Source organism: Cheilinus undulatus, linkage group 1 (genome assembly GCF_018320785.1).
Source record: "Cheilinus undulatus linkage group 1, ASM1832078v1, whole genome shotgun sequence".
Lineage (NCBI taxonomy): Eukaryota > Metazoa > Chordata > Actinopteri > Labriformes > Labridae > Cheilinus > Cheilinus undulatus.
The window spans coordinates 55,602,336-56,149,028 of NC_054865.1; the positions used below are offsets into that span (position 1 = coordinate 55,602,336).

General features: G+C 39.7%; 1 protein-coding gene across 1 annotated transcript; it reads right to left on the reverse strand.

Moving 5' to 3' along the window:
* Positions 1 to 110,655: 110,655 nt before the first annotated feature.
* On the reverse strand, positions 110,656 to 475,248 carry luzp2 (leucine zipper protein 2). Its single transcript, XM_041791985.1, has 12 exons — positions 475,136 to 475,248; positions 292,991 to 293,108; positions 286,036 to 286,106; positions 272,314 to 272,395; positions 260,954 to 261,016; positions 203,977 to 204,039; positions 175,995 to 176,057; positions 163,462 to 163,536; positions 159,899 to 160,066; positions 134,949 to 135,053; positions 125,342 to 125,413; positions 110,656 to 111,988 (listed from the first exon to the last, which is right to left on the reverse strand). The coding sequence occupies exons 1-12, from the start codon at positions 475,195 to 475,197 to the stop codon at positions 111,881 to 111,883; spliced, it is 1,050 nt and encodes a 349-aa protein (XP_041647919.1). The 5' UTR covers positions 475,198 to 475,248; the 3' UTR covers positions 110,656 to 111,880.
* Positions 475,249 to 546,693: the final 71,445 nt, after the last annotated feature.

Here is a 546,693-nt window from a genome sequence, read left to right on the forward strand (position 1 = left end):
GGCTCCTGGGAGGATGATAAAAGTAGAAAAGAATTACAAGCAAATCATCCATTACCATCCAAATGAGTCTTTAAAGTGTTTCTGAGATCCACTTACTACAAAAACAATACATGGGGCAGGCTTTCCACTGGTACCCCATCTGGCAAGAATGTTTCAACAAGGCAAAAGAGGTTGTCTTCTTTTTTTGTCGAAACAGGAGAGAAGCCCTTTATGTCCTCTGAGCAGCCCTCCAACTGTCCTCTCTGAATCTTGAGCTTTGTGGCATCCTGCAAAAATCAAGTGAGCTATTAAATCTTTAGTGCCATGACACTGACGTGCACATATCCCCATTGTGCATTTAGGAGGTGCTGGAGCCAACAGGTAGTGCCCAGGACCACCACAGTCCACCACCACACTATCCCCCTTATTCCTGGGGCCGCTACTGCAAATGTGAATATGGGCGAAACTTCCGGTGCCAAAACGGAAGTAGGCTACATTAAATACATGTATTCTAGTACAGCACCTAACTATGAACGCTAACAAAGAACGACAGTTGTTTCAATAGGAATTCTTCTGGAATTTGTAAATATTTATATTTTTGTTATCACATGTTCACATTGTTTGTATTATAAGCTGTAGATAAGTAAATAAGGTGGATACCACATTATTCCTGGGGGTCTACTGTAGCTATGAATGGAAGTGGAACTTCCAGTACAGTAACAATAATAGCAAAACATGATTCTTCCAAAGGCTTACTAAAGTGATTTAGTGTCAACAGTGGTTGTTCTGAAATAAATAAATATTTGCTGTAATAAATACTGCTTCATTTTTGTTAAATCAATGAGCTGAAATTTTTTAATCATATTTTCTGCAATGCTCAGTACCTGTTGCTATGTTCATGGTACTAATATTATGACAAAGTTAAATATGTCTCTCACAACATGCTGTCCACTGTCTAAGTGCATCGGGGATGTGATTCTTTTAGTATTAATTTATCATTAATTCTTAATACAAAACTTGACATTTACCAAACTGAAGAGCTGGCAACTTGAGTCATGGATAATTTTATAAATATAATTCCCATATTTAAGAGGGATTAGTTTGTAAAATGAGAATTTCAGCAACTCCACAAACTAGAAATGTATCTTTTCATACTGATATAAAGCTAATAAAGTTAGCTAAATATGCCCGTGTAGGTTATCTAAAGTAATGTCATCAATTTGAACTCTCCAGTAGAGGCTAGAGAAATAATAATAATATTATCCCGTTTGAGGTTAAGCAGTCTAAGTTTATGTAGTTTGGTATCAAAATTGCTTTAATAGTCACGTTTAGCATCTCGTTTCTATACAAAGTCCCGTTTAGATAGAACGGAGGCGGAAGTTGCGCCCATATTCATGGAAGGGTAGGAATAAGCTGGAAAGCCTGCCTCAGGGGACTCTGAACACAGATATGAATGTGACTCTGAAGGGGAAAAATCCTTCACCTTAGGTCGCTCTGAAGCATCAGTGCTGCGGCGGGACTCTCACTTTTTGGCTAGGGGGCATCACGGTCCTCACGGTCACTCCCACCTCATCTGGAAAACTCCGTCCTTTTTCTATCCCTCTTCCCAGTGTTCCCAGCACCCAACCGCCCATTTTTTGTGCATTTTCAAAAGTCTGAAGTGGGCGGAGTTAGCTCTGAGCTTGGGGTTCACTTATGGTCACCAACTCAGCTTGTGTTATACGTTATCCACGCTAAAATGACATCAATAAATACAAATCAGACAGCATTGTTGGCTGGTCTAGAATTGAAACAATATGCATCCTGACCCTTTTAACTTCTACCTATAAACTCGTGTTGTTACTGAATTAAAAGAACTCAAGAAATATTTGACACTTCGACAAAAGAGGTTCTACATACCTTACCAATAGCTCGTAGGCTGATGCTCCGGGTGACGTCGAATTAATACACGCCAATGTCCTGCTTTGTATTCCATCTTCGTTTGCAGCTCGTTCTACGAGCAGACAGCAACTTTATGAAATATTTCCGCACGAGACCACAGAAGACACGAAAAAGCTGTAGTTTACCAGGCCGCCGTTGGCGGTTTGATTTTCCATCGAATCACACACGCATGCGTATGAGGTCCTTCTTTCCCCGCGCCTGCGCGAAACCGGATTCGCGCCTGGCAAGTGACTGCAACCACTGTGCGCACACGCATTTCGAGAAAGCAGCACTGTTTGTGTGCATGGAGGGAGGTGAATGAAAACTGTTCACTCTGGAGCTCGTTTCCAAATTGTTCCATTTTTAAACACCCAAATCGCTGTTCTAGTACAGACAGAATAGAAGACGTTCCTGTGTAGACAGGGTTGAATGGCGACGGGAAACAGTTTTTCAAAATTATTTTTATATATTTATTTTTTATATTGATACAACTTTATTGAACAGATTCCAATAGTTAATACAGCATAGGCACATGAAACAAAACGTATTTACTAGACATAAATAACCCCACATACAGGTAAAGAGAAGTTTAGATTAAATTACATAAGGTATGAGAAGTAAATTAAAATTTCAGAAACTAAACCATGGTTTCATATTGTTTTTTTTTAAGAATTTTTTTTTTCCCTTAGAAATCAATTTGATAGACTATATGTACAGTTCACATTCATTTTTAAAACTGATTATGGAGGGTTTCTTGTCATTCTATTTGCATTCATGTTTAAGTTATTTAACCAGTAAAAATAACTATTGTATTTATATAATGTATATACTATATATTCAACTGTATTATATACATATTATATATACAGTATGTATCTCTCTCTCTCTCTCTCTCTTTATGTATATATAAAATAGTTCTTTCCAGTTACCTTGTTATATTTCCTATCGGTAATATGTGTCATCCAATTTCAGTTCTGAAAGATTGACTGAAACATTAAAGTACATCAATGTATTTTGTGTTAGATGCATTAAAGGAAGTGGAATGGCTTTACAAATGCAATGGCATTCTTTGTGAGAGCAATTAACATCATTCTTTTCCAATAAATCAGTTAAACTAAAATAATTGACCACTTTCATCCATCAAATTAAGAACAAACAAAATGATTTTTGGTACCATTCTTGTTTCAATAAGGTTTTCATATTAACTGTAACTGTCCGTTTATTTCACAAGGCAGCATCATGTGGTGTAGCACTGAGAAACAAATGTGAACATAACAACAAATTGGTGCTTGTTCACAGGTTTTGCAGGTTGACAGGTTTTACTGTATTTTCTACAGAACTTTCCTGATCATACAGTTTTTTAACCTCTTGTCCCTGCTAAAATTACGGTATGTGATGATAGCAATTTTTTCACAGATTTTTACTGTGAATTTAAATGTACATGAGAGAAAAGTCTGTAATTTTAACAAAATACTACTGTAATTTTTAGAGTAATTGCCCGTCTTGAAGATTACAGTATTTTTCCTTTATTTTCACAATCTTCTTTCGTTTAAACGGTACAATTTTGTAATTATTACGTACTTTAATTGTAAAAATTTATGTTTCATACCGTTGCTTGATTTACAGCAATTCTGTGTATTTTATACAGTAATATATGTTTATTTATTTTACGGTCTTTTACTGTTGCTATTTGACAGTCTTTTGCCGTATTTTCTACGGACATTTTTTACAGTGTGGACCAAACAGCTCTGGTGTGAATGCGCCCTCAGATTCAATCTGGACTAGAGTTCAGCAAAAGGCATGTGGGAGACTCCATGGTCAGGTGGGAGAAAGTTCTTTGGGCTGACGAGACCAAAATGGAGGTTTTTGACCATAAGACAAGACACCAAAAACATCATCTTTGAAGCACGGTGGTGGCAGCATCATGCTGTTGGGATGCTTCTCAGCAGGAGGCCCTGCTACACAGAACGGTAGAGGGTAAAATGAATGTGGGAAATAAAGGAAAATCCTGGAGGACAATTTTATTCAGTCTGCAAGAGAACTACAGCTTATGAGGAGATTTATTCCCCAGATGAGATGATGTCTTAAAGCATACAGAGAAAGCTACACAGAAAGGTGAATGTCAAAGCCTAGACCTCAATCCATTAGAGAATTTGTGGCTGAAATTAAACAGGGCTGTTCACTCCTGATCTCTGTGCAAGAGCTCGATCAGTTTTGCAAAGAAGAATGCAGTTAACATTTCCGTGTCCAGATGTATGAGCCTGATTGAGACCTATCCACACAGACTCAGAGCTGTGATTGCAGTTAAAGGGGGTGAATATTCATGCAGTCACTTATTTCAGTTTACATACTTTTATTTAATTGACATTACTTTGTAGAAATCAGTTTTACTTTGACTTTTACAGGATTTAAATTAAAAAAAGCCAAATTATATTGACCAGGTTTGATTTATAGAATCAATAAAAGGATAAACCATCTTTTTATGGGACTGTACATAATAACACCAACAGTTGCATCATGTTTTTTCTCCATTTACAGTACATTAATGAATTATTATGGCGTTAGGTGGTTGTAGATGTTTTTAAAAATTGTGAAACAAGAATTTATCATCCATTTATTCCTGTCAGATTGGTTCTTCATATTTTCTACCAAGACAACATTTTAGACACTTGTTATGAAGTGATTCCCATCACATGAAATATATACAGTGTGTAAGGATGCAACATTTCTTATATAAAAGTCACCCTCTCAGACCTGCAGTTTTAACGCTCCTTTAGTCCTTGGGTTAGGACCATGCATTACTCTGCTGAGCTTGACCTGGTTGGAGGGCTGGGCTTGACCTCAATACTCCGTCTTCATCAGTCTTCTGTCTCCCAGTGGGGCCACATCGTTTGCCTCTGTCAGGTTGAAGCATTTGCAGGTTAATATCTGTTCTCTAATCTCTTCAGGTGCCCTGATTTTGGCAAAGAGAAAGATTTGTTTTTTGAACTTGCATGCAATAAAAAGTTTCTGCTATTTTTAGTGCAGTTAGTTCCCAAAACTGTTATTTGATTACAGATTGCATGTGTTTTGGGCACCCACTGCCTGTTTTTCTTCCTTTTCCCTCCTGATCCACGCCTCATGCTGCAGTCAGTGATGTTTTATTTCCCATCTGTCATGACCTTTGCCATTTTCTCTCCTCAGCTGGCTTGGCTAGAGAGGAGGGGCAGTCTTTTTATTTATCTATGCATGAAAAAATTATTAAAATAACAGTAAGGCCCAAGGCTGTGAAAAGTTTCTGCTTCAGGCAGGGCCTTTCTTTGTGGGTTCCCTCCAGGTCCTCCATTTTTCTTCCACAGTCCAAAGACTACTCATTAGGTTAATTTGGGACTCCAGATAGGTGTGGCGGTGACTGATTGTCTCTGCATGGCAGCCCTGTGATTGTCCAGCCACCAGATCAGAGTGAACCCTGCCTTTCACCCAATGACATCTGGGATTGGCTCAGCCCCCCGCCACGACCCTGAATGGGATAGGCAGATAATGGATGGATGGATGGATGGAAAAAGGGCCCACTCAAGGTTAGCATCAGGATGGGTGCTTGCACATGTTACGGGCTGGGGCAGAGGAGCAATTTCAGGGAACTGATTGAAGTAGATCAGCAGTTGGCTGTATGTCTGAGGTAGAAGGACTAAAATTCTGCCTGAGTGTAAACAGCTCCATGCTATCATGTCCACATGGACCAAAATCTCAGAGGAATTTTTCCAACGCCATGTTGAAGCTGTGCCACGGAGAATTAAAGCAGTTTTGATGGCAAAAGGGGGTCCAACCTGGTAGGCAGCAAGGTGTACCTAATAAAGTGGTCACTGAGTGTATATACACTATATTGCCAAAAGTATTTGCTCACCTGCCTTGGCTTGCATATGAACTTAAGAGACATCCCTTTCCGAATCCATAGGGTTTAATATGATGTTGGTCCACCTTTTGCAGCTAGAACAGCTTCAACTCTTCTGGGAAGGCTTTCCACAAGGTTTAGGAGTGTGTTTATGGGAATTTTTGACCATTCTTCCAGAAGCGCATTTGTGAGGTCACACACTGATGTTGGACAAGAAGGCCTGGCTCTCAGTCTCCGCTCTAATTCTTCCCAAAGGTGTTCTATGGGGTTGAGACAGGACTCTGTGCAGGCCAGTCAAGTTGATCCACACCAAACTCTCTCATCTATGTCTTTATGGACCTTGCTTTGTGCACTGGTGCACAGTCGTGCTGGAACAGGAAGGGGCCATCCCCAAACTGTTCCCACAAAGTTGGGAGCATGGAATTGTCCAAAATCCAAGCCCAGCTCCTGAAAAACAAGCCCACACCATAATTACCCCCTCCACCAAACTTTACATTTGGCACAATGCAGTCAGACAAGTACTGCCAAACACAGACTGGTCCATCAGATTGCCAGATGGAGAAGCGCGATTCGTCGCTCCAGAGAACCCGTCTCCACTGCTCTAGAGTCCAGTGGCGGCGTGCGTTACACCACTGCATCCGATGCTTTGCATTGCACTTGGTGATGTATGGCTTGGATGCAGCTGCTCGGCCATGGAAACCCATTCCATGAAGCTCTCTACCACTGTTCTTGAGCTAATCTGAAGGCCACATGGAGTTTGGGGGTCGATTGACTTTGCAGAATGTTGGCGACCTCTGCGCACTATGCGCCTCAGCATCCAGCCTACTCTGTCTTTTTACGTGGCTGTCGTTCCCAGTGGCTTCCACTTTGTTATAATACCACCGACAGTTGACTGTGGAATACTTAGGAATGAGGAAATTTCACCTCTTGTTGCACAGGTGGCATCCTATCACAGTACCACGCTGGAATTCACTGAGCTCCTGAGAGCGAGCCATTCTTTCACAAATGTTTGTAGAAACAGTCTGCATGCCTAGGTGCTTGATTTTATACACCTGTGGCCACAGAAGTGATTGGAACACACTAATATGCAAATTTCAGTGTAAAAGGTGCTACATATTGTACCTTTAAGTGGGAAGAGAAATGTATAAATGAGTCCTGATGAGTTCTGAGATGTAGAACAGTGAGCATGACTCCAAATATCTGAATTTGTCTTTCATTAAAGATGCAAGAGCGAGACAGAGACTTCTGAGTGTATATGAGACCAATCTGTAGCATTTACATGAATTATTACTCACTGTGATAATGACATGCATAAAGCAGCGTCTGCTGATCTGATCTAAATCTGACTGGGCTTTTAGATAAAGATCAAAGTCTTCAAAATCATGTGTCTAATTCTCAAGTACAAACAGACCCTCGTTTTATCAGACACTCAGAAGGACCATAAACTTTAGGAAGGTCCCAAATATGAAGTGATGCAATCCATCTGACACATCCTTCAATAGGTGCGATTGAGAAAGCCAACCATTCACCCTTTTTTTCTCCTGCTTGAAGGCCCCCGCTTGTGCAGCTCCCCGCTCTCCCGGAGCCGTGGCGATGAGGTTGCAGCAGGCATTAAAGCACTGCTTTGAACAAAAAGATTCAATATGAAAAGGAATGGGATATTAGGCACCATGGAGCCGCAGCTCTGCCTCCCTTGAAGCTGTCATATAATTAGATAAAGGTAGACGCTCTGCTGCGAGTCCATCCCCAGTGAGAATACCCGGCGACCCAGAGGTCAGGCTGCAGAGAGAACAGCAGCAGGAATGCAAGACGTTTCTACCTTCATGTCAAGGTGACTTCACCTCGACAACAATGAAGGGAAGAATAGACAGGAACACTCTTAAGAATACTGGATGAGGATAATTTGATCATAATAGGAAAAAGAGGAAACCAGGGCAAATCTGAAAGGTGAGAGCAGACACATTGAAGCTTTTCCCTTCTCTCAGCCAGCTCCACAGTAAAAGACACAATTTGAAAAGAAAATCAGAGGTTATGCTAACTTCTAAAGCATGGAATCTTTTTTATCAGCCTCTTCTAACAACAAAGGGGGAATTTATTCACAAAATCCATGTTCTGAGGCAATAGGAGTGAGAAATATTTGGTTAAAAACCTCTTGACGTGTGTAATCTCTCACATCTCAGTAACTGCTGTTCTCTGAGAGCAATCGATGTAACGCTCACTGGAATATCTTTATCTAACAATCTCAAATATAAATGTTCACGGCCTCAAGTTAGACACCCCGTGTAGTTCAATCAATCCAGCAGCCTGACATGCTGTAATAAGCATAGGTGCACATTTTCTACTTCCATATCGTTTGCCTCATTCTGACCCACTTTTCACAAATGGTGTTGGATGTGCTGACAGGCAAACCCCTCTGCTGCACACAAAGTGCTCGCAAACTTGCAGAACTGCAGCCGATGCAGGCCTTTGGGCGATTGTTTTCTTTGGAAATGGGAGAGAAAATCCTGGATATTCAGCCTCGGAACTAAACCCAATATCTCCTCTTTGCCACATTATCTATTGTCACTGTTTGAGTCTGTTCATATTCAAAGTCAAAGAAGGAAAACATCCAAAACAGGCAGGAAATTCAGCTAGTCATAATATGATTATGTGTCTTAACTGTGTAGCAGAAATATGATGTTCAATTAATTTAATTTTGCAGTTTATTACTGTAGAAAAAGATCATTATTGTCTGATTTTTATGAATAAGACTGGTTAGAAATCGCTAAAGCAATGTGTGGAGTCACGGAGCACCAGGTTAATACTGTGTTGTCTGCAGAGATGCTCCAGGTGTGCAGTGTAGTGTTACTAGAAAGGATGTTAGCATTCCTAACCAGTGACTTCAGAGCCATGAAAAAGTATTTGCCCCCTTTCTGATTCCTGATTTTTTGCATATTTATCACACTTAAATGTTTCTTATCATCAAACCAATTATGATATCTCACAAAGACAACCCAAGTGCATACAAAATGCAGTTTCTAAATGATGATTTTATTTATTAGATAAAAAAAATCCTAACCTATCTAATAACTGGTTGTTCCACCCTTGGCAGCAATAACTGAAATCAAGCATTTGCGATAACTTGTGATGAGTCTTTCTCATCACTGTGGAGGAATGTTGTCCCACTCTTCTTCACAGAATTGTTTTAACTCAGCCACATTGGAGGGTTTTCCAGCATGATCTGCCCGTTTAAGGTCATACCACAGCATCTCAGTTGGATTTAAGTCCAGACTTTGACTTGGCCACTCCAAAAAAAAAAAAAAAACTATATATATATATATATATATATATATATAGTTGTTGTTTTTTTAGCCATTCAGAGATGGACTTGCTGGTGCGTTTCAGTGTTTCAGGGAGTGTCCTGCTGCATAATCCAAGAGTGCTTGAGCTTGAGGTCATGAACTGATGGTTGGACGTTGGCCTTCAGGATTTTCTGGTAGACAGCAGAATTCATTGTTCCATCAATCACAGCAAGTGGTCCAGGTCCTGAAGCAGCAAAGCAGCCCCAGACCATCACACTGCCACCACCATGTTTGACTGTTGGCATGATGTTCTTTTTATCAAATGCTGTGTTGTTTTTACTCCAGATGTAACGGGCCGCACACCTTCCAGAAAGTTCAACTTTTGTCTCGTCAGTCCACAGAATATTTCTCCAAAAGTCTTGGGGATCATCAGGATGTTTCTTGGCAAATGTGAGATGAGCCTTTGTGTTCTTTTTTGTCAGCAGTGGTTTTGGCCTTGGAACTCTCCCATGATGCCATTTTTGCCCAGTGTCTTTCTTATGGTTGAGTCATGAACTCTGACCTTAACTGAGGGCAGTGAGGCCTGCAGGCCTTTGGATGAGGTTCTGGGTTCTTTTGTGACCTGGTGGATGAATCGTCGTTGCACTCTTGGAGTCATTTTGGTTGGGAAGGTTCACCACTGTTCCCAGTTTTCTCCATTTGTGGGTAATGGCTCTGACTGTGGTTCTCTGGAGTCCTAAAGCCTTAGAAATGTCTTTGTAACCCTTTCCAGACTGATAGATTTCAATCATTTTGTTTCTCATTTGTTCTTGAATTTCTTTGGATGGTGGCATGATGCGTTTCTTTCTGAGATCTCGTAGCCTGCTTCACTTTGTCCGACAGCTTCTATTAAAGGGATTTCTTCATTCAACAAATCTGGCGGTAATCAGGCCTGGGTGTGGCCAGTGGAATTGAACTCAGCTGTGGTTAATCACAGTTACCTCATGATTTAACAAGGGGGGGCAATGACTTAAAGCAGTCATCACAGCTTGAACCAGGCCTGTGATGGTGTTTTAAGGGATTCACTCTGTCAAATAGCCAACAACTGTTTCTTTGGATGTTTCAAGCAGATAAAAGAGAAATCCCAATAAACACCAACAAGTACATGTTCAAAGCAGAATATATCATTACATGAAGAAAATGCTGGGAATTTTGGAAATGACATTCCTGTCCCTTCCAGCTGCTGTGCATAAAAGGAAGACATGCAGCCCCACACTAGTCAACACATAAAAATATAAGGCTGGAGATGCTAGAGAAGTGTTTTCAGCAGATATCTTAGTCATAACAAGACTGAATTAGCAAGGAGTTTTATGTTTATATGTGCTGTGAAATTGTGCTGCCATGCTATGACGGCTAGGAACATGCATGCAGCCTCTTTATTAAGGGGATTTAGTGATGAATCACCCTCATTCAGGAATCATACAGCCTAGTGTTGTGCATTACCATGAGGACAAATAGAGAGAGAGAAATGGTGATAGACAGATTTAATGCACAGTAACAAAAAAAGAGGACAGATCACCTAGCATTGGGTAAATCCAGCGTAAAAAGATGGTGCCAGCCCTGGAAACTGACCAATCAGCTTCATTTAAAGAGAATGATGGGGTAGCTGTGGGTGTAAAAAGAACTATATAATTTTGTAAATCTAGATGAGACATACTTCAAGTCAAACTTCAAGGAAAATTTGTAGAGAAACTTTCGTCTTGCTGCATGGCCCATGAAATGTTAAAACTTTTCACCACCTTCCATGAATTTTTCAAGCATCTAAAATCCTAAAAATGCATTTATTTGGAAAAAGAAGAAAGTAGGAGACAAAGAAAAGAGAAAGACCCATAGACTGTGTAATGATTCGGTAGTGGTCCTAGCCCCAGTCCATGCTCATTCTCTTGTAATTCATGCTTTTCTTGCTGTGACGTGTCAGGATGTCTTCTGTGGAAAAGTCCAGAGGCATAGATGAAAAGTCTACAGAAACAAAAGGGAGCCACTGAACCTTTGATGCTTGGTCTCCTAGTAATGATCAAAAGTAGAGTGCAAGATCTCTGACACTGGTAAGGGGATGGAGAACCACGACTGCTCTCTAAACCCACTGATCTCCATCCTTTTGTTCTTTCAAGTTCGCCTTGGTCTGACAGTGCACAGAAATAATAAAACAGAGTCAAACTGACCACTGTTTATTTGCATGTTTTTGAAGATCACCAGGAAAAATTAGGTTTTTAGAGGATAATTGTCTTTATTTGTTAAATGTGTGCGGTGAAGCCGTTTCTGAGTAGGCGTAGCTTTGGGGGAAAATGTTATAAATATGCAGAGAAAGGAGCCAAAGATTTCTGTGGGTAGTGTTTTATCAAACAGCAGTCCAGGACAGAGCTTTTTATCTGCTGCATTAACGGCTGATGTTTGCTTTGGTTTGGTTTAGTCATCAACATTTTCTGATCACATTTATCACCTCCTGCACTCTATTCAACTGCCTTTTAGTATTCTACAGAAATTTTAATCAGAATCAGCTTTATTGGCCGCGGGACATGACTCCAGTTAGCTATGCTGTCAGTGTAACTAAAACTAAACTTAAAACAAAAAGTAAGGCAATTTGTGGTTGGTACATTATTTTTTTGTTGTAACAATGCTTCTTGGCAATACATCTTAAACTGTTGGAAAGCCTGTTAATTACCCTTACAAATGTGGCCACATTTGTAAGGATCATGCATTTGTGGGATGAGCAGCAGAGCTGAGTATGTGGGTTGCCCCCATGAGAAATGTGCCAAATCTTCTCTGCCAATGCCAAACAGCTTATTTTGCTGTTGCTATTGACTCTTGTTTTGAGCCTCTGGTACCCCCAGGTGCTGCCAATCACCTGTGAGCATGGGCCCTACTACAGTGGTCAGTAGATGTCTGCTTCAAGAATCGGCATGCCATGTTTGACTGATCTGGATAGGGCCTGTCGGTTGGGCAACTTCAAGCTGTTGTTCCACAAAACCAAGTTGCAGCATTGTTTAGAGTGAGCCCTAGTACCATCTCCAAACATATAACGGGGAATGTCAGAGACAGGCCGCGAAACTGGGCGTTCCAAGAAGACAACACCCCAAGAATACTGTTTTCTCACCCTGTCAGCAAGAACTCTGTCCTCCAAGATGACAACGCTCGCCCCCACAGAGCGGGGTTTAGCAGAGACTACCTCCAGAATTTGGGAGTGGAGAGGATGGGATGGCCTGCCAGCAGTCCTGACCTTAACCCCATTGAACACTTGTGGGATCTGCTTGGGTGTGCTGTTCGTGCCAGAGTGACCAACACAACCATGTTGGCTGACTTATGACAAATGCTGGTTGAAGACTGGGATGCCATCCCACAGCAGTGTGTGACCAGGCTGGTGACCAGCATGAGGAGGAGGAGCCAGGCTGTTGTGGCTGTGTATGGTTCTTCTACACGCTACTGAGGCTCCTGTTTGTTAAATTAATAAATTGTTAAATTGTCAATATGTCTTGTTTCTTCAAACTTCAAGACCCAGACTACAGTAGACTTTCTGCTACTCATCTAACCCACTGGTTCTCAACCTTTTCAGCCTGTGACCCCCAAAATAAAGGTGCCAGAGACCAGGGACCCCCACTGGACCTGAAGGTGGATGAACACAGCCATGCACATTCAAGAATAGTCATGTGGAGACAAGGCTGTCCATAAAGGGAGAGCTTTCTGGGGCCTGGATAAACTGGGGGCCCATGGAGGTCAACAAAATCATGGTCTATTGTAAACTTAAGCTGTGAAATCCTTATTTTATATTTATCCTGAAAAAATAACCACTCTTTTCAATGAAACAAATCTCTCTTTTTTAAATCATTTGCTTAGTATATAGCCTTCTTAAAAATATAAATCTATTTTGTAAAAAAAAAAATAATAATAAAATGGGTTAAAAATTGAAAAATTGGTTAATAATGGCAAAAAAATGGTGGAAAGTTGGTGAAATTGGATCTTAGAAGTAGCAGAAATGGATTATAAATGGCAAAGAATACATAAGAATGGCTAAAATTTACAGAAAGAAGGCAAAAATGGGCATAAATAGTGGTACAAGGCAATTAAAAAGTGCATGAACAGGCTTTAAATTGGCAAAAATGAGTGGAAATCTGGTGAAATGGAAAGAAAAATTAATATAAAAAAGCAAAATTGTGCTAACAGAGAAAGAAAAAATTGGTTAAACTGGCAAAAATGGGCATATAAGGTAGTGAAATGTGGTTAAAATGGGAAAAATCGGGCATACTAAGTGGTAATATTGAGTTAATAGTGGCAATAATGGGTCAGCAGAGGCATTAGGCTTATTTGGCAAGAACTGGTTTAGAAGTGGCAAAAACAGGCAGAAAAAAAGTGATGGAAAGGATTAAAAATGGCAAAAATGTTAAAATTTGTGGGGAAAAATAATTAAAACTGGTCAAAATTTGGCAAAATTTGTGTTAAGTGGCAACAGTGGAATTTAAAGAATAATCTTAGTTTTTTAGGGAATCTGGAGACCCCCTCTTAGTGTCTCACGACTCCCAGTGGGGTCCCAACCCCAAGGCTGAGAACCACTGATCTAACCTACAAAGAGAATACACTATTTCTTTGTGACTTCACTAGTTGAGGTGGCGACCTGACAAACATTCCCCTTGGAGAAATGCAGCCTTATGTCAGTTGTCAATGCTACAAAGCTAATTAGCAGATATGCAGGCTCCAGGACACACATATATATCCACAGATGTCACGCTGGTCTGCTGGTGTGGTTCCTGCTTCTCAGCATGAAGAACACTGTTTGTTCTGACATGTGGATGACAACACAAGTTGTTTACTTCGCTCCTCGCTTCCTGTGGCGTAACACATGGCATCCTGTGCCTGCAGTGTTGTTAAAAGAGCAAGAACACCTAACCAGCAGCGACACTGCTAAAACCATGTAAACTGAAAACAGCTACAAAAGTAGATGAGTCTCTGAGATTTCAGTTAATCACGTTTGTTAGAACGGCTTTCTCTCAACCACCTCTGAAGTAAAATTACTTTAGCTTACAGGAACAGCATGGCTTCTTCTTTATTTGGATCAAACTGGGAGATCTGTCTTAACCACCTACATTATTTTTCTGAACAAACATTTTGAAATTTAGATAAAAACAGAATACAGTGATTTGCAAATCTCGTTAAACTTTATTCAATTATTCCAGCACAAAGACAATGCATTTGTATGCTTCCAAAACATGCTCAAAAATCCTGGAATACTCCACAGCTGGGCAGGTTTAGATGTAAAAGGGATTAAAGGGATATTTTGTGTTTTCTGAAGCTGGGTTGTATAAGGCAGTGGTTCTCAATATGGGGGTCGGGACCCCCTCAAGGTCATGAGACACTGAAAGGGGGTCTGCAGATTAAGGCTGTTGGAACGAATTTGGGGTTCGAATATAATTAGAATATTAAAAACTTATTGAAATTTAAATGCTTAGATTACTATTCGACTGTGTCCCTGTAGAGTGAAATCCAAAGTTTTTGTTTTAGCGCTCTAGATATGAATATGGTTGCTGTAAACGTGTGACAACACTGAGATCTACATGTGACTGAATTCTGGATTTAGATATTAGAAAGTTTCCTGGCTGGGACTAATGTGGGCGGGGCCAATATGTGGGCTCATGATGTCACCAGCCCACAGTGAGGAATGACCCCGCCCCTTTATTCCACAGGCCCACAGTAGGGAGGGGCCCTTGAAATGCCTGTATGGAAGCCCATTTGGGTCAAATAAAAAAGAAAAAAATGTGAAAGTACAGAAATTCTTGAAAGAATTTCTAATTCATAATTATGAAAAAAAAGGTCATAATTAAAAGATATAAAAAGTCATAATTAAAAGACATAAAAAGTCAGAATTAGAGAAAAATTAATAATAATGAGATACAAAGTCAAGATTATGAATTAAAAGTCAAATTATGACATAAAGGTTATAATTGACTTTATGACTTTTTATCACATAATTTTGACTTTGTATATTTTAATTATGATTTTTTTGTCTCATAGTTCTACATTTTAATCTTACAATTATAACTTTTGATTTCGTTTTTTAAATTTCCTTACTTCAACATTTTTCTTTTTCAAGTGGTGGAAATGGGCTTCCATATGCCTACGATGAAAAGTGTGTTTTTATTTAATTCTTCTTAGTAATTAGAGTCCTTATGGTATCAAAAGTGAATAACAGACTGAAATTTGTATCAAATAGACTAATATATATATATTTGTAACAGTGATGCAACATTTGTTGCTTTGCTAGCCGGCTAAGGGGAGCCCTGTTTGATATCCTTTCTAGGGGCCTCTAGGGCACCCTAGCTACGCCGCTGCATACATGAGCAGTGAAACATTGATATAACCTTCACCAAGTCGTCTCAAAGTGTGGGAGTCATGACAGCGCAAACGTGCAAGAATGGCACAGAGAGACACACTAGCTACTTTCTGGTTCACACAACATCAACGCAGCAAGGGCTCCACCCTGTGGTGTAATCAGGTACTACAACGCTGTACAGCATAACAGACAGGTGCAGTTTCTCTGCGTAATTTAGTGAGTTTAAGGTAAGAATGGGCCAAAAATAAATAAATAAATAAATAAATAAATTTGTCTCTGTTGTACATCATCTTGAAAATGTTTAAGTGTTTATTTTAAAATAGTATCTAGTGAATCTGACTTTCATCGCTACAACTTAGTCCTGCCTTGCTGAGGGAGTGGAAAAACACTGAAAAGTGTTAAATTAACCAAGACAGATGCTTCCATTCATCATTTAAAACCACTGCTGTGAAAGCTGAATTAGGTCTCCTCTCTGTGTCTGCAGGTATTCACCTATTTATATATATTTACATAATAGGAGTATTGTTTTCCCTGACAGTGTGCTTTATTTCCTGCTGAACTGGCTGTTTTAAGGTAACAGGATCAGTGGCGTCATTAGTGTTGGAGGGTTAAAACAAAAACTATTGTTACCAAGATTGATGTCATAGTTGGATTTTAACTTTCCTTGAAAAGGACAAGGTATGAGTTTAGGCTTAGCAGAGGAGCTGGTGTGTTTACTAAAGTGTCACACCTGGAGATTATAGGCCTACGGTATAAGATTAGAAGTTTGTGGATAAGCGGCCCGGTTTTGAATCCAGCCTGTGAGACCATTTCTAGCATGTCTCTCCCCACTCTCCCTGTTTCTGAGTCTATCACTGTCCTTCCTCTATCTAACGGGGGCATGAAAAGGCCCAAAAATAAATCTTAAAATTAAAAAAATATGTCTTTTTTGTAAAGGGACCTTGCATAAAAACAAATATAAACGTTGTCATTTGCTGTTTTGTCACAAAGCAAAGATCTTTGCACACTGGGTCTGTTATCTTCAGATGTGTTTTGTTTTCTCTAATCCATTATCGGAAAAACCATCATCAACCAGTCTACATGTATATTGTGGACCTGGAGAAGGCATTCAACTGTGTCCCTTGGGGAACCCCGTGGAGAGTGCTATGGGAGTATGGGGTACCACCCCCTGATGAGGGCTGTTCGGCCCCTGTACAACCGGTGCCAGAGCTTGGTCCGCATTGCCTAAAGTAAGTCGGACTCGTTTCCGGTGCGTGTTGGACTCCGCCAGGGCTGCCCTTTATCACCGGTTCTGTTCATAACTTTCATGGACAGAATTTCTATGCACACCCAGGGCGTTGAGGGGGGTCTCAGGATCAGGTCTCTGCTTTTTGCGGATGATGTGGTTCTATTGGCTTCATCAGGCCGTGACCTCCAGCTCTCAGTGGAACGGTTTGCCACCGAGTGTGAAGTGGCTGGGATGAGAATCAGCACCTCCAAATCTGAGGCCGTGGTCCTCAGTCGGAAAAGGGTGGAATTCCCTCTCCAGGTTGGGAATGAGATCCTGCCAAATAAAGAAAGATCCTGTGGAGGAGTTCAAGTATCTCGGGGTCTTGTTCATGAGTGAAGGAAGAATGGAACGGGAGATCGACAGGCGGATCGGTGCGGCGTCAGCAGTGATGTGGTCTCTGCATCGGTCTGTCGTGATGAAGAAAGAGCTGAGTTGAAAGGTGAAGCTCTCGATTTACCGGTTGATCTACGTTCCTACCCTCACCTATGGTAATGAGCTGTGGGTTTTGACCGAAAGAATGAGATCTCAGATACAGGCAGCTGAAATGAGTTTCCTCTGCAGGGTGTATGGGCGAGACTCGGAGTAGAGCTGCTTCTTCTCCGTTTTGAGAGGAGCCAGATGAGGTGGCTCGGGCACCTGGTCCGGATGCCTCCTGGATGCCTCCCTGGTGAGGAGTTCTGGGCATGTCCCACTGGGAGGAGGCCCTGGGGAAGACCCAGGACACACTGGAGAGACTATGTCGCTCGGCTGGCCTGGGAACGTCTCGGGATCCCCCTGGAAGAGCTGGATGAAGTGGCCGGAGAGAGGGAAGTCTGGGCTTCCCTGCTGAGGTTGCTGCCCCCGCGACCCGACCTCGGATAAGCTGGAGAAGATGAATGGATGGATGGATGGATGGATGGATGGATGAAAAACCACCATGCACACGAACTTTGCTCACTGAGTCCGTTTTTATTTGCCTTCACTTTGAAAATTTGCAGAATGTGGCAAATTGTTCCAAACTGCGAGTCCATGTCTTTGTCACTCCTTTAAAATCCTGCTGGATCCTTCCTGATAGAGAGCTTCATATGGCACACGCTCAACGTTTCAACGTTTTTTTATCTGGTCTCTGTTCTGACCTCTGAGTAGGCTACAAACTTAAGCCTTTACCCGTTATATTTCCATGGTTAATGTCCACATAAACACGGGCAAACTACGGTGTTTAAAGTGAGGTTTCAGTGTGAGAGAGGGAGTGAGAGAATGAAGCAGCGGGCACCGTTTGAATCATCAGTCCCCTATTTAAATGACTTGGAAATTTGCACAAAGACAACCTGTAATGACGAATGAAAATTTTGGCATCTGTGTGTAAACATGATTAGAACAAAATTAAATCAATTCTCTTTTTAAACTGCAAAAAAAATCAGATGAAGAAACTGACTCAGTGTGCAAAGACCCTTAGAGTCAAGCTAATTTATATCTGCGGTCCTTAGGCGGGTCACAATTGCACAAACACATAAAATGTTAATAACAAAAGTTTGTTGCTGAAAAACACTCCAGTATTGCATTTTTGCATGTCTAAAGCCCCCTCTGTGTCAGCCCTGCTCAGAACGAGCTGTTTCTGTGGCTGTGGCTTTAAATGTTAATAAGCCGTCTGACTCCGCCCCTGACCACGCCCCTCTCTGGAAATGGATATGGTTTGATGATGTGGCTCTCCTGATTCTCCTTTCAGCTGGCAGCAGAGAGGAAGATCGGGAGAGGAGGGCGGTACTTTCTTTTTAAACTGGGAGGGCCAACTTGACCTAAGGGGCGGGGCTAACTCCCCACATGACATCATGAGGGGAAAATCTGAGAATGGCTTGTTTTAGCACACATTTTCCGAAAGCAGGAGAAAGAGAGGCGGGGGTGGAAATGGATTTTTCTGATTCTTGAGGGGATTGTGAACAGACCAGGGCCACATATTTTTGTTACAAAAGCCTGGTAAGTGTATTTTGCATAAACTGTGACCCTTTAACTGACTGTTATTTGCATGTGCAGGTTTTGCTGTACAGACGTGACACACAATAAAAGTTTAATTTCAGCCATCAAAGTTACATTAAAGAAGTGTTTACAGCTGAATGAAATGTTCAGGAGATTAAAAAAAATCTGTACAATTTAAGCACAACGCCTGAGGTGTGGTTATTTGATGAGTCCATGTGGCAGTGACAGAACTAATGAAGAGGACAGTTATTTTTGTTTCTGTGAAACTTCAGGATTAAAGAGAAAATCATAGAAAGCTCTGAGTGTCTCTGCAGACTTTGGTGTGATGGCCGAGTGTTTAATTGTGGTCACTTTCTCACTTACACATGCCGGTCTGTTGGTCAGCGCTTGTTCAGCCACTGATTTGAACGTAAATTACATTCTGCAGCTCTGCATGCATACTTGCATGAAAATGAGTCCTCACAGTGGTGGCAGTGCCTTGTTTAATTGCATATTTTTATGCTAATCAGTTTCAGGCACGTCCTCTTGGTTCAATAGTTGTCATGTAAAAGAGCACACAGACCCTGGATACAGAAATGAGGCTAAGTGTAACCCATGTTTAACATGATGACATGGAGTGGCCCAGACTACAAATAGAAGAGCAGCACTGCTGGATGGAGAATAATGGAGGATGTTTATGAATGAGGCAGTGATAATCATTGAAAGAAAACAGTTCTTTATACATAAATGTAGATAGGCATCATGTTTATTTAGGGGTCAAAAACACAGAACAAATCACAGCTGTAGACAAGGCCAGCAGTAGGCGCTGTAGCTTCAAGTTAAGAGGTTAGTGTGTCGTAGAAACAGTGGGGTAGGACTTTTCCCTGAACTAGAAAACAGAAATAAAGTGGTGTGTAGGCTGTTACGGGGTACAGCAATATATAAAGCTAACGAAAGTTGGCGGAGCTAGCTGCTAATGTTAGCCATGCTCTACTCAACATTTCAGCCTTACATAATACCTGCTGACACAATGACTCTATGATGAATTTAATCGTCCTCTAAGTGTTTTCTCCTTAAGTATTCACCTTGAGTTTTTACCCTTTAACTGCTTTTATAACTCAATCATGGTCAATTTAATTGAGCTTTTTTGACCAAAAAAGTATAAAAAAACCTCTTTAATGTCAACATGAAAACAGATTTCTAAAAAGTAATGGCAATTGAATAAAATATATACTAGATAATAAGTGATTGCATAAAAATTCACCACTGTCAAGTCAGTATTTAGCAGAGTCACCTTTGGCTGCAATCACTGCTCAAGCTCTGTCAGGTTGCACAAGGTTCAGGTGTGAACAAGCTTTTTCAAGTCCAGCCACAAATTCTTTATAGGACTGAGGTCTGGGCCTAGACTCGGCCACCCCGGAACATTGACCTTGTTGTCTTTTAACCGTTTCTGTGTAGCTTTCTCTGTATGCTTTCGGCTCATTGTCTTGCTGGAAAATAAATCTTCTCCCAGTGGGGATGATGCGTTTGTGGTGATGTGCAGTGTTTGGTGTCCTTCAAAAAGTTCATTTTGGTCTCATCAGACCAAAGAACTTCCCTCCTCTTAACCATGGAGTCTCCCACATGTATTTTGGTGAACTCTAGTCCAGATTGAATCTGAGTTTTCTTCAACAGTGTCTTTCTCTTTGCCACTCTCCCATAAAGCTCTGACTGGTGAAGAACCTGGCCAACAGTTGTTGTCTGCAGAGTCTCTCCCATCTCAGCTGCTGAAGCTTGGAGCTCCTTCAGAGTAGTCATAGGAGTCTTCTAGGTCATTTGCACCAAGCGGTCTGACTCAGTTCAGTGCGGAACTGCACACGTTTTTTTTAATTTCCATAGAGCAAAAGTTGGAAAGGGTCCCAAAAAACCGACCCGTACTGTCCCATTTTCGGCACCCTTCTGTAGGGGTGCCAATCTTACCTATCTGTCCCAAAAATGTGGAGCTACACACACAACAATAGGGGGTTGTACTAGGGGGTTGATGTCACACAGCTGCTCAGCTGCTCGGCTTCAGGCTGCAAAACATGGAAATCTGCTCTGTGAGGAGCGGCGAAAACAGGAGAAAAACGGACTAATGTCTGCTTAAATCGGGGATATTTGGACTCGACAGAGATCCACACTAGCTGGGTTTCCATTACAGTTTTTCGCAAAATAAAAGCGATATTCCTTAAATTTCGATTAAGTATAATTGCGCTTTGAATGCATTTCTATTGAAGGGAGTTTTGGGCATAGGCCCTGCAAATCTTGTAAAATTTCATCTTGCGTGAATCTGCTTTTTTAAAAAAGCACTTTCAGCTGAAATAAAGCTGTTTACTGCCTATTCCCTACTGATTTCTGTCACTCATCCTTTCTATGACTCTGCTGCTGGAACAGCAGACTCACGCTGCATGTGACGACACATTCATTGCCTTTACAGCCCCGCCCACCAAATGAGAGCCTGGGTGTCTGTGGAAACGCAAACTATTTTAACTATTTTAACTATTTTAACCGAACTGAATCAAACTGGACCCCCCTGATGGAAACACAGCTTTGGTGTCCTCTCTCACTAGTCTCCTTCTTGCACGCCCACTCGGTTTGTGAGGACGGTCTGATCTAGTCAGTTCTACATATGTGCCGTTCATAACTGAACTCTGGGGGATGTTCAGAGCCTTGGGAATGTTTTAGTATCCATCCCTGACTTATACTTTCAACAACATTTTCTCTGAGTTACTTGGAGTGTTCTTTTGTCTTCATGGTGTAATGGTGGCCAGGAATACTGATTAACCAGTGACTGGATCCTCCAGACACAGGTATCTTATGCGACACTTGTGTCACATTCACTGCACTCAGGTCATCTCTGTTTTTGATTAATTATGAGACTACGAGCACCAATAAGCTTACAGATCCTTTGTGGATGAGCTTCTTCACTCATAGGTAAGGTATTTTGTATTTTTCCCCCTTTTATGTTTTACAATTTAAACAAACTTTAAATCATTAGCAATCCAGCCACATTAGTACTCACAACTATGAAAATCTGCATCTCCCTGTTTTTTTCTTATGTCCAGTGATCTGGATGTAAACAAACCAGTGAATGCTCTGTTGTGCCGTGCTCTTTTCCTTTCCCGTTGAGCTGCGAAGCCTCACATTAGGGTCCTGCTGCCTTGTTTAGTCTGCTGTCACTGCTTCCTTTTTGTGCTTTCGTGCCTCTTTCTGGAGCTGAGCTTTGCCTCGAACCAAATCATGACAAAAACATTTTAAACTTCCTGCCTTCGATGCATCTTTGTTTATGTTCTCTTCATCACTTGTCCCTCTATTAACACTGTTTTAGAGGGTGCCAGTCATTGCTGGGAGCTAATTTTCCAGGGTTTAAAAGTTAAGCCATGCTTTCACAGGGCTTTAAATAATGAGAGCCAAACAGTACTTTTTTTGGCTCTGTAAATCACCCTGGTGCAGGGATTTGATTAATTCTCACCGCTTATTTTTTTGTGATTTACAACTGACATACTCTAAATTTAATATTAACCAGGAAAAATGAGCCTTCTCCCCATCCATCTACACTCCAGACATGCAATATGTTCGAGCACCTGGTCTGCAGATTATTCCTCCATAAATACCTGACTTTATTATCGGTAAACAGTCTGAAGCCATCAGGTAGACTTTTGAAGTGGGAACAAAATAAATGTCAAGAACTCTGCACCAACGAGGGTCTTCATTCTGGTCTGTTTCTGTTCATTAAAGTGTCTGTTTGCACCTGAAACATCCACAAATGACATGTGGATCTCAGTGTTTTCACATGTTTGCAGCAACCATATTCAGACATACACTATATTGCCAAAAGTATTCACTCACCCATTGAAATAATTGAAATCAGGTGTTCCGATCACTTCCGTGGCCACAGGTGTATAAAATCAAGCACCTAGGCATGCAGACTGTTTCTACAAACATTTGTGAAAGAATGACTCGCTCTCAGGAGCTCAGTGAATTCCAGTGTGGTACTGTGATAGGATGCCACCTGTGCAACAAGTCCAGTGGTGAACTTTCCTCACTCCTAAGTATTCCACACTCAACTTTCTGCAGAGTCAATACAGACTTCCAAACTTGATGCGGCCTTCAGATCAGCTCAAGAACAGTGGTAGAGAGCTTCATGGAATGGGTTTCCTTGGCCTGCCCAGTTGCATCCAAGCCATACATTAGAGCCCTGGACTGTTTACTTCATCCCGCTCCTGCCCGCTCCAGCTGAATTTCTGACCATTACCGCCCGCATGCAACATGTGTGTTACACTCCCGCCCTCACCTGCAAAACCCTGAGAATTCATGCCCACACAGTAATAGAAATGCATTGATTTTGTGTCTTCTCCCGTCCCGCAGGAGAAAACACGTCAGTTTATAGGCCATTAACAGAGATTCAGACCGGGTGTTGTTTTGATGGTAAAGGGGAAACAAAAATGTCACAAAATACATCAAAAACGAAAAACAGTGCCTTGTGCAAAAACAGGCCAAGAAGATCATGTGGCTGCAAACAACCTATTAATCTAAATGATTAAAGAAAGAATCAGCTGCAGAAGAGCACGTTCAATCGCCCATCGACAGAGAGCATCTCTCTCCCTCACTCTCTCTCTGAGCGGCAGCTGTCAGTCAAATTTGCCACGTTTCAGCACCAAGGACAGCTCATTTAGCCATTCTCAGCATAAACATTACTAAACTTTCACAACACAAAAACTCACTTTTTCTGTTGAAATAATTATTTATGAAACTGTACTTGTCTCGCCATTTAGTATTCACTAGTAGATATTAATCTGTTATTCCATCAGAGCTTGTTTGCAGAAACAAAACTTGTCAGACTTGCCTTGTTTTCTTTTTCTGTTGTAAAGACCTTGTTTGAACTTCTTTTCTACATCATTTGTTGACTCCATCATCCTGTTGCTAGGCCACATCCCGATCCCACAGTGTTTTTTTTCAGCCACCCATTCCCGCCTGCAGCAAAGTTCAAACTGCTCACTCCCATGAGATTTGCGTTGGTTCCTGCAGGACCCAGTGGGACCCAATCCCAACGCAGCCCTCTACCATACATCACCAAGTGCAATGTGAAGCATCGCATGCAGTGGTGTAAAGCATGCCGCCACTGGACTCTAGAGCAGTGGAGACGCGTTCTCTGGAGTGACGAATAATCTCCATGTGGCAATCTGATGGACAAGTCTGGGTTTACCACTTGCCAGGAGAACGGTACTTGTCTGACTGCATTGTGCCAAGTGTAAAGTTTGGTGGAGGGGGGATAATGGTGTGGGCTTGTTTTTCAGGAGCTGGGCTTGGCCCCTTAGTTCCAGTGAAAGGAACCCTGAATGCCTCAGCATACCAAGAGATTTTGGACAATTCCATGCTCTCAACTTTGTGGGAACAGTTTGGGCACGGCCCCTTCCTGTTCCAACATGACTGTGCACCAGTGCACAAAGCAAGGTCCATAAAGACATGGATGAGAGAGTTTGGTGTGGATCAACTTGACTGGCCTGCACAGAGTCCTGACCTCAACCCCATAGAACACCCTTGGGATGAATTAGAGTGGAGACTGAGAGCCAAGCCTTCTGGTCCAACATCAGTGTGTGACCTCACAAATGCGCTTCTGGAAGAATGGTCATAAACACACTCCTAAACCTTGTGGAAAGCCTTCCCATAAGAGTTGAAGCTGTTCTAGCTGCTAAGGGTGGACCGACGTCATATTAAACGCTCTGGATTAAGAATGGGATGTTACTTAAGTTCACAGGCGAGTCAAGGCAGGTGAGCGAATACTTTTGGCAATATAGTGTATCTAGTGTGTTAAGACTTTCTATTAAAAAAAATGCTAACAAAACATTTGGCTTTTTTTTTTTAAAGATTATTTTTCATAGAATTGTTTGCAGAGTAAAAATGTAACAAAGGTAAAAGTTTTCTGTCCTGTTTTTTGTACCTGGTTTATACTTTTCCTTATAAGGGCATGTTTCCCTCATCAGAATCCTTCCTGATGTATGTATACATTCAGATTAATGTTAAGGTGCTGCAGTCTCAGCAGCTTTGGAGACATGAGTGTTATCAGACTTGTTATCATTGTCCAGTTTCAGGTAAAACTTGTGTTACTGCCTCATTTTACAGCTGTTTCCACCACAATAGCATCCTGTCAATAATCCTCTTCCTGTGGTCTCTCCAGGCATCAGAGGATTAAACAGCATAGGCCCACTTTTGGAGGCTTTCATCAGGGATTGTGAACGGATTTTGGGACAGGAGTGTGTAATTGGTATTCAAGGATTTTGTTTACGGGATGTTATTTATTGTAAAATGTCCAAGCAGAGGTTCGGGGTAAACATGAACCCGTCTGCTGCTGCTTCAGACAATGCCGCATTCTTGGAAGGCTGTGACAGGGGCGGGTTTGGTCTGCTGTGAGGCTGCAGCACTTTGGAAGGAGGCTAGAACAGTAGACTCCTTGTTTCCATGGTAACCCTTTGAGTGTAAAGGAGGGTGCCACGGTGAAGATGCTTGAGGTGAGTTCATGATGCAAAATGATAGGAGCACTTTGAACTCTTCTCTTAATGACTGGTGGCATCTTAAATGTCATCACCTCGGCCCTGGTTGTTGTGTCTGTTTGTTTTTCGTGTTTTGGCCTCCAGCTCTTACACGTCCCACTCTCACATGTAGGATTTTTTTTTAATCTCGTAGTTTAACACTCAAGGCTGAAGGTTGCTTGTGGTACGTTAGAGGTGGAAGACTGACACGTCTGAGGAGGATTGCGCTTTTTTTCTCAGTTCCTCATTATTTCAGAAAGAACACGAGCTTTGATCTGTAAGGAAATCCTCCAGTGGGTTACGAAGAGCATGCATACGATGCATAATATATTTAAACTTTGTGAATCTCCAAAGACCTACTTATAAACTCTCTTCTTCATCTCCTATGACCTCTAGAAAGCTCACATGCCTCTACTGGAGCGCAGAGATTTCAGGCAAATTAAACGTGTGATAGAAACAGGTCAAATGTAAGGTTCAAAATGAGAATACTGTATGATTAACTGGCACAGATAGATATAAAGAACAAATCTGTTCTTAGAAATGTGTTTCAACGGTTCCACACAGCAGGGGTTCTCAACCTTTTCAACCCAGGACCCCCAAAATAAAGGTGCCAGAGACTGGGGACCCCCACTGTACCTGAAGGTGGTTGAACACAGCATTGAACATTCAAGAATAGCCATGTGCAGACAAGGCCGTCCATATGGAGGGATAAAGGGGGAGGGTTTCTGGGACCCAGCCAAACTGGGGGCCCATGGAGGTCAGCAAAATCATGGTCCATTGTGAAGTTAAGCTGTGGAAACCATATTTTATATTTGACCTGAATAATAACCACTCTTATCACAAAGAGGCCTATCTATTTCTATTCATTTGTGTAGTAAATATCCTTTTATGAATGAAAATAACTTTTGTTAAATACATATTGAAAATGGGTGAAAATTGCTTAATTTAGTGAATAATGGCAAAAAAATTATGGAATATATATCGAAATTGGATTTTTAAAGAACATAAATGGATTAAAAGTGGCCAAAAAATAACCAAAACTGGATAAATTTGGCAAGAATGGGCACAAAAAGTGGTAAAAGTGGATTACAAAGTGGCTGAAATGGCTTTTAAGTGCAAAAAATTGAGGGAAATTTAGTGGACTGGGATGAAAAATTGATATAAACTGGCAAAAATGGGATAACTGTGGTTAAAGTGGGCAAAAGGGGGTGTAAAAAGTGGTTATAGTGGCAAGAATGACAAAAAACAGGCAAAAAAGTGGCAAGAATTGGTTTAGAAGTGACAAAAATAGGCAGAAGAAAGTAATGGAAAGGGTATGGAATTGACACAAATTGGTTTTAAGTGGCAAATATGTGTTAAAATTGGCAAAACGGTGTTAAAAAGTGATGAAAAAAGGTTAAAATTTGAAAAAAAATTGGTGTAAAGTGGCAACAGTGTAATTTAAAAAAAATTCTTAGTTTTTTTTTTTTAAGTCGTCTGGAGTCCCCCTCTCAGTGTCTTGCGACCCGCAATAGGGTCCCGACCCCAAGGTTGAGATCCACTGCCATACAGTGCATTCATTAAGCATTTAGACCCCCTTTACTTTTTTCTGTTTTGTAATGTTGCAGCCTGATGCTGCAATCATTAAAATCCTTTTTTTTCTCATTAATCTACACTCAGTCATTAAAAAGTAAAAATATCATTTTAGTGTTTTTGCAGATTTATAGAGAAATGCTGAAATATCAGACTGACATAAGTATTTAGACACTAAAAATGCTGCAAATTTAGCTCAGGTTCCTCCTGTTTCTCTGATCTTTGCTGGGATCTTTCTACGCCTTGATTGGAGTCCACCTGTGGTTAGGGATGAGCACCAAAGTGGCGGCGGTGCAAACACGTCTGATGTCCACCACACTGAACCAAAAAGATTTTGGTGCCATGCCACTTTAATGCAGCTCACAAGTCCAAATGAAAGACAAGATATTTTGGACTTAGTAACATTCAGTTTGTTGTTTTTCAGTTAAACTCATGGATGGTTTTGTGTCTCAGGGCTCTTTGGATCACTGAAATCAATCTCAGACACCTGTGATTATTAGTTTGCCAGGTGAGCCTGATTAAAGGAAAACTACTTAAGAAGGATGTTCCACATTATTAAGCAGGCCACAGGTTTCAGCAAGAAAAAGGATCTCTGCTGCTGAAAAGCCTCAAATAGTCCAAGGTATGAAAACATGAGATAATTCAGGAAAACTTAAGCGTGATCATCGTACTGTGAAGAAATTTGTGGCTGATTCAGAGCACAGATGGGTTCGTGCAGATAAAGACATAATGAGGAAGGTTTCTGCCAGACAAATTCATCAGATTAAGAGAGCAGATGCTAAAATGTCAATTCAAAGCAGCAAACAGGTATTTGAAGCTGCTGGTGCCTCTGGAGTCTCACCAACCTCAAGGTGTAGGATCCTCCAGAGGCTTGCAGTCGTGTATAAACCTACTATTCAGCCCCCCCTAACCAATGCTCACAAGCAGAACTGGTTGCAGTGAGCCCAGAAATACATGAAGACTCATTTTCAAACAGTCTTGTTGACTGATGAGTGCCGTGCAACCCTGGATGGTCCAGATGGAGGAGTAGTGGATGGTTGGTGGATGGCCACCATGTCCCAACAAGGCTGCGACATCAGCAAGGAGGGGCCGGAGTCATGTTTTGGGCCAGAATCATTCGTAGAGAGCTGGTAGGCCCCTTTAGGGTCCCTGAAGGTGTGAAAATGACCTCGGCAAAGTATATAGAGTGTCTGACTGACCACTTTCTTCCATGGTACAAAAAGAAGAACCGTGCCTTCTGTAGAAAAATTATCTCCATGCATGACAATGCACCATCTCATGCTGCAAAGAATCCCTCTGTGTCATTGGCTGCTATGGGCATAAAAGGAGAGAAACTCATGGTTTGGCCCCCATCCTCCCCTGACCTCAACCCTACTGAGAACCTTTGGAGCATCCTCAAGCTAAAGATCTATGAGGGTGGGAGGCAGTTCACATCAAAACAGGAGCTCTGGGAGGATATTCTGACATCCTGCAAAGAAATTCAAGCAGAAACCCTCCAAAAACTCACAAGTTCAATGGATGCAAGAATAGTGAAGGTGATATCAGAGAAGGCCTCCTATGTTAACATGGAACTTGGCCTGTTAAGATGTTTTTGATTGAAATAGCTTTGATTTCAGTAAATATGACCTCCTAATGCTGCAAATTCAACAATTCTTTACAGCCTATGAAAAGTTTGGAAACTCTGTTGTGCATAATAATTTGGAACAGTGCATTCTGATTGTAATCTTTGAATAAAACTAGTTATCATTGGGAGGTTTGTTCAATAAAATCTGAATTATGCTCCAGTGGTTGATGACTTGAAAATTATACTGACATTTGCATCAGCTATTTAGGAAAATCATTGAGAATATCATTTACAATATAATTTAGAACCCCGTGAAGCTACACTCAATTTTGTTAAGCAGAGTGGTTTTACGCAAGTCATTTCACCAATCAATCTTTATTTGTATCCCACTTTTTTAAAATGCAGTGTAGCACAGTGTGATTTACACACAACTAAATGAAAAATGCCAGAGTCCACCCCCCCATCCCTCCCCTCACCCAGTGTTATTATTATTTCTAAAATGTAATGTGAAAAAATGTAAAGTAAATAAGTGACTGTATAGATATTCACCCCTTTAAAGTGGCTGATCTAATTCAGCAGAGCTGCAGCCCATTGGTGGTAGTAATCTCACAGTTAGTGAAATGTGAACCATCCTAATGCAGTGAATGCATCAGCAACAGATGGTATGAAAAGACACGTATCTGGTTAATCCATATTCCTGGCTACCATTACACCATGAAGACAAAAGAACACTCCAAGCAACTCAGAGAAAGGGTTATTGAAAATATAAGTCAGGGGATAAATACTAAAACATTTCCAAGGCTCTGAACATCCCCCAGAGTTCAGTTAAATCCATCATGAAGAAAAGAAGGAATATGGCACATGCACACATCAGGCTGTCCTCACAAACTGAGTGAGCGTGCAAGAAGGAGACTAGAGAGAGAGGCCACCAAGACACCTATGACTACTCTGAAGGAGATCCAAGCTTCAGCAGCTGAGATGGGAGAGACTCTGCAGACAACTGTTGGCCGGGTTCTTCACCAGTCAGAGCTTTATGGGAGGGTAGGAAAGAGAAAGACACTGTTGAAGAAAACTCAGATTCAATCTGGACTAGAGTTCACCAAAAGGCATGTGGGAGACTCCATGGTCAAGAGGAAGAAAGTTATTTGGTCTGATGAGACCAAAATGAAGCTTTATCACTATCAGATAAGATGTCAAACACACCATTCCCACTTTGAGCATGGTGGTGGCAGCATCATGCTGTGGGGATGCTTCTTAGCAGCCATCCATTTAAGGCTTGTCAAGGTAAAGGGTAAAATGAATGGGAAAATCTTGGAGCATACAGAGAAAGCAACACAGAAATGGTTTAAGGACTCGAGGGGAATATTCTTAAACCATTGCTGAGAAAATTATTCTTTATTTTGATGTTTTATTTCCTTGGTTTTTAATTGGAATGATTTGATTGACTCTGACAGCTGGTAGTTTGGCAGCCACCTGGTATTTGCCAAAATTCCAGATAGCGAGTCCATCTCTGATTTCTATGTTTAGGTTGAAATATTCTTATGCCTCTTTTACAGTCGTTCTGCTCACAGTGGAAGCATCCTGTAAGTTGATGGATATTTTTTGTGATTTAAATTTGAATCTTTTTTTTTAATTAATGATATATAAACTTCTTTCATGACTCTTTCTTTATATTATAGATAAAATGTTCAAGTGTCTTTTGAATCTGAAATTAATAATTTAATGATCACAAGTCATTAAATTTCTCAAAAAGCTGTCATTTAAATGTAAATCAGGTGAATTAATCATCTTTGGCAATGAAAGAAAAACTCCAGTAATTCTCTGATGGTTCAGCAATTCTTTCTGCTTTTCAAGATTTTGAAGAACAGAAAAAGTCAAAAGAAAATAATGAAATAAAAATTCTTTTGTCTTATTTAGGGGTTGCAAGCTAACAAGGTTGAAACCACCAGAGAATTACGCTCTTGCCAATCAGCTGTCAGACACCAACAGCTCGTCCTTCAGGGTTCAGTGACGCGCCGCTGTTTCATCTCTCCAGCTTTTTGGAGGAATAATTGAGCCGTGCCATAGCTTTTAAATTAGTGCATGCTAAATTAAGTATGGTTTGTGTCCACTCCCGTTATTGTTCTTTGCTCATGCAGCACAACAAATGCTCCATGCTCATTTGGCATCGCTGCGGGAGAGCAATAAAACACGCTTTCTAGACATAAATGGTTGGCTTGATGTAACATCACCAGGCTGTGCAGTTGCAGTAGTCTTAAAAGCTTCTGGATTTTCTACAGGAAAGAGACCAAAGTACTTCAAAAGTCCATCTGGAGGCGAATATAGCAGATGGGAATGTTTTTGCAGAGCAATTTACATATGAAAATGTTAATCCTTAGGCCAGATTCAGCCATCTTCTGGGAACCATTTATGTTTAAATGATTATTGTTTGGAGTGTACAAGCTGAGATCAAAGAATGGACTTTGAGGTAACACAGCGAGTTGTGCTTGTGAAAGAGCGGCTCTGCAGCGGTAGGAAGCCGTGTATGGATTAGGTGCATTGTAAATGAAAGGGTAATACAAACACTTTGTTTCTGTGTTCCTTTTTGTTGTCTCTGGAGGAACTGAGATATTGCTGCTTTCTCACGCTCCCACCCACACCCATTACAAGATGGGTGCTGTGTTGTTGATGTTTATTGCTCTTTAGCTGCTGGCCATGTAGCTCTGAAAACTGCAGCTCATCCCTCACCAACACAAAAATCCCTTCTCAGAGTTCACTTTAATGTGCACCCAAAGGACCAGCGGATATCAGAAGGTGTTACTCCATGAGGCTTTTTTATCAAATGTGATGCTGGGCTGGCTGCAGTGGCAGTTTTATACCATTAGGAGTGGGAAGGAAGGAGGGCAGTGGGTCTTTACTTACCCTGAAATAGGCTGAGTGCCCAATTAGCTATTACAAAGCTCTTAATTACGAACACAAACAGACACGGCTTAAACAAACTCAAATGTTGTTTTCCTTTTAACTGCATTAATGCATTCCAGTTGTTGAGATTAACACAGAACATGTGTGTCCTAACAGAAGGATAAGCCCTCTGTGAGGAACCCCTAAAGCCAATTAGGCTCTCTATTGGCCCCCAGAACTCAGCCATCCAGGCTGATGGGCAACAGAACCAGCACATCACAAAGGTTGTCAAGCAGGACCCTCTATTCACTGGTGTTTTGTCCAATTAGTCCCACAACACCTCGGGAAGGCCTGACAGTGATCTCCAGCGTTTTAGAGCCCCTCCCTCCACTACCTGTCATTGCCGTCATACCAACATGCACTTCCTTTATCCTCCATCGTAGACCAAACTGCACTGCCACCTTCAACAGACAGCTTGCATGTACACGTGCATACAAGCTTCAGGTAGTGACGCCGCCAACCTACTCTAGCTCATGGTCCCTAAAGGCCACCCTAAAAACAACAACAGCTATTTCTGGAGCCAAAATTACACATTAAAAACAACAGCTGAGAGGAAATAAGAGGAATAGAGGCCGGAGAAGACTAAAGGAGTTTAGAGGAGAATAGAGGAAGTAAAGTCAGGGTGAGGTAAACGAACATGTCAGATGGATGTATTTCACACATCCATCTGGTAAACCTTCCATAGAAGGAGTTTGGGAAAGGGCAGAGCCTTTGAAAAAAAAAACTCAGAGGGTGATTGGATGAACGTTCTGTCTGTCACATCTTCACGGGCCAATCAGAGCAACAAAACATGTCACGTAGCCACTGCCGAGAAGTAAACTCCACAGAGAACAGCATAGTGCGAACTATGGCGAATGTAGACATGCCAGTACACGACTTTTTTGAAAAGAAAACAACTCACTGCTGTTCTTTGTTCCTCTTTTAATGAAGAAATGTCGTCAAGTTCTGATAAAACCGGCGCTTTAGCAGCATCCATGCTAATCTCTTCCGCTATAATTGCACCGGCCTCTTGCGCTGTGTTATGAACCCCTAAGTCAAATTTAAGTTGAGTAAAACATCTCCAAGTTTGTTGAATGAACTGAAGCCCCGCCCACTCAGGAGAAATACGATCTCAGATTAAAAAAAAAAAAAAATGCAACAATCTGAATGTTGACCTTCTGATCAGATCACAGCTGCCTGGCTCAGTGCTAAGAAGAGACATAGTCTGTTTTCTGGCTAAAATCTCTGTTCTGATGCTTTCAATGATCCTTAGACCACTGTGGCTGATGGATTTGGCAAATTTACCTCACAATGAACAAAAAAACTGCATTTAACTGACTGTTAACTTTCAATAAAGGCAGTGACATCAGCTAACAACAGACTGGACTGAGATGAACTGCTGTGATTTTATATTGTAGTGTTAGAGGGGTGTGGTCATTCCTCATTCTGGGCTGGTGACATCACCAGCCCACATATTGGCCCCGCCTACATGAAACACAGCCAAAGAGGTGAAAAAGTTTCCAACAGTCTAAATCCAGAATTCAGTCACATGTAGATCTCAGTGTTTTCACATGTTTATAGCAACCATATTCCAAAATATCTAGGGTGTTCAAACACAAACTTTGGATTTCACTTTACAGGGTCTTTAAGGTTGTTTTGGTTTTGCATTTGGGTCCACTTGTTTTTTCCATAAGAAACCTTGACAGGTTAACCTTTATGTTCTTACACTGACTCCTGATTTAGCATCTTTCATTATTTACATAATATTTTTAAGATTCCTCATCAACCTAGATTTCTTACTATACCTGATGACGGGGGACTGGTTTAGCTCAGCTGGCATCCATTTACCACACATGCCCATATATACTCTAAATCCCTTTGCCTCATGCAGAGGTATCAAACTCAATCACAGCAGGGGCCAGATTCAGGACTAACCTGAGGGCCTTAGAAGGTCACTTTTTTTAACCAGAAGCTATTAACCTTACTTCTACGGTAATAAAATAAGAAAAAAAAAAAAAAAAAGTAGCACTGATGATGAATGGTTTTGAAATTTAAAAAGTTAAAAAGATAAGTTTAAAGGCTCAGAATGTGAGAAAAGTTAATTTATTAGTTCAAAAAGGTCAAAACATGAAACTGAAAAACAATGTTTTTTTAATGACAATTATATTAGAAAGAAAAAAATCATGAAGTCCAAATATAAAATAAAATTTATAATCGTGAAATCATTGTCGGAATATAATTCAAAATTTAAAATGTGAGTCTAAAAGGTCAAACTATGGGATTATGAAGTCAAAGGTTGGAGATGAAAATATGAGATAAAATACAAAATAATTAGTTAAAAGAGATCAAAATATGACTTCAAAACTAGATTTATGAATCTTAGAGCCTAAAATATTATATGAGAAGTCAAAATTATGAGTTGAAATGCTCTAAGTATGAAATGAAAAGTCAAACTCCTAAGTTTGAGTCCTAATTGTGAGATGCTACATTGAAAATGTGAAATTCAAACACAAATAAATTTATTTTCTTACATTCCTGACTTCTAATCTAAATATTTTTACTCCTTACTCTTTCAGATATCATGACTTAACAATGATATCTTAAATCATAAAGGATAAGTTCATATTTTTATAGTTGAGGAAATCTGCGGATGTCATACTGACGGGCCAGTTATAACAGAAATATGAGATCATCTTGCGGGCCAGATTTAACTGTTCCACGGGCCGGATTTGGCCCCCGGGCCTTGAGTTTGACACCTGCGGTCTAATGCATTTTAAACAGGGCACTTTATCAAAATGATGTTACTCCAAGTGTCAAAAAAAGCTGTTAGTTAATCACTTTGTGTTGTGTTTCAGGGTATTTGATGATGACTTTTATTGACCCCTCTACTTTTGTCATTGGAAGAAAGGAAGAAAAAGTGGACACAAGATTTTTAAATTTCTCCTCAATGATGGTTCTTGTTGCAAACACGGTGGAGAACTTCATGATGCCCTGTGTACAGGGAGGAAGGTGACGATGACTATCTGAACAAGCTGTGCTCATTTCCTGTCGTTTTTTGTGCTCCTCAGGTTCTTGTTAAATGGTTAATGGATTATAATTATACAGCCTTTTTCTAGTCATTTGATCAAAGCACTTTAACACTATGTGTCACTTTCATCCATTTATACTGCATTCACACAACGATGACAAGTGCCTATCAGTATTAACTGATGCCACCGATGCACATTCACACAGAGCTGGCAGTGCATCAGGAGCAATCTGAGAACGGCTTGTTTCAGCGCACATTTTCTTAAAGGTGGAGAAAGAGAGGGGGAGAGGGATTTTTCTGTTTCTTAGGGGGATTGTGGACAGGCCAGGGGCACATATTTTTGCTAGAAAAACCTGAAAAAGTGCATAATACATGACCTTTACTTTACTGTTTTATCATGGTTTGCATCTAATTTTGGCACCCTCAGAGCAGAGAAAGCCTCACACCCCCCTTGAGACCCCGGCACCCCCCTTGGGAGGTCCCCGACCCCTGTTTGGGAACCAATGCAATAGATATCTGAATAGATATGAACATTGGGCATCAATATGTGAGCACTGGTGGTGTGGTAAATGAATAAGTTTTCCACCACAACTGTTCTTGTATCTAAAGTGGAGCCAGTGTGCAAAGGTCTTTTCAGTACTGTAATTATGTAGTGCTTTTTTGGTCCTCAGACTACACCGTGCTTTGTCACACCCATCTACAAACTGGTGCCTTTGACCCGTGGTAGAGTATCTATTAACATGCAGTTTCTGGGCTAAAATAAATGCTCTTTCTGTAGTGTTGTGATTAATTATTGCTTTTTTGCATCATAAGACCAGACCCTAATCACAGCCCACCATACAGCTGCTATTTAGGGTTATGGGAGGACAAACCCTTCCACTGTCGTTGCTGATAACTGGGAATCACTTTAGCTTTTACTGAGAAATCTCATCACTATTGTAGGCAATAAACAGGCATAAAAAATCTTTACTGGAACAAACCCTGCTCCCTCAAGCAACTGTGCTCCAACTAGTCCTTCCTGGCCTCATTATGGAGCAAACACTACTCCAAGGCTCCTTCGATAATAACAAGATAAGTCAGATGAGATTTTATACCTATTGGTTTGGTGCTGAGGGCTTATTTTGTCTATCCTTGTTATCCTTGGCCTCTTTTGAAGCAATGCAGTGAAAATATGTTTTAGTTTTCCAGTTTTGATTGACAGCACATGATGAAGCGTGTAGTCTCTCCTTACCAGAGTGTTTGTTATTTCTGCAAGAAACCAGACACCGCTTTTTGTCACCATCTTATTTGGTTTGATCTCACGTCTGATTGCAGTACACTGTGCTGCTTCTGCCAACACAAGCAGATAATTATCACAGTGTGCTGTGCAAATATTGGGGCCCTCTCCTTTAGCAGCCCGAGTTTCATTACATTCAGTCTGACATTTCCCTGCACATTAACCTCTATCAGAACTTCACTGCTGCTGCACCAAACAACATTGTCACTTTACCGATGAGTCAACCTGCTCTTTGACACGTTAATGATTTTACTGTGAGCAGAATGCATTCCCACTGCTCTTTGGTGTCTCCAGTTGTAAAACAACTGATGTATTTCGATACTCTGTAATTGCGTGCTGCTTTCATTAAGATCAATTTATCAAACTCAGCTGTCTCTACTATCAGTGAAACATTTCTTTGGTATTCTGTTTGATCTTAGAAATCAGCACTTCAGCAAGGAAATGAAACATCTCTTGGTAGGAATGTTCCTATGAAAGTTTAAAAAAGGTCGAGTTTTGGAAGTAGAAAGGTTCCCTTCAACACAGAATACCGTTAGAGTGTTTGACTTCACCTGATCAAAAGCAGTTTGTTTTTTAGAGACGTGACAAACTATGATGCTTTGCATGCATTTAGTGGTTTTGGATTCATGCACAAGAAGATAAATTTTGGGATCTTAAACCTGTAGTTGAGTTATTTTGATGTTTGGTTTCTGCAGCAACTTTCTGTTAAAGACCCTGTAAAGTGAAATTCAAAGTTAGTCTTAACTCTTTAAGTGGCAAAGTCGCAAAGTTGCAACATGCAACATTGCTGAATTAAACAGGCTATAGCTGCAAATATGGTGCCTAATGTTGTTACTTCTTTACACCAGCAGATGGCGGACAAGAGTAACTCAATCCCAGCAGCATTTGTGGGTGTGCTTCTATTCAAAGTTTTGGAGAGAGAGAGTTTGAAGATGCACCGCCGGTTGAGGAAACGAGGAAGTGGTAGAAGTGGCTGTAGTCGGTGCGCAAAAGAGAGAAAGAGAGAGAATAGAATAGAGGAATAGAGAATTATTTACCCCCTGTCAATGACGTTCAGTCGTCCGGTGAGACCGAGACTGCCATGCGCCAGTGAGCAGCCCCGCCCCTCTAACACTACAATATAAAATCACAGAGCAGTTCATCTCAGTCCAGTCTGTTGTTAGCTGATGTCACTGCCTTTATTGAAAGTTAACAGTCAGTTAAATGCAGTTCTTTTGTTCATTGTAAGGTAAATTTACCAAATCTACCAGCAACAGTGGTCTATGAATCATTGAAAGCATCATAACAGAGATTTTAGCCAGAAAACAGACTTTGTCTCTTCTCTGGCACTGGCTACACTAGAAACATAAGTTCAAGGGTCACTCTGAGTGGGCGTGGCTTCACCCACACCATCCTGGAGCAGATTTCACTCCCTCAGTTTTCATGATTTTGAAACTTTTTTTTTATAAACTTAGAGATGTTTTTCATGACTGAAATTTAACCTGAGGGCTCATGACACATGACATAAAGATTTATTTCCACTTTATGGGGTCTTTAATGCATCTGAGGCAATTTGTTTTACCAAATGCAAAAATGTACACAATCCACATTATTATAAGTAGACAGTTTTACTTTTACCTATGCCCAGTGAGCCATATTTCACTTTCTAATATGAAAATTTATTATCCATCTTAAAAATATGATGTTCTACTATTTTACTGATTTTAGAAATCAATTGTATAATTTGGCTTCTTTGACAAAACAAAAACTCTTTAATGTCAGTTAAAGTTATCTTTTAATTTTGCAGCTGGATAATAAGTGTACAGTTTTTTTGCATTGGACTTTGTTCTGTTACAAGGTCAATGTGAGTATTGGGAGTATTTAAGAGCCCAAAAAAGGGAAAACAGACAACCCCGTCCTCTGTTTGGGGTCTGAAAATATGAAACGTGATGGTGCTTTCAGAATCTGCTCTCCGTGTTGAGTCAAATGGGAGTTATAAAAATACCCAACCCCGGGGCACAGGTGTCATGATGGTTAAGGTGTGCCCCGGGTATGTTGACAGACTGGGTTCAAGTCCGGCCAGTGGCTGTTTTCCTGCATATCTCTCTCCCACTCTCTCATCCCTGTTTCTGACTATTTGCCGTCCTCCTCTTGGAATAAAGACAGAAAATGCCCCCCTTAGACCCCATCCTGGTTTCTCCGCCCACAGTTCCCAAGCTGCACTTTTGCAAAGGTCTGCCGTTGTTTTTCTCTCAAGCATGGGAGCTGCTGGAGTGTGATTGGCAGGGAGAGTTCAGCATTGAAGCAGCTCTGTTGTTGGCTGCAGAGACGAGCATGTCTTTACATAGCTCTCCAGCCTCAGAGGACCAAAGAGTGAAGTGGCTGGACTTGTTTTTTAATGGAAGCATCCCAGCCACGGTTGGGAAAAACCTGTTTGTTTGTACGAACCATTTTATGCCCGACTGCTTCATCAGCCTTGGGTAGTACGAAGCAGGAAAGTCCTCCTGAAAGACAGACCAGGACCAGCTGTCCATGGGGACTCCACTGGCAAGGTGAGTTTCTCCTAGGGGCTGCCATGGAAACACACAGATTAACTCCTGGCAGTGTGCAGAAGAGAGGGGTGGGGTGAGAAGGACCTCATTTGCATTTAAAGAGACACACCAAAACCAACCCTTCTGAGACAGGCTGTTTTAGAGCTGGTTTATACAGGGTCAAAAACCTTCTCTGGATCTTGATCCATATTATATCTAGACCAGGGGTGTCCAGACTATGGCCTGCTGGCCAACTGCGGCCCGTTCTTTATTGGCCTGCAGGACATTCTAAAAATAAAACAAACTAGGGCTACAAGCAGCACTGAAGGGCCCTCCACCCTGGCGCACATAGGGGTGTGGGCCACCCGCCCACATGTAAATAGTGGGGTGTTAGAGAACCCTTGCAGTGCGCTGCAGCACTTCAGAGAGACTACGGAGATCCTCCTTTGAGCGTTATTACTTTAAAAATCAGCATGTGTGCTTTGCATATGAGGTAGTACTCCCCCTCAGCAGTAGGTGTCAGTATGTCAGAGGTGGCTGTTGATATGTAGAGGTGATGAGGGAAGGATCGTTTATCATGTAAAATTTAAAAAAAAGGATTGGAAATGTTATTTTCAAGGTGCTAATGCAATCTTACAATAGGGGGCACTACAGCAAAACCATGAAATTAAAATTGAAGTTTGTAGTGATGCAGACCCTGATCATTGGTGTGAAATTTGAAGGCAATCAGGTGTTTCATATGAGAGTTACACCCACTTCCTGTCTCATGGTGAAGGATCACAATAGCTGCTATGGCCACTGGGGCATCCGGGAATGTAACATGTCAATGTTTGGACAGATATTGTGAAATTTAGGTCAAAATCAGAGCATGGTAAGTTCCACACAGTAAGAGGAATACAGGAATGACCCACTTCCTGTCTGAGCGAAGGATCAAAATGGCCGCTATGGCCACTGGGGCATCAGGGAATGTAACATGTCAATGTTGGGACAGATATTGAGGAGTTTAGGTCAAAATCACAGCATGATAGGTTCCACACAGTAACAGGAATACAGAAATTAGCTACTTCCTACTCCTGATTTAGACCAAATCATGGCACAGATGTTTTATTTAGACCACAGTGGGCTGTGTGAAAAGCTGGAAAAGGGGTATGATATGTCACCCTGAAGCTCTTGATGAATCAGGATGAACTGCTTCATATTCACAGAGGTCTACCCTCAGGTGTACCAAAAATAACACCTCAAACCTTGAAGACCCGTCCTTTATTTTGGCCTTCCTTTCAGGAAGCGTTATTAAACCAGGTTAGTCCCATTAAGATCAGAGATCGCTTCTTCACGGGGGGCCTGTCCAAGACTGAGAGCAATACTTCTGATGAGGATGTTTTAAACCTGTTAGTATCATTTTAGCATTGACAGTGTTTTACTTTTGTTTAACTATTTTAACTCTCTGCTCAGCCTTGATTGCTTTGTAATGTGCTTTACTGTAGTAATGACTCAACTTTTTTAATAAACAGCTGCCCACTGCATTTGAAAAAGAGACTGATCAGAGTGAAAACATGATATCCAAACCAGTAACAGAAGCAAGCTTGGAGTTTGGCTGAAATAAATGTTCATTTATCACCATCCACCTACACCTACATGATATCATTGGATCTACTGTCTGAATCACTCTCTGCCTGTAGTCTCTGATTGAAAATAAAGGAACTTCATCTTATTTGTAGCAGATTTTAATGCTTCTGCATTAAATTAGGAGCTTAAAATTCTTCAAATTTATCATTTAACCTCTGCTTATTTTCTGATAAATTTGCTGACCTGTTAGTTTCTTAAAGTCAAAGATGATATTTCATAAAAAAAACAAAAACAAAACCTAGCAAACTCTCTTCCATAGAATTTAGGGGATATTTCTGCAGTTACTGCAAAAATTAGCATTTCTGAACCAAATCTGACCTTGAACAGACTTTTATTCTTCTCTCTATTTATATTAGGCAATCAAAAATCTCCTTGACTGCTGGATGTTTCAAGTCGGTTAATTTGAAAAATTGATGTGCGAATAAATTTAATATCTACGGATTCAGAAGCTGAAAAGATCAATAATGTTGCAAAATTAAGTAGCATGACACAATTAACAAATAAATGATTCTCAATTTTGGCTTTTTTTAAATGTTAAGGCAAAATCAGAAATTTTACAGTGCCTATAAAAAGTAAAAACCCCTGTGGATTTTTTTTACCTTTTAACTTATTTTATAAATCAATCGTGGTTGATGTAAATTATTTGTTTAAAAAACTCTTTAATTTTTAATGTTAAAGAAGTGACTCCATAGATATTCCCTATCTTCAGCCTTCCAGGGCTGTCTGTTGAGAAGCATCCCCACAGCATGATGCTGCCATCACCATGCTTCACAGTGGGGATGGTGTGTTTGTGGTGATATCAGTGTTTGGTGTCTTGTCTGATGGTCAAAAAGCTCCATTCTGGTCTCATCAGACCAAAGAACTTCCCTCCTCTTGACCATGGAGTCTCCCACATACCTTTTGGTGAACTCTAGTCCAGATTGAATCTGAGTTTTCTTCAACAGTGTCTTTCTCTTTGCCACTCTCCCATAAAACTCTGACTGGTGAAGAACCCGGCCAACAGTTGTTGTCTGCAGAGTCTCTCCATCTCAGCTGCTGAAGCTTGGAGCTCCTTCAGAGTAGTTATAGGTATCTCGGTGGCCTCTCTCTCTAGTCTCCTTCTTGCACGCTCACTCAGTTTGTGAGGACGGCCTGATCTAGGCAGATTTACACATGTGCCTTCCATTTTTTGGTTATGGATTTAACTGAACTCTGGGGGATGTTCAGAGCCTTGGAAATCTTTTTGCATCCATCCTCTGACTTATATTTTTCCGTAACCTTTTCTCTGACTTGTTTGAAGTGTTCTTTTTTTCTTCCTGGTGTAATGGTATCCAGGAATACTGATTAGCTAGTGACTGGAGCTTGCAGACACAGGTGTCTTTATACCACAATCACTGAGATACAATCACTGCACTCAGGTGATCCCCATTCACTAACTGTGAGACTACCAGCACCAGGTGGCTGGACCTCAGTTGAATTAGGTCAGTCACTATAAAGGGGGTGAATAGTTATGTAGGTACCTATTTACACTTTCCAAGAGCCCCAGGTCGTTTTTTAACAGCGTCTAAATTAAAAGGGTTCTTTGGAGAAGCATTTTTCTTTAGTTATTGTACAAATAAGGGCATTACATATAGTAAACTGATACCCTGATTGTCCAAAGAGGACTGTATAATCATCTTTAAATGTGAGGGAACTCTGGAGACAGCTCCAAGTGCCTCTTTTTAACTCTAAATAAAGTTTGTGTTTATGTAAGCTTTATATTTTCCATCCCTCTACATCTAATGGACCAGTCTTTTCTTAAACATCCTCTTTATAAGCTGTGGATGCTACAAGAACTGTAAAGGGAGTCCAAATGAGTATTATATTCCTTCTTTATTGTTCTGGTAATAACTGTAGCTGAATCACTCCTTTCCCCTAAAAATGTCCCTGCTGACCTTTTGAGCATGAAGGAAATAACATTATACAACCAATATCCAGTACTGCATAATTGGTGAGAAGATTTGGGACTTATTTCAGCTGAAACAATGAGCTCAGAGATGTGGGTTAACTGCTCTGATCATGCCTCTGATTGGTCCTTTTAGCCTACGGTTAGCCAGATCCTAACTGCTTGGTTTCCCTTTACTTTAATGTTGGCTAGCTAACATTACCGCCAACAGATGACACTGATGGGGTTTTACCTCAAAGATGTAAAAAGTCTGTGCGTAGCTATTAAGAAAGCTAACCTGGATCCCACTGTCACTCCAAACTACTGCCCGATCTCTAAATTACCTTTTATTTCTAAAATCTTAGAGAAAGTTGTTGCTAATCAGCTCACTTCCTTTTTAAGTGCACACAACATCTTTGACAAATTTCAGTCTGGTTTTCATCAGAAACACTCAACAGAGTCAGCTCTACTCAGAGTCACTAATGACATTACGATGGCCTCTGATGCTGGAGAATGTTCCATCTCCGTGCATCTTGACCTGAGCTCCGCATTCGACTCTGTGGATCACAGCATCCGGATTGACAGACTGAGACAGTGGGTGGGTGTGACTGGAAGTGGACTGGATGGATAATAACTTCCTTCAGATCAAGACAGACAAAACAGAGACCCTTATCAGTGCCCCAAACAGCATTGCATCCAAGGTTGTTCAGTATATTGGGCCCCTTTCTTCCGCAATCAAAACAAATCTGAAAAATCTTGGAGTAATTTCTGACCAGACAGTGTCTTTTGATCAGCATATCAAATCACAGACCCGTTCATGTTTCTTTCATTTAAGAAACATCGCTAAATTAAAATCTGTTGTCTCACACACCCAGTTAGAAATGTTAATTCATGCTTTCATCTCTTCACATCTAGACTACTGTAATTCCCTCTTTACCTGCCTCAGTAAATCCTCCTTTGACAGCCTACAGTTGATTCAGAATGCTGCTGCCAGACTTTTAACCAGGTCCAGCAGATCAACCCATTTTCTATTCTCTACACTGGCTTCCAGTGAAATTTAGAATTATTTTAAGACCCTTGTTTTTGTTTATAAAGCCCTCCATAATCAAGCACCTGAATATATAGCTGACCCGCTCCATCCCTGCATCCCCAGCAGAACTCTCAGGTCCTCAGATCAGGGTCTTCTTGTTGTCCCTCGGGTCCGACTTAAAACCAAAGGGGAGCCTTTGAGGTTGTGGCCCCGACTCTGGAACTCTCTCCCTTTTAGCTTACGCTCTTCTGATTCAACTGAGATTTTTAAAAAGCAACTGAAAAAAGCATCTTATACTGGCTTTTGATCATTTGTTGTAATTTTGTACTAATTGTGTCTTTTATTCTTGCTCTTTGTATGTATTTTTGCTGTTTCGTTATTTTGTTTTGTAAAGCACTTTGCGACTTGCTCTGAGAAAGGTGCTAAATCAAATAAATTTTACTTACTTACTACATAAAAGAGCCACAAATAATCACAAAAGAGCCACATGTGGCTCCAGAGCCATACGCTGAGCATCACTGCTATAAAGCATGGTAACTGATGGAAACAGACTGAAATTGTGGGTCTGTCCAGTTTCACCAGTTCACACATCTCCTGCCTTACTCCACACATGCTCTTGGCTTTTTGCTGAACCCTTAACTCTTTAGTGCCCCTCCCCTGCTAGCAGACCATAACAGCTCACCACCTTCTCCTTGTATTACTGTTAAAGACATGTAGATACCATCTGCTTCTATCAGAAAGCACAATAGCTCTTCAATGTAGATTCCAGGTCTGAAATCACAGCCTCCAAAATGAGCTGGGAAAGTGTGTCCTGTTTGCAGTGGTCCAAATGAAAGAAGGAAAATGTCAACCAGCAGGAAACCGGACGATTATAGAGCGTGAAGGAGACGACTATTCAGAGGCACTCTTTGAGTTCTTCCTGTCTGCTAAATGGACGTCCTACCACAATGTGGTCTCACTTAGCTGGAATGAGGTTCGATGCTGGACCCTATCAGAACATCGATGGGTGATGCACAGCATGTCTCCGTTTTGCACAAATGACTGAAGCCATTGCAATCAGAGGAGTTCTTATCAGAGGAGCACAGATTTGCACCTGCTCTTTAGTGGAGATGTGAATGTAGGGATGAGACAGCTGCGGTCGGTTCAGAGGGATAGTAATGACACCTTTTTAGACCTTCGCCGTTGTATTTGTGTGATAGTCTGCTAATGGCATCATGAAGACTGTGACATGAGTCGGTTATCTGTGAATGAAACAGCATTGTTGTTCTGTCAAAAGAGTGTCAAAGTTTTTTTTTTTTTTTTTTTTTTTTACCCGTAGGCTGATTTGTTTTGCAGCCGCTGAGGCAGTGGAAGTGAAGGTGTTTCTCAAAAAATTAGAATATCAGGAAACAGTTTTTTTTCCTGTGATTTACTTCAGAAAGATAACTTCCCATATATTCTGGATTCATCTCATACAAAGTACAACACTTCAAGACGTTTTTCTAGATTACCAGGCTTACAGTACATGAAAATCAAAAATCCACTATTTCCAAAATATCAGAATATTCTGCAAAAGTCCACTTTGCAAATCTTTGATTTGGTACACACAAACACAGTCATGAGGGAGACTTCTGACTTGACAAATGTCCAGAAGAAAATCATTGACACCCTCCATAAAGATGGTGTCAGTGAGGAAGCCGGAGTACCCGGAGAGAACCCACGCATGCATGGGGAGAACATGCAAACTCCGCACAGAAAGACCCTGACCTGGAAGTTAACCAGGAACCTTCCTGCTGTGAGGCAACAGAGCTGACCCCTGCACCACCGTGCAGCCCCCATTTATGAAAACCAGAGAAAAATATCATTTGCATAATAATGTGGAACAGGGGTGTATGTAAGCCCTGGGATTGACTGGTGACCAGTCCAGGGTGTAACCTGCCTCTGGCCCAGTGACAGCTGGGATAGACTCCAGCCCCCCGAGACCCCAATCGGATAAGCGATATAGAAAATAGATGGATAGATATACAGTAGCTAACAGCAACTTTTTAAAAAATATATATTTTGGGCACTTCTTGTCACAGAATGATGATTTTTTTCCCCCCAAGAAACTGGAGAACAAGTTTGTGCAAAAACATCTGAATTTTGGTTTAAATTGTGTAAAACATGAAGTCTTTGATTTTTAAATTCCAGTTTTTCTTTTTCTTCACAGCCTCAGAACTTTTAAAAACCCAAGAGACATTTGTGCAGCACACATATTCTTCAAGCCCAGCTTGTCCTGAAAAACAGGATGTTTAGAGCTTGACTGTACTAGATCGTTGATGTTTTACAGGCATTTTAACACTAGAACCACCGTGGATCTCTGTACACCTAAAACGGCTGATGGGTCAAATTTACCCATCATTAAAGTACCTTGATTTTCATAAATAGCATAGATGAAGGACTGTTAGTTAACCACTGACACTGAACAGCTTATTAACCACAGACAGAAGACCAGATCACTGTTGGAACATGATCTGTCACATAGAAAATGGTCTTTGCACTGATTGCTAATTGATTGGTCCCTCTTTGCCGTATTCTTCTTCATTAAAAGCACTGAGATTACTTTTTGAAATTTATCAGTGGTAAATATCTTTTTTCCTGTTGTATCCATGTTGAAGGTTGATCTATGACTTCTGATTAGGCATTGCTGCAATAGAGAGAAAGTATTTCCATTGCATCATCTATTTATGGTTGGTTTGAAATAAAACAGTGGGAAAATCAAGGTAAATTTGACCCATTGGCAGTGGTAATGTTAAGGCAATGAGACTAAATGGTTTACAACAGCTCAGGACACAGATAGCTAATGGTTTATAATTATCATAGAGTAGCGTTACTACAAAGAGCCAAATTGTTGAAAAATTCTTTTGCAAGGGCCTCTATCTAAGTGGTGAAAAGTGGCAAAATGGGTTTAAGTGCAATTAAAATAAGTTCAAGGGGGCAAAATGGTCAAAAAGTGGCAAAAAAGGGGGATGAAGGGAAAAGTAAGCATAACATGCCAAAACCTGGGTGAAAAGTGACAAAAATTGGGAGATAAAGTGGAAAAAACGGTCTAAATCTGGCAAAAGCGTGACAAAAAATGAGTGAAAAGTGACTAGCTGGACCAAATTTGGTCCTGCTCGCCTTGATCCAAACAAACTTGCTCTGTGCACTTTATTTTTGCAAAAAAATAGTCACGTTACACATCAAATTAAACAGAAGAAGCTTAGCTACAAGCCCAAATAAACCATTTTTACCTACATCACATCCAACTCAAAAAGGACTCAAATCAATGACCACATAAGTGGCTGTAGTGCTACATGGCCAGACACTTCCACCCCCTATGGGATGGTGCCTGGTACTACAGACACTAACATGGTCACATTTGAAGCCCAGCCTCTACTGAAAATTCTAGTCATGTTTCAGCAGTTTGTTTTAGTTTTCTGCACTTTATTGTGTGTTGTTTTTTGTGCCATTGAAAATAAATCTGCTCATCTTGGTGTCAGACTTTAGTTCCTTCTTAAGACTTCCTTTGAAAGGGAACTTTACGTAGGTCTGGGTGGTTTGAGGGGGGAAAACAAATTCCATGATGCAGTGACCACCTATAATGGCATATGAGTAAAAAAAAAAAAAAAAAAAAAAAAAATAATAATAATAATAATAACTATATTTGTATAGCACTTTTAAAAACATGGGTTTATAAAGTGCTTTGACAAGTGCAAAAGCAAACAGAAAACAAAGCAACAAACCCAAGACAAGAAGACATAATGTGACAGGCAGACAACATCAGCAGAATCCAACACTTAAAAAGAACTAACCAAAAATATGGATGAGATAATAATCTATCAACATCAATATAAACAAAACCTAGACGTCATGAGATGCCACGCAAACTAAGATATCACAGACGCCAATCAGAGTGCAGACATGAGCCATACTGCACAACTAAGACATCACCAACATCATCAGGATGCAGGCAAGACAGACATCAGTACCGTAAAGCGATAGGATAGGACCCCAGGCAATGCAGGAGCCCAGCTACACAGGCTGAGACCAAGGACCAAAATTAAAGACGTGGGACATTAAAAGACAAACAGAAAGGAGTAAAAACAAAACAGGGGATAAACAAGAAAAGGCAGTAAAATGTAATTAAGAGGGCAAAAACAGATAGTAGAGCAAGGTAAAACAAGCTCTAAAACTGTAAAAGCAGTAAAATCGACCAATATTATAACAGAGGTAAACAAAAGGGAAGCAATAAAAATATAAAAGCAATAAAGTGAGGAAGACAGTAACGATTAAAGACAGCTAAGAGGCAAGGAAATAAAATTAGGTTGACAGGGAGTAAAAGTGAGATTTTTATGAGAACATAAAAACTAAATAATAATAATAATAACAACAACAAATAAATAGAAATAAATAAATAAATCATAAGAATAAAAAGTTTGATACCTGTGATTTTTCATATGGTAGAGATTGTGCCAAATTGGGCCCAAATGGCACAAGAGGGGATTACGCCTGGATATTTATTTATTTATTTATTTTTTACTAAAATCTCTCTTATTTTGTCCTGATAACCCTCTAGTGGCATGAAAGTTGAAAGAGGTAATGTCAAAATGTGGTGCTATGGCCTACTGGAGATTTTTGGACTTCAACTGCATTATTTTTATGAGATATAGATGCTAAAATTGCAAAAAAAATTAAGCATAAATGCATTTTTCATTTGCCAACTTGATTCTGTCTGATCCAGTAACATATATACTCATATTTACACTTGTGAACAATTTCACAAGTGCCCTCTTCATTATTGTACCTTGATCAGTCAAATAGACCTTGTAGTTTCAGAGTTATAGATGGGCTGGATATTTCAAGCAGTAGCCTAATAAAAGAGGCTCGGGCTTAAAAGGTTTTTTAAACGGGAAAAAGGAAGCAAAAGGTGGGAGAATGGGCAAAAAGCAGCAAAGAGGGGCAAAATTAGGGGGGGAAGCGGCATTTCATCACAAAAGGCAGCTTAAATGGGTGAAAAGTGGCTAAAAAAGAGCCAAAAGCAGGATAAAAGATTCAATCTCTTGGGGAAAATGAAGCAAAAATGGATAATAATGGCAAAAATTGGCAAAAAGAAGTGACAAAATTAGCCTCAGAGATGTACAAATGGATTAAAAGTGGCAAAAAATACAAATAAGGGCAATGGAAATAAACAAAAAAATAAAAAATAAATAAAGGTTGACCATTAAAGCCAAGTGTGGGAAACAAACTGATTAATGTGACTTGAAATGAATTATTTCTGAGGTCAAAGTTTCCCTTTTGAAGGTTTTCTGGGGGAACAATATTTCAAATAAGCCATAAAAGAGCCACATGTTGGGTATCACTGCTTCAGAGTGTAACCCAATGTTCTGCTGCATAACACATAGAAAATGTGTATTTAAGAAGGGGCTGTACAATGGCAGATTTAAAATCCAGATTTCAGAGAGCTATTCACAATGGCAACTAGACAAGGACCTATAGACATTAAAACATTTTTGAGCGGTGAGGTTGGCTGATATCCACTGAGCAAGAAGAAGTGTTCAGACTGCTCACTATGTCAAATAAGTCTTGTAGGGAGTTAGGAGAAAAACTGTCAAGTGATGACGGCTGACGTGGAGAATCAGTAAGCGGAGTGAGTGGAGGTGAAGAGGGGGTCATGCTGGCTCTTACATCTCTGATCTTATTCACAAAAAAGGACAAGAAATTGTTGCAGTCTTTGTTGGAAAATATGGCTACATCTGGAGAAGCAGGAGTTATAATTCTTCTGATAGTGTCAAATAGGACCTTCAGGCTACGTTTACTCTTAGCTATCAAATTTGCAAAGTACGATGTTCTTGCATCTTTTACCATCATGTTGCATTTGGCTATGAGGTCTTCATAGTGGAGACGATGAACATTAAGTTTGGTAGATTTCCATAGCCTCTCCACTCTCCGACAAGTCGGAAACAATGAACATTATCATTCATCCAGGGAGATGTTTGTACAGAGGGGACTAGTCTCGCTCTCACTTCATGGTGCAATGTGAGTTAAAAGATTTTACAAGATTTTCAACATCTGCATGAGAGGACCAAACTATATTTGTGTTGAAACCTGCAGAAAACTATTCTGCTGAGAGCTGATTGAGGACACAAGAGCGTCTTGAATGTTTAGAGGCCTGTGGATCAACCTTAAAGGACAGGTTAAAAAGGACAGATCAGAAACATGCAGCTCCTCTGAGCAAACAGAATATCAGTGCAAATTAAATTACAGTTTGGTGGACACAGTTCAATATAAGAGGTGAAATCTTCTGGTTTTTGCCAGGTTTCAGTCAAAAACATGAAATCCATGTCTTAATTTTAAACATTATTCCCCCAGAAATCCTCAAAAAAGGGAAACTTTTTGCCATTTTACAATATTTTACCACTTTTCACCCATTTAAGCTATTTTATGCCATTAAATACCCTGTTTTTCTTATTTTTTGGCCATTTTGCAACTTCTTTTAGACACTTTTTTCCATTTTTGCCATTTTTATCCCATTTTTCCCTTTTTTTAACCATTTTCTGCCCCTTTTTCGCCCAAATAGGCTACCCTTTGCCATCAAATACCATTTTTTTTCATATTTTTTTGCTATTTTTTACAACTTCTTTCTGACACTTTTCCCCACTTTTTGCCCTTTTTACCTTTTTTGGCCACGTTTTGTCCAAAAAAGCTACCTTTTGCCATTACATACCACTTGTTTCATATTTTTGCCCATTTTTGCCGATATTGACTGGTTTTTGCCCATTTTAGTCACTTTTCACTAATTTTTTTGTCATTTCTCTCTCATTTTTACTACCTCCGACCATTTTTCAATTTTTTCTCCCCATTTTCACCCATTATTGTTGCTTTTTGATTTTTGCCACCCTTTCCTTTTTTTGTCACTTTTACCAATTTTTGGCACTGTTCACCACTTAGATTGTGGCTCTTGCAAAAGTATTTTTCAACAATTTGCCTCTTTGATTGAGCAAGGTTGAGTAACACTACTTTACAGCCTACAGAAATATTTTGGCCAATTCTTAAGATTTATGTATTTCAATTGCATATAAAATTTCCATCCATCTGAATTACTTAGATTTAACATTAACAGGCCAATAAACTTTATGTGCTGCATATTTGTCATTCAAATCTAAATGAAACAATTAAGAATGAGATTTCTGTAATAATATAAATAAACCTAATGTGTTTTGAATAACTAATGACAGATTTATATATTCATCATTGATGAATCCAATTTGTATCAAATATGTAAGAGCAAGTGTATGTATTCAATATGCAGCACATAAAGTTTATTGGCCTGTTTATGTTAAATCTTAGTAATTCAAATGGATATAAATTTTATATGCAATTGAATTACATAAATCTTAAGAATAGGCCAAAATATTTCTGAGTGTTTCTAAAGCCAAAGCCATTCCATTTCTCCATCTGTCCCATTAATACTGACTTTATAACCTGGGATTTGGTGCTTGAAGTGATTTGGATTTAGTGGAAAGAAGAGGTGAGGGGTGTCCATTTGGCTCAGTTGGTAGAGCAGATGCTAACCCTAACCCATGCAGAGGCTGCAGACCTCATCACACTGGTTCCAGGTTTTAGTCCTGATGTTTGTCGGTGTGTGTCGTCCCCATTCTTTCTCCCAACCAGTGCTGCCAACTCCTCAGTGAGGGAAGTCGCTACTGGCTGTCCTAAAAGTCGCCAGAAATCACTAAATGGCACCTAATTTGTATAATTGGAGTTGCAATGGACGCTGTAGAAGAGAGGAATAACGTCATGAGAGAAAAAGTGAGTGAAAAACACCCTAAATGTGTTCAGAACCACAAATGAACTTTCTTCTGTTGATTCTTGTTTTTATAACCTCCCAGTTCCAACCCTCATCCTTTATCTGGGCTGAGGACTGGCAAAAATGACTCAGAGAGATACTCTGGCAGAGCTGCTTCAAATTTTAATTTTAGTTCTTTATTTATTTATTTTTCTGTTTCTTATAAGTTTAGTTTTCTTAAGTGTGGTTCAGTTTTAAACCTTATGGTGTACTTAAAAGCCTACAATAAATCACAGTGAAACATGAACATTTTTAACCGTAACATTTATAATTTATGATTTTTTTTGTATACAGTCTACATCAGCGTTACCCTGGACAGCCAAAGAGCCAAACTGTTAAAAAATGCCTTTGCAAGAGCCACAATCTAAGTGGCAAAAATGGGTTAAAGTGGCAATAGAAATTAGTTCAGGGGGCAAAATGTTCAAAAAGCAGCAAAAAAGGTTGATAAAGGGAAAAGTAGGCATAAAATGCCAAAAACTGGGTGAAAACTGACAAAATGGGGAGAAAAGGTTGCAAAAAAAGGGCAGAAAGTGGCAAAATTTGGGTGAGTAGTGACACAAAATGGGTTGCAGGTAGCAAAAATGGTCAAAAAGTGGCAAAAACATGACAAAAAATGAGTGAAAAGTGACTCAAATGGGCAAGAGGAAGCAAAAGATGGGAGAATGGGCATAACGCAGCAATGAGTGTCAAAATTAGGGGAAAAAGTGGCATTTAATGGCAAAAGGCAGCTTAAATGGGTGAAAAGTGGCAAAAAAGCAAAACCAGGATAAAAGAATCAAAAAATGGATATTAATGGCGGCCAAAATGGGCAAAAAAATGGCAAACCGACAAAATTAGCCTTAGAGATGTAAAAATGGATTAAAAGTGGCAAAACTTTGCAAATAAGGGCAATGGAAATATACAGACAAAAAATAAAGGTTGACAATTAAAGCCAAGTGTGGGAAACAATCTGATTAATGTGACTTGAAATGAATAATTTCTGACGTTTTCTGGGGGAATAATATTTCAAATTAAGACATAAAAGAGCCACAAATCATCACAGAAGAGCCACAAGTGGCTGCAGAGATGGCTTGAAATCACACAGTGTATACCCGGCTTAACTGAGGACAGTGAGGCCTGTAGGTCTTTGGATGTGGTTCTGGGTTCTTCTGTTACCTCCTGGATGAGTCGTCGTTGCACTCTTGGAGTCATTTTGGTTGGCCAACCACTCCTGGGAAGGTTCACCACAGTTCCCAGTTTTCTCCATTTGTGGATAATGGCTCTGACTGTGGTTCGCTGGGGGGGGGGGGGGGGGGTTGGATTTTTTCCCCTTAATAAATAAAATCATCATTTAGAAACTACATTTTCTATTTACTTGGGTTGTCTTTGTGAGATATAAAAATTGGTTTGATGATCCAAAACATTTAAGTGCGATAACTATGCAAAAACATCAGGAATCAGAAAGGGGGCAAAGACCTTTTCATGGCACTGATAAGTGTTCAACTAAAACCACTAGATTCAATCAAAGCAGCTTTGCCAAATTAGGTGATAAAGTCTAAGTCAGCCTCATTGACATCAGAGGTCCTTTTTTAGATAAAGCTAATTTTGTTGTTGTTTTTCAAAAACCTGCTAGTGCTGAAAATGATACGAGCTTGAACATTCAGTTTGAAATTCTATTATTAGTGCTGCTCATCCCGAGAGGATGTAATTTCTTTTTGCAGCAGGAAACACGATGCTTGGATACCCGGCAGATGGAGAATACAGGTACAAAAAGCAGAGCTGCTGTTATGAATCCAGATATTCTGAGTAAAAAGGGGGGCACACCGTCAAACAAACAATGCTGCATGAACTCTCCCTGCTTCACCACATTGTTCAAAAAACAGCTTTTGATTTTCACCTGCAAACACCTTTTTTTTTTTCCTATCAGCCACCCACATCTGTTTTCATCTCTCCTGCTCAACTGGAGTGAATGAAATCAGTGAAATCGACAAAGACCGTCAGCAATCACTTCCTGCCTGTTTTATTGTACAAAGTGGGTTTCCTTGAGTTTTTCCTCACTTGCTGTATGGATGTATTGTGAAGAAAGCAAACACTCATTTCAAATCAAAGACACTCTTTTATGAAATGGGGCTGCACAAAGGTTTTTCCTTCGTCAAAGGGTCACATGAAATGACCCCTGTCTGAAAAGGCTTCATGATTACTCCTGAATTCTGCCCTGGAGTAATCACAGCTGCGATAGATGGTTTTAATATATAGACAGGAAATGACAAGAGCAAGGTAGAGAAAAGCAAGAAAGGGCCCTAGAGCAGCCCACCAGGACGGGATCAGCCTGTTGATTATTCATCTGAAGATTGTGTTTCCTGTTCTGTGTGTTAATTTAAATGAAAGGGCCATTTTTCAACCTCTGATCCAGCTGTCCGTGATGGCCAAAAGTTTCTGGCCCACTGCTTGAACTAAAAATCCAATAAAATCTAGAAAACAATATGCACTGGTTTATAAGAGGTGTCTGATTCTGGGAACTCTCTGAGGGGAACAAGGTTTAAACTGTCCTAGATAAGCTTTGATATTCCTTTATTAGTCCCACAAGGGGAAATTCCAAATATACAGCAGCAGGAGTAAACAAAGCATGCAAGAGAGTAAAAAGAGCATTCAACAATGAATAAATACAATAAAGGAAATATAAAAATATAACTATATATAAATAGCATTTAAAGCTGTTGTGTCCAGGTGCATCTCAAAAAATTAGAATATCATGAAAAAGTTCAACATTTTTTGTCACTCTTACCTGAAACTGAAACCCATATATTATATAGACACATTACATACAGAGTGAAATATTTCAAGCCTTTATATCTTGAAATTTTGATGATTGTGACTTAGAGATAAGAAAACCCAAAATTCAGTGTCTCAGAAAATTAGAATATTACATAAGATCAATAAAAAAGGATGTTTTAAACAGAAATGTCAGGCTTCTGAAAAGTATGTTCATTTCTATGCCTTCAATACTCGGTTGGACCTCCTTTTGCATGAATTACTGCATCAATGCGGCGTGGCATGGAGGCGATCAGCCTGTGGCACTGCTCAGGTGTAATGGAAGCCCAGGTTGCTTTGATAGCGGCCTTCAGGTCATCTGCATTGTCGGGTCTGGTGTCTCTTGTCTTCCTCTTGACAATCCCCCATAGATTCTCTATGGGATTCAGGTCAGAATCTATCACAGTAACACCATGGTCATTGAACCAGCTTTTGGTACCTTTGGCAGTGTGGGCAGGTGCCGAGTCCTGCTGGAAAATGAAATCAGCATCTCCATAAAGCTTGTCAGCAGAAGGAAGCATGAGGGTCTCTAAAATGTCCTGGTAGATGGCTGCGTTGACTGTGGACTTCAGAAAACACAGTGGACCAACACCAGCAGATGCCATGGCAGCCCAAATCATCACTGACTGTGGAAACTTCACACTGGACTTCAAGCAACGTGGAATCTGTGCCTCTCCACTCTTCCTCCAGACTCTGGGACCTTGAAGAGTCGTTTGAAATCATCGCAGGGTCAATACAGTTTCTATTAGTCTGATCGTTAGTGAGCATCAGGTTTGATCATTAGTCTTCACACTGAATAATTAGTATAATAATAAATGTTTTTATAATAAAGCATTTGCTGGTAAAGAGTGCATGTGTTTTTTAATAGGCTGGAGGTTTCTCTTCATGTTCAGGTGTTTGTGATCCACACTGAGACCAAATACTGTAAAAGTGGATATTTGGTTAGAATAAATACGGTACAATTTATGCAGACACAATCAGCTGTTTCAGCTGGCACCATCAGCCGCTTCACGTGACGCTGCAGAGGGAAGGACGTGCCATGAGTCGATCTTTTGGCTTCAGTCCTCTGCTTCGATTCCTCCAGTCTCTCCATGAGTCTCTGGTGGGACGGACTAAGACTCATGGAAAAGACTCAAGCCAGAGACTGAAGCCATATAAAAGTAGAAGGGAGATGCAGCTTAAGTCTTGCAAGCTTCTTCTTCTTTCTCCTTCTTGGCAGGTTTGTAAACCAGCTATATGCATACCGCCACCTGCTGTATCAGACTGAGTACATACACAAGTGGGCCTGGGCAAGTATCAGTGTGTGAAAGCAATTTCTTTCTCACGCTAATGTATATTTATAATAAATATTCCCATCTTGTAAATTCAGCATCAGTGGATTCTAAAAATGTTAAAATCTCAAAAAAAAATCACATGATAGAATAACAGCATGATGTTTTTGTTTGACTTGTTTGAGTTCTTGCAGTTAAATCTTTCATTTAAAGTTGCTAATTAACATTTTTGTGCATAATCAATAAATGGTGCATCCATCTGATAACAATTTATAATAATGAATATTCCATCAGTATATATCAGTATTGGAAAAAAAAAAAAAAATGTCCGGCCTGCAGGACGTCTCACTGGAGCAAAATGGCTTTGACACCCCTGCTCTAGAGTCTGTGACTGGAGCTTTAAATTCTTCCTATTTAAGTGAATGAGATGCCTTTTTTTAAGATAGAATTGCATATTTTACACATAAAAATGCATTTTCTAGTAAAACTAATAAAAGCTATCATGCATCAGTCTCTCATGTGTTCCATTGTTCAGACAGAGAAGAGCATTATCTGCCTTTCATTCAGTCGATACTGAAAATGACACGTTCAGCCTCAGATGGGCGCTGGATTCAAAGTATCTGCCTGAAGCTTTGCTGACAGCTTCACTGCCAGAGAGTCTTCTATAGAGAAGTTCAAACAGTAAAAGGTTGAAGAGATGAATCTGATGAGAGGGCTTGATGGAGAATTTGGCACAGCGTTGTGGTTTTTCTGGGCTGAGAGAAAAAAAGAAAGCTACTGAGAGGTAGCTCTTTTAATAAAACTTGTTCTTTTTAACGGTTGTAAGCACCATCTGAGGCTAGTTTGGAACCAGGAAACAAAAATGTTGTTGTGGAAAATCATCACAGCTGGTGCTCAGGAGAGTTTGTGCAAAAATCAATATATCTGTGCTTGATTCAACAAATTAGGTTTTATTTTATGACTAGAAAAAAAAAACAAATCTTTGAACTTTGTTTTGGACTCGTGTATTTCAGAAACTGGTGACAAAAATAAAACCTTCTGTACCATTGATACACTCCTGGGGCTCCATCGCATAGTTCTTATACTCTCTTGGATGTTATCAAGGGAAGCAGAAGTCAACTTTAAAGACCTGTAAAGTCAAATCCAAAGTTTGTGTCTGAATACTCTAGATATGCTGGAATCTGGTTGCTGTAAACATGTAAAAACACTGAGATCTACATGTGGCTGAATTCTGGATTTGGACTGTTAGAAAGTTTTTCACCTCTTTCCTGGCTGGGTTTAATGTGGGCAGGGCTAATATGTGGACTTATGATGTCACGAACCCACAATGGGGAATGACTCCGCCCCTCTAACACTACAATCTAAAATCACAGAGCAGTTCATCTCAGTCCAGTCTGCTGTTAGCCGATGTCTCTGCTTTTATTGAAAGTTAACAGTCAGTTAAATGCTGTTTTATGTTCATTTTGAGTTAAATTTACCAAATCTATCAGCCACAGTGGTCTATGGATCATTTAAAGCAGTGATATTCAACGAGTGTCTCTGGAGCCACATGTGGCTCTTTTATGTCTTAACTTCAAATATTATTCCCCAGAAAACCTTAAACAAGGAAAAAAATGCCCTTTCACCATTCAAGCTACCTTTTGCCATTAAATACCACTTGTTCCCTATTTTGCCCATCATAGCGACTCTTGACTGCTTTTGGACCATTTTTTGCGACCTGTAACTCCTATTTTGTCACTTCTCACCCATTTTTGCTACTTTCTGACCCTTTTTCCACCTTTTCCTCCTCATTTTCACACATTTTTTTTACCACTTTTTCCCCATTTTCGCCCTTTTTCACCATTTTTCACCACTATTTACCCATTCAAGCTACCTTTTGCCATTAAATACCACTTGTTTCCTATTTTTGCCCATTTTTGCCACTCTTGACTGCTTTTAGCCCATTTTAGTCACTTTTTCACACATTTTTTTTTTTTTGCCACTTCTGGACCATTTATTTCTACCTGTACCTCATTTTTTTGTCACTTCTCACCCATTTTTGCTACTTTATGACACCCTTTTTGCCTTTTCCTCCCCATTTTCGCCCATTTTCACCCATATCTGCTGCTTTTTGCCCATTTTAGTCACTTTTGACACATTTCTTTTTGCTGCTTTTGGACCATTTCTAGCTGCCTGTAATTTATTTTTTGTCACTTCTCACCCATTTTTACTTCTTTCTGACCATTTTTCCACCTTTCCTCCCCATTTTCACCCATTTCTGTTGCTTTTTGTCCATTTTTGCCACCTTAAACTTATTGCTTTTGGTACTTCAAGCTGTTTTTGCCACTTTTCACCACTCAGATTGTGGCTCTTTCAAAGGTATTTTTCAACAATTTGGCTCTTTGGTTGAGCAGGGTTGAGTAACAAGAATTTAAAGCATCATAACACAGAGCCATGCGCTGCTCATAAGGTCAGCATTCAGATTGTGACACTTTTTAAATCTGAGAGGATCCTGTTTATCCTGAGTGGGCGGGGCTTTACCTCATTTTACAGAAAAGCTTAATTCTATAAACTGTATAAACTTAGAGATGTTTAATTAGACTGAAATCAAAACCATGGGGTTCATAACTCTGTGACCTGTCATACAACAAACCGAAATATATATATATATATATATATATATATATATATATATATATATATATATATATATATATAGATATTTATTTATTTATTTTTTTTTTTTTCCCACATTACAGGGTCTTTAATAGCCCTGCAACAATAATTGCTGGTGAAACTGGGCAATGCCAGCACAAAAAAAGATGTTAGTGGACACAGGCACAAAACACATTTTTCATCTATGAAGAAATCAGTGAAAATTAATGAACATTTTTGCAACAATGTATTATTTTCAATCCATGGGGGTCCTTGGAGAAGAGCTCAGTTGTTGAGGGACCTCAAAGAAAAAAATGTTGGGAACATGACCTAGATTATAAAATAACGTTTCTATCGATTGCCTCTAAACTTAAACATAACTGTCTGTGACATACAGTATCTGCATCATCTTCTCAATAAAAACAATACATCCCAAAAAAAACAACCATGGAGAAAATAGCCAGCAGAGTCATTTAGTATTCTGGCCCTCTCTTGGATGTAGTGTGACACAGAAGCCAGGTCAGAAAAATGTTTTTTTTTTTTTTTTTTTTAAAGCTGATATTTCTTATTTGGGTCCAGGAAAGAGCTTTATCTGGATTCCTACTGGAAACATGAGATGATTTGTATTCATTTTTGCCTCGAGCTGCTACTAAGAGTCACTTGCAATTACTGGCTTTGCCTGTGAGGTCAAGAAATGAATATGTTCTCAGTGAATACATCTCAGTGCAGCTCATGAAACAGGTGTGAAGCAAAGGTTTAAAAATAGGCAACACTGAATACTTTCACAGAAATAAGGCCTCGTGGAAATCTCTGCTATGCAATCATTGTTCCAGGGTATAATTATGAATTACAATAATATAAATCTAACTATAGTCACTATGTCTGCAGTATGTCTACAGTTTTATCCCATTACTATGCTTTAAAAAATGAAAAATGTGATAATGTATGTATCAACACCTTTCTAATAGAGACAACCATTACAGCTGTTCAAGACACAATCCATGTCATTGTCTTGCTTGAAAATAAATCTTCTCTCTAGCCATAGTTTTCTTGCAGACTGAATAATTAACCTCAAGGATTTTCCTTTAGTTTGCATTAATCATTTTACCATCTACCTCAATATGCCTTCCAGGGCTGGCTGCAAAAAAAAAAAAAAAAACAGCCCCACAGCATGATGCTGCCACCATCATGCTTCACAGTGGGCATGGTGTGTTTGGTTTTCTTCAAATATAACATCTTGTCTGATGGCTTTAGAGCAACATTTTGGTCTTTACTTATTCCCACATGACCATGGAGTCTCCCACATGCCTTTTGGTGAACTCTAGTCCAGATTGAATCTGAGTTTTCTTCAACAGTGTCTTTCTCTTTGCCACTCTCCCATAAAGCTCTGACTGGTGAAGAACCCGGCCAACAGTTGTTGTCTGCAGAGTCTCTCCCATCTCAGCTGCTGAAGCTTGAAAGTCCTTCAGAGTAGTCACAGGAGTCTTGTAGGTCGTTTCCACCAAGCAGTCCAGCTCAGTTTGGTGCGGAACGGCACGCATTTTTTTGCATTTCCTTACAGCAAAAGTTGGAAAAGGTCCCATAAAAACGACCCGTACGGTCCCACTTTTCGGCACCCTTCTGTAGAGGTGCCAATTTTACCTACCCTTACCAAAAAAGTGGAGCTACACACACAATAGGGGCTGCACTGACGTCACGTCAGCGCGCGACTTAGCTGCTCACCTCTGGGCTTCAAAACACGGAACTCTGCGCTGTGAGGAGTGGGCGAAAACGGGAGAAAAATGGACCAATACCTGCCTAAATGGGAAATATTTGGACTCGATGGAGATCCAAACTGTTTCCTAGTCTATGGATGTTGGTATTTGGCCACGAATCAAGTTTCCTGATGTTTATCTGGACCTGATTTTAAGAACACAAAGCAGGGCCCAAAGGCTCACATCAGCCTGATCCATCCATGATGGATGAGAAACTAAATTAATGCTGAAGTTTGTGAATACGAAGCCTTAGAACAGGTCATTCTCTTCTGTAGCTAGTTATTAATCTACTTCTTACATTAGGAAACCAGTGAAAACATCGCCCTGTGGTTGTTAAAACGTGTTTGTAAAACTTTAGGCCGCAGACTATTTTACAATGAGATCAGCACACCCCAAATTTCTGACTTAATCTAACTTGATTTTAACACCAGCTGAACCTTAACTTTATTTTCAATGCGGCGAATTCTCACAGTACAGCTCTAAACTTTCATATTTTGTCATATAAACTGTTCTAGACTAGATATATTCACATATTAACGTAGCGTTACGACTCAAACCGTCTCTGTACACGTATTCCATCAGCTGTGGAGCTGTACTGACAGCGGTTAACATTAAAATGTAGTTATTTTTTAAAAAAGCACTTTCAGCTGAAATAAAGCTGTTTACTGCTTATTCCCTACTGATTTCTGTCACTCATCCTTTCTATAACTCTACTGCTGGAACAGCAGACTCGCGCTGCATGTGACGACACATTCATCGCCTTCACAGCCCCGCCCACCAAGTGAGAGCATGGGTGTCTGTAGAAATGCAAACTATTTTGGGGTTTAGCGTACCAAACCAATCCAAACCGAACTGAATCAAACCGGACCCCCTGATGGAAACACGGCAATAGTAGGTGCCCTGGTGTCCTCTCTCACTAGTCTCCTTCTTGCACGCCCACTCAGTTTGTGAGGACGGTCTGATCTAGGCAGATTTACACATGTGACATATTGCTTCCATTTCTTGATGATGGATTTAACTGAACTCCCAGAAATGTTTAGCACCTTGGATTTTTTACTTACACTTTTCAGTAACCTTTTCTCTGAGTTGCTTGGAGTGTTCTTTTGTCTTCATGGTGTAATGGTAGCCAGGGATACTGATTAACGAGGGACTGGACCTTCCAGACTTAGGTGTTTATACTACAACCACTGAGACACATTCATTGCACTCAGGTGATCCCCATTGCACTAATTGTGAGACTACTAGCACCAGTTGGCTGGACCTCTGTTGAAAATTTATGCAGTCATTTATTTTACATTACATATTTTCATTTAATTAACATTCATTAGTAGAAATCTGTTTTCACTTTGACACTGATGTTTTTCTGTATTTTGTTTGGTCAGAAAAGCCTAATTATACTGACCATGTCTGATCTATAAATAAAGAAAAGGGAAAATATTCATGGGGTATAATGCTTTTATAGGCCCTGTTTCTCAGGCTATGTGATGAGGTTCATAACATACAGACAGTTATGAATGCTGTAGAGTGGGTGGGTAGGGAGTGGGGGTCCTTACTAAAGGTTTTCCTTTAATTAAGGTTCAAGTAGCTTGTTTTTTTATTTAAAATAGAAGCAACAGACACTCAAACCTCATATTTTTGGAAGTCATTTGTTCGTGAAATTGTCATATAATGAACCGTTTTCCAATAACCAAAATGGTGTGTTTCAGAGGAAAGTATTTCATAACATGTTCAGCGATTTTCAGGAGACATTTTATAAGATGTGAAGTCATGTCACTCTGAGGAGTCTTTTTAACCCTCCTACACTCTTAAATGTCATCCTCTAAAAGCTCAGCCGTCACCCTAAGTGGAGCTGCTGCTATATGGATTTTCTCATCTCTAGGAAACACTACAATATTTCTCGAATATGACAGCTTCACGTTTTGTGAAATGTTTTCGCGTTCTATGAATTGTCGTAGTGAGTGACCTTCAGGGCCACCGTAGACGTTGTAATGAGAGGTCCTCCACCTACAGTGACCCCGCAGTAGTAAAAGCATCAGAGACTCAGTGTCCTTCTCAGGAGAAAACACTTAAGAGAGAGAGGGCTGTTATAGGAATGAGGAGAGAAACCCTTTTATCACAACCCACAGTCTTTCTTCATGGCTTTCTACTGCAGTTATTAAAAAGATTGAAATATAGTCGCTAGACACAGGCTGGAAAGTGGTGCAGCCTTCAAATGGAACTCGTGAAGTTGTGAATTTGTGTGAAGAACTCAAACTTTTTCAAAACTTGGGTCTATGATGACGAACTCCGTGAGAATGAGGCGTCATTCATAGTCAGTCCTTGTGGACACGTAACCCCGTTCGAGGGCAAACATCCAGGCAGTCAGAGTATTCAGACCAACTTTACTTTTTAAATTTTGCCATTTTGCTGCAAAAATTATCTTTATTCTCATTAATGTACCCTCAGTAACCTATCATGACAAATTGAAAAAATAATTATACAAAATTTTGCACATTTTTTAAGAACACAAAATATGCTATTGACAGAAGAATTCAGACCATTTGCAAAACACTGTAAATTTGGTTCCTATTTCTCTGGACCTTTGCTGAGATGTTTCTACACCTTGAGTGGAATCCACCTGTGCTAAATGAAACTGATTGGATTATGCTTAGGAAATGCACACACCTCTCTATAGAAGGCCTCACAGCTGACAATGATATCTGAGCAAAAACCAAGCCATGAGGTCAAAGCTGCAGAGTTCAGAGACAGGATTGTTGCAGATCTGGGAAAGGCTGCACTGAAGGTTCCCAAGAGCAAAGCGACCTCCAAAATTCTCAAACATAAGAAATTTGGCACAGTGAGGACTCTTCAAAGATCTGGTAGCCTGGTCAAACCGAGCAGACAGGGGAGAAAGCCCTCAGTAAGAGAGGAGACCAAGAACCTCTTGGTCACAGTCAGATCCTGTGTGGAGATGAGACAAAGTTCCAGAAGGTCAGCTATCACTGCAGCCCTCCACTGATCTGGGCTATTAAAGGTAATTTACCATTTGAAAATTCCAGCAGGTCATATTGTGATGAATACTACCCTGAGTGGCCAAGAAAATTGATTTCAAAATGTACTCAAGGAAGCATAAATACCAGCAAAAACTATTCAATTACAGTAATTCTAGTAAATGTTATTAGTTACTTCTAACCCCTGCCAACAGCTACAGTGTAGCCAGTTAAAGGTCACATGGTCAACCCCTTTAAAGAAAAGTTTATGTTGTCTCAGAGGTCCCCAGAGCATGTCTGTGAAGTTTGTTGCTGAAAAAACACTCCAGTATTGGATTTTTTGCATGTCTAAAACCCCCTCTGTTTCAGCCCTGCTCAGACCGAGCCGCTTCTGTGTCTGTGGCTTTAAATGTTAATGAGCTGACTCCGCCCATCTCAAGAAATGGATGTGGCTTTATGGATGTGGCTCTCCTAATTCTCCTCTCAGCTGGCAGCTGAGGAAGGCGGGACTTTCTTCCAAGCAGGCAGGGCCAACCGAACCTGGGGGCGGGGCTAACTCCCCACATGCCATCATGAGGGGAAAATCTGAGAACGGCTTGTTTCAGCACACATTTTCTGAAAGGTGGAGAAAGAAAGAGGAGGGAGGGAGGGGATTATTCTGATTCTTGGGGAGATTGTGGACAGGCCAGGGGCACATATTTTTTGCTAGAAAAGCCTGTAAAAGTGTATTTTGCCTAATATGTGACCTTTAAACTCCAGATGACTTAATTTAGTAAAAGCAAACTCACAACTAAGGCCTGCAGTCACTCCCAGTAGAAGCGTCAGGAGGAACAATGATCGTCTGAGCCCCAGAGCTCCTCCAAACCTGGTTGGTCACAGACTAGAGACTAAAACCAGGCTGCTTGTTACACAAAAATCCCTCTTCCATATGTTCAGCGTTCATATTCAGATGTCTCCTCACAGAGATTACACAGGAGGAGGTTGTGACTGCCAAGGTCAAAGATCCTGACCTTGTCTGGTACCTGCGGTCATCTCTCTGCTAATACATTCAACCTTTTTAATGTAATTATCCCTGTAGTGTTAAAGGTTAAAACTTGCCCTTCTGTCCTTCTGGCACCACTTTGGTTTTGAATGCACGGTGGCCTTCTATTTAAATTAAATGTGAGAGCTCGCTTTCTCCTTTTAGAAAAGACAGTGAGGAAGAGAAGATTGGACACAGGTCGTTGTTCATTTGAGCCAAGCTGATAAAGCTTCCTTTTAACAGTGATGTGCTTCCTATTCTGAGATCTTAGACAAATTAGAGGTAAACCTTTTTTTACAACAAGGATTTCTTTAGAAAAAAGCTTACAGGCATTTCCAGTTCAACTAAAATGCCTGTTTCTTTTGAGAAAATTATTCATTTGTATGCACTGAATGCAAAGCTGCTAGTTCCCAAAACTGACCACCTCAGAGAGAATACGATAAAAGGAGATCAAAGATATAACCGTTGAATTATTTACTGGTGCAAAAAGGCGAGAGCAAAGCAGTAATCTACCCTGGTGTCAGAGGGTTGGCATCCCTAAAGGCTGTGGTTCCCTACCCTCTATCCTTAGAGCCCCTCTTATTGGTATATTAAATAAAAGCCAAGCCTGCAAGGACCCAAAAATAACTCACTTAGCCATCAACAAGTGGTATAACTTTACATTTTACTGATAAAATACCCACAGAAAAGTCCTCACCACACTAAAGACCCTCATTCACTCCATCCTCTCAGTGTGTTAATCGTATTCAGGAAGGCTTAAGCCCAGTTCAGACCAAATATGTCTTGGAGAAAAGTGGGAACTCACAGCTGCTTGTGATGGGTTGCTCTGCAGCATTCTGAAATCCTACTAGTTCACATCACTGCAACTGGAAGAGAGGGTGCATCATTTCCATAATTAAAGTGAATTATTTCCAGTTACAGTACAATACAGGACAGTAATGCCTGCATGTTCACTGCTTTTTCCTGTTTCTTTAATCATCTTGATCATGTATTACACCACACTGCTAATAAAAAAATAAAGAGAACACATAATCATCACAGTGTAACTCCAAGTCAAACCAACTTCCAGGATATCAACCTGTCCAGTTAGGAAGCAGCACTGATTGTGAATCAATTTCACCTGCTGTTGTGCAAATGGGACAGACAGCAGGTGGAAAGGAGAGGCAATTAGCAAGACAACCCTATAAAGAAATGGTTTAACAGGTGGTGGCCACAGACCATTTCCCTCTCCTCATCCTGTCTGACTGATTTTTGGTTACTTTTGCATTTTTCCAGTACTCTCACCACGAGTGGTAGCCTAAGACTACATATGTGCAACCCAAAAAAGTTGCTCAGGCAGTGCAACTCATCCAGGAGGGCCATAATAGAGTCCTGAACTGAGTCAGGTTTGACTATTAACCTGCAGTCATACTAGAGTCCTGCAGAGTCAATCATACTAGAGTCCTGCACTGAATAAATTGGGTTTATGGCAGGTAACAGGTCGGGTCTCGGTTCTAAGCTCTACAGATACAGGTGGAGGCAGATTTGCAGATCTCGACCCCTACAGGACTCCGTATTAAAGATCCACTCAACAGACAGACAGCCCTCTGATGAACACACATATCAAAAGCTCCACAAAAATACAGAGCACTCACTCGATGCCTAAACACACAGAACAAAACGAAGACCTTCTACCTGAACTCATCAGTCTTAAGCCATCCCCTACTTTAGAAACTTCCCACTGCCCTTCCTTTCCCAGATGTCATTCCCTACTCTCTCTATCCCTGGTTTCTAACTTCCACTGTGCTGCCTTCTTTGAGAAAGGGATCAAATGGGCTTGTTTATTATCAGGCAGTTGTATAGAAGTCAATGCAGATCCATCTCATTCACTTATAATAACCAGTGTTTTAAAAGCCGTGATAATAACTTGGGGAATATTACGCATTACAAAGAGCAAATTTAATCTTAAGGTAATTAGTCTGTTGCATACATTGTATATGTAAATAAAGGTTTAATTTGGATTTAAATCCCTTACAAATAGGGGTTGGGATGTGTGTCAATAATAATTTCCCTCCCTCACAGTGAAAGGGGATGTCAGGATTAATGGGCTGCCAGGTTTGTGTTTGTTTTGTTAATGCTAAGTGATATAAAGCAAACGAGGATTAATTTGGCACAATAAGCCCTCCACCTACATTCTGATAAGGCCTCCTTTAAATGCCGGTGTCTACAGAATTTGAGTATGTATCTTAAAATGCTCTGGCAGCTATCAGATAGCTGCTTTATACTGATGTTTTCCAGGTGAGCAGTCTGTGTAAAAGAACACTGCAGTCAGGAGGAGTAGAGGTAGAAGTAACAATGCATGTGGTGTAAGGTTATTCCACCGCAGAGAAACCTCGGAGGAGGAGGGCTGGAGTCGAGGTGAGAAGGTCAGTGGTCTGACTCCTAAGCGAGAAACCGCTGAACACATTGTGTACCTTACAGCAATGGTTTCTTTAATCATGACCATGATTGTTCCTTAACCTTAACCATGCCTTTTCTTTTTTTCTTGGGTTGTTTTTACCTAGACTACAATGTTTTTTTTTTTTTTTCTTCTAAAGTAGCTTTGAGAAGCTTTCAATTTCTGTACCTCTTTGTAGCCTCTGGACAAAATCCTGGGCCCCCATTATTAATGTAGAAGAGGCCCTGAATGTTGACAGAGTAAATTATAGAATATATTTTATAAATATGAGCACAACAGACAAAAGCAGAACAGTGGATAATCAGAGTTAATTAGTTCCACATGTTTTTAACCAGCAGGAACAAGCAAATAAAACCTCCTATAACCATACAGTCATGGACAAAAGTATTGGCACCCCTAGAATTTTTCCAGAAAATACACCATTTCTCCCAGAGATTGTGAGAGGCATCTGGCTGCAGCCCTCGGGCAAACCTCTACGCTCGGGCGTTTGGTTGGAGACCTCTACGCTGGGGCGTGACATATATTGCCCGCGAAGAAATTTCAGCTCTATCCGCTTGCCGACAGGCTGACCCTAAACCTAACCAGTCAGATTTAAACGCCTAAACCGAACCAGTCAGGGTTTAATAGCTTATGGGTTGGCGATTGCTACTGCACGGTCCAGCGTACGGGGCTATGCTAATGTGTCATAAGCACAGCATTGTAGTCATGCTAACAGCAGCTAGGTCATGCTAACAACAGCTAACATGCTGCACGCCCAAGCGTAGGCTTGGGCAATGACGTCACGCCCCTGCAAAGAGTTTTCGCCCCAGCGTAGAGGTTTGCTCGAGGGCTGCAGCCAGACCCTCTTGGAGATTGTTGCAATTACAAATGTTTTGGTACACGTGTTCATTTCCTTTATGTGCATTGGAACAACAAAAAAATACAAAAAAGACAAAATTGACATAATTTTTTAAGAACAATTAACTCACTGAGCCTGTTCAAGAAATAATTCTTCACTTATCTCAAAACTCCATGTCTCTGCTTCTAATGGAAACGTCTTCTTATAACATCATACTATCTCTAGTCACTCTGGCATCTCCACTGTTATTACTATTTCCAATATTGCTATGCTTTAGTCCTCTTTATTGATAATAACTTATCTTTTGCTCAACTCCTTCTAAAATCCACACCAAAAAGCACAATGTTCTTTTGTCTTTGTATGTAGGTATAGTGACAAAAGGGACTGATGTATGGGGACCTGTTGAAGTGGCTGGTGAGTGCATCAAAAATCATGGCCAGGAAGTCCAAAACTTTGTCTCAGCTTTTATGACTTCCTGAGAACAAGAAGCCTTAGAGAAAATACTGTTTCCTAACCTAAAGGTTGAAACGCCATATGGAAAATAAACTTTTTTATGGTGTATGTTGTAAACTTAGAGTGTAAAGGCGCAAAGAAGCTATCTAGTTTTCAGGGTCACAGCTGAAATGAACAATTCTGCTTCCTCGTCTCTATACGTCCGCCTCTCTCGCTCTAATCACAGTATTTCAGTGAATGCTTGCTTATTCCTTCGAGTGAAGGAGACTTAGGCAGTATATTCCTCTTAGTTTTTTGCAAGGAGCATGTTTGTTTTTCATCTTACTGGGTTAATTTCCTAAAATATGAGGGCCCATGCTGTGCAGGTCTGCAGTATCTTTGGGTTGTTTGCATATTTTTGAAATTCAAATCTCCATTTCGACTGAAACAAAAGCAGATGCGGGTTATTATTCTGTTTTTTATGTCTCATAGTAACAGCATCATCATGAACGACAAAAAAACATCTGATTAGGCCTGAGACTCGAAATAAGAAAGGTGGATGAGGTTGTTATGTTGTGCTTCTACTGAATCTGGATAAAAACCTGAGCATAAAATCTGCTCTGACATTCAAGTTATAGCTCTAGCCGTGGTTATAATGCAAGAATATCTCAGAAAGAGGAGCAAAAGGAGGATTTTTCAGTGTTGCAACTTGGATGGGATAATCCCTGAGGAGTCTGCAGAAAGCATCTGTTAGGCAGAACAATCATTTCATTCTTGGTCTTTCAGAACTCATCAATCATCAGAACAAGAAATGTTGAATGCTGAGGATCCCACCTTTAGATTTTGAGTGATTGCCTGTTCAGAAGTCTAACAATACGACTAAAAGATTTCCTGTGTATAATGGATTTTTATACAAAAGTTAGTTCCAGCAGAATTTGTTGATTTGACAGGAGAGGAGTGCAGAAGTAGAGAGCAACCAAAGAGTTTCACATTTGGGCTTTCTGTACATGAGAACATGGATCCGTGCATTTTCAACTATCTCTGTCTATCTCTATCTGAACTATCTGTCTCACATGGAACGCGGCTCTATTCCCCAGGTGAGCTAACATGACATACGTTTGCAGTTTCTAACATGTAACATCATCTAAAGCAGGGGTTTTTAAAGTGTGGAAGAGTGAGCCCCCCCCAAGAAGACCTTATTCTTTCGGTGGACCCCCACCCACAAAAAGGTTTCAAATAAAAAAAAAAAAAAATAAACAACATTTCAAATATTTATGTCTCATCTTAAAAGATTTTTAACATTTATATATTTTGGATATTTTGGTTTGCAAATGTCCTTAAACATCTGCCTTTCCCTCTTATTCAGTTATAATGCCTTTAAATACACTTTGTCATATTTTTTAGCCATTTTACAACTTCTTTTTGCCTCTCTTTCCCCATTTTTTCCACTTTTATCCCCTTTTTCACCTTTTTGCCTATTTAAGCTACCTTTCATCATTACATATCCCATTTTTGTCCAATTTTTTGTTCATTTTTACTACATCTTTTTCCCAATTTTTGCCACTTTTATCCCATGTTTTGCCCTTGTTTTTTTTATTTACCATTTTTTGCCACTTTTCATCCATTTAAGCTACCCATTGCCATTAGATACCACTCATTTCCTTTTTTCCTGAATTTTTCGCTTCTTCATTTTGACATTTTTTCCCATTTTTGCCCTTTTTCACATTTTTTTTTCCACATTTTACCCACTTAAACTACCCTTTGCCATTATATACCACTTGTTTACTCTTTTTTGCCCATTTATGCCACTCTTGACTGCCTTTTTGCCCATTTAAGTCACTTTCCACTCATTTTTTTGCCACTTGTCATTTGTCACCCATTTCTGCTACTTTCTGACCATATTTCAAGAACTGATGTGTGGAACTGTTCAATAACCAATCAATGAGCGAGCTGACAGAAGGAGGAAGCACAGCAAACACAGCCACGGTGACGATAGTCAACTTGAAGCATAAAGTTATTGATGGATGTCAGAAATGGATGACCAATTTGTTGATCTGTAGCAACATGGAGCTGGTATCACAAGTCCTGCCCTCTCTTGATTTTGATTGGCCAGTAAAGAAGGAGCAACAATGACAAGCATGATGAGAGTGCTATGAGCACTACAACCAAATCAGGTGGTGCCAAAGGTGATGCACCAGGAGTTGAAAAAACAGTGCACTGCCATTGCAATAAAACTGGCAGTGGTAGATGGAGGCCTTTCAGTGCAAAATCCACACATTCCCGATGAGAGCACAGAAGTTTGCTCTGATTGGCAGCACGTGTCCTCGCTCAGGGGATGTGTGAGGGGTTAGCACTGTTGCCTCACAGCAAGAAGGTTCCTGGTTCGCTTCCCTGTCAGAGCGTTTCCCTGTGTATTCACGGGTTCTCCGGCCTCCTCCCGTATGGGATTAAAATCCTATCTTTATTCGAGAGCATGCTCTAATAGCGAGCACCGAATAAAGAAACACACTTTCATTTTCAGTATGATAAAGAAGAAAGCCTCGACTCCAATGGTGGCTAAAAGTCAGGCTGGAAGGCGAGGAGTAGCGGGAGCCGGGCCGGCATGACCAAAGCTGCAAAGTCATGGCCGGACGTGGACATGGAGGAGCCACAGCCTACGGTCCGATAGACGGAGAAAAGAGATGCAAGCGCACAAACAAGATTTCGAAGGAAAAATCTGAGCACAAAATGACAAAGTTTTGCTCTCAAAACATGTAAATCTGCTCTCAAAACTTGAAACTTTGCACTCAAACATTAGAGCATGCTCTCGAATAAAGATAGGATTTTAATTCCATACTCCCACTCCCAAAGACATGCTTATGTGGTTAACTGATCTGTCTTAATTAGCCGTAGGTGTGAGTGTGAGCATGCCTGGTTGTCTGTCTCTACATGTCAGCCCTGTTGACTTGGACCAGTCTAGGGTGTACCCCACCTCTCGCCGGGTTACAGCTGACCCCCAGTGGATAAGTGGTATATATAATGAATGAGAGCTGGGAGTATTATTTGTGTTTGACATGATCTAGCAGTTAAATGAGTATGTGACGTAAAGTTCTGTTCTGAATTTATCAGATTTCTCAATAAAGAGAAACCATTCAGAACAACGTGGCTGTGACAGACTGATACATATCATGATAAGCCCCATATTTGTCTCTACATCAGCACTCATGGAGTGTCAAATCAGACCGATTAATCTGATCTACTTATTGTGTTGCTTTCCATCGCAGCTTTAATTTAGACATTTGAGGAAACTGTCGCTTTCCATGCCCAGCACCCTGCACAGTTTTCTGACATTTTTACTAACAAACAGATTTTTTATGACTTGGCAAAAACATACAAATGGCTTCTTGCAGCTGCAGCCAGGCCTCATTTGAGCCATAGCAAAACGACTTTTACGTAATCTTTAAAGGGCTACGCCAGTGTGACACATATTCTAATTTGTCTGATCAGGAGGAGATGCTTTGGATAGCTTAACTGAAAAGAAAATACTTAATAGTGTAGAATAATTCTGTGATGATGATGCAGCTCTCTCTAGCCTGAGCTCCACGTGAGCAAAGGCATGTGTGTGAAGTGTGTCTCCCCTTTGTGCAGACCGACTTTAGAGGGAAGAAAGCCATGGCGACCATTACAGTGTTTTGCTGTGCATTAGAGCAGTGAAAGTAACCTAGAGACAGAGACACTGCACGATGTATTTTTATTGTACTTGCATTAATGAGGGAGCTGACAGTTGTTATAACTTTGGGACAGCTGAAGGTCTTAATGAGTGTTTCACAGTGTGCAAGACAGAGGTGAACAATCTCCAATAAAGGTCTGCAAATGTTTTTGTAAATTATTCACAAAGCAGTGTTTGAGCTGCTTTTGAATGGAGTCTTTGGAGAAGGTCTGCTGTTAGTGAAATATGCGATTCATCCAAACTTTAATGGTGCCTTGGTGTTTGTTCAGACTACTCTCAGACAGCCCCTGATTGTAGAGCATTTTTACTGAGAGCTGGACCCTCTGCAGCTTTTATTCTAACCCCCAGAGCTCTGTCTGGCAGTCGGTCTTTCTGCACATTAAGAAAGTGAAAGTGCATCTTCTGGCTCTCTGTATTGCACCAACTATATTCTGCCTAGTTTTATAAAGAAACACTTCATAATCAGGTACAGATGGGATGCAATTCATGCCATAATCTGCAACATTTTAAAGTGAAGCACTTTTTAAATGTGATTTCATGCTTTTCTTCGAAAGATTCAGACAAATTGTAGCTATTGTTGCACCAAGAAGGACAGGAGCTGTTCACAAAGGCAGCCTTTAACACTCACAGCAGGGACACCAACTCAGACACACTGGGAAAATACAGCTATGGTCATTTAATGCAGCAATTTCAAGGGTCAAAACTAGAAAAAAAAACAAAAAAAAAAACACTGCAGTAAAACACAGAAGACGTCTAACTTTATCTGGACTTGATATTAGTTTTTGTTCATGCCTAGCGCAGTTACCCATGAACAAAGCTGTGATATTAGTCATGAAAAAAGAACATTACTTCAAAGTGAAATGCCAACATGGGTTAAAACAATGCCAGTCCAGTGTTACACATATTATTTAGAATCAGAATCAGCTTTATTGGCCACTTACACGAAACAGAATCTGACTCCTGAGTGTACAGGAATTAATATTAAATATAAAATATGAATAAAATTGAAATAAGTATAAGAAATTAAATTTTTAAATGACACAAGCTCTTGTTAGATTTTTTTGCCACTTTTCACCCATTTCAGCTACCTTTTGTCATTGAATACCCCTTTTTCCCCTATTTCTTTTTTTTTTTTTGCCAATTTGAACCAATTCCTTTTTGCCACTTGTTTCCATTTTTGCCACTTTATCCCATGTTGACCTTTTTCAGCATTTTTGCCATGTTTTGCCAATTTAAGCTACCTTTTACCATTAAATACCACTTTTTTCCTTCTTTTTTGCCCATTTTTGCAACTTCTTTTAGCAATTTTTATCCCATTTTTGCCATTTTCACATTTTTTGCCCATTTAAGCCATCTTTTGCCATTACGTACCACACCTATTCCTACTTTTTTGCCAATATTTGCCTCTTCTTTTTGCAACTTTTCCCAATTTTATGGTACTTTTATCCAATTTTTTCCCTTTTTCACAATTTTTTTTGCCACTTTTTCCCCATTTAAGCTGCCTTTTACCATTAAATACCACTTTTTTCCTTCTTTTTTGCCCATTTTTGCAACTGCTTTTTGCAACTTTTATCCCATATTTGGGATTTTTTTTACATTTTTTTGCCCATTTAGGCCACCTTTTGCCATTAAGTACTACATCTTTTCCTACTTTTTTGCCAATATTTGCCACTCCTTTTTGTAACTTTTACCTTTTTTAGCCACTTTTATCCAATTTTTGCTTTTTTTTCCTCCCCATTTTTGCCCAGTTTAGCTACCTTTTGCTATAAAATACCACTTGTTACCTCTTTTTTTTGCCCCTTTCTGCAAGTTCTTTTTGCCATTTTTGTCCCACTTTTTGCCCTTTTTCACCATTTTGTACTCATTTAAGCCACCTTTTGCCATTTAATACCACTTGTTTCCTATTCTTTGCTGAGTTTTCCTGCTCTTGACTGCTTTTTGTCCCTCTTCTTACATTTGTTTGCTGCATTTTTGCCACTTTTGGACCATTTTTATGCCACCTCTAACTTGTTACTTCTCACCCATTTTTGCTACTTTCTGAACATTTTTTCACAATTTCTCCCCATTTTTGCCCCTCTTCACCCATTTTTGCTGCTTTTTGACCGTTTTTGCCACCTTTGACTTTTTCTATTGCTACTCCAAGCTGTTTTTGCCACTTTTTAGCACTTACATTGTGGCTCTTTCAAAGGTTTTTTTCAACAATTTGGCTCTTTGGTCAAGTAGGGTTGAGTAACACTGGTCTATAGTATGGTTGATGTGCAAAGGGTGCGAGAATGCTGGCTAGACTATTTAAGAAGTATGAAATATTTCAGGACATGCAGATTTACATCAGATAGATAAGATAATCTAAGCAGTTTACATTAATAAGTGAGAGCCATAAGAGACAGTGCACAGCGTTTGATATTAGACGGGGATAAGGAGCTTGTTAAATCAGACTTCTGTTTTCTGAAACTCGGTGGCGGCTTAGTGGTCATCAGAGTGACTCTGTGAAGGACTAATCCTTTTAGTAGAGCTCCTTTTATACCCAATCACGGTAATATCACCTGTTACCAATTAACCTACATGATAGTGGAATGTTCCAGGTTTTTATAAGCATTCTAAAACTTTCCCAGTCTTTTCTTGCCCCTGTCCAAACATTGTTGAACCATGTTGCAGGCGTGTTCAGAGAATATCCAGAGCGGAAAGGAAAAGGAAGAGGAAAAAAGAAAGTTTATAAGTTTCCACACTAAATATCTCGTCTTTATGCTGCATTCAGTTCAATTTAAGGCAAAAATGATTCTAAAAGCAGTCTTACATTTTTTAATCACAGTTCACCAAACTTTAGACTCTGGGTTGCACAAAACTAGGCAAGTAATTCTAGCACAACCTGCCAATTTAAGTTATAATATTTCTTAACTTCACAGGAAAAAGGAGAGTTTGAGTGTCTAACAGTGTAAAGACTGGAAAATGAGAAATTTAAACTGGAAATCCAACTTTCCTCATTGATCACTGAGCCTTTGCAGATACATGAAGGTGCTTCTGTGCTTTGAAGCAGTAAAACTTTTTGACATAAGCGGTGTCAGACCGCTGTTAAAGCTGCAGCAGCTCTTTGGTCACTAAATGAGGCTGATGAGTGCCCTGTTCTTACGTAATGCCCCTGCGGAAGAATTTCACCATGAAAAGGCTGATTCTTAGTTTGCCCTCATAGTTAAACCTCACTTTATTTTTCTTTGATTCTCACTTTGACTCAAGTTTTGAGATAAAGCTCGTCATTAGTTTAGCCCTCTTAACTCAGACTCCCTTCTTCTTTCGGTGTTGTCTTTCTCCTCTGTTTTTTCCAGGCCTTTACCTTTCACACCAGTAAGGTGAAACAGTTTTAACAGGCCTCAACTCCATGAGCAATAACATCCTTGTGCTCTCCAAAGCCATGATTTCTCTTCATAAAAAATCATTTTCTGCATTTTTATGAACAAATACAAAAAATTCCCAGTTAAAGCGGTCTAATTAACAGCCTACTGTTTCTTTAACGCTCTGAAAGTGATAATAATGACTCCATTTCCTTTCATTGCACATTTGAAAAGGATGCTTCACTTTGTAAGAGCTTCTATTTGCATCACTTTAGAGAAAGTGCTCATCACTGATGCTTTGGTTTCTCAAGGCTGGAAAATTGTATTAACAATACGAGGCCCTGCAGCTCGTCTTTGAAATAAGAAGTTATAGGAGAAAATGTGTAATTATAAACAGTGTAATTTAATGGGCATAAAGATGTGAGTTATTAGTGTGGCTTATTTTTTATTGCAGTCATTGCAAGAAAATTATTTCTCTTATCTCTGCCTGTTTTTACTCTGACCTTCTTTGTAGCTTTCTGGTTATTGGATCAACTATTGTCCTAGTTTAATGGGTTAGCAAGTAGCTATCAGGTTTATTCCTCTGACTGTAGCTTAACGTTTCCAATCAAAAGCTACACCCAAAAATACTCTGATGGTAATAGCTCTAATACTCACAATTCTCACCTAGCAGTATAAAAGCTAAACTAAATTTAGCAGGGCTAGTCTTCAAGGGCCAGCTGCCAAAAAGCATCCCCACAGCATGATGCTGCCACCACCGTGCCTCGCAGTGGGGATGGTGTGTTTGTGGTGATGTGCAGTTTTTGGTGTATACCAAACATTGGGTCTTGACCATGGAGTCTCCCACATGCCTTTTGATGAACTCTAGTCCAGATTGAATCTGAATTTTCTTCAACAGTGTCTTTCTCTTTGCCACTCTCCCATAAAGCTCTGACTGGTGAAGAACCAACAGTTGTTGTCTGCAGAGTCTCTCCCATCTCAGCTGCTGAAGCTTGGAACTCCATCAGAGTACTCATAGGTGTCTTGGTGGCCTCTCTCACTAGTCTTCTTGCACGCTCACTCAGTTTGTGAGGACGTCCTGATCTAGGCAGATCTACACATGTGCCATATTCCCACCATTTTTTGATTATGGATTTAATTGAACTCGCGGGGATTTTCAGAGTATTGGATTTTTTTTCATACCCATCCCCTGACTTCTATTTTTCAATAACGTTTTCACTGAGTTGCTTGGAGTGTTCCTTTGTCTTCATAGTGCAATGGTAGCCATGAATACTGATTGACCAGTGACTGGACCTTCCAGACACAGTTGTCTGGATACTACAGTCACTTGGGACACATTCACTGCATGCAGGTGTTGCCTTTTTTTTTTTTTTTTTTTCTGTGAAAAATCCAAATTACCATGATTGTTTTATACAATCAAGGCGTCCAAATCGGTGAATACAATTACTGCCGATAGGTTGAGTTACCAGTGTGGCCGTCCACAGAGTTGAAACCAGAGAAGGTCTTTTTCAAAATTACCTTGGGTTTAAAAAACAGGATGATAAATACTCCTGGATTATGATGGGGATGTCTTGAGTCACCAACACCCCAAAACAACTTTAAATCATGCAGAACTAACCAAATTAAGGAGAAAATGTTCCCATTACAAACTGCAATGACTTGGCTTGTGCAAAAATTTGTGTACCAGGAAGTAGCTGTGCAATGGTTACTTTGAGAGGGGGCTCTCTGATTAACGGGTCAGTGTATCAATAAGAGAGCCAATAATGGTACATTTCAAATTTACTGTTTAGGCTGAAGGTCTTACTTTATTCCATTCACACCTGTTTAAAAGGTCTGAAGTTTACATTGCTGAAGTGCATATAGAGAAAAATGCTTAAAGCAGGGGAGTGCGTTGATTAGTAGGGATTTTTAAGGTCACTCTTCATGTTTTGGGCAAATTTCCAGACCAGATGGGAAGGGAACAGAGAAACAGAGGGACTCTTTGACTGATCACAGAGGCCCTCATGTGGCCCAGGTGTCCCTCTGATGTGACATTTAAGCACAGTCTCATCTTTGAAAAGGATACTGTGACCAAACCCAACACATTTCTAACACAATGCAATATCTCATATCCTCAGTTTCAGACACTGTATAACCCCTTTGTGGTTTATTAATCAGATGCACATGGTAGCATTATTTTTCTTCATGTTCTTCATGGTTAAGGCTCACAGTCGTCTGGTTTGTTTGCACAGAAAAAAACTGATTTAAGTTTGGAAACTGTCAAGTACTGTCTGCATGGAGTTACACCATTCTTAAGCATAGCCTGTTATGAGCTTAAGTTTGACTTACTCAGAGGTTTGAAAGGAGGAAATTTTTTGTCCTGCTGATGGTTGTTGGTGTCGTAATTTTCCTGTCTTCTTAGAAATTCCCACCACACTGCATAATGTGAACAGTGGCGACTGTAGACATGTCAGTTCATGACTTTTGTTGTTTTTGAAAAAAAAAATCTCTTCTTTTAATGCAGAAATGTCGTCAAGTTCTGATAAAACTGACGCTGTAGCAGCATCCATGCTAATCTCCTCCGCCATAATTGCACTGGCCTCTCGTCACTGCCCCCTTACATAATGACTCCGCCATGCCTAAAAGTACTGCCCTTGTTTTTGATTGATTCTAACCGGGCCCAAACTGTTCAGACGGGAGCTTTGCAAGATATAGTTGCCAGTGAGAACACAGAAATGGGCAAATCCATCTGCTTTGCAAGGTTTGGGATTCAACAGGTTTCAGAGTTATTCTTGGCTACCACTACACCATGAGGACAAGAGAACACTCCAAGCAACTCAGAGAAAAGTTTACTGAAAAGTTTAAGTCAAGGAATGAATACAAAAAAAGCTTACAAGGTAACAATGATCCCCCAGAGCTCAGGTAAATCCATCAAAAAATGGGAGGAAAATTAATCAATTCTGCCTGGCTTAGATAGAGTCATGTTTGTCATTCTGGATGTCCTCGCTTTAGGCTCATCATATCCAGCTTACATAATAAACTTGTCTCCTCCCTTATTATACTTTCCCCCAGTTTTGATCTAAAATACCAAATGGAGGCTCCAGTGCTGATTCAGTGAACTGAAAACATCCCAAACAGCCCAATTTTGTTCTCTGCTTGAGTCAAAGATAGCATCAGATGTTAGAGGTTTACAGTAAACGACAGAATCTGTCTGTTGTTGGTTCACTGTGACAGTGGGGCAGACCTTGCCTCTAGTGGCAGCGTCATTTCTCTGAATTTCAATGTGAGAGAAAGCTGAATCTGGATGTTTAAAGGCCACATCTAACACACTGCTTAAAAATGTGTCAAACCAGGTCTGAAAGCAGGATCTTCAGCGCTGTAATAATATGGATAATGATTGACGCTGAAAATCTTTTTACCATACTCTCCCTGGCATTAAAGGATTGGGTTAAGAGGCGTTTTGCACTTGGTCAGGAAGTTTGAGGGAGGTGAGAAACTGCTGACATGAGCAAAAGCAGGGTAGTAGAGACGGATGGAAGTGACATCACACTTTAACAGATATGGGAGAAGATCAAAAACCAGTCTGGTCAGCATGAGAGAGGCAGCTGACTGAGAGGTTGATGTGCTGGGGTAAAGTTTATTTCATTATTTCCTCAGGGTCGATGCTGAGCTCTGCTTAAAGGGGACATACTATGAATAACCCACTTTTTCAGAGTTCTTGCACATATATTTGGGAATCTGGAAATCTATTGACCATAAAATGTGAAATAAGCAAACCCAGTCCTTTGTTTGAGGTCCTTTTTTCTAGCTTATCTCATGCTGTTTTGCTCCAGCTCCTTTGATTTCGTTTTTTTTAGGCAGTGAGAGACTGAAGTGATGTGGGGTCAGCTGCAGAAACAGAAGTGGACAAATGGGTATCATCAGCATGAAATGTTAACTGACATTGGATTATGTTTCAAACAGGTCAATTTTATAAATCGTTCTTAATATACATTTCTCTTTTCAGAGTAAAAACAGATTTCGACTTAGTAATGTCAATTAAACAAAAAATAAGTGATTACATAAAAATCCACCCCCCCTTTTTTAAGTGACTCACCAATCACTGGTTAGTCAATATTCCTGGCTACCATTGCACCATGGAGACAAAAGAACACTCCAAGCAACCCAGAGAAGGTTTAATGAAGACTATAAGTCAGGGAATACAATAAAGTTAAGGCTCTAAACATCCCCCATTTTAGTATAAAGACACCTGTGTCTGGAATTTTCAGTCTGGTTAATCAGTTCCTGGCTACCATTACACAATAAAGACAAAAGAACACTCCAACCAACAGAGAAAAAGTTATTGAAGAGATTGAGGCAGGGGGTTGATATAACACATTTCCAGTGCCCTGAAAGTCCTCGAGAGTTCAGCTAAATCCATCATGAAGAAATGAAGGAATATGGCACACGTGTAAATCTGCCTAGATCAGACCGTCCTCACAAACTGAGTGAGCGTGCAAGAAGGAGACTAGTGAGAGGGGGCACCAAGACACCTATGACTACTCTGAAGGAGTTGCAAGCTTTAGTAGCTGAGATGGGAGAGACTCCAACAACTGTTGGCCGGGTTCTTCAGCAGTCAGAGCTTTATGGGAGAGTGGCAAAGAGAAAGACACTGTTGAAGAAAACTCAGATCCAATCTGGACTAGAGTTCACCAAAAGGCATGAGGGAGACTCCATGGTCAAGAGGAGGAAATTTCTTTGGTCTGATGAGACCAAAATGAAGCTTTTTGTCCATCAGGCAAGAAAGCAAACACACCATCCCAACTGTGGAGCGTGGTTGTGGCAGCATCATGCTGTGGGGATGCTTCTCGGCAGCCGGCCTTGGAAGGCTTGCAAAGGTAGAGGAAGAAATAAATGCAGCAAAATATAGGAAACCTGGAGGATATACTTATTCAATTTGCAAGACAGCAATGGCCTGGAAGAGTATTTACAAATCAGTAAGACAAGGACCCAAAGCATTCAGACAAAGCTACACAGAAATGGTTTAAAAACAACAAGAGGAATGTTCTGGAATGGCCGAGCCAAAGCCCAGACCTCAATAGAGAGTTTGTTGCTAGACTTGAAAAGGGCTGATCACACCTGAGTCCTGTCCTGTTTCAGAGTACAGATGTTTGAGTCTGATTGAGACTTATCCACACAGACTCAGTCCTGTGATTGCAGCCGACTTAATTTCATTGCATATTTCACATTAAGTGAGATATTGTAGGGTACATGACAAGACTGAGACATATGATTTTGTATAAGGTAACCCAGCACTGTCTTCTTGATTAAACTTTCTCTCACCATATTCGTGTGGAAGAGAGGTTTCTTCTAACATTGTTGAGACTATTTTCCACAAACGGTCAAATTTATGACGCACAGTAACATGAAGTTAAAATCAGCATCCTTATTCAGGGAAAAATGACCTCAATTATGTTGTATTTGTTGTAATTTGGAGAGAAAAATTAAATTCTTATCTCAAACCCATGTCCCATAATAATTTTGCCTAATTGGTTTCGAGCTCTAGATAAAGTGAATACATTTGAGGAAATGAACACATTTTTACCACCTGGGGTTCTGGGGGGTAGAAGAAATTTGTTTTTGTAAATACTTTCTTAGCTCTCTAGTTTAATTAGGTGCCAAGTGGTTGGTGTTTGCCAAATGGGAGTCCTTGTGCTAATGAGTGCTCGACAGTCATGGGAGAATATTAAGCGTCCCAGTCAATGCTAATCTGTGACTGACTTCCAAACGGACGTTCTCTTATGCGGTCCTTTTTCTGGCACTCGACCCAAGTTTATAATAACTGCTAAGGAAAATGTATGAGCACCTTTTTAAACCCACATAACCTTGTTGAGGATTGATGGCGGAGTAAAGCAGCTCCTCCATCACAACCCTCCACCTCATTAAAATCATTTACTCTCTCAGAGCATTAGCAAGCTGAGCTTTAAGATCGGCGGATAAAAGAGCAAATGAAGTGGGCCATCTCCACACACACACTCTCTGTAAATGTTTTTGCAGTCATCGGTGTGTGTCTCAATCCTGTATCACCCTTTAAAAGAAGCAGAAAGTGAAGAAGAGGCAGCAGCGGTGGCAGCTCGGGGCGGTGTGACTGGAGTGAGTGTTTAATTAGCTCTATATGCTTAAGTAGTGAGAGCGATTCGCTGTCATAATACAGCTGACCTTTGCTGTCTGGAGACGCAACCACACACCTTCTTCCTCATTTGTAATTGTAATATAATCCTATCATGTAATTGTTAGACTTGTGCGTAGGAGAATGAAATCTTATTAAATACTCCTGTTCCTATCCATACCCTCAATGAGAGTTTAGTTAGCCCAGTTCAGTGTCAGAAGCACTTATGAATGCTTAAAGCTACCTCAGCTTTCAGGGTGAGACAGTTTTGGTGACCCTTGTAAAGAGGGGGCAACGTCTTATCTTTAGAGAGTTTTTATTCTGATGAATAACCTCATTTTTTGTTTCAAAACAGTGGAACAGATCCTTACAACTCTGGTTTATACTTCTGTGCAGTGGTGTGGTGCTCCCTGCAAAAGTGGCAGTACTCTTAATTTACATTTTTACCATAGCAACATAGAGGATGTCCGCCCAGAAAGGTGATGAAGGTGAGGGGCCTTCTGGGGCTCAGCCAAGTGGGGGGTCCATGGATGTAAGGAAAATCATGGTCTGTTATAAAGTTAAGCTGTAATATCTATCTATCTATCTATCTATCTATCTATCTATCTATCTATCTATCTATCTATCTATCTATCTATCTATCTATCTATCTATATTTTTTTTACCTAACTAAGAGCAACCCTTATGAAAGCAACAAATAGTATATTGACCCATTTATGCTGTATAGCACTGATCATCAACTGGTGGCCCAGGGGCCAAATCAGGCCCCCCAAAGCTTCCTGTCCGGCCCCTAGATCAGTGTTACTCAACTCTGCTCGACCAAAGAGCCAAATTGTGGAAACATGTTTTTGCAAGCCACAATCTAAGTGGTGAAAAGTGGCAAAAATGGGTAAAAGTGACCAAAACAAAAGTTCCAGGTGACAAAAATTGTCAAAATGCAGCAAAAATGGGTGAAAAGTAGGGGTGTAAGGGTACAGAAAAACTTCTGTTTGGTATGTACCTCAGTTTTGAAGTCAGGGTTGACACGTTTTCGGTACAGTGATTAAAGTGGATGAATAAAATTTTATTTTATTTTTTTGTATTCAATTGTATTAAAATAAATTGGCTGAATAAATTACATTTAAATTATAAACAATGCTGCGACCTCCCTCCAAAAGTTGTTCAATTATTAAAAATATTAATAAATAAATACATTTTTGAATAACTAGGTTATTTTCATTGACATATTTACATATTTATACCCAAACACTAAAATTTCCCAGCAAACTTGTATGCATCATCATCCAACTGTAAGTTAGCTTGTGAAGTATACAAATTAGTGTCTTTTTTGCCGATTTCAACACGGACTACTTTTTTAACCAATAGGACCTACTACAAAGTTTGGAGGAACTTCTCACAGCCCATCTTGGAGGATAAAGAGGTTAAAGCCATGTGAAATCTGAAGATAACTTTACCTATGACACAGCTGCAGAGTCCCTCTCTCACTCCTCCGAGGCTGAAAGTTGAAGGTAAAGTTAATATGATTCACAGATCCAGAGCACCATTGCTATACGGGTGATTTAAATGAAGCAGGCTGCTCTTCTGACTCCACACACACCATCACTCTTCTTCTTGTGTTTTTGTAACTGCTCCTTCTTCTGTAATGACAGTTGCCGGCAGCTTTGAGGCTCATTGCCACCACCTGGATTGAAGTGAGAACTTCCTTTTTTTTAATACTCAGACATATTTGTTGTATTACTGTGTGCACCGAGCCGTGATGGTACGGGACAAAGACAAATACCGTTGCACTCCTTGTGAAACGGGGTGAAAATGGGGAGAAAAAGCAGAAAAGTGGTCAGAAATGAGCAAAAATGGGTGAGAAGTGACCAAAAAATGGTTACAGGTAGCAAAAAATGGTCCAAAAGTGGCAAAAGTGTGGCAAAAAAATGAGTGAAAAGTGACTAAAATTGGCAAAAAGCAGTCAAGAGTGGACAAAAATGGGCAAAAAAATAGGAAACAAGTGGCATGTAATGGCAACAGGTAGCTTAAATGGGCAAATTGTGGCAAAAAATGGTGAAAAAGGCCAAAAATCGTGAAAAATTGGCAAAAAGAAGAGGCAAAAATGTAAAAAAAGGGAAACAAGAGGTAGCTTATTTTGACGAAAAGTGGCAAAAAATGGTAAAAAAAAAAAAAGGCAAAAAATGGGATGGAAGTGTAAAAAAAACCTTCTTTTAATCATCATATTGATTGTCTTGCAAAGAAACTGAAGGTGAAACTGGAGTTCTATCGAAACAAACGCCGTTTTTCTTTTGTAGCATGAAAGAAACTCATTCAAGCAACATTTTTGTCTGTAATGGATTATGGCGATGTTCTTTACATGCATGGTAACTCATCCTCTCTGAAAATGCTGGACTCAGTCTACCAAGCTGCCTTGAGATTTGTCACTTATCTGGGTTTTTGGACCCATCATTGTGTTTTCTCTGAGAAACTTGGTTGGTCATCCTTATACAATAGAAGGATGGAACATTGGTATATCTTTCTTTATAAGGCTATTTTACATGAATTACCCTCTTATCTTTGTACTTTACTGACTCCAAAAGCTGTCAGCAGCTTCAATCTTCGTTCTCATGGATTCATCATGTATGAGATTCCTCCCACTCGCTCTGTCTTTGGTCAAAGAGCTTTTAATGTGTTTGCTCCATCGTCTTGGACAGAGTTACAGGGTCATCTTAAACTTGAGCGTTGTGTTACTTTAGGAGATTTCAAAAGTAGAGATAGGGAACATCTAACCAGTGTGTGCGCATGTTTTTTTGCTGAAAGCTGCTGATTTGTTAATCGATGTAACCTTTGTTCTATATCCTGTTTAATGTCCTATGTCAGTGGTTTTCAAAGTGTGAGGCGGGTCTCTCCTGGGGGGCGCCACAGAGCTTCAGGGGAGGCGCGGAACCATCTACCTGAAAAAAGGTGATTTGCTTTGCTAACTTCTGCTGTGCATTGAGCAAAATGGATAAACTTATAGTTACTACAGGGACTATGCTCAACCAAAGAGCCAAACTGTTTAAAAAATACCTTTGCAAGAGCCACAATCTAAGTGGTGAAAAGTGGCAAAACAGCTTGAAGTAGCAATAAGAATAGGTTAAAGATGGCTAATTGGTCAAAAAAGCAGCAAAAATGGGTGAAAAGGGGTGAAAAGGGGGAGAAAAGGAAACAAAAATGGTCAGAAAGTAGTAGAAATGGGTGAGAAGTGACCAAAAAAATGAGTGGAAAGTGACTAAAATGGGAAAAAAGCAGTCAAGAGTGGCAAAAATGGGCAAAAAAGAGGAAACAAGTGGTATGTAATGGCAAGGGATAGTTTAAATGGGTAAAAAGTGGCAAAAAAAATTGAAAAAGGGCAAAAATTGGGAAAAAAAGGAAACAAGTGGTGTTTAATGGTAAAAGGTAGCTTGAATGGACAAAAAGTTGCAAAAAATGTTTTATAAAAAGGGCAAAAAATGGAATAAAAATGGAAAAAATTGGGAAAAAGTGGCAAAAAGATGTAGCAAAAATTAACAAAACATTGGGGGGGGGGGTTTAATGATAAAAGGTAGCTTAAATGGGCAAAAAGGTTAAAAAAAAAAGGCAGAAATGGGATTAAAGAGGAAAAAATGGGGAAAAAGAGGCAAAAAGAAGTAAAATGGCCCAAAAAATATGAAAAAGGGCTATTTAATGGCATTACAACTGAATAAAGGGGAAAGGCAGATGTTTAAGGACATTTGCAAACCAAAATATTCAAAATATATTAATGTTAAAAATCTTTAAAGATTTTTTTTTTTGTTTTTTTCAATTTGAATTCTTTTTGTGGGTTGGGGTCCACCGAGTGAATAATTTCTTCTTAGGGGAGGCTCACTCACACACTTTGAAATCCCCTGTCCTATGTGAAACTTATCATGCTGCTGTCTTGGCCAGGACTCCCGTGTAAAAGATTTTTTTGGATCTCAATGGAAATAAATCCTGGTTAAATAAAGGTTAAATAAATAAAATGAGCTGCTGTACTCTGCCTCTGATTGGCTTATCCTGGTATTCTTACCCAAACAACCTAACTAGTTAGCTGGGTCTAGCCTTCACCATTCTTGGAAAAAATACAGGGCACTGTTGAAGGATGTGCATCAGAGGAGGTTCTGAAGCCAGTATTGCCTTGCATGGGACTCTTTTCTCAATTCTGCGTCCACCAGATACCTGATTTCTGACCATGCCCACTCCCACAGCGTGTCATCCACTCCCACCTGCACCTGCAAGAGGCCTGTCTGCATCCCACACAGATTCTGACAATCCATGTTAAATAATCAGAAAAATACACAGTGCATTTAATGGAAGGATTAGAAAGTGTTCACTTTTAAGCACCACCTTGACAGTTTCCTCCCTGAATGAAGAAAAACTCTAAGAAAACAACAGTAACATCCTCGTCATGTGTGAAGCAGCACACTGAGAGCCTCAGACTGATTAAATTCCTGGTTATGGCTTAGTGATAGTATGTCAATGTAATATTCATCAACCTCATCTACACATCCTTTATCATCCTTTATTTGAAGTCCTACAGAGTGGAGTCGTTCTTCATCTCTGGAAAGTTTATGCGTCATAAAAACTACAGGGCTCTTCCATCGGCTCTCACAGACAGTAGTCTAATCTTAACTCTATTTTTGCCGTGCTGTTACCATCCTCCTCATTAGATAAAAAGGCATGCCCCCCCCCCACAAATAACTCAATGACTGGCCTTCAGCATCATCAGGGAGCATTAAAACTCTGCCTTTGACTTTATTGGATCTTTAAAAAAAGCATCGCAGATGGATTCAAACATGATTATGCAGCAACAGCAAATTCAAATAACAGCAATTAAACTGGGATTTCTAACAGCAAGGTGTGACACCTCTCCTGTGTTATGAGAAGTGCTTCATCATTAAACAGCGCTGACTTTGATAGGGGTCATGGAGCAGGTGTATCGTCTCATCCACACATGCCAAATGCATTTCTTTGTGGGCGTGTTCCAACAAAGTCCAGTTGTTTTGCATCTCTGTCACTTACTCTCATGAAAAATGCACCAACTGACTGTCATTGCTGTGTTTGCGCTGTAAAAGAGCAGTATAAATCCTCTTTTCCACATCATTTATTTGGTTCCATCATAGTAAACACTGTCCCGTACAAAAATGGATGCTATGGGACCCACAGCAATTTTTTGGTCCTTCTGCAGCAGTGTTGATATTGAGTTCACACCACTTCCTCTCATGTTAGGCTTTCTCTAGTAATCAGTGTCTGTCCTGATGATCTTTACTTTTGCAGGTCATACAGAGCAGTAGTTCTTAACAAGTCTAGCCCTGGAAGTCACCACATGTTCCATATTACAAATGATGACCCACATTTCTGATGAATTTTCCAATCATTCAGATTTGTTTCATAAAAGATGGTGCTATCTGAACTATATATAGCAGGCCTATTCAATTAGCTATTATAGATTCCAACAGTATTTCAGAACGTGAATGCAACACTCCCTGTAGCCTAGCAACAGTCTACCTACAATGCACTGCATTGTTTTGAAGCGTGGCCAGCGATGCTGACAGAAGTAGCCCCAAGATCCTGAGTATAAAACAAGTCCTTTTCAACTGTAGCTACAACTGTGCATATTTCGGTTTTATGCACTTACAGATACAGTATTCTTGGGTAAGATGTGCCCAAAATTATTATTTACAGTATTTCATTTTATTTTTTCATTCTATTATTTTGCTTTTATTCAAGTGAAAAAAGCATTGAACTACCTCAGGTTATGTTCAAATACAGCTCTGTTGCTGTTTTTTTATGCACTTTTTGATGTGCTTTTGACATGATGCCAAATTTAAAAGGGAGACGATGAATAAGGGTGCTTTCACACTAGGGGCCCAGTCCTGGATCCAAGACCACTTGAGCCCAAAGTCCAGTTCATTTTGGTAGTGTGAATGCAAACAAACCGCGCCCAGGCACCGGGCCTGGGCCCACTTGGGGAGGTGGTCTCGGGCACGATTCAAGTGGACTCTGGCACGGTTCGGATGAGATATGAATGCAACCGCGCTCAGATACCGGACAGAGCATCACATCAGCTTTATGACGTCATCGTAAAAACTAAACTTCGTTCAACAGCGCGGCAATTTATTCACATTTTTCCTCAACAAAAAGTGGAATTCATCAGAATCCAGTCAATAAACGGTCTGTTGTGACTCACCTTACAGATGAACACAAGTTGGAGTCAGTGAGAGGAGGTGCAAAGGAATAAAAGTCTCATGTCACCTCAATAGCCGCTGTATCAGTGCAGTGTGAGCCTATTTAATCTTCTGCGCTGCATGTAGATGATCAGATATGAAGAGTGAAGTTGCTGGCATCTTAAAAAGTGATTTTAATCATCCATGGCTGCAGGATGGGCTTTTTAACCGGGGTGAAACAAGAACAATCTTTGCCTCTTTACGAACAACACTTTCATGTCAGCTGATGTGTGTTTTGATTTCAAATGTTTCAATAAAAAACATAAATTGTTCATCTGTGCATGCTCTTTTCTGTTGTTTGTTTTAAGATTCTACAAATATTTAAAGAATAAATTGAGTCAGAGGTTGGGGGTGGAATAATCATTCATTAATCATAATCGAGGTAAAAGTTCAATTCATCATGATTTTGATTTTTGCCATAATCGCCCAGCCCTAATCTGTATTTAGGTTTGTTGTATGACAGGTCACTGTGTTATGAACCCCTAAATCAAATTCCAGTCAAATAAAACATCTCTAAGTTTATAAAATTAAGCTTCAAAATCATGAAAAAAGAGGCAGTAAAATCTGCTCCAGGATGGTGTGGGCATGTCTGTTGAATGAGCTGAAGCCACGCCCACTCAGGAGAAATACGATTCCCTTAGATAATACTACAATCTGAATGTTGACCTTAGGATCATAGAGAGAAATTTAACCTTGAAGTGAAACAAAAAAATGTATTAAGTTATAAAAATCTGAAAAAGTAGAGAGTAGAAATAGTCATGAATGAGGGAAAGAAATTAATTGGTGTTTTTAGTTCATATTGTGACCTTTTAAACTCCTAACTTTGACTTCTAATCCCATATTTTCACTTTTTAAACTCTGATCTAGAATCATCTCATATTTCAATCTTTTAGATTCACAGTTTTGAATTTTATCTCATATTTTGACCTTTGAACTCATATTTTTAGGTCTCTATCTCATATATTTGCCTTTTAAAACAGTTTTTTACTTTAAATTTTGTACTTTGGCCTTTAGGACCTATAAAGTTGACTTTTTATCTCAGACTTTGAGCCTTTAACTCAGGGGTCATCAAGTACATTTGCACAAGGGCCAGATTTAGTCTTGACGGAGTCTCTGCGGGACGGACTTCCAAACAAAGAAAAAATAAATCATTATTTTGTTCTGATTAACATATTATTTTATGAGTATTTGTATTTTCTTTCAAATCACAGGACATTTTTCAGCACTACCAGTGAGATCTATCCTGATCTATAACACCGTAGACCAGAAGGAGACAGGCATGCCCACAGAATTGGCTGGAAAGAATGAACCCTCAACAATTATGATTTAGCACCAATATGAACTCATGTTTCACACTTTTCACTACTTCACTGCTTCATTCTGACATTTCTGCAACATTTTGTGCCACTTTTATCCCGTTTTTGCCACTTTTTGCTATTTTAACCACTCTTTAACCCACTTTTCTGCCTTTTCACTGCTTTGCCATTGGATATTTTTGCACCTTTTTGCCCATTTTAACACATTTTTGATACTTTTTGCCTTTTTTGCCCTTTAACCCATTTTTTCCCATTCTTTAACTCCTTTAAGCCACTTTAATTACATGTGTCATCCCTCTTTTTCAATTTTTTCCACTTTTTTGTCCATTTTTTCCACTTTAATCATTTTTGATATACTTTTGCCCCTTTTTTCCTCTTATACTAATGGTTTGCCTCATTTTAACCTCTTTTCATCACTATTCCTAAAGTTTTTATCCCTTTGTGCCACTTCACAACCCAGCTGGATACTTATTGCCCATTTTTGCCTCTCTCTAACCACTTTTCACCACTTTATCTGGCCATTTCTGCCAGTTTTAACACATTTCTTTAATATTTACTTACAATGGCAGACCAGTGAATTTCTGTAAAAACAGATCAAATGTTAGTCATTTTAAAACTATTTGAATGTTCATTGCTTTTGGGGTGGATTTAACAGCTGCAGACATTTAAAGCCAAAAGATACTCTTAAAACCACATCTTCCTCTCCTACTTTTCTGAATTTAATGATCTTCTGGGGGCCAGACAGGAAGCTTTGGGGGGCCTGAATTGGCCCCCAGGCCGCCAGTTGATGACCATTGCTTTAACTCATTTATTTGATTATTTAGCATTTATTTGACATGGACACACAATGACATTGATGCTGTGATATTTAATCATTTTGACTTTTTGTTTAGAAATCTTAAAATCCTTTATCATCACTGTTTACCTGTGAAAACAGGGTTGTTAGTTTTTGGTTAAATATTGACCCTGTTAGTCCCTCAGGTTAAACATAAGTTCAGATTTCAGTCCCTGCTGTGATTGAGTTTGACACCCCTGTGAAAATATTACACCTCTGCAGCTGTTTCCATGAGATCCTTCTGTCATATCAGGTTGTTTTATTCCATCATGCATGCTCTTTGACCTTAGCAGTACAAACTTTACACGGTCCTGCAGACTTCGGTTTAAGCTTTTGCATAACTGCTTTAAATAAGATAATTTATTTTCTGTTTTATTTAATCTGTCTTATCTTATTTTATCTAAAACACTAATGTTTCTGTCCATGTTTACTCGTGTCATGTCTGACCTTTCTTTCCCGTTTCTGAGTCCCTGCTCACTCTCTGGTCTTTGTGTTCTTTTCCCCTCTGCCATGATGGTGGTACTAAGAATACAGAGCTAAAGTTGGAAACAGGAGGTGTTTGCCTTTAGGTGTTTGTTGTTCTCGTCCCTGGTGATTATACCTGCTCAGGCAAAGTTACATAGAGCTAGAATAGGCATGAGCAGGAATAAAAATAGGCTCTGCTCTTCCAGTAACACACCAGTGCATGTTGAAAATGATTCTGAAAGTGTTATTTTGACCTAAAACTGTAGGACAATGCATCAGAACACACTACTGTGGATGAAATACTTTATATTCTGGCTTCATTACTCTCAAAGGAATCTCAACAGTGACATCCATATAATAATCAAGGGCTCCGTTTACCCTCAAATCTACACAAGGCCCCTGTGTAAGAGATTGATGCCTTTTTAAGCCCAACTATTTATGTACTGATTGAAGTTTTGTCCCAGAATCAGGTTAAAACACTGAAAAATGTCTACAAAAATACCAAAGATCAGCTTGATCCAGGGCTGTCTCTGTTTACGCACCGTTTGTGAAACATAGAGGTGACTTAGATGTAGTTGTGTTTACTGTTATTTTTCAGAGTGTGAATAAATATTCCATCAACATTTAGCTAAGATCAGTCCTGTTCTGAGTCTCCCTGCGAGAGTGTGACTGAAAAAGTTGTGTCATTTTAGTTGGAGTGAAGACAACAAAAACATTCAGTCTGCTCTCAAAGTCGTACGCCGGTTCTACAGAGTGATGCATCTTTAAACAATCTTTGGCAGAGAGCAGACACCAGCTTGCAGAGGGAACACAAACCCGAACCACAGCCAAGTTTTCTCTTTGGCCTGCCATCAAGGTGCTCACTGAATTCATGTTAATTAGCAACATCTGAGCCAAAGCCTCTGACTTCTGTCATTTAAGCACGCAAAAGCAGCCGTAAACACCGCCTAAAACTCAGGAGCTTTCATGAGTTTTTTATTTTAATCTACACTTCATCTCTATTTATCTTCACTTTCAGTTTACATTATCTTCAGTTTCATGAGTAAACCCTGTCTCTCAGGATTTGGTAAGAGATTTAAAACTGTGTCTCCATCATCTCCAGGTTTCTTGACCTGTGGCCATGTTTACTGTTTCATGTGAAGAGACCTCCTCTGATGGTATTCATACCATCAAGTCAAATTTCACCAGTTCACAACTGGGTATGACAGCCCTCTTCAGGTCCAGCCACTAATTCTCTGTTGGACTGATGTAGCTTTCTCTATGCTTTGGCTCATTGTCTTGCTGAAAAATACATTTTCTCCCTGTAGTTTATAAGATAATATAATATTCTTATAATAACTGGCCCTAAAATATGAGGTCTGCAGATATCCTTCAATATATAAAAATGTAAACTTAACATTGATGATATGAAATATTCTTAAGTCATAAAAATGTAAAAAAAAAAAAATGTAAAGAGTAAAAAAATTAGATAAAAAGAAATGTGGGAAATCCATTTGTGTTTTCATTTCATGTTTTCAATTTTGCATGGCACAGTTATGACTTATATCATTTATTTGGACTTTTATATTATGTTTTGACCTTTTATATTTATTATATTGACTTTTTATCCCATATTTTGACCGTTTACATTTATTATTTGGACTTTTAGCTAATATTCAAGCTTTTTTCAATTTATTATTTTGATTTTTTAGGTCACATTTTAAAATTATCAGTTTATTATTTTGACTTTTGTCTAATATTTTGCCTTTTTTTATTTATAATTGACTTTTTATCCCATATTTTGACCTTTTACATTTATTTTTTGGATTTTTAGCAAATATTAAGGCTTTTTTAATTCTTTATTTTGATTTTTTTTCTCAAATTTGGACTTTTTAAGTTTATTATGTTGATATTTTTATTTCACATTTTGACTTTTTCAGTTAATTATTTTGACTTTTGTCTAATATTTTGGCTTTTTCTAATTATAATTGACTTTTTAATCCCATATTTTGACCTTTTGGGTTCACACTTTTAAATTCCAAGTCATTTTTCTGTCTTAAAAACATGATTGTGACTTTCTTTTTTTTATATATTAGCCTTTTAAAAGCATCATCTTAACATCTAATTTTGTGTTTTGATTTTTTGCACTAATAAGTTTGACTTCTTATCTTAGATTTTGAGCCTTTTAACTCATCATTCTGACTTTTTAAATCTCAAAATCATTTTTCATCGGTGCTTAGTTTTTCCCTATAATGTATTGCTGGTGAAAATGAGGTGGACAGTTTGGTTTAATGTGGACCCTGTTAGGCCCTCAGGTTAGACCTTAATTCAGAATCTGTCCCCTTCTGTGATTTAGTTTGACACCCCTGCTGTATAAGAATGTCCTCCAGGATTTTCCTATATTTATTAGGGCCCAAGCCCCGAGTGGTGCGAGGACCTAATTGTATTTGCTAGGATTATTTTACTTACACATTTACCGTCATTGCATGGACTTTTGAAGCCCTTAACATTTCTTAATTCACAGGAAACTTTGCAGGTATGTGCAGTCTGGTGAAAATTTTGATATTTTTTGGGTCTCCAACATGAAAATTCAGAATTGCAAAAATAGCACCCCTAACAGTTTTCAAAGTTAAAGCCCCCTCCTTTGACTTTGTCGTAGATTCATGATATTTTGTGTGCAGGTGCGGCTTGGGGAGATCTGAAAAAAAGCCTCTTGGGCCTACACTCTATCTCCAACAGGAAATCCACCATTTTTAATAGATATGCAAAAAAGGGGGCTGTTTGTGGCTTTTTCCAGGGGTCATAACTGGATTCACTCTGCTGAGGGATTTCATCTGATCAACTTGTACTTTGGCACAGAGCTAGATGAGAGATGGATGATGCAAAATTATTCAGGGTTTTCTCATTAGTTGAAAGGTGTGGCCATGGCGAGCCCTCAAATTTGCATATTTCTTTGGTAAACAGGAAGTAGTTTATTACTCAGCTATGCATTGTCCGATTGGACTCAAATTGCTCAGGAATATTGACAGTCATGGCCTGCACCCATTCATATGGTCAGATTTTTGACAGATCAAAGTGCCATCTAGTGGTGACAGGAAATGTGAAGGTTTATGGTGCAAGCTACAGTTTAAAAACTATCCAAGATATCCACTTCAAATTTGTGTCAGGAAGGACTAAAGAAGTGGATTTAGCTTTGTGAAAAATAAAATTGACTTTTCCTCAGAGGGCGTGGCCTCGGCAGGGCGACAAAGTCAAGAGTCGCCATTTTGTCACGCCAAAAATGTTTAAACGGTCATAACTCTAGTAAACATGGTCATATCTGGGACAGATTTCATGTGCTTGATAGCAGTCCAGGCCAGAACACATCCATACTTGAAATTTTGAAAAATTGTACAGCGCCACACTCTGGCAACAGAAAGTCACTACTCCTGAATTTCACATTGTGGTACCTACATGGTTGGGCAAATCCTTCAGAAATTAGCTCAAGCAGTTCCCAAGGAGTTGGCCTTTTACATACATAATGGTCAAACGTCTAGATTAAAAGGTGTGGCCATGGCGATTTTTTGTTAGCCATGAAACAGGAAGTAGAATTTTCAAATGTTATAAGACATCTAGAGCAATGAAACTTGACAAAAAAAATTTCATTGGAATTCCGAGATGATTGATATTCATTTTGTGGGTGGGCGTGGCCTGTTGGCTCAATGGCGCTCCTTACAACATTTCAAAAATAACCCCCCGCCCCAGCAGGTTTGACCTAGGATTTCGAACATGTGTGGGTGGATGCGTCATGTCAGGATGTAAAAAAAAAAAAACAAAAAAAAAACAAGACAAAAAAATCCTCTTGGACTCATATCGTAAGTCACACAGGAAGTTAACAAACTAGTCCTAGGGCGTTCATCCAAACTAATTGATCTTTGGTGTAGAGCAAGAAGAGATGTCCTAGGTCAAAAGTTATTCAGGGTTTTCTCATTAGTTGAAAGGCGTGGCCATGTTGGCCCATTGAAATGAAATGCTTCATCATGTGATAAAAGTGACTGATGCTCACTAAAAAAATGTCCATTTATTACAAGATTGGCCAAATCCTGCTGAAATTAGCCCAGGGACATCCCTCAAGGTTGGTATTACTCAAATTTGAAGGTCAAGAGTCCTTACCTAAAATAGTGTGGCCATGACATTTTTCTTTCGCCATGTAACAGGAAGTAGAATTATCTAGTGCTTACAAAACTTGTAAAGCCATGAAACTTGGCAGAAAAACACCCAGTAACAAAACGAGATGACTGACAGGATGATTGTTGTTGGGCATGGCTGGGCGTACAGCCATTTTTACACAAAAACTATCCTCTGAGAACAGAATCCCTTTTCTTCTTCTTTTTTTTTTTTTTAAGGTTTGTTGTTTAAATGTCAATCAGATCCACTGATGTGCCTGGAACTGCTGTAGTATGCATGCCAGGCCAGTAGTTGGCAGTGTGACTGACAATGAAACACATGCATGCACACCTTTCCTTCCTCCTGGTGGTGTCAACAGACAAACATGGCTGACACACAAATGTTTGTGTGGACAGATGAAGTCAGGTTGCTTCCTAGTGACAGTCAACCACAAAATAAATAGATATTTAAAAAATGGGAACAAACAAACAGCACATTTTTGTGTGGTCTGTGCAGCACCAGGCCAGGATCAAGTCTCTGATGGACTACATGCAGAACATGGAGCAGAAGAAGAGACAGCTGGAGGAGAGCCAGGACGCTCTGACCGAGGAGCTGCAGGCTCACGGTTTGCACATTTATATTAATCATTAAAACGTCTTAGCTCAAGTAAAAACAGGCTAACTTGATGGAATTTTCCTCTTTGTTTTTCATCAGAGAAAAGACACGAGATGTCAGGAGAGGAGAAGGAGAAGGAGGACGTCAGCAGACACGATGGGGACGGGGACATAAAGGTGAGGAGGAAACACGTCACTGAGGATCTCTGTTACAGAAATGTGAAATAGCTGAATGTTTTTGTGTCTGTGTGGCACAGAAAACTCTGGAGGAGCAGCTGGAGAACCACAGAGAGGCTCACTACAAACAGCTGAGAGACCAGATCGAAGACAAGCAGAGGATGCTGGACGAGCTCACAGAGTAAGTCTGACTGTTTTAAATCAAACTACAATTTTAAAGACGTTAGAGAGCACAGACATAAGAAGAAACACATGGCATAAGATATTTGAATCAAAGTCAGCAGTAAAATAAGTAAACTAATTATTTAGACCAGTGTTACTGAAAACTGCTCAACATAAGAGCCAAATTGTTGAAAAATACCTTTGCAATAGCCACATTTAAAGTGGTGAAAAGTGGCAAAAATGGATTAAAAGAGGCATAAATGGTCAAGAAGTGACCTAAAAATAGTGAAAAGTGACTAAAATGGCCAAAAGTGGGAACAGATTTGGTGAAAAGGTGAAAAATAGGCATTAAATGGCAAAAACTAGGTGACAAAGTAGCAAAAATGGGGGGAAAGGGATATAAGAAAAGGAGTTATGGATGATAAAAATAGTCAGAAGCTGCAAAAATGTGGTAGAAAATAGTAACAAGTGACTAAAATGGGCAAAAAGCAGCAAAAATGTGTTAAATATTAATGAAAAGTGACTAAAATGTTCACAAAGCTGCAAAAATGTGGTATAAAATAGTAAAAAGTGACTAAAATGGCAAAAAGCTGAAAAAAGGTGGTTAAAAAAATGGTGACTAAAATGGGTGACAAGATGCAGAAATATGGTAAAAATGAATGAATAGTGATTAAAACGACCAAAAGCAGCAAAAAATGATGAAAACGTGCAAAATTGGAATTAAAAGGCAAAAGACGGGTGTAACGTGGCAAAAATGGGTGAGAAGTGACATTAAAAAAGAAGTTACAGATGAAAAAAATGGTCAGAAAGTGGCAAAAATGGATTAAAAGAGGCATAAATGGGCAAGAAGTGACCTAAAAATAGTGAAAAGTGACTAAAATGGCCAAAAGCGGGAACAGATTTGGTGAAAAGGTGAAAAATAGGCATTAAATGGCAAAAACTAGGTGACAAAGTAGCAAAAATGGGGGGAAAGGGATGTAAGAAAAGGAGTTATGGATGATAAAAATAGTCAGAAGCTGCAAAAATGTGGTAGAAAATAGTAACAAGTGACTAAAATGGGCAAAAAGCAGCAAAAATGTGTTAAATATTAATGAAAGTGACTAAAATGTTCACAAAGCTGCAAAAATGTGGTATAAAATAGTAAAAAGTGACTAAAATGGCAAAAAGCTGAAAAAAGGTGGTTAAAAAAATGGTGACTAAAATGGGTGACAAGATGCAGAAATATGGTAAAAATGAATGAATAGTGATTAAAACGACCAAAAGCAGCAAAAAATGATGAAAAGGTGCAAAATTGGAATTAAAAGGCAAAAGACGGGTGTAACGTGGCAAAAATGGGTGAGAAGTGACATTAAAAAAGAAGTTACAGATGAAAAAAATGGTCAGAAAGTGGCAAAAATGGATTAAAAGAGGCATAAATGGGCAAGAAGTGACCTAAAAATAGTGAAAAGTGACTAAAATGGCCAAAAGCGGGAACAGATTTGGTGAAAAGGTGAAAAATAGGCATTAAATGGCAAAAACTAGGTGACAAAGTAGCAAAAATGGGGGGAAAGGGATATAAGAAAAGGAGTTATGGATGATAAAAATAGTCAGAAGCTGCAAAAATGTGGTAGAAAATAGTAACAAGTGACTAAAATGGGCAAAAAGCAGCAAAAATGTGTTAAATATTAATGAAAGTGACTAAAATGTTCACAAAGCTGCAAAAATGTGGTATAAAATAGTAAAAAGTGACTAAAATGGCAAAAAGCTGAAAAAAGGTGGTTAAAAAAATAGTGGATGGTGACTAAAATGGGCAACAAGATGCAGAAATATGGTAAAAATGAATGAATAGTGATTAAAACGACCAAAAGCAGCAAAAAATGTTGAAAAGGTGCAAAATTGGAATTAAAAGGCAAAAGACGGGTGTAACGTGGCAAAAATGGGTGAGAAGTGACATTAAAAAAGAAGTTACAGATGAAAAAATGGTCAGAAAGTGGCAAAAATGTAGTAAAAATTAATGAAAAGTAACTAAAATGGTCTAAAAGAGGCAAAAATGTGGTAAAAAAAATAGTGAGAAGTGACTAAAAAGGTCAAAAAGCAGCAAAAAATTGGTGAGAAGGTGCAAAAATGGAATTAAATGGCAAAAAATGGGTGAGAAGCGACGTAAAAAGGAATTACAGATGACAAAATGGTCAGAAAGCAGCAAAAAATGTGCTAAAAATAGATAAAAGTAAGTTATTTGGTCAAAAAGCCGCAAAAATGTGGTAAAAATAGCGAAAAGTGACTAAAATGGGCAAAAAGATGCAAAAATGAATGAAAAGTGATTAAAACGGCAAAGAGCAGCAAAAAAATGGGTAAATAGGCGAAAAATAGGCATTAAATGGCAAAAACTTTGTGAACAGTAGCAAAAATGGGTGAGAAGCGTTACAGATGATAAAAACGGTTTGAAGGTGGCAAAAATGTGGTAAAATAATGGTGAAAAGTGACTGAAAGGGGCAAAAAGTGGCAAAATCGGCTAAAAAATTATGTGAAAAGTGACTTAGATTGTAAAAGGGGATAAAAATGTGGTAAAAAAAAAGGTGAAAATTGAGTTAAATGGTCCAAAAGTGGCAGAAATGTGGTTAAAAAATGGTGAAAATTGAGTTAAATAGTCAAAAAGTGGCAAAGAGTTACAAAAAAGTTAAAAAAAAAAGCGTAATTTAATGGCAAAAGCAGCTTAAATTGGGTGAAAAGTGGCCAAAAAAATGCCAAAAGGGGAAAAATTGCAAATAGCAAAAAGCAGGATGAAAGTGGCAAAAACTACAAAACTGGCAAGAAGAAGTGGCACAAATGGGGTAAAAGCAGCAAAAATGGATTAAAAGTGTCAAAAAAAGGAAAAAAGGGAGAAGAATTAGAAATAAGGGTAATGAGAAAAAATAAAGGTTGACAATTAAAGCCTCCTGTAGAAGAGTGGAAACAAACTGATTAATGTGACTTGATACGGATCATTCCTGAGGTAAAAGTTTTTTAAGGTTTTCTGGGGAAAAATATTTGAAATGAAGACAAAAAAGAGCCACAAACCATCCCAATGAAGCCACATGCTGAGTTTTACTCATTTAGACTAACAACTGCTTGAGACAAGACTTGAACTGGATCAGAAATTTAGTCTAAAATTGTCTAAACCAGGTCTAAAATTTTGACTTCAAGTCCACAGAGACGAATGAAGCAGTAGAAAAATCAACAAACCTATTCATGTTTGATGTTTTTTAGATCTAGGATATTTCCACAGATTTGATTGGTTCTCATTGAACCACTTTATGCTGGTTTAAATGATCCTAAAGTTTGTTTTTTATTAGTTTTTCAAACCAAAGTAGTGACAGTCATTATGCCTGTCTACTGTGTGTGATCCTCATGAGGAAGGATGTAAAATCCTCGTACCACTCCTCTTTACTGAGCCAGGAACTTTTAGCTGCATACGACTGTAGTCTGGCTTTACACTGGCTCTAAAAGTCTACACACACCTGTTACATTGTTGTCATGTGAAGGTTCCCTACCTGGGGTCCAGGCACCCCTGGGGGGGCGCCAATAATGAACTTTTATTTATAGAGTCATGATTGAAAATGTGATGTAAGAGGAAGTGTTAGAGCCCTCTAAAAGGTCCAATAAAATAAAGAGGAGCTATACCTTTCTTGGAAAAAGGTGACATTTAAAAGTACATTTTTGAGATGATAAGGTGGTATTTTTCAAGAACCTGGACTCAGAATTTAATAGTCTGCTGTGCATGGAGCAACACGAATAGACTTATAGTAACTTGAAGGCAGTGAAACTCAACGTGTGATTGTTAGTGGCTCTTTGATGTCATTATTTTAAATATTATTCCCCCAAAAAACCTAAAAAAAAAAGGGAACTTTTTTGCCCCTTTATACATTTTTTGACACTTTTCATCCATTTAAGCATCCTTTTGTCATTAAATACCACTTTTTCCTACTTTTTGCCCATTTTTAAAACTTCTTTTTGCCACTTTTTTCCATTTTTTGCAATTTTTCACTGTTTTTTTTTTTTTTATTTGCCATTTTTGCCATTTAAGCATCCTATCATCATTAAATACCATTTTTTTCCTCCTTTTTGCCCATTTTTGCCACTCTTGACTGCTTTTTTTAACTCATTTTTTTGCCTTGTTTTTGCCAACTTTGGACACTTTTTTGCCACCTGTTACTCATTTTTTTTTCACTTCTCACCCATCTTTTTTCCACTTTTTATCCCCATTTTTGCTGCTTTTTGACCATTTTTGCCATCTTTAACTTATGTTTATTGCTACGTTAAGCTGTTTTTGCCACTCTCCACTGCTTAGATTGGGACTCTTGCAGAGGTATTTTTCAACAGTTTGGCTGTTTGGTTGAGTAACGCTGCTTTAAGGATTTTCAGAGCAGAATAATCAGGTAGTATTGGCAATAAATTAATTAGTGAAACCAAATAACTGATTACCTGGTGAAGATGGATGTTTAAGAACATTTGCAGACCAAAATATCAAAGATATAAAAATGCTAAAAATATTTAAAATTAGACATAAATGTTTGAAAATATGGTTAAGTTTTTTCAATCTGAATCTTTATGTGGGTGGGGGTCAACCGAATGAATAATTTTCTCTTAGGGGAGGCTCACTCTCACACACTTTGAAAATCCCTTGTTCTAGTTCAAAAGTCCTAAATTATTTCATCATGCACCTTAAAATTTCAGAATATAACATCCTAAACTAGTGAATTTACAAGGATCCAAACTGAAAACAGTGAATAGAAATGTCTCTTCAGAGTCTGGGGAATAATGATAATGTAATCATTCTTAGATTATTTCCTCACTGATCAATCCTACTAAGAAAAATCTCCTGATTAGGCCATCATCTGTAGGACTTATGGAAGGAAAACAGCTTCTTCTCTTGTCATTTTCTGTTTCCACAGCTCTTTTGGATTTTATAATGACAAAATATTCCACTTTTTAGTTGACATAAATGTCCAGGTTTCTTTTTCTGGTATGACTTGTTAAATTAGAAATGTTTGAGATTTTACTTAAAAAATGACTGAACCTTCTTATTTTGGTATTCTTATGGTGGCTCTAAATGCTGTTGTAATAATGGATAGTTTATATGCAGATATTTATGGAGAACTCATTTATGTAGGCCTGTTATGCTGGGATTTAGTCAATAAAACAATAAAAATGATGTTTAATATTCAGAGATTGTCCTGGGGGGCTTTAGAGTGTTTAGAGTAGAGGGACCCCATAGAAGAAAGGTTGGGACCCACTGATGTAAAGCTCTATCACTTCAGAAATGTTCTGCCTTGTACCATTTTTGAAGCCAAATAACTGTTTGGAGAAATTTCCAGAAATCAGGAGAACAAAGACAGTTACTCTGCCGTTAAAAAGCGCCCAATCAGAGCTTAGCGAGCGTCTCTTCTCAGTCTGAACCAGGGTCTGCTGCTGGAGCAGGAGAGGCTGATGTCAGACTACGACAAACTGAAGACTGAAGAGCAGGAGAAGGACGCCAAGCTGCAGAAACTCATGTGAGTAAAGGACTCATCCGTATGTTTTTTTTTTATGTGGAATGTGAGTTCATGTGGTTTTTGTTTGCAGGCTGCTGAGTGAGCAGAGGGAGCAGGCCAGACAGGACCTGAAGGGCCTGGAGGGTCAGGGTACCAAAGTATCATTTATTTTGAAAGGGCATTTGAACGTATGGAAATCAAGAAAACGGACAACTTCGCTCGTTTTTCAATTTGTGTCCAGAATCGAAAAACAAGCGAAGTTGTCCGTTTTCTTGATTTCCGTACGTTCAAATGCCCTTTCAAAATAAATGATACTTTGGTACCCTGACCCTGGAGGAGAGCGTGGTAAGTATTTCCTGTTTCTACAGCGGCAGAGATAAAGTCCCCATGAGGGGCTCAGTGATCATGCATGCAAATAAAGACTCCATCCTCTAAAACTCCAGCTGTGTCTATGTTTTTGTTGCATAACCCCCTACTTACATCTCTGACGGCTTCCCAGGGGGGCGCTGCACCGCGTCCCCCCCTTCTCCATCAGGCATGCCTTGATCCAGGTACCGGCCACAGTGGGGTTTGAACCCCAGCATCCCCTGCAGAACTGGTCTAGTCCAGTCCTCTGTGCTATCGCCGCCATACCTTTCACACTACGATCTCTTCTCCTGGCGTATTTATCTTCTTTGTTAAGGATGTGGCTTTAAAATTCACTGAGACCAAGATGGGAGTTGAACCTGGAACCTCCAGACTCTAAGTCAGTCCACTATCTCTTTAGGCTACAGAGCCAGACATGCAGCAGAGTCTCAGAGGGGCTTTTCCTTCTTTATTTGGACTCAAATCCTGAAAACTTAAAGACATTGGTTAGATTTGAAAGGACAACTCCTGTCCAGGTCTCCTGAAGTCTATATGTGGACTCAGACTTTTAAAATAAATGAACCCATGGTAAGATTTGAACCTGTAAACTCCTGATTCATAGTCAGTTGGCTGTTCCACTAATCCACTGAAACACACACCTGCTCATGTTTCTCAGAGGATCTGATCTCTGCTGTTGGGGACAGGACTTAAAAATACACCAAGAATCAAACCCACAACCCTCCAACTCTATGGCAGTCCTCTTTACTCCTGAGTCAGCGATTTACACCAGCGGCTTCAAAAAATCAACAGAAGATTTGAACCAACAACCTCATGATTTCAGAACAATTACTTATCCAACTGAGCTAACACACAGGCTAAAGCTAGCTGCAGATTCTATGAGACTTCACATCTCTACAATCCACAATCTTTGCTGCTGAAGACCGTTTTCATACTTGAGTTGCACATCTCCATGAGTGATAATCTTTGCTGCTGAAGACCATTTTCCCATCTTGAGTTGCACATCTCCATGAGTGATAATCTTTGCTGCTGAAGACCATTTTCATACTTGAGTTGCACATCTCCATGAGTGATAATCTTTGCTGCTGAAGACCGTTTTCATACTTGAGTTGCACATCTCCATGAGTGATAATCTTTGCTGCTGAAGACCATTTTCCCATCTTGAGTTGCACATCTCCATGAGTGATAATCTTTGCTGCTGAAGACTGGTTTCATACTTGAGTTGCACATCTCCATGAGTGATAATCTTTGCTGCTGAAGACCATTTTCATACTTGAGAGGAGATATGAATAGATATAAAAGCATTGACGAAAATGATAAAACAAACTTGTACACATCTTGAGCTCTCTCTTTGCTCCTCTGGTTGATCTTCATCACCAATGATTGAAACATTCAGTTAATGCTTTTAGCCACTCGGTCATTTTTCTCCTGTGAAGTGAGCGCACACGAGGTAGAGGGAGTGAGGCTGCAAGCATGCAGGAGAGAGAGATAGAGAAACTGCGGCTGAGTCAAGCAGAGCAGAAAGAGGAGCTGTGAAAATGACAACACAGTGATTTGTTTATAATTTGGAGCTGCATTCAAAATTTTCAGGGCGCATGCCTCTTTTCCCATTAGTTTTACTGCCAAAATAATGGCAAGCTTTGGAAATTAATGAGGGGTATCACCCTCTGTTTCTGTGACAGTGCGAGTATTGCAATGCTCACATAACCCATGGGTGCAGCGCGCTTTGTTGCTGCACTCAACGGTTGCTACGTATCTGTTTTCGCGTAACACCTCAACATGCAACGGGTTGCAAGGGCCCGTTATCACTGCTTACAGCTTTAATTTATAATTAATTTTACCCTCTACCTTTACATGCCCTCCAGGGCAGGCTGCTGAGAAGCATCCCCACAGCATGATGCTGCCACCACCGTGCTTCAAAGTGGTGATAGTGTGTTTATGGCGATGTGCAGTCTTTGTCGTTTTGCCTGGTGGCCAAAAAGCTCCATTTTGGTCTCATCACACCAAAGAACGTTCTTCCTCTTGACCATGGAGTCTCCCACATGCCTTTAGGTGAACTCTAGTCCAGATTGAATCTGAGTTTTCTTCAACAGTGGCTTTCTCTTCACCACTCTTCCAACAGTTGTTGTCTGCAGAGTCTCTCCCATCTCAGCTGCTAAAGCTTGGAACTCCTTCAGAGTAGTCATAGGTGTCTTGGTGGCCTCTCTCACTAGGCTCCTTCTTGCAAGCCCACTCAGTTCATGAGGACGGTCTGATCTAGGCAGATTTATTTCTTGATGATGAATTTAACTGAACTCTTGAAAGTTTTTTGTATCTATCCCCTGACTCAATCTTTTCAATACTCTTTTCTCTGAGTTTGTTGGAATGTTCCTTTGTCTTCATGGTGTGATGGTAGCTAGGAATACTGATTAACCAGGCTGGAAATTCCAGACGCAGGTGTCTTTATACTAGAATTTTAATTGACAAATCTGTTTTCAATATTTTTAAAATTATTTAATAAAAAAAAAAAATGACCATGATTCATTTTAAAAATCCATAAAATGGCTCAATATATTTATGGGCTATGTATTTTATTTCATTGAGCAAAGACCTCTCAGGATTTGTTTCTAATTTGTAGTTTTCATGACTTGTCTTTCTTAAATAGAAAAGCAAATGAAATGCATTATCCGTCCAATAGGCAGTGTTTTGAATTCATGAAACCACTGAAATGAAACAGAAACCATTTTCTCACTGGCTGGCTGCATTCAAAAAAAGCAGGTTTCCTGCGTAGCTCAGCAAGAAATTAAGTCTGAGTGATTGTCCTGGAAAAAAATCAGCATTTCCCCAAGCACTGGCTGTGAGGCTGTAAAATGAAGATGGCATACACACACCACACTGTCACTTTGATCACATCCCAAGCCTGTTTACTTCATAGCAGGCTGGAGCATCTTTCTTCTCCCGTATCGCTCCGGACACTGGCAGCTCTGACGTTTAATGGCAGCGTTTGTGAGATCTGCCGTTGGTCTCCAAATCCTGGCGACAGGCCCTTTTGTTTGCCGCTCAGCAAGACGCAGACCCGACCTGGAGGAGGCTCTCCAACTTGGAAAAGAAAAGATGGATTATAGGCCTTAAAATAGAGCCGTGCACCTGTCGCCTAACATTTTCCAGCATGGACGCTCTTGGAAGCAGTGACCGCACCAAATGTCACACAGAGACGAGAAGCTGTGACCACAAAGCTCATTAAGTTAGTAACAAGCGGACAAAACCCAGATAAAGATTTTTATAATCAACTGCTGACTCCAAATTCATGAGTGTCACCTCTTTCTAGATTTGGAGTTGTTGCAGCTGAGGACTGATTAAGGTGACACAGACATTTGAAGGTGAAGGACTGTTTTGGATTTCAACAAAGGAATTTTATTTGCATGCCTTAATTCTCCTTTCCCTTTTTATTTGCATACTTCTCAGTGCTGAACTAGTTTTAATTCTTTGTTTATCCACCTGTGTTTATTATGTGACTGCCGTGTTATTCTGATGGATCTAAGAACTCCCCTGAGAGCTCCTGTTCCTTCTCTTTCCTCCACTTTTTCTTTATTTTCCATCATGAAAAAACAATCATGAAGTGAAGTCAAAAAGATTATGCATAAGCACAGATTTTTCGGCTCAATTTGAAAACAATTTTTCACTTGCGAGGTCGAGTCCTTGGCAAAGTTTGTGCCTCATAGGAGTAATCCACTTTGCAATGACTTTATAAACAGGCAGGCCCCAAATTAAAGCTTAACAGTGTTCAGTCTCAGCTCACTCTTAGCTAAGCATGGCTGTAATCATGATCCAAGAGTAGTGAAATATTTTACCACAGCTTCCATACGGTGCAGCATTAGTGTGTTTGCATATTGCAGACAGAGCTTGTGTAAAATTCACCTGTAACGTGAGCCAAAGTGATACAAAGACCTGCAGGACATAGTGACCTAAGTCTGAGTCTCTTTAAGCCTGTGCAACAGCAATACATGAGAGCAAAATCATTACCCCCCCACCGCAGTCATTTGTTGTAGTTTCAACAAGTTTCAACTGTTACCACTTAATACAAATTGGATCAAATTTTAACCCTTTTTCATCCCTTTTTAACACCCATTTTGCCAATACTAGCATTTTTTTCACTTAAAACAGACCTTTGTCAATTTTAAACCCTTTCCACCACTTTTTTTCTGCCTCCGTTGACCCATTATTGGCTCCTTTTTTGCCCATTTTAACCACAGTAAACCTTGTTCAACCAGTTTACATCAATTTTTTGTCCCATACTACCAATTTTTTGCACTTTAAACCCATTTCAGTCACTTTTCACTTCCCTTTTACCACTTTTATGCCTGTTTTTGCCACTTTAACCCCTTTTTTTTAGTTAGTTTTTGCCTCTTTTATCTAATTTTTGCCACTTTCAACCTATTTATGTTCTTTAAAAATCCAATTTCACCACCTTTTCACAATTTTTTGCCATTATTAACCAATTTTAGCAATTTTAAACCCATTTAAATGATGTTTTTAACAAAAGGTTATTCATCTAAAGAAGGCTAAATGAATAAATAAAGATATCTGTTTCTTTGATAAGAGTGGTTATTTTTTTAGGTTAAATATAAAATATGGTTTACACAGATTAACTTCACAATGGACCATGGTCTTGCTGACCCCCATGGGCCCACAGTTTGGTCGGGTCCTAGAAACCTCCCCCTTTATCCCCCTTATGGACGGCCTTGTCTCCACATGACTATTCTTGAATGTGCGTGGCTGTGTTCAACCACCTTCAGGTACAGTGGGGGTCCCCGGTCTCTGGCACCTTTATTTTTGGGGTCGCGGACTGAAAAGGTTGAGAACCCCTGATTTAACCTACAGATTTTCAATGGGATTTAAGTCAGGGCTTTGTGCAGGCTAGTTGATAACGCTCACTTTGGTCTTCTTGAGTTATTTCTTCACCAGGAACGATGTATGTTTTGGGTCATTGTTGTGTTGGAAGAAAAAGCGACGACCCAGACCCAGTTTTGTTGCTGACTGCTTCAGGTTTTCTTCCAAAGTTTCCACATCTCCTTCTTTCTTCATGATTCCTTCCAACTTAACAAGTTTTCCTGTTCCAGACACTGAAGCATCCCCACAGCATAATCCTCCCACCTCCATGTTTCACTGTGGGGACGGTGTTCTTTGGGTGATACGTCTCTCCATTCTTTCTCCAAACGTCACCAACATCTCTACGGCCATAGAGCTCTAGTTTAGTCTCATCTGACCAAAGGACACACTTCCAGTATTTATAATCCTTCTCCAGATTGTCCTTAGCAGACTTCAGTCTGGCTCAGTTGTGTCTCTTCTGCTTGAAGAGATTTCTTCTTGGGCTGCAACCTCGCGGTCCATTTATGTGCAGGACTCTAGTGTTGGTCTTCTTTGAGAGTACTAGTTCCTGACTTGGCTAAGTCCTTCTCTAGAGTCTTGGCAGTTGATCTCTCACTAGTTTTCTTTCCAGAGTCTTTCAAATCTTTCTCCTCCCTCTGCCAGGCTTGTTCTGGACTGCGTGGCTTTCATTGAATTTCATGATCCTCCTCACTCCAGTCTTGACTCTTGGAAACGCTGTGATAACTTTTTAGATCCTTCTCTTGCTTTGTGAGCATCAACGATTCTTTTTCTCCAGTCCAAACTGGTTTCTTTTGGTTTTGGCATGGTGCCATCTCTAGTTACAGCTCTGAGGCTTTTATTCTGTGTGTAAACTGGGATGTAACTGTTGGTTTTATCTTGACTGTACAAGCTTTGAGCATTGCAAAGTTAAGGCCCCTCACTGACTAACGGTGGTTTTTGCTTTGGCTTCACTAATAGGTTAATTCTAAAGGGGGCTAATAATTTAGACCCTGGTTGTTTTTGGTTTTAGTGAAATAACTTTGTTTCTGTGCACAGAGTAAAATAACGTCAGTATCCAAAATAAAACTAGGATCTTTAGAAAAGCTGTGTTAAAAACTCTCCACTCTGTTTAACAGCACTTGGGGAATACTTGAGAAAAACTAGGGGGGTGAATAATTTTGTCCTCATGTGTAGCTGAGGCCAGAGGCATTTTGTCTGTGATCTGGCCAGTCTGTACATACGAGGTTTGGCTATTTAAAAACAAGGCTAATGCTGTATTTAACTTTTAATGAACATCAACATTTTTCAGTGTCTTTCTCCTTCAATCACTGCTGCATTCAGGTCTTCACTGACCAGAGCAGTGCAGTCGGTCTTCTTCTGTCTCAGAACCTCTGTGGTTCTTTTCTTAGCTTCTGACTCTGAACATGCTCCTTTGAGCTCAGATTTGATCTCAGGACAAAGTCCCATGGTGCTAGATCAGGTGAACAGGGAGGGTGATCACCACTGTGATTTTGGTCCAAATGTGCAGAGGTGTGAAGTAATGAAGTACAAATACTCTGTTACCCTACTTAAGTAGAAATTTTGGGTATCTATACTTTACTGGAGTAATTATTTTTCCAGCCTACTTTTTACTTCTACTCCTTACATTTTCACCCAATTATCTGTACTTTCTACTTCTTACATTTTAAAAATAGCCTCGTTACTCCCGTTTCATTTCAGCTTGTTTTCATTATGGCTTGTCATCGTTCAAAAAATCCAAAAAATAAACAAAAAAAAACTATCCAGATAAATTGCACCATCTGGATAGAGTGAACTTGACTGTGGTTGAATGAGAAGTATAAACATAATACCATTCTGACACCCTATTGGTTTGTACGCGGTCCATCGCAACTGCTCACATGATGCAAATCACGTCACACTCCAGCAAGGAAATATCAGACGTATGTAGCCTAGTATGAAGATGTCCGTGGCAGAGACTCAAGAGAACTCAAGGGAAATGTCCCAACCATCACCACTGAGGAGGTTGGTAGCCAGGAAGACCAATACTTATAGGCAACTAGTCATCATATCTCCATGAAACACACGTTAATGCTCAGTAGTACACATAAATGGTTCTTGAATGTGTTTGCATTGTACTTAAATGCATTCATTTTCAACAGGCATAAATGAGGCTGAAACAGGTGCATCCCAAATTTTTCAACATTAACATTTTAATATAACGTTACAGTCATTATGGCCTTTAGAAAAATGTTTTTTTGGGGAGGTGGGCTAGTGCACTATAGGCCCCTGTGGCACGGCCTAAGCTTTTGTCCTTAATGGCATTTTCTCCCTGTTACATTACTTTTACTTTTATACTTTAAATAGTTTTGAAACCAGTACTTCTATACTTTTACTTGAGTAAAAAGCTTGAGTTGATATTTCAACTTCTACAGAAGTCTTTTTAAACACTAGTATCTATATTTCTACCTGAGGAATGAAGGTGAATACTTCTGACAACTCTGCAAATGTGACAGGGTAAAAATGCACCTTAGTGCGGTGTTGTTGGTTATAATTGAACAGAATTACCTGGCATTTGTATGTTTGTATCCACCTGAAGGAAACTCCTTAATCAGGGTGGCTTAGGTTTAAGATTGCAGCCCCTCCCTCTTTTGTTTTCTTCTTCGGGGTCCTTTGTATACATCCTTTTTGTCCTCTACTCTTTTGAATGAATCCCTGTGGGACAGGTGGGTGTCCATTGTTTTGTCCAAGTTTATATCTGTTATCTATTATATCTGTCCATTTAAAATCAAAGCCTCTGATAATTTACATTTATATTCTATTATATTAGCATTAAACTCTAAAGTTTTATTTCTCTCAATCTATTTGTCTATTATTAGATAATGATTTTTTAAATTAAATTATCTATTGAAAGTATTTTAAATATTACATCTAAACATCAGATTAAACGTCATTTATTTACAGGAATATTCAACCTGATTTACATCAAAGTAGTTTACCTTAACAGGTTATACCAACAAAATAAACTGCCGATGGCATCTCTGATGTCTCCTCTTTGACCTGCTCTGCTGCACGCCTCTCTGCAGCTCCAGCAGCATGGCTGTTCACCTGGTGCATGTAGCACTCACGGCCTTCACCCAACTCTGCTCTGCCATCTTGGCTGCTCCAGCACAAATAATTAAATATATAAGAAGATGCAAAACTTGCAAGGGACTTTCAGAAAACTTGGCACAGACATTTGTCTTAACTCAAGGATTAAGTATTTCAATTTTGGAGGTCATAGGTCAAACATCAGGGTCATTAGGCTCCTGTTTTTGAACACAATATCTCAAGAATTCTTTGAGGAATTTTCTTCAAACTTTGCATTCAATTCTTACAGATTAGCACATCAGAATTTGGAAGTCAGAGGGAAAGGTCATTGGACCTCATGGTCAGCCCTTGCTTCTGACATTTGTACCACAGAAAACGCCCCAGCCCTTCTTCTTATGGTGCTTTCACACTCGGCCCAGTTGTTTTGAACCATGGTGCAGCGTGATTCCTCCCCCTCCCCGTTTCCCCCGCCCGCTTGCTTTCACACTAGCATGTACCTGGTTTACAATCCCACCAAGCAGGAGAAAGAAGAAGAAGCTACCATAGCAACCATTTGGGTTATGACCTGAGCAAAGATTGTTTTTGTTTTAACCCGGTTCAAAAGTCCATCCTGCAGCCATGGATGATTAAAATCACTTTTTAAGATCCCAGCAACTTCACTCTTCGTATCTGCACATCTACATGCAGCTCAGAGGATTAAAGGTGCAGTGTGTAATATTTAGCATAGTAGCATTTAGCTGAACAAACGTAGTAAAATAAAGCAAAAAATTTCTAAGATGGTCTATCTAAATAAGTGTTTAGTCATCTAAATTCAAAATAGCTTTCATACTAACCAAAACGAACAGGACTTTTTGAACTCAAGTACACTCGGATCCGGTACCAGGCCTCTAGTGTGAAAACACCCTAAAATCCGATCTTTTCACAAGGCAGTAACTACTCCAATATTGTTAAATGAACGAGGCTGTAGACGTGTATATTTCTGATTTAGAAATAGCATTTTAGGATGCAGTCAGCCTGAGTGGACTCTCAAGGAACCTCACTTTGTTTGCACTTCCATCATTTTTTAACCATGGAGGCTTCTGCTTAGGGTAGCTGCATGTCCTCTTTGGGCTTCTGCAGAGTCCGACCTTATACAGTTATGTGTTTTTAATCAGTGATGTTTCAGTGATCAAATAAGACTTTGATAAACTATAAAATTTATACTCTGTGAAATGGATTCTGTTAAATCTCCTCTTAAAGTTGTGCATGAAAATTTAAAGTCAGTCAGGTCACACAATATCCTGAAGGTGAGAGTGAAAGAATCTGGATTTGCAGATTGAACAAAAAGTTCAGTTTGACCTTTCTAAAAGAAGTCATGGATAATTCTGAGTCATAATTCTGATTTCGACCTCAGACGTCCCAGATAACCCATTCCTCGTAAAATGTAATTAATATTTACGAGCCATAAGTTTTGATGGCGCTTTGCACCGTGCAACCTTTTCTCCCTCTATTGATCACAAACATATTCACTCATTTCTTTCCCACAAAGAACCATTTATTCTTCACACATTTACTGAAAATTACAGTTTATTGAAAGGACACAGAAAGGTCAGAGAACACAGAGAGATACATGTAGCTAGGAGTTACTACTCAGTGCATGGCACATTCTCAGGGAGACGACCCATTGTGAGTCTTTGGCTCTTTGCCTCAGGAGTGTTAAAGGCAGAAAGAGTGCTGAAATATTAAATGTTGAACAGTTGGCCAGCCAACTTGAGCCTCTATATTTCAAAACGTGGAGGAGTAAATTAACCTTGCTACAATGAGTGACAAACAATAGTCTAAGTTGGGTAGTAGAAGTAGTAGTAGTAGTAGTAAGAGTAGTAGTAGAGTACTTTTTATTTGTCAATTGATATACTTATCACAGGATACAGTGTCAGACCTCACCAGTGCAAAGGGAATTTTCTAGAAAGATCACACATTTAGAAAGCAGTGTCTTCACTCAGAATAAAACTCAGATAAGTAAACAACAAATGAACAATCATGAAACAAGTTACCAGTGCCATTGCTACCTTTTAAAAAAGAAACTTCTAGAATGCATGCCATTTTACTATGGGAGTTTTCAGATGACGGTTGTCGACATTTCCAGTGTCTCAGCGTTTGCAAACAATGCAGATTTTAGTGTGTGTAGTAGGGCTGTCACCTTTTAAAAAAACATCTTCAAACAAATTTAGAATATGACAATGTGATGTTTGAACTTATTCGAACCGCACCATCACCACCGCACTGCGCCCCAACACACGTAAAAAAAACATCAACTTTGTTAATTTCAATCTTTATTAAGCTACACTCAACAGCAGTGCAACATAACGACAGTAACTGCCTTGTAACCATTTAAATGAAAACATTTCCAGTGTTCAGAATGTCAGATTGAAGACGACAAGATCAATTTCATAAGTTTGGGATCTAAACCACTGTGGCTGCTATTTAAGCATTAAACCAGGGGTGTCAAACTCAAGGTCCAGGGGCCAAATGTGGCCCATGGTGCAGTTTTACCCGCTCGCAAGATCATATCATAATTAAGATTGGCCTGCTGCTATGAGGTCTGCAGATTTCCTCCAGTATAAAAGTGTAAATTTAACCTTGAAGATTAAAAAAAAAAATCCTTGTTGAGTTATAAAAATTAGAAAAAGCAGAGAGTAGAAATAGTCAGGAATGAGGGAAGGAAATCAATTTGTGTTTTCATTTTGTATTTTCATTTTGCATCCCAAGATTATGACTTAAACTTAGGATTTTGACTTTTTATTTTATATTTTGACCCTTTAAATTCATAATTTTGACATTTTTTCCATATTGTGACCTTTTAGAGTCACAATTTTTCATTTTAATCAAATCTTGACCTTACAAACTCCTAACTTTGACTCTTAATCCCATATTTTCACTTTTTAATCTCCTGATCAAGAATTTTATCTCATATTTTGACCTTTTAGAGTCACAATTTTGAATTTTATCCTCTATTTTGACTTTCTAAACTATTGATTTTGTAATTTATCTCATATCTTTACCTTTTAGAAATCTTGTTTTGACTTTTCATTTTGTACTTTGACCTTTAGGACTTATAAAGGTGGGTTTTTATCTCAGATTTTGAGCCTTTAAACTCATTTATATATTTAGCATTTATTTGACATGGACACAGTAACATTGATGCTGTAACATTTAATCATTTTGACTTTTTTTTTTTCCTTTGTAGAAATCTTAATCATGTATTATCACTGTTTAATTTTCCCTAAAATTCATTACCTGTGAAAACACAATTGACAGTTTTTGGCTAAATCTTGACTCTGTTAGGCCCTCAGGTTAAACCTTATTTCAGATTTCGACCCCTGCTGTGATTGAGTTTGACACCCCTGCATTAAACTTTCACCTTGGTGGCATCTAGAATGGTAGTAGTTATTTTTTAGATTATTTACTAAGAAGACAAGCCTGTCAATTAAATCTGCTGCTCTCTTTTTATTTACAATATTACCCGCTAAAGAAAACACGCTCAAAGCGCACAGAGGTTCCTGGTACGCAGATATTTACGAGCCAGCTCTGAGAGCTGCGGGTGTCGCTCCACCTAAGCAGTGGGTTGCAGTCGGCAGTGAGAGGGGTCTCCCTCATGAATCTCCTCAGTTGTCCCAAACAGAGAACCCATCGCACCCAACGCAGCTGCCTTCTCTTCTTCTTTAGAGTCATTTTCTCTCTAATTGTCCTCCATTTTGTGTGATAAGCTATCACAGACTAGATTCCTCGGCTTAGGTGAAAGATGGACTAGGCGAGGAAACCAAGGGTCCAAGAAAGCCGCTTTATTGAGAAGCATCCATCGCTGTTCTGCTCACAGTAGCATGTTTTCAAATAGGCCAGAATCCTGCCTGTAGAATCCAAAATATTTCCATACACCGTTTTAAGATGTTTCGTTAATAACAATAATAATAATAATAATAATAATAATAACTTTATTTATATAGCACTTTTAAAAACATGGGTTTACAAAGTGCTTTGACATGTGTTGTAACTGTCCGTTCGTTGCCCCGCTTGCTAAGGCCCTCCGTTGTAAAATAGCATTATTCTTAATTAAGAGGGTAAGCAACGGACAAGTTTCTCTGAGGGCGCCCTCTGCTGGGTCGAATGGTAAACTACTTTCGACTGCATGGTGCACTGATAGAGGGTGTATTTTGACTTTCAGCTGGAATATGAACTTTCACCCTCAGGTTCGAATGAATGCTTGAATTTCAACTAAAAAGTGACAGCCCTAGTGTGTAGCCGTGTGTGTGTTGATGTGTAGGTGTGTGTGTGTGTCAAGCGCACATATGTTTTTGTGAGAGTGCGCCAGTGTGTGCTCTTCGAAAAGATCCTCCAGGCGATGCAGGGGCTCTGCATTTTGGATGCTCCGCCGTCCTCTCAGTCGTGTTTGTTCGGCTTTGTCTTTCTGCTGCCGCCTCCCGCTGCCTCCTTGCTGTCGTCTGAGTGCTTTGTGTCGAGTTCTGCAGTCTGATTCTGGATCCTTTGCTGTAAGGTTCAAAAGATAAAGAGTCATTATGAGCAAGATTGACACATTAATGTTCCACAGGAGACACGTGGCGGTTTGTAATTCAAGCAGGAAACGCTCATAAATGTCTTTGGGATGCAGGGGAGGTAGAGGAATCTGTTTTGTGGCTCAAAGATTAGGCTGATAGTTTCAATTCTTTTGCTTCAGGCAATTAACATCAGACAGTTTCTGAATTCTCTGCCAGTCATGGTTTTTGCCACACAAAACTTTTGTCCCATTTATAGGCTGGGAGTGAATTTGATGCAGCCAAAGAAGGTGCTGGCTTTGACAGATAAGATGCTTTTGTGTGAATCCTCTTAGCCCACTGAGCAGGATGACTGAAACATTCATGAAAGTGTTGTTTTGTTCTCCTGAGCAGCACAGATTCCAGAGTTAATAGTGCATTAAGGCAATCATCTTTGGTTGAAATGGGAGCCTTGGCCAGAAGGTTGACGTAAACAAAGTGAGCCAAAAAAATGCACTTTGGATTTCCTTAAATCAACAAAAGTTATGTTTGCATTTACTTTATGTGACCAAAACACACCATATCTTTGTAGAAGATGCTCCTTTGGATTACAAGACCTGTGGCAATGCCGGCTCTACAGATTACACCCTGTACTGTAGACGTTAAGAAGTGCAGCTCATTATCTGCCCACTCTATGCTGCATTCACATAGACTCACAACAAACTAGATCAAGGGTGTCAAACTCAATCACAGCAGGGGCCAGATTCTGGATTTAGGTCTAACCTGAAATCCTAACCAGGGTCAACATTTAACCATGACAGTCAACCTAATTTTCGCCAGTAAGAAAATTCAATAAAATATGAAAAAACAGCACTGATGATAAATCATTTGATAATCCAAAAAGTAGAAAAAGTTAGGTTATAAGGAAAAAGTTGAAATCATAAATTTGAAAGGTCAAAATATGAGCTCAAATTTGAAATCACGAGTTTAAAAGTCAAAATATGACTTAAAATTTTATATTGTAAGTCTGATAGGTCAAAATATGGGGTGAAAAAGGCAAAATTAGGAGTTGAAAATATCAATATATGAGCTAGAGTTCAAAATGATGACTAAAAAATTGTTAAAATATTACTTAAATTTAAAATTGGTAGTTTAAAAGGTCTAAATATGATATAAAAAGTAAAAATTATTAATTAAAAATGTCAAAATATGAAAAAAAAGAAATCACAAGTTTTTAGGACAAAATATGGGTTTAAAAAGCCAAAATTAGATGTTGAAAAGGGCAAATTTGATTTAAAATTTAAAATAGGGAATCTTAAAGATAAAAATGTCAGATATAAAATCCAAATTATGAGCTGAAAAGGTCAAAGCATGAAATGAAAAGTCAAAATCATAAGTTTGAGTCATAATCTTGAGATGCATAATTGAAAATATGAAATAAAAACACAGATTAATATCTTTCCCCACAGTCTTGACTATTTATGAATTCTTTCTTACTCTACTTTTTTCAGATTTTTAAGGCTTAACAAGGATATTTTAAATAATCAAGTTGAAGTTTGCATTTTTATACTGGAGGAAATCTGCAGACCTCATAGTTGTGGGCCAGTTAGAATACAATTATTATATGATCTTGGGGGCCGGATATGATTGTTCCATGGGCTGGACTTGGCCCCCGGGCCTTGAGTTTGACACCCCTGAACCACATATTGTCATGACAGAGCAGGATAGAATCAGGCATGGCCAGTAAAGAAAGCCTATAACGGTAGATAGAATTGCTGTCCAAAGTCGACATACACTTCTTCCATCCTTTTACAGTCCAAACATCATGGTCTCTTTGCACAATGAGGACAACACACAGGGTGTGTTGACAGTCAGGAGAAAAAACATGACTTGTTGTGCCATCCGGCCATTTGTCCGACCATATTGTTGCTTATTCATACCGTCCAGAAGGCGTTTACTCCGCCGTCAACTGTCTGAAAATTCTCTGTGGTATAAAGAGGTTCATACTGTCTCCACAAAGCTTTTTTTCCTTGTTGTTTCTTATACACTCACTGGCCTCTTTATTAGGTACAGCAGTTCAATTGCATCTTATTGGATAGATATCGGTATCTCTCATATGCATATTGAACTATAAAAATCACTAGATATCCTAAATAGCTTTTAAACTCTCCAGGAGGCCGCCATGATTACATTTGCACAGGTAGTGTGACATCACATGGCTGCAGCGCTCCTCGCCGTTCCATAGAGTAACCGCTGTTTCAGAGTGGCAGTATGTTTTTCTGCTTGCAGCTGTTGCTGCCATAACAGCTTTCATTCCAGACACGAGTTAGTTGCATGTTGGTTTTGTCTCCCTGCTGTCAAAGCTCTGTCATTCCTCCTAAGTTTTACCTCAGTAAACCTTCCTACAAGTGACAGAATTCAGTATACAGTGCAAGGTTATTATAGTTTACTAAAACTAAAAGGTAAAAATCATTTTACTTAACTGAAACTAAATAAAAACTGAGCTTTATGAGAAAACCAAAAACTAACTAAAATTACATTCTGTGCTGACAAAACTAACTGAAATGAAATAAAATTAGTGACAAAATCTCCTTAATTTCAGTGTTTTTCAGCAGCAGACTGTCTGACATGAACACTGAGTCCCAGAGAGAGTAAAGTGGCCTGATTTGATTGCAAAAGACTTCACACAATGGTAAATCTTGGGTCGTGAGTTGTACACAAACATAAAAACTGAATTTAAAAAAACAACATTAAAATTAAAACTAACACTAAAACAAAAAAACTAAACTAAACTAAGAAACCAGCAGGAAAAACTAATAAAAACTAAACTGAAATCTAAAGCAAGAGGTAAAAACTAAATAAAAATAAAAAACTAATGAAAAATCCTAAACTATAATAACCCTGGCACAGTGTCGAAGCCTACTGGTAGCTTTTCAAAATAAAAGCAAACAAAGGGAGTTTCTCCAAAGAAAAGCTAAAGTGGGCTTTTACTTTGAAAAGCACAAACCAGAAGTGTTTTTGTCGTACTGTGTTTCTCTTTACCTGCTACATTTTGAACCGTGTGGAAACTGAAAAGCTTCATAAATAGTTGACGACTGGGGGACGACTTTATCAAACAGATGCATTTTAGCTTGTGACCTTCATCTGTTCATCATGAAACAGAGGATGCACATATTTGCTACAACAAGCTAAATATGGCTCTGTATTTTTTTAATTTACTGTCTAGTTTGACTGATAACCGCTCGTGGTGCAAGAAAAAAAAAGGAAGAGACCTCAAATCTTAAAATTCCCCGTGCGTGAGGCGTGCAGTGTCCCTGAGATGCAGCCCTAACACTAGCTGGTTACTGGAGGTTACTGCATAGGAACAGCGTGGAGTGCTGCAGCTAAGTGATGCCACAATGCTAGTTCGGACCAAGCCTGGGACTTTTTCTGCAGCACTTTAAACAAAGACAGTTACACTTGGCTTACAGAGCTGGAGACGTGTCGCAAATTGTGCCTCTGGGAATTCCTTTTATTTACAACTGATCGAGTTGTTTGAGTCACGCTGTGTTTGCAAACCTATCTTAAGATGCCAAAGCACAGCAGGATGTGCAGGAGCACAGGTGCTTTTAGAAACTTTTGGGGGAAACTGATTGAACCTCAAACTCAAAGAGCAGATGCACATGGAAATATAGCTCCACATCAAGCTCTGTAGATGCTTTCTAAAGAAAGAAAGGTAGGATGGGCTGTTTTAATGATTAGCTGCTTTGGTAACTGTACTAGTTTTTTGGTATCTGTACTAGCTTTGTTAATATATTGACTTTTCTCTTGTGTGAAAGCATGCTGAATTGTGTTGTTAGGGTTTTAAACATGGGTGTAGTCTCAGGAGCATCACCCGTTGGTTTCTGAATTGCACTGTTGAAGGCCAATGATGTGGTTGCCATAGTGGAAATAATGTCTCAAACATACATTCAGTCTACCCAGCATCAGGCAGTAAGCTTTAGCCCCCTGGCTTGCAGCTATAATGCCCCCACAGCCCATCTACTCCCCTAATTCTGAATAAATATTAGCCTTTATGAAGGCTGCCTCACCCCTCCTCTGTGCATGTTTGACTTCTCTGCTGGAGTGTTCTGTGACTGTGTGGAGCCGTGAATGCATGTATGTGCATGCATGTTGGTGAGCGGTGTGCTCCCCAGGCCCCTGGGCTGATGCTGATGCCATCCACCTGTGCAGTGCAGCCATCCGAGATGTCTGATTGGCACGCAGCTGTCACGACTGATCAACCAATGAGAGGTGAGCAGCCGTCAGCTCAGGGTTAAGGAGTCTGCCAATGTCGTCATTCAGCAGCTGCCGGAGACCAGGATGGCCTCGTTTTGTTCCTCGTGGTAGAATTACTCTTCGTTAGATAATGATGCTTAATGTGTGCAGGCAGTCGAGCGGATTGAGGCCAGCTATTAGTGTTTAGATGTTTAGGAACAACACACAGTTTAAAATCTGAGGTCCAGACTCTCCAGGAGGTGCACTAAAGATCTCAACAGCGGTGCAAAGCTGAGGATGTCGTAGTAAGATTATCTGACATTTAGAAAAAAAAAATACATGAAGTTTTTAGGTAGGAAAAGGCCTCTGTTGGAGGAAAACAATTAAAGTATGTTGTTTTTGACAGCAATGTCTCATGTATTTTCTTTTTTTCTGCAGGGGTCCTGGTGGGGGTTGGGCTTTAAAACAGCTAAAATCGAGTCTTATGACCACCTTACACCTAACGACTGAGACAACGGGAGCAAGCTGCGACTTTAGCAAGACTCCCATGATTTTATTTGATTTTTTTGTCTGCGACTTTGAAATCAAAGGAAAAATGGTTAGGTGTTAAGCCCCTTTAAGATTTAGAGGGTTAACTAGATCAGTGGTTCTCAACCTTTTCAGCCCACGACCCCCAAAATAAAGGTGCCAGAGACCGGGGACCCTCTCTGTACCTGAAGTGGTTGAACAGCCAGGAATATTCAAGAATAGTCATTTGCAGACAAGGTCGTCCATAAGGAGCTATAAAAGGGGAGGATTCTGGGACCCAGCCAAACTGGGGGTCCATGGAGGTCAGCAAAACCATGGTCCATCGTAAAGTTAAGCTGTGAAAACCATGTTTTATATTTGACCTGAGTAATAACCACTCTTATCAACAAACAAATTTCTTTATTTGTTCATTTAGCCTTCTTTAGATGAAAAACTCTTGTGAAAAACATAATTTAAATGGGGTAAAAATTGCTAAAATTAGTTCATAATGGCTAAAAATGGTAACAAGGTGGTGAAATTGGATTTTCAAAGAAAATACATGGCCAAAATTTGGTAGAAGTGGAAAAAATGACCAAAAAATGGGTTAAAGTGGCAAAAACAGGCATGAAAAGTGGTGAAAAGGGATTGAAAAGTGGATGAAATAGCTATAGAGTGCAAAAAATGGTGGAAATTAGGTGGAATGGGATGAAAATTTGATATAAATGGGCAAAAATGGGTTAACTGTGGTGAAAATGGGCAAAAGGATGGAAAAATGGGTTGACAGAGGCAGTATTGGGCGGCAAGAATTGGTTTAGAAGTGGCAAAAACAGGCAGAAAAGGGTGATGGAAAGGGTTTAGTTTTTTTTAGGGCATCTGGTGACCCCAAAGGGGGTCCCAACCCCAAGGTTGAGAAACACCGAACTAGATCATTTGGCTCAGCTCAGCAAGGAAATTCAGCTCTGTCTGCACCCTTTCTGCTTCGTTATATCAGCCAAATGTTTTTACTCCAGTTGTCCTTATTTTTTCCATTCATTTTTATTTTCTGAATTATCCTGTTGCAGTCCAGATTAAACCTGCTCTGCCTGGTATAAACCACCGTATGGTGTTACTGTGGCAGAGGGGTATGGAGAAAAGATCAGTCCAATAACAACATCAGAAAAACTGTCAAATAGGATCCAGCTCTCCTCATTCACATATAAGATTTGGTTCTTTAAAGCAGCTCATTCACAAACAACACATAGTGGAAGTAATGACAATCTGACTAACTCTATGAATATAATGCTTTAATATATGACTTAAACATATCCTTTCATTAAAGTGAGAGATGGCTGCATGGTCCCACTGGTTTTTATTTCAGCTATGAAGGAAATGACTGATACTTTGAAGTGAATGTAATTATTTACCTGGTGGGAAGGAAAACACTATTAAGGACACACCATTTAAAACACAACACTGTTTAGGAGAACGTCTGCGTTTGGTGGATGTCTCTCTGCCGTCCTGCTGTTTTCACAAATTCCCTGAAACATTTTAAAAGCAATTATTTGGCTCCAATGTGTTCCATTAATGGTATGTAATTTTCTTTGGGTTATTTGAAGCTATTTGAGCAATGGCATGTTTAAGCACTGCACACAGGCATTAGAAACCAATTCCCCAAGCCAAGCATCTGTTAGTGTTTACCGATGTCACTTTAGAGAATGCCTCCAGGCGTTCTGGCTGCTTGCAGATTATCCAGTTACACATCAGTCTGTGTGGCAGAGGGTTAGAGATCTATCACCTGGCTGGGAGCACAACAAGCAGACGGAGGAGACGGGCACCTTTGCATTTGTGCTGTTCCCTTCAGCGGAGTTCATTTCAGAGGTTAAATACGACCTTATATTAGATATTCTGTAAACATTTAAGATGTAGTCAGTACATCTGAGACTGACTCTCCCTCCCATCTGCAGGCAAACCACGTCTCGCTTAATGCACTCTCCTGGCTTCTCGCCAGCTTCTGTTGCCGCCCACTTTGATGTGGGTTTGGGATTTTCCTTTTTCTCTGTGTATCTTATTTATCACAGCAACAACTCTCTGAAGGACGTCCCAGTGATTTTGTGAAGAGATTCATTTTTAAAAAACTTGCAGCAGCTGTGTCAGCGGCTGCAGTGAAATTAACGTCAGCTGTCGAATTGATTTAAAACAGATAAATAACAAATCTGACCCTGCTTTAAACAGTTATTGACCCATGGTTTCTATGTGTTTGGATACAAAGAAAATCAGAGCACTATTGATCTGGGATTTGAAAACAAACTTTTCAGCTCTAACCCCCAAAATAACAGCATCAGAGTGATATCTTTCATGGATGGAAATTATGCTAATTAACGCATTCAGTCATTAGTTGGAGCTCCTTTTGCACAAATGACTGCATCTATGTGAAGTGTCACGGAGCCCATCAGTCTGCGGTCCTGCTGGAGGGTTATGAAGCCCAGGTTGCTCTGATATAGGCGGTATCAACCACATTTGTACAAGGGCCAAGGTTTTCCTTGATTTGGGGGCCAGACATTCAAATAAACTTTAGTTAAGAGACACTTTGGTCTTATTAACATATCTTTTAAATATTTTATTTTATTTCAAATGCATGCCATTTTTAGCTACTAACAGTAAGATCAGTCCCTGTACCGTAGACGGCCACAAGGGGGCGATTGAGATATTTTTGCTGAATGCTGTGTTCTCTATTAATGAGTTCAGTGCTAATATGGTGTGTCCTGATGGGAGAAAAACCTGTGCAAGATAACGGTCTTTAGTTTTGATTCTCAGGCAGGAAAATGCTTGCATCGAAAGAAAACCGTTGTTTTAATCAAGAATGAACTTAAAATATGTGTTAATCATGTAGCATATTTTCTAACAATGGGTGATGGGTGGATTTCTATAAAATGGATCAAACATTTAACCAATCTAGACAATTTTTGTATCAATCTACTTTTTTTTCTTTCTTAATAGGTTTAGGGAATTTAAAAACAATGCCTTATATGAATCCATCTGTTTTTTTGCTCTGCATATTTCTGAATTTAATAATGTTCTGGGGCCGGAAATGAAGATGTGGGGGACCTCATGTGGCCCTCGGGCCACCAGTTGATGAGCACTGCTCTAAAAGCAGTCTGGTGTCTCTCATCTTCCTCAGAACCTCTATGAGGTTAGGTAAGGCCATTCAAACACAGTAACACCAGGGTCGGTAAACTAGTTCCTGGTAGTTCTGGCTTCACTGTGGGCAGGTGAAAAAGGAAATCAGCAAACTGGCCTGACCTGAACCCCGTAGAGAATCTATGAGTTACTGTCAAGAGGAAGACAAGAGACACCAGACCCAACAATGCAGATGACCTGATGGCTGCTATCAAAGCAACCTGGGCTTTCATCACACCTGAGCAGTGCCAAAGGCTGATCGCCTCCATGCCACGCCCATTAATGCAGTAATTCATGCAAAAGGAGGCCCAACCAAGTATTGAGTGCATAGAAATGAACATGCTTTTCAGAAGCCTGACATTTCTGTATAAAATATTCTTTTTTATTAATCTTATGTAATATTCTAAGTTTCTGAGACACTGAATTTTGGGTTTCCATTATCTGTAAGCCATAATCATCAACATTTCAAGAAATAAAGGCTTGAAATATTTCACTCTATGTGTAAAGAGTCTATGTAATGGGTTTCACTTTCTGAAATGAGTGACAAAAAATATTGAACATTTTCATGATATTCTAATTTTTTTGAAATGTACCTGTATGGTTCCTTGCCCAATAAAAGCTTAAAATTTCCACGTACAATCAGGCTGTGTGGTGTTCCTTTTAAAGCCCTGGCAGTTATGTTCCTGATGTTGTTGGAAGGCAGCCCTGTGGGTCTGTAGTGTTAGACAGTCAATATAAAGGCCACATCAATAAGAGTCTCTTTGTCTGATCAGTCCACCAGGAAAGGTAATATCCTGTGCCTGACTTTAAAAGTGCAGATGTGCCTCCATTTTTATTTAAATCCTCTCTGTGTTCTACAAAGCCCAACAGGTGCAGGTCTACAACAAGAACCTTTTCTTTAAAGAGCATTAAACCAGAAGCTCTGTGCCTCTCAGCGTCTCGGTCTAACGAATCGAGCACAAACGAAGGAGGAGGAGTGACAGGAATATAAGCCACTTCAATGCAGATTGATCCGCAGAGACCCAACTGCCAATCATTACTAATCAAATTGTTTACTCCACGGTGAATGGCAAGTGCTGTGCATACAGGATGGAGGCAGGCAGGGGAGAGTCAGTGCTGCAACACAATGTGAAAATGCACCATTAATGAGAGAAAAAGAAGTCGCTTAAGCAGCCTGGAAAGTCATCAGATCAGCCCAGACAATTCAAGTCATTGCTTCCTCTTTGTCGAGTTTGCAGCTGCCTTAAAAACAAATTTAAAGAGGAGCAAGTGAAACTTTAAAGAACCCCTCTCTGGGTTTAATGCAAAGCACAACTAGTGTTAAAATACACATCGTTAAAGAAACAGAAGTCTTTGAGTTATTATATTTTCTCCCTCTCTTGCATCTTGTTTTGATGCACAGCACCAACGCCTCGGGGAGTAAACTGTTTCTGACTTCAAAAATATGCTACACATTATGTAGAACTATTGCACTACATGGAGTCTTAAACAGAATGCTGTTATCTTGTGCTGCTTTGAATCAGTGACACATTTCGTTGTTGTAATACTTGCAATTGTCGGGATCTCTCTCAGTAAAAATCTCTCTTGGCACAAAGCAAACCAGTGAAGTCAAATCTGCAGCATTTTGTCGAGATCTTGTTTGAAATAATCTGGCATTCTTGTGCAAATAGTCTGCGTGTTTCTAAAAATGGATCAATGCCACTTGGAATGCAAGGCAGTCGCTCAGTTACACAGTATTGCACTGCACTGAAATGAGATGCATTGTTTTTGCTGTACCATCTGCCACAGCCAAACAGGTGTGACTCAATTCAATAATCTGATGAGGAAGGCAGTTATGCAGAGGCTTTGGCAGGGCGCTGAATATCACGCACTTTATGTGACACTGGCACACTGAATATTAGGTTTTAGGAGATTGGTTGTCTCCTTTTTGGGATGTGATTCAGGCGTTGCGTGTCTTTGTAACTCACTGTTTCATTTCCTTTGTTTCTCAGAGGTTCTGTTGGTTGCAGGCTGTGTTGACTCTGCAGGTTATGAGTAGTCAGTCACTTACACTGTGGTATTACATCTGTTTGCTTCTCTTTTTATGATTTCTCTCAGACAGCGCTGGACGGGGAAGAAAATTTGGCCCCGGCATTTTTTTTTCATGAAGCTCTCTGGGTGTTATTTTACCAGCGTAAGGCGTGCTGTCTAAAGCCTGCAGCTCTCTGTGATTTGAAGCATGTATATCTACAGTTTACCATCTTAAAGGTACACAATTCAGGTATAAACCCATGTGTAGAGTGCAAAGAGGTTGCATCTTATGGCTTTATTTGACTGGCATGTCATTATTTTCAGATTTTGTCAGATTTTGTTTTTTTTTTAAGGTCACATATTTTACCCTTGTAAGACAAGCTTATATTGGTCTCAGAGGTCCATAAAACACGCCTGGGAAGTTTGTTTCTAAAAACACTCCAGTATTGGATTTTTGCATGTCTAAAACCCCCTCTGTTTCTGCTCAGAATGAGCTGCTTCTGTGTCTGTGTCTTTTAATGTTAATGAGCTGTCTGACTCCTCCCCTGACCACGCCCCTCTCAGGAAATGGATGTAGCTTAATGGATGTGGCTCTGCTTATCAGAGGAGAATCAGGAGAGGAGGGCGGAGCTTTCATCCAAGCAGGGAGGGCCAACTGAACCTGGGGGCGGGGTTAACTCCCCACATGACATTATGAAGGGAAAATCTGAGAACGGCTTCTTTCAGCACACATTTTCTGAAAGGTGGAGAAAGAGAGAGAGGGGCAGGGGGGTTCTTATTCTTGGGGGGCGGGGGTTGTGGACAGGCTAGGGGCACATATTTTTGATATTTAAGCCTGAAAAAGTGTATCGTCTGGACTTTTTGCCTTAATAAGCTTGTTAAACATCAATCCTGTTGTCCAAAATGAAGCTCTAAACATCCATTTTTTTTTTTTTTTTTGGATAACCTTGTCTTTTATGTGGTCCAGCCTTGTCACTTAAATTTTCAAAACTTTATGGAACTATAAAGATAAGAGAAAAAAAACAAACAGAAATTGAAACTAAATGAGGTTTATTAATTGAATGCAATAAAAATAATGTCTAAGGATTTTTTTGCACAAACTTGTTCTACCATCTATTAGGGAATAAAAAGTGAAGAAAATAATCATTCTGGGAAAAACAGTCTTTAAAATATTTTACAAAAAAGGTCCTTGCACTTTTTGGAATTGGCTTCTTTTGAGTCCTTAATCAAAGCAGTTTCTGTCTGCAGTGAGACAGAGGGACACGTCACGGCCTCTCTGTGTCTCGTTCTCTCCATTACAAGCTCTTCAGGCTGTCACATCCAGCTTCAAATGTTGAAGCAGCGATGGAGCAGCACGTCACAATGCATTGTGGGAAACATTATGATGGCTAATGCTAAAGCTAGCGACAAGAATGATTAAAAAAATGATTAAAAACAGATTAAAAAACGTTGTTCGATGTGTGAGTTACTGGAGTGGATTTAATCTTTAAACATGATTTGGAAACTGCTCCTCCAGAAAGTAAAGCATTGTTAAATGGATTATAGTAGCATACATACTAGAGCAGAGGTCTCCAACTACATTTGTACAAGGGCCAGCTTCTTCCTAAACAGGCACTTTGGGGGCCAAACTTTCAAATAAACTAAATAATTTTTTTTAATGGTCTAATTAACATATTTTTTATATATATTTTATTTCAAATGTGTGCAGTCTTTAGACTCCAAAAGTGAGATCAATCCCAGCCAGCCACAAGGGGGCGACTGAGATATTTAGGCTGTATATTTCTGTGGTTGTAATGTTTTCAATGCAGCATTGTTTCCAAAAGTTTCCATAGAAAGCAACAGATTTAATCAAGAAAAAACTGATAAATATGTGTTTAACATGTATTGACAGGTGGATTTCTGAAAAATGGATGAAACATAAAGTCATTACTGATTAAACTGTTTCAATTCTCAATTGATTTTGGAGTGGCTTTAATAGCTGTAGGGAGTTTACAAAAAAAAAAATCCCAAAATACCATATCATTTTTTGTTTCAGCACACATTTTCCGAAAGGTGGAGAAAGAGAGGGGGAGAGGGAATGGATTTTTCTGGTATTTGAGGGGATTGTGGACAGGCCAGGGACACATATTTGTGTTAGAAAAGCCTGAAAAAGTAATTTTTGCACAATATGTCTCCTTTAAAGCTACCTCTTGCCATTAAATACTACTAGTTTCCTATTTTGCCCATTTTTGGCTCTTCTTTTTACAACTTTTTTTTTTCCAATTGTTGCCACTTTCATCCAATTATTTCCCATTTTCACCACTTTTCACCCATTTAAGCTACCTTTTGCCATGAAATACAACTTTTTTTCCCTATTTTTTTTTAACCATTTTTGCTACTAATTTTTCTTTTTTTCTTTTAACCATTTTTGACCCTTTTCTGCACTTTTCACCCATTTAGGCTACCTTTTGCTATTTAATACCACTTTTTTCCTATTTTTGCCAACAGTTTTTCTACTTTTTCCCATTTTTGCCCCCTTTTCCCCACTTTTTGCCCATTTAAGATACCTGTTGCCATTAAATACCAATCCCTTTTTTTTGCCCATTTTAGTCAGTTTCCACCCATTTTTTGCCATGTTTTTGCCACTCATTTCTTTTGTCACTTTTCACCCATTTTTACTATTTAATGACCCTTTTTCCACCTTTTCCTCCCCATTTCAGCCCCTTTTCACACATTTTTGCTGTTTTTTTGACCATTTTTACCATCTCTGATTTACTTTTAATGCTATTTAATCCATTTTTTCAACTTTTCACCACTTAGATTGTGGCTCTTGCAAAGGTAATTTTCAACAATTTGGCTCTTTGGTTGTGCAGGGTTGAGTAACACTGCTCTAGACTCTTTCCTCTGCACATTTGAATTTGATCATGTTCTGGGGGCCAGATGGGAAGATATGGGGGGCCTGATGTGGCCCCCGGGCTGCCAGTTTATGATCACTGTACTGGAGTATAATCTATCGTATACCCACCACCCATCATGGCTCACACTGTTGCAGCCACCTCTCTGCAAACATCTCCCTCTGTCTAATTCCTGTTGATAGATTGATTCAGAGTAAGCCACATTACTCTGTGCTGTTTATACTCTCTGTGAAGAGGTTTAGGAACTTGTAACTTTAAATAGAAACGGTCAGCAAAGCTGTACTTCATACCATGAAGTTAAAACTTGCAATTACTGCAAAGTTTGTGTGCTGACTGTGATTGGTGCCTTAAAAGAATCTTGCTAAAACGCTGATCTGTTGCATGCTCTTAATAATGCAGTGGTCTTCACTGAGATTAGCTGAAAACAAGAATCTTACACAGAAAGCAGCAGGCTTAACTTTTCAAGCTAATAAAGTCCTGTAAAGGGAGATTTGAATGCAGTGAGCCTCCTCAGTCTCCCAGTTGTCAGATGTGATTATTTCCATATAAATCTGAGTGGAGCTCACCTCTTCTGGCTCTGGTTGCTTTTTTCTCTCCGGGGTTGATTCCTCCTGATTCTGAAAGCAGTCGCCCCCGGCCTGTCAGAGAGGAGGAAAATATCTCAGTGCAGTGCAGAAAGTGCATGCTGGGAAGTTGTGTTGGCATCCCAGCTGTGTGCATTCAATGAAAACACATGAGATGAATAGAGCCACAGCAGAGACGTTAATGTGCTCTTTTGAGTTCTACCAAAGCGCCTTGAAAAGTTTGATCGACGTTTTCTTCAATTAGAGAATCATCCAATTAAATGTTCTTAGACGGCTGCAGCTTTCTCATTAATTAACGGGAAATTAATTAGAAACAAGCTTGATTAATGATGATAACTGTAAGTAAAGATCTGCTGCTTTAATCATTTATTCTGCATAATGACAAATGGAACACCTTTGGGTTTTGATTTTCATTGTTCAGAAAACAACAAAATAATAACATCAGACTCTCACTATGCCATTTTACAGCTTCCCTGACAGTTAACAAGTTGGACTATTAATCACAAGTAGTCAGGAAATGTATAAAAAACACTTAAGACCCACAAAGTGTGCAATAGAGCTGATTTTTTACCAAGATGCACACTGCAAAATGAGTAAAGTAATGATAATACACACTTAAATCAAAATAAACCACAAAAAATGTAGTACATTTGATATGAACAGTCTCTGGGCTTAAGCAGAGTAACTCCACATCAGTACAACCTGCAAAGGAAACACAAAAGTGCACCTACAGATCAGGACAAAATTATGGAAATTTACTTTTTCACCCCAGTTTTTATCAAAAACTGCAAGGAATTAACCTTGCAAAGCAGATGGATACGTCTGTTTCCGTGTTTCTCACTGAATTCATCTTGCAAAGCTCCCATCTGAACCGTTTGGGCCCGGTTAGAAAGTAACAGGACCAATCAGCGACGAGGCGCAGTACTTTCAGGCATGGCAGAGTCGTGTCGTACACAAGCAGCAGCAAGAGCTGGTGCAGTTATGGAGGAAGAGATTGGCGTGGATGCTGCTAAAGCACCAGTTTCATCAGAACTTGACTACATTTCTTTGTTAAAAGAAGAACAAAGAACAGCAGTGAGTTATTTTCTTTTCAAAAATGACAAAAGTCGAGTACTTACATGTCTACAGTCGCCATGTTTCGCGTTATTCCCTGTAGCTACGTACACAGCTCGATAGCTGCTATGTCACATGTTTTGTTGCTCTGATTGGCCCGTAGAGATGTGACAGACAGAACGTTCATCCAATCACCCTCAGAGTATTTTTCAAAGCCTCTACCTTTTCTCAAACGGTTTCTATTGGAGCTTTCCCAGATGGATGTGTGAAACACATCCATCTGACGTGTCAGGTTAAAATTATTTCACAAAAACCAAAAACTACCAGGGCCTAAATCACAGGCTCGGGGTCAAAATCCAGCACGCAAGATGATCTCATATTTCTGTTGTATCTGTCCCATCAGTCTGAGGTCTGCAGGTTTTCTCTAGTATAAAAACGTAAACTTATCCTCAATGATTTCAGATATCCTTGTTAAGTCCTAAAATCTGAAAAGTAAGGAGTAAAAATATTTAGATAAGAAGTCAGGAATGTGGGACAAGAAATAAATTTGTTTTAATTTCGTATTTTCAATGTAGCATCTCACAATTAGACTCAAACTTAGGATTTTGACTTTAAATTTCATAGTTTGAGCATTTCAACTCATAATTTTGACTTCTCATATAATATTTTGACCTTTAAGATTCATAATTCTAATTTTTAAGTGATATTTTGACCTTTATAACTATTACTTTGTATTTTTTAATATTTTCAACTCCAAACTTTGGCCTCATAATCCCACAGTTTGACTTTTTAGACTCACAATTGAAAATTTTGAATCATATTTTGACTTTTAATTTCATGACTACAAATTTTATTTCATATTTTTACTTTCTTTCTAATATATTTGCCATTAAAAAACAATATTTTTCCATTTAAATTTCATGTTTTGACCTTTTTGAACTGATAAATTTACTTTTCTCAGATTGTGAGCCTTTAAACTTATCTTTTTAACTTTTTAAATGTCAAAATCATTCATCATCAGTGCTTTTTTCATATTTTATTACCTGTTAAGCAAGGTTGTCCCTGTTAGGTCCTCAGGTTAGTCCTGAATCCAGAATCCGACCCCTGCTGCGATTGAGTTTGACACCCCTGATCTAAATTATAAGCTTCCTTTAGAACTGACTCTCTGCTCTGCAATGATGTGCTTTAACTTTTTAATACCCAAAGCTGAGAAATTAAAGTTAAACTGAGGGTTGTTGTCACTTTTATACAGTCCAAAAACTTCAGTAAGGGTTTGAGCTGTTTGAGCTCAGTTTAGACTTGAGAAAAAGATTTGTTGATTCTCACAAAGCAGGAGAAGGATCTAGAAAGTTATCACAGCGTTTCCAAGAGCAAAGAACTGGAGTGAGAAGGATCATGAAGAATTTCAATGAGAGCCACACAGTCCAGAAAAAGCCTGGCAGAGGTAGGAGGAGAAAGATTTCAAAGATTCTAGAAAGAAAACTAATGAGAGATGTGTCTAAAGACTCCAGAACAACTGACAAAACTCCAGAGAAGGACTTAGCCAAGTCAGGAACTAGTAGTCTCAAAGAAGACCATCACTAGAGCCCTGCACAGGAATGGACCAAGAAAAAGTCCTGTCCTGCAGGACAGGCCTGGGCAATTAATCACAAATTAAATTAAATCACAATATGGCCAGCTGCAATTTACAAATCGCAGAAGTTGCAATATTTCTTAAACTTGAAATATGTCAAAATAGCAGTTTAAAACATTCATTTTTGCAGCAGCCTTACAAGCTTAACCTCCTCCACCCCAGCTGCCTCCTTTATAGCTTAAAGCTACCCCTGCACCCTTATTTTCAGATTCATGCTACTATGGATTAATTGCTTCTGAAATAATTTCCTTTTTCAATACACATCGTCATTTATGTGTCCATCCATACGGGGATTTCTAGCCACGTGCTCTGGAAAGACGAAGCATGCTGCTTGACTAACCCAGGAAGCATCTTCAGAGCAGAGGCTTCTCTGCAAAGTAAAACTGTAGGCCAGGGGTCTCCAACTACATTTGTACAAGGGCCAGCTTCTTCCTAAACAGGCACTTTGGGGGCCGAACTTTCAAATAAACTGAAGATTTTTTTTTTAATGGTCTAATTAACATATTTTGTGTATATATTTTTATTTTATTTTATTTCAAATTTGTGCAGTTTTTAGGCTAAGATATGGGGGGCCTTATGTGGCCCCCGGGCCGCCAGTTGATGATCACTGCTGTAGGCTATATCCATTTTGCAATGAAAGGGTTAAAAGTATGATGAGTGTTCCTGACTGAATGTAGGTTATAATATTGATTTACTGCTTGAATTTGTTGAAAAATGCACAAGTTGAGTAATCTAATAATGATTGCATATTAAATCGTAATATCGGGGAAAAAAAATTGCAATTAGATTATTTTTACAAATCGTTCAGCCATACTGCAGAAGAGACACCTTAAAGCCAGACTGAAGTCTGCTAAAGAAAATCTGGAGAAAGATTATGAATACTGGAAGCGTCCCAGATGAGACCAAACGAGAGCTCTTTAGCTGTAGAGATGTTGGTGATGTTTAGAGGAAGAAGGGAGAGTTGTATCACGCAAAGAACACCGTACACAGTACATTATGAAGTTAAAAGGTTTATGTTTGCTACAAAGGATGTGTGGTTTCATGTAAAAGTTGAAGAAGCTCTGTGACCACTGATCAACATGTGACCTGTGGTCCCACAGGACAGGACATGATGTTGATCTGTGCATTGTGTTGTTTGAAGTTGTCCTGATGCTTTTTTCTCCTTTCTGGCTGTTTGGATCAGTCTGTTCTATGATGCAGTTTGACAGCAGCTGGTGCTGTAAATAGAGGTGGTGTGCAACTGCAAAGACCGACCAGAGAGGGAGTGTTGTGCTCTGCAGTTTGCTTCGTGAGCCGACCACGGTGCAGGCGGTGAAATTATACCCACTCCTCAGTCTCTCCATTTTCCTTTCTAGGATGCAAAGGCATGACCCGCCTTTCTCTGACTGGTTGGCTAGTTGCTGTTGTCTTTGTTGTATTAATCACTGGCCAAGTAGAGTCGTTTACTTTCATTCTCTCAGATATCCAGTGATGCAACGGGAACTACCAGTGCCATTTCCCCTCATATTTTCTTTACGATGATGCTTTCTAGCTGATGTCAAGCAGCAGAAGCTGAGTGTCAACATGCAAATACAAAAAGGCCTTTTTAGGCATACCAAATATGCAATAGCAGTCTATAGCAGGCTGTTTTACTTTGGTGCATGTGTTGCTAAAATGCTAAATGCTTTAAGTTTGAGGTCTGCCTATGACAAGTCGATTGTTTGTTGCACTGCAGCAAACCTAGAATTTGTCATAGTCGTTCCCAAACCATCACACTGACTACAAGCCATCCGTGCTCACATAAACCGTCCCTCCTCATTTCCTCCCGGCCATTTGGACAGGGAGGCAGATGTGCTAATGTTCACCAACAAACACAAAATGTGCGTCTCTGTTTCAAATACATCTCCTCTTATCTGTATCAGAATGTTTCTCTCTGCTGCTGCAGGATTTTTACAACCCAGCCAAAATTATATAATCAATTCTGGACACCGGCAGACATTGTTTTTGGCACAATTTCATTAAAGAACAATCTCTTGGACACGCTTTCCACGGAGGGTAATTTCCTCTCTGGGTGGCATCCCTCCATACTCCTCTGTCTGCAGCGCTCTATCAGCTCAGATCTGTAATAGTTCTTGATAGCCACTTGTCAGAAATCCTTATGGAGCCTGTTTCCTTCCCCTTGCTTTCTTCACATCCTCTTACTTTTGACAGGATTGGAGATACTCATTCACAGCCTCCCTGATAACTGACTGCTCACCGATGGCTGGATCTTAGAGGGGTAAGTGTGTGACTATCAGGTACCAAAGACCTTCACAATAATCAGTACAGCAGAGGTCAGAGACTTATTCCCTCCTTCCTCCCTCAATAACTGCCAGCGAGACTCTCAACTCCCTCTGATGTTGCAATGAAGATCTGCAGTAAAGATCTGTGTTTGCTCTGATGAAGAGCAGCAGTGTGGAAATGTCTTTGGGGTGAGATTGTATGTGCAAATCTTTACTGCTGCTATGCTCCTGTGAAACTGAAGTTATTGATTTAGATTACAGTCTGTGGGCTTAAGGAACAAAAAGAGCAATTTCTCCATATTTGATTGCTTTTGAATTTGTCAATATATCTATGACATGGTTTACAATTTTCTAAATCAAAAGTTTTAAAACACCTGGGTGACGCCTTAAGCATGGATTTTTATCTAACAGTGCAAATCTCAAAAATAGTCAATAATAAAAAAAAATAAATAAAAAGGCAGCCAACCCTCAAACCAACAAGCTCAACTTTAAAATCCCTGAACAGTGAAATCCAAATTTTGTGCATGAACCAGTGATTCTCAACGTGTGGCTCTTAAGTGATTATCTGTGGCTCCTTTATGTCTTAATATTAAATCTTAATCCCCCAGAAAATCTTAAAAAGGGGGGGATTTTTTTTGCAATTTTTACCATTTTTGCAACACTGAAAAAATGTTTTGTTGATCCTACTTAATTTTATCAATTTTAGCAGTTGCATGCAATATGTTTATCTAGATATAGATATAATTTTTTTGTTGATTGAACTTCATGTTTTCAAGTAATCTCAGATGAACAATACAGGTAAATTTAACTTAATAATTTTGTGTAGCAGGTGCCAAAAATTTTAAAGGAAAGTCAACTAAACCTAGGTTAAACAGCCTCAAATGAATGGAGTTGAATTAACTCAATTTTATTAATTTTAGCAGTTGCACAAAAGAAATTTGCCTAGATTCCACATAAGTTTTTTAAGTTGACTCAACTTATTATTCTTAGGTAATTCCAAATTAGACGTATATTTGCTCAACTTTAATACACTGTAAAGCAAGATGAGTATATCGTAGGTAGCTGCTTACCTTTAAATGTCATATGGTACTCTCTGATAATGTTTTTTTTATGTTATCATTTCACCTAAGGTGGACTAACTTGTACAATCATCTGTAGCAATGACTGTCAGTCATCCACTGAACCAGCAGGTGAAATTTCACAAATGTCAATCTGTCATACAGCATTCATTGACAGTTACAACAGTATCATTGCCCCACATAGGTAGGCCGTTTTTAATTGAGACAGCAACTTCACTCATGGTGCATTTTATTTCATTATTTTATTTAACTTTTATTTAACCAGGAGAAAACCGCTTTGAGATTAAAAATCTCTTTTTTGAGGGTGTCCTGGCCAAGACAGCAGCAGCAAACTGAGTGCATAAAGGTTTAGTGCCCAAAGGCATTCTGGGAAAACTGCAGATTTTTCATAACTCAAATAATTTGAGTAATAACCAAGTGTTGGCTACGTCTTGATATCTACGGCTATAACCTTATAAAAACAAGCAATATCATCCATCCATGTTCTATACCCCTTGTTCCGTTCCGGGTTGGGGGGGGGGGGCTGAAGCCTATTCCAGCCGTCATTGGGCGAGAGGCGGGGTACACCCCGGACTGGTTGCCAGTCAATCGCAGGGCTGACATATAGAGACTGACAACCAGACACGCTCACATTCACACCTACAGCCAATTTAGAGTGATCAGTTAACCTAACGAGCATGTTTTTGGTGGTGGGAGGAAGCCGGAGTACCCGGAGAGAACCCACGCATGCACGGGGAGAACATGCAGACTCCGCACAGAAAGGCCCTGACCGGGAAACCAGCAACCTTCTTGCTGTAAGACAACAGCACTAACCACTGTGCCGCCCAAAACAAGCAATATGTGTTAAAAAAAATACTTAGAAACTAATTTAACTCTCTGACACAAGCTTCACCACCAATAACATTAAATTTCTTACTTACTGAAAAACAGGTGGGTAATTGATTGTTGATTAAAATCAACTCATTTGAAACGGAGACAGCACATTTTGAAATTAGTCTAAAAATATAAGGATTGAATTACACATTTACAGTAAATCAGTGAAACAACCCTAATAATTATACGTTACAAATACTAAGGGTCAAAATCTGTTTTTTCAGTGCATGTTTCACCCATTTAAGCTATCTTTTGCCATTAAACACCCCTTTTTTCCTTTGGCCATTTTTCAACTTCTTTTTGACACAATTTCCCAATTTTTGCCACTTTGATCCCGTTTTTGCCCTTGTGCACCATTGCTTGCTACTTTTTGCCCATTTAAGCTACCCTTTGCCAAAATTACTTTGGTAATTACTTTGGCTACCCTTTGCCATTAAATACACCCTTTTTTCCTTTTTTTTGCCAATTTTTGCAACATCTTTTTGCCATTTTTATCTCATTTTTGCCCTTTTATTGCCACTTTTGCCACTTGTTGTCCAAATAAGCTACCTTTTGCCATTAAATACCACTTGTTTCCTTTTTCCCAAATTGTTACCTTTTCTTTTTGCCACTGTTTTGCCCATTTTTCACCCTTTTTTTTTTTTGCCATATTTTGCCCATTGAAGCCATTAAAGCCTGAAAACTCAAATTATAGCTGGAAAATTCTATTTTTTGGAACTGAAATGTTTATTTCACTTTCTACTGAAATCCAAATTTCCATAAAACTTAACATATATATTTTTTGTGGCTCATTTTATACATTAGGTGTTTTTGCTAACTGATAATCCACTTGAGGGCACTTTTATCATATTTCCCATTGTATTCAGAATTTTTTAAAAATAATTTATGATACATTAGCTGGAGTTATCATGAAAGTATATATCAAATATGATACAACAGGCTTTAAAGGGTTAAGCTACCTTTTGCCATTAAATACCACTTGTTTCCTTATTTCCCCAATTTCTGTCCTTCTTTTTGCCACTATTTTACAGATTTTTGCCCCTTTTCACTATTTTACTGCCACATTTTGCCCATTTAACCTACCTTTTGCCGTTGCATACCATTTGTTTCCTATTTTTTCCCCTTTTTTTCTAATCTTGACTGCTTTTTGCCCATTTTAGTCACTTTCAGTCATTTTTTGCCATGTTTTTGCCATTTTTGGACCATTTTTGCCACCTGTAACTCATTGCTGTGCCACTTCTCACCCATTTTTGCTAGCTTCTGACCATTTTTTCACTTTTTCTCCCCATTTTCACACCACATTTTCACCCATTTTTGTCACCTGTAACTTCTTTTTTGTCACTTTTTTCCCATTTTTGCCACTTTTCACCACTTAAATTGTGGCTCTTGCAACATTATTTTCAACAATTTGGCTCTTTGGTTGAGCAGGGTTGAGTAACACTGGTCTAAACACTCTAGATATGCTGGAATAAGGTTGCTGTAAACATGTGAAAACACTACAAGTGACTGAATTTCGGATTTAGACCCACCACATCACTATGCTGACGAAAACCTCCCATAGACGGTGTTTAGGAAAGGGCAGAGCCTTTGAAAAGAAAAAACTTGGAGAAATTCTGTTCTTTGTTCTTCTTTTAACAAAGAAATGTCGTCAAGTTCTGAAAAAACTGACACCATAGCAGCATCCATGCTAATCTCCTCCGCCATAATTACACTGGCCTCTTGTTGCTGCTTGCTTACGCCACGACTCCGCTGTGCCCGAAAGTTCTGCCCCTACCTCCTGATTGGAGTAAGACTCTCTAACTGGGCCTAAACTGTTCAGATGGAAGGTTTGCAAGATGGTTTCACCAGTGAGAAACAGACGACTTCCCAAATCTATCAGCCACGGTGGTCATTAAAACTATATCAGAGATTTGTGCCAGAAAACAGTAAATTTAATCCCCAACTTCTGTCTCTGCTCTGGCACAGAGCCAGGCAGCCACGCTCTCACCAGAATTCACCATAAGGTCAGGGGACCGGCTAACTGCTGGAAGGCCTTTCCATTTTTTTTACTTGAACCAGAGGAGGTGCTAGGTTCCAGAAGTTTAGTAAAGTATTCAATCAAAACACGTTCTATTCCTGCCAAATCTGTCACAATGAAAGCCTCCAACTTATCATCATTGAAGACTTTTATTTTGAAGAGCAACATCAGGAAATTGAATGTTTTCATGAGGAATTTAACAACAAAGATGTCTCATAAATATAACTTTGCTGTTGATTTTAGAACACCTTCAAAAGGGCACATATTTTACCCCTTTAAGATGAGTTTATATTAGTCTCAGAGGTCAACTGATAAAACAAAAAGAGAGGCAAAGCATCTTTTACAGTTCTGATCGATAAATGATGCAAATCAACCTGTAAATCATTGTGACGCTAATTTTATGTAGTCCTAATTTTTACGTCATGGTGACACAGAGAAAGTTTGAACAAGATAAACTCTGTTGACCAAAGAATGCATCATCAGGTTGAAACTTGTTGCCTTTCTTGCATAAAGTTTTCCAATTAAGGACTCGAATGAAGACACTTGGAGTCAGAGCGGCTTGTCTGATTTCTGATGAGGGACCCGAGCATGAATTCAGCGAACAGATGAACCTCGGTGAGACGGGCCCTCGGGTCACACAGGCCATTTCAGTTTAATTACTCTAAAGGCTCACCTTTTCCATCTGGCACTCTTTAACGGCACCGCTCTCTCTCCTCATTACTCCGATGTTCACGGGTGATTTAGTGGCTGTGACAATTCTCTGCACTTTGGAGATATCCTGTTGGAAAAAAAGAGAGAAAACATTTCAACTGGGGGTTAAAAATTAAATGTGCAAATGGCTTGTTGATGCAGAGGAGGCTCTGGGGTTCTCTAGAAGTAAACAGCTCTAGCCCCCATGTTCACAGCAGTTTAATTTATACTTTTCATTTAAACTAACTCTGCTTATTTATTGGAGTTAATAAATAATGGCTGGAATAACTTTTTTTTGCCCTTCCAACTACCTTTCATGAAACACAGCTGGAAGCCATACTGCACAATCTCACTGTTTCTCCAGGCTGAATTACAGAAAAGTCAAATAGGGGGACACAGGGAGAGCTTTCTGGGGCCCAGTCAAACAGGGACCCAAGGAGGCCAGCAAAATCCTGATCCATTGTAGAGTGAAGCTGTGATAACAATATTCATGTTTTTTACCTGGATAATAATCCCTCTAATACAGGAATCAAATATCTTTTTTCGTTTATTCATATTGTAGCATCTTTAAAATGTGATTACCTTTTATTGAAACAGAGTAAAATGGGTAAAAAGTGGCAGGAGAAAGTTAAAAAGCAGCAAAAATGAGCTTTAAGAGGTAAAATGGGAAAACAGAGAAAAACAGAGACAAAAAAAAATTTGTGAAAAGTGACATACACAGGAAGAAAAAGAGGTGGGAAGAGTTTAAAAAGTGGCAAAAATTGAATAACAGAGAACAAACATGTGGAGGTGGCAGAGATGGGAGGAAAAGGTGGTGAAAGAGGACTGAAAAGTGGCATCATGGTTTAAAGAAAAAGAAATAGGGGGAAATTTAGGCATAATTTGGATTTTTAGATTGGAATAAAACTGGTTAAAAATGGGAAAATTGATTAAGAAAGGCACAAAAAAAAAATCAGCAGGAAAAGGAAAGAAAAATGTTTAGGAGTGGCATAAACTGCCAGAAAACGTGGTGGAAAGGGTTTAGCAAATGGCAAAATTGGATAACAGATGCAAAAATGGGCAGAAAAGGTTGTGAAAAAGATTTGAAACATGGCAAAAATTGGTTCAAAGATACTGCAAAAGCAGGAAATTAGATGAAATTGGATTTTAATTAGGCAGAAATGGATTTTAGGTGGGAAAACTGATTAACCAAGGCAAATAATTGGCAGCAAATAGAAACAAATGGGTTAACCGTGGCAAAAACAGCAGAAAATGTGGTGCAAAGGGGTGTCAAAAGAGGCAAAGTCGGGTTAAAGTGCACAAAATTGTCTAAAAGTAGCACCAATATTAATGCCACTAATCCAGCACAAAAACATTGGTTATCTATATATCCTAACCAGAGAGGGGCCATTCTCTGGGTTTATTAGGGGTCCAGCCAAACCTGTGGGCAGACCTGATCTGCAGTATGATAATGAGTATTTATTTGACTTTATAAACAGATGTCTGCATGAGTGCTAAAACATTTCAACTTGAGCTAAAAATCTGCCTGTATCGAAAGCTAATCAGTGTCGAGAGCCAGGAACTATCGATCTGACCTCCTTTCAGCAAACAATTTAAAGAGTCTTGGCCAAGAGTCCTAAACTCTGACTGTTGGCTTCACCAAAATCACTGCAGAGTTAGCATCCTCTCCCAGAGGCATAGATCCCCTCTATCAGACAACGACAGACGATGTGTTCCAAGATTCCTTATATGCTGATGTCAAGCAGGTAAAATATTGACCATAATCCCTCTTTGTTAAGGCTTTTAACTGGAAATGATTTGCGTAAACCCCCCAGAATACAAAACAGGCTTATACTGATGGGACTGAAATGAGTTCTGCAGGTATTTGATTAAAATCCAAAGTATTACACAAAGCTGTATTCTCTCCTCACATTACCTCCAGCAGAAAAGTCAGACGTAAACCGTGATGTTATCAAATCATCCCAAGGCTGCTCATAATTAAATGTTATTGGAATACAATATAAAATGCAACATTTAACCTGCAGATGCAGCATTATTTTTGATGAAAAGTTAAAAGTGGAATAAAGTAGTTTTAATGAAGACCAGTGGAGAGGACCTGGTCCCAGAATGATTCTTTTTCAAATTATAAAAATATTACAATAGATGTGTTTGTAAAATGGAAAGCCATAAATGTCATTTGAACTAGCTTTGGGTCATAATGTTAATATCTCTGATAAAATGTCAGTGTAAAAAGGTTCTTGAAGACATTTCCAGTGTCCTACTGGTGGTTGCTCCCTTGGTGCCCCAATTTTTAAAATACACGATGGAAAAGGTCTTTTTCATATGTCTTTAAGGTAGAAACCATGATGAGGTGAGCACTTAGTTTTAATGTAAGCAGAAAGATTAACATGAAGTGCCCTCTTTAGTGACCTCTAAGATAACAATTACAGACAAAGTGCCCTCTTTAGTGACCTCTAAGAGAACAATTACAGACACAGTGCCCTCTTTAGTGACCTCTAAGAGAGCAATTACAGACACAGTGCCCTCTTTAGTGACCTCTAAGAGAACAATTACAGACAAAGTGCCCTCTTTAGTGACCTCTAAGAGAACAATTATAGACAAAGTGCCCTCTTTTGTGACCTCTAAGAGAACAATTATAGACAAAGTGCCCTCTTTTGTGACCTCTAAGAGAACAATTACAGACAAAGTGCCCTCTTTAGTGACCTCTAAGAGAGCAATTACAGACACAGTGCCCTCTTTAGTGACCTCTAAGAGAACAATTACAGACAAAGTGACCTCTTTAGTGACCTCTAAGATAACAATTACAGACAAAGTGCCCTCTTTAGTGACCTCTAAGAGAACAATTACAGACAAAGTGCCCTCTTTAGTGACCTCTAAGAGAGCAATTATAGACAAAGTGCCCTCTTTTGTGACCTCTAAGAGAACAATTACAGACAAAGTGCCACCTTTAGTGACCTCTAAGAGAACAATTACAGACACAGTGCCCTCTTTTGTGACCTCTAAGAGAACAATTATAGACAAAGTGCCCTCTTTTGTGACCTCTAAGAGAACAATTACAGACAAAGTGCCCTCTTTTGTGACCTCTAAGAGAACAATTACAGACACAGTGCCCTCTTTAGTGACCTCTAAGAGAACAATTACAGACAAAGTGCCCTCTTTAGTGACCTCTAAGAGAACAATTACAGACAAAGTGCCCTCTTTAGTGACCTCTAAGAGAGCAATTATAGACACAGTGCCCTCTTTAGTGACCTCTAAGAGAACAATTACAGACAAAGTGCCCTCTTTAGTGACCTCTAAGAGAACAATTACAGACAAAGTGACCTCTTTAGTGACCTCTAAGAGAGCAATTACAGACACAGTGCCCTCTTTAGTGACCTCTAAGAGAACAATTACAGACAAAGTGCCCTCTTTAGTGACCTCTAAGAGAGCAATTATAGACAAAGTGCCCTCTTTTGTGACCTCTAAGAGAACAATTACAGACAAAGTGCCCTCTTTAGTGACCTCTAAGAGAACAATTAAGGACAAAGTGCCACCTTTAGTGACCTCTAAGAGAACAATTACAGACAAAGTGACCTCTTTAGTGACCTCTAAGTGAACCAAATTAGACAAAGTGCCCTCTTATGACCTTAGAGTGTACAAAAACAAAGTGCCCTTCTTAATGACCTCTAAGTGAACAAAAATAGACAAAGTGCTCTTCTTAATGACCTCTAAATAGAGTGTAATCCTCCTGGCTACTATGGTCTTACTATTTTTTTTTTTTTTTTTACTATTTTTACCCTCTAAAACACAGGTTTTCTCACTGCTCCGATTCGGAGCACATCAGCCTCACAGGATTCATGTTTTATCATTTGGACAACAGTTCAGGTGGTAGGGATACAGATTGCTCCATAATCTCCAGAGAGAACTTTTCATCTCTGACTGTCCATCTTGTTTTCCTCCCACAACCTTGACATTGCTTTAGCTCACTCCACTGAAGCATCATTGTCCATCACATCAGCTCTCACTGCAGTAAATCCCAAATCTGTCTCCCAGAATCGTGCTTCCTTCTCTCTCTGAGCTGATCTAGGTACCATGATGAAGACATCACATGCACGCTGGTGTGAAGTCACACACCTGAGAGTGAAAAAAGTACATACGACTGTGCAGAAATTAGACCCTGAAAGTGGCTTTCACTGGCTTTTAATGAGTTTGAGCTCACTGAGAAAAATGCAACACAAACTGGTGGATGGATACCTCTAGGTTAGTCTGATTTATTCAGTAATGACAGTTACAGACTGCTGTGTCTTTTTAGAACCACCTGTGGTACAGCTTGTTGTTTATTAAATATTAAACAAAGAGAATAAAGCATTAAAAATGATAGAAACTAAAAGCAACACAGGAATAAATAATATCTTCTCATCTGAGTGCACAAAATCATAATAATGTAAAATAAAAGACATAATAAAGTAGGTGCCTTTAGGACCAATGCATCATATTTATGATGACGCTTTTAGTCTGAGAGGTGTTTATGCATCTCTGAAGTGAGCTGAGGAAATGTGCAGCTATTGGGAGAGAGTTTTAATAACAAATATACAAAACAGCTGTTTTCAGATGTATATGTATGTTATGAATGATTATGACCTGTGGTGTATGAAGTTCATGTCTCATACACCGAAGCTCAAGACCATTACCCCAGTACCACAGCCTTTAGTGATCTCTACTCCTATTCCCTGGACTGGTTACCAGTGAATCACAGGGCTGACATGCAAAGACAGATAACCCTGCATGCTAACCCTTGCACCTCATATCACTGTAGAGCCACCAGTTAACCACTGGAGTTTGTCTTTTGACTATTGGAGGAAACTGGAGTACCTGCAGAGAACTCACAGCGGGAGAACATGCACATTTCACTAAAAGTGTTCTTATCTCTGCCTTACTGGGAGGTGTGGGCCTTATCGGAAGAATATCATATTTTTCTGGCCTGATCATGATTTACATTACCTCAAGATTCATTATTATCTAATTCCTAAGACTTATTTGTAAGCTACTGTGCAGAACAGCAAAATTACTCTTTTTCTTTCTTTATTTTTTACTTCAGCAACAATCTGTCGGTCAACTTATGAAATGTTTGAATGACTTCCGGCTGATAGTCGGCCCCATCCGGCTGTTGGCATTTTCTCTGGAAATAAATGTAAAGGTTAGAAATGTGGCATCTCAGTAAACTCTGTACTTCCACACCTCCATTCTTGTCTAGTTTGAGATGAAAGATGTCTGCATAGGATCCCCCTGTGTATCATCACTCGTCGCCCCTCCAGAAGCCTCTTCTTCCTCCACCCTCGTCTCCTCCAGGTGCATTAGTGAAATTAGAGGGTCTGTCATCACGGTGGAGGAGGGATGATTTCCAGGACGTGAGGACGCACATATTGATTTAATGATATTTCTGTCCCTGGTTAGCTACGGTGGCCATGATGTTTTCACTTTTCATTCAACCTTTTGCATTTCATGGCATGTTTGTATCAAGAGATTTTCTGTTTTTAATTTCATGGTATTTGCAATATGGTTAGTGTTTCACAAAATGTCTTGAATGTTGCTTGAATTGATCAGGAATAAGTAATTATGATCAGTGTTTAACGAAAGGTAATTGATCAGTAGATTGGAGTTTAAACATTAAGCAAGTGGTCCCAAAACTGGGGTCTGCACCCGCCAGAGATCTCGGGGGTGGCAGGAACCTGTCTGCTCTCATGGGGGTGAAACACAGTGAGGCAAAGCATTGGCTTCACTACTTGTGGACTGGCATGGTGCAAGCATTGCCTGCCAGTGCCAACAGATGCACTGACAGTCTCACTCATGGTCTCACCAGACGACTGAAGTCATGGCAGACCCCCTCGAAAACGAGATGCTGCATCTCAAGGGGCTATCCTAAATAAATTGAATTGAACTGAATGGCAGAGGGTGAAAATTCCTCTGTTCCTCCCAGCATTGTGAGTATTCTCGCTACAATTCGCTGTCTTTCTCTCTGTTACGCTCCGACTCGTCTTTCAAACTATATAAACTCCAAAACTTTGAATAGAAACACACCCACAAATGCTGCTGGGATTGAAGTTACTCATGTCCGCCATCTCCTGGTGTAAAGTAGTAACAACATTAGGAACCATATTTGCAGCTACAGCCTGTTTAATGCAGCAATGTTGCTTGTCGCAATTTTGCGACTTTGGCGGTGAAAGGGTTAACAGTACCAGTCTCTAAAAGGGTTAAAATCTAAAAAATATTATTAATATTTGATATGTACATTTTAGACTGAAGTGGTTTTAAAAGACTGACTTGTTTGCAGAAAAATATATTATATTATTATCATATTTTTACAGCAGTTTTTGAAGGTGGACAGTTTTTTGTCCTTAGGAACAAAAACTTATTAAAGGAACTCTTTAGGGTTCAGGCATGATCCCTTAAAATGAAGGTCTGAGAAACAGGGATGAAGCTTGCTATAAGCCAAAAATAAAATGTGTAGATTTATTCAAAAAGGAGACAAAGTTTTACATTTTAAATTCACACGGCAGCAGAGGTCATATAGAGAGTTTGAATATTTATAGGACTTCTTGGGTCATTTCTATTGACATTTCTGAGAATAGCTTTGCTCTCTGACCAGCTCCTTTCACACATTTTGTTTTCAGGATTATTTTGCAAATGTATACACATGTTTCACAGTCAGATCTCGAATGCAAATAAAATTAATGGACATTCTTTGCCTGCAGACTCTTAAAAATTTATTCTGGACAGAACTTTTTTCCAATACTGACCCTGAGAGCAGTGAGTGCCATCTTGACCCCTCTGCATAGAGATTGTTGACACTGTTTTAGGGTGACTCCACTCTTTCACCCACAGAGCTTTACTCACAGCTCCAGCAAGAGGCCACCTTAAAGAGTGAGCTGCTATATATATGAGCTGAGTGTGGAGCCGATCTATAAGTCAGTGGCTCGAGTAGGCGTCGAGACTGAAACGGAACCGTAGGAAGACCGGTATGTTATGGTACGTCATCTTTAATATCCAGACATTTTCAGACATTGTCGAAAAACACATCTTTGACTTTTCTTAGAATCAACTTTTCACTTTTTAAAGACTTTGTGCATCAACATATTTCTGTTTTAGTTCAGAAGTCATGTCAGAGAAATGTTGGATTATATAGCGGCCTATTTGGCTTTCTGGAACCTGTTTTCAGACAGGCATCAAACAGGAAACCAAGTTTTAACAGCAGATATTTCTCCCAAAATAACTCTGTCTGTTATGGATGGTTTCCTGCACAGGACCACTACCTGGTTCTTTTCTTAACTGGGTCAGAAGTGGCCTCCTGAGAGCACAAAACAAGATGGTAGCAAGATGAACACGGGCAATTTTACCCTGTCACTGTCAGCCTCAATTCCTGCCTCTGTCAGTCCAAACAAGATGTTTTTAGGGAGCTTCGGTGGAATTGGCTTTACTTTAGGAGGCGACAACTTCTGGGCAAGATTTCATGAATTATTTCTCAACTTTGACAGCAGAATTAGTAAAATTTTACAGAGACAGGTCTGAAGAAGGAGGCTATTTAACATGTTTCTCTCTATATGGTCAGTCATCCTGCAGTAGAAACTTGAATGAGTGCTCAAACTAAGGATGTCCCTCAACTGTGGGATGATTTGCTCAAGCTTTGACTTCATTTATTTAAAAATGGGATGAAATTAGGAGCAGTGTGAGTGCAGGAATCAGCAGGGGGATAGGTATGCTTCAACTGGGCCAAGTGTGAGTGCACCTTAAAACCATCAGATGTCCCTTGTCTTAAGAGTTACAGTCGACTCAACCCTGCTCAACCAAATAGCCAAATTGTTGAAAAATACTTTTGCAAGATCCACAATCTAAATGGTCAAAATGCAGCAAAAATGGGTGAAAAGGGGTGAAAATGGGGAGAAAAGGTGGAAAACAGTCAATAAGTAGCAAAAATGGGTGAGAAGTGACTAAAAAAATTTGTTACAGGTGGCAAAAATGGTCCAAAAGTGGCAAAAATGTGGCAAAAAAAGAGTAAAAAGTGAGTGACTAAAATGGGCAAAATGCAGTCAAAATTGGCAAAAATTGGGAAAAAATAGGAAACAAGTGGCAAAAGGTAGCTTAAATGGACAAAATGTGGCAAAAAAAAAGTGAAATAGTCAAAAAAATGGCAAAAATTTGGGAGAGAAGAAAACAAGTGGTACTGAATGGCAATAGATAGATAATTTTGATGAAAAGTGGCAAAAAAAAGGAAAAAAAAGGGTGAAAATGGGAAAAAAGTGGCAAAAATGGGGAAAGTGGCAAAAAGAAGTTGCAAAAATGGGCAAAAAATAAGAAAAATGGGGTATTTCATGGCAAAAGGTAAATGGGCAAAAAAGTGGCAAAAAAAATGTGAAATGGTCAAAAAAATGGCAAAAATTTGGGAGAGAAGAAAACAAGTGGTACTGAATGGCAATAGATAGATAATTTGGACGAAAAGTGGCAAAAAAATGGAAAAAAAAGGGCGAAAATGGGAAAAAAGTGGCAAAAATGGGGAAAGTGGCAAAAAGAAGTTGCAAAAATGGGCAAAAAATAAGAAAAATGGGGTATTTCATGGCAAAAGGTAAATGGGCAAAAAAGTGGCAAAAAAATGGTAAAAATGGCAAAAATGTTCTCTTTAAGATTTTCTGGGGGAAAAATATTTGAAATTAAGACATAAAAGAGCTACAAATAATCACAAAAGAGCCACATGTTGAGTATAACTGTATTAAATGTTAGATTAACTCTATCAACATTTCCCTGCTTTTCTACAACCATTACTTAAAATAATAGCTGACAGTGGTCCTGATGCTAACCTTTCTGGCTAATTTTACTTTTAATTTATGCTTTAATGAGGTATTTCTTGCCCTTCACTCCCCCCATGGCAGGATTACTGACCCAGCTACATCAAGAACACATAAACCTGTCAGTACTTTTGTAGACTCATCCTGGCTGTAGTTTTTGGAGAGGGATTCCAAACTTAGATGAGTTTAATGATATAAATCTTGTCCCTGGTACTGTATAGGGTGGCACAAGTGCCCAGAACTTACAGTTGAAAAGAATATCTCTGTCTTCTGAGGTTTTCATGTCATGTTAATGTGTTCTTAGAAGGTATAGAAAATGAAAAAGGTCCGTGGTAGAGCTCCACATTGGGGTTAGCGGTTGACACCACTTTTCTGAACTCTTTTTGCCCTCTTCACCTCATGACAGTCATGTGACTGAAAGTTGTGAATAGATGCGAATAGACATTTCTCAACTGAGATGTTCCTTGCACTAGAGTAGCCACTCTCAACCGGGATGCCAAGCCAAAACCTACAAGTACGAAGGAGCTGCTTCAGCAGCTGAGATGGGAGAGACTCTGCAGACAACAACTGTTGGCCGGGTTCTTCACCAGTCAGAGCTTTATGGGAGAGTGGCAAAGAGAAAGACACTGTTGAAGAAAACTTATGAAATTTGGACTAACGCTCCTCAAAAGTCACTCTGTGGTCAAGCAGAAGAAAGTTCTTTGGTCTGATGAGACCAAATGGAGCTTTTTGACCATCAAGACCTGATGTTTGGCTTATACCACACATTGCAAATCACCACAAACACACCGTACCCACTGTGAAACATGACGGTGGCAGCATCATGTTGCGGGGATGCTTTTCAGCATCCACAACAAGGTGAAAGGCAGAGTCAAAGCCCAGACCTCAATCCACTAGAGCAGTGGCTCTCAATTGGTGGGTCAGGACCTAAAAGTGGATCATGAAGCAGTTTTCAGTGGGTCGCGAAAAAAAAAATGGTGGCCAAAGTCCTTAAGTCCTTATTGAACATGCATCAGTACCTTTTATTTGACCCTGTTTTACTGTGAAATAGGGTTAATTTAAATGTTGGATCAATATATCAACTACTTTCTCTCCTCCTCTTGCCATAAATGGCTACTTTTCCTGTGATGAAGTAATTTCACAACCTCTCTGGAAAACTGGCAAACATTTACATATAATGCTGGGAAAAGAGGGTGTAAAATATGTCAGTCTTGTCCCTTTTCTTTTTACATCAGGTCTTTTGGTCCTATCATGCTCCAACTGCACCATATTCAATAAACATGCGTTGCTGAACATTTTTTGGGTCTCGATCAGTTGTGAGACAGACGCCGGATCAGTTGAGAACCACTGCAACACAGAATCTGTAGCTGGACTTGAGAAGAGCTGTTAATGCCCGATCCTGAGAAGCCTTCTCAAAAACAACGAATATTTTCAAATGGTTTTAAATCATGCACTTGACTCATCTTAGTTCAATTTGAAATAAAAACATGGTAATTTGGGGATTTTTTTCATGCTGAAATCAAAGTAATGTCTAAAAAGCCTCCAAATGTCAGTCTGGTCATGACTGCTCTTGAACGTGCATTGTTGTGTTTAATGTTGCCTCATCCACCCCTGTTATAATGGAGGCACTGTTATTGGTGCTTTTACTTTGGAGGTCGTGGGCTACTTTGGCTTACTTTGGGTGTGTGTCTTTCTAACTCTATAAACTCCAAAACTTTGAATAGAAACACACCCAAAATGCTGCTGGGATTGAAGTTACTCATGTTTGCCATCTCCTGGTGTAAAGTGGTAACAGCACAGACCTCCGCCATTAGACCTATCTCCCAATAGTACAGAATCCTTTAAAAAAATTCCTGGATCCAGACAGTGATCTGGATCACTCCCAAAATCTAATCAGTTCTTCCTTATGCCATTTCTGACATTTCCTGAACATTTCATCAAAATCCATCCACAACTTTTTGAGTTATGTTGCTAACAAACTAACAAACCCATCCGATCACATAACCCCTTTGGCGGAGGTAATAATTTTCAGACAACTCAAACATTATGCCCAGGGCTACACACACTTAATCTGCTGAGGCTGCAACTTTTAGGGATGGTCCGCACAGCAAATTAAGGATTTGTTTGTAGGTGTCCCAAAAGTAGAAGTCTGCTTAGACAGATTATTTATTTGATAGGATATATTCTCACCTTTCCAAACCTAATGCATATTTAAGTTTACATTCAAAGGAGCCATTTTAGAGACCAAAATAAGGCACACTGATGGAAAACATTAGTCCCATTTGTTGCATGAAGCACAATGTTGTTCTTCTCCACAACTTCAGCTGATAATATCTTGCAGCCCTATTTTGTTTTAGCACTGTCAACCCTCTATTACCCCCTCCCTATGTGGCAGAGATGAATATCCTGTCAATTTATATGGACAAGGAAACCATCATAAAAGTAAATAGCAAATGCTGAGAGCAGGGCAATGAAATGCCTGCTTCCTCCTCCGGCACAGTGCTCCCAGCATCTCAGACATCATCTCCCATTACTCTGATGAAAATTGCACGCTATCGGACCACAAGCCTTGGCGCTCTCCCCGAGACTGTTAAATATGAAGCAACTTCCACTCCAATCTTGCTGATCTCTGCATCCTCACACTAATGAATCTTTCACCAGCAACAGCAAAGTTTTTTGCGAGGGTGGGTTTGTGTGTATATTTGTGGAAATGAGTGTGTGTGGAAGCCAAGGAGAGTCTTATCTGTAGTGTCTAGAAGAGCTTAAGGCCCATTATGTTAAGTCAAACTCAGAGCGTGAAGCTCAAAGTGGTGTCAGTGAGTGCTTGAACAAACAGCCCTGCACTTAGTCTGGATTTCTAAAACACAAAGCAGATTTGGTCTAAGTGTGCTCAGGAAGCCCAAATGTAAGCTTTAAAACACTGTTAGTGGATAAATTCTTCCTTCATATGCTTCCTTCATCAACTATTCCACTCTGGTGGTGCTGTAATACCCTGCTGTGTGCAAAAATAATTGCCTTTTGATCACTAACAATAATTAGCACATGATCCTGGCATATGAGCATATCTAACTGATGCACAGCTTACTAATGCAATGCCTTGCTTAAGGATTCACCCCCCTTGAACTTTGCCATATGTTCCTGCAAATTAAAATGGATTTTTTCAGGGATTTATGCAGAAGTAAGAAATACTGAAAGCTTATTAAAATCAGATGCAACCAATAGCTTCAGGTTAACTAATGCAGACAACAGATGTTTGCTTTTGGAGATATCTTCACTGTTAATGATGAAGTAAAAGCCCCCAAAAGTCTTTGGATAAATACATTTCTACACTGCAAGAAATTTGGAAAAGTCACATGGGGGTTAGGCAGTTCAATTTGAAGCAAACAAGTTTTTCAGTTCTACTAAGAGTGATTTTCCCTCTTACTTGGACCAGCAGGGACAAAAAAAGAGAACTTCAAAGTTATGATGTACCATAGAGCTGCAAAATGGAATGTGTGCAACTTAAGGCCTGCCAAATTATTTTTTCAACCTCTCGGTTTTTAAAACCATTATTTTTTTTATTGGTTTTACTCTTTACAGTAATGGGATTGAGATGGCAGCATTGTTTATATGGTGCTATTATTATTGCAAAACTATTTGCAAATGCACACAGATCTTTACACAAATCTGCAAATGCACGGATTGATGCAAATGCATGCACAAGTTCCCAAATGCACATAAAGAGCCGCAAATGTGTGTACAGATCTACAAATGCATACAAAGGATAAAAAATCTGTAAAAAGACTGGAAAATTTGTACAAAGATCCACAGATGCCTGCACAAATGTGTAGATTGTGCATCGATTTGTGCATGTGTTGCCAGATATTTGCATGCATTTGCAGATCTGTATGCATTTTCAGATTTGTGCATGCATTGGTAAATCTGTATGTATGCACAAATCTGCAAATGCATGCTCAAGCCAACAAATGCATTTGCAGATCTACATGCATTTGCAGATTTGTCTGCATCTGTTGATTTTAGCATGCAGATCTTTGCATGCATTGGCAGTTATGTGCATGCACTGGCAGATATGTATGCAATTGTAGATTTATGTTCAGATTTATACATTTGCAAATAGTTTTACAACAATAATAGCTCCATACATACACAGTATACTGTAATGAAGACTCACTCATCCCCTTCTGACCCCCTCTTCCTCCCTCAAATCTGATCCTTATTTTAGTAAGAGTGTCTGGTCAAAACACCCAACAACCAGATAAAAAATATATACAGGAAGTCAGTATACTACAATTGGCAAATAAAGCTCAAAAACGTATGTATTACAGAGTCATACATTCTAGGTAATATTAAGAGTAGTTACTTAAATGAAGTTAATTTTAAAAATAATTAAGTAGATGGGAGATTTTACATGGCATGTTTTTATTCAATTGACATTATAGAAATCTTTTTTCATTTCAACATTAAAGAGGATGTTTGTATTTTTTAAAGCCAAATTATGTTGAGCATAAATTGATTATAAAACTAGAAAAGCACTCGGAGAGCACAGACCTCTGCCATTAGCCCTATCTCCCAATGGTGAAAAATCCTTTCAAAAATTCCTGGATCCGTCCCCAAGTGCCCCCCACCACGGCATTTGCCGATTACTCCCTCCCCAGTGGGGTGGAAACTCGGTGAGGCAAAGCATTGGCTTCGCTACAGGGTGCCAACAGATGCACCCATGGTCTCACTGGATGACTGAAAGTCATGGCAGAGGGTGAAAATTCCTCTATTCCTCCCAGCATTGTGAGTATTCTTGCTACAATTTGCTATCTTTCTCTGTGTTACGATCCGACTCGTCTCCTCAACTGGGCATGCGTCTTTCAAACTCTATAAACTCCAAAACTTTGAATAGAAACACACCCAAAAATGCTGCTGTGATTGAAGCTACTCATGTTTGCCATCTCCTGGTGTAAAGTGGTAACAGCGCAGACCTCTGCCATTCTCCCTATCTCCCAATAGTACAGAATCCTTTAAAAAAATTCCTGGATCACTCCCAAAATCTAACTTTTTGAGTTATGTTGCTAACAAACTAACAAACCCATCCGATCACATAACCCCTTTGGCGGAGGTAATAATTTTCAGACAACTCAAACATTATGCCCAGGGCTACACACACTTAATCTGCTGAGGCTGCAACTTTTAGGGATGGTCCGCACAGCAAATTAAGGATTTGTTTGTAGGTGTCTCAAAAGTAGAAGTCTGCTTAGACAGATTATTTATTTGATAGGATATATTCTCACCTTTCCAAACCTAATGCATATTTAAGTTTACACTCAAAGGAGCCATTTTAGAGACCAAAATAAGGCACACTGATGGAAAACATTAGTCCCATTTGTTGCATGAAGCACAATGTTGTTCTTCTCCACAACTTCAGCTGATAATATCTTGCAGCCCTATTTTGTTTTAGCACTGTCAACCCTCTATTACCCCCTTCCTATATGGCAAGGAAACCGTCATAGAAGTAAATTGCAAGTGCTGAGAGCAGGGCAATAAAAATTTCTATTTCCTGAAAATTTCATCAAAATCCATCTACAAACAATCTAACCAACGAACAAACCCACCCAATCACATTACCTCCTTGGCGGAGGTAATCAACAAAAGGGTAAAACATGAATGGAGGTGAATACTTTTTATAGGCTCTGTAGTTCCTACTTCTGAAGTAGTAGTCACATGTCTGCAAAAGTCTAAATATATCATACACATAACTTGTTTTAAAACAAATGGTACAAAGCAGTATTGTCTTTCACTGGATCCTTGTCCAACCTGATAAAATCTCAAAAAGCTGCACAACAGTCGTTTTGCTCATGCATGTCATAATAACACTTCTGATGTGTTTCCTGCTGTTAAGAGAGTGATGAAGGACACCACGTGCTCATCAAAGTGCTTGCTTCTTGACATTTTTCTCTCTCTCAGAGGATTGTCACCTTACCTCCTCAGCTGTATGGCTCTTCTGCACACAGTAAGATCTACTCTGTGTTGTTTTTCTGCCGCTTAATTGCAGATAGACTTGGCTCTGAATTAAACAACATCTGACCCACCTCCACATGCACAAGCAGAGTGGACAGATGGAGCACCCCAGTAATCTTTACAGTGAGGGCGCGCACACATTTATCAGACGGCCCGTCAAAGAGTTCAGCGGCTACGGGAGATAATGGAGCTGGAAACGACTCACAAATGGAGTGCTGCTGTTTGTATGCTAATGAAGTGGGGAGTATAAACTGCATTAGCATAAAAAAAATCAACCCACGCCTACCTCCAGTTTTGTGTTTTCTATTGAGAGATGCTGTTTTTGATTTTGCTCACACTTGTCATAATGAGATCATTTTTCTTGTTTTTCTGCAAACAGAGACAAGAGTTAAAATGTGGACAGAAAGCGTCAATTATGAGATATTGTTTCATGTGATGCAACGGCAGAAGGACAGGAGTAATGGTGGAAGAAATGTGGGAACATGATGAGTCGTAATGAAAAAAAGTTGCATGTCAAACCTCTCAGACGCCTTGGAAAAGATGCAGAGTAAATTGCGACTACTTTAAGGGGAGAGAAGCCTCTTAAAGACAGAATTGCTCTCCAGGATCATGGCAGATAAGGCGGCGTGCGGCTGTGGCCGACTTGATGATTACAAAGTGACTGCAGCGACAGCTTTTCAGAAATCAGAACGAGGCCGCTCTCTGATTGGGGATGACATGACTGCTTGCTAGAGGGGAAAATAACTGTAGGTACGGCGCCGTATATTTTCAAGAAACAAAAGTGATGCCTTTATCCTGCTGCTTTGTTTTTTGGTCTGTTGAGTCACAGAAATACTTGTTTCAAATCGCAACAAGAAGATATTGACTGTGTAAAAACCTTGACGTACATTAGTTTTAAAATGTCAGAGTGTTTCGCTGGAAAAAAACAAGAAACAATATCTACACTGAGGGCATAATCCTATTTTCACAACAAATCCACTTGGCAGTCAGCTTATTTTTTTAAACTCCTAAAAGGGATTAAATCCTCGGCGCTTAGTTGAGTCTACATTGACCTTGACTTTGAAAGGCTCCAAACAAAAAAGCTGTGTCACATTGAGTTAATAATTTCATAGCGAGTCAACTTTAAATCCAATGAACAAAAACTCACACAATACCCTCAAGCTATTGGGCTTTACCTCCAAAGCTGCAGGAGCGAACAATTTAAAGAATGGCACAAATTACTGGGAGTGCTTTTTGATTTAGACATGTTATTATCCTCAACAACCTCTGGAAATGTGTTTGCCCAACTGTTATATCTGATGATAATTATTTCCTCTCCTGAGAGTGATATTCAGGGCGTCAGATTGACAAACAGCGGCTCCAAAAAGGAGGTAATAATCTGCTAACACTTAAATTCCTATCTCAGCCAGTGCATTATGTGTGCTGTGATGTGCAGTGAAGTGAATATTCTGGCACCAGGTTATATTCCACCATGTCACCAAGCTCAGCGTTACTGTGAAATGAATTTCAATCTGAAAGTGTTTACGCAGAAAGAAGAGGAGGGGAAAAAAACAGCAGCATGCTTTATCTTATCAGGGAGTGAATGTTACACCTCAACATTACAGAGGCAAATCCCACATCCATCTGACTTTCCATTTTCTCTCTGCAAAACAAACTTATCTTATTTGCATCCTTTAAGACAGAGGTGTCAAACTCAGTCACAGCAGGGGCCGGATTCTGGATTCAGGTCTAACCTGAAGGCCTAACAGGGTCACCTTTTTAACCATAAACTCTCAAGCTCATTTCACCAGTAATAAAACATGAAAAAAATGTAGCGTTGATAAATGAATCTGACATTTAAAAAGTTAAAAAAATAAGTTTAGCCCTTTACCTACTGAGCCGGCGCCGGCGCTGTGTTTTATATGTCCGGAGTATTATTACCGTAACTCTGTAAAAGTTTGTCCGATCAGAAAAATTCCAACGGTGTTGGAAAGCTGAGAATTATGGGCATGCGCACATATATAGTTCATTACAGTACTCGCAACCATATGACGTTGGCATTCATAGCTTAACACCATAGCAAAACATCAGACGTATCGCGAGACCGCTACACAGATTCTCAACACCGTAACTCCTCGAAAGTTTGCTCAATCTAAAAAATTCCAATGCTGTCAGAGAGCTGAGAATCTGTGCTTTCCGGAAATATATGATGTCTGGTATATACAGTAATAACAAATTTATTAGACCACCCTGACCCTAACCAAAGTAAGGTTTATGCCACAGCTGCCTTAAAGTAACAGCATTGGTAATTACCCAAATCATTTTTTATGTTTCTGCAATGGTTAATACACCAATATGTAGAAGCTCTTTAACCCAAATGACATTTTTAATGCTAAAATATAATCATTATTGTTATCCATGAATTTGCAAATTTACTGATTTACAAAAAAAAAACTGAAAAAATAGTAAAGCACATTGATATTTCTTGATTAATATGTCAAATTATAGTTATTTACTTGCATTCCTGAACAGAAAAATTGATTTTAGTGGTTGAATGTTATGCTTGATTCATTTCTGACTTCTCAAAGAAGCCCAGTGAGCTGACTCAAATACGCAAAGTCAAGTTCAAGTACTCCTGGGAAAAGGGACCAAAGCTCTCAGACTTAGGGCATTTCCTGACTAGTTAACAGCCATAATAACAAAATATGTCCATATCGCCATTTTTAGACTCAGTAGGTAAAGGGTTAAAGGCAAATATATTAGAAAGAGAGACAAAATTATGGGTTTAAAAGGTCAAAATATGAAATAGAATTTGTAATCATGAAATTAAAAGTCAAATTATGATTCAACTTTTAAAATGTGAGTCTAAAAGGTCAAACTATTGGATTATGAAGTCAAAGAAGTTAAAAAATATGGCATAAAATACAAAATAATTGGTTAAAAAGGTCAAAATATGACTTAAAAACGTAGAATTATGAATCTTAAAGCTGAAAATATTACATGAGAAGTCAAAATTATGAGTTGAAATGCTCAAAGTATAAAATAAAAACTCAAAATCCTAAGTTGAGTCCTAATTGTGAGATGCAAAATTGAAAATATGAGATCAAAATGCAAATTAGTTTATTTTCCCACATTCCTGACTTTTTCAGATTTAATGACAACAAGGATATCTTAAATCATCAAGGTTGATAGGCCAGTTATAACAGAAATATGAGATAATCTTGCAGGACTTTAACTGTTCCACAGGCTGGATTTGGTCCCGGGCCTTGAGTTTGACAGCCGCACTTTAAGACACTGGGTCTGTTGTTCAAACGGAGGTGAGAGACAATCAAACTGCCCTTATATCGTAAAGCAAAGGCGGACACTGACATAGCAGAGCAGTGGGATTAAATATGAATAATCAGGCCTGCTGTGTGTTTAGCCTTACCTGTTGCAGGCCAATTCTATTCGCCATGCTAGCTCTCGGACATGGCCCACTGATACACTTAAATGGAATGGAACCGACGTGATTAATTGTTGTTTTGTACACATGTGCCTTTCGCTTTGACAAAGCAAGGGTGGTCCGTGAAAAAAAGGACATTGGTCATGCTTCTGGTGGCGTCACTAGGCAGCAGAAATGGATTTCCACATCCAGCCATCATGTGTGAAGCTGGGGTGAAAAACAAAGAAATGTTCCAGCTCTGCTGTCGCACATGATGGAGGATAAACTGCATGGAGGGAGGTACTTGAAAAATGTAAGGTAGGTTGATGATGTAGGATGAAATTGCATAACCCTCCTACTGTGTGCTTTTGCTCTGAGTCATCATAACTGATGGTATTTCCATTTACAAAAATCTCTGTTGACAAAAGTCCTGTTCAGACTAAAGATTTGCTACACATGAAGACCGTTATAAACTGTTGCAGCTGACAGTGTCAGCGCTCCAGCTTAAATCAGGCCAGTGTAGGGTGTTTGTCAGATCACCAATAGCCGTTTTTCTTTTTGATTTGTTTTTATGATGTTGCATCAAAGCCAAAATAGAAACTGTTATTTTTATTATACCTGAATTTTTGGTTTGATTAAAATCATGCTGGAAATTTTGGGAAAGACTGCATCAGGGGTTACCACTGTTGCCTTGCAGCAAGAGGGTCCCTGGTTCACTTCCTGGTCAGGGCCTTTCTGTGTGGAGTTTGCATGTTCTCCCCATGCATGCGTGGCTTGTCTTCGGGTACTCCAGCTTCCTCCCACCACCAAAAAACATGCTGGTTAGGTTAATGGGTGACTCTAAATTAGCTGTAGGTGTGAGTCTGGTTGTCTGTCTCTATGTCAGCCCTGAGACTGACTGGCAACCAGTCCAGGGTGGTGTAGAGAATGGATGGACGGATGCATCAGTCTTTTCTTTTTGGAGGACAGCAAAGGAGAAAGGAAAGGTGACTCTTGAGAATTTGGGGCCTCATTCCCCAACATCTTCTTAGATTCTATCTTAAATTAAATATTAAGAAACTTTCTGAGAGAAACCTAAGTTGGAGTTGTAATACACAATGACATATTTGGCCACACCCTTAAAGAGGGGGTATTATGCCTTTTTTCAAAGCTTTACACCATCTCTCTGATACCCATGTAGTAGCTTCAGCTCAAAAAATATACTCAAACTATTTTTTAAAATGCTGTGATTAATCATGATTAATCGCAGCGCAGTGATGTGATTAACTTGGTTAGTTAGTTTTCTAACAATTTTGACATTTACTTGGGGATCACACTGAGTGAGAAAGACAGCCGGGTTCACATCACAGACTGTAAAATGAATAAAATGAAAGCGAGTGGAGTTGCTAAAATTTTTTACTCATTTGTGATTGGTCCCCAAAGTCACATGGTACGGCAGGATCGACATGTCTAATTGGTCTCCAAAGTCACGTGACATGAGTGAGCAGTAAAGCCAAAACAGTTTGGAGGGGAGAGAGGCAGGAAGCAGTGGTGAGACGGATTTTGAAGTACTCAACTGGTATCGATAGTTAGAAAGACTTACAAAGAGTACTTAAACATTGATCGATACTCCCTCCACTAGATGAAATTACAATACCGTCATCAAAGGAGTCATAAAGAAATATGGATTGTGTTTCTTAAGCTGTAAATTGCTCTTCTACACATTAACTTAGGGAATGCCAATGTCAATCAAAAATAACCTGCATTTAGGCTCCTGCATCAACCTTTATTAATTTTACAGCATAAAAAGCTTTGTTTTTCCTCTTTTTCTTGTGGGTACAACATTATTTTGGTTTAAATTACTGAGGAGCCTAATAGCATCTGCAATAATTTCTTTTTGTTTTACATCTGCATAGAACATCCCCGTTTCTGTGATGAAGTGATGAGTGGGGATTACTACATGGTTCACACTAATTAAACAGCTGCCTGAAGCTTGCATCATTAAATCCACTGTGGGGGGACAAATCTATACAAATAAAGCATAAAAGTGCTTTTTTTGATCTTCTGAGCCGATTTAGAAGATGAAGGGAATTTTTACTCAAAAGCCTCATTCAGCGCTGATGGAGCTGGTACAACATAGCTACATAATGTTGCGAGCCTAGATCTTATAGATCAGGGGTGTCAAACTCCAAAATCCAGCCCATGGAACAGTTAAATCCGGCCTGCAAGATCAAATGATATTTCTGTTATAACTGGCCCATCAGTCTGAGGTCTGCAGGTTTCCTCAAGTATAAGAATGTAAACTTATCCTTGATGATTTAAGATGTCCTTGTTAAGTCACAAAATCTGAAAAAGTAAGGAGTAAAAATAATTAGATAAAAAGTCAGGACAACTCATAATTTTGAATTCTTATATAATATATTGAGCTTTCAGATTCATAACTTTGATTTTTAAGCCATGTTTTGACCTTTTTACCTCCGCCAAGGAGGTTATGTGATCGGGTGGGTTTGTTTTTTATTAGTTTGTTAGCGACATAACTCAAAAAGTCATGGACAGATTTTAATGAAATTTTCAGGAAATGTCAGAAATGGCATAAGGAAGAACTGATTAGATTTTGGGAGTGATCCGGATCACCGTCTGGATCCAGGAATTTTTTAAAGCATTCTGTACCATTGGAAAATAGGGCTAATGGCGGAGGTCTGCATTGTTACCATTTTACACCAGGAGATGGTGGACATTAGTAACTTCAATCCCAGCAGCATTTTGGGTGTGTGTTTCTATTCAAAGGCTTGGAGTTTATAGAGTTTGAAGGACGCACGCCCGGTCAACAGAGAGAAAGACAGCGAACTGTAGCGAGAATACTCACAATGCTGGGAGGAATACAGAAAAATTCTCCCTCTGCCATGACTTCCAGTCGTCCGGTGAGGCCATGGGTGAGACTGTCAGTGCATCTGTTGGCACCAGCAGGCAATGCTTCCTCCATGACAGTCCACCCGTAGCGAAGCAAATGCTTTGCTTTGTTTTCATCCAACCGGGGATGGAGTAACTGGCGAATGCCGTGGTGGGGGACACATGGGGCTAATGGCGGAGGTCTGCACTCTCTGAGGGCTTTTCTCATTAGCTAATATTTTGTACTTTATGTCATATTATCAACTCCAAACTTTGACTTCATGATCCCATAGTTTGACCTTTTAGACTCACAATTTACAATTTTGAATCATATTTTAACTTTGAACCCATTCAGGCCTGAAAACACAAATTATAGCCAGGAAATTCAGATTTTTAAGTCTGAAATGATTATTTTTGATTAGAAAGAGGTATCATGAAAGTATGTATCAAATATGATACAACAGGCTTTAAGGGGTTAAGCTGCCTTTTGCCATTACATACCACTTGTTTCCTATTTTTTTGGCCCATTTTTGATAACTTTGACTTCTTTTTGCTCATCTTAGTCACTTTTTACTCATTTTTGCCACGTTTTTGGTGCGGTTGACAGTTCATAGTTGAAAAGGTGAGCCTGTTTGGCCTTCAGGTTAGACCTGAATCCAGAATCCAGCCCCTGCTGTGATTGAGTCTGACACCCCTGTTATAGATGGAGGTGGGTCATGTTCCTGTACAATTTTGCATTGCTATTGCATGGCATTCATAATCAATCCAGCTCCCAACCTCCCAAAATGCTCCCATAATCTTTGGTAAAGTTCTGCAGTCAGTGAATAAAGTTTCTTGTACACACTTGTTTGTTTTGATCAGATCCATGTGAACTGCTTTGAAAACCACGATCCCAGCATAAGTGTCCGTATTGATTTTGCAGCATCTGCATCACTGCATGCATTTCCCGGGAGTGCATGGCGACGTGTTGCCGTTACAGTTTTATGAGCACAGCCCAACTGAGGCCACCAGCTGTGCACAGAGCAATAAAGCAGTGGTATTACGGTGAGCTGTAATCTTTGAAACCAAGGCTGAAAATGACCACAAACCACAAAACTAACAACGAAGAAGAGGAGAAGGGTGACAAGCAGAGAGAACACTGTGACAGAGCAGCTCAGCTCCAGTCTGCTGGATGCTCGGACGCTCTCTGCTCTGCTGATGACTGTCAGTGCAGCTGCCAAAACTACTTCCAAACCAGAGGGTGGTAGCTACAGCCTCCTACGCTTCACTGTGACTGAATATTGACTGCTGAGTGATTCTATGGCCACAGATAAACCAGATTTCTACCATGCCTGTGTATGCACATGACAACAGCCTTGAGCCCCCTCTGTCTGTTTGGAGCATCATCTGTGTTCATCATTAATAATTAGCAATAAATCTGATGTATTTGAGGCACTTTGACAACTAATTATTCAGCTTAAAGAGGGCAATGCAACCAATCAAATCCAAAGCTCTCACGTGGCTTCACGTGCTCATGGAATCAGTGGGCAGGCTGGCTTCCTGCTGTACACTATGGAGAAGTTGACAGCCTAGATTCCCACTTATTTTTATCCTGAAAGAAAATTTTGTTCAACCAGATGTGATGAGGCTATACCTCTAGAGAACCCATCTGCAACCGAATACCTAGAGAGGCGCACAAAGCGGATTAATGCTGAAAGACCTGCCACTGTCCCTTTAGGGTAGTGGTTCCTAAAGTGGGCCGTGGGCCTCAAGGGGGGGCACCAGCTCATGACCTCGGCCCTGTAGAAGAGGAGAAGCTTGTTGAAGTCTCCTCAGATTCAACAATATTACAGATCAAGTCCAACACATTGTCAGCATTTTGGATTGGAGTGGAAAAGGAGTAGTATTAGGTAGGCAAGAGAGCCTTTGCTACACTGTTTTGCATCGCCCTACCTGTCAGAGGATGTCGCAAAATGCTGTTGCATCTCCAATACAAAACCAAATCATATCATAGCTAATCATAGCTGGACACTGAAGAGAGTGGCAGTCTCACAGCTGAACCCAAGATGCAAAAAAGATCTGTAGCACCAAGTAAGCTCTCAGGTGTCACTGAAATTATTGTATAAATCTTAAATATGTTCATTAAGTTTTTACTTTCGTCTAGTTGTTCGACTCAGATAGTTCAGGGGTGTCAAACTCAAGGCCTGGGGGCCAAATCCGGCCCAAGGAACAGTTAAATCTGGTCCACAAGATAAAATGATATTTCTGTTATAACTGGCCCATCAGTCTGAGGTCTGCAGATTTCCTCAAGTATAAAAATGTGAACTTATCCTTGATGATTTAAGATATCCTTGTTGAGTCATAAATTCTGATGAAGTAAGGAGTAAAAATATTTAGATAAAAAGTCAGGAATCTGGGGAAATAAATTTATTTGTGTCATAACCTCCTGAGACCCAAGCCTTTGTTTGTAGAGCATTTTTATTTTCTCCCACTTATTTGGGATAAATAAGGTCAGATAAGTTCAAATATCAGTCTTGTTGTTGAACAGGAATTTCTTGGAAATTTTTCTTTCCAAAACCTCCAAAAAGTCCATAGTCTTTGAAAATACTAAGACATATTTTAAAGTACCCAAATATTTCTGTAGATTGTACTTAAATCTTTCAGTGAAAATTCCTCATAAAGCCTGAAAACTCCAAGTCAAGCCTTGGCTAAAATCAGGCTTAAAATCCTGTAGAGTGTGGTCGGTCTTAGGAGGTTAATTTCAGATTTTCAATTTAGCATCTCACAATTAAGACCCAGGGATTAAACTTGGGATTTTGACTTTTTATTTCATACTTTTGGCATTTTAACTCATAATTTTGAGTTCTTATATAATATTTTGAACTTTAAGATTCATTATTCAAATTTTTAAGTCATATTTTGACCTTTTAAACTTATTATTTTGTATTATACCTCATATTGTCAACTTCAAACGTTGTCTTCATAATCCATAGTTTGACATTTTAGTCTCACAATTTACAATTTTTAAATCATATTCTGCCTTTTTATTTCATGATTATAAATTCTATTCCATATTTTGACCTTTTGAGCTCATAAATTTGACTTTCTTTTTAATATATTTTCCATTAAAAAAACACAATTTTTCTATTTCAATTTCATGTTTTGCCTTTTTTGAACTAATAAATGTACTTTTCTCAGATTTTGAGCCTTTAAAGTTATCTTTTTAACTTTTTTAACCCCAAAATCATTTATCATCAGTATTTTATTACTGGTGAAATGCAGTTTATAGTTGAAAAGGTGAGCCTGTTAGGTCCTCAGGTTAGACCTGAATCCAGAGTCCAGCACCAGCTGTGACTGAGTTTGACACCCCTGTTCTAAAGGTTTGCATTGTTGATGCTGACAGTTAGGTTTTAGGAATTATGGGTAGTAGTATGATTGGAATTCCTGTCTTTCTCAGTAAATTGTGCGAGGTTAGAAGATGTGAAAAAGAATGTTTGATGAATAACCTGCTGTCTGTGGACTCTGAACCATTTTGTAAACAAGAAAAGAAACTGTCGACTGTTTTCAAAGAATTTACCAGGCGTTTTGTCTCTTTGTGAACAATTTCACACTTCACTTTGAATAAATGTGAGAGAATAATGCCGGTCCTTTTGACATCATTACACAGCACATGTTGAGATCTCATAAAAGGATGTTTTGTTTGTTCCAGGACAGCAGTGCCACTTCAACAGCAGATCTGTGATAGGCCGAGGACAACACTTCAACAATTCTTTACATAACAGGAGGCTGGATTCAACCAGCAAGCAGGCAGGCTCTCCTTGATAAACATGAAATAAGATGGAGGTGAGAGGAGTGCTGAATTACCTTGGCATGTGGCTGCTGAAAGGTGACTCTGGAGCTGTTGATGAGTGATGAGTATCTGAACAAGTGGGTGGGGGAGGTGGGAAATCTGTGACTGCTGCTGGGCTGGTTGTGCAGGACAGCTGAGAAGCAGATGTGAACTGTGTCCTTCAGCGCCTTCAGCTGAGACTCCTGTCCCCAAACGAGATTAAACACACACAAGAGAACGGGTAAGTTCCTCCATCCTTCCTTTAAGGCATCAGCATGAGAGATTTACTTAGATGTTAGAGCCATCGGAGGCCGTGCTTTAAAGTGACTTTAAAACAGCTGGGAAGCATCGTTAGGTGAGACGTGGAGCGGAACACACCGGGGTAATAAAGCAGAAGTAATGCTCAAAAGATCATTTACCTCTAATCAATAATAATAAGGGACAGAATGATTGGTTTAATTATTCCACTCCCTCTAATGCCAAATCTCCTGAGCTGAGTCCCGGAATCACCTGTTTTCCTAATCAGCACTTTCTCTCCGTGCATTTTTAACTCATCTAACTCGCCTCTGGTGACAGAGTGTCGATAACCACGTATAAAAATAACATCATAACCTCATAAATTAGAGCTGCTGCTTGTTTTCAATCTGCTGAGGCTCATCATTTTCATACATCCTCAGGTATGAAAAAAAAAACAGATTGCATGAACATATTTTTGGAGGCAGTGAAATTTCCAAAACAACATTTTATGAAGAAAACATCATTAAAACTATAGCTGTTGTGTGTGCTTGACATTTTAAGGTTACAGTGGTTCAAACTAGACAGAAATAATTAAATCTCCAGGTATAAAAATGTCACAAAAATATCCCTGTGAATGAGAGAACTTATAGACAGTTACAAAACATTATTTTTCCCTCCTTCCAATGCCAAGATTGCAACCAACTCAGATACACAATATTGCCAAAAGTATTTGCTCACCTGCCTTGACTCACATATGAGCTTCAGGGACATCCCATTCTTAATCCATAGGGTTTAATATGATGTCGGTCCACCCTTTGCAGCTATAACGGTGTCAACCCTTCTGGGAAGGCTTTCCACAAGGTTTAGGAGTGTGTTTATGGGAATTGTTGACCATTCTTCCAGAAGCGCATTTATGAGGTCACACACTGATGTTGGACAAGGAGGCCTGGCTCTCAGTCTTCGCTCTAATTCATCCAAAAGGTGTTCTATCAGGTTGAGGTCAGGACTCTGTGCAGGCCAGTCAAGTTGATCCACACCAAACTCTCTCCTCCATGTCTTTATGGACCTTGCTTTGTGCACTGGTGCACAGTCATGTTGGAACAGGAAGGGGTCATCCCCAAAGTTGGGAGCATGGAATTGTCCAAAATCTCTCGGTGTGCTGAAGTATTCAGAGTTCCTTTCACTGGAACTAAGGGGCCAAGCCCAGCTCCTGAAAAACAAGCTCACACCATAATCCCCCCTCCACCAAGCTTTACACTTGGCACAGTGCAGTCAGACAAGTACCGTTCTCCTGGCAACCACCAAACCCAGACTCGTCCATCAGATTGCCACATGGAGAAGTGTGATTCATCACTCCAGAGAACGTGTCTCCGCTGCTCTACAGTCCAGTGGTGGCGTGCTTTACACCACTGCATCTGGTGCTTTGCATTGCACTTGGTGATGCATGGCTTGGATGCAGCTGCTCGGCCATGGAAACCCATTCCATGAAGCTCTCTACGCACTGTTCTTGAGCTGATCTGATCTGAAGGCCACATGAAGGTTGGAGGTCTGTAGCGACTGACTCTGCAGAAAGTTGGCGACCTCAGCATCCGCTGACCCTGCTCCATCATTTTACGTGGCCTACCACTTTGAGGCTGAGTTGCTGTTCCCAATGGCTTCCACTTTGTTATAACACCACTGACAGTTGACTGTGGAATATTTAGGAGCCAGGAAATTTCACCACTGGACTTGTTGCACAGGTGGCATCCTATCACAGTACCACACTGGAATTCACTGAGCTCCTGAGAGCGAGCCATTCTTTCACAAATGTTTGTAGAAACAGTCTGCATGCCTAAGTGCTTGATTTTACACACCTGTGGCCATGGAAGTGATTGGAACACCTGATTTCAATTATTTGGATGGGTGAGTGAATATTTTTGGCAATATAGTGTAGCTCAATGCATGCAGAAGAGGTGCAACACCAGTCCTGCGGTTTCATTAGTCAGCTCCTTTGACTCTGCTACAGAAAATTAGTGGCGAGGTCACCAGAAAATGTGACTGTTGAGTGATCATCAGAGTAACAGTCTTGGGAAATAAAATGTTTCCCTGTGGTTTTGTTTTAACTGTTCAGTCTCCTCCCAACCAACAGTTTGAATTTTATTTGTTATTGTTTCTTTTGATATTATCACTGTATCTAACTTTGAGGACAAAATTATTAGCCCCTGTATGACAATTTCAGTTTTTCCTCAAATATTTCCCAAGTGCTGTTAAACAGAGTGGAGAGTTTTTAACACAGCTTATCTAAACATCCTGGTTTTATTTTGGATGCTGTAATTATTTTACTTTGCACACAGTATTGAAAATATTCCACAAAACCAAAAACTACCAGGGTCTAAATTATCAGCCTTCTCTAGAACTGAGCTTTTGGTGGAGCAAAAGCACAAAACTACTCAGTCTATGATAGGCCTTAACTTTGCAATGCTCAAAGCTTGTACAATCAAGATAAAAGCAACAGTTATTTCCCAGTTTACACACTACTACCATGGTCAAACTGACTAGCCTCCCTGGCGCTAATAGTCAATAGTGTCTCCTTTTTGCTGGATAACAGCCTGCAGTTTGTTGTAGTTTTCAACAAGTCTCACACTCCTGAAGAATCCCAGCCCATTCTTCTTTGGCCAATCTCTCCACCTCCTTCAGATGTGATGGTTTTCTGGCATGGACCTTCATCTTCAGTTCACCCAACAGATTTTCAACGAGATTTCAGTCAGGGCTTTGTGCAGGCCACTCAATAAAGCTCACTTTGTCTTCTGACCAAACACTTAGTATTGAAGGTTTTCCAGGTGGATGTGTGAAACAAGTCCATCTGGCGTGTGCAGTCCCATGTTGACTGCATCATCCAGCGACCTTTTTGGCCAATAGGCAAACTGCAGAGGACCCAGCAGGGGGCCTGTGATGTCCATCAGGAGGCTCAACACCAGCCTCTCGAGGGATTTCATGACCACAGATGTCAGAGAGACAGGCCTTGGTCATTTAATCCAGTGATGGAGGGTGTCTTGAGGACCGGGGTGATGGTGGAGCATTTGAAGCACTAGAGTTATGTGAGGGTGCCCATTGCAGGGGTATTCTAGCTTTAGTGTAGTGCAATGGAAGGAAGGTTACTATTTTGATATGCAGCCATTGGCTAAACCTGCATAATTTCATTTATTTATTGCTTGCCATTAGGGTTAGTTTAAGGATCTTCATTGTCAAAGCTGCACTAGACATTAAATGAGTAAGCGCTATTTTTGATAATTTCGGTAAAGCTGATGCTAATCAGGTATTTTGGGACAACACAATCACAAAAATAAGTCCTGCAAAATCCTGCAGGAACCGTCCTACTCACTTTATCCAGTGCCGTCTTCTCCAGCTCTTCCTTGGCGACAGTTAACTTGTGCTCCAGGTCCATAAGCTGCTGCCCCTGCAGAAAATACACGACATTTAAATCAGTGGAACCATCTTTGTTCAGTGCAAACAAAGCATTTCTCCATCCGCACCATCAATAACACAAATCTATAACGCGGAGGATTTAGAGTCCTCTTATCATTTTGCCAATTGTCACTTTCATCCTGACTTTTTAAAATGTGCGGTACGGCTCCTTCACTCACACTAATACACATTGATCGAGCACTAAAACGCTGTGTACATTACTCGCTCTTAGCACTCAATGATTCTCTGTTCTATAAACAGGAGCTCATGAAACCCTATAATCACAGCTGCATAATACTGAATAAAAATTTGAAAGTGGTATTAAAATGCTTCAGCGAATAACGCCCCCGGCATGTTTCATGGCATACAGAGAAGTGCCGGATCCAGAGGTTTAAGGAAGTTAGTAAGTCATTTTGAAGTCACATTAAAAAAGATCTCATCTGTCCTTTGGAGAGAAGAAAAGGTTTAGTCCTGACAGCTGTGAAAGCCGACCCATGGAACCATCAAACTCCTTAATGAGCATCATTTCTACAGTTAAATCCCCAAGCCGAAAAAACATCCAGAGAAAGATTTCTCTTTACTGTAAATGATCCCATCTAACCCCATCTGAGGTTTAGCAGAGATCCCAGAGAGGATTTTTTATTATTGATAAATTCATCAGTGAGAAGAAAAGAATCTCTTATTGGTGTCATTTGCATGCAAACTGTGTAAAAGCAGCCTCTGTGATAGACTCTGAGCCATGAACTTTTATTGGGTGTCTTTTACAGGCCTCTCAAAATGATAAACTGCATGGGCTTACACTCTTTAAACACTCAAGGTCAGCTTACCCAACAAACTGCATCTACAAACTCTGGATAAAAGGGGATGAGAATCCAGTGATGGGCAATGAGCCTGACTGATGGTTTTTGGTGAGTTTTATAGACTCCTGTGGTTCCTTTTTCGGTTTGTGACACAGTAGGAACATTTTCTCATTTGTTTTTTTGAGATTTAAACTGATTTCCATCTCAATATCTGCCAGTAATGCAGTGATTTTTATGATGAACATGTCTGTCACTTCCTCCACTCGACAGGGCGGCTGAAACCATGCTCAAGTTTCCCCTGACAGATGAGCAGTGCTGTGACAGTCAAGGACAGGACAACTTTCAACTGCTCTGGGTTTTCAAAGAAGCCAAAGAATCAGATCCATCTCTCAGAAGCTCTTTTTTCATTTACTGGAGGTTTGGAACAGTAGCACAAAGTCATTTATAGCTGTCGGGCTTTGCTCCAGAGGGAATCCAAAGGTGATAAAGTTTGAGGAACAGTTCTTTAATCATGGGCACAAAGGCTTGTATGTAATCTCAAAGTCGCATTTGGCAAGTGAAATGTGCATGCTTTCAAAGACATGCATCCACTGCTTATTAAAGGGATACTGAGGAATATTGATGACCAATATTTCAGACATGTTATGGATATTTTCTTTTAAAGCAAAGCTAAAAGAGAAGACTTGACTCCCATTTTCCCTCTTAATATAAAACAAGAAGCTGCAATTTCAGCCTCTTTATATGTTAATAGGTTGGATTGGTGGGTTCAGGAGGCATAACAAAAAGGGGATGAATTTAGAAAAGCATGCAGAATTCAATGCAAATAAAAAAAATAAAGTTGCAGTCTAGTTTATACTTTGGGGTTCCAAATAAATCATAGGTATGCTATGCTTGTGAACTCCACACCATAGCAGCCTGCAAAATAGTTTGAATACACTGTTGCTGCATCCCAAATCAGGGGTAGCATTACATTGCTGCTATGTGCCAATTCAGGGTAGCAGTACACTGTAATTGTGTCTTATTCTGGGATAGAACTACACTGGTTGTGTCCCAATTTAAGGGTAGAATTACACAGTTGCAGTGTCCCAATTTAGGGGTAGCACTACAAGGATGCTGGATCACAATTCAGGGGCAACACTTCACTGTCACTGTGTCCTGATTCTAGGGTAGCTATACACAGTTATTGTGTTCAGAATCAGGGGTATCACTACACAGCTGCTGTTTATCAGTTCAAGGATAGCACTACACTGATGCTATTTCCAAATTCAGGGGTAACACTATTGTTATGTCTCAATTCAGGGATAGAACTACACAGTTGCAGTGTCCAAATTCAGTGGTAGCACTGCACACTTGCTGTGTGTCATTTTAGTGGTAGCACTACACTTTTGTTGTGCCCCATTCCAGGGACAGCACTACATTCATGATGTGTCCCAATTCAGAGGTAGAACTACACTTTTGTTTTGTCCCAGTTCAGGGTCAGCACTACACTCATGATGTGTCCCAGTTCAAAGGTAGACCTACAATGTTGTTATGTCCGAAATCAAGGATAGCAAGGATTGCTGTGTCGCAATTCAAGGGTAGTGCTACACTGATTCTGTTACCCGATTCAGGGATAGCACTTTACTGGTCTGTGTCTTAATTCAGTAGGAGTACTTTACTGGTGCTGTGCCCCAATTCAGGATTTACTGTTCATTTATGATATGTCCATAACAGGAGTAGTACTACATTGATGAATTGTCCAAATTCAGGAGAATCACTACACTGTAGCTGTGTCCCATTTTAGAGTTAGAACTTAATTACTGCTATATGCCAAGTAAGGGGTAACAACACACTGTTACTGTGTCTTTATTCAAGTGTAGCACTACAGTGCTGGTGGGTCCCAGTTCAGGGTAAGAGCTATGTTGTTTTTGTGTCCCAATTCACATGTATCACCACACTATTGTTGCAATTGTGCCATGTAGTGTTTTTGGCCCCTAAGGTAGCGATAGATGTATCTTTCATAGCTTATCAACTGTAGGGGGCATTCATAGGCTGCAATTGAAGGAGTTTACAAAGGTGGACAGCCTTAGACTCACCACTCTGATGCAACAAGTCTTTAAACACACCCTCAGAATGATGGTGCCCCTGAACTGAGACCAAGCTAATGAGACAATGAATACTGCAAAGCTAGTGCTTGTTCTGTTTTGTAGGTTTGGGATTTTATACACTGCTCCCAGTCTCCTTTAGCCTAAGTGCAATTTTTACTGTATACTAAATGGTAATAATCCTTCAAATTGTTATCTTACCTATTTTATAGCACGTTTGCACACCTCCAAAATGCATTTGCATTACTTTGTGGTTGATTAATTATACTGTTGATTTTGTCTTTTCATATTATCTCATCTTTATGTGTCTGCCTTTATAGTTTGAGTCTGGTTTTCCCATCAATGTTTTCCATGTTTAAGTGATGTCTCTGTGTGCTCCTGCTGCACAACTCTTCCCTTGTTGGACAGTACACCCAATTTAAATCTGGTTGCAGTTTGTAGCTAGCTGCTCCATCTGTCAGAATGGAAATTCAACTGAAACTTGAATGGTGGTTGCCAGACTCAATATGTTAAGGCATAATATGTGTGCATATTTTATATTAATGAATTTAGAAAGAAGCAACTGTTACTTTGGCAGTCATTTGTTCTTACAACAGCCGCTTATTTTACATTGCCATAACTTTAAGTTTAAAGAGAGATCAAAGAGATGCACGCAAAATTAGTAAATGAAACTAAAATTACATTGGCTGCCTGCATTTTTAATGTACTTATGGAGCAACATGGAAAAATTTCACCACACTGCTGCTGTGTCCTGATTCTGGGGTACAACTCCACTGACGTGTCCCATTTCAGGGGTATTACAAAACTTACACTGTGTCCCAAATCTGGGGTGACCCCACACTGTTGCTGTGTCCCAGGTCAAGGGTAGCTCTACACTATTGTTGTTTCTCAATTCAGGCAAAGCTCTACACTGATACTGTGTCCCAATTGAGGGAAAGCAAAAGCAGAACTAGACTGATGTTGAATCCCAGTTCAGGGGAAGCACTACAGTATTGCGGTGTCTTAATTTAGGGGTAGCACTCCACCACTGCTGTGTCCCAATTTAGGGGTAGCCCTACATTGTTGCAGTGTTTCAGTTCAGGGGTAGCACTACTCTATTGCCATGTCTCATTTCAGGGGGGAAGCACTACATTGTTGTTGAGTCCCAATTTAAGAGTAGCACTACAATATTGCGGTGTCTCAATTTAGAGGTAGCACACCACTGCTGTTGTGTCCCAATTTAGGGGTAACCTTACACTGTTGCCATGTCTCATTCCAGGGGGTAGTGGGACATTGTTGTTTAGTCCCAATTCAGGAGTAGCACTACAATATTGCAGTGTCTCAATTTAGGGGTAGCACAACACTGTTGCAGTGTTTTACTTCAGGGGTAGCACTATACTTGTGTTGAGTCCCAATGTGGGGGTAGCACTACACTGCTGGTCAGTCCCAGTTCAGGGGTTGTGCCACATTTGCTGTTTCCTGATTCAGGGGGAAATCTACACTGATGCCCTTTACCTAATTCAGGGTAGCATGGATGCGGGATGCTGTATCACAGCTCAGTTTGAGCCATAAATCTACTGCTAAGTCCCAATTCAGGGGAAGTCTGAGCAACACATACAGATTTTACCATCATAATATTATGTCCCTGTATCTATTATGACTTTTAAAGCTTGCTGTGCTTTCCTTGTACAAAATATGCACTACACAATTTCTGCGGGCAATTTGAAGATTTAAGTACTTATTCATCGCTGTTATCCAGTAAGTGTTTTGTTCCTTTTGCCATCCTGGCTGCGGCAGGATGGACATTGAGGCATCACATGCTAAACATACTTGATGAGGGCACCATTAGTATTTTTCTGCACAGTACACTCTGCATTCCAAGCCCTGAATAATGAAGAGTCTGGGTTGGAGTGGCTCAAAAGCACAAAATAAAAGCAGCTGCTCTTAGTTTGTCATCTAAAGGATCTGAAGAATGTGTGTTTGTCTGTGCATGCATGCGGATGTGATGCATTACAGCAGAGAGCCATTACATCCATTACACAGAGCATCATCAGCAGAGAGTCCTCTGAGGACTGCGGGCACACGACCACTGACCCAGAAATGCTGACTTTCAGGGTTAGTGCCTCCAAGACTGTGGCTCCATGCTCCTGCACAAAGTCCATTATAGAGGTGTGGGGTCAGTCGGGTACTCTGCCAGACAAGACATGCAACTGCATCAAGCCGTCATTTTTCTTTTCTTGCTTTTTTTTCCTCAGCAGGAGGAGAAACAGCTCTGGGGGTCCATTTAAAAGTGGACTGACTGCGGAAAGAGGATGTGAAGGATGAATGCGGCTCCTCTGCCAAAAAAATATTGTCTCGTAGGGAGACGCAGGGAAGGAGCTGTCATTTTCTCTGAAAGCTTTAATGTTCAGGCTGAGCAGGCCAAGAGGATCATATCTGTGTGTACTTTTTATTGTTATGTACGGGAACTTTGAAGTTTCTTTATTTAAGCTGTCTGGAAAAAATCTGAAGACGATTAATGAAATGAACTAACAAAAAAAAAAAGACACAATCAGGCTTTATTTGCTCTGCTATCTGTCTGTGTCAGGGTCGAAATCACAAAGTTAACAGCACTAATGAGCTTCAGGCGCAGTCCAAGTCAAATGTCAAGTCTTTTGTCACGAGTCCAAGTCAAGTGTCAAGTCTTTGGTCACAAGTCCAAGTCAAGTGTCAAGTCTTTGGTCACAAGTCCAAGTCAAGTCTCAAGTCTTTGGTCACGAGTCCGAGTCAAGTCTCAAGTCTTTGGTCACAAGTCCAAGTCAAGTCTCAAGTTTTGTCACGAGTCCAAGTCAAGTCTCAAGTTTTTGGTCACGAGTCCAAGTCAAGTGTCAAGCCTTTGGTCATGAGTCCAAGTCAAGTTTCAAGTCTTTGGCCAGGAGTCCAATCAAGTCTCAAGTCTTTGGTCACGAGTCCAAGTCAAGTCTTTGGTCACTGATGTGTGCGACTTAAGTGTGACTTGAGTCCAAGTCGCAGACTCGAGTCCCCATCTCTGGAATCTGTATACACCTTTTCTCTGCTGGTAGCTGAACTCTCATGATGATGGAGCACAATGATTAGTAATAGGACACAGGAAACTTTATCAGGTTTATTAAGAGGCTAGCCTTGAAAAATCTGATATAAGTTTCAGTCCATTCCTCTCTAAATGGAACAAGCAACATTGACTTTAAGAAAAAAAATCAGCACTTCAGCCTCATTGTGGGTAACAGATCAGGCCTTCACTCTGGTGACTGAGGGTTACAGCCACTGACATCCTTGTTGGTCCCAACCTATGATTATTTTAGTAATATGAATATCAAGGAAATGTTTATGGACTTTGTTCTAACTTTGACATCATTAAGAGGAAGGCAAAGAGTTAGAATTAGCTGAACTAACTTGTAATTGTGTGCAGACTACTGAGGTAGTGGGAGATTGTATGTTGCTGTGAAAATAGCCTTTAATCACTGTATTTAGCAAAAGAAAAAAAGGTTAACAAAAAGGTTAAATCATTCCTGAGTGTCAGTCCATGGTGTGAGGCTGTTGAAATGAATTTTGGGGTTCAAATGTAATTTGAATATTTAAAAACAAATTCATATTCGAAAGCTGATGTTACTACACATGACACATCACATGATGAACAATAAAGATTTCACACCAAAACACAGAGGCACAGCAATGGCCGCCATCAGAGATGTTTGTGGATGTTTATCACCAAGGTGGTTCACACGCTGGTGGGGATTTGGCAAGTGAGGCTTCGCTACATTAAGAGATGCTAATGTACAAAAAAACCGCAATGCCCACCAACACCGCTGTCGTGGTGGAAAATGTTCCGGTCCAGGTATCCTCTCCGCCATTACCTGTGCATCCTGGACTCCTCCATCAGGGTGGAGAGGGTTTTCTCCACAGCTGGGACGATAGTGAACAAAAAACCGCCCTGCTCTTTATTCAGAAAACGTGGATCGGCTCGTGTTTTTAGGTAAAAACATGTAGGGGACAAGATAGTACCAACATATTTCATATTTAATTTAATTTATTTTTGTCTGACATTTAAATTCTAACCCGTTTGACCATTTTAAAGTTGACCATCTGTACCATAATACCTGTTAAAGGCCTCTAAATGGTGCAGGCGGCTGTGTTTGCACTAAAAAGTACATCAAAATGAACATTTACTTTTTTTGCTTTCAGCTCATTATTGGAGTCCTCTAGTGGACAAATGTGTAACCACATGGTGAGTAAACCAACTGAAGGTTTTGCATACATACTAATAAAAAATGTGCATGAAAATTCAAATAAAATTAAAAATCTGTTAAAAAATTTAATCTGACAAACAAAGACTTCTGGCTTTATTTACAAATCAGATCACTGCTCTCAGAATTTCTTGGAGAACGTATTAAACGCCCTGAAACAACTGATATAGAAAATAAACTAATGGCAATAATGAAAAATAAAAAACATGTAAGTAGTAAAATTTACAAAGTTTTGAATGATGTTAGCAATTGTGTTAATACTCCCCTAGAAAAGACCTGGGAGAGGGACTATGAAGAGAACCTGGACGCTAATATCTGGACATCAGTTTGGCAGAAAATGCACAAAATATCTAACTCTGCACGGAACAAAACAATAAACTTTAAATTTATTAACAGAACTTACTTTACACATCGAAAACTGAAGCTTATGCATCTGAACAGCACTGACCTTTGTTGGCACTGTAACAAAGAGAAAGGCACATACCTCCACATGATTTGGAAATGCTCCAGAATGCAACTTTTTTGGAAGCAAATTTTGCTATGTCTATCTAGAATTATTCAAGAGAACATCCCTTTAGACCCCAAGTTATGTATTCTGAACTACATGGATGACAAAAGCTGGCCCAACTTTAAGAAAAAGATTGTATCTGTGGGGTTTATGAGTGCTAAAAGAATTATTGCCATGAACTGGAAAATTACTGATAACATCAATCAGAGATCCAGGCTTCAAACCTTTGAAACTTTACTAGGTTTAGAGCAAATGTCTAACTGTATTTATACTTTGACTGATAACACATGGAATCTGATCAGCTCACAGGTCTTCAGTAACATTACCTGTCCCGAATGAAAAACAAACGTATGGACAACTATGATGACTCACTGTCAAATATTTAAATGTACATTATTTCTCTCCCTTTAATGTTATTCTAGATCATACATTCATCACTACTTTTGTATCTACTGTTAAAGGGTTCCTATACTTAGTTATTCAATTATTTTTATTTATTTTTCCTTTTCAACCTTTAACAGAGATGGTGCAGTTAACCAAAATTAATTACATTTAACTATAGGCTCTCTGATGAATATATTCTAATTTATTCCATTTATAATCTGAGAATCGCTCTGCAGACAGATCTCTTGCATTTCTTACTTTTTAGAATAGCTGTTTATAGGATATACGTAGATAGTTAAACATGGTGGAAGTCCAGATTTTTCCTCTTGCTTCTCATTAAGATTTCCTTATTTCCCTTTTTGTCGTACTGTGGTAAACTTTTTGAAAATGATGAACTTGGTGAAAGCACAAATAATTGTCATTATTACTATTTTTTTTCTTCTTCTCTCAAATTCTATTTTCTTCTGTATTAACCTGGGAGGACATAGCTAATACTCCCTGTGTACGCTCTTGTAGGATGTTCTCTGTTGTAATGTATTCAACCATCTCCTTTTCCTACCCCCTCGTGCAACATTTCTGTTAATGACCCAAAATGATGTAAGTTGTTATCAATTGTAAACCCTGAGCATCAACTAAAACAAAAAAAAAAAAAAAAATGAAATTCAAATGGGACTGTAGGTAAATATTGACAGCCCTACCAGGGTGCAAATTTCAGAAGACAAGCCTTGAGTCCATTTAAGCCTTTGCATGTGCTTCTTGATTCAGTTTGTGAATTATTGCACAGGTTTTGTGAGCACAGTCATAAATCAGGCATGCGTTCAATTTTCTGAATCTGCATTTCTCTTTTTTATGGCTCTAAAGTGATGTTATTCTCAGCCTTAACTGTCAGCTTTAAGAAACAACGAATAGACCTAAAGACAAGGTAATTACCTTCTTTTTTTTTCTGCCTCCTGCCCCGTCATGTTGGTCTACTTTTGTTTGCTATGACACCGGGCTGCAAAATGCAATCTGATATTGGATGACAGTTGTCATAACCACTTCCATTGCCTCCAGGTCAAGGTGCCTTGACTGACATCCCCCCTGTGAAGCTCATGACATTTCTGTATCTTGAGTGACTCTCCACTGTGCCTCCTGCTCCCCTCGCTCCCCCAGCTGGGCTTTTGATCGCCGCACATGTGGAATACATATGAGTTTTCAAGGAAAAGTCAGAGGGGGTCAGAGGGACCTGATGCATTTCTCTCCGACTTACTTACATCAGAAAAACAGTAGACTCTGTGTCACTTCACGAAGATGACAGATTTTATAAGACAAAGAGCGTTATGAAATTAATCTAATCCTTCTGCAAAAGCATAATGTTTTAAAAGGTCCACATTAAACGCTTGCTGACATTGAGGAATAAGGTTGTGTTGGCCAAGTGACTGATGCAATTTGGAGACAGCGATTTACGAACAGCAAACAAGTCAATGCATCCATCATTCACAGGCTGGAAATAGAACAACCAACAGGACATTCAGGGACAATATATTCAGGCGTCGGGCTTTGAGCCTAAATTCAGTCTGTGAGGATTGGGCCCCTTTTTTATTTATTTATGACTGACATGGCTTTCGGAAGGATGTGTCTGAGCAATCACAACATGCATTTAAGGAGTGAAATAACAGGGTTTTGTAGCAGAAAGACATCTGACATTTTAGCACAGCAAACACAGCCTGAAAGGTCAGTGCATGAGGCAACAAATGCCAATAAATATTATGTAAGAATTCAGTCCTCAGAATATTTATAGTAAGTAAAAAGGGCATTGGACTGGCAGGCAGCAGTTACTTGTAGGGCTGGGGTGACACGCTTTGATGGCAATTTTATTTTATCAGGATTCTTGGGTGGGTGCTGATTGAATTCACACAGTAAGTGCTGCAATACGGGAAGTACTGTGATATCAGACTAAAATGTCATGAGATATGTTTAGAAAATCAGTCTCATTCAGTGCATCTTTAAAATATATTCCAACATGCAGCTGGAACAGATTTCAGCGCAGATATACATCACCTGTGTATTATTAAATTAAATCCACTCACTGTTTCATCAGGAAAAGGATTGTATATTTAAATTGACATTTAAGGTCACATATTTTACCCTTTTAAGACAAGTTTATATTGGTCTCAGAGCTCCACAAAACATGCCTGTGAAGTTTGTTGCATGTTTAAAAACGCCTCTGTTTCAGCCCTGCTCAGAATGAGCTGATTCTGTGTCTGTGGCTTTAAATGTTACTGAGCTGTCTGACTCCGCCCCTGACCCCGCCCCTCTCAGGAAATTGATGTGGCTTGATGGATGTGGCTCTCCTGATCCTCCTCTCAGCTGGCAGTAGAGAGGAGGGCAGAAATTTCCTCCAAGTGGGGAGGGGACAACCTGGGGGCGGGGCTAACTCCCCAACATGACATCATGGGGAGAAGATACCTGACTGCAGCTCTGAGCAGAAAAGTTTTGCTATTTCTTGAGTTCTGCGCGGACATTCAGCTGCTCTAGAATGATCTACACTCGCATTCATGCTCTGAATAATAAAGACATTTAATGTGCTTGTGCACAACTCCGGTTCCCATTGATAAATTAACCCCAAAAGGTAAAACAGTCCGCTGCTGACATACTATTCCTGCGTGAACTTGCAGTTCTCCTGTGATCTCTTCCTGCTTGTGCACCGCGGTGCAGCGCTCTAGACTCACTCTTCTTCGGTCGGAGCAAACCTGCGGCACTTTGGTGCGTGGCACGTACGCTGTAAATGGAAATTCAGGGTAAGGCCACCATTAGATGTGGATTTGATTGCATTTGATGACCATTTAATGTGGATAAGTAGATACTTTCAAAATGTTGACAGACTTTTTCTTCCCCCTGTAGTTTTCTGCTCCCAGTTGCATCTAGAGTCCGTTTTAGTTGAAGGTATCACATTTTGGTTTAAAGTACCTGTAAAGTGAAATCCAAACTTTTTGTCTTAACACTCTAGATATGTTGGAATCTGGTTGCTGTGAGCATGTGAAAACACTGAGATCTAAATGTGACTGAATTCTGGATTTAGACTGTTAGAAAGTTTTTCACCTCTTTCCTGGCTGGGTCTCATGTGGGCGGGGCTAAAATGTGGACTCAAGATGTCCCCATCCCACAGTGGGGAATGACCCCGCCCCTCTAACACTACAATCTAAAATCACAGAGCAGTTCATCTCAGTCCAGTCTGTTGTTAGCTGATGTCACTGCCTTTACTGAAAGTTAACAGTCAGTTAAATGTTTTTCTGTTCGATGTGAGGTAAATTTAACGAATCTATCAGTCACAGTGGTCTATGGATCATTGAAAGCATCAGAACAGAGATTTGAGCCAGAAAACAGACTTTTCCTCTTCTCTGGCACAGAGCCAGGAAGCTGCACTTTAAGGTTAACATAAGGTCATAGGTCAACTTTCAGATTGTAATTTTTTTTGTTTTTTAATCTGAGAGGATCCTGTTTCTCCTGAGAGGGCGTGGCCTCAGCTCATTCAACAGACACGCCCACACCATCCTGAAGCAGACTTTACTGCCTCATTTTTTTGTGAATTTGAAGCTTAATTTCATAAACTTAGAGATGTTTTACTTGACTGAAATTTGATTTAGGGCTTCATAACACAGTGACCTGTCATACAACAAACCTAAATACAGATTCATTTTCATTTTACAGGGTCTTCGATCTGCTGCACAATGCTAATGTGTTTTGAGCTTATGTTCCACCTTGCAAGAGGTGATGTATGTTTTTGCACCAGTGATATGATACCATGACATCAAAGACCCCATGAGGCCCAACAGCAGTATCGATAAGCCAAAACTTGATCAATTTTCAGGTTTTGAAAAAAAAAAATAGCACCAGGACTTTGCAGAACTGGGTTTTGATCTCAGCCCCTAGTGCTTAAATCAAAACATAAGAGTAAATGCATTCTGCTTCAAGCCTTCTTTCAAGAAATTACAATACAAAATAGTATCATGATCCTTTTTCCCATCTCTTGTTTCATGTTTGCTGCTTTTCATGTTGGGCTTACAGTGGAGACAAATCCCCGGTGCCCACTGCAAACAGCACTGCACGGTGTCATGTGTAATTTGTGTCTTGGAGATCCCTTTATATGATCTAATGCATAATTCTGTATGAACTTCCTCCACAGCTGTCCACTTCGTTTATGCACATAGTTCCCGTGATTGAAAGGGATGGCATGGATCTTTGCAAAGGGGAGAACAGAGGACAGCAGTATGTGAACCAATTGACTTTGCAGGCAGCTGATTATAAGAGACTTTGTAATTGCTGAGTGAATTAATCAGAGTATTCCCTGTGATGGGATCATCGTTTCAAGGTGGTCTGAAGTACCTGTTTACTCCTGGTGTGGAGTGACCGTAAAGCACCCCCCCTTACCCCCCCTGTCAGTTTGAACTTACCTTAAAAATTAAATCCTTTTTCCCGTACCGCAGTTCTTTCAGTTGAGCCTGGATTTTTTTGGACTGCAAGGGAAAGATAAGGAAATAAGTGTTAGCTTATTCAAATAGCGAAATTGGTTTTAGATCACGTAGCAGGATTCTGCCAGCTGCAGCAGAAGACTCCTTTGTGAGTGTTCCCTGGGCAAAGCTCTGGCTTAAAGCGAGGCTGCGGTGAGAGGAAGAAAATATCAAATCTCCCCTTCACTGAACTGCATAGTCCACACAATGATGCAGTCATGCACTGGCTTCTTGCCCACTGTCTAAACCTGAATTCTCTCTCCCACTACACACATTACCGCCAACATCACCACACACATGCAGGTTCCCAGGTTACAGCACGCTCTGGCTCGTCATCTGTAAGCAGCACGCACACGCAGGCACACACAAACAGAGATCTTCACCGCCGCCCCCAAAACAGACACGGTGACCAGCTCTCCCTGACATTCACTCTGCCGCTGCACATCAGTGGGCACACGGAGCACGGGGGCTGTCTCCTAGATAGCTTGATACACAGCCGTCCTCAAAGCTGCTCATGATTTGAGTGTGAGCACAGAAAAAGCTCCACAAGGGAATCAGCAGCAGCCCAGATCGTTGCTCTGTCTGTGTCTTTAGACAGACTGCAGGTTGTTTTCACAGAGATTTGATATGGAGGCTATGAGGCTGTGCAAGGCTGTAACTCTTCAAATAAAAGGCCTTGGCTTCAAGTCATTAAAGAATGATTGAAAGGTTAGGCCATCAGATTTCAGTGTTGATAGAGTGAATGTTAAATAATGTTATAACATCATAACAGAGGTCCACATTAATCTATCCAGCCACTTATCTCCCCTTTCATTCTTATACTAAGCTGTCTTTATCTTTATAACTAGATATCCAGCTTTAGTTTCTGATGCATTCTGAATCTGATGAAGTTTTAAAAGGAATATTTAAATTAGGCCTGTTAATGTAAAAATGTGTTGACGCTCCTGATTAATCTGGAAAACTTAACGCATTAAAAAAATAAAAATGCAAATTAATCATATGACTAAGTTTGACCACAATTTGCTCCCGTACTTCTCCTGCGCAGATGTTTACATTCCTGGGGTGAAAAGGTTAAAGGTGGGTCAGACACAGCCAGCACTGATGAGTGAGGAGACAGAGCCAGGTCTGCTTCACAGCAAATGTTGATTTGAAAAACTGTCTAAGGGAAGTCTGGATGACACAAAAGCTGTGCGTACAAACTGCAGTGATGAACTGTCTTTACACCGAAGCAAGAGTCTGAAGTACCACCTCCAGACAAAACGCATCTATGCTAATGTTAGCAAAGATGCTAACAACAACACAGGATCAAGACATGATAGTTAATGCTAGCAAAGACGCTGACAAAAACATGGGATCAAGACATGAGAGCTAATGTTGCTAATGTTAACAAAGACCCTAACAACAACACCAGCTCAGTCCAGCAGACTCATATCTGTCCCCAAAACAGCAACATCTAAGCTAACTAATGCGATCACTAATGGGTCACCAGCGACTGCAGACCATCAACATCCTTGACAACAAGGGGCTTCAAGACATCATCCGGGTCGCCTCGGATGAGTCGTACCACAGAACACCTACGAGAACTACTGCCACAAGAATCTGTGAACTGTAGGACGGCTAAAAAGGCAACTAAAGTGGAGCAGCTGGCCCGAGCTACGTTTATTAGACTGAGGAGAGACCACTGGACATCAGTCAGCAACTTCAGCTACCTCAGGCTAACAGCACACCTGATCATTCACTTTACAGCACAAGTTATTTTCTACCTGATGGGTTTGTCTGCTGGCTCTACTGCAGTTTATAAATATTATTGCTCAGTGAATTAAGACACTCTGATTTACAAACCACAGATAAGTTTAAAAACTCTAGTTTGTTTATTATTTCTTTATTTAAACACCATACTTGTACTAATTTATCTCAAACAAAAATGCAAGTAAATGGTAGGAATTTAAATGTTAATTTATAGATAATTATAATTAAAATACGTTTTTTTTTGTAAAAAGTGCTTTTAAAGTGCTGTACATAAAGTTAAAATGATGAAAATAAACACTTGGCAATGAGAACATTTAAAAATCTAAAATTTACTAAAACTAAATAAATGCTGTGATTAACTTGAATAATTTTTTTGATCAATTAACAGCACTAAAAAACAAACAAACATATGCACACATAAGTTAAATGTAAGTGCAAGTTTGCACATGAATGTGCATGGCTGTGTTGAACTAAGCTTAAACTACCCTCAGGTAGAGTGGGGGTCCCCAGTCTCTGGCACCTTTATTTTTTGGGGGGGGGGTCACAGGCTGAAAAGTTTGAGAACCCCAGACCTAGAACACTGGTTCCTTTAGGGCGCCCTTCTCATACCTAAGGCCCCATCCACACAGAGATGAATTCAGGCGTATACAAGGTGGGTTTCTTGAAAGGCGCTATATAAATTCAAGATATAATAATAATAATAATAATAATAATAATAATAATAATAATCCACATGTAAACGGTGTTTCGGGTGACTGTAAACTATACTTTTTGAAAACGGGTCTCAGAGTGCATAAATCCGTAAACGACTACCATTTCGTCTCCTTGTGGACGGCTATCCGCATCTTTCTTAAAACGATTACGTCACACACAGCATAGCTCCCTTAAGGCGCCTGCGTGGGTCCGGCCAAAACAATCATGGCGGACTACACGGTTGTGTTCGTGCTGCAGAAGCTACAGAGCTTGTTATGGCTTTTACAGGCTTGGCATATGCACTACAGCATTTTCAGTCATTTCAGGGGTTCCATGCTTAAGCGGATATTTCCTGAAATGATCCTGTCTTTATGGAAAACTTTTTTAAAACGATACGGCAATATATTGTTTTCGTTTCAGTGTGGACAGGGCCTAAGAAAAGCAAGGCACTGAAAGTTTTTCTCATAATGGACGAGTTTTAAAACTCTGAAAATCTGAGTTTGTTTCCTTATACCTATAATAATGCAGTGTTGGAGGGTTAACAATCATAGATGAGTGGATTTCAAACAGACTACGCAAAACTGGACAGATGAAGCTTGAATGTGCACATGAATTTCGGCGACAGAGAAGCAAACACGAATGTCAAACTTCCTTCATGTTCCTGTGATGTCTTTGTCCTCGTTCAAGGTTTGGCTGGAGGTCTTTTCAATTATTTGATGTCATGCATGCTTGTCTGCTGCCTGACTGGAGAATTTGAGCCAACATCTGAGCGTTTTGTTGAATTTGCTTACATTGGTGTATGCAAACACAAAATGTCTCTGTTTCTAGCTCTCCATCTATCTCTGTCTTTAGATCTATATATATATCCCTCACTTCTACCAATCTACCCTCTCTCTGTTTTTCCATCTGGCTGTCTATCTCTATAAACCTCTCCTGCTCCTCTTCTATCTATCTGTCTCATCCCATCTCTGCTCTCCCTCGACACAGGCAGTAAAAATGTGACATGAGGTCTAATCTCTCACCAAAGCCCACTGAACACGAAGCTGAGGGACGTGTTCACTTCAAAGGCTTTTGTGTACTTGACAAGCACCTGTGCCTTCTTTATTTTTATGAGAACCTTTATCTTGTTATTCGTCCTGCCAGGGTGCCCCCACGTCCCAAGACTCCCATCTGGGTATCTGGATTCAACAATTACATCCTAAGGGTTCCTGATATAAAAACAGGGGGGTTAAGTAAACAGAGAAATAACAGAAAATCCCAACTCACAAAGGGCTGGATGTGTATTTGATTTTAGATGCTTACTTTTTTATTGGCCATAAAATGAAATGTTAACAAATTAATTTTATTCCTATCCGTAAAGTGGGGCTTTCGAGATAGTCGCCTGTAATAGAATAAATCGTATTAAGAGGCTTCGGAGTCAAACGCTCTCGAGTACTAACTTATAAATGCAAATTTGTGACTCTCCAAATGTGCTGAGCCCTCAGCATTGCCAAAGCATCGGCCTATTATTTACTGAGGATAAATCATGTGAGCCGTCTGCCAGGCCCAGGAGAATCACAGCAGCGTCTCTGCCTTGTTGTTGCCGATGGTTTGAATCCTACAAGGGTGGAGCCCGCCTTACAGATCATTACAATCTGAACAAAATAGAGTTTCACTGTGTTTTGTAAGATTGCTGCAGTTTCACAGCGCTCCCTAACCCTTTCAAATATTCATATAATGTTTCACTGTGAGTCATAGACCTTGCAAGGCTGATGACGAAACTGTTAAATGTCAGTCTCAAGGACAGATGAGATAAGGTTCATGCAGGCTTTACACTCATGTGCTCACAGATTTATAGATTTCTAGTGACAACATCGGATGTCAAAAGCATGCTACACTCCTATTCTGCATACTTTGAGATTAGGATATATTTGTAAAATTTCACATTTTTAACCCACTCTTTCTAACTTTCTTTCCTTTTAACACCACCATTTTTGCCGTGACTGACAGGACGGCCATAAGGGAGTCAGGAAGTATGTCTGGGAGAAAATCAGGGATGAGAAGCAGCAGAGGGTTGAGGGTCTGAGACAGCTTTAAGGATCGGGGTTTCTCCTGACTGAACTTATATAGCACTATGTAACTAGTTTATGATAGGTTTATGGTATGCAAACAAACTAAAAATAAAAGCTGATCAAGATGAGCATAAAGAGAAAAATATATTAACTGTTCTAAAAGGATCACTGCAAATATAGCTTTGTTCCTACTGTATTCTGCAAACTGCAGCACAGAGCCTGAGTAAGAGTTTCTGTTGGACGCCATTTGCTGGATTTTGGGCAGTTTCCCAGATGGAGGTCCAGTAGTGATATGATAATAATAATAATCATTATAATAATAATAATAATAATAATAATAATAATAATAATAATAATAATGATCATAATAATAATAATAATAATAATAATAATAATAATGATCATCATCATCATCATAATAATAATAATAATAATAATATAATAGTAGTAGTAATAATAATAATATACTAATAATAATATTAATAATAATAGTAGTAGTAGTAGTAATAATAATAATAATAATAATGATCATAATAATAATAATAGTAGTAATAATAGTAGTAATAATAATAATAATATACTAATAATAATATTAATAATAATAGTAGTAGTAGTAGTAGTAGTAATAATAATAATAATAATAATAATAATAATAATAATTGCAGTTTTAATTATTGGCTGGAATTCTTTAGGACTCCCTGACATTTAAACCAGAGACAGGAAAGTTCAAAAGGAACCAAGAAACAAAGGAAAAACTGAACCATGACCTGAACTTTTATACCCCACACTGTTGTTCTAGTTTTCTTTTATCATGCTTGAAATGTACGGCTGTTTGCATATTCATGTCTGCTTTACTGAAAGCTGTGATGCAGATATGTGGCTGCGTGTCTGTCTGCCTTGCTGTTGTGGTCTTCATGCATCTGTGTGGTTGTCCATCTATATCCTCTATACACTGACTCCAGTCACTTGCAGGGAGATTTATTAAGGTAAAAATTTAGGAGGAATGACAGAGCTTTGACCGCAAGGAGACAAAAGCGAACTGGTGTCTGCTAGGAAAGCTGTTATGGCAGCAACACACTACCAGTGTGGATCAAAACACGGCAGTCTATGGTGAGTATATGAGCTCAAATTTACACAAAATGTAGATATCTGGTGAGTTTTTTAGTTCAATATACATTTGAGAGATACAAATATCTATCTAACAAGATGAACTTGTCTGATCCTGCAGGGTTCCTTTTAAAAGCCTAACGAGGGACAAGAACTGCAAATTAGCCATGGTTAGAGGTGTATACTTTGGATCTGTTGCCCTGTAATAAAATGCAACAATATCTGTGTATTATCCCTGACATACTGCTAAATAAATATGAATTTGAAAAATGTAAACCACCTTTTTTCCTCATGAACAAACAGACTCACTGTACTTTGTTTTTTCCCAAAGCATAATAGATTGTCTAAAAGTATTTTTGTCGCCACATATAACCAAAGGTAAAGCTCTAACTATAATGTCCAGACAACATGGCCTGAGCATGATATAACAGCCTTTAAGGGTTTCTCATTATCTGGGTTCAAACAGGCTGCAGTATATAGGGCACCGAGTGTGAATATATCTTGGATTAGGAGCATGGAGATCATTAAACAGGAGTACAACAGAGCAAAGACAGGCAGAGTTCGCTTTGGTCACGAAGCAATTCTGCCAGGTAGCTGAGATCGTGTCAAAACTTTAATAATAGGACATGTTTATAGGTTGTCATAATACTGATGTCTTTGGAAATGTTTGTTCATCTTTTGTCAGTGGCTGTCAACACTTCATGCCAGGAAGGACAAATAACAATCGGCTTATACTGTTACAGAAAAATATAAAAGAAGGGAACACCGGTTTACTTTTGGAAAAGAATAGATGTGTTTGTGTTTACAGAACATAGCGTATCAAAAAGAGGAACAACACAACAGCTCCATATGATCCAAACACAGATACAAACGGAGGACAAAATCATCTTTTGAATGCAAAAGTGTCAAAACATCCTGAGCATGTGACTGTATGTGGATTCACAGCATGAACACCTGCTCCGTCCCGTTCCCTGTTTCTGCTGATTGCTGAGGTGTTTCTGATTGGCTGAAATGGCGAGCCGAGGTAGCCCTGAGAATGGCAGGCAGCCAGATCTTAACTGAGTGAGCTATGCACATTATTTCAGTCATTTCGGTCAAGGTAATTTGATTCATGCAATACGGATAGTGGATGAAGTTGAGTGGAATAATGGAGTTGTTTTATTTAAAGGGTCTGCTGCCGTTTGCTCCCTGTGCTCACAGCTAATTGTATTGTAGGAAATATCATTGAAGCTGGGAGCACACAGCTCCCAAAACAAGGCAGCATCAAAGCACAACCATGATCCATTTATGAGCTGAGACTCTGATTTGTGATTCTTGATCTCTGAGGTCTGACTCATTCCAATATGACGCCACACGTAACGACATATGTCAACTTTTTCCTGCTTCCAGCTGGGAGAAAAAAAAAAACAAATGCACGTCTTATTTGTGTTTCTAAGGAATGGGGACACATATTGGGAGAGACAGCTCAGATGTATAAGAGAGGTCAGCTAACAAAGGTGTCACTGGTGATCGATCTTTGCTGCCTCTTATATAAAAGCCACAGCCACCATCCTGGTCCTCAGTTCATTTTTCATCATCTCAGCTTTTCTCTATTCTGCAGATTTTTTTAATGAAATCAATCACTTTGGATCACCAGTGCCGATCCAAGGTAAAATCATAGCACAGTCCCTGTGCTGTGGGAGGAATGTGCAGCAAAAACAGAGCTACGCTTATGCTTTTGGGTGATTTTATTTAAGTAGGGCACTTGGAATAAGTGGGTTTGGATTTTCCTGAATATTTTCTGGTTGCTTTTTTTCTGCCTTTGTTAGAAAAACTAAAACATGGACAGAAATATGAAAATCTGGTGAGGATTTGAAGAAAAGGGGCCAAAGATCAGATTCCAACCCCTGCACTGCTTGCATGGAGGATCATAACCTTTGCACATGGAGTGCACATACAAATATGGAGGTCATTGGTGCCAAAATTCGTGTGTAATTACCATAAATTCATTTGGAGGGTGATGAAAAATGTGTGATTTTTTTGTGTGGTTTCCAAGTGTTTGGAACTGTCATTTGTTTTTGTAATTTGTCACATCATTTTTCCTTTAGAATAAAGGAATAATGTGAATAATGTGTGGGCCCTTCTTTGGCAGATGAAAATATTTTCAAGCCCCCTGCACCCCTGGGTGTTGAACCTGTTAATTCAGTGATACTCAACCCATGGCTCTGGAGCCACATGTGGCTCTTTAGTTATGGTTTGTGGCTCTTTAATGTCTTAATTTGAAATATTACTCCTCCAGAAAACCTTAAAACGGAAACTCTGACCAGCAATCAGTAAGTGTTTGTTTCCCACACTTGGCTTTAATTGTAACCTTTGTTTTTTTGTCTGTATATTTCCATTGCCCTTATTTGCAGTTTGTTGCCACTTTTGTTTAATTTTAGCTGCTTATAGTCCATTTTGCCTTTTTTTCCCACTTTTTGCCACTTTTATTCAATATTTACTGCTTTAAGCCCATTTTTGCCACTTTTGTTTGCTATTTTTTGCCCATTTTTTGCCACTTTTTGCTCATTTTAGACACTTTGATCCTGCTTTTTGCAATTTTTTGCCCCTTTTGTTGCCTTTCTTGCTACTTTTCACCCATTTAAGCTGCCTGTTGCAATTAAATGCCACTTTTTTTTCCAATTTTGCCACCCTTTGCTGCTTTTAGCCCATTTTTCCAACCTTTCTGCTGATTTTACCCCATTTTAGTCACTTTCACTCATTTTTTGCCACATTTTTAACAACTGTAACTCGGTTTTTGTCATTTCTCACACATTTTGCCACTTTTTCTCCCCATTTGGCCACTTTTCGCCAAGTGTTTTCCACTTTTTCACCATTTTTGCCACTTGTAACTCATTATTCGTCGCTTCTCACCCATTTTTGCCACTTTCTGCCCTTTAATGCCATTTTTTCTCCCCATTTTTTCTATTATTCTCCCAATTTTACTGCTTTTTGAACATTTTTGCCACCTCTAACTTACTCTAATCGCCACTTTTCACCACTTAGATTGTGGCTCTTGCAAATGGGTTTCTCAACAACTTGGCTCTTTGATTAAGCAGGGTTGAGTAACACTGTTTATTGATAAAATCATCATGGTTAATATCATGTGTTTTGGACAAAAAAGACAAAACAACCAAACTCTTTGATGTTTAAGTGAAAAACGGATTTCTACAAGGTAATATCAGTCAAATAAAAATATGTAAGGTAATATAAATGACTGGAAAAATATTCACCCCCTATTAGTCAGTATTTAGTAGAGTCTCCTTTGGCTGCAGTCACAGCTCTGAGTCTGTGAGAGGTCTCAGTCAGGTTTGCACATCTGGACAGGGCAATATTACTCCAGTCTTTGTAAAACTGCTCAAGCTCTGTCAGGTTGCACAGGGATCTGGAATGAACAGCCCTGTCAGGTCCAGCCACAAATTCTCTATCGGACTGAGGTCTGGGCTTTGACTTGGCCACTCCAGAACATTCACCTTGTTGTCTTTAAACCATTTCTGTGAAGCTTTCTCTGAATGTTTCAGATTATTGCTGGAAAAAATCATCTCCCAAGTCATAGCTCTCTTACAGACTAAATAATTTATTTTGAATGCACATTCATCTTATCCTCTACCGTTACAAGCCTTCCAGGGCCCACTGCTGAGAAGCATCCCCACAGCACGATGCTGCCACCACCGTGCTCCACAGTGGGGATGGTGTGTTTGGTGTCTTTTCTGATGACCAAAAAGCTCCATTTTGGTCTCATCAGACCAAAGAACTTTCATCTGACCACAGAGTCTCCCACATGCCTTTTGGTGAACTTCTTTCTCTTTGCCACTCTCCCATAAAGCTCTGACTGGCGAAGAACCCAGCCAACAGTTGTTGTCTGCAGAGTCTCTCCCATTTCAGCTGCTGAAGCTTGCAACTCCTTCAGAGTAGTCGTAGGTGTCTTGGTGGCCTCTCTCTCTAGTCTCCTTCTTGCATGCTCACTCAGTTTGTGAGGATGGTCTGATCTAGGCAGATTTACATATGTGACATATTCCTTTTTTTCTTCATGATGGATTTAGCTGAACTCTGGGGGATGTTCAGAGCCATGGAAAAAAAAATGTTTCCATCCTCTGACTTCTACTTGTCAATAAACTTCTCTATGAGTTGATTTGAGTGTTCTTTTGTCTTCATGGTGTAATGTAGCCAGGAATACTGATTAACTGAGACACATTCACTGCACTCAGGCGATCCCCATTTCACTAACTGTGAGACCAAATGGCTGGACCTCTGTTGAATTAGGGCAGTTACCTTAAAGGGAATTGATATTTATGCAGTCACTTATATTAAATCTTTCTTCTATTCTTTGGCCCAACTGGTGTTAGGATGGATCAAATGGATGTGCATGAACATGCATTTTAATTACTGACATTATTACACAACCATGTGGTCGTTTTCACAGCTCAATGATCAGCCTCCACACACACACTGTGTTCAGTGTTGACACCTTTTTAATGTAATGAGACAGGACCTTTAATTCAGACTAAACAGGGACTGCTAAAAACCTGTCCTTTTCTATGTTGTCTGCATATGGCTCAGGTTCCTCCATGTTCCCATTAAATCCTCGCACAAGAAAGAAATGTAATTCAAGTCATTACAGATCTGCAATGCTGAAGCGTAACAACCTGCACAGCCAACACCATAAATTTGTCAGAAGAGAAAACTGGTGATAAATTTATGCTCTGCAGGAAAAGATGCGCAACAGTTTAAATGGCAGCTCTAATGCCACGTGTCGCTCTCCTTCACTGAACGGTCTTAACCTTGACTTTGACTCAGGTTTTCTGAGCTTTCAAGTGTTTCCCCTGAGGATATCGCTGTCTGCTTCAGAAAGGTTGCATGAAAATTCCCAGTGAAACGGATGAAGAGCAGAAATGGACAGATATGTATAGCATGTAGCCACATACTCTCTGGCAGCCGTATCAGTCTGAACAGCAGCAGAGATGTGACATGCTTCCTTTCCAAAGTCAAAAGACTCAGGACTTTATAAAAATGTTTTATCATAAATATTTATGGTAAACTGACTCCTTCAAGTGTATTTTCGTGCATGTTTTCCAACTTCCTTATTACCTCCGCCAAGGCGTTTATGTGATGGGGTGGGTTTGTTAGTTAGTTTGTTTGTTAACAACATAACTCAAAAACTTTTGGATGGATTTTGATGTAATTTTCAGGAAATGTCAGAAATGGCATAAGGAAGAACTGATTAGATTTTGGGAGTGATCCGGATCACCGTCTGGATCCAGTAATTTTTGAAAGGATTCTTTACTACTGGAAGATAGGGCTAATGGTGGAGGTCTGCGCTGTTACCACTTTACACCGGGAGATGGCAGGCATGAGTAACTTCAATCCCAGCAGCATTTTGGGTGTGTGTTTCTATTCAAAACTTTGGAGTTTAGAGAGTTTGAAAGACGCACGCCCGGTTGAGGAGATGAGTCGGAGAGTAACGGAGAGAAAGACAGCGAATTGTAGCGAGAATACTCATAATGCTGGGAGGAATAGAGGAATATTCACCCTCTGCCATGACTTCCAGTCATCCAGTGAGACCATGGGTGAGACTGTCAGTGCATCTGTTGGCACCGGCCGGCAATGCTTCCACCATGACAGTCCACCCGTAGCGAAGCCAATGCTTTGCCTCACTGTGTTTCCACCCCACCGGGGAGAGAGTAATCGGCGAATGCCGTGGTGGGGGGCACATGGGGACGGATCCAGGAATTTTTCAACCCTTTACCTACTGACCCAGCGCCGGCACTGTGTCTTATATGTCCGGAGTATTATTACCGTAACTCTGTCAAAGTTTATCCGATCAGAAAAATTCCAACGGTGTTGGAAAGCCGAGAATTGTGGGCACACACATATGGTTCATTACGGTACTCACAACCATAAGACATGGGCATTCATAGCAGAACACCATAGCAAAACACCATAAGTATTGCGAGACCGCTACACGGATTCTCAACACTGTAACTCCTTGAAAGTTTGCTCAATCTAAAAAATTCCAATGTTGACAGAGAGCTGAGAATCTGTGCTTTCTGTCAATATATGATGTGTGGTATATATAACTGTATTGTCGCACAGGACCGTGAAAACGGAAGCTTTGGCAGAAGACGAGTGAGAAAAGGAGAGCCAAGGAAGAGAGTAAAAGGAGAGCGAGCGAGAGTGGTGTTTTGTTTTCAAAAAATAGCGTTAGATAGTGGCATTTGTGTGTGTCTGTCATGTGCAATAACAACATGTTACTGAGAATGTTGAGAATGTGCAATAATCATTAACCAGATGTTGAAAAGTCAAGTTCAAGCACTCCTGGGAAAAGGGACCAAAGCTCTCAGATTTAGGGCATTTCCTGACTATTTTACAGCCATAATAACAAAATATGTCCAAATTGCCATTTTTAGACTCAGTGGGTAGAGGGTTAAAGGATTCTTCACTACTGGGATATGGGGCTAATGGCGGAGGTCTGTGCTCTCCGCCTGCTTTTCTAGTTTATATCATAAAGCATATACTTTTATCCCATCTCTCTTGTGATAATCTCTGTGATAACTCTATGTTAGGAAGAAAAATCCTAACATTAATACCAATGGAATATCCTGAGCCAATCAGAATCCAGTATTCACTCAGACCATGGTATAAAAGGTGTTAATTTTCAGTGTTAATTTCCTTTAAGCATCCTAAACATGAGCTTAGCTCATGCTGTCAGGGGTAGATGGTATATTTGGATTGGCCCCCCATCTTTAATAGCTGATCGAAAACTGGACATACATATTTTGAGCAGAAAGCAGCAGTTTGACCAGCAGCAGTGACCTGCTGGGTTTTCTTTCCCATTTAAATAGAAACTGGAGTGTTTGTGATTGGTGAAGTGAACGAACACACAGCTGAGTCAGGCCTGTGGCTGCCTGCCAGCCCCGCTGAGCCTGTGATACATTTGTCTTAGTGACCTATCCCCATTCAAACGGTCATGTTTGAACATTTACGATTCCACTATTGTCTGCCCAAATTGTTTTTGAGATTAAAAAAACAGAATACTGGCAAGGACGAGTGCATCCATCCATCCCACAACGAGACATCTCTGTGGGCTTACAAAACATAACCGTCCTTAATGGTTCAGAATCCTTTTAGTGCAAACAATGACAGTCTTGAATTGCCTTCACCGAGGCTATGGCAACTGGGATAACAAGGCCAGGAGTCAAAAAGCTCTGTTAACCCTCGCAGAGTCCAGAGCGACCCTGCTGGATGAAATGAGTTTGAACTGACCGACCGAGTGATTTAGGAACTGCACAAATGGATTGACTGTTTGACCCATGCACTCAGTGCAGAGGTTAAAAACATAAATTATGAGCATAAATAACAATCACAACATTATATTCAAGCGTGTTTGTGCAGTCAGATCTACATTACTGATTTAAACCTCAAATTAAAGATATCGTAGTTCTACCAAATGATTAAAGTGTTGAACCACACTAACCAGATTAAAAAAACATCCAATATATCCAAATATGTAAAATAGATGAGGAATTATTAACGATTAAACAGTTTATTTCACCATGATATATTAGGAGGGATACAGTGCCTGTAAAGAGTATCAACCCCCTATTATTTTTTAACATTGTATTAATTTTTATCAAATCCGGCCTGTAGTGCAGTTTTACCCGGTCTGCAAGACCATTTCATATTTTAATCAGAACTGGCCCGCAGGTCTGAGGTCTGCAGATTTCCACCAGTATATAAATGTAAATTTAACCTTGACATTCAAAATTTCCTTTAAGTCATTAAAATGTGAAAAAGTAAAGAGTAAAAAAAATGAGATAGAAAGTAAGGAATAAAAGAGAGAAATGAATTTCTGTTTTCATTTCATATTTTCAATTTACATCTCAAAATTCTCACTTAAACTTAGCATTTTGATTTCTTGTCTCATATTGTGAAGTTTTAGATTCCAATATGAAATTTTAAGTCATGTTTTACAATTTCAAGATCATGTTTTCAAATTTAATCTCACTCTTAATCACATATTTTGACTTTTTAAACTCACAATTTAGAATTTCATCTCATATTTTGACCTTTTAGATTCACAATCTTAAACTTTAAGTTACATCTCAACCTTTTAAACTCAACATTTTGTTTTTTTTTCCCTCATATTGTGACCTTTTTTTACTCCTAACTTTCAATTCGTTATCCCATATTTTGTCCTTTTAAACTCATGATTTTTACTTTCTATCTCATGTATTTGCCTTTTGAAAACATTTGAACTTTTGATTTTGTGTTCTGACTTTTTTAACTAATATTTTGAGTTTTTTATCTCAGATTTTAAGCCTTTAAACTTATCATTTTGACTTTTTTTAAAATCTCAAAATCATTTATGATCAGTTTTTCTCCCCCTTGATGTATTACCTGTGAAAATAAGGTTGATAGTTTATGGTTAAATGTTGACCCTGTTGGGCCCTCAGGTTAGACCTAAATTCAGATTTTGGCCCCTGCTGTGGTTGAGTCTGACACCCCTGATCTTGGTCTCAGAGGGTTCAGTCTTGACTAGGGTTTGTCAAAAGGCATGTGGGAGACTTTTTTGGGTCTGATGAGACCAAAATGGAGCTTTTTGACCATACGACAAGAGGCTGTGTTTGGTGCACATCACCACAAACACACCATTCCCACTATGAAGCACAGTGGTGGCAGCATCGTGATGTGGGGATGCTTCTCAGCAGCCAGCCAAGGACGGCTTATTAAACTAGGGGGTAGGTGTCTTGGAGAGAACTATGACATGTGATTTTTTTTTTTTTTTTGATCCCTGCACAACCTGACAGAGCTTGAGCTGTTTAGCAAAGAAGAATGGAATAAAAATTTCAGAGTCCAGATGTTTGAGCCTGACTGAGACCTAACCACACAGACTCAGAGCTGTGACTGCAGACAGAGGTGACTCTACTAAACACTGACTCAATGAGGGTAAATATTCATGCAGACTCTGATTTTACATGATTTGTCTTTAGTTGGCATTACTCTGTAGAAATCTGTGTTCCCTTGGGCATTACAGTTATTTGTGTTTTTGTCAAAAAAAGCCAGATTCTACTGACCATGATTGCTTTATAAAATCATTAAAAGGGTGAAACATCCAAGGGCGTGAATATTTTTTATAGACACTGCATATTGACTTCAGTACTGTAAGCCAGCTCCAGGTTGTGGGCAATAGAGCTTTGGCCTTGCACGCGTCTTTTTGCCCTCCAGGTCTCCACCAAGGGAAAACCATAAATCAGGGGTGTCAGACTCAACCACAGCAGGGGCCGAAATCTATATTTAGGTCTAACAGGGTCAACATTTCTCTATAAACTGTCAACATTATTTTCACAGGTAATACATCAAGGGGGAGAAAAACTGATAATAAATGATTTTGAGATTTTAAAAAAAGTCAAAATGATAAGTTTAAAGGCTTAAAATCTGAGATAAAAAACTCAAAATATTAGTTAAAAAAGTCAGAACACAAAATCAAAAGTTCAGATGTTTTCAAAAGGCAAATACATGAGATAGAAAGTAAAAATCATGAGTTTAAAAGGTCAAAATATGGGATAACAAATTGAAAGTTAGGAGTAAAAAAGGTCACAATATGAGGGAAAAAACACAAAATGATGAGCTTAAAAGGTCTAGCTATAACTTAAATTTTAAGATATTGAATCTAAAAGGCCAAAATATGAGATGAAATTCTAAATTATGAGTTAAAAAAGTCCAAATATGTGATTAAGAGTGAGATTAAATTTGAAAACATGATCTTGAAATTGCAAAATATGACTTAAAATTTAAATTTGGAGTCTAAAACCTCACAATATGAGACAAGAAATCAAAATGCTAAGTTTAAGTGAGAATTTTGAGATGCAAATTGAAAACACAAATTCATTCCTCTCCCTTATTCCTTACTTTCTATATCATTATTTTTACTTTTTCAAATTTTCATGACTTAACAAAGGATATTTTAACTCTTCAAGGTTATTTTTACATTTCTATATTGGAGGAAATCTGCAGACCTCAGACCTGCAGGCCAGTTCTGATTAAATGCCTTGAGTTTGACATCCCTGCCATAAACAAACTGTAAGAAAACTTTAGGAACCCTTTATTTCTACTTTCTTTTTAGCTATTTTCTATTTACTTTCTTCTGTAGCCTCAAAGATGAACATCCTTTTGGGGAAGTGACATTAACTTGCAAAAGCTGTCAATTCAGCCGTCTGAGAGGGTTCAGGAAAAGATACATACTACTGTCAGAACAACCACCGAAAACTTTTACAGTGTTGGCGTGTTATTGCATGTCCCTATATCCGACTAGTTCTCACCACACAACATGGATCAAGAGCATGAAGCTCCACCTCACACAGCGACAGAGAGAAAAAAAACACTCACGTTAAAGCAGCTTTCTAAAAAACGATTACCACACCAGATGAAATGTATTCCAGTACACAAAGCAGGAAATCCCAAAGCCAATTTTCACAAGACGAGGATACAAATAACCCATGAAGGGAAGCTGCTGATTACGCACAGAGAGGTCTGTAAACGCATCATCTGCTGAAGAGGCAACGGGTGCATCGAAAGTTTATCCAAGGCCAGTGGAGATAGATCAAGCCTAATCTCAGTTCTCAGAAACAGCTTCAAAAAATCATTTAAGATTCACAGATTTTATCGTAAGGATATTTTCAGCTGACTCATTCTCAGATCGGAGGGAATCTTGACTGAAAATGTCTCTTAAGGAAAAAGGGGGATTCTTAGAGAGCAATTTAGCACGCCTAAAAGTTCAAGAGTATGAATTATCTGGACGGTTAATCTAGGGTCAGCTTGGTGGGCCTTTACTTCAGAGACTCAGGGAATAATGGAGAGACCAGGGGGCTTTGAGACAACAAGCCATGATGTTTGGAGCTCCTCTTGATGACTGGCTGCAGCACGGATCATGAACTCTGTCCTCCATGTTAACAGATGGAGCATGGGGCAAGCTTTAAAGCCAAAATACACATCAAATACATTCACCTTAGACATGGTTTCTGCATCTCAGTCAGCTCTAGTGAAGCTGATTTAAGTGTTCACTTTCTGAGATGTATTGTTTTAAAATAAATAATTTGATGTAAAAGGAGCCTGAGGTTTTAAAGGGTGTTAAATAATGACAAGGAAAGTGGATCTTAAACAAGAGCTAGCTGATGTCCAAAAAGGGCCACCATGTAAAAAAGGCTGATTCATGAATAGCACACCATTGCTTGGTTGATTTTCCACACAAAGTTGATCTGTGTAATAAGATATCAGCAGTTACATTAAAAGCTTGTGTACAAAATGAGGGAGAAAAGCTGCTAAAAGGCACAGTAAGCTAGACGTGTAGTGGAAGGTCTGTAGGACTGAGTTATTTGTGATACTGATTGCCTCCATACTACACAGAATTATTTTAATATGGGTGGTAAAAAACACTTTTTTAAGTGTGGGGATCACACTGTAAATAAATAAAAATTTTCTGATGACAACTGCAGCGTGCTCGCTTAGACGGTTTCTGTACTAATGCCGGCCTTAGACCAGAGGACTTTGCTAAAACTCTAAAGACTATCTGAGATCCTCTCACATCTAAAGACAATCTGTCAGCAAGCCGTTGAGTTTTTAGTCTCAGGCTAAGATTTTGCAAAGTCCGTAGGTCACTAGCTACAAGATTACAATTCCTTTTCAGATAATTTCCCATCATGCATCTGGTGGAAATTCACAACCACAATTTCTGAGCAGAGAACAAGATGTAGAAGGAGATGGAGATCTCATTTGAGTTAATATCTCCTATAATCCAATGGTTTTAAATCATTTACATTGAATAGAAATTAAAGGAAAGTTAAACACTGAAGCAACTTTGCCTGTTACTGCAATAACCGAGGAACTATACCAGAAACACTTCAGGATAAAAGTACCGTATGAAAACATGAGACGTCTCACCACAGAAACAAACTGATAAGGCTTTTACTTTGAAAATCCCAGTGGCGGTTTACCGTACCTGCCATGTCAGCCTGGAATGAAAACACACAGGAGCAGAGATCTGACTGCAGCTCTGAGCAGAGAAGAGTTTCAGTCGCTCATTAGCAGACATTCAGATTGATCTACGCTCGCGTTCATGTTTTGAAAGATGAAGTGTTTTACTGTGTTTACGCACTACACCGGCTCCCATTGGTTGTGGTTGCGTCATTGAAAAACACAATTTGCATACGACCAGACTTAAGACTTACACGCCAAGACTGAAGAAAGGCCGCCTTTAAACTGCTCAGATGGAGTCTAATGACCACCTTACACCTGATGACTGAGATCATGGGGTCACGCTGTAATTTTAGAAAAACTCCTAAGATTTTACTCCGACTCTGTCATTTTGTCTCCGAATTTAAAATCGCATATGCCACTCGTTCCACCAAACGAGAAAATAGCAGGACAAGCTGTTTGGCACTGGCAGAGAAGATTTGGCCAATTTTTCTTGGATACATTCCACATACTCAGCTCTGCTGCTCATCCCACAAATGCACATTCCTTGCAAATGTGACACCATCTAAAAGAGAAATGCTCAGACTTTCCAGCGGTATAAGATTAATTGCCAAGAAGCATTGTTACAACAAAGAAATAATCAACTAAACCCTAATTTGCTTACTATTTTTGCTAGGTTTATTTCATGCATCTCGGAGATTATCAACATCTGAGACTGATAAATAACTGGACGATCCGCCCTCTGTCTCTCTTCCTCATGTACGTCTGCCTCTGTTTCATTCACAAGCTGAAAAGTGAACTGTTGAGTTCTCCATTCATCTGAAATATGAATACATTTCATGAACAGATTTTTTTTTGTGTCTCCAGGCTGAACACTTCTCCCATATATTTTGCTTTCATACAGGCGGCGCATACACCAGAGTTTAAAACACATAAACAGGAGTTATGTTTGAACGCCTCACTGAAGAGCACACCTGTAGGAGAATAATGTTTGCTATTTCCTGCTCTGGTAGCAATTGTTTTGCAGCTTTAGTGTCTGTTCCTTTCAGTCAGTCTGCAGTAATTGCAGTGTGATTACAGGTTCAGTCTGTAACCTTTCCCATTTAAACATAAATAACCTTCCTGGATTAAAGTAGGAGCATGGAACAATGCTTCTCTCACTGATTTACTTCAACTTTTATAGCCTCCGCAGGGAATTGGAGACAGTGACCTCAAGTGATCTGGCAGTGTTTGAGGAGACTCTTGTAGCTACTCGCTCCCTAAAGACCCTAAAGTCAACCTGCCTTGATAACAAGCGAACTGCACTGGACAAGAACAAATCTCTGCCTTATAGAGTACTCTGAGACATCATCCTCTACAACTAAAGAGCCAAGCAGTCATATTTTATCTATGATTTCCTTTCCTGATGCTGGGAAATTCTGGCTCAGTTTGGGCTGGCCGACAACTTCAATCCGGACCTCTTCATAGCCTTTGTGCTCCTTCCAAATAGTGAAGTGTTATAATCAGACTTGGCTGCACAGCTGCCAAATGTTCCATCATCTCATCTCAGAGTTTGAATATGTGATGATAGCTTGGACAAGCAGAGCTGGTGGGATGTCAGGGATGTTCAGATGGAGGATTTGCAGCAGGAAGCAGGCTTATTATCTTTAGTTTCTCAATTGGCAGTACAATCAAAAGATTAACTCGAATGTTTGCATGCATTTCTACACGGGTGAAAAGCCCCTTAACATCAAGAGCTTCCAAACACAGAATTGTGTTTTTGTGGACCTCTGAGCTGAAGCATGAGCAACACAAACAGCGTTAAAAGGCCCAAGACGGAGTAAGAGATGAAGATTTTCTGTGCAAATCACCTCTGTGTTAATCACGATGCTTCCAAATAAATAATGCATGACTTAAATCTTGATTCGAGTAAGAATAACAGCCTTCAGTTATTGTAAGAGCACAAGTGGAGGTCACAGTTTGTGGTTGTCCAGGTCAGTCAGGGGAGGCAGTCATGCTGAGCCGCTGAAGGGGGCAGCTAATTATCAAAACCTTTCTCTCTGTTTGTCCTTGTCCTTTCTTCTCCTTCACACAAAGCTTTCAGGCTTCATTGTGTCAGCACTCTGCTTTGGCTGAAGAAATGCATCTATGTAAATGGCTGTGCAAAACAAACTGAGAGTTGATCACTTGCTGTTAAAGTAACTGCCTTGTTTTCATGTTTATCCAATTTTTCAAATTCATAAAATCCTGGAGTATTTCTGCATAATAAAGCAGCCTGTTTATAAACCAGTGGTTTTCAGTGGTTAAATCAATACAAAAAAGGCTTTTTAAAATAATTTTACAGTCAAGGTGGCCTATAAGGGGAGACAAAGGGGAGAGCTTTCTGGGGCCCAGCCAACTAAGGGATCATGGAGATGGCAAAAGGTGGCAAAAATGGGTTAAAAGTGATGAAAAAGCAAGGCAAAATTGGGCAAAAAGTGCCAAAACAAAGTCAGAAATGGGCAAAAAATTGGTAAAAAGTGGCCAAACAATGGGTTGAAATTGGCAAAAGACTTTTCGAAAATGTCAAAACAGTGGTAGAAACGGGTTACAAGTGGCCTATAAGGGTTAAATGTAGTTAAAAGGAGGTAAAAATGGGTTAAAAGTGATGAAAAGGGCAAGCTGGGCAAAAAAAAAGTGGTCAAATAAAGGCAAAAGTGGGCAAAAATTGGCAAAAAGGTGGCAAAATAGATCAAAAGTGGCAGGAAAGTAGCGAAAAGGGGGTTACAGTTACTAAAAGGTGGTTAAAAAGGGGTTAAAAGTGGTGGGAAAAAAATGGCAAAAACGGCCAAACGATAGCAAAATTGGGCAAAAAAGTGGCAAAAAAGAAAACAAAAATGGGTTAAATGTGGCAAAAGTTTCCAAAAAAGTGGCAAAATGGGTCAAAAGTAGTAATAAGAAGTGGAAAAAATACAAAAAAGCAGCAAAATTGTGCAAGTTGTCAAAAGAAGTGTCAGAAATGGGTAAAAAAAAATGGTTAACTTGGTTGAAAATAGCATGAATTGATAATTTCCACACCAATTTCAACCCAATAATAGCTTGCCATGCTTTCAGCTCTTAATGAGGTAACTGTTAGCCAGGATGCTAGCACCAATGCTACTGATCCAACACACATTCACTAGTATCAAAATCTTCCTCCTCTTAATGTAGTTGTAGTCTTAATGTAGTAGATTCATTCTCAGGTGCCCATTTAAAACTCACCATTGTTTAATGTATGAGTCCCTGAACTGGCTTTCACCCAAATCTAGAAGAAAGTTTCACTGGATCCAGTTTATCTTTAAATGCAGTTATTTTAGTTTTCCTCCTTATTTGAAGTAATTCCTAATACCATTAATGTCTCAGTATAGATTAAGACACACAAGCAATCTATTTTTCCTTGTCCCCAGAATCACCAAAGAAATTGGTCGTCGTGCATTTAAATATAAAGCTCCATCTGACTGGAATAAGCCTCCTGATTCATTAAGATCAATTACATCTTTTCCTATTTTTAAGTCTTATTTATTTACTCATCTACAAATTACTTGCTCTTGTCTTTAATTTTGCCCTTTATGCTGTTATCATTGCTTTTTTAAGCAATTATTTTGTTGTTTCAATTTTACCTTTCTACCACTAAATATCACATGTAAACATATGTATATAAAACTCCTTTTTACAGGTTTATGTGTGTGACCACAGACTGTATTTCACTCTTTGCTATGTAGGACTGAAACTGTTTGATGGGGGACTGACTTAGCATTTGAGAGCATAGTGTAGGTGCATGAGTGTGTTTGTGTGTGTATTCTGTACTTTACGTTGTTTTGTTGTGTATTGTATTATTTGTTCTGTATATATGTCTGTAAGGACCCCCTTGAAAATGAGATGGTCCATCTCAAGGGGCTATCCTTCTAAATAAATAAATCAATAAAATAAATATCATCAATATATCCCAATTGGGGAGGTCCCATTCTCTTGGGTTTTTCGGGGGTCCAGCCAGATCTGTGGGCAGGCCTGGTTACAGTACTTGGCATGAAGTTGTAGTAATAACGTATTGTACAAATTCCCACGGCACACCTAGACTTGCCTTATGGCACACCATTTGAGAATCACTGTTATAAGCATATCTACGTTAGCATCTGTCAGAGATTGTGCACAAAGTTGCCAGTAAATTAAACAACACCTAACTAAAACCGGTGCATGCTGACACAGCAGGAGCAGCTCTGTGAGGGGTTTAATGTTCCGCTTTTGATGGAGCTAACTGTTTCAGAGGGCTGCTTCATCAACTTTAAATTAGCCTTAAGGCTGTATAAGTGGAGCCTGAGCAGCTTGAGTTACTCATGTTCTTGATTCTTTTATTCAGGAAACTGGCTTTGGATGTAGGTATGGATACAGCCAGCATCAAGGGAAGAGAGCATAGAGATGAATACAAACCACAAACCCTAAATGTCAAAAAAAACTGATGTGTGCTACAAAAGGGTGAGAGAGGAAATGGACAGCTGTGGCATACTCAAAAAACAGCTGGAAAATGCCACAGGTAACTAGATAATATGGTACCATGTGTGGGAGCACTGCTTGAAGACTAATGAGGGTGTGAGGTTCTACACTTTGTGAAAGACCGCATGTCCACCTTGTGCAGAGAGAATTTAGAGTCCATAATAACTCAAACAGTTGAGATAATCTTGATTGGTCTCTTCATGTAAAGGGCAATGCCAAAAACCAACAGTGAATGCCTGCGACCTTCGGTCCCATTTTTTGGGAATATGCTGCAGTCCTAAAATCAGAATTTGCGCATGTTTAAAACAAAGTTCATTGGTTTGAACCTTAAAGACCCTGTAAAGTCAAATCCAAAGTTTGTCTGAACACTCTAGATTTGTTTGAATCTGGTTGCTGTGAACATGTGAAAACACTGAGATCTACATGTGACTGAATTCTGGATTTAGACTGTTAGAAAGTTTTTCACCTCTTTCCTGGCTGGGTGTCATGTGGGCGGAGCCAATATGTGGGCTTAGTGGGGAATGACCCCGCCCCTCTAACACTACAATCTAAAATCACAGAGCAGTTCATCTCAGTCCAGTCTGTTGTTAGCTGATGTCACTGCTTTTATTGAAAGTCAACAGTCAGTTAAATGCTGTGTTTTTGTTAATTGTGAGGTAAATTTACCAAATCTATCAGCCACAGTGGTCTATGGATCATTGAACGTATCAGAACAGAGATTTGAGCCAGAAAACAGACTATGTCTCTTCTCTGGCACAGAGCCAGGCAGCTGCGCTGATCATAAGGTCAAAGGTCAAGGCAGGGCTAATAGTGAGTGCTTTCATCCAATCAGATTGTAACATTTTTTTAAATCTGAGAGGATTGTATTTCTCCTGAGTGGGCGTGGCTTCAACTCATTCAACAGACACGCCCACACCATCCCGGAGCAGATTTTACTGCCTCATTTTTCATGTGTTTGAAGCTTAATTTTATAACCTTAGAGATGTTTTATTGGACTAAAATTGAGTTTAACAAAATTTAAAGATAAACACTATGATCAATCATTTTGGATCATGTTTATTATTCAAACTAAAAGATGAGTAGATCCAACAGATTATTCATAGGGGACAGGTACTTTTCTTTAATGCACTGTTGGTCAGTCAGTCCGAGCTAAGATTGGGTTTCTAAGTCTTAAAGCGTATCTGATAAAAGGAGAAGAGAGGAGAAAATTAAGTAGCTGGAGTTAGTAATTTAAGGACACGGGTATTTCTGAAGGCTACGGATACCTAATTTAAGGGACTTAAATATCACATCAATTTCCCATTGGAGAACTGCCAGGCTGTATAATTGCTTGTCTTCACCTGAAAATGCAGACTAACAATTGTTCTGCCTTTCAAAAACCTTGACAACATCCTCTGTAGCATTGATCGAACATGCCTGAGCCGCCTCAGGGGACGTCAGGCTCAGGCTCCGTCCGAGGAAGCATATCTGTTTCCATGTCAAGGCTCCCATCCATCAATCTGCCTGATTCCGCTCTCTGTGGCAAACATCGAAAAATATTCCACATAGCATGGCCTCCATGAGGGGAATTCTTGGAATCACCATCTCCAGAACTATGTAACTATTGAGCACAGCGACTCTACAGCAGCAGCTGCACTCACTCCGGTGTGTCTTCAGGACACCAAGAGGACCTGCTGCCTTTTAAGAGGGCATGGCTAAATTACAGCATGAGCGGTGGTCAGCATGAAGGCAAAAAGCAGCAGTTCAAAGCTCAGCTCAAGGCTCCTCTGAAGATGTACACCTGCTGGACGCCCCTGACCGTAGCATCTAGCAGCAGAGTTTAGGAAAAAGGAAAAGTAGGCGACAGCAAAAAAAAAAAAGAAAAAAAAAAGATGCTTAAAGTGGTCTTACTAAAACCTGAGTTTCTCAGGTTGCACTGTACCACCATCAAAGAGCTCGCTGCTGGACACGAGTTGCTCTGAAATTCACTGGACAGCAAAAAATCAAACAAGTATGTGAGAAGGAGAGAGAGAGTGAGAAAAGACTGAACTTGACTCTGTCTAACCTCAGATCTGTGGTCTTTTTTGAGTTTACCTCCAAGTTTTCCAATCAAACTCACAATAAAAGGGAAAAAAAGCATGAATATCACACAAGATATCTACAATAGAGCTGTGTTTGGATTGTTTTTGTGATCATAGCACTGGGATTTACAATGGTGATTGTTACAAAATGATCAATGAGCATAATCAGAATCTTTTTTTTTTTTTTTGCAATGAAGAATGTAGTGCCCTCTAGTCATGAATAAAAATAAATGAAATCCCTGACGCGTCTGCACAGTTTGTTTTTCTTTCAGACACCTGTGCAGGTACCTGCAGAGAATAAACCTGCAGCTGCATCACTGTGCATGCTTAGTGAGATGATTTAGGTTTGTGAGACGATAGAACTGCATTTAGTGTGTGGAAATAATCACATGATGCCAGGCATACACGCTGTGATTTTCAGGCGATTCAGACATGATTTTTTGTTTTTTACTCACTTTGAAGTTGAGGAGACTTTCAGTTGGATTGTGCATGGTTTGCAGTGTACAGAGAGGGCACAACAGCACCACCAGCTCAGATTTCTGACGTGTTTGATAGTGAATCAGAATCCCCCAACTTTGGGCAGTTTTTCTTAATAAACTGTCGGGCAGTGTTTAAATCAGCATGAAAACAGCAGGAGTGCCTTTTTGATGTGTTTTCTTTAACTTTAATGAAGGAAATAGCCTAAGCAAGCAGGAAAAAAGGACCTCCAGCTGACATGACTATTTGTTATTATTTAGCTGCTAGTTGTGTTTTGCTGTTATGCTGCTTATGTGTGTTTTGTTGACGTGTGTGATTATGGGAAGGATGGAAATTAGACAGTCTATCTGAGTCATTATATTCTAATGAAATATTTAAGGTAAAATAATTGAATAAATATTCACCCTTTTAAAGGTGACTGTATCAAGACACCTGTCTGCAAGGTTCATTCACTTCATAATCAGTATTCCTGGCTACCATTACACCTTTAAGACATAGGAACACTTGAAGCAACTCAAAGAAAAGGTTATTGAAAAGTTTAAGTCAGGGGATGGATAAATAAAAATGTTCCAAGGCTCTGAACATCCCCCAGAGTTCAGTTAAATCCATCATGAAGAAATGAAGGAATATGGCACATGACTGATTGACCCCTGCAAGAAGGAGACGAGTGGGAGAGGCCGCCAAGACACCTATGACTACTCTGAAGGAGTTCCAAGCTTCAGCAGCTGAGATGGGAGAGTCTCTGTAGACAACAACTGTCACCAGTCAAAGATTTATGGGAGAGTAGCAAAGAGAAAGACACTGCTGAAGAAAACTCAGATTCAGTCTGGACTAGAGTTCACCAAAAAGGCATGAGGGAGACTCCATGGTCAAGTGGAAGAATATTCTTTGGTCTGATGAGACCAGAATGGCATTTTTTGGCCATCAGAAAAGAGTCATTAGACTGCACATCACCACAAACACACCATCCCCACTGTGAAGCACAGTGGTGGCAGCATCATGCTGTGGGGATGCTTCTCAGCAGCTGAGCCTGAAGGGCTTGTAAAGGCAGAGGGTAAAATGAATGTGGCCAAATATAGGAAAATCCTGCAGGATAGTCTTACTGGGACACAAACTATGGCTTGTGAAAAGATTTATTTCCAGAAAGACAATGACCTAAAGCAGGGGTTCTCAATCTTGGGGTTGGGACCCCATTGAGGGTCGTGAGACACTGAGATGGGGTCTCCAAATGCCTTAAAAAACTCAAAATATTTTTAAAAGTACACTTTTGCCACTCACCACCAATTTTGCCAAATTTTAACATTTTGCCACTAAAAACCAATTTTTTTCTCAATTTTAAACCATTTCCACCACTTTTCTTCTGCCTGTTTTTGCCACTTCTAAACCAAATCGTTCTACTCTCTGCCTATTTTTGGCTCTGTTGTCCAACTATTGCAAATATTAACCCCTCATTACCACTTTTTACATCACATTTCACAATTTGATATGCCAATTTTTGCCAATTCCACCCATTTCGTCCAATTTCTGCCTCAGCTAACCATTTTTTGCCAGTTTATATCAATTTTTCATCCCATTTCAACAAATTTCCACCTATTTTTGGCACCAAAACACCATTTCAGCCACTTTTTAATCCCCTTTTACCATTAAATATGCCTGTTTTTGCCACTTTAACCCATTTTTGCCATATTTCTTGTCATTTTTGTCACTTTTATCTAATTTTTGGCACTTCTAACCTATTTCTGCTACTTTTAAAATCCAATTTCACCACCTTTCCCAGCATTTTTTTCTCTACCCATTTTAGCTATTTTTAACATATTTTAATTCTGTATTTATCAAAGGGGATTTACATTTTTAAGAGGGCTAACTACTACATAAATGAATTATAAAGATATTTGTTTCTTTGATAAGCATATACTACAGCTTAACTTTACATGGACCATGATTTTTCCCCCCTAATGGACAGCCTTGTCTCCACATGACTATTCTTGAATGTGCATGGCTGTGTTCAGCCACCTTCAGCAACAGTGGGGGTCCCGGTCTCTGGAACCTTTATTTTGGGGGTCGCGGGGTGAAAAGGTTGAGAACCACTGACCTGAAGCATACAGCAAAGCTACACAGAAATGGCTTAAATACAACTATGGGAATGTTCTGGAGTGGCTGTGTCAAAGCCCAGACCTCAAACCTTGGTGAATTAGTGGCTTGACTTGAAAAGGGCTGTTCATGACCGATCCCTGTGTAACCTGACAGAGCTTGAGCAGTTTAGAAAAGAGATTGGAGTAAACTTTCAGAGTCCAGATGTTTGAGCCAGATTGAGACTTATCCACACAGACTCAGAGCTGTGATTGCAGCCAAAGGTGACTCTACTAAATACTGGCTTAAAGGGGGTGAATTTGTATGTAATCATTTATTTTCTATTACATATCTTTATTTAATTGACATAACCATGTAGAAATTTGTTTTCACTTTGAAAATAAAGATGATTTTGGTGGATTTTTGAGGTGTAAAAAGCTAAATTATATCAGCAAGGATTGCTTTATAAAATCATTGAAAGGGAAAAAAACATCCTCGGGGTGACTACTTTTTATAGGCACTGTATCTGCTGTGTTCAACCAATTGAATGATGGTGTCTAACCCATCTCATCATTGCAATCCTCATTCTTGAGCTAGACCAAATAACTGATCTGTCCTTATTTATAAAACCTAGCTCTCTTCTTCATATTTGTGTGATTTTATTCCTGTAAAAAGTGCTGGAAGGTACAGTTTTTATTATGTGACCCATTCACAAGACCAGCTTTTGTTCTCTGTCCCCAAGGTGTGTCTTCATATGGAGAAAAGCAGTTTTGGGTGTGCCGCTCCTGCAGCGTAGAGTCTGCTGCAGGAGGATTTGAGTCTGGGGAGCTGGTCTCTTTAAAACATTTCAAAATAGACTGAATGACTTGGAGGAAGATGCATGAAGTTGTAGATGCTTTGATTGATGACTTTCCGCTCCAGCATTGGTTTGAAGCTGTTTTGTGGGGTATGTGTGACTTGGAGAAACTGTATTTTTTCTGTTAGAGTTGGCAAAACAAATGCAAATAACCTGAATTTAAAGGACTAAAACACTGATTCACTCCACACAGGAATGTCCAAGTCTTTCCCTTACTGACTTACATCTTGTCAAAATCTGTGTTTTGTCACTATTGCTCACTCCAAAAGAAAACATCTTTCCTGCAATACCGTACCTTGCATTGCACAGATATCATAAAAAAGAACAATTCAGTGGTAGGAGCTGAGATATATTTCTGTGTGAATGTACTGATAAATAAACCTTACCTCTTCAGCATAGGCATCACAGAGTTTGTGTCCCGAGAGCAGCTTATTTTTCAAGCTCTTGTTCTGAAAAGAGAGCAGAGAGAAAACGAGGTGATGCCACTTGTTCCCGCCATGTGTTCCGCACTGCATGTTCCCGTAACATTTCTCGCTGGTTTATAAAAAGAACTATTGACTCAGTAGGCCTCACTTTCACCAGCAGGGCATTTGGCTGTCGAAGAGCTCTGACAGAAAGTGCTCTGCTGCCTTTTTGATTTGAGACGCGGCCGAGGAGCCGACAGGAGTGCCCTGTCTGAGCGTCTGAAAGAGCACTCGGGCTCACAGGCATCGGAAAGGTCAGACGTGAAGCTAGGGGCCAGACCTCCAGTGAACTTTAAACGTGATCAGTAAAGCTTTAAAATCAGTGACTGGCAGGCAGAGGAGAGATGCCAAAGCAAGGGTCACGAGGTGATAAGACGCTCACTGCAGTTTTCTAAACAGTATGGCTGCCTGAGAGCGAGTAATCAACAGGAAGCAAGGTTGGCTTTGACACACATATGAATAACTATAGGAGGATATCCTCCGGGTTAAAGGGGGGTGTTAAACAGCTTTCAGATATGTGAAATGGTGCTACAAGACACCTGAACAACACATAAAACTAGATGAAGTCATTCAATCTGTTTCATTTTATAAGTATCACATTTTTCCCTATTTTAGATACATGCCGGACCCCAGACACCCACATTTATTCAGATACAGTTTCAGTCTTACTGCCAAGTAGGTTCACACATATCATACAACATGTCTTGGAGCAAAAAATAAACATTAAAATAGCACATGAAGACTAAAAGCAGGGGAAACAGAGCTCCTACTGTCAAGAAACCTTAATGGACTAAATTATTACAACACATTTTTAAGTTAATCCATAAATGATGATGCAAAGTTTATGTTTAGAACCCAGCGTAGCGCCGGCTCTACGATCAGCATATTCATTTTTGATTGGCGGTAGATTTGAAACCGGATAAGATAGATCGATCATTCTTTTTGCATATGAAATCTGGGGAGTTACACTAACATTTCACTCATTCATCATGTTTCAGAGCACTTTTTCGTTGCAGTGATGGGTTTGTAAAAATACACAATAAAGCGCACATAACAAAAATCTTTATAAACGAGACCACTGGCATTTGCAGCACTTCCTATGTTGAAATAAACATCATCACGTTGTGGGCATGACCTGTCACATGATTCTTGTTTGCCCCTACCCGATAGCCCGATAGAGTTGAAAAGCAGTAACCATCTGCATGATAACCCCATTCAGGTTTGCAACGATAACATGAAAAACAAAAGCAAGATGTGACGTGAAGACAAAAATGAAACACACTGAGGTAAAAATAGCTCATATCAGAGTCTGCTGAGGGCCCCTCTTTAACCAGGAGCTGAAATATGTTACAATTTTGCAGACCAAAATGATGCACATCTGAGAAACAGGCTGGTGTTCATGGCATTAAGGACCTTGCCCAAGGGTCCTCACTGGATACTGATTTTGCCCAGATTAGAACTCAAAAGCACAATCTCCATAATTCAGAGATGCAAACCACTGAGCTACCTAGCTGCTTCAGAAATAAGATGTTATTACTCATTGTTTCACAGCAGTTGCATTATAATGAAGAACTTGAGAGGGGTTTGTCTGCAGACGTACATCTCTGACGGCCACTCACACAGGTCAGTCCTCTGAGACATTGTCTCTTCCTCATTCTAATACAGCAAGCATGGCGTACATAGCTCCGTTGGCTGCATAAACTACACAGAAAATATAGCAGCATAGCTAATAATAGTTACATAGCTAATTTAGGTACGTAGCCAATGTGGCTATTTAGCTAACATAGCAAAAGCTAAGCTCACAAAGCACCTAGGTAATCTACATGGCTTGTTCTCTACGCTAAAGCTCACATTGCTAAAGCTAACTGAGCTAGTCATGTTGTAATGTCAATTTTGTTGCATCGCTTTGTTAGCTTTAGCTAAAGCTAATAAAGCTAAAGCAAGCCACCATTTGTGCAGCTACTTCAAAAACAGGTCTTAATTTAATTCCAGATTAGACCTCTGACCTTTTTCTCTGTTTTATTTTTAAAATGTTGCTGAATTTTTAAAGGGGACATATAATGCCAAAAATCACTTTTTCAGGCTTTTCTAACACAAATATGTACCCCTGGGCTGTCCACAATCCCCTCGAGTACCAGAACCCCCCTGCCCCACCTCTTCTCCACCTTTCAGATAATGTGTGCTAAATCAAGCCGTAAAAGTAAAAGTCTAATTTTATGAGAACATTTTGGCCTGAATGGAGGTTTTAGATGAATGTCTGAGTTAGCTGTTCTAATTGAGCTGAATATTTAAAGAATCAAACAGTTTGAATTAGTTCAAATTTGTGAAAGAGGAAGAAAGAATGACATATACTGTGATGCTAAGCCTTCAAAGCAATAGTAATGGACGTTTAAAAACATCGGGGACTGACTAAACTGGATCTGTCTACAGAGAAAAACTTATTTATCATCCTCCATTAACAGAACACAGATATGACTGTTACTTCTTTGTCTGCTTTATTGATGAGATACTAGACTGAATTCATTTCTTAGGAGTTGATGCATAGTATTCTTTTGGAAAGTTTCAATATCCCTCAAAGCATTCTTGAGACATCATGTCCAGTAAGGAAGGATTTCAGTGCAACCATTGCAACCTTCCTCCACCCCAGCCACCTCCACTACATCTCATCAGTGTCCAGGTCCAGCTCCTCCGTGCCATCCCTTCATTGCCAGACCTAAACCGTCTCAACAGTGTCTGGGTCATGTCTGCTTCTGACCTTAGCCTACTCCTTCCATCACCACCACCAGTGTCTAGACTCCATAGAGGGATATCCTATCCTGCTGTCAGCCTCACTAATCCTTCAAGAACATAAAATCACCATTGTGCTATCCACCAGACACCTCACATTTCCAAACTTGTAAAATAAATTCTTATCTCATATTAAGTACCTACAGATTGAAACACCTTGAGTCAGAGTGAATAATTCTGCAAGTTTGAAGAAAACTCCTTGAAGTGTTCTTGATATATTGCATTCACATAAACGGCCCAGACAGAGACGGCGAGACAGTCAGACGACCCAAAAATACACAATGCGCCCGTCCTGGCTATGACTGTCACAGAGGTATAATAAAGTAATGGCACACCTAAGAGGGGGCATTTAAAGTCACAAGAGAATAGGATCTCAAGGCAATAAAAGCATTCAATGGGAGGGTATTTTCCTTTTTAATTGACAATGATCTGTTAGTAAGATTGGCCCCAAACCAACGTAATGTTCCACCCAAAGTGCCCATCCAGATCTCAAGATGACCCAATAAAGCAGCACAATGATCCATGACAAAAAGCTTGGCTGGGGTTTAAAAGAACTAAAATTGTACAGTCTCCTGCATGGGCAGTTAAGAGAAGGTCATTGGAGGCAGAATGTCTTCAGTGTGATTTAAAACAAGACTGACTGTCGCAGAAATGTAATCACAGTGCAAAAAGTGCAGTCCATGGTACGGCGTTATGCTCTGCACACAACATACTGCACCATAAATCAGAAACTATGCAACAAAATGCAAAAATCATATGATGTATGGGGGTGTTTCAGTGCATGCCTGGTCACTTTTGGATGAGGAAAATAAGGAGGAACCGGGGGGAAAAGCCATATATCCTCATAAAGATGAAAAAACACGCCTGGAATTCATGCCAGGCGCACATGTACAGGATATGTGCTTGTAATGGTTTATACTGCAGCAAAAACAGCACTTAAAGCAGGGGGTCTCAACCTTTTCAGTCCGCGACCCCCAAAATAAAGGTGCCAGAGACAGGGGACCCCCACTGTACCTGTAGGTGGCTGAACACAGCCATGCACATTCAAGAATAGTCATGTGGAGAAAAGGCCGACCATAAGGGGGATAAAGAGGTCAGCAAAACCATGGTCCATTGTGCAGTTAAGCTGCGAAAACCATATTTTATATTTAACCTAAAAAATAACCACTCTTATAAAAGAAACAGATATTTTTGTTTATTCATTTATCCTTCTTTAGATGAATAACCTTTTGTTAAAAACATCATTTAAATGGGTTTAAAATTGCAAAAATTGGTTAATAATGGCAAAAAAAAATGTGAAAAGGTGGTGAAATTGGATTTTTAGAACATACAGATGCAAGAAAAAGTATGTGATACCTTTGGGATTTCTTGGATTTCTGCATAAATTGGTCATAAAATGTGTTCTGATCTTCATCTAAGTCACAACAATAGACACAGTCTGCTTAAACTACTACTGCACAAAAATGATATGTTTTCATGTTTTTATTAAACCAAACATGTAAACATCCACAGTGCAGATTGGAAAAAGTATGTGAACCCCTAGGCTTATGACTTCTCCAAGAGCTAATTGGAGCCAGGAGTCAGCCAACCTGGAGTTCAATCAATGTGATGAGACTGGATGTGTTGGTTAAAGCTGCCCTGCCCTATAAAACACACACACCAGTTTTGAGTTTGCTGTTCTCAAGAAGCATTGCCTGACGTGAACCATGCCTCGCACAAAAGAGCTCTCAGAAAACCTATGATCAAGAACTGTTGACCTGCATGAAGCTGGAAAGGGTTACAAAAGTGTCTCTAAAAGCCTTGATGTTCATGTGTCCACGGTAAGACAGACTGTCTACAAATGGAGAAGGTTCAGCACTGTTGCTACTCTCCCTAGGCGTGGTCGTCCTGTAAAGATGACTGCAAGAGCACAGCGCAGAATGCTCAATGAGGTGAAGAAGAATCCTAGAGTGTCAGCTAAAGACTTACAGAAATCTCTGGCACATGCTAACATTTGTGTTGACAAATCTACAATAAGTAAAACATTAAACAAGAATGGAGTTCATGGGAGGACACCATGGAGGAAGCCACTGCTGTCCCAAAAAAAAAAAAAAAAAAAAACATTGCTGCACGTTTGAAGTTTGCAAAAGAGCACCTGATGTTCCACAGCACTACTGGCAAAGTATTCTGTCTATAGATGAAACCAAAATTGAGTTGTTTGGAACAAACACACAACGCTATGTGTGGAGAAAAAAAGGCACAGCACACCAACATCAAAACCTCATCCCAACTGTGAAATATGGTGGAGGGGCCATCATGGTTTGGGGCTGCTTTGCTGCCTCAGGGCCTGGACGGATTGCTGTCATCGACAGAAAAGTAAATTCCCAAGTTTATCAAGACATTTTGCAGGAAAACTTAAGAACATCTGTCCACCAACTGAAGCTCAACAGAGGATGGGTGATGCAACAGGACAACGACCCAAAGCATAGAAGTAAATCAACAACAGAATAGCTTCAACAGAAGAAAATACACCTTCTGGAGTGGCCCAGTCAGAGTCCTGACCTCAACCCGACTGAGATGCTGTGGCATGACCTCAAGAGAGCGATGCACACCAGACATCCCAAGAATATTGCTGCACTGAAACAGTTTTGTAAAGAAGAATGGTCCACAATTCCTCCTGACCATTGTGCAGGTCTGATCTGCATCTACAGGAAACGTTTGGTTGAGGTTATTGCTGCCAATGGAGGGTCAACCAGTTATACAATCCTAAGGTTCACATACTTTTCCCACCCTGCACTGTGAATGTTTACGTGTTTTGTTCAATAAAAACATGAAAACATATCATTTTTTGTGCAGTATTAGATTAAGCAGACTGTGTTTGTCTATTGTTGCTACTTAGATGAAGATCAGAACACATTTTAGGACCGATTTATGCAGAAATCCAAGAAATCCCAAAGGATTCACATACTTTTTCTTGCGACTGTAAATGGGTTGAAAGTGGCAAAATTAGATAAAAGTAGCAAAAAATACCAAAAAGAGGTTAAAGTGGCAAAAACAGGCACAAAAAGTGGTAAAAGGGGATTAGTGACTGAAATGGGTTTAAAGTGCAAAAAATTGGTGGAAATTAGGTGGTATGGGATGAAAAATTGATTTAAACTGGTAAAATTGGGATTACTGTGGTTTAAATTGGCAAAAAGGACTGTAAAAAGTGGTTCTTAGAGCCAATAATGGGTCGACAGAGGCAACAATCGGCAGAAAGTGGCAAAAATTGGTTTAGAAGTGGCAAAAACAGGCAGAAAAAAAAGTGGTGGAAAGGGTTTAAAATTGACAAAAATCTGTTTTAAGTGAAAAAAATAGCTAATATTGGCAAAATCGGTGTTACAAAGGGATGAAAAAGTGATGAAAAAGGGTTAGAATTTGTTTTTTTAAGGCATCTGGTGACCCTCTATCAGTGTCTTGTGACCCCCAAGGGGGCCCTGACCCCAAGGTTGAGAACCACTGACTTAAAGTATTATCATAGTCCTACTTTGAATGTGTCACCTCAAAGTTTCATGCATAAAGAAGGGAAATGTTCCTTCCTAGTCATCAAATCTTTGTAATCACATGCAGTTTCATGCAAAACAATCAGAGAAATTGAATGCTTTCCAGAAATGAGTTCTTTTTGAAGGGCTGGGGAAATATAAGCCAAATGTTTCACACATCTCTACAACATGTGGAAGGAAATGGAGCCTAAAATTGCTCCATTGGTTCAAGAAACAGAATATGGTCTCATAAGTTTGGATAATGACGGGGAATAACAGCCGCTGTAACCTCACTAAGCCTGGTGTCACTTCTGTTTTATCGAAAGAAACAAATGCGATTAGATGCAACTTTATCATAGCAACCTGCAGAGATTTATTAACCTTTTTCAGTGAATCAACAGCACATTTAAAATTCCTAATGAGTTTATCAATGGGCTAATTACCTGAAGCTAAGAGTCTATTCTTCAAACTCATCCAGCAGAGCTCAAGTCAGAGCGATGAATATTCATTCAGGAAAAGTAGAGCCCGTAATCAAAGGAACCAAAATAGAAGTGCTGCAGAAGATGACTGTTGCATTTCTTATGCAGCACAAACTGTGTGTTAGCTATAAACAGGTGCACATAGACCGTTTTATGATTAGGCAGAAATTGGCAATTTCCTGGGGCCTCTCTCTCCAAGGACATAGTCATTATAGGCATACATTTCATATACAGTACATGTCTACAATAACTTTCTGTGGTTAGATGTGTAAAGAAGGGACTGCAAGTAAAGAAAATAACCTGACACACTAAATGGACTGTTTCACATTAGCACGGCGTGGAATATGTTTCCATCTGTACAACATCACAGCGACGGTGTTTGTGAAGGGCAGAACCTTTAAAAAGAACCCGAGGTCGATTAGATGAAGGTTCTTTCTATGACATACATTACAGGCCAGCAGGAACAACAACAACAACAACAAAAATATGAAGTAGAAGGCATGTGCAACCCTTCAGAGTGGTTCTTTGCTCTTCTTTTAAAGGGATATTCTGGTGTTTTTAAAGTTGAATCAAGAAATCCAAATCTTCCTCGAAGGGCAACTGGACTCGATTGAGGTTATTGAAGATGAACGCCTCTGCTCCTTCAGTTCTAGTGTGACTGGGACAAAAGTTTGAATTTATGGCCTCTGTTAACCCTCCACATGTTAATTACCTTGTAAAATGAATTGAAATAAGTCCTGACCAGACAATTTGGCTCTCCTGTGTTGGGCCATGCGTTAGTATAAAGGCTGTTTCATTTCTCTGACACAAGAGTCCTTGCATTCTTCAGTGCATTTCCAATGCACACCACATTACACTGATTGTGTCCTTAAAGACCCTGTAAAGTGAAAATAAGTCTGTATTTAGGTTTGTTGTATGATAGGTCACTGTGTTATGAACCCCCAGGTCAAATTTCAGTCAAATAAAACATCTCTAAGTTTATAAAAAATTAAGCTTCAAAATGCTGAAAAATGAGGCAGTAAAACCTGCTCCAGGATGGTGTGGGCGTGTCTGTTGAATGAGCTGAAGCCACGCCCACTCAGGAGAAATACAATCCACTGAAATTAAAAAAAAAAGATGCCCCAAAAGTGTCAGAGGGGCGGGGTCATCATCTACCGCCGCCCACATGAAACCCAGCCAGGAGGGACGTGAAAAACTTTTAACAGTCTAAATCCCGAATTCATGTAGATCTCAGTGTTTTCACATGTTTATAGCAACCATATTCCAACATTTCTAGAGTGTTAAGACACAAACTTTGGATTTCACTTTACATGGTCTTTAAAAAACAGGGAAGTGGCGCCTCCTGCTACCTGAGTCTTGTGACATCATTTAACCCTCGGATCCTACTATGTCCATTTTGAGGACATTCATCATTTTTATCATCATTATTTTGAGCTGATAGTCACATTTTTATAGATGAAGGCATCAAATTTGGCCAAAGTTAGTATTTTTCTTTAGATTTAAAAAACAAACAAACAAAAAAACAAAGTGTTGCCCATAGAACTCTACTGACGCCAAAGAGCTCCATCCATCCTTGTTCGTCCAAAATCTGGACAAAAGACTTTGCAGTCACATTTTGGTTAGAGGTGGAAATGCACGTGTTCGTTATTCATATCCGACAAATTTCCTCTGATTTTTTATGCCTGTACACAAAATAAACCTAACATGAACAAATGCATTCACTCGCATATGATTTGGTAGAGGAGGAGGCTCGAGAAAAGGATGGTAAAACAAGCATGTTTTTCACTCCGATAAACTCATCTGTTCAGCATGGACGCTGCCTCACTGAATCCAAGTCATAAGCATAGTGTACAATAAGAAGCATTAAAAGGGTGTAACTTTGATGAACTTTTTTTTTAGTGCTCAGGGTTGAAGTTGTTGAAGAGATTTGAGTCAGTGAAAGTTGCAAAAAAAAAAAAAAGAAAAAAGAGTGCTTTATTAACAGTTTTCTGTATGTCCAGAATATGGACAAACAAGAACAGATGGAGCTAAAAATGACAAGGGAGCGATGGTTAAAGGTGAAACATTCACAGCTTTCACACACAGTGATTGCATGGTGCATTCAAGACTGTTGGACAATCGAGTGACGTTTCACACAGCTGAACCCGTTGTTCATTTCCCACATGAAAACAAAAAGAAAGGAAAAGAAGAGGAACTCTATCTAGCATGCTTATCATTCCTGACACAGGGCCTCATCGTAGTCTTTGCCTGGCGCCTCCAAATGACTTAAACCGACCTTGCAAGCGCCAGGACAGCAACTCCTTTTCCACTCGTGTTTTGCATGTGAACAGATTACAGTGTATGAGCTTAGAGTGCGATGTAACAGACTTTGAAACAGCATGATGGCTGATGCCAGCAGGATGGTCCCAACATTGTGTGGCTGCTGAGCTTTTCGAAAGCAGTAATCTTCTGACTGCAAAGACTGGAGCAGAAAACCTTATCTGAGTGCTGGCTATGTGGGAGGCAGCTCTGGGAAGATCCACATGGGAGATGACGGGTGGAACAGGCTATAAAAAGTTCATCTCCATGCCACACTATGACAATGTGGGGAATTGTCACTCCTGGTGCACACATGATTATCTGTTTTAAATGATGAGATCAAACCTGAATTATTATGAGCACATTTTTCAGGGAGAAAAAAAGATTTAAACTGTAAACTTCATCTTCAGAGGAGTAGAATTTGAGGAATAATTACCACGATTGAGGATGAACAATGATTGACACTTCTTTTGGGATTCTGGAGGATGTTTGAAAAATAAATTCAGCAAAAAGCCTTTTTTTTCTCCTAGTTGTCATTAGTCAAAACTAAAAGTGGATCACAGATTTAGGAATATTCATGAGTGCCAACAGCTATCTCCTTTTGTATCTTTTTAACAGGCTGTGTTTTATTACACCACATTTCAGACACAGTCGGAGAGCGGATCTGTCTGATATTTCTGCCCTTCACATTCACAAGCAGTTAGAGCTACGCTGCGAGGGAAGTTTGTTTTCATTCACATGTAGCAGCACTTGTAGCGGCTATTATTGAAAATACAATATTGCCATAAACAATTATGGCTTATAAATGGCATATTAACTTCATTTAGGTGCAGATAACACATTTGGGGATTATGTTTCAGTGCTCTGGTGATGAATCTGCTGCTGGACGTTGGAGACAGCTCAGTGTTATTAGGTGATAAGCCGGCTGTGAACCACAGGGACAGTTTGGATACAGATGGAGAGGAGGAATGTGCATCCACCAGCTGGCCTCTTGACATCTACATATAAATGATGTGGCCACCTCTACAATTCTCAATCTGTATCATGGCACAACTGACTGCATTAGGATTTAATACTGATGACAATCATCACAGCACAGCTGCAACTCAAATTCAAATTATCCTTTTTTTTCTGCAGCTATGCTAGCGAGGCATGTTGCTCGGCTGAGATGGAAATACTCCTCAAACTGTTCGGTGGACTGCATGAGTTTTTCTATAAGAATCGAAGATCCAAAGACAATGTGTGGATCCGCTGACATTTAAGTAAGGGTTAATGCCCTTCAAGGTGTCCAATTATCAGGGATTAATGGACAACGTGGAGGCCTGAACCATCCGACACGCAGGAGAGGATGGTTGCCTCCACGAAGAGCTACTAAGGTATGGATAGCATCGTTCGAACAGCACAATTGCTGGTTTCAATGGGAAAAAATGTAGGAGACTGAGAGCTATGGTTAAAAAGCCATTTCACCTTTCATAAACTGTCTCTTCTTGGGTCTCACAGGGTTAATGCACAACTATCCCCACTTTTTAAAGCAAGCAAAGTGGCATTAAAAAAAAGGAAATTTTCTTCCTAAGCAGGGGCGATTGCCCCCCCTCATGGCCCAATTGTTGAAAAACGCGCTAAAGTGCTCTTTTGGGAGACAAAATGTGTGTTAAAGTGCCCTCTTGGGCGGCAAAACGCACTCTAAAGTGCCCTCTTTGGAGCCAAAACACAGGCTAAAGTGCCCTCGAGAGCCAAAAATGCTTGCTAAAGTGCCCTTTTTGGAGCTAAAACACACGCTTAAGAGCCCTCTTGGGAGTCAAAATGCATACTAAAGTGCACAGTTTGGATTATCCAGTGCTAATATGGTGTTAAAATGCACTAGAATACAGGAAAAGGTATCTGCTTTATTGAAAATGTTCTGGGGGAAGACCCCCAGACCCCCTAAGGATTTATTTATTTATTTCTCTGTGTTTTTCACAGTCCAATGTTGAATCTACACAGTTCTTGTGGATGCTGATCCTAACTACAAACTAACTCGAGTAGTCTGTCTAGTTTGTCTGTTTTAAGGCTATATAATATAATTTCTATAACATATAAACATGTCTAAAGTTCCCTCGAAAACACACGAAACTTAGTGCCCTCTTTAGTGGCGAGAATGAGCTGTATGTGTCCTTTTTTTTCTTTTTGCCCCTGCCCTTGAAAAAGTCTGTGCACACCACTGTTCCTAAATACTCCTGATTACTTGCCATCCCCCTTTTTCCTTCTTCCTCCCATCTCAACAGGGAAAAAATGTTGCTGCTATGCACTGCATTACCCCCAAGCAATCAGGACACTACAAAAGGCATCAGTGAAACTGAGTTGATTTTGGTTCTGGCACTTGCTTGTGTTGCTGTAAGTGTGATGTACACAGTAGTCTCAATGCAAGGTGTGCAATGTCTGTCAAGAGACCCGGAGCACATCATGCAGCTACTTTTGAGCCATTTTGTGAAAAAAAACTGCAATTTGCCTCTTTGCACTTGTAGATGACAGTCTGAGATTACCTGCAGAATTCAGAGAACTATCCACTGTGCATGTAGTCCGACTGTATTTAAAATTTCACTTTAAAAAGGCACTTGAACCAGAAGTCAAAGGTCAGTATGTGCACAGTTAGGCTCAGGATCTTGACCAGCTGGTTTAATACCATCCAAGAGGAGGACAGAGTTTGGTTGTTGTATGATTTTAGAGAAACTGCAAAAGAAGTTTTTATTTTCCAGTTAAATGTCCAATTTATGATGACTCAAAGGATGCACTCTTCAGGAAAATGTCTTCCATTAATGCTGAATCTTTTGATCGGATGAGAATGGAAAAGTTGATTTATCCTTCAGAAAAGAAACTGTTTTCATTGCAGATTTTATCTGCAATGCCTGTGAGAAAAGGCAGGGAGAACTTTTTAGTATTTGGCTGAAAATGGAACATACAATGCAATTGCTTGTAACAAACTGATTTGCTGGAACAGAACTGCAGTATGAACCGTGTCATAGAAACCCATGAGAGCTGGGTTCTTTTTGTGCATGACATGTAAATACAGTCATGGACGAAAGTATTGGCACCCCTGGAATTCTTCCAGAAAATACACTATTTCTCCCAGAAATTGTTGCAATTACAAATGTTTTTATTGCCTTTATGTGCATTGGAACAACACAAAAAATCTGACGAAAAAAAGACAAAATTGACATAATTTTACACAAAACTCAAAAAAGGGGCCAAACAAAATTATTGGCACCCTTTTAAAACTGTGGGTAAATCATTTTATTTCCAGCATGTGATGTTCATTTAAACTCACCTGTGGCAGTAACAGGTGCTGGTAATCTAGAAATCACACCTGAAGCCAGTTAGAATGTCTAAAAGTTGACTCAGCCTTTGTGTTGTGTGTCTGTGTGTGTCACACCAAGCGTGGAGAAGAGAAGGAAGAGCTGAAAATTGTCTGAGGACTTAAGAAGCAAAAATGTGGAAAAATATGAACAATCTCAAGGTTTCAAGACCATCTCCAGAGATCTTGAAATTCCTTTGTCCACTGTGCGTAATATAATCAAGAAGTTTATAACCCATGGAGCTGTGGCTAATCTCCCTGGACGTGGACAGAAGAGAAAAACTGACAAAAGAATGCAACACAGGATAGTTGGAATGGTGGATAAACATCCTCAGTCAACTACCACACGAATTCAGGCTGTCCTGCAGACTCAGGGTGCAAAAGTGTCAGCTCTGACCATCTGAATGAGATGAAGCGCTATGGCAGGAGACAGAGGAGAGCCCCACTGCTGACAAAGAGACATAAAAAAGCCAGACTGGAGTTTGCAAAAATGTACCTGAGTAAGCCTCAATCCTTCTTGGAGAACATTTTGTGAACAAATGAGACTAAGGTAGAGCTTTTTGGAAAAGCATGTCTACAGAAAACAGAATGAGGCCTACAAAGGAAAGAACACAGTACCTACAGTCAAACATGGTGGAGGCTCAAGGATGTTTTGGGGTTATTTTGCTGCCTCTAGCACTGAGTGTTTTGACTGTGGACAAGAAATCATGAAATCTGGAGACTATCGGAACATTTTGGGCCACAATCTAGGGCCTAGTGTCAGAAAGCTGGGTCTGCATCAGAGGTCATGGGTGTTCCAGCAGGACAATGACCCCAAACGTACCTCAAAAAGTACCAAGAAATGGTTAGAGACAAAGCTGGAGAGTTCTAAAGTGGCCAGCAATGAGTCCAGATCTAAATCCCATTGAACACCTATGGAGAGATCTTAAAACTGCTGTTGCAATAAGGCACCCTTCAAATCTGAGAGACCTGGAGCAGTTTGCAAAAGAAGAGTGGTCCAAAATCCCAGTTGAGAGGTGTAAGAAGCTTGTTGATGGTTATAGGAAGAGATTGGTTTCAGTTATTTTTTTTCCAAGGGTGTGAAACCAAATATTAAGTTGAGGGTGCCAATAATTTTGTCTGGCCCATTTGAGTTTTGTGTAAAATTATGTCAATTTTGTCTTTTTTCATCAGATTTTTTGTGTTGCTCCAATGAACATAAAGACAATAAACACATGTATACCAAAAACATTTGTAACTGCAACAATTCCTGGGAGAAATAGTGTATTTTCTGGAAGAATTTCAGGGGTGCCAATACTTTCGTCCATGACTGTAAAGTGCAAATAATAAGTCGGTCAAAAACAATGAATTCTCTGTAATATACTGGTGTCTGTAATCCTGGATTCTGCACTACATTCCTTTTAATATTTTTTAACAGCAATCTTCAAGCTTAATACTGTGTGGCAGGCTGTAAACAGCTACTCTGTATGGAGTTTCTCACGTAGCAAACATCCTTGCTCATGTCTCTTCCCCTACAAATCAGTTCTCACTCCTACGCACACCTGTACAGTGCACTGTGCATCTACAGTACTGCAGATGCACAGTGAGCGGAAGTAATGAGCTGGGAATGCTGTTGGTTTGGGATTCAGCGAGGCAAAACTGGCCGAGTATCTAATCCTCGCTGTTGCTTCTCCTCTCCCCCTGCAGACGGACCACCATCTGAGGACGTGCAAAACTGGCAGCTGTCATGAAATGTGATGTAGTTTAGCTTCCGGATACACTGCGAATGAAATGAGATCCTCTGGAGCTTATATGTCACAGAGCATTATGCAAAATTAGATATGCAGAGCCACATATGTTGTAGCATGTTGTTCCCACAGTGCTGCAGGAGCATTTACACGCTGCACATATTTTCCATTTAGAAAAATGCAGCAGCACACAGAGTGAAAAAAAAAAAAAATCCATCTTTCATTCTGTCATATGGCCATTCTCACTGATCCATGACAATCGGGGAGAGCTGCTTCAACTACAAATCATATGAAGGAAATTTACACGGCCTTGCTGCATTGTCTTACAGTTCAGAATCACAATTACTCTGGATTTCCTTTTACAAAAACAGCAGAATTAAAGTTAAATACGAAGCCAAAAAACAGAAATGCATGACAGTTTCAGCAATGCTCGTAATTTGAAGGACATCTGCACTCCATGTCTATCTGACTCAACTCACAGGAGTCATTTTCACACTTCATAAAGTGCTGATGTGTTGACAGCCCCTGGAGTTGATATTTACCGTCCATCTAGGTCAGCTTTCTCACTTCACCACATATTAGTGCTGGCTCCTTTTAGCCTCGTGATAACACGTTTTATTATTTAATTCTGGTCAAATGTTTTCTCACATTAACACCACTGCGTGTCAGCGTGTAGGGGTGTCAAACTCAAGGCCCGGGGGCCAAATCCGGCCCATGGAACAGTTAAATCCGGCCCGCAAGATCAAATGATATTTCTGTTCTAATTGGCCGATCAGTCTGAGGTCTGCAGATTTCCTCAAGTATAAAAATGTGAACTTATCCTTTATAATTTTAGATATCCTTGTTAAGTCATAAAATCTGAAAAAGTAGGGAGTAAAAATAATTAGATAAGAAGTCAGGAATGTGGGAAAAGAAACTAATTTGTGTTTTAATTTCAGATTTTTTAAATTTAGCATCCCACAATTAGGACTCAAACTTGGGATTTTGACTTTTTATTTCTTACTTTGAGCATTTCAACTCATAATTTTGACTTGTAATATATTTTGATCTTTAAGATTCATAATTTTAATTTTAAAGTCATGTTTTGACCTTTTTACCTTTTTTAAATTTATTCTCATATTTTCCTATTTTTGATATTAAATCATGTATGGCAGAGAACTTTTTACAGCTCAACCAGGACAAAACTCAGGTTTTAGTCATTGGTGCAGGGGAGAAGAGAGAAACTGATCAGCAAATCCATGTGAGCAGGCAAAAAATTTAGGTGTTTTATTTGATTCAGATTTCAGTTTTGAGCCACATATCTGCAACATCACCAAAAAGCTTTTTATCATTTAAAGAATATTACCCAAGTGTGACGGTTTCTCTCTCAAGCCAATGCAGAGACATTAATCCATGCTTTTATCACCTGTAGACTAGATTATTGTAACGCTCTGCTTTCTGGTCTCCCTAAAGAATATTTCACAGCTCCAACGCCTCCAGAACTCTGCTGCACGGATGTTGACAAAGACCAGAGAGAGAGATCACATTACCCTGGTTCTGAGGTCTCTGCATTGGCTACCCGTCTTTTAGAATAGATTTTAAGGTTCTTTTTCTGGTTCTTAAAGCTTAAAATGGTCTTGCCCCTTCTTATTTATCTGATTTGCTTTTACCCTATGAGCCCAGTAGAGCCCTCAGGTCTTCAGGAAGTTCTCTGTTAACGGTTCCCAAAGTTAGAACAAAAACTGAGGTGTCTTTTTACTACTATGGGCCCCGTCTGTGGAACAGCCTACCTGAAGACCTGAGGGCTGCATCCAGTGTTAATGTCTTTAAAGCAAACTCAAGCCCTACCTCTTCAGTCTGGCTTTTACCTGAATTTAATATACTCATCTTAATCTGTTTTAGTCTTTAGGTTCTTTCTCATTGTGTTTTAACTTCAGAATTATCTTTTAGTTGTTCTAGTTCTTCATAAGTTTTTAATTTCCCTGTTTGAGGATATTGCTGCTACCTTTTTATTCTCATTACAGCACCCTTTTATTATTTGTTTATTTCTTACCTCATTTCAATTTATTTCTTTTCTATTTAATGATATTTTTAATTTTACACTTCAACCTAACGTCCAGTGTTTACTTATTTTAAACCTTTAAGATGGCGTTTCCTCGGTGCGTACTGGGTACATAAATCTTCCCGTTCTACTAGGGTCTTTTACTCATGATGCATTCTGCCAGTACGGTGTATGGGTTGCGGGGTGGGTGGGTCAGGGGGCCAGGCGGAGTGGGTTTGGGTCATACTTCCTGTTATCTTCTTTTAATTCAACTGTCTGTTTGTAAAGCAGTTTGTGCTACAGTTTATTGTATGAAAAGTGCTTTATAAATAAAGTTTGATTTGATTTGATTTTCAACTCCAAACTCTGACTTCATAATCCCATACTTTGATCTTTTAGAATCACAATTAAAAGTTTTGAATCATATTTTGAGTTTCAATTTCATGATTACAAATTTTAATTCATATTTTGACTTTTTGAGCTCATAATTTTGACTTTCTTTCTCATATACTTGCCTTTAAAAAGCATAATTTTTCAATTTCAATTTCATGTTTTGAGCATTTTGAACTAATAAATTAACTTTTCTCAGATTGTGAGCCTTTAAACTTACCTTTTTAACTTTTTTAACCTCAAAATCATTTATCATCTGCCTTTTTTTCCATGTTTTATTACTGGTGAAATGTGGTTGACAGTTTATAGTTGGAAAGGTAAGCCTGTTAGGCCCACAGGTTAGACCTGAATCCAGAATCTGGCCCCAGCTGTGATTGAGTTTGACACCCCTGGTGTAATGAGCTTTTCCTGATTGCATATTTGTGTCTTAAACCACTTCTTTTTTCACTGCTAAACTCAGGGAATCCTCCTCTTTGCATGCAGCTCTCTTCAAAGTTTAAACAAGAATTTTCACGGCTGATGTGGTTCCAGATGACATTTTTATTTTCCCCAGCTAGGGCCACACTTGGCTTAGCGTGCACGCGGTCTGAAACAACTCCGAGGTGGCAGCGAGGAGCCGTTGTCACAACGTATTTCAGTTTAAAAGGTCAATAAGCTTCATTGTGGAGACAGAGGAAACGTAACGACAAGATGTATCACCGATTTAAAAGCTTCCATGTCTCGAATGGGAACATGTGACTTCATTATTCACATCAGTTAAAGGCCAAAACAAAATGAGCCCACTTGGAGGCCTGGACTGAGGAGGATGGCACCAAGAGCAACGTATGACGGTGAAATGTTGAGGAAAGGGTTTGTAGACTTTGACATAATTTAATTCTAAGCAATATCTGAAAAGAGCCCATCATAACTGCAGCAGAGGCTGGTTCTGCTGGAGGTTTTTGTCTGCTATAGGGAAGTTCCTTCTAGGATCAAGGATATCTTTATTATCTCCAAGGTGCAGTTTGCTCCACAGCCAGCAGTACCATACAAACAATTCCTCATACAACAGGAGTAAAGTCAAAGTGGTTTCAGCTCATTCAACAAACACACCCACTCCATCCTGGAGATTTTACTGCCTCATTTTTCATGATTTTGAAGCATAACCTCCTGAGACCCCAGCCTTTGTTTGGAGAGCATTTTTATTTTCTCCCACTTATTTGGGATGAATATGGTCAGATAAGTTAAAATATCAGTCTTGTCGTTGAACAGGAATTTCTTGGAAATTTTCCTTTCCAAAAACCCCCCAAATTCCATAATTTAAAAAAAAAAAAAGTCTTTGAAAATTCTTAAACATATTTTTAAATTACCCAAATATTTCTTTAGATAGTACTCAAATCTTTCAGTGAAAATTCATCATAAAGCCTGAAAATTCCAATAAAAATTTCCCCAAAAAATTCCATGCAAATTCCTGCAAGTTTCAAGCAAATTCCCCCTTCAATTTCTTGGCAAATTTCTAGACACTGAAGCCCAAATTCCCAATCCAACTTCCCAAAAATTTTGTAATAATTTCCACATATTCCCATGAAAATGCACTTTATAAATGAAATAAATTCAAAGCCATGAAACCCTCCAAAATATACAAGCGTATCCTCTTAATTTCAATAAAAATACTGATAACTTCCAAGCAAATTCCCTAAAATATCCAAAAAGCAAATTATCCTAGCATTTCCAGCAAATATCTTAAACTTGAACGGATATTTTGAACAATTATCACATCAATTCTAATACCAAAAATGATGCTGTAATGTAGCAAAGCCAAAATGTGATGAGCTCATATGTGGATGCAGGGTCTTAGGAGGTTAATGTTATAAACTTAGAGATGTTTTGTTTGACTGAAATTTGACCTGGGGGTTCATAACACAGTGACCTGTCATACAACAAACCTAATCACGGATCTATTTTCACTTTACAGGGTCTTAAAAAGGCTAATGGCAGTTGGGATAAAGGCATTTTTCAGTCTGTTTTTCTTACATGATGGAAGGACATATCTGTGTCCAGAAGGGAGCAGCATGAACTCCATCAAGGATAGACCGGGCTTTTTTAGGAGTTCTGAGTTTGAATAAGTCAGATCACTCAGAGTAGTGCCTGCGATTTTGCACGTTTTGACTCAGCCCAACAGCCAGTTCCTATTTTTAAAATACCATAAAAAGCAGCCCCAGACCATCACACTGCCACCACCATGTTTGACTGTTGGCATGACGTTCTTTTTATCAAATGCTGTGTTATTTTTACTCCAGATGTAACGGGCCACACACCTTCCAAAAGTTCAGCTTCTGTCTCATCAGTCCACAGAATATTTCTCCAAAAGTCTTGGAGATCATCAAGATGTTTTTGGCAAATGTGGGACGAGAGACGTGTTCTTTTTTTGTCAGCAGTGGTTTTGGCTGTGGAACTCTCCCATGATGCCATTGTTGCCCAGTGTCTTTCTTGTCATTCAGTCATGAACTCTGACCTTAACTGAGGCCAGTGAGGCCTACAAGTCTTTAGATGTGGTTCTGGGTTCTGTTGTGACCTCCTGGATGAGTGGTCGTTGTGCTCTTGGAGTCATTTTGGTTGGCCGACCACTCCTGGGAAGGTTCACCACTGTTCCCAGTTTTCTCCATTTGTGGATAATGGCTCTGACTGTGGTTCTCTGGAGTCTCAAAGCCTTGGAAATGGCTTTGTAACCTTTTCCAGGCTGATAGAGTTCAATCACTTTGTTTCTCATTTATTCTTGAGTTTCTTTGGATGGTAACATGATGCGTTTCCTTCTGAGATCTTGTAGCCAACTTCACTTTGTCTGACAGCTTCTATTTAAAGGATTTCTTCATTCAGCAAATCTGGCGGTAATCAGGCCTGGGTGTGGCCAGTGAAAGTAAACTCAGCTTTCCAAGAACTGTAGTTAATCACAGTTAACTTGTGATTTATCAAGGGGGGAAATTACTTTTTCACACAGGGCCAGATAGGTTTGGATTTTATTCCCCCTTATTAAATAAAATCATCAATTAAAAAGTGCATTTTGTATTAACTTGGGCTGTCTTCATGAGATATTAAATGAGTTTGATGAGCCGAAATATTTAAGTGTGATAAATATGCAAAAAAATCAGGAATCAGAAAGGGAGCGAAGACTTTTTCACCGCACTATAGATGGTAAAATGACTGTGGCAAATAACAGGAAGGAGGACAATCTTACTCAGTCTGTAAGGCAACTACGAGTTGGGAGACGATTTATTAGAGCCACACAGAAATGGTTTAAAGACAACAAGGAGACTGTTCTGGAGTGGCCGAGTCAAAGCCCTCAATCCAATAAAGAATGTGTGCTGGACTTGTAAAAAGGCTGTTCACACCTGATCCCTGTGCAAACTGTTGTCACTTTGCACTTTGCATGCATCTTAAAGGTCAAAAAGCATTTAAAACCTCTATTTAAAAAAAAACAAAAAACTGCCTACCAGGGGACTAAGCCTTACCAGTGGAAGCAGTAAACATCAAACTGTGTAACATAAAGCTCTGAAAATAAAAAGGAATTATGTGAGAATAGATGAGGATTCAAAGTAAACATACTACAGCCAGTCAAGCTTCCACATTTTTTACTGCTACTCAAAAGCATTAGCACATAACCCCTGTGCCCCCCCCCCGGCCCCTTGTTGATTTTAGATTTCATTAAAAAATGATCACTTGTTTTAATGTGGGTCCATGGATTGTCTCCATCTTATTTATCAGACCTTTAAACCCCTTATACACCATCACGAGCTCTCGGATCCTCTGAACAGTCTCTCTGCCGTCCCTCCGGCTCAGAGGAGCCTCAGAGGTGACCACGCTTTTTCAGTTGCAGGCCTCCATCTGTGAAACCAACTGCCTCCACACATCAGATGTGCCAACTCACTCTGTGTATTCGAATCACAGCTCGGAGTACATCTTTTTCCTGTGGCCTTTAAAATAATTCAAACTGTCTTTGATATGTCTTTTTTTGTCAGCTTTATTCAGCGTTACCTTCTCTTTATTGTCCTCATACATCATGTTGTATTACCATATATTATCTCTGTCTGGGAGGCCCTTTGATAAGCTTATGTTTAATCTAAATCTGCCATACACTTTAAATATTGACTTGGTCTGACATGTGACTCACTTTGGTGGCTATTCATACAAACATGTTGATGGTATTGGTACTATTGGGTAAGATGCAACTGAGAGCTGTTGCTGCATTCCTAATTGCAATGTGATCAAAGTCAAATATTAATGCATACAGTTAAAAAAAGTGTACCATGCAGCAGCTGGATTATTCTTTTGTTCTTGCCATAGCATCGGCCTGATTACAAATAAATAAATAAGAACAACATTTGAATCTCATTTCACTTTGGAAACCTCACAGAAAGCTCAGTAGAGTGAATATTTTCAAGACATTACCAGATATTCATGTAAAATTAAAAAAAAAATCCCATGAAAATTTCACCAAAAATCTCATAAAAATTCCTGCAAACTCTCAAGAAAATTACCATAAAGTTCAAAGCAAATTTTACTTAAATTTCTGACCAAATTCCCACAAATCTACACATAAATTACATTTTTTTTCTAGAAAAAAGCCCCCAAACATTCAAACAAAGTCTCTAAAATTCCATGAAAATTCAGGAAAAATTTTGAAGGAAATTCCCTACCCAAGTTTCTAATCAGATTCCCAAAAGTTAAAAATAAGCTCCCTGTAAAACTTCAAAGATTCCTTTTAAAATACCCCAAAATGTCCTCAAATATTCCTCAAACATTTCAGGTAATCTTTCTGGAAAAAGCCAAGGGATAAACAAAAATTTCACCAAAAATTCCATTAAATCCCTAAAAATATTTCAGATAAATTCCTCTAAATTAAAAAAAAAATACATGGGAAACTTTCCCCCAAAATCCTTCAAACATCCAAACAAAATCCCTGAAATTCCATGAAAATTCAGGAAAAAATTTGAAGGAAATTCCCTTCCCAAATTTCCAATCAAATCCCCGAAACTCCTGAAAGACATCCCAATCAAATTAGTATAACATTTACTGAAATTCTGGTCTATCATTTATAAAAAATCTAATTGCAGAATTTATATCTATGTTGTAGAAAAGCCAACATGCTACAGAATCCTCTTATGTGCACGCAGGCTCTCAGGAGGATAAAAATGGTTTCATTGTGGTGCATCGACCCGGTCGTGACGTTACCTGTACTATCTCACATGTGCACAGCAACCTCTCAGTGAAAGTTAGAGCAAACCCATCTGCTCACATAGAGTTTACTCAAATTATTTTAAATGAGTTTATGCAAAGCATATTATTAATAATTATCACTAAGACCTAAAATCATTTTTAGTGTACCTTTAACTTAAGACAGTAGAAATGACAAAGTAAGAGCATGGTAAATAGTTAGGTGAGAACATCATAGCTTAATGGTCAACCACTTCTGTCAGAAAAGCCAAATTATACGGACTATTTTTGATTTTTAAAATCAATTAAAGGGTTAATCCTTGAAGGGGTGGATATTCTTTACATGCACTGTACATCTTTTTGCAGGTGTTTGATTACTAAATAAGATAGTGGTGTGAATGGCTTCACATTGTCAATATAGCTAATCAGTTAATCAGTTAATCTAAGTTTGTGCAGTAGCCTCCCAGATTAAGCACTGGTCACGTGTTCTAATCCTAATCCTGGTGCATGTTCTCTCTCTCTCCCCCCTGTCTCCCCTCAGCTGTCCTATCAATGTGTGCAGAGAATGTTCTGTTAGATCTGTTACTATTAAAATAATTGATCAATAATGCTCTATGTTAGACTAAACTTTTGCATGTCCTTTATTTCAATCTAGCACCATTCGGCCATCCTCAACACCACACACATAAAACACCACTTGGATGGAGGTTACCCTGACAGTTAAAGCGGGTATTTCTGAAAGAATATGAATATTTCTGCTCAGCTTTCCCACTCTTCAATTTATACATCATCTATAATAAATGGGAATCCAGATGAAGGTGGTTGATAAAACAGAATAGACTTAGTAACTCAAAACACTACTTAGTTTTCTGTTCAATAACAGCTTGACTGTAAAATCATAAAACTTAGTAATAAATAATTAACAAGGAATGATGTGTGGGGGCTGTGTTAACCTGATTAAAACCTGATAAACTCTCATTCTGGAGGTCTTTCTGTTTGGCAGTATCTGTCACGTATTAATGAGCAGACTCCACTCAAAACATTACCAATTACAATCTCTGTCAGTGCAATCCAGCAGGCCTGTCTGCTTCCTCACAGCTGGAAAAAAATAAACTCAGATCACAAGAATATCATGGCAGGCACTTATGTAGCTGTTGAACGCATCTTTAATAAATTACTTGCATTAGGAAAGCAAACATTCGGAGCGGGAAAGCTATTAAATGTGACGTACCCTCAGACATCTGAGGAGGCTTTTGGCAGCTTTAAAGGACTCTTTAGGTCAAAGGAGTGAAGGGAGAGATTGCATGGCTCTGGTTCATTGTTGGGGTGAATATAAGCATGCACGCTGTAATGGCATCAATGCGCCTAATGTGGTCTGGCCTATTAATCTGAATACTGGACCTTTTACTTTAATAGTTTATACCTAAGAAGGCATTAAAACACAGCAAGATCAAATACTGTTGTATTATGTTCTCATGCTGGAATAGTAATAGGGGTGTCAAACTCAAGGCCAGAGGGCCAAATCCGGCCTGTGGTGCAGTTTTTCCTGGGCAACAGGATCATATATTTTCATTAGAACTGGCCGCAGGTCTGAGGTCTGCAGATTTCCCCCAGTATAGAAATGTAAATGTAACCTTGAAGATTTAAAATATCCTTTAAGTTATGAAAATTTGAAAAGTAAAAATAATGAGATAGAAAGTAAGAAATGAGGGAGATAAATTCATTTGTGTTTCATTTGATATTTTCAATTTTCATCTCAAAATTCCCACTTAAACTTAGCGTTTTGACTTTTTATCTCATATTGTGAACTTTTAGATTCCAATCATAAATTTCAAGTCATATTTTGAAATTTCAAGATCATGATTTCCAATGTAATCTCATATTATGCCCTTTTAACCCTCAGGCCCTCCTGGAGCCCTTAAAGGGCTCCAGGAGGGCCTGAGGGCCTGAGGGCTTCTTTCATGTTTAATATTTCTAAATATATCCAAGTACTAAAAGGGCTTTAAGAGGGAGAGTGTGATTTTTTTTAAAAATATTTTTCGTTATTACACAAAACTTCATAGTACGTCAAACTCACTTTTGCTGCTAATCATTGACTTATCCAAGACTGATAATCCCTGCACAAAGAAAAATCTACGTTGCATTTTTCAAACAGGAAAATAATTCGTTTTAGTGTCAGAAATTGTGGCATTATGTAAATAAACTGGCATTTATAGGGTAAAAATAATTCACATCTGCTATACATGATAAGGACTGGAGTTGAGGACCAAAAGTTTTTTTAAAAAGTTTTTTTATTCATTTTTAATACTTTTAAATATACCTAATGTCCTAAAAGGGCTTTAAGAGGAGAGTGTGATTTTTTTAAAGGAGGGCCTGAGGGTTAAACTCCTAAATTTGACTTTTAATCCCATATTTTCACTTTTAAACTCATAATTTGGAATTACGTGTCATGTTTTTTCCTATAGATTCACAATCTTAAATTTTAAGTGCTATCTCAACCTTTAAAACTCAACATTTTTTTTAATCTCATATTGTGACCTTTTTCGACTCATAACTTTGATTTCTAATCCACTCAAACTTTAGAGTTTAACTAATATTTTTAGTTTTTATCTCAGTTTTTGAGCCTTTAAACTTATAATTTTGACTTTTTTAAAATCTCAAAATCAATTGTCATCCGTTTTTCTCCCCCCCTAATGTATTACCTGTGAAAATCAGGCTGACAGATTATGGTTAAATGTTGACCCTGCTGGGCCCTCATGTTAGACCTGAATTCAGATTTTGGCCCCTGCTGTGGTTGAGTCTGACACTCCTGATCTAGACTTTAAATTGTGCCAAAACATTAAGAAAAAATGCTGTAGTGCAAGATATGGGTCAAATTCTTCAGAAAATTCATGTTTCCTGAAGTTTTTCCCAGTAGTTTTGCTGTAAACCAGTTAATTCATAATTCTTTTAGATGCACATCGCCTCCTGTGAGTAGCTGCTTCTTTACTCACTCACAACCACTCTCATTTGCATAATAAGGTTGCACAGTGTCCACATGGGACAGCTGCTCTGTTGTTGACCAACTAATTTTAATGAGATACAGTGTAACAGTAGCACTATTTGGATTACAGTTCTGAGGCAGCCTCACTACATTTCAGAGCTGCATCACAGAAAAGGTAATGCTCCATGTGCCAATGGTCAGTCTGTGCCACCAGGGTTTGGACACCAAGGCCAGCTCCTTTCCCTGCACACTGCACCCAGCCGTCATGCCCGTCCCTGCAGGCGGTGGGTTCACAGGGGGGTGGCTCCTTCTTATTTAACGTAAAAAATAACCACTCTTATCAAAGAAACAAAGATCTTTATTTATTCATTTAGCCTTCTTTGGATAAAAAAAATCCTTTTGTTATAATCTAAATGGATTTAAAAAGTCCAAAATTGGTTTATAATGGCAAAAAATGGTGAAAAGGTGGTGAAATTATTTTTCTGAATAACATAAATGTGTTTAAAGTTGCAAAAATGGGCATAAAAAGTGGTAGAGGGGTAGTAAAACATGGCTGAATTATTTTTAAAGTGCAGAAAATTGGTGGAAATTAGTTGGAATGGGATGAAAAGTTGATATAAACCAGCAAAAATGTGTTAAATGTGGTTAAAATGGGCTAAAAAGGGTGAAAAAAAGGGTTGATAGAGGCAATAATGGGTCAACAAAGGCAACGATAGGCAGAAAGTGGCAAAAATTGGTTTAGAAGTGGCAAAAACAAGCAGAAAAAAGTGATGGACAGGGTTTAAAATGGACAAAAATGGGTTTAAAGTGGCAAAAATATGCAAATATTGGCAAAACTGTTGTGAAAAAGTGATGAAAAAGGGTTAACATTTGGTAAAATTGGTGTTAAGTGGTAACAGTGTTATCTAAACCAGTGGTAATCAACCTTGGGGTCGGGACCCCATTCAGGGTCGCAAAACACTGAGAGGGGCCTTAAAAATCTAAGAATATTTTTTAATTACACTGTTGCCACTTTACACCAATTTGACCAATTTTTAACCCTTTTCAACACTACTGAACATCAATTTTGTCAATTTTAGCACATTTTTGCCACTTAAAACCCATTTGTGTAAATTTTAAACCCTTTCCACCACTTTTTCTGCCTTTTTTTTCACTTCTAAACCAATTCTTGCCACTTTCTGCCTATTGTCGCCTCATTATTGCCACTATTAACCACTTTTTACACGCCTTTTTGTCCATTTTAACCACAGTTAACCTATTTTTGCCAGTTTATATCAATTTTTTCATCCCAGTCCACCTACTTTCCCTCAATTTTTTACACTTTACAGCCATTTCAGCCACTTTTTAATCCACTGTTACCACTTTTTGTACCCATTCTTGCCAATTTAATCAATTTTTGGCCACTTTTAACCCGTTTATGTTCTTTAAAAATTTCGACACATTTTTTGCCATTATTCACTACTTAAGCAACATCTTTTACCCATTTTAGATATGTTTTTAACTAAAGTTATTTCATTTTAAGCTCAACTTCCCAGTGGACCATGATTTTTCTGGCCTGCTGTTTGGCTTGATCCCAAAAACCTTCCCCTTTATCCCCCCTTATGGGCAGCCTTGTCTCCACATGACTATTCTTGAATGTGCATGGCTCTTTTCAACCACCTTCAGGTACAGTGGAGGTCCCCGGTCTCTGGCACCTTTATTTTTGGGGTCGCGGGCTGAAAAGGTTGAGAACCACTGCTTTAGAGCCAATTGTATCATAAATAGGTTTGAGAGATCGTTATCCTATAAACGTATGACATTCAGTGATGATTTCAATGAAAAAATGGTTGTTTTAACTCATTTGTTATATTTTTATAGTGCTAATTAACTTTTTAGGTAATGAAACTGATGTGCTTTGACTGAAGAGATATTTTAATTAGAGAATTTCTGCTCCTTGTTTTCCAAAGTGGACTATTATTAGCCTGATCTAACTCTAATTAGTGCGGGATCACTTCCTCTGCAGCTATTTGAAAATAACTTTTCAGTCTTCTTTTAAGATATTTTTCTAAGTCTAGATGCACCGCTGTGCGATAATTCATTCATGAGATTCTGCTTTGATAGAAATATTGTCCACATCCTCATCTGACCTGACCACATGTGTCAGATTAGTTTTTCTTTATAGATCCGGCCTCTCCAGCCCTCATCAAATAGCTGTTGAGTAGTTGTGTAAGATGCTTGACAAGGCTTCAGGCTATGCGGAGAAGAGAGATAAGATGAACTCTATTGATCCTTGCAGGGAAATTGGGAACGCCTGGCGTTTCAAAGAAGAGATGAAATATTCCATGTGAAGTAGTCAGAATTACTGTCAGCATAATAATGGAGCTGGAGCCCATGTCTGCTCCAACCCACCCGTCTGAACACTATTATTTTCTCGTCATTTAATTCATTAGCATTCCTTGTATTGGACTGAGGTGAATAAAACAGGCAGACACAAAAAAGGATGGAAATTATTACAATGGAGGGTCTAATTTATTTGAATCAGTTATCTGAGAACTGAATTGAAGCTCTTCAACTGTAAATATGGAAAATGTATTGAAATAAAAACAATTGAACCTTGGCATACATTATAATATAATATATTACGAGGGATGAATCAAGCAGCATCAGCTAAATGGAGGATGAGAGTGGGATGTGATGGTTCACTTCGACTGGCTACTCATAGCGTTTAGTCATGTGACCCGCACAGAAGACTGGAGGGCAAAAAGAGCTTAGGAAGGAGGCTGCCATCAGTGACCAAGTATATTTAGCTGCAGCACAGGCTTTTTACTTTGAGTCTCTTTAAAATTTGCATCACATGACAGCTGCAGGAAATATGAAAAACATGGCTTGTTCAGTATGACTTTGCAAAGATGAAGTTTTGGACAGATTTCATGTCTGTCATCATGCAATTCCATGCAAATCAATCCAGTGATTTTCTATACTGCTTATCCCATTCTGGGTCACAGCGTGCTGGAACCTATCCCGGCTGTCATTGGGCAAGAGGTGGGGTACATCCTGGACTGGTCGCCAGTTAATTTACAAGGCTGACATATAAAGACAAACCAGGCAGTCTCACAGTCATACCTATGGGCAATTTAGAGACACCAGTGAACCTGATAAGCATGTTTTTGGTGGTGGGAGGAAGCTGGAGTATCTGAGGAGAACCCACGCATGCATGGGGAGAACTCTGCACAGAGAACCAGGAACCTTCTTGCATAACTGCATCACTTGAAGAGAAAGAGACTGTAGAACAGTGTTACTCAACCGTGCTCAGCCAAAGAGCCAAATTATTGACAAATAGCCTACATTTGCAAGAGCCACAATCTAAGTGGTGATGTGGTAAATGGGTCAAAAAAGTGTCAAAAAGCAGCAAACACTGGGAGAAACGTGGCAAAAACTGGGTGGGAAGTGGCCAAATAATGAGTTAAAAGTGGCAAAAATGTTGCAAAAAATGAGTGGGAAGTGACTAAAATGGGCAAAAATTAGAAACAAAGGAGGGAATAATGGGCAAAAAGCCTGAAAGAGTGGAAAAATTGGAAATTAGTCGCATTTATTTGGAAAAGGCAGCTTAAATGGTTGAGAACTGGCAAAAAGGGGCTAAAAAATTACAAAAAGCAGGATAAAAGTGTCAAAAAGAGGAGAAAAGTGACAAAAAAGTGGCAAAAATGGGTTTTAAGTGGCAAACACTGGGTGAAAAGTGACTAAAATGGGCAAAAATCAGAAACAAAGATGGAAATAATGGGCCAAAAGCATGAAAGTGTGGCAAAATGGGAAATTAGTGGCATTTAATTGCAAATGGCAGCTAAAAAGTGCTAGAAATGGCAAAAAGGGGCTAAAAAATGCAAAAAGCAGGATGGAAGTGGCAAAAAGGGGAGAAAAGTGACAAAAAAAAAGTGGCCAAATGGGCTAAAAGTGGCAAACACTCGGAGAAAAGTAGCAAAAATGGTCCAAAAGTGGCAAAAACGTGGAGAAAAATGGGTGAAAAGTGACAAAAATGGGCAAAAATCAGAAAAAAGGTGGGAATAATGGGCAAATAGCATGAAAGATTGGCAAAATGGGAAATTAGTGGCAAAAGGCAGCTCAAATGGGTGAAAAGGGGCAAAAATGCCAAAAAAAAGTAGCAAAAAAATACAAAAAGCAGGATAAAAGTGTCAAAAAATGGATAAAAGCAATAAAAATGGAATTTAAGTGGGAGGAAGTTACAAATAAGGGCAATGGAAATAAAAGACCAAGCAAATCTGATAACTTACTTTTATTGTGCCAGTTTCATTAGGTCAATATTTTTACCTAAGCTACAAAGTTTGAGATGACTTTCAGTGCAGATCTGAGCAGATGAGGAGGAAAAGTGCCCTGTAGCAGTTAAAGCCGGTGTTATGATTGACAGTGCAGCTTGAAGTCTCTCTTCAATCTGACAGTTGACTCCACTTTGGTTTCATTTGATGCACAATGCTGATGTGCTTTTAGCTTATGTTTCCCCATGCAAGAACCGGTTTAGGCCTGTTTTTGCACCAGCGATAAAATAAAGTAACGTCACCACTCCTGTGAGACCCAATAGCAGTGTTGAAAAGCTAGACAAGTGTTCGCTCCTTGGTATTGAAACGACCAGACAGGGTATTTAGTTTATGCACCCACGCTTCAATCTCCATCCTCATGCATGCTAAATCTCTATCGTATGCCAAAGTGGAAAATTAATGTGGGTCCAGTACCACATTTAAATGGTCTAGCATCTGTTTATTCAGCTTCCTGATGAAGGCATCATTAGAAAAGTGCTTTTAGAGTTTACATGGCCATGCTGTGAAAATAAAGGCTTTTGAAATGCTCAAAGACAATGCCTTGGAGTTGCCTGTCTTTTCCATGAATGGTTTTTGATCCGCTACATTGTGTGATAAGAGTAAATTGTTGGAGAGATGTGCTTAATGCTTTGCCAAAATATGCCAGTAACACTGCAAACAAGGTTTTAAGGACACCAGATTAATGGTTTTAGCACTAGTGTGGCTCTAAGTTCAAAAACTGTCCCAAACAATCAATGAGCTGTAGATTGTTGTATTGATTATGCCTAATGGTGTTTAGAATAATCTTCTGCCCTCGCACCACAAGCGGTGTTTCTGTTTTATTTGTTTCATAATGAGAAAAGTTGAAAATATGTGTTGGAGGCAGAACAACAGTATGTAGGGCTGTGACTAATGCTGGATAATAGCCTGAGTGCTTACTGTACACAAAGAAGGAAGTGTGTTTCCCCTCTCTTTAAAAACATGATGGGTTTGCTTACAACACTGTCACAGTACATCACATGGAAAGTAAACTCATTTAATGGAGTAAGCAAAGCACTCAGCTGGTGATGTCAGGACAAGTGACAACACTTCCTGTAGCTCTGCTCATTATGTAAATTATACTGTGAGAACTTAACTGTTTGTTTTGTATTTGACAGAATATGATGGAACATCAGCCGCATAACGTCAGAGTCCATCATAAACGTCTCAATAAGACCGTCAGTGTCTGGAAAAGATCTGTTTTATAGACAAAATATCACATTTGCAACCTTTTTCTCATTGCAGACTTAAAAAGTGCATGCATAATGCTCCAAAATGAGCACAAACTTAAGCATAAACTTAATCTGTATAGTACCTTTAAAAACCGAGGATAACAAAGTGCTTTGACAATAAGCAAAATCACAATTACGACAAAGCATCAGCAGAATACAAAAAGAAAGACAAAACCCCAACAACAGAAGAACCCATGAAAAACTCAGCCAGCAATGTAACTCCAACATCATGAAAACCCAGCACAACATTAAAAACACGAAATCATGTCAAGTTAGAAAGACATCAGCTCGTATGGGTCTAGCACCAAGATACACTTGTGAAATGCCGACCCCTTATGAGCCAACATGCGGTCTTAGATCCTCAGGCGGGGGCTTCCTGGTCATTCCAAAGTTGAGGCCGAAATCCGAAGGAGACAGGGCTTTTGCTGTCAGGGCTCCTCGACTTTGGAACAACCTACCCGAGGAGATAAGGCTGGCAGATTTGGTGACAGATTTGGTCGAGACACCCTGACAGAGAAGGCTCTGTCACCTTTAGTCTTAAGCCTCAACTTTGGAATGACCAGGAGGCCCCCGTCTTATTGGATATTAAAGGCCTGCTATAGTTTATTTGTTTTGCGACGATGCATGCATCACTGTATCGTCATCATAGAAATTCTCCACAACTACTGAGCCTTAGCTCAGCCTAACAGTTCCTAGCATCAACAGCTAGGAGTTAAAAAGTGAGTGCCTCCAATCATGCTTTTGTCCTGATGATCAGACAGGAGAGCTCCGTGTACAAGGTCTCATGCCATAATATGGTTCAGTGTTCCTCAGCACAGACTACAGGACTGATGTCATTAAAGCTCTGAGTCTGAATGGGTGGACTAATCTGGAGTGTTTCGGCCTCTGGCTGCATTAGGGATTGGGGTGTTTTTAATAGTTTTGCTTCACCCTCAATGAGGAAAATGATAATCATTTTTAGAATAAAAAATAGCAAAAATAACAAAATAAACATTTCATAACGGTCTAATGAAAGACAGAGTATTTCATGATTTGTGTACTTTTAGCCGAAGGCCTGTCTTGCCAATATTTATTTTTATTTGTAAAAGCTTGTGAGTGAAGTCTTTTCAAAACTAAAGCGTGAGCTAAATTTAACTTGGAATTGATTTGACCTGTTCTGCATCCAGTTTTAAAAAAACAAGAGTCTACTAAAAGCATCATGCTGGTATTGTTCTATGAATCACAAGGCTGAATTCAACATTGATTTTTAAATACACCATATTTCCAAAAGTATTTGCTCACCTGCCTTGACTTGCATATGCATAGTGACATCCCATTCTTAATCCATAGGGTTTATTATGACGTCAGTCCACCCACTGCAGCTAGAACAGCTTCAACTCTTCTGGGAAGGCTTTCCACAAGGTTTAGGAGTGTGTTTATGGGAATTTTTGACCATTCTTCCAGAAGCACATTTGTGAGGTCACACACTGATGTTGGACAAGAAGGCCTGGCTCTCAGTCTCCGCTCAAATTCATCCCAAAGGTGTTCTATGGGGTTGAGGTCAGGACTCTGTGCAGGCCAGTCAAGTTCATCCACACCAAACTCTCTCATCCATGTCTTTATGGACCTTGCTTTGTGCACTGGTGCACAGTCATGTTGGAACAGGAAGGGGCCATCCCCAAAGTTGGGAGCATGGAAATGTCCAAAATCACTTGGTATGCTGAAGCATTCAGAGTTCCGTTCATTGGAACTGAGGAGCCAAGCCCAGCTCCTGAAAAACAAGCGCATTCCATAATCCCCCTCCACCAAACTTTACACTTGGCACAATGCAGTCAGACAAGTACCGTTCTCCTGGCAACCACCAAACCCAGACTCATCCATCAGATTGCCAGATGGAGAAGCCCAATTCGACACTCCAGAGAATGTGTCTCCACTGCTCTAGAGTCCAGTGGCGACATGCTTTACACCACTGCAGCCCACGCTTTGCATTGCACTTAATAATAATAATACATTTTATTTATAAGCACCTTTCTGAGCACTTGGTGATGTATGGCTTGGATGCAGCTGCTCGGCCATGGAAACCCATTCATGAAGCTCTCTACGCACTGTTCTTGGGCTAATCTAAAGGCCACATGAAGTTTGGAGGTCTGTAGCAACTGACTCTGCAGAAAGTTGGCCACCTCTGCACACTTTGCGCCTCAGCATCCACTGACCCTCATTTTACGTGGCCTACCACTTGGTGACTGAGTTGCCGTCGTTCCCAATGGCTTCCACTTTGCTATAATACCACTGACAGTTGACTGTGGAATATTTAGGAGCCAGGAAATTTCACCACTGGACTTGTTGCACAGGTGGCATCCTATCACAGTACCACGCTGGAATTCACTGAGCTCCTGAGAGCGAGCCATTCTTTAACAAATGTTTGCAGAAACAGTCTGCATGCCTAGGTGCTTGATTTTATACACCTGTGGACATGAAAGTGATTGAACCACCTGATTTCAATTATTTGGATGGGTGAGTGAATACTTTTGGCAATACAGTGTATCACATATCATTAATCTAGCCTAGAAAAAACACAAAACATTATTTTAGGCCATATTTTCCAGCCCTAATTTCTATCTGTTAGTAGCTCTGAGTATATCTTTATAGATGAACAGGGTTTATGAAGCTGCTTTGCAAAGTTTGGCTGACTTTCCTACTCAGTGACTCAATGATGTGCCAATCCTATTCAATCAAACACAAGCCTGAGTACATCTGAGAAAAGTTTGGTTTGTTTATGCAGAGTAAATGTGTGTTTCCCTCTAATTAATAATAGCTACACAAATGAGTTTAGATTTGCTCTCACAGTGAGAGGTTAACACACAGCAGATTAGAACTGTCGCACTAGCAGGAAAGAAAAATGTGGAAGAAATATCATTGAATTCTCCCTGTTAAAACTCGAGAATGACCTCTGTCTTTGGTCATTTCTTTTTCATGTAATTCGCAGTGAAATTTGACATTACACACAGCAGACATGGTGGATTTGCAGGGGATTAGATAAATCCTGATAGAGAAGAGCATGGCTAATATTCCATCAAAATTATCTCCCAGGAATATCAATCAGCCAGATCGGAGCTTTAGGCTGAGTACACAAGACCGTGCAAACAAAACAGTGGGATAATTATCTCACAGTTAGAGCAAATTTAAAAGTGACTTTAGTTTAATTTTACTTTCAATAAAGCACAATTTCACATTTCTCCATAGAAAACAATGATTATAGAGATGACCTTACTGAATGAATGCATAACGTCCTTGAGTCCATGTTTCTGTATAACGTCAATCAGTTGCACAGGTTGTTCCATAAAGATGTAGGTGTGCAAAGCCAAGCTATTGGCATGCTTGAAAACATTGATTCATATCATGTAATATTTACTTTTTCAACTTTGAATTCTTGTTTCTCTCATGGCGGTCTGCTGTCCATCCTAAAAACAGCCCTCATAGTTATATCGGGTAGAAGAGTTTGTAAAAAACAGGAACTTTCTAACCCTGTTTAAAGTTTAAGGATAAAGCTTTAGAAAAGTTCATTATTATGTAGACTAAAGGACCATCAGGTAAACCTTTATGAAGACCTTATGCTTGCTATGGGGCTTAAAAGTGTGGTTCCAGAAGTAAAGATAATAACTATAATAATACATTTTATTTGTGGGTGCCTTTCTGACACTTGAGGTCACCTTACAGACAACAACCAGCATGAACAGCAATAGAATAATTTAAAAAAATTGCAAAAGAGTCTAAGAGCAACAACTAGACATGATAAAAAAAGAAAAAAAGAAAAAAAGAAACATTAAAGACATGGATCAGGCGGGGTAGGCAAGGTGAAAAAGGTGAGTTTTGAGCCAGGTTTTGAATATGGAGAGGGTCTCGGTTGAGTGGAGGTCAGGGGGGTTGGAGGAGGTGGGAGAGATATGGGGGTGCCAGGTTATGGAGAGCTTTGAATGTGAGGAGGAGGATCTTGTAGTTAATGCGGAAAGAGACCGGTAGCCAGTGGAGATGTCTGAGGATGGGGGTGATGTGGTCAGCTGAGGGGGACAGAAAGGACTTGCAGTAGTCTAACCAGGATGTAACAAGGGCATGGATAAGGGTAGCTGTGCTTTGGGGAGTGAGTGAAAGGCGGAGACGGTTAATATTACGAAGGTGGAAATAGGCAGACCGAGTGGTGTTGGAGATATGGGTACAGTAGGAGAGGATAGACACCCAGACTCTTAACCTGAGGGGAAGGGGGGACCATGGACTTGTCAATAGATAGGGAGAAACTGTTACATTTTGAGAGCGTGGATTTAGTGCCAACCAGAAGAAATTCAGTTTTATTGCTATTTAGACTGAGAAAGTTGTGGATGAACCAGTTTTTGATTTCAAGTAGGCAATTGGGGGGGGGTTGCAATGGTGGGTTTAGTTGGAGGTAGAGCTGGGTGTTATCTGCGTAACAGTGAAACTGAATGTGGTGTTTATGGAATACTGAGCCGAGGGGTTGCAGGTAGATGATGAACAGGAGGGGGCCGAGAACAGAGCCCTGGGGAACACCGGAGTTGACAGGAGAGGGGTGGGATTTGTGATTGTGAAGTTGAACATATTGAGAACATAAAGAGATGTAAGAGGTGAACCAGGTGAAAGCAGTTGCTGGGATGCCAATTGATGTTAAAGATATTATTGTTTGATCTAAATTAAATTTGATCCAAGGCAGCACTATCATAAACTACCCAAATAAAAAAGAATAATGGTATATGCTTCTGTAGAGGACACAAGTATGTATATCAGTCTCATTTTTAGGCAAATATGGTTCAATGCAAGGAGGGTTTCCAGTTTGGGGACCTCAGAATTCCATCTCTGCTTTTTGCAGATGACGTAGTTTTTTCGGTTTCCTCATCCAGCAGGTGCTGGGATGGTCTGCAGTTGATTGCAAAGAAGTTGGGGGAAATAGTCAGCTATTCCAAGTCCAAGGCAGTGGATTGCATCCCCTGGATGGGGAGTCTCTGCCTCAGGTGAAGGACTTCAAGTATCTTTGGGTCTTGTTGCTGAGTAAGGGGAAGTGACAGGGGGGTTAGTTCAGCATCAAAGTGCTGTGGGCGTTTTGCAGGACCTTTGTGCTGAAGAGGGGTTGGGTCAAAAGGTAAAGCTTCCTAGTTACTTGTTGATGCCTAAACCCTCACCTGTGGTCATGAACTCTGGGTAATCACCAAAAGGAAGAGATCACTGATACAACTGGCTAAAATGAGTTTTCTCCGCCCAGTGTAAGAGAGTGAGGAGTTCAGACATCCAGAGAGAACTTGGAGTAGAGCTCCTGCTCCTCTGCATTGAAAGGAGCCAGTGGTTGAGGTGTGATCAGGATGCCTCCTTGGCATCCCCTTTGGAGGTCTTCCAGGCATGTCCCGCTGGTAAGCGACCTCAGGGAAGACCCTGAATGCACAGGAGGGATTATATATTCTGTCTGGTCTGTCTGGTAATGAGGATCCCCTCGAAGGAGGTGGAAAGTGTCGCTTGGGAGAGGGATGTCCGGGTTGACTTGCTCAGCCTACCTCCACCAAAACCCGGCTCAGATAAGTGGAAGAAGGTGGGTGGATGGATTCATTTGTGATCATAGGCAAAATAACTACACTACCCACAATCCTAGAGTGTCTCAGCATCATATGAGGAGTTAAAGGGAAATCCCTCCTATCCAATCTCCAGAGGGACACTAGGTGGAATTAAGCCCTGAGAACATATTGTGTAGATTAAAAAACACAGGGAGCAACACATCTATATATTTCTACCTTAATACTCATTTGGATGGGCTCCTTATAAGCTCTCTATACCATTACAGCCATTCATTTAGATTAACTCTACCATCCAGAAAGGGCTAGGGCTGGTTATTTTTTGGGCAGAATACCCAGATTGCTCTCATCAGTCATTAGGGCCCATGTTAATTTTGGCTGTTAATGATGACAACACTCACTATATAAAACACTATTGTTAGAAATGTTTTGTTTTCTTTGAGGCACTCTGTGAGAATGACAGAGGGACTAAGGATAAAAAAGGACTTAAAAGCTCCAAAAATGCAGTCCAGATGAATTTATTTACAATGAAAATGTGCAGCAATGTTAAAACTGCATGCCTGAAGAAAATATAAATAAATAGAGGGAAAAACTTGCGGGAGGTGGAGAAGAGCAAAATGTGAAAACAAAAGAAGACTGAGCTCTATACAGTGCTCTCTGTTGCAGTTCTTTAGACACTTCAATAAAAAGCAAGTAGCAACTGAACAGCTTTGACACCAAACACCAACTTTGTCACAAGGCCTCCAGCCTTTTCTTGTGTAAGAGCGGGGATGTGCCAAAAGCCAATGCACTGACATGAAAAATCAATAAACTCAGAGACAAATTTCATGACTGCAAACAGCGATAACATCTGCTAAATACTTCCATGATTTATAGACAACATTGTAGTTAAGTTATATTCTCTAAAAAAAAAAAAAAAAAAAAAAAAATAATATTGTTGGTTCCAATTCATCCCTGTCACTCTGTGGCTGTTGAGCAGTCATCAGAGTGACTCTATGACTGTTGAGTGGTCAGCAGATTAATTCTGTGACTGTTGAGCGGTCATCAGACTGACTCTGTGACTGTTGAGAGGTCATCAGAGAGACTCTATGACTGTTGAGGGGTCATCAGAGAGACTCTATGACTGTTGAGGGGTCATCAGAGAGACTCTATGACTGTTGAGGGGTCATCAGAGAGACTCTATGACTGTTGAGTGGTCAGCAGATTAATTCTGTGACTGTTGAGCGGTCATCAGACTGACTCTGTGACTGTTGAGAGGTCATCAGAGAGACTCTATGACTGTTGAGGGGTCATCAGAGAGACTCTATGACTGTTGAGGGGTCATCAGAGAGACTCTATGACTGTTGAGGGGTCATCAGAGAGACTCTATGACTGTTGAGTGGTCATCAGACTGACTCTGTGACTGTTGAGAGGTCATCAGACTGACTCTGTGACTGTTGAGAGGTCATCAGAGAGACTCTATGACTGTTGAGGGGTCATCAGATTAATTCTGTGACTGTAGAGTGGTCATCAGAGTGATTCTGACTGGTAAGTGGTTGCCAGATTAACTTTAATTTATCAATTTCTTGGTTGATCTACTTTGCCTCTTTACACTCAGTTCTTTATCCCCTCCACAATTGTTGGCTGTCAACAAAAGCCAGAGTCAAACTCCTTATCTCTCTCAGCCTGCAGCCAAGATCAGCAGCATGACTTCAGCCACTACTTCATTCTTTGTTTAATAATATTTATAATACAGAAAACAGTTGGTATTTGGTAATTTTGACTCCACTGTGTCACTTCTCCTGAGCCAGGGATGCAACACTGCGTATACACAAACTATAATACACTACAACTTTATCAACACTATTTGTGTTGGCAGTAGTCCAAGCTATAAAGATCTGAGTTGGATCCTAAGGGACGTCAATTCAACTCCCACTCAGTTTGGAATTTGGTTTGGTAGCCAGACAAGTTTTAGCTCGCTTCCTGCAGGAGTATTCAACAAGGCACCAAACCCCCAAACATTTAGGCGAAGCCCCTTCAAGGGCAGCAGGATAGGATGCTGTTCATGTACATGCATGCATTTTAGCCTATTTGTGTGTAGCATGTTCAGTGACAGAGAGCATAAATTGAGTTTCCCTAGAGGAACTCACAAAGCGTATCTTATGATGAACAACATCAACATTACTATCAGAACAAATATAGAAAGGCACACTGTCATTCACTATGAATTAAATGTATCAGAGTACATAGTCCTGTAGCTATACCTGTTTCTTTATTTTCTAATCCTGTTTTTACACAGAATCAAAGTTTTATTGTCACACGTTTTGGGGTAGCTGGTTGGCTTAAGGTTCCAGGATTATACATCCTGTTATATTATCAGGATTTTTGGAACTGTCAGAGGAGGAGTTTATCATTCACACTAATAATAACAGAAATGAAACACTGAAGTATTAGAGAAATGCCAGAAGTTCTAGCCTTCATCAGTCCTGAGGAACTTGGATGTACATCTGTATAAAAAAGTCGACCATCCAATTTATAATGTCACAGCTGAATATCACAGAAAACCGGTCACTTGTCTGGGAGCTGAGGACCAGAAATCAATATCCAGTCAGGCTGTGTGGGATAAAGCAAAGCTGCTAAGTGACAGCATGACACCATTCTGCTGAACACATGCGGTCTGTCTGCACCTCTCTCAAACAAGTTTCTATGATTCTGGTTCAGCTCCGGTATCCATGAAACTGCACACAGAGAAAATTTGGTATTATGTGCAAAACAATAAGGAGAGTGACACAAATTTAATCCCACTCCTCGAAGAAATTCAAAGACTTATGCATAAATGTAGGAGCTGCCAGCAGGTGGCTGAGTTGGCCCGACAGACATCCCACACACTGCAAATGAGGAAGTATAATTTTTCACTTCAAGTTGCCGCAGAGCTCAGAGAAAGGAATCTCTGTGATAGCAGGGGGAACTTTGTGGCTGATTGTTACCTTTCTTTCACTGTCGAGTCGAGGGTCGATATGATTCGGGGTTCTGAGATACAAGCTCGTGAGAGGCAGCAGTATGTATAACTCAGGATCATCAAAGCCCCTCACCAAGATCAGGCTGTCTGCTCTGCAGTCAGAGTTCCTACTGCGAGAATAAGGACATTTGACTACATGTCTCAGCGAGCGTTTGCTCTCTGATTTGTAAGGAAAAAGACTCCTTGACACTGAGGTTAAAGCTAGATAATTCTTAAAAGCATGGATCTACTGTATGTTTTATTCAAGAATAATTTCAACAGCATTTAATATTCACCCCACATCAGGGTATAGCGTGGGTCTCCTTTCTATAGAAGAATTAAAACTCTGTCAAACAACATCACTATGTGCTCTGTAGTGTATGCCTTTAGTCCAGCAAAGATATCAGCATCTGCTAGATGTCCAGTAATGATGAAAAGGATTTATGCATTGATGAGTTACAGACCTTTTAAAGTAGTTTGACTCTAAAATTGATAAGGTTACACCTATGGGTAATTATAAAAACCTTAAAAGAGCTTTAATTAAGATTGTAGTTGTAGACTAGCTACTAGGCAAGGGGGCTAGTAGTCGACAGATTACTGTCCTGTTCCCTTTCCTTTGTCTGCACTGCATTCTTCCACTAGGGGCAGTATCAAATATTAATATGAAAAAAAAAAATCCTCCAAAATCTGAAGGATGATGGGGCCACTTTCTTTTACCTCTCCTTTATCATGTCAAGGTTGGTGAGCCCAGTCCAATTTAGGTAACATTTTAAAGTCAAGAAAAGGTGCATGTCAATGAACTGTCGTGTCAAAATATTTGTTTACAGAATTAGCACAGCGGGTAATTCATATCATCTTCACAAACTATAGTTCTCTAGAGTTTTCTAAAGGCAGATGAGTATAGTTTTGTGTTATCTCCCCGGATGAGCCCCCAAGGTGACACAAAAACATTCTCGTCTGTCAATAAGAAAACACTGATAGAATTAAAAATGCATTTGGCCCCCGGGCCATAGTTTGGACACCCCGATCTAGGGCATTGATTTAAGCCACTGGTTTAAAACAAGAGGCTGGTGGTGGGCTGGAGAAGATCTCAGTTGGGGGAAGAGAGGTTTTGACAAATATAGCAATGTTACAATCAGATTTGTAAATAATAGCTAGAAAATGACACAATTATTGTATGCTGATAAAAAAAAGGACTCATCCTCTTGGATGTTTTTGCCCTTTGATTGCACCAATACCCTTTTTTTTTTTTTTAAACAAAAAACAAACAAAAGAACTTGTTAATGTCAAACATGAAAACACATTTCAAATGTCAATTAAACTAAATTATGTAATGTAAAATAAGTGACTGCAGAAATATTCACCCCACTTAAGTCAACAGCAAACTGGTGCTAATCGTCTCACTATTAGTGCAATCATGATCATCTGAATGCAGTGAATGTGTCTCAAGTGATCGTAGCATAAAGATACCTGTCTGGAAGGTCCAGTCACTGGTTAATCAGTATTCCTGGCAACCATTGCACCATGAAAACAAAAGAACACTCAAAGAAACTCAGAGAAAAGGTTACTGAAAAGCATAAGTCAGTGGTGGATAAAAAACGGCTGCAATGAAATCCCCAGAGTTCAGTTAATTCTGTCATCAAGAAATGGAAGGAATATGGCACAAGTGTAAATCTGCCTAGATCAGACCGTCCTCACAAACTGAGAGAGCGTGCAAGAAAGAGACTAGTAAGAGAGGCCACCAAGACACCTATGACTACTCTGAAGGAGTTCCAAGCTTCAGCAGCTGAGATGGGAGAGACTCTGCAGACAAAAACTGTTGGCCGGGTTCTTCACCAGTCAGAGCTTTATGGGAGAGTGGCAAAGAGAAAGACACTGTTGAAGAAAACTCAGATTCAGTCTGGACTAGAATTCACAAGAAGGCATGTGGGAGAAGTTCTTTGGTCTGATGAGACCAAACTGAAGCTTTTTGGCTGTAAGACAACGGCAAACACATCATCCCCACTGTGAAGCATGGTGGTGGCAGCATTATTCTGTGGGGGTTCCTCTTTGCAACCGGTCCAGAAAGGCTTGTAAAGGTAGAGGGTCTGCAAGGGAACTAGGGCATGGGAGAAAATTAATGTCTAGTAAAACAATGAGCTGAGATATACAGACAAAGCTACACAGAAATGGTTAAAAGACAACAAGGGGAATGTTCTGGAGTGGCCGAGTCAAAGCCCAGGCCTCAATCCAATATAGAACTTGTGGCTGGACTTGACCTTACTGTTTAAAACAAGGAATACAAGCATCTTTTATCACAAAATCAGTATTTAAGGACTGTAATGGTTTCTATCAGTGCCAGCTGCCTTGGACAGAGGCAGAAAAAGAAGTTTGTTCCTCTCTGATTGTTACATACAAAACAGAGTATTTGCAAAACTAGTATCTTCCCTGTGACAGGATCTCAGGACTTTATGTGTAAACAGGAACATTTTGGAACAGCAAGTGCTGCTAAACGAAGGAGATATTTTGAGCGTAACAATTCATTATAAACAGATCATCCCCTTGGCTGTACATGCAGCACGACAATTTACATTGGGGGCTTGCTTTATGATTGCTAATATTGTTATGGAATGGTTTATAGTTTCAAACTAATTGGACAATCCCCGTCTATGAGAATAATATACGGGAAATCTGAAAGTGGGAAATGTTACCTGTAAATAAATGAAGATTGCTGCATTGGCTCTATCTCTGACGGTAATTTGTCTTTTTGTTTATTACAGCTCATTGGCAGAGTTGGAAGGAAATGCAGACTGAATATAAGCCGCCCCCCCTCCTCCAGCTCCTAGGAGAAACACGCCCTCCTGTGAGTATGAGACACCAAAGCACTCACTCATTCTCAGGTTGACTTGCCACTCCAGATTTCATTACAGACGGCAGGATTACTCCACTTTATGATATGAATATTCTCTAAATAGGCTTTTTTCCTCTCCCAGACTTCACTTGATTCACTCACTGTGTTTGTGTACAAACTCTCACTGAAGACCTTGTGTTTGTTCTCATGCAGGGATTTCTTAAAGCCTCTCCATATTTGGCAGTTTCCTTGCTTAGGGTTATCAGTTCTAATTAAACCAACACATTACAACGTTACTCACTCTGACGTCAGCTCTTGCATAAGCTTTCCTACTGATACTGAATCAACTAACAGCATCAGAAAATATCTCCAGCACAGCAGCATCTGCTTCTGAAGGTTACTAATATGAAATTATTAGAACTGACAACTCTGGCGTCATCCACTGGTTTTTACCAAAATGTTTACAGCCTTAAGTTCGTCATTTTGGCTGCATGCATCTCCATTCTGAGACCTTATCTATACCTTGCATTAACACAATTCAACATCTACACTATATTGCCAAAATTATTGGGTAGTGAGTAATGGGTTTCCATGGCCAAGCAGCTGCATCCAAGCCATACATCACCAAGTGCAATGCAAAGTGTCGGATGCAGTGGTGTAAAGCACGCCACTACTGGGCTCTAGAGCAGTGGACATGCGTTCTCTGGAGTGACGAATCATGCTTCTCCATGTGGCAATCTGATGGACGAGTCTGGGTTTGGCGGTTGTCAGGAGAAGAGTACTTGTCTGACAGCATTGTGCCAAGTGTAAAGTTTGGTGGTGGTGGTGGTGGTGGTGGTGGTGGTGGTGGGGGGGGGGGGGGGGGGGGATTATATGGCGTGGGCTTGTTCTTCAGGAGCTGGGCTTGGCCCCTCAGTTCCAGTGAAAGGAACTCTGAATGCTTCAGCACACCAAGAGACTTTGTGGGAACAGGTTGGGGATGGCCCCTTCCTGTTCCAACATGACTGTGCACCAGTGCACAAAGCAAGGTCCATAAAGACATGGATGAGAGAGTTTGGTGTGGATCACCTTGACTGGCCTGCACAGAGTCCTGACCTCAACCCCATAGAACACCTTTGGGATGAATTCGAGCAGAGACTGAGAGCCAGGCCTTCTCGTCCAACATCAGTGTGTGACCTCACAAATGTGCTTCAGGAAGAATGGTGAAAAGTTCCCATAAACACACTCCTAAACCTTGTGGAAAGCCTCCCCAGAAGAGTTGAAGCTGTTATAGCTGCAGTGGGTGGACCGACATCATATTAAACCCTATGGATTAAGAATGGTATGTCACTTAAGTTGATGTGAGTCAAGACAGGTGAGCCAATACTTTGGCAATATAGTGTATTTCTGGGCATTTGAATACCCACAGAAAACCCTTAATGCTAGGAGATGTTATCCAACTGCATAAAGGGAGAGTCTGGGATTATGTAATCTGGTTTGGTTGTGTAGATGCCACACATATGGGCACTAATTAAAGACTGCCCCATCTGTTGATGTGATCTATAGCTTGATGAGCTTGATCAGCATGCAAAGTGCGCCAGGTGCCCTTAAAAGTGCAGCTGCTGTTTCCGTATCAAGCAGCTGACCCTTATAATGAATATCCCATAGAGCAGGGGTTCTCAACCTTTTCAGCCAACGACCCCCCAAATAAAGGTGCCAGGGACTGGGGACCCCCACCGTACTTGAAGGTGGTTGAACACAGCCATGCACTTTGAAGAAGGGGGAATAAAAGGGAGAGCTTTCTGGTGCCCAGCCAAACTGGGGGCCCATGGAGTCAGCAAAATCATGATCTATTGTAAAGTTAAATTGTGATATTTATGTTTTACATTGAACCTGAATAATAAGCGCTTTTTTTTTTGCGCCATTTTAAAAATGTAGATCCAATTAAAAATTGGTAAAAATGTCTAAAAAAAGGTGGTGGAGTGAATGGAGTGTAAAAGAAGCAGACACGTGTTAGAAGTGTTAAAAATGATTTGCAAAATTTGCAAAAAATTGCAAAACAGGGTTAAAGTGGAAAAAATGTGGGCACAAAAAGTGGTTAAAGGGGATTAAAAAAATGGTAAAAATGTGTAGAAAATTTGATGAAATGGGATTTAAAAGTCAGAAAGCGTTTTAAACGTGCAAAAATGGGCATTACAAATAGTGAAATGAGGTTAAAATGTGGTTAAAATGGGCACAAATGGGCTTTAAAAACTGGTAAAAAGGAGTTGATAGAGAATTGTTTAGAATTGGCAAACAAGGCAGAAAAATATGGTGAAAAGGTTTTAAAATTGATAACACTCAGGTAAGAATAGCAAGAGTGGGTTCAAATTTGGCAAAAATGGTGTAAAGTGGCAAAACTGTGTGAAAAAGAGGCAAAAATTGATCTAAACTGTGCAGAAACTGATGAAAAGTGGCAAATACTAGTAACAAGACTGGTTAGGAAAGAAACATTTCAAAAATATTTAGTGTTTTAAGGCATCTGGTGACCCCCAATGGGGTCCTGACCCCATTGGGGGTCGCCAGATGCCATAGATGCCATAGAACGCTGCCATAGAGGGTATAACAATGCTTGCTAGTGCGTTTTATGCTGAGTAGAGAGTGAATTTGAGCACGGCCTGAGCATAACAAGGTCATTGTTCTTTTGTATCAGTTTAGCTTCAGTTGTGCAATGCGCTTTACCCAAATGAGGGGAAAAATCAGAAATAACTTTAATTTTCATACTTAAATTCCAACTACACTGGGAAGAGAAAAGTTTAAGAGCCCTTAAGCATTTCCCCTCTTCTAATTGAGCAGAAAAAAATACTTGTATTTTGTTTCCCCCCAGCGATGATTTCAGCTCTTGCACATGGCTGCAGGACAGAGTTGCAGTGCCCCATTTGGAACAAGCTTCCTGGAAATGCCAAAAGGCAGACACTGACTCAGTATTTTAGCTTAAACTCAAGTCTAATTTAATTAACGTAGCTCACAGTAAAAAGCCATTTCTCTCATCTTTACCTGCTCAGTACAAAAAGATCAGAATCACCAGCAGCAGCAGATCTTTACAGGAGGGTGCCATTAACTGGTCGATAAGATTAGCGAACAATAACATGCATTCGTCTACATCTGAATGATACTGATTGAAAAGAGGAAACAGTTCTGCATTCATTTAACCCTGCAGCTCACACTGAGCCACATTCAATCAAACTCTAAGCTGTCCAATCAAAAGGGTTGTCTGTGTTTTTATGGTGAAAACATGGATTCACTGACAAGCTTTTTTTTTTTTTTTTTTTTTTTTTTTACTGATCTCAGTGGAAGAAGAATCAATGCTGCATGAAGAGAGCCCAGTCCAGAGCTTAGTCCTGGAAATGGTGTGAAATGAGCATGGTGTTGGAAATTTCAAGAACATGCCCACTGCCCACCAAAAGAGAGAGAAATACAAAAGAATAATGTGGAAAAAGGAAGAGGTCAGACTCCGAAGTAGCACATTGTGTGGTCAGTCGGAGACAGAGTGAGTATACCCATCTGTGAAACTATTGAGGAACATTTGCAAGATCCTAACACTTTATAAAGTTTGACTCACACTCAGAGCTCTAGCTCCCTTATCATGGCCTTTCAGGACATCTACAGGTAAAGGGAAGCTGCAGATTATCTTCCTGCCAATCCTTTGTGGTAATACTAATTAGTGTGGATTTAGGCTAGTTGTTTTCCTTCTAAATCACATCTCTGTTTCTTTGTCACATGCATGCCAGATTTTAAATCAGTCTGGGGAACGCTACTCTCTTCTGGGTATTGTCTCTAATGTTTGATTGACGTCAATTATAGAAATGTACTTGTGTCTTTGTTTTTGGGGGCTCATCAAGCTGGTTCATGTCAGTGAGATTCTTGTACTACTTCCACATTGTGTTCCCTGTTTGCATATCGCCATGGCAACCTGAGACACATGGATTTGTTGTCCTGATTTTATTTGCATCTAAATGAAATGCCCATACTATGCAAGTGTCTGGTGTTCAGTGAGGAGAGTCTGAAGGAACTGGAGAGATTTTGGCTGTTTCTCCCAAGCTCAGTGTGCATCAGTGTATTGTTCATGGGGGGGATCATATTCATATTAACTTCACCTTTAGCTACAGCCTGGCCCACAGAACAAGAAAATCTGCCAAATTTCCAGCCTGATGTTTTAAAGATTACCCTGACAGATTTACCTTAGGTGTATAGTGGGTTAAGAGTGGTCCTTTCCTCTCTGATCTTCTCAGACGATCAAAGCGGCTATTTATAATCCAGGATTGCTAGGTGGAACAAGCTGATTAAAGGAAGAAGCACAGCAAACACAGGTATGGGAGAATATACCAGTTAGGCAGTTCACCATGTCAGTCTTGGTCCTGTTTTGCTCTGGACTCATGATGGCCATCCTCCAGGCCCATACCCCATCTCTTCAGGTATCCTACACAACGCATGCAGTTGCCCCTGGTATCTGGACCAGCCCACTGGGTCCTGGGCATCCAGTTTGGGGTGAGCTGGATCAGGCCTTGCAAAGTTGCCAGATGCCCTTAAAAGCACAGTTGACATTCTTGTATCAAGCAGCTGGCCCTTCCCATCCCCGCGCTCCTGAGCACATCAGCATACAGTCTTGCCAACGATACCCAAAAATGCCATGAAGAATTGCAGTTGGCACCTCTGACCATCTGTCAACATCCAGACCACACAAGAGTCTAGTAAGACTAGGAGAACCAAGGACCAAAAGACTCCGACTTTTATCCACTTGCTCAGATACTGGGAAAACCGCTCTGTCTTGCTCAGAGAACCCATCGCCCCATGTGTGAGTCCAAGTCTGCAGGTGGTCTTAGCCCTGCAGTTAGCAGGTCGAGGGATTATGCTGACAAGGTAGGTGAGATCACCAACTCTCTCTATTCACAGACACAGATTCAATGGCAGCATCAAGGTGCCCCTAAATGCATGGATCTTTGTTTTGGATCAGCATCCAACATCAAATCTTCAGCCTCCTCACTTAGCAAGTTAAAAAGTCCCCACAAGGACATCTACAGTTTCTGCAAGGATCACAGCATTATCAGCAAAATCCAGATCAGGGATCAGGACATTGCCAAATGACACTTCACAATTTGCTGCCTCTGTTATCTAGTCCATACAGATACTGAAGAGTGAAGGGGCTAAGAAGCACTTCTGCCTCTACCCAGAATCAGCTTGGTAGAAGTCAGAGGTGGATCCCTACTTCCTGGTTTGCCTCCTGGTCAGAGCCTTTCTGTGCTGAAGTTGCATGTTTTCCCTGGTATTCTTGCGAGGGGGGGGTGGTCCTGTAGATCAAATACATGCTTGTTGGCTTAATTAGTGACTCTAAATTGGCCAAATGTGAGCATGCATGGTTGTTTATCTCTGTATATCAGTCCTGCGATTGACTGACGACCAGTCCAGGGTGTATCTGGTATCTGGCCTAATGACAGCTGGTATAGGCTCCAGCCCCCTGCAATCCTGGATGGGATAGGTGGTGGAGACAGTGGAAGGATGAATGGATGGATGCATGGATGGATGGATGGATGGATGGATAGATGGGTGGATGCATGGATAGATGGATGGATGGATGCGTGGATGGATGGATGCACGGATGGATGGATAGATGGGTGGATGGATGGATGGTTGGATGGATGATGGATGGATGGATGCATGGATGTATGGATGCATAGCTGGATGGATGGATGGGTGCATGGATGGATGGATGGATGGATTGATGTGTGGATGGATTGGAGGATGCATGGATGGATGGATGCATGGATGGACGCATGGATGTATGAATAGATGGATGGATGCATGGATGGATGGATGGATGGATGCGTGGATGGATGGATGGATGGATTAATGGATGGATGGATGCATGGATGCATGGATGTATGGATGCATAGCTGGATGGATGGATGGATGGATGGATGCGTGGATGGATGGATGGATGGATGGATGGATGGATGGATGTGTGGATGATGGATGGATGGATGGATGGATGGATGGATGCGTGGATGGATGGATGGATGGATGGATGGATGGATGGATGCGTGGATGGATGGATGGATGGATTAATGGATGGATGGATGCATGGATGGATGCATGGATGCATGGATGGATTAATGGATGGATGGATATATGGATGGATTAATGGATGGATGGATATATGGATGGATTAATGGATGGATGGATGGATGCATGGATGGATGGATGGATGGATGGATGGATGGATGCGTGGATGGATGGATGGATGGATTAATGGATGGATGGATGCATGGATGGATGCATGGATGCATGGATGGATTAATGGATGGATGGATATATGGATGGATGGATGGATGCATGGATGCATGGATGGATGGATGGATTGGAAGGTTGACTACTTGTAAACCACTGTTTCAAACGGGTTACCACCTAACAAACCTTGTACCCATTGTTTAACCTTTCAGTGTTGCTGCATAAAACCATAAAGTCTGACCCCTGTTACATTATCATCAGTTCTGTACTACATAAAAAGTTAAACATTTTTCAGCTCTTTGGCTCAATGGCAATGATGGATTAGACCTTTTTTCATTTCAGAAACATGCTGTCACTCTCACTGGGTGTCAAGTGCACCGTCACTCCTGCGTTTCAAGTTGGGTCTGCTGTCTCAGATATGGGTGAGCAAATGATCAGTCTGTGCATCAGCTGTCTGTTCGGTGAAAAAGTGACATCAGCTGCCATCACCTGTTTCACCCCATTTCACTTCAGCATACTCTTTTGGGAGTTAACTTTACTCAAAGTGTCAGCGGTCATACATGTTAGACTACATGTCGATTCTTAGAGGTGTTAAGGTCTTGGTTTTCTTACATAATTTATGTGTTGACTGATGAGGGAGAAAGGGAGAATGATTTAAAAGGCCTTTACATAACGCTAAGTACTTATTTTCCAATTCAATTTTTCAATAAGACAATAAGAGCAGCCTGAAGAGTCCCTGAGAGAGTTCTTCATTGTTTCTAATGTCTTTTACACACTTTGAGTTTTTTAAAATTGGTATCTCACCTCATCCATGCATTTGTGTTTAATTAGTTTGAGGAACTACAAATAATGAAGAATCTCTATTGGACTTGTATTTAAAATCAGCAATCACATCAGTTTAATGCCTGTGCTTAATGTCTGTTTCATCACTTTCTGCAAATCAAAAACATGCAACTTTATGGCAGCAGTCCGAGGTATTTATTCCCAATAAGATAATTAAAACAGAGCTTTATTTTTAAGATTACAGTCTATATATTTATTTCATAGTTGAAAGACATACTAATGTTGTTTCCTGTCATTTCTTCCCAGCATGATTATCACAGAAAGATCCTCCGGATGCCCCGGTGCATGATGCTTTGCTGTCGTTTAAAGGGTGAAATTACATCAGGAAGACACGAGAGGAGGACAAATGTCGGAAAGCCATTTTAGACAAATAAACATCAGCATGAGCAGCGAGGAGCGAGGTGTGGAAAAGCTGTCTATTACAACGCTCTGTTAGAATCTGATGAATGCCAGCAGGGTCCAAGTCTGTCTGTAAATCACTCTCCCCCTCAGAATGCTCATAATCAGCCCTGAAAGTGAATCACTGATGATGACTTCACGGTGATTTGTGGCCGTAAAGAATCCCCGCTGACATCACATCACAACTCACAGCGATGGGGAACATAAAAACACTGTTTAGATGGTAATGCTGGTGTAATCACACGATAGGGTTAGCTTGTTTAGTTTAGCCACATCATACATTAGCATACTTATGGCCGGACCCATAATTCTAAATACAAAGAATTTATGACAAGAATATAGCCCATAAACTTCAAGTTTTAGTAAGGGGGAACAATATATCAGAAACAAACAGTGGATGTAATCTAGTGGTGGGAGGGAGCTGAATTTGCAGAGAACAATGTCAAGTTATCATATCCATCAGCTAACCTTGACGTTCCACATAGACTGGTTTACATAATGCAGGGGTGTCAAACTCAGTCACAGCAGGGGCCGGATTCTGGAAACAATAGAACTACTGTCCTAACTTTTGACAGTGTTAAAGCATTAGTACATTGTTTAGGAAGTCTAAAGTAGCTGCACTCTATTGACAGTGTACAGACTTAATTCCAGCTGCTCTAAATGTCTTTCTGCATGATGCTCCTCTTTCGTCTTATCTGTTGAGTTCTCATTATTTGTCTGAAGGCTGAAGACTCTACAGCTTATATTAGAAGAATGTCTTTAACAACATAGCATGCTAACAGTCTGTTTAGTGCTTCCTTCAGGCCCATTTATGCTCAACGTTAAATAAGGATCCAAATACTGATGGAGCTTTCTGTCCGTGCTCCGCGCTCATTTTGTCCGTATTTCTGAACATTTCCATAAAGATACGGGCCAAATGGAGCAGTACCTAGGGAAACTGTGGGGGCAGTGTTGCTGTCACTACCCGATACGTAGCTCTAGTAAGACACGAAGAAGAAATAACAATGGCGGAACTTTTTGAGGAAAAGTTGCACGAGTTGGTTAGAAATGCTGCCTCCATTTTTCTCTTTTATGTAAGAGGTACATTATCAATACCTCCTCCACAGTCGCCATGTTTGTTTTTGAGTTTGTTGTTGTCATAAACTTTGACTCTGGGCTGCCCCACCCTGGTGGATGTATTGTTTAACATCCATGCCAACATAAAGGATGCATGGAAGTATGTGAGCAGTGACGGTAACATCGTTTGAAAAGGACGTATACATTTTTGTACATAGAGGGAGTATAAATGGGCCTTAAGTGACACACTATATCTGGCTTGGTTTCATGTGGGCTCAAATCTGAGAAGATTGTATTCCTCCTGAGTGGGCGTGGCTTCAGCTCATTCAACAGACACGTTCACACCATCCTGGAGCAGATTTTACTGCCTCATTTTTCATGATTTTGAAGCTTAATTTCATAAATTTAGAGATGTTTTATTTCACTGAAATTTGATTTAGGGGTTCATTGACCTGTCATACAACAAACCTAAATACAGAGTCATTTTCACTTTACAGGGTCTTTAAAATCAAGCCTTGGTCTGCCAGGCTAACACAAGCTGAGCCAACAACCACCTCTAGTCTTACTAGACTCAGGTGTCTGGTCTACTCTATATATGGTGCAGCCTACTAGCGCCACGGCTAGGCCCGGTATGTTTTCGTGCAGGTCACTGTTATTATGAAGCCACAGTCGTCCAAGTGGTGGTGAGACACAACCTTGTGTCATCCATCTTGTTGGCGAGGGAGCGGGCATTTGCAAGAAAGTTGCTCAGTTGCACAGGTTTGTGCAGGGCTCCTAGCCTAGCCTGCAGCCTGGCTCGTTTGCTCCGCTTCCACCTTCTGGTCACCTCTGCCTCCTCCCCATCCGGCCGCAGGTGTAGTGCTGGCTCAGCACCCTCCTCCTTTCAGTCACGGAGTGCCCCATTCTCCACATAATCTCCGTCGAGTAAGATGCAAACTGTGCAGGCACGCTTCTTTTGCAGTAGTCAAAGAAGCAGACTCAGAATGTCAGATCTGGTATGAGTGTAGGGCTTTGATTTGCTGCTGGTGATGGAGTGCTGGACCGCTGTGTCAGTACATGCCGCCACCATGCTACATGGACTAAACCATGACAGTTTGGGACTAAAACAAATATTGTTACACCCCTGATATATAAGGTATAACAAAGCTCACTCAGATTTCAGACAGCAGCAACAATGGCATGTGCACTCAATAATAAAACACTATAAAGTGTGTGGGATGTGTTTCAGACACAAAGTCTTTCTTTTACACCCTCACCACGCTAACTATGCTGTCTTTCAGTTCTGTTATCCTTACTTCCTTGCACATCTTGAACCCAACACTTTGCCTGAAACAACATTTATAAAGAAAACTGCCTGTCCTCCACTTCTGTACATGAGTAAAATTCTGAAGTCATCTCTCTTCCCCTCATGACCGACTCATAATTCACTGCATGCAGCTGTAACTTAAATGTCAGCGTGCCACAGATGTCAGGGAGGTTCCCAGATTCTGTTGACCACCACTGACCTCTTTAGAGTGTAATTATAAAGGCTCTCAATCCTAGAGAGGCCTTCCTCTAAGATATGTAGATTTGGAAGAGGAAAAAGGCAAAACTCCAAATGTCAACAAAGTTACACCCGCGTGTGAGAGGAGAGCTGGGTCCATGAAATGTGCCTTATGTTTTTTTTTGTTCCTGCTCTTTTACTCCTTCTGCTTGCTGAGTCATCTCAGAAACTCCACTTGGTGTGTGAAGGCATTTACATGGTAATTACCCAATTTTTTTTAAAAATTCCCTTGAATTACAGTGCTGCTCACTCCAATTCAGATCAAATCCTCGGCAACCCCCGTTTGCCTCGTCTTTGTTTTGGTGAAATTAGAGAGAACATCAAGGACTGACTTGTGTTAATGAGCTTTAAGAGAGCTGCGTGTCAGAAACATTGGAGCAAAGATCATTTTCTTACCTCCTCATCAGTGTCTGTTCTCTATCTCTAACCAAACATTAGGATGTTTAAGAGTAAAGAAGTCGCTAATTGTTCATTACAAAGTCAAATCATGGCCTCCTTTATGGGCCATTTAGTCTGTTTAACTGAACCGCAAACATGTGTGGCCTCCTGCTGTGAAAACCACTTGACTGATTAAAGAAAGGTCTCTACATTTACCCCTGATTACCCCCCGCAGACTCAAGCATGCAAGTCCAAATTTATGCCTCACATTCACAGACATTTATTTGAATTCAAGTGCTACCTGAGAGATTACTTTTTAAATGCTTAGATAAAAAAAAAAAAAAAAAAAATGTTCCAAGGCTCTTCTACTTTAAATCTGTCATCCAGGGTGGGTGGTTTACTAAAGAAGTGACTGAGTGGTAATCACCACTACTGGCTGATGCTTTGCTCCATGAAGGGGAAAACATACACCAGAATTCCATAAAAGTTGGGACATGGGAAGACAGGGATTTGCAAATCCTTTTCAACCTATTTACAATTTCATGCAGGACTGATAAGGTATTCGATGCTCAAACTGGTAAGCTGTATTGTTTTTGGAAATATGCATCAACACTGAATTTGATGCATGGACTATTCCAAAGAAGCTGGAACAGGAGCATGTTTCCCTGTTGCGTTGCATCACCGTCTCTTCTAACAACACTCTGTAAACATCTGCGAACTGAAGATTTGTGTTGTTTTAAAAAATATTTTCTTTCTCATTCTTGCTTGATGCTTAGAGGTCACATAGTATGCAAAATACACCTTTTCAGGCTTTTTTAGAAAACATTTGTGCCCCTGGCCTGTCCACAATCATCATGAAAGCCCCATCCATTGAGCAACATCCATTTCAGGAGTGGGGCGGAGTCAGGGGCGGAGTCAGATAGCTCATTAACATTCGACTCCACAGACACAGAAACAGCTCGGTGAAACAGAGGGGGGTTTAGATGTGCAAAAATCCAATTCTGGAGTGTTTTTTTTTTCAGTAACAAACACCACAGGCATGTTTGGGTACCTCTGATACAGATATAAAGTTGTCTTAAATATTAAATATGTGACCTTTAACTTGCTCAACAATGCTGGGTTTCCGTTGCTATATTTATGCTTCATTTTGCACCTTTTTCCCTAGAAGACATGTCTGGATCATTAGTCCGGTATCTGCACGCCTGTACTGTGAAGCCATGCTGTTGTATCTCATGCAGAATGTGGCCTGGCATTGTCTCGCTGAAAATGAAAACATAAAAATACTGCTCAGAAACTTGTATGTACCTCTTAGTATGAAAGACCCAGTAAAGTGAGAATGAATCTGTATTTAGGTTTATTGTATGACAGGTCCATGTCTTTCCCAGTGTGGCTCTGTGATTCTTCTGAGTTTTTGTTTCCGGTGGATTTAGTTTGACATAAGTTCCTTTAATTGTTTAATTTAATGATTTTGAGTTTATTCTGCATTTGGGTCCTTCTCCATTTTTGTTTTTGCACTTTTTGCTAAGGTGAAACTAATGAACCTACTTAGAATGTCCTGAGAGCATTTTGACCATTCCACAACTTTTCAAGCCTTTGCTGGGAGGGGTCTGCCTGCAGACCATACATCCATAAAGACCACCCTTATTCTACATGCTAAGGGTTAGGATACCAAGAGTTAAATATGAAAACCTGAGCTGCAAAACTTGTTGACATAAACCAGATTACATAGTCCGTTTACAGGAAGAAAGCATGTAGCCACATGGGTAATGTTTCTCCATTAGCTGCGTAAGCTACGTAGATAACCTAGTTTTGTAACAGAGCTACGTACTATTGTGGCCTCATTGGCTGTGTCAGCTATATGTAGCTACAGTTTTCTTTTTTTTCTTGTTTTATTTATTATTATTTCATCGTGCCATACACCAAAAGAGGTGCCCAGCCCAGACACTGAAATACAAAACAAATAAGAGCAATCAAGCAACGAGCGACGAGAGCAACTCAGCACAGTACATATCAGACAGAAACAAATCAAATGTTAACAAAATGTTGCTCATTGGCAGTTAGACCTGACACTTCTTATTAGACAGCCGCTTTAGTCAAATATCAAGTGTCCTCTTACGCTGCTGAAAAGCATTCAGCACAAATTGTGCAAGTTGAAACACTTTGTGTGTAAAGCTAATTTAGCTACATTTGCATATATAACTCTGCATGGCAGTGCAGGGGTTAGCACTGTTGCCTCACAGCAAGAAGGTCCCTAGTTTGCTTCCCAGTCAGGGCCTTTCTGTGTGGAGTCTGCTTGTTCTCCCCGTGCATACACGGGTTCTCTCCGGGTACTCTGGCTTCCTCTCACCACCAAAGACATGCTCATTAGGTTAACTGGTGACTCTAAATTGCCCGTAGGTGTGTGTGAGCGCGCCTGGTTGTCTATCTGTATACGTCAGCCCTGCGATTGACTGGCGACCAGTCTAGGATTTACCCCGCCTCTTGCCCAATGACAGCTGGGATAGGCTCTAGCCCCTCCGCGACCCTGGTATAGAAATGGATGGATGGATGCATAACATTAAATTTGTAGCCAGAGAAGCTATGTTAGCTTTAGCTAAAGCTAACAAAGTTAAAGAGAACCACCGTTTGTGTTAACCTGACACGCCAGATGGATTTGTTTCACATACATTTCTATGGGCCAATCAGAGCAACGAAACACGCTTGCGCAGCTACTGAGGAATAACGTGAAACATGGCGACTATAGACATGCAAGTACTCGACTTTTGTTGTTTTTGAAAAGAAAACAACTCACTGCTGTTCATTGTTCTATTAACAAAGAAATGCCGTCAAGTTCTGATCAAACTGACGCTTTAGCAGCATCCGTGCTAATCTTTTCCACCATAATTGCACCGGCCTCTTGTCACTGCTTGTTTACGTCCCGACTCTGCCACGCCTGAAAGTACTGCCTTTCGTCGCTGATTGGTCCTGTCACTTTCTGACCGGGCCCAAACGGTTCAGATGGGAGCTTTACAAGATGGATTCGCCAGTGAAAAACAAGGAAAATGGCGTTTCCATCTGCTTTGCAAGGTTATAGTTGTGTAGCTTCTTCTAAAACAGGCCTATGCATAATTTAATCCCTATTTACAGCTTTGATCTTTTTCTGTTTTATTTCTGAAATGTTTCTCGGTCTGTAATGTAACTGCCAGACTTTGTAAATAAATATGGTTGAATCTAAAAAAAAGTGTTGTACTGACTTCCTGAGTGCTGCTGATGTACCGATGGGTGTGCAGCAGGCCTCTCTCTGACATCTCTCCTTTAGTGCATGTCTATAGGGTCCTGTCTGTGCATGTGCATGTTATTCAGCCTCTATGCTCAATAATGGAGTGTAAAGACTGAATTTACCTTAGAAAGATTAATAGGGTACATTTTCTTCTTCTTGTATTATGCAGTTGAAAGGAGGTACTATTTGTAAGTTTGGCTGTATTTCTTGTCAGAATAGTGTCAGTCAATCTGTCTCGCCGTCTGTCTCGTTCGCAGACAGGCTGTGAACAAAGGGTCTACCATGGCATCGATGGAGTGGGCGGCTCTGCTTGGTTTCATTATATTTGGACCAAAGAAGTTTGACTTTTTGATTTCCTTCATGTTACACAGCTGACAGACAAAGACAACAATGGGAAAGTCTAACTTTAAATGTGTGAACATCTTTAAAGGCAGCTTCTGTCGATGCACTGTAGCACAAGTTTGCTGCTTTTAATGGGCTCATGTTGTTGCTGTTTTTTTTTTTTTTTTGTTTGTTTTATCATCTTTTCCCACTCCCACAGATAACAAGCCAAACTGTAGATAATGTGGCGTCACAGACTTTCTGTACATCCTTGATGGTATTTTCAAGCAGAACTTTTTTTCTCAGCTGTCTGAGGCATCAGCGCTAAATGTCAGATTTTGGTGTCAGCCCCAAAGAATCAAAGAGAAAAAAACTTCCTTTTTAGGCAAACTAGTCAGCACTCATGTTGAAAAAATATGGGGGAAGAAATCTATCATTGATGAGGAGTAGGAAGAGAAGAGATCCATTTCTGAGCCAACAAAAGCCATGGCAGTAGTGATCACAATCACGATCAAAGGCACACTCCAGTGTTTGCAAAGTGCTCGCTAAAATAGATGTAGTCCTGCCGGCATATGTCCACCTCTGATTGAAAGCAGCCCTCAGTTTCTGGGGACTCTCACACAGCTTTTGGCAAACATCAAACATCAGGGAGAGAAATATTATAAGATAGGGCAGAGGAAGTGGATCAACATTAGCAAATTGGAATGAAAGCTACATACATTGGTCATGAAGGCATTAATGAAGGCAAAAATCCACTTTTATTAGTTTTGAATGGTGTTGTTGATTAATTCAAGTCCAATCTTGACATTGGGCGAGAGGCGGGGTACACCCTGGACTGGTCGCCAGTCAATCATATAGAGACAGACAACCAAGCACGCTCACATTCACACCTACGGCTAATTTAGAGTCATCAATTAACCAAATGAGCATGATGGTGGTGGGAGGAGTACCCGGTAAGCTGGATGAAACCTGCACACTGGCTGTATCATATGACATCCTTGGTGTGAAATATTACAGCATGATAGCCAGGCTTCTCTTCCTTCTAACGTCATTATTTTGGTCATGAGGACTGGTCAGGTAGCTCTGTTTTTTTCTGACATACCTGTCGGTCAGGGTCATGTCACAGGATAAATTTATGGCTCTGTGATCATCTAATCAGAGCGACCATCGTAAGAGACAAAACCAAAAGTGCTGTCTGACCTGGCTGTTAAACTGTCGTTATATGAAACACCAATAACTCACCTCTTGCTGCAAATCCTTGATGATCTTTGTCTTCTTCTCCATCTCCACTTTGAGAAACTTGATCTGAGGACAGAAAACACAAAAAAAAGTATGATAAATACCTGGGGAAAAAAATACTAACTTTTTTTGTAGCAGGCGTAAATGAAAGATAGATTTGATATTGTTTGAACACAAACTTGTGTGCAGCAAAGATGGGAATGGCATTTATTTGTACAAGAAAGTATGTTTGACTGTGAGCACAGATAAATCTGCTCTTGTTCATTTATTAGATCTATGACTGCAGGATGATGTATGAGGGATTGACTCAGATCAGACCACAGTGCCTGTATTCATGGTAATGGAGAAACATGTCATTCAGTTGAACAGTGCACCTCATTCATGTGTTCTTGTTTGTTTAGTGTCATTGGGATGACAATGAAGCTCTGTGAAACAGAAGAAAAGTCTATTATAGGCCTTGAATACCAACAGAACTGGCTAGTAGAAGAGATTCACTGTCATACATTTATTGGGAAACTTTCCTGTCCTAATTTAAGGCCTGGTCCCTTTTACAAGCCTGATGTTGCCTCATGTTCTGACAAATAAAGTTGTGTATTTGAGATGTTTATTTGGTGTGTATGCAGGCAACACAGCTACTGAAAACCTACACAGTCTAAAATAAATGTATTCTGCAAACAAACAATATCTTCCAGAATCAGAGTATATAAACTATTTGCCAAAAGTATTAGCTCACCTACCTTGACTCGCATATCAACTTAAGTGACATCCCATTCTTAATCCATAGGGTTTAATATGACGTCGGTCCATCCTTTGCAGCTAGACCAGCTTCAACTCTTCTGGGAAGGCTTTCCACAAGGTTTAGGAGTGTGTTTATGGGAATTTTTGACCATTCTTCCAGAAGCACATTTGTGAGGTCACACACTGATGTTGGACGAGAAGGCCTGGCTCTCAGTCTTCGCTCTAATTCATACCAAAGGTGTTCTATCGGGTTGAGGTCAGGACTCTGTGCAGGCCAGTCAAGTTCATCCACACTAAACTCTCTCATCCATGTCTTTATGGACCTTGCTTTGTGCACTGGTGCACAGTCATGTTGGAACAGGAAGGGGCCATCCCCAAACTGTTCCCACAAAGTTGGGAGCATGGAATTGTTCAAAATCTCTTGGTATGCTGACGCATTCAGAGTTCCTTTCACTGGAACTAAGGGGCCAAGCCCAGTTCCTGAAGAACAAGCCCATACCATAATCCCCCCCTCCACCAAACCTTACACTTGGCACAATGCAGTCAGACAAGTAGGGTGCTCCTGGCAACCGCCAACCCAGACTCGTCCATCAGATTGCCAGATGGAGAAGCGCGATTCGTCACTCCAGAGAATGCATCTCCACTGCTCTAGAGTCCAGTGGCGGCGTGCTTTACACCACTGCATCCGACGCTTTGCATTGCACTTGGTGTTGTATGGCTTGGATGCAGCTGCTCGGCCATGGAAACCCATTCCATGAAGCTCTCTACCATGAAGTTTGGAGGTCTGTAGTGATTGACTCTGCAGAAAGTTGGCGACCTCTGTGCACTATGTGCCTCAGCATCCGCTGACCCCGCTCCGTCATTTTATGTGGCCAACCACTTGGTGGCTGAGTTGCTGTCATTCCCAATGGCTTCCACTTTGTTATAATACCACTGACAGTTGACTGGGAATATTTAGGAGCCAGGAAATTTCACCACTGGACTTGCTGCACAGGTGGCATCCTATCACAGTACCACACTGGAATTCACTGAGCTCCTGAGAGTGAGCCATTCTTTCACAAATGTTTGTAGAAACAGTCTGCATGCCTAGGTGCTTGATTTTATGCTTTGAAACAAGCTGATCTCAGATTTTCCCCACATGATGTAATGTGGGGAGTTAGCCCCGCCCCCAGTTTAGGTTGGCCCTCCCCGCTTGGAGGAAGGTTCCGCCCTCCTCTCCTGATCTGAGAGGAGGATCAAGACAGCCACATCCATTTCCTGAGAGGGGTGGAGTCAGGGGGCGGCGTCTGACAGCTCAATAAAGCCATAAAAACAGCTCGTTCTGAGCAGGACTGAAACAGAGGAGTTTTTAGACATGCAAAAATCCAATACTGGAGAGTTTTTTCAGCAACAAACTTCACAGACGTGTTTTGTGGACCTCTGAGACCAATGTAAACTTGTCTTAAAAGGGGTAAAATATGTCTCCTTTAACAAGTTATCCCTTCAGGGCTGTAGGGAACTATGAGATTTCACTGTCACTTGACAAGAGGCATGGTGCACCCTGAGCTGATCGCCAAGGCTGACCTAGAACAATTAAGCTTACATTGACATCTACGGGAAATTTAGAGTTACCAATTTAGCTAATGAGCATGTCTTTTGGAGGATGGAGACAGATGGGGGAAGCTGCATGCATGAGGAGAACATGAAAACTCCACACACAGAAGCCCTGTCCAACTGGGACTTGCGCAAGGAACATTCTTACTGAGAGGCAACAGTGCTAACCACTGAACCCCCATGCAGCCCACTCCCTAAACTAGAAAAATCCAAACATGCACAAAAGCAACTATGTCAAATAATGCACAAGGCTGTCTTTCTTCAAAGACTGAAGTAAATGACAGTCCGGGCATTTTACTCAACTCTGAGTGTTAGAAATACACCAAACTTTAAACCTGTGTCCGATATTTCACTTCCTATAAAGGCAAAAGTTACCAAGAGCAAACACTGTTCCCTCACTTTTTGTTCTCACTTTCTAGCAAAGCACCCACAGGAGCTGTGAACTAGACCACATAGGATGACTCACCTCCCAGAGCAGGGCATGATAATGTCAAAGTTATGTTTAGTCACTGGCCCCAAAGCTCAGAGATTCACTGAAAGAAAGAACATCCTTTTTCTTATTAACCTCCATGAACCAAAGGCAAAATTAAAGCTGCTTATTTGCATTTGAGGCTTTGGTTACTAAATATGAACTGCAAAATCTCATTTTTTAGCAAGAGCAAAATATTTGATTGCACTTCTCTATAGCAGGATGTTCTCTTGTTGTTATTTCTCATGGGGCTGTTACTCAGTGGTGTATGAAATAAAACCCATACAATGGACATGTAAAACAATATATCTAGCACAGCAGGTTATCTGAAGTTGATAAGATGATTGGAATATCCAGAGGATCTTGAGGAATCTGCATGAAAGGGTTAAGGTTGGGGTATTGAAGGCCTCAGACCTTGGCTCTTTCAGGTGGAACTGCATTAAAAACCTGCATCAGTGCGTGAGGGATAGTACAACATGGGCTTAGGAATACTTCAGAAAACCATTTTGGGTTAACACATATGTCACTGCATCTGCAAGTTTAAGTTAATTCTACCATACATTCATTTTCTTCTGCTTATCTGAAGTTGGGTTGCAGAAGCAGCAGGCTAAACAAGGCAACCCAGACATCCCTCTCCAAGGTGACAGTTTCCAGCTCTTTCTGTGGACTTCCGAGGTGTTCCCAGGGCACATGTAATCCCTCCAGTGAGTCCTGGGTCTACCCCAGAGTCTCCTTCCAGTTGGATGCACCCAGAGGGGGGCAACCAGGAGGCATCCTGATCAGATGCCCGAACCACCTCAACTGGCGAAGGAGCAGCGGCTCTGCTTCAAGACCCTTCCGGATGTCTGACCTCTTGAGCGTATCTCTGAAGCTGACCCCAGACACCCTCCTAAGGAATTCCAAATTGACTTCTGGAACCAGCAATCTTATTCTTTTGGTCATTACTCAGACCAAAGGTGAGGGATAGATCGAAGATTGACCAGCAAATTGTGAATTTTGCCTTTCAGTTCAGCTCCTTCTTCACTATGATGGTATGGTGCGACACACGCAGTACAGCCGATGCGGCACCGATCCACCTGTTGATCTCACGGTCCATTCTACCCTCACTCAACCAGAGAGAACAGTCCACCATTTTCCCACAGAGAGCCATGGCCTTGGACTTAGAGGTGTTCTTTTTCATACCAGCCACTTCCCACTCGGCTGCAAACATGCTGGCCTACCACTTGGTGGCTGAGTTGCTGTCATTCCCAATGGCTTCCACTTTGTTATAATACCACTGACAGTTCACTGTAAATATACCACGCTGGAATTCACTGAGGTCCTGAGAGCGACCCATTCTTTCACAAATATTTGTAGAAACAGTCTGCATGCCTAGGTGCTTGATTTTATACACCTGTGGCCATGGAAGTGATTGGAACACCTGATTTCAATTATTTGGATGGGTGAGTAAAATACTTTTGGCAATATAGTGTATTCTGAGACAGTGGTTTACAGGATGAAATCAGGTTAAAATAAGTTTACTCTGATATTTTGACAGTAAATGAAATGAACCTGCCTGCTGAGATTTAAGTTTTTGCAGTGTGTGCATCCAAGCCAGTGTTAGCATTTGATTTAATGTCTTTAATTCAACCTGTCTGGGTGGTGTTCAATCAGGTGATGCATCACATCAGATTTGAACACTGTTCCTTATAAATTTAACAGAGGCATAGAAGGTCCCGTTGTGGTAATAAAAGCTAGTTTTTCATTTTTTAAGCTGGCCACCCATCAGGCCTTAAAGACTGTTAAACAGTGATTAAAAAAAAAAAAAAAAAAAAAAAAAACTTCTGTCATATATTCTATCTCTGTGGAGTCTGACAAAGTCAGTTTAATAATACAAGCGAGCAGAAATGTTCCATCTGAAAATCTCTGATTGCAGCACACATGATCCTCTGAGGCACTCTCTATGTGACTCTCTATTTCCACAGTGTGCCTGATTTAATAGACCATATGCTTATCATGTCAGGGTGATATCTTTGTTTATCACAAGCCTTTTATCATGAGCTCAGCATGTCTTACTGGTACAGGCCTGTGGCTGCTGTTAAACAGGCAGGCAGAGGTTCAAACGCTGACTGCAGATGGGAAACTTTGGCCGCCATGGGCTGCAGTATATATTTAAAAGAATGGATTCTATCAGAGAGAAAAAGCTTGCTCAAGGTTTCTTTTATTTTTCTCTTTTTCAGTCCATTTTTTTTTACATGCTGTGCGTCCTTGAGCGAGGTCATCGAGATAGTAGGACAACAAAGGGAAGAGATTCATGGGCTGGTGACCTTAGAGCAGGTGTGCACCTGGGGAACTGTAAACTAAGCTCACCAGTTGAAGCAGACATGATAACATCAGGGGTTTGATGTTGGAGCCTTCAGTCACTGCCACGGGCCCTGGCAATGTTGAAAAAAAACCTCATACTGCTGCAGCATTTGGGCTTTTAGTTAAAAGAAGAAAATAGATGGGCAAAATAATAGCTGCACATAAACATTACCATTTCAGCGTGCTGATTGCAACTATTTTTGTCATTATTTAATGGACTTTAGTGCTCCAAAAATCTGCCGGCTCCAGCAGCTTCTGCAATAATGGATTCTGAAATGTTAGAGACAAAGTGGGAGGGAAATAATGTATTGCATGAGGTTCTACTTAACTCTAAAGGTTGGATGACAGAGCTGCTCTAAATGGAGCGAAAACAAATGGATAACTTTAAAATGTACATCTGGTTCTGATCAAAAGCTTTCCCAATTAATATCTGTTATTAATAAACCAACACACAATGTACAAAAATATCTTAATGCACATATTAACCCTCGGATCCTACTATGTCCATTTTGAGGACATTCATCATTTTTATCATCATTATTTTGAGTTTACAGCCACATTTTTATAGATTTAGACATCAAATTTGGCCAAAGTTGTTATTTTTCTTCATATAAAAAAAAAAAATGTGTTGCCCATAGAATTCTACTGACACTAAAGAGCTCCATCCATCCTTGTTTGTCCAAAATCTGGACAATAGACTTTCATTAAAAACACGTTTTTTGACTGTGTGTCTATGGCACCAAAACAACATACAGCAACCTTTTCTATGCAGTCACTCGATCACCAGGGCTCTAAATGTCACCATTCCCCTGTGATCCAGCAGATGGTGCCAGCGCACCATTTTAACCCCTTCAGCAATGCACATGCAGGATTTCTTCCATGGACTCAGAGTGTTTGAAGCACTATTTCACCCACTAAACATCATCAGAATGAAATGAAACGATTCGTGCCACTAGATATGGATGTCTGAGAGGGGGCTACATGTGTAAGGAAAAGTTGGTGTGCTCCTATGTGTGTGCTCGGGTGCTAATCTGCATCTATGTTTACAACCAGACATTCCATAAGTGTAGTTTACAGTCGAAAATGTGACTTCCGAGTTCTGCAGTCTGGGACTAAGAAAGGGGGATATTTAGACAATTTCAACTTTGCCCTCACTTCATAGCAAGTGGATGGACATGCATGAGGATTCATGGGTCCTTTTGATCAATAGGAGAGAATATATCATATCTCAAATATGCAGTAAAATTATATATGTGCGTAATGAGTGTAATTGCGGTCACATTTTGGTTAGAGGTGGAAATGCGTGTGTTCATGATTCATATCCTACATATTTCCTCTGATTTTTTAAAATAAACCTAATATGAACAAATGCATTCACTTGCATATGATTAGGTAGAGGAGGAGGCTCAAGAAAAGGATGGTAAGACTGGTGTGTTTTTGGCTCCGATAGATTCATCTGTTTAGCATGGACGCTATCTCACTGAAACCAAGTCATAGGCATAGTATACACTAACTGGCATAAAAAGGGTGTAACATGGAATTTTTTTAATTTTTTAATTTTTTAGTGGTCAGGGTTGAAGTTGTTGAAGAGATTTGAAGCAGTGAAAGTGAAAAAAAAAATGTTGAAAAATGATTATTTTATTAACGGTTTTCTGTATGTCCAGAATATGGACATACAAGGACAGATGGACCCGAAGAACGGAATTTGGCACTACAAAAAAAAAAAAAAAAAAAAATTAAATGCATCAAAATAAATGTTACTACTCATCATTGACATGGCCCAGACTGTATTAATTTTTTAAAAAGTGTTTCTTTGTAGACCATTCTATGTGGGAAATATGGTGTTTTTGTGTTTTATCATAAAAAAACAGTGACATGGTGTACAATAACTGGCATAAAAAGGGTGTAACATTGAATTTTTTATTTTTGTTTTTTAATTTTTTTAGTGGTCAGGGTTGAAGTTGTGAAGAGATTTGAAGCAGTGAAAGTAAAAAAAAAAAATGTTGAAAAATGATTATTTTACTAACACTTATCTGTATGTCCAATTTTTGGACATACTGGCCTCAACCATGTTTAAAATTACAAGGGAGCGAGGGTTAAAAAGGATGAAATGAAAACCTCAGAATAGGATCAGATCTCATTGCATGCAAAAAGTGACATATTTTATGTTCTTTGTCAACAGCTTCATATTTTTATGTAATTTCTGCACACAGTAAATATTTACATTTGTGCAAGAATGCATGTTAAAGCCTGTTCTCCCCGGGGTTTTCTGAAGCACACATTTCCCTCTGAATTGTATGTGGACACGGGAATTCTTGAGCGGCTACAGTATTTCAATGTTATGCTAAACATGTGTGGCATTTGCATGCTGCAGGGGAGTTCTTTTTAATCTTGTAACTCAGCAGGGGTGATAAATACCATTTAGCAGAACATAAATGTCAAACGCTAACCATAAAACCCTGCATCTGGGATTTGCCAATGGTCTTGGGAAAATGGCAGAAATGTCACTTGAAATCTTGCTCTACTATTGTTTCTTTCACTTCAGTGGCTTATATGCTGATGCATAGCAGACCTTGCAATGGTACAAAGTAATAGTAAAAAAATGGTTGCCATATGGGGAATGCAGCTCAAACTGCACTTCTAAGGAAATTACATGCTGCAAGTGTGTCATAGACAACAGAAATAATGGCCTTCAAATCCATTCTGAATGCAATTCATGGAAAATAACATGCAAATTAAATGCTACTTGATTGTCATAATAATAAAAATGAACAGTTTCTGCATTCACCAAGTGCTGCACATAAGTAGCATGGACATTTATAGCATATACTTTTCATCAGCATACATTTAAAAACCCCAGCGGAATTCTAAAGCTGCTCCTACACTGTCAGTGCAGCCAAGCATGCTTCACGCTGATAGGCTGATAAGCAGTTTGGTATCAGAACGAGCAATGGTCTGCAAGAATAGCATGAGAATAAAAAGGCGGGACAATACAGTCAGCTATAGCACATGCATAAACACATCTCTGAATAGTGTAGAAACCTTACAATGCGTTAAAATAACTCCATGTTTCCACCGGCAAACTTATGCTGTGACTGAGACACAACAGTTGTTGTTTTGGAGTTGGGTGCAGAAGCTCAGTTTATTCACAAAGAATTAAAATATTCTTGCATAGCCACATTTTCTCCTGCAGAGTTATTTTAAGAATTCTAATTCTTGAAATAATTAATATTTATTAACTGTCTTATCAGGTTTGCATTATCACAACAACCAGGATTATGCACAACTGCAGCCATGGGTCTGTGTCCGAATACTACTGTCTAAATTCCATTACTCTCATTCTTATATTACTCATCAACCTTATTTCTCTTGGTTTTCCTTGTAAAGCATTTTATGTTTTATGCTTTTGTATGTGTGATACAGTGATACTCAGCATGTGGCTCTTTGTGATGGTTTGTGGCACCTTCATGTTTCAATTTGAAATATCAATCCCCAGAAAACCTTAAATAAGGGAACTTTGACCATAGAAATTATCCATGCAAGTCACATTAATCAGTGTGTTTCACACAATCATACAGTTGGCTTTAATTGCCAACCTTAATTTCTTAGTCTGTTTATTTCCATTGCCCTTATTTGCATTTTTTCTTTCCCCTTGTTGTGCCACTTTTAATCAATTTTTGCCACTTTTATCCCCTATTTGCCATTTTTTCACCAGTTTTTTTGTCTCTTTTATCCTGCTTTTTGCATTGTTTTTTTTTTTTTGTTTTTGCCCCTTATCACCCATTTAAGCTGAATTGCAATTAAATGCCATTCTTTTTCCCTTTTTTCCAACTTTTCCTACTGCTATGCCCTTTTTAGTCACTGTTACATGCATTTTTTTTGCCCTGTTTTGTTGCTTTCTTGACTATTTTTGCCAACTGTTATATAATTTTTTGGTAACTACTCACCCATTTGTGTCACTTTTCCCTCCTCATTTTTTCACTTTTTACCCATTTTTTGCCATTTGATGCCTACTTTGCCCCATTTTCACCCATTTTAGCCCTTTTTTGCTGATTTTTGACCAATGTTGCCACTATTAACATATTTTTAATGCCACTTTGACCTTTTTGTCCCACTTTTCACCACTTCCACTGTGGTTCTTGCAAAGGTATTTTTCAACAGTTTGGCTCTTTGGTTAAGCAGGGTTGAGTAACACTGCTCTATATAAACTTAAAACAAAAGTAAGGCAATTTGTGTTTGGTACATTATTTCTTTGTTGTAACAATGCTTCTTGGTAATAAATCTTACACCGTTGGAAAGCCTGTTTATTACCCTTTTAAATGATGCCACATTTGTAAGGATCATGCATTTGTGGGATGAGCAGCAGAGCAGAGGATGTGGGTTGCGCCCATGAAAAATGTGCCAAATCTTCTCTGCCAATGCTAAACAGCCGATTCTGCCATTGACTCTTCTTTGGTGTTTGGTGGATTGGATGGTTGAAGTTTGAAGAAACAAGACATATTGACAATTTAACTATTTATCAATTTAACAAACGGGAGCCTCAGCAGCGTGTAGAAGAACCACACACAGCCACAACAGCCTGGCTCCTCCTCCTCATGCTGGTCACCAGCCTGGTCACACACTGCTGTGGGATGGCATCCCATTCTTCAACCAGCATTTGTCGCAAGTCAGCCAACGTGGTTGTGTTGGTCACTCTGGCACCAACAGCACACCCAAGCTGATCCCACAAGTGTTCAGTGGGGTTAAGGTCAGGACTGCTGGCAGGACATCCCATCCTCTCCACTCCCAAATTCTGGAGGTAGTCTCTGATAAACCCCGCTCTGTGGGGGCGAGTGTTGTCATGTTGGAGAATAGAGTTCTTGTTGACAGGGTGAGAAAACAGTATTCTTGGGGTGTTGTCTTCTTGGGACGCCCACTTTCGCAACCCTCTTTTCAGGGGTTGGGGTGGGCTGTTATGCCTTGGAGGTTTTAAATAACCGTCATTTCTTTCCTGTTTGTTTTCTTCGTTGCTGTTTGTTTTCTTCATTGCTGTTTGTTTTCTTCATTGCTTCTGTCCTGTGATCTGCGTGTTGAAATGGACGTTGTAAACTCCCTGACTGCAAAACAAATCTAACTATGGGTACAAATAAAGTAACCTTAACCTGAACCTGAACCTGTCTCTGACATTCCCCGTTACATGGAACTTGGCCTTCAGTTTGGAGATGGTACTAGGGTTCACTCCAAACAATGCTGCAACTTGGTTTTGTGGAACACCAGCTTGAAGTTGCCCAACCGACGGGCCTTATCCAGATCAGTCAAACGTGGCATGCCGATTCTTGAAGCAGACATCTACTGACCACTGTAGCAGGGCCCATGCTCACAGGCCCATGCTGGCACCTGGGGGTACCAGAAGCTCCAAACAAGAGTCAATAGCGACAGCAAAAGAAGCATTGTTACAACAAAGAAATAATGTACCAAACACAAATTGCCTTACTTTTTGTTTTAAGTTTAGTTTGTTTGTTTTAGGCTCCTGTAAGTATAAGCAGAGCATCATCTGCATACAGGGTTATTTTTTTCCTGTGACTACTACTTTCTTTTACACATCATTCTAAATAAATGGAGCAGAAAATATAATTTTATTTATTTCTTTTCTTTTTCTTGCTCAACAGAAGAAAGTCATCAGATATGTTGATAACCCTGAGACCTTTTCTAATTAGTCATAGAGTAAATACGCCAGAAATTCATTCTTTCTCATTCTTCATTTTTAGTATGTGCAACAGTAAACTTGATATCTAAATGCTTGAGTCTGGGCTCTGGGGATTGAAGGAAGGTTTCTTTTTTAAATTAATGTTTTCACTTTCTGACATTGTGTTAACTGAGTGTTTGATTGAATTTGCAAGACAGACTGTGTTTAAGATACCTGCTTGGATTTAATTAGAAGTAAAGTGCTAAGAGACTGGGGACCAGAGATGAAAAGAAGAGTATTCAGATACTGTGGATGGAGGGATACATAAGCACACACACTCAACGCCTTTGACCAATCTTATTAATTTTTGTGTGGGGGTAGAGGGATGCAGTGCTTCTCTGGCTATTCCTGAGAGTTTCAATTAAGTATTGAGGCGTGGAGGCGAGAGAGCCGGCTGCACGGTAATGAGTGTGCATCACTGAGGGGCCCGTGTGACGGGTGACGGAGCTGGTTAGCGGAGGCCGGACGTTGATGGTCAGGTCAGCTCTGTCTTACCGTGGCTTGCTGCTTCTCTGCTCTTTCATTTGCCTCATCCAGCTGCTTCTGCAAGGCTGCCTGGAGGGACTTCATCTCCTCTCTGTCAAGTGAGAGAGAAGTGAGAAACACTCAGTTAGCACATCCTCCTCACATTTTCACAGGCCTCTACTACTCAGTCACAGAATGGCTTTCCTAAATGTTAAACTGTTGGGAGCATTGTTGCAAGGAAACTGATTTACTTAAAGCAGTTTATACTCTCTTTACTCTTTGGTTCATTTCTGTTGAAAAAAAAAACAAAGCCATTATACTGGATCAAATCAAGCTCATGCTGTTTTCCGGCACTCAGACAAATGTTGGTGAATGTTAGGAGACTTAATTGGTAAGCTTAATCAGAACATAGAGAATGAAGGTTTTATTTAAAAGACGTTTTTAAAATGATTTTTTGATTAGTCAGTTTGCAAAATTTATTTGATATTAAAGCAGTGATTTCTAGTTGAGAGAAAAAATTTCAGTCACTAGAAATGGAAGACGCTACAGGGCACTGCACAGCAAAACAATTAATCAAAGAGACAGTTGTTTCCCAGGTGGTCACCCTGATAACCACTCAACAGTCACAGAGTCACTCTGATGACCACTCAACAGTCACAGAGTCACTGTGATGAACACTCAACAGTCACAGAGTCACTCTGATGACCACTCAACAGTCACAGAGTTACTCTGATGACCACTCAAAAGTCACAGAGTTACTCTGATGACCACTCAAAAGTCACAGAGTTACTCTGATGACCACTCAACAGTCACAGAGTCACTCTGATGACAACTCAACAGTCACAGAGACACTCTGATGACAACTCAACAGTCACAGAGTTACTCTGATGACCACTCAACAGTCACAGAGTCACCCTGATGACCACTCAACAGTCACAGAGTTACTCTGATGACCACTCAAAAGTCACAGTTACTCTGATGACCACTCAACAGTCACAGAGTCACTCTGATGAACACTCAACAGTCACAGAGACACTCTGATGAACACTCAACAGTCACAGAGTTACTCTGATGACCACTCAACAGTCACAGAGTCACTCTGATGACATCTCAACAGTCACAGAGTCACTCTGATGAACACTCAACAGTCACAGAGTCACTCTGATGACAACTCAACAGTCACAGGGACACTCTGATGAACAATCAACAGTCACAGAGACACTCTGATGACCACTCAACAGTCACAGAGTCACTCTGATGACCACTCAACAGTCACAGAGTCACACTAATGACAACTCAACAGTCACAGAGTCACTCTGATGAACACTCAACAGTCACAGAGTCACACTGATGAACACTCAACAGTCACCGAGACACTCTGATGAACACTCAACAGTCACAGAGACACTCTGATGACCACTCAACAGTCACAGAGTCACTCTGATGAACACTCAACAGTCACAGAGTCACTCTGATGAACACTCAACAGTCACAGAGTCACTCTGATGAACACTCAACAGTCACAGAGACACTCTGATGAGCACTCAGACCACTCATAGAACTCTCATTTAACAAGCATCTTAGCCCTTCTAAATGCAAAATATCCATTCATTCGTCACTTGCACTAATTAATCTACTTAGCATAATAATAACTAATTAAACCTATAAACTGTACTCATATTATAAGTAAACTATTCACTGTAACTCAAATACTGTTAGAAATCTCTCTGTGGTAAAATGCTTTACTCCTTATGCATATTTGCTCTTTTTAATTTACTTTCCCTACAAATTACTTATTTTTGTTTATTATATTTATTATACACAAATGACTTAAGTAATTGATCTCTTCACTGTAACTCAAATGCTTTAAGAAAGCTCTCTGTGGTAAAATGCTTCACCTCAAATATACAATTGCATTAATCAACTATCTTGAATTATTTTATCTACCTTATGTAAATCTTCCCACATGTGCAGTTTTTTTTTCTGATAATGTCTAGTCAGCATCCTAATACCCCTTGCACAATTTGCAACCATACTATCAACACACACAGGCTTGCATTATACTCACAATTATACCTACAAGAGTTTGCACATATTTAAACATATTTTAAGTTCCTATTTCAGTTTATTTTTTTGGATTATTTTGATTCATGTACAAGCTGTGTAGCTGCCAGTCACAACTTCCTTTTCAACAGTGAGTCAGCCTTTGATAATGGCGGTCACTATATGGAAGGGTAATGTTTGCAAAGTGTTTGGAAATGCATACACCGATCCACACATATCTACACAGATCCACAGATTCTTACAATAACATCTAACAGATCTGGAACATGTATTGTTTTTGCATGAACAGGGTAATTAGCAATGAGCTGAGTTTGTAGTGGCACCCAGCCTGGCTACATTTAGTTTATACCTGAGGGGTTCATTCATTCATACTAAAACGCTGCCATTTTTACTCACTAACTGTTCTATTACTGTTTCCTTTAAATGCACATTTATGACCAATGATGGAGAAAAATGTCCTGCAAGCCTCTTATTTCACCTCTTTTCATGCTTATTACAAGCTACTCTGCAGTACAAGGCATGCTGGGAAATGAAGCCACAAGCTGAGTGGTTAGCAGTGCATGAAAAGTGTAAATTAGCAATGAGTTAAGAGGGTCCCAGCACCCAGCCTGGTCACATCCAGGTGATATAAAACACTCAGTAAGGTGTTAATAAGTCACTTAAAGAAATAGAAACTTAACTAGTTGTTATTAATTCATTGTATTGTGTGTGTGTTACATGGGCTTTTATGCTATTATTTATTCTTTTAACTATGAATTCTGGGCTTTTCTATGCCTGTTTTCTTTGACTGTGTTTTTTTTTGTTGTATGTTGTGTCGTGTTTGAGTGTTTTGTTGTGATTAATGTGATTGTGTAAATTGTGTTCTCACAGTGTAAACAGCAGACCCCAGGAAGAATAGCTTCCAGCTTCTAATGACTCTAATGGGGATCCAAACAAACAAACAAAACATTCTGTTTTGAATTGAAGAGTAATTTCATTCAAATCGATACCCCACAAGGTTTAGTTGCTAATTAATGCATCACTGTCTGCTCTAAAAGCACGTTTATGACGGAATGAAGGAGAAAGCTGAAAGCACAGTTAGCTAAAATACGAGGCGATAAAACCCTGCTACACATATTTGCAGATCACATTACACATTTAGACCTTAGTGTGGAGATGTCGTGTTAACTTTGTAACTGTTGTCTGTATTTTTTAGCTGAAAATCCAGCCAGTTTTCCGGGACAAAATTGTGGATCTATGTGTACATATGTGGGAATCTATTCGTACATGCATGGATCTGTGTATGTGTAGATCTGTGGAACTATTATGGATATTTGTTAATGTCGTTTTGGATTTGAAGATCTATGTACGAAAGGACGTTTTATACAGATCTAGTCGTTGTGGATCTGTGTCCGTATCCATGCACGTATTTGTGGATCTCTGTTTGATATAATAGATCGATGGACATTCCCTTAAATCAGGGGTGTCAAACTCAGTCACAGCAGGGGCCAGATGCTGGATTTAGGTCTGACCTGAGGGCCTAACGGGGTCAACATTTAACCATAACTGTCAACCTCATTTTCACCAGTGATAAAACATGAAAAACGCACTGATGATAAATCATTTGGAAATTCAAAAAAAAGTAAAAATGGTAAGTTTAAAGGCTCAAATCTGAGATAAAAATTAAAACACAAATTATTTTTTTCCCCAACATTCTTGACTTTTTGTGAAATCTTTCTTACTCTTTACTTTTTCAGATTCTTAGCTTAACAAGGATATTTTAAATAAACAAGTTGAAGTTTAGATTATTATAATGGAGGAAATCGGCAGACCTCATACTGGTGGGCCAGTAACAATACAAATATGAAATAATCTCACGGGCCGGATATAATCGTTCCATGGGCTGGATTTGGCCCCCGGGCCTTGAGTTTGACACCTGTGCCTTAAATAATCCAGTGTTTACAGAAAATGTTCTCAAAGACCTAAAAGTTTTAAATCCTTTTATCACCATAAAGTTAAGAGTTTTTAACTCCTTTTATCACCATCATTTTAAGAGTTTTAACTCCTTTTATCACCATCATTTTAAGAGTTTTAACTCCTTTTATTACCACCATTTTAAGAGTTTTAACTCCTTTTATTACCACCATTTTAAGAGTTTTAACTCCTTTTATTACCACCATTTTAAGAGTTTTAACTCCTTTTATTACCACCATTTTAAGAGTTTTAACTCCTTTTATTACCACCATTTTAAGAGTTTTAACTCCTTTTATCACCATCATTTTAAGTTTTAACTCCTTTTATCACTATAAATTTAAGTTTTTAACTCCTTTTATCACCATAAATTAGAGAGTTTTAACTCCTTTTACCACATTCACACAAGCAGAGATTTGTCTTATTTGCCTTCCCTCTGGTGGTCCTTGGGTTCATGTTTTAATCTTTAATGTCTCCTTGTTTCATTTAAAACTTGAACTGCAGCATCGGTTTATAAACATATCTGGAGATCTACAGCATAATTCACAGTTTAACAAACACACAAAGTCAAATAGATCCCCAGAGGAAAAATGGACTCACTCTTAGTTCAATATGAGAATGCATAAAGAAAACATTGTGTGTAAAATGTATGATGCTGCATTATGCAGTAGCCTATAAGCATTAGCAACGCTTCACACAGATTTTATGCATGCTGTATGAAGACTGCTTCTGCATTCATTATGTGTTTAACATAAATGTTAATGTATTAGAATGCGACTGGTATTTCAGTTACGTTTGATGCTCCGGCACACAGATAACGGCAACGCACGCTGAATTATGAATCAAGTGGGCAAGTGATGTGGGTCAGTGGATTCAAAAACGCTTGTAGAAATCACATCACACGACAGCCCGGTTAAATTCAAGGTAACAGCCTACTTACTGTTTCCAAGCCTGGGTGTAAGTTTAAGAGTATGTGACGCGGCTGTAGTCGGGCTGCGGTGTAGTCAAGCGGGGGCATCTTTGAAGGGAGTACAGCAACCCTGGATGTTTGTGTGAAAAGGATCTCACTGCTCAGCAGCCAGATACTCTTACATTTCATATGCCAATGGGCTTGTCTCTTGGCATAAGTTCAGCCTAGCAAACATTTTTCTCCACGGCGACCAGCCAACCACCCCTGCTTTGGCATTTCATTGATATTCCTATCGCCTGCATCCAAGACTTGGAAACATTTTGCATAAACAAGATCAACACTGGCCAAACTGACAGAAAAGGGCAGCTTAAAAATGAGGGATTGTCACTCTAAGAGGCACAGAGTTGTAACTGAGAGGTGAGCACGAATAAGCCAGCATCAAGTTAATTTAAGAAAAAAATAGATAAAGACACTTGGGCCACTGAGTAAAGTGTGAATACAAATAGAATATAGTTAGCAAATCATTTCCAACCTGTTTTCAGAAAAAAAAAAAGCAAAACGAAGATATATTTAAGTTTTAAACTCATAAACTATTTTAAATTTAAAAAATATTCACACATTCTGAAACCAGAGGAGACTACAGCTTAATTGTTAACAGGCTGTAGTATATTACCATTATTGGGTATTGATTAAGCATTCCTCGATTGTTAACAGATGATTATACCGTAATCGTGTATTAATGGAGCACTCCTAGATTGTAAACAGGCTAAAGTACCATGATTGACTATTAAAGGAGCACTCCAGAATTGTTAAATGGCAATCTTACCATGACTGAGTATTAAAGGAGCACTCCTGAATTGGTGACTGCAACAATACCATGATCGCGTATTAAAGGAGCACTCTAGAATTGTTATCTGGCGATAATACCACGATTGTGTATTACAGTATTTCTCAATTGCTAAAACACTAAACCCCATTGTCTGAACCAAATGCTCAGCGGCCTGAACCCATTTATTGAATCAGGCACTCTTTTGGCAAAAGCATAAGCACTTTTCACCTGGTTAGACACAATTTGCAAACACATTCTCACTCACTAAAACACATTTTGCACTGTGATGCACTTGTGTTGCATAATGGTAAGCACAAATAGCAAAAGTTAAACACTTCTGAAGCACAGGTGTCACTCAAAACTGATCACACTTGTGGCAAATGATGTGAGGAAACCATTATAAGCCAGTTCAGAGAGCACTGGTTGTTGAAGGTTGTACACTGGACAGAAATATGATGTGGATGAAGTCCTGTGGCCTGACCCAGCACGTAGACATGATGCTGTGGCTGAATGATTGTAGATACTGTAAGCACTTGAGTCTGATTTTGTGTTTTACTCTGTAATGTGCTTCTTATTTATTTTTAATTTTACTTATTTTTTACTGTATACAAGTGCTAAACTCACAAAGTTTTTTTTTTTTTGTTTTTTTTTTTTGCAGCTTTCATTTAGCCTACTGTGAACAATAAACATTATTTCTATAGCTTCATGTCCTAAGCATTGTGTTTTACATCTTTTTTATGTAGTGTGTAATGACTGCTCGGTAGTGTTTTATTTTTGATTGACTTGACATTGTTTGGTTTTGCAGGAAGAGTCAGAGGTTTGGTGAATGTAGTTTGAAAATTGGGTTTTGTGCTTATAGTGTTGAGAAAAGCATGATGGATGTCAAGAAATGTGTTTTAGCAGTTGAGAAATACTGTAAAGGGTTATCCTGGATTGTTACCAAGCTTTAGTACCATGACAGAGTATCAGAGAACTGCCATCCTGACTGTCTGCTTCCATGAATGCTGCTGTCTCCTGCTTTGTTAAATTGCACATTTTCATCTTTGAACATGCATATAATTTATTTGTGAGTCAGCGCTCTTTTGTAATTAGATGTTATTATTTTCAGATTATTTATTGGCAAACTGTGCTAGCACCTTAAATCTATGATTACTGCTCTGCACAAAACCATCCTGATTAATGATTAATGTTTAGTTATCCCCTGCTGTGACAAGTGGTCTCACCTTTTCTTTTTCATTTAAACCTTTTTCTCCAAGTAATATATGCTTACATCCTATTTTACTCTGCTGCAGTAAGATCTTTTGTTATTTTATGCTTATTTTTATTCACTTATTTGGCACTTTATTTAAATAGATAACTGTCTGCTTGTATGTTTAAACATTTAATTTTTCACTATATAGATTTAAATTAAATAGATTTTCTTTATGGTGTATTTATTCTTCTGCTGCTTTACCTGTTGATGACTAGCTCCTACAACAGTTTCATCCCCAGTTTGGGATCAGTAAAGTACATCTGTCTTTCTATTTAAAAGGAGCACGCCAAATCCATCTGGCGTGTCAGGTCCTGAATATCATCAATATCAATATTACATTAAGGGGCAAGGCTGAAAACCAAAACTGTATGCCAATGACCTGTGACCTCTCAGGTGATTCTGCATTAAAAACCAGCATCATTTAGTGATGGATATTTCATCATGGGATAAGGAAACCATTGTCAGTCGGTACAGTAAATCTCTGCATCTACAAATGTAAGATATACAAATTTAAAGCATCAACAACATCAAGTCATGCCGCCAAATTTTCTGGCCAGTTCATCTGAGATGGAAATAAAGACCATTGGGTCCTCTGGGCTGAAAGGACCATCCACATTGTTATCAAGGCAAAGTTCAAAAGCCAGCATCTGCAGTGGTATGGTGGTGTATTAGTGCCTAAGGCATGGGTAATGTTTGCACATTGAAATCTTGTCTTTCTGCTGAACTCAGCTGTACTGAGTTTAATTCACGTTTTTGACAATGTTCCAACACCGGGCTGTTTGTGGATATTTCTGTTACATTACATTTTGGAGCAAAATTATTTCCAGGAAGCAATCAAAGCTCCGTTAAGAGTTGTCAAAAATAAATGAGTTGCAATGAATCACCTGTCTGAATGGACCATGATGCAGTCAGCTGGTAATCACACTTGGCAGACATGAAACTCCAAAGATGGATTAATAGCACTCTGGAAAACCAGCAGCCCACAAATGCTAGCGAGGCACCATGGAGGTGAGCTGCAGCTTTATGGTGTTTTAGTTTGATGACATGTGAGAGCTGCCATGCACCGGTGATGGGCTATTGATTGGCTATCAAGATACTGCACACAGGAGGGCTGGACCTCTATCTGGCTGACATTTTCAGAGGGTGTGAAGGCCACAAATGATTCCTAATCATTAAAAGCCTCATTACACCCAACATTAATCAGACAATCCTAACAGGTAAAGCACTTTAGGTAAACACTTTCACAGAGCGCTTTCCAGAAGATTCATGAAGTGTCTGATGTTCAATGTGATTTTTCATAAAAAAGGACACAGGGCCATTAATTTGGGTATAAAAAGGGCATTATGATTGGATTATGATCTGTTTTTGCTGGTATTGCCATTTTATAAGCATTTTGGGCAACCCCTCAGAACTACCAGCATCTATAATAGTAGGTGAGCCATTATTTAAAAGTGCCAAAAGCTTATTTTGCAGTATTTTGCTTTTGTGATCTAATAAGAAAACAGAGTTCTCTGCCAAAGGCAGAAGTTATGATGATTTGACGTAAGATCGCTCATCTCCATCTGAACTGGGCTCGACTCCATTTTAAAAATAAGTGATGCTACTATTTCATGCTCAACAATCAGAATTAAACACCAGCTGGACCAAGTGAGATGACAGTTGAGGAGTTTTTTTTTCTTTGCTAAAAAGTGAATCAAGTACAATCAGACCGTAAGATTTTTTTTTTTTTTTAAGATTTATTTTTGGGCCTTTATTAGATAGAGGAGGACAGTGGATAGACTCGGAAACAGGGAAGAGAGTGGGGAGAGACCGGCCAGATTCGATGCCGCCCGCATGCATGGTGCGCGCCTTAACCACTTGAATATTGGCGCACCCCAGACCTAGAGATTTTTAACCCTCGGATCCTAGTGTGTCCATTTTGAGGACATTCATCATTTTTATCATCATTATTTTTAGTTGATAGACACATTTTTATAGATTGAGGCATCAAATTTGGCCAAAGTTATTATTTTTCTTCATATTAAAAAAATAATAATAAAATATGTGTTGCCCACAGAACTCTACTGACGCCAAATAGCTCCATCCATCCTTGATTGTCCAAAATCTGGACAATAGACTTCCATTAAAAACATGTTTTTTGACTGTGTGTCTATGGCACCAAAACAACATACAGCAACCTTTTCTATGCAGTCACTCGATCACCAGGGCTCTAAATGTCACCATTCTACAGTGATCCAGCAGATGGTGTCAGCGCACCATTTTAACCCCTTCAGCAATGCACATTCAAGATTTCTTCCATGGACTCAGAGTGTTTGAAGAGCTATTTCACCCACTAAACATCATCAGAATTACATGAAACAATTTGTGCCACTAGATATGGACGTCTGAGAGTGGGCTACATGTGTAAGAAAAAGTTTGTGTGCTCCTACATGTGTGCTCAGGTGCAAATCTGCGTCTATGTTGACAACCAGACATACTGTAAGTGGAGTGTTTACAGTCGAATATACTACTTCTGAGTTCTGCAGTCTGGGACTAAGAAAGGGGGACATTTGGACAATTTCAACTTTGCCCTCACTGCATAGCAAGTGGATGGACATGCATGAGGATCCACGGGTCTTTTTGATCAATAGGCGAGAATATATCATATCTCAAATATGCAGTAGATTTATATATGTGCGTAATGAGCATAATCGCGGTCACATTTTGGTTAGAGGTGGAAATGCGTGCGTTCGTTATTCATATCCTATTTCCTGATTTTTTTTATGCCTGTACATAAAATAAACCTAACATGAACAAATGCATTCACTCGCATATGATTTGGTAGAGAAGGAGGCTCAAGAAAAGGATGGTAAAACTGGCGTGTTTTTGCTCCGATAGACTCATCTGTTTAGCATGGACGCTGCCTCACTGAATTTTTTAGTGGTCAGGGTTGAAGTTGTGGAAGATATTTGAGTCAGTGAAAGTTAAAAAAAAGAAAAAATTGAAAAGGAGTTTTTCATTAACAGTTTTCTGTATATCCAGAATATGGACATACAAGGACAGATGGAGCCAAAATATGGTATCTGACACACACACACACACACACACACAAAAGAAAAAATTTCAATGCATCAAAATCAATTTTACTACTCATCATTGACATTGCCAAGACTGTATTTATTTTAAAAAGTTTTTCTTTCTAGACCATTTTACAAGGGAAATATGGTGTTTTTGTGTTTTTTTTTACCATGAAAAATAACAGTGACATAGTGTACAATAACTGGCATAAAAAGGGTGTAACATTGAATTTTTTATTTTATTTTTTTAGTGGTCAGGGTTGAAGTTGTTGAAGAGATTTGAAGCAGTGATAGTAAAAAAAAAAAATGTTGAAAAATTATTACTTTATTAACATTTATCTGCATGTCCGATTTCTGGACATACAGGCCTCAACCATGCTTAAAATTACAAGGGAGCGAGGGTTAATGAAAAATTGTGTTTTTTCCAATTTGTCATTTACAGAGATTGAGAGGCAACTCTGTCACCACATTACCTGTTTCAACTTTCATGCCACTAGAGGGTTATCAGGACAAAATAAGACAGATTTTAGTGAGAAAAATAACCAGGCGAAAGCCCCTCTAGTGCCATTTGGGCACAATTTGGCACAATCTCTGCCTTTTAAAAATCTCAGGTATCAAACTTGTTTTTTACTCATATGCCATTATAGGTGGTCACTGCATCATGGAATTCTTTTTTTTTCATCCTCAGATCACACAGATCTCCATTAATTCCCTTTGAAAGGAAGTCATACTAAGGAACTAAAGTTTGACACCAAGAGGAGCACATTTATTTTCAATGGAACAAAAAACAACACAAAATAAAGTGCAGAAAACTAAAAGAAACTGTTGAAACATGACTAGAATTTTCAGTAGAGGCTGGGCTTTCAAAAGAGACCATGCTTGTGTCTGTCGTACCAGGCACCATCCCACAGGGGGCGGAAGTGTCTGGCTACGTAGCACTATGGCTGCTTTGGTATGTGGTCATTGATTTGAGTCCTTTTCAGTGCTGGAGATGTTCGTAACATTTTGCCCATGGCAGAGTCTGTCTTTCATTTATTCTGGCACTAGTAAAGCAAGCTGCTCTCACTGCCCAATCCAAAAATATGATTATGTTCATTTTCTGCTCTTTAGAGATCCACAAATCAATCATAAAGACACTGTTCTTTAACTTATGTGCAGGAAATTTCTCTCCTGTGGTGATAAGCCGAATTATTGTTTACTGATTGCGGATAGAGAGAGAAAGGCGGGGAGAGAGGGAGAGAGAGAATGTGAAATTGAACAGCGTGCAGCGCTGTTGGTCTACAGTTTGATTTTTGCGTTAAAACGATGTAAAGTCTTTCAGACCAGACAGTGTAGAGAGATCGAGGAGGGGTCTAGAGGAGCCCTTAAATGGGTTGCTCGGTTGTGGTGGGAAAGCAAATCCCCTGCTGCGTTGGGTTGCGGTGCTGAGTCAAGCCGAGCCGTGCCATGTGATGGAAAAGCCCCATAAATTTGTAGCCTTTTTCATACCGGCTCATCATGGAAGCTTTAAGTCATAATCAGTAATATAAGCGCAAAAAAACACAATTTTAGGCATGATTTGCAAAAATGTCCTTCTGTAGAAGAAAAATCTCTCAGTCAGCGGGGTCAGTGCTAGCTTTGGAGTCCTTGACAAGAAAGGACAGAGCAAAGGTTACAAGGCTGTCTTACTGAGCTGACTTTGCCCTATATTCAAAGTCTACTGTAGCTGACATCCTCCTGGTATTCAGCTTTATACATTTGTATGCAAGGCAAGGATTAGAAAAGGTCAGCTGGGAGGCACTGGTGTTTTTCCCAAACCCACATCATGTGATGCCCTACCCCCCTTCTATGTCCCCTATGTAGGCTCTGTGGTGTTTTATTGTCTTGTTTCTGTGTTTCACTGTTCGGCCAAATGCCCTTTGGGGACAAATAAAGTTAAAGTGAGACATCACACAGGCATGCACTTTAAACACAGCCGTGAACATCCATATTGTGAGCCTTTTTTAACAGAAATAAAGGACTTTCCATCTTAATTTGGTAACAACATGCCTGCACAGTGGCTGGTCCTTTCTGTGTGGAGTTTGCATGCTCTCATTGGGTTAATTGGTGCTGCTAAATTGCCCGCAGGTGTGACTTTTTGACCCTGAACAGGCTAAGCAGTATAGAAATGGATAGATCTCTACAATAAACGACGATGTCACAGTTCAGTCATCTGTGCACTGGCCAGATGAGCCGAGTGGATGTATTCAGCAGGGTTTTATGTTTATAAACTTTCATATTCAGAAGTAGAAAATGGTTTGTTAGACCTCACTATAAAGGAAACTGTTTTAAGGTTTAAGATGACAAGGACTGCAGAATTAAATTTGTTTGTTTGTTCAAGTTTGTTTCAGGCCTCAGTTTGTGAAGCTGCAGTGTTTATCAGTGAGAGCCCAGGTCATGCTCCATGCTACATTAATAGAAATGGATCCTCAGTCACAAGGCAGACAGGATGTTTTGGGGGGCAGGAGCAAAAAAGTTAAAAGGGTACTTGCAGCATGAGTTATTATTTGATTAAAGTTACCACATCTTTCCAATAAAATCAGATGAAGGAATTATTAACTGTCAAGTCTTTTTATTCAGAGATACACAGGGAAGGATGTCGGTGGAAATAATAAATACAGGAAACTCAAAGGTGCGTTTTCTCTACTACTGCACGGTGTCAAAGAGGACACTGTCAAATTTTTCCCACCCAGAGAGTATTTTGCAAAATTTTGTCCACCAAGAGGACACAAACAGGCTTCATGTTAAATTTTGTCTACTCAGAAGATGCCAAAGAAGGCGTTTTATCAAATGTCACCCACTTAGAAGTTACTAAAGGGGGCATTTTGTCAAATTTGTCAACTCGGAGGGCACAAAGAAAGATGCCCTATTAAATTCTGTCCATTCAGAGGGCAAAACAGTGTGCATTTTGCCAAATCTTGTCCAAACAGAGGTCACCAAAGAGGGCATTTCACCAAGTTTTTGTCTGCTTAGAGGTCACAGAGAAATAGCCAAATAGAATATATTTAATCATTTTGGTCCAAATTGAGGACAGAAAGGTGGCAGTTTGTTTCACTCAGAGGGCACCACGGAGGGCACTTTGTCGTGTTCATCTACCGTATGAAGAGTCCATCAGTGAATAATTCACAATGACCGAAGCACCAGACAACGCTGAGCCTGAAACAGTGTCTCACATGCAGAGAACCTTGATGCTTCCTGACAAAATGCATGATAGCATACATGCTTACACTCCCCTGAAAATCATATATAAGTACTATTTTACCTCTAACTGCATTTATTTCCAGCTGAGCCCCAGTTATTTTCTCACACCTTTCTCCATCTCTGGATTGGATGACTCAGGCTGGTGAGTTTCATGCCTGTCCAAGTGTTAGAAAAGCTCAGTCTCTGAGTCATGTTACATTGTCTGATTGAAAGTTTAAGTTTCAGATTCAGGTTTTCCTAAAATAGCTCCTTACACTCTTCAACTCGGCAGAGATTACTTTAGATTTGAGTTAAAGTTTCCCAGACTTAAATATGCATGAATACTTTATATAAGGTGCTTTGGATTTGATTATCTCTCCAGCCATTACAGATGGTGAGTATTCATTCCTCACATGTATTTTGAAGGCATTTCTAAGCGCTGTGGTTACTGTAGGTGACTTGTGTCAAAGTCGTTCATGTTGCCTGACTTTACCTCTGTTTGTGGCTGAGCTCCAGAATCCTCTGCACATCCTTCTTGGCCACTGAGTCATCGTTTTTCAGCGACTGAAAGAGAACAGAAGACATGCTGTCATGTAATATGCAAAAGTTTGTCTTTCCTGGAAAACAAACTCCAAAATAAGAGCCGTTTCAAAGCACCTAGAGCAGACGGGGGAAGCAAATATACTGCATACACTTGCCTTGAACTAAACATAATGTTTCCACATATATCCAGGTTTTTCAAGGTTGTTTCCTCTTCAGTCAGTGGGGGGCTGAACACTGTAAACCGACGTCAAAGGCAGCAGATTCATGTGAATATTATAAAATAATGAAGCAGCTGTAAAATGTTGTTGATGCCTGAAAACATCCCACAGCCTGTAACAATCTGAAACCATAACGAGGGTACCGGCAAACGAGCAGCCTGGGTTCAGATGGCGCCTCAGCACCTGCCTGATGGGTAATTATAGATTAGTGAAGTCTCTGATCGCCCAACAAGCCCTCCAAGATATTTTTTATTTGTTATGAGCTGAACAGTAATTTCCAGACTTCTAAGAAAACGTGGACTCAAAGGGAGTGATAGCTTCTCTTTAAATTATGCTTGAAGGAGGTAATTAACACCGCATTTCCATAAAGCCTCCTGTCGCAGAGAAGATGATTCCCCTCCTCCCTCCTCTATCCCAACAGTCACTTCCTGTACATTTAGAAAAGAGACAGCAACTGCTCCTGACAGTAGAGAATGCCTACTCCCTCAAGGTAAACTCATATTATGTTAACAGTGACAATATGAGGAGCGCGTTTTATGCGCTAAAGGTCCTAAGTTGGAGTATTTGTCACTGCATTGAAAATAATAATGCATGAAAATCAATGTTGCTGCTAATCATTGAAATATCCCAGGGTTTAATATTCCAAAACAAAAAAAATCTACTTTGCATGTGATATACTGAAATACTTCATATTTTCCTTTTTTTTCCATCTGAAAACATGGTGCCATTATGACAAACATCTGGCATTTAAAGGGTTAAATCTTTAAAAATGCAAGGATATTTTATATCAATATTTAGGTCAGATGTAGCTGAATAAAATGAGCTCCATAAAAGCAGATAAAATATAAATGAATAATGTTTTTAATAGCGACAATATGGGGAGCACATATTATGCGCTAAAGGTCCTCAGTGTAACAAATATTTGAACGGTCCCAGAGGGTTAACAATGTTCAGTTAAGGTTTTTTTTAAATCAGCTCCTCTCTTGTGATATCCTCTTGAATTAACTAATATGTACCATAAATATGAAATTCCTCCTGTTGACAAAACAACGTGAAAAAAGCTCACTCCACATATTTTGACCTTTTTTTCGTCTTCTGAAAACAGCCTCATGGTTGCCAAGAAAAAGTTTACAGTTTGGATTATTTCCCCGTTTGAGTTAGGGCTCTCAAACATCCTCAAATACACATTTGGCCTTTTTCCAAAGCCGGTCATAGATGTAAGGGAAGAGCAAAAAGACCACAGAGAGCTGCAGGTTTCTGTCCATTACAGTGTCAGGAAATTCAGGTGACAGCGAGAGCATGCTTTGAAATATTCAGCATCATTCATAACCTCACTGAGGAGAAATTCTTTCATGTTTGGACTTTTTTGGCTTGTTTGGTGCTAATTTTAGAAACATGGTTTCAATGTTTAACTAGGAGCAAAGTTCCTGGAGTCTTTTTCTCTGAAATGACTTCAGATGCTTCTGAAGAAATCCAGGGAGACTAATGCAAAACCATATAATATAAAGAAAAATGGCCATCAATACCTTTAAAAGTACGAGGAGATAATGCGTTGAAAATACAAATTTGCATCAGATTACACCGCGTTCCAAATTATTATGCAAATTGGATTTTAGTGTCATAAACATTCATTTTGTTTGTTTTTCAGTTAAACTCATGGATGGTGTTGTGTCTCAGGGCTCTGTGGATCACTGAAATCAATCTCAGACACCGGTGATCCTTAGTTTTCCAGATGAGCCCAATTAAAGAAAAACTACTTAAGAAGGATGTTCCACATTAGTAAGAAGGCCACAGGTTTCAGCAATATGTTGTTCACTGATGGGTGCTGTAGAACCCTGGATGGTCCAGATGGAGGAGTAGCGGATGGTTGGTGGATGACCACCATGTCCCATTAAGGCTGGGACGTCAGTAAGGAGGGGGCGGAGTCATGTTTTGGGCCGGAATCATGAGGAGAGAGCTGGTAGGCCCAAGCAGGGAGGGCCAACCAAACCTTGGGGCGGGGCTAACTCCCTACATGACATCACGAGGGGAAAATCTGAGAATGGCCTGCTTCAGCACACATTTTCTGAAAGATGGAGAAAGAGAGGGGGGAGGCAATGGATTTTTCTGATTCTTGGGGGGATTGTGGACAGGCCAGGGGCACATATTTTTGTTAGAAAAGCCTGAAAAAGTGATTTTGTCATAGTATGTGACCATTATATATTTATAATGCATCAAGTGCAATGGTAATAAAGTAAAATTTTATGGCATTTTTTAAATTTTCTGGCTTTTAGATAAGGTATCAGGCTTTAAATCTGGAGTGTCAAACTTAATCCCAGCAGGGGCCGCAGTCTGGATTTAGATGTATAATCATGAGTTTAAAAGTCAAAATATGACTTAAGATTTTAAATTGTGAGTCTGATAGGTCAAAATACTGGTTCAAAAAGCCAAAAACAGGAGTTAAAAATGTCAAAATATGAGCTAGAATTCAAAATGATGACTTAAAAAGTTACAAATATGCATTACATTTAAAATTGGGACTGTAAGAGATCAAAATATGAGATAAAATGTAAAAAAAATATGAATTTAAAATGACAAAATATTAGAAAAAATCTGAAATCATGAGTTTAAAAGTTAACATATGGGATTAAAAAGCCAAATGAAGGAGTAGAAAAAGTCAAAATATGACTTAAAATCTAAAAGGTAAAAATGTGATACATAAAGTCCAAATTGAGCTGTAATCTTAGATGCAAAATTTAAAACATGAAATAAAAACACAGATTAATTTCTATCCCCACATTCTTGACTTTTTATGAACATTTTCTTACACCTTACTTTTTCAGATTTTTATGGCTTAACACTTTATACTGGAGCAAATCTGCAGACCTCATACTGGTTGGCCAGTGATAATACAAATATGATATTACCTTGCAGGCCGGATTTAACTGTTCCATGGGCTGGAATTGGCCCCCGGGCCTTGAGTTTGACACCCCTGCTTTAAATGGAGGTATAAACAAGGCTTGCTTAACTTTACTTCTAAACATCCTGACTGTTCAATAACAAATAACTCATCATTTTTTTGTTTTTATTCTCTTGTTCTTCACTCTCACTCACATGGTACATAAAGAATATTTCACACTAGACTTGGCCTTGGTGTGATGTTGGCTAAAGAGCAGTGAAAAGGCTTCTGTAGTTATCTAAACGTCTTTAAGTGAACATGATGTTAAAACATAAATCCCACATTTTTAAGCCAAAAACAAAAAGGAGAAAGTGTTTTCTGGATGACATGTTTTTGAATAAATAACTCACAGTGTGTGAGAATCTGCTTCATGAGATCACTGACAGCTCCTGGACCCTAAAGGACCGGTCAGAAATACTTTCTACGTGTGAATCCCCCGAGGCTGTATGACTACAACATTGAATATAACCGTCAAAACAGCTCCTTTTTACTCGTGCGCACATGTCACTTGCTGTTACGTCCCAGAGTACAATCCAAATTGTTGCTAAAGCCCGCAGTAAGGTGCAGGGCAAGAGAAGTCCTCTTATTGTGTTTGCTTCAAGAGATCTCACCCCGAAGCTGCTGCCAAGATAAATCCCCCATCACACAAAGCTTCATTATTAGGGTCCCTGACCTCCACCTGTGGGCAGCTCATTAAAACTATAAACACTTGCTCCATCAAATCTTCCCACAAATGCTAAATGCCTCCCTGTTGACTGTGTTCACTGTTAAAAGTTGATTATTTTATGTAGATTATGCCCCCCCTCTTCTGAAGAATAAATTAGTTCAACAGCACACTTTTCCAAATCTGAACCAACCCCTGGCCTGCCCAGTGTGCTGGCTCAGGGCCCGGGGCCAAGATAGATGCCAACCTAGCTCGCCTGGAGTGAATAGACATCAAAGTGTGCCCGGGGGAGGATGATAGCCAGACTACATGAGCTGTTTCCAGACACATGGGCCATCTAAAGCAAGCACACAGAAACTCAGGGAAAAGTCTGCATATCAATTCTCTGATTATTGATTTTCTGACAATTCCATTGGCTGGGAAAAAAGTAGCCCGAAGCTTTAAACATCAACTCCCTGCAAAGAGGAAAACATCACTCAAACTGCAGCTTTGGGAGTGATATACAGAAATAGCACCCCAGAGCCAAATGTGAGAGAGGGGGGCATGTTGTGCAAGATTATTGTTGCACAAACTAGCAGGACCTCGAACTACTAGGTTATTAAAATATCTACATGTATAATTGGGTTTCTGTTTGTTTCTTGTCATTGCCAAGAGCTGTAATGAAGCTGACCCAAACTGACTGCTGAGAAGTGATGTGCAGTATGTGGCAAAGAGATAATTGTATTTTGAGAAATGCTCGCAGAATTTTAATATCTACAGTATAATAAGGTGCTTGATAAAACGTCCAAGACTGGGGCACCAACAGCATCCTCCCTTTGCAGCAGAGTTTAAACTCCTCATTATCATCCAGCTATATTTGTGTTATGAGTCTGTTCCAGTTTTAACAGGGTAGAAAATGGTGCACACAAAAGATTTCTGGAAACACGCCCATGTTTGTTTATTTCTCAGTTTGGAAAAATTCAGTAAAAGATGATCATTCACTTTACAGCAGAAAATTCTAGTGAGTGCACAGAGCTTATAACTTATGGTTGTTGCAAGAATCTGATCTCAAAATAAGTATTCTAAAAAAGCAGGATGAATAAAAGTGGTCTGAAGCATTTTATTTACATCTGATGAAGTGCTGAAGCACTCTGAGGGGCTCTTGATAACCTGTGGGGGGATTCAAGGGCAGTCCATTGCATTTATTTTAAAGACCAAGTAAAGTAAAAAATGAATCTGTATTTAGGTTTGTTGTATGACAGGTCACTGTGTTATGAACCCCCGGGTCAATTTTCAGTCAAATAAAACATCTCTAAGTTTATGAAATTAAGCTACAAAATCATGAAAAGTGAGGCAGTAAAATCTGCTCCAGGATGGTGTGGGCGTGTCTGTTGAATGAGTTGAAGCCACGCCCACTCAAATAAAAAAAATGCTACAACCTGAATGGAGGACAGCACTCACACCATTATCCTGCCTCTTGACCTTTTGTTGACCTTAGAAGAAGAGAGAAGGTCTGTTTTCTGGCTCAAATCTCTGTTATGATGCTTTAAGTCAGGGGTGTCAAACTCAGTCACAGCAGGGGCCAGAGTCTGGATTTAGGTCTTTAGTCATAAGTTTCAAAGTCAAAATCTAACTTAAAATTTTACATTGTGAGTCTGAAAGGTCAAAATATGGGCTAGAATTCAAAATGATCGCTTAACAGTTTTGCCACTTTTTTGCCTATTTTTGCCAACTTTAAGGTGCTTTGTTGCCTGTTTTAGTCACTTTTCACTGATTTTTTGCTGTTTTTGCTGCTTTTGACAAATTTCGCCCTCTGTAACTCGTTTCTATGTCACTTCTCACTTACTTTTGCCTGTTCCTACCCATTTTTCCTACGTTTTCTTCCCATTTTTGACGATTGTTTTGCCACTTTTCACTTATTTTTGCCACTTCTGTCCTGATTTTTGCTACTCCCCCCCCCTTTTTTTTTTTGCCATTTTCTGTCCCTTTTAGCCCATATAAGCTTCATTTTGCCATTAAATGCCCCTTTTTCCCCCATCTTTACCACCTTTATGTTTCTTTTTGCCTGTTTTAGTCCCTTTTCACAGATTTTTTGCAGTATGTTTTTGCCGCTTTTGACCATTTTTGCAACCTGTAACTCATTTTTTGTGATTTTTCGCCCAATTTTGCCTGTTTCCTGTTTATTTCCCACTTTCCTCCTCATTTTTGTCCCTTTTAGCCACTTTATGGCCATTTTTGCCTCTTTTAACTTTTTTCTACGGCCACTTTAACTTTTGTTGCCACTTTTCACCACTTAGATTGTGACTCTTGCAAAGGTTTTTTTCAACTTTTGTGCTTTCTGGTTGAGCAGGGTTCAGTAACACTGTGTGTTTTCCAGTGTTTTCTAAAGCAGCCCTCTCTGTGCAGTTAAATGCAATTCTTCTTGATCCCTTCAAATATTTTGATCAAAGTTATCTGCATGCATCGAGGTGTGGGGTTGACACGGCCACAAACATCCATGCTAGTTCTTTAAGCACTTTGACTTATTAAGGCAAAGTTAGAGGTAGATCCTGAGTGCACTCATTTCATTGATCAAACTTGAAACGCTTTGGAAACTCAAATATGGCCTCGTTTTGTTGGTGTTGTGTTCTGAAGTCAGTACAACAGATAATGCCTGATCCGAAGCTGTAATAACCTGTCGTCTCCTCTTCAGTTCTGTGTTAATATTTAAAGTTGAAGACTCTGAGGTCCTGCCAATCCTTCCATTTTACTCTGGCTTCTTTATTTCACTCCTCTCCAAATCTCCTTGTAACTCCTGTTTTATTCAGAGCTAAGAAGAAAGTTTGCACGCTGCTAACTGATCTGCCCTCCTGTGTGCATTGCTTATTCAGCAGCTTCATTTCCAGCAACATGTCACATACAAAACAATGGGTGGGCTGGCCAAATCTAAACATTTACTCATTAATATTTAATAGCAGTGTGTTGCTGTACAGCAGATTGATGGAAAAATAAGTGAGAAGAGGCATGGTTATAAAGCTGGTGGAAATAGAGGCTCCCACAGCCTCATGTCCTACTAAGCCTCCTGGCATTGCAGTATCTTTCAAAAGGAAACAGTGAGAAGTCCAACCTGAAGATTGCCTTTTATGCTGTCCAGCTCCTTTGAAGTCTTGGAGAGCTGGTGCAGGATGCTGCTTCTTTCACTGAAGACTTCCTTCAGCTTCTTCTCCAGCCCATCATAGCTTTGTCTGCCGAGAGAAAGAAGAGAGAGAGAATTCCCTATTAAACGTCTGCCACCGGCCCAGAGAATTCGCTCTTTATTGGCACCCTTGGGAGAAAAGGTGTTTTAAACTGGATTAAAAGCACCATCGTTACAGCTAAAGGGTAGAGCAATAGGGGAGAAAACTAATATCTGCTCAGCACAGTCCCAGGAAGAATAAAAGAGGAGAAAAAACATCCCTTCCTTTCAATCGGCCAATTTAGTGAGAGCTCGCTTTACAGAGATAGGTCTTTTGACCAGAGGTGCGCCCCTTCATTTCCATTCAAATATTCATGTAGTCCATCCAGTTATTAAGAGAAAACTGTACAGGGCACATTTGTCAAAGCCGAGGACCCCATTTTTTGCAGAACTGAACTTTTTTGAATGGCCTGCAGGAACACGCTTCCCTTTACTTCCTGATCTTTCAGAGAGACAGTAAGCACTTTTAGCATGTTTACATGACTATTACATAGATCAGCGGTTTTCAACTTTATTCACCCAAGACACACCTAAGGTTATAGCCAAAATCTCAAGGCACACCATATTCATATCTATACAAAACATTTAAATAATATAACAGTCAAGGTAGCCCATTAGGGGGGATAAAGGGGAGAGGTTTCTGAGGCCCAGCCAACTGGGGTGGCAAAAGTGGGCGAAAGGTGGCAAGACAAAGTCAAAAATGGTTAACAATTGGCATAAGAGGCCAAAAAATTGGTTAAAAGTGGCAAAACATGTTGAAAGTGTCAAAAAGGTGGCAAAAATGGGTTACCAGTGGTCAAAAGGGTTAAATTTTGTAAAAATGTGGTTAAAATGGTTGAAAAGTGATTATAAAATGGGCAAAATTAGGCAAAAAAGTGGCCAAACAAAGGCAAAGTGAGTGAAAACTGGTTAAAAGGGGGCAAAAATTGGTTACAAGTGGCCAAAAGGGTTAAATGTTGTAAAATGTGGTTAAAATGTTTTAAAAGTGATTAAAAATGGGCAGAAAAGTGGTCAAAAGTGGCAAAAATGGGTTGATAGTGTCAAGAAGGTGGCAAAATAGGTAACAAGTGGCAGAAAAGTGGCAAAAAAGGGTTGAACTTGCTAAAAGGTGGTAAAAAATGATGAAGAATTGGCAAAAAATGCCAAAAAAGTAGCAAAAATTGGCAAAAAGGTAGCAAAATGGGTTAAATGTGGTAAAAATTTCCAAAAAAGTTGCAATAAATGTGTCAAAAGTATTTTAAAAAGTTTCAAAACTGCAAAAAAGCAGCAAAAATTATTTACGTTGACAAAATAAGTGGCAAAATGGGTAGAAAAATAGGTTAATTTGGTTAAAAGTAGCATGAATAATAATAATTTCAACACTAACTTCAACTCAGTAATAGCTTGCTTAATGAGGTAATTGTTAGCCAGGATGCTAGCATCAATGCTACTGATCCAACACACATACACTGCTATCATCAATAAACCAAAGCTGGGGAGGGTCCACTCTCTGGGTTTTTTCCGGGGCCCAGCCAGATCCCCAAGGCACACCTAGACTTGCCTCAAGGCGCACTAGTGTGCCTTGCCACACCATTTGAGAACCACTGACATAGATCCATCTTATTCTGAAAAACATCCTGTTATGGAATTATTATCCCAGTCCTCCCCTGATCCCTACTGAGTGGAACGCTGGAAAACTTGGCACAAAGAACCTCCGGGCATAAAAATAAGAGTTCAAGCAGCTTGGTGTGCCACGAGTGAGCAGAGAGAGAAGGCATGAAAGGTCAGCAGTTGGCTAAAATATGACCCGACACATTTGGCATTTTGCAGCCCCATTTCCTCTTTACCCTTTTAATTGACACCGTCAGAGATAAAAGCGTTACCAGTCGCCATATGCTCCCTTTCTCTGCCTCATGGTAATATAGAAACTGAAAAATCAATTTTTCGTTTAATCTGACATCCTTGTTTACTGACTCAAGGACAGCAGCAACCCTACAGGGAGGTGTTTTCATCTGAATGTGGTTACTGTGCTAATAAAAAAGCCTCGTGGCCGTAAATTTCCCCCCAAGCCCATCATTTTGATTGCTTTGTAGACCCCCCTTGAGTCTTCCTATTGTAATTGTTTGTATTAGCACACTCCACTCCATCCACTCTTCTCCTGTGTGGAAAGCAGAGCTGACATGTGAGGTGAAGGCCATGTTCAAGTATCACAGAGTAATCAGAGATCTGAATTCAGCTTAGCTCAGCAGGAGGGTTGTTTTTCACCATGGTAAAAAGCCATAATTGTGTTTATCCAGAGAGAGGTCATTATATAAAATGGCTTTGCCTCACTTTTATCCAAATAGCCCCAATTTTACTTCTTCCATTGCTCAAATAACAGCTCTGCTGTATGTTTGACAAAATCAACATCTAAAGACTCAAAGAGAGGTTCACTCCTGAACATGTCGTGCTGTAACATAATTTTACAACTGAAATTGGGAGCAATTTTTAGGATATTAGGAGATGTTTTTAAGACTCTTTCAAAGCCATATTTCATATAATATTGCCTTAATCACCACAGTGGGACAGTGCCATTAAAATAATAATATCTCAGATTTACATAGCATCTTCAAGAAACCCAAGGATGCTTTACAACAGGGATGTAGACTCAATCACAGCAGGGGCCGGATTCTGAATTTGGGTCTAACCTGAGAGCTAAACTGGGTTAAAATTTCCCTTAAACTGTCAACCTCATCTTCACTGGTAAAAATTATAGGGAAAAACATAAAATTGATGATAAATGATTCCTAACTTAAGTCATAATTTTGAACAGATACTAAATAAAATTCAAAATCATGAGTTTAAAAGGTCAAAATATGAGATACGTTTCAAAACCTTGAGTTTAAAAGGTAAAAAGATGAGTCATAAATTTTAAAATTTTGAATCAAAAAGGACAATATTTGGGATTAAAAGTTAAATTAAGGGGTTACAAATGTCATGATATGAGAAAAAAAATTAAATCAAAGATTAGAAAGGTACAAATATGAGGTAAAATTAAAATTCAAGAGTGTTGAAGGTCAAAATGTAAGACAAAATTCTAAATTTTCAGTTTTTAATGTCAAAATATGAGGCAAAATTAAAAATAATGAATCATGAATGTCCAAAGATGAGACCAAATTAAAGATTTTAAAACAAAAAGGTTAATATTTAGGATTAAAATTCAAAGTTAGGAGTTGAAAATGGCAAGATTAAATTCAAATTCATGAATTTTAAAAGTCAACATATGACTTCAAATCAAAACTGGAATTTAATGGTCAAAATATGAGACAAAAGTCAAATTATGATTTGAAAATGCCAAAATATGATGTAAAAAGTCAAAACCATAATTTTAGGTCATAAATGTCAGATTCAAATTATAAAATTGAGAGTCAGCCATCTAATAATGGAGGTTCAGAGAAAAAGTTATGTTAAAAACATTCAGTCCAAGCTCAGTAACCTAAGGCAGTCAGGACAGGCAGTTTAACCCTGCCTGGACTGCATTATCTTTATTTCTTTTACTGCCAACTCCTAACACAACACTAGAAGGCCTTATTTGCAATGAGTGCACTACAGCAATTAAAAGTATAACATTTGAAAGAATCACTTAAATGAACATCCAACTTTCAGACCAACAATCCTGATGGATTGCAAGAAAAAGTAAAATGTGTCTGCTGTTTAGAAATGAATATGTATCACCCATGTCCTGCCCAACAGAGAGCCATGGCGGCTTTCCTCCGTGTGTCATGGATCTTGGCAAAGAAGAAGACGACCCAGAAGTAGTGAGAAAACTGGCAGTTGGATGCCAAATACTAACTACAGATGTTTTTAAAATGCTGTTAGATGAACTGAAAAAACGTACACATCATGTGTCTATGACTCCTGAGAAAGTGATATAGTACACCAATGTGTATACGTCCAGCAAATGTGCCCATCAGGAATTGCTCAGCTTATTGCTGCTGGAAAGACACACAACCAGTGCGGTCATTTTAGGAGAAATGTAATAATGTTTACTCACCTCAGTGTACCTCGACCAGCTATGTGACCAAAAGTGTTTTACTTCAAATATGAAACACAATAAATGTCAGTGTATGTGAGGTCCAGACATAGAGGAAGAAGGAGAAACCAGCAGAAAGAAATGCCATGTTTAAGTTTTTCCTACTTTTTGAAGTTCTGTGCAATGGTAGCACTGATTTGACACTGTTCATGACCTGTGATTTGGCTGTGTCACGTATGTCCATCCATCAAATTTCTGAACCGCTTATCCCGTTGGGAGTCACGGGGTGGCTGGAGCGTATCCCAGCTGTCATTGGGCGAGAGGCGGGGTACACCCTGGACTGGTCACCAGTCAATCACAGGGCACACAGACATAACAACCTGCCATTGGTTGTCACAACCCATGTGACACAGCCCTGGTGTGGATTTGATCTTTGAAGAACCCAGAAAGTCACCCTAGTTCCAGGCTTGTTTGAAGCATCTGTGAAGGCTACAAAGGCATGGAGAGTGTCAGTGAAGCAGAGGTTATTTAACTTTTTATAACCTGTACCTCTTTTTGTTATACACAACAATGTCATCTCAAATGGTTAGGAGAAGTTACACTATATTGCCAAAAGTATTCACTCACCCATCCAAATAGTTGAAATCAGGTGTTCCAATCACTTCCATGGCCACAGGTGTATAAAATCAAGCACCTAGGCATGCAGACTGTTTCTACAAACATTTGTGAAAGAATGGATCACTCTCAGGAGCTCAGTGAATTCCAGTGTGGTGCTGTGATAGGATGCCACCGTTGCAACATGTCAGTGATGAATTTTCCTGGCTCCTAAATATTCCACAGTCAACTGTCAGTGGTATTATAACAAAGTGGAAGCCATCGGGAATGACAGCAACTCAGCCATGAAGTGGTAGGCCACATAAAATGACAGAGCGGGGTCAGGGGATGCTGAGGTGCATAGTGCACAGAGGTCGCCAACTTTCTGCAGTCAACTGCTACAGACCTCCAAACTTCATGTGGCCTTCAGATTAGCTCAAGAACAGTGCATAGAGAGCTTCATGGAATGGGTTTCTAAGGCCGAGCAGCTGCATCCAAGCCATGCATCACCAAGTGCAATGCAAAGCATCGGATGCAGTGGTGAAAAGCATGCCGCCACTGGACTCTAGAGCAGTGGGGATGCGTTCTCTGGAGTGATGAATCATGGTTCTCCATGTGGCAATCTGATGGCCGAGTCTGGGTTCAGCGGCTGCCAGGAGAACGGTACTTGTCTGACTGCATTGTGCCAAGTGTAAAGCTTGGTGGAGGGGGGATTATGGTGTGGGCTTGTTTTTCAGGAGCTGGGTTTGGCCCCTTAGTTCCAGTGAAAGGAACTCTGAATGCTTCAGCATACCAAGAGATTCTGGACAATTCCATGCTCCCAACTTTGTGGAAACAGTTTGGGGATGGCCCCTTCCTGTTCCAACATGACTGTGCACCAGTGCACAAAGCAAGGTCCATAAAGACATGGATGAGAGAGTTTGGTGTGGATGAACTTGACTGGCCTGCACAGAGTCCTGACCTCAACCCCATAGAACACCTTTGAGATGAATTAGAGCGGAGACTGAGAGCCAGGCCTTCTTGTCCGATATCAGTGTGTGACCTCACAAATGTGCTTCTGGAAGAATGGTCAAAAATTCCCATAAACACACTCCTAAACCTTGTGGAAAGCCTTCCCAGAAGAGTTGAAGCTGTTATAGCTGCAAAGGGTGGACTGACGTGATATTAAACCCTATGGATTAAGAATGGGATGTGACTTAAGTTCATATGTGAGTCAAGGTAGTTGAGGGAATACTTTTGGCTATATAGTGTATGTTATTGCAACAATCATCAATTGAAAGCACACTACCACAAGTTGTTAGACATTTTCACTTCTGTCTTCATGACTAAAGCCCTCTACTTACTACCTTAAGTTGTCATAAACTCCAGATGACAGTAACAGCTTTAAGCAAAGCATAGGAACTTGATAAAGCTGAATAATTCCTCGACTAATACTTTCAGGTAGTCACAAATCTTTCTCTGAACTATTTTTTTTAACACTAATCACTTTTAAATGAAAATCTAGTCCCTCACTTCCTTCCTTACATCTAAAGAGATATGATAATCCCAAGAATAGAACTGAGTGACGCTATGCTGTTCTTCATCCACAGTTTTGTTCCAGCCTGGGCCGCCTTCCAAAGCACCCTTCACACCCCATGTCATAGATGCCAGCAGCAGATCATGCACAATAAGACATAAATCACTGATAAAAAAAGCAACACCTGGGAAATAAATAAATAACACAGCATACTGAATCCCACACTTGACTTGCCACCATATGGTATTGGCTGGGAAATTTATTGCAGGTTCATGCAACGATGGAAGATGAGGTGAGAGATTCCTCCCTGTGTGCCGTATTATTCATCACCCAATGGAACAAGCCCCTGGGCGTCTGAATGAATAAGACTTATAATTTGAGGCCCACTGACACAGAAACACGAACATCAGAGGGTTCTTAGACAAAAATCTGGACTTTTTTTTTCAACCAAATCCACCATTATCCTCATTACAACAAGCAAGTTGAAGCAGCTGCACAATTACACCACGACCTCCTAAGGGTCCAGTGTTCTATCTGCTTCCTCTCAAACAAAGATGCCCATTTTCAGGGCAGAGAAGTGAAATACTGAGGAGCAGAATGCCATACAAAAAGGCCCATGATCAGAAACGGCACCACCAGGCACTCGGTCATAAAGAAGGGGCGATGAGATAATGAAATCCCTCATTTCAGACATCTGCACTTTGAAATCAGTCCCTGACCGTCCTCATGAAACTCATGAAACTCTCCCGACTGACGGAGAGGCATCATTTATTGGATCCGATTGAGAACAAATATTTCTTTACCCTTGGAGTCGCAGCAGGTCTGAGAGTTATATGAGGCTGACCCTGCAGTGTGAAATAGAATCGCTGAGGCTAAAGGAAATGCCACTGAACACCACAGTCAACACTCAAGCAATGGCTCAATAAAGGCAGTCAAGGCTGTTGCAACAGAGAGAGCTGCAGGAGCTCATGGCCCACTGTTGATAAGGGTTAGCCTGTAAATACTGTTACAGCGTACAAACAGGAAAACATGAATGCAGCTTTCCTCCACTGTGCCAGTGCATTTGTAAAACCTTGACCCTCTAATCTTCTCTTTTAACTTAGTAAAGGTGAATGAAGCCACCATGATGTCAACAGCTGATCCATGCACTCATACTTCAAGGCCTGAGTTAGGCAGATTGACTCTGGTAATCTTTCTTTCTGGCTTCTTGCTGGTAAAAGGCTAGAGCTGGAAAGGAGCAAGGGGTACATCTGTTAACGCTAGCGCTGACTTGACTAGAAAAGTACATATGTAGAAATCAGCATTACAAGAGGCTGTGGAGACACATTGATGCAAACCACTCCCATATCTTCTGGCATGTCTGAAAATCCAGTTAATCTGAGAAGGACCTGGAGGGCCTCCACTTCACACCGGAAGTCAGACCAGTGCCGCCATATCTCTTCTTCTAATACTGGAAGTCACTTCAACTTCATTGTTTTCTTCATGCATTGCCGCCATATTAATAGAGGCAAGCTCATCACATAAGGAAATATTGGTAGACAAAAAAATATGTGATTTTTTCAGACTAACATGCACAGCGATTACACAACATTCATTTTACTGAATCGATTTAAGATCCAAATTCAAGTATCACGTTGCACAGACATAATATGCTACGGTAGATAGGCTTTGCCAGAGGCTATGTTGCCAGAGGCAAATCCACTTCGTCATTCAATACAGTAAACGAGGACTGTGCACATTGTCGGAATAAAAAGCTCAGAAGACGAGACTACATGGATTTTAATGAATCATTTATCAAATGATCCATATTAAAACTAGAAAACTCTGAGAGCGCAGACCTCCGCCATTAGCCCTTTCTCCCAATAGTGGAGAATCCTTTAAAAAATTCCTGGCTCCGTCCCCATGTGGCCCCCACCATGGCATTCACCGATTACTCCCTCCCCGGCGGGGTGGAAACACAGTGAGGCAAAGCACTGGCTTTGTACGGGTGCCAACAGATGCACCCATGGTCTCACCTGGACGACTGGAAGTCATGGCAGAGGGTGAATATTCCTCTATTCCTCCCTGCATTGTGAGTATTCATGCTACAATTCACTGTCTTTCTCTCTGTTACGCTCCAACTCGTTTCCTCGACCCGGCACGCTTCTTTCAAACTCTATGAACTCCAAAACTTTGAATAGAAACACACCCAAAAACTGCTGCTGGGACTGAAGTTACTCATGTCTGCCATCTCCTGGTGTAAAAGTGGTAACAGTGCAGACAAATGAACTAATGAACAAACCCACCCGATCACATAACCTCCTTGGCGGAGGTTATAATGTTGGAAAATATATAAGATAATGAACTTTAGAAATAATCACATACCAAATCATAATTGCAATATTGGGGGAAAAAATTGCAATTTGATTTTTTATCTGACCCACGCAACAAATCGTGTTGTATGTGGTGAGCACCGGGGACAGCAGAGCAGAGCTGGGATGTGGAATGAAGGAATAGCCAATCAGGAGCAAGGAGGAAGAAAAATGAACACAAAGCCATGGCGATGATAGTGAACAGGAAGCATAAAGTTAGATGGTTATTAGAAATATCTGTATGATATGATGGAACAAAAGCAACTGTTTAACGATGCGTAGTGTAGAACAGATCAACGATTAAAGGTCACATGTTACGCAAAATATACTTTTTCAGGCTTTTCTAGCAAAAATATGTGTCCCTGGCCTGTTCACAGTCCCCCCAATAATCGGAAAAATCCCCCCTCTCTTTCTCCACCTTTCAGAAAATGTGTGCTGAAACAAGCCGTTCTCAGATTTTCCCCTTAAGATGTCATATGGGGAGTTAGCCTCGTCCCCTAGGTTTGGTTGGCCCTCTCCACGACATTAAAGTCTCATCCTGCAGCAAGAGTAAAGGGTCACTGGGAGGTCAGTGGATCACAGGGCAACAATGGCACCACTGACGAGGAAAAGTTAACTATTGAGGACATTTAGCCAAAGAATTTCACATAAAGCCACCGATCCTTTAAACAAACATTAACCTTTTAACTTCCTAATGTACTCACCCAATGGTGGAAGCAACAATATCACGTTTGATCTAAGAAGAAGAAGACAGCTATAACTGAATGTCCCTGTTGGATAACATTTTTTCTGAATCTGCTTGGACCAAACGCTAGCAGTATTTACAGGTTAACTCTTAGTTAAATAGTGCCATAAAACCATCCAAACAATAACAACAACAAAAGCGCATCCATAGCCATATCGTTTCCCCATAATTACAGTTTTATGTGTGATAACTGTGAAATCATCTTGCTAACCATTGCATGCAAATGTGCCGTGTTTGAAAGGAAGCTTTACTGCTGGGGTAATCACAGTTGGACCCATACTTGGACATGGATTTTCTTTTACTGACTAGAATGGTAAAACCTCTGTAAATCCACCATTTCCTGGCCAAAAGCTGAGCAAAAATCAACTTTTATAAAGAGAAAAATCCAGTAAGCCAGGGCAAGCTTTAAGTATGGATAGGATGGGCCAGTGCTCCCCTGAATGCTCTGACTGTCCACACTCCTTTGTTATAGGAAGCTAATATTTCACATTTCACCCACTGAGATTCTTTCCATGAGATAAAACTGTTAAAAGGCATTAAGAACCGACAGCTGGTGTAGTGGCTCTCAAATGGTGTGCCTTGAGGCAAGTCTAGGTGTGCAACCATGTGTGAGCACTATGACTACAAAAACTGGACAACCTCTTTGAAAACAAACATTTCTGGTATTTTCCCACTACGCTTTTGTTTCATGTGCATGTTTTTTTGGATAATTTGGTGTAAATTTGACTAATAACAGGTGAAAAAAGTTGTGGATTTTCTACAGCATGTTGCTTTAATCAACATAAGGCTGATATCGCTGAAATGTGTGCTCCAAAAATTTTGATTTTCAAGGTTTTTGTGTAATTCAGTTGTTTCCAAATGGCGTAAACTGTGAAATTGAGAAACCGTATGTTATTACTACAACCACACATTGACACTAACCTTGCAAAGCAGATGGATTCGCCTGTTTCTGTGTTTCTCACTGGCAAATCCATCTTGCAAAGCTCCCATCCAAACAGTTTTCTAAGTTAAAAAGTGACAAGACCAATCAACAACGAGGGCCAAGACTTTCAGGCCCGGCATAGTTGTTACGTAAGCAAGACGGCCCCATCTCCACTTAAGCTGCCTTTAAATAAAATGAAGTACAAATGTAGGCAGCTATTTTTGGAAAAGTAGGTTTTTCTGTGCAATTTGACTTTCTGCAAATGCACAAACTATGTTTAGGTCAGTGGAAATGTACCATTTATTGCTCATGTGTAAAATTGTTCCACACAACTTTAATTTCATCCATCCAAATGATGAAATACTTGAATGCAAATCACTCTACACTTAATTATTTTGTAACCCATGTATCCTGGCTCTGTTATTGGAGGGCTTTTATTTTCACATCATTATTTTAAGTTAAATGACCAGACTGACATTTAAAATAATCTTTGTTTTGTTTTTTTTTTAACTCAGCTTCATCAGGATATATGAACAAATTAACTCAGCATACAACATAAAAATACGTCTCACAACACTGTAGCTACACAGTGGCTGAACATGAAAATACAAGCTTGATTAGAATAACTGACAAAAATGTACCATTTAATACATTTCCTCAGAACAAAAGGGGCTGTACTGGCCAAAAAGAATTAAAGGGGGGAAATGGCCAACCCAGCAATGGGCTGCAAGACGGCCCCAACTCCCCCTATAAATAAAACTAAGTCCAAATGTAGGCAGCTATTTTTGGAAAAGTAGGTTTTTCTGTGCAATTTGACTTTCTGTACGTGCACAAACTATGTTTAGGTCAGTGGAAATGCACCTTTTTGAAAAGTCTTTCTGCATATTTAGCTGGACTGTTCTGCACTGTAATGGTAAGCATTTTGCACATACTTTACTTTTTCAAAGCTTTTGTACGGTCACATCTAGCTGAAGAAAGACATTTTAGTAGTATCTTTGAGATTTTAGAGGTTGATTTTTCAGCCTTACGTAACCTTGCAAAGCAGATGGATTTGCCCATTTCCGTGATTCTCAATGGCGAATCCATCTTACAAAGCTCACCAGAGTCGTGACGTTAGCAAGCAGTGACAAGAAGATGGTGCAATTATGGTGGAAGACATTAGCGTGGATGCTGCTAAAGTGTCAGTTTTATCAGAAAGTAACGATATTTCTTTGTTAAAAGAAGAACAGGGAACAGCAGTGAGTTGCTTTCTTTTCAAAAACGACAAAAGTCATGTACTGACATGTCTACAGTCGCCATGGGTGGCGTTATGCAGTTCTCTTTGGAGTTTACTCCTTGATAGCAGCTACGTCATGTGTTTTGTTGCTCTGATTGGCCCGTAAAGATGTGACAGACATCCAATCACCCTCTGAGTTTTTTTTTTTTTTTTTTTTTCCCAAACACCATCTATGGAAGGTTTACCAGATGCTGGTAAACCTTGCTTTGCAAGGTTATATCAACCCTAGATGCTGTAAGAAAATGGTGCGTCTTGAGATTTGGCTTGAAATTCGCTCTGCGTTGTGCAAAAAAAGTTTGAAAATGACTGAGCTAGTGACTTACCACCTGTAATAAACAAACAGGGAGGCGATTTTTATGCTAGAAGTTGGAACACTTGGTGTGCCGTAAGTTCTTGTTATTAAATTCATAAAGTCAAGAATCTCATTTGAAATATAGTGAAACATTCCTGTGTGCACACTCACAGGCTTACTGTCACATGTAACCGGCTAAATGCATCTTGTGCTTCTTTATTTCTTTTGATTGTCTGTATTCATGCTTTTCTGGAAAATGTTTCATCAAGCAAACATCCCTCTACTTGTCCTGTTGATGTTGAAATAAACAACTATAAATAACATCACAAAAATGGGTGCTAATTCATTAGCAACAAGTCAAACTTAAAACAAGGGCATTCATGAGATCTCCCCCGGTCTTCGTCTTGGCAATCAGGAGCTGCAGCAGCAGGTTGAGTAATGTGACGCCTCCTCCTCTCAGACACAAACTCTGGCTGCTATTTTTGGAAAGTTTGCAGGAGACAGTTCAGAGAAGGACAAATGAAAGGATTCCCCTGGGCTCAGTGTCTTTGACGCCCCTTATTTTAATACCATCCAGACTTATCAATCATTCATCCCACACGTCAAAATAATCCAACGACCAGGACAAAGACGCAGAAATGGACAATAAAGAAGTCCGTTTCCCACCTTAGTCAGACACTTCTCCTCACTTTTCTCTGGCTTTTGCTGCTTTAAAGTTCAAGTCGTGAAAAATCTATAATGCTGAACAAATTCACAAAATCTGAAAGTAAATTTCCCTCGAGCTGTTGGTGCAGAATAAGACCTTTACCTGCTAATCTAACCCCTACATCGTATTCAGCGCAACCACCTCACTGCTCAGTATCTCTAACCACTGTGTCAGCTTCAATTTATGTATCTCACTATACTTACAAAATCTGTATAGGATAACGTGTAAAGCTAATGTAGTCCAAGTACAACTTGGAAAGGTCAGTTCAGGGCGAGGATATCTCTTCAAACCCTCGGCTTCTCCTTGAAGTTCACTCAAAGAGCCGCTGGAAAAGCCTTGAAGCCCGATTCTCCCCCCTGGGGTTATCTCCTGTCCCCATGCATCTGTGGTTATCAATTTATGAACTGGAGTCACACCGGGACAGAAAACATTATTTCCCTCAGGTTATTCAAGCAGTCGTTCTTCTAAATTGGGTGGTATTTGCTGTGATTTCTTTGTAAATGAGTTGGGATTAGAAGAGAATGAGTATGAATGTAAAAACAGGAGGTAGACAGAAGCCTTTCCAAACTGAAGCAGGAAGTTGTCATGGTTTTGGTATTTTATCTAAAGGTTTTTTGTTTTTTTTTCCTCCTGGCCCATGTGACAACCAGTCTAGGAAAACGATATGATAGCCAATGCTAAGCTAGCGGCAGAAATGATTACAAAAATGAATAAAAAAATGGGATTTAATCTTTGAAGACCCAAGAAAGTCACCCAAGTTCCTGGCTGGCTAGAAAAGCATCTGGTGATGACATGGATAGATAGTGTCAGCAAAGCGGGGGGGGGGCAGCTATATGTTAGGAGGGACCTGACCGGGCACCTCAGCTCCATGTCCTTAGCTGTTACTGGATTTATCTGGACTTATTTGGCACATCTCCAATATGGCCACCACCACCTATGGGCTTCAAAAGTTTGCTTAAGAAGCAAGGGCTGATGTCACTGAGACCATGCCTATGTTTATTTTTAGTGTAATGCAGTGATAATCAACCTGTGGCTCTGGAGCCTCATGTGGCTCTTTAGTGATGATTTGTGGCTCTTTTATATCTTATTTGAAACATTGATCCCATTTTGCGACTTCTTTTTGACACTTTTATCATGCTTTTTGTAATTTTTGCCCCTTTTTTTGCCTTCTTTGCCACTTATCGCCCATTTAAGCTGCCTTTTGCAAGTGAACGCCCCCTATTTCTCATTTTGCCACTCTTTGGTGCATTCTGCCTATATTTCCAACTTTTTGCTGATTTTTGTCCATTTTAGTCACTTTTCACTCATTTTTTGCCACTTTAAGCCCATTTTTGCAACTCCTTTTTGACACTTTTATCCTGCTTTTTGCTATTTTTTTTAACTTAATTGCCTATTTCTGCCAATTCTCACCCATTTAAGCTTTTTTCCCTTTTTAGTCACTTTTCCCTCAGTGTTTACCCCTTTTTTTTGCCACTTCTCACCCATTTAGGCTGCCTTTTGCAGTTTAATTCCACTTAATTCCCATTTTCCCACCTTTTTCAGATTTTTTCCCTTGTTAGTTACTTTAAACCCTTTTTTTGCCTTGTTTTTGCCACTGTTGGACCATTTTTGCCATCTGTAACTCATTTTTTGCCACTTCTCACCCATTTAAGCTTCCTTTTGCAATTAAATGCCTCTTTTTTGCCAATTTCCCTTCCTTTTCTCAGATTTTTGCTGCTTTTTGACACATTTTTTCCACCTTTAACTTATTTATTTGATCACTTCCCCCCCATTTTTGCCATATTCTGCCCTTTTTTGCCACTTTTCTCCCAGTGTTTGCCGCTGTTTGACCACTTTTGCCACCTTTAACTTTTTTAATTGCCACTTTATGCCTCTTAGATTGTGGCTCTTGCAAATGTATTTTTCAAAAATTTGGCTCTTTGGTTGAGCAGGGTTGAGTAACACTGGTGTAATGGGATTTGTTGTTATTTCTAACAGTTAATTCAACAATTGATTGACTGATTGACTGCATGAACATGTAAAGAAATAAGACAACAATATGTGGCAGTATTCATCAGAGAATCCAGAGACTGTTGCCTCAAAGACAATGAAAGCATGCTCCAAACACAGAGCTCCTAATGTAATGCATGCTAACACACCACAGCATGCCTCTGATTGCAGGATCAAAGTTAAATATTCAATATTTCACAAGGATACAGCCACAGAAACCAACAGCGAGTGAGCATAAAAGGCGTTTATTTGCCGTCACGCAGATTATGGGCAGACAGCGCTTTATGTGGTACTTCCAATTTCAGGCTGGATTAATTATGCCATTAGGAGGGAGAAAATAAATAGTTTTAATAAGGGGGACTGCCCAAGGCCTGTCAGCGAATTAATATATTCCTCCAGCAGAGCATGACCACCATCCAACATCTGCAACCCAAGTCAGCCATGTTTACCAACTGTTGTCTCAACATGGCAGACAGCAGGGGTATTAATTGCATGGATGTCAGGGGACGCCTGGCATTAAATCTTTAATTGTTAAGTGGGGGGATGGGGGGGACTGGTGGAGAGAAAACCAATTCAGCTTTGTCAACAAAGGTTGGAGTGACAAATGACCTGAGAAGGACATCTATGGAATAAACACATTTATACTTACATATTCAGTTAGTTTTATATAAAATTGTGCATATGTAAATAAAGGTGATATTATTGTGAATATCAGGCTCAAGGAATATTTTGTTGTGCAGTTAATAAACCATGAGGTGCACCTTTACATTTTTGCATCACGTGTTGCAGGTTTTATCACCAGAAAAAGGATGTCGTCTAACTTCCATGTCATACTGAGTGTTGAGCACTGAAAATATATCATTTATTCTCCTGCAGAGCTAAAAACACCCCCAGAAACTTCTCAGATTTCCTCACAGCTCACTGTTTGTAGTTTTCAGAGAAAAGTTTGAGTATTTATAGACTGGTGCATGAAGACAAAACATGTGGTGCGATATGCAGAGAAGTATTGTCTCTGATTGGTTACAGCAGTGATACTCAACCTGTGGCTCTGGAGCCACATGTGGTTCTTTGATGTCTTAATTTTTTCACCCATATACCTTTTGCCATTAAATACCACTTTTTTCATAGTTTTTGCCCTTTTCAACACTTTTGTTGCCATTTTTCACCCATTTAAGCTATCTGTTGCCACTAAATACCACTTTCTTCCTCTTTTTTTGAATGTTTTTGCCACTGCTTTTGCCACTATATCCAATTTTTGCCCTTTTTCACCACTTTTCACCCATTTCAACTACCTTTTGCTACTAATTACCACTTGTTTCCTATTTTTTGCCCATTTTTGCCACTCTTGACTGCTTTTTGCACATTTTATTCACTTTCCACTCATTTATTTGCCACATTTTAACCATTTTATGACTCCTTCAACTCATTTTTTGCTACTTTCTGACCCCTTTCCACTTTCCCTCCCCATTCTCACCCCTTTTCCCCCATTTTTGTTGCTTTTTGACCATTTTTGCCACCTTTAACTTATTGTTGTTGTACTTCAAGCTGTTTTTGCTTCACCACTTAGATTGTGGCTCTTGCAAAGGTATTTTTCTAACAATCTGACACTTTGGTTGAGCAGGTTTGAGTAACACTGGGTTTTACAATTATGATTATGATCATGGGTAATTGCGTGTGTTGAGCAAAATTATCACACAATGGGATATGCCCCAAATAAGATATGTAATAGCCACTTTAAGATGGCAAATTGGATTGTTTTAGCATGGTATGGGGTCTGAGAAAGGCATAACCTGACATGCCAAATGGAAAACCTTCCATAGACAGCGTGTGGGGAAGGGCAGAGCCTTTGAAAAAAACTCAGAGATGATTGGATGAATGTTCTGTCTATCACATCTTTACGGGCCAGTCAGAGCAACAAAACATGTGACGTAGCCGCTACCAAGGAGTAAACTCCAAAGAGAACTGCATAACGCGAACCATGGCGACTGCAGACATGTCAGTACATGACTTTTGTAGTTTTTGAAAAGAAAACAACTCACTGCTGTTCTTTGTTCTTTTTTTAACGGAGAAATGTCATCAAGTTCTGATAAAACTGACACTCTAGCAGCATCCACGCTAATGGCTTCCGCCATAAGTGCCCCGGCCTCTTGTTGCTGCTTGCTAACGTCACAACTCTGGTGAGCTTTGTAAGATGGATTCGCCATTGAGAATCATGGAAATGGGCAAATCCATCTGCTTTGCAAGGTTATGTAAGGCTGAAAAGAATCAAAAAAGTAAACCTCTAAAATCTCAAAGATACTACTAAAATGTCTTTCTTCAGCTAGATGTGACAAAAGCTTTGAAAAAGTAAAGTATGTGCAAAATGCTTACCATTACAGTGCAGAGCAGTCCAGCTAAATATGCAGAAAGACTTTTCAAAAAGGTGCATTTCCACTGACCTAAACATAGTTTGTGCATGTACAGAAAGTCAAATTGCACAGAAAAACCTACTTTTCCAAAAATAGCTGCCTACATTTGGACTTAGTTTTATTTATAGGGGGAGTTGGGGCCGTCTTGCAGCCCATTGCTGGGTTGGCCATTTCCCCCCTTTAATTCTTTTTGGCCAGTACAGCCCCTTTTGTTCTGAGGAAATGTATTAAATGGTACATTTTTGTCAGTTATTCTAATCAAGCTTGTATTTTCATGTTCAGCCACTGTGTAGCTACAGTGTTGTGAGACGTATTTTTATGTTGTATGCTGAGTTAATTTGTTCATATATCCTGATGAAGCTGAGTTAAAAAACAAAACAAAACAAAACAATAAAGCATTCAAAATTAAAAAGATTATTTTAAAGGTCAGTCTGGTCATTTAACTTAAAATAATGATGTGAAAATAAGAGCCCTCCAATAACAGAGCCAGGATACATCGGTTACAAAATAATTAAGTGTAGAGTGATTTGCATTCAAGTATTTCATCATTTGGATGGATGAAATTAAAGTTGTGTGGAACAATTTTACACATGAGCAATAAATGCAGATATCATGCATTTTTCAGCCCTTCTAGAATTATGGAATTGAAGCGTGCAGAAAAGTAATGAATTCCCTGACGTCATGTGTGTGTGTGTGTGTGTGTGTGTGTGTGTGTGCATTTAAAGATCACAGGAAGAAGTACGACCTCTGCTTCATCAGTTAAACCACTGATCATCAACTGGCGGCCCGGAAAGATCATTAAATTCAGAAAAGGAATAAAAGAAGATTTTAAGAGTATCCTTTTGGTTTAAAAGTCTGCAGCTGTTAAATCCATCCCATAAACAATTAACATTGAAATAGTTTAAGAATGACTAACCATTTGATCTGTTTTTACAGAAATTTACTGTCAAAGTTAGTCAATAATTAAAAAATGTTTAAGGTTGGCAGAAGTGTTGCAAAAATTGGCAGAAAAATGTTGTGAAAAGAGGTTAAACTGTGTCAAAAAATGGTAAAGCAGGGAAAAGGGGCAAAAGGTATCAAAATTAGTTACAACTGACAAAAATAGTGCAAGAAAATAAAGAAAAGGGGTTAAAAAGTGACAAAATTGAAGAAAAGTGGCAAAAATTGATAATACAGTGGCATAAAGGGGATAAAACATGCAGAAAAAGTGGTTTGAAGGGGTTAAAATCTTTCAAAGATTGGGTTAATGAGGCAAAAAGGGGCAAAAAGTATCAACAAGGGGTTAAAAGTGGGAAAAATGCTTATAAAGTTGCAAAAGTTGTTGAAAAAATGTAATAAACGGGTTTAAAAAATGGCAAAAATAGAAGAAGAGTGGCAAAAAATTGATAAAAGAGTGGCACAAAGGGGATCAAACATGCTGGAAACGTGGTTTAAAAGGGGTTAAAATCATGCAAAAATTGAGTTAAAGAGGCCAAAAGTATCAAAAAAGGGGTTGAAAGTGTCAAAATGGATTAATATTGGTGCTAAATGACAATTAGGGAGGGCCCATTCTCCTGAATTTTCAGGGGTCTGGCTAACCCTGTTGTCAGGCCTGTCTCCTTGAGATAGATCTCAGTGGTAATGACTAAAAATGTCCTTTAGTTTAAAGGAAAATACAAATACTACTGCAATAATATTTCAATCAGACCAAACTGTTCATTTAATTTCTGTGTATTTGAAAATCCGGCCCCCAGAGTTTCTGCTGAGACTAAATCTGGCCCTTGTGCAAATGTACTTGATGAACCCTGATTTAAACTGTCCAGTAAGCTTTTAATACAGCTATTTTCCTTCTTTTCCAGCTGTTATTAAAATTACAATGGCAGTGAATGTGATGTGAAAGTGATGTAAGATCCCTCCTTTTTCTCATCCTTGAAGAATAAGTCCTTCATTTCCCAATTTGTTCATCACTTAAGTTATGTAATTTTCCACTGAGGGAGGTTTAAGGCTTCGAAATAGAAATAGTTAGCATATTAGATGAATAATTCAATGATTACTCTGAGGCATTTTCATGCATAAGTAGATGCCAATTACTTTCCCTCGACATTTTAACACTTTATCGTGCTCTGCATGTACTTGGAAACAATACTGTTTCTTCAGGCACTTCATGGCAAAATGAGGCACGGTTGTCAAAGAGTTCATACAAATGAGAGGAAATACAGTAGAGATGGGAAATGGACTTGAGGTTGTACCGTGCTTTTCAAGTCCTCTGACAACCCAAAGTGCTTTCACACTGCAGGTCAGACTTATTCAGTCACACCACAGTAAAATATTAAGGGTGGAGGCTGCTGGGCAAAATGTCCAGCATTAGCTAATCCTACAGGCCGCTGATGCAGCAGTAGGAGCAAATTGGCCACCGCCCCAGCATCTGGGCACCCAGTATGTGGTGGGCTGGATCTAGCCTGAGGAAGCGAGGTAGGTGCCCTAATAGCGCAGCTGTCCCATATCAAGCAGCTGACCCTTCCTATCCCAGCCCTCCTGAGCATATCAGCATTAGGCTCACAGTCTTTCCAGTGATACCCAAAAATGCAGAGAAGTCGCATAGGAATCCAGTTGGCGCCTCTGGCCATCAGTCAACGTCCAGGCCTTACAGGGCCACTGTCTTGTTCAGAGAACCCATCACCCCATGCGTGGGTCCAATCTGCAGTTGAGCTCAGCCTAGCAGACATCGGATCGATGGATTAAGGCCCGAACATACTCGAGCGTACTGTGAGTGGAGCGGACTCAGTGCAGAATGTCCGCAGGAAATATCAGAAATGGCATAAGGAACAACTGATTAGATTTTGGGACTGATCTGGATCACCGTCTGGATCCAGGAATTTTTTAAAGGATTCTGTGCTATTGGGAGATAGGGCTAATAGGTCTGTGCTGTTACCACTTTACACCAGGAGATGGCGGACATGAGTAACTTCAATCACAGCAGCATTTTTGGGTGTGTTTCTATTCAAAGCGTTGGAGTTTATAGAGTTTGAAAGATGCACGCCCAGTCGAGGAAACAAGTCGGAGCGTAACAGAGAACAAAGACAGCGAACTGTAGCGAGAATACTCACGATGCTGGGAGGAATAGAGGAATATTCACCCTCTGCCATGACTTCCAGTCGTCCGGTGAGACCATGGGTGAGACTGTCATTGCATCTGTTGGCACCAGCAGGCAATGCTTCCACCATGACAGTCCACACGTAGTGAAGCCAATGCTTTGCCTCGCTGTGTCTTCACCCAACCGGGGAGGGAGTAATCGGCAAATTAGATTTTGGGAGGTAGCCAGATCACCATCTGGATCCAGGTATGTTTTTAAAGGATTCTTCTCTATTGGGAAATAGGGCTAACAGTGAGAGAGGGTCTGCGCTCTCTGAGTGCTTTTCTAGTTTTAATTTTATCCCCCCACCCTTGCCCTAACATTAGGGTTAAGGTGCCTAACGCTAACTCTCTTTGGTTTTTCCTTAGTTTGTGTGGTGTTACATTTAAATCTATTCCTGTTGTTTTGAGAAAAAGCCACCTACACTTAACCTCTGACACTGAGTGGAAAATATACGTCATTCTGGTTCCAGCTTGGGTAATGTCTCTTCCTGCCCAGTTTTGGAGATCTGCAACAGACGAGCCCAAACCACCCCACCGTAGAGGTCTGCAACCAAATCCTGTTGTGCAACTCAGTCAACCTAGAATTATTAGCCAGCCCCAACACTTACAGTTTTAAGTCTTAACAACTAAAACAATTACATCCTTCATCACAGCTTGGGGATTCAACCCCTGACCTTCCCCTTGAGAGACGGCGGACTACCACTGATCCACAGCCACCTGAAAACTCTCACTCTCAAGCTCTGAAAAATCTGAAAAAACAACCCCCACCCTCTCACAGATGGACGCTAAATGATCATTAGTAAAATTACCAGTGTAATGATCTTTCATGAGTGTGAAACAGCAAATTACCAGTTTCAAAATAATAATAAAATGATTCCTCTCCATCTCGTGTCATTTTTGCCCACAGCCATTTGAAAAAAAAAAAAAAAGAAAAAGAAATCCCCTGTGTATTTCTCTATTTTCTGCCTCAGCTGAGCTCATCAGACAATCCACTTTGTTCCCACTGTTGTCATGTAGAATCCAAATCATTTCCACTGTGACATGATACCCTCTCAATCAGACTACCGGCATGTCCGCTAAAGCTGTGTTTGATTTCACATTAACCGGGTCAGAACCAAGCCCCCTTTATTTTCTGGATGATTATGCTCTCCCTTCACTATTTATTTCCTATACATCCCTCTCATTCTGCACATAGCATACATCACAGCCACGCTGGCGTTCAGTTTACACGTCATTCATCAGTTTGATATATGATGTTGACTCATCTGTCTTTCTGTGGCAGAATCTCTCATCTCTGGACTTAAATCACACAAGTAACAGCTTTAAAAGCATCCCAGGAAGCTCTTATGGTTGCCAGCTTCAATTAAATCCAGGATTTGAGTGTATCTAATGCAATTCTGCCCATACAAGCTTTTCAAAGCAGAGTGAAACAGTGTCTCCAGCTTCAGTAATTGTTGTGCTATAATCAAGCTGGATTGAGCCAGGACTTTTTTTGTTTACTTCAAGAGGTATACTCAGCCAGACATCAATGCTCAACGCTACTGTGAATGATTAAGCAATTCTTTTCAGTTAAAGAAGGCCTCACCTTTTCCCTCAGGGATGTTTCGTGACAACTTCTAATCAAGCTTTGCTTTCAGTGGAGGTGGAAAACACTACAAGAGGTAAGGTGTTCACATTGAAAGGAGCATCCTCAGGACAATAACGGTACAATTTCAGCTGGATGTTTATGTCTCATCTTGGAAAAGCAACAGCTAACTATGAGGGAAGAGCCATGAGAAGCCAAAAATCAGATAAATGTATCATCTAGACAGGATACGATGCAGGTCTTCTGAAAAAACAAGCTGTATAATTCATATATTGACTCAATAATTCATAGAGAGTATGTGCCATGTAATGATGTGATTTACCCAGTCTAGTGTGGGCAGAGTGCTGTTTCATGTATTTGCTGGATGTTAGAAAGAAAAACACAAGGGGGAAAAAAAGTATTTTTCACAACACTTGGATGTAATTCAAGAACACTTAAAAGTTTCCTCAATCAAAACCCTTCAGCTGATGTTGAACATGGATTTGGAAGGTTATCCTCCCTGGAAATTGGTCAGCAGAAGAGCTTATTGGAGGATTTCAGGCGCAGGATGACACAAAGCCCTTTTTAAAATACCTCTGTGTGTGATCATAGCTAATGGAAGCGACACAGAGAGACTGTGTCCAGCTGTCTGACTTGAACCGTAAGCCAAATACAACACAAAGCACACTTTGTTGTGAAAAAGTCTGCTGTGAAGGCAATCATCAGACTTTAACCTTATGCGACATGCACGGCACTGGGGTTTTTTGAGGTGAGTCTCACCTTGCAGACAGTCATCACCGAGACATTTATTTCCATTTTCCAAGCTGATTTTGTCTCATCAACAATGTGGCGCTCAGAATATATCTTAACAATCACTTCAGTTATTAGCTACTGGGACTCTGTTGTGTGATATTGCATTTTTGCTTGCTTTCTTGAATATTTTCGAACTACAATAAGGCCTCAAATATACATCTGCCTCATGCTTCATCTGTAGGTCCAACAACAGAGGTCAATGTCAACCACATATTCACAGCATTCAAGTCACTAGACCAGCACGCCTGAGTGCAGTGAATTTGTCTGAAATGATTTCAATATAAACACACCTGTGTCTGGAAGGTCCACTCACAAGTTAATCAGTATTTCTGGCTACCATTACACCATGGAGACAAAAGAACGCTCAAAACAATTCATATGTTTTGAAAAGTATAAGTCAGGAAATGGTACAAAAATATTTCCAACATCCCCCAGAGTTCAGTTAAATCAAGAAATGAAGGAATATTGCACCAAGGTTATGTAGTTTGGGATTTTTCATTAGTTTTTTTTTTTTTTTTACTTTTTGTTTTAAATTTCAATTTAGTTTTATAATTTTTTTCTTCTGTTTTTTTTTTAGTTTAGTCTAGTTTTTATTTTGCAAAAATGCTTCATTTTAGTTTAGTTTTTATTAGTTTTAGTGTTACCATAAAATACCAAATATTAGCCGGGGCGTTAGTTTCAATCACTGAGCAGACCAGGCATTTATTTGGGACCAAGCGGCTATTTAAGACAGGCGTTTATTTCCTTTCTCACAAAAATCTTGCTTAGCAAAAAATGGAAAAATATGTTAAATCTAATCAAACTATTTATTTACACCAGTATAAATATCACCTTAACATTTTTAAGACAAGATTACAGTACCGTAGTTATACTTTTGTCTTCTTCTGTCAACTCAACACTCTCTAATGTTGTACTTTTTGTTTCTCGCTGAACATGGCGCCATGGCGCTGCTATCTCACTTGAGAAAACTAGCAAGGGACGGGGGTGCCCCAGCCAATGAGGAGGCTAGTACTCACAGCCAGTCAGGCTCAGGTCAGAGGGAGCGTTCCTATTGGCCGCTGTAGCTTCTGTATCTCAGCTCAGTGAGAAGTTGATTCAATGGCGGAATTACAGCGGTGTTCAGTCCTGTGTAGAATTTGTTCATGATGAGATGAAGTGTTTTCTTGTCTGTGATTCGGCCGTTGATTTCAGTGAAAAAGCAGAGCAAAATCACTCCACGAGCGCTCTGCCACCGTCAGTATTCAATTCAGCGGACATTCTCATAAAGTCACATACCTGAGCTTTAAATAAATTACACCCCACGTTTATTTGGAACAGGCGGGTATTCATTAAAATGTACTGCTGCACCCGCCGGTTAATTAGGACCCAGCGATTTAAAGGGAACCCAGCTATTATTTGGTATTTTACGGTAGTTTTAGTTTTACTGGCAATATGGGGAACTTGTCGGGGCGAGATGCAAAAACGCTCTGCACTTTTCTCTTAATTTATTCCATTTTTATGTTTACATAAAACTCAAGACTCAAAATTACCCAAAAATGGGTGGAAAGGGGTGAGAATCAGAGGAAAGTAGCAAAAAATGGGTGAGAAGTGACAAAAAAATGAGTTATAGGTGACATAAAATTGGTAGAAAAAACAGTGAAGAGTGGCAAAAATAGGCAAAAAGGAAAAAAGTGGTATTTAATGGCAAAAGGTAGCTTGAATGGGTGAAAAGTGGCAAAAAATAGTGAAAAAGGGCAAAAATTGGATAAAAGTTGCAAAAAGAGGTCACTAAATGTGCAAAAACTAGGAAAAAATTGGCACTTAATAACAAAAGGTAGCTTAAATGGGAGAAAATTGGGAGAAAAATGGTGAAGAGGGGGAAAAATGGGATAAAAGGGACAAAAAATTGGTTAAAAGTTACAAAAAAGTATCAAAATGGGCAAAGAAGTTGGAAAAAAAGTGGTATTTAATAGCAAAAGGCAGCTTAAATGGGTGAAAAGTGGCAAAAAAAATTGTCAAGAAAGGGTGGAAAATTTTCCCTTCAGGTTTTCAGCACTGTAAGAAAAAATTAGTTGAGTTTACTTAAAAAAATTATGGAAAGTTGTTGCCTCAAAAATAACAAGTAACCTACACTTGACTTTTGTGAGTTAAAAAAAATTGTTTGTTAGTAGTGTGCAGTACTTGTTCTACTTGAACTATTTAAGTATTCACTACTAGTTTAAAATCAATTATTTTAAGTTTTCACAACTGAGATTCAAATGTTAATTTAAGTTTTCAGGACTAAGCCTAAATCATCTACTTTGAGTGTGTAATACTTCACATTTTTAGTGCATTGTAAACACTGATAAGTTAATAGCACTCAAAATATCTTACATAACTGATTACCTTAGAACATCAGCTAGTACTAAAGTTTTGTCAGTCATCATTTCACCTAAGGTGGACTATGTTGGGCCACCATTTGCAACAATGGCTATTGGTGACCCACTTCATCAATGACAGTGTGCCATACAACTTTCACTGATGCTGATAACAGTATCAGTACCCCCTATGGGCGGGACATGTTTAATTGAGACAGCAACTTCACTCGTGGTGCATTTTATTTATTTATCTTATTTCACCTTTTTTTAACCAGGAGAAAACCTCATTGAGATTAAAAATCTTTTTTTCAAAAGTGTCCTGGCAAAGACAGCTGCAGCAAACAGAGTGCATAAAGGTTTAGTGCCCAAAGGCATTCTGGGAAAACTGCAGATTTGCCACAGCTCAAATAATATGAGTTATAACAAAAAAATACTTAAATTGTTTGAGTACTGTTCACTTAAAACTGAAATAAGTTCTATCAGCTCATAAAAATAGAGTTCAAATCGCTGTTTTGGATTTTTAAGTTAGCACAACTTAATTATACCCCCTTTTTACTTAATTTTTTTAAACCAAGTAAACTTAAGTAAATCAAGCCCTTTTGCTGTTATGGCCAAGAAGTACAATTAACTTGTTTATAATAAGTATTTAGAACAGGTTAAGAAGAACTGAGTAATTTCAACTCAATGTTTATGAGTAAAATGGATGTTGCTTTTTACAGTGAGGTGAATATTTAGAATTAAGACATAAAAGAGACACAAATAATCACAAAAGAGCTACATGTGGCTCCAGAGCCACACGTTGAGTATGACTGGTATAACCGATGACAAATGTCTCAAATAATACTCCAAAATAATTCAAGCTTATTGCATCAGCTCCACTAGTAAAGCCCTCCAATGTAAGCAAAGGGCTGAGCAGTAGACCTCCATTACACTGCAGCCGTTCTTAATTTGTATCGAGGAATATAAAAATAGATTTTATTAAAAAAAATAAGACTGTAATTGTGAAAAATAGCAGCCATCCTCCTGCAGCTCTGTGCCTCTTTGTCTTCCCCCCACCGCTGACCAATGACTTAGAAGTTAGAAGCTGGCAACAAGCAGGCAGATGCATCTGATTCACATCAAGGGCAATCAGTGAAGCTGCTCCACAACTTCCAAGTGTCACTCAGGGAAAACACAAGAGGACGAGTTAAGCCAAGCAGACAGAGGAGAGGGAGGGAGAAGGCAGGGGGGGTGTGCGAGGTGGAGAATTTGGAATTGGATGACGGATGTGACTTGATTACTGGTTAACTACCCTGCTGGTGCACCACTCCGGTCTGGATGAGAAACCCGCTGGTGGCTGGATTATCAATTTGGAGCAGCCAAGTCTCTATTTGAAGCTATTGTTTCATTCCAGGCAGGCTGACAGTAACAGGGAGTTGGCTGTCTTCCTCTTACTTGCCTCAGTAATTTCCCGCTCTACCAATGTCTTAAAAAATCCTATTAAGAGAATTTTATCACTTACAGTAACTAGCTTCATGATGCATCTGCACCAGATTCTGCTTTTTTCCACAAACCAGCCAACGCCAACCTCTGCAAGTCTTGCAGCATGTTCTGCAAATCAAGTGAGCAGAGAGTCGGAGTCTTTTCTAGACAGAAAGCAAAAAGAAGCGAGTTGAAAAGATCAAGATGACTGACAAGAGGAGATTTTGATCAGCTTGAAATTCACAAATTCTGAAAGGTCCACTTTGGTCAGACATATTCTGTGAGCCATGACCTTCAGTTCATTTTCTGATAAATCTTTTTTTTATCTTAAATATGGAAACTTTCTTAAAGTTCAGCCAGCGGGATCACATAAACTTCAGAAAGATAATCAGAAAGCCATCTTTAAAAGAATATCTTTAAAACAACAAGATGTGATAAAATCATAACTGGCAGGAGCAGTTTGACAAATGTTTGGGAGGAGATTTACAGATTCAGTTCAAGTGTCAAGTGTTCATTTTTAACTTTGCAAGCCAGGGTCATGCAGACACTCAGTCATTCAGCTAGAATCTAATTTAGCACACTTTATAAACAGACTGAAGCTAGAGGCTGTCCTGCCCAAGGAGAAGGACACCATCAGCTGCTTCTTTCACAGCCCAGAGCGGACATATGTTACGAGGTCAAGTGACAAAACTCCTCAGTGTCTGCCGATCGCAACGGCGCAGAAAAAAGTCAGACGAGATTGTTGAACAGCAAAATATGTGCAGGACAAGGAGCAGGTGAAAGGATCAGATCAGCTACACATCAGCCTTCAGAAAGGAGACCAGCTAAGGCCAGGCTGATATGGAGTATCATGTCAGAAACAACCTTCAGCTTCATGAATGCTGCAGCTCCTCGGGTGTCCAAGAGAGGCTACCTCCGACGGCCCGGGAAGCACCACTGAAGCAGCACCGTGGAGGAAACTGATTTAAAGTGCAACCACAAAAGGCCACTGAGGTCTAACTGTTTTTTGCATTTGCTAAAAAAAAAAAAAAAAAGGACGTCTTTTGCAAAGCCATTGCGAAGAAAAGTAACTGTTTTGCAGTACCGGACTTTGCGGAAACAACTCTGCCAGGGCCTGCAGCAGGGCTGTCCAACCCTATCACAGCAGGGGTTAAAATCTGAGTTTAGGTTTAACCTGAGGGCCCAACAGGGTCAACTTTAAACCATAAACTATCAACCTCGTTTTCACGCGTAATAAATTAAGAGAGAAAAACTTGTAGTGATTTAAATGGTTTTGAGATTTAACTCTTTGGGCTCCAGAGTTTGTTCAAGAAAGTATTCAATTTTGATATCAAGATTTCAAAGGGCTTTAGCTTGAAAGTGGTTAGAGATAAAGGCATACTGTAAATGAGAAAAATCTTCAGTATGACCCAAAGTTTGTGATGGGAGTAAATTAGCTCAACTAATTTGCATATTCTGACATCACCAGGCAGCCTCAACCGCCATTGGCTGCGCATTTTCTCCCACGGCTTCTAACATGGCTGCCCCTACCTCCGTGGTGTTTTTAATTCCCTACGTCCATCACTATTCGTGGTGTTTTGACCACCCTGATACCCCCACCACGTCCCCTCCCTCCCCGGCCACTGTGAGGCAAAGCACCGGCCTCGGTATGTGCTTCTTGTGGACTATCATGGTACACGGACACGCTGTTGGTGTTTACAGACACACCGTCGGTCTCACCCATGGTCTCACCGGACGACTGGACGTCATGTCAGAGGGTGAATATTCCCCTATTCCTCCTGGCATTGTGAGTGTTCTCGCAACAATTCGCTCTCTTTCTCTCCATTACGCTCCGACTAAAACCACCACTACCTCTAGAGACTAAATGTTCATAATGGAGTAAAAGAGAGGCTGTGATGTGGCCCTCTGTGTTTCTGTAGACAGGAACTGTTTTGAATGAGACATAAAGCTTTGTTTTAGTGAATAGTAATACAAACATTTATTTATAAAGCACTTTTCAAAACAGATGCTCCAAAGTGCTTTACAGAAGACATGCACAACAGATCAAATTAAAATCAGTAAATTCCATAGGGACAGTTTTGTTTCTGCACCAAGTAGGTGCATAAACCTAATTAGATACAAAGTGTTAGACAAGCTGATACCTTAAAATCATGTGACTTAACCCTTACATAAAGTCAGGAAAAGCCCTCCGGTAAAAATATGTTTTTGAAAGTGACTTTTAAAGGAAAGCACAGAGTTAGGCGACCTGATTTCATCAGGTAGATCGTTCCAGAGCTTTGGTGCCTGGACTGAAAAAGCTCTGTCCCCCTTAGTTTTCAGCCTCTGGCACAAATAGCAGAGCTTTGCCTGAGGATCTCAGAGTGCATGCAGGGGAATAAGAAGTTAAAAGGTTAGCGATGTAACTGGGACAGAGACCGTTGAGTGCTTTAAAAGTGATTAAAAAAATTTAAAATCGATCCTAAAAGGTACTGTTTCTTGAAGCAGCGTCATAAACGGGGAGTGAGGTTCTGAATATTATCACCCTGTGATTTTGTTGTAGGTCTGACGCTTTGAGCCAAAGATAATGACAGCAGTGGGGATATTTAGATATGGACAATCACTTTATATTTAAATTTTTCATGCAATAAGTTGAGTTAAAGCAGGTTTGTCCTGATTCAGAGATACTCATGGATTAATCAGTACAATCTGTGATGTTAGGTCACTTTATTCAGAATTTCTGGCTTTGGCAGAGTGATCCACGTTTTTAAAAGATTCCATCGATGTGCTCATTATCAGCTATCAGGGAAAACCTCTAATCCAGACAGAATACTCAGTCCAAACAAGCTGTTTTAAAATCAAATTTAAGTATGCAGACTTGAGATGTGCCTTGGAGTTCTGTTCCAACTTTCATTGAGAGAAAAGTTTTCCCCATCTTTGACGATTTAATCACATTTACAAAAAAGAAACTTCTCTAACTTTGCACTTCAAAATCTTTTACTTCCCCTCCTTCTTACTTGCAGCTGTTAGGCCCTTTTTTGTGAAAACCCCAAGCTTAAGAGCACCTTTTAGTTTGCGGAAAATTAAAGTTAGATTTTGTACGATCATAAATTGTCATTTAAGTTCATTGTAGAGGGGGAATTCAGGAATATGGTACAGCTGTTATACAAAGTATTAAAATGTATCTGTAAAGACTCAGCATTGGAGGATAATAAGCAGAAATTACTGGTAAACTTTCGTTAATGGAGGAATCTTGTGCAGCATTTTTTTCAGAATTAGAATCAGAATTGGGTTTTATTGCCGTTTCACACTATTTGACTTGGTAGTGTAGAAAAAGTATAAAAATATTAAGGGGATGAACTTAAAAACTGTTACAGAAACATATAAAGTAACAAAATGAAATCATACATAGAATAAGATATGCACATCCCAAAAGTATGTGCAAAGGTGCAAAAAGAGAAACTATACGGATGTGAAGGTTTACTTGTGATTGGGTCATAGGGAACTTTATGAACGAGTATAACACAAGCAGTGTGCAGTTGTTTAGTCTACTGGTTCAGTGACAGTCCATGGGGAGGGCCGGAGTACTGCTCATTAGACCGACAGCAGAGGGGAAGAAACTGTTATTGTGTGTAGGAGGTTTTGGTCCTGATAGACTGTCAGGCCTCAAACAGTCCGTGGTCAAGGTGAGAGGGGTCCGCTGAAATTTTACCTGCATGGCTTAAAGTCCCGGAGGCACACAGGCCGTAGAGCAGTGATGCTCAAAGCGTGGCTCTGGAGCCACATGTGGCTCATTAATGTCATAATTAGAAATATTCTTCACCCGGAAAACCTTAAAAAAGGGAAACTTTGACCTCAGAAATGATCCATTGCAAGTCACATTAATTCGTTTGTTTCTCATGCTAGTACAGTAGGTTTTATTTGGCCACTTCTGATCAAGATTTGTAGTTTTTAGCCCAATTTTGCCACTTTTTACTTACTTTTGGCTGTTTGCAATTTTTTCTACTTCTTTTGCCATTTTCTGCCACTTATCACCCATATAAGCTGCCTTTTGCCATTAAATGCCTTTTTGTCCAAGTTTTGCCACCTCTTTACAGCTTTTTGCCAATTTTTCCAACTTAATGTTGCTTTTTTGTCTGTTTTAATCACTTTCAACTGATTTTTTATTACGTTTTTGCCACTTTAAATTACTTTTGCCCGCTGTAACTATTTTTTTTTGTAACTTCTCACACATTTTTGCCTGTTTCTGCCTTTTTTCCTTCTTTTTCTCCCAATTTGTCCCCCTTTTCAACCATTTTTGTTAGTTTCTTGCTGCTTTTAGCCCATTTTTGCTACTTCTTTTGCCACTTTTTGCCTAGTTTTGCCACTTGTGTCCTGCATTTTGCTATTTTTCCCCTTTTTTGCCATTTTCTGCCATTTTTTACCCATATTAGCTGCTTCTTGCCATTAAATTCCACTTTTTTCCAAGTTTTGCCACCTTTTTACAGCTCTTTGCTCATTATTGCCACCTCTTTACAGCTTTTTTGACCATTTTTGCCATCTCTATGTTGCTTTTTTGCCCGTTTTAGTCTCTTTCAACTCATTTTTTTTGCTATGTTTCTGCCACTTTTTATAACTTTTGCCCACTGAAACTAATTTTTTTGTCACTTCTCACATATTTTGCCTGTTTCTGCCTGTTTTTCCTTCTTTTTCTCCCAATTTTTCCCCATTTACAACCATTTTTGCTACTTTTTTGCTGCTTTTAGCCCCCTTTTTGCCATTTTCTGCCACTTTTCACCCAAAGGAGCTGCCTCTTGCCATTAAATGCCATTTTTTTCCCATTTTTGACACCTTTCTGTTGCTTTTTTGCTTATTTTAGTATTTTTAACTGATTTTTCAATACGTTTTTTGCAGCTTTTGACCTTTTTGCCACATGTAACTCGTTTTTTCACTTCTTAAGCATTTTTGCTTCTTTCTGCCCATTTTTGCTACATTTCCTCCCCATTTTTGCCCCTTTTTGCTTCTTTTTTGGCCATTTTTGCAACCTTTGAATTTTTTCTACTACCACTTTAACCTTTTCAGCCACTTTTCACCACTTAGATTGTGGCTCCTGCAAAGATGTTTCAAATATTGGGCTCTCTGGTTGTGCGGGGTTGAGTAACACTGCTGTAGAGAGATGTTAAGACTGCAGACAGTCACCTTCTCTGCAGAGCGAATGATACACTGCATCCTTTTTCTGTCCCTCACTGTGGCTGCAGCATCCCAAATGTTAACCAATGAGTTGAGGATGGCGGTGAAGAAGTGCACCATCATCGTCTTCAGCTATTGCAGGAAGTGCATCCTCTGTTGGGCTTTTTTGATGATGGAGCTGATGTTCAGCTCCAACTTGAGGTTTTAGGTGATGAGTGGTTTCCACAGTGGAAACCAGGAAGTCACAGAGGATAATGGGAGCAGGGGCATGGGCGGCAGCATCCTTCCTGAAATCTACAACCATCTCTGTCTTTAGAGTGTTGAGCTCCAGGTGTTTTTTGTTGCACCAGGTCCCGAGATGGTCCACCTACCACCTGTAGGCAGACTTGTCCCGACCAGAGATAAGGCGTGTGTCATCAGCAAAGTCTAGAAGTTTCACAGGAGGTGTGACTGGAGGTGAAGCTTTTGGTGTACAGGAAAAAAAATGTCGGATTAAGAACGCAGCCTTGGAGGGAGTGGTTGATTCTTATAAAGGCTGTAAAGAGTAGAGATTTATAATGTAAGTGATGTGGACTCAACCCATGTCTGATAAAGTACACCACCTCTTATTGTCATCAAGGCTACCTAAGGTTGAGCGATAAAAAACCCTTTAACAGAGCTTTTAGGCTTCTTGGTAAAAGATGTTTTTCATGTCTTTCAGGCTGCATGATGGGAAGCATAAGGTCGTGCTTTGGTAGGGTAATAATGGACTCAGGGTACTTTTTTGAGCTGCAGATGTCTTTTCATCTGCTCATATTCAGACATAAATTAAAGGATACCTTTCTTTAGCCTCCTGTCAGGGAAAGAACACATTTCATACATATGCAATATTGAGATGTAATATTCCTTTGACACATTGCCCAGCTCTAGAACACATGTTTTGTTTTACTGATTTGGGAAGGAGCCATGGCCTTAAACACCCACATGCATAACACACTGGAAGGGTTTTATGCTTACCAATATTTATAAAAAAAATAAAAACAACTCATGTTGGAATACAATTTTATAACCTTGTGTCTCTCCCAAAAGCCTTCCTGCAGTTCTTCTGCAACTTGTTCATTCTCATTCCTCTCCTGTTACAAATCGTATTAACTGTGCTGTTTTTAAGCTCGAGAAAGCCCCGCTGTCTCTGGTGGGTTTTTGTTTGGGTATATTGTCTCTGATGTTGTTGCTTGTCTTTCAGAAAAAAAAAAAAATCCTCTTCAGGCAATGAACCAACCTACACACGAGGAGAAGGACGGTGATTTTATCAACACTTACGAGCCAAAAGCTGCTGTTTGTCTCACCTCAACGGCAGATCTGGCTTTGTGTTTGCTGGTAATTGAGTGCTCTGAGTTTAGGGGTGTTTGCACAAAAGACTTCTTAAAACCATTAAAATATTAGAATTAATTCAACATTTGTAAACCCTATTCTAAGATGCAGTTAATAAAGCTTCACATTAATCTACTTTAGTCTAGCACTGCAAATGTACAGAACACTGCCACTGATAATTCACATCATAGCATTCAGCATCATTTGCATACAGTTACTGCACTGATTATCTTAATACTGCTTCCTATGAGTTTCCAGTGGGACTGGCACACTGCCTATTTTATATATCCACCCCCACGGACAATATACACTCTATTGCCAAAAGTATTCACTCACCCATCCAAATAATTGAAATCAGGTGTTCCAATCACTTCCATGGCCACAGGTGTATAAAATCAAGCACCTAGGCATGCAGACTGTTTCTGCAAACATTAGTGAAGAATGGCTCACTCTCAGGAGCTCGGTGAATTTCAGCGTGGTACTGTGATAGGATGCCACCTGTGCAACATGTCCAGTGGTGAAATTTCCTCGCTCCTAAATCTTCCACAGTCAACTGTCAGTGGTATTATAACAAAGTGGAAGCCATTGGGAACAACGATTGTAACCGATCCCTACAGACCCCCAAACTCCATGTGGCCTTCAGATTAGCTCAAGAACAGTGGTAGAGAGTTTCATGGAATGGGTTTCCATGGCCGAGCAGCTGCATCCAAGCCACACATCGCCAAGTGTGATGCACAGCGTTGCATGCAGTGGTGTAAAGCACGCCGCCACTGGACTCTAGAGCAGTGGAGATGCGTTCTCTGGAGTGATGAATCGTGCTGCTCCATCTGGCAATCTGATGGACGAGTCTGGGTTTGGCGGTTGCCAGGAGCACCCTACTTGTCTGACTGCATTGTGTCAAGTGTGAATTTTGGTGGAGGGAGGATTATGGTGTGGGCTTGTTTTTCAGGAGCTGGGCCTGGCCTCTTAGTTCCAGTGAGAGGAACTCTGAATGCTTCAGCAAGAGATTTTGGACATTTCCATGTTCCCAAATTTGTGGGAACAGTTTGGGGATGGCCCCTTCCTGTTCCAACATGACTGTGCACCAGTGCACAAAGCAAGGTCCATAAAGACATGGAGGAGAGAGTTTGGTGTGGATGAACTTGACTGGCCTGCACAGAGTCCTGACCTCAACCTGATAGAACACCTTTGGGATGAATTAGAGCAGAGACTGAGAGCCAGGCCTTCTCGTCCAACATCAGTATGTGATCTCACAGATGTGCTTCAGGAAGAATGGTGAAAAGTTCCCATAAACACACTCCAAAACCTTGTGGAAAGCTTTCCCAGAAGAGTTGAAGCTGTTATAACTGCAAAGGGTGGACCGACGTCATATTAAACCCTATGGATTAAGAATGGGATGTCACTAAAGTTCAGTGCGATTTAAGGCAGGTAAGAGAAATATTTTTGGCAATATAGTGTATTTTGGCTTTAATGACCAAAAGACACCATCAAATATCAGAGTGGAATCAGATTTCCACAAAGCAATGCCAATTAAATAAAAATATGAAATGTAAAATCAGAGATTGTATTAAAAAAATATTTGCGACCTTTGAAGTGACTGAGCTGAAACTCCAGAGGTTCAGCCACTTGGTACTAATAGCCTCACAATTAAAGTGAAACGGGGATCACCATCTCCACTGTGAAGCATGGTGGTGGCAGCATCATGTTGTGGGGATGCTTCTCAGCAGCTGGCTGTGAAGGCATGTAAATGGGTGTAGCACAGGCCCACAGTAGGGAGGGGCCCTTGAGAAGCCTGCAGTGACAACTGTCCATCCATCCAGTTTCTATACTGTTTATCCTGTTGGGTGTCACGGTGAGGCTGGAGCCTATCCCAGCTGTCATTGGCCGAGAGGCGGGGTGCACCCTGGACTGGTCGCCAGTGACAACCAGTTAACCTAATGAACATGTGGTGGTGGTAGGAAGCCAAAGTACCCTGAGAGAACCCACGCATGGCACGGAGAGAACATGCAAACTTCACACAAGAAGCAAACCAGGGACCTTCTTGCTGTGAAGCAACAACGCGAACCCCTGTGCAGCTGTGCAGCCCAATGAAAAGTCTGTTCTTATTGATTTTTTTTTCTAGTTATTATTGAATCAAAAGCGACTAAATGAATCAGTCAGCCAGTCAGTCAGCCCACTGAAATTTATATTAAAAATGTCCAAATGGTGCAGTCCAGCCATGCAAAATAATGCAAGTAAATTTCATTTAACCATAGTAAAAATATTGCTCATAAACTGGGATATTATTGTTCAAAAATACATTAAAATGCAGAGATATTTGTAAAAATGATACAACATTTGTTACTTGGCTAGCCAGTTAAGGGGGATCCTGGGTAATGTTCTTTCTGGGGGCCCAAAATCCCTAGCTACGCCCCTGCTGGTGCAAAAAGTGAAAGTTTATGCCTGTTTCATCACGCAATACAAAAGAGTGAGCATGACTGCTGCAAACACCGTCCGAATTACCTTTAAGCAGTATTTGCATGGGTTACATTTTGCATTGCAATGCATGCATGGTATTAATAATGCTTCCTGATGTAATGGATGGGAACCAGTGTAAGTAATAAATAAGCAAATAAATAGCTGTGCTGCAGGATATCAAACACAATACAAATGTTAGCATGGACTGGGAGGTAGATCAGATATTTGCCTGCTGGGAAAAATCTATTCCACACTGGGATTCTTCTTCAGTGTTCTATAAAGCCATATGTTTCCTCCCTAATCACCTAAACAAGGATGAAAAAAGGAAAAGCACAAATGGTTGCAAATAGAATATTTAACTGGCATGACGTAAGTCTCAGCTAAACTATCTCCTGGTTAAAAAAAAAAAAAAAAAATGACATTACAACCTGATCAAGCAGACTTCAGGTGATGAAACTGTTTCAGGAGTGTGTCTTTAATGCACAGCTGTTTGTTTCAGCTTGTCTGGGGCACACAGGGTAGGGGCGGAGGGGGTGGGGGAACTATGATGACACCTGTTAACACCAAAGGCTTTTCATATCAAAGTGTTGCAGTAAAAAGAGAGCCCATTTTGTTTCATTAATGCATTGATGTCGCCACTGCAGTCAGACAAGCTTCCCCCAGCAGAGCGCTCCTGTCCTCAAGCTCTAAAGTGATGAGGGCGAGCGCAGAATATTATAACCCGGGTTCAGCTTTGTCAACTAAAGGAGGATGTGATGATATACAGAGAGAAACATAGACAAAGATATTGTTTTATTTCTGTGAGAGTGCTGTTTTCTTGTGTACAGAGAGATGCAGGAGCAGCGGCATGACGGGCTGTACAAACAAAAGCCCATCTCATGCAAACACTGTTCTGTTCAATCAGTATCTGGCAGTGAACTAAAGACCCCACTGATTGGAAACTCACAGCAGCTGTGCATGAGTATTCAACCTTTAATACAGAACACTCAGTGTGACTGTGAACCATGTGGTTTTATTCTCATCATTTGATAGCTGTACCTCCAACAGGAGTGGCTGTGATAGAGTTAATTCCCAGTACACACTCAGTAGTGATATAACCACATCGTCAGCTGAGGGCTCATCTTTCAGCTGCACCCGTCCTCAGTCTCCTCCCCTCACCTTAACTGAATGCAGTATTTAGAGTGCTGGGTGCTCCTTCCTATTAAACTGTCAGGTATTCATGGTGAAGAGGCTTGAGTTTTAAAGTGATCACATACTACCGTGATATCTGACAAGCTGAGGCAGGGTTGTGATTATCATCATACTGTCATCAGTACTGCCATAGTAAAAAATCAAATAATGATGCCTTTTTCAGCTACAAAAATGGAAGTCAAGGGTACCCAATATCGGGTAATTTATTTTTAGCCATCAAGAAATGCAAGCAAGTTTCAAAACTGCCTAAATAGCACAAATGCAACATATCTTGCTACTGTAAAAGGGAACATGACTGTCTGTCTGTCTGTGTTGATTTACAGACCACACTGTTGCTCCAGTTGTCCTTGACACCTCTCAGAAGACTTCTTAAGCGTGCTGGATCAACACTGGTGCAATTGAAAAACCGTGCATTTGTACAGATTTTCTATATAATCCCAAAATATTATGCAGAGTCATCATTCAGGGACTTCTCCTGTGTCACATTCACCTTGGAGGTCGGATGTCAGAGATAGGAATGACGTCACAGGTAAGCTTTATTTAAAGCACTTCTCCATGCTCATATTAAACAAGATCATACAGGACATTCAGTTGTTTTGTCAGCTGCAGTTGTCGCTGCTGTGTAAACAGGTTTGTATGTGGGTCTGTCTCCATGGAGCCAGCAGGTGGGCCATCTGATGCTTTGTTAAAGCTCCACAAAAATGTGTGCACTAAAACTTTGCAAATAAGTCAAAAGGAAACAGCTTTAATGCTGCTCTTATTGTCCTGTTGGCCAGTCAACACATATGTGCACTGGCGTGCAGAGACGCCGAGACATTATGCAGTTATTTGGAAAAAACACCCCTTTCCATGCAAATTGGTTGTATCACATTAGGAATTTATGAAGCAGTAATAGCACAGCACCACCTTAGCACTGATGAGAAATGATTTTGAGATTTAAAAAAGTAAAAATGGTAAGCTTAAAGGCTCAAAATCTGAGATAAAAATTCAAACTTATTAGCTCAAAAGGCATTTAAAGTCAAAATCATGTTTTTAAAAGGCAAATATATGAGAAAGAAAGTTTAAATCATGATTTTTAAGGGTCAAAACATGGATTAAAATTTGAAATCATGAGTTTTAAGGTAAAAAAATATTAAATACATTTCAAAATCATTGGTTTAAAATGTTAGTTTGAGAAAAAAAAATACATTTTAAGTTTTACAGGTCAAAGTATTACTTAATATTTAAACTGAGGATAAAAAAGGCCAAATTATGAGATAAAAATGAAAGTAAAGAGCGAAAAAGGTCAAAGCCTGAGAAAAAAATTTAATTTTTGAGTTTCACAGGTCAAAATATCACTTAAAATTTAAAATAGAGGATACAACATGGTTTAAAACATATATATATATAAAAAGTCAAAAATGTGGATTGAAAAGCTCAAAATATGAAATAAAAAGTCAAAACCATAACTTTTCTTGATAACTGTCAGATGCAAAATCAACAAAATGAAATGAAAACAGAAATGTATTTTCCCACATTCCTGACTTTTTATCTAATTATTTTAACTCTTTCTTGCTTTTATGACAGAACAAGGACATTTAAATTATCAGGTTAGGTTTACATTTTTAAACTGGAGGAAATCTGCAGATCAGTGGGCCACTTAAAAATTAGGGCTGAACGATTTGCAAAAATAATCTAATTCCTATTATTCCCCCCAATATTGTGATTAAATATGCAATTATTATTTGGTTCTTCATCTTTTGTATTTTTCAACAAATTCAAGCAATAATTCATTCAATATTATGACCTATATTTAGTCAGGAATGCTCTCATCATACAATTTAACATTTTATTGCAAAATGGATATGCAGTTTAACTTGGCAGAGGAGGCTCTGCTCTAAAGATGCTCCATGGTTTAGTCAAGTAGCATGTTTGACTTTACAGGGAACATACTGCTAGAAACCCCCATATGTATAGATTTATTTATGATAATGTGTATTCAAAACAATGAAATTATTTCAGGAGCAATTAACCCATAGTAGCATAATTCTGAATATGAAGGTGCAACAAGCTTTAAACTATAAAGGAGGAGGCTGGGGTGGGGGAGTTCAAGCTGGCTATCAGCTGATCGCAGCTGGGGTTATGACTTTCATAAACTAACACTAAAGCCGGGTTTACACTGCAATTTCAAGCCGACCTTATGACGGTCATGGCTAAATGTCATCTCATACTGTGCGACTGAATAGTTTATGACGCACGACCATTGTGCACAAGTTGTGTGCTCACACTGTACGATCCGACGGTCGTGCATGACCTGAGTGCTCACACTGTGTGACTAAAGTTGGTACAGACTGTGACAGAAACCTGCAGTTTCCTTTTTTTAAAAGTTTTACACATTCAGGGTGAAGCGTCTCCAGTCATATTTTCTCTCTCTCCCCCATATCTCTCCCGCTCTCTCTTGCTCTCTCATGCTCTCTCGTGCTCTCTCGTGCTCTCTCTCTCTCTGTGTGTGCGTGAGACAGGAAGTACCTCTGTATCTGCACCTGCAGCAGGTCAGCGGATAGGAGTATGTCCTGCTCGTTTATTTACTTTATCATAGCGGGGGTGCATCAGAAAGTTATTCCAGTCATTGTCATGGTAATTTAGGACGTTGTCTGACCGTTTACAAAGGAAAACAGTCCCCCAAAGTTGTTTATTCTGCTCACTTTTCTGCTCTGACTGTGAAGTGTCTGGAGTCATACGACCAAAATATCAAACATGCCAGAAATCCTCCCCACCAGTCGGGAGCTGATCGTAAGGCCGTAGTCGGGTCGTGGTCAGCCGTCGTAGCCCCCTGTACACAGCATGACAAACGACACCCGATCAGAGTCACACGAGTCCCTTTGGAGTCGTGCAACTCTAAATTCGTGGCTGAATCGCTTGAAAATCACACAGTGTACACCCGGCTTAAACTTCATCAGTTTTAAACAAAACGAACTAATATTCTTTGCTCATATTGCAAATCTGATGTCATTTGCTTTATTGAAGGGCATTATCATTTTTGTGTCACTTGTTTTGATTAAGAAAGACATATATAAAACACAAAAAGAAAGAATTTTGTAAACAATTTTAACAAATTTGGCACTTGAATGTTTGCATAATGTGCAAAAAAGTGCAGCTGCAAAAAATTGGATTTATTAAACTGGTATTTTTGACACATTTCAATATTGCAACCTATGCGATTTGTGAATTGCAGCAGGCCTTATTGCGATTCAATCTAATTTGCGATTAATTGCCAAGCCTGAATTGAATAAAAATATGATATGGCGGGCCAGGTACAACTGTACCGCAGGCCGGATTTTGCCCTCCGGGCCTTGAGTTTGACATCCCCTGTGAATTTAAGCGTTTGCTTGATGGATTTATTCTTCTCCTTCTGCACTGCCTTATCAAACTGGGTGTATTTTTTCCTAGCTCTGGCACTCTTTCATACTTTTGTTGAATGCATTCTTTAAAACCACATGGTATTGAATTTGACGTACTTCCTAACAGCATGACTGCAGACCCTCCTATACACTGCCTCAGCGAGGATTGTCAGTGAAGATGGCGGCGCAACCTTTGATTCTAATGATGGTCACATTACACTTCCTTCCTGCTGTGCTATCATCAGATGAAGTCGACTCTGGTTGATGGCTGTCAATCACCAACTGTGCTGTCAGTTGTCTAAACCCTAATTCTTATAATTTGGCAGAGAATAAACCACTGATGCCTGGAGTTTAGAGCAGGACAAATACTGTCCACCAATGACTAACACCATGAATAAAACAAAATAACATTAAGCCCAGCTGCTGTGCCTTTAACAGAATCTCATTTGTATTGGAAGAACATGATGTTCACAACACAATCTCAGCTTCCTTCAAATGTGTGCGACTGTTACACTGCCTGCTGCTGATTATGTACACAGTGTTGCTTTTAAAAAAGGCTCCTGGGAGTCTGCACAGTCTAAAGCGTCTCATTAAAGTGCTGACCAGGACGAGCTTTTGTCTGATGAGTGCGATGACAGACGTGCTGATAGAGGCATTCAGGTCAGAGGGACAACCTTGATGTAAGCATATAAACAACCACAAATCACCCCAACCTTCAGCAAAAAGCAATCTTCTGGGGACCGGGGCCATCAGTCATTTAGCTGAAAGCAGGTTATTTTCATGCAAACAAACACAAATCTGGCTTTTAATTCAACCTTAAGAAAATTCCATGAAAAGTGGCGCTTTAAATGTGTTGATAAATTACTAGGAAAAGGCAAAGATTCACCACTTGAGCTGCATGGATTACCTATCAAGTTTATAATTACACTTATTAGCATATTAAGTACAAAATTCAACTCTAATCTGCAGGTCATTTGCATTACTTTTCATGAACTAGGCCGCATTAAACTGCATTAAAACAGAAATTATCTAATGCGCCTACAAATAAGAGCGATCAGAAGAAGGGCTGAAATGAGCCGAGGTTAATGGAGGTCTTCGCCCTCCGCTGATAAGGAAGAATACGGGCATCTGCGGCCATGCTCAGGAGTGACAGGAAGACTATTGAAAAATATGATTTTACTCCAAAACCACTAAGATAATCATCCTTTTTTATGGGTGATATGTGCTTTCACAAGGCAGCTATTAGACGATGTAATGCCAGCAACTGGGTCGTCTAATAGCCGGTAGTTGTTGCAGCTGAAAGCTCATTGCTGAATTCTGGGTTGGTTAAAAAATCATGAAAAACAGAAGGAAATTAGGCTTAGTCACACTGATTATTTTAAGAGCAGACAGAAGGACTAAGAACACAAAAAATATGGCTCATCATGCGCTAACAGTCTGGTTTAAAACAAAATCATTTGAGGACGAGCTTCAAACAGCATCTCATAGAGCTACTTAATTTTATTTTTAGATGACAAAATTGAATGCAGAGAATTACATTGGCCCAAATATTGTCACTAAATATACACAGGCAGTGTGACACACAATAGATTCAAAGAATTAACACAAATCCACGATAGACTTTTTGTTTTCGCTCCAGCAGTGGAAGTTCATATTCCTGTCAAGAGAAGACTTCCAAAAATCTAATGAAATACTTCAGAGACGCACCTTTTGAGGAGCTGCTTTTGTTAGTCAGAAAGAATAATGATTCACACTTTGAAATACAACACCAAACGCTCGCTTTTAGGCAGACATTTTCAGGTAGTTTCTTCAGCACAAAGCACTTTCCCCTCGCCGCTTTTGTATCAGCATAACTCACTTCCTGCTCATTGTGTTATGCCAGGGGAAACCGTCCATCAAACATTTTTGCTGCTCTGCTCTCAGGTAGCCGGCCTCTCAAGCTTTGCCATCTGTTAACATGCTTAATGTGCTGGATTCTCCTCCAGCTTGACCCTGTCTCCAAACACATTTCTGCATCGAGAAAGCATTCATCTCCTCCGTGTTGCTCTCTGCTGCCTCAGTATCTTTTCCACTCGAGTAAAGCCGCTATGGAAGTTTTCTCGGAAGAATAAACTACTACTTGATTATTTTTGTTGGGGGGAAGCCACTCTGCCCTGAGGCAGGCTGTTTGAAATGGGCTCATCATTCATTTCTCAGATCTCCTGCAAAAACCCTTCTTGTCCATGAATATTAATAGCATAAAAAATAGTCATATCTTGCAGCTAAACGCTAATGAAAATGCAATTTCAGTGTCCATTTGCATAACAGTGAGGCAGGATATGGGCCTCATGTGCTGTCTAACTGGGCAGAAAATAGGATTAGACAGACTTATTTCTAAATGGAAAGATTATGGTCACACTTATTTGCTGGATTAGATTTTACAGTATAAACCCACACGTTGTGTATGATTACTTGAGGTGTTTAAGTGTTGCTGACAAATATTACATCCCATTCCTTCCTCCTTTTTGCATAACTTTAATGAAACATGGCCGATTAGGTGCAATACTTTGTCTATTAAACCATGGCCTTCGCCCTTTATTTTTATTTTTATTTTTGCAAGCAAAGCCCAAACGATATCCATTCATCCATCATCTATAAGGCTGATCTCAGCTCCAGGGGGTACACCTGGACTGGTGGCCAGCCAATCACAGAGCTGATGTAAAAAGGCACACTTACACCTGGAGACAATTTAGCCTGAATCCCCAATCCCACACTTGTTCACTCAGACTTTTCCAGCCAATTGGTGCTAGTAGTCTCATATGGGGATCACCTGAGTGCAGTGACTGTGTCTTAGTGATTGTAGTATAAAGACACCTGTGTCAGGAAGGTCCAGTCACTGGTTAATCAGTCTTCCTGGCTACCATTACACCATGAAGACCAAAGAACACTCCAAGCAACTCAGAGAAAAGGTTACAGAAAAGTCAGGGGATGGATGCAAAAATATTTCCGTGGTATTGAACATCCACCAGAGTTCAGTTAAATACATAATCAAGGCATGGAAGGAATATAGCACATGTGTAACTCTGCCTAGATCGGGCCGTCCTCACAAACTGAGTGAGCGTGCAAGAAGGAGTCTAAGTGAGAGAGGCCACCAAGACACCTATGAGTACTCTGAAGGAGTTCCAAGCTTCAGCAGCTGAGATGGGAGAGACTCTGCAGACAACAACTGATGGCCGGGTTCTTCACCAGTCAAAGCTTTATGGGAGAGTGGCAAAGAGAAAGACACTGTTGAAGAAAACTCAGATTCAATCTGGACTAGAGTTCATCAGAAGGCATTTGGGAGACTCCATGGTCAAGTGGAAGAAAGTTCTTTGGTCTGATGAGACCAAAACTGATCTTTTTGTGCATCCGACAAGACGCCACATCACCACAAAAACACCATGCCCACTGTGGAGCACAGTGGTGGCAGCATCATGCTGTGGGGATGCTTCTCAGCAACCAGTTCTGGAAGCCTTGTGAGGGTAGAGGGTAAACAAATGCAGGAGAATAGTGAAAAATTCTTGGGAGGCAATCTTATTCAGTTTGCAAGAGAACTATGGCTCAGGAGAAGCTACACAGAAATGGTTAAAAGAAAACAAGAGGAATGTTCTAGAATGGCTGAGTCAAAGCCCAAGCCTCAATCTGATAGAGAGTGTGTGGCTGGATTTGAAAAGTGCTGTTCATGCCATATCACAGCGCAACCTGACAGAGTTTTGCAAAGAAGAATTGAATAAAATTGGAGAGTCCAGATGTGCAAGTCTTATTGAGACTATCCACATACACACATTACTTTGTAGAAATCTGTTTTCACTTTAGGTTTTTGTAAAAGTTCTTTGGTCAAAAAAGCCAACCTATATACACCATGACTGATTTATAAAATCAATAAAAGGGTTTAACATCCAACCTGCTTCATTATGAAAGAAAAGCTTGAATTAATAGAACATATTTAGCATGAACTTCACCATAGTAAAAGGAACTTGGTATGGACTAAAGCCCGACAGATATGGGATTTTTGGGGCCGATGCCAATACCAATACTGGGGGCTAAAAAAGCTGATATCCGATATATCGGCCGATATATGAAATAAGAACATTGATGTACACTGGATATATACTGTATATGAACACAAATATGGACATGTGAATTAACAGTTGCATTTATCATTGTTTATCTCACAAAGATGCAATTTAGACAATGTTTAAACACTGTAATACGCTCTCTAAAACTTACATGAAAAAACTAGCATGCTCTCCTTGACGTGCCCTAACAGCATCTTTCCACGAGGACGTTATTGTCATGGGGCACTAAAGTGTAGTGTTATATTATTTTATAAAGTCACAGCTTACCATGGCGTTAAAAAAAAAAAAAAAAAAAAAAAAAGCAGTTTCTCTTGATCTTTCTCTGGTCTCAGACTTCTTCTCTGCTGCAGCCGAGTGAGTCCGACTGCAGCTGAGAGGGACTGCTCTGCTGCGTGAGGACTGGGCTGCCTGTGACTGCTTAGGGACGGGGAGGGACCCACGGCAGCACCCGCTGCTCACTGAGAAGAACAACAACGATACGTGCTTTCACGTCAGAGTCTCCAAAACTGTCAAATAACACCAGAAAAAGTCGCTAGTCGCTCTGAAAACTCACTAAATATAGCAACAAAGTCGCTAAGTTGGCAACAGAGTGGGGGAGAGCTGCTACTGAACTCTGTGTGTGAGGGGGAGGGGCCAGGCACTCAGGCTGAGTTCAGCAGAGACAGACAGGAGCAAAGCGACAGGAGCAGAGCGCAGCAAAAAAGTTAATATAACAGCTACATATCGGTCGATGTTGATTGATCTGTGATACGCTATAATTGGCCTGATTAATCGGCCTGCCGATCAATTGGTCGGGCTCTAGTATGGGCTGAAAATGAAATAAAGGACCAGTAAAAAAAAAAAAATTTAAAAAAAAGGTAAATGTTTGACAAAGAAAGTTGCAGATGATTTTCGACTTGTCCACTGAGCTGTTTGACAGCCTGCATGCTTCATTAAAGTATGCATGGATGTGATGGGAAGACAATAGTTAAAGTTTGCAACTCTCGTCATTTATTGTAGGTTTAAATAAATAAATAACTGAACTAAATAGTTGTTTTTTCAGTCAAATTTAAGTATATTTATCATAACTCTTTAAACGTTTGGTAGTGTACTGAAAGCTCGCGGTATAACTGAACTATTCCCATAGCTACCACCTCTTTCTCCTGAAATCATGCTGACTGGTACAGTCATACTCTGACAGGGAACAAGAATCTCAGCTGGAAGACTGCAAGATGGATTGGCCTGATGGCAGACATGGAATCTGGCCAGCCCATCTGCTTTGAAAGATTAAGAACCTAAAGCACCTGGAGAGAGCCCATGGATGCATGGGGAGAACATGCAAAATCTACACGAAAAAGGCCCTGAGTGACGGGGATCTGCCTAAACTCTGAGAGTGGAAAATTTAAGGCTGGACTGTGAGATCTTCTCTCCGGTGTCTTAATGGATCATTCACCAAATTGCTGGCTATGGAGAGCAATAACTGTAGGATTTAAACCCTGTCCAGGACCTCTGCAGCATGTCATGCCCTCTGCCTTCCATGTTATTGTGCCTCTCCTCTGTGAACTGTATAATAGAGCAGAATCGCCATAAAAAAGATCTTTAAAAGGGCACTTAGCTGGAAATGTTAGAGGCTTCTGCAGCCATGAATCTCCTCCATGAGTTTTTTATTTTTGCAAGACTACTTTTGTGCAGGTTTTGTACAGCTAGAGATGTCCTTTAGTGATACAAGTTCATCTTAACGCACATAATTATAATTGAAAAACCATTCATTTTAAATACTTTTAAATGAAGGTAAAGCTGACAAAAACTTTAAAATGACAAAATCAGCCCTTCCGCAGCCTCTCTTTGTTTGCCTCATGAGTTTCATTAAAGAAGTTAGACAGGCCGATAGGTTTTCCTTGGGCTCAGTATGTCCTAATAGTCCTCAGAGCACAACAGATAGAAAAGGAAAGCACACGACCTTTCACTAAATGAGAGGATGGAAACATCCAGAAGCTCTTTCAATGCCCACCACTTAATAATCTAAACTCTCAAAGAGAAGTGCAAGCATGAGTAGGCTATAGACAGTTTAGAGGCACTTCTGAGAGTTTGGTTAGACGGACTTTGACGCTCTTTAGCCTCCTAGCTTTTAGAAATGTTATGTTTTACAGCTTACCTCCAGAAAATGGCTATAATCTTACAGAGGTAGAGCAGGGATGTCAAACTCAAGGTCTGCAGAACACTTTCACCCAGCCCGCAAAATCATATCATATTTTAATTAGAACTGACCCGCAAGTCTGAGGTCTACAGATTTCCTCCAGTATGACATGTAAATTTAACCTTAAGATTGGAAATATCATTGTTAAACCACAAAAATTTAAAAAAGTCAAGAGTAGAAACAAGTAGAAAAAAGGTCAGGAATGAGGGAAAGAAACTATTTTGTGTTTTCATTTCATATTTTCATTTTGCGTCTCAAGATTATAGTTTAAACTTAGGATTTTGACTTTTTATTTCATATTTTGACCTTTTTAATTAATAATTTTGACTATTTCTCTCATTTTGTGACCTTTAGGGTTCACAATTTTTCATTTGAAATCATGCGTTTACTTTTTATGCTCATGATCTCAAATTGTATATCATAATTTGACCTTTTACAGTCCTAATTTTGACTTTTAATCTCATATTTTGACCTTTTAGAGGCACAGTTTTAAATATTAATATTTTGACCTTTCAAACTCTTGATTTTATATTTTATCACTTTTTTTTTACCTTTGAACTCATGATGTTAATGCTCTAGCTCATATATTTACCTTTTAAAACCTTATTTTGACTTTTAATTCTGTGTTTTGAATTTATGACTAATAGAGTTGACTTTTTATCTCAGATTTGGAGCCTTTCAACTTATCATTTTGACTTTTTTAAATCTCAAAATCATTTAAATCAGTGCAAGTTTTTTCCCCCTTAACTCACTGAGTGCCATAGACGTAGATGTACGTCAAAGTGTTTTTTCGGCAGCTGGCACAAGGGGGCGCCCTCATGCTCCCTGTGAGTAATTTTGGGGCTTCTGTGATACGTAGTCGGAACACTACAGTCGGAAGAGATGGTAGATCAAAGCCACAGAGATCAGAGGTGGAGACCCTGGGGTCAAAGAGCAGAGCGATCGTTACGGAGGTAATCTAAGCTAAAAGCTCTAAAATAGATGCTTGAAGGAACTTTAAACTTTTGCCTGAGAAATTGCTTACTCACTGAAACCGACACTGATCTTAACAACAGCGAATACAGGGATCAGTGCGGCCATTCATCTGCCTCGGCCGGCCAAGAGGCTAAAGAACGCCGCAAGGTCTCCCTGTGCGTCGGAGAAATAAGGCAGCCTCTCACCAGCTGGAAACATACAGCAACAACACTTCAGAGATGGACTTTTCTGACCCAGACTCTGAAGAATGGCTGCCGAGTGAGCGGAGCGGATCTTGTTCTCCATCCCAGAGCGATGGAGGTAAGTTAACGTTAGGAACCCACTGATTATTCAGCCAAATTTATCGAATAAAACCATCACTCATGCTCCTGTGATTTCAGAAGCAGACTTGAGAGAAGAGCAAGCCCCATGCAGTTCTACAACACCGTCTGTTGGCAGAAAAAGAGGTAAGAACAAAATAATTCTATATTATGGATTATAGATTATATATTTTGTATTATATAACTTCTATAGTTTACAGGTAGTGCCAGGGGACACGCAAGTAGGACAGGACGTGGGCGTATAGGGGGTCCCTCGGAGGCCGTCCAGTTCCAGAGTGTGAATGACAGTGACTGGAAGCATCGTTATTTATTTGACAATAAAATAACATTTGTAATACACTTCTTAAGATGCCTTTTATGTCACTGAAGGCAAAATTATAACATTCAAATCACTGTTCTGCTTGACAGTCTCTCTTTCACAAAAATGCATTTTTCTCAGCTTTCTAGAAAACAGGTGGTCTTTTTGGTGGAACTAGCCTCTATTCAACTTCAGATAAATCAAGAACAGGACAAGGTGCAAACAAATGTTTTTTTTTTCCATGATAAAATAGAGAGTTTCTTCTTTCATTTGAGCTATTTGGTGTTTTCAGAGTCATAGTACAAAATATTCTGTGGGTCTTGAAAGATGACTCAAAATGGCCAAAAACGCTGGCACAAGCCACTCTCCATTTTATAAAAGGGCTGGCACTCAATGAGTAAATTTATTAGATGTGAAAACGAGGTTGATAGTTTATGGTTAAAAGTTGACCCTGTTAGGCCCTCAGGTTAAGATTCAGATTTTGGCCCCTGCTGTGATTGGGTTTGACACCCCTTAGGTAGAGCAACATCATCACATATGTGGAACTAAAGGAATAAAACCAGCACAAAAATGTCATCTTTAGTTCAGTTTGTCATTACAGCTTTATAAAGAATATCACAGAAAAAATAAACAGCTCAAAGATAACAATGTGTCATCTGCAAACGAGCCACCTCTTTAATTTGAACCAGAGACAGCTCTGCTTCCAGGACTGGTTTCCTTTCCATTGTTTTTCTTGTGTGATAGGCAGAAAAAAAGGATGAACTTTTCTCCACACCAAGAACTGGCCTACAGCAGGGATGAGACATTTTGAAGAATAAGTCTGAGATTTTCATACATTTAGAAAATAATGAAGCACAATTAGAGTAAAATGGAAATGATGATCTGATCACAGAAAAGAGCCAGAATTCCCATCATCATTAGAAGTCTTTGTCTGATAAACTTTCTGTCAAATTTTTTATCTGTGGATTGATTCATTCTGCAAAAAAAAAAAAAAGCTTTGTTTCTGGGATAAATTAAGCCTCAAAATCATGAGAAATGAGGCAGTAAAATCTGCTCCAGGATAGTGTGGGCGCGTCTGTTGAATGAGCTGAAGCCACGCTCACTCAGCAGGAGAAATACGACCCTCTCAAATTAAAAAAAATTCTACAATCTCACTGGATGAAAGCACTCTGTCTGTCTGTCCGTCCGTCCGTCCGTCCGCCCATCCATCCATCCATCCATCCATCCATCTATCTATCTATGATGGTATGGCTGATGACTCTGGAGCAGACTGCATGCAGCCAATCTCTGGTCTCACAGGGAGGCCAGGAGGCCTGCCATGACTGCTCTTCTCCGCCAGGTCTGTTTGGGCTGATGTCGTTGGATCGTATGGTCAAAGTGAGGAGAAGACATGGAGAATGCTGCACTGATAGAGTAAACTCTTTCGATGGAGGCAGTCAGATGGTGTGGTGTGGTGCTGCCAGAGGTGTCAAAAGTATTCACATTCATTCCTCAGGTAGAAGTATAGATACTAGGGTTTAAAAAGACTTCTGTAGAAGTTGAAGTATCAACTCAAGCTTTTTACTCAAGTAAAAGTGTAAAAGTACTGGTTTCAAAACTACTTAAAGTATAAAAGTAAAAGAAGTGTAAGGGGGAAAAATGCCAATGAGGACAAAAGCTTAGGTCGCGCCACAGGGGCCAATTCCATTCTACAATTCCCCCGTACCATTCCATTCCATTCTTCCTTTCCATTCCATTCTACTATAGTGCACTACCCCACCTCCCCAAAAAAACAAATTCTAAAGGCCATAATGACTATAATGTTATATTAAAATGTTAATATTGAAAAATTTGGGATGCACCTGTTTCAGCCGCATGTATGCCCGTTGAAAATGAACACATTTTAGTACAATGCAAATACATTCAAGTTAGGATTCTTAAGTAAGGTAACGAAGTATTTTTACTTGTTACTTGACACCTCTGGGTGCTGCATACCTCTTACTAGAATAACAAGGCTTGTCATCATTGGCGGCAATCTCAAAGCAACACAAATTTCCTTACTTGTGCTAAGAGCACTTACGTTGCACATCATTCACATCCTGACAGACCAAACATGAGGTAACTGTGCAACAGTGATTCAGACAAAAGCAACAAACTACACTCTTACACTGAAAACTCTTTGCTGTGCTCCTTATGTGTCATGCTCCGTAATATGAAGTAAGGATCTAGATCTGGCAGTAGGGAATAATGATAGTGTTGTCTCTGATGTATTTCTCTGTTGCCCTGTATAATATGCTTTCTCATAGTCTGTATTTCCCTGCATGTGTCACTCACTTTCCCTCCAGATCCTCATTCTGTGTGATGTTTACCATACATTTAAGCAGCACACAGAGTCAGAGCTGAAACAATTTGTTCACAAAGATCTCCTTAAACGTTTCTTCATCTGTACCAACGCGTTCATATTTGGCATCAGTCTTGGAGTTGACTGAGTCAAGCCTGTTTCAACACTGTGTACTGTCACTGACTTGTTCTAAGCTTATCCATGCTCTTCAATGACATTAATTAGCTCAGCATGGATTGGCACTGGCTAATCCGTTGCACTTGGATTGCTAACACGAGTTCAGAGGAGAACATGAAAGGCTCATGAGAGGCTGTTTGTTAGAAGCACTGTACGACCTCGTTTTATCAAACAGCAGGCGGTGTCGAATAAACAGGTTCACTGCACTTGTTTTATGACGAATCCCAAGAGATGTTTCTCTTATTTGTAAGGAGGCGATGTGACAGGAGGACATTTATTTTGACTCTGCAGCAAGTGTTTTGTTGTTAAAGTGCGTTACATGATCCCGATTTCAGCTGTGATCACAGACTGTGCTGCAGAAAAGAGATATGCTTGACGCAGTGACGTCTCCCTTTGAAACCCTCCTCGTGTGCTTGGTGTTTTGGCCCTTGTCATCATGGTTACTTGGAACCAGATGTGACCATAGCCTAACTGAACCCCCATAGCAATAATTTGTGCTTCACAGGTTGTCAAACACAGTGGCCAACAAGGGCAAACACTCAGCTACGGCCTGAAGCGCTCCCATCGAAATCCCTCTACCTTTGGTGCTTTTTTCCTCACTGTGTGCTTTTGTCTTTGAACCATTTTTATATTTCTAGAGAGATTGCTGCTAATGTGGCTGTTTTAGCTTTCAGCTGTACATTTCTTCATCATTTGCAGAGCCCTTTTTCACCGTTGCATTTGTTTTGGATGTTTGCAGAGCCTGGAAACTAACAGGCGTGATATTTAACCTTGAATATGAATGTCACAGAGGTGCTATTGGGGGTTGGTGTGGTCATCTCTTTGTGCTGGCTTTTGGGGGGGGGGGGGGGGGTGTCAACAGAGCGAGCAGGGGAGCGCAACCCGATGCATCTCCGACTGTGCATACATGCATGGAGCACCTGCTGTGTGCTGCTCTATTGTGCTTCCAGGATGCTGTAATGCAGCGGTCATCAAGTACCTTTGCAGAGGGGCCAGATTTTTTCTCAACAGAAACTCTGGGGGCTGGACTTTCACATAAACAAAAATTAAATAAATATTTTGGTCTGACTGGGATATTATTGTAGTAGTATCTGCATTTTATTTCAATACGCAGGACATTTTTAGGCATTACCAGTGAAATCTTTCAACTTTCTTTCAACCCATTATTGATACGTTTTGCCTCTTTAACCCAATTTTTGCCATTCTTTAACCCATTTAAACCACTTTTGATGCATGTTGTATCCCCTTTGTGCCACTCTTATCCATTTTTTGACACTTTCCTTCTATTTTTGCCACTTTTAACCCCTTTTCATTACATTTTTTTCAACAATTTTTACAACTGTAAACCTTTTGTTTGGTTAAACTTTCATTTCACTTTCATTATTAAAACTTTTTGCCTCTTTAACCCAATTTTTTTCCATTCTTTAACCCATTTAAACCACTTTTCCTGCATGTTTTATCTCCTTTGTGCCACTCATCCATTTTTGCTACTTTTCTTCTATTTTTGCCAATTTTTACCCCTTTTCATTACTTCTTTTGCACTTTTTTGTCATTTGTAACCAATTTTGATACCTTTTGCTGACCTTTCTTGCTACATTTTATCCTCTTTTTACACCTTTCTGCCACTCTTCTATCCATTTGTGCCACTCCACAACCCATTTTTGCTACTCTCTAACCTCTTTATCACTTTATCTGGTCATTTCTGCAACACTTCTGCCAACCTCAACCCTTTTTTAAATATCTATTAATTGCGACAGTAATTTTCAATAAAAACAGATCAAATGTTAAGTCATTCTAAAACTATTTCAATATTTATTGTTTGTGGGGTGGATTTAACAGCTGCAGAGATTTAAAGCCAAAGGATAATCTTAAAACCACAACATCTTCTTTCCCTCCTTTTCTGAATTCAATGATCTTTCTGGGGGCTGGACAAGAAGCTTTGGGGGGCCTGATATGGTCCCCAGGCCACCAGCTGATGATCAGTGCTGTAATGCATGTTAATTGATTAATGACACTAGCATTGTGTGGCTGCACAAAGTTCATCTCAAGACATAATGGTGAAGTCTCACAACCCTATGGAGGAAATGCATAGCGGAAATGGGCTATACTTCACATTTTTGACCATTTTATGGTAAAATTTTAGCATTTTTTATGTTATCCATTAACCATAATAAACTCTGCATTTGCACATGTGCAGAGCCATATGCAGGTAGTATGTTGTGTATATATATATATATATATATATATATATATATATATATATATATATATATATATATATATGTCTGGGGTAGGAACAAGATACAGGGCTTTGTTTCCAGGGGGTCTGGACATCACCATTTAAAATACAAAAGGACCTTTTGATTTAGTCATGGGCTCCAGGTTTAACACCTATTCAGGAACTAGCACAGTCACCTTTTGTTGCTTCATGTTTACATATGCAGTAAAGTCGACACTTTCCTAGCCCTATCGTTTCCCCATGTCTGTGGCGAAAGCTCCATAGAAAAGAGAACAGTATAAACTTGTCTTAAAAGGGTCAAATATGTCCCCTTTAAAGTCCCACATTAAAGTGCCCGCTCTAAAACGTTGTAAATAAGTCAAAAAGCACAGCTTTAATGCTCCCCTTAATGTGTTGTAGGCCAATGATCGCAAACATGCACCGTCATGTGGAGACGCTGAGGCATTATGCAGTTTTTTGGAGAACAAACACCCCTGTCCAGATCAGGAAACAATTTTACCTCTTAAAAATAAATGATGTGTAAATATGGTCGATAAATATAGCTTGGACATTGCTATTACTAAGCCATAACCAAGAGTTAAATCAGTCTGAGACTCCCAGCTGCTATTACACCCATGTGTGGCACACGTGCATGATGAGGATGTGAGTGTTGCGAGGGGTTTCCTTCATTCAGAGAGGAAACTTTCTTATTATTATGACTGCTATTACTTTAATCAAACACACTGTCTGCTATGCTGAGTATTTGGGTTGTCAGAAAAAGCGTGCACCCTGTAAACATGTACCCTGCTGAATATTAAAAATGCAGATTGTTGTATGTCAGCATTTGAAGTGTTTACTCTGAATCCCTGATTTGGAATGAACCTAGCGTCATGTTTATACGGCATTTTGATAAAGCCAAATTTCCCGCATCTGTTGGAGGTACACCACCCACCATAGGAGGGTTATGTTCTCCATTAGTCCAACACTGCTGTAAAAGTAACACCAGCACTGTGTGGAAACAGTCCATTAGTACTGTGAGCGTGATTTCATCTGTTCGATTGACTCACACTGGCTCAGCTTTACCATTTCCAGCCCGTGTGGGTCTCCTTTTCCAAACATAATAAAGTGAAACTAATGTTTCTAAAGCCAAACTCCACTTAAACACTAAACTTGCCTCAAATCAGCAGCAGTGATTTCATTAGAGGCTGTATCTCTGACATGACACGGGGAACAATGAGCACACATGCTGGTTGTGACTCATTGCCGGTGACTTTAATCACCATTGAATTGATTGAAAGTGTCATCTAACTTTGGAGATCCGAACAATGTGCTTCTAGGACACGAAGCAATAAATGTGACGTATGCCTGATGAGCCACATTTCTCCTTGCAAATTGGACAAATGGAGGAAGAATTGCATGCCGGGCACGAGAGACAATTTCATCACAGACAAGTCTTTAATGATGTCTCATCTGCATTTTTCAATTTGAGCGAGGCCAAAAATAGATCCCTGGCCAGACTGTAGAAATGAGTAACATTTAATGGATGGTAGTGAGACAGTCACCTATCAGAGGCTTACGTGTCTTTATTACCAATGACCCTTTAATGTGTTTATCAAAATCCAGAGCTATAATGAAATGATCATTTCCTGCTAAACAAAGTAAATACAGCCTGAGGGTGCGTGATCACTAATTTTACTCTGATTCATCTTTTGGAAACATGTCGAGGTGTTAATTTTGGTTTGGTTCTTGTTTGGATGGCAGTGGAGGTGAGAGCTTCTGAATCAATTAAACGAGTCTCAGCGAAACAATACCAACAATAACAGCAGAGATAGTAATCAGAACAGTAGAAACACATACAGCCATCACTGAGGCAATTAAAGACCCTGTAAAGTCAAATCCAAAGTTTGTGTCTTAACACTCTAGAAATGTTGGAATCTGGTTGCTGTAAACATGTGAAAACACTGAGATCTACATGTGACTGAATTCTGGATTTAGACCTTTAGAAAGTTTTTCACCTCTTTCCTGGTGGGTTTCATGTGGGCGGGGCCAATATGTGGGCTCATGATGTCACCAGCCCCTCTAACACTTTAATCTAAAATCACAGAGCAGTTCATCTCAGTCCAGTCTGTTGTTAGCTGATGTCACTGCCTTTATTCAAAGTTAACAGTCAGTTAAATGCTGTTTTTTTCTTCATTTTGAGGTAAATTTACTCAATCTATCAGCCACAGTGGTCTATGGATCACTGAAAGCATCAGAACAGAGCCAGAAAATGGACTTTGTCACTTCCTCTGAGGTCAACAAAAGGTCAAGGGGGCAGGATAATGGCGTGAGTCCATTCAGATTGTAACATTTTTTGAATCCGAGAGGCTAAGAGGATGGGGTGGGCGTGGCTTCAGCTCATTCACAACAGACACGCCCACACCATCCTGGAGCAGATTTTACTGCCTCATTTTTCATGATTTTGAAGCTTAATTTTCTAAACTTAGAGATGTTTTACTTGACTTAAATTTGACCTGGGTGTTTATAAGACAGTGAGCTGTCATACAACAAACCTAAATACAGATCTATTTTCACTGTACAGGCTCTTTAACCCTTTAAAGCCTGAAAACACAAATTACACCCAGAAAATTCTCATTTTTTGTACTGAAATATTTAGTTCAGTTTCTACTGAGATCCAAAAAAGTCAAAATTTCCATAAAATTTAACATATGTATTTTTTGTACCTCATTTGATACATTAGGTGTTTTTGGTAACTGATAATCCAGGGTATTTATCAGATTGTATTCAGAATTTTTAAAAAATAATTTCTTGATCATATTGATTAGATAGAGGTATCATAAAAGTATGTATTAAATATGATACAACAGGCTTTAAGGGGTTAAATGTTCCAGAGAAGAATGAATGAGCAATCCAGATCAGCTAAATCACAGCGAAAACTTGAAAAGCGCTCAGAGAGCACAGACCTCCGCCATTAGCCCGATCTCCCCATAGTAAAGAATCCTTTAGAAAATTCCTGGATCCAGACGGTGTTCCCAAAATCTAATCAGTTCTTCCTGATGCCATTTCTGCCATTTCCTGAAAATTTCCTCAATTTCGTCAATACGTTTTTGAGTTATGTTGCTAACAAACAAACTAACAAACTATCTAAGAAACCACATAACAAATCCCATAACCTGCTTGGTGGAGGTAAAAAAACATGCTTGTTGGTTTAGGCTCTGCAGAAGCAAGGAATTTGCAACTTTTGTCACTATTGTGTTGATGTTAACTGATTGTTGATGTTTCTGAAGTCCTGAGATTTGAGATGGTTTAGGCTATATAGCCAGTTTATGCCGGTGTTTTAGCATTAAACAGACAAAATCCAAGCTGACACATAGAGATGAAGTAAACACTCACGACCAATTCAAGGCGGCCTTACACCTAACAACTTTTTTTCTGATTGCAAAGGTGCAGACCAAATTCGAAAGTCAAAGCAAAATCATGGGAGTTTTGCTAAAGTGTCAGCTTGCTCAGTTGTTGTACGGTGGTGATAAAACCAGATTTTAGCCATTTTAAAGGTCACATATTATGCAAAAATTACTTTTTCAGGCTTTTCTACTAAAATATGTACCCCTGGCCTGTCCACAACACCCTGCCAAGAATCAGAAAAGTCAATTTTCTCCCCCTTCTCTTTCTCTTCCTTTCAGAAAATGTGTGCTGAAACAAGCCGTCCTCAGATTTTCCCTCGTTATGTCATGTGGGGAGTTAGCCCCGCCCCCAGCTTTGCTTGACCCTCCCTGCTTGAAAGAAAGTTCCGCCTTCCTCTCCTGATCCTCCCCACAGCTGCCAGCTGACAAGGAGAGCCACATCCATTTCCAGAGAGGGGTGTGGTCAGGGGCGGAGTCAGACAGCTCATTAACATTTAAAGCCACAGACACAGAAACAACTCGTTTGGAGCAGGGCTGCAACAGAGGGTGAGGCTAGCACTCACCTAGGCTGACGCTCTATCTCACTCTTCTAGCTACCCTAGCAGACTCATAATCACAACTATCACCTATTATTCTGCCCTCAGCTTATTCCTCAAAGAAATAAAATGCTTCAGTCATATAGTGATTTAACGGTTTGATGCTGACAGCCCTAACTAAAGCATTAATGAATTGGTACAGAAGTGCATCTAGAGTTGCATTCACTTAAAATGAGCAGCCCTTAGCAAAAGAAGACGTGAACAAACTGAATAAAGTGTAAAACATGAATTAGAAGTGTGCTGCCAAAAATATACAAGTGAGTCATTATGTTTCAATTGCACATAGCAATTCAATGCAGTCTCATTATACAAACTAATGCAAACTAAAATTCAATCTGAACTTCCAGGGACTCTGCCTGTTGCTGGCAAGTACTCTCCCTCTGCTCCTGCATCCTATTTGCATAAAACAGACATGCTATTTGAATATGTCATGTGCAATATCAGACACAGTGTGTACACAAAGTGTGACTTTCCCCGTGGAGTCCGCTGGCCTGCTGAAAGCCGGGGCAGAGGCTTGGCCCTCCACTTCACATGTTGGCTGAGCCAGTGACAACATGGAGGCTCTTTTGTCACCACCACGCTGCCAACGCCATTAACATTTGGGCAAATTCAGCTGGGACGCCGAAGAGGATCATGAGCTGATGAAGTGCGACAGATAACGGCTAAAGCTAACACCACTTCAGAGGTCAAAATGGCTTGTTTGTCGCTTTGGATTTCGCCTTCTTTCCTCTACGTGGCTCATGCTTGAAGCTCCTCACAGTGTGTCCTCTTCATCCCAGAGGCAGAGGAGGGAGTGGTGGCTTAGGCTCTTCCCTCCCTCCCTGTTGGCTCGTTTGTCTCTTTATGTGAGTGTCAAAGTCTGCAGAATCTCTTATTTTGGTGCCTCAGAGTCCTTAGTTCATTCATGACCTTTAAGATTAAAGATAAGCCACAAAGATTCAGCTCTAGTTCATGGGTGCATTTTTCCTCTTCAAGTGCTGGTTGCTTTTTCATTTAAGATGTAAATAAAGCATTTGAAGGCGCTTCAAAGAGGGCTGATGTGCAAATGACGCATTATACACCAATAAATCAATCCAGAGAAATGTGTGTGAAGAATAAAGAGTCGGCTGATGAAGAAAACTGTGATGGAAGGATGAAAAATCCCTCTGGAGGAACAAACACATCACACATCTTCTAGCAGATGTGGTTTTGCTGTTAAATTGTTGAACAATGAGGTGTAAATATGTCAGTTTGACCAGATTTCACAACCTGGCATCAACAAAGCTTTCATCAGAGCAGGCCCACTCAGCACCAGTGCCTGCCATGACATGATTCAGAGTGCTTAAAGCAGTGATACTAAACACACATGTGGCTTTTTTAATGTCTTCATTTAATACATTATTCCCAGAGAAACCTTAAAAAGGTAAATCTGACTTCAGAAATTTTTTCATTGCAAGTCAGATTAATCAGTTTGTCTCCCACACTTACACAGTAGGCTTTAATTATCAGACTTAACTATCGACCTCTAGTTTTTGTCTGTATAGTTCCATTGCCCTTATTTGCAATTTTTTGCAACTTTTATTCAATTTTTAGTGCTTTTGGCCCATTTTTGCCACTTCTTTTTGACTCTTTTATCCTGCTTTTTGCAATGTATTGCATATCTTTTTGCCTTTTTTCCACCTCTTGCCCATTTAAGCTGCCTTTTGCAATTAAATGCCACTTTTTGCCCATTTTCCCACCTTTTTGTCTGATGTTTTTCCTATTTTTCCCACTTTTTCTCAATTTTTGAATCTTTTTCCCACCTTTTGACTGATTTTTACCCATTTTCCCACCTTTTGTCTGATTTTTGCACATTTTTCCACCTTTTTCCTTCTTGCCACTTTTGGACATTTTTTGCCCACTTTAATCTTATTCTTTTGGTCACATCTCATCCATTTCTGCATTTTTTACCACTTTATTTCCACTGTTTGCCCTTTTTTGGTCACACCCCACCCATTTTTCCTATTTCGGGCCTTTTTTGCCACTTTTCTATCAGTGTTTGCCACTTTTTGACCACTTTTGCCACCCTTAATTTATTTTAATTGCCACTTTATTCTCTAATTCTACCGTGTTATTGTCACCAAAGGCCTACTTTGTCTATACTACTTTTTGCTGCTGTAAATAAGAATTTCCCCTTGTGGAACTAAAAAAGGAATATCTTATCTTATCTTATCTTATCTTATCTTATCTTATCTTATCTTATCTTATCTTATCTTTTCTTATCACCACTTAGATTGTGGCCCTTGAAAATGTATTTTTCAACAGTTTGGCTCTTTAGTTGAGCAGTGTTGAGTAACTCTGACTTACAGAGTAAAATCCTGCAGCTAGCAACAAAAAAAACGCATTTCTTATTTTACTCCAGAGACTTTAAACACACAGTCAAGTGTTGCTCCACTTCTGCAGTCAGAAATAAATCAGCTGCACCTTTGAATGTATGCAAATATGTACTATAACCGCAGCTCAGCTGCTGCAACAAAAATGGACTGATGGAACTGTTTGGCAAATGTCAGGTAAGTTCACGACATGTTGCAGGATGATAAGAAATTAAATGAAGTATGCCTTTAGCAAAAATAAGAGCAGATGATGACTTCCAGTTGAGGAGGAACCATGCCAAGAAGTGTAGCACTTTCCCTTGTGCTCTGCCTTTTTTAAATTATGCACACGTTTGTGTGGGATTTAAAGTTGCAGTTCAGAGATGTTTTCAGTGTATGAAGCTGTAGAATCCCTATAAGGTTGGCATAGCCACTTAAAATTTGCATGGATAATCAGCAGAAATATAATGTAAGTATTTAAGAGAAAGGCTGAAAATGCAACCTCAGTGCACTGCAGCAACACTTCTCTTGTTAGTGACAGGACGGCAGTGTGGAGCACTGTTATTAATTTAATTTGTTAAGCTTGTCATCTTAATTTATGTCCTCTATTAATGGAACAGATGTGTATTTGATGTCAATAAGCTTCTCCCCACTGACGGTGCAAAGATTTTATCCTCGATTGCCTACAGGCGTCAGTGCTGCTTTGTCCTTCTGAAATCTCTGAATACTTATAAAAAGTGGAACATCACCTGGGGATTAAAGCAAGATATCCAATTACCAGTGGTGGTGGGTGTATCGATCCTATATCAGAATTTACAAAGAACTCATTTGGTTTCGAGTACTTTTTAAAAGTATCGATATAACCATGCACCTCCTCCGTTTGTTTGCAGTCACTCCCGTCTGTCTGTTGTGCCAAAAGCCTGCTGCTGCACTGCAATCCGACAGAGCAAACACGCACATACACACACAAGGCATCAGCACACACACAGTTATTCAGAGTCCTCGTGCTGTATCAAACTGGAGAGAACTGCAGAAAGAAACTGCTGCAGCTTTGTGGAATAACTTTTCACAAAAGACATTGATGGTGTTTTTCATTGAGCCAAAGCCACAGCTAGTGTCGTTAGTCATAAAAACCAGGAAATAAAGAAGTTCTGTATCCGACTCTGATGCATGTGCAATTTATTTTAATTTAATTTGAGAGCGTACCTCTAAATCTGTTCCTCTTCATTACTGTTCACTAGTTTTTCCCTATATATTACTGCCTTTTTTTCCAAAAGTTTAGAAAGTTGTTTGCAGCAATTTCTCAAACCAAACATCGAATAGTTCTCAGATTTATTCACTAATTCAAACAGTCGTACCATTAGGTACAGTGGGGCCTACAAATAGATAAACAAAGTCCCATATTACACACACACACACACACACACCCCCACACACACACATATATATATATATATATATATATTTAAAGGTAAAATACTGTTTTGAAATATGTTTTACCCTGAATACTTGGTTAATAGTTAAAAATAACTCAGAAAAGAATTAGTTCTATTTATTAAGACTGATAAATAAATGATAGTTCTTATTGGCCTTATTTATATTAATTCAATAATTATGTAACGTATCGAGTATCGGTGACACTGGCCCTGTATTTACTTGGTATCAGATTGATATTACATTTTTCAGTATCTCCCATCACTAATTACCAGGCAGTCGCTGGTCAAGAATAAGGGTTGTGGTATTTTTCAGTGTGATTTATACAACTGTTATAGTGGTGGTTATAACACTTGATTTAAGGCGGTCTTACCTCAGTCTTGGCGTTATGATAATATCAAACATGTCTGATGTTGTCGTGAGTCTTTAGTCTGGTCGTATGTAAATTGTGTTTCTTTGTGACGCCACCGTCATCCACAACCAATGGAAGCAAGTGTTGAAACTTTTCTGCTCAGAGCTGCAGTCACATCTTTGCTCCTGTGTTTTTCTGTTAATTCATTCCAGGCTGACATGACAGGAACGGAAACCTTCACTGGAATTTTCAAAGTAAAAGTCTGATCAGTTTGTTTTTGTGTTGAGATGACTTTCAGTTTCTTATGGTACTTTTATTCTGAAGTGTTTCCAGGATAGTTCCTCAGTTGTTGCAGTAACATGCAAAGTTGCTTCTGTGTTTAACTTTCCTTTTGTTTCTACTCGATGTGAATGATTTAAAAACATCGAATTACAAAAGATATTTATCCTTCTGGCACCAGAGTTTGTTCAAGAAAATATTCAATTTTGAAATCAAGATTTCAAAAGGCTGTAGCTTGAAAGTGGTTAGAGATAAAGGCATACTATAAATGAGAACAATCTTCAGTATGACCCAAAGTTTGTGATGGGAGTAAATTCACTCATCTAATTTGCATATTCTGACATCACCAGGCAGCCTCCACCACCATTGGCTATGCGTTTTCTCCCGTGGCTTCTACTCTAGGCTCCTATCTCCACAGTGGTTGTCATTCCCGATCTCTGTCTCTATTCGCAGTGTTTTGGCAGTGAAAGAGTTAACTCAAATGAGATCTCTATTTCCGTTTACATCTTGTTCTCTGCCCAAAATGTGAATTTCCCCCAGATGCATGATGGGAAATACTCTCAAAGGAATTGTATTCTGGTCTTGTAGTTAGTGACCCACAGTCTTTGCAAAATCTTAGTCTGAGACTAAAAACTCAATGACTTGCTGATAAATTGTCTCGAGAGGGACTCAAATGTCAGTGCCAGGCCCTGAGGTCAGTGAGATCAGTGTGATTGTTGCTGTCAGTCCCACTGTGAGAACAGTTGCACATGATAAAACTTAATCCACAATTATGAACCTCCAGTCAAAGGGGGCTGTTCTGAGCTAAGAAACCCCAGGTCTAAAAAATGAGCCCCACTCTGGCCTTGCCCTGAGTCCACCTCTGCTCTACTGGATCCTGTGGCCATCTAAAATGCAAGCAGGCTGTTTCAATGTTAAACTGACAGTTAAATCTGTTACATAAATATAAAGATACAGCAGCAGAAACTAAAGGTTAAATGTCCACACCTCATTAAAAAATAGCAGAAAGTATACAACACTGATTCTGAACTTTACATCGATGCCTTTGACCTCACTGAAATCAGTCAACATAATAGATTTAAACACTTCTATGTTGAGATTTGTATGCATTATTGAGACTTCTATTATATTGTGAGCCCAGATATAAAATTGCTAAAATGCTCAGCTGCCCAACGCCCACCATCACACCCACACATGAACCGCAGAATGCCTTTACCACAGTCTCCAGTACAAACAACGCACGATAAAATGGATTCAACGGCTGCTGCACACAGTCAACAACTGAAAAAAAAGCTCTAAATAACAAAAATGACAACCAATGGGCCAGAAAAATCAGATTGCTTTGTGACAACAGTAACAGCCTGACATACTGTGCTGCCTGCTCACTCTGTCCTCACACGGCATCACAAACAAACCTGAAGACGAGGCATTTTCTTGCTCAGAAGCGGTTAAACTCTTCCCCTCCCTGAGCTGAGCACGTTGACTTCTCTCCAAAGAGCAGGAGCAATAAGTTGCCAGCTCTCCAGCGCTGTAATTTGTAAAGAGGCCTCAGCGGAGAGTGGTAAATAGAAAGACGAGCGAACAAAACAACATCCATGATTAATCCTTACTTAAAATTACATTGTCAGTTTCAGCTTGTGGGAGTGTTTACCAGGAGAGAAAAGAGGAAAGCACTGAGTAATGTGGGAAAGAGTTATAAACTGGGAAGTGTCCAAGCCCACAACAAGACTTCAGATGATGCAGCGTCGTCTTAATCCAACCACTAATGACAGAAAGTTGTTCCTACGCACCGTTCATCTTGTTCTCAGTGAAAGGCCGAGGAAGAGGATGATTTGGACCATGAGGAAAGCAGGCAGAAATGATAGGACGACGCAGATCAGATAAAGTCTATGAGATGAGGCTTGGCACAAGAAAAACGATTCCCACACTGTGTTCAACAACAGCTAAAAATGAGACTAATTAAGTTCATCATAATGTCTTTGAAAAATGAGCCAACATTACAGCGCAGCTGAATTTAACACTCACATAACTGCAAACATAGTTCCAGCCTCCATGTGCATACATCTGCTTTAAGGAGACTGGATCTCATCAACACTCTCTACAGCATGATCTCTAGTCTCGTTTTTAGAGACTAATGACTAAAGAAAAGCCCTCCTGATAAAACAGCAGTGCAGCTATCTGCTAGAGCAGTGGTTCTCGACCCCTATGGGGGTCGCAAGATGCCCTAAAAAACTAAGAATAGTTTTTAAATTACACTGTTGCCACTTTACACCAATTTTGCTTAATTTTGACCCCTTTTAATCACTTTTTTTCCCACTGATTTTGCCAATTTTAACACATTATTGCCACTTAAAACCCTTTTTTCCTAGTTCAAACCCTTTCCAACACTTTTTTCTGCCTGTTTTTACCGCTTCTAAACCAAGTCTTGCTACTTTACACCTGTTGTTGCCTCTGTTGCCCCGTTATTCCCTCTACTAACTTTTTACCACATTTTACACCCAGTTCAAGCACATTTCAACCATTCCTACCTAATGAGTAAAACTCATTGATGAGACGAGACCAAAATGGTGACTTCTGGCCACCAAACAAGACGGTATGTTTGGTGGACAAAAAAACTCCACCATCCCCACTGTGGAGCAAGGTGGCGGCAGCGTCATGCTGTGGGGATGCTTCTCTGCCTGCAGAAATGTCTTTTCTCTTTGATGTTAAAGAGTTTTTTTGGTAAATTATATTGACCACAGTAGGTCTGGGCAGTATGGCCTAAAAATCATATCACGGATTTTTTTTTTTTTTTTTTTGCCTTTGACGATAACGGTATTATATGACGGTATTACAAAATTAAAAAGAGATAATGCTTTTCAATCCAAATTCAAGTGTTATTAACCCCTTTCTCCCCTTAAAACAAACCTTTGATGGCATACTCAGTTTATCTCTAAGTAAAGGAACACAGAAAACATGTTTTATTTCTTTTTAAGTCTCTCTAGGTTTACTTCTGTCTAACTTTTCATCTCTGACCTGATAAGGTGTGTTAAGCCGCTAATGACTTGAACACATTTCCTGGTGAAGGCGTTCACAATAAAAGAAAAAGAAAAATAACAGCCGCAGACTTTTATTTTGAAGAGCTTGACGGAAGTACTGTGTTCAGCATTGAGTTAGCTTAGCTTTGGCTGCCTACCGGAGAATACGACTAGTTTACAGCAGCTTTTCTGACCTCATTTAACATCGCAGCCTGGATCTTTGACTCACTGTGGACTTAGAGAAGAAAGTCATAAGTTGAAATAGACTTTTAAACGTTTTTTATGCCGTCATAAGAGGAAGAGCTGCAGCGCTGGGCTCTGAGAACAGCCAAAGCAGCACTTAGCTTGTGTTACAGGCAGGCTGACAGAGACAGCACACTGACTCTGTTGCCGTACAGCCGTCACACTTTGACAGGAAAAAACATGTGTTTTTGCCTGCTAACTCACGCTGAGGCAGATGCGATGATGTCATTAACAAGCATCATCGCAATTGGTCGGTAGAGTTTTGAACTTGTGATTTTTATTTTTTTCTCACGTTTTGACCTTTTTAGCTCCCTAATTTACTTTTATCTCAGGATTTGACCTTTTAGATCCTCAATTTTAAATCTGAAAAAATATTTTGACCATTGAGACTCTCTTGTTTTGATAGTTTAAACCGATGATTATGAATTTTATCTCATATTTTGACCTTTAAAACTCATGATTTTAAATCTTTATCTCCTATATTTGCATTTTAAAAACATTTTTTTACTTTAAATGCCATGTTTTGAGATTTTGAGCCAATATGTTTGAATTTTATCTCAGATTTTGAGCCTTTTAACTTATCATTTTGACTGTTTTCAATCTCAGTATCATTTATCATCAGTGATAAGGTGTCTTCCCCCATAATGCATTGCTGGTGAAAATGAGGTTGACAGTTTAAGGTTAAATGTGGACCCCATTTGGCCCTCAGGTTGGACCCAAATTCAGAATTCGGCCCCTGCTGTGATTAAGTTTGACATCCCTGCTCTAGTGTGAAGGTTTTTTTTAAGGTGTAGGGAGCATTTTAGTAACTAGGTTATCGTGAATATGGATTGGAACATGAGAACCCGTCTTCTCTGGTGTTGTTCAGGTATGGCAGTTCTTGTGTGTGTGGGAGTACCAAAGGAATACGGTCTCTGTGTCTTCCTGCTGTCGACATGATTTTTTGCAGCGCTGCTGCAGCAGTGTTGTAGCGTTAGTACAAGTTTCAGCAGAGTTTACCTTCCAACTGATTCAGAAAACTCACCCTGAGTATCTCCTGCTATAGTACAACACTTTTCCTATTCCTCCCGTAAATTTAAATTCTGTATACCACACAGTGTGGATCTCATCATTATTTCATGAGGCCAGGGATTTCTCTGGCACTTTAAAAAGACTTGGAGAACTGTCATTCCACTAACTGAATATGACTGATAGTGGAAACTGAATATTTTATCACGACGTTCACATTGAAACTTTTCAGTGTTGATCAGTCCGATCGTGGCTGAAAGCCAATCTGCTTAAATGTACTGTGAGGGTTTTATCTTCCACTCGTTATGAAACAGACTTAATTAAATGCTGATGCCTCCATATGACCTTCACAATCAAAGCAGACCCTCAGCCAGAAGATTTCTCTCAACTGTTATTTTTACAGTCTGTCACAGCTGCCAACGCTGGCACACCATAAGAAGATCTTTGTTTACAAGCTTCACAGTGCTAACTACTTTAGACAGTTGAAGCTGAGCATGACTGGGCATATTTCACATGTATGTAGAGGATCAGCAAAGAGAACAAGCTGCTGCATCCACAGAAATCCGCCCGAACTGAAGGGTCTGAACATTTGCTTTAAAAGCCCCTGTGTGGAGAATTAAAGTGGTAATAAAACTGATTAAAATAAACAGTGATGCCTCTTTATGACCAACAAAACCAAACAACATCACCAGCAACTATGTCTGCATGGTCATTTTTACTGCCTGTAGCCACTGAGATGGAGAGGGGTCAGACCCTACAACTGACAGCACGCTGAAGACGCCGCATCTAAAAACAAAAAACAACAAATTCCACTGCAACGCGGGATAACCTGGAACGTCAAAAAGATTTGTTTCACACATCCATATAGAAAACCTCTCATACTCAGCGTTTGGGAAAGGGCAGAGGATTTGAAAAAACAACTCATGGTGATTGTAGACATGTTGGTAAAAGGACTTTTGTTATTTTTGAATGGAAAACAACTCACTGATGTTCTTTATTCTTATTTTAACAAAGAAATGTCCTCAAGTTCTGATAAAACTGGCGCTTTAGCAGCATCCACGCTAATCTCTTCTACTATAATTGCACCAGCCTCTTGTCGCTGCTTGCTTACGTCACAACGCCACCAAACATACTGCCCCTTGGCACTGATTGGTCCTGTCACTTTCTAACCAGGCCCAAACAGTGAACAGAAATGGGCAAATCCATCTGCTTTTCAAGGTTAAATGAGGGATGCATTCTATTCGAAACTAGAAAAGCACTCGGAGAGCGCAGACCTCCGCCGTTAGCCCTATGTCCCAATTGTAATAGAATCATTTAAAAAATTCCTGGATCCAGACGGTGATCCGGATCACTCCCAAAATCTAATCAGTTCTTCTTTATGCCATTCTTGACATGTCCTGAAAATTTCATCAAAATCCAGCTACAACTTTTTGAGTTATGTTGCTAAAAAACAAACAAACTAACAAACCCTGCTGATCACGTAACCTCCTTGGCGGAGGTAATCAGAGATGTTTGTTGGATAAACCAAATTTAACAAAAAAGCTGGGGCAGGGTAAATCAAAACAGGAGAAAGAAAAAGATATACAAGAACACAACTGTAAAAATGCTGCGCATGGTAAAATTAGCAAGCTAACGGTTAAATACAGTCTTAGTTGACTTTCTAGCATGCATCTGAGCCTCAAAGCACATCTTTAGGTGCACACCAGTCCCCAGGTATTTGTCCTGGCAAATTAGATACAAATTAATTGTAACGAACTGTTGTGTGATAGAGTATGTGTTTCTTGTCATCTATCATCCAATTTGTCAGTTTTATAGTTTGCAAATGTAGCTAGCAAACATTAGATCAGTGTTTCCCAACCATTGTTCCTTGGACCCACTTATGAATCAAAGGGTTAAGGTCACACAAGAAATAACTGACGTAGGACACAAGTGGAATGGATGAGCCTCATCACAATTGCATCTGTACTGACACACCATAGGCCCTGGAACCAGTGCAAAATGCTGCAGTTAAACTGGTAACCATTGTAAGAAAACATCACCATATGATATCACCTTATTGCAGACGCTCCCAGTAAAGCACCACATCGATTTTACAATTGCATTACTAACTTTTAGAGCTACGTGGCCAGCTCCCTGGATATACCATCGATTTGCTAACCCCTTATGAGCTGAGGTGGTCCCTCTGATCAGATGAGTCGGGACTATTAGTCGTCCCCAGGGCCCGTTTGAAGACAAAGGGCTGTTGCAGTCTCTTAACTCTGGATTGACCTGACAGAAATGTGGTTTGAAAACTCAATTTTAACAGGCTTTTATCTTTATGTTAACCATTTTAATGTTTGAAATATTGGTTTTTTAAAGTTTGGTTGTCATTTCATTCTCTGCCAGGTTTCTTCTTATTTCATTTTCATATGCACTGAGATGCAGGGTATCTATAAAGCATTCTGTAACTTAATAGAAATGCTGCAGGAATAAAGCTTATTATAATACTATTATTATGCAGTTTCTGTGCAGCTGTTCAGCTCTTAATGTAACATCTGTTTCTGCATGGCTCCTGCTCGTAAAAGGTGCAGAAGTTGAGATCTCAGCATATGCTGAAAGTTATGAAGTGCTCCCACAACCAGCAATTCTCCCTCCCAACCTCCTCTAGTCACTTGTTGCTTTAACTGAGGAGTTTCCCATGCACACAGCATGGTTTATGTAAACCAGTCATTTATTTAAATGTAGGATTGTGACTTAATGAGGGAGAAAAGCTGTTTAAAAGTCATACCATCAGCATGTTTCGAGTGGACAAATGTTTGAATGAATGAATGAATGGGACAATTTTGTTTGTTTTCAGATGCATAGTGTGATGGTCGAGGCTACACTTGTACTGATGATGCATTTTGCAGCACTTGGTACTTGTATACTGGCGATGTATTAGACAGAGGAAATTACTTAGAGCAGTGGTTCTCAACTGGATAAGCCTCAGGACCAACATAAAACTCCTCCATTAGAAACTGCATCCCTAACTTCTGATATTTTTTGACCAATAAGCTTTATTTGGTGAAAAAGGAAAGTTTGGAGCTCAGATAGTACAAAACCTGTAACATATCAAGCTTGTATTTTCCAAAATAGTTTCATTCAATTTTGGTGCATTTTTTTTTTTCCAGGCACAGCTTCACGACCCACTAAAAAGCTCTGTCTTTGTTTAGTTTTTTAAACTACTTTTTGCCTATATTTGCAAATTTTTTGCCTCTTTCTAGCCACTTTCAAAAAATGTTTTCGCACTTCTGTACCGTTTCTGCCCTTTCTACTCATTTCTCTTTTTTTTAAAACTACTTTTTCACCTTTTAGTCCATTTCTGCAACACCTTTTTGCAACATTATGCCTAATTTAGCAGGTTTTTTTTGCCACTTCCTCTTTCATTTTGTGCCCATTTTGCCTATTTATGCCACAGTTTGACATCTTTAAAACTTGTTATCCATTTTACCACTTTTCACCTATTTCACTCTGGGTCTTTTACCTCTCTGCAGAATTGTTGCCACCTCATTTTGCCACCTTACCTCATTCTTTCCACTTTTTTGCCACCTTGAACCCATTTATGACATTTTTGTTTTTTTTATGATAGATTTGGAAACAGGGAGGAGTGTGGGGAGAGTCATGCGGTAAAGGGCCACAGGCTGGATTCGACTCTGGGCTGACCGCGTATATGGGTAGCGCCTTAAACCACTCGAACATCTGCACACCCTTTTATGCCAGTTTTTAAACCAGGGGTTCTCAACTGGTCCGGCCTCAGGACCCACCAGTCTGTCTTATGACAGATCGCAACCCAAGTTTTCACTAAATTTTGAACAGCGGTTTGAAGCATGATGAAATAAGAAAGAAAAGGGACAAGACTGAAAAATGTCATACCCTCTTTCCCCATCCTTATGTGTCAATTTTTGTTAATTTTCCAGAGAACTTCCAGAGAATTTCTTCATTTATTACAAGAAGAGATAAATTAGTTTAAATGTTGATCAAACGTTTATATTTACACAATTTCACAGTAAAACAGGGACAATAAAAGGTACTGATGCATGTCCAGTTAGGACTTTTGCCACCATTTTTTTTTTTTTCAGACCCACAGAAAACTGCTCCTCGCCCACTTTTGGGTCCCAGTCCACCTGTTAAGATCCACTACCTTCGAACATCTTATACCTTGGATTTGACAGGAGATCAGATTTCAATTCCAATTTTTCTTTCCAGGATATGATTTGAAAAACTTTCAAATTCAGATTCAAGACTAGAATGCAAAAGAGAAAAGACGTCAAATTACATGCAGACATCCCAAGAATCAAATGTTAAGTTCCTGACAGGAGCTGTAAAGCCTTGAAAACCTTTCTTAATGTGAAAATTTTGCTTAAAAGTAGTCCAATCCTACACAAACCTAACACAAAAAGTGCATATGGCATTAAAAAAAAATAATTACAGCTAAAAACAAAGTTCTGAGCGTCATAATAAGGTCAGTCTCTTTACCAGTAGCAGTCCATTAGCTTAGGTTGTGGTATTGTTACAATAGAGGTCACTGTGAAGATGCACCTCCTCCAAATAAGGTCCCGTTTGGAGCTTCTTGGATCCCGTCCCTCCAAGCGGACTGTCAGCTCGTGTTCATCAAACACAGAGGCTAAAGCCGTCCTGGTGACAGCCCATCATCTGAGTTTTTGTGATGAGTCTTATCAGTGGTTCTTCGGTCGATTGAGCATGTTGAAGAGGACATTCAGGCTTTTTTTTTTCTGTTTCCGACTGGAAACGACCAAATGAGCTCAAATTTGTAACCCTGCTTTGTGGATGGAAATCACAGTGCTTCTGCTAAATGGAAGCTCGTAATTCAGTCGTTAGTGGAAGAGTGGTAGGAAAGTGATGGCTCTGAGGTTTAAAATTATGTTCATAGTCATGGTAAGAAGATAGAAATGCTAGGCCATTGTGTTGTAATAGTTAACAGGCCCCTAGGGCTAGTAAAACAGATCCAGATTACTTCAAGGAGTCTCTCTACAAGATGTAACCCATGCCAGTCTGGGCCTGAAAAAAAACTGACTCCAAAAACTACAGAAAAAAGGTGAGTTTATCCACATTAATGCCAAACCAGACTTTTACTAGAAAAAGCACATCCCAGAATGGTGGTAAGACTGTGTTTATCTTTCCTAAGACATATTCTACTGATGTAAATTCACAAAGCTCTACAGAACAGTCGTACTTAGGAGAGGACCTTCGTTAGATCAACTTGTTTCACTGTTATCAGAGTCAGACATATTATCAGAATATGTCACATGTGTAAATCTGCCTAGATCAGACCGTCCTTACAAACTGAGTGAGCGTGCAAGAAGGAGACTAGAGAGAGAGGCCACCAAGACTCCTATGACTACTCTGAAGGAGTTCCAAGCTTCAGCAGCTGAGATGGAGAGACTCTGCAGACAACAACTGTTGGCCGGGTTCTTCACCAGTCAGAGCTTTATGGAAGAGTGGCAAAGAGAAAGACACTGAGAATTGACCCAGTCCGGGGTGTACCCCGCTTCTCAACCAATGACTGCTGAGATTGGCTCTGGCCCACTGTGACCCTCAACAGGATAAGCTGTATAGATAACTTATGGTCAGATGGATTAGACCAGTGTTACTCAACCCTGCTTAACAGTAGAGCCAAATTGTTCAGAAAATATTGTTGCAAGAGCCAAAATCTAAAAGAAAAGTGGTATTAAAGGATTAAAGTGACAATGAAAATAAGTTAACAGTGGTAAAAATAGCCATAAAAGGACAAACACTGGGTGATAATTGGCAAAACTGTGGAGAAAAGTGAAAAAAAAAAAACATTAGTAAGCTGTGGCAAAATGGGCTAAAAGCAGCAAATATGTAGCAAAAATGAGTGAAAAGCAACTAAAATGGGCAAAAAGCAGCAAAAAGGTGGCAAAGTGGGCAAAAGGCACCTTAAATGGGCGAAAAGTGGCAAAAAAAAGGGAAAAAACAGCAAAATGCAGGATATACGTGGCAAAAAATGTGAAAAAGTAGCAAAAAGAAGTGGCAAAAATGGTTAAAGGTGGCAAATATGAAGCAAAAAAGTAGTGAAAAGTGACTAAAATGGGCAAATAGCAGCATGAAGGTGGCAAAAATGGGCAAAAGGCATTTAAAGGGGAGACAAGAGGCAAAAAAAAAGTCGGAAAAAAATTGCAAATAAAAAGCAGGATATACGTGGCAAACTGGGAAAAAAGTAGCAAAAAGAAATGGCAAAATGGGCTAAAAGCAGCAAAAAATTACAAACAGTGGAAAGAAATGAAAAAAGGGGCAAAAGCCAGCTTAAATGGGCAAAAAGTGGCAAAAAAGGGGAAAGAATTGCAAAAAGCAGGATATATGTGGAAAAATGTGGGAAAAAAGTAGCAAAAGAAGTGATAAAATGAGCTAAAAGTGGCAAATATGAAGTGACAAAAGAGTGCAAAGTGACTAAAATAGGCAAATAGCAGCAAGAAGGTGGCAAAAACATGGGCAGAAGGCATTTAAATGGACGACAAGGGGCAAGAAAAGTGAAAAAATTGCAAAATTCAGGGTAATTCAGAATGTGAAAAAAGTAGCTAACAGAAGTGGCAAAATGGGCTAAAAGCAGCAAGTTTATAAAAGTGGAAAAAATGGGAAAAATGCAAATAAGGGCAATGGAAATACTCAGACATAGAATAAAGTAAAGCCAACTGTATAAGTGTGGGAAACTAACTGATAAGTGTGACTATGGAAAATTTTCGAGGTCAAAGTTTCCCTTTTTAAGGTTTTCTGGGGGAATGATATTTCAAATAAAGACAAAAAAGAGCCACATGTGGCTCCAGAGTCACGCGTTGAGCATCACTGGATTAGACTATTTTGCCTTTTTTTACAGCATGTGTTCCATGACCCTGTGTAACGTGCAAGTTGAAAATGCAAAATCAACCCGTTGTGAGAGACTGGGAACCCGTTTTCTTTCCTGGTTCATGACTGATTGTTTTCCTTACTTCTCCGTTATAAGAATGTACTAGTGCCTGCGGAGGCATTCACGTCGTATGAGTGTTTGTGGAATTAAAGGAAAAAAAAAGTTAAAATGATATAAATTTGGAAAGAGAGTATAGGCGATTGTGCAGGTGCCTGGTTCAAATTAATACCAATGGCCACGACACTGAACAGATCTTGTTTTATGTTAAAGAATTTTGTCCATGACATCTGTCAGGACTAGACACATCCTGTTACAAGGAACAAAACTGAGGATTTCTCTGTCTTTAAAGGGCACTGATTTTCAGAATAAGGTAAGCATGCAGGTTCATGTGGAGGACATCCGCTGCTCACATCAGTGGGTAATGCTATACGTGTATTTGGTCATCCATGAATCAGTTCAATAGCTCAAACTTGAAGCCCAGTAACTGCTTAGTGTCACGAAGAACTGCTTTGATTTAAAGTTACTGCTGCTTCAAATACTCTCCCAAAGTTGAGTTATCATGCACGACAAAACATGACGCACAGCGGTATTGTGAGAAGCTTTTCAAGGCAAACTTCTTTTTGTCTCCTTAAAAACCTTGTTAGCTCTGATGGACAGTCTCCCCAGATGAAAGGTTATGTTGTCTGCCGTTGTCAAACTAAGTACATTTTGTTGTTTGGCATCTAATTTGCATGACTTTATATTTACAATCCAAAAACCAGTTCACAAGTGACAGTTCAAAAATAAATGAGTTTGCAGAGCTGACAAAAATAGTCTGAAAGCTCTTTTTACACCACTAGCGTGCCAAAGACAATATTGCTCAGACAGACGCACACTTCCACGGCTAATTCTGGGCATGGCAGAACACGACATGTAATTTGCAACACTCAGTAAACACTGGTTTTAAAGAGACGCACTAATGAATGCCTGCACAGGTGTTCAGACCCGTTTTATTAATGAAATACAGACATCCAACAATGTAGCAGCCTGCTGGAATAGAGAAAAAACACATCAAGTGATCAGAAACCCTGGAGGCAGCCTGGGGAGGAGAATTTATCATGGTACCAGACAGCATGTCTGCTGGGTTCATGTGTGTCAGGTGATACATAATTCACATGTACAACCTTCATGTTGATCTTGTTCTGACCATCCTCTAATACTCAGCTACATCTAAAGCTACATCTATCCTTACTGTTTCAGTCTAGATAGATAGATAGATAGATAGATAGATGGCGAATGTTGGTTAAGATAAAACCAAAAACTGTGGGTACATGCTGCAGTGATGAACTGTCTTTACACCGAAGCACAGTGAGTCTTAGGTACCTTCAGGCAAAGCACATTTTTGCTAATCTTAGCAAAGACACTAACAACAACACAGGATCAACCATGGTCATAAAGCTACACCAGTTCAGCAGACCTAACCTTGCAGAGCAGATGGATTCGCCCGTTTCTGTGGCAAATCCATCTTGCAAAGCTCCCATCTGAACCGTTTGGGCCTGGTTAGAAAGTGACAGGACCAATCAGCCTCGAAGGGCAGTACAGAGTTGTGACGTAAGCAAGCAGCAACAAGAGGCCGGTGCAATTATGGCGGGAGAGATTAGCATGGATGCTGCTAAAGCGTTAGTTATATCAGAACTTGGCGACATTTCTTTGTTTAAAGAAGAACAAAGAACAGCAGTTTGTTGTTTTCCATTCAAAAACGAAAAAAAGTCGCGTACTGACATGTCTACAGTCGCCATGGTTCATGTTATGCAGTTCTCTATGTAGTTTACTCCTCGGCTGCGTCTACGTCACGTGTTTTGTTGCTGTGGTTGGCCCGTAACGAGGGGACAGTCATCCAATCACCTTCTGAGTTTTTTCAAAGGCTCTGCCCTTTCCTAAACGCCGTCTATAGAAAGTTTCATGTCCGGTTACAGCAGACCTGGATTTGTCCACAAAATGTGAAGGTCTCAGCTAACTAATGTAATCAGTAATGGGTCGCCAAAGACTGCAGACCATCAACATCGTTGACAACAAGGGGCTTCGAGACTATGGATCGATATCGGCTCCGTGTTTTTGAAATACCTGAAAATCAACCATCTTTTAGCTTATCAATACTGCTATCGAGTCTCACAGGCTCTATGACGTAACGTCATTTTAAGATACAACTAGTGGAAAAATACATCAGTTCTTGCAAGGAGAGCATAACAGCACATCAATATTGTGCATCACATTAAACCAGAATGTTGTACCTTCAACTGTCAGATAAGCTCATGTTACTCTCTGAATCAGGGGTCATCAACTACGTTTGGACAAGGGCCAGCTTTTTCCTACACAGGCTCTTTAGGGGCCAATCTTTTTATTTTATTTTCATTTTTAAAATGGTCTCATTAACATATGTTTGTTTAAATATTTTAATTTCCTTTCAAATATATATGCAATTGATAGGCTCTAACAGTCAGATAAGTCCTATTTATCTCATCCAGCCACAGGAGGGCGATTGACATATTTTAGCTGAATATTCCCGAAGCCAAAAGTTGATATTAAAAAAAATGTCAGTTTTTATCAGGACTAGACTAATAAATTGGTGTTTTACATGCATCATATTTGCTAGTAATGGCTGACAGGTGGTTTTCTGACAACAATAAAAAATGAATGAAACATAAAGTAATTCCTAAAGTATCTGTTTTGATCTCAGTCATTTTTGGACTTGTTTTAATAGCTCTTAGGAGCTTATTTAAAAAAATAAAAAAAATACCACAACATATCTTCTCCTCTGTACATGTTCTGAATTTGGTGATGCTTTGAGGGCCAGATAAGAAGATGTGGGGGGCCTGATGTGGCCCCCGGGCCGCCAGTTGATGATCATGCTCTAAATGCTGAAAAGTGCTCCAAAAGGTTGTAGCAAGTCCTGGTTGTTAACAATTTAAATCCAGGGTAGAAATCTGTGGTGGAATTGGAGTTAAATTGCGAAATTTATCAGCTGAAGATGTAAAATATGATGCGTTCAGGTAACCTCAGTAAATTAGACAACTGTATTCTATATGTTATGATGTGTTCAAATGTCAAATAAAAATGGGAAAATTTAGTTTTTGATGAGCAACTGTAATAAATACAGTTGTGAATATCAGGAATGTGTTTTACTAATAATATTTTTTATAAAGCACTTTAATGTGCTGCATATAGAATTAAAACAATAAAAATAAAGCACTTGACAATAACAACCTTTAAAAATCTGACAAAAAACTTAAAAATATACTTAAACTATAAAATTATGCTGTGATTAATCATGATTAATCACAGCGTAGTGATGTGATTAACTTGATATTTTTTTAAATCGAGTAACAGCACTAATTAGAACACATATATATGGAAATTACTGTGTTGTATAAGACAAAATAATAAAGACAAAAAGCTGGAATCGAAGTGCTAAAAACATAGAAGGTGTTTATCTCTGTCTTACTGGTATTTTATTTCCATTCTTCATTTATATTTTTCACATCCTTCCATGTACTCATCATTTGTGAAATGTGCCTTTGTGTCTGATTAGTGACAGTAGAGGGGATTAAGCTGCACTGCCCTGAACCCCACACTTACTGAAAAAAAGATCTTCATGAGAGACAGTTGGTTTAGCAGAAAAATGTAGCTGTTAATTTCCACTGTTGGATTTTTGCATGAAATCATGTTTAAATATGTCAGGGGACGGATATCAAAGCTAATTCCAGCGACAGGGCCTCAATGCAGCATGCTCAGGGGGCTGAATGTTAATGTGAGTGTACAATATCGCCTTTTGTCTTAATTACCGGCTACACAAAAAGGCCAGCCATGCCAAGAAACCTTATTCAAAGAGACAATTAGACTGCTGTAAAATAAATATATAAATGAATACAAGAAATTCATGTAATGACAAACACCCAGGAGTGGAAAAATTGACATAAGTATCTGCAGAAACTATAAATATACTTGGAGGGCCTGGAAAGGTTTGCTCAGCTGAATCGCAGCTGCTCGTGCTCACTGGGATGCGTATGATGAACAACATGCATGGAGCTATGTTCATTTATTATATTAATGGACCACAATGAGGTCTAGACCATGCAGCGTCGCACATTTGTAACCTCAAGGGAGCTGACAAAAGGGTACGCATATAAACCCAAGGCAAGCTCTTATAAGTCACCTACTTTTTCACATTCCTCATGTAAAATGTTTTTTTCATCTGATTCTCCAAATAAATCTCAAGGCAGGATTTTGCTTCCACAGTAATACATCCCCCTTTGGCCTTTTTGGCTAAAATTCAACTTTTCCATGCAGCAATTACTGCTGAGTCTCAGTGTAATAGCATGCAAGAAAACGAGGGGAAAACTAAGAGTCAATCATGATTGATTACATCTGAAAGCATAATGAGGATGCCAGTGTTGCATTAATCAAGCAGATACCCCTGTCATGTTGCTGTGACCAACCACACTTAGAGAGGCTCTGTTGTCAGCATGTATCTGCACGTTAGTATAGAGCAGGGGTTCTCAATGTTGGGGTCGGAGCCCCACTGGGGGTCGCGAAACACTGAAAGGGGGGTCTCCAGATGCCTTAAAAAAAACTAAGAACCTTTTTTTTAGATTACACTGTTGCCACTTACACCAATTTTGCCCAATTTTAACCCATTTTCATCACTTTTTTCCCACCAATTTGATCCATTTTAACACATTTTTTCAACTCAAAACCCATTTTTTTGTAAACCCTTTGGCCTGCTTGTTTTCTGCTCATTTTTGCCACTTCTAAACCAAATCTTGCAAATCTCTGCTTATTGTTGGCTCTGCTGCTCTAAACATCACCTGCAGTCTGGAAAAATCCACCATTAAAAAATGGAAGGAATATGTGCATTTGGGTATTTTTAACCTGATACATTTTTTTGTGCTTCTTTCAAACTTTAGGCCTCTGAAGTCACTTTCATCTACTTTTAATTTGAATAAAGTGCTGATCTTCTACCGTGTCCTGCCTGTCAAACTCAAGTAGACCAACTGCCAATTAAACTCAAAAATGAAGATAAGTAAGTGAAATCTAGATTAGTGTTAGTTATATGCCTGTCAGCCGTGTGCAGTTTAGCAGATAAAGAAGTCCCTGGCTGTGATTTTCATTAAAAAGATGTGGATTTAGACACACTTGGGTGTAATGTTTACACCAATGTTTAAAGCTGTGGAGAAGAAATAAACCATGCATACATGTCAGGATGTAAAAGAGCCCTAGCAATCTGAATATAGGCAATAAGGCACCTGTCAGTTAAAACCTTCAAAAGCTGTCAGATAATTTACTAGAACCTATGCATTTACAGAGAATATTTAAAGCTCCTTCTGAGAACAGGCCTGTGTCAATTAAATCTGAAATTTTACCCCAAGCTGCTCAGATGCCAAGAAAATATCAATCACTCAGAGGATTTCTTTTCATTTTCAAAGTTAGATAAGACATAAAGGGAAATGTATTTCATCACAAGGTACAGAGGGATTCATTGCTCCAGTTTGAACACCTTAACACATCGTGTTAGTGATCCTCTTACAGAAAGAGTCGGTTGCCAGCTGTAAAAAAAAAAGAAGATAAATAAATAAAGAAGCACAGGCAAGAGGTGGCCGGAGGGAGTGTGCTTTTATCCATCTGGATAAAGACAACTGCAGGTGACAGGGAGGCAGTAAGAGGAGTGTGTAGGCCCGGGCAGGCTATCAAACGTGAAATCCCAGGTACAGTACAGCTCTGACCTGCTTCAAGTCTTGCACTCCTGCCAGTTCTAATACAAGAAGCAAGACATTAAGACTGACCAGGATGCATGCTGAATGTGAACGTCTACAAGAGAATGGAAGAGAGGTTATTATTTTTAGGGTTGTCTTATTTCAGATGTTATTTTGAGTGTTGAAACTCTGACGATTTGAAATCAAACTAGGGTTGCAAGCTGCACTGAAGGGCACAGCTGGCAAAGCATGTTGGGCTTGACAAAGGTGACGCCTTGCAATGTGCTTATTTGCAGTTGTTTGTGTGGATTTTGTATGATCTTTACGTGCATGCATGAGTTCTTTCGATGCAAGCAGGATTGCCAAAACCATGCACAGTAGGTTCTGCATTTCTGTGTTGATGCTGATATGACCAAGGTCAGAATTTGAATACTTTAAATGAATAAATAAATGGCATTAATCCCGTTATTTTGTTCGTTCAGACGCATCGTTGTTAAGCTACCACTGTAGTATCATCCTGTTCTGATGGAAGGAGAACAGGAAAATCAGGCTTTGCTATGCCTTGAATGCTAATTTCTGTTAAATAAACATATCATATATACAGTACTTAACAAATGTATTAGACCACCTGTCATATTTGTCTCAGAGACCATCCAGCATCATGAAGTGCTTTAATGCTGACTCTTACATTTTCAGTGAGCTCTCCACATTTTACCATTTTGAACAGGAATGAGGAATTTCAAACTAAATGCACCTTTTAATACTCAAATTTGAGCCGGCTCACTTCTCTGAGAAGTCAGAAATGAATCAAGCAGAACATTCAACCAGTAAAACTCATTCTTCTGTTCAGGAATGCAAGTAAATAACTATAATTTGACATATTAATCAAGAAATAAAATGTGCTTCATTATTTTTTCAGGTTTTTTGTAAATCAGAAAAATTTAAAATTCACGGATAACAATAATAATTATATTTTAGCATTAAAAATATCATTCTGCATATTGGTGTATTAACCATTGCAGAAACATAAAAAATGATTTTGGTAATCACTAGTGCTGTTAATTTAGGACAGCTGTGGCTTAAACCTTACTTTGGGTGGTGGTCTAATAAATTTGTTAAGCACTGTATATGCTACAAGAAGGTAAATACGCCTCTCTGTCCATCATTTATCTATGTTGGTTGAGAATTGCATGCAGCATGCAGAAAAAAAAAAACTCTCTATTCTCTGTGCTTCACGTGTGAAACGTGACACTCACACAGACAGTCTGAAAGCTCTGACTTGTTAACATGCGAACAAAATTAAAAAGCACACCAGAACCAAGATGTGCATTCCTTAGTCATGGTTAGAGACTACACTGGTGTAGCAACACAACCAGAGGTGTCAAAAGTATTCACATCCATTCCTCAGGTAGAAGCATAGACACTAGGGTTTAAAAAGACTTCTGTAGAAGTTGAAGTATCAGCTGAAGCTTTTTACTCAAGTAACAGTGTAAAAGTACTGGTTTCAAAACTACTTAAAGCATAAAAGTAAAAGTAATGTGAGGGGAAAAAAATGCCATTAAGGACAAAAGCATAAGCCAGGGGCCTACCCCACCTCCCAAAAAAAACATTTTCTAAAGCCCATAATGACTATAATGTTATATTAAAATGTTAATGTTGAAAAATTTTGGATGCACCTGTTTCAGGTGTATTTATGCCCATTAAAATGAACGCATTTTAGTACAATGCAAATACATTCAAGAACCATATATGTGTACTACTGAGCATTAACATGTTTCATGGAGAGGAAGATATGATGACTAGTTGCCTGTAAGTATTGGTCTTCCTGGCTACCAACCTCCTCGGTGGTGCTTGGTTGGGACATTTCGCTCCAGTTCTCTTGAGTCTCTGCCACGGACATCTTCATACTAGGCTACATACGTCTGCTGTTTCCTTGCTGGAGTGTGACGTGATTTGTGTCGTGCGCAGGTGTGATGGACCAATAGGGTGTCAGAATGGTATTATGTTTATACTTCTCATCCAACCACAATCAAATTCACTCTATCCTGGATAGGTTTTTGGATTTTGTTGTGTTTTTTTTTTTGAACAATGACAAGCCAGAATGAAAACAAGCTGAAATGAAATAGCAGCAACAAGGCTGTTTTTAAAATGTAAGGAGTAGAAGCAAAACATTGGCTGAAAAACAATAACTCCAGTAAAGTATGGATGCCCAAAATTTCGACATTAGTAAGGTAATGAAGTATTTTTACTTTGACACCTCTGAACACAACACTCTCTCGCCGACGAGGCGCTGTTGAAGCACACTTTGCATGACCATAATCGCATGACTGTTTGTGTTATCGGAAAAATTCAAACAGTTTCTGAAATCTGAGAAACCGTGCCAGTATGTGGTTATTACTGTAATTTCCCCTTTTCTCACTAAGATTCTAGCATAAAGTTCTCCTGCTTTTTGTGTTTTTTCATTTTAAACTATTAAAACACTCTTAACATGCAGTAAAATGTGTTTTATCCATGTTCATTATTTTTCCGTCATTGAGTTATAATTATAAGGGTTTTCTCTGTTTTTTTTTTTTTTTTTTTTAAACTTATTCTGCCGGGAGCTCCTCGTTTTAGCTGTCTACAGTCTCATCTACAAACCGGAAGTCCCAACATGCAGTAAAACGTAAATAACTGCCATATATTAAAAGTTCTAAGTTCTAAAAACATACTCACAGGACATTTTCTGGGCCTTTTATGGTTAAAATAAGAAAAGAGTCCAGAAACTCAGGTGTTAAAGGGTTAACTAATAAATATAAAAGCAAACACATGTATTTGCATTTATGTGATCTCTAAATGGAGACACTGGCAAGAGTTGCTTGTAAACTTGATTTCTCCAAATCTAGAGGAAAACATGGATTTTTTTTGACATCACTAGTGAAGCGGTGATGCAGATTTGCCCCTAGATGTGACCAGTTTGTCTGTGGATGTCAGCCCTGTGTTCAAATGTCAACCAGACAGGGCGCAGCCAACCTCTCGTCCAATGACAGCTGGAATCAGCTTTAGTCCCTGCGACCCTGAACATATCAAGCCTTCTAAATAATGAATAAAAGGGGGGATTTAAGCTTCACGAAATGAGTCACAATTAAAAACAAGCTGACATTAAATAAACTAGATAATTATTATAAAAGAGCAAGTTAAAAATCTGAGACCAAGAAAACAGAAAGATGCAGAAAATAGAAGATCTTTGCTGTTAACAAAAGGTAATGGAGACCAGACTGTTTTCCTAAAATAATTGGAGGCTTTGATTGAAGCTGGGCTTGCTGCTATTATTTTGGCTGATTACCCGGCGTCTTTAAACACAGGACGTGCTGGGCTGCGTATCCTGTTTCCAATCTGCATAATACTGACAGATTAGAAAAAATCAGTCGCCGTAGGAGGTCTTCCTCTCGTCTCATTTCCAGTCTTTCAACAGGAGGAGGAGAACAGATATATTGTAGGTTTATTTTAGATTTAATTTGATGCCCTCATCTGTGTTCCTGCCCATGGAGCATTGTTGGATATCAGGCCTCATTTCCCTCCTCTTTAAAGAAGACCATCGCTGTCAGTCATTCCTCTCTCACAGGGAAAACAACCTCAAAGACTTGAAAGGAAGATTATCTGCTACAGTCAACTTAAAGGCCTAATTAGGTTTATTTTTTGCAGGGGGTTATGCTCTGCTTACGCCTGACATCCGCAGAAAGGCTGAAAGAACTCTGTCACAAGTTAAAGTTCACATGCAATCGCCCTGCAATAAATCCTTCTGTCTTGAAGGTTTGAATAAGTGTTTCAGAGCTAAGATAGAAAGTTCTTTTTGACCTCAGTCTCAACTTTTAAGTCAACATGTACCAGAGAGAAATCCTTAAAGTGCTCTGAAAGATGAAACTGTGAAAATCTGCTATTCTATGACAACCGAGCAAACGTCATCTACTCAGAGAGATGGGCTAAAATATATATTTCTATGTGAGAGCTGCATAGCTGTTGAGAGAGCTGGCGATTCAACTGTGATGACTGCTGCTGTTAGATTCTAACATGTTGTCTCTCTAAGACAGGGATGTAAAACTCAGGGCCTGGGGGCCAAATCTGGCCCATGGTACAGTTATACCCGGTCTGCAAGTTCATATTATATTTTTCTTATAACTGGCCCACCTATAGGGGGCCTGCAGATTTCCTCCTGAAAACGTATAAATTTTACCTTGTTGGTTTGAAATATTCTCGTTCAAACATCCAAATTTAAAAAAGGAAAATTATTTTTTTCATGTCAAATTTCCAATTTTGCATCTAAAAATTAGAACTTAAACTCATGATTTTGTTTTTTAAAATCATATTTTGAGCTTTTAGAATGACATTTTAAAATTTTAAGTGGCCTTTTCAACTCATAGTTTTGAAATCTATCCCAGATTTTGGCCTTTTTAACTCCTAACCTAGACTTTAAATCCTGTATTTGCCCTTTAAAAACTCAGTGAAACATTAAAAACCCATGATTTGAATTTTATCTCATATTTTTACCTTAAAACATATTGTTTAGGCTTTTATCTCTTGTTTTTCCTTTTAAACTCATGGTTTCAACTTTTTATCTCTCAGAGTTTTGTTCTTTTTATATCATATTTTGATCTTTTTATTTTGATTTCTTTTGTTTTTTTACTTCTACATCTTATTTTTACCTTTTAAACTTATGATTTCAAATTTTATTTCGTATTTTGGTGTGTAAAACTTCTTTGTTTCATATTTTATCTCATATTTTGACCTATAAAACGTGTGATTTCAAATTTCTATCTAATATTTTTGCCTTTTAAAAACTTAATTTTGAAGTTTAACTCTTTGGGCGCCAGAGTTATTTTCAAGAAAACATTCAAACATTCACCAGATGGCTGGTGATGGCAGAATTGGCTGTGCGTTTTCTCCCGTGACATCTGCAAAGTCTGGCCCTACCTCTGTGTTTTTTCCACTTCCGCTACCTCCATCACTATTCGCGGTGTTTTGACAACCCCTAATACCCTCACCATGTCCCCTCGGCATTCGCTGATTACTCCCACCCTGGCCACGGTGAGGCAAAGCACCGGCCTCGGTATGTGCTGTCGCTGCTCACAGACACACCGTCAGTCTCACCCATGGTTTCACTGGACGACTGAACGTCATATCAGAGGGTGAATATTCTTCTATTCCGCCCGGCATTGTGAGCATTCTCGCTACAATTCACTCTTTTTCTCTCTGTTACACTCCAACCACAACCACTTCTACCGCGTCTTCGTCTCCTCGACCAGGGGTGCGTCTTTCAAACTCTCTCTCCAAAACTTTGAGAGAAACACAGCCACAAATGCTGCTGGGATTGAAGTTAGTCATGTCCGCCATTGCCTGGTGTAAAGTAGTAACAACATCAGGCACCATATTTGCAGCTAGAGCCCGTTTAATTCAGCAATGTTGCTTGTCCCAATTTAGTGACTTTGATGCTTAAAGAGTTAATTTCATGCTTTGACCTTTTAAACTAATACGTTTGTCTTTTTATCTCAGATTTTGAGACTTTAAATGTATAATTTTGCCTTTTTTATGTCAAAATATTCTACAGTCACTTCTTTTTTTTCTATATTTTATTAGTGGTGAAAATTATGTTGACAGTTTATAGTAAAATGTTGACCCTGGTAGGCCCTTAGGTTGGACCTAAATTCTGCTGTGATTGAGTTTGACACTCCTGCTCTAGTTTCTGCAGGACACTATCACTAGAGTTCAGTTTTCTTTGCACTGTGAGAGAAAATTCCGGGCTGTATTTGTGCACTTCTTCTAGTACATATTCAAACAACACTAGCATCCACAGCTCTGCCTGCAGAACGCTAGCTGAAGCAGAGATGATTCAGACATGGCAGAGTAATTCCCTGTATCTGTGTCACAGGAGTTCGACCACTAGTCTACCCCATGAGGAGATTAAGGGCAGGTCGTGAGTCGATGTAGTCACAGAAGAGAGTGAGCCGATTATGACTCATTTTCTCACCTTAAAGTCACCAAAGTGCAACACATACCCTCAAAATGTCATTTGGATACTAACAAATTAGGCCAATTTTAGAATAGAAAAACAACTGTAGGGTCACACAGAGAGACTGTACATTATGTACATTTGTTGAGTCAAATATAGGTCTAAAATAATTTACTAGTCTGCACAGTCAGTCCAGAAAGTTCACACTGGTATCAGATCAGGACTCGATATTGGTTGATACCCTACACCTTCGTATCGGAATCATATCGGGAAGGAAAAAATGGTAGCGGAACATCCCTATTAATTTCTGCCCCACTTTTTTTCTTATAGCGAAGCATCCTGTGTCAAAATACTCTTGCATATTCAATACACCTAAAAAAAAGTCTTTTGTAATAGTACTCTGACCGCCAACCTTTGCTGCTTGACTTCAACAAGTAAAGTCATGTTGCAAAAGTCGGCCTCTGTTTGGCTACGTTAGCTGTGTAGCTCTGTTATCTATGTAGCTTAAGCAGCTAACAGAGTTATGTAAGCTTTGATAGCAGGGCTACAATGTTTTTAAAGGAGGATGAGCTTTATTTCCCCTAAGCAGACTGTTAACTCAGCTTTATTCGACATTTTGTTATCAGGTTTTGCAGCTCAGGCAGATCTGTGCAGCGTCAGCAGTTTTGCAGGCGCTTCACCTCCCTCATGCGGTGAAGAGTGAGCCAAGCTGAAAGGCAAAGCTTTCGATTTACCGGTCAATCTATGTCCCAACCCTCACCTTCGCTCATGAACTCTGGGTAATGACCGAAAGAATGAGATCGTGAGTTTAAGCAGTCGAAATGAGATTCCTCAGGAAGGAGGCTGGGTGAGGACATCCAGAAGGATCTCTTTCACATTGAAAGGAGCCAGTTGAGGTGGTTCGGGGATCTGATCAGGATGCCTCCTGGGTGCCTCCCGTGGAGGTCTTCCAGACATGTCCAACTGGGAGGAGAACCCCAGGTAGACCAAGAACTCACTGGAGAATTACATATTCCGTCTGTCCTAGGAGCCCCTTGGAATCCCTCAGGAAGAAGTGGAAGTGTTGCGGAGGAGAGGGATGCAAAAGGGAACCTGTCACACTGATTCTGAGATAAAGTGATGGTTTTCTCTTTTTTTCTGCTACCTGAATGACCAATTGATTGGTTGGTATGTGGATGGAACTAGTAAAGATTTTCTTTGGCTGTTTACAGGCCCAGTGACCTGCTTGGCTGTAAGGATGCAACTTACTTTGAAAATTGTTTGGGAGAAAAAGTTAGAACACAAAACACGGTGGACAGTATAACTGGTCAGTAGTATGATATTTGACTGGATTTATTCCTAAAAAGCAGAAATGTATCCATGAAAATATCACCTGCAGTGTAGTAAAGATGATTCCATGCCATATCTGGGATGTAGTGTGTATTGATTTTCCTGCTCTGGGCCTGTGTGCGCTGCTGATGCCTTTTTTTTTTTTCCATTTGAGCCATTGGCCTTCAGGTACTTTCTGAATGTCCGCAGTATCACCAGAGAGCAGACGACTACATCAGGAAAAAGAGACACGCTGCACGTCTGTTTAGCTCTGCCCATTTTAAACTGAGGCTTTCAGGCTGAAATGAGGCATCATGGGGTTCTCCTGAAGAGTGCTGCTGAGTTATGGATCTGTCTACTTTGATCAAAAACCACTCATGAGATAAGACGGTTGGCTTTCCACACACACTGCACGCTATCTATTGACCAACTCCTACCTTTAAATGATGATTCAGCTCGCTGAGATGGGAGTTATTTTCTCTGAGTCTCCATCGCTTTGAGTCTTTGCAGGGGGGTTTCAGTTTGTTCTGTTGTGATTGGGACTGCATGGTGTTTCCAAAAGGAAGATTTCTGTTTTTTTTGGCTGACATACCTGCTATGTTTTGTTTTTGAAAATTGTTGCTGATGGATTCATCAATTAGTACACTTAAATATTTCAACTTTGAAATGTTTTCCAGACATATTAAAACACTATTGTTAGTGGTATTTAAAGGCAATAGCAGTTAACCCTCTGAGTCCTGGACTTTTGTCTTATTTAGCTTATAAAACATCAACCCTGTGGAAACCACGTAAGCTCCTTTTCTTCAGGATAATCTGGGCTTTAAGAAAATATGTGCTGTAGTAATGTAACTGTAATTATAAGTTAAGCGACTATGAAGACAAAAAAAAAAAAAAAAACTAATCAGAAATTCAGACTCATAGACTTTAATTTGTTAAACACCTTTTTGGAATTTAAGTCATTAATGAAAGCCGTTCCTGTCTGCAGTGAAACAGAGGGACACGTCACAGCCGCTCTGTGTCTCTTTCTCTCTATTATGACTCATTCTGGCTCTCCTCCAGTTTCCAAGCGAGTGTCAATGTGCTGACGTGGCAACAAAACACCCTACCATTGGTTGTCACAGCCCAGTCACAATGCATTCTGGGATACAAACAGACAATATGGTGACAGCATTAACCATTAGTGGCAGGGATGCATGAAAAACTGGTGTCATCTTTACAGACCCCAGAAAGTCATCCAAATCCAAGGCTCGCTAGAGGCTACAAAGGCATGGGTGGTGTCATTAGAACGGCACAACTGAGGGCTTTCAGAGACAAATAATAAGTAAGTGGCTAAAATGTATGTTTCAAAAGTGATTTAAGTAAGGGTTAATGTCTGACGAGTTGTCCAATTATCAGGGATTAAAGGACGACATGGAGGCATGCAGCAGAGGTGCAGCAGAGGTGCAGCAGAGGTTCAGCGGAGGTGCAGCAAAGCTGCACATTAATTTCGGAACAGTGAAAATATTTTTTGACCAGGACTACTTGAGAAGTTTGAAGGTGTCCGTATATCAGAAGTTAATTGACACCAATGGAATTTCAGAGCTAATCAGAATTGAGTATTCACCAAGACCATGTATAACTTCAAATAATGTGTCATTTTTTGTCATATACAACAACGACTGCCTCGTTTAATGTACACTAACAAATGTAATGTTCTTTTGTGACCACATGATGGTAGTCAAAGTGTCCACAAATAAGACTTAGAGGTCTAAGTTAACACTAGAACTGCCAATGGGTAGAATTTACCCAAGGATGTTCTTCAATTGTATCTAACTTGCTGTGTATACAGTTTTAAAGGCTGTCAGTCTTTGACTTTTCCTAAAAGTTTGTTTTATAGCACCTGGTGTCATAAAAACATCATTGCCTCAACCCAAATTTTGTTAATGGACATTTATATCTAGAACCACCATGCAGGTCAAATTTACCCCATAAGAAAGCCTTGATTTCCCACAGTTTTATTTCACACTAGCCATAAATAGATGATGCAATGGAAATACCATCTCTTTATTGCAGCAATGCCTAATCAGAAGTCGGTAGATCAATGTAAATACAACAGGGAAAAAAAGACATTACCATACCATCATTGATTGTCAAAAGGTAATCTCAGTGCTTTTAATGGAGATGAATCTGGTGATGAGGAAGTGGAAGGATTATTGCAGGAAGTGGATTATTGCAGGATTAGCAATAAGTCCAAAGACAATTTTCTATGTGACGGATCATCTTCCAACAGTGATCTAGTTCACTATCTGTGGTTAAAAAGCTGTTCAGTGTCAGTGGTTAACTAACAGTCATTGATCAGTGCTATTTATGAAAATCAAGGCACTTTAATGACTGGTAAATTTGATCCGTTGGCTGTTTTAGGTATGTAGAGATCCACGGCTAGTGTTAAGAAAAACTAAGGCCGCATCCATACAGAGACGAATTCAGGAGTATACGCAAAAGTTTTTTGTTGTATCAGCGTTTCATCCACAAGTAAACTGCATTTTGGGAGGCCATAAATGCTACTTTTTGAAACAGGATCAGAGAGTGAGCCATGCTTACGCGGACATTTCCTGAAACAAGCCCGTGTTTCCGTAAAACATTTTTAAAACGAAATGGAAATCCGTGTGGACAAGGCCCAAGTCTGATGTTTCAGGGAAGCCATAGTGAAATGTCCTCACACGAGGATGCTGGGCTCAAGTTCAAAGCTGGCTAGAAAAGTCTCTGTAAGAGACTTGAAGGCATGGATAGCACATCAGACTGCACAACAGAACGGCAAGCAGAGGGCTTCCAGAGGAAAAAAACAAGTGGCTATGATTTATGGGTCGAAAGTTATTTAAGTTGCCAGTTTTAATTGAATTCATTATTATCAATTAAAGAAGAAAAACTCATCATAGTTTGAACCATTTATTGCAAAATGGATTTATAGTCCAATCAGTACAGCCTAGAAATCTGGATTTATCTCAAACAGGCTATGTACATTAAGACTGTGCCACTATCAAACTGTAAAAGACGATTAGATCATGACAACTGAGAAAACAAGTGATATAAAGCTAGAATGCAGATATAATGATCAATTACTGATTAATTAAACTGTCAGGCTAAGGGTAGCTACAGTTAACACGTTTCTCTCATCCCCCCTCCTGTTCCGTCTCTAATGCCTGAGTCTTATGTTATTTCAGACCCTGTCTTGCCCCACCTGCCCACAGAACACCTCCAGGCACTTTTTCTCCTTCCGAGGCTCCTCCTGTGATCTACTCGGCTGCTTTGCATCGGCTCATTAGTCATAAAGTATATCTAGATGACATGTTTTTCTTACCTTTTGTCAGTCTGTCTAAGCTGTCTTAATGTTCTTGCTCATTACCTCCATATTCTGCTCGTTTTCTGTCCTTACAGAATTTCTTTTCTGCTTTTTTTAAAGTCTGCACACTTGCCTGATGGAGCAGTGAGTCATTTCATAGTTGGAACTGCTTGAAGATCCTGTGTTTGTGAGCTTACTCTGTGGTTTTCTCTTATTACAGTGAAAAACATGAGGGAAGAGTTTACTTGAACCCTTTGGCCTCTGCTGATGTTTGGAACACAGGAGCACAAATGAATATGCTGAAGATTTGTGTTGCTCTTTATGTGGCTATCTATTTTCCTTTATAAAAACTTATCAAACAGCCGCATCAAGAGCTTCTACACAAGATGAATATCTGTCTTTGTGGAAAAGTAAAATGCCTTAACTGCCTTTAATTTACCTAAGGGGCAGAAATCAGAGATATGTGACTCACCGGCAAACTATTCCATACCATTCCATACCGTACTGTACCATACCATACCTTACCATTCCTTTACATACCATTCCATACCATAACATACCATGCAATACCATTCCATTCCATACCATACCATACCACACTATACCATTCCATACCATACCATACCATACCATACCACACTATACCATTCAAAACCATAACATACCATGCAATACCATTCCATACCATACCATACCATACCATACCATACCACACTATACCATTCAAAACCATAACATACCATGCAATACCATTCCATACCATACCACACCATACCACACTATACCATTCAAAACCATAACATACCATACCATACCATACCACACTATACCATTCCATACCATAACATACCATGCAATACCATTCCATACCATACCATACCACACTATACCATTCCATACCATACCATACCATACCATACCATATCATACCACACTATACCATTCAAAACCATACCATACCACACTATACCATTCCATACCATACCATACCATACCACACTATACCATTCAAAACCACAACATACCATGCAATACCATTCCATACCATACCATACCATACCATTCTATTCCATACCATATCAATCCTTTCCAGACTATACCATACCAAACCATAACAAACTGTACTATTCTATTCCATACCATACATTCCATACAATCCATACCCTTCCACACCATTCAAAACTGTACCAAACCATACCGTTCCATACCATTCCATACCGCACCAAACCATACCATACCGTACTAAAACATATCATGCCATACAATACCATACCATACCATACCATACCGTGCCGTACCATACCATACCAGGCCAAACTGTACCATACTGTACTTAGTATATCTCGAACCAAACCATACCATACCATACTAAACCATGCCATACCATACCATACCATACCATATCATTCTATTCCATACCATACCATGCCATATCATACCATACCATACCATATCATACCATACTAAACCATGCCATACCATTCCATTCCATATCATATCATATCATATCATATCATATCATATCATATCATATCATACTGTACCATACTCATGATAAAATACAATAGGGAAGTAGAATATGTATAATATATTATCATATAATAAACAAGCACTAATTGGCCAGACCTCTGTTCATTTAGGTCAGTCACGTTAAGGGAGTGTATTTATGTAGTTGCTACTTATTGATTAATTGACATCACTTTGTAGAAATCTGTTTTTATTTTGATTTTAAGGGTTGTTTTTTTTTTTTTTATTTTCTGGTCCACAAGCCACACTTCATTGACCATGAAGATCAATGAAAAGTTACAACATCCAACAGGTTAAAACTTTTTTAAAGTACTATCAAATGCCCTAAAATATTATCAAGTGGAATTTAAGATATTTATTTACTGCACTTTGGTGTCATTTTACTGATATGTAGGAATATGTCGATATTTTTTCCATCTGTAAATGTGATTTACAGTATATAAAACAATTATTATTTGTGTTTAAATTAAAATATCCATATTTCACTGCAGCTTTTCTTTAACTGTATCAAAGGACTTCAGGATGATAATATATGCCATATTTTCCTCACCTCAGTCCAGAACCAGAGCCAAACTGACGTGATTTGACAAATAAACATTGTCCATTGCTATAACTGCCTGTCTTATTTCCTGACAGCAGTCATCAAGGTGAATATTGGCTGATACAAATGTTTTAGCCTATAAATCAGAGCTTCCTTAAATATCATGTTTTTAACTCACTGACAGTCTCACTTGACAGCTGACATATGGTCATGTCAGAGTGCAACACACCCACAAAGAGGAGAGAATGAGGCAGTATCAATTTTATGTGTCTATATAAGTTTTATTGCATGCAGCCTACGCACCAATGCAATCACTGTGATGCAGAGAAGCCAGCCTTGTAGCACATGTCCATTTTTTTAATAGGACAAAAAACAAGCATGTGTACCTACAGACCAAATATTCATTAGCTAAATGAGGCTCAGACACTCAGTGGAGATGCGGCTGATATTTCCATGTCGATGACGGCCTGCAGGCTCACAGCAGGTGCGGTCACATCCCACTAAATCAAATCTGAGGGCAGCTTTAATCTGAGAAAAGGTCAATAAAGCGACACTGCTGGACCTCTGGAGCGAGTTCTCTTGATCAGAGTGCATGCTGGAACCTCTGTTTTAATGTTTGTTGTCTTTGGGCTATAATCTTTTATAACAGCAAGTGTGACATTGAACAAATTCCACCCCCGTTGCCCAAATCCCTCAAAGTGATTCGCCATTAACCTTGAAATGGTGACTGAGTTTCCTTAGATGACAGTGTGAGCTCGGAGGGATTTTGTCTCTATCGCAGCTTGATGAGGAAGCAAATGGCCAAGAGTGTTACATTTGCCGGCGTGCAAGAACAAATGTAAGATGTGAGGAATGCATGAGTCTTAATATCAGATACAAGAACACTTAAAGCAGTCTTATATTATGAGCAATGACTAAGATAGTTCAATGAAAAAATAGCCTCCTCTCAAAGGGATTTGAAGATAAACCTTCTCAGTAAGAAAAACACTACAGTGGAATATATTAGCATCTGAAATTAAAAGGCTGACAAAGTTCAAGGTTTCAAAGACACATGTAGAGAAGAGGCTGAAACAGAGGTCATTGTGCTTCTCCTTTCATCCCCACTTTATTATTTGTCCCGATATTAGTCCCTTCACTGTATAGTGTTAGAATGTCTGCATCTGTGTTGCATTTTAATGTTTCTTTATTTCTTCAGACCTAATGCTTCTCTTTTAATCCTAAAAGCCTAGCAAGGGACAGAAGCTGCAAATGAGTACAGCTGGGGTGATAGGAAAATGAAGAAACTTGCATGCATGATATCCAGCAGTGGTAGATGCAGGACAGCACCTTCTGTATGCAGTGGGGGGCCAACACACTAAAAGCTGTCATACATTTATGGTGAAACATGATAGCTTGAAACCTGGGTTATTATGAAACCCTTATATGTGGTTATATCTGCAACATATTTTTAATAAAATTGACGAAAAATAAACATAATAAGCATTTATTTTCACATGATATATGAAGAGGATTTCATTGAAAATACATGTTATACTGTTGAGCTTTTGGCACTTCATTGCATTTTCTCCACTATTGGACAGGTGCCTTGTAGGGGACACTTTAATAGCCCAATGTGAGCAAGTTATCTTTGTCTTGCTCAAGTTGGAGCAAAAAATAGGACAATTCAGACTTAGGATGGAACCAAGAGATGAAGGCAAATCCTTCAAAATAAAACATACCATTGACTTTGTCATTGTTTGGCACACATCAGCAACCCTGTGAAAATTACTTCAAAAAACTTCATCAAGTTTGATCCACTGGGGGACATCCTAGAGGGCACTTAACCCCACTTTGTCCACTGGAGGGACATCCTAGAGGGCACTTTACCATGTTTGATCCAGTGGGGGACATCCTAGAGGGCACGTTACCATGCTTTGATCCACTGAAGGGACATCCTAGAGGGCACTTTACCATGTTTGATTCACTGGGGGACATCCTAGAGGGCACTTTATCATGCTTTGTCCACTGGAAGGACATCATAGAGGGCACGTTATCATGCTTTGTCAACATGAGAGAGATCCTACAGGGTGTTTTATCATGCTCTGTCAACAGGAGACATATCCTAGAGGGCACTTTATCATGCTTGGATCCACTGCTGGGACATCAGAGAGGGCAATTTATCATGTTTGAGCCACTGGAGGGACATCCAGTTAACACTTTATCATATTTGATCCACTGGAGGGACATCTTAGGGGGCACTTTATCATGCTGTGTCCACTGGAGGGACATCTTAGGGGGAACTTTATCATGCTTTGTCCATTTGAGGGACATCCTACAGGGCACTTTATCATGCTTTGTCAACAGAAGAGACATCCTGCAGCGCACTTTATCGTGCATCGATCCACTGCAGGGGCATCCTAGAGGGCACTTTATCATGACTTGTCCACTGGAGGGACATCAGAGAGGGCAATTTACCATGTTTGATCCACTGACGGACAACTTAAAGGGCACTTTATCATGTTTGAGCCACTGGAGGGACATCATGTGGGCACTTTATCATATTTGATCAACTGGAGGGACATCCAGTGGGCACTTTATCATATTTGATCCACTGAAGGGACATCCTAGAGGGCACTTTTATGTTCTGTGTTTGAAAAGGTCCCCTGGAGTGCACTTAGTAACTTTTCATGATCTTAGGGGACAGTTTATGAGAGAGCACCGGGGAGCACAATTTCCAGTATGGAAGGTCACCCAAAGAGGACACTTTACCGGTATGGTTCAATTTTCATTGTATGGAACCTTGTTAAATAAATGAATAAAGCTTACTCAGAAAGAAGAGCTGTATATACTCAGTGAGTTTACCCTGCATGAGTTAAACATCTTTTTCTAAATTTTGAGAGAACCCAAAGGTTGCAGTGTGATAAAAAAAAGCAAAGATAAAATCCTAAAGGTCATTACATTTATCCCCTACACATCTTCCTTTTGCACAGGGATGTGCAATAAAAATCCATCACAAAGAGACATCATAATTGCTGTTCTATGTTCAGATCTCACAGAGGGTACAACTGTCCATTCATTATCTATTCTACTTGTTCTGTTCAGGGTCGCAGGGAGGCTGGAGCCAAATGGCTGGAGCCAATCCCAGCTGTCATTAGGGGAAAGCATAGACAGTAAAAAGTATATCTGACAAAGTCTGAGTGATGCTAGCCATCGGGGTACTGAAGCCATCTTTTGTAGCCCATCTGTGGTGGCCACATAATTACAGGGCCCCTGATTATGCATACCATCGACACTTCTGGAGAGCAAAATGGACAAGTGCAATAAAAAATCAGCCTGTACAGTGTGTTCCCATAAAGACATGAACTATTCTGACCCAAATTTTAAACAAAGCCAACACTCACATTGAACTGACTGCACTTATAAGCTCCTAAAATAGCTTTACAAACCATTTTCTTGACAACAAAAAGTGATTTTATGGTATTGGTTGTGTTTATTATCATTTCCATTTTTATCACACCCTGGACTTTCTGAGCCCTATACCATACTTAAAAATGGACAAATGTTGGCACACACATGTGTGGTCTGAAAAATGCAAGGTTGACAAATGGCCCACCCTTCATGCTAATATGGAACAGCCCCAAAAGTGAATTCTACCTAGTGTTGTGAAATCTGGTGTGCAGATTCAGCTTAGAGAGATCTGTGAAAAAGTCTGCTGGAGAAAAACTCTAACTCCAACAGGAAATGCATCATACTGCATAAATTAACAGAAATTTAGGTGGTTTGGACCAGGGGTCATACTTGATCATGCTAGTGAAATTTATATTTGCATCATTCCAGGATTTAACCTCCAAAATAGAAGCACATATCCTTTTAATACCTTGTTTTTAACATTTTGTACAGTACACTTTCAAACAACTCTCAGATGACACTGGGTCTCCCTAACTGAGAGTAACATTTGCACAGAGTCAGAGATTATCTCTGACCATTTTTTGCATTATTTTGTAGTTAAACAATTCATTAAACTTCAGAACTTGGGAGCTCAGAAAGACAAGATTTATGTGAGCATTACAGCTTTATTGATATTACATACAGCCCTTTTGGCAGAATGACTATTGAATATACGACACTTTACACTCAGTAAGACATGTAAGGAACCATAAGTGGGTGATAGACCAAATAAAGAGCTTTCTATTTTAATGGATGGGATTAGTTTAAGCAAAATCATGGCAAAATTGGGCAAAAGAAGGAAGACAAAGTCAAAAATGGGTAACAATTGGCATAAGGTGCAAAGAAATGGGTTGAAAGTGGGAAAAACATGTTGAGAGTGTCAAAAAGGTGGCAGAAATGGGTTACAAGTGGCCTAATTGGGTGAAATGTAAAAGATGGTAAAATTGGTTAACAGTGATTAAAAAATGGGCAAACTTGCCCAAAAAAGTGGCCAAACAAAGGCAAAGTGAGTAAAAATAGGCAAGAAGGTGGCAAAATAGATTACAAGTGGCAGAAAAGTTTGCTAAAAGGTGGTAAAACGGGTTAAAAGTGATGGAAAAATTTGCAAAAATGTCCAAATAATAGCAATAGTAGGCAAAACCCGTTAAAAGGGTAGCAAAAATGTATCTAATAGTTCCAAGAAATTGCAAAAAAGGGTGAAAAGTATTTTAAAAAGTTACAAAATTGCAAAAAGCAAAAATGGTTTCAGTTGTCAAAAGAAGTGGCAAAATGGACAGAAAACTGGTTAAACTGGTTAAAAGTAGCATGAATTAATAATTTTCAACACCAATTTCAACTTACTAATAGCTTGCCAAATGAGGTAACTGTTAGCCAGGATGCTAGCACCAATGCTACGGATCCAACACACATACTCATCAGAAAATCACAGCTGGGGAGGGTCCCTTCTTTGTGTTTTTTTCAGGGGCCCAGCCAGATCCCCAAGGCACACCTAGACTTGCCTCAAGACACACTAGTGTGCCTTGCCACACCGTTTGAGAACCACTGGTTTATACTGATGGAAACTTTACATTGAAGCCTCAGGCTTTAGTGCATGCCTGTGATGTGAAGAGGTTAAAGTGGCATGTGGTGCAAAAAATGCTCTGACAAGCTAGAAGACTAGAGAAGTGCTTCACAAGTTCAAGATTTGAGCTGGGCAATTAATCAAAAAATAATCAAAACTGACATTTGGAGCCTCTAACCAATATAAATTGTAATTTTCTCATTTTCTTGACTGGTCACCAGCCAATCAGGGCTGACATCTAGAAACAGACAACCAGGCATGCTCACATTTACATCTACGTCCATTTTAGAGTGATCAGTTAACCTAATGAGCATGTTTTTGTCGGTGGGAGGAAGCCGCAGTACCCGGAGAGAACCCATGCATGCACGGGGAGAACATGCAAACTCCACACAAAAAGGCCCCGACCGAGAAGCGAACCAGGGACCTTCTTGCCATGAGGCAACAACCCCTAATTTTGTTTTCCCTTTTAATATTTATCTGCTTCCTTGATATTATTATCTTTTTTTAAAGTTTTTCCCCTGTCCTCTCCATCAGCTGTGCATTTAAGCTGGATGTGCAGCCGATGGACGGCAGGACAGAGAACAGGAGAGTTGACAGACTAAAGAAAGACAAATATAGGCTTAATGATTTGCAACAGGCATGTGAAAAAGGGAGCAGGACAAGGCTCTCCTTTATCAAGCTGCACTCGTGAGCAGGATGCTCTGAACTTTATGAGATCAAACATAGGAAATTCAAGGTAGTAGGGGCTAGACATCCATGGAAAGTTCATGATTTTCAGCAGGTATCTTTGTAATAAGATTGAGCAAATGCAGTGTGACATGACTAGCTGAATTACAGGCGACCGCAGACAGCTTCAATCAAGCTGCAACGGCTCAGTTCAGACCGCTGCGACTGTCGCCAGTGGCGTTCTACAACCGACTCATCATGTAGCAAATCTTCGGCCTGAACTGAACTCAACACCGCCCTTATGATATCATCATGTCCTTTTCTCAGGCTTTGAAACTCATCATGACAAGCACAGGATATGAAACAGTTTTTAGAGATTGCATACCTGCCCTCCTTATGAGTGCAACGATATTCAGAAGTCTCCCTTTAGAAAGATGCCTCATTTTTAACACAAGAAAATAAAAGAAGTGAATCCAATATGCAGAGACATCAATCTGTGAAAATGATCCCAGTCAAATGAAATGTCTGAGCCACAGTTCCCCTGAAGGTCAGACGCTGTGAGTCAAGCGACAGTCTGACCTTCACGGCTTCTGCAGAATCAATAAAGAAATCTAATCAAAGAATGTTAGCCCGGGTTCAAAACCAAATCATGTCAGAAGAAAAGAGCTCCGGATTTGTGGGCAACCTCCTAGATTGGTGCAGAATGTTAAGTATAATTTCATTAATTGGCTAGGACATCAATGTTTGCTCCATCTGTTATAGATTACGAGAACATTTGGCCCCCACTGTGCATTCATTGGTGCTAATCATCTCTGAGTAATGCACGCTGCAAAGTAAACCACTTTGAGGGAGAAAAATTCAAGTAAAACAGACACGCACAAAATCCCCTTCCCTCTGCACAGATTCCTATATACAAAGGCTCAACTATAGCATTAGTGTGCTAGGCTAATGCAGATGTATTTACTGCATGCTTTCAGTGTTTATCAATCAAGAACCCGGTCATGTACTGAATCAAATCTTCCCCCCGACAAGCACTATCAATCACGCCCGTCCCGTCATAAAGAGCGCTCATGCTGCTGTCCTGAAATTTATGTTAGATCCATGTAACTTCATCATAATTTGTCAAACGCTCAGGCTGGATATGAAGAGGGATAGCCAAGGGTAAAATTGAACAACTTGAAAAATCACGTCTTGATTTATCAAACAGCAGTTTTATGATGTTAATGAAATCACAGAATTTTATGCTTTTGTACGCTGGAAAAACTTGAAGTAAAAAGGGAAAATTGCGCCCAATTTGATTCAATAAAAGCATCAACAGCTACTTTTCAGGTTACTTGTAGTTTGCCTGCTTTTAGCACAAGGTCACACACCAACCGTTGGCTATTAAGAAGCCAGTTCATCAACATACTGTTTTATACAGTGGCTGAGGCTAAGAGATGGAAGAGGACGGCTATGGATGAGGCTAAGAGATGGAAGAGGATGGCTATGGATGAGGCTAAGAGATGGAAGAGGATGGCTATGGATGAGGCTCAGAGATGGAAGAGGACGGCTATGGATGAGGCTCAGAGATGGAAGAGGACGGCTATGGATGAGGCTAAGAGATGGAAGAGGATGGCTATGGATGAGGCTCAGAGATGGAAGCGGATGGCTATGGATGAAGCTAAGAGATGGAAGCGGATGGCTCCTGATAAACAAGGTCTATAGGAACCACATACTGATGTAAAACGCTTGATCATTGTTCATCTTGGCATTTTTGATATAAAATCTATGAGAGTGAATCTGTTTTGCTCTTTTGGTCTTTCTGGTCCGATCAGATTTGTTTCATTCATTTGACATCCTTGCAGCACACATATTCTGATAGTCCAGCTTGTCCTGAACAAACAGATGTCTAAAACTTGATTGTTCTTTAAACAGTTGAGATTACAGACATGTTGGTATAAAACACAAACACCAATAAATGACTTGGGCTTCCAGGGGTTAAAGTAGTCCTGAAGCATGTTTTTGAGCTGTCACAGTGTACAGACTTTTAGAAAGCATGCAATTTACCATTGCGTCTTATCTCATGTAAAATTATATTCTTTAAAAAGGTATCAGGTCTTGCAGAGTGCTTTAAAATATAAACCCCACAAAATGCCATTTTAATGAGTGCATAAATCATAAGTGAAATCTAATCGGCCTCCGTCTGCCATTAAGAGCAAGAAAGCAGTACTGTTCTGCTTAGATCCCCTCTAGTGGAAAATCCTTTGCCTTACCCATGGCGGATTGATTTAAGGGATTGATTGCCCGGGACGGAGAACATTTCACCTCAGTAATGTAGTTCTAAGGTTAGTGTTTAGGTTTTTGTGGATCAGACTTGGTATTCACAGCCTCCTACATCTCCATGTGTGATAACAGGGTAGATACGCATGAGTTAGAAGCTCAGTCAAAGCCTCACTCACTCAGCCGGTCAGCTTACAAGGTTCCAATTTTCCCTACCTACAACCAGGACACCGCACCGCTGTGCCGAGTCTGTATGTTGATCACATTCTCGTCTCTCTCATCAGTTTTCCCGAAGCAGCCGCTCTATCGAGTATCTCCTCCGCTGCTCCTTCAACAGAGCTCGTCTATTAAGAGATCGTCACTCCAGGCCTCTTAACAAGGCCGAAGCATGTGATTTCATTGGCGTCTGAGTGGTAGTCAACACACTATCAAATAGTCAATACACATTTTGAGCCAAGCTGAGAATCGTCTGATCACAGCAATCGGAGTTGTGTGAGATCAAAAGCTACGCTGAAAACTGGGAAACGCTTTCACTGAGGAGGGCACAGAAGCAATGATTTCAAATCTAAAGGGCCATTAAATGCACCACCTGCCCCACAATTTTTCATTTTCACTGCTCACATATCTTTTTTTTTCCTACGAGCTCAGAGCAACCATTGCCCCGCTCAGTGTGCTTCCTCTCTTTCCTCCAGCAAGGTTTACTTTGAAGTTCCTGTATTTCATGTTTGACGGTGGGTCTGGGGTTGCTGCTGGGCTACAAAGGTTAGGAAAAGCTGTTTTCTCTATGTATTATTTTTAGCTTTACGCTCCATTTTGCTTCCGTCTGTCTTATTTTGTTAAAAATCCCATTGCATCCTTTGGTTTGGTAATTCTCTGCAAGCCTGATCAGAAACTCTCTTTAGACAACACATGGATACTGGAAAACATGTTTATGTTGTCCCGTCATTCATCATTGTGTTTGAACATTTAAAAAAACAATCATAGCTGGAAGAATAAGGGATAAAAGGCAAAGAGTAAGAAGCATAACGAGGGTGATCATGGGTGGGTTTTACCAATAGCTAGGGCAGGAAATAACCTGGGGCCCCAAAGCTTGTGCAAAGACATGATGAGCAGTGTTGTGGTGGTTGGTGGAGGCATAACCCTAAACTGCTTGGGTAATTTATAAAACAGCATCAGCATCATTAAGCACATAAGGTGCAATCAGAAAATATTCAGACTCCACTTTTTTTTTCTTATTTTATGTTGCAGCCTCATGCTAAAGTTGAAAAAAAATGATTTTATTCTCTTTGATCTACACTCATTACCCCAGGGGTTCTCAACCTTTTCAGCCTGCGACCCCCAAAACAAAGGTGCCAGAGACCTGGGACCCCCACTGTACCTGAAAGCAGTGGTTCTCAAATGGTGTGGCAAGGCCCACTGGTGTGCCATAAGGCAAGTCTAGGTGTGCCGTGGGAATCTGTACAATACATTATTACTACAGCTTTATGCCAAGTCCTGTAACCAGGCCTGCCCAAAGATCTGACTGGACCCCCGAAGAACCCAGGAGAATGGGACCTCCCAAGTGGGGATTTATTGATGATATCGGTGCATGTGTGTTGGATCAGTAGCATTGGTGCTAGCATCCTGGCTAACAGTTACTTCATTAAGAGCTGAAAAGCATGGCAAGCTATTATTGGATTAAAATCGCTGATGAAATTATTAATTCATGCTTAACCAATATAACATTTTTTTCTACCAATTTCTGACACTTCTCTTGACAATTTACAGAATTTTGCTGGTTTTTGGTATTTTTTCCACTTCTTATTACTACTTTTGACCCATTTTTATCACTTTTGTGGAACTTTTTGCCACATTTGACCCATTTTTGCTTTCTTTTTTGCCACTTTTTGCCCAATTTTGCTATCGTTTGGCCATTTTTTTCCCACCACTTTTAACCCCTTTTTACCACCTTTAAGTAACTTTAAGCCCTTTTTTGCTACATTCCTGTCACTTGTGATCTATTTTACCACCTTTTTGCCAATTTTTTCCCACTTTTGCCTTTTTTTGAACACTTTTTTTTGCCTAATTTGCCCTTATTATCACTGTTAACCCATTTTACCATCTTTTTACAACATTTAACCCTTATAGGCCACTTGTAACCCGTTTTTTGACAACTTCAACCCATTGTTTGGTCACTTTTTACCAATTTTCGCCCATTTCTGACTTTGTTTTGCCACTTTTTGCCCAATTTTGCCATGCTTTTTCATGACTTTTAACCCATTTTTGCCACCATTTGCCATCTCCATGATCCCCCAGTTGGCTGGGCCCCAGAAAGCTCTCCCCTTTATCTCCCCTTATAGGCCACCTTGACTGTAAAATTATTTAAAAAGCCTTTTATTGTATTGATTTAAATATGGTGTGCTTTGAGATTTTAGGTTAACCTAAGGTTAAGTTTGAAAACCATTGCCTAAAGGTGACTGAACACAGTCACGCACATTCAAGAAGAGTCATGTGCAGACGAGGCTGCCCATAAGGGGGGAAAAATGGCCCAGACAAACTTGGGGTTTGGCCTGGCTTCATCGCCATTCTCCGATTACTCCCACCCCAGCCTCAGTGAGGAAAAGCATCGGCTTCGGTATGTGCTGCTGGTAGACTCTCGTGGCGCACATAGTCGCTGTGGCTCCGACATCTCAGTCTCACCGGACGACTGAACGTCATCGTCACAGGGGTGAATATTCTTCTATTCCTCCCAGCACTGTGAGTATTCTCGCTCCAATTCGCTCTCTTACTCTCTTTTACGCACCGACTACAACCATTTCTACCATTTCCTTGTCTCGTAGACTGGCAGTGCGTCTATCAAACTCTGTCTCTCTAAAACAGGCCCACAAATGCTGCTGGGATTGAAGTTACTCATGTCTGCCATCTCCTGTTGTAAAGTAGTAACAACATTAGGCACCATATTTGCAGCTAGCCTGTTCAATTCAGCAATACTGCTTGCTGCAATTTTGCGGCTTTGGCGCTTAAAGGGTTTAGTTCCCATCAGCCCTTGTGCACCCATCATCCCTTGCACTCTACACAGCTTGATGGAACAGCGGGAAAGTGGTGAATACTAGAAGTGGCATGCGTAGACTGTGGCGAGGGATTGACTCGCCTGACTGAAGTTTTTGAGACCGCGACTCTAAAATCTGACGTGTGGAAGCATTTTGGTTTCACGGTGTTAAGAAATGTGACAGGAGAAAAGGCGATAGACAAACCAAGTCATACTTTTTTTCTGTTTGTTTTGTTTTTTTTAATACCATGGAAACACTGTACTGTGGATTTGTTCCTGAGTTTTATCGTACTGTACAACCCTGGTCTGCACACTTATGTCAACGCAGTATTTCAGCTTTTTTTATTTTTGATTAATTTGATTGTTCTAATTCTGTTTTTCCTTTCCAATGATGAGGGACTGAGTGTAGATTCATCAGAATAAAAATGATAATTTTTCAACTGTAGCATCAGGCTGCAACATAAAAAAATGTAAGAAAGTGTTTCTGAATGTACGTTATTTCTTTCAGGTTGTTCTACATGTTGTGATGGAAAATAAATATTCTGACACCTTAAAGGGTCCCACAATGATGCAGCTCCATTTAAAGAGTGAAACCAACATTAGAGACTGCCTCCTTGACTCTTGATTTTTTTCTTTCAGGCTGCAGCCTTAATAAAAATTGAATTCAACTCGTGCTAAATCTTAAGAGGAAAAAGATCTTGGAGCTCCATTAAATTATAATAGGTCTGAGATGTCATTCATTTTTTAGAATGACTCTTAGATATCATTCATTTTTAGCAGTGTGGTGGAGTAATGGGAGGCAGATTGCAGAGGACTTGGAAGAGAATAGCATCTGCAAGCTGTGCTTAATGCAGTCTTGTCTACTCAAAGCCTTTTGGGGGTTGCTGCAGGATGCATCATCTATAATACAGAAAGTATAATGTCACTTCTTTTGGGGAAATTGAATACAAGTCATCCCAAGAGAAATGTGCAACAATCAATCCAAAGATGCCCTGTTCTTTGTGTATTCTTGTCACTTAAAGGTTTTTTCTAGATATGAATACAGTGGTATAAAAGTCTCAAGGCTAGTGGATGTTTCCTGGATCAGCAATCATTTCATCACGACTGAAGACCTGAATCCACCTCAAACTCTGAACTGCTAATAAGACAAACTGAATGTTAAGACTGATGGTATGTTTGTTCATTATTCTACAATTCCAGCCCCTTGTGCCAAACTTTAATGCTCTGCATCAGCCTTTGGCTTCTTAAAGGGATATTTCAGGATTTTTGAAGTGAGGTCCTCGGCTATAGTAGTGGCTTTAGCCTCAATGGATTTCTGTGAAAGCTGATCCTGTGGGTAAAAAGAACGGGTACTCCGGCTTCCTCCCACCACCAAAAACATGCTCATTAGGTTAATTGATGACTCCAATGGCTCCAAAAATATAATTATTTATAGCACCAACTTGGTGCTATAAATAATTATATTTTTGGAGCCCTGCAGTGTCCGAGACGTCTTGCTGTTCTTTGTTAGTCTCTTTTTCAGCTCAGCACCTGCCCACCTTGGTTTGGATGTGCGTGTAGACTTTTTTTTTTTTTTCCTCCAATTGTAGTATGCAACATATATTTGATGAGAAAGTTTTGTGTTTTAAAGGGGACATATGCAAAAATCACTTTTTCAGGCTTTTGTAACACAAATATGTGCCCCTGGCCTGTCCATAATTCCTTCAAATACAAGAAAAATCCATTCCCTCCCCCCGTCTCTTTCTCAACCTTTCAGAAAATGTGTGCTAAAACAAGCCGTTCTCAGATTTTACCCTCATGATGTCACATGGGGAGTAAGCACCCGCCGCCAGGTTTGGTTGAAGGGAAGTTCCACACTCCTCTCCTGATCTTCCTCTCAGTTGCCAGCTGAGAGGCTGGATAGCTCAGTGCGTTACCTGCTGACTTTGATCTGGGAGATTGATGGTTCAAATCCCAATCAGGTCTTTAACTTTGGGTAAAAGTGTATGTATCATCAGGAGTGTCACATCCATTTCCTGAGAGGGGTGTGGTCAGGGGCGGAGTCAGACAGCTAATTACCATTTAAAGACAAAGACACAGCTACAACTCATTCTGAGAAGGGCTGAAACAGAGGGGTTTTTAGACATGCAAAAATCCAATACTGGAGTGTTTTTTTCAGCACCAAACTTCACAGACATGTTTTGGGGACCTCTGAGACCAATATAAACTTGTTTTTAAAGGGCAACATACGTCCCCTTTAAAACACTTTGCATGGCGTTAAACGTGGTCTATTATTCCACCATGCTGAGACATCCTACTGCAGTCTTTTGGCATCATATCAGTGTAATCTGCACAGCCTGTGCTTGCTTCTAAACAGGAAGGATTAAAGTGTTAAACTGTTTTTTTGCCTAACTTCTACCACATCCAAGAATCCTTCATGCTTCAAACTCATATGATCTGGACAGCCAGCTGGAGGATGTGAGAGCTATTCAGTAAAAACTTGTCAGACTGCTGTCTGCTAGCTTTGACTCCCACAACATGCACATCAGATTTGTCTGTTTCATGTTTGACACACATTTGTGACTCATCGATGCTTGCCACATTTTTGCCGGTGGGCTGGTGAGCATTCACAAGGCCACTATCGGCTGATGCAATGGTGCATCATTAGATAAAGGTTGGAAATCACTGATTTAGACATTCTGTCTCTTTTCTGTTCCTGTTTTGATGCAATGATTAGTAAAATAATGCATGTTTGATTGTTAAGAAACACATGGTATTTAAGAGTATTTAAATTTGTTGACAACCCAAAAGTTTGGAAATGATGGCATTGTTTGTTGTACAATTTCAGTTGTGTTTGAAGGTTTGACATTTCTATCCTTTAAAAGGAAATAAAAGCATGATATGGATGTCCAGGACTTCTATTTTATCTCTGTGGAATCAAACAGGCCTATATCTGGGCCTATAATCATAATTTATGATTGAAATCACCTAACCCTTCTTCGTTGTGAGCCTGAAATCCCCCTGTGGCTCTGAACAAGCTACAAACACTGTATGTGTGGCTAAATGGTGACAGTGCATGCAAAAGCATCAGGAGTTCTCATGGAGTCTTGATAGGATTTCTCTACCGGCTAAAGTTGGTCTTCTTTATGCACAGATGCTTACTAAATGTCCTGTTTTTCTGCACATCCTTTCAAACTGTCAGCTCTGATTTTCTCCAATTAGGTCTCAATGAATCTAGTTACACTTTGACTGCCATTAAATTTGCCCTCAATGTATTGATTTTTGTGTTTGAATTAAAGCAGCATTGAATTCAGTGCCAAGAGTCGAGTCAGGCATGTGAGCAAAATGTTTCTTCACTTAAGGATAAGCTGCTCATTATATTAGTTAGTTTAAATACATAAAAACCCATAAATGAAACAGTGTTATGATCTCGAGCTGACCCTGTCCTATTGATGAGAATAAAATCACATTAGGCATCCAATCAAAGTGGCAACGCTGTGTTCAATTCCACTCAAACTGTGACTAAACTTTCCAAAAGATTGTCTTGAAACCCGTAAAGTAGCACAAAAGTTGACATAATGTCATGATTTTGGCTCACTTGATGAACTGTTAGCATCGACTTCTCCATTTAAGTCCCACTTAAGTCAGCTTCTCCTCAAATGCCATCAAATTTGCTCTTCTTCGATTGATTTTTGTGATTAACTTTAGATTGAAGCATCATTAGATTGAGAGGAAAGAGCCAAGAAAGGCCCGGGAGCCAAATGTTTCCAAACCAATAAATGAGGGAAAATGATGAAGTGAAAGCATCCACTAATAAAGATAAGTGATTTTATTCTCCTGTGATAATCATTAGAATTGCATCAAAGCGTGCATAGCCTGGTTTAAATGAAGATATGCAACCCAAGTTTGCAGTCATGAGCGTTTCCTTTACTCCTGTAACTGGAGACCAAACAATCTTTTTGGTAAAACCCCGAGGGAAGCAGAGTGAAAAACTGCAATCCAATGTGGGCCCTTCCAATTAGCTCTATGAAGTCCCTGTGAATGCTGACAGCTGAGAATGGTGATGGATGCTCTAGATTTCAGCAACCCTCTATCCATATCAATCAATCGGGGGACCCAATTCAGGTCAGAGTGCTCCCACGTCCCAGTTCCTCACCACAGTGGACTTTTTTTTTTTTTAAGTATCATGAGCCAAACCAAAAGTCTCTCAGGGGAGATCCGGATGATGTGCCAAGTACAGGCTAGGGGATAATTAACTCAGCTTTCCAATTAGGACAAAGCAATCCACTGAGGATACAAGTAGAAGGAGGATAAATACTCGAACATCAGCATGGGAGGAGGATAGGGACATGAAGATGGATAAATAATGATGGGGAGGCTCACAGGCTAAACTTCATTCATAATCAGCTTCCACAATGTGTGACTGAAGGGATGTTGTGTTGTTTTTACCCTTTTATATGAAGTTTAGTGCAATTAGCTAACTTGTACCCTGATGCACTGCTATGGTCAAGTGGATATGTGTACAACCTACATCTACAACCTACATCTAACCAAAAATAACACCAAACCAACCACACCTTTTAGATGCCACTGTGCTTGTCTCTATCCAGGCTGCAGAGCATGAAGGGAATATGACAGTGGACTTAAGTGAGCAGTTAGAGCTACAGCAGGGTACAGGGGAAGGTAGCTACTTGGAAACAAATGAACCAGAATTGGAAGCTCTGATTAATAAGAAAAATCAATGTCCAGTTAAGATCACTAATAAATTAATTGCTGACTCATGGGGGGGGGGGGGGGGGGGGTGATAAGTTAATTTGCACAGCCTGAGGTAATTTTCAGTCTTACCTGGCACCATGGCACCCAAAAAACATATATTAATCATCTCTTGCTCTTAGCTTTAGGTTTTTTCCCTGAAAGTTTAAACCTGCACTGCTGAATCCAGCAGTCAATGCTGGGCCTCATATTTTGCTCATTTTCACTAAACAGGCTCTGTGCACCAATAGTTCTCTTTCAGTAGTCCCAGAGTATTCTTTAAAATATTTAGCATTTGCTCGCTGTAATGACTATGAATAGCCCTGAGGCGGATATGTTTAATCATTTTTCCACATTAGAAATAGTATAGTGCACACAAACTGAAGAAAAGCGGGCCTTTGTGCTTGTCTTGCAGAGTGCAGGCATCGGTCCTTTCGGTTGAGTTTCTGTTGCATTTGCAGCAGCTTGTAATCATCTGAAGTGTTACTAATGATATTATTAAAGTAGCCTTGTTTCCATTCTCTGCAACAATAGATCACATCACTTTTTAGCCTCTGTTTTGTGTAATGATTTCATTGAGTAAGGTTCAGCTGTGGTCAATGTGTTTGTTAGCTGCTGCTAAGCTTACAGAGGAAAAGTGCCCACTGAGGAATTAAAACATTTGGCATACTCTAGCCGATGCTCTTTTGTTCTTCTACGCGAGATACCAAACAAATCCGGTCTCGTGTGGTGCGAGGACAATTTCAAAGGAATAAGCACTCGAAACAAGATTCATATTGTTCCAATCATGTTACACACCACGGTCTCAGTTTTCCGCTGGCAGAAAGATGAGCCTGGCAGTGAAAAATAGACCTTCATCTTATTAACTATCTAACACCTGAAAAACCCACAGTCACAACAAGCCAGCAAGAATTTGGGCTGTAAAGTACATTTAACACATAAAAACCAAAACATATAAAATCAGACCATGTAAAGATCTTTTTGTTTGTCTGAAGAGACATATGCTGTTCATAAACAGCATTTACAATGCTGTGCTGACATGTAATAGCAAATGGATTGAATGCACTTTCTAGTCACCTGGCAACTCAGAGTGCCTTTAGGCCAGAGATATAATTACTCCTTCATCTCATGTCCTTTTGCGGATCAGTTGTGCAGGTCATCAACACTTGATGTGGCACAGACGTCAGAGGTAGTAAACATGTGGTCAAGATAGTGTAGAGATGGATGAGGTACAAAAGTTAACAACAGCTGAAAGACTTACAGAGAAAATTAGAAACCAAGTCCAGAATTCTCACAGTCTGATCACAGGAACGAATTATGATCCTGGTGCAAATTTGGTGCATGTTTTCTGGTGCATATTTACCTCTGCCAAGGAGGTTATGTGATCTGGTGGGTTTGTTAGTTAGTTAGTTTGTTAGTTAGTTTGTTTGTTTGTTAGCAACATAACTCAAAGAGCTATGGACGGATTTTGATGAAATTTTCAAGAAATGTCAGAAATGGCATAAGGAAGAACTGATTACATTTTGGGAGTGATCCGGATCACCGTCTGGATCCAGGAATTTTTTAAACGATTCTTTATTATTGGGAGATAGGACTAATGGCGGAGGTCTGTGCTGTTACCACTTTACACCAAGAGATGGCGGACATGAGTAACTTCAATCCCAGCAGCAGTTTTGGGTGTGTCACTATTCAAAGTTTTGGAGTTTATAGAGTTTGAAAGACGCACGCCCGGTCAAGGAGACGAGTCGGAGAGTAACAGAGAGAAAGACAGCGAATTGTAGCGAGAATACTCACAATGCTGGGAGGAATAGAGGAATATTCACCCTCTGCCATGACTTCTAGTCGTCCATGGGTGAGACTGTCAGTGCGTCTGTTGGCTCCAGCAGGCAATGCGTACACCATGACATTCCACCTGTAGCCAAGCCAATGCTTTGCCTCACCGTGTTTCCACCCCACCGGGGAGGGAGTAATCAGCGAATGCCGTGGTGGGATACAGGAGTCTTTTAAAGGATTCTGTACTATTGGAAGATAGGGCTAATGGCGGAGGTCTGTGCTCTCCGAGTGCTTTTCTAGTGTTAACAATGCAGGTAGGTTCATTGACTAAAATCTATTCAAAAAGTAATCAGATGTCATAGCTAAGCCACAAATGTCCTTTTTTCAAGGATTCTTCACTATTAGGAGATAGGGCTAATGGCGGAGGTCTGCGCTATCCGAGCGGAGTTGTCAAGTAACTAAGTACAAATACTTTGTTACTTTACTTAAGTAGAAATTTCGGGTATCTATACTTTACTGGAGTAATTATTTTTTAGCAGACTTTTTACTTCTACTCCCTACATTTTCAAGCAATTATCTGTACTTTCTACTCCTTATATTTTAAAAATGGCCTCATTACTCCTGTTTCATTTCAGCTTGTTTTCATTCTGGCTTGTCATCGTTCAAAAAAACACACAACAAAACCCAAAAACCTATCCAGATAAATCGCGCCATCCGGATAGAGTGAATTTGATTGTGGTTGAATGAGAAGTATAAACATAATACCATTCCAACACCCTATTGGTTTGTACCTGATTCCATCGCACCTGCGCACATGACACAAATCATGACACTCTCCAGCAAGGAAACAGCAGACGTATGTGGCCTAGTATGAAGATGTCCGTGGCAGAGACTCAAGAGAACTGGAGCGAAATGTCCCAACCAAGCACCACCGAGAAGGTTGGTAGCCAGGAAGACCAATACTTACAGGCAACTAGTCATCATATCTTCCTCTCCATGAAACACACGTTAATGCTCAGTAGTACACATATATGGGTCTTGAAGGTATTTGCATTGTACTAAAATGCGTTCATTTTCAATGGGCATAAATGCGGCTGAAACAGGTGCACCCCAAATTTTCAACATTAACATTTTAATATAACATCATAGTCATTATAGCCTTTAGAAAAATGTTTTTTTGGGGGGAGGTGGGGTAGTGCACTACCTGATGCATATTTGGTACATGCCGTTTGATGCGTATTTGGTGCATGTCTTCTGCTACATATCTGGTGCATGCCTTCCCCGTTTCTTTCTATTGTTGTTCCCAGCCTCTTTTCATATTTCCTGTCTATTAAAGGCATAAATCTGAAATATTAAACAAAAACAATAAAAAGAAGCTTTTGTAAATGCTTTTGTCTTTTTAATAGCTGTTGTAATGACAGCATGTATAAAATCTGTCGTCTGAACGATAACACTTCACATGGTAATTTAATAAACTGTAGGAGAGGGACTTTCTGTCCATGCAAGGAGAAAAACATTGGAGAAACTGAGTCTAGATGGTTTGTTCTGAGCCCTGATCAGCGGTCTGAGCTGATCTGATGTTACTATTGATAAGTGATTTTTATTAAGTTATTTCTGATCTCAGAATTAACATTAAACTTCCCATGTTGATAGTATACATCCCACACATCAGGTGGTCATATGTTTGAGCTCTATTGTGCTCCCTCTAGGCATCCTGCAGTATCAGTCATGCATAGGCTAGCATTCCTACAAAAACACTCATGATGCAGCTGGATGCAGATGCAAGGTTAAGCAGTATACCTCTGGCCATACACCACAGGTCACACTTCACATAAATACTTACAATGATGAAGGAGAAGTAAAGAGTCCAGTAATATTAGCCAACATTCTCCATTCACACAACACTGACACAGGAATAAGCGCAGTTTGTGGTCAAAGTGTCTTGCCTAAGGAACCTTCATCATATGACTACAAGAGCTGGTTATCAAACCTCCACCCTTCCAGTAGAAAGGCGACTACCGCTGAGCCACAGCCAGCCCAAACAGAGCTCTCTGTTGGAGACGTTGTTGGTGTGTTTACCTGGAGCAGTTGTTAGCTTCATTTTATCCACTGACAGTGATTAATTTATTTATGGCTATTAATCATCATATCCTCATCTGCTGACAGTGGCCAACGGCAGATGAGTTTCTATAAGAGGATCATCAATACAAATTAGTTTGAGGACGTACAATCACGAGTCAGCTATGAGGCTAAATGAGGAGCTGTTCATAGGTCTCTAAACACTTCCATTATTCATGTCTTTCTGAGGGACTGGAGCTTACTGGAGTTTTTCTCCATCAAACATAGATGTGGGATCATTTACAGGCCAAATCATCCTCACTTTCTTTCCACCACAGCTATATTTTAGTCTTTGGCATGTCCGGTGATGCCACATTACTATCCAAGGTAACAAGGATTGAAACTGAGGAAAAAAGTATAATACTGTGAATAAGACATTTCAACAAACCCAGGAGATTGTGTTTGGACTGCTTTAGCTGAAACTGTGTAGATCCTTTTTTTAAATAAAAGGAATTCTGCACATGAAGACATACTGACCTTTTTAGAATAGCATTTGTTCCTTTTTAAAGGTTGTTAAGGGCCACGCTAGATTTTTACAATTTGGAAAAAAAGAAATCCATGGTTATGCAGTGCTTACATCGGATCTTAACCAATCCAACAGCTAGGCCACTGTCAGCCCACTTTAACACTGATTTAGATGAAAGTACTAAAGTTGGGATGTAAGTGCAAACTGACTTAACTGTCAGTCTTGTAAATTCTCTCTGAAGCCATATGCTTTTGTCCGGTGCTCACAGATAATAGCTGCTGAACTTAAAATCACAATGCTTTCAGCTTCAAACTGTGAGAGGTAGAACTGTGCTACATGAGGTCCAGTCAAACAGGCAACACAGGAAGTCACTTCCTGCCATTCCATTGCTCTACACCGCATTCCACATTATTATGCAAATGACATTTTTCTCTTATTTTCCTAAATATTAATGCAAATGACAGTCAGAATATTTTTCAAGTCATCAGCCATTGATGCATAATTCAAATGTTTTTTGAACAAACTTCATAATGATAACCGTTATTTTTTTTTAAAATAAAAACCTCAAAATGCACTGTTCCACATTTTTCGCAAAACAGAGATTTAAAAGATTTTATAGGTTGTAAAGAACTGAAAATGGTCATTTGTTGACTTTGCAGCATTAGGAGGTCATATTTACTGAAATCAAAGCTATTTCAATCAAAAACATCTTAACAGGCCAAGTTCCATGTTAACATAGGAGCCCTTCTTTGACATCACCTTCACTATTCTTGCATCCATTGAACTTGTGAGTTTTTGGAGAGTTTCTGCTTGAATTTTTTTGCAGGATGTCAGAATATCCTCCCAGAGATGCTGTTTTAATGTGAACTGCCTCCCACCCTCATAGATCTTTAGCTTGAGGATGCTCCAAAGGTTCTCAATAGGGTTGAGGTCAGGGGAGGATGGGGGCCACACCATGAGTTTCTCTCCTTTTATGCCCATAGCAGCCAATGACACAGAGGGATTCTTTGCAACATGAGATGGTGCATTGTCATGCATGAAGATCATTTTTCTACAGAAGGCACGGTTCTTCTTTTTGTACCATGAAAGAAAGTGGTCAGTCAGAAACTCTACATAATTTGCAGAGGTTATCTTTACACCTTCAGGGACCCTAAAGGGGTCTACCAACTCTCTCCTCATGAATCTGGCCCAGAACATGACTCCCCCCCCTCCTTGCTGACGTCACAGCCTTATTGGGACATGGTGGCCATCCACCAACCATCCACTACTCCTCCATCTGGACCATCCAGGGTTGCACGGCACTCATCAGTAAAAAAGACAGTTTGAAAATGAGTCTTCATGTATTTCTGGGCCCACTGCAACCGTTTCTGCTTGTGAGCATTGGTTAGGGGGGCTGAATAGTAGGTTTCTGCATGACTGCAAGCCTCTGGAGGATCCTACACCTTGAGGTTGGTGGGACTCCAGAGGCATCAGCAGCTTCAAATACCTGTTTGCTGCTTTGTTATGACATTTTAGCAGCTGCTCTCTTAATCTGATGAATTTGTCTGACAGAAACCTCCCTCATTGTGCCTTTATCTGCAGGAACCTGTCTGTGCTCTGAATCAGCCACAAATGTCTTCTTTGTTAACATATAACTTGGCCTGTTAAGACATTTTTGATTGAAATAGCTTTGATTTCTGTGAATAAGACCTCCTAATGCTGCAAATTCAACAAATGAGCATTTTCAGTTCTTTACAGCCTATAAAATCATTTAAAACTCTGTTTTGCATAATAATGTGGAACAGTGCAATTTGAGGTTTTTTATTTTTAAAAAAATGGTTATCATAATGAAGTTTGTTAAAAAATATTTGAATTATGCTCTAATGGCTGATGACTTGAAAAACATTCTGACTGTCATTTGCACTGATATTTAGGAAAATAAGAGAAAAATGTCATTTACATAATAAAGTGGAAAGCGGTGTATGATGAAAATCAGCGATTAATAATTGAATACATGGGCGTGAGAAGTGCCCATTATTAATTTCTCATGTGTTTATTCGAAGAGACCTTTCATGGACATAGAGAAGCTCTTATTGGTACAATCAATCCCAGAAGGCCATACCTGAGCACATTAGAGTGAGGTCAGAAGAGAGAGGGGTCAGAGATTGCAGCGTGTTACACAAGAACGAGACAGCCTGAGAATGGAAGCAAAAATCTATCAGCCTGAGGGTTTAGTGTTCAGTGACAGCCTGTCAGTGTCTGAGTAACACTTTTTTTACTTGGCGGGGCATATCGAGCACGCTTCATTCACAGGGTGTCATCGTCCATCATTAAAACATGAGGGGTCTAATTCTGAAAGCGTTTGATGGATTCGGTATTCTGCAGACGTGAGAAAACTCATTACACAAGAGAAATGTAGCAGGGATAGAGAAGCGTCTGAGGCTGTAGGAACCAGAAATGTCAGAGAAGTGTGAGTGCCCAGAGTGTTCCTGCAACTGCTGGAAATGTTTAATTAATCACACTGAAGTTGTTGTATGTTTATTTTTTAACATTAACAACATGGATTCTGGTCATATTTAAAAATGCATGACTTGATGTAGGTTTGTAGTTGAAATGATATTCAGTATTTCAAGCTCAGCTTAAAAAACACATAACAACAAACTCGTATTTACTGTTTTCTTCCTTTATGTCACTCTTTAGTCCATAATTTAGATTTATGATGATGCACAGTGCACTAACTCTACCACCAGGAGACCACACACTCAGGACAAATGGCTGTAACACACCAGAGAGAGAGCTGAACCCACAGCTGATGGCGGAGAATAATGGTACAAGTAAGTGGCACGAATCATGAATGAAGTACAGCAACAGAATGGCAGCTTCTGGTGCTACTTTCCACTTCTCTGTGCAGCAGTCCTCTGCAGCTTTACATCCTGTTAAAGCCATCAAAATTGAGGATTTCTCTGGCTCTGGGAACTGTTGGAAACATCTAAGGTAGTGTTACTCAACCCAGCACAACCACAGAGCCAAACTGTTGAAAAATACATTTGCAAGAGTCTCAATCTAAGTCAGTGATCCCCAAATGATGGCCCGTGGGCCACTTCCAGTTTAAAATACAAATTTTCACTCATTTATCATGATCTTTCTATAATTATAGCAAGGAAAGGTAGTAACACGATGCAATAAATGAGTTAGATATGGTACGTTGAACTCTCTTTAGAGCAGGGAGGAGCATCGTAAAAAGATGCACGGCAGACTGCTTCATCACCTCAGCTCTGCAAACATGCTGCCCAAAAAGAGGCTGATACAGACTGCATGACTTTTAAGACTAAAGGAGAAGTATTTATTGTATAATTTAATATTGGTTATTTTGTTGAAGATGAAGAATTTAACCACTGTGTGCAGCTGCATTGACTCTCATTGAGTCCAGTCCTTCCCACACCTCTGACTAGTTTTCTGCATCTCAGACCTTAACGAATGTCAGATGTTTTTTCTTTCTAAAACCAAACTTCTATCCCTGTGGAGGATTAAAACAGCTGCTCTCAGGATAGCAAACACTTTGCCTGCGTAACAGTCCGTCAGCCCTAAATGCAGACATATAACTCGCTTTGGTGATTCAGTTCAATGCCAGCCTGATTTAATCCCTCATTATAAAGAATCTGTAATGCCAAACTAATATTAACTACATTTATTTACACACAATTTAATTTTACGTCAACAAGACATGCAATTATAGTCTTGATCACTAACGTTTAAACGGGACATAGTTTATAAATCCTACGTGTAGTTCACTCCAGGTCTCGTCAAAATATGGAAAAAATTACTCTCATAACGATAAAACTAATTGTTTATAACTGAAAATGTATTCCTAACCTGGACACAGGCTGTACTGACATGAGAGATCGGCATTTTTGGTCTTGATGCAGCACAAAAAAGATATAATTACACAAGGAGATGCGCCACTTAATGACACATGCAGGGAAGTCAGGAGGACTCAGAGAGAACGGACATGCATAAGAACGACTGTTGTGGCTCAGACATGAACTTATAAGTCAAGTTTTCACTCAGTAGGTGAGGGTTTATAGCTCTTTGAGCAGTAATAGCACAGCAGTCAGGGAAACACCTCAGCAGGATCCTTCTCTCTCTCTCTTTCTGGACTCTGCTCTGATCCTAGGTCGGGTGAAATAATCTCAGGGTCTGATCAGATATTGTGGACAACAAGCTGCCATTTAAAGGCAAAAACAGTCATGCTGAATGAATGTTTATAATGAATTTTCCAGTTTTGCAAATTCAGCATCAGTGGGTCTTAAAAACGTAAAAAATGCGAAAAAATTGCCACCTGATACAAGGACAGCATATTTATGACTGACCTGTTTAGATTACTTGAAAATAAATCCTTTGTCTAAAGTGTAGCTAATTAAGCCAGACTGTGTGTGTGGGTGTATACGTGGCTTTCTGTCCTTGAAAAATGTTGGCCTCCAGGAAAAACTAATTGGGGAACCCTGATCTAAGTGATGAAAAGTGGCAATTAAAATAAGTCAAAGGTGGAAAAATGGTCAAAAAGCAGGAAACACTGGGAGAAAAGTGTCAAAAATGGGTGGGAAGTGACCAAATAATGAGTTAGTGGAGAAAAAAGTTGCAAAAAATGAGTGAAAAGTGACTAAAATGGGCAGAATTAGGGAAAAAAGTGTGAAAAATGGGCAAAAGTGCAAGGCAGCTTAATCATACTTTACTAATATTGTGTATTTTTTTTTCACTAAATTTGATATTTTATTAAAATGTATCAGCTTAATTTGCCAAAAACAAGAAATTAAATTAATTTGCTTATATTTAGTATATTTCACTTATTTTCAGGCTGCAGGAAGTTCAATTTTAAGCATCTCAGCTTAAAAACAGCATTTTCTGCTTATTTTAACCCTTTTGAAGGTTTCTGCCGACTTACTTATTTCTAGAGTCAGCAATCTTATTTCAAGATGTTTTATTAAGTCAAATTATCTTGCTGCATGGACAGATAACTTCACTAGTGTTGAGTACCTTTCTTCTCAGTTTTAGTGGTTTTATGTTATATTAAGCCCCCCCTTTATTTGCAGTGTAGTCATTTGCAGGCCTCCAGCCCGTGTCAGATATGCAGACCAAAGCTCTTATTTCTCTGACATATTCTAGTCAAGTCAAAGTCTTTCTTTTAGTTTAGAGAGTCTGGTACTCCTTGAATTGTACTCCATCATTGTGTCACTAGGGGTCATCTCTCTTTCAGTGTGGAAGCTAAAGTATTTGTTGGAGAGGGCGGGATTAACTTAAAAATGTAAACAAATCATTAACACTTTTTAAAAAATCCTGTTTCGACAGTGTGAACACAGAGCTGGGAACAACAAACCAACATAACAAACCAGCTTATGAAAGCTGTTTTTCTAAGAAAGTTAGCAGACATTAGACTCAGTTTATACATAAATTAAAGTAATAGAATAATTTTACAAATACATTCTGGCATTTTCCAGTGCAAATATATCAACGTTTGAACCTGTTTTTTCTGTGCTGTGCCATTTTAGCATTCAAAAAGTTTGTTTTGCAATGTGAACTGCACTTTTTTAGCTCTTCTTTATGTGGAGAAACTTTTCCAGGAAAGCAAGCACTGTTAGGAGACATAATCTGCTTTGACAGCAGGACACTCTTACCGTCAATGCCCCAAAATCCCTGCTCTCTGAATAGCACAGTCTGGTCTCACAGGAATTATCTAGAAACTGTTTAAAGCAAATCACGACTGATAAAACTGACGCCTACTGACTGGGTCCATGTGGGAAAAGCATTCATTTAGACTTTATGCATAAGCTGCCACTCTCACATGTGCTTGGACTCTATATGTATGCTAATTAAAATATTACTGACATCTAAACAAAGAGATGAGACAAAGTGTGGTCTAACACTCCTGAAAAAACAGTCAACATCCCACTGCCACCTAAACAAATGAATAACATTATCCTTGCAAGTATTGTCTCTAACAAAGCTGCAATCTTCACAGTTGTTTGGGCACAGGAAAGATCTGACTTTCAAATGTGCATATTAGCTGCACCAAAGGACTTGCAGATTTCTTCATTTGTGCAAAGCATCACATTATTTCACCTCAAAACCCTGAAGACAAACCTAAAAACATATTACATAACAGAAAGTTTAGATCAGTGACATTCAACGCGTGGCTCTGGAGCCACATGTGGCTCTTTTCTGATGATTTGTGGCTCTTTAATGTCTCAATTTGAAATATTATTCCCCATAAAAACCTTAAAAAAGGGAAACTTTGACCTCAGAAATCAAGCAAGTCCGATTAATCAGTGTATTTAACACATTTATACAGTTGGCTTTAACAGCCAACCTTAATTTCCTTGTCTGTATAGTTCCATTGCCCTTATTTGCAATTTCTGCCAATTTATTTTCAATTTTTTGCCACTTTTAATCCATTTTCACTGTTTTAAGTGCTTTTGCCACGTCTTTTTGCCACATTTTGTCAATCTTTACCACTTTTATCCCGTATTTGCCACTTTTTCACCAGTTTTTTGCCTCTTCTATCTTGCTATATGCAATTTTTTTTTGTCATTTTTTGCCACTTTTCGCCCATTTAAGTTGAATTGCCATTAAATGCCACTCTTTACCCCATTAAATGCCACTCTTGTCTCCTTTTTTCCCATTTTTCCTACCCTTATTTTTTGCCCCATTTTGTTGTTCTTTTGACCATTTCTGCTACCTGTAATTCAATGTTTGGTAATTTCTCACCCATTTTTGCCATTCTTTCCACCCCATTTTTTTTACTTTGTACCCATTTCTTGCCATTTTATGTCTACTTTGCCTGATTTTCGTCCATCTTTGCCCCTTTTTACAGATTTTTTACTATTTTTCCCCACCATTAACATATTCTAATGCTACTTTAACCATTTCTTACACTCTGTGGCTCTTGCAAAGGCATTTTTTTTACAATTTGGCCCTTTGATTGAGCTGGGTGGGCAGCACGGCAGCACAGGGGTTAGTGCTGTTGCCTCACAGCAAGAAGGTCGCTGGTTCACCTCCTCAGGGCCTTTCTGTGCAGAGTTTGCAGGTTCTCACCGTGCACACGTGGGTTCTCTCTGGGTTCTCTGGCTTCCTTCCACCACCAAAAACATGCTCATTAGGTTAATTGGTGACTCTAAGTTGGCCGTAGGTGTGAATGTGAGCGTGCCTGGTTGTCTGTCTCTATACGTCAGCCCTGCGATTGAATGGTGACCAGTCCAGGGTTTACCCCGCCTCTTGCTCGATGACAGCTGGGATAGGCTCCAGCCCCCCCCGGAATGGAATAAGCGGTATAGAAAATGGATGGATGGATGGTTGAGCAGGGTTGAGTAACACTGTTTAAGATCTTAGATTTAGAATCCTGTCAGCAAGCATCCTGGTGTGTCATGTTGTAAAAGACTCGAGCTTTTCTGCATAGTAATTTGCCTTAAGTTCTGGCAAAATGCTGGCATCACAATGAGTCTGGTGAGTCACAGAACTAAATCTCAAGAATGTCTTTCATCTGCTGTTAAAGTCCTTAATGCATGACAACTAGTAATTAAAGCCTGGGGACATGAGTGCTACCACTCTGATGGAGAATATTCAGCATGTCCTCAGGTGGTTTGTCCACTGATACGACTGAGACGATGGGAAAATAAGAGAGCTTGTGCATGCCTAAGTGAGAGGACTTGCTGAGTCTTACTGCAGAGAACAAAGAAACACTCACAGCTGTCAGCATGGAAGATGCCTTCCTTTGAAGATGCAATGTAATAATCTGCTAACCTCTATGTACTTTCATCAAGACTACATTAGAGTTCTAACCAAGCGCTCTGATCATGGCCACAGGCGACAAGAGCAGTCCAGCATCACTTTGGGGTCCAGTATTCAGGACCAGTGTGAACACAAGTGTACTGCAGGCCTTCTCAGGCGCTAAGTCAGCTTGAAGGAACCTGAGCTAATTTCAAGCATTGTTTCAGGCTCTGAATACTTATGTAAATGTTACATTTTAGGTTTTTTTATTTGTCATAAATTTGCAAAAAAAAAAAAAAAATCTGATTTCACTTTGTCATGATGGGTCAATGAGAGGAAAATATAATTTAAACTGCAGCATCAGGCTGCAACATATATTTTTTAATGACGGGGGTCTGCATACTTTCTGGATGCACTGTATGCACAGAAGATGTAAATGCAACAGTTGCCATGAGCAGCGAAGACAATTATAAAAGTCTCTTGTCTCTTCAAAATCCATCAAATCTCTGCAGCAAAGCCCCATTTTATTATCTGAGCAGCAGAGTAGATGTGGAAGTAGGAGGAGAATTATTGATGGCCTCTTACAGACAAAAAAACGACCCCCTAGTAGCCTTGAAGCTGGAGTCTGTGCAGAGCATAAACAAAGGTTGCCATGGTTTTTTCTTCTTTTGTGTAGATATGCTAACAATAGGCTCAAATTGCAACCTTCTTTCATTTATTAATTTAAATTTATTTAACCAGGAAAACATCACTGAGATTAAGAATCTCATTTACAAGAGTGTCCTGGCCAAGACAGTCAACATCTGCATTCATTCAGCCACAATACATAGAGCAGTGTGAATGCAGGCCATCTAGCACCATGCTAGATGGTCTTGCAGGAGCACACCCTTGGTTATGAGAGGAAATACTGTCTGTATTGTTGTGTTATTACTTGATTGTAAAAATTCATAACCTTGCAAAGCAGATGGATACGCCTGTTTCCGTGTTTTTCACTGGTAAATCCATCTTGCAAAGCTCCTATCTGAACCGTTCAGGCCCGGTTAGAAAGTGACAGGACCAATCAGAGACAAGGGGCAGTATTTTCAGGAGCAGCAGAGTCGTGACATAAACAAGCAGCAGCAAGAGCTGGTGCAATTATGGCGGAAGAGCTTAGCGTGGATGCTGCTAAAGCGCCAGTTTTATCAGAACTTGACATTTCTTTGTTAAAAGAAGAACAAAGAACAGCAGTGAGTTATTTTCTTTACAAAAATGACAAAAGTTGAGTACTTACATGTCTATAGTCGCCATGTTTCGCATTATTCCTTGGTAGCTATGCATGCTCAGCTCAATAGCGGCTACGTCATGTGTTTTGTTGCTCTGATCGGCCCGTAGAGATGTAACAAACAGAACGTTCATCCAATCACACTCCAAGTTTTTTTCAAAGGCTCTGCCTTTTCTCAAACGTTTCCTATCGAACCTTTCCCAGATGGATGTGTGAAACACATCCATCTGGCGTGTCAGGTTAAAAAATTCCTGCTTCTGTAAGAGCTCATGACGTATGAAGTTGTCCGGAGCTCTCCTGGGCTCCCTTGTATATCACACTTTTAGGCCTGCTGCCTTGATTAGCCAATCATTAGGGCTTAATCAATCCAGCCCACACACCGAACTTTCATTTATGATGAAACTGTAGTGTTGCATGCTCCCAGAAATTAACTTTGCATCTTTACACTTAAGAAATTATCTCTAATTAATGCCATCACTTCTACTAGCTTGTTGATGGTAATTTTCATTATGTGAAATTCGAACCCCCTGGGGAATAATCCCCCAATCAGCACTGCTTACCATTATTTCACTGTAATTCTCTAAAAGGGCTGTTTGCTTTCATATATCTGTCATGATAGCTTTAAAGCTTTAAGCAGTTTCATGTTGTTCCGCACGTAATTCTCTGTTAAATTTGATTTATCAGGTTCATACAGCTCTTAACAGACTGCCTGTCGGGTAGACGTCCCCCCTCCCCTGCCCGCCTGCCCGGCGTTAGGTGTGTCCTACATGTGATCTACGTTGGGAAATCTGCTTGGTCATGTTTGTGCTACAAGATAATGCTTTAAGTGGTTTCTGCTCGTAAGCCAAACGACTCAGCGGGAGCTCTGACACTCAACAGCAGAGCTTTTATCAGAAACAGCATTTGTTTGTGTGTCTGTGTGAGTGCGTTTCTGGGCAGGCAGCGAGTGCTGGGAATGGATGCTGGCAACACGGAAACTGAAATTATGAAAAAAACACTCTATATGACAAGTGAAAGATTACTGCATCGCTTATACAACAAGATGATAAAAAGGACGGCTGCAATTATAAAGCCTCAAATCAAATTTATGCGTTTCTCCACATAATCCTGCTGCTATTGAAGCTCTCTCGTTTGCTTCTTGAGGAAATATTTATGAGTGTCTCTATAAGAAAATGCACACAGTGTCACTTTAAAAACACCAACGGCAGCATTCAGCATGCCGTTAAACATGTATGATTTTCTCAGCTCATGTGTGACCTTTCTGCAGCCTTGAAGCACTTTGAATCACTGAGGAGGAGACGATTTATTATAAATGCCACTACCAATATGGAGTCACAGCAATGTGGGGAAGTTTGTCCTCCAAAACTGAAGTGGGTTTTTTTTGGTTGTTCATCAGCTGAGATACAAATCAAGTCAGCTTTCCATCTGCGGAAATGTCAGCTTATTTTGGCATTGTTTTTTAATGAGCTGGGCTGGCAGGAGATTTTATCACCCATGTTCACTGGTGGCAAAGCTGTTTAAGATGACAAATCTTTGCTCCATTATGAACCTTTAAATGGATGCACCTTAAATCTGTACGCATAATGTCCTACTTTTATTTTGTCAGTTTAACATCTTTCATAACACGCCTTGTGTCTGATTTGTCTGGCATTGAAACAAATGTTTGATTTGAAAGCTAAAGAGCAGTAACCTGGCACGCCAATTAGAGCAACAAAACACGTGACGTAGCCATGACCGAGGAGTAAACTCTATAGAGAACTGCTGAACACGAACCATGGCAACTGTAGACATGTCAGTACAAGACTTTTGTAGTTTCTGAAAAGAAAACAACTCACTGCTAACCTTGCAAATCAGATGGGTACGCCCGTTTCCATGTTTCTCACTGGCAAATCCATCTTGCAAAGCTGCCATCTGAACTGTTCGGGCCCAGATAGAAAGTGACAGGACCAATCAGCGACGAGGGGCAGTACTTTCAGGCGTGGCAGAGTCATGACATAAACAAGCAGCAACTTGACTGGTGCAGTTACTAGAATGGCAGAAATGATTAGCGTGGATGCTGCTAAAGCACCAGTTTTATCAGAACTTGACGACATTTCTCTGTTAAAAGAAGAACAAAGAACAGCAGTGAGTTGTTTTCTTTATAAAAATGACAAAAGTCGAGTACTTACATGTCTATAGTTGCCATGTTTCGCGTTATTCCTCGGTAGCTGCACACGCGCAGCTCAATAGCAGCTAAGTCAGATGTGACAGACAGAACATTCATCCAATCACACTCCAAGCTTTTTTCAAAGCCTCTGCCTTTTCCCAAACATTTCCTATTGAAGCTTTCCTGTTGAAGCTTTTCCAGATGGATGTGTGAAACACATCCATCTGGCGTGTCAGGTTAACTCACTACTGTTCTTTGTTCTTATTTCAATGAAGAAATGTTGTCAAGTTCTGATAAAACTGGCGCTTTAGCAGCATCCAAGCTAATGTCTTCCGCCATTATTGCATCGGCCTTTTGTCACTGCTTGCTTGCATCACGACTTCGCTGTGTTCGAAATTACTGCCCCTCGATGCTGATTGGTCCTGTCACTTTCTAACCAGGCCCGAACGGTTCAGATGGGAGCTTTGCAAGATGGATTCACCAGAGAGAAACACGGAAACGGGCGAATCCAAAGTTTTTGTCCAGAGGAACTGGTCCATCTATCACGATAAAATCACAAGGTAATAACGGCCCACTAGAATAAAGTGCTACCATTACTTTAAAAGTACACTTTTGACCTTTTAGACTCACAATTTAAAAATTGAATCATATTTTGATCTTTTTATCTCATAATTTTGACTTCCTTTCTAATATATTTGCCATTAAAATAAACATTATTTTTCAGTTTCATGTTTTGACCTTTCTGAACTAATAGATTTACTTTTCTCAGATTGTGAGCCTTTAAACTGATCTTTTTTTACTTTTTAAATGTCAAAATCATTTATCATCAGTGCTAATTTTCTTCTTCTTTTTTTTTTTTCATATTGTATTACCAGTGAAATGAGGTTGACAGTTTCTGGTTAAAAAGGTGACCCTGTTAGTCCCTCAGGTTAGTCCTGAATCCAGAATCCGGCCCCTGCTGTGATTGAGTTTGACACCCCTGGTCTAGTAGCTTTGTAATCCTGGCCTTTCCTGTGTTAAAGGGGCTTTTGTTATGAGACACTGGGCTCCTTTTAGAACCCTGACACGTCCATCCTTCACCTCTGATGCCTCCGAAGAAGACATTTTGGAAACAGTTGTCTTTGACAGCATTTGACATCGTAAATCTCATTATGTAAATAGAAATGATGGGGGCACATTGAAATCATCAGCGGTTGCCCTGCAGGTCGAGCTGATAAACTAATTTAAAGTGAAGATAAATTTGTGCACGGTGATGAAGGTGACGACTAGGCAGCTCGACGCCCCTGGAGGAGCGAGTACTCACTGTCAGTGTGAGTCTCCGTGGCCTTCTGTGACATTATTCTTAAGGACAGCTGTCCACTGCCACATAAATATGTACCTCTCACTCCCATAGGGGTCACCGCAATCAATGCTCCCCTGAGGCCCGGCTGTCACACTCCATGTTGGGGTAAAAGCATACTTAAGTGAATGAAGTGGAGCGCCTCACACCGACTCAACAGGAGTCCCTGCTCTCTGAAGGACGAGGAGGATGGCAGCCATTGATTTAGGATGTTTAAAATGCTCTATACAGGGAATGTCATGTTTGTGTCCATGAGACAAACACACAAACAGAGGAAATATCACAGTGTGACACGTCCTGACCAGAGTAGTTACAGAAATCTCCCCTTTGACGAGAGCTCTGTTTAGTCTGATGCCACATAGCCCTACAACAAGTGCACCAAACTGTAGAAATAAACTGCAGGCATCCTCTGGAAAACAGACGTTCCTGTTGGAGGCGCCTGCAACAGGGCACCATATGTGCTTGCTGAGATAAAACGGAAGGGATGAGCATACCCCCTGTAGGTAAATACTCATCAGACCAGAGTATTGGCTGCTGTGTTTTCAGATTATTCCATCATTTACAGCCAGTGCCAGGCACCGTCCTGCAGCCCCTGATATCCTCTGAAGAGTCTGGACCCTTGTGGGCTGGAAACTAGCTCAAAGAAATCCTTCCGCATCCCTGGAAGGGCCACATATGTCTTATTTTGTGGGTTTTGTGGCAATTTAATGGTTGTGCTTGGTTCTCGATGTGAGGACCTGACTCTAAAGATGGGGAACCATCATTGAAACGCAGGGTTTAGTTTAACTTAGAGAAGAAAAAGTCTGAAATGAGCTGCATTAAAATGACAAAACATGCAAGATGTTTGTGTGGAAACTCAAAAGGATGCCACATAAGGATGCAAGAGCTGCTGCTGGATGCTGCTGGTTTTTCGTTGCTGCATCTCATTCATGTGTTTTTCTGCGCGCTTGTGATGGACCATAATTAATCTCTGCCATCAGCTGTCGCTCAAGCTTCCCCCATAATGGTGTACCCCCACGAAACATTTCTGAGACGCCAGCTTTGCCCACCTCCACCCTCTGCCATCCACTGCTACTGCTTGGAGTGAGGATTCTTTCAACATAAACTGCATGGGCCTGCCTACAGAACTGACTGGGCCCCTGAAGCACCCAGTCCTCCCCAGTTGTGATTTCTTGATGGTATCATTGCATGTGAACTGGACTGGTAATATTGGTACCAGTATCCTGCTTAACAGTTACTTCAATTTGGAGCTGAAAAGAGGGTTTTGATGCTCAGTTTGTTTAATTTGTGCCGCTTTTTAACCCTTTCTCATCACATTTTCTGCCAATTTTGCCTCATTTGTTTCAGCATCAAACCTAATTATTTGGCGTTTAGCCAATTTTTGCCACTTTTAAATGAATTTCACTACCTTAGCTGCCTAATTTTGCCCAATTTTGCCACTCTTTGACCACTTTTCCAATTTTAGCAAATCTAAGCCTTTGTTTTACAACTGTTTACTTTTTTTTTCTTTGAAGTTATTCCAGTTCCTTCTAGTTCATCCTCTGGTACACTGACATTTGTGGCTTAGCTATGACATCTGATTACTTTTTGAATAGATTTTAGTCAATGAACCTACCCACATTGTTAACACTAGAAAAGCACTCGGAGAGCACAGACCTCCGCCAGTAGCCCTATCTTCCAATGGTACAGAATCCTTTAAAAAACTCCTGTATCCGTCTCCATGTGCCCCCCACCACAGCATTCGCTGATTACTCCCTCCCCGGTGGGGTGGAAACACGGTGAGGCAAAGCGTTGGCTTGGCTACAGGTGGACTGTCATGGTGTACGCATTGCCTGCTGGAGCCAACAGACGCACTGACAGTCTCACCCATGGTCTCACCGGACAACTAGAAGTCATGGCAGAGGGTGAGTATTCCTCTATTCCTCCCAGCATTGTGAGTATTCTCGCTACAGTTCGCTGTCTTTCTCTCTGTTACTCTCCGACTCGTCTCCTTGACCGGGCATGCATCTTTCAAACTCTATAAACTCCAAAACTTTGAATAGAAACACACCCACAAATGCTGCTGGGATTGAAGTTACACATGTCCGCCATCTCCTGGTGTAAAGTGGTAACAGCACAGACCTCCACCCTTAGCCCTATCTCCCAATAGCACAGAATCCTTTAAAAAATTCCTGGATCCAGACGGTGATCCGGATCACTCCCAAAATCAAATAACTTCTTCCTTATGCCATTTCTGACATTTCCTGAAAATTTCCTGAAAATCAGGAGTGGTTTAAGGCGCTACCCATGTACGCGGGCAGACCGGGTTCGAGTCTGGCCTATGGCCCTTTACCGTATGTCTCTCCCCACTCTCTTCCCTGTTTCCAAATCTATCTACCATCCTTTCTCTATCGAATAAAGGCATGAAAAGGCCTAAAAATAAATCTTTAAAAAAAAAAAAAAAGTCATCAAAATCTGTCCACAACTTTTTGAGTTATGTTGCTAACAAACAAACAAACAAACCCACCTGATCACGTAAAGTCCTTGGCGGAAGTAAAAATCAGCCCTAGTTTAATCTAATTTTGAGTTGGTTTTAGTAGAGAATGATTTATTGCTTGTTTTTGTTGTAAAATACATGAGATGAGGAACTTAAGAAATAATTGCATATTAAATCGAATCACAATATTTGGTAAAAAAAAAAAAAAAACGCAATTAGATTATTTTCCCAAGTCGTTCAGCCCTAACAGGAAGTAGCTGTAGAAAGCTGCATTGGCAGGTAAAATCCCACCATGGCAGCAGTGCATGCACGCCCATGAAGCATGGTATTTTCAGTTTGCATGCTGGGAAGCACACACAGCCCTGCTGCTCACACTGGCCCCCATAAAAAATTCAATTAGAAGTAATTCTATATTCTCTCACATATAGCACATTGGATTGTTCAATGAACTTCAATACAATCACCTCACATGCAAGGAGCTCTTCATGCCCCAATGAAGATTTAATAAAAGCAATTCAATAACAGACTTTGGCCTGTTCTGCTCTCTGCAGAGATAAGTACTGTACTCTGGTTTGAGATGGACAAAGATGAGATGTGCATGGATACTCCGCATGTACGCCCTTCACCTGACCATTTCACCCACACAGGATGTTCTCCGTTATGTCTGCTGCGATACAGCTGGCGTCCTTTATGACTGATGTGATTATGTTGTCATCCTATTGCTGCTGTGTGAGACCAACATGCCATAACTCAGAGATCATGTGTGCTTTTCTTACAGGTCAACAACCCACTTCAATGTTCTGACTGTGATTCTTTACTGCTGCTGCAGAGAAATTCCCCAAATCCAGAAAAGCCATATCTTATTAAATTCATAATAACACATCTTTTGTTTACAGATTCTCCACAGCAGAATGCACACAGCTTTTAACAATCAGAGTCAAATTATGCACAAGATATTTCATTTTCTCCTGTTTTACTTCTTGGTGTTTTATTTCCAGGGATGGTGAAGATTAAAACTGTGCCAATAAAAAAACAACCCAGATTTTTAACAGCTTCCCCGCCCCTCCCATCACATGCAGTGTCATGGAGATTTGTTGGCGAGTGTTTCTATCCTGCTGTGATGGCAAAAAATTATCCACAAAGCAATTCACAGAAGAATTTCTGTCCCACTACACCATGCAATGGGCTTCACTGGATTGTAATAGTCTAAACCATCACCAGCCCTGTTAAAGCAAAAATAAATCAATCTACTGAAGCACCAGGAGCCTCTTGCAGGGTTGTGCAATGAACATAGAAACAAAAGCCGATTTTTGCAGACTCCAAATATATCATGAAGCAGAATTATACAAATATTTATGCAATCAAGACTTGTCTGAAGTTTTTGCTCTGATTTATTTGTGGCTTTGTGCCTTTTTTTGACAGGACAGTGGCTGGAGTGGGACATCAGTACTATTAAAGTGAGGAATAACATGCTGGGCACAGGTCAGACTTGATCTCAGGTCATCCACTTTAAGAACTACAACCTCTGAACTACAGATGTCCACAGTTAGCCAGCTAAACAGTTAAAGCTGATACCCCTTGTTGGCACGAGAATTACTAGTCAGTCAAACTACTCACAGCACAAAAGTAAGGACATTTGTGTTTGGTTGATTATTTCTTTGTTGTAACAGACCTTCGCCATTAGCCCTATCTCCCAATATTAAAGAATCATTTAAAAAATTCCTGGATCCAGACGGCGATCCGGATCAATCCCAAAATCTAATCAGGTCTTCCTTATGCCATTTCTGACATTTCCTGAAAATTTTATCAAAATCCATCCATAAGTTTTTGAGTTATGTTGCTAACAAACAAACAAACTAACAAACAAACAAACCCTGCCGATCAGTGACCTCCTTGGCGGAGGTAACAATCCTCATCTCCTGCAGTTACATATCTATGCTAAGACACTTAAGCCCAGTTTGCTTTGCATCAGTGAACATGTATAAATGGGATTAGCTAATCCTGAGCACACTTTACAAAGCACCTCCACCACCACTTTGTTAAAATAGTTGAAATGGGTGTGAATAAGACAGTGTGACCTCTGTGAAAAGCTCTGTAAGTAGTCACACGACTAAAAGAAGCTCAAGTCCATTTTTTTGAACAAGGCAATCATTGTTTCAGTTTTTCCATGACAAATTTGATCAAGATTATATCAAGAAACAAAGATAAGAAAACAATTTATATAGTTTTAGACCAGTTTTCTTTCTTTTTTAACTATGAGACAGCTTTCTTTCATGAGGAAACTGATAAATCAATTTGTCACACATCACTGTGCCTCTCACCCTCCTCCATTAACTCCTGCAATTAGGGGAATGCTAAACGAGGATGTCTTCATGAATATTCATGAGCATGTTAAATGGACAGGTTATTTTCGTTTCAGTTATTCTGATTGTCTCTAAAAACGATAAAGCGAGAGTACGCCTTATGAGGAAATAAAGTGCTTCTATCTGATGTTTTACCTGATGATATGAATTCTTATACAGCTAAGCACTACATTTCCATATATTATGCTGCCAGTTCTGAAAGCCAGCCCCTTTGCTGAAACAGAAGTAAAAGGGAATGTACCCATATAAAGGTTAACTCTAAGAGGCACGTGGCGGCACGTCTACTGAGTGTCGTGGCAGCAGAGCTGTCAGACATCTCATCTCAGTAATGGGAAACCCCAATTAGTGGAAATGTGCCAGGAAATGAGGGTGACATGAACACAGCGTTGGAGGCTGCTGCAGGTGCCTGAGGGAACATCTTCCTTTAGCATTTGAAGAGAATGATACTAACCAATAATTACGTTTGTCTTATTCATTCAATTTGACTAAAAATACTAACGGACTGAATTATGGATGTGATGAGTTTCAAAGCTTGTTTTGATGAGGTTTCCTGGCTGTAACGAGTTTTAGGCAGATTTTAGGGAGAAGTGGGCGATACTTGGCAAAACTTCCCTCCCTGTCTCATTAAGGTAAAAAGTACTTTCTGGTTAGTCAGTAGTTTTGTTGCTCTTTTACTAGTTGTTTACATCTCTATCGTCACAATCCTCAGAGTTCTGCAGAACTCTGTTTCTTCCTCTGACTTCTCACTAATGCACTAAAGCTTCTTTAGATTTCCCTTTTCTGTCTGGCAGATTAATCTTTGATAGACTCAAACTGACCCTCTTCTTTCACTTATTTCCCTCTCTTTGTTTAAATATTTTTATCCTTCTGGGGCTCAACTCTCATCTGCAGCCCGCCTGTCCTCAGACCACTCTTTGTTCAGATGTTTGTTGTAATTAACGTTTTATGATTCAAAGATGAAATGGTTTAGTGAAGTGAAATGAAAGGATGTTGCAATGAGTGGTTGCGCAAAATCTACAGATATCATTAGCAGCAGTGGTTAATATTGAGGCGAGATTACTAAATGTTAAGTTTGAAGAAAAAGATGTAAAAATATGAGAGGGATAGATGAATCAGTGCTGAGATTAGTGGCTCTTAACTCTTGTGACCTCCTCGTGCATTTTTGGCAATTTTTCTCAACTTTTTTTTAATTTATTTTTTTATTTTAATTTGTGATCATTTTGTCAGGTTTACAGCTTGTGGCATGAATTTTTACAGGAACTTTTCTTTCAAGTTAAATTTTTGAAATTCCAACATGTTTCATTCTTAAATGTCATACTCTCTTTGTACCCTCTGGACACCTTCGAGGCAAAAATGTACACGTACAAAAAAAACTGCCATTAAATCACCATACATCAATATTTTTTTCTACTTTTTTCCATAAATCTCTTTAACAACTTCAGACTTGCTAGAAACTACCAAACATTCAGTAATTCTCAAAATCTTAACCCTTTTAAACTTACACAAAACTCTCCATAATATAACAGGCAAAAATACAAGAATTTGGTGCTCGGTCCTACAATGGGTAAATGGTTGAATCTGGTGGAATACGGCAAAAATGTCAAGTTTCACCAGACTTCTCCACATTGAAATGCTGACATTAAAGAATGCATGATTTTATACTGCAACAACAGTGAGATTAAAAAATGTGGTTTTAGAGGACTCAATGCTGAGATAAGTGGCTCTTAAAGATCTACACATCTCTGTTAAAATGCTCCAATTTTGTGATAAATGATATATTATTTCAGAACTTTTTCCACAACTTAAGAGTCCTAAAACTAAATGATACAACTGGAAAAAAACAACCAAAACCTTTCCGGTGGAATCATTAGAAAAATGAAAATAAGACTGGTTGCAGAAGCATTCACACCTCCAGACCAATACCTCATCAAAACACCGTTTAATCAAATCACAGTGTTTAGTCTTTTTAGGCAGGAGACTATCAGTGCAATCGATCTCATCTTTGCCAAACTGAACCACTCATCCATCAGGGGCCAACAATGCAAAGTCAAAAAATGACCATTTTCAATTCTTTACAACCATTCTTTACAATAAGATGTTTTAAAACTATTTATTTTTTTATTATTTCTATTTCTATTTATTTTCTTTTTTCTTTCTTTCTTTCTTTTTTTTTTTTTTTTGGTTTTACTTTTTAGTTATTTTTAATCTTAGCAGGTTTGGTCCTCCATACATTTGTGGGTACAAGGGGCTTTAAAATCTTAAAAATAAATAGTATCTTTTTGCTAATTTCATATAAAATAGCATGAGTATGATGGCTCTTTTCATTTTGTATTCTGTCTATAATCCATTTGTTTGGACTCTTTATCTTTAGATAAGCAAGGTCAAAATTTATACTTCATTAATTTAATCACCTTTGTGTAAAATGCTAATGACTGTCAGGCTGTAATGCTCTCGAGGATGAATATGTCCTGGAATAAAAATTCATTGAGTCTTGTATTTTTTTGCCTTAAAAATGCTGTTTCATCTTTGATATTTGTTTCATGAGGCTGGGTTTCATCCTAACTGAAAGTGACCTCAGAAGAGAGAGGATTATAAATTTATGATATCAGGAAATATTCAGGGTTGGTGCATTTGAACTGTGATTTCTTTTGTTTTTCAAGTCAAATGCATTACTCTAGAGCCCCGCGGGCAGCAGATCCAAGAAGCTGTTGCACTTATTATGCTGCTATTGACAGTTTCTATACCACTCTCACTGCAACTACATGAGGAATATCAACCCTGCACACATAGAGAAGGAACAATTTTATAGTTTAATGATTTCAGCTTGAAATTCCTGTCTGCTTGTTGACCTTTGGTATCACAATAGAGTCCACTACATTAGTTACAACCTGGCCAGTGAAACGTGAGGACTGAGGAGGTCACTCCTCAACCACAATTACTGCATCTCTCACGAAAGGTATCGCTCTATCTGCTCTTAGTGTTTGCCCACTGGAGGGCTGTGACTGGAATGCCAAATGTCCATCTCTGCACCAAGAAGCCCAGTTATGATTCTGCAGCGCAAACACGACCACCTTTAGCCGTCTACCTGACCGTGCTCAGTGCTGTCACGACATGCTACTATGAGGGCCTATAGAAATTAGCTAATACAGAGGATCTGATGTAACTATTGTGTGTGCTGTGAAACGGGGCTTAAAGGCAATAAAAAGAGAGTGTGTCTGTTGCATGCTGAGGAAAGCGTGGGTAAGAAGTACAGTCTCAGTAGTCTTGTGAAGGAGTCGAATTCAGTCATAGAGGTTTCATTAAATTGGGCTCAGGATACTGACTTACAGCGTCTTTGAATCTATATCTGCACATTTTTCATGCTCCTGCCAAGCCGTGAACATGTGTGGTTGAAACGTCATAAGTATGAAATGTGTGTGGCTTATAATGACTCATAGAAATAAGCAAAGTTATCCTGTTAATTATAAGATCAATACATTTCAGGCACTGAATTAATTCTTGTCTGTCCAATTTCCTGGCCCGGCTTTGCCTTCTTCCAAATAAGGCTTGTAAAAACTCTTAAAAGGAAAACTTCCTGAACTATCACTGCCCTCATCCAAGCTACGCTACTTTGTTTATTCCCCATAGAGACTTTTTTTTGAAGATGATGTTAACTGCCTGATGAATCCAAGCTCTTTTTTAGCACATAATCTGTGCCCAAGATCCACACTGAGCCCTGATTTCAAAGCCAGTGTACTGTATATACATATAAAGTTCACTGAATTCGTCTGTGTACTCTTAATGAACACTACGGTCCGACTAGAGTTATCACAACACCAGAATTTTTAACTTTAATATGGTATCAATATTAACTCCTCTTTTGATATCATGGCAACAAAAAGAAGTCTCGAGACACCCAGCATTTATTAATATCTTATTATTAATGACAACATTTGTCAGTGAACACCTACTCACTGACTAAATTGTAAAAATACATTATTGATGTTATTTTGGTATGAAATGCTGCACCGCTTTAAGGCAAAAGTAATGACCTTTGCATCATTATGAGACAGCCATTCTATTATTCTGAATGCTGTGAAAAATTATAAAATTATCTAACAGCATGTCCAGCATGTATTTTCCTTTCTCTCACTCACATAGACTGGTATTTCTGGCAGGTTCTGGCATTGTCTGAAAAGGGAGATTTGAAGCTGGTTTTCATTTGACTGTTTATCCTTGCAAAGCCAATGGATGACCATCAGGGGAATCCTTTTTGCATAGCTTTAAGTTGAAACACTTGTTCCTGATCAGAGAAAGACTGGACCAGTCAGTCACTATACTCTAATGTCACTGACTAGTCCAGTCAGTGACATTAGAGTATAGTGACGCGGCAACAGAAGTGGGGTTTAGTAGAACTACGGGAGAGGATCCTGGTCCAACCCCAACCTTGATTCTCTTTTTTACCTCTATGTCAGAAAGACATTTCATTCTGTCTGGCTGAGTTATTCCATTTTGTCTGGCTTACTCATTCCATTCTGTCAGTCTTATTCATTTCATTTTGTCTGACTGACTTATTCTATTCTGTCTGGCAGAATAATTCCATTTTGTTTGGCTGACACTTTCCATTTTGTTGGTCTTACTCAGTCCCTTCTGTCTGGCTGATCAATTCCATTATGTCTGGATGATCTGTTCCATTCTGTCCGGCTGACTTATTCCATTCTGTCTGGCTGAGTTATTCCATTCTGTCTGGCTGAGTTTTTCTATTTTGTCTGGCTTACTCATTCCATTCTGTCTGGCTGATGCTTTCCATTTTGTCAGTCTGACTCAGTCCTTTCTGTCTGGCTGATCAATTCCAGTATGTCTGACGACCCATTCCATTCTGTTTGGCTGACTTATTCCATTCTGTTTGGCTGACTCATTTCATTTTGTCAGTCTGACTCAGTCTCTTCTGTCTGGCTGATCAATTCAGATATATATTATCAGATAAACTGATTTTTTTTTTTTAAGTTGTTGGTTTTTTTACACAATAAATGGAAAAAAATGCAATATTGTAATTTGTATGTTAATTAAAAACAGGCTTAATTTCACCGCTTTCAGGTTGAAATTTAAGATTTTCACTTAAATTCCAGATGTAAGCAGCTTAAGTTTTCTGTAAATGGCATCTTAAAATTTAGCTTTTCCTTTTTAAGTTTAAAATCTGCTCCAGCTTCATCAGCATGAAGAGACAGGTGCAATCCCTGCAAATTTCTGCTTTACAGAAAAGTTTGCAGCGATTGCTTCTAAACAAAAGCTATGCCCCAGAAAAGCTAGTGAATGAGATGATGACTGAAGGCTGGCAAAGATAACAATGATGCAGGCGGATCAGTCTCTTGAAGCGTGCCCTTTAAAAGAGCTACCATTTGATTGTTGACAGTAGAGAGCGACTTTACTGGGACTGCATGATGAGCCCACCCATTGGTAGAGATAATAGCTGACCCTCCTCCTAAAGATGCCCATGAAGGTTAATGGAATTTCATCTTCATAAATCATCAGGATGAGTGGACAGATGCTGCACTGATGCTAGATGAAGTCTTTAGAGCTAAGGCTGATTTTTACACAAAATAAATGAATAAATGAGTAAATAAATGAATGAATGAATGAATGATGTGCATGCTCTTGGGTCTAATGGCTCTCTAGGATTTTTATGTCATCATGAAAGGAAGTATGCAAACTCTTCTCAGGATCTTCTCAGGTGTCTCCATTACTGAAAGGTTAAACACTTCATAGACAGAAAATGGAAATCGCTGACGACCTTGCTTTCCTTAAGCATGAATGATCTTGATTATCTGTCTCTAAGCTTATCCTAGCCCAGGTGATGAGTCTGTCTGGCCTCTGTAGAAGCCACCTGCCTTCTGGCATTAATGTTGTTTTGACTGTGCTGTTGCCCATAAATACTCTTATCAGGGAGTGACATGTCTGGCTTTGACTAGAGGGTTATGTATTCACAAAAGCTCATTATAAAGTTATGACAAACAAGAATGAGCTCCCTAAACCACCTTGGGACCTGGAAGCGATCTTGAGGCGTGACTCCCAGTGTGGGGAAGGGGACCCAAAGAATTACTTTAGTCAGGCTGAAGAACAAACAGATCCTGAAATCCCAAAAGTGTTGGGTTAAAAACATCCCTAATGTAGCAAAGTTGGGGCACTATGAAGCAGTGAGTAAATGTTTCTGAGAATAAAAAAACAAGGGTTTTTCTCTGGTAAATAATTCCATATGTGGTCAAATATTATTTTGTGATAAGTTCAATCAAAAGTTAAGCATGGGATCACTGTGTTTCATGGTTAACGCATTGAAATTTTTTTTGCAAAGTATGGCTCACCTCCTTGCAGATTAACATCCAACTTTTATGCCCATTTTCATTGGAGTTTTCCCAGGTAATGGAGAAAAACACCCATGCAATAGATATACAACACAGTGTACCTTTTGTGTCAGGTTATTGGGCCCTCATGGAACCAGGTCCATTTCTATCCCTGCCTATAAGACACTGTGTTAAGCAGTTATGCACCAAGAACCACAGAAGGTAGAACACAACGTGCCTTTGGTTTTGTGAGACGCTAGCCCTTGTGATCAAATAGCATTTTAAACAAACAGCATTAAAGAAGCATCTCTCATTGAAGACTTCCAAAGTACAAGCTTAGATGTGTATGCTTGAATATTTATATTTCTGTTTTAGTGTTTCAGTGCAGGAATGTGATAACTACAGGTCAGACAAAGTGCAGCTATTCCATTTGTATACAAGCCAATCGAAAAAGTGCGGAAAAGCCACATGGCAATACACTTTTAACAGGACTTACCTCACAGACAATGGTTTGCTAATCAGTGCATTCAGTGTTGAAGCGTAAACGTTAACACGCAGACTACACATGAAAACAAGAGTCTGGAGGCAGTGAGATGTGTTTTGACCTAGGCGATAATTATTAATAAGTATGCAGAGTTACACAGGCACAATGACGAGAGAGAGCACCGAAACGGGCCAAGAGTTCTTTTAATACCATCTGAGCTGTCTAACCTGTCCCACATCCGTTTCCCAAGATTTAATGCTGGAGTTATTTGTGGACAATCACGTGGCAAAAAAATGCAATTGTACTTGGATCAGAGGTTACAAGGACAGCCAAGTAGCAAACAAATGTTATTATACTTCAAATCGAAGGCCACTCTAGGATTGTCGTGTGTGTATATTAATAGCAGATATACCGTATAAAGATTAGTAATATACTTATATGCCAAAGACAATACTTACATCAGAAAGTATTCAGACCCCCTTCACGAGTTTTATGTTGCAGCCAATTGGAAAAACAAATCATTGTAATTCTTATTAATCTGCACTCAGTACCCCATAACGTGCAATCAGGACTGTAAATATTTTTGCAAATTTATCAAAAAAATCCTATAATATCTCACTGAAACAAGTATTCAGACCAAGGGGCATGGCACAGGGAGGGGCCCTTGGAGAGCCTGCAATGAAAAGTGTGTTTTTATCTATTTTTTCTTAATAATTATTAACATTATTGAATCAAACATGACAAAATAAATGGGTCGACCAAATGACATTTGTATCAGAGTAAAATAAATACCTGGGGGCCTCTGCTCCTCCCCTAAAAATGTCCAAATGGTATAGTCCAAAATTCATAAATAAATCATAATAAATAATAAAGTAGAAAAGCACTCAGAGAGCGCAGACCTCCACCATTAGCTCTATCTCCCAATAGTGAAGAACCCTTTCAAAACAGTCCTGGATCCAGACGATGATCCGGATTGCTCCAAAAATCTAATTCGCCGATTACTCCCTCCCTGGTGGGGTGGAGACACGGTGAGGCAAAGCATTGGCTTCGCTACAGGTGGACTGTCATGGTGGAAGCACCCTTTGTCTCACTGGATGACTGGAAGTCATGGCAGAGGGTGAATATTCCTCTATTCCTCCCAGTACCGTGAGTATTCTCGCTAAAATTCACTGTCTTTCTCTCTGTTCCACTCCGACTCGTCTCCTCGACTGGGCGTGCGTCTTTCAAACTCTATAAACTCCAAAACTTTGAACATAAATACACCCAAAATGCTGCTGGGATTGAAGTTACTCATGTCCGCTATCTCCTGGTGTAAAGTGGTAACAGTGCAGACCTCCGCCATTAGCCCTTTCTGCCAATAGTACAGAATCCTTTAAAAAATTCCTGGATCCAGATGGTGATCCGGATCACTCCCAAAATCTAATCAGTTCTTCTTCATGACATTTCTGACATTTCCTGAAAATATCATCAAAATCCATCCATGACTTTATGAGTTATGTTGCTAACAAACAAACTAACTAACTAACAAACCCTGCCGATCACATAAGCTCCTTGGCGGAGGTAATAAGTTCAGTTTAACCATAGTAAAAATATTGCTCATAAATGGGAAAATTACACCTCAAAAATACATTAAATTGCATATTTATTTGTAAAAAGTGATGCAATATTTGTTGCTCGGCTAGCCAGTTAAAGGGGGGACTGTGTAATATTCCTGTTCAGACCCTTTGCAAAAACACTGTAATTGTGACTCAGCTTCCTCCCATTTCTTTGGATTTTTGCTGAGATGTTTTTACACCTTGATTGGAGTCAAACTGAGCTAAATCAAATTAACTGGACATTTATAAAGGCACACACCTCTCGAAAGAAGGCCTCACAGCTGACAATGATATTAGAGCAAAAACAAAGACATGAGGCTAAAGGAGCTGCAGAGCTGCAGAGCTCAGAGACAGGATTGTTGTCAGGTGCAAAAAATAATCTGCTGCGCTGAACTCAGTGTGGTCTTTCTGTATATGAAAAATAATGTAGAAGGTATGACTTAGCTAGGGCGCTATATATAAAAACCCTGAAGCTGCTCAAAATTTAATCTAAGCTCTCTGATTTCTGTGTTTGCACACTGCCCTGCAGTCTCGTACAATAGTCTAGGCCAGTGATACTCAACATGAGGCTCTGGAGCCACATGTGACTCTTTTGTGATGATTTGTGGCTCTTTTACGTCCTTCATTTGAAACATTATTCTCATTTTTTTCACTTCTTTTTGACACTTTAATAAAACCTTTTTGTCCCCCTTTTTGGCCTTTTTTGCCACTTTTCACCCATTTAAGCTGTCTTTAGCAATAAAATACCACCTATTCCCATTTTGCCACTATTTCATGCGTTTTGCCCATTTTCCCACATTTTTGCTGATTTTTGCCCATTTTAGTCACTTTTCACTCATTTTTTGCCACAGTTTTGCCACTTTTGTTCCATTTTTGCCACTGCTTTTTGACACTTTTTAACATTTTTGACACTTTAATCCTGTTTTTTTTATTTTATTTGTTCCCCTTTTTGCCACATCTCGCCCTTTCAAGCTGCCTTATGTAATTAAATGCAACTGTTGCCCATTTTTGCCCATTTAAGTCATTTTTCACTCATTTTTGCTACTTTTGGACCATTTTTGCCACCTGTCATTCATTTTTTTGCAACTTCTCACCCATTTTGCCACTTTCTGCCCTTTTTTTTTTTTTTGCCACTTTTTACCAATTTGCCCATTTAAGCTGCGTTTTGCAATTGAATGCCACTTTTTGCCCATTTTTCCACCTTTTCTTCTGATTTTCGCCCATTTTAGTCACTTTTCACTCATTTTTTTGCCACAGTTTTGCCACTTTTGGCCCACTGCTTTTTGTCACTTTTTAACCATTTTTGACACTTTTATCCTGTTTTATTTTTTTGTTTGTTTGTTTTTTTTTGTTTGTTTTTTACAATTTTTTCCCCTTTTTGCCACATCTCGCCCTTTTAAGCTGCCTTTTGCAATTAAATGCCACTTTTTGCCCATTTTTCCACCTTTTCTTCTGATTTTTGCCCATTTTTCCACCTTTTTTCTCATTTTTGCCGATTTTTCCCACATTTTTTTTTAGATTTTTTGCCACCTTTAAATTATTTTTTGGTCCCTTTCCACCCATTTTTGCCACATTCTGCCCTTTTTGGCCACCTGTCTCCCAGTGTTTGCCTCTTTTTGACCACATTTGCCACCTTTAACTTATTTTAGTTGCCACTTTTCACCACTTAGCTTGTGGCTCTTGCAAAAATGTATTTTCTGACAATTTGTCTCTTTGGTTGAGGGGGGTTGAGCAACACTGGTCTAGGCATAAATAGGGCATTTACCTGTGCTAATTAGGAAACATGCATGAGCTTCCAGCTCACAAACACGTGGCAGTCTAGCAGTTTAAGAGCCTGAGACTGAGACTTAGGAATTTTCTAAGAAACTCCTAGGAAGATTCTGGTAAATAAGACGCACTGAAGTCAAAGCAGCCTCAGTAGACCAGCCTCCTGTATACTGTGTGACTTCCATGCTGACTCAGTGTTTCTTCCCCTCTTTTCTCGTCTGCATTTTCAGCAGTGTAAAGCTTACAAACCGCTCATATTTTCCGATGTTTAGCATTCCCAAGCCGACCTAATGTGTGTAGTTGGCATTAATTCAGGTATACAGTGTAGCACAGCAGTGAGCACATAAACAGAGTATTTAGAAAAGCCTGCCTTTTTCCCTGGCTTGTTTGTCCAGCATGCATTCGTTATCCCTCCTCCTCCGATCCATGAACACAGAGCAGTAGAGGCAAAATTAACTTGCTTTAAAGCTTTGTATATAAAAAGGTGTTTATGTAAAAAGGCTGCTCAACAAATTCACAAGAGCACAAGATCATTGTTAATCCGTTTAGGTTGGAAGTAATATTTTATTATTAGTGCTATCCATTTAAGTAATGGGATTCTGCTCGCATGCAGCCAAGCGCTATATTCAGAGCAACCTGTTGTCAAGTCAGGTTGGGAGGTGTTGGATTAATGTAAGTTGTATAACGTATTACACAAGCTTTGAGACTCATGGGAGGAACAGTGAGAGATATGAGCCAACCCAATATGCTGCGGAGGCTCTGCTCGATACTCCAGGCTTAGACTATTTTTGCTGATGGACTCACAGTTGAGAACATTTAGTTTTCTTTCATGATAAAATTGTCTGCCCTTTTAGAAGCGAATTATACTCTGTTATCTATTTCATATAAAATGTGTCACTTCTTTAATTCTGCTTTGGTCTTAGATTATATTTGTCCTGTTACTGCTTTGCATTCTTTATCTTGTGTTTCATATCTCCTGTGAATACCTTTGAATTGCCATGTTGCTGCCTTGACAATGTCCTATTGAGCACTTAAAGCCTCTGTAGATCTATATAGACCCATCCAGACCTCTAAGGAATATCTGAATAGCAGCATTTCAAGCGCAAGCTGTTTGAACATCTTCAATTCAAGGACAAATGTGCTCAGACTCAGTAGCAGTCAGTGCTCAGCAGGTGACCCGGCAGACCCTTTGTCTCGATCCAGCCTGATACAGAGATGGTTGACAAGGTCAAGTTCAGCAGGGATAAGTCCTGACTCCCACTGGTCACGTCTTTTTAAAGGCTCACTATGCGGCTTGCAGATTTTCAAACCACCACAAACGCTCTCCAACTGTTTCACCGTTTCTCTGAGAGTTTCCGAGTGAGCAAGCGCGGATAAACATCTGAAGACAAGACGGGGATCCATTTCCAGAAACAATATGAATCTGACAGCTGATGAAACTCCATCACCGTGTCTCTTTAGCGAGTGGGGATGTCTCACCCTCCACACCTGGCGGTGGCGTTAGTGGTTTTGGCGACAGGGGCATTTTCAAGCAAAATAACATGGGAGGTGTTGTTAAAGATCAGACATTTTACCCTTTTAAGACAAGTTTATATCAGTCTCAGAGGTCCCCAAAACATGCCTGTGAAGTTTGTTGCCAAAAAAAAAAAGAAAAAACTCCAGTGTGATTTTTGAATGTCTAAAACCCCCTCTGTTTCAGCCTTGCTCAGAACGAGCTGTTTCTGTGTCTGTGGCTTTAAATGTTAATGAGCCGTCTGACTCCGCCCCTCTCAGGAAACAGATGTGGATTAATTGATATGGCGCTCCTGATCCAGCTGAGAGGAGAATCAGGAGAGGAGGGCGTAACTTTCTTCCAAGCAGGGACAGCCAACCAAACCTGGGGGCGGGGCTAACTCCCTGGAAGATTGGGGACAGGCCAGGGGCAAAAGCCTGAAAAATTGTATTTTGCATAATATGTGAAATTTAAGTATATATGTCATCAGTTCATCAATCAAGTTTATTTGAACTTCAGAAATCATCAGTGGACTGACTCTTACTTACAATAATGATAAGTCAATAACAGAGGAAAATAAGAGCGAATACAAACTAATAAAAATACAATTAATTCATCAAACTGGGGATTTTAACTGAACATGAGCTCTGATTAATTTTCTATTATGGTTTTATTTTCTATTATATACATTATTATTTATTTATATAATAACAAATTGCAGTCAATATGGAACATCAAGTATTTACTTCAAAAGACGAGTGATGTTTACCTCCAATTTTCATACACAGCGTGCGCGCTGCGGAACGCCGGCGAATCGTACTGTGGAGCACATCGCTCACTCTCTAGTCTATCAGAGCATTTTCATAGCAGGCGCCCCAGACCGGCAGCGGCGCGGGCCTGGACCGACACTTCGCTCTGCTTCGTTTCAGATACGCTGCAGGTCTAACCTCGTAAATTCACTGTCGTTCAGAAAGCACCAACCATGGAAGTCAGAAGCGTTGAACATCCGGTTCTTTCAAAATAAAACACAATGCACGGACTCCCGATCGTAAATCATCACTATATCAACATAACGTCTCATCCTGCAGGGAGAGCAAAGGGTCACCAAGAGGTCAGTGGGTCACAGAGCTACAAGGGCGCCACTGATGAGGAAAAGTTAACTATTGGGGATATTTAGCCAAAGAATTTTGCATAAAACCACAGATCCTTTAAGCAAACATTAACCTTTAACTTCCTAATGTACTCACTCAATGGAGGAAGCAATAATATCATGGACTTACACCAGAGAGGATGATAAATTAACCACAAAAGGTTAAATAGTCCGCTGTTGACATACTATTTCTGCATGAACTCGCAGCTCTCCTGTGATCTCTTCCTGCTGATAGGGTCTGCGTGCCGAGGCACTGCGCTCTAGACTTGCTTTCAGTAGGCGAGGTCACTCGCCTATAGGTCGGACCAAAGCCACGGCGCTTCATTGCGCAATGCACTCAATACCTATGTGGAATTGCAAAGTTCTGAAATATCAAAATTGAACAAAAATAATGAGGCAGAACAACATGGACATCCATACCAACCAGAGTTAATTTGGTCGACTAAACTATGACTAGAACTATTCATCGTCAGCCTTTTTCCATGATAAAAACTAGACTAAAACTAACAAAAATAGATCTGTGATGACTAAAACTGACAAAAAACTTCATCAAAATGACTAAAATTAGAATAAAATGTAATATTGTTTTTGTTGGACATTCAAAATCTGTGATACTTCTCCACTGTGGGTCAAAATGCAATGCATCTATATCTCTTCTGCCTCTCAGCTGTAGAAAGCAGGGACCCCAGGTTTGGAAAGGTGCAGAGAACACACTACCATGGTCTGGTACCAGATTTAGGCAAGAAAATAAATGCTTGGATAAAATGTAAAGACTAAAATGTGAGGATTTTTATGGACCAAAACTAGATTATAACTAAAAGGGTAGAAATGACTAAAATGGGACTAAAACTAAAATGCATTTCTTTTAAAGACTAAAACTGACACTAAAATTGAAAAACAGCAAAAATTAACACTGCTTCCAAAATGTAGCCATAAACAGTTTGGGAAAATAATCTAAATGCCTTTTTTGCCTCCAAATATTACAGAAGCAGTTTAACAGGATTTTTTTCTCAGGTTTATCATATGTTTTTCACAAAGCAATAAATTCTCCTATATTATCACCTTTTACCTTCCCCTTACTTCCTTTTCAATCCATAACAAGTCCCTTCTTCCCAATGTTAAGTTCAAGTTGAAATCTTTGATTTTCTGCCTATAAAAACAGGTCTGAATCCAAACAGGAAGTCAGTAACACAGTTTAACCCCTTGGGCCTAAGGCTGCCTAAAACAACTTCCACTAAAGGGCCTCAAAAGAACCTCACAGCCCCTTTAATAAAATCTTTACTTCTCAGCTTTTGCAGCAGACAGAGATGTGAAACAAACAAAACATTTGAGAGCTTAAACCTTCAGTTTCACTATGAATCACTGCCGTTGCCCTGAAGTTTGTCAGTCCAATCAAAATCCTCAACATCCTCCTCCTTATCGGCTCAGCTGCAGCTTGCTGGTTACATCACGACAAGGTTGTCAACAATCGCCTGCATCGCTGCTCAACTTTAGAAACCTGTTCAACCATTTACCTTTCAGTGTGGAGGCTGAAACTGAATGATTGTTGACACATGTGTCACTCAGCGGGCATGGTCAAGCTTGAAGGCATCTCTTTTGTCCCGGCTTTTTCATCCCTGGCAAGACCGCCGGCAGTTTTCTGAGCCACAAGAAATCCATAGCATGACCAAGGACTCCTGGTAACCCTGGACAGAGCCCTGGGATATGTTCACTTGCCAAATCCACCTTTTACTCTGCCCCAAAGGTGTGGACACCATTTTCCAATGCCCCTGGTTCTATCAAAGGCCATCCAGAGCAGGACTGGGGTTGTGTCAATCTCTCTCCTGCCCTCAGGCAGCTCACTTTCCACATCTATGCTTCGCTTCAGCTTCATTTTGGCACAACAGCTCTGCACAGTACTGCACTGGTTAAATATTAACAATCACAGGGCAATAAGGAAGCAGAATACTATAGACATACAGTATCAGACGAGCCGTAATGTCCTTGTAGAAAAAGTCATCAAGAAATGTACGAGCACTAATCAGTTATCAAAATGATTGCTGATTAAAACCATGGCATTCATTAAAGCAGCTCTTTCATCATTCAGTGGAATTGGAATTATTACAGTCCATTATCACAAGAGATATTTTTCACCAGAAGTCTCCATCTTTATAGTTAATTCAGAAGCTCTCTGTGAAAATTACATCCATGTATTTGCAGTGTGGGATTCCCACGACGAGCATGCATAATGTGCTCACCAGAATGAACACATTTAAAAAACACTCCCGGCAACAGGGTAAATTATTCACTACGCCTGCAGGTGGGCAGACACAATACGCTTTGTAATGCAGATTCACACTAAGTACACGCTACTATATCCCTGCACATACGTTCCAGGGATTCATCTCATGAACTTCCAGAATATACTGACAGAACACATACAGCACCCTGCACAGGACATCAGCTTTTCATGCTGCATGTGCAATCCTGTGAAATAGTCTTCGCCCCTTCCTGATTTATTTGAATATTTCCATCCATTTTCTAGAACACTTATCCTGATGGGGGTTGCAGGTGGGCTTGGGCCTCTCCCAGCTGTCATTGGGCGAGGCGGGGTACATCACATGGCTGACATATAGAGACAGGCAACCAGGCACGCTCACAGATAAAGAGATAAAAATTTGAAATCATGAGTTTTAAAGGTCAAAATATGAGATAAAATTCATAATCATTGGTTTAAACTATGAAAGCATGAGAAAAAAATGTAATCTTAAAGGTCAAAATATTTTTTTACATTTAAAATTGAGGATCTAAAAGGTCAAATCCCGAGATAAAAGTCAAATTAGGGAGCTAAAAAGGTCAAAACGTGAGGAAAAAATTAAAAATCACAAGTTCAAACAGCCAAAAATATTATTTTAAAATTCAAAATTGATGATCCTAAAGGTCACATCCTGAGATAAAAGGAAATTAGGGAGTTAAAAAGCTCAAAATGTGAGAGAAAAAATTGAAAATCACAAGTTCAAACGGCCAAAGCATTACTTTTAAATTTAAAATTGAGGATCTAAAAGGTTAAAAAAAAAACAAGAGTGAATCCAAAACGTCAACATATAAACTAAAAAATTTAAACCATAACTTTGCGTCATAACTGTGAGATGCAAAAGTAAGAATATGAAATGAAAACAGAAATGTATTTTTTTCCACATTCTTGACTTTTTTGTAATTATATTAACTTTTTTTCTCATTTTTACAGCCTAACAAGGAAATTTTAAATCATCATGGTTAAGTTTACATTTTTAAACTAGAGGAAATCTGCAGACCTCAAACCATTGAGTCAGTTATAAGAATAATATGATATGATCTGGTGGACTGGGTAGAACTTTACCAGAGGCCGGATTTGGCCCACGGGCCTTGAGTTTGACACCCCTGGCCTGAATATCTGTTGGCTTGCGATTCATGTACGTCCAACATCTGTGTTTGTTTTCCACAAAATAGGACCCCCAAGACTCCACAGCAGTACTGATCAGCACAAATATAGCTAACTAGTGGACGGCTGATTTAAATTATTCAACCCAACAGCAGATATGAGACTTATAAGTAGTATTAAAAAGTTAAAATGTTGTTGATTTTAGGGTTTTGAGAATTGCAAAAGTGGGTCTTCATAGAGGCATGTGTCAGTCTCCGGCCCTACTCATCAGATTCTGTGTTTAGCAGAGGAAAATCATGTGTTTTTGGTTTTGATAGACAATATTTCTTGTGATCAAAAAGAATTTTAAACCAGCAACATTAAAGACATAACTCTGAAGATTTCAGAAGTACAAGGGGTGATGTGTATACTTGAATTTTAATATTTCTGTTTTCATGTTGCAATGGAGGAAGTGATAACCACAGGTCAAACAAAGTGCAGCCATTTCATTTGTAGTCAAACCAAAAGAAGAGATAACAATCTTGTTTTAACGCTGATTTCACCTTTTGCTTTTACAAAATCAGAGTGAGGAAAGAGGCTCTGCCAGCCTGCTCTCCAACACCATGACTGGGTGATGACAGCTGACCTAGAGAGGCACATCGCATATCACCCAATCATCACTAAGACCTGACATCATGTTGGTCACTAAACAGCTCATCCTGATGGAGCTCCTGGTGCCACAGAAAGAGAGGATGGAGGACGCTCTGGAGAGACCATCAGGTTCATGGTCACTTCTCTCACTGATTTCTCAGTCCTGGTTGTGCCAAACTTCTATCTGAGGAATTGGAGGCTACTGTACTCGTGGGAACCTTCAGTGGAGCAGAGGTTTTTTGTAGCCTTCCCCAGATCTGTGCATTGCAACAATCCTGTCTCTGAACCCTGCATGCAGTTCCTTCCACCCTGTGGTGTTTTCTCTGAAACCTTCTACAGAGAGGTGTGTGCCGTTCCAGATCATGGCCAATCACTTTGATTTACACACTTGAGTCAATGAGTAGAAACATTGCAGCAAAGATCTAGAGCAGTGTTACTCAACCCTGCTCAACCAAAGAGTCAAACTGTTGAAAAATGCCTTTGCAAGAGCCACAATGTAAGTGGTGAAAAGTGGCAAAAACTGATTAAAGTGGCAAAAAAATAAATAATAGTCAAACAGCGGAAAAAAAGGGGCAAAATGGGTGAAACAATGTTTATTTCATCGACTAAAACTATGACTAAAAATGTTTGTCAGCCTTTTTTTCCATCACAAAAACTAGACAAAGACTAACAAAAACAGATCTGTGATGACTAAAACTGATAAAACAAAGTTTAATTTTTATCAAGATGAGTAAAACTAGACTAAAATGTTTAATGTAGTTTTCGTCTAACATTCAAAATCCATGATATTTCTCCACTGTAGGTAAATCTGTCATAAAACAATGCATCTGTATCTCTTCTGCCTCTCAGCTGTAGAAAGCAGGAACCCCAGGTTTGGTAGAGTGCAGAGAACACACTACCATGATTTAGTACCAGATTTAGACAAGAAAATAAATGCTTGGACTAAAAGTAAAGACTAAAATTTGAGGACTTATATGGACTAAAACTAGCCTATAATGTTTTGAGTTTTCGTCGACTAAAACTAAAAAGGATAGAAATGACTAAAATGTGACTAAAACTAAAATGCATTTAATTTAAAGACTAAAACTAAGACTAAAATTAAAAATAGCTTCCATAATTAACACTGTGGCAAAAAGAGACAAAGTAGGCGTAAGATGTGGGTTAAAAGTGAAAAACAGGTAGAAAAAGTGGCAAAAATGGGTGAGAAGTTGCCAAAAATGAGTTATAGGTGGCAAAAAAATGCCAAAAAACAGCAAAAACATGGCAAAAAGAGTGTAGAAGTGACTTAAATGGGCAAAAATGTGAGAAAAATGGTCAAAGAGTGGCAAGAATGCTGAAAACAGTAATTTCATGGCAAAACGTGGCTCAAATAGGCAAAGTGTCAGAAAAGGGAAAAAATTGCAAATAGCAAAAAGCAGGATTAAAGAGGCAAAAAAAATGGCGGCAAAAATGGGATAGAAGTAGTAAAAATGGGCAAAAAGTGGCAAAAGAAATGGCAAATGTGGGCTTAACCGTTTACCTACTGCCATAACGCTGAAACTATGTTTTATATGTCCGTAGTATTATCACCGTAACTCCGTCAAAGTTTGTCCCATCAGAAAAATTCCAACGGTGTTGGAGAGCTGAGAATTGTGGGTGTGTGCAGCTATATGGCTCATTACGGTACTCACAACCATATGAGGTGGGCATTCATAGCAAAACACCAGCTTTGTATTTTTCTTCTTTTAAACTGCTGACAGTTCCATATAATAATAATAATCATAAGCAATAATCATTAACCACATGTTGAAAAGTCAAGATCAAAAAAGGGACCAAAACTCTCAGCCATAGTACATAATACTTACAGCCATAATAACAAAATACATCCAAATCGTCATTTTAAACTCAGTAGATAAAGGGTTAAAGCAGTAAAAAGTGGCATAAAATTGAAAAGAAAATGGTAAAAAATTTCAAATAAGGATTCAGACTGATTAATGTGACTTGCAATGCATAATTTCTGAGGTCATAGTTTCACTTTATGAAGGTTGTCTGGGGTAATAGTATTTCAAATTAAGACAAAAGAGCCACAAATCATCACAAAAGAGCCACATGTTCAGTATCACTGGTCTAGAGCAGGGGTTCTCAACATTGGGGTCGGGATCCCCACGGGGGTCGCCAGACGCTGAGAGGGGGTCACAAGATGCCCTAAAAAAACTAAAAATATTTTTTAAACTACACTGTTGCCACTTTACACCAATTTTGCTAAATTGTAACCACTCTTTATCCCTTTTTTCCCACTGATTTTTCCAATTTTAACATGTTATTGCCACTTAAAACCCATTTTTCCCAGTTCAAACCTTTCCAACACTTTTTTCTGCCTGTTTTTACCGCTTCTAAACCAAGTCTTGCCACTTTACACCTGTTGTTGCCTCTGTTGACCCATTATTGCTTCTATTAACCCCACTTTTACCACATTTTACGCCCAGTTCAACCACTCTTCACTATTTCATATGCTTATTTTTGCCAGTTTAATCCATTTCTGCCAATTTCTGCCCATTTTTCTCTCTTAGTTAACCCTTTTTGCTAGTTTATATCAATTTTGCATCCCATTTCACCAAATTATCCACCCATTTTTGCCAATTTAAAGTCATTTCAGCCACCTTTTAATTCCCCTTACCACTATCTATGCCCTTTTTGCTGCTTTAACCAATTTTTGCCACTTTTTTGCTTATTTTTTCCAATTTTATCAAATTTTTTGCCACTTCTAACCAATATCTGCTACTTTTAAAATCTAATTTCACTACCTTATCCACCATTTTTTGCTATTATTAACCTATTCCAGCCATTTATTTCTGTTTTTAACAGAAGGGATTTGAACCCATTTTCAAGAAGGCTATATCCCACAAAAATAGATAAAAAATATACTTGTTTCTTTGGTAAGAGTGGTTATTTTTCAGGTTAAAGCTCTCCCCTTTATCCCTCCTTATGGATGGCCTTGTCTGCACACGACTATTCTTGAACGTTCCTGGCTGTGTTCACCAACCTTCAGGTACAGTGGGGGTCCCCAGTCTCTTGCACCTTTATTTTTGGGGTCCTGGACTGAAAAGGTTGAGAACCCCTGATCTAGAGAAATGGGAGGAACCTGAGTTAAATTTCAAGTGTAGTTGCAGAAGTAAAATTTTGAGTGTAGGTTCAGATTTACATCTTGTGGATATTTCCTCGGACTGGTTCCAAAGTATGACACTTGTTATTGCAAAGTAAATGCCATGGAGAGAAAGCATAATCTCTGTTCAGTGTAAAAATATAACTGAGTCAATAGAAGAAGTCGGTAAAGGAGAAAAATTCTGGTATTATTCAGCGCTGCCATCAAACTCCGCTTCCCAAGTGAAGGTCAAAACATCAAGGCTGCCTCAGAGGCCGATGTCTTCTAAGAGGACCTTGTGCGTGAATTTTCCAATTAAGAAAGTCATCAAGATAAAGATTTCAATCATGATCGTCTTTTAAACAGATGCTTCTGAGGGACTCCACACATTCAGACAGAGGCATTCGTACTCACACGTGTGAAAGTTGGGGTCTGATATCGTTTCCTGGTGGGGTTTAAGCAGATGAGGACATGCAAACATTTTAATGGATTTGAAACACAGAGTTTTCATTTTGCCCGTCTCTAACAGTATCCTGGAAGTAGGTAATCCCAAAAACCCGGTATTCATCCTCCAGGGACTTTCTCAAAGCTCATTAAATCAGTGTTAATCCAAACACCTGTCATCAAATGCTAATTTGCACAACCCACCAGGGAGGTTGTTTGGTATAACTTATTTAACGTCTGAGGTGAGTTTGTGGATGCAACTCCGCACGCTTCACGCAAAGATAAACAGGAATCCTCTTTGAATCCTGATGGCGAGATTATGGATTCAGATCAGCACTAAATGTCCTAAATAACCTCCACGTTTCCCTAAGTCGGTCTGTGTTTACGTTTAAAGGACTCCCCGTGTAACTGTGCCCCTATTAGACAGATTATGAGATTAGAGACACATTAGAATGTATCTTTAATCCCAGCAGTCAAGTCAGGACAGTAAGCAAGGCAAGGGAAGCTCTGATAACAGCACTGAATCTGTGTTTAGGTGCAAATCATCATCCTTTTGTCAGAGCTCTTCAACATGCAGGCTAATTGCAGCTGCAGGGATGTAATTTCAGTTGCAGAGTGTAGACATTATGCTTGTATAACAGCAGTAAATGCATAATGCAGATCACTCTGCATGCATGTGAGCTTGTGTGTTATATGTAAATATCCATCTCTTTAGGGCCTGCCTTTTATAAACTACAGCTCTTTTTCTCTTTTTCTGTTGTGGTGAGTGGGAGCTTCAGCGCTCCTGGGGAGGCACTGTTTTGCAGCCAAATTGACATTCACCAGCGTGTGCCCCCCTCCTGTCATTTTGTCAACACCATCACTGTGTGGAGCTCAGCCAAGCAAGAAATCTGACAGACAGGCAAATGGGAGTGGTTGACTTTAGCAACATAACACCCTCCCGCTGCCCCCTGTGTGCCCAGCGGTGAGGTTCACATGCACATGCAAACACTCTCAGAAGAAGAAAGGCCATATTCTGTAACTTCCTCCTGCTGTTTAGGAGTTTGCAGTTGTCCTGGGCAAAAAAAAAAAAAAAAAAAAAAAAAAAAAAAAAAAATTAAGAAGCAGGGGTGGATAGGGATTGATCAGAGAGATGCAATCAGCGAGAGGCTGAGCTGCATGACTGGGTTTCCATTTGTTGCCAAATGGTGAACCTGACACTAAAAATTGATTGGCGAGTGACAGAACTCCTTTAATCCTGGAAGCATCATCCAGAGAACTCTGTTTCAGGGTCAAGAAATGCGAGCGGGTCAGTGAGTAGGATGTTTTCTGGTTTATTTTTTTGTAATGCCAAGCTGAACAGAGAAGGCATATTTCAGTTTGCTTGGAGAATCTAAAACACTGATCATCAACTGGCGGCCTGGGGGCCATATCAGGCCCCCCAAAGCTTCCTGTCAGGCCCCCGAAAAATCATTAAATTCAGAAAAGGAGGAAAAAAAGATGTTGTGGTTTTAAGAGTATCCTTTGGTTTTAATTGTCTGCAGCTGGGCAAAAATGAAAGAAAATTGATAAAAGAGAGGAAAAAAGAGGGTAAAGATGCAGGAAAAGTGGTTTAAAGGGGTTGAAAAGTGGCAAAAATAGAAGAAAAGGGGCAGAAATGGATGGGTGACACAAAGGGGACCAAAAATGCAGAAAAAATGGTTCTAAAGGGCTTAAAATCTCGCAAAAATTGGGTTATAGAGGCAAAAATTATCAAAAAGAGGTTAAAATGTGGCAAAAATTAGTAAAAGATGAAAAAAATGGGGCAAAAAGTATTAAAAATTGCTTACAAATGACAAAAAATTGTGCAAAAAGTAATGAAAAGGGGTGAAAATTTGCAAAAATAGAAAAAATTGATAAAAGAGGTAAAAAGAGGGTAAAACATGCAGGAAAAGTGGTTTAAAGGGGTTAAAGAATTGCAAAAATGTGGGTAATGCAGCAAAAAGTATCAAAAATTGATTAAAAGTGGAAAAACAGCCTGGAAAATGTGTTCAGGAGTGGCACACAGGGGGAATAATTGGCAGAGAAGTTGCAAGAAGGGGTTAAAGAGTGGCAAAATGGGTGAAAAGTAGCAAAAATTGGTTAAAATTTGAAAATCTGTTAAAAAATGTCATGAAAAGGGGTTGAAAAGTGGCAAAAATAGAAGAAAAATGGCAGAAATGGATAAGAGTGACACAAAGGGGACCAAAAATGCAGAAAAAGTGGTTCAAAAGGGTAAAAATCGGGTTAAAGAGGCAAAAAGTATCAAAAAGAGGTTAAAAAGTGTCAAAAATGAGTTAATACTGGTACGAAAGCACAAAGTTTGAGGGCCCATTCTCTGGGATTTTCAGGGGCTCAGCCAATGCTGTTGTCAGGCCTGTCTCTTTGTGGACTGCTGCATTATAGATAATAAGGATAGATCTCACTGGTAATGACTAAAAATGTCTTTTTAAAGAAAATACAAATACTTCTATAATAGTGTGTTGATCAGACATAAATACTTTATTTGAAAGTCTGGCCCCAGAGTTTCTGTTGAGACTAAATCTGGCCCTAGTGCAAATGTACTTGATGGCCCATGATCTAAAAGCTAGCACATTGCTAATTTAGTGCCAAAAAACACAATAAAATACAATTTGAACAAAAGCTCTGATTAAGATCTGGCTTTGGTTTCATAAAGGCCACAAATTCCAGCAAATGGCGGCTCCTATGGCCACTGCTTCTGGATTAATGATGTTTCTGACACTTCACATTTCCTCAAGACACCATTTTTCTTCCGCAGTGAATAAGCGGGAGTCTCAAAAGTGCCGTAAACTGCTGAGGTCTGCAGGCATAAAAACCTCAATCAAAATATAAAACAAAAACATTTATGAGATAAACTGCCACCGCAGGCGCAGCCGGACGGCTTCCTCCGTGCTAAATGCTGCGTGTCGCTGCTGCAATCCTCCCCTTCTACATACACACCCAACACTGCACTTATCAGTCAGGTGTCATGGCAAAACAGTGGAAACACAGGGCGATAGGCGACTCAAATGGAACCAGCACTTGTCAGCCAGGATGGAGTCTGACACCAGAATATGCTCAGGAAATGATTAGATAAAAATAACAGAATCCGCTCGGGTGTCGTCGAGGAGGTGTGCTAGCAGCTGATAAAGGACTGAGATTTATGTAGCCTTCACCAAAAAGAAGCAGATATTGTGTTTCTTGAAAAATGGTACATCCAAGCTCGGCCCAAGCGTACAGTATCCAGCGGAGAACAAATATGGAAGGGTTAATAAAAGACAGGAAATGAAAAACACTGCAGCAGTTTGGCAGATCTCTGTGGTATCTTTGAAAATCAATTCCAGCCTTTGAACGTAAGTTTTTTCCCCTCCTTTACCATCAACAGTTCATCTCTGTCAGACAGCATTTTTCTGGCTTCTTCTATAACCACATAAAGTAAAGAAAGAGTAGCTCTGTAGATAATGCTCACATTTTGTACATTTGGAGAAAAAGCTTAGTGGTGAACTCACATCAAAGATGTTTTGTTAAATTATGCTCAAGGCCACTGACAGCTGTGGAGGAAATTCTGGCAGCTCAGACACTCATCCAATCCGTGCTCTCAACACCGATCAGACCTCAATTACTCAACGACATGGTACCAACACTCAGGCTAGCGCTAAGTCTGCTAAACAGAACCAAATTAATTTCAAATTTGCTTCAGTTTCCACTGCAGTAACCTACACCAGCGACAACTGTCACAGAGCTGTCGTCTCAAAAGGCCCACAACAGTTAAGCAACCGAGCCTTGACTTGAAACAGCCTCTACTTTACTAACTCCTGCAGGGAGATGAGGATGTGGATCTCCCTGAATGCAGTGTAGAGTAGGGGTTCTCAACCTTTTCAGCCCATGACCTCAAAAATAAAGCTGCCAGAGACTGGGACCCCCACTGTACCTGATGGTGGTTGAGCACAGCCATGCACATTCAAGACTTGTCATGTGCAGACAAGGCCGCCTGGAATCAGAAAAATCATGGTCCATTTTGAAGTTAAGCTGTGATATCCATATTTTATATTTAACCCGAATAATAACCACTATCAAAGCAACAAATATCTTTTTAAGTCGTTTGTGCCATAATACAGTTGCAAGAAAAAGTATGTGAACCCTTTGGGATTTCTTGGATTTCTGCATAAATTGGTCATAAAATGTGTTCTGATCTTCATCTAAGTCACAACAATATACAAACACAGTCTGCTCAAACTAATACTGCACAAAAAAAAATGATATGTTTTCATGTTTTTATTGAACAAACCATGTAAACATTCACAGTGCAGGGTGGAAAAAGTATGTGAACCCCTAGGCCAATGACGAGCTGATTGGAGCCAGGAGTTTGCTGTTCTCAAGAAGCTTCGCCTGATGTGAACCATGCCTGGCACAAAAGAGCTTTCAAAAGACCTACGATCAAGAATTGTTGACTTGCATGAAGCTGGAAAGGGTTACAAAAGTGTCTCTAAAAGCCTTGATGTTCATGTGTCTACGGTAAGACAGACTGTCTACAAATAGAGAAAGTTCAGCACTGTTGCTACTCTCCCTAGGCGTGGTCGTCCTGTAAAGATGACTGCAAGAGCACAGTGCAGAATGCTAAATGAGGTGAAGAAGAATCCTACAGTGTCAGCTAAAGACTTACAGAAATCTCTGGCACATGCTAACATTTGTGTTGACAAATCTACAATAAGTAAAACATTAAACAAGAATGGAGTTCATGGGAGGACACCACAGAGGAAGCCACTGCTGTCCAAAAAAAACATTGCTGCATGGTTGAAGTTTGCAAAAGAGCACCTGAATGTTCCACAGCACTACTGGCAAAATATTCTGTGGACAGATGAAAACAAAATTGAGTTGTTTGGAAGGAGCACACAACGCTATGTGTGGAGAAAAAAAAAGGCACGGCACACCAACATCAAAACCTCATCCCAACTGTGAAATATGGTGGAGGGGCCATCATGGTTTGGGGCTGCTTTGCTGCCTCAGGGCCTGGACAGATTGTTGTCATTGACAGAAAAATGAATTCCCGAGTTTGTCAAGACATTTTGCAGGAAAACTTAAGACCATCTGTCCACCAACTGAAGCTCAACAGAGGATGGGTGATGCAACAGGACAACGACCCAAAGCACCCAAAATGTAAACTCAATTTACACTCACTGACCACTTTACAGGTGCACTTCTGCAGCTGCTCATTGACACAGATATCCTATCAGGCAATCACATGGGTGGCAGCAACCAGTGCATGTAGACACATAGGCACGGTCAAGGTCAAGGCTGAGGCTCAAACTGTGCATCAGAAAGGAAAAGAAAGGGGATTTAAGTGACTTTACATGTGCAGGTTTTTGTTTTGTTCATGCAAAATTCTGATCCTACCATTCAAATGCTGCAGCAAAATCTGAGACTAATCAAACCAGGAAACATTTTTCCACTCTTCTATTGACCAATTCGCACTTACATTCTCCGTAAACTTCTTTATATCCTACAAGATCTGAAATACTCCATCTGGCACGAACAACCATGGCACATTTTGAGTCATTGGTCCCCAGCACCGGAGGTCTGGGACACTCAGCGGAGAGTGTGGGGGTTATTTGAGGTTGAACATACTGCACATAACACCTAAAATTAACATTAAAAACTTACTGAATGGTTCATAAAACGTCTTCTGGTATGAACAAGTTTTGAAGGCACACTAACAATCACATCTACAGCTAATTTAGAGTCATTATGAGCATGTTTTTAGTGGTGGGAGGATGCCGAAGTACCCGTAGAGAACCCATGCATGCACAGGGAGAACATGCAAACTGCACAGAAAGGCCCTGACTGGGAAGCAAACCAGCAACCTTCTCGCTGTGAGGCAACAGCGCTAACCCCTGAGCCACCATGCAACCTGACTTATTCTTAACATCGGGAAAATATGTTTAACATTATTTGGATACCTTTTAAACAAACCAGAGCCCATGTCTACTGGGTCAAAGTCTTTTTTGTGGCTGATTATTTCTTTGTGCCCAGCATCCATCGACTACATCACCTGCGTTCATCTGCCAAAGAATGCAACAGTACAACAGTGTTTGAAAGCATAGTGTATGAAGCAAGGCACATTTAAAACTAAGCTGTGCAGCCCAAATCCTTTGTGATATTTTTTACTAAACATCCACAAGTCATTGCATGTGTTCTCTAAACCTCCTAAACCTGTGAAGAGAACAAGAGAAACACTCCTGAGGGAAATACTACATTGTTTTTACCCTTTGGCACTTTAGCTGTGTGTGGTTGAAACTCTGTGGGAACGGGTTATTATTAGAAACAAATGAAATACTTTAGCATTGTACGTATGAGAGGCAACACAGGGCATGGTTTAGAACAATAATCTCTGCAGGTGTCGGTGTTTCCCTGCTCTTTAGAAAGAAAGGTGAATTTAACAATTACAACGATAGCTGAGATCTACACTATATTGTCAAAAGTATTCGCTCACCTGCCCTGGCTCGCATATGAACTTAAGTGACATCCCATTCTTAATCTATAGGGTTTATTATGACGTCGGTTCACAGGTATAACAGCTTTAACTCTTCTGGGAAGGCTTTCCACAAGGTTTAGGAGTGTGTTTGTGATCATTTTTCCAGGAACACATTTGTGAGGTCACAAATATGGATGAGAAGGCCTGGCTCTCAGTCTCTGCTCTAATTTATCCCAAAGGTGCTCTATCGGGTTGAGGTCAGGACTCTGTGCAGGCCAGTCAAGTTCATCCACACCAAACTCTCTCATCCATGTCTTTATGGACCTTGCTTTGTGCACTGGTGCACAGTCATGTTGGAACAGGAAGGGGCCATCCCCAAACTGTTCCCACAAAGTTGGGGAAAATGTGGAAAAAAGTGGCAAATTAGAAAAGCACTCAGAGAGCGCAGACCTCCGCCATTAGCCCTATGTCCCAATAGTGAAGAATCTTTTAAAACATTCTTGGATCCGTCCCCATGTGCCCCCCACCATGGCACTGGCTGATTACTCCCTCCGCGGTGGGGTGGAAACACAGTGAGGCAAAGTATTGGCTTCACTACAGGTGGACCGTTATGGCAGAGGCATTGCCTGCCGGTGCCAACAGATGCACTGACAGTCTCACCCATGGTCTCACCAGACAACAGGGAGTCATGGCAGAGGGTGAATATTCCTCTATTCCTCCCAGCATTGTGAGTATTCTCGCTGCAAATCACTGTCTTTCTCTCTGTTATGCTCCGACTCATCTCCTTGACCGGGCGTGTGTCTTTTAAACTCTATAAACTCCAAAACTTTGAATAGAAACACACCAAAAACGCTGCTGGGATTGAAGTTACTCATGTCCACCATCTCTTGGTGTAAAGTGGTAACAGCGCAGACCTCCACCATTAGCCCTATCTCCCAATAGTCCAGAATCCTTTCAAAAATTTCTGGATTCAGATGGTGATCTGGATCACTCCCAAAATCTAATCAGTTCTTCCTTATGCAATTTCTGCCATTTCCTGAAAATTTCATCAAAATCTGTCCATAACTTTTTGAGTTATGTTGCTACCAAACTACCAAACTAACAAAACCTGCCGATCACGTAATCTCCTTGGCGGAGGTAAAAATGGAAATGTGACTAAAATTGGCAAAAAGCAGCAAAACTGTGGGAAAAAATGGGCAAAAGGCAACTTGAATGAGCAAAAAGTGGCAACAAAAAAGGGAAATAAAATTGAAAATTGCAAAAAGCTGGGTAAACGTGGCAAAAAAAAAGGGGCTAAAAGCAACAAAAATTGATTAAAAGTGGCAAAAAAGTGAAAATTGTAAAAAAAAAAATTGTAAATAAGGGCAATGAAATACACAAGGAATAAAATTAAAGCTTAACTTATAAGTGTGGGAAACAAACTGATAAATGTGACTTGCAATGGATAATTTCCGAGGTCAGTTTTCCTTTTTAAAGGTTTTCTGGGGGAATAATATTTCAAATTAAGACATAAAGAGAGTAACACTGCTATAAATGCTAGAGTTATCTATCATCCAGTAGTAGCTTATCTTTTATCTTACTTGCTATTCTACCTAAAAACTAGCCTTAAATGTCCTGATTTTTTTGACACATCACTTTAACCACACTGGTCCAAGAGACAGAGGTGAAACAAGTGCTCCAATATCAAACATCTTTCTAACTTCAAACCTGGAATAACAGAGAATTAGAACTTGGGCCTCCTTCTTCCACTGTTTTGTCTGAGAATTGGCTGCAGTTCGGTTTTGGCAAACATGCCTAAATTTGTAGCCACAGTCAATTCTTGAGCTAATATAAGGTTTTTATTCCAGCGCGTGAGGTGCCAAGAGCTGTAGAAGCATGTAAATCAGTTCTGAATATACTGCATCAAAAAAGCTTTTAAAATCTAGAGAAATCTGAACGTCTTAACATAAATGATGGGGAAATAATAAAAGAACAATTAGAGACAGCTTTTACAAAACACAGCAGTCTCAATAGGCAGCAGCAGAAGTAGAGCGCAGACGGTGCTGAGACATGATAAATATATTGATAAAAACGAAGGAAACCTCTGAGCTTTCTCAGCTTTTTCGCACTTGATCTGAGCTTTTTTTTCTGTTGAACTGTGTTATTTATGATCTCCATCCTCTGCTTGTGCCAAAACCAATATCTCTACATCCTCTGATCCCTCTAATATTGTGTAATATAGTTATGCCTCTGAGCACTTTGATTCATTCCATAGTGAACCAATTAAACAGCAGAAAGAAGGAAATTGGGAAATGGATAAATTGAAAGTGGCAGCTTCATGATTAGAGGAGTAGTTTATAACAGAGAGATGAATCCCAAAGATCTCTGAGAATATCAAGGTGGAGGAAGGTGAGTGTGTCCCCTCCCCCCAGTTTGATCCTTGATAACTACTTTCTAAGTAGTCCTCCGGACTACCTGCTTCAGTGGAGCTGTTCAATTGAAGACCATGCAGTCAGAGGAGGGCAACTCCAGAGTGTCGGACTGTAACTTTATAAAGAGAGAGACGTTGTCTGTTTGAAAAACGGTGAAATAAACACAAACTAAGACATTAAGGATAAAGGATAAGGATAAATGTTTGGTGTTTAAACTCTGAGCACTGATTCTACTTTAGTTAAAGAATTCCCGAAGGAATTGTCCAGATGTGCAACTTGGAACATTTTTAATTAATCACTTTTATCAGGAGTGAATGAAGACGAGGGTGAGTGAAGAGTCCCTGCAATGCAAAAACTTCTCATAAAAGCATTACATCAATTAGGATTTAAAGGTTAAGGGAAGGCCTGAAAAGGTGTTGTATTAGCCACACTTTTTTTTTTTCTTGTAAAGCACAGGCTGCATGCAACTGTGATTGCACTGTCGGGAGTGTCCACAAAGCAAGATTAGAGGGTAAGGCTGGTCTGTTGACCCTAGTCAGAGTTTCCCCTCCCCATGTCATTTTAAAGACCCTGTAAAGTGAAAATGAATCTGTACTTAGGTTTGTTGTATGACAGGTCAGTGTGTTATGAACACCCAGGTCAAATTTCAGTCAAATAAAACATCTCTAAGTTCATGAAATATGATCCTCATAAATTAAAAAAAAAAAACAATCTGAATTGTGGAAAGCACTCACGCTATTAGCCTGCCTCTTGACCTTTTGTTGACCTCAGAGGAAGAGACAAAGTCCATATTCTGGCTCAAATCTCTGTTACGATGCTTTAACTCAAGGCCCGGGAGCACAATCCGGCCCGTGATACCGTTATACCCGGCCTGCAAGATCACATCATATTTAATTATAACCGGCCCACCGGTGTGAGGTCTGCACATTTCCTGCAGTATAAAAGTGTAAACTTAACCTTGATGGTTTAAAATATCCTTGGTAAATCATAAAAATATGAAAAGTAAAGAGTAAAAATTATTAGATTAAAAGTCAGGAAGGAGGGAAAAGATATTTGTTTTTTTTTTTTAATTTCATATTCTGTCCTTTACATCTCTTAATTTTTACCTTTTATATCATATTTAAACTCCTGATTTTTAATCCCATATTTTGACGTTTAAATTCATGACTTTGACTTTAAATGCCCTGTTTTGCTCTGTTGAACTAATAAGTTTGACTTTTTTCTCAGATTTTGAGCCTTTAAACTAATCATTTCGTCTTTTTTAATCTCAAAATGATTCATCATCAGTGTTAATGGTTTTTTTTTGCTTTCATATTTCATTACTGGTGAAAATGAGTTTGACAATTTACAGTTAAATGTTGACCCTGTTAGGCTCCCAGGCTAGAGCTAAATTCAGTATCCTGCCCCTGCTGTGTGACTTTGACACCTCTGGACCAAATAGTTTGGCCCTCAGGAAGTCTTATTGGAGCAAATCTGGCCCTGGACTCAGTATGAGTTTGACACCACTGTGGCTGATAGATTTGGTAAATTTACCTCACAATGAACAAAAAAACAGCATTTAACTGACTGTTAACTTCCAATAAAGGCAGTGACATCAGCTAACAACAGACTGGACTGAGATGAACTGCCCTGTGATTTTATATTGCAGTGTTAGAGGGGTGGGGCCATTCCTCACTGTGGGTTCATGACATCTTGAGCCCACATATTAGCCCCGCCCACATTAAACCCAGCCAGGAAAAGGTGAAAAACTTTCTAACAGTCTAAATCCAAAAATCAGTCACATGTAGATCTCAGAGTTTTCACACGTATACAGCAACCATATTCCAACATTTCTAGAGTGTTAAGACAAAAAAATTTGAATTTCACTTTACAAGGTCTTTAAATTCAATCATTACCTTGAAATGCTCTCTGCATGCAATACAGGTATTCAGCTCGAGTAACATGTATACGAGTAATAAAAATACAACTTTGCTTTCTTGAGTCTACACAGCAAATATTTATTTATTTCAATTTGAGCTGTTTTAAGAGTAATCTTACAATTTCCTTGATTTACACTTTACTATCATTCAGCCACAGACTGTAACCATCAGTGTTGTGAATCAAATGTAACTTCTCAGTGGTCTAGAACAGTGGTTTTCAACCTTTTTTGCCCAAGGCACACCTAAGGTTAAGCTGAAATCTCAAATAATTTTACAGTCAATGTGGCCTATAAGGGGAGATAAAGGGGAGAGCTCTCTGGGGCCCAGCCAACTGGGGGATCATGGAGATGGCAAAACGTGGCAAAAATGAGTTAAGAGTGATGAAAAGGCATGGAAAAACTGGTAAAAAGTGGCCAAACAATGGGTTGAAATTGGCAAAAAACTTGTTGAAAGTGTCAAAACAGCGGCAGAAATGGGTTACAAGTGGCCTGTAAGGGTTAAATGTTGTTAAAAGGTGGTACAAATGGGTTAAAAGTGATTAAAGGGCAAAAACAAGTGGTCAAACAAAGGCAAAAGTGGGCAAAAATTGGCAAAAAGGTGGCAAAATAGATCACAAGTGACAGGAAAGTAGCAAAAAAGGGGTTAAAGTTACTAAAAGGTGGTAAAAAGGGGTTAAAAGTGGTGGCAAAAAAATGGCAAAAAAGGTAGCAAAAATGGGTTAAATGTTGCAAAAGTTCCATAAAAGTGGTAAAAATGGGTCAAAAGTAGTAATAAGAAGTGGCAAAAATACGAAAAAGCAGCAAAATGGTGTAAGTTGTCAAAAGAAGTGTCAGAGATTGGTAGAAAAAATGGTTAACCTGGTTAAAAATGGCATGAATTAATAATATAACACCAATTTCAACCCAACAATAGCTTGCCATGCTTTTCAGCTCTTAATGAGGTAACTGTTAGCCAGGATGCTAGCACCAATGCTACTGATCCAACACACATGCACTGATATCATCAATAAATCCCAAATGGGGAGGTCCCATTCTCTTGGGTTTTTCGGGGGTCCAGCCAGATCTGTGGGCAGGCCTGGTCTCAGTACTTGGCATAAAGCTGTAGTAATAACGTATTGTACAAACTCCCACGGCACACCTAGACTTGCCTTATGGCACACCAGTGTTTCTTGCCACACCATTTGAGAACCACTGGTCTAGAATGTAAAATGCCTCATAGTAGTTCTAACTGATATTAATAAAGACTAAACAGTTCATTTTAAATTAACACTATTGGGATTTAAAAACTAAATGGTGGTTCTATCCAGGATTATGCATGTAAGACAGACTAGTTTCAGTGATTAAGACAGAGTGCTAATTATTCTGTTCCATTGAGGGGCGATTCTGGCAACTGGACTGTGAATTGTTTAAATCCCCGTTTTTCATTCAGATTAATTCAGGGCCCATTTGTGGAGCTGCCTTTCATTCAGATTTGTGCCAATTTCCCAGCTTATGCATCCAAGTGGGCCCCAAATGGGATGCACTGTGGCTGATCAGAATACCCAACTCGAGCATAGCCAGTTTGGTCTCAAGAGTCCTTGAAGGACCCATGTGGGTAAACCCAGAAGGGTCAACAGAGGATACTTGACGGGCTCCATACAGGGCCCATATGGGTAGGCTGAGCCTATTAGAGACCGATCCACTGTCCAAGTCTTCTTGCTGCTTGCATGGGTTCCCAAGCAGCCTACTTAATTACAAACTGAAAGCCAACAGCCAGTGAAGCCTGCCTAGCCCAGCTAAAGCCTGGGACCTTAAGAAGAGGCTGTTTCAAAGGCTTCCTGTATTGCTGCTTACATTGTAGTGCGGGGTGTCCCTGATGGTGTGCATCATGTTTTAAAATGTGCTGCCATATGGAGTGGATGATTGCTTTTACCCTGGAAGTGCTGCTTGAAAGACACGTTGAGAAGCCTGCATGTGGCTGCATTTAGCATTCTTGAGAACCTCTTTTCAAATCCACTCCACTATACCTCAGGTACTTTACAGCACACACTCCAAATGTGGCAACTGATGATCTTTTTTTTAACAAGGGAGGAACTACACATTTCTTTCTTAAGAGTCTAATAATCATAATTTCTGGGCTTCCCATTCATCTTCTATCATTTGGATGGCAAAGAACTACAATGACTGAGTCACATTGAGATAAATCGTTCAATATTTGCACAAGAATCAAAGCACTTCATCCACATTTGATCAAATATCTAAAGGCCTTGGACACCTCTGCAGGTGTTTGTGATTAAGACCAAGTGAGGATGTGGACTAGATTGACTGACTGGTAACTCCCCTGTTGGTTTTGTTTGGCCTGTTTTGGTCGGAGGAGTCATTGGCCAGGCGCCTGTGAGGGTGCACAGAGGTTATAAGTAAAATTGTTGGACTGGGACGTGATCACCAAAGGGTTGGTTTGCATCCCATATACAGACACTGTCGTCCTCAAAGTGATGGACCAGATTTCTGGCTCCTTTCCCTCTTGCCATTTCCCATTTTATTTTTCTAATTGAACTGTCCTCTCTCTGCTGAAGCCCCAAAAATGCATCTTAATCAGAAATATAATATAAATAATAATAAAATAAGAAATAAAAAATAAGGCAACCCATGACGTCAGAGGTCAGTGTATTTCCTGGCAGACTTGAGGAAAAGGAAATCATGAAGTATGCATCGTCCTCGTCCTTAGAAAGTGCAACAAACAAACTACAGGCGACCTTTAATGTTGTCCAGAGAAACCTCTGTGATTAAGACTCGTTCTTAATGCCAACAAGACCAAAATGATGTGCTTCTCAAGGTCTAAGCCACAAGCTCAAGGCAGTGCTCAGATTTTACCTCAAACAACAAGGCAATCGAACGTGTTCAAACATATAAGTACCTCGGCTTTTTGTTAGAAGAAAATCTTTTAATCATCATATTGATTGTCTTGCAAAGAAACTGAGGGTGAAACTGGGGTTCTTCTATCAAAACAAATGCTGTTTTTCTTTTGTTGCAAGAAAGAAACTCATTCAAGCAACATTTTTGTCTGTAATGGATTATGGCGATGTTCTTTACATGCATGGTAACTCATCCTCTCTGAAAATGCTGGACTCAGTCTACCAAGCTGCCTTGAGATTTGTCATTAGTCTGGGTTTTTGGACCCATCATTGTGTTTTATCTGAGAAACTTGGTTGGTCATCCTTATATAATAGAAGGATGGAACATTGGTATATCTTTCTTTATAAGGCTATTTTACATGAATTACCGTCTTTGTACTTTACTGACTCCAAAAGCTGTCAGCAGCTTCAATCTTCGTTCTCATGGATTCATCGTGTATGAGATTCCTCGCATTCGCTCTGTCTTTGGTCAAAGAGTTTTTATTGTTTTTGCTCCATCGTCTTGGTCAGAGTTACAGGGTCATCTTAAACTTGAGCGTTGTGTTACTTTAGGAGATTTCAAAACTAGAGTTAGGTAATGTGCGACCAGTGTGTGCGCATGTTTTTCTACTGAAAGCTGCTGATTTGTTGATTGATATAACCTTTGTTCTATGTCCCGTTCTGATGTCATGTGTGAAACTTATCATGCTGCTGTCTTGACCAGGACTCCCTTGTAAAAGAGATTTTTGTATCTCTATGGGAATAAATCTTGGTTAAATAAAGCTATACAGTTCCCTTTGTTTCAGCCTCTTCATTACTCGCAGCGATGACACAACATCCCTCCATACCGCTGATGATATTAAGCCTTTGGTTAACCAGGTAAACCTCACATAGATTAAAATTCTGCTTTACAAGAAAGCTCTGGTCAAACTTTCCCTGCATAGTCCCAAGCAGTACTGAGCACGCACAGAGAGATAGATTTGCTTTGACATCATCGTGCATACATAATTAGCCATGTGCTTGCCGTCTGAGGAGATAAACAACCCCAGCATCGCAGGACAGTAGATGTAGTAAGATTAGTCTACTTCTAGTTTATATTAAAGCATTCTCATAACATATCTTCTAGGTTACATAAAATATAATATGCAAGTATTCAGTATTTACTTATCTGGTCATTTGCATGTTTTCCGGACATTTTGACCAGTTATATATTTATCTGCCGGACTTCGGCCCTTTTTACCGGCCAATGACCGGCAAATGCCGGCTAACGGAAACTCAGGTATGTGTATATATATAAAAAACATACATATACACACACACACACATATAAATATATATTTATTTATTGTAATTTGACCATTTAGATCCTCAAATTAAAACTTTTAGGTAATATTTTGGCCTTTTGAACTTGTGACCTTTAATTTTTCTCACATTTTGACCTTTTTAGCTCCCTAATTTGACTTTTATCTCAGGATTTGACCTTTTAGATCCATAATTTTACATTTGAAAAATTATTTTGACCTTTTAAGACTCAATTTTTTTTCTCCTGCTTTGATAGTTTAAACCAATAACCATTGGTTTAAATCATTTTATGTCAGATTTTGAGCCTTAAAACTTATCATTTTGACTGTTTTCAATCTGAAAATCATTTGTCATTAGAGATCAATCAGACACTTTCTTGAAGAGCTTCAACTGCTTTTTGCCCAGCTTCAATGTCACATGGCTCATTTTAGGTATAATGACAGGAACAACATGATCCACCGTCTCCATGGTGATTATATGCTGCTTTTTTTCTCGTCTGAATATTGATGCGTTTTTGGATTGCTGGTTGCCCAACACAAAAAATCCCAAAGCATCTCCAAGGAGGGCATCAGAAGGGCAATACTGCTAATTATTAGACGTCAAAATCCAAGTGATTAACTGAATTAATGACATGAAATGAGTCAGTAATGAAGATAATTAGCAGTCAGAGCTAAGATAAGTAGCAGTTAAATATAGACTTCACTTATGACTGTCCGAATGTTGGGGGTGCAGAGCGTGGACGTCAGTGAATGAAATCATAGAGAGCTTTAAAGAGAGAGAACCTCTGACTTAAATCTAATCTAACATGAGTAGACAACAATGCAGTCTTCTTTAGGTTGAATGGAAAGAAGCTGCTCAGCTCTAGTCTTTCACAACCGTAGACGTTTTGTAAGCGGAGCCTCAATGATGAGGGATAGTGCTCAGCATCTGTCTATTATGGTAGTACATCCTGCAGCACACTGTAAAACAAAGAGCCAGCCTTCCAGTAATGACTCATCACTGAAAGGACACAAGCATCATGTTTACAGGGACCGAGCAATTAAGTGTCTGCCAATTACGACAAGGACTGTGACAACCAAACAGTAATATCTCTGCAGACAGAAGGAAAGGAACGTAATAAAGTGCTGCTTGATGCAGCAATGGAGATTCACATCTAAGTTTAACCACAGCTCCTTTTAATCAACGCTGTTATTAAATTGGAAGTGCAAAGAGAAATTGGAAAAACAATGGGAAGAAATCAATCCTTTGAACAGGAAGTACAAAGTCTCAGAGGATAATAATTGTTTGTATCTTTGATTTTGTATTTATTGCTTTATCAGACAGGGGCTGTTCATGTTAAAAGCATTTCTTTTCAATTAGTGGGAAGGGCTAGTTTCCATCTGTAGTCCATGGGTAGATAAGAGTTGAAAGCAGAAGCGTTAAAAACAACAGCAATGAAAATTCAAGCATGATAAAAGTAGCGAAAATATGCAAATTCAAAAAAGAGTCTTCATTAAATTTAGACTTGAAAGAAGCTCTGATAACAGAGAATTCCCGACTTAAACTAATAAACCTTTTAGGACAAGTTTAAGTCTGCACAAATCAATATTTCAGTGTTAACAATGCACCCAAATGTATGAAAGATTGAGCTCATTGTGGAAGTGTTATCACCCAACTGTGAACTTTTCCTCAACCCTGCAGATTGCTTTCACTGTTTCAGTTCTTTGTTTTGATTCTCCTGCACAGAAACTCAGCTTCAACCTTGTTGTCAGGTGCACCAGCCGTTAACAACCACCTCCAAATCCCACTCTCTGATGATGAACGGCAGCATGTACAGTGAGCTCCAGCTATCCATGTCCATCTTTGGTACCAAGTGTATTTCAAGATTTTATCCCGAGCTGAACATACTCAAAAATACCTCAAATTGTTGCTTCTCTAACTGAGTTGATAACTTCATTCATGGTGCAAAAGTGTGTAATATCCAAAGGCATGATGTCAAATTGGGGGCGGTAGTAGCTCAGTCTGTGAGGACTTGGGAATCGGAGGGTCACTGATTCAAGTTCTGGTAGGACCCAATATGGACTTGGGCTAACCTTGCAAAGCAGATGGATACGCCCGTTTCCGTGTTTCTCACTGTATCCATCTTGCAAAGCTTCCATCTGGACCGTGTGGGCCTGGTTAGAAAGTGACTTTAGTGACTTTTGTGTTTTCTTTTCAAAAATCACAGAAGTCGTGTACTGACATGTCTATACTCGCCATGTTTCACGCTATTCCTCGGTAGCTGCGCACGTGCAGCTCCGTAGCGGCTACGTCACATATTTTGTTGCTCTGATTGGCCCGTAGAGATGTGACAGACAAAACATTCATCCAATCACCCTCCAAGTTTTTTTTTAAAAGCATCTGCCTTTTCTCAAACTTTTCCTATTGAAGCTTTCCCAGACGGTTTGGACTGAGATGAACTGCTCTGTGAATTTGAACTGTAGTGCTAGAGGGGCGGGGCCAATATGTGGGCTCGTAACATCATGAGCCCACATATTGGCCCCGCCCACATGAAACCCAGCCAGGAAAGAGGTGAAAAATTTTCTAGAGGTCTAAATCCAGAATTCAGTCACATGTAGATCTCAGTGTTTTCACATGTTTACAGCAACCATATTCCAACATGTCTACAGTGCTAAGACACAAACTTTGGATTTGACTTTACAGGGTCTTTAAGGGGTGATTGTCAAATAATTGGAGTGCAATGACAAAAACACTTAGAGGGATTGAGTACTGTTAACGTAACCCTCCTGTTGTCTTTGGGTCAATTCGACCCGATTTTGAAAGTTAAAATGCCATAACTTTGGTTTTCTTCTACATAATTTCTTGAAAATAACAGGGATGGCTCCATGCAGGTAAATTAATTGTGAATATTTTTGTTGAACTATATGTGTTTTATTAAAGACTATAGCATTCGTGGCCTTCCCGGGTCAATTTGAGTCGGCCACATTTAGTGGTAAAATGGGTGACACTATTGCACTTCCCGGCCCACATATACGCATACAAATACACACACACACACACACACACACACACACACAAAGACCTCAAACATCTATCTTATATCTTGTTTTGATACTGCACCAACTCCTTGCCTGCCAAGAGGACTATTTTCGGTTGTTTGTAAATGACTGTATGGTCTGGGTAGACTGCCCTTGGGATACATGTAGTTGTCTGAATCTGAATCTTAAAGAACCATTTTATGTTAGGGCTGAAAGTTCCTGGAATAGTGAATAGATAAACTCCAGCTCAAAGTATGGCAAACATATACTGGGAAACTGGAAATAAATCAGTGTTCTTTGGGTGTATTTATTTGAAATTGATTGCTGAAAACAGTTGCTTTGAAGTCTTTCTAAAGTGGTAATGCAGCATCATGGTTTCAGCTTATTTTGCTAATGAAAGTAGTCATCTAAAAATAACCAAATGCATTATTTCTTTACCTTTAATTCCAAGTTGAACATAGCAGCTTTCTTTAAGGGAACAATCACAGGCAGTCATTTTGTCTCAGTCGGCTGAAAGGGGGTGTCATTGTCAGTTTGATTGACAGCAGCCAGCATGCTCCTGCTGTGCTTTTGTTCCATCCTGACACAACTTACATAAAATGTACTCTTGCAGGCATCAGAACATGTGAAAGTACATTAAATGCTGGCATGTGTTTCAGCTGAGCATGATGCTGCAGAATAGATCATGTGGTCATTTTTGTGAGTGAAATAAAACATTGTAGGGTAAATGTTAGTGCAAATGCGCTGTTGCAGTTTATTTGGTGCACCAGGATAAAACTAATGCGCTGTAATGCATGTGATAAATCCCACAATCACAAAGTTAGTAATGATCAGAGCGTTTACAGAGGTGTTGATTCAACTTTATGGAGATGTTGGCAGCTACAGTCACAGTATAATGCTGCTGAATTGATCAAATTACACTGACAATGTTGACAAAAAAACTTCAAATGGCTCTCATTATTAAACCACATCATTCAACAGTGCTGCTCTCAAAGCTAAAAAATGGCCATAAAGTTGATTCAACATTCATCTGAAACAGTTTTAATAAAGAGTGAATATTAAAACTGTGTCCATGCTCCCCACGTTCAGAGCTGAATGTCCCGGTTCAGCTCCAGCCTGTGGCTCATTTCCCATACTCCCACTGTCCTATCTGACTACAGCCATAAACCACAAAATAACAAAAAAAAACAAAGCCTTTATGAAGGTGCCGTTTACTGCTGGGAGGTTGTGAAAGACTGCATTAGGTTAAGTTGTTTTTGTCTAATGAAGGTGCAGCTGTGCACATATTGGATGCTTGTTCAGTCCTTCTAAATGTGTTAAATGACTGGTGTTGTAATGTGTAATAAAACTGCACATTAGATTTGTTTATTTTGTGACTCATCTGTGTAATAAGCAGGTTGTTTAATCAGCCTCTCGGTATGATGCACCTGACAGGTGGAGGGATTATCTGTGCAAAAATATAAATCCTCACAAACAGATTTGTGTGTTAAATATGAGTAAAATAAATCATCTATGTGTAGAAAAAACGGTCTTACTCCGCAACCAAAGGAAAGCTTAGATGAACCTCTTTAGCTGCTCATTAACACAAATATCCAATCAGCCATTGATTTTATATTTATGTGAGGAGTGGTTGAACAGGTATACCTAATGTAGTGGTCATTCAGTGTGTTTACAACATACTAACGAAGAGTTTTTAAGTAAAATGAGGTAGTCATTTGGTAAAGGTAGTTTTAAACTATTTTATTGTAAGGCTGACAAACATATGCAGTAATGTGACGTTTTTTCTTGTAATGAGAAAAGAAGAATGAGCACTTTGTCTTGCATGTAGCAGGTCAGAGATGTTGGACTGTAAACATCAAATGTTCACATTAAAAATGCCTGACTTTAAAAGTACTTCTACTCTCTATATCACTGTGGGATCAATCTGCAAATGTCTGCCATTATATTCCAATCCTCCTTGTTTTTAACCCAAGCAAACATTGAGTTTCTGCCTCCTCATGTTAGAACAAGATGGTGCCATTCAATGATAAACCAGTGTGTTCCTTGGTGAAACAGGAAACAAGGCATCTGTGACGCTCCCTTTGACTGTGTGAAGAATAAACATTGCTGTCATTTCAAATGTCTACAGAGGGCAATGAGCACACCAGCGCAGTACCTGAAATGTGGCCTTGAATATAAAACGTCTGCGTGCTCTTCACCCTGCACTGATCCTGGTCCTTTTAATTACATTCTCATTTGTCGGAGCCACCCAAGGTTCTGTTTATTGTGGCCCACTTCATTACTGTCATGTGGCCAATGTGGTTGCCATGGTGTGACCATTACGCCATGTCCTTAGAATTTCAATTATCGTTCCCAGGCTGATTTGTGCCGAGGACATTAATGGGTGGCACAAATATCGATTTTTCATATCTTAAGGAGTCAAACTACACCTCTGAAAGTCATAGTCATAATCATTCCTGCACTAGATGATATCTGATGGCATGAGGAACAGAGTCCAGATGGGTAATTCTCACATGCACAAATGTTTTGTGTTTCACGGGCCCGGTGGAGACACAGCTCTCTCCTGCATGTTAAAAGCATCTCTTTGGTTGCATGGCAATTAAGCAGATGCCTATCTCGCAAGGTGCGCCATCACTCCAGTCAGACATTTTAACCGCTTTCCACCAAACGGCTGCTCTGCAAAAGGCATAAATGTTTACGCACGGCTGCCAGTTCAAACATGCAGGACCTCTACCATGACTGTCAGTGTAAATAAACCTCTGCTTCATTTAGATAATGATGGAGGAAAGGCTCAATAACAATCCAGACAAATGGCAACACAGTCAAGCCCCATTTAAAGAGTAAAATATAGACGAGCTTTGGTCCCACACTCAGGAAAATCCTTGTAAACCTTCAATGATTTAAGTCACCGGTGTCAAACTGAAGGCCCGGGGGCCAAATCCAGCTCGTGAAACAAATATATATGGCCTGCAAGATTATATCATATTTCTGTTATAACTGGCCCACCAGCATGAGGTCTGCAGATTTCCTCCAGTATAATAATGTAAACTACAACTTATTTAAAATGTCCTTGTTAAGCAAAAAAAATCTGAAAAAGTAAAGTAAGAAAGATGTCATAAAAACTAAAAATGTGGGGAAAGAGATTAATCTGTGTTTTTATTTCATATTATCAATTTTGCATCTCAAGATTATGACTCAAACTTATGATTTTGACTTTTCATTTCATACTGTGACCTTTCAACTCAGATTTTGGACTTTATATGTAACATTTTTAACCTTTTGATTTCCAATTTTATATTTTAAGTCATATTTTGACCTTTTCAACTCCTTACTTTGGCTTTTTAATCGCATATTTTCACATTTTGAATGAATAATTTGCACTTTTTATATCATATTTTGAATTTTCACACTCCTTACTTTGGCTTTTTAATCACATATTTTCACATTTTGAATGAATAATTTGCACTTTTTATATCATATTTTGAATTTTCACACTCCCAATTTTGAATTTAAGTCATAATTTTAACTTTTTATGTCATCATTTTGAATTCTAGCTCATATTTTGATATTTTCAACTCCTAATTTTGGCTTTTTAACCCCATATTTTGACCTATCAGACTCACAATTTAAAATCTTAAGTCATATTTTGACTTTTACACTCTTGATTTCAAATTTGATCTCATATGTTGACCTTTCAAACTCATGATTTCAACTTTCTCCCCATGTATTTGCTGTTTAAAAACATTGTTTTTCTATTTTTAATATCACGTTCTGATTTTTGAACTAATAAATTGGAATTTTTAATCTCAGATTTGAGCCTTTAAACTTATCATTTTTACTTTTTTTAATTTCCAAATGATTTATCAGTGCTGTTTTTTTTTATTTAATTACTGGTGAAAATGAGGTTGACAGTTATGGTTAAATGTTGACCCTGTTAGGCCCTAAGTTAAGACCTAAACCCAGAATCCGGCCCCTGCTGGGATTGAGTTTGACACCCCTGATTTAAGTGAAGACAGGAATAACAGTTAACTTAGGTTTACTGCTCCAGGTGCATAGTAGAGATGGCACTCACAGCAACCAATCACGATTGGCTCATATTTATTAGAGTCCCTGTAAAGCAAAATCACAAATCAATCGATAGCAAGATGAAATATGTTGAGATTAAGTCGCTACAAACGGATAACTATGTCTGACCAAACTTTGAAATTTAGATCCTTGTAAATTTTTTCAATAGGGAAAGAAATTCATCTGTGTTTTCATTTCATATTTTCATTTTGCATCCCAAGATTATGACCTGAACTAAGGATTTTGACTTTTTATTTCATATTTTGACCTTTAAAATTAATCATTTTGACCTTTTATCTCATATTGTGACCTTATAGGCTCACAGTTTTTCATTTTAAATCATATTGTGACCTTTTAAACTCCTAACTTTGACTTTTAATCCCATATTTTGACTTTTTAAACTCCTGATCTAGAATTTTATCTCATATTTGACCTTTTAGAGTCACATTTTGAATTTTATCTTCTATTTTGACCTTTTAAACTCTTGATTTTTTATTTTATTTCATTTCTTGACCTTTAAACTCATGATTTTAAGTCTCTATCTCTTATATTTGTCTTTTAAACCTACTTTTGACTTTTAATTTTGTATTTTGACCTTTAGGACTTATAAAGTTGACTTTTTATCTCAGATTTTGAGCTTTTAAACTCATTTATTTATTCAGCATTTATTTGACATGGACACACAGTAGGACTGATGCTGTGATATTTAATCATTTTGACTTTTTTTTTTTTTTAGAAATCTTAAAATCCTTTATCATCATTGTTTAATTTTCCCTATAATTCATTACCTGTGAAAACACGGTTGATAGTTGTTGGTTAAATCTTGACCCTGTTGGGCCCTCAGGTTAAACCTAAATCCAGATTTCGGCCCCTGCTGTGATTGAGTTTGACTGATTTAGACGAAGCTCAGGAGAGAATGTGAGGTTCCATCACACATATACTTAAAAAATGAAATGCAAGAAGCTTGAAAATGCATTTATATTCTCAATGGCAAATGCACATTTTTAAGCACAAAACGATCTTCCTGTCCTGGCAGGAATGTGACTGTGGCTCTTGTGGCCCAGACAAGTAGAGCTAGCAGGTCCAGAGCAGACAGATGAGTCCACTCAGATTACAGTAATGTTTTAAACTTCCCAGACGATCAACTTCCTCATGGTTTTGGCTCACTTTTTGTTGAAAATAGTTGCCAAACACAAAACAATACCAGGGATAAGAGATGGATTGTCTCCCCGAGCGCTTATTCCTGCTGACCATTTAAAGGCCATCAATGTATGGATTGACATTACCAGCTCCCCCAGGTCGATGGTTAGGTCTGTTTCCTCATTCGCTCCACACTTGACCTCTGCCGTCGATTCTTACAAACCCGATGTGTGCAGGTATTTTAGTGAACATCCTAGCTCTGCACACAGCAGGTTTCATCCCGGCATAAATAAAGTGCAAATCACAGCAAAAAATTCAAACTGTGAGCACCCGCTCAATGAGATGTCATGTGGAGTTTCTCTCCACCGATGTACGACTTGATTGAATTTATTCATTGTCACTTGTGAGACGGTATTGATTGGATGTAAATGATGATCTGTGGGATGTTTTCAACTCAGCATACATGTGACAGATTGAGACAGAGACGGCATCTACTGTTGTGATGAATGAATGGGAGGGCGGCCACCATTTAGCGCTCTTTGAGACACAGAAATCCTCAGAAGGAGGGCTGAGACTCTATGATATGTTACAGTTTATACAACATGGGAATGCACAAACACAGACACGCTTCCCTGCATGGTGGGATGAGTTAATAATTCAACTGGAAATGTCCTGGGCTGACATACCGAGTAAAACAACCAGGCATGCTCACACGCATACCTACAGCCAATTTAGAGTCACCAATTAAGCTAATGAGCTTGTTTTTGGTGGTGGGGAGCAGCCAGACCTGTACATGCACAGGGAGAACATGCAAACGCTGCACAGAAAGGCCCTGACCAGCAACCTGGAACCTCCTTGCTGAAGGCAATAGCAATAACCCCTGCACCGCTTTGTAGCCCCTCTGGGAAACAATGTTTTTAAAATATACTTTAGCAATAAAGTGGATTGGATTGGTGTCAGTTTCTGATGTTGTGCCCAATCACTGTGGTCCAAGCTAGGGTTGTTCTGATTTCGATAGCAGTATCAGAAATACATCTGGTACTGCTTAAAGTGCAGTTACTGGCATCGGCAAGTACACAAGTTTATGCACCGATCCCAGACCGTTCGTTGTAGATTTATATTTGGCTTCATATAGCCATGCATACTGTTAGCGCTATAAACCAGAAATCGATTCTTCTTCGCTCCTGGAAATCACGTCATGCATGAGCTACCGTTTTAGAGCAGCGAAGAAGAACCAAAGGAGCCACTGCAGCACCAAAGAATGGTGTCTGCGTGACAGTTTTTCCTTGAATGTGATTGTTAAAATGTGACACAGTTTATCAAAAGTTAAATAACTTTTGAACCATGAATCGTTGCCTCTTACTTGTTTTCCCTCTTGAAGCTAGCTGTTGTGTTTTCCCACTGATGCCTTTGAATCCCTTGCAGCAGCATTTTCAGTGAGTTTCAGCGAGTTTGTGGGACTTTTGGTGACTTTCATGATTAGATCCATACCAGTAAACGCAACATTGAACGCCTTTTTTATCCATTTAATCGAATTACTATCGTTTATTACCCCTAGCTTGAATGCTAACAGCCATATTGGGTACTCTTCGTGAGGGTTTGTTGGCCAGTTGCAGGCTGTTCTATAATCACACCATGTTCTCCAGATAGAGCACGATATAGAGAAAGACATAGAGAGAGCCTGTGATGCAGCCCCCTATATTATTATTCTATTTAGCAGTAAAACTCAATAATCAGCAGAAAAATAATGTTAGGCTCACAAAGATGCTGTACATTATGATTCTATTTGTTGAGCCAAATATCGGTCTAAAATAATTTCCTAAAATAATTTCAGTCCAGAAAGTTCACACTGGTATCAGATCAGTACTGGGTACCAGCCAATACCCAACACTAGGCCTGGGTGGTATGGCCTAAAAATCATATCACAGTAGTGTTCTTGCCTTTGACGGTAACAGTATTAAATCACGGTATTACAAAATTAATAGGAGATAATGATTTTCAATCCAAATTCAAGTGTTATTAACCCCTCTCTCCCCTTAAAACAAGCCTTTGCCGGCGTACTCAATTTATGTCTAAGCATAGGAGCACAGAAAAAAATGTTTTTTTTTGTTTGTTTTTGGGGTTTTTTAAGTCTCTAGGTTTACTTCTGTCTAACTGCACTCCAAGTTTCACAGTTCATCTCTAACCTGATGAGGTGTATTAAGCTGCTAATGACTTGAGCATGTTTCCTGGTGAAGGCGTTCGCAATAAAAGTGTTTCAGAAAAATAACAGCCGCTGATTTTTATCGTGAAGGGCTTGAGGGAAGTACTGTATCTAGCACTGAGTTAGCTTAGCTTTGGCTGCCGTACCGGAGAGTTTTTGCAGCTAGTTTGCAGCAGCTTTTCTGACCTTTAACACCGAGCCAGGATCTTTGGCCAACTGTGGGCTTAGAAAAGAAAGTCAAAAGTTAAAATAGACTTTTGAATGGTTGTTTAAGCTGTTGTAAGATGAAGTCCTGCAGTGCTGGGCCCTCGACAAACTGAGACCAGCCAAAGCAGCACTTAGCTTGTGTTAAAGCCCCAGGCAGGCTGACAGATATGGCACCAGGACATCACACTGACTATGTTGTGGTACAGCCTTCAAACTCTGAGAGGAAAAAACACCTGTTTGCCTGCTAACTGTGCTTATTTTCAGTGGCAAGAGCGTGTGACATTCAGTTAGTTACCTGGCTACATGTAATACTACAGCTAAACGTGTTATTGACTAGACTCAGCCTGAGCTGTCTGTCACAAATCACTCGCTCCGCCAGCTGTGGGAGCGGATATGCCTCACACATGCATCACAGCACAATGTAGGCATTCAAACCAGTGATGACAGTGTTGCAGAAATCCATTCTGTGGCAAATATTTTACTGGTGACAGTATTAATACTGGTTTACCGCCCACCTCTACCCAACACCATGGTATCACAATCATATCAGGAAGGGAAAAAATGGTATCGGAACATCCCTAGTCCCAACCACTAAACCAGATAAGAGATTTTGGACTGACATCATCTGAAGGAGTTACCTGTTAGACAAATTCTGATGGTTTCATGGTCAAACATTAGATAAATGTTGGTTTCTGATGCTGAAAACATTGGAGTTTTAAATTATCATTTTAAACATTGGTATCAGCCTTAGCTTTCACAATGGTAGCATCTTTATGGAGTCAGTACACTCATTTTATTTATTCAACAAGGGAAAAGAGCACGGCCATCAACATATGTCGCTTTTATTGTAATGACTGACTCTACTCTTAATTGCTACACATCATAAATTATCCTCCTTTCATGCCTGACCTTATGTTAGATTAAAAAGAGGCTCCACTTGATTTACAGTGTTCTCATATCCACACGCAGATGTTAAGATATAAAGCCATGCTGCTGTGTCTCAGCACTCTGTGTATAAACCCCCGTCTCTCTGTAGTCCTTCTAATTGCCGTCCAAAATACTCATAAATATTTGATGTGGTGGAGATCCCACCAGATATCACTGTTTCCAAGAAGACTCTGCTAAGGTAAGAGACTTCAAAGACGGTGTCAAGAAAATGTGTCAAATATGTTTCAAGAAAAGCTCTGAAAGGGAATATTTGAAAGTGGAAAAAAAAAAAGGTAGGACTGTTTGATGTATGTGGAGAAGAAGAAAAACATGCAGAGGAGTCTTACTGTACCGTGCAGGAGTACCCTCCCGGCCCTGACCCGTGGGTGAGCAGTCATATCTCACGGGACGAGTGTCAATGCAGCCTTGTGTTCTGCCTGAGTACCAATTGATTTCTACAATGACACATAGCCCTGCACTCCCATTATATAGCCAGAGTAATCTACTCAATCCATTAAATTCCAATCCTTCTTAATCAAGCTTTCATATGGCGCCAGAAGGGTTAATCCTACCAATTTCCCCCATATAAAGGGAAAGTAGATCCTATAAGGTTGAGCAAAATGAAATCCTGTAAAATGGTGCTGTGTTTTTTGGGATGTATGGCGATGTTTTTAAGATTCCTTTCAGCATTTAAGGCTATAAAACTGAATTAACCGCAGAACAAAGGCCTGACAAAACGCCGCTATCATACATTAAAAAAAACCCCAGAAAGAAACGGGTCCTATTTCATTAACTCAGCTTCCTTAAGGCGGCTCTATCAGGTCACACAATGGAGGTTGCGGTTAACATAGGAAATGGATTCTCTCACACACAGCTGATGTGATGATAGTGGATCAAGCACAGCCAAGCAGAGCAATACACAGACTAGACAGCTCCAGTCACAATTCATTTTCCTGATGCAGATACACCTTGGAGTCAGTCTCTTCAACGTTGGAGCGCTATAATAAAAAACGAGAATATCATGTTAGATAAGGCTCGTGTGTGCTCGTGACCTCTAGGATAACAACAAAACGGCAGGTGTTTGACAAAATCTGATGACAACCACCCTGGCTTTGCCCCTCGTTTTGATGGCAAGAAAACAGAACAACAAAGTTGCATTTATTCGAATGGTTTCAAAGAAGATATGGTAAACTGAAGATTAAAGCACAGAAGTGTGCTTTAATAAAATCCGCCTGTGTCAGCAGTTATAAAACCAGTTCAAAGAGCATTATGTGAATCACTGACAACTGTTATTGCCTCAGCAGAGTCATCCAGGGTGGTGCGAGATCAAAAGACAATATAGCTGTATGATACGCTGACGTTAATTAGACACAGCTCTTAAAAGCATGGCTAATTCCATATGTGTATGACGGGGATAAGAGCATGTCAGCTACTGCAGGAGGAAGCTAGAAATAACAGAGCAAACAGGTTTGATGAATCAACTCGTCGCCATGTTCAGCCATGACCTTTTATTGAATCACTGCACAGATTCCTGCGATGATGAATCTTTAGAAACAGAAACATAGCATTAAAATGTCCTTTCAAATGCTTTATTGCTGTCTTTTTCATTAAGGGCCCATTAAGCAGCCAAGCCACTATTCATTCGAGGGCTGTGCAAAAAGAACAGACCGTCATGTTGCTTCCGCCTCACCAACAAAGAAGAACACAAAATCTAAATCTACCTGTAAAGACTCGAACAAGGTTTGTTTTTACTACATGGCTTTACTACATCCCTGTTTCTGATAACCTGACACGCCAGATGGATTTGTTTCACACATCCATGTGGAAAACCTTCCACAGACGGCGTTTGGGAAAGGAAAGAGGATTTAAAAAAACACTCGGAGTGTGATTGGATGAACGTTCTGTCTGTCACATCTTAATGGGCCAATCAGAGCAACAAAACATGTGACATAGCCGCTACCGAGGAGTAAACGCTATAGAGAACTGAATAACGCAAACCATGGCGACTGTAGACATGTCAGTACACGACTTTTGTCGTTTTTGAGCAGAAAACAACTCACTGCTGCTCTTCGTTCTTCTTAAAATGATGAAATGTCATCAAGTTCTTGCTTACGTCACGACTCCGCCGTGCCCAAAAGTACTTCCTCTTACTCCTGATTGATCCTGTCACTTTCTAACCATGCTTAAACTGTTGAGATGGGAGCTTTGCAAGATGGATTTGCCAGTAATAAACATGGACAAATCCATCTGCTTTACAAGGTTACATTTTTGGTGTCCACATCTTGAAATCCCAACAAAAATGATCATTAAAGAGGGGGTATTATTCCTTTTTTTAAAGCTTTACACCATCTCTCTAATACCCACGTAGTAGCTTCTCATGGTTTACAGCTCAAAAAACTCCTCATGTTTCTCACACTGGCGTCCTGAAAAACCCTTATTTTATCCTCCGTCTGAAATGCTTCGTTTTCGCTGCTGTCTCTTTAACACCCCCCCACAAGACAAGTTGGGGGGAAACCAAAACATTTACTTCAATACTTACCAGCTGCTGCTGTGTGGCCTTCGGCACAAGAAATAAACTTTAAAATCTAAGTCATACCAGTTTTATACTCAACCAAAGCACAGAGCAGAGCAGAGTAGGAGAACACTGTCCCAGAAGTTCCTTCAGTCTTGTATAAACACAGGAAACAATTTGAACCTTTTTTGTTGTGTGTATTGATGCATCATTCTCTGCCAGTTGAAAGTAAAAGCTCAGTATAACAAATGCATACACTGCAGAATTGCAGGCTGAGGGAAATGAGTCTTTAATATTTTTTTTTTTTAACAATTCAGTTATTTATAAAATGACTGTCCATAAGCATGTCACATGCTCTGCATCAGCTTTGACTTTCAGGATTCTGACCATCTAAACCATCCAGGATGAAGCCATCACAGCAGCCATAATGTTCCATCAAAAACACTCCTGCTGCACCAGAAGAAGTCCCCACAATCTAAATACAGACACATTTTCTGTCCATGGACAGATTTTTTATTATTTCAAATACGCCATTATTGTTTTCTGTAGTCTCAGCAGTCTACTGTATTCGCTGTAATCATGTTTCTTTTCTTTTTTTTTTTTTTGCATTGCTTTTGTGCCAACCTCAATCCTTTTTGCAGTCTCCAGTTTGAAACTTCAGGACTTTTCCTCACAAAAACATGAGTAAAATAGTCATTTCCTGTTCTATTGTTGTCAGCTTTGAACCTGAACTAGCTAAAGCCTCACACTTTGGTCTATTTGAGTTTCAAGCTAATACCTGCAGCTACAGTCATCTACAGGCCTCTGTTTCACAACACACATTCAGAGAGGAAGAAAAGAGAGGCAAACCTGCAGTTTCAGTTGAGCATTCAGTTGGTTTTGGTTGTTCCTAGATAGTTCTTAATTTTACCCAGAATTCTCTGGGGTTACCCACAGGTGGCCAAACTTTTCCCACAAGTGGCAGACAGATGTAAGAATGGTGGGGCCACTTTTATAGGATTTTAAAGTTAGAAAAACAATCAAATGCAGGTTAAGGCATGCTTAATGATTGGATATGCTTTGATGGCTGACACAGCAAACAGCCAGTCATTTTAGGGTTTTTGGGAGGACCAATCAGAGTTCAGTCCGGACCCTTGTTGGCCCCTGGTACCACTGGCTCAACCCCCTGGTCAGGAAAGGATGGCGTTCCATGCAGCAGAGAGGGAGGATGCTGTCAGCTCATCTCCATATTTGAGTCACAAAGTGCTTCACAAAGCCCAAATAGAGATGGTAATGCAATCATCATAAAAGTGATGGCAACAAGGTAGGAACAATCATGGCAAAAATAAAGGAAGGCTGTCACATAAGTCACATGTGAGAGTTCTACATAGTTTCCAAATACTGTAAACAAATACAATCCACAAAATGATGTCTGCCTGAATGCCTGTCTAAGCTGGGCTGTCTTCAAATGACTCTTAAAGTTACGACACAAGATGCAATGTTATTTAGCAGACACTTTTATCCATAGTGACTTACATGTGGGACAAATGTTGCTGACATTAAGGACCTTGCCCAAGGGCCCAAACACTCGCGCTCTGACTAGGATTTGAACCGACAATCTCCCGTACCACAGTTAGTAATGTAAAACACTGAGCTATCCAGCTAATTACAGTTTGCAAAGATGGGGGCAGATCATTGCCAAGTTTTGGAGCGATGTCACCCCGAGTCTTTGGGTAGGTGACAGGAACCAACAGTGACTTAAAAGGAACTCTGCATGATCAGACAAGTTCATCTAGTTGGATAGGTATTTGTGTCTCTCATATACATATTAAATGAAAAACTCACTAGATATCTGCATTTTAAGTGATTTGAGTTTATAAATCACCAGGAGGCCGCCATGCGCTGTGACGTCACAGTTCAGCGGCACTCGTGGTTTCTATGCAGTAACCGCTGTTTCATACTGGCAGCCAGAGTTACAGCTGCATCTCAGAGACGCAGCACGTCTTATGCACAGAGAATTCTAAAATTTAAGGTCTCTTTTAGTTTTTTAGTTGCACCATGAGTAGTTATCTGTCTATCTAGACAGGAAAACGATAAATGCAGAGCCATACTTACCTTCTTGTAGCAAATATTTATGTCCATATCTGCAGAGTATGTTTGAAATCCTTTTCCTAATGACCCAGATGAAGGCCACGAGCTAAACACGTCTGTTTAAGACAGTTGTTCCCCGAACTTCTACTCTTTATGAAGCTTTCTGTTTCTGTATGGTTCAGGTAAAGACAAACACAGAACCAAAGCACTTATGGTTTGCGCTTTTCAAAGTAAAAGTCCAATTAAGCATTTCTTTGGAGAAACTCTGTTTGTATGTACATACTGCTTTTATTTTGAAAAGCTCCCGGCACACTTCCACTATACACTGAATCCAGTCACTTGCAGGGAGTTTTATTGCGGTAAAACTTAGGAGGAATGCCAGAGCTTTGACAGCAGGGAAACAAAGACAACACGCAGTTAACTCGTGTCTGGTATGAAAGCTGTTGTGGCAGCAAGAGCTGCAAGAAGAAAAAAACGTCTGAAAAACGGTTAATAGCAACGGCAAAGATCGCGGCCGCACAGTGACGTCACACAGACCAAAACATGGCGGCATCCTGGTGAGTTCATGTGCTCAAATTTACTCAAAATGCAGATATCTGGGATATTTAGTGAGTTTTTAGTTCAATATACATTTGAGAGATGCAAATATCTATCCACCAAGATGAACTTGACTGATCATGCAGGGTTCCTTTAAAGAGAGTACTAGTATTTGCAACTGTAATCCATCAGGGTGAGATGAACAAAGAAACTGATTTTGGCTGCCGCTATTTTTTTTTTTTTTTTTTTTTACAGTGTTGAGATTTCTTACAAAACAAAAATTCTCCTTCAAAATGTTTGTCTATAAGATTTGCAGGGTGTAACGACCTAGTGCTAAAACACAAACAATGCAGCCAATTATTAAATTCACTGCAGTTTGGACTCCCCCATGGGATGCCCCACCAGCAACCATGACTGTATTTGCCTCTGCCAACAATTAAAGGCATTTTCAGTCTTGGTGCCAAACTTCCATGTGCTTTTATTTCCCCATTTCCTCCTTTTTAGTTTTCCTCAGTATGTGAATGAGAAAAAAAAACTCTAATTACACTTTGTAGATTTGATTTAATAATCAGCCATGACTCAGTCAAAAAGCACTCTTAAATTTAAAATCTCTAACAGGTGAAATTCTGACTTTAGGATGCTGAAGGAACCCAAATGGATAAATATGTCCTTTTCAATTTTAGATCTCATTGCTTTCTTTGCTGAGGGTGAAGCATTCTTCGCTCAAGGGTATTTTATAAAAAATGGAGACCAATCTTTGAAGGAATTATCTATTTTGCCATAGATTTAAATTATTTTTATCATGCAGCATGCCAACTTCAACTAACGCCTCTGTAAACACCAAATCTGATAATAACCATCGGTGTGACCTTCCTCAAAGCTTTTGTTGTCTCATATCTCAGTGCTTATATCAATGAATATCCTGCAGAAGATTACAGGGACTGAGAAAGGACAGGCATAGACATTGTTCTTAGAGTATGGTCTGATGCTAGTTATACAGCAAATATAAAGCTTTGGTGGTATTCTGTGGCTCCAAACCCACCTGTTTCAGTTGTATTCTTCCTTCAAAGAATTCAGGTTCAGAGGGCAATACTTCAGCAATAATGCATCACATCTTCCCGGAAAACCCCCTCTCACATCAACAGAACCCAGCCTTCACAGCGCATCATCTAAGCTCTGAGTTTAGAAACAAACTAATAAAACCCTGATTATATCTGTGCGTTCGGGTAATTACTTTTCATGACATTCCCCCTTAAGAGGTGGGAAAAAAATCTTCGCTGAAGTGCCAAATTACCAACGTAATGCCTCCCTCTCCAATTAGCACCCAAAAGATCACCTCGGAGGCTGACAATGGCAAACCTTGAGAAACAAACCATATCCTTATAAATCAAACCTAAACAGGAGCGTGATCGGTCTCATAGCTTAGGAGACGGCTAAACAAGTCTATCTGTATGCAGCATCAGAGCAGAAGGAGGTGATAAAACAGACTGAAGCCTGGAGGTTGTTTATGCAATTGCCTTATAAGAGCAGTAAAATGTTTGTGTGCAAAAGGGTGTGTGAGGGCTTAATTTGCTAGCCGCTTAGTGCTGGAGGTTAATACATCAATACAGCTTCTAGTTATATGACTCATGCATCATCAGTGCACCTCTCTAATATTGACAAATATGCTATAACCTTGAATTCTTTCCTTACAACTCTATCTGCAAGCTCTAGAGGCAGAATAAATAATTCACAGCAATGCATTTATGTGTTTGGCATCCAACATGCCAGTGTAGGTACTTGTTTAGTTCAGATCCTTTACTTCATGCTTCTGAAGCTTCCTCTGAATACAGGAGTCATAGTATTGGGATTTTTTTGTGCATGGTGGAAAAAAGAAAGGCAAGTTTTATAATGCATGCCTTCCTGCGTGTGATGTCTCCATGGTATAGTCAAAGCCCCTGAATTTCCTCTCCCGGCTCTCATTAAGGCAGCGGTGTCAGGCACTGGCAGAGAAGAAGGACGATTTTATCAATGGTTTAATTAATCATCAAAACTCTCCCTCTTCACACATCCCTCTCCTTGTGTAACTCTCATCCTCAAACACACACCTGCTCGGTTTCAATGCACTGCAACACAACTCAAAGCCTTGTCCTTCTCTCCCTTAACTTGCTCCCTATCAGACCAGCAAAGTCCCCCCAAAAAAAGGCAATGTCACCACTGTTCAGGAGGCATCGCGTTTTAGCACCACAAAAGGACAACTGTCTCTCAGCCTGCTCAGAACTGAGGGGGAGATAATAGCCTAGTTCAACAGATAAGCTCCTGCTTCCTTCTTCTAAGTCTCAAAGATGTTGAGAGCGCATGGAGCAGGAGGAATTAAGGCTTCAGGACGGAGCAAACCTGCACAGCAGTGATCTGAGATTGCATGCTTTAGAATCTGCTGTTGTTCCAGAGTCTCTCGCAGAATGAATTAGGCAAATAAAAATAAGGAATTATTCTCCTACCTGGTGTTGATGCTCAAAGCTGGAAAGAGAAGCAGCAAGCAAATAGCCTGGATGAATTTCATTCTCAGACTCCCGTCTCCTTTCTCCCTTCTCAGATGCTTTTTTGCCTTTCCCCCGCGTCTCTCTCCCCGCTCTCTAGCTCTCCCACTGGCTGCCTGGGCTTTTTTAGCGCACTCTCATACACACGTACCCAGACACACATGCGGCGAGGCAGACAGATGCAACACAGTGGCTCAGCGAGAGAGGGAGGATCTCTGGCTTTAAATAACACAGGGACACGGACCGACTTGCTAATGGAAAGGAGCGGGTGGGGCTGAAATCAAGAGAGGGAGATGTGGGAGTGATATGATGTCAGCGCCCGTGCTGCTTCAGCTATTGGTGAGAGGCTTTCGTTCTCCTCCAACAATACACCTCTTCATTCATCTCATGCTGTCTGTTTACTATCTGCAGTGTGATAGGTGGAGATGGAGCAAAACATTTGGAGCAGAGATCAAGCAGCCAAGGGGTTAACAGTTGGAGTTAAAGCGAGACACTAATAGATTTAAAGTGTAATTAGCAGTGAAGCTCTGTACTTAAAAGAGAAAGCAAGGTTAGCGTGTTGAATGGGAAAAAAAAATCAATTACCTTCAGCAGGAGAACAAATCCCAAACTAATTGAAATAATAAACTCTGGTGCCAACTATAATTCTAATTTGTCTCTCTTTGTTCCTTTTCTTTATTAGGGTTATATGAATGATGTACCCAATTACAAAGAAAAAAGAAATAAATGTGCATTTTTTAATCAAGCTACAATTGGATATAAAGAACAAGTTTCCTGAGGTGAAAACTTGATAAAAGAACTATCTCAGTGAATTTATGAAAACAGTAATTCCACCCCCATTTAACTGAACTAACTAATTGCCTCTTTCTTCTTGGTTTTTATCCCGAGTGACAATGCAGAGTTTTAATGATGTGCCCTTTATGTCCTTTCAGCACCCTGGACAGCGCCGGTGTTATGCCAAGAAATGCGTCCCTGCACAGAAATGCCTGGTTAACCTTAGTTCAAAAAAGTCATGCAAACTGATTGCATTGAAAAATAAATAGATAATAACTAGCAAAGCACTCAGAGAGCGCAGACCTCCGTCATTAGCCCTATCTCCCAATAGTGAAGAATCCTTTCAAAAATTCTTGGATCCATCCCTAAGTGCCCCCCCACCAAGGCATTTGCCAATCACTCCCTCCCCGGTGGGGTGGAGACACGGTGAAGCAAAGCATTGGCTTTGCTACAGGGTGCCAACAGAAGCACCCATGGTCTCACCGGACAACTGGAAGTCATGGCAGAGGGTGAATATTCCTCTATTCCTCCCAGCATTGTGAGTGTTCTCACTAGTGTTCGCTGTCTTTCTCTCTGTTATGCTCCGACTCGTCTCCTCGACCGAATGTGCATCTTTCAAACTCTATAAACTCCAAAACTTTGAATAGAAACACACCCAAAACATGCTGCTGGGATTGAAGTTACTCATGTCCGCCATCTCCTGGTGTAAAGTGGTAACAGCGCAGACCTCCGCCATTAGCCCTATCTCACAATAGTAAAGAATCCTTTAAAAAATTCCTGGATCCAGACGGTGATCTGGATCAGTCCCAAAATCTAATCAGTTCTTCCTTATGCCATTTCTGACATTTTCTGAAAATTTCATCAAAATCCGTCCACAACTTTTTGAGTTATGTTGCTAACAAACAAACAAACCCACCCGATCACATAACCTCCTTGGTGGAAGTAATATATTAACGGTGGTAAAAATCATCAAAAAGCAGCAAAAAATGTGTGAAAAGGGGCAAAAATGGGGAGAAAAGTGGAAGAAGGGTCAGAAAATAGCAAAAATAGGTGAGAAGTGACAAAAAAATGAGTTACAGGTGGTAAAAGTGGTAAAAACATGGCAAAAAAGTGCGGAAATTGTTTAATATGCGGAAAAAGCAGTCAAGAGTGGCAAAAATTGGCAAAAAAAATAGGAACAAGTGGTTTTAAATGGCAAAAGGTACCGTAAATGGGCAGAAAAATGTGAAAAAGGGCAAAAATGGAAAAAAAGGGCAAAAAGAAGTGGCAAAATTGGGAAAGGAATAGGAAACGTGTTATTTAATGGCAAAAGGTAGCTTAAATGGGCGAAAAGTGACAAAAGTGGCAAAAGATTGGATAAAAGTGGCAAAAATGGGAAAAAAACGTTACAAAGAGAAGTGGTAATAATGGGCAAAAATAGGAAATAAGTAGTGTATAACGGCAAAAGGTAGCCCTAATGGGTGAAAAGTAGCAAAAAAAATTGTAAAAATGGGCAAAAAAGTTTCCCTTTAAGGTTTTCTAGGGGGAGAACATTTAAAATTAAGATATCAAAGAGCCGTAAAATAATCACAAAAGAGCCACATGTGGCTCTAGAGCCACACGTTGAGTATCACTGCTGCAGAGTTTTAATGATGTACCCGTTATGTCCTTTCAGCACCCTGGACAGCGCCGGTGTTATGCCGAGAAATGCGTCCCTGCACAGAAATGCCTGGACCTGCAGGACAGGGTAAAGTGGTACACCTTACTTCAAAAAAGTCATGCAAACTGATTGCCTAAAAAAATAAATAGATAATAATAATAATAATAATAATAATAATAATAATGATTCAAGAAAAGCCTTTTTTCACCTTTTCACCCCAGTAAAGTAAATAAGCATTGCATTGTTGCATTTACAAAGGCTTTAGTGTTGTTCCCTTGCAGTTGACTTTAAGATAGATAGGACCAGGGTATCCACTGTTAGTACTTTTACCCCAAGTAGATGTATAAATAGTACTATAGTAAATATGTATCATATTTGCAAAGTACTCACTTGGTATGGAGTACTTTTAAGAAGTATCAGCATAAAATGAGTACTTTAGATAAACATCCAACCAGGCTCATCTTTCACTTGTTGTCAGACATTCATTAAGGTTAAAAGTTATTATTATTATTATTAATTTTATTATTATTATTATTATTATTATTATTATTCTGTATAGCCTACACAATAGATCAAAACATGTTTCACATTACCAAAAATAAATGAATTTGAATTAAATTGGAATCCTGCTCTTAAAAATATGTGCACTGAAAGACTGATTACATTCTGCATTTGGCCTTATATATATCAATGTTAGAAATACTGTATGTATACTTCTGCTTTTATAATTTAAAAGTTTCAGTTTCAATCAGGGATATTTGCCCTGTGTTTACTTGGTATGGAACTGATATCACATTTTGCAGTATCACTCACCACTACCTCATACCTCAGACATTTCACATTGAGCGTACAACGTTACACTCTGGGTGCAGGTGAACGGTAAGTTTGCTGCTGTGAGATGTGGATCAGTATCTGATGTTTAGGACAGTGTAATATGTCAATGCAGAAATGCATTTCTATTTAGACACTTTGAGGTTGAAAAAAAAAGTTCATACTTTGGAGTGTTTGGAGTTATTATTGACTTTCAAAGTTACAAAGGTAAGTACAAAAAAAAAGGTTTGCAAAATTATGCAGACATAGCCAAATATTCTGGCAAAAAAATGCATCCACCAGCAAGAAAAGTCCTTTTAGGCACTTAAGGTCATAAAACTGCTATCAGCTCATATTTCAGACCTGTTTGGAGTTACTTTTTACCAATAAATTTAAAGTTTTTGTTTCTAATAAAACAGCTGTTTCAAAAGATGAGCAAAAATCTCAGCAGTCACGCATTCCTCAGCACCAGAGGCAGAGAGAGGAGGTGGTCTACAGGGCTTAGGCACCGAATGTTTTCTCAAAAACCCCGACTCTTTCAGGCTGGTGAAAAGTGTTATTCCCAGTTCTCAGTGGGCCGTTTCTCTGGTCCAAGTTCAAGGTGGTGCACACCATGATACCAAACCGCACAGTGGCTACTTTAAACAGTAGGGCTGGGAATCACTAGAGGCTCCACGATACGATACTGTCACGATACTTTGGTTATGATTCGATATTATTGTGGTTTTAAACATTTTGTAATACAGTGACTATTGTGAAGCCATATATTGTGATATATACCATTTTTTCAACTGTTTAGCTGATTTAGCATTAGTGTTGCCCTCATGTTTGTTGCATTTTTGCACCATTTTATTTCATGTAGCACTTCTTGCAAACCTCATGTGTCACGTCCACCTCATTCCTAATGTCCTTCCCTGGCGCTGCTAACTTTCTCCTGCTCTGTGACCGTTACATCTGTCCACCTCACAGGACAAACAACTGATTTTATTTTTCCATTATCATAGACTTCAGTTCATATTAGCAATTCATTTGAAAAAATTTATACTTGGTGGACGAGATGATACGGTATATCACCAGACAAAATAATCGGCATTCACAATTCAAAAGCAATATCTGATTTTCATTTGTTTATTTTCAGTTAAGTTTTTTTTATTATTACTTTTGTTATTTTCAAGTTATTTCTGTGACCACTGTGTTTTTTTCTTTCTTTAATTATTTTAATTCAGTTAAAGTAGGGAAAAAAAAAACACTTACATCAAACCATAAAATTTGCATAAAAAAAACATCAAAATCTTAGGCCCAGTTCTTTTACTCGCCTGGTGTTGCTGCATTTTTTAAAGATTTATTTTGGGGCATTTTATGCCTTTATTGACGGAGAAGGGTGGTGGACAGAATCGGGAATAGGGGTGAGAGAGCTGGGGAGAGACATGCAGTAAAGGTTCAAACCCGGACTGTCCACGTATATGGGGAGCGCCACTAACCACTAGGACACCTGCACCCCATTGAATTTTTGACAAAATAAAGCAACTCTCATTTAGCCAAAAAAAGATTTGGGAAAATTTGTTGTTTATCTCACATGGCTCAAATAAGTAAAGACTTTTTACACAGCTCCACGCGCCAGCACAGTAATTGCCAGTGGCAGAAGGTCGGGGGTTCGATCCCCAGCTCTTACAGCCACATGTCAATGTCAATTTTCTAAACCCCAAATTTCTCCCACTGCTGCATCAGTGATGTGTGAACGTGACTGATTGGGATGAACTGATTCTGATGGACTCTTCAGCAGCCATCACCCTCAGTCTATGAATGTGGTGTGAGTGGGTAAGTGTGACCTGCGTTGTTAAAAGCCTTTTGGGAGAACTAGAAAGTGCTATACGAGCTGAAGTCACCGTCAGGTGGTTATATAAACTGCAGTCTCTCACTCTCTCCTCCACAGCGCTGCAGGTTGGCGGGGATCTACCGCCTTACAAAGCCAAATCCGTTTAGTATTGTGTTTTAATTTACTTATCTGTGTCCTCATTTTATGCACTCTTAAATATTCTTCTTATGCATGTATACTCTGTCCCATCTTAATGTTTGAAATTGATTTAAGGCCTGACACCTCTCCCAAATAAAGGCAAGAGTTCATCAAAGACTTGTGTGAAATAAAGCCACAGGCAACAAGAATGAAAGGGGCGATTTACCCCTGAGCTAAGAGTTAAGAGCACCAACTCTTTAACGGCTTTTCTCCCTTCAAAAGTTAAATTAAATGCCAGCTCAGTTCAAGACATTTTAAAGATTGAAAAAAGGCAAAAAGAAAAAAAAAATAAAACTGCAAAAGAAGAGTTGATGGTGATTTGAAAAACCTGCTCTTATTACTGAGTTTTTGTTTATTTTTTCTGTACGGTTTATAAAGTATTTCAATTATATTTACTCAATTTAATTTGTTAATTCTACTTACTCAATTTTTGCAGACATAATTACCTCCGACAAGGAGGTTATGTGATCGGGTGGGTTTGTTTGTTTGTTTGTTTGTTTGTTTGTTTGTTAGCAACATAACTCAAAAAGTTATGGACTGATTTTGATGAAATTTTCAGGAAATGTCAGAAATGGCATAAGGAAGAACTGATCAGATTGGGACTGATCCGGATCACCGTCTGGATCCTGGAATTTTTTAAAGGATTCTGTACTATTGGGAGATAGGGCTAATGGCGGAGGTCTGCGCTGTTACCACTTTACACCAGGAGATGGTGGACATGAGTAACTTCAATCACAGCAGCAGTTTTTGGGTGTGTTTCTATTCAAAGTTTTGGAGTTTACAGAGTTTGAAGGACGCATGCCCGATCAAGGAGACCTAGACTGACGGTGCGTCTGTGAGCAGCGACAGCGAGTTCGTGTGCCATGCCGGTCCACAAGCAGCACATACCGAAGCCGATGCTTTGCCTCACCGTGGCCGGGGTCGGAGTAATCGGCAAATGCAGAGGAGGGGACGTGGTGGGGGTAGCAGGGGTGGTCAAAACACCACGAATAGTGACGGAGGTAGCGGCAGACGTGGTAGAAGCCATGGGAGAAAACGCACAGCCAGTGGCGGTGAGGGCAGCAGGGGTGTTCACGGTTGATGTCAGAATATGCAAATTAGATGAGTGAATTTACTCCCATCACAAACTCTGGGTCATACTGAAGATTTTTCTCATTTACAGTATGCCTTTATCTTGAACCACTTTCAAGCTACAGCCTTTTGAAATCTTGACATCAAAATTGAATATTTTCTTGAAAACCTGTGGCGCCTAAGGGTTAAGAGTGGGATGTCACTTAAGTTCATATGCTAGTCAAGGCAGGTGAGCGAATACTTTTAGCAATATTATACATATATAAATATATGTATATATCACAGAGCAAACTCCATCAACATGAAGAGGATATCCAACACTATCTCTGTGCTGCTCTGCACCGTCAAGATCCTCTGTCTTCAAAAGTTACAGAAATATAATCCATTCACTGTCATCATCCACTCCTGTTTGGCCTCATTTGCACTATGAATTCCTTTAAAAACGGAGGTTATCCTTGTAGAAGTAAGAGAAGCTGAAGAACAAAATGTTGAGGACAGAGGGGATGTTCTAAGTGAGACTCTAAGCCATGTAATACAGGTAGAATATTAAGCAGTCCGTACAAAAGGTGGAGGTCACACACCACAGGCATGATAAATGATTTCCATTACAGCTTTAATAGAGTTTGGAGTATATTGTACCCAGCTATAGTCGTAACCCATTTTCCATACTGAAAGATTTCCACCTCTTTACTCAGTCTAATTAGAAGTTCATGCATGGAAACCCATGGTGACCAGACGTAATGAGTCTGCTAGACCGCAGCTTGCCTCGGTTACTGGGAGCATCCTCAGTGGGCCTCCATAATCCGTCTCAATCATGGACCTCGTCTGCCAGAAACTTGTAGTCCCGTTGCTGTGAGCCAACCTGTTGAGCTTCTGCCCATAATGAAGAATAATTACCACGGAATGAGTCGGCATTGTTGATATTATGCAAGATTATATTTGGAAAAATCCCCATAGCTAAGCCTGATGTCATATCAATTGAATTGTACATATTCTTTATGATAGCTTTGTTTGAATTTTGATCTTGCCAAAGTGGGTTGCTGTGATTTAGTCAGAGCCAAGAATCATTAAATGTTTTTTCCATGAATCCTGAAAAGGCGAGGACACATCTTTGTAAGCCTCCAGTTTGTTTGTGCAACACAACACAACTCAGAATCACTTTAGAGGACTTTTCGCTGCATGTTTTCAGTCATTTAAAGTGTTTTGCAATCAGAAAAGACCCCATGCTCAGTGCCATTTGAGCAACGGACATAAAATAACTACAGATGTTTAGTGATTTCAGTGGCTTTTCTGCAATCTGAACTACTTAGAAGCACAGCATTCCAGCTGAGTTGCTCGCATGTACTGAAAAATTGAAAAGGCTGCTGTGGTGCTCTGTGAGGCATATTAGAGACATTATTATAAATGCATATTTTTCTTCTCACATCTCCTCCTAACATCTCCTAATGCCTGTACGCAAAAGTTCGAGTCATAAACATCCCTGGAGTGATGCAACAAAAATCTCATACAGGCAATTTTAAACATTTTGGATGTAAAGAAGTAAGAAGTACTCAGCCTTTTATTCCCCACTGTATTCGTTGAGGAGGAAATATGAACGTTGCAGGACTTTTTTGCAAAGTGGTCATTCTGACTCACTTCTTCAAAGGGGGAATGTTTAAGAGGACTTACTGTTAGACTTACTGTTGCACTTGGTCAGACCTTTTCAATCGGCGGGCCATGAGCCAAATCAGGCTCTCTAACAATTTCAATCCGGCCCATTATCGATATCCATCCATCCGTTCTCTACATCACTTATGCTGTTAGAGTTTCCAGGGGAGATAGAGATGATCACAGCTGACATTGAGCAGAAAATGGGGTCAACAAAGTGAAGCTAACAACCATTAAGCACCCAAATCTTGCCCACAGGGCAAAGTGTTTCCAAAGGGAATAAATATTGGAAAATCTGGGGAGTAATTTTTCCAGAGTTGCAAAAATGTTTCCTCAAAAACAGACACATTTACTCTTTTTTGAGTGTATTTATTACCAGTCGCCGCTAGAGTTGAGGTGAAAACACAGATTCTGCTGGAGTAAACCACATCAACTTCTTAAGTTTCACTTTAACCACCATCATGCAAAGGTAATAAAATGTCAGTTTAGTCCATAATATAATGCATAAAGGGAATGTTTAATCTTCTATAGTGTTGAGTTTATATTAAGCTGGATCTAAACGCTCAGTGTTTAATCTATTTCAGAGCATTGTTGTCATGGCTGATCTCCTGTGTTCTTTTATTTGTATGATCCTCTGTGTTTACATCGTTGTTGTTGTGTTGAAGAGATGTGTCTTTCTCAGTCACTGCAGGTTGACTGGTGAGGGCAGGAGCACTGGACATTCACGGCTGCAGCTAATCCTTGCTAATCAAGATCTCCTTTTAATCACCTCGTATCTTAATGTCTTTGAACGCCAGAATATTCTCATTGACTGTGAAAAGAACTGGAGAACGCCTGCAAGACGCCAGCCGTTTCATTAAATCTGGGGTCTCAAGCAGCTTTTGAAGCCAATCTGTGGTGTCCTACATTTTGAAATCGCTGTCTCAACCAAACTTTGGATTGATGACAGACAAGAGCCCGCCCACAGAGCTCCACGTCCTGTCAGCTACACTATCACTAAAGCTAGCCTTCTGTGTTTGTGTCTGCTAAGCTATCACTAGCTAGCTTTCTGGTGATAGCATCCGCTAAGCTTTCACTAAAGCTAGCCTCTTGGTGGAAGTGTCTGCTAATTTATCACTAAAGCCAGCCGTCTGGTTGTAGCATCTGCTAAGCTATTACTAAAGCTAGCCTTCTGGTGATAGTGTCTGCTAATTTATCACTAAAGGCAGCCGTCTGGTTGTAGCATCTGCTAAGCTATTACTAAAGCTAGCCTTCTGGTGATAGCGTATGCTGAGCTATCACTAAAGCAAGCCTTTCTTAGCTAGCTAGCATCTGCTTCCCAAGCTTTTTGTCAATCATATGACTGACCCCAAACCTCCTGAGTCAGCTAATGTCTGAACATACCAGAAAAAATATAACTCAAGCTCTTCAGGTAAAGAGTTTCTGAAAAATATCCTGCTTCTCTTTGAGAACCAAAAAAAAACTTTTCACATTTAATTTAACTTCTACACATTAAAACATTTGATTAAGCTTTACAAGCTCGAGGAATGAAAGTTCAATGTTTGCCTCGTTTTTGTTCATTTTCATCACTGTATTTCAATAAACCTAAAAAAAGTTAAATAAACATGCTGTCAAAAGTTGTTTTTTCCCCTGACCTTATTAATACAGTTCATTTTTTATTATATGGCTGCAGGATGTGTTATGGCAGTAAGTTTCCTTCCAGGAATAGGAGCATAAAAATGTGTTTGCAGGGTTTTACAGGAATTTTTAAGAGTAAGGGAAAGGCAGTGCTTTCCTACCAGCTGTCAAAATACAGTAGGCACGGTCAACACGTCTTTGAAGCCATTTACGCTTCGGCTGATCCAGCAGCATAAAGGCTTTTTGTTTTCTTTTCACACACATTATTTATTCATGAAATGTTTCTGCTGCATACTCTACACATTCTGATATTTAGCAGCATCCTTTCTCAATTTTAGACAATGCAACCAATGTAAGCATATTGACAGGGGAGCAAGCAAATGCTGTTTTTCACTTATGCAGCTTCACTGTGCAAACTGGGTTAAGTGTTTTCCTTAAACTGCACAAAGTTATTAGTTCTTGAGGGATTTCACAGCATGACTCAATCACATTTTCCTAGTCCAGAAATCTTCTCTTCCCTTTCCTGGTCGCAAGCTGCTGTCTGTAGCTTCAGGCTGCATCTGTCTCTGCAGGCAACGCTTCCACTTTTCTGCAATAACATATCCAAGGACGAAGATATTGACTGACAGTTGCCCAAGTAAATCAAGATATCCTGATTCTGAGGAAGCCAAAATAATGGGCTGTCAGCAACGCTGCCTCGTTTACCTACAACTGTTTGCTTTCTGCAAAGATGCACCTCATTCTTTTTTCTCTTCTTCCCCTGCATGCATTTTTAGCTCCAGCAGACAAGTTAGCCTCTACTGAAATCTCCATAGTCTATTATGTATGTTTACAGAAGTGTAGCACTACAAGGAGAAAAAAAATCCACCATTCTTTTGCATAAATTTCCATTCTCGACATCTACAGTGCCATTCAGCAATTTGTGTGTAGAAGAGAGAGAAAAAACAAAAAAAGAGGCAGAAGTCTGGCAGTAAAGCCGAAGCTTAAGGCGCTTCACTGTCAGTCGGTTCATGGATGGCGTATGGAAATGTGCTTTCACAGAACTGCTGCTGCTGAAATAAGCTCTGAACATCATGTCTGGAATATTTAATCTGTCAACATACGCTCAGAACAAATGAAGGGAGATACTGGGGAAAAGAACCTGAATGTCACAAAATGCAAATCCCTGCAAACAGCTGATGTTGGTCAGCGTTAGCTGTTGTTAAAACAAGGTAGCAGTACAGAAAACATCTGCTCTCATTGTACGCTGAATAAATAATTTAGCCAACACATGTTAGGCTCAGCATAGTTCAGCTAACATCTATTATCCACCAACATAGTTTGATCCTTAAACACCCAAACCCTTGGAGATGTGTGTCTAAAAGTTTAAGCTACACCCCGCCAACTTTTGTACCTATAGACAAAAAGTACACTGAGAAAGTAAGGAATGATGGATTACAGATTAAGTCTTGCAATAAAGGTTACAGACTGACCTCTTAAATTCCTCCAAGAACTGAATTAATTACATTTTCTTCCAATTCAAGGGCAAAAGAATCAACAAGATGCTTGTTAAGTCAATACCAGCTTTATTTGGCACGCTTGATGTTCATCTTTCTTCATCAGCTCCCTGCAAACCTGCATCAGTGTGCACTACAGATACAAGTTTGCAGGCCTAGCCACAGAAACAGCCGGGCCTCTAAAAGGCCAGAGGACGACCCCGCCAAAGAGATGATGTTTGTTGGATCAGTGTGTCGAGATATTACTGGGTTCTGCTGTTGAAATGATCTATTCCTGCCACTTTTTAAATTTTTTTCTCCACTGATTCAGCTCATTTATGCCACTTTTTGGACTTTTAATGCATTTTTGCAACATGTAACCTATTGGATTAAAATACTATCTTTATTTGAGAGCATGCTCTAATGTTTGAGAGCAACGTTTCAAGTTTTGAGAGCAAAGCCTTTCGTTTTGAGAGCATTTTTCATATTTAAGAGCAGATTTACATGTTTTGAGAGCAAAACTTTGTCATTTTATGCTCAGATTTTTCCTTCAAAACCTTGTTTGTGCGCTCGAGTCTCTTTTTTCCTCTTGGATTTCTTCTGCTCGCATACAAAACAAAACTGCTCACACACGGAACAAAATTGCTCTCAGCCAATAGGAAGTGAGTATCAGTTCGACCAATCGCGGTAATGCTGCATAGTTGCTAGCGGGGTTCGCTAGATTGAGCCGAGCGTCCCATATGGGCGGCTCCTCTCCCTATGTTTCTGTCAGCCAGAGTGCTAGCTAGCTTAGCTGACAGGAAGTCGAGCTCAGTGGGCGGGCTCTTGTCTGCTGTTAGGTTGATCCAAAGTTTGGTTGAGACCGCGATTTCAATATGGAAGCCGCAGTCCTCCTATTGTTAGCAGATGGCTCACGTCACACAGGCTTCGTCCAATTCTTTCTACAGTCTCTGACTTTAAACCCACCTAATGGTGCTTTCCTGTTATTGTTCCAACTCAATGTTGGTGTCAGTTTCCTATTCAACACTCCCTGTGCCTCTTTGGCACTGCTATTGGCCATAAACCACATGATCACCTAACTAACCCGTTGGTGTTGTTACCCTATTGGCTGGTACACCTACAGTATGTGGATGTATCTGATTAGTTGCATTTATGTAATTTGGTATCATTTTGACTTTTTCTGTTTTCCTTATGTAAATGTTGTTTGAAATGTGATTCTTGATGACCCTGATGGAGGCTACAAGCTGAAACGCATCGGTCTAATAAAGTTCTTCTCTTGAAGCTGGAGATTTCTGATCTCTTCAAGACTTTCTTCATCCTCTGTGCACCTTAGAAGTTGGGACCTTGGGAGGTTGTGCCAGAATGACTCACTTCAGTTCTCATTTGCGATCAGAAATCTAGCAGGGGTGGTCGGGAGTGGGGCAAAGAAAAGAGTCCCATGCAGGGCTCTAGTTCCAACGTCTTCATGTGTTACTGAGCCAGTCAATCCGTGCACTGTAGCCGAATTTACTAGATTAATGTTTCCAGAAAACAATGTATGGTAGAAAAGCTCCTCTTGTGATGCAGTAGGAGTATTTTGACAATGTAATATTTCTCCATTCCCCTGAAATTTCATTTTTTTCCAGACCCCAGGAGGTGTAAGACCTAGATCTAAAGCATATTTGAATGGACCACCATCTTCACATAATCTATGTCGACTTCAAGACCTGCTCACAACAACAACAACGGTAACAATTTAATCATGTCAACATCCTTTTAACACTTTTAAGGAAGACCGTAACTCACTCTGTTGTGCTGTGCTTGATTCAGGCACTGAATCATAAAGTGAGCAATAAAAGAGGTGCTGAACACTTGGAGACTCTCTCTACAAAAATAAAGAGTAATGGCCTGTGGATGCTTAAAGTTATGAAACAGAAACTCTTTCCTTAAACAACTCAAAGAATGTCTACAGCTTTGTTTAGCCAGCAGAAGATGTGAGGCTTAGATACATTGTTCTGTCCTGAACCTCAGACTACAATCCTAACAATTGTGACTCCGGATGACTGCAAACAGTTTAGAAACAGGATTTTAAAGGCTTTATGAGCGGTTTGATAGGGAAGAAACAAATGCAAAGAACCAGTTCTTACAGCACCTCAACCAAGCAGACCAGGCAGCTACATCAGTAGAACAAAGTCAGAAGCAGGGCACCCACAATCAGAGGCAAGAAGCCAGAACACCCACATTTAAAGCTGGTAAACTGGCAGGACACCCACACAGAGCTGGAGGAGGATGCCAGGACACCCACTTTATGCAACAGCAGGACATCCGTGTAAGTGGCAAAGAACCGATTTGTATGATTGCAAAGCATGCAGGATGTTTGAAAACCCTGCACGATTCAGACCAGTGAGAAAAACCCTCAGTCATTGTGGTCCAGCTTTGTTCACTCAAATGCATTGACATGTTCCAGGAAGAGCCCGGGAGCAGAGCCTTGGCCTTAAACCGCGGTTGACGCAGCCACTGGAGAGGAGCATTTGTGTGGGATTGTGCTGCAGTTTATTGTGATTCTGTGGGCTTGTTAGCCAGTGAGCTACTTACCCAGCATCCTTAGAGTGAGGGCGAAAACTGCTAAACAGCTTTCTCCACAAATTATTCACCCAAGTGAGTCTTCTAAGAAGACTATTATTAATTAAGGTAATTATGTATACTCAAGCATAATTAGGTGCAGATTATACTTTACATTTCAGAGCTTTAGCTGATAATCTTACTAAGCAGTTTTTAAGACCTACATCAGCAGCCATGTATATTCATCTCATATCTAGGAGTGCCAGTGGAGCGGCCTGAATGATAAGAGATGTGATATATATAATTCTGGGATTAAGGAAACGATTATTGTTACTGAGAATGGCTAGATAAATATAGAACATTTAACCTGCATGTCAAATAACTCCCCAAGTGTGGGAAGTATATTCAGGAGATAGCAGAGTGTAATATATTTCATATATCTGAAACACTTACGTTTGCTTTCATTCATAAACCACAGTAGAGCATGCTGGGAAAAACAAGCCTGAACATGTTTGCACTTCTGGGCATTCTAGCAACACTTCTGCAGATGTGACAGGCTGAGAATATGATGCTAAAAGTGCCAGTGCAATACAAGGAGCAAGTACTCACATGATCAAAACATGCAGAGGTGTTGGAAAGCACCTTTACAAATGTCACAGTGTAACAAATACGATTGATTTAAACAATGAGTTAGTGAATTTAACAGGAGGACTTCCATGTGGTTAGGAGTTTTTTAAACAGACTATTTTTTAGTTTTTTCCAACTTCTTTTAACGATTTAGCGGAGGGCTGCATGGTGGTGCAGAGGTCAGAGGTCAGCACCATTCCTTTACTGACAAGGAGGATCCTGGCATGGACCCATGTGAGGCAGGCCCTTTCTGTGTGGGGTTTGCGTGTTGTCATGTGCACACTGTCCTGTCCAGAGAACTGACTGGGCCCCTGAAAAACCCAGAGAATGGGCCCTCCCCAGTTTTGATTTATTGATGATATCGGTGTATCTATATTGAGTCAGTAGCATTGGTGCTAGCATTCTGGCTAACAGTTACTTCATTTTGAAGCTGAAAAGTGTGCCAAGCTAATACTGGGCTCTTATTATTTATTTGTGCCACTTTTTAACCCCTTTTCAACACTGTTACAGCCACATAACTTTTCTTATTAAATCCATTTTCAACAGTTAGGCAAGTTTTTTTTTTTTTTCACCTTATTCCCTACTTTTGCCACTCATCTTTGAGCCTTTAAGCCAACTGTAACCATGTTTACTCTTTTTTTAGGTGCTTTTTTACCATTTTTACTGCCATTTTGCCACTTTTAACCCCTTGTTGCCACTTTCTAACATTTTCACCCATTGTTGCCACTTTTTTAACATTTCCACCCATTGTTGGCACTTTTTAACATTTCCATCCATTGTTGCCACTTTCTAACATTTCCACCCATTGTTGGCACTTTTTAACATTTCCACCCATTTTCTTAACCCATATTTGCTGATTTATTGCTGCTCCCTTTTATTACCACTTTTAGCCACTTATCACCATTTTTTCTGCCCATTATTGCCACTTTTTTCCTTTCTTAACCCATATTTACTGCTTTCTTCCTACTCATTTTGTGCCACATTTAGCCATTTTTCCACTTGAAACAAGTTTTTGCTCCCTATTTCCCCTTTTTGCCACTTTTTGACTACATTTAATAGTTTTTACCCCCCATTATGGCCACTTTAAGGCAATTAATGCCACTTGTAACATGTGTTTGTGCAGATTTTTGATTTTATCCTGCAACAATTGAATTATGTTTCCCATACATTTAGCCTCTTTCACTTCCTTTTACATTATTCTCTGTCGATGTTTTTGCACATCATGGTCTATCTATGAAGTCTGATATTAGTTGCCTAAAAGTTAATTCTAACATGCCCATTCACATTTTTTAACATTATCAAAACAATAATTTTGTCTCAAGAAAATGGGTTACATTTTGGAAATGCTATTTTATACTGTAGCATAGATGAATTAAAAATCATTTTTGTATTTTCTACATTCCAAGATCCTATATGCTAACAGTTGATTATCATTCCTCAGGGAAGAGAGAAAAAGAGTGCTGTATGTGCCATAGACTGAGAGGAAAAAGAGGGGAACTTTGTTTGCTCCTCAGTCCTAATGTAGATCACTTTACTTTTTAAGTGTGAGAACAATTCCTCAACTATAAATCATTTCCTGTGCTCTTCAAACCTTACCTTATTGTCAGAGCCAAAGCAGGATTTAATGAGAAAACGGTGTTGGTGCATGCTCTGCTCGCTGTGCTAACACATGTATGCCGACAAGCACATGTAAGATGTGATTTTTGAACACCTGGCTATATAAAAACGTATACCCCGGTAAAATTCAGAGAGGGTAAAAATAAATACTGCCCAATGCTACACCAACTGCATTATCTGGGTGTGCTAGTCTTAACTTCAAGAAATTATGCGGATGTGTCCATTCAGAAAAACAACTTTGCATGAATTTCTAAAGGACATAATGGTTTGACCAACCCAATAAAGGGACTCTTTCTAACTGCATATAAATGTCCTTAATGGCCTCCTTTTCTCAGCAACATTGAGCTGAAGAAGGAGGCGGTACTTCAACTTTATCAGTGACTAAGGCTGACAAGCTAATCAGAACCTGACAGCTGGAGCTCGTGCTACAACTTGGTTTCTTAGCATTTCGGTCTCCTTTGTAAAATTTCTTCAAATAAAGGTTAAAGGCATGCAGAGCTATTCAAAACAACATTAACGGTCACTGCTGGAGGCAAAAGTGTACACTCTCATAACCTAGCAACAGTAAGCACCGCAGAGAAGCTAAAACCAAGGTCTGCCAGTCCAAATAACATGCCATTCAATGGATTCAGGCTTTAAAAATCATCATATTTCTCTTTAAGGGCAATGGTGTATCAACATCATATTTAAATGCCTGTCTCAGAGGTCTGTTTAATGGCTGCAAGCCAAAATACTACATATTTACAAGGTGGCAGTTCACCCGACCAGCGAAGTCCGAGTCCAGTGATGTGATTTAAAGAGAAGTAACAGAGACAGCCTCGGGCAGTGAGATACTTGATAGTTACTACACTGTATGTGCAATAGCTCCAGGTAAAGAATCTATTCATTAGCAGATCTATAGAGGTATATATTTTTCCTTTCTGTTACATCAGCAGCTTTGCCATGTTGTTCACCTCCAGGTTTTATGTTCCAACATTCGTCTGCCCTGTGTTCACTGGCTTTTGCACCATTAAAGGACCATTTGTAGGACTTATTTTCACCATTTTAGCCTCCCCCCTTTTTAAAAAAGTGGGCCGTGGCCTTTACAAGATGAGCCCATAGGACATGTGCAAGGCTGTGCAGGTGAATTACTGTTTATGAAGACTACTGCCCTGAAAGGCCTGTAATGTCAGCCTGGCTGTAAAGACGAATTGCTAAGAGGCTGTATAAAAAGGTCATGGTTGTGTTAAGGCACCTGTATGTGCCATGTTCGGGGACAAGAAAGCTGTAGCAGTTTGCAATAAAAGCTGCACTTTAAAACTGCATTAATGCATGTGCATCCGTAGAATAATCACCCTTTATTTACTGAGGATTCTGGCTTTTCAGTTAGCATGTCAGAATATTAACTTGTGTCTCTAATTTTAAAATGTAAATTGTAGGCAGGCACTGGATTCTCATCTGTCACGGCATGAAACAGAAATTGGAGTTGTTCCATAGACGGTGAATTGTGAGATTGAATTTGGGAATGCATATAACATTGATTTGAGCACCCACTTCACACTGAAATGAGGTGTCCCTCTTGGTAGAGCCACTGTACAAGCCAAAAGTGAAAATAAAACCACTCAACTTCTCATTCTATCCAAGTAATTGTTACGGTATCGACACAGTGCTGTGCCATCACATGGCTGAGTGTCCCTAATACATTACTGGAGAGCAGCTGGAACAATGAAGTACAACTAGAATGCAAACTGAATATTCTGAGGTGAGAGGATGGAGCATGTTTAGAATTCAGAGGCTGTATGCTCTATAAGCTCACTGGTGGATTTTTACCTCCATCTTCAGGCAGCTCTGTGAACTGCAGCTAATATCTCCCTAGCAAACCTTAGAAATAACATGTTTCTGGGTTTAAAAAAGATACTGTAGCACTTCATTAGGGTGACAAATACCCATTCAGTGCTTTTTAAATTCTTCCTGATGAGCATATGGCTTGTATTGTTGGTGTTAAGTTGTTTGGTTTTGCTCTGGCGCCGGTGAACCCTCTCAAATTGGTAGTGAAGCATCTTAAGATCTTGCATAGTGGCTTCTGTTTCCCAGCAGCTGCATGACCTGGATTAACAAAAAGCTGCAGAAGCGGCAGTATTTACAGCAGTATGCTGCTCTTACATCTCATCTGTGTGTCTTTAATCTATCAGGGAAACAAATGCTCTCTTGTGTTAGGCTGAATTGTTTTCTTTGTTAATAATTAAGAACAGCTTAGGAGTTTGTATTTTCTATTAATTCTGCAACATTCCTGTTTTCATAAACGTCTAGACTGAACTGACTTTCATGCAGATGAGGCCTGAAAGATATAACACAAATATATGCAATGCCACTTTATAAATGTTGCGATGAGACGATGTGCTTAAACAAATAAGAGTGCATTTTAGCTTTAACTTGTTTTTAATGCCGAGTTCTTAGTCTTCATGCTTTACCAAAAAAAGTTACCCTTGCAACAAGTTTCTCTTGCATCTAAAATAAATCCTAAGCACCAGGGCCATCACTAGGATTGAAAGACAGAGGGGTTGCAGGTAATGCTTAGCATATAGCGTGCACCAATTTTTTTCCCCACACCTTAAAATGCTTAATTAATTAAATAATTATTAGTTGTAGAGAATTTGTCAGGACCTATAATCCAGCTCACTCGCTTCTCCTTAGAAGACTGTCCTTTCCTGAGCCTTCAGGAGGTCTTCCTTTTTTCTAATAACATCCTGAGTGAGTTTATGAGTTGGTATTTGAAAGTCTATGTGTTTGGTTAAGTTCATGGAAAAGATGTTGGAAAACATAGCAATTAATGTATTTAGTAAATTATAATTGTGGTGCATAATATCTAAAATATATGTTTTACTCCTCTTTTTTCTTTCAGGCTGTTCGTGCTTTCCAAATCAGACTAGTTTATTTCTGCCTGCCACTGATATTTCTCCGTGTCTGAAGACAGTCTATGGCAGTGGTACTCAAGTTTATTCTACCCAAGAGCCATGTTGTCTTAAATACTTTAGCAAGAGCCACATTCCAAAACCAGGGATGTAAGGAAGATCCAGTGATCAGCTGACCCATAGCTGAAATCAAATAAGACGGTGAATTGTTGGATTATTCTGTAATTAAATGGGCTGCAATAGGCCACATGAAATGTCTTTATTGTTAGAGGAAAGGATATGTTATTAATGATGAGCATATATTTGTTTTGTTTATGCCAGTTCCATCTGGTCTAATGATGTGTTAAAATATTAGTTTGAGCTCTGAGATGCTTTTCAAAGCCCTGATGATTTATGGTCGGCTATGTGGGTATTTATATCTCACACTGGGGCATTTCCTGTAGTTCTGTGGCTTTGTTAACATAAAACACATGCTTTCTATTTTCTTTCCCTACTCATTATTGATGTGTTTAGCTAAAGGAGGAGGGGTCTCACCTCAAAGCGGTCTTTGCCCTGGGCCTTGATATGACTAAAACCGCTCTAAACTGCTCTAAATTACCCTGGAGTGTTTCCTGTTTTTTGTTTTGTAGTTTTCCCCTCCCTGTGTGTGATTTCTGGTTCACTTCCTGCTCGTGTTTTTCCCTCCACCTTGATTGTCTGCAGCTGTTTCACCTGTGTCTCATTAGCCTCACCTGTGTCTAATCACGCCCTGTCTACTAAGTTTCTGTTTCTCAGCGTCTCTGTCAAATTGTCACTGAATCGGTGCAGTTTCCATCCCCAGGAAATTATGTGTATAAATGCCCTACCTATGTTTCAAAAATAAATAAATAAACGTCTTTAAAGTCCATTCAAAAAGTTTTTTTTTCTTACTAAATGAAAGGGATAAAGGCTAGATCATATGTCCTACCACACCTGGAAAGAGGGGCTCAGGCTTGAGGCTGAGTGCAGAAGGGGAAGCCTTCAGAAGTCTTCTTTGTCTTCTAGCTTGCCATCCAGGTTTTTACAATGCTTGGAGAAAATAATGCCTGACCTGTTTTAAAAAAACAGGTGATTAATAAACACAAATTTTCCAGTCATTAATGTTTTCCTTTCCATCAAAGTTGTAGAGATTGCTCACCGTTCTTCAGCGGTTTCTCACTCAGTTTATCTGCAACATGTCACGCAAGATTTTCCATACTTCTGTAGGTATTGAATTGGTATTGGAATTGAGTTTTTGAGAAGTTTGCTCATATTAGCACAACTCTTTGAATTGTTGTAGTGAATTGTAACTTACCAGGTCCAGGGTAAGAGCTGTTTTTCCAAAATCCAGTTTCTTTTTCTAGCTTTCTGCTTTTCCCAAAGTTAGTGTCATGTGGAAGAAGAAGGTTGAGTGAGGTTTTCTGCTGTTACTCTGCTGCTGCTCTCAGACTCAGTTGCTGTGTGAGAAGTGGAGATTAGTGGTGGGCGTATCATTCCTAAAGTATAGATATATCGATATTTACAAAGTACTCATTTGGTATTGAGTACTTTTTAAAAGTATCAATATTATATTAGTACTTTAAAAAATACCATGCACCTCATCCATGTGTTTGCAGCCATTCTCATCTGTCTGTTGTGCTAAAAGTCCATTGCTGCACTGTTTTCCTTGTCACGTGACTTTGGTGACCAATCAGATAGAGCAAACATGCGCATACACACTCAAGGCATCGGCACACACATGGTTATTCAGAGTCCTCATGTCTATATCAAACTGGAGGAAACTGCAGAAATAAACTCTTGCAGCTTTGTAGAATAACTTTCTACAAAAATGCAAAGGTGAGTCAGCATTTCACGTGTCTAACAACTTCTCATCTCAAAGTTATAAAAAACTGATACATGAAAAGGATGTTAGATGCTGCAGTAGATGCTGAAATTAGCTCCTCAAACCAACATTGGAGGTTAAAATTAATTCTGAATCAGATCATGAGATACTGATTGGTCGCCCCGCTGACCATAAAGTCAGGGTCATGACTGCAGTCCTCAGATCTCTACTCTGGACTCATGTGGGTAAATCTGTAACCAATGATTGTGATTCTATTGAACCTTGAACCTGATAAAACTGTAGTGATAATTCTCTACGCCCTGGACAAAGGTTGTTATTCTGCCTCACTGAGACGACATGCACACATCGAGACGGACACTTAAACTGCCGTCAGACTAAAACCACACAGCTGAAGGAGGAAATACTGGGAATACCTGCACTATAACCTGCTACTTAAGCCATGTTTCCATCAGGGGGTCCGGTTTGATTCAGGTTGGTTTGGTATGGTTTGGTACGCTAAACCCCCAAATAGTTTGCGTTTCCACAGACACTCGTGCTCTCTTGGTGGGCGGGGCTGTGCAAGCATGCATGTAAAGTCACAGACAGCACGAGTCTGCTGTTCCAGCTGCAGAGTTATAGAAAGGATGAGAGACAGAAATCAGTCGGGAATAAACATTAAACAGCTTTATTTCAGCTGAAAGTGCTTTAAAAAAAATAAGTACATCTTAATGATGTTAACTGCTGTCAGTAAAGATCCTCAGCTGATGGAATACATGTATAGAGACGGTTTAAGTCATAACGCCACGTTGATATGTGAATATATCTAGTCTAGAACAGTTTATACGACAAAATATGAAAGTTTAGAGCTGTACTGTGAGAATTCGCTGCATTCAAAATAAAGTTAAAGTTCAGCTGGTGTTCAAATCAAGATAGATTAAGTCAGAAATCCGGGGTGCGCTGATCTCGTTTAAAAATAGTCTGCAGCCTGAAGTTTTACGAGCCTGTTCAACATCCACAGAGCGATGTTTTCACTGTTTATCTAACGTAAGACGTAGATTAATAACTAGTTACTGATGAGAATGAACTGTTCTAAGGCTTCGTATTCACAAACTCCAGCATTAATTTAGTTTCTCATCCATCGCGGATGGATCAGGCTGATGTGAGCCTTCAGGTTCTGCTTTGTGTTCTTAAAATCACCCAGCTAAGCGTCAGGAAACTTGATTTGTGGCCAGATACCAACATCCATAGACTAGGAAACAGTCTGGATCTCCGTCGAGTCCAAATATTCCCCATTTAGACAGATATAGGTCCAGTTTTCTCCCGTTTTCGCTCGAAGGAGCCACAGCTGCCCTCAGGAGCTCTGATAGACCAGGCCAAACACCTGGGCAACCTGGCCTTCAACATCTGGACCAAGATGAAGGACCTAGTCTCCTACACACCCGTCATTCTAGACCCAAACAGTGCTCATCCAGATCTCATCCTTTCTGATGGTCTGACGGCTGTGAGACAAGGAGAGGAGCAGCAGCTTCCTGATAATCCAGAGAGGTTTGATTATTACTGCTCAGTCCTGGGCTCCGAGGGCTTTAACTCAGGGACTCACAGCTGGGACGTCCAGGTTGGAGACAGTAGAGTCTGGTTCCTGGGTGTTTCAGCAGAGTCTGCTGAGAGGAAGGGAGAGATATGGTCTGGAATTTGGGGAATAGTGTTAGATGATGGTGAATACGGAGCAGGGTCACCACATGTAGAGACTGATCTCTCAGTGGAGAATCCTCCAAAGTGGATCAGAGTGAATCTGGACTGTAACAGAGGAGAGCTGTGGTTCTCTGATACTAACACACACATCTATACCTTTGAACACACTTTCACTGAGAGGATGGTTCCACTCATTAATACTGGGGATAATGTGAAGGTTTTACCACAGAAGATCTCTGTGACTGTAGAACCAAACTAAAACCTGATGATGAAGAACATTAGTCAGTTTATTTCCAGATGTTCTGGTTTTAATCTCAGCCTGTGAGGAAGGTCACTGTGTTGTCCTGATGTCGCTGGTTGTCGTTAACACAGAGCTGAGATCAACAGAACAAAAAATTATCAGATCTAATCTAAAATAACTTCCTGACATTTTTCTCTAGTTTAAAGCAGAAAATAAAACAGGGAAAAAGCTTTCACTGATAAACAAATCACATTTATTCATTTTATGCCATTTTCTTCTGTTTTTTATTTGGTGACTTACTCTCTGTTTAACTTTAATCTTTAAATATTAATCAGTTTGAATGTACAGCTTTAATAAAGTGACTTCTTTAATTTAAAGGATCACAGAAATACTTGTCTTTATTAATCCAGTTTATTTGTAGTTTAAATCTTTTAATTTTACTTACAAAACGTGAATAAAGCGATCGTTCGAGCCTATTGTGAACACAACATAAAAACAGCTAGCCAATCTGTCTGAGGCTCAAATATTTTAAAAAAATATCTAAAACTCACAGAGGAACAATTCCTCCATCATCTGAATGTAAAAGGAACTTTATAAAAACAGCAGGTTATCAGGACCAGGATTAAAGTCTTTATTAGTTATTTGTACTTAACCAGGATAAAGTCAGACATTCAGAGATATAACCATTTCTAACATTATAACAGTACAGTTTTAAATAAAAAATCAGTCACTAGTTCTAGATGAGTTTTTCCTGTATTGTGGGATGATTTATCATTTAAGCTACTGAAAAATAAACACGTTAAATAACATGGTTGGTGCAAGCCTGCTGCCAAAACCTGAAACTAAACTTTCAACAATGAACTTGGAACTTTGGAAATCGGCAACATTTCAAAATCTAAACCTTCACTTTTCCTTTAATCTTTTTATTTCTAAATATTTTTTCAGATGCATCAATAATCATTGAACTGTTTCAATGACATCAGTGTTAACCCCTTGTGGGGAAAGAAAATACTTTAAGACTGGCAAAACTGAAGGTCAGAGGTCATCAGCAGGCTGTCTGAGATACTCAGCATCCCTCTCTGACCCTTTTCTTCATCTCCATATTAACCCTATAAACCCACCTACCATTCATGTAAATATCATTAACTATTAACCAGTATCTAAAACCTAACAGAGCGGTCAAACCTGGAAAAGTTAACATCATTAACCTGGTCCTTCTTTTCTCTATACCTCCATGAATGATCGCTACACTCCTACAGGTACCTGAATCATGGATTTAAATGTGTTTGTGGCTGATTCTCCTATGGTCCTTGAGTTTGTGTAAGAAAAAAAAAACACATTTCTTATTTTTATTTTAGTCATTACTTGATATACCAAAGAAATCTTTTAATGAGAGGTGAGTTTTTATTTCATTATATAAAACACAGCGGCCTTTTACATAAGGCTCTGGTTATTTTGGCTGACCCTGCGTCAGATTTTAGATGTTCAGTCCCTCTTCATATTTAGTTCAGTTTTGTTCTCAAACTAACTTTACAGAAAAAAGATGCATTAATTCCTATTTTGATCAAATGCATCATGTGTTTTCAGATATTTCAATATTTTATGTCTTTTTTCACAAAAACAACGCTTGTCCCTGAGGTCATTTCCACCACACCACTAGATATAACTTTAGAGAGGTTTTTGTTTTTAGGGTTTGTGTTGTTGGATGCTCAGTGGTAGTCATGTGACCAGGAGAAAATGACTTTAGAGCAGAGCTAGCTCCATGGACATAAGGAAAATCAACATTAATTAGAGGTCAAGTAGAGAGGGAGTCTACAGCTTCAATAAAATCAAACCCAGAATATAAAAAATAAAATCAATGCATCTGTTATATTTGATATGAAAGCTGGTCATTTTAGCGTGTTTGGGAGAAATTTTAACCTGACATGCCAGATGGACGTGTTTCACACATCCATCTGGGAAAGCTTCAACAGGAAACATTTGAGAAAAGGCAGAGGCTTTGAAAAGCGACTGTAGTCATATAAGTACTCGACTTTTGTCGTTTTTGAAAAGAAAACAACTCACTGCTGTTCTTTGTTCTTCTTTTAACAAACAAATGTCATCAAGTTCCGATAAAACTGGCGCTTTAGCGGCATCCACGCTAATCTCTTAACTGCACCAGCTCTTGCTGCTGCTTGTTTACGTCACGACTCTGCTGCGCTCGAAAGTACTGCCCCTCGTCGCTGATTGGTCCTGTCACTTTCTAACTGGACCCAGACGGTTCAGATGGGAGCTTTGCAAGATAGTTTCGCCAGTGAGAAACACAGAAACAGGCAAATCCATCTGCTTTGCAAGGTTAGAGATATTTAGTGTTTGACTGAAAATGTCCTTAAATTCTGGAAGGTCCCATAAATCTGCTACCAAATATGAATGTTTGATTGTTGTCCATGGTTATCTGTCTTATTTTGAAAGGTAACGCCAGAGAAGCTTCCTGGAAGCTTCCAGACAGTTTTCTGTCAGTGTGTGAGTTTGTTAGTCATGCTGTATTATATTAAATAATAAAACTATCATGGACTACTGAACGGTTCTCTGATGGGGTTGGGCTGATGCCATGCTCAGTCAGCTCTAGATTTAAACTCCAGATTTAATATGAAAGAATCAACAGGATTAAAATCAGCATTTATCCAGAGACTGGGATCGTGTTTCTCTTCCTCCTCTCACATTCATTCTCCTTAGACACAGTTTAACCGTCATCAGATCAAGGATCAATGATGTCTGTATTATCCCTGAGGGGTAATTTACTACATAGCCAGCAGCAGTGGCGCCACCAGCCGTAATCCTGTACGCACTGTGCATATATATATATATATATATTTTTTTTTTTTTGCAAGTATATACATATTTTTTAAAGAAAATAAAAGCATGACAACAGCTGATGGTAGTTTAATTCAGTATCTCTCCTCTTCCTGTTCATGAGTTGCAGTCTGTCTGTCTCACAGATGTCATGACGCTGCCAGCGAGTGTGTGTAAAAGTAAAATTGCGTGTTAGTTTTCTACTGTGTAGAGTAATAGGCTACTGACTGTGACTGTATGTTGCAGCTATTGGTAGGCTAAACAAACAAGCGTTATAGCTACGTAGCCTATCACATCCTGACTTGTGCGCAAAAGCATCATATCGTTAAACACCCCACCAATATCTTTGTTTTCACTGCCTGTAATTATTTTTGGATGCATTTGTAGCTTTATTACGAGATAAAAACAAGCAGTCAGCAGATCATTCAGCGACACCTTAAGTATGTGCCAAATTCTGCCATGTGAGCTGTGCAGGCTCTGGTTTCAGACTTTCTGCATTCGGTGTTGGCATAGATATGATTAATGTTAAGTCCCACAGCTACTAACGTGGGCATGTGTGCTGTGAAAGCAGTCTACATCATTTAGTTGTGTGTGTGTTTGTGGGCCTGTTTGCGTATGTGCTGGCGCAGAGTTTCCATTGTACTGAATCCAAACAGAGGAGATGTGTTGGTTGACAGTTACACACATAATCCCATTGTCCTGTCCTGAGCCGAGCACAACAGCTGATTTTAGGGTTATGTCTGAAGAGAGTTAGAAGTTATGACTAACTTAAAGTGAAACCCTGAGCACCAGCTGGACCTAAGCTGCTCTTTTGTTATGACATAGTGTAACTTTTAATGCCGGGGATGAGCTGGCGCAAGTTTAAAACATCAGCCGTAACTACAGTAAGAGCTGATGTTTTAAACTTTTGTCGACCTCAAAAGAAGCGACAAAGTCTGTTTGGTCTGTGGGTCATTCCCCACTGTGGATTTGTGACATCATGAGTCCACATATTGGCCCCGCCCACATGAAACCCAGCCAGGAAAGAGGTGAAAAGCGTTCTAACGGTCTAAATCCAGAATTCAGTCACATGCAGATCTCAGTGTTTTCACGTTTACAGCAACCATATTCCGACATATCCAGAGTGTTAAGACACAAAGTCTGGATTTCACTTTAAAGTTTCTTTAAAGGGACACTTCAACATTTTGGCAAATTCATCCATTGCCATAATCCCTATAGTCTTAGTAATAGGTTTGATACCTTCAGTTGTCGGTGCAAGCTGTTTTTAGATCGGCCGCTGCCGAGTCGGGACCTGCTGTGCCAACTCGATGTAAGCAGACGGTATTCCGGCTTTCCCTCATCAAACTCATCAAACACACAATCCAACAACTCCAAAACGCTCTCGTGGACAAGTCACACCCTGTAATTTCAAACACATTTTAGCAGCACTGCATTGAACATCACAGTTTGCCAGTCCATTTATTCAAAGTGATGTTGAAAACATTGAAGAGAAACTGTGAGTAGAGCAGGCTCGCTACAGGCAGAGATGCACAGTTACAGGGGGATACACATGAATGACTGCAGAGAGAACTCACACTGCAACAGAAACATTGGCCACGAGTCAGCCAGCCGCAGCGTGAGCCAAGAGGACATAAACATGCAGGTTTATCTCTGCATCTCTGAGCCAGCCACACCACTTGACAAAATGATAAAGACTGACAAAGTGCAGCTGGGCCAACAGTGGGAGAGATAAAGACTCGGGCCGATGGGAGCCAAGTGCTATAACCAGCAGAGCAGAGTTAAAATCCTGCAGTGACTGTAACTTGGTATTGGTTTTGTCACATTTTGTCGTCAATGATCTGATAGAGAGGAAGGAAAGAGCGCCTATGGGGAGATTTGTTCAAAGAAAAAGTGAGAGAGACACCAAAGCAACTGAGACTGAAAGGTGAGTAAATGTCTGTACTGTTATGTAGTTAAACATTAAAAGAAATTATTTAAATGAAAAGTATTCAACCTTTTCAAAACTCACATAAAGTCAGGATCAGGGCTGTTCCTGTAGTTACAAAAGTTATCGCACTTCTTTATTCTCTGCAATATTTGTACAGTCAGTGTCCTTTCATATGCCTGCATCTTCATCTTTCAGTAACATTGCATATTACAATATTGGATTCAAATGCATCTCTCAAATATGATAAACTAATGCAGTTGTAGACAAATTTACATTTGAGGCCATCTACACCAATTAAAGACATGAAAAGGTTACTTAGAGCAGTGGTTTTTAAACTTTTTACGCCCAAGGCACACCTAAGGTTAAACTGAAATTATCACCATATTTAAATCACTACAAAAAAGGCTTTTTAAATAATTTCACAGTCAAAGTGGCCTATAAGGGGGGATAAAGGGGAGAGCTTTCTGGGGCCCAGCCAACTGGGGGATCATGGAGATAGCAAACGGTGGCAAAAATGGGTTACAAGTGATGAAAAAGCAAGGAAAAATTGGACAAAAAAGTGGCAAAACAAAGTCAGAAATGAGTGAAAATTGGTAAAAAGTGGCCAAACAATGGGTTGAAATTTGCAAAAAACTTGTTGAAAATGTCAAAACAGTGGCAGAAATGGGTTACAAGTGGCCTATAAGGGTTAAATGTTGTAAAAAGGTGGTACAAATGGGTGAAAAGTGATAAAAAAGGGCAAAATGGGCAAAAAAAGTGTTCAAACAATGGTAAAAATGGGTAAAGTTTTGCAAAATGGTGTTAAAATAGATCACATGTGACAGAAAAGTAGCAACAAAGGGGTTAAAATTAGTAAAAGGTGGTAAAAGGGGTTTAAAAGCGGTGGGAAAAAAATGGCAAAAACGGTCAAACAATAGCAAAATTGGGTAAAAAGTGGCAAAAAAGAGCAAAATGGGTTAAATGTGGCAAAAAGTTCCAAAAACGTGGTAAAAATGGGTCAGAAGTAGGAATTAGATGGGGGGGGGGGGGTTCTGATTCCTGTGAGGATTGTGGAGACTCAGAGTTGAGGCTGGTGCATGCGTAAGGATAGAGTTGGTCAATGACATTGATTTGAAGGCATTAAAGGGACAATGTGTAGAATTTGGCATTTTAGCGACATCTAGCGTTCAGATTTTAGAATGAGCCGATCTGTTACCAAAACGTCACATCACTAGGCGACGAGAGCCTGTGAAGACCAAAAAGGATCGTGAGCCAGACATCATTTACAGCAGTGACGAGGTGAGGGTTTATTCATTCCTTTTTGTAACCATAATTTTTGTTGATTATAGGTCAGTCTTCTTCTCCACCTGCCTTCCAGGTAGCTTTCAGGACCGGCGGGCAGGTTCGTATTTAAAAATCGCGTTTTGCTCTTTCTGTCCCCAAAACGTTGCCATAGACAACATGGCGGTTCAATATGGCAGCCTCCGTGAGGGCGACCCGCGGTAATGTAAATTTATAAAGCTTTTTTCTAATTTTGTAAAAAGAAAACGAAAGTTTAAAGGGGATGATTGTGTACTTATTTTAACATACTTCACATAGCTATATAAACATTATATCCCATGCACACCGTTTCTGTTCGGTGAAATGCAGCCAAATTCTACACATTGTACCCTTAAAAGCATTTCAAAGGTGGGGATTTAAGAGGCAATCCCCAACAGCCAGTGACGAGACTAATCAGCACAGCAGGAGACACTGACCTGAGTCCTTGCAAAGAGACCATGATATGCATCGCTGCAGAGGCACATGATTTATTTAGTCTTGAGAAAAGAGGCTAAAAATAATGTTGAGGTAAGTGTATGCTCTACGGAAAAAATCTTTACAGTTTATTCTGCCAGCTACCATTAAACCCAGCCAGGAAAGAGGTGAAAAACTTTTTAAGGTCTAAATCCAGAATTCAGTCACATGTAGATCTCAGAGTTTTCACATGTTTACAGCAACCATATTCCAACATTTCTAGAGTGTTAAGACACAAACTTTGGATTTCACTTTACAGAGTCTTTAATGGACAGGGGCTCACAGTTTTAACACCTGCACCACCAGGTAATTTGGGATCTCTTATGCCCTTAAGGTAGAACAGAGCATTACTCCCTCTCTTTTATCAGGCTGTTGAGTCTCCATCTGCTAAAGGTTCCCTCTGCATACTCAGCTCCATAAAAGTATGCTCTAGTATCCACAGTAAAAGGCATGCCATATTCCCTCAAAGCCCTCAGACCTAAAAAGCTCATGATGAAGCTGCAGGTGAGTGTCAGCTGACATTAAAGCAGAGACTGAGAATGTTCACTTATGCACATTTACCCTGACACTCTTTTAAGCTTGGTTTTTCTCACAAACAGTCCAGGGGTTCTCAACGTTAGGGTCGGGACCCCATTGGGGGTCGTGAGACACTGAGAGGGGGTCTCCAGATGCCTTAAGAAAACTAAGAACATTTTTTTAAATTACACTGCTGCCACTTACACCAATTTTTGCCAAATTTTGACCCTTTTTCATCACTTTTTCCCCACCAATTTTATCAATGTTAACAAATTATTGCAACTGAAAACCTTTTTTTTGTCAATTTTAAACCCTTTTCACCACTTTTTTCTGCCTGTTTATGCCACTTCTAAACCAAATCTTGCCACTCTTTGCCTTTTCTTGGCTCTGTTGATACATTTTTGCCAATATTAACCCATTTTTATCACTTTTTAAGCCACATTTCACAATTTCAAATGCCCATTTTTGCCATTTTATGACTTAATCTGCCTCAGCTAACCCAGTTTATATTCATTTTCATCCCATTTCACCAAATTTCCACCTATTTTTGCCACTTTAACACCATTTAAGCCACTTTTGAATCCCCTTTAACCACTTAATAACCCCATTTTAGCCATATTTTTTATTTTGCCACTTTTATCTAATTTTTGGCATTTCTCACCCATTTCTGCTACTTTTAAAATCCACCTTTCCCACCATTTCTTGCCATTATTGTCCCATTGTATTTTAATTCTGTTTTCGACAAAAGGATTTACATTTTTATGAGAGCTTACTACACAAATGAATTAAAAATGTGTTTCTTTGATAAGAATGGTTATTGTTCAAGTTAAATATAAAATACCACAGCCTAACTTTACAGTGGACCATGACTTTGCTAGAGCCCAGTCTGGCTGGGCGCCAGAATTTTCCAGCAAGACAATGACCTTTAGTGCGCAGCAAAAGGTACACAAGATTGGTTTAAAGATAAGTGAATGTTCTGGAGTAGCTGAGTCAAAGCACAGACCTCAAACTAAGAGAGAGTTTGTGGCTGGACTGGAAAAGGGCTGTACATTGATTTTTTTTTTTTTTATTTGTCCAAACTTGCTTTATTCTGGATTCTTTAGTGCTCTCTGTCTTTTTAAAGCGCCTTATTTGCCAGAACAGAGCTATTTAAGTAAAAATTAATAGTTTTACTTTATCCTAAAGTGGAAAATAAGACAATGGTTTTGCCAGTCACCCTTGAATAATCTGAGCAAGACCTCCAGATCAGGGGTCATCAAGTACATTTGCACAAGGGCCAGATTTAGTCTTGACAGAATCTCTGGGGGCCAGACTTCCAAATAAAGAAAAATTAAATCAATGTTTTGTTCTGATTAACATATTATTTTATTAGTATTTGTATTTTCTTTCAAATCACAGGACATTTTTAAGCACTAACAGTGAGATCTATCCCGATCTATAACGCCGTAGACCAGAACTCACACTCATGCAAAAAAGTACAGCGCATTGTCAACTAATCCTCCAAAATCCTTGGTCAACCCCTCCCATCCATAGACACACTATATCATCGACGCATCACACAAAGAGCCTTCAAAATCACCTTGGACCCTCCCATCCTCTTCATCACCTGTTCACTCTCATGCCCTTAGGGAGGCGCTACAGAGCTCTGCCAACCGAGTCAGTAAGACTCAAAAACAGTTTCATCCCCTCTGCCATAACAACACTCAGTCAAGCCATGGACTAATATGCCTTTTTGTTGTACTGTTGTCTAATGTCTAATGGTTTTGTCTGTTCTGTGATGACACAGTTGATGCGAGCGTCCTTTTCAAGTGCTGTACCGAAAGCAGATTCCACCAAATTGTTTCTGAGTCTGATTCTGATTCTGAAAAGGAGACAGGCATGCCCACAGAATTGGCTGGAAAGAATGGACCCTCAACAATTATGATTTAGCACCAATATGAACTCATGTTTCACACTTTTCACTACTTCACTGCTTCATTCTGACATTTCTGCAACATTTTGTGCCACTTTTATCCCATTTTTGCCACTTTATGCCATTTTTATCACTCTTTAACCCACTTTCCTGCCTTTTCGCTCCTTTGCCATTGACTATTTTTGCACCTTTTTGCCCGTTTTAACACATCTTTGATACTTTTTGCCTTTTTTTGCCCCTTTAACCCATTTTTTCCCATTCTTTAACTCCTTTAAGCCACTTTTATTGCCTGTGTTATCCCTCCTTTTTCCATTTTTGCCACTTTTAACCCATTTTTGATACTTTTTGCCCCTTTTTTTCCTTTTACACTAACGTTTTGCCACATTTTAACCTCTTTTCACCACTTTTCTCGCAAGTTTTTGTCCTTTTGTGCCACTCCACAACCTAGTTGGAGGCTTATTGCCCATTTTTGCCACTCTCTAACCCCTTTTTCTGGTCATTTCTGCTAGTTTTAACACATTTCTTTAACATTTACTAATAATGGCTTACAAGTGAATTTCTTTAAAAACATATCAAATGTCAGTCATTTTTAAAACTATTTGAATATTCATTGCTTTTGGGGTGGATTTAACAGCTGCAGACATTTAAAGCCAAAAGATACTCTTTAAACCACAACATTTTCTTTTCCTGCTTTTCTGAATGTAATGATCTCCCAGGGGCCAGACAGGAAGCTTTGGGGGGCCTGATTTGACCCCCGGGCCGCCAGTTGATGACCATTGCTCTAGACAACAAATGATGGCTTAATCTGACAAAATCTGTAGGACATCTGCTTAAATCATAATACAAGTGAACTAATGTAAGAGCCAGCAGAGGGTCAGTTCAACGTTTTGTTTTCCACATATACAATTCTCAGTATAAGTAATTTTTAAACCACATTTCATAGACATCATGAAGAAAACAAACGTACTTTGGTTTTGGTAGTAGAAACCCATGAAAACAACTAGAGCTAAAGACATTCAGAGCATATAAAATATCCTCCCTGTGTGCTCCTAGGAGTCGTTCCAGAGGAGAGAATATAAAACCCCCCATTAAAAAGATGTGGAGGACACCCCAGCTCTGCTGCGGCTGTTCTGACAACCTGCCGCTGTGTGGCTGTGACAGGTCCCAGTAAATCTGGGCTCTTCCCCCGAGGGTCCCACATATTTTTTGAACTGCTCTGACGACAGGCAGGACTCCACCATGACTCTCCGGAGCAGCTCATTTTCAGGCCCATTTTCTGATGTGGGGAGAGAAATCCTTAAGAGCAAGCAGCCCGGAGCAGCTGTCATGTAATTCAGCCGGCGTCAGATGTCGATTGTGGTTTGTGAGCTTTACTTCAGCCGTGCTTTTTAAAGAAGTGATGAGGCATTACAAAAGACTCTTTGTTCCAACTAAGTAGACAGAAAAGAAGAAGTCAGCACTCCTGCCCACTCGTTCACAACTCTTAACTTTCTTCAGGCTCTGCTCAGCTCATGGAACACCAGGCAGCTCTGTGTGGTGAGAGGTGAATTTTTCTACATTTAAGCTAGTCAGTGTGGAGGCCGCACTCACAGGAAGAGAATAATTTTATATTTTCAAGGAGAATTCTTACGGAAAACAGAAGTTGTAAATTCATCTACACCAAGGTCAGTGTATTCTTAGCCGTAGTTAAAATTGGTTTACAGGGACTGAGTCAGTCTCCTTTTACTAACAACCAGACAGCACAGAAAGAAAACATGAAAAAATTACACAAGTGCTCAAGACAACAAAGGAGAAATCATTTATAGAAGGAAAAAACGATAAACTAAAAAAACAAAGCTGAAGAGAAGATAACATCGGTCAGGAAAAACATGGGATGACGCCAAACTCTAACTACCAGCTGCAGCATGCAGATGCCCTGGAAGCATCAACTAACTAAATAAATGTACCTAAACCTGAAGTTTTCATCTGAAAACCTGCAAATATATGTTCACTGTCCTTCTTTCTGTATTGTCCAAATCCCCTCTGAATTCCTCCGTAGACACTGACTGGTCTTTGGCTTCCCTTATTTCTTCTTACTTTGTTTGATCTAATTTATTGTTTTTTAGATCCTTCAAGTGGATTCTATTTTATTCTTTAGAAATATTTGAAATTGATATGATGTCTTTTCATGTATATGTATATATCAAGCACAGCAAATGTAGAAATGTGTTGCTGCCAAGGTCAAGCTTAATGGCATCTTTTTTGTAAAGACTTCTTCACCCCTGGTAATAAGTGAAAACTGCTTGCAGTTTTCACTGCTTGCAGTTTTCAGGCCCTTACAGGACATCCACAGCCCGACCAGGGGCTTGTGGCGTCCCTAATACCTGCCCTGACAGTACCACAGGCCCTGCTTACTTGCCACATTCATCTCTAACTCCACATTCAAGGTGTGGACTATGTTACTTCTTCAACTGATTATTTTCCAATGTCCCTGGTAATATGCAAAAACATCAAGAGCACAACCACGTTGAGTCAGTTAAATTAAAACTGTGACTGTTGAGTGGCCTTTAGAGTGACTCTGTGACTGTTGAGTGGTCTTTAGAGTTTGTCTGTGACTGTTGAGTGGTCTTTAGAGTAACTCTGTGACTGTTGAGTGGCTTTTAGAGTAAGTCTGTGACTGTTGAGTGGCTTTTAGAGTGATTCTGTGACTGTTGAGTGGCTTTTAGAGTAACTGTGACTGTTGAGTGGCTTTTAGAGTAAGTCTGTTACTGTTGAGTGGCCTTTAGAGTAAGTCTGTTACTGTTGAGTGGTCTTTAGAGTTTGTCTGTGACTGTTGAGTGGCTTTTAGAGTAAGTCTGTTACTGTTGAGTGGCCTTTAGAGTAAGTCTGTTACTGTTGAGTGGCCTTTAGAGTAAGTCTGTTACTGTTGAGTGGTCTTTAGAGTTTGTCTGTGACTGTTGAGTGGCCTTTAGAGTAAGTCTGTGACTGTTGAGTGTCCTTTAGAGTGATTCTGTGACTGTTGAGTGGCCTTTAGAGTAAGTCTGTGACTGTTGAGTGGTCTTTAGAGTGACTCTGTGACTGTTGAGTGGCCTTTAGAGTGACTCTGTGACTGTTGAGTGGCCTTTAGAGTAAGTCTGTTACTGTTGAGTGGTCTATAATATTAATATTAATAATCTGATAATAAAATGTATTTAAGAATTTATGTTTCTAATGAGCAGCAAATGGATATAAGGATGTAAACTTAAATATATGTTCGGACACCAAGCTGGCACAGATTTATGCATGGGTGTCAGACTGGGATTTTGAAGTGATCAACTCACTCACAGTGTCAGATTTTATTACATTTACGGAGCTATTTTTACTCTTAACTGATTTTTCACAGCCAGGTAGTTTATTTGTTGCCTAATTTTTTAAAATAGAAGTTGACATTTTGTTTGTAGCTGTTATTATAAGTGCTGTGTCTTTCAGCCCATGTGGATATGGCTTGGAACTAACTTTGTTTTTGTTAATTCATCACTGAAAAACCTGAGACAAATACCATGCATCGACATTCAGCTAACAGGTAAAAAGATATGACTTTCAGTCTGCATGGTCCAATCCACAGTCATTTGGCTGATACCCATAAGTCTTAGCTGGATGAGAAGCTAAACAACCAGACTGAACCTCCATATTGCTTTAATAGTGGAAGCAGTAAAAACAGATGCAGGATCTGCTTCCTGGCACCAAATGATCTGAGTCTGCTCAGAAAATATCAGCTCTCATCTGTTCCTCTGTCAGAGAAAATCAGAAATGGTAAAACAGGATAGAAGAGGGGAAAAGGCATTCTCCATGGACTGACAGTCTGTTCTGAAAGTCACAGTAAAAAGTGACCGGAATCTGCTTTTTTTGTTTTTTTTTTTGCTTTGCTTATATGTGAATCAGATTCAGGCCACTTTCATTTGTGGTTCTAAATCAGAAACGTATCGGATCTTTTGGATCCAAGACTCTTTTGGAGTTTGACGGCAGTGTGAACAAGCTGCTAGTGACGTTAGACGACTATAAAACGAGCAACTTCGAATCACCTTTTTGATGCATGAAACCAGAGGGGAGATAGCCCCCCCACGGCCCCTTCTCGATCGAGGTACCGGTGGCACTGGGTTCCGAACCCCAGACTCTCCTGCCACAGGTGCTCGTGCCCACTCGGGTGCTTGAGAGTGTGCTGAACCCACTGCACCACCAGTACCTTTCACACTGGGAGAGCTTCTCCTGGCAGATTTATCATTATCATTTGGGATGTCGGACTTTAAAATTCACAGCCTCTCCCCTGAGACTTGCAGAGGTTTCCCTTCTCACTCTGAACCCAAGTTGTCACCAAGCCATGGGAAGACTTGAACCAGCAACCTCCTGATTAACACAGAGCCCACTCTCTCCCAAGACCACAGACAAAGGCGCTTAATGAAGTCCTCCAAAGGTTTTTACGTTCTCCAGTTGGACTCAAATCTCGAAAATTGACCAAGCTCTGGTAAGACTTGAACCAGCAGTCTTCAAACTCCCAAGCAATCCTTTATCTTACTAGTCCACGGAAGCAGACACTTGCAATGGGCTTCCAGCAGTTTCCTCTTCTTTATTTGGAGTCAAAGCCTGAAAATTGACAAAGAAGAAATTGTCCATCATGTCACTGCATGATGACATGGTGGGAAAATTATGACTTCTGTATTGTTGGATGAACATATGAGATGTATTTACACCAATGAAATGCTTAATAAAAGTTCTGACCACATTGTCATCTCTGGTGAAACAGGTAATACTGACAAAGATGCAAAAATGGTCTGAGAGTGCAATGTCCAGAATATCAGGCCTTTTGATAGAACCAGGTCGAGGGTTTGTCCATGCTCATGTGTGGGTCCGTTAACATGCTTTGTAAATTCAAATGTGTCCAGGATATTAAGAAACTGTTTTGTGTCCAGTTTAGCGGAATTGTCTATATGTACACTGCCTGGCCCAAAACAAAGTCGCCACCAAAAAAAGGTCACACACTCTAATATTTCGTTGGACCGCCTTTAGCTTTGATTACAGCATGCATTCTTTGTGGCATTGTTTCGATAAGCTTCTGCAATGTCACAAGATTTATTTCCATCCAGTGTTGCATTAATTTTTCTCCAAGATCTTGAACTGATCATGGGAGAGTCTGACCACTGCGCAAAGCCTTCTCCAGCACATCCCAAAGATTCTCAATGGGGTTAAGGTCTGGACTCTGTGGTGGCCTACCATGTGTGAAAATGATGTCTCATGCTCCCTGAACTACTCTTTCACAATCTGAGCCCTAGGAATCCTGGCATTGTCATCTTGGAATATGCCTGTGCCATTAGGGAAGAAAAAATCCATTGATGGAATAACCTGGTCATTCAGTATATTCAGGTAGTCAGCTGACCTCATTCTTTGGGCACATAATGTTGCAGAACCTAGACCTGACCAACTGCAGCAACCCCCTAGTTAAATCCAAGTGGCGACTTTTTTTTTTTTTTTTGGCCAGGCAGTGTATATTAAAATCACCAGAAATGACAATGTGGTCATAGTCAATGGATATTTTTGAAATCAGTTCAGTAAATTCATCAATGAACCTTTTTCTAAGTTTGGGAGGGTGGTACACTGTGAGCATGATTGTAGAAACAACAGACTTAATAACAACAGCTAAGTATTCAAAGGTTGAAAAAAAAAAAAAAATATATATATATATGTATGTATGTATATATATATATGTATATATATATATACATTTTTCTCTTGTTGCATTTCTATATATAGAAATGCAACAAGAGAAAAATGTGAAAAAAATGTGGGAAAGCGGTTAAAAGTGACAAAAATGTGTTTAAAGAGGCAAACACAGGTAAAAAAAAAAAAAAAAAAAGGCAGAAAAACTTGTAAAACAGGTCGAAAACTGACAAAAAAAATGAGTTCAAAGTGGGAAAGAAGTTGCTTAAAGTAAAATGCAGTAGCAGATTTTTTTAAACAGGCAAAAATAAGGAAAATTTGCAAAAAATGGGCTACAGAAATGCAAAAAGGGTGCCAAAATGAGTAGAAAATGGTGAAAAGCTGTTAAAAAGTGGCAAAAAGGGTATAAGTGAAAAAAATAGCAAAAACTGGATAGATGAAGTAGGAAAATGGTGTTCAAAGTGAATTAAAAGTGGAAAAAAATGAGCAAATAGTGGGAAAAGTGGCATAAATGAACAAAAACAGTAGTGAAAAGTTGTTAAAAAGCCACTGAAAATGATTTTTGTGGTTAAATCCAGTTGATTATGACTTATGCTCTATAAATATAAATGAAAAGATAAAATTGCACCACTTTGCAAACAAGACAGGAAAGTTAATGTATTTTCCAATAATAGATGATTATAAATTAACATCAAAAGCCAAACATGACATATAAGTAACATTTCCTATCCATGCTTTAGAGCACTGGTCATCAACTGGTGGCCCCTTGGGCCAAATCAGGGCCCTCCAAAACTTCCTGTTTGGCCCCTAGAAGATCATTACATTCAGAAAAGCAGGAAAAGAAAATATTGTGGTTTTAAGTGTATCTTTTAGCTTTAAATGTCTGCAGCTGTTAAATCCACCCAAAAAGCAATGAACATTCAAATAGTTTTAAAAACGACTAACATTTGATCTGTTTTTACAGAAATTCACTTGTCAGCTATTATTAGTAGATATTAAACAAATGTGTTAAAACTGGCAGGAATGACCAGATAAAGGGGTTAGGGAGTGGCAAAAATGGGTGATAAGCCTCCAACTGGGTTGTAGAGTAGCACAAAAGGACAAAAACTTGCAGGAAAAGTGGTGAAAGAGGTTAAAATGTGGCAGAGCGTTAGTTTAAAAGGAAAAAAGGAAAAAGGAACAAAAAGTACATCAAAAATGGGTTAAAAGTGGCAGAAATGGAAAAAGGAGGGATAAGACATGCAATAAAAGTGGCTTAAAGGAGTTAAGGAATGGGACAAAATGGGTTTAAGAGACAAAAAAAGGCAAAAAGTATAAAAATGTGTTAAAATGGGCAAAAAGGTGCAAAAATAGCCAATGGCAAAGCAGTAAAAAGACAGGAAAGTGAGTTTCAGAGTGATAAAAAATAGCAAAAAGTGGCAAAAATGGGATAAAAGTGGCACAAAATGTTGCAGAAATGGCAGAATGAAGCAGTGAAGTAGTGAAAAGTGTGAAACATGAGTTCATATTGGTGCTAAATCATAATTGTTGAGGGTCCATTCTTTCCAGCCTGTCTCCTTCTGGTCTACGGTGTTATAGATCAGGATAGATCTCACTGGTAGTGCTTAAAAATGTCCTGTGATTTGAAAGAAAATACAAATACTCATAAAATAATAAGTTAATCAGAACAAAATATTGATTTAATTTTTAATTTAATTTTTCTTTAATCTGAAGTCCGGCCCCTAGAGACTCTGTCAAGACTAAATCTGACCCTTGTGCAAATGTACTTGATGACCCCTGCTTTAGAGACAGGTGTATTTTTTTAAGTCAGAAATGTGTTGTACATGGTCTACTGAGTCTGTGTGATGCCCTGCAATAATTTTGTTATGAGGAGAATGGGTGTGGGCTCTCATGAGTTAAGTGTGATAAATATGCAAAAAAAAAAAAAAAAAAAAAAGAAAAAGAAAAAACAAGAATCAGAAAGGGGCAAACACTTTTTCACATAACTGTAAATGCCTTAATTTGGGACCATAGTGGCATCATGATTCATAAGTTAATGCTCCACCAAAATATTCTGTGGCGTATGTGATCAGATGTGAATAATCGTTGCATGCTGATGTTCAGTTTAGATCTTCCTCATCTCCACTAAAAACACCCAAGAGTAGACCCAGATGTAGTTTAGTCATACCTTATTCAAATTGTTCAGTCATATATAGAAGCAAATCCTTTGTATGCTTGTTTTGTTTTTCTTGTGTGGAAATGTTCAAAGAGGAAACCTTGTGTTTGCAGCTGCTGTTTTGTGTTAAGGGAACCTTGTTAACACCTTAAAATATGACGTGGGAGTGTGGTTAAAACATGAAATTAAAAATAGGAGTCTTCCAAGACTGATGTTGGACTATAGACCCTGAAAAAAACACAACAGACTGAGTTTATAATTAAACCGGATGCTGAAAGGGTTGAAAATACCCATAATCAGTTGAGATTCTCTTGTGTAAAGCGAGGTCGTAGGAAACGGTCCGTGACTGCCAAGCGTGGAAGGTGGACACGGTTCACAGCTTACACAATTATACACACTTTGAACACAATCAGCTCTGTGCTCACTGGCATTCTACCTAATTTTAGGGACAGGTGTTCCCATTCTTCAATAGATTCCCACACCGCTGCAGTCAAAGGAGAAAAAAAAATCATCTTCAGCAGATATGTCACGCTCAAGCAGCGCTCACACAGAAGCTTTTTTCTCTCCAATGCAGCCAGCACAGTCAGCAGCACGCCAGAGGAGACGGCCTTTCTTTAAGTTATGCACTGAATGAAACTGCATACAAGTCTGCAAGAAAAATAAGCTGCTGTGATAATATTAGTGGCAGGGTGGGCTTTTGAGATTGTCTGACTGTGCAGCTGAAAGCCTTGTTTTCAATGAAAATAAATGAGCAGACTGCTGCTAAAAAGAATCACAGTTTTTCTCTCCACAGGTGCCTGTAGATGAATCTGACGACCAGTTTGATATTGTGGGCTGTTTTGGGGAATGCAGTGGCACCTCAGCGTCTGCTGCTGACTGTGACAGCAGTGCGGATAGTTTGATTGAACACATCGGACATTTGCTGATGACGGTTCCTTGATCCAGGGGTTCTCAACCTTTATAGCCCGCGACCCCCAAAATAAAGGTGTCAGAGACTGGGGACCCCCATCATACCTGAAGATGGCTGAACACAGACATGCACATTCTAGAATAGTCATGTGCAGACAAGGCCGACCATAAGGGGAGAGCTTTCTGGGGCCCAGCCAAACTGGGGTCCAGCAAAGTCATGGTCCACTGTAAAGTTAGGCTGTGGTATTTTATATTTTACCTAAATGATAACCACTCTTATCAAAGAAACACATTTTAACTCATTTGTGTTGTAAGTAGCCCTCTTAAGAATGTAAATCCTTTCGTTGAAAACAGAATTAAAATACAATAAAAATAGCTAACATGGGTCAATAATGGCAAGAAATGGTGGAAAAGGTGGGTTCTAAATATGGCAGAAATGGGTTAGAAATGCCAAAAATTAGATAAAAGTGGCAAAGTAACAAAAAAAAAATGGCAAAAATGGGTTAAAAATGGGCATATTGAGTGGTAATAGGGAATTCCAAAGTGACTGAAACGGTGCTAAAGTGGCAAAAATAGGTGGAAATTTAGTGAAATGGAATGAAAATGAATATAAACTGGGTTAGCTGAGGCAAAAAAAGTCATAAACTGGCAAAAATGGGAAATTTCAAATTGAGAAATGTGGCTTCAAAAGTGATAAAATGGGTTAATATTGGCAAAAATATGTCAACAGAGCCAACACTAGGCAGAGGGTGGCAAGATTTGGTTTTGAAGTGGCAAAACCAGGCAGAAAAAAAAGTCGTGAAATGGGTTTAAAATTGACAGAAAATGGGTTTTAAGTTGCAAAAATGTGTTAAAATTGATCAAATTGGTGGGAAAAAGTGATAAAAAAGGGGTTAAAATTTGGCACAATTGGTGTAAGTGGCAAAAGTGTAATTTAAAAAATATTCTTAGTTTTTTAAAGGCATCTGGAGACCCTCTCCCAGTGTTCTCGCGACCCCCAATGGGGTCCTGACCCCAAGGTTGAGAACCCCTGCCTTAATCAGACAGTGTTATCTGTAGATTTCACATTTTTATAACAACAGCTCGATAAGAGGAATAGAGAAAATAAATTAATCTTCTCCTAGGGATGCTTAGTGTTGGGTTTGGATTTCAAAGTGCTTGCAATGGAAAAAGAGCATTTAGTATTAGTTCAGGCAGGCCACTGATGCCACATAACTGAGATCAGCTGATCACATGCAAGCCCTCGCTTCATAGCGCACGATTACCTAATCACCTTTTTTAAGATGCTCAAGCCCTTCAACCTTGCAAAGCAGATGGATTTGCCCATTCCCGTGTTTCTCACGGGCGAATCCATCTTGCAAACTTCCCATCTAAACCATTTAGGCCCAGCAAAATAAAGATGGCATGGATGTGTGTGCCTAGCTGCTGTTGCTGTCAGTTGTTTCAGGCAAGACAAATGTATTTGTAAAACACATTTTAGGAACAAGTCAATACACACAGGACACCAAAATACAGTGACAAAGGGGAAAAGAAACTCAATAGAAACATTTTTTTTAAGTTTCAAAAACAGCAAACAAAACCCACAAAAGATAAATACAAAGATCACAACATGACGATCCCATCCTGCCCCCTGCTGATTTGGAAAAAATAATACACGCCCTAATATTCTCCCGACTGGACTACTGTAACCCCCTTCTCTCCGGCATCACTCTCCTGGGCTGTTGGTGAGAATCAAAGCATGGCAGACTGTTTCTCCTGGCATTATTCCCTTCTCTGTGGCTGATTACGGCACAGATCCTTGGTGTTTTGTCTTTGGGTGTCCTCCAGCTCCTGCATACACATGGCTAATACCTGTTGTAGGCTCAAAGGAGGAGATCTGGATCAGAGTTGCCAGGTCTGTGTGACAAAACCAGCCCAATGCTCGATCAAAACTAGCACCAAACCAAGCCCTATGCTGAAATTCAAATCAAGCCAAACCTCTGCCATAGTATACTGCTTCTCTGTATGTGGCGTGTATATCTGTGTTCCATGTTTTCCTGCTTCTCTGCTGGTTGATTTAGTTGTACTTTAGTGTAAATAAACTAATTTGTTCTGCTATGGATATTAAATACTCATACACATGACATAAAAAAGAGTCCGTTTACCCTCATCCTTCTCCCCTCTGCTGCTGTACAGTTTTGCTTTAAATCAGTGATACTCAACGTGTGGCTTTAGGGCCACATGTGGCTCTTTTTCAAGGATTTGTGGCTCTTTTACATCTAAAGTTGAAATATTATTCCCCCAGAAAACCATAAAAAAGGTAAACTTTGACCTCAGAATTATCCATTGCAATTTGTTTCCCACACTTGCTGTAAACTGTAGGCTTTAATTGTCAAACTTTATTGTTAACCTTTATTTTTTTGTCTGTATATTTACATTTCCCCCATTTGCAATTTTTTGCCCTTTTTCGCCCTTTTTGCCTCTTTTATCTTGCTTTTTGCAAATTGCATTTTTTCCCTTTTTTGCCACTTTTTGCCTGTTTAAGATGCTTCTTCCCATCACATCAATCAATGTTTTTTTATATAGTACTTTTCATACAATGCAATGTAGCACAAAGCGCTTTACACACAACATACAAATAAAAGAAAATACCCCCCCCCCCCACACACACACACAAAACAACCTCCACCTACCCACTCTCTTCCCCACTCTGTAGTCCATACCAAATGTGTCATATATAATGGATTCCTTACACACAGGAACGTGCGCACCGAGGAAACTCTATCTTAAAGTTTAGAATTAGGAAACACTGGAGGTTTACATGTCACTTTTTCCCATTTCCCCCCATCTTTTTGCTGCTTTCTGCCAATTTTAGTCACTTGTCACTCATTTTTTGTTGTGTTTTTGCTGCTTTTTTACCATTATTACCACTTTACCTACACTTTTGTTTTCACTTTTCACCCAGTTTTTTGCCATTTTCTGCCTATTTTACCCATTTATTGTAATGAAATGCCAGGTAAAAGGACCCAAAAGCAAACACAGGACAACCAGGAAAAAGTCTCAGTCCATTTAATCAGAAAAGGTTTGGCACACAGGAGGTCAAATACAATCAGGCAGAGGTACAAAATCAGCAGGCTAAACTCGAAAACTGAGAACTAGGAACTGGGTCTAAACACACCAGGATCTTTCAGGAAATAAGGCTTGAAAGAATTATACATGGGGGAAACAAGACGATCTAGCACAGATGACAGAGAGTGAATGAACTAAATACATGAGGAGGGAGACAATCAGCAGGGGATCACCAGGTGCAGCCACTCAGACAATCAACACAGGTGAGACACATGAGGGTAATCCGGAAGCGGGGAAACAGGAAAGAGTGATCTGGAAAAAAAACACAAGGTAAGTACCAAAATAAATCAGGAAATGACGATACTAGGAACACGAGGAAAAAAGTAACTTAACTAACTAAGCCAGGGATGTGACGTTTTTGGCCACTTTTGCAGCTTTTTGACCTATTTTGCCAGCTTTAACTTAGTTTCATTGTGCCACTTAGACTGTGGCTCTTGCAGAAGTATTTTTCAACAACTTGGCTCTTTGGTTGAGCAGGGCTGAGTAACACTGCTTAAAATGATCCTGGTGTATCTCACTTTGGGAACCCTCCTCGTCTTCAAACTCAGGGGCTGACCTCCCTCTTTAACTCTTCTGCAAAAGCATTTTGGACTCTGTTGCTCCACTTAAAATGATTAGGTGTAAACCTAAGGATGCTTTCACACTAGGTGCCCAATCCCAGATCTGAGTGCACTTGAGCTCAAAGTCCAATTTGTTTTGTTAGTGTGAATGCAAACGAACTGCGCCCAGGCACTGGGCCCGGGTCCACTTGGGGAGGTGGTCTCGGGCACGATTCAAGTGGACGTCAGCATAAAAACTAAACTTCTTTCCACAGCATGGCGGTTTGTTCACATTTTCCTCAATAAAGAGTGGAAATCATCAGAATCCAGTCAATAAACGGTCTGTTGTGACTCACCTTACAGATGACCACAAGTTGGAGTCAGTGAGAGGAGGTGCAAAGGAATAAAAGTCTCCTGTCACCTCAAAACCACTGTATCTGTGCAACATGAGCCCATTTAATCCTCTGAGCTGTAGTAGATGTGCAGATATGAAGAGCGAAGTTGCTGGCATCTTAAAAAGCGGATTTTAATCATCCATGGCTGCAGGATGGACTTTTTGCCCGTGTTCAAAACAAAAACAGTCTTCGCTCAGGTCATGACCCCAGTGGTTGCCATGGTAGCTTCTTCTTCTCTCTCCTCCTTGGCAGGGTTGTAAACCAGCTACGTGCATACCACCACCTGCTGTTTAAGACCGAGTAAATACACAAGTGGGCCCGGGCACGGATAGATATTGCTAGTGCGAAAGCAAGCCAGCGGTGGAAGGGGAGAGGGAGGAATCGTGCCGCAGTGCAGTTCGAAACAACTGGGTCTAATGTGAAAGCGCACTGAGAGTGAACCCTGGCTTAGAACTTGTGCCATCAAACTGGAAAAAGTCACCTTCATGTATTTTCTGAGATGTAATCAAGTAATTAATCACCTTTAACCTGCAACCTGCTCCACAGATGCTGTCACCATTGCCTACAGAGGTTTTTGAGAACAGCAGCCCTGACATTCAGGATATTGTTGTAAAATCTTGAGGAAAAGAAAGCAGGTTTTCCAAGACAATTAGGAAATTCTAGTAAATGAATAAATAAAAACTCAGTCCGACACCAAAGCAAGTTAATAATCCACCAACAAGGTCACAAAACCATACAAATGAAAAGTTCTAGATAAAACAAACTTTTTGTATCTTTTGAAATCAGCCTCTCACCACCTGCTATACTCTTACAGGCCACTAGGGTGCAACAGCTCCCACTTAAGGATCCTGTCTTGAGGACAACCTGAACATCATGCTGGATGTACAGTACAGGCTCTTTTCCGGGTTTTGTTTTGCTTCAAGGTTTTAGTAAGCAGCTGCTCTTAATATAATCAATTCACAGTCATATCCTAGAGAAATAAAGCATCAAGACAGAAAAAATGGCACGGAGGGGAAATATATTGTAATTACTACTTCTATCCACAAGGTGGTGCTCCTCAACAAATTTTCAGCAACAGCAAGCCCCCCCATCGGTTCTGTCAATCAAGTGTCTTATATGCTTAAAGGGAGGAATAGGAGACACAGGAAGTCACAGTTTGACTGTTTAAATTACTACCTGTTCATGCTGACACTGTGAAATTGACTGACATATGAATAAAGACATTTTAATCTGCACTATAGTATACATCTGAGGCCTCATGAATGTTACTGGTGGAAGCAGCCCCTTCATATCAATAGATATGATATATCTAAAATATTACAATTGAATGTTCCATATTCATACCTTCCTGTCAAGAAAAAGATTATTTATTTATTTATTTATTTATTTATTTTTGAATACTGGTAAATTTATATTAATGTTTACATTTGAATGATACAGTGCCTATAAAAATTACTCAACTGTGTCCATCGTTTTCCCTTTTTTTGGATTTATCATGGTCAACATATTACAATTTGGCTTTTTGACTTAAAAATATATTGTCCAACATAAAGAGAGTTCTAGCGTCAATTGGATTTAAAAAAAAAAAAAAAGTAAAATAAGTGACTGCATAAATATTCACCCCCTTCAAGTCAGTATTTAGTAGAGTCACCTTTGGCTGAGATGGACTGAGGTCTGAGCTTTGACTCAGCCACTTAGGAACATTCTCCTTTTGGTCTTCAAACCATTTCTGTGTAGTTTTCACTGCATGCTTCAGCTCGTTGTCTTTCCGGAAAATAAATCCTCTCTCAAGTTGTAGTTCCCCAGCGGACTGAATAAGATTGTCCTCCAGTATTTTTCCTTATTTTGCCACTATCATTTTACCTCTACATTTACAGGCCTTCCAGGGCTGGCTGCTGACAAGCATCCCCACAGCATGATGCTGCCACCACCATGCTTCACTGTGTAGCCTATGCCTTTTCAGCCAAAGTGGCATTAATTGACACTGGTACGAATTTGTAAAAGCAGATAACTCTGTACTCAAAAAAATCTCACAAAGATTTATGTCTTAATGAGAGCTCCAGATGTTATCAATCAGACAAGGGTTGGGTATCTTGCACTGAGTAGAAGTAACATAATAGATGCCTTAATCAAAAACACTTATGCCTTTCAGGGTTAAGGGGGCTAGAACCAATCCTAGCTGTATATGTGTGAGAGGCAGGGTTCACCCTGGAGTGTTCACCAGTCAATCACAATGCGAACATACAGAGAAAATAAGCAGCCATACTCACACCTGTGGGCAGTTTAGAGTCACTAATTAACCTAGCAAGCAAGTTTTTGTCCATGGGAGGAAGAAAAAAGGACCAAAAAGAAAAGTAGAACATATAAAGTCACACAGAAAGGCCCTGCCCAATGTACTGTGAAGCATCAGCGTTGACCACTGCACCACCATGCAGCCCTGATGTTACCTGGAGTAGAGGTAAGAAAAAGAGAAGACAATGAAATTCAACATGTAGTTATCTGCTTTTACACATATAACCTTCATGCAGATAGATCTGTGTTGCAAACATGGTGCATTGTTTTGGTATCTCAGTTGGTTTCGACTTTAAATCAACAATCTTCTTACTGTAGTAACACGTTTGTTTTTACCTGTCTTCTCTCTCTGCTTCTCCCTCTCACGGCCTCAGCAGATGTCTGTTCCACATTAGTCTGATTCTGCTCAGGTTTCCACCTGCTAAAGGATTTTTCCACGCTGTGACTTTCCAACCATTTGGTAGGTGCTGTTCTCAGAGTGAATTAAGGTTATGTCTTTGTAAATAATACAACAGCTCTCTCTGTAAAGTGTCTTAAGATATTTTTGTGAACTGATGCTTAACAAATAAAGACTTATTTATTGATTGATTGATTGATTGATTGATTGATTGAAACTGACATAGTGACCGTTTGGAATCTGGACAGATTGGTATTGAAGGCACTGGTCATCAACTGGCAGCCGGGGGGCCAAATCAGGGCCCCAAAGCTTCCTGTCTGGCCCCCAGAAGATCATTACATTCAGAAAAGCAGGAAAAGAAAATGTTGTGGTTTTAAGAGTATCTTTTAGCTTCAAATGTCTGCAGCTGGTAAATCCACCCCAAAAGCAATGAATATTCAAATAGTTTAAAAAATGACTTACATTTGATCTGTTTTTACAGAAATTCACGTGTCAGCCATTATTACTTAATATTAAACAAATGTGTTAAAACTGGCAAAAATGGCCAGATAAAAGGGTCAGAGAGTGGCAAAAATGGGCAATCAGCCTCCAACTGGGTTGTGGAGTGGCACAAACGGACAAAAACTTGCAGGAAAAGTGGTGAAAAGAGGTTAAAATGTGGCAAAACATTAGTATAAAAGGAAAAAAGGTGCTAAAAGTACATCAAAAGTGGGTTAAAAGTGGCAAAAATGGACAAAAAGTGGCATAAATGGAAAAAGGAGGGATAAGACAAGCAATAAAAGTGGCTTAAAGGAGTTAAAGAATGGGAAAAAAATGGGTTAAAGGCGCAAAAGAGGCAAAAAGTATTAAAAATGGGTTAAAACGGGCAAAACGATGCAAAAATAGCCAATGGCAAAACAGTGAAAAGGCAGGAAAGTGGGTTAAAGGATGATAAAAACAGCAAAAAGTGTCAAAAAGTAGGATAAAAGTGGCACATAATGTTATAGAAATGGCAGAATGAAGCAGTGAAGTAGTGAAAATTGTGAAACATGAGTTCATATTGGTGCTAAACCATAATTGTTGAGGGTCCATTCTTTCCAGCCTGTCTCCTTCTGGTCTACGGTGTTATAGATCAGGATAGATCTCACTGGTAGTGCTTAAAAATGTCCTGTGATTTGATAGAAAATACAAGTACTTATAAAATAATATGTTAATCAGAACAAAATACTGATTTATTTTTTATTTGGAAGAGACTCTGTCAGGACTAAATCTGGCCCTTGTGCAAATGTACTTGATGACCCCTGATTTAAGGGATTCATGTCGGGACTTGGAAAATGGAGCATGGACAGTCCAACTAAAACTGGGACGTTTGTCACCCTAGTCAAAAATAAAGCAGGGCCATCAGTGAGGAACCATTAAATTGTTGGACATACACTGGGTCTTTGTAGCCCTGCTACATCTGAGCATTTAAACCTCGTTGCTGGGCAGGAAAGCACTGCAGCAAATACAGGACTGCGGGTGGGCTGCGTTGTGGACAGCTCGTGGGATCCTCTGTTGCTGAGTCTAAGGCCTTTATTTATTATTAAAGTACAATCCTGGTCTCCTGTAAGGGATACCACCGACCTGTGTGCAGGAAGTTCACTGTGAGGGTTGAAAGCTTCTGCCCTAAGTGTGTGGCCTGGGTGTGCGGAGCTCTCCAAGGTGCTGATCTTAAACCTTCTGTTATTTTGTTCACAAATCCAGTTTTTAACTGACCGTATTAGTTTCATGCCATTGCATTTCTCCAGTTACTTTCACACTTTCTCTCTTTGCTTCAAGGTTGAATGTTGCGCATTTAAAGTGGAAAATAATGTGATAATTTCACTGTGAATACACACATTGCATTGCATCTTAAGTATGCAAGGTGATAAAGACTCTGATTAATTAACCACCTCTATAAATACACTGCTACTCTTTGCTGTAACTTCTGTCAAGTTATATACAAGGTTATTATTTTTCCTGCAAAGGCTTGGGAATTTTTCTGATTTAGACTTTTGGGTAAAGTGTAATCTTATTTTTTCTAAGGGTTTCACTTCTTTGTTGATGTTTCTGAAAATTTTTGTCTGTAGAAATGTTCACATATTGGAGGAGGGGGTGGTTTAAAATGTAACAGTTATCATGTGTCTGATAGCTGCTTCTGGATGTAAAGAATATCATCCAAGTTCTGCTCTTGTACGTATTATTTTGTATTTTCTGTTGGACACAGAGCTTGGATTTAAAGCAGTGTTTCTCTGCCATTTTTACCTACCATTTTATGCATTTTTCAAATGCTTTCTAAAGCTTTATCATATGAGTGGGATATATATCCATGCAAGTGATATTTGGAACGGTCTATTTGGTGTGTCAGGTTAATAAAATAGATAATTTAAACTTTACTCCGCTTATCCCACTGTTGAAAATGTACTTGGAAAGTATCAGTAATGATAATAATAAGGCCTTAGATTCAATAGCAAAGCCTGAAACCTCTTGTAGTCTACTTAGGACTATGTGCCTTTTCAGCTCACCTTCAAAAATACAGAAATACCCCTTTAATGAATATCCCGAGTTAAAACTTGCAACTGCTTGCAACAGGCAACTCTGCGACTTTCTAAACCCCTGCTAGTGCAGCTTCTGAAACTGTTGCGTCATGAATCTTTAGTCTGAACTGGACTTAACGTGATGATTTGGAGAGTTTTGAACGTTTTTCATGAGTTTATCTCTAAATCCTCCTGCTGCTGTGTTCACACTCACATCCCTGCATCTCACATCTGTGTTGTGTTAATTTCTGAGGACAGCCGCCCAAACTGACAGCAAGTAAATCTGCAGCCTCATTCAGGCCAAATCAGTCAGTGTGTCCCCTCAATGCTGGTGTCTGCTAATGGAAGATTTATTTCCATGGTCCTTTTGGCAAAACTGTGACAACTCATCAAATATAAATATGACGGCTCTTCAGGGGGCAAATTTGTCCATGTAAGAAAACAAACTGCTACTTAAAAACTGACTGCTGCCTTTAAATACAACAGACTACTGTCAGTGAAATGAAAAATATATAGCTACATACCAGAGGTCATCAAGTACATTTGCACAAGGGCCAGATTTAGTCCTGACAGAGTCTCTGGGGGCCAGACTTCCAGATAAAGAAAAAATAAATCAATACTTTGCTCTGATTAACATATTTTATAAGTACTTGTATTTTCTATCAAATCACAGGACATTTTTAAGCACTACCAGTGAGATCTATCCTGATCTATAACACCGTAGACCAGAAGGAGACAGGCTGGAAAGAATGGACCCTCAACAATTATGATTTAGCACCAATATGAACTCATGTTTCACATTTTTCACTACTTCACTGCTTCATTCTGCCATTTCTGTAACATTTTGTGTCACTTTTATCCTATTTTTGACACTTTTTGCAATTTTTTATCACTCCTTAACCCACTTTCCTGCCTTTTTGTTGCTTTGCCATTGGCTATTTTTGCATCGTTTTGCCCGTTTTAACCCATTTTTAATACTTTTTGCCTCTTTTGCCCCTTTAACCAATTTTTTCCCATTCTTTAACTCCTTTAAGCCACTTTTATTGCTTGTCTTATCCCTCCTTTTTCCATTTATGCCACTTTTTGTCCATTTATGCCACTTTTAACCCATTTTTGATGTACTTTTTGCAATTTTTTTTACTCTAATGTTTTGTCACATTTTAACCTTTTTTCATCACTTTTTCTGAAAGTTTTTGTCCCTTTGTGCCACTTCACAACCCAATTGGACGCTTATCGCCCATTTTTGCCACTCTCTAACTCCTTTTCACCACTTAATCTGGCCATTTTTGCCAGTTTTAACACATTTTTGATATTTCTTTCCATTTTTTTGCCTCTTTAATCCAAATTTTTGCCATTTGTTAACTCCTTTGAACCACTTGTCTTGTTTTATCCCTCTTTTGATTTTTGCCACTTTTCATTACATTTTTTCACCATTTTTGCTTTTAACTTTTAACCCATTTTTGATATACTTTTAGCACCTTTTTTCCTTTTATACTAATGTTTTGCCACATTTTAACCTCTTTTCACCACTTTTCCTGCAAGTTTTTGTCCCTTTGTGCCACTCCACAACCCAGTTGGAGGCTGATTGCCCATTTTTGCCACTCTCTGACCCTTTTATCTGGCCATTTTTGTCAGTTTTAACACATTTGTTTAATATTAAGTAATAATGGCTGAGACGTGAATTTCTGTAAAAACAGATCAAATGTAAGTCATTTTAGAAAACTATTTGAATATTTATTGCTTTTGGGGTGGATTTAACAGCTGCAGACATTTGAAGCTAAAAGATACTCTTAAAACCACAACATTTTCTTTTCCTGCTTTTCTGAATGTAATGATCTTCTGGGGGCCAAGCAGGAAGCTTTGGAGGGCCTGATTTGGCCCACGGGCCACCAGTTGATGACCAGTGCTATATGCCTTTCCCTCCGACTTCAGGGATACACCATGAATTTTAATGCTGCTGCTGAGACTCACTTATTAAACATGAGTCTTATTAGCCCGTGCATGTTTGTCTGCCAATCATGCATTGTCTTTTTATCCAGCTGCATCCTTTTCATTCTTCACACATTCGTAGTCACCATCTGTCAAAAGCTGAATTATTGAGCACCATATCTACAGCTGTTTAACATTTGCTGTACCCGAATACCGACAGAGTCCTGTGTGGCCTGTCCTCCCTTCTCTTTCTCCGTGCTTTGACACTGATAATCAGAGAAAACTTCTGTTTGTTTTGTTTTGCTAAATCCACACAAATAACTACGGCTCTGTCTCTCTTTCTCTGCACCCGCTCTACAGCTCAGCATTGAAGTGTTGGTGCATGTAAGTGATTATCTTACATGTGAGCGAGTGTCCTTGCAAGATAAGCATTACAGCTGGCTGTGCTCTAATTATCTAGCCAGCTTGTCTCTGTTATGTGCTTGTCAGAGTATGCTGACACTTCCAGCTGTTGGTTATAATCTGCAATCACTAAATGTGCTTTCTGATGGCATTTAACTCGATAAGACCCACATGCAGATATTAACAGAGCAATAAAAGTAAATATTATTCACCCACATAGTCCTGAGAGTGCTCTAATGCAGGAAAAGGACTTTCACTTGTCCCACTCTGTAGAGCTGCTTGTTTTACAGTGAAGATTGTTGTGCATGAAGGATATCCATATCCCTGTCTAAAGTGCTGTTTCGATTTGTGTTGACATGAAGGCAAAACTGTTGAAAAAAAAAGCTTTCAAATCTGTCAATGGTGCATTAAAACAAGACAGCAAATCTCTGTCTGCATTCAAAATAAAAGCAAACTCAAGGCCTGGGGGCCAAATCCGGCCTGGAAGATGATCTCATATTTCTGTTATAACTGGCCCATCATCCTTGATGATTTAAGATATCCTTGTTAAGTCATAAAATCTGAAAAAGTAAGGAGTAAAAGTATTTAGATAAGAAGTCAGGAATGTGGGAAATAAATTAATTTTTGTTTTAATCTCATATTTTCAATTTTGCATCTTACAACTAGGACTCAAATTTTGGATTTAGACTTTTTATTTTAAACTTTGAGCATTTCAAGTCATGATTTTGACTTGTCATATAATATTTTGAGCTTTAGGATTCATAACTCTGCATTTTTAATACACATTTTGATCTTGTAACCAATTATATTGTATTTTATCTCATATTTTTCACTTCAAACTTTGACTTCATAGTCCTATAGTTTGATCTTTAGACTCACAATAAAAAAAATAATCATATTTTGACTTTTAAACTCATGATTTTTACTTTCTTTCTAATATATGTGCCTTTAAAAAACATTATTTTTCAATTTCAATTTCATGTTTTGACCTTTTTGAACTAATAAATGTACTTTTCTCAAATTGTGAGCATTTAAACTTATCTTTTTAACTTTTCAAATGTCAAAATCAACTATCATCAGTGCTAAGGTTTTTCATATTTTATTACTGGTGAAATGGAGTTGACGGTTTATGGTTAAAAAGGTGACCCTGTTAGGCCCTCAAGTTAGACCTGAATCCAGAATCTGGCCTCTACTGTGTTTGAGTTTGACACCCCTGATGTACAGCATCTCTGTGACCCTAAGGTTGTTTGTCTGCTGGTAGATTTGGTAGAAATGTATCACTTTGCTACACTAATGGTGACCTGCTAGATCTACAACACTTCCTCTCACCTGTGGTGTCCCTCAAGGGTCCGTACTCGGTCCAATGTTTTTCATTTTATACATGCATCCCTCGATCACACCATCAGCCAGTATGGAATTTCATTCCACTGCTACGCCAATGACTCCCAGCTGTACCTCACCATCAACACCAGCACCACTCTCGACACTCACCACCTGCCTGAAGGAGATAAAGACATGGATGAGCTATAACTTCCTTCAACTCAACTGCTCTAAATCCGAAGTCATACTTGTTGACATCCCTCACCAGGTAGGTCCAATCATCCTTCATAACCACCATCACCTTTTCTGGACAAAATATCCCCATTTCATCTGCTGTCACCAACCTTGGTGTGAGACTGGACCCTCAGCTAAATTTTGAAAACCACGTCAATCATCTGTGTAAATCCTGCTTCTTCCACTTAAGGAACATTGCCAGACTCCGCTCCACCCTCACCGTATCTGATGCTGAGAAGATTGTCCACACCTTCATCTCCCCCAGGCTGGACTACTGCAATGCCCTCCTCATTGGGACCCCCAGCAAAAGTCTCCACAAGCTTCAATTAATCCAGAACACCAAAGCCAGGATCCTACTCAGAGTCAGAAAACATGAACACATCACCCCAGTACTCCGCACACTTCACTGGCTTCTCATCTCTGCAAGAATAAATAACAAAGTCACTCTCATCACCCATCAGTGCATCTATGGAAACCTCCCACCATACCTAAAAAAACTCCTCACCCAGCAAACCCAAACCAGGAATACACGCCCGCACACCAAAACCTTCTCTACCCTCCCAGAACCAAGCTTCGAACGATGGGAGATAGGGCCTTCTGCGCTGCTGCACCACATCTGTGGAACTCCCTGCCCAGCCACCTCACACCCCACAGTGGATGCTTTCATATAGCACCTAAAGGCCTTCCTCTTTAAAGAGGCTTTAAACATACTTTAAGTACTCTTTTAATTTTATTATTATTATTATGATCAGTTCTACTTACGTGGGCCTGACACAAAGCATGCTTTTAAACCAGTGATTAAAGTGTTGCATAAACAGAGTTGGGGGCACGACTTGCAGACGAGGGTGATCCTGGTTGGACAGAAGCTATTCGACCAAACAATTGACCAATTAAATGGAAGCTGTCAGCCCTAGTAGTCACATTATTAAAAAGCAATTTTATTTAGCAAGTCTAAGTGTATTCACTCCCAAAGAGTCTATAGTTGGTGAAGAAAATGTCTCTTTTGCTTAAAAGACTGATAAGCAGGTTCTGTATTTATAATGTCAGCTTAAATGTTCATGAGTACCTCTCTTTTGACTGTTTGTTTCATTGAAGTTTTCAACTTTGTTTAAAAAATGTTACACATTAGAGAAGAGCGGCATGAAACAACAGAAAAGTGTGAAGAAAGAGCCTCTAGTTTGTCCTCACTCTTAGATCTAGACGGGCCAAAACACTTCAGATATAAAGGAGGAGGATTTGTTTCATCATCTCTGATTCAAGGTTATCACTATTCAGTTTACAACCAGAGCAGCAAGAAAAGGTTTTTTAGAGCAGCAGCTCTATACTCCTGGTTGAATATTCACTAGGAATAGCTTTAAAGTGGATTTCTATACAGATCAAATGTCAAGTAATACCGAATAAAACGGTTTCAATCTGTTTTCAGAGTTGCATTAATAGCTGTAGGGCTTACAGGAAAGATACCCTAAATACTACGACTTACTTTTTCATGCTCACATTTTATGAACTTAACCCTGGGGTTAAGAACAACCTGGGCTTTCAGAATATATCTACTACAGTAACGTCCCCTGAAGTTATAAAAAGTTTTAGGACTCAAAGACGAAAAATAAAAACAAATTGGAATTTGAAACTCAAATTGATGCAGAGATCAAATGATGCTTACTGGCATGTGTCCTGTTTTTTTTTTTTTTTTTTTTTGTAGCCACTGGCCACGGCTTTATGGCTAATATGGCACCATGCCTGCACCGGTGAACCTGCGCAGATCTCCAAGTCGATCTCGCCTGCATGACTTGCTGGTGAGAGACAGCGCTCAGTTTGTGTCTGCAGACTTCAGGGAATTTCATAAATGACAAACTGGAAAATAAAAATAAACTATTATAGAAGAAATAAAGTGTTAGCACCCAAAATATCCTGGGAGAGGATCCCTAAAACCCCAAATATGGCATAATCTTATGTAATTATTTAACTTCCGGTCCTTGTAACTTTAAGAAATGTAAACTGTCATCAGAATGTAATAGCACTTTGTAAAATATAGTCCCTTAAATGAAGTACTTCATTTAAGGGACCCAGCTTCTTTTGTCATTTGTGTAGCTCTACTTCTCTTGAAAAAGCAAAAGTGACTGATCAAAAAAATGCAACATTTCTTAATAGAGTACTTTATTAACAGAAGAATTGATAGAGTACTCGATTAAAAAAACAATCTATTACTGCAGCCCCAGATGGGAGTGGTCTCTGAATGGGAAAGTTTAGCATTATATAAAGTTTGTGACGTAGGTTTCTACGTCACATAAGCCCCGCCTTTACAGTAAAGATTTTTCAAAGCAGATGTCCGTTTGAGCTAATTAAAAGTCGTAGAATGTAGATTTAATGAAAATGTTTGAAATAAAACCAGCATTGATGTATTTTATCATACTTCAGTGTACAGCTGAAAAAAAAAAAAAGTGTTTACTACTTCTTTAATAATATTCTGGGGGCCAGATGGGGAGCTGTGGGAGGCCGGATGTGGCCCTTGGCCTCCCAGTTGATGATCACTGCCTTAGGAGCCGGGACCTCCACTTTGTAAAACACCAGTCCAACCTTTAAAAAATTTGCACTCCGGTGACACTGAGAGTGAAAGTTTGCACACACTTGCCGTGTTGATGTGGTTTTAAAGCAAATAAACATTGAAAGACACTTTAAGGGCATCTGAATATGATGTTGTTAAATGTCAGCAGTGATTGTTACAGGGCTGAAAGATTGTAATGTGTGTAACAAACAGCGTAATGATCATCCTGATTAGAGCAGAGACAGTCAGAGTGTTGTTCTTTTGCATGCCGTGGTGTTTGGAGCTCTGTCTTGTATTGTGGCACTTCAGTCCTTGTATTTTTGTCCCCGCATTGCTCCTAAATGCCAGGCCTGCAGCTCAAGGTTGCCATTGGTTCTCTGAGTGTGTTTTAATGAGCAAATGAGAGAAACGTTGTCTAGCACTTTGGATAAAAAGCTCTGAATTAATGCAACGATTAAATTTAAACAGTCATATTAAAGACAACATTTGATGGGACAAGAAACGCTTCACTATCCTTGAGGGGTAGCCCGCCTTGGGAATCCTGCTGTGCTCCATACAGCTGTGTTCACTTAATACAAAGACAAAAGAACAGAGAGCATATGTAAAACATCGCCAAACCCATTGTGATATATAACTATTGAAATAGTGTGTATTTTCTTTATGTATGGGCGAGGACTGAACAAGCTAGTGCAATGTTAGAGATGCAAAAAAAGATCAAAATCACAGGAAGCACACTGGTTTAAGGGCAGAAGAGGAAGAAAGCACAAATCAAAGTGAATTCCTCCGCACATGGGAGATTTCAGGCTCACATGTACCATGAGATCCAGGCAGGAATCACAAAAACAACCTTTTTTTTTCCACTTTAGAGAACAAAATATCTACTATAAAGCTAGAAGCTTAAGGTAGAGATGGGAGGAATAAGATGTTGGTTCTTTAGCAACACAATGCAGTGTTATGACAATAGCATGCTTCAGCTGGCATTACGAGGAGCATTTATTTATTCCGCCCCAATTTTACTAAAACAGCTGCCTGCTGCCGTATAAGGTGCTAACAAGAGCTGCAAGAGTGAATAAGAACAGAAGAGTTGCACGTCGTTTGTCCAAAACAACGAGCTGAAAGAGCTGTAAAGATAATAAGAACATGGGATCATTTTTAAGAACCTCTTCTGGAGAAAAGTGTTCAGCAAATCAAGCCCATAGTAAGGTCTTTTTCAGACATGGACCGCCTCGCTGCTGTAGACTTTGACTTACAGGGGACCTGGCACACTGGGCTCCTGCCCTCCTCTCTCTCTCTCTCTGCATATGTGCCATATTACTGCATGTCGCTAACTTCAAATCTCCATGAGGCGTTAAAGTTAATGACCATATACATTCCTAGGAGATCCTGGCTTTCTTGTGTAATAGGTTATTCTGGATCATTGCTGTGGACAGCCTGCTGCCGGGAACCCGCCTGACTCCAGCTGCTACTACTATTAATATCAATCTTAACCCTTTAAGCGCCAAAGTCGCAAAATTGCGACAAGCAACATTGCTGAATTAAACAGGCTTTAGCTGCAAATATGGTGCCTAATGTTGTTACCACTTTACACCAGGAGATGGCAGACATGAGTAACTTCAATCCCAGCAGCATTTGTGGGTGTGTTCCTATTTAAAGTTTTGGAGAAAGAGACAGTTTTGAAAGACGCACCCCCGGTCGAGGAGACGAGGAAGCGGTGGTTGTAGTCAGAGCATAACGGAGAGAAAGAGAGCAAATTGTAGCGAGAATACTCACAATGCCAGGAGGAATAGAGGAATATTCACCCTCTGACATGACATTCAGTCGTCCGGTGAAACCAAGGGTGAGAATGACGGTGCGCCCGTGAGCACCGACAGCGCATCCGTGTGCAATGATAGTCCATAAGCAGCACATACCGAGGCTGATGCTTTGCCTCATCGTGGCTGGGGAGGGAGGGGACGTGGTGGGGGTGTCAGGGTGGTCAAAACACCGCAAATCGTGACGGAGGTAGGGGCAGCCATGTAAGAAGCCGTGGGAGAAAACGCACAGCCAATGGCAGTGGAGGCCAACTAGTGATGTCAGAATATGCAAATTAGATGAATGAATTTACTCCCATCACATACTTTGGGTCATACTGAAGATTTTTCTCATTTACAGTATGCCTTTATCTCTAACCACTTTCAAGCTACAGCCTTTTGAAATCTTGACATCAAAATTGAGAATTTTCTTGAAAAAACTGTGGCGCCCAAAGAGTTAAATCTATTATCCATTTAAAGGAGATGGTCGAGATGCTGAGCTTCAAATGCTGTAACTTCAAATATCAGAGATCACTATGTTTCATAATGATTATAGTCAGGAATGTTAGTATTAAAATAATAAGTCAGAGTCTGTTGTCCCTTTTAATACCTGCATCATTTTCCTTTGATGCTCCAAGCTCATGGAACACCCTCCAACAAACTCTAAAGACTGAAATCCTACCCTCTCTTGCAGAGTTTAGGACCTTGGCTTCTAGTCACTTGGTTTCTAATTGCTATTGTTTTAATTGATTTCTGCTGATTTTGACTAATTGCATTTAAATGTTGTTTTTTACTTGCTTGTTCTAATTTGCTTGTAATCTCGATGAGGAAAATGAGGGAAACCTCAATGTCCTCTAGAGAATAAATAAAGGTTCGAATAAATTAATACTGTAAATTATTATTCCATTAAGCCTATAAAAAGTATTCACCCCCTTGGATGTTTCACCCTTTTATTGATTTTATAGATCAGTCATAGTCAATAGAATTTTTCTTTTTTGACAAGAAAAAAAAACTCTTTAATGTCAAAGTTTGAACAGATTGACAAATGTCAATTAAATAAAAATCTGTGATGTAAAATAAATACCTGCATAAATATTCACCCTCTTTAAAGTGACTGACCATAATCAACAGTGGCCCAGTCACTTGGTGCTAGTAGTCTCACAGTTAGTGAAATGGGGATCACCTGAGTGCTGTGAATGTGTCTCAGTGATTGTAGTAAAAAGACACCTGTGTCTGGAAGGTCCAGTCACTTCTGTATGAGATCCCTGGCTACCATTACACCATGAAGACAAAAGAACACTCCAAACAACTCAAAGAGATGGCTATTAAAAATTATAAGTTAGGGGATGGATACAAAAAAAAAATCCATTCCAAGGTGCTGAACATCCCCCAGAGTTCAGTCAAGTCTATTATTAAGATACAGAAGGAATATGTCACATGTGTAAATCTGTCTAGATCAGGCCATCCTCACAAACTGAGTGAGCGTGCAAGAAGGAGACTAGTGAGAGAGGCCACCTTGGAGGTTTCTGGACACCAGACAAGATGCTGGTGGCAGCTTCATCCTGTGGGGATGCTTCTTAGCAGCTGGCACTGAAAGGCTCTTAAAGGTAGAGGTTAAAATGAATGCAGCAAATGTATGAAAATCCTGGAGGGCAATCTTTTTCAGTCTGCAAGAAAACTACGGCTTGAAGACTTCTTTTCAGTGGGACAATGAACTGAAGCATACAGATACAGCTGCACAGAAATGGTTCAAAGACAACAAGGGAAATGTTCTGGAAAGCCCAGACCTCAGTCCAACAGAGAATTTGTGGCTGAACTTTAACAAGGGCTGTTCACACCTGATCCCTGTGTAACCTGACAGAGCTTGAGCAGTTTAACAGAAGAATGGAGTAAAATTCCAGAGTCCAGATGTTTAAGCCTGACTGAGAATGATCCACACAGACTCAGAGCTGTGCCTGCAGCCAAAGGTGACTCTACTACAGACTGATTAGAAGGGGGTGAATATTTATGCCAGGGGTCATCAAGTACATTTGCACAAGGGCCAGATTGAGTCTTGACAGAGACTCTGGGGGCCGGACTTTCAAATAAACAAAAATTAAATAAATATTTTGGTCTGATTAAAAAAATGTTTTGTTAGTATTTGTATTTCTTTTCAAAATGCAAGAAATTTTTAGGTATTACGGCGAGATCGATCCCTATTATCTATAATGCAGCAGGCCACAAAGAGACAGACCTGCCAACAGAATTGTCCAGGCCCCTGAAAATCCCAATGGGCCCTCCCCAATTGTGATTAAGCACTAATGTTAATTCATTTTTGACACTTTTAACCCCTTTCATTACTTCATTTGGCCATTTCTGCAACATTTTCTGCACCACAACTTATTTTTGATAATTTTTGCCAATTTTAAAACAATTTTTGACACTTTTGCCTATTTTGACACTCTTTAAGCAATTTTTGCAAATTTCCTGCCAATCACTGTTCCTGTGTCCCACTCTTAACCCCTTTTCACTACTTTGCCAGGCTATTTTTGCAATATTTTTGCCACTTTTAACTCATTTTTGATAACATGTTACCTCTTTAAAACCATTTTTCTTTTCTCTAACACTGTTAAACCAATTTTCCTGCACATTTTTGCCTCTTTATGCCACTCTTGTATCCATTTTTGCCACATTTTATCCCTTTTTCATTACTTTTTTGCACAATTTTTTTTAACAACTCATTTTTTATACTTTTTGCCCCTTCTTTCCTCTTTTACTAATTTTTTTTCCACATTTTACCTCCCTTCCTGCACATTTTTGCCCCTTTGTGTCTCTCCACAACCCATTTCATCACTCTCTAACCCCTTTTCATCACTTACCTGGGCCATTTTTGCAACATTTCTGCCAGTCTTAACCATCCATCCATCCATCTTCTTCTGCTTATCCGAGGTCGGGTCTCAGGGGCAGCAGCCTAAGCAGGGAAGCCCAGACTTCCCTCTCTCCGGCCACTTTGTCAAGCTCTTCTCGGGGGATCCCAAGGCGTTCCCGGACCAGCCAAGCGACATAGTCTCTTCAGCGTGTCCTGGGTTTTCCCCGGGGCCTCCTCCCAGTGGGACTTGCCCAGAACACCTCACCGGGGAGGCATCCAGGAGCCATCCGGACCAGGTGCCCGAGCCACCTCATCTGGCTCCTCTCAATGTGGAGGAGCAGCAGCTTTACTCCAAGTCTCTACTGGATTTCCGAGCTTCTCAGCCTATCTCTAAGGGAGAGCCCAGACACCCTGCGGAGGAAACTCATTTCAGCTGCCTGCATCTGTGATCTCGTTCTTCCGGTCACAACCCGCAGCTCGTGACCATAGGTGAGGGTAGGAACGTAGATCGACCGGTAAATCGAGAGCTTTGCCTTTCGACTCAGCGCTTTCTTCATCATGACAGACCGATGCAGAGACCGCATCACTGCTGATGCCACACCGCCTGTTAACCTCCTGTTCCATCCTTCCCTCACTCCTGAACAAGACCCCAAGATACTTAAACTCCTCCACTTGGGGCAGGATCTCATTCCCAACCTGGAGAGGGAATTCCACCCTTTTCTGACTAAGAAAAAGTCTTAACCCATTTTTTAAAAATACATTGACTAATTATGAATGACGAGTGAATTTCTGTAAAACACGTCAACATCAGATAATTCTAAAACTATTTCAATAGTCGTTCTTTTGGATGGATTTAACAGCTACAGACATTTAAAGCCAAAAGATACTCCTAAAACCAAAACATCTTCTTTTCCTCCTTTTCTGAATTTAATGGTTTCTGGGGGCCGGGCAGGAAGCTTTGGGGGGCCTGATTTGGCCCTCAGGCTGCCAGTTGATGATCAGTGATTTATGCGCTTATTTTACATTACATATTTTTATTTAATTGAATCTACTTTGTAGAACTCTGTTTTCACTTTGACATTATCTATTTTATGTAAAAGCCAGATTAAATTGACCATGATAGTACATTTAATATCACCTTCTCACTATTCTTATGCTCGGTTTGGACTCCGACACATCATCTTCATCATTTCTACACATCTAAATGTACTGGTTGCTGCCATGTGATTGGCTGATTATATTTTTTAGTTAATGTGCAATTAAACAGCTATATAAAGTGATTGGATGGTAATTTTTGGCACAACCGTAGACAAAAAAACGACACAGAAGATCCCAAGAACATAAAAACAGAGCTTAGTAGAAAGTCTTGTAGACACACAGCAGGATCCGTACATCAGTTTATTGATATGTTGGAGGAAAGCAGGGAGAGACACTGTGTCTTTTCTGTGTGAGGAAGAACTTCTGCTGAACCATTCAGACTATTGGATCACACTGAACAGCCGATACAAGATGCTACATCGGGGAAGGAAGCAGGGAATAAAGATCTGAATAACATTCTCACAGATTTGGGATATTTTTCTCCTCTGAGGGAAGAAGATGTCTTTTTCCACTGCTGAATAAATATGATTATCAAAGCTAAGATTGCGTCAAAGATTACCCCAGATTTTTGGGGCGAATGCGTTGACAATGTTTTTGATTTATGGGGGTAATGATGGAATCAGGCAGAGTTAATATGACAAACTCAGACTTGCTCTCATTAAGCCTGAGAAACAGTCTTTGATGTCTGAGACGTCACTTCATTCACTCAGTAATGGAGGTAAATAAAACCCATGCAGCCTCAAAAATGCATTTCTATTTGGGTTTATTTAAAGATGCTTCTTGGGTAATGATTCAGATTTTTTTGTCACCATTTCCGCACAAACTGGCAGATATCAGATAAAAAGCAATGAGCAGGTAACCCACTAGCCCTCCACTTAACTTCAGTCCTCTTAAAGCTCCACGTTTAACTCAGACTGGGCTTCCTCCTCCTCATCATCGTGATTGAACGTGACACAAACAAGTCAAAATGACTCTTTCAGCCCTTCAGGCCTCCACGTGTACAGTTGAGTGCAGGCAGAGAAGCCTCTTTACAGATGACCACTCACGGTCCCTGAACCTCGCCCGGCTGCAGCAGTCTTCCTGTTAAGACTTAGGGGGGAAGCTTGTGCGTGTATTTTAGGAAAATAAACCCTGGCACATGTTAGCAGCAGCCTGAGAGACACTTAATACCAGATATAGAGGCTCTGAAAACACATTCCCAACACAGTTCAGTGTTAAATCCTCTCTGATCGGCCTAATGGGAAAAAAAAACCCTACCCTGAAATAGTTTAACACAAACCAAGCAATCCACAGCAAGGTCTTGATAAAAAATGTTTTTAACTATTATTTTTGAGTGAATACTCTCTTCCTTCTTCTACTAGATTAAAAAAGACTCAATAAAGCACGCCACCCTATTTGCAGTGATAGCTGTAAAATGATAACTCTATCAGCAGTAAAAGTCACTTATACTGAAGTTGTCACTGAGGAATAATAGAGAATGGTTTCTTTTCTATTGAAATAGTCCAACATAGAATATATTCAGAGCTTTTAGAGGTACTTACACATGGAGGATGGACTTCACAGCAATGATATAGAACTGAAACGCTCCAGCCTATTGCTCAGAAAACTAGAAAGTAGTGCTGTCACTCGATTAAAAACAATTAATCAAGTTAATCACATCACTACACTGTGAATAATCACGATTAATCAGAGCATTTTTTTTCAATATTTTAAGTATATTTTTATGTTTTTAGATTTTTAAAGGTTGTTATTGTCAAGTTTTTTATTTTTACCTCGCCAAGGAGGTTGGGTGATCGGGTTGGGTTTGTTTGTTTGTTTGTTTGTTTGTTTGTTTGTTAGCAACATAACTCAAAATTTATGGACAGACTTTGATGAAATTTTCAGGAAATGTCAGAAATGGCATAAGGAAGAACTGATTACATTTTGGGAGTGATCCGGATCACCGTCTGTATCCAGGATTTTTTTTAAAGGCTTCTGTACTATTGGGAGATAGGGCTAATGGTGGAGGTCTGCGCTGTTACCACTTTACACCAGGAGATGGCGGACATGAGTAACTTTAATCCCAGCAGCATTTTTTGGGTGTGTTTCTATTCAAAGTTTTGGAGTTTATAGAGTTTGAAAGACGCACGCCAAGTCAAGGAGAAAAGTCGGAGTGTAACAGAGAGAAAGACAGCGAATTGTAGCAAGAATACTCACAATGCTGGGAGGAATAGAGGAATATTCACCCTCTGCCATGACTTTCAGTCGTCTGGTGAGACCATGGGTGAGACTGTCAGTGCATCTGTTGGCACCGGCAGGCAATGCTTCCACCATGACAGTCCACATGCAGTGAAACCAATGCATTGCTTCACCGTGCTTCCACCCCACCGGGGAGGGAGTAATCGGCTAATGCCGTGGTGGGGGGCATGTGGGGACGTAGTGGGGGTATCTTGGGAGATCAGGAACGACAAACACCACGGAGGCAGACACATGGTAGAAGCCATGGGAGAAAAAGCACAGCTAATGGCGGTGGAGGCCACCTGGTGATGTCAGAATATGCAAATTAGATGACTGAATTTACTCCCCATCACAAAGTTTGGGTCATATTGAAGATTTTTTAAAAGATTCTTTACTATTGGGAGATAGGGCTAATGGCAGAGGTCTACGCTCTCCGAGTGCTTTTCTAGTTATTCCTTTAACTCTATACCACCATCAATACTTTCTATAGTTTTGGGGAAAGACAATATAAGGTCAAACATTTAAACTACAAGTGGTCTTAGCTGGGTAGAGCTTGAGTTAAATAGCTGTGATTCAGTCTGTCACATATCATGACATATAGATAAAGTGGTCTATTTTACTGAGGTTACCTGAATGCATCATATTTTCCGTCTTCAGCTCGTAAAGTTTGTGAATTAACTTTGATTTTGTTGATTCCATTGTGGATTTCTAACCTGACACGTCAGATGGATGTTTCACACATCCATCTGGTAAACCTCCCATAGACGGCGTTTGGGAAAGGGCAGAGCCTTTGAAAAAAACTCGGAGGATGATTGGATGAACGTTCTGTCTGTCACATCTTTACGGGCCAATCAGAGCAACAAAACACGTGATGTAGCTGCTATTGAGGAGTAAACTCTATTAGAGCTGCATAATGCAAATCAGCGACTGTAGACATGTCAGTACACAAGTTTTGTCATTTTTGAAAAGAAAACAACTCACTGCTGTATTTTGTTATTCTTCTAATGAAGAAATGTCGTCAAGTTCTGATAAAACTGGCGCTCTAGCAGCATCCACGCTAATCTCTTCTGCCATAATTGCACCGGTCTCTTGTTGCTGCTTGCTTACGTCAAGACTCCACCATGCCTAAAAGTACTTCCCCTTGTTGCTGATTGGTCACTTTCTAACCAGGCCCAAACGGTTCAGATGGGAGCTTTGCAAGATGGATTTGCCATTGAGAAACACGGAAACAGGCGAATCAATCTGTTTTGCAAAGTTAGCAGATTTCTCCACTGGATTAATATTGTTAACAAACAGGACTGTCTCAAAGTTTTGGAGCACTTTTCAGCATTTATCTGAGCAGCTGAAGAAGAAAACCGTCCTGAAGCAGCTGAACAGAGTGGTATGACCATGGCTTGATCCTGTGTTGTTGTTAGCATCTGCTAACATTAGCAAAGATGTGCTTTGCCTGAAGATGGAACTTCAGACTCGTTGTGCTTTGGTGCAAAGACAGTTCATCTCTGCAGCATGTACCCACAGTTTTGGTTTTATCTTAACTAACATTCTCCAGTTTTTTAAAAAGAAAATCACCATTAAGCAGACCTGGGTCTGTCTCCTCACTCATCAGAGTCACACCCAGGCACGTAAAAATTCACGCTGAAGGACTACGGGAGCAAGCTGTGGTCAAACTTAGTCACATGATTAAATTGCATTAGTATTTTTTCAACGCGTTATGGAGGTTCCAAGATAAATCACAAGAATTAACGTGTTAATGTTAACAGCCTTACTAGAAAGATCATGGGTGATCAGTAGTGTTATACTCAAGGCCACCCGAGACCAGAACAATCAATCAACAAAACCATGACAAGGTTGAACTGTTAGAGAGCATTCTCTCTTTGATTTTAGTTTTCTTTTTAATACATTTGACAGATTCAAAACAAGATGTCTGCAAGTCTTTCAAAGCACGACATGCAAAAAAGTCTCAACAAATGGGTCCAACCAACTTCTTGTAAAAAACAAATCCTTGCATGCATTTAATTGGGCTCACCTGGCAAACTAATGATCACAGGTGTCTGAGATTGATTTCAGTGATCCAGAGAGCCCTGAGACACAACACCATCCATGAGTTTAACTGAAAGACAAAAAATTGAATGGTTATGACACTAAAATCTAAATTGCATAATAATTTGGAATGTGGTGTTCGCAGCAATAAAGCAAAAAAAAAAAGGCAGATAATAGACATACTCAGCCTTAACATCAGAAAGATGAGACGTGCAGATTCAGATCTTGGATTATCTGGATTTGGATTATCTGTATGCTGCAGAAAAACAGGCATGGGTTTTGCTGCCAGGTATGCTTGTTCATGCAATATTAAAAAAAGGTGATGCACAGTGATAAAAAAAAAAGAGTTCTGTTCATCCCTTTTTCCCTCTTTCTTCAACCTCTGGTGCAACTATTTTTGTCTGTTTTGTGTTTACATCTTTGGTAGTAAAATTGCGAATTCACAGAGGCATACAAAGGATGGTTGGCAGTTGAAAGAACATGAAATTACTGATATTAAAGTACAAAAATGTGAGCTATTTCAGTGCATGTACAAATCCATGAGACTGTTTTCTGTACAAAGTGATAGAGGACCAGAAACAACTCATGGCCAGGCATTTGCTTGTGGCTGAACAGCTGCTGAGGACTGAAAAGACACCAGATCAATTAGCAAGCTAGCTACAGCTGATAAAATCTGCTGAGAGTCATTCAACACACAAAAATCAATGGTTTAAGGCCCCGGAAAGAAAGGCCTTCTTCTGTCTTCCTAAGCCTACCTACTTCTTCTATTTTTAAGGGATTTCAAGGCATGGATCTGCCACTGTCATCTATGTGAAGAGGTGCAGGGGTAAAATAACTGAGGATGGCTGTGCAAGCCTGTAGTTAGTTATTAAAATGATGACCCATTCATCATATTCCCACAGGGAGGCGTTTTCCTCTGAAGTCGCGGTCAGGATAAAAAGCTCAATTTTGGATTCAACAACTTCCTTGATTATATAAAATTACCTAGGGTATACATGTTGTGCTAAGTATGCTGCAGCTTGGTAATAATGCATTTTAACTGCGTTGTCTAACTCTCAAAAGCTGTAATGTCAGGGCACTGATGGCACAGCGGTCAGATATTTCCCATGTATGCCGATGGCAAGGGTTCAATCTCTAGCCAACACCCTGTCCTCATCTGTACATAGAGGCATGAAAAGCCCAAAACAAGTAAAATGCAAAGCTATATTCAGCTCATTCATTCTAACAGTGAGTAAATGACTAATAACACCAATATTTAGAAGTCTGACATCCTAAATTGGGAGATTTGTTTCATATCTGAAATAAAAATTCCAATTTATTAGTTCAAAAGATAAGAACACGATATTAAAAACAGAAAAAAAAATGTTTTTAAAGAGCAAATATACGAGGAGAAAGTTGAAATCATGAGTTTGAAAGGTGAAAATATGAGATCAAATTTGAAATCATGAGTTTAAGAATCAAAATACGACTTAAAATTTTAAACTGTGAGTCTGATAGTTCAAAATATGGGATTAAAGAGCCAAAAATTATGAGTTGAAAATGTCTTATATGAGTTAGAATTCAAAATAATGACTTAAAAGTAAAAAATATGACTTAAATTCAAAACTGAGAGTGTAAAAGGTCAAAATATGATATAAAAAGTGAAAATTATTCATTTAAAATGTTAAAATATGAGAAAAAAATTGAAATAATGTTTTTAAAAGTCAAAATGTGGTATTAAAAAGCCAAAGTAAGGAGTTAAAAGGTCATAATATAACTTTAATTTTAAAATTGGGAATCTAAAAGATAAGACTGTGACAAAAAGTCCAAATTCTGAGTTGAAAAGGTCAAAGTATGAAATGAAAGGTCAAAATCACAAGTTTGAGTTGTAATCTTGAGATGCAAAATTGAAAATATGAAACAAAAATGCATTTCTTTCCCAACATTCCCGACGTTTTATGAAATCTTTCTTACTTTACTTTCTTCAGATTTTTATGGCCTAACAAAGATATCTTAAATAATCAAGTTAAAGTTTACATTATTATACTGGAGGAAATCTGCAGACCTCAAACTGGTGGGCCGGTTAGAATGCAAATATGATATGATCTTGCAGGCCGGATATAATCGTTCCATGGGACAGATTTGGCCCCCAGGCCTTGAGTTTGACACCCATGCTCTGAGCCATCATGCAGGTGTCTCTTTAAACTGTTAAGACCTGTGGTTATTTTGGATAAAGTCACTAACTTGTTACTGGAGAAGAGGGACACATGGTCCCTGCAGGTTGTAGCGCTGCAGAGTTGAGTGCCACAGATGGTGAGTTTCTCTTGAACTGACTCATGTTGACATGTAGGAAATAAAAGCAGCTTTCTATATAGTTAAGAGTGCAGTTATTAAATCACTGCATAGGGGAAAAAACAGCACCATTTTATTATTCTGTTCAGTGATTCCATAATCTACAAGCGTTGTGTCGTATTGTTGTTGCAGGTGGAGTTTTCACAGTTATTTAACACGCTCAGGCACAAACCCCAAAGCACCTAAAGCTCAGGCTCAGATGTTTAACAAGCTTGCACAGCAGTTTTGTGACTGCGCAGTCTTCATTCGTTGTCTGAATTAAATATGCGGGGTTAAAAAGCAGCAGCTCATCAGTTAGCAACACAGCCTCCAGAGACAGAGCTGAGCTGTGCGGTGATTTTGGTAGCGTGGCCAAAATCTGAACTGAGGGTCGTGTTAAAAAACCCTTGAGTCAGAGGAGATGTTTGATCCCTATCATCACACACAGTCACATTTACTCTTTGAATTGTCTGTTTGCTAAAGTCTTCCCTTGAACAGAAATTTTATGGGTTAGCAACTATAACCCAGCAGGCCTGTGGAGCTTTGGATTTCTCCACCTTACAGCTGTGGACGGGCCTGCAGAAAGATTAACACTATACACAGAGCTTGGAGGGTGGTGAACTTTTTCAATCCCTCAGAAACCGAGAGCACGAGTACAAAAGTGCATGGCATAAACCAAAGCATGAAATGTACTAGACTACACTTTATATTTGCTACTTTTGTATTTGATATTATATCTTTAAGCCCAAGGGCTTTTTTCTAAGTCACCACATGCTGGATTTTGATGCTGAAAGTAGAGAAAGGGTCAATGGAAATTCAGTTTTAAGAGACTATAAATCAGGGGTGTCAAACTCAATCACAGAAGGGGCCGGACTCTAAATTAAGGTCCAAGCAAACAATGGAGGAGCTCATAATGTTTGTGTATCTTGAATATCCTGAGCTCTACAACACGGCTCTACCGTCGTACAAAGACAACCAGAAGAAAAATTGTGGAACCAACCATTAAAACATATTTTCTAAGGGGAATTATTTTGATGACGGAACCATATTTTTCCCTTCATTTATAGTACATTATACATGTTAATATACAGAGCTTGTGAGGTACTCTACCGTGTTTTGGGGGGGGGGTGGATTTGTGGGTGGGCTCTGCTGTGACATTCACTGAAGCACCTCTATGTCATTGCTGCCTCGTACCGTGGCGGCAGCAGCGGCTTTAAAAAAATGCTCGACATTTCGGGGGACTTCTCCAGCAGGGAGGCGGTTTTCAGGGTAGTTACCGCGCGGCGGTGTGAAAAAGTCTTTAAGCACTATATCTGGAACATTTGAAATTGTAAATATTGCACATAGTCACCGGGTTGTATGTTGACATGTGTTTTTTTTGTTCTTAAAACTTGCACACATGATGACTCACGGATCGGATCATGTGATTCTCTATGTGATTACCTTCACCTGTATATCATGAGGCGCTTTGCACTTGTCACTTTTGTCTGATGAAGAGCAACTCTGCTCGAAACGTCACGGTGGTGCAATAAATCAGTGGTTCTCAACCTTTTCAGCCCACGACCCCAAAATAAAGGCGCCAGAGACCGGGGACCCCCACTCTACCATGAGGGTGGTTGAACACAGCCATGCACATTCAAGAATAGTCATGTGGAGACAAGGCCGACCATAAGGGGGAAAAATGGGAGAGCTTTCTGGGACCCAGCCAAACCGGGGACCCATACAGGACAGCAAAACCATGGTCCATTGTAAACTAATGCTGTGATATCCATATTTCATATTTAACCTGAAAAATAACCACTCTTATCAAAGAAAAATATATATTTAATATTCATTTGAGTAATAAATAACCTTCTTAAAAATGTAATTCCCATTGTTAAATAAAAGAATTAAAATTGGTTTGAAAATAGCTAAAATGGGTTAATAATGGCAAAAAAAATGGTGAAAAAGATGGTGAAACTGGATTTAAAAGTAGCAGAAATGGGTATGAAGAGGCAAAAATTAGACTATAGTGGCAAAAAATAACCAACAAAGGGCAAAAATTGATTAAAGTGGCAATAACGGGCATAAATAGTGGTGTAAGGGGATTACGAAGTGGCTGAAATGGCTTTAAAGTGACAGAAATGGGTGGAAATTTGGTGAAATGGGATAAAACATTGATATAAACTGTCAGAAAAGGGATAACTAAGGCAGGAAAATAGGTAGAAATTGGTTGAACTGGCAAAATGTGCATATCAAATAGTGAAATGCAGTTTAATTGGTGTCAAAAGTTGTTAATAGTAGCAATAATGGAATAACAGAAGCAATATAGGGAGAAAGTGGAAAAAAATTGGTTTAGAAGTGGCAAAAACAGGCAATCAAAGAGGTGGACAGAGTTTAAACTTGACAAAATTTGATTTTAGGTGGCGAAAATGTGTAAAACTTGGCAAAATAGTGGGAAAATTTTAGAAAAAAAGGTTAAAATTTGGCAAAATTGGTATAAAGTGGCAATAGTGTAATTTTAAAAATATTCTTAGTTTTTTAAAACATCTGGAGACCCCCTCTCAGTATCTCGCGACCCCCCCAACCCCAACATTGAGAACCACTGCAATAAATAATCATATTCTGGGAGCCCTGCAGTGTGCGAGACATCTTTCTATTCTTTGTTGGGCCCTCAGGTTAGACCTTAATTCAGAATCCGGCCCCCTCTGTGATTGAGTGTGACACCCCTGCTCTAGAACAAGAAATATCTGTCGACACCTATTTCATTCATGTGGCCGTTATGGGAATAGAATGCAAACATGTTAATGTAACATATTCCTTTAAAATTAAATAGCTGGAGTGGATTCCAGTTTATAACATCATGCATACACTCGTATTTTATCACTGTTTTGGAAACAAAACCATTCAAAAAAGCCACATCGTGATTCCAGTTTGAAGGCCTTCATCTGCTTACAGTGACGTGGGAGAAACTCCTACATGTATATGAACACGCCATGAATCAGCAGTCCAATCTTTTCTAAGTGGCCGTAGATTGCTCTGCCTCATTCAAAGCATAAAACATGGGATGAATTCATCCTGCTTCGTGTCAGGCTGCTCTTATCCTCGGCGTCATCCATTCAGAATTCTTCAAAAATCACCTTTCATCTGCTTTTATTTCCTACCGGGGGCATAACTCATCTCTCTTAGATTAGCCTCTAGTTGGAGAAATGAGCCATAAATCTGTTTTATGTTGTGCTGGTGTGTACTTCCCCTTTCAAATGCAGAAATAATTCTCCCCTCTCTATATGTTTTATTGTAGAGCACAGATGTGCTGCAATTGGCTGTCTGCAGACCTCTGTACTGCTCTTAGTCTAATAGATTTAGTGCAAATGCA

Coding starts and splice junctions, on each gene's coding strand:
- luzp2 (XM_041791985.1), bottom strand. CDS start 475,197: ATGAAATTCATCCAGGCTATTTGCTTGCTGCTTCTCTTTCCAGCTTTG. Junction 160,067..163,461: donor AGAAGACGGCACTGGATAAA/GTGAGTAGGACG, acceptor GTTTGGGGACAG/GAGTCTCAGCTGAAGGCGCT. Junction 111,989..125,341: donor AGCAACCAGAGCCAGAAGAG/GTGAGCTCCACT, acceptor TGAACCTTACAG/CAAAGGATCCAGAATCAGAC.